The sequence below is a fragment of the Lissotriton helveticus genome, chromosome 9, assembly GCF_964261635.1.
Source record: "Lissotriton helveticus chromosome 9, aLisHel1.1, whole genome shotgun sequence".
Lineage (NCBI taxonomy): Eukaryota > Metazoa > Chordata > Amphibia > Caudata > Salamandridae > Lissotriton > Lissotriton helveticus.
Window position 1 is genome coordinate 847,847,269 of NC_136070.1, and position 576,716 is coordinate 848,423,984.

The following is a 576,716-nucleotide window of genomic DNA, read 5'->3' on the forward strand; positions in this document are numbered from 1 at the left end:
TTAGTTAAAATATATACTACATTTAATTTAATTTGTTAATAATAATAATAATATGATTTAATTAATTTAATTTAAGTTATGTTAGTTTTTTAAAGTCGATATTTTTTACATCGATATTTTGAGTCAATATTATTGTACTTACCTGATTAAGTATAGGGAGTTGATATTTTTGTAATCGATATTTATACATCGATATTTTTGTTGGCTATATTTTCGTTTTCGATATTTAAACATGGAACCCGAGCAACATAGTCAAGTTTAAGAATTCCTCCAGTTTTAATCCCAAATTAACCCTTAGTAAATACACCATCCACCAGTAGAAGACTTCAAATAAATGTTCAAAAATAGTTCAAAACTTGTTTCCATCTGCAACATGACCATTCTGAATATTTAACTGTATTCTCAATGCCCTTCAATAGAAATCCACAGGAATGCAAATGTGGATGGCACGGAAATTCAAGATCCATGTAGAAAGGTTCTAGGTGCAGCAACATTGTAAAACGATTAACATTGTGGGCCATGAAAAAAGTTATAAACAGATTTCCAAGAAGGCTGCCAGCTCTCCAGAATACAAAGAAGTTCTTGGCCTTCTGGGAATTGTAATTAACTGTCAGAATTAAGCTATTTAATGTGTTCTCCTTACATGCATTGCCACAGTCAAACAAACACCGATACTCTGTAAAGACTGCCCATCTTTCATTCCTAGAAAGAAACTCAGCGGTAGCAGGTTGGGAGTATATCTCCTTCACAATAACCTAATGAAACATTTGGCAAGTGGTAAACAATGCCTCTACCTAGGATGTCCACTACTAATCTCAGGGGACTTCAACTGTGATCTTATCGGTAAAGATAGGGCCAAAAGAATCATGCGACAGCCCAAAGGAGGCCTCATGTTATCCTTCGATCCAAAAGTCCTGGGTCTGACGATTTTAAACGGCAATACGACGGGGGATAGGCCGGCGGGTATTACGTACCTGAGTGGAAGGGTCCACTCAACAATAGACTACACAATAGTAAGTGACGACTTAATTCCAGACATCGAGACCTTCAAAATTGTCCAACGGTCAGAAAGCGACCATTTCCCCCAAATAACTTCCCTAAACACTGCGCCCAACGTGGCACCGAAAATATCAAGTCTGCTCCACTAAGCCTCTAAATTCAATTTAAAGAAACTAAAATGGTGAGGAGAAATGCTGGAAAAGATCCAGCTCGCCGCAACTGCTTGCAAATCCGAGTTAGGGCTGCAAAAAAAGGAGGAACTGGTAAAAAATTGGGAGCTATTGGTCCTTGCCCTTCTTTACAAATTTCCAGCAACTCCAGGTGTACCGAGAAAGTCCGACCTTAAAAAGGAGCCCTGGTTTTCCAACGAATTAAGAATAAAAAAAAGGAGGGTAGCAAATGCGGTGCGAGTTTTAGCGCGGCAAAAAAAACTGGGGTTACAAACCAATAAAGGGGATCTGACAGAAGCCAGAAGTGCTTATAGGAAGTCTCTAAACATCGCAAAATCAGCCTACAAGGAGAAGCTATGGTATAGATTGCTAAGTGCAGGAAAACACCCCAATAGTCGAGAATTTTGGGGCATCAGTAACGACCTAAATAAAGGACAAAAACTTTACCAGGAAGCGGGAGTAGGAGCCGACTCTTGGTCTCAACATGTGCAATCCCTTTACAGTATAACAACAGCGGGCCTCCAAAACCACACACGGGTAACAAAGACAGTAGAGAATGGCCAGTTGGGAACTTACAACACAGGTACAGTAGGACCGGTGATAAAGGATTGCTCAAAAGAGGAGATGACAGTCCCAGAATTAACAACTAGAGAGGCACTCTGTAAAATCATCACGAGGCTAAAGACTGAAGGAGCACCAGGCCCGAATGGTCTGCCCAACGCCATCTTTAAACATGACCCGGAATTCTGGGCAGAAATCCTAACGCCACTGTTTAACCAAATCTATCATGACACACAGGTACCTGCATCATGGAAGGGAAATGTGATACATCCAATATTTAAACATGGCGACCATGGCAACCCAACAAATTACAGACTCATATCGCTGATAGACGTTGAAGCAAAACTCTACGCCTTTTGTATCCTCCTAAAGCTGCAAGACTGGATCGAAGAATCTCACAGAATCCCCTGGTTCCAGACAGGATTTAGGCGGAATATGGGGACAATTACCAACTTAACTTGCCTGTCATTATTAACGGACAGAACAGCAGTAAAGGGTGCACGATTATATGCCTGTTTTGTTGACATCAAATCTGCCTTCGACAGAGTTAACCGAGAGCATCTATGGGGTAAATTGCAGCTTTGGGGAACGCCAACAAAACTAATACAGGCAATAAAAGTTTTGCATGAAGATACATGGGCAAAGGTTAAATTGGGAAATGGAGCTTACACAACTAGGAACATACCAACCTACCAAGGCCTAAAACAAGGCTGTGTTTTAGCGCCCACCCTTTTTAACCTTTTCCTTTCCGATCTCGCAATAGTGCTGGACAGAGATAAAGTGCACCCTCCTTCATTGGCAAACCGGCGAATTCCCTGTCTGCAATACGCAGATGACATAGTCCTGCTGAGCAAAACCCCAGTTGGTCTACAAAGAGCTCTAAACATCTTATCAGTGTACTTAAGACAAGAAGGTCTGGACTTAAACAAAGAAAAAACCAAAGTGGTCTGTTTAGTAGACCCAAAAAAACTTAGATACACATGGACGTTCAACGGGACGAAGGTGAACGAGCAAGGTTCGTATAAATACCTCGGAGTAACAATATCCCAGGGAGCAAAACTAAAGGAGCAAATAACTGCAATACGCGCAAAAGCCCAAAGTCTAATCTTTGCTTACCAGTTGCTAAAAACAAAAATGAATTGCCCGAACTACAATCACCTCTTGAAGGTCATGTTGGCACAAATCTTACCATCATTGTCATACGGTCTCGTCACATGGTGTGGCAAGGAAATAGACCTACTAAATGAGCTCCAAACCAAAATCTATAAAGCACTTTTTAATCTTCCAAAGAGTGCTTCAGCCCCGCAAGTAAGGCTGGAATTCGGTCTGCAAAACCAGAAATATAGGAGCATGAGCGGCTTCATAAAACTGTGTCATAAGTTAAGATCTGCAGATCCGGATTCAATGGATTGGCTAAACTGGGAAGCCATACAAAATCAAGGAGTGATGGGAACCCTGTGCCCTTGGGGAAAACATTTGAAAACCTGCGTAATAGAACTCGGACTGGAAGGAGCATGGGAGTCTGTGATGGATAAAGCAACCATGAGTAGATTAGCCAACAGGGCAGCAAGGATGAAATCTTTCCAAGACGACAAAGCGTTACTTCTCAAGCGGCGACATGGTTGGACCATAATCAACTCCTTCAAAGCTGGTCGACCGCATGCATACTTAACCTCTCACTTCAATGTGCACACAAAAAGAGCCTTTACAGCCTATAGGATGGGTATGCACATTTCGAAGGACTTAGTACCATCCTGGAAAGGTAACCACCAGACCGAGAGTTGTAGACTTTGTGGCTACAAAACAGAATCACTAGCTCACTTTTTGTGCGTCTGTCCGGCTCTCCTGGAACCACGTCGTCGATTACTAAAACAGATCTGCAACGAGTTAAAAATCCGCACCTGCAGGCAAGCGGTAACTTCTTGGCTGGAAGGGAGCTCAGTTATCTTGGCATGCCGGGGAACAAAATTCCTGGCAGAAGTGAAAAAATGCCTGAGTCTTGTGGAACAAGGACAGGGTGAAAGAAGTGGGTTAATTAACGCTGCGTTGATCCCAATGTCTGGTAATCCCTGCACAAACATGTAATAACATTCTGACCTCCTAATGCCGGTGGGAGTTTCCCCGGAAGAAACCCCTTTTTAAAACTGTGTTACATCATTTTAACAAAGGAAGAGTCTAATCTTTTTAGTAACCATTTTTTGTACCATAACATTAACATGTGGAAATTGTAATGATTTTAATTAATTATGCAATAAACCTTTTTGACTTTGACTTTGACTTTGACAATGCCTCCAGACCAACTTCCTGTCAGTGCCCACTACCCTTGTCTCAACAGTGAAACTCCTGGGTTGTGAGGATGTTTTGCATACATTTCTTACAGCAAGAATGTGGCATAAAGGATAGAAGCAGGATGCCAAGATTGTGTTTTAAGTACTAAACCCCATCCAATTTATCAACTATTGCAATCTTTCTCTCACAATTCCTGCATCTAAAATACTATGTATCTCATATTATTTCTGAATTCAACTAGACTGGCAAAGTGTACAAAGCAAAACATGTTTTTGTGGTAGAAGGTTTAAACAAAGATGCAGGAAAAACATGGAGAATTTTCATAGACTGAGGTAATTTCAATTATACAAGAATTGGGATTGCAATTGTTTAATCACCAATGAAGCCAGATATATGATGCAATTTAGAGGAGTTTTTCAAATGCATTTGTTTAGTACCCACACCTCACCTACAACATACCTCACTTATAGCATACGTAGCTGCTGGACTTTTGTTATGATCAGCCTGAAACCTATAAGCATCTTTAGGTTTTTTCAAAGTGTTTCTGCGCTGATTTGTGGATATCAATTACCTTTTTTAAGTGTTCCACGGAAGAAACAGGTCTAGACAGAACTGCATCCAAAGGAAATGTCTGGGATTGAGGCCATACATACAAAAGAAAGGTGTCATACCAATAGATGCATGTTCCTTGTTATTGAATGTTACCTCTTCTAACCACAACATCTAGATCTATTACTCCTACTGTGATAAGTCTTGATGTCTGGAACATTGTACGATACATTGATTCAACCTTTCAGTCTGCTCATATGTCCAAGGATGGAACTAGGATACAGATAATATTCCATATTTGTTTCTGTAAATAGAGCAGACCAGAATTTCTACATAAATTGAGATACTCTATTAATTATCAGAACCCGCGGCACACCATACAATTGAATCAGTTTCAGTGAAAAAACCTTTGTGTAGGAAAAGATACCAAGGCCAGGATGAGGTTTCTCAAGAGTTTATTAGAGACACTGCTCTCATGGTCAAGTCAAGTCCGTTATATCGATCCTTCTCTCCTCCACCCAACTCCCACCTTCGAATGATGCAGCGGCATGTGCACCAAACAACAACCACAGTCACGAGATAGACACGAGCCACATCTCGTGCTATCTCATGTTACACATCATACTATACAACACACCTCCCTTCCTGTAATAAAAAAAAACAATTTTAAAAAAAAAAAAACACATATAATATAATAATATAATACTGAAAGAAAATACATCTTAAACATTCTATGCACATGAAATATTGATCCATACAATAAGTGTAGTTCACAATAATACTAACTCATTACAAAATCTTTGTACTTTTCAGGAAGACGATGAATTCTTGAACATTTTTTTGAAGATACAATAGGAGGAGGAAGTGTAACATCTCCATCTGGAAGATTACCATCTGGAGAACATCCTTCATTGACGGATTCAAAATCCAAGAAAACATTACTGTCACCATCTAATTTAACACTTTCTCTGCCCTTAAATATAGAAACCCTGTTCAAATTCCATACACTACCATCATCAATTCTAACAGCATGCTTAAAGACCTCAATAACTTCTTTAGGATGCGACCAAATTTGCCCCCCTTTCAATACACCTTCCTTTCTCTTGATACGCACAAAATCACCAACAGAAATTACATGTTTGCTCACTGAACCTCGCTTCTTCTCCATCCTTTTCTTCATCTCATCTTTATATGCACTCACTCTATTACGAACCAAATCATAGTCGACCTTTGAAAAACTACAGTGATCACTCAGATTCTTTTTTAACCACCACGGAGTCAATCGAGTACTGGGTTTCCGACCCCTTAAAAGTTCAAATGGACTGACCATAGTAACAGAATTCGGTGATGTCCTGTAAGACAACAACATGGACTGAAGAGCGTTACGCCAGTTTAGATTACCTTTAACAGAAAGTTGGATAGCCTCCTTAACCACTCTGTTAAATCTTTCAACTTGCCCATTGGCTTCTGGATGGAAAATAGCAATTTTATTATGTGTTATCCCACATTTAGTAACAAAACACTCAAACTCCTTACTGGTAAACTGCGGTCCATTGTCAGTTACTAACTCTTCTGGGATTCCTTCCCTGCAAAAAGTTTCATCTAAAAACTCTATCACATTTTTAGTTGTAATGTCTCTTACCATTTTGACCTCTGGCCATTTCGAGAAGTAATCTATCAAAACAATGCCAAACCTTCCTTGCTCAGGTAAGACAGCAAACGGTCCAATAAAATCAAGACCTAATTTCCGCCAAGGACCAAAAGGGTACTCGACAGGACAAGGTTCAGGACGCAAAGGAACAGCAGACTTGTCACTATTAGCGCACTCTATGCATTTCTGGACATAATGTTCCACGCAACCATCTACGCCTGGCCACCAAAAGAAGTCTTTTATTGGTCTCCTAGTAAACGAGATCCCTAAATGCCCTTCATGAGCAATGCTAATAATAGTATTCCTCAATGAAAGAGGAGGAATAAATTTATCACCTCTCATAAGCAAACCATTTTCAATTGCCAACTCATCTTGCACCTTAGCATAACTCATCATTTCACCTGAAAATTTCCTTTGTTCCGGCCACCCTTGCAGAATGTAGTTCTTAACTTCAGTTAATTCAGTGCTTCTTTCCATTTCCCTTGTCCAGGATTCCTTACTTAAATCAAATTTTTCCCCATATACCAACAAAATGTCTTGGGCAGTACAAGCAACCTCACACTCATCATCGTCACCAGACACATCACAAGAAGAATGCAGTCTGGACATGCAATCTGCATGAACATTAGTTTTCCCTTTTACATAAACCATTTCAAAATGGAAAGTTTGTAATCTGGAAGCTAGTCTAGCTAGACGAGCTGACAAAGTGCGACCTCCACCTGGTGCCATCATATAAATAAGAGGCTTGTGGTCAGTTTTTATTGTAAACTTTGTCCCCCACAAAAATGTTTTAAAATGTTCAGCTGCCCAAACTGAAGCCAATAACTCTCTTTCGATTACTGAATAATGTTTTTCAGCATCCCTTAATGCTCTTGAGGCATAGGCAATTATCCATTCTTTCCCACAATCATTTTGCATGAGAACAGAACCTAACCCTGTGCTACTTGCATCAACCATGATGGTACACTTTTTCCCTACAACAAAAGGTTTCAAACACGGTGCATTCACAATAAAAGATTTGAGACTTTGAAATGCTTCAGTCATCATATCAGACCATAAAAACCTTGCATTCTTCTTTAAAAGAGGTCTAAAGGGATCCACTTTTGATGAAAAATTGGGAATAAATTTAGCGTAAAACTCCATTAGCCCTAAAAAAGCTACCAATTGTTCTTTTGAAACTGGCACAGGAGCCTTAATAATACTTTCAATGTGCTTCTGCTTTGGTTTAATCCCAGCACCACTGATGGAGTGTCCTAGGTATTCTACTTCCTTTTCTCTGATTTTACACTTATCAAGACGAAGGGTAAGACCTTTAACTGATAGTGCAGATATCACATTTCTTAAATTATTATCATGTTCTTCAACATTTTTCCCAAAAACAAGTATATCATCTTGAAAGGCGATTGCCCCTGTCAACCCATCAAGTGTCTCTTTCATAAGCCTTTGAAAGACCGAGGCGGCACTAGCCAATCCAAAAGGCATACGTTTATATCTGAAAAGACCTTCAGGAGTAATAAAGGCCGTCAGGTTTTTGGATTCATCGTCCAAAACTACTTGGTGGTAGGCGCTTGCCAAGTCAATGCATGAAAAAACCTCAGCACCCCCTAATGTTGAGACCATCTCATGAAGATTTGGCAAAGGATGAGCATCAACCCAAATGGAGTTATTTAAGCTGCGAAGATCTACACATAACCTCAATTCGTTGTTGGATTTAACCGAAATCACAATCGGAGAAACCCAAGGTGACGACTCAATGGGCTCAATAATGTCTTTGTCACACAAATCCTTGAGTAAAATTTTAAGTTTATCTCTATATGTAAGAGGGACATTTCTGACTCTGTGTCGAACAGGTACCACACCATCATTAAGCTTAATAGTGTGTTTAAAACCCTGATATTGACCAAGTTTTCCACTAAAGACATTCGAGAATTCAGATTTTAACTTACTAAGCATTACATCCCTATCAGAATCATTAGTGCTTACGATGGAATACACAGGAGGATTGGCTCTAGGGTCTATCTTAATACCCAATTGATCTTGGTGTGGCCATCCTAATAAAGATTGCCCAGACTTTGCAACATAAATCTTCCCATATGTAGACTCACTTGCAAAAGTAATTTTCCCCCCAAAAAAACCAACTAAGTCAATTTTGTGTCCTGTATAACCTCCTGGTGAAATGTCAGATTCAAGTAAATTTTTGTTTGGCCAATTCTTTTCTACAATATCTAAACCTAGTAGGGTATACCATGCACAAGTGTCAACAAATACATTTATCATCTTTCCATCTATGATCACATCACAAGATGGGAACTTACTTACACCTTCACTACCACAAATATTTATGACAGTGTTGATATCATTTTCATTTTGTAATTCATAATCATCAACATCTTGAACAATATTCACTTTTCTAGTGGTAGATTTGCAAAATTTTGTTAAATGCCCTTTCTTATTACATTTTAAGCATATTTTATCAAGCGCAGAACAAGATTTAGAATTTGCTAAGTGGTTTGGGCTTCCACATCTGAAACAGATCCATTGAGCATTCTTTTTTTCATTTTTAGTATATTTAAATCTGGAATCATTCTTATTATTAGAAGAATCGTATTTTTGAACAAAAGTTTTCTTAAATTTTTCCCCTTCTTTGGAAACACTGAAAACATCTCCTTTTTCATTTCCTCTTATTTCCTTTACGAATTTCTCGGAATGTTCAATCGACCTTGCAATATCAATTGCTGCATTTAAAGACATATCTGATGTTGTCCAAAGTCTTTCCTGAACTTTTTTATTATTTGTTCCCATTAGTATTTGGTCTCTCAATACTTGTTCATAAGTTATATGTTCGAAGTCGCAAGTGACAGCTAGTGATCTGAGAGATGATACAAAATCCTCAATTGATTCATCCGCAAGTTGTTTACGAGAATAGAAAATAAATCTCTCCATAACAATGTTCTTTTTCTTGCCAAATCTTATTTTTAACTGCTCTGCTGCACGGTCATACACATTCTTATCACCAGGATTGATCAAAGCAGGAAGAGTGAGGAATTCTTTTAAACCAATTCCCCCAAGACAGTGCTTTAAAAGTGAGAGTTTCCTCTCGGCTTCACATTCTGTCCCTTCCAAAACCTCCACATAGGCTAAGAAAACTGGTTCCCATATTTCCCAGTCCATAGGTGGATCACCTTTGTTTGCCAAAAATGAGGGAGGAGGAACAATGCCACTCATTGTCTAATGTTGTAGTATAAACTAGGTAATGTAATCAAATAGTTGATTATTATTATTAGTATTTGATTTTTTTTTTTTAATATTTAATAAAATGACCAAAAGAAACCAACATCCAAAATAGATACCTTGTTCCGATGTTTTATCGTGTCAAAATCTTAATTTCCGTGTTCCATTAAATGTATAGTTGAAAAAAAAACGGAGAAATTACATAGATCGAAATTCACTTTCCCAAAATGGCCGCCGTAGTTTTTACGTTCTTTCTAAAGGTGGTAGAGCTTGTTTAGCAAGCGTTTGACGTCACACGCTTGTTGCTTAGGCGTCTATTTTGAAAGGAATTGGAAGTACTTGCGTTCGCCAGGGACCTCGCGCAGCAGGCTCGCAGTCGTAGGGAACCTCGCGCTGAAGATTACGAGGTGCACTTTTGAATAAAATACCTCGAAAAGGTTGAAATTTTCCCCGCAGGTCTCCGCGATTCTCTCCAATGATTCCCTTATGATGAACCGCAGGCACCGTAGGCTCCAATTTCAAAGCTCCAAAAGTTATTATTTAAAAAAAATAAAAAATAAAAAAAATATATATATATAGATGAGAATCCTTTTTGAAGGTCGGTTAGAAGTCCTTATTATTCCTTTTACCCTCGTCGCCAGTGTAGGAAAAGATACCAAGGCCAGGATGAGGTTTCTCAAGAGTTTATTAGAGACACTGCTCTCATGGTCAAGTCAAGTCCGTTATATCGATCCTTCTCTCCTCCACCCAACTCCCACCTTCGAATGATGCAGCGGCATGTGCACCAAACAACAACCACAGTCACGAGATAGACACGAGCCACATCTCGTGCTATCTCATGTTACACATCATACTATACAACACTTTGCTAGCTCTTCAGAGATGGACCAACAAGGCAGAGATATAAAATAGGGTTGGGCGAGAACTAGTAAAGTTTTACTGTGCGAGATTCTGCAGAATACCGCCCACCCCTACTTTCTTTGTGATCGAGTAAGCAAGATTGCTTATTACGAGTGCACGCGTCGGAGTTAAAAATCAAACCGTTTGTGATTTTGTAACAGTAGCAACTGTGGGCTGGGATGGCTGTTTCCGGTCATGTTGGTGATGTTTGAGAAGCAGGCATTAGTGTTAATATGTAGAAAGTGATTGCCATTCTGCAGCTGCACTACGGATATATTTACTCTTTTACAGTGTACACCTGCATCTAGTTCCCCTTCATTGAAGAATACAAATTCGAGGGCCGAAAGAGAACGCTGCTCTTTCTTTATCTTTAGGTGGACTCCATTTCATGATGCTATTTTAGAGTCTGGTGCAAAAATCAGTCAAGTACATGTCACAAGTTCACACACTATCCATCGCTAATAAACATTCAGCAGTTTGCCATTAAGTATTTTGTATAAGCCCAACACAATTTCATAGGGATATTGGATTCAATTATTTGTCCAGGTAATTATTACACACTGATTTAGCTGGCCGCACTCTACCCCACTGAGCTGTTTTCGAAGGAGTCTGTCCCATTCTCCATGTTTATTTACAGATCCTCAATAATTGACAGAGTGCCTAATGTTTTGTCTATAAATCGCCCATGCTTTGCTTGGTATTCTTATTAAAAAGAAAACTACATTTTTGCAAGAAAGGTGAAGCGTGGTGATGGATATCTACATAGATGTTACAGTACTAAGTCTTCCACCTTACTATGAATTGTTAGAACTGCTTCCAGGCCTGAGATTTTTTGTTGTTGCAAGTAATGATCAGATATTTGTTCTGTTGGTTTAATGAAAGCATGCAGAGACTACAACTCCCAAAATGCAGTCGATAGGTGAAAACACGGCATTGTGATCAAATAGCGAAAGGAGGCATCACAGCTGAACACCCTAACCCCTTTTTTTCTCCAACAACGATGCATGTTTATTTTTGGATTTCATAATGTGGCAAACATTCTTGGCAAACATTCTTGGCTGCCGGGTGCCTGTATGCCGCACCTGCAAGTTATTTTTTATATCCTTAGCAATGGATAAATGTAAAATCTTTCTTCCCAATTGAGTGCTCTTGTTTTAGTACTAGTTTGCCATGTGAGATGAAATGAGCACTACAGACTTGATTTGAAGTCTTATTTAGTGCAAACACAACCTCGAGGGACATCAGAGTACTGAATAAACAAAGGCGATACCCAATGCTTAATTTGAGCTTGTGCTTGGGGTGAAGTCCACCAGCTCTTATTTTTCCCTCTTCCAACTTTGAGTAAGAGAGAGAAAAAGACTAAAGGTGTGAGGAAGAGATAGACAGTGACCCCTAAATGAGACATAAAAGAGAACATTTCTTCATCAGAAACAAAAGTTTAAAGTGCTAACTTCCCACCTGGAGTTTCCTCACACTCCGAGTGGTTCAGATAATTGTTTGCCCTGATGAAGCCTTTGGAACGTGAAACGCATAGGCTGCGCTAGTTTGAAGATATATAATAAAGAAAAATTCTGCATTAACACTCAAAACTTATGATCATCAGTCTACACTAAGGGGTGTCGCAGGGTTTCTGTTCTCACACAGAACTGTGCACAGAGGAGTGGAACCTCGGCAAATTAGGGTGTCCCAAAACTCACCTTAGCAACCAACTCACCCCTTACCGAGCTAGCTACAGTGTCTCATTGGACTTATCAAACTCCCAATGTTTAGACAAACCAGAACATGAACTTACAGTACCTCAGGGTACGTGGGACTCATGAACACTCTTTTGTTATATTATCATTACAAACCAGAACATGGAGTAAAGAAGACACATGTGCATTTGAAATGTTTATTTACTAATGCCGTCTTCTCAGGCGCAGTATCTTAGATAATACAGGTATACTTATTATCAGTACCAAAATTACCAGCATAGTTACTAAGACATAAAAAGCGAATGGTGACAGCATGTTAACATACTGTAATGAATAAGAGTTAACAACACTTATATCTCACCCTCCCTAACACATATATTATATTATTAGCTAAGAAGGTCTCTTTGGGTTGTTTCAGGGCGGGCCCATACCTTAGTGTCCTAGCATGAAGGAATCACATCAGCATACACCAGCTCTCTCTGCATGTGCACCGCATCAAGTGTTCTTTATGTGCCTCGTGCAAAGCAATATCAATCCCGCCTGAAGCCAGAGTTGGCAAAGGCTGCACTTGTGTTATGACTATGAAGGCGTGGAGATCAGACCTCATAACAATTCCATATCGTGTTGTTCCTGAAACTTCAGCACTCTTCGTGCAGACATAGTTTATTAAGCAAAGCTGATATCAGAGCAATAACATATTATTCTCACATACACCACGGCAAACTACTAGGTTGAAAGCTAAGTCAACAATTAAGTGTCGTGTGCAGAAGTTGCAAGAAAGAAAAATGGCGTTTAAACCTCAAATGTACCTATGCTAACTTAACACGATATAAGGATATACAGGAGCTATATGACACCCCCCCATGATCCGAGAACGGACAAAATATGATAACAGAAGTGCCATCTCATGAGAGCAGAACTCAACAGTAAACGAGCATGAATTGAAACTAAAGATCAAAAAGGTAATGCTAAAAAATAGCCCAAAAATATAATGTGGCTCAAGCCAATAGGCAAGAAAAATTAAAAATTCATGACAAATAAGTCAACGAAATGCTATAAATCAGCAAGTCAATTCGAAACAGTGTCTATGACAAAACTGTATATGAAAAGTAAGTAGCAACAGCCTCCAGTATGAAGTCACTGTCCTCATCCGAAAACAGTTCAGCCATCCAATTTAAAAGATGAAAGGAACATACGTGTTCCTCCAGCACCGGATCCTCTATAACCATCAGAGGACAGCTCGGTGGGTTTTCAAGAAAACTCAGTTCCAAGAAATTCCGTGCTGCCGACAACACATCCCAGGGACCAATTAGTCCATGCGCCACTGCCAAGGCCATAATCCTCTCGTCAGAACAAACCAACTCGTGAGCAATGATAGGACTCATCAGTTGATTAAAATCGACGTCAGGAGAAACCGGTCCGCAGAGACACAAATCAATGGCCCACTGGAAATCACAGGTCAGGCAGTGAAAGACAGGCTGGACACAGGTGAAGTAGGAGAATCGAAAAGATAATCCATATGCCGTGCTCAATGTCGCCAACGGCAGTGTGCCATAATATTCAAGCATGCGGTTGCGAAACCGCATCAGTAGCTGTTGCGCGGGGTCTTGCACAGGATGGACATCCATATTTAAAGAGACAAAAAACCACTAGCGCGCCAGCTGCTAATGCAAGTAAAAACGGGAACCCTCCAAACAAGGATGAAAAAATAGAATGGAAGAAAGCAGGGATGACTCCAAAAATCTTTTCAAAGGAAGTCACGAGACCACTGCTAACAACTTCAAAAAAATGTGCAAGGCCTTTTGTGGAGGATGCGTTAAAGATAGTTCGAACCATCGCTCCGAAATGCAAAGGCAAATCAGTATTCAAAAGAGCCTGAACCTCTGTACGGGTGTTTGCAATGTGAAGCACGAAAGTTTCACGGGCCGAGCTCAAGGCCACCTCTTTCTGGGACAAAAGAGCCCTTATTCTTGCCATGCCGCTGAATTCTGCTCCCAAGGTCGGTATCTGTGGCCAGATGGAAGACGCCCTATGTTCACGTGTGGGAGGATAAAGCACATTTCTGCAGCAAAAAACCCGCTCACTTACTGTTACTATGAAAGGAATACCTTTAATTAACCCACAACAGTCCTCATTATTGAGCATTAAATAACTACCATTCTCTAATAATTTAAACGTGGGGATGATAGCAGGAACTGGCGTGCCTTGTAAAACGCAAGCCATATTCGGTCGGTCCTTGTTGCATGAACCGTGTAACTGTATATGTCTACACGTTAAAGAATGATCTGGCGTCTCAGTGCACTCCTCCCCTGTCAGATAAACTTCCTGGTCATCCTTAAAACATCTGTATGTGTATGGGAGTGACCAGACTTCATGAAGGAAACCGCTACCTAAAGGTTCATAACGACCTATGGGTACATATTTCATGCAATTTGAAAATTTATATAAAGCAAAAGGCAGCGTTATTAAACCGTGGATAAGCCACGTTGCAGCAGTGGCTTCAGCCACGGAAAAAGGTAAAGATTCTAACCTTTCAATATGTAACATAGAAAAGGAAGCATCACGCATTGAAAGTAAGCGTTGTTTGTCAGTCAAATTAAACGGTGCAAATAAAGAAGAAATGTTCATGTACCCCCAGGGAACTTTACCCATTTTCAGTGTTTGAAGGGTCCATGCAAACTGCATGATTGATCGTAATTGATTTTGACCATGGTATAATACTGACACTTCATCATGTACAATATCGACGACTGACGACACAATATTATCCAATGTGTAAATTCTAGAGGAAAGCACATTAATGCTATTGTCAACAACTGCAAGCACTTTCTCAAGATTTGCTTGATCAATGGCCCTAAGGCGTGTAGCAGCCTCAATCTGTGACAGCTTCCAAATTTCATTGTAAACCCCATATAACCACCTTTTCGACCTGCCACTAGCCGGGCCTTTAATGAAATCATTCAAGTCCACGTCTGCATTTAGTTTAGAAAGGTGATTCTTAACCGCAGGTAAAGTTGAATGTTTCAGCCAGTTTTGACACAATTTGCCTACAGAATACGATGTGACAGTATGACCTAAGTCAAAACGGGGATCAGATCTAACAGTTTTAAAACCGTCAGATAAATTCAAAAATCTATGTTGGCAAGAATCAGCACTACGGTGCCAAAGCAGCCAACCCTTAGGATTCACACTGGAAATGTTAAATGAGGAATTAGGAAGTAGAGTCTGTAATTCTCTAATGGATAACTGAGTAAAATTACTCCAACCATCATATTCCTCTAACTCTGGGAAAGAAGGAGCGTTTAATTTTTTAGAAGTAGCCAATCCAAAGCATGTGGTCTGGGAAATTGTTTCATTCAGAAACAGCATATGATTCGGGATGAGACATGCATGGTGCAAAGCCTCAGTGCCTTGTACCTGCCAGGCCTTTGAACCCCAAACTGATTTAAGGTCTATCGTATCCCTCCATAACTCATAGCCTCCAGTAACTAATTGATCAAGGAAGGACTTGGAATACAACAATTTAGTATCGGTAAGTCTAACCTTGGACATTGGCATTTTTCCAAACTTAAAATAAAAGGACTCGGGATTGGACTGATTAAAGTCAGTGAAGTAAGTATACTTTCTCAGAAATGTTTCAGAACTCCCCTGATGAGGCGCTGGGCAATGTTCCCACTGAGTAAAGTTAACAGTATCCCTTCTGGATGATGTTTTGTGTAAGAAGTGATTGCCATAATGTTGGTAACAGAATAATTCACCATAATTAGCAGATTCTAAATATAAATCCTCAGCATCAAATGCAGCATAGTATTGCAAATCAGAAAATAAACTTTCTACAGCTTTGACATCCCAGTCATCAGAACGAATGTTTTGTTTCACCACATCCCCCATATTCACTCTAAGTACATTAGGGACATTAACGACTTCCGTTGGGCCATGAATCTGAAACCGAACTGCATCCCACACGATTCCATCAAGGACAGGCCATGCTGTGATGTTAACCAAAGTCAAGTCTCTTTTTAATCTGTGTGTAGAATGTGAAGAGGAAAGTGGGGCCAAAGTTCCATTTAAATGAGTAATGCAAGTTCTCTCCTCGACATAGTGTCCATTCATAATTCGAAAAAAATAAAACACAAAACCAATTGACATAAAAAGGTAAACTGAAAAAAGGACCAGCCAAATGTAAGTCCAAGGGGGTATCAAAAAATGTTTTTTACACAGGCTAGCATAAACTGCAATTCGAGAGGGTTTCTTCGAGGCAAGGGAAGCAGAGTCAAAAGAAAATCTGGATTCCGTGGCTAAACGAGCTTGCAGGTCAGGCATGGACAAATCAGTGGGGTAGGTATAGTCTAACTCATCAATGTTAGTTCCGGGTAAATTATTTAATAACGGACTGGAAACAGCAGGTAATTCGATGGCCACTTCAGGTTCAATATTAGAAGCAGTGGGCATAACTGAATTCCTCACAATGGAAGGACAGGAAACAGCCGGTGTCATGCTAAGAAGAATCGGCCACTCTGTGTATCTTGACATTGTCAATTGAAATAAACCTGTTTTCCTTACGTCCAGGAAGTGGTGGTAAAATGACAGTTCTTGTGCCTTTCACTCCAAGGACTGGAACCGGAGCTCGATAGGAAGGACCAAATCCTTTCTTATTATCGATCTTCTCCCGAACCAGTTCTCCAACTTGGGGTAGCCAGCCAACTACCGGGATCTGCAACGCATCATCCGACGTGGAGGGCAAATGTTCCTTTGCAAGACTGTCTCTGGTCTTTTGTAGATTCTGTAAAACATTGCAATGTTCATCTGCGTCAAAGGAAGTGGCGCGAACCACATAGTCTAGACCGTCAAGGTCAGGGACGTACATCTTGATGCCAAAGAGCATTTCGTATGGGGTCCGCCCACCCAGAGACCTTCTAGGGAGATTATTAAGAGCACGCTGCACGCCATAGAGGTGAGCCAGCCAGTTTCTGCCAGTGCCTATAACTCGGGCTGTCAAAGATTGCTTTAAATCACGGTTCATTCGCTCAACTACACTATTACCCTCAGGTCTGTAGGGAGACGAAAACTTGACTTGGACCCCCATCGAAGTCATGGCATCCTTATAAGCCTTAGAGGCGAAAGCCGGACCCTGATCCGAATGGAAGGTACCACAGGCAAAAATCCCTATAAAGATACGCAAATCTCTAATGACAGTCCGTGAATCAGCGCTGCGATGTGGCCATACCCACACAAAGCGTGTGCATGAGTCAACTGCTACTAAGATGTACTTATACGCAGTATCAGATGAAAAAGGACCGCAGTGATCCAAATAAACACAACCTAGTGGTTTATTAGAAATGTACAACTGAGTCTGTGGCGGACGCGTAGCAGTTGAAGGTTTAATCTGCTGGCATATGTCACAAAGAAGGACATAATCACGCGTCTGTTTGTACAGTCCCCGCCACCAGAAACGTTGTTATAATTGAGTTACAGTGGCCGAGACCCCCGCATGCGCAGACGCCACACCTTCATGTGCCGCTGTAATCAAGTCTGCTCTGCGATCCGAGTTGGGAATCAGCCGTTCCCCTACGTCAGGAATTGTCACAAAAGGAACCTTTTCGGGACTTAAGTGGTATTTGTACTTTGAAGGGAATCCCGCAGGATGCTTACTTCCCTTCTCAGAGGCAGCAACTGCTGCCAAGATGTCGCTATCAATCTTGGTTTTTGACCTAGTAACTGCTGCAACTAAATATGTAGATACTGCTAATTTCGCTGCTTCATCAGCAAGCGAGTTGCCAACAGCGTGAACTCCTACGCGCTGATGACCGAGAGTATGAATCACATAAACGAGTGGCAACATAGCCTTAAGCTCTGCCACTCGAACCCAGATCATTTTATGTTTTATTGTGCTACCTTTGGAATCATGAAATCCATTTTGAATCCAAAAGAACAAGTTCTCATTGTAAGACTGGACACAGTAGAAAGAATCACTTACAATCAGAGTAGTAACACTTGGATCTGCGTACTCCAACGCTAGTAAAAGAGCACGAAGCTCAGCTAATTGTGCAGTGCAATCGCCCAGGGGCAACGTGTGTACCTCCCTGGAAATGAATTCATCGTTCAACATAGCACCAACCACAATAGCGCATGCGGAAACGTAGGCATGTTTAGAGCCATGCGCAACCTGCGCCGACCCATCAGTGTAAATGATGCAATGGAAGTCCTCCAAAGGTCGCATAGCCAGAGGAGCAGGATGAACGAACTCATACTGCAAGTACTCTTGCGACCGTAAAGAGGCGTCAAAAATAAACGTGACATCCGTGGACGTCAATGACGCTGCCCATTGAATCCACCGTGGGTGCAAAGCCTTCGAATTTGGTACACTGGCTTTCGTGACTGCCTCCAAATGAGGACAGGGTGTTACCACTAACATGCGCTTCCCCTGTGACAGAGCTCGTTCTTTAAGAATCGCCATCTGTACAGCAGTTAAAACCTTTTCCACAGTGGGAAATCGCAATTCAGCCGAAGTGTACAAGTGTGACTTGTAAGCAATAGGTACTGTGTCTCCTTCATTAAAAGTGAGGTACGTGAAACCCACTGTCCCAGGAATTATTCTTATTACCAGGTTGGTGTGGTTATCACGAGTCAGTAAGTATTTAGAAGCGAGCAGATCGGCCTGCAAAGATTGCAATGACGCTGCCCATTGAATCCACCGTGGGTGCAAAGCCTTCGAATTTGGTACACTGGCTTTCGTGACTGCCTCCAAATGAGGACAGGGTGTTACCACTAACATGCGCTTCCCCTGTGACAGAGCTCGTTCTTTAAGAATCGCCATCTGTACAGCAGTTAAAACCTTTTCCACAGTGGGAAATCGCAATTCAGCCGAAGTGTACAAGTGTGACTTGTAAGCAATAGGTACTGTGTCTCCTTCATTAAAAGTGAGGTACGTGAAACCCACTGTCCCAGGAATTATTCTTATTACCAGGTTGGTGTGGTTATCACAAGTCAGTAAGTATTTAGAAGCGAGCAGATCGGCCTGCAAAGATTGCAAAATGGCCGAATGCTCAGGCAGCCAGCATGATTTTGAAAAAGTTGGTTGTATCAAAGCATACAAAGGCTTGATACGCTGGGCATATTCCGGAACATAAGTTCTGCCGAAATTCAAGAAGCCCAGTAAAGATTGTAATTTCTTCAGTGTTGTAGGAGCGCGCAACTGTGCGCATTTCTCCAGGAAGTGGGGAGCCAATCCTCGACCTTCATTGTTCAGCTCATAGCCGAGGAACAACACTGTGTGTTCTGCAATGTGCGATTTTGCAAAATTAAACTTGTAACCCATATCATCAAAGTTACAAATTATTGAATTCACCCGACACAGATGCATCCAAATTTCGTCGTCTGTGAGATAAATGTCATCCACATAGGAACATGCATCTGGATCTATACTCTCCAATATAGTGACTAATCTTGAGGTGAAGACTCCAGGACTATTTTTGTAGCCCATTGGAAGTCGCCGGAAGCGTTTTTGCACACCAGCGGACGTAAAACTTGTCCATTGGGAGCTGAAGCTATCCAGTCTGTGTGCATAAAAACCGTTAGATATGTCAAGCGTTGTCTTGAAACGCTTACGCACTAGACTATCCACTAGCGCAGAGCCGTGAGTATTCTGTACCGCACAGTTACGGCAATGCGAGTTCAAATGACAGTAATCCAATACCAAACGATATGATCCGTCAGGTTTGGTCACAGCAAAAAGGGGATTATTCATCGGTGACACACACGTTTCAATAACTCCCTGATATTCCAATTGTTCAAGGATTTCTGCTACGGCAGCTTTAGCTTCACGCCGTATGGGATATTGAGGCTGAGGCTGAGGCTCAGACCGCAAAGGTATTTCGTGGGAAGGAGATAATTTATCCCAACCACATTGGTTGCGGTACAGAGCCGGTGCAAGAGCCCGAGCCCACTCTTCTGCAAAATGTTGCGCATGCTCAGTCGAGACAGTGTGCGCGAAACTGGGAAGGATTACCTCCTCCCCTCGCGGCGCTGCGAGCACAAAAGGTGGGGGCCAGTCAGCCTCAGAAAGCAAAATGTTGTACGTAGACGAAAGGTTCTCCCAAAATACCCCTCTGACAATACGCTGTATGTCACCTTCAAGTAACAGGACAATTTCAAAAAGTCTTTCAGGGGGAGCCAGTCTTGTATCGGCTGTTTCAATTACAACGAACACTTCAGTCGCTGTCACCCTCAGTAGTGGACGCAGCGCCTCTCTGACTATGGTTATCTCCGCCGCGCTGTCCAGCAAGGTCAGAGCCCACGTCAGATTCCGAAGCCGCGTTCTCACTATCCGTGGCATATCGATGCGCTGTTAAGGCTGCGACTTTCTTTTTCGCAAACTGCGGTCTTTTAGGCGTAGAATCCTCCTGCTTCACTGCGCCGTCAGCTTGGCGGGACTGACCACGTCCCTGTTGGCCTCCACGTCCACGTCCACCCCCTCCTCCACCGGTCTTCGGGGCCGATGTTTCCTGAAAGGAACGAGGAGAGCGTTGATCAGAACCCTGAAATCGATCAGGTGATTTAATCATCGCGCGATCGCGCAAATCATAAACTTTCTCTGTCGGCGCAGGAGTCTGAAGTGCAGGAAAAGAATCCTGAGTCTGCTTATATTGCTTCCCCTGTGTCTTTTTAGTAGGCCAATTCTGTTTTTTGGACTTGGGTTGGACATCCGCAACTGCAGATCGCCCCTGAGGTTGTTTTTTCTCCTTTACTGTAAAATATTTCAGACCTCTACTTGTGCGGCCAATCGTCTTATAAGCGGCCACTACAATCTTTGCCAACTGACGGGGTTTGTCGGCATCGGGCAGAGCAGCCAAAGCATCCGACACCTGAAAGTTAACCGCATCTCCTTTAACATTGGAGAGAATGAGATCACATACAATCTCAAAAGAACCACACAGGCGCATACCCAATTCAACCGCTGCCTCTGGACCGTGATCATTCTGAACACGTCTAATGATGTCAGGCAGGGCAGTCATAGACGGGGTGCCGAAGCACCTTGTATAAACTGCCGCAAATGTTTTTCCCCAGCTTTCACAGTCAACAAGTTCAGGAGTTAAATCCTTCGGTAAAGTAATCGTCAACATTCTATGCTTATCAGCAGGAGTAGAATTCGGAAAAACCGCCTCCAGTTGATCAAACTTCTCAGCTAGCCAGAATGGGAAGTCATCGTTGTCAACCGGGCGAGCACCAAAAACCGAATTAACCATCACTGGATCGAGACGCATTCCGCCTCGATCCACGGGAACGGCCGCACCCCCCTGGGGACCACCAGGCAGGTGGCGACCGATGTATTGCACTAATGCACGAATCACGGAAATGGAAACAACATGCAGCCTACGAATTTCCTGCAGGGTACAAGCGCCGTGATTCGGGTGCGGGGTAAAGCCACCCAACGCAGGCCAATTTGTACCTGGGATTGAGAGTGGACCTAACCTCGCAGCGGACAAAGAGTGGGGGAGGGCGCCATCAAACCACACTCGATGCTGCCAATGATCAATAGGTATTTCCAATGCCCTGTACGGTGTATACTCAGCCGGGACAGCCGAGGCGGTGTAGGAGTGGAACAAACCAGAATTAGCGTCCACAGCCGGAAACGTAACCCAAGAGTAAAACAACTCATAAGGGAACGCCGGATCTGCACACACCACGAAAATCACAGCCATCCCATCTACCGGTACTTGGTACGTCTGAAGATGGTTGCGCACCGCCACGCGACTATGCTGCGCAATGGCCACTGCCGCCATGACAACACTGGAAACTAGAAAACACAAAGAATACTTTGTAGCACAACTGGGTAGTAATTCAAAGAAACCGTTTAAGAAAGAATCAAGCTTGAATAATACCTATCTCAAAAAATAGGTAGGTTTCACCGACACCCCGCTTTCCGGAAACGGAGGTGAAGGGGTTAAGGTATGAACGATAAACTACTCGAGTGTCATGATATAAGACCACCGAAACCGTTGGGCGCCATGTCGCAGGGTTTCTGTTCTCACACAGAACTGTGCACAGAGGAGTGGAACCTCGGCAAATTAGGGTGTCCCAAAACTCACCTTAGCAACCAACTCACCCCTTACCGAGCTAGCTACAGTGTCTCATTGGACATATCAAACTCCCAATGTTTAGACAAACCAGAACATGAACTTACAGTACCTCAGGGTACGTGGGACTCATGAACACTCTTTCGTTATATTATCATTACAAACCAGAACATGGAGTAAAGAAGACACATGTGCATTTGAAATGTTTATTTACTAATGCCGTCTTCTCAGGCGCAGTATCTTAGATAATACAAGTATACTTATTATCAGTAGCAAAATTACCAGCATAGTTACTAAGACATAAAAAGCGAATGGTGACAGCATGTTAACATACTGTAATGAATAAGAGTTAACAACACTTATATCTCACCCTCCCTAACACATATATTATATTATTAGCTAAGAAGGTCTCTTTGGGTTGTTTCAGGGCGGGCCCATACCTTAGTGTCCTAGCATGAAGGAATCACATCAGCATACACCAGCTCTCTCTGCATGTGCACCGCATCAAGTGCTCTTTATGTGCCTCGTGCAAAGCAATATCAATCCCGCCTGAAGCCAGAGTTGGCAAAGGCTGCACTTGTGTTATGACTATGAAGGCGTGGAGATCAGACCTCATAACAATTCCATATCGTGTTGTTCCTGAAACTTCAGCACTCTTCGTGCAGACATAGTTTATTAAGCAAAGCTGATATCAGAGCAATAACATATTATTCTCACATACACCACGGCAAACTACTAGGTTGAAAGCTAAGTCAACAATTAAGTGTCGTGTGCAGAAGTTGCAAGAAAGAAAAATGGCGTTTAAACCTCAAATGTACCTATGCTAACTTAACACGATATAAGGATATACAGGAGCTATATGACAGGGGCCTATTATGATTGCGGTTTTTCCGCATCCTCCAGGCCGGCGGAAACCACCGCCAGCCCGGAGGATGCGGAAAAACCGCAGCGGACCCACCAAAGACCCACCGCCACATTAGGATGGCTGGTGGGTCCTGGTTTCCGTCCGCAGCTTTTCCGCAGCGGTTGGCTTACAACCGCGGCGGAAAAGCTCTAATATGGTGGCGGTGTCTCTCAGACACCGTCCGCCATATTAGGAAGGGCTTTAAAAAATGCTTTTCCACGGCGGGTTTTCCGCCGTGGAAAAGCATGTGTAACTTCACTGTGGGGGCCCGTTGCTGGCCCCCTAGGTGAAGGGGGAGTGGGGGTGCAGATGGGGGATACCTATGATACCCCCCTGCATTTGTATGCAGGAATCGGCAGGCACCGCACGGTGCCTGCCGCTTTCTGCATACAAATGCAATGTATCTATTTTTACCATTGCGGTGGATGCAGCTTGAAGCCGCACCCGCCGCAATGGTAAAAATAGAGGATGTGACCGCCAGGGTGGCGGTCACATCCTAATTGCACAGGAGGGAACTCCGCAGGCAATGCGGAGGTTCCCTCCTGATCTATGGTGGCGGACGGACTCAGGTCCGTCCGCCATCATAATCGGCCCCTCTATATGTGTGCATCTATAATCATTTCTGTTGCCTTTAATTTTTGGGGGTTTATAAAAGTCAAGAGGGAACAGGCAAAGACATCTATAATTCCACTGGTTTACTAAGTGAATGCTCAGTTTAGGCAAAGTTTGACCTCTTAGGGTCAGATTACAACTTCCAAATCAAATTTCGATCCCTCTGGGATCACAATTATAAGTGATGCAATATTTATCGTACCCAGTAATTAAGCGGTGCGTTAATGATTGAACCATTTGTAAAATTTCAGCAGCTTAAACCTTGCAGAATTTAACAAGGGAAATAGGATCCAGTATTTACTGGGGCATGTGGATTTTTGTTGGATGATTTAATTGTTCCCACAGTGAATACTGATAAGCAGGGCCTAAACGTCTGAACAGCAGTAGACTTAAAATCAAAAAATTTCCCCTTACTGCTGAAAAAGGGCCAGATTTTGATTTTGGCAGATGGGTTACTCCTTCGGATATCCTGTGTGCCGAAATATATATCCCATAATATCCTATAGTATTTATATTTCGGCAGACGGGATAGCCATCACCGTTGTGATGGAGTAACCTGTCTGCCGAAATCTAAACCAGGCCCAAGTCCTATCAGTTTAATAATGTTCATCCAACTTTGAATAATGAAGCCAGTTCATAGCCTACTCTCTTAACTCATTTGATAATTAATATATAGCTTTGCCTTAATAAAACATGTATCCCCATCACAGATCTAGTTAGGTCCCATGAACTCAATACAATCTACTACGCTTATGTCACTCTACTTTTTCTCTCACACAAAGAGGACCCCTCCAAAGCCAAAATCAACTTCTGCAACACCATGACCAATGTAACAACATGGATGAGAGACAGCTGCCTCAAACTCAACTCCGACATAACAAAAGTACTGATCTTCGGGAAAGACACCTCCATATGGAACTACAGCTCGTGGCCAGCAGAACTTGGACCAACAACCACACCGACAGTCCATGCACCGACCTTGGCATCATCCTTGACAGCCAACTCACCATGAAACTACAAATCAACGCACTCACTACCTCTTGCTTCCACACCCTGCGCATGCTCCACAGAATCTTCAAATGATCCCTTCTGACACCAGAAAGACAGCCATGCAGGCCCTTGTCACCAGCTGCCTCAACTATGGCAATGCTCATTATGCCAGAATTTCCACCAAGCTCGTCAAAAGGATCCAGACCATAAAGAACACCACAGCCAGGCTCATTCTGGACCTCCCCAAATGAACCCACATCACAACCACCTCAGAAGGCGCCACTGGCTACCCATCCAGAAGAGATGTTAGTTTAAGATCCTCATGCATGCCTACACGGCTCTACACAATCAAGGTCCATCCCACATCAACCATCGACTGAACTTCCACCTGCCTGCAAGACACCTACGCCCTGGCTCATGCGCCCTTGAACACATACCCTGCATCCACCGCAGTCCCAGCGAGGGCTGCTCCTTCTCCTACATCACGACCAAAACGTGAAATGACCTGCCACTCCACCTTCAAACAGCATCATCCCTGGCAGACTTCGGAAAGAGACTTAAGACTTGGCTCTTCGTCAGAGCCACTGTACCCCCAGGGCTCAGATACCCCTAGGGGTAACAGTGTTGCGCTATACAAATGCTGTTTGATTGATTGATTCATTGACATAATATCACCATTCTTCAAAACGTTTCTTAATGCCAGATGTTCTTGTCAGAGATCGTTAAATTGAACTCTGCTGTTGAGAACATTGTAGAAAAATATGTTTCAGTGTGAACCTGACCAGGTTGCTCTCAGGTAAAACGCCTTACATATCATGATAAGAAGCATATGTCTCAACAATAAAGGGGCATTCTATATTATGATATTGCAAATTCAGGTACTAATTAACATTAAAAAACTAATGTCTGATCTGCTTTGTTTTACCCAACAAAAATACTCCCGTCCAGAGTAACTTGGTACCCTTTCATTATAACTTCATAATGGGCCTTATAATTTTGGAAAACTTATGAATGAACCTCTTATAAAAATTGGCAAAATGTCAAAACTTTCCACTGAAGTTAGTATGGACATTGAACAACTGCTGCCACTTTCTCTGTAAGCATCTAAGGCCTGCAGATGTAATGTAGTACCCCACTATCTATTGCAAACAATGGAGTGCCCCTGGCTTCTATGGGCCGGTAGAAGCCAGCAGAACAACATTCTAATGCTGCTTTACATTCACAGCTGCTGCTGTGTACAAAGGCCACTCGGGCCTGAGGAGATAAACCCCCTCGGACTCTGAGAGGCCTTTGTTTTTACCAATTAAAACATTCTGTCCTCTATGGGCGGAATGTTCTAATAGCCTTAGAGCCCCCCTAGCATGCTCTACCGGGCATTAAAGTCTTCCTCCCTTGTTAACAGTGGATCGGGCATTTAATGGCCAGTAGAGCCTGCTAGGTTGGGCTCTAAGGCATAGCAGTTGTTGACGCCTTGTTTTATATTTAGCAATTCATTATTCATAAAACAAAATGGCTGTGTGTATTCCATCACACAATTACCACATTTTACTACATTCGATGAAGGCAGAAAATATTTAAAGCAGATGATTATTTCTTTCCAACTAGGAGATACTCCAGTTTTCTGCATTTCCACTCAAATATAACAAAAGAAAAGATACCCTGATTTGAGCACCAGGAAAGGTCGCAGGTTTGCAGAAAAAATTTAACTGACACTAATTAACAAATAATGCAGATTTCGTAGGATCTCCAGAAACCTTTCTGAGGGGTAATAAAGACTAATAATGAGTCACTACAGAACATGAATGAGTAAAAAACATGGTATCGCTCAAGGGAGGTGGTAAGTGCCATAATTCTGAGTTCCTATAATGTGCGGGAAAAGGTACTTGATTTGCATCTTTCTTCTCTGGCTTAAACTTGTCAAGTATCTCTTATTTCATTCTGGCTAGTTCTGAATGATGCACCCTTTTCTCTGATTTACCTGAACTGCCTTCTGTTATAATTTAGTTATTAGCATCGGTATCTAAGAAAGAGAAACATCTAAATGTCCATCTTTGCATCACCGCCCTCGGCTCCTTCTACATCATGCCATCTCCCTCTCCGCTCTGTCATTCTCCCTTACTGCCTTGACAACCTCACTCTCTGCATCTCAATCTACGCTATGCATCCACCTTGCACTCCTCCCTCACCACCTCCCCCTTCACTCTCAGCCTCTCTCTGCACCACCTTTTATCCACTGCAAACTTCTCACCCTCTTTGCTTGCCCACCTCGCACCTCATCTCTATTCAATCTTCTTAAGAAATATAAAGCCGAAATCACACTAGCACAGTCAACTTTCTATGAGGAAAAAATTAGGACGGCAGCCAACACCCCGAGGGAAATATTCCGGATCGCAAAATCTCTGATTAGTACCCCTTCCACTCTGCCTGACCCCAGCGAAGCCCAGAACCGCTGTGATAGGCAGGCAGAGTATTTCTTTCAAAAGATTCAATCCATCTCCTCATCCTTTAATCCCATCGAACAGCATTTTCCGAAAATAGACAACATCCCCACAACTCCTGCCTACCAGTTAGCGGAATTTCTGCTGCTTGAGGAAGATACCCTCAAGTCACTAATGCTGAAGATAACATCAGGATCCCCGACCGACCCTGCCCCTCCGCGACAAATGCTTAAGGTTGCGGACACCATTAGATCAACCATCCTAAACATCATAAACATGTCAATCACCACAGGGAGAGTACCGAAAGCCTGGAAGTGTGCACAAGTCAGGGCCCTTTTGAAGAAGTCCAACCTCGACCCTGAAAAAATGGTCAACTATCGCCCGATCTCGCTCCTCCCCTGGATAAGTAAGCTGCTTGAGAAGCACATCAACACCATCCTGATGCAATATTTAGAGACTAACCACCTACTCCATGATTCTCAAGCCGGTTTCCGCCCAAAACTGGGGACAGAGGCCGCTCTGTTGACTGTAACAGGGCTAGCCCGGAAGCACATGGATCAAGGTGGCACCACAGCAATCATGCTGTTAGACTTAAGTGCCGCCTTTGATACCGTAAATAATAACATCTTAATCTCCCGCCTAACACAGCTCGGAGTAACAGGGAATGCCATTACGTGGTTACGGTCCTTCTGGAGGACCGCACATTTCAGCAAGTGGAGGGGGCCACTCATTAAAAAATCTGGCCCCTCAATCAGGACGTGCCTCAGGGCTCCTCCCTGAGCCCCACACATTTTAATGTTTACATGAAGCCTCTGGCAGAAATTGTGCACCCGTTTGGCTTTGAAATCATAACTTATGCCGACGACACCCAATTAGTGGTGACCCTGAATCAGCCAGGCAGCACTCCCCACAACCTGAGTAGCTGTCTGGAAGCAGTAACAAAATGGATGGCCTTGTCCCATCTGAAGCTGAACAGGGACAAACCAGAGCTAATGTTACTGGGGAACACAGCCGTACCTAGACCCACTATTGACTGGCCGATCTGCATGGGTACTCCACCAGATCCAAAAGATCGGATCAAAAGTCTGGGTGTATGGCTAGATGACACCCTCAGTTTTAACCAGCAAGCCACAATACTTGCCGATACATGCTTCGGGTTGATGAGGATGCTGAGGAAAGTTTTGCCTCTTTTCCCTTTTCAAGCCTGCAGGATAATGGTTCAGGCCATTGTCCTGTCCCGCCTTGACTACGGAAACGCTCTTTACTTAGGTGCACCGATCAGCACGATCAAAAAACTCCAAATAACCCAGAATGCGGCAGCGCGCCTGCTTCTTGGACTGTCCCGAAGACATTCGGATGCTGCCGCCTTGAGGAAATTACACTGGCTGCCTATCCAGGCCAGGATAAAATTCAAGGCAATATGCATTATGCACAAGGCCATGTGGAATAAAGCCCCCGCAATGATCTGTTACTTAGCTACCCCCTACCACCCCCAGAGATCACTGCGCTCTAGCACAGCTTTTCTGGCATCAAAAAAAAAAATCAAACGTGCTAGGTGGGGCGGGTGCTCCTTCTCATGGAACGCTGCCTCTGTCTGGAATTCCCTGCCTCCTACACTGCGCAGTGAGCCCAACCTACAAAAATTCCGGAAAAATCTGAAAACTTTTCTCTTCCAGTAAGAGCCAGTTAGCAGACTCCCCGACCCTACCCATCCATAGCGCTACGTGGCCTCCGGGTAGTAACGCGCTTTACAAAACCCAATTTCATTTCATTTCATTTCATTTCATCTACCCTTCTCCTCTCTCCTCCTCGCCTGGCTCCACAAAGACTTGACAATCTTACTCAATCCACAGCAGCTCTAGCTGCTCTCTTCTCAGCTTGCCATTCTCATTCACTGTGTTGTTCACACCCTACCTGTCTGTGATGAGCCACAATGTCTCAGTTCTCTGGGCTCAACCTGTTGAGTTACGGAAGCTGCACAGCCCATCCTGCACCTAAGCAGTTGCTGGTACGCTTGAAGTATGCCCTGAAAAGGACGTATTTGTCCTGTGACATGGTGCTGTTGCGAAAGATGCTGAAAGGGTTGTTCCTCAAATGGGGGCCACAGGTCTACTAAATCTATTCTCTCTTGGAAAAGGAGTGTTTTAGGCACCTCCTGTACAGCATCTTCAGGAACAGTAAACTTTGAGATTATTGGAAGATATTACTGAGTTCAGTTGTGGGAAACACCTGTATTCAGTTTGGGCCTCATGCAGTTTGAATCGTGTCTAAAACAAATTGGGGTTGACAATGCTCCGACATTTTAACAGAGCGATAACCCCTCTCGTTGTATAGTGCAAGGGTGGAAACTAAAACCACTACACCAACAGTTGGAATCTACTTGCTCCTACCACCAGGAATCAGATGTGTGCCTCACCCCTAGCCAGAAAATGCAAAGGCTAAAAGGCACTTAGAAACAGAAATGGAGTGGCGACGCAAGTGGGATTTGTTGCATAGTGTAGCCACTCCCATGTCATCCTTACATGTAGAATCACTAATAATCAGAATCAAAACCAATAGTTAACTATTTTTGTGTATTGCACATTATCAGTCAATACCATTTGCTCACTTGGCGGTAACGTATTCCTTCCCTCCTTTGCTTGGTCACACTCTATAATAATAACAAGTTACTACGCATTACTTTCCGAAACATTTTAAAAGTGGAAATGTTTGAACAAGAAGCTGTTTAAAATCACAATAAATTGCAGTTCTATTACTGTTCAATGTTCATGATTACAAATGTAAACCTGTATGGTAGCTGATATCAACACTGGTAGGGATGTACTGGGAAGAGCAACCAGCCCTGGCAGATTGCTGCTAGACGGGCCCTGAGAGCCTGGGGGGGGGGGGGCGTGGCGGGGGTCCTAAGGTTTGCTAGCAAGAAGCACCGTTCCCGCTTTTGTTACAACGGGACGATACTGCAGCACGGCTGCAGAACCGGCCCCTACTGACAAAAAACAGCCCTCCTGGGCACACAACCAACCCTCACCCCTCCGGCCTACCGGGAAATGCCGGTGCCGTCTATGGCCAGTCCAGCCCTGAGCACTGGAACCTAAAGCATTACAAACCACCGAAGAAGACTGTGCTGGGCATGAGAAACCTACTTCAAAAACAAGATCCATCAGTCAGCTGACCAGAGAGTGTAATTTGATTCCATTTTTGATGTTTTAATTTTGATATTACAAATTGATTCAGAGATCACTAGTGGGCAGTGGCACGGATTCCAGGTAACATAGACCACTCAATTTCACAGTGTGTTAGAATACCTTCTATTTCTGTTTACAGAAAGCCAACTATTTCATTGGGAAGGAATGGCATATAAAAATCTATTTAGTTGCATGTGTCCTAAAAGATGACATTGTTAGTAAATTAGGCACGGGGCATCCACCCACCTTCCTTTCTTTTCTTCTCTTTCTTTGCAACTTCACTTAAATTTAAAGCAGAACCTGCAATATAGAGATAATTACTCCACCTCGTTCCTTCAATACATTTTGCAAAAAACAACTAAAAGTGGGTCGAGGTATGACGCACTGGAAATATCGAGTAGACATTGATCACATGATTTAGCGCAGTTAAAATTATACTCCACACTTGTCTATTTCAGGGTCAAATGAATTGCACATAAAAGTAAGCTCAAATTGTGTGATTATGCTGATTTATTTCTGCATCACCAAAAAGTCTAGTTATGCCATTTAATTTAACAAAAATCCAGCGTTATCCTCCTTCTGTTACAGCATTTTTAAATGTTGCATATTGTCACAAAACATATCCGAAAGTACTGGAAAGTACAGAGATTTTATTAACAAAGCAAGGCCATGTGCAGATCAGAATCCATAACAATTGCATGTTCCAAAAGAATTCAAAATGATTGGTACATCTATGGTTTAGCAAAACTAAACTTCAGAAGCCCTGAAGTTTGCCAGCTATGGTGTACAACACACCATGCACTGTGTCTAGGCCCTGCAGTTAACTCCTCTTGATGACTGTCCACTTGAATTTGGTTTGGTGCTGTAACTGGTACATGTTTTGACCCTGTGGCCAACCCGTACTTTGCACGGATGGCCGTGTTGAGGCACTAGTTGAGAGTCCAGCATATTTGAGGAACTCTCTGGTACAAAAGCATAGCTCAGTGTATGGCGCATAGCTACTCGAAGGAGTTTAGGCATAGTCACTTGGGAAAATCCAGGACCTATGGGAAAAATAATGTTTTTTTTTTTTTTATTAGTTTCAAAATGACATATCAAGTACAGTTTCCAAAGCCATTGTCAGCAATCAGTAATTCCAGCCAGTACATAGCTCCTGACATAACAAAAGAACAAATCAACACCCTTCCCCCGCCCCAGCCCGAGCCTCACTTCTGTAGTCTCTAATACACAATTGTATTAACAGTCTTACCCAATCTTGGGGAGCAAATGTCCGATCAGTTCGGTACCGTCTGCAGGTGCACATGTGTGTAAGGAGCCACAACCCCATCACATAATACCGAATCCTGCAAGGGTGCAGGGGGTGTCACTTTGACACCCTCTAGCACCCCAAGTATTCAACAAAATCCCGAAACATCAAAAAAACTATACTGAAACGTTGGGAATTGTTACAACAAGACGAGGATTTTCACAACATATTCCAAGAAAAACCAATTTTCGCATATACAAGAAGCAGGAACTTAAAAGAAGAACTGAAAAACAAAAGCAAGAAAGAGACATTACAATACAAAGGATTGAAGAAATGCAATAACTGCATTCATTGCAATAACGTTATGCAACAATCATATGTATCTCATCCCAGAACAGGAGAACAAATACCTTTCAGACTAACAGCAGACTGCAACTCCAATTTTGTTATTTACAGTATAAAATGTCCATGCGGACTTATGTACATCGGAAAAACGGAAAGAAAGGTGAAAATCAGAATAGGAGAGCACAAAAGTATGATAAGAAACAAGAACACCAACTCCAATTTAGCAGCCCATTGGTTAGAAAAGCACCATAACATTTCGCAGTTAAGATTCTTAGTGATTGAGAAAATTGAAATCAAATCAGGTAGGGATAATCAAAAATTTTTGTCCCAAAGGGAAGTAATGTTAATTAAAAAATTCCAGACTATGGAACCACTAGGGTTAAATGACAAACTGGATATGGGATGTTTTCTATAACTGAAATAAGTAATATGCAAAAAATACACGAAATGTTGATTCAAATTTCTGTTTTAACATGTATAATTACTAATGATTACAATGTGTAGTACCAGCAACATAAGCAACTATGTAGCAGGAAAATATATATGTACTGTATTTATCATATGATTTTTCATTGATGGACATCGGGTATGAACACAGCATTGGCACCAATCCAGCTAGTATCCATGAAACATGTTAGGCACGTAATATAATTCCTTCAAATCATTGATGAAAACGAGGTAGCGTAATAATCCCGCTTCCTATTCAACTAATGTATAGTGAGAAATTGGGTGTTATTATAATCGCAAGCGCTAATCTTTCTAGTCAGTATCAGGAATTAATCATCAGCATGATGATTTTTTCATTCACATAGTTACAATTTAACATACGGAAACTTTCATTTCATACTATCTCTGTGCCTCGACACCATTCCAACATGGCGTTCAAATATGAAGACCTAAATAGAGCCAGGAGACAGGAAACACTTTAAATGCAAGCAACGTGTCCTAATCTCTCGAGATTTCGATACGCGAGATTTTTCCAGCAGATCGAGTGACTGATTCAGAAGTGTAAGCTCGGAACGTGAACTTAAGCCGGTAAGCAAATCGAACGCAAATTTGTAGTTAGAATCCGAGAGGTTTTTTACGATCTTATACTTAATAGTAGCAAAACCCTGAATCGAACTTTATGTTACCCCCTCAGGTAGAACTCAGAACGGAAGTGGTGACATCGGAGTATTCACCCATTACTCGCAAGCATTTGTAGAAAACGCAACTGAATGCGGTAAGGTACGACCAGCAGAGATTTGTATCTTTACTTAAAAGTGATTAGTAATTAGTGCAGTATTACGCCAGGTTTATTATTTTCACAGTTCCCGGTACACTTACACATCAGAGTGAAGCATAATCGTAAAGAATACAACAGTGAACGATAAGGTAAAATTTAAAATTACACCAGAACTTGACATCCATTTCGTTTTTGTACAGCAGTGTTTAAGCGTTCATTATTCAGTTCAGTTCCCTACAGAGGGAATTGAGTGTCTCATTAAAAAGAACTTTAAACCATTCTTAACATTAACTCTGTAACCGAGTGTAATTATTTTACTCACAGAACATGAAAAGCTCTTCTAATGTAGCATTAGTTAAATACTCGTGTAAAACCAGGGAACAAGATTTGGCATAAGGCAAGCTGCCCCGTATCCATAATGTTTCGTAAAGCAATATAAACAGAATCGCTGCATTAAAATTTAAAAATCGGATTAGTTAACTCAGAGATGCCTATATCTCTCTCTTTCTTCAAAACAATAACTGGAGGATAATGGCCAGTCACCATCAGCTGAGTACCTACAGATCTAGAATGTAATGAACTAAAAAACATGAGAGAGAATCTCCACAGTTTAGACAGTTATGCCAGTAGACATGCCAGTATACGTAGCAATGGTGGTTGATTTGAAACTTAAAGTGACCCTTGAGTATATAAGCAAACGTAAAGATGTAAATATTGAGAAGTCAAACAGAAAATGATATACATGTATTTTATTTACAGGAAGGCCCCCGAAGAAGGGACTGGGTCCCGAAATGCATCGGGCCAATCACTCCTCAATCGTCGGTAACAATCGTTATGGGTTGTGTTAATGTGTGATTAGCATCACACCAAAGATTAACTGTATAGGAAATGAATAATACTTGATGTGGTATTAACAAAATGAATAGATAAAGCATGATAAAATAATGTTCGCATCATAAAAATAACATGGTGAATAAAACCAAGAGAAATTGATGAAAAAATTGAGTAAAAATTGTGAAATAATTAAGATCAGTAGTTTAACGAATTTCAGCTGTGCATCAGGTCAGGGAGTAACAGTCGTTTACTACCCGCTTTATCAAGGTTCTATGCACATAGGGGAAAGGCAGCCCCATGATACCTGATAGCACGCAATAGGTTGAATAAAGTGTATCGAAAAACAGTTAAAAAGAAAAAACATAGAAATAACAAGGTGTGCCAAGTGCCTACTTCATCTAAAAAAATATGGTCAATTGTTACCAGGATTGGATGAAGTGGCTTTGGGTGGGGCAAGATATTCTACTGATTCATCTGGAGGAAAAGAAACTAGTTCAGTTGTCGGGTTAAGATTTACTGAAAGTGATCTAGGCCCAGATGTAGGTAATTCTAATTTACCGACTCATAAATACAGAATTTTACCGATTCTGTATTTATGAATCGGTAAATTAGAAGGAGGGAGATGTAGGAAAATTTCTTTTTTGAATTACCGAGTCTGTAAAAATTGGTATTTACCGAATCGGTAAATACCGATTAGGTATTGCTCATTGATTCCTATGGGCCTTGAAGCCCATAGGAATCAATGGGCAATACCGATTCGGTATTTACCGATTCGGTAAATACCGAATCCTGCAAGAGTGCAGGGGGTGTCACTTTGACACCATCTAGCACCCCAAGTACAGGCACGTGTAAAATGTGGCACACATACATGCCCTAAGGGCATGTCTGTGTGTCACATTGCACAGGTGTGCATGCACAGATGTGCATGCACACCTGAATTCAGTATTTTACCACCCAATAGGATTGGGTGGTAAAATACCGACTCTTAAGGGCCTGTGGCACTCTTTGAAGTGCCACCTACATCTCATTTACAGAATCGGTAAATTTACTGATTCGGTATTTTACCGAATCTGTATATTTACCGAATCGGTAAATTTACCGACTCTGTAAATGAGATGCCCCCTACATGCCAAATCCTAAATATCGGTCGGTAACGGACGAAATCGGCCATTACTGACCGGTATTTGTACTCCTACATCTGGCCCTAAGAGTGTTTTAGACAAAATATGTAGGTTGTGATCTAGACGTTTGTAGCATCGACCAACTTTGTTGCAAGGAGACTGTGGCATGTAGCAGTGAGCCACAATATGGTGGAGAAGGCTAGATGAAATGTGAAGTTTGAGCTGCTGAACTTTGTGCAGGATGATTTCTGTTTATTTATACAGGTTGGTGTACAGCTTTTGTTCATAGGCAAGAAACATCATTTATTATTTTTTTATTTCAGATGTTTTTTATTGGTTGTTTCCAGATAATCAGTACATACAGTAAATAAAATAAATATAGGAAGACATAATACATAAGACATAAACAACTGAAAAACAGTAAATCACAATTCAAAGCAAATTTTTGATACATGTAGTTGCAAGTGTAGTATCTTATAGGTGGCTGAGAAGGTTAGTGGTGGTATGAGAAGTATCTATATGGACAACAGGGTGAGCCTCAACCGGTGTATATGGCCACTTAAGTCCTAGAGTTTATTAGTGATCAGTGGAGTAATGACGCTGGTCTGGGAAAATCAAACACTGGTGGGGTTAGAGACTGGATTTCAAGGAATTTCTGATGAAAAAATTGGTAGTGCGATTTTGGTGTTGAGAAACACGAAAGAGTTGGTTGTTAAAACAGTAGCCCTTTTGTTGGAGGTTTTGTTTGTTTTTGAAACTGAGGCTATTTGTGTGACTGACCCCATGTTTTGATGCTGTTATTTAAAAACAAAGCTAAAAGACTGGGGAGCAGGAAAATGCCTATGTGCGGTTTTCCTAGATGGTCTGGAATCTTAGGACTTAGGCACTAAGACGGGGTGGCGGGACAAATCTTGTGCATGGAATTCAATGCTTGGTCAGATTTAAAAGGACTGGAGAAGGAGACATTATTTGTTAATTGAAATAGAAATAAGGCCAGGGAGGCTTCCTGTCTGGGGAAGCGGTACGATCTCATAGAAGTAATGACTGCAGCAAAGAATTTAGGGAATGGATAATGATGCATATATGAGGCACATGCACAATTTGCCTGTGTTAGAAAAGTATGAGCCTTGAATTTGATGACGAACATTGATGATGGTTATTCCTTGCTCTAATCATCTCTTGTATTCTGCCAGTCACGACTTTGAATCATGGAGGTCCAAGTCTGTGGTACATCCTTCTGATGTGGGGAGTTTACCAAAAGCCACGGGGGGTGTTGTTGTGCTCTGACCAGTGGTCCCTGACTGTGAAAGGACCCCGCAGGACCAACGCTGCAGCCAGTCTCCCGCCGCCGCATTCTCCGTCATCTGAGTGCCGCCGCGGTAGAGAGGAGAGCTGAGCAGGTGGGACTTCAATCCCCAGCACCCTCAGCGGCCGGAAGCCACGCACCGCAAGATCGCGCCAGGTGGTGCATAAAGACCAGCGCTACTCCCGGCAGAGCGGGGGAGTTTACCAAAAGCCACGGGGGTGTTGTTGTGCTCTGACCAGTGGTCCCTGACTGTGAAAGGACCCCGCAGGACCGACGCTGCAGCCAGTCTCCCGCCGCCTCATTCTCCGTCATCTGAGTGCCGCCACAGTAGAGAGGAGAGCTGAGCAGGTGGGACTTCAATCCCCAGCACCCTCAGCGGCCGGAAGCCGCGCACCGCAAGATCGCGCCAGGTGGCGCATAAAGACTAGCGCTACTCCCGGCAGAGCGGGGGAGTTTACCAAAAGCCACGGCGGTGTTGTTGTGCTCTGACCAGTGGTCCCTGACTGTGAAAGGACCCCGCAGGACCGACGCTGCAGCCAGTCTCCCACCGCCGCATTCTCCGTCATCTGAGTGCCGCCGCGGTAGAGAGGAGAGCTGAGCAGGTGGGACTTCAATCCCCAGCACCCTCAGCGGCCGGAAGCCGCGCACCGCAAGATCGCGCCAGGTGGCGCATAAAGACCAGCGCTACTCCCCGCGCCGCGGGAGCGCGCGGGAGCAGCCCGGGAGAAGCCCGGGACAAGGGCGGGCCCTCTGTGGCCCTCAGTGGACAACAGGGGACGGGACGGGCCACCCCCCTTACCAGCGGTATTCAATCCTGAAAGCTCCTGGAACTCAATAATAAGGTACTGTCATTTGCTCCTCCCCGTAATTATTTTTGCTGTGGGTTATTGAGCCAGCTGCCTCCCTTAAGAGTGTGCGTGATACATTTCCTCCTGTGCGGGACTACTCGCCTCCCCAAGTACTATCTCCTGCACCTCACCGTTATTTAAGGGATAGCCCCCCCAAGCAAAATGAGCATCCAGGGCAAGAAATCTAAAACAACTGCTTCTCGCCCAAATACCAGACTTCAGGCCACAATGCCGCAATCCCTCCCAACACTGACAGCCATTGATAAAATGCTGCAACAAACCATAGGGGTGGTTGCCAACGCAATTGAAAATACTGAAAGAAGACTATCTTTCCCACCTACAATAAGCTCTAAAGACCATGTAGAAGATTGCTCGGTCATCGCCATCAACCCCACGATCCTGGCCTCTGATCTAACATCCACTTATGCCAAGCTCCCCTGTGCACAGGTTCCGGCTGAGACCCCAGTGGTTGATGATTTACCACCGGCCCCGGTTGAGTCCTCTATTAACTTTAATGACGATCAACCTTGTACTCTGACTTCCTCCTCTCCTGTGGCAAAATCCAAACGTGGTAGGGTGGGCTCCAAGAAAAAAAAGGATAGTTTTACAAAGAATCTTGGGACTAAGAAACAGCCTAACCATAACTTAGTAACTCCATCCGAACACTCCCGGCATCCAACTACAGGGATTCCATGCTGGGTCACCAATATGGTGACGGACCTTCAGAATAGTTTAGAGCAAATTATCGCTTCCCACATCAAACCTCTGGTCTCAAAACTGGATAGACTATCTTCAATGTTAAATAATAGGACTACAGGGACAACGAAGCCACAAAACTCCCAAGGCAACTTGGCTCCTCCTGCCTCAACCGGTGCCCCCACAAAGGCACCCTGTTCTGAAGCAGATATGTCCGCTGTTCCAGTGGCATAAAACAAAAGATTAGGACCAGTAACCACTGCTGCCAAGCTCACAAACCCCGTACCTCCTCCTACATCTGTAGCCAACCCACTAGGCCCTACCACATCTCCTGCTGTGGGCCAAACCGTCAAATCTAGTCAACATCTTAAGGAGGGTAAAAATATGGCACCAAAAAATGCTGCGCCAACATCGAGACCTCCCGCATTTACGGCAACTTCCAACCGATTGCCGTCAATAAACTTGCCCCCATAAGCACAACCATATGTAGTTGCCCTAGTGGGTGTTCCGCCCCTTAGCGAGGGGAAGAGAGAACAGGAGGTAGACTTATACAACAAGTGCATACAGTGGCTGAATTTAAACAGACCCTTACCTCCTAGCATTTCGGGCCATATATTGGCAGTGAGAAGAGTAGAATGGATTGGAAGGGGTCCCAAAACTGTGGCAGGGGATGTTGTTACAATTAATTTTAGGGATCCCTCTGCGGCTGACCATATCTGTAGAACTTCTTTCCACAAAGAGTCCCAAATCTTTCCTCTACACTTGTCGTATTTCTATCCTACTCCAATCCATAAATCAACTTATCAAAGGGGACCACAGTATATGAGAAATCATCTCTCCCACCCGAACAAGATTCTCCACTGGCAGCCTTCTAGGGAGGGTTTTCTTCCAGCCACCTCGACCTACCCATTACAAGCCCATTGGAACAGGTTTAGTGGACTGACTCACCCAGATTGGTCTGCCCCCACGAGAACATAATGAGGGTAATTCAGATGAGGGTGATACAATACAGGAAAAGACATTCAGCCTGATTCATCAACGGGCCGTTTTGCGTGGCCCTAATAGCGAATCATAGCGACTCGCTATTGAGGACACGCAAAACGGTATTCATGTAGGAATTGCTAAATAAATAGCGATTCCTACATGTTCTCTATTTGCGAGTATCAATTTGCTACTCGCAAAAAAAGGAAATAACTCCCCATTCATTCCTATGGGCCAAAAGGCCCATAGGAATGAATGGGGAGTATCCCTTATTTGCGAGTAGCAATTTGCTACTCGCAAATCAGATAGCGATTTTAAGGGTGCCAGGGGTGTCCAAAGGACACCCTGTAGCACCCCTAAAATGCACATTTGAACAGGTGTTGCGCACACACATGTCCAAAGGACATGTGTGTGTGTAACATGCAAAAGAAAAAAATGCACTAAAGTGCTTTTTACACTATTTACGCAATTTACCACCAAGTCAGACCTGGTGGTAAATTGAGACCAAATATTGCGATTTCGCTATTTCTATTTGGTTGATGAATTGCATTTAAGGAATCTCTATTAGAGATTCCTCAAATCCAATTCCTCGCAAATATGCGATTTCGCTAATAGTGATTTTTGCATTTGGGATGATGAATACCAAATGCAAAAATCGCACTCGCAAAGGGCCAGATTCTCAGAATCTGGCCCTTTGCGAGCGCAAATCAGCTTGATGAATCAGGCTGATTATCCCCAGTTAGTTGTGAGGACCCCTGTCTTTATGTATCAGAGCGGGAGGAGACAAGGGCAGAACAGAGCCCGGACCAGGTATTACCTAGAGAACCAGGGGAAGAGAGGGACAAAGTAAAGGTTACGGAAGGAAATATAAAAATCCTCTCGTGGAATGTGGCAGGCTTAAAGAGCAAGCTACTTGTACCAGAGTGGTCCTCTTTTATGACCACACACGATATCTGCTTGATGCAAGAAACCTGGTCCTTTGAGGTGAGCGCCAGCCCAGGCTTTGCAAGCTATGACATTCCTGCAGTAACTGGGGGGAAAGGCCGCCCTTCGGGTGGTCTTGCCATATGGGTAGGCACACACTTAGGCGTGCAGGCCACACAAGTGGATACAAACTCCCCAGATATCCTATGTGTGTTGTTAACATCTGTTGGTAAATCTACACTGGCTATTATTAATATCTACTCCAGGCCTACTGTGAATGGAAAAGAATTGAGTACTCTCAAGTTACTCGATCACTTCCTCCAGACACTTGACCCCACAATTCCGATTATTCTTGGTGGTGACCTGAATTGCCAGTTTGAACCATTGGGTGGATCCAAGTTGTGTGAGGAGGATGAGGTCGACCTGCTCTGGCGATCAACTTGGAGAAAACCAAGTTCATGATCTTCAACCCCCCGAGGCACACCCGTCCAAACCCCACTCTCAATGGAACCCCACTTGAGCAAGTGAAGACCTTTATATACCTGGGGGTGACTCTGACCGAGCATTTTACATGGGACCATCAAGCCTCTAAATCCTCTCTGAGACTTGCACAGATCATGGGTGGTGTAGGTAGACTCCATAACGCCTCAACCTTTAAATCAGCTACCCCTGCCCTAGAGATATACAAAACACAGGCCAGGTCTGCTGCTTTGTATGCTGCCGAACTCTGGGGACATACTAATGCATGCAACTTAATGAAAGTAGAGCAGTCTTTTATGCGACATCTGTTTGGTCTCCCACAAAGCACACCCCTCCTACCATTATGTTTGGACCTGGGTCTGGAACCTTTCTCTGACTTGGTGGCTGCACGTCCCCTGCTCTATTGGAGAAGGCTCTGGTCTGTCCCGGAGCTTGAACCCTTTAGAGCAGAATTTAACACTATTTAGGGACAGCTGAAGAGCAAAAATATACCTTGGCTGGTACATGTCAAGACTCTCCTTTATCAAATTGGCCTTCCCCAACTGTGGGACACACCGGAGGACAGCTGCATGAGGATGCAAAGGACTGTACTGGTGGCAGCTGTAAAATCGTACAACCTTAAATTGTTACATTGTTCTACCTCCTTGGGCAGACTGTCAACTGAGTTCCTTACAATAAAAGTCGAATACAGGACGGAGGTGTTTCTGGATTTGGTGCAGCCTCCACTAGCAAGAAAACTGTACATCCAATTGAGGCACGGCTGTTTACCGGTAGGGGCACTGACATCCAGATGGGCAAAAACGACAAATGCCAACTGCCCTGCCTGTAATTATGCCAGAGAAGACATTGCACATATCCTCTTCTTCTGTCCAGCATATAGTGGAATTTGAAAATGCTGGATCATCCCATTATGCAAAAACCTTTGTTTCCGACACTGCGCACACGCTTGTAGAGTGCTAACTTATGACACTGCCCCTCCCATTGTTTTTGCCGTCTCCCGGTTTCTATTAGGCATGTGGCGGAGAAGAACTATTTTTATCTACAAGAAATAACCGATTGTTGCTTTTATCCTCTTCTATTTCCTTTGATAACCAAAGTTTAATAACTTTTTAAATCTAATGTATCTATATTTTATTATTGTGCTTGTATATATTGTATTGCACTTTTATGGTCTCCGACCGAAATAAAGTTATCAAACGAACGAATCATGGAGGTCCAAGTCTGTGGTACATCCTCCTGATGTTGATATTTCAGTGCTATCACATTTGGAAGCATTTCAGTACCATTACATTACGTAATAGTAACACATGTTATTTGGAGGATATGGAGAGACCAGATGTGCGTTATTACAAAGCGCTACATAATAAAATGTCTATTAACAGGAGGCAGTTAGCCTAAGAATATTTACCATGGGACCACAAGGAGGGGGGTTGAATTAATGTTAATGTGGGAATCATTTGTCCGTAATGTTATGTGTTGCCTTGCATGGCATGAATATTCAGCAATATTTTGCAAAAACATGTAAACATGCAGTCAGGAAAGGGTTTAATTAATGTTTGAGTTTGAAAACAAAGATTCACAGCAGAGCAAATCAACAAATACCACCTGGCAGGTGGGCATATCTGTCGATAAACAAAGAGACACGCTTAGGCTGCCAACATCTCATTACTCGCTGGTTAGCACGCCCACTCTAAAGCAGGGCTGCGTGACACGCGCGCACTCTACAGAAGTTCACTTAAAAGAATGCAGTGCTCTCGCCGTCCCTCTAGACTAGCACATTTTGAAAAGAAAATGCCTTTGGCTTATTGTATTTGAAGTTTCTTTTGTTGAGCATGTTTGCTCATTGTGGGTTCAGGAACGACAGAAAGTGAACTCGAACATTCCATATTTTTCTATAATAAAGTTACAGCAGTGAAAGCTTGTTTGACAAGCATAGTTACTCCCTTGCCCAGCTTACAATACGGCCTCCTTACAAACCTTCCTAAAGGTATTATTTTAAATATTGTAAATTGTCATAATTAATTAAATGCATTAATAATGTACAAAATAATAATCATGTACCAGTAGCACAAAATAATACTACTGGGGGGCGTGGCTTGAGCGCCGGCAAGATGGCGGCGTAATCCCGGAGCTCCGACGCGGACCTCCAAACATCGGAGAATTTCGGAAGCTTCCACGGGATTTTTGGACAATTTACAGACTGCTTTGCGGACCGGAGCATGAGGTGAGCCTAATGTCCTCATTGCTTCCCGGTCCCGCTGCGTATTAGCAAAAACGCTCGTAGGTCCCGATATCTGCGACCTCGGCCACCATTTTATATGCTGGCCGTGATTCCTGTCAGCGGTCGGCCCGCACATTTGCCGAATATGAAGGCCTGTGAAACCAAGGTTATGCGCAAAGCCCCATAGGAAAGGTGAGCCTCTCAAACGCTTTTTTGAAGTATTTCTGACGTATTTCTGTGGACATTGAGCAATGTTTATGAATCCTGGGAATTGAACCGCCATTTTGTGGACTGGCCACGCTCCTCATCATAAGTGCCTCTAAGCCTCCTGCACTTCATTTTAAAGTTCCGGTTTAGTGCCTCTATCACGGCTCAACCTGCATCCTTTCTTTTGTGGGCTTCACAACACAGATAATGAGCTGCTGTTTAAAATCACCAGGAGTCATCACTTCACTAATCTTACCTCAAGGCATACATTGTGCTCTTTCCTCCTTTCCTCCCTTCACTTCTTCTCACGCCTAGGCGCTGCTCAGGAATAGCCCAATGTACCTCTTTTTGGCCGTGCAGGAGCCCTGTTCAAGTGGTATCTTTTTCAAGCTCGTTTCTTCACAACTGTGACGCAGAGGCTTTCCTTTTTTTCCTTCAGTGTGTGTCATTTTCTTTCTTGCGTGACCAGCTCTGGCCTGTTACACCATGATGATGTCCATTCTTTCTGGCTAGCACGTTCACACTATATGGTGGCAGTATTCCATTCTATTCTCAGCCTCGCAAATTAGTAAACTTCACTCCCTTACCCTATAGGAGTGTATGTTTTTTCACTCAACTCAACTGGCTCGTCTTTTTCAAGCCTCCCTACACTTTCTGTGTGGGGGCTTCCACTTATTAACTTTTGGATTACTGCGCTTCTCTCAATTGCCTTTATGAGTTCTTCATGGGGAGACTTCGTACTTTGAAACTTTCAATTGCTCCTAAAGTGCCTGTTGGTTCAGATTCCGACTCCCCTCCCTTGGATATAGAAGAAAACATGTCGTCAAAATCTGAATCACCATAGGGAGCTATTCCTAAGGCTCATAATGGAGGCAAATCTCCTTCAACATTAGTCTCCTCTAAACGACAGAAGAAAGATCCTCCATCCCCTGGGAACGCCTCTTCTCCTTCCTCCATAGATCTCATTTTGGAAGAGTTACGTGCTTTCAAACCATTTATGGAAGCTACCACTAAGAACATGCAAGCTATGCAGGACAAGTGGTCTTCTCTGGACTCACATGTTTTTACTCTAGAGCAATCAACTGAATCTTTGCAGTCCACTTGTTCCAATATTCCTTCAATGGAGGCGGAGATACTTCTTCTCAAACGGCAGACAGAGGACTTGGAAAACAGGAATCGTAGGAACAACCTAGGCTTGTACGGACTTACGGAACTTTCAGAGGGTCTAACCCTACCACTTTCTTCCAGTCCTTTCTTGCTAAAATCCTGGACGCTCCAGCCTTATCATCCGTCAATATACAAAGAGCTCATCGCCTTGGCCCTAAGGTCGCTACCAAACCCAGAGGAGTTATTATGTTGTTCCTGCAGTATACTGATCTTTTACAGGTTCTTGCAGCCTCTAAACTCAAAAAGCAAATCTTATGGGAAGGCCATCGTCTTTTCCTATCCCAAGATGTCTCCAAAGCTACTGCAGATCGGCGGAAGAAGTTCTTGGACATGCGTCCGCAACTAAGGGCCCTCAATGCTCGGTATAAACTTCTGCATCCATGTCTCTTCAAGGTTACCTACAAGGACAGAACCACCACTTACGAGGATCCTGCAGCCCTACAGGCGTTTCTTCGACAGCATGGCCCTGATGTTATGGATGTCTCTAGACCTGTTTGAGGGGTCCTGATGATCATTGGACTTCGCTACAAAGTGGACCTGATGACTCTTCAGCGACGCTGATGTTGTTCTATCTTTGTTGTCTCTCCATTTGTGGTCCCCCTCCATTTCTCTTCTGTTTGCATCTTTTGTTCCAGGTGTCCTCCAGCCCCAGGCACTCATTCCTTTCTTTCTCCTATTATTACAGGTGTTACCTTCCTTCCTTTTATCCTGTTGTAACCAAGTGTTTCTATATGCTGCCCTTTGGATTCGTGGTACTAGAGGTTCGGTGTTCGCTCTGGATGTTGTCGCCATCATCTCCCGTCGCCACCACCCCCGTTCTCGTTTTGCGTTTTTCGTTTTCGTAAGTATGTCTTTCAGTCGTTCGTTTTGGACTTGTACTGTCTTCTTGTTCTTTTTTGTCTCTATCTTTTTTCTCCCTCTATTATTCTTGGACCTTTTTCAGCCTCTCTCCTTCCTCCTTTTTCGGTCCTTCTTCTGGCTTTTCCCCCTCTGTTCTTTCTTCTTCTTTTTCTTTCTTTCTCCTTTCTCGTTCGGTATCATCCTTGCAATAGTTTCTTCTCTCCTCTCCTTTTTCTCTCTCACCTTCACTTTTTATCTTACTTCTAATCTCTCTTCGTCCATATGCATATATCTTTCTCGTTCTTATTGCTTTTCATTTGTATTTGCACTTAATGAGCATGTTGTTTCTAGTTGTTTTTCTCTATTGTTCCCATTCCGTGTTACGACATGGAACGTTAAGGGATTAAATAATCCCATTAAAAGGCAAAGGGTGTTATCACACTTGGCTAGATTACAAACTGATGTTGCTCTCCTCCAGGAGTCTCATCTCACGGAGGCAGAGGCGTTAAAGCTTAAACGTTGTTGGGTGGGGCATGTTTTTTGTTCCCCCACTGTTGATAAGAAAAACAGGGTTGTAATTTTGTTGCATAAAAAATTGAATGTTTATTCTATTTCTCATGAATGTGATGTTAATGGTCATTGGGTCATTGTTACTTTACTTATAGATAATATTCCCTTTACTCTTTTCAATGTGTATGCACCTACTGGCATTGATAGATATTTTTGGCCCTCTATCTCTGACAAGTTAGCCTCCCTCTCTGGGGATTACTTGCTTTTGGGTGGGGACTGCAACCAGGTCATGGATCCCGTCATTCGAAGGTTACATTTATGCCCTCCAGGATGCATTCTCAATTTGTCAAAACTTTCCAGAACAATGCATTGGTTGACATCTGGAGACTATGCAATCCTGACCTTAGGGAGTATAGTTTTTTCTGCCCCCCTCACCAATCTCAATCCCGTATTGATCACATCTTCCTTAGTAAATTTTGTCCCAGCATGCCATCCGTTCTGAAATAGGCTCCATTCTTCTCTCTGACCATGCCCCTGTATTTGTAGATTTAGACCTGCTTCCATTTTCCCCTCACCCCGGCAGATGGAGATTCAACAATGCTTTACGTCTGGACCCAACTTTTTGTTCTGAATATCATTACTTTTGCCACTGAATTCTTTCTACTCAATCATACCCCTGACTCCTTTTTTGTTATGGTTTGGCACCTTTTTTCTCAATCAGGTTTCTCGTGGCAACCTTCTAAGATCAAATATTTGGGTGTTTGGTTCGCTCCTCTTTTATCTGATACTCTCAAATTGAACTTCGATTATATTTTTAAGAAAATGGAGGCAGCTATCACACGGTGGAATCCGCTCTTTTTGTCCTGGTGGGGTCGTCTTAATTCTATAAAGATGATGCTCTCTCCTCTTCTTCTCTATACTATTTATATGCTCCCACTGCGTATTCCAACTTCTCTCTTCAAAAAGATTGATTCTTTACTATTAAAATTCTTATGGAATGGTAAGCATCCTCGGATAGCTCTTACCTCCTTACGAAAAGACAAAGCACAAGCTGGTGTAGTTTTCCCGATTTCAGAGAATATCATCGAGCATTCTCTCTGAAACAGTCAGTTTGTTGGTTCTCTTCTGATCTTCCTTTTTACTCTCCCGTCTGGTTATCCATGGAATCCTCTTTTATTTCTCCTTTCAACTTCCGTCAACTTCTGTCTTTCACGTCCTACCCGGCTCGTCTCCATACACCTAATATTTCTCACTCTCGTACCCTTCTCCTCCCCTTTCTGCTATCGTCTTATCCTTCTCTTCTTTCCATTCACAAACAACCGATCTGGCATAATTCACTACTTAAAATTTGTAATCGCACCATCTTTTGGAAAGTCTGGAACTCTCGTGGACTGTGTTGGATCTCTCAATTGCTCTCACAAGGCGTTCCACTTTCATTTTCAAAACTTAAGTCCTCTTTCTCCTTGCCCTCTAGTGCTCGTTCTCAATATGATGCACTTTACCCAGCCCTAATTTTATATCTCAATTATTTATCGCCTACCAATGATATTCCTCTGGCTCGTAAATCCACTTCCTCATTGTTAGAATCCTCTCCATCAGCTTCTGCCCTTTATAATTCTTTCCGTTGTACGATTGATAGAGCAAAATCCAAAATTGAGATCGCTTGGGAATCAGATCTCTCTCAAGATTGGTCGACCCTCTTCTGGGATAAAATCTGGAACAAACTTCATAAGACCTCTACAGCTGCTAATAATACCCAAACTTTATATTTTTTGTATAATAGGATTTTATTTACCCCTCTTGTACTCTCAAGTTTTTCACTAGACTCTTCTCCTACTTGCTGGTCCTACCCTTGCCCTTCCACAGACTTAAAACACATGTTGTTTGATTGTCCTCCCATTTCCGAGTTTTGGAAACTAGTTTGGACTCAAATACAAAAGATTTTCCAGTTTCAGATTTCCTTTTCCCCGTCTCGTATTTTTCTAGGTTCTCTCTCATCTGACCTCCCCAATCTCCACGTCATTACCTACTCCTTGACCTTTTGATTGCTGTTGCCTTTCAGGTCATCACTTCTAATTGGAAACAAGCTGCAAATGTTTCTTATCGATCCTGGTGGAATGCAGTTTGTTTTCATCACCGATTAGATACCAATTATGTAACCCCCACTTCCCTGGCAATCAAACGAGATCTGATTTGGCTTCCGTTCGTAATCTATCTCTCATCTTCTGCCCCAGTAGGTACTTCTCCGAATCCTGATACAGTTGAGGTGCGCAAACCACCGTGACTTTCCCATTGCCTTTTCATTCAACATGTTAATTCCAAGGTAAAATAATGTGATTTTGATTCATACGTATGTTCTTTATTCATGTAATTCACATGCTCATTGTATACTTGCCTTTCAAGAGTCTTTATTGTGATACTTAATTCCTGTATGTATTTTAAGCTGGCTAAAGTTCTCCATTAAGCTATGCTTCATTGTCATATCAATTTTCCCGATTTTTCCTTTTCCTCTTTCCCCCACCCTCCCCCTCCTTTTCCCTTCAATAAAATCAAACTTAAAAAAAATAATACTACTACTACTAATAATAATTGTAATGATAATAATAGACACAACTCCTTTGTAAGACATATTATTATACATAGGTATCACTTACCGGAGCATCCAGTACGCCGTGAGGGGAACGGCTCTAGCAGCTCCTCACCGCCATTCTGCAAACGCCGTGAGGGCAACAGCTACAGTCCCGGCCAGCGGACTTCAATACCCAGCGGCCTCGGGGAGGTCGCAGCCTGTGACGCTACGAACGCGCCCGGAGGCGCCATAAGATCTGTGAGCGCCGAGCGTTCCTTGGGGGTCACTTACCGGAGCATCCAGTACGCCGTGAGGTGAACGGCTCTAGCAGCTCCTCACCGCCATTCTGCAAACGCCGTGAGGGCAACGGCTACAGTCCCGGCCAGCGGACTTCAATACCCAGCGGCCTCGGGGAGGTCGCAGCCTGTGACGCTACCAACGCGCCCGGAGGCGCCATAAGATCTGTGAGCACTGAGCGCTCCTTGGGGGTCACTTACCGGAGCATCCAGTACGACGTGAGGGGAACGGCTCTAGCAGCTCCTCATCGCCATTCTGCAAACGCCGTGAGGGCAACGGCTACAGTCCCGGCCAGCGGACTTCAATACCCAGCGGCCTCGGGGAGGTCGCAGCCTGTGATGCTACGAACGCGCCCGGAGGCGCCATAAGATCTGTGAACACCTCCCGCCCCGCGGGACACGTGCAGGCAGCGCCGGGCGAAGCCCGGGCAAAGGGCGGGCCCTCTGTGGCCCTCAGAGGCCTGAGGAGACTGGGCTGGGCCACAGACCCTGGTATTGACTTCATTATTATCTCTTTGATTATTGTGAGACTTTGGTGTTAGGTGTTTAATGTTTTTTTTAAAAATGTGTAAGGTGCCTTAACTTGTCGGTTATATTATTACCATATATATTTTTTATTGTGCAAGGACAAGTGTGGGTAATGTCTAAATCCAAACCAGATAAGCCAGCCTCTGGTGTGGGCACTATGGATAACTTTCTGGTTAAAAAAGTGAACTAAATTAATAATGAAAGAAGGGCCTCTCTGGGCCTAGTAAGTCCACCTCGGCTACTAGACGTGGTTCTGTCTCCGTCCGGGGTCTCTTCATTGGGAAACAGCGATGTTGCAAGTGACCGGGCTACTATATCTATAGTGGCACAGGTGCACAGGGAGACTCCGGACGCCCTGTCTGATACCTCCTTGGAAGAATCAGAGCAGACATTACCTGCCACTAGACCTGTGAGACTATGCAGAAAACTGCAATCTAAACGCGGGGGGAAAAATAGTAAAAAGAGAGCTGATCCTCCACGTTCTGCTTGCAATGACCCTATTCCTGGTTCCTGCCCTGATAATGGTTATAAAGAGGGGGGTACGCTTATTGATTTGGAACAATTTACCCTACTTATGAGTTCAACAGTAGCAGAAATAGAGGCTAAAATAGTAGAGATGCTGAGACCACTTACCACCAAGCTAGACGCTGTGTCGCTAAAAGTGGATAGATTGGGTGGATTAGTTTCAGCATTTCTGACTACTGCCACAGCTGTTCCACCCAAGGCAGCGGATAAGGGCCAGAGTGTTGTGAGAGAGAAAGTGCAGTCATCAAATACCTGCTAATGAAACTGCTTCCTTTGCCCAACCTTTAGCAACTGAACAGCCTAGACAACCCATATAAAGCCTGACGGTAGGCCCGACTCTATTCAAACAAGGAAAAGTCGTTATATTAACTTGCCACCTGATTGTGCTCCCTATGTGGTGGTTCTAACGAATGTTCCGCCTATTGATGACTTTTCTGCCCAGCCATATGGGGAGTCTCATGATTCTCTAAAAAATAAAACAGTTGCATGGTTGAGTCAAAATTGTGGCTTTCCACCTAAATTCTCTGATCAAATCCTTTCAACCCATAGGGTTAACTGGATTGGGCCGTCTAGTAAGACCACTAGCGGGGACTGTATTGTGGTTAACTTTAGGCACCCGCAACATGTTGCAACAGTACTATTAAGGGTGGCCTCTCTAGTATATAATACGAACAGTGTTTGCGTCCGGCCTCTTGGTCATTTTTATGCCCATCTGAATGCAGTTCATTCAGCTCCTAGGAAAATTAGATCACAGCCTCAGTCCCTGATACCGGCAGTAAGACTCCCTATCTGTATAATGTTAATGCACATCGAAGGAATGTCCCTAATGTGGAATCATTCATTAGTCATAATGCTGGTATACTTTGTGGGAATGGTTTCAATGTGGACACTCGAAACAGATTTGATCTGCTCTCTGGCCTGAAGGCGTGCGACTGACGTAAGGGGTGTGTGGGGCAGGACAATGATCAAGTGGCAGATGAAGGACATGTAGGGACTCTTGTGGACACAAGGAATGGTAGTAATGTAATTTGCTGGAATATCGCGGGCTTAGCCTCAAAGATGGGAGACTGTAACTGGATCAGTTTCATCAAGCAATATCAGATCATTTGTCTTCAAGAGACCTGGTCAACTGAATGTGACTTCTTCCTTGAAGGCTATAAATCATTCTATGTTCCTGCGTCTCCAACTAGCAGGGGTAGACCAAAGGGGGGTTTAGTCACATTTATCTCTGTTGATTTACCTTGTAATATACGTAGAGTTCAAACAGATAATCCAGGCATTCTTGGTCTGATGCTAACTAAAGATAACTGTTTGGCAGGTCTGGTCAATTTTTATAATGGTATAAATTTATGCTCAGCTCTGAGCCAAGTAGCGGCACTGAATGCTTTTATCTCAGCCTCTATGTATGAATGTATTCACAACCTTCTGATTATGGGTGACTTTAATGTTCACCCTTGTGGTGATCTTCTGCTAAAACGTATCTCGGATGAGCAATGTATACGTTCACAGGGTTTACATATGGAACACACTACCGAAGGGGATTTATTTAATGACTTTTTGAATGACCTAAATCTAACAGTAGCTATAGAACTGAGGGACCCTACAAAGTGTTTTGATGTCCCCACTTTTAAAGGGCATGGACGAGGAACTTTTATTGACTATATGCTACTTACATTGTCAATGCAGTCCTTTGTGGATTCGTTTTCCATTAGCAACAATGAATTTAGTGATCATAATCCCCTTACCATCCAGTTGAATGGACCCTGGGTAGCCAAGGAAACACAGAAGGGTGTCCCTGGAAGGCTTAGCACAACCGACGGAAGACGTCGCCTTAGATGGTCGATGATCGACGCCGAGCGGCTGTACAATAACATAACAGACACTTGCACAGATGAAATCCAGATTTGCACTGTAGCTGGGAATGAATCAACTGGAGTCCTGGGTGCATTCCATAATTTGTCGCATAAAGTTTCTCAGCTGCTGACGGCCCCTGCCAAAAACGTAGATGACAGGGGTCCTAGATGGTTTAACCAGGACTGCTCTAAAGCAGCGCGCAATTTAAGGTAGGCTCTGGAAGCCAATCCCAGAGTTAAATCGACTGTGAAAGAATGTAGGAAAAATTATAAATCTGTTATTGCCACACGCAAGGATACCTTAAGACAAGAAGCTTGGTCCGAGATCCTTGACCCTGATACCTTAAAGTGTAGTTCCAGATTTTGGGCACTGGTAAAGAAACCTATTCTGGTCCAGGTCCCTGGGGATGGCTTGGAATGCTGCATAACTGAGGATGAGTGGGTAAACCACTTTAAAAACCTATATAGTTGTACGTCGTCAGAAATCCCCAATTATTCACCCTGTGAAAGGGATAGTACTATTAAGTTTGAAAGAGGTGAGATTTTGGACGGAATATCAGGACTGACAGCTGGGAAAGCGCCGGCTCCGGACGGGATTCCCCCTGATTTGTATAGATCGGATCCTAGTTTTTGGGCACCCATCTTGGAGGCGGTCCTTAATGCGGCTGCGTCAGTTGGCTGCCCATACTCATGGGGGGTTTCCACAATTGTCCCGGTCTTCAAGAAAGGGGATAGGGGCAGCCCACTCTGCTATAGGCCAATTTCATTAATAGAATCTATGGTCAAAATAGCAGGAAGAATAATACTGCAGAGATTGTCTGACTGGGCAATTACAAATAACATCATGTCTATTGCTCAGTATGGCTTCTGCGGTGGGCGTTCAACTAAAACACAGTCCCTTAATCTCTTCTTAATTTTAAGCAAGTATACTGTAGTAAGGAGGGGTACAATTCACCTTGCCTTCATGGATTTGTCATCCGCCTTCGACTGTGTTAACAGGGGAAGGCTCTGGCAGTCCATGAGGGAAAAGGGGGTTGATACTGGGATTGTTAACTTCCTTGAAGACCTACATAGTAATACTAGTGCCAATGTAAGGTATTCTCAGGATCTGGGCGTAACCAGTAACTTTGCTATTAGAAAGGGTGTGCGTCAAGGCTGTATCCTTGCCCCCTTTCTTTTTAATTTTTACGTTAACGATTTAGATAGTGGTCTGCAGAACATACATGCGGACTGTCCTAGAGTTGGCAGGTGGGGTATTCCTGTTCTTTTATACGCAGATGATGCGGTTCTAATCTCTAGAACTGAGAGGGGACTGCAAACTTTACTTAATGCTTTTAAAATTTTATGTCTGACAGAGACTTACTAATCAACAATTCTAAATCATTTATAATGCAAGTTGGTCAAAAGCCAAGCAGAAATTTCCTGTTTAAGTTAGATGATGTAGTGATCCCTGTAACGAAATCATTCACGTATCTTGGGGTTACTTTTGACAACAAACTTAGTTGGGGACCTCATCTTGCCAAGAAGAAAGGTGAATTGGCTAGGGTGAATGCCTCCATTTTTAACTTTGCGGCCAAATTAGGAAAAAAAAACTACTAGTGCCATGATGAAATTATATAATGCAAAATCAGTGGCCACTGCTGTCTACGGCAGTGAACTGTGGGGAAATGTCCGTGGGGTGCAGTTGCAGTCTGCTGAAAATACTTTTATGAAGCGCTTATTGTGTGTCCCAGCTGGAACCTCAAACTACGCTGTACATGAAGAGTTGGGGGCTCAATACTTAAGTGACATTTTTTCCCTACGACCTCTGACATGTTGGTTAAATTTATGGCTAAATGAGGAAATTCCACTGACTCATCTGATTATGAAAGACTTTCTATCTCAGGATAAGGCACTGGACACTCCATGGTTAAAGTATCTGAAATATAGTTTCTTCTGGCTCGGTCGTCTGGAACTGTTTGATTCCCCAAGCAGGATTGTTAAAGGGGATGTGAAGGCGATCAAACGGGCTTTCTTTACGGACAGGAGTTAACAAAGGGAATGTGCGGAGCTCCAAAAACCAACTGTAAGAAAATCTGTCATGCTTAAAACATGTGAATCAATGGAGCCATATTTGTCTGGCTCACTGTCCTCTCATGAGAAATTTCTGTTAACCAGATTTAGGTTGAACTTGTTTCATCATCTGCTTATTAGACCAAAAAGTGACATTTTTAACAAATCTGCAGCGCCCTGTGGCTGCGACGGAAGGTCTCCACAGGATTTGCTGCATTTTATATTTTTATGTAGTTTTTATGAATACCCCCGCAAACGCTATCTGGTTGCTCTTTTTAAAAGACTCAATTATAATCAGATCAGACCAGCCCTTATGTATTTACAACTTTTGCATAAGGACAGTATCCTTCAAGTTACCGAATTTTTAAAACTTTGTATAAAGCTACGAAATTGTTTGGATCAGTGAGGCTCCCATGATGATTTATATCTCTCATGTTTTCTCTTTTTTACTGTATGTATATATTTGACCCTTGCACTATTGGCACTTTACTATTGTTTTTACAATGTATTTTTAAACGCTATATTTTTTATGTACCTTTTTGGTTTGAACCAAAACCGAAATAAAGGGGCATATTATCAAGGGGGTTTATCTCCGCTTTTTTGGCTTTAAAAGCTAAGAAAGCGGAGATAAAATTATCTCCCTATTACCTAGCTGTCACTAACACCAGTTAGCGACAGCTAGTTTGGAGATAGCGACCATCTTGGGCCCCACTTTGCATGTCAGTGATATTTATCACTAATGACATGCAAAGTGGGCGTGCCAAGATGTTAGCGACTGGAAACAGTCGCTAACATCGCTATCTCCTATTACCAACTTATGGAGATATTCGCGCTAAGCACGAATATCTCCAAAAGCTAACACCTGCCCTGAGCAGTTCTTAGCCATGTTATCCAATGGGAGGTGGATAACATGGCTAAGAGCATTAGCTCGGTAATGCATGAATATCGCTGACTTCTCAGCGATATTCATGCATTGCGGACGATTTTTATCGCATTTGCGATAAACCTTGGTAATACCAAGGTTTATTTGCGATAAAAATCGCCGCAGCTCAGCGGTAAATTTTTGTCTCTAACCAAGTAATAGCGATAATTATCGCTATTGCTTGGTAATATTCCCCAAAGTCTCTATTGAATTAAATTGAATACATAGGTGTCCGAAGTTCTATGCCTCATAGCTCTTTAGTGCAACTCACTAGTGTATTTATTGCCTTCTCTCCCACTAAAAATTATTCAGTGGTTAAATGATCCTCTCATGCACCCAACTCCTGTGTGAAAGAATCTATTACTCAAGTATTTGTCATCGTCGTGATCATCTATCACATTATTGTCTTGGCCAAATAAAGCAATCAAGGAGCAACAAAACACTTGCTCTCCTCACATGGCTAAGAGCATTTGCTCGGTAATGCATGAATATCGCTGACTTTTCAGCAATATGCATGCATTTCAGCCGATTTTTATCGCTTAAGAGATAAACCTTGATAATATCAAGGTTCCTAAGCGATAAAAATAGGCGAAGCTCGGCGATAATATTTTGGCCGCTAACCAAGCTTAGCGATAATTATCGCTATAGCTTGGTAATATGCCCCTATAACTTGTAAATAGAAAATACCTCCAGAAAACAGAACATCTATTTATTTACATTTTTCTAAAACGCTTCATCACAGAGCGTGATTAGAGGGCTGTAAAGCAAAACATAGAACTGATTGTTGAAAAATATGTTTAGAAAGAATATTAAGCAAAGTCGGTATGAAGAGATCCAAGGGGTTGAAGTGACTGGAATAGCAAGGTGGTAGGGAGAAAGGTAATGGAAAGTACCTGAAAGTGGAAAGATTCCGAATCAGTGAGATGTATTTCAGGAGAGATGTGGGGGTACGAAAGAATAGTATGGTGTATCTTCAAACCAGATTTTATTATTTGATTTGATTTGTAAATTTATAGAGCGTGCGATTGCCCATGGATGTCTTGGCGCTGGGTAGATGCAGAGAGACCAGGGATCTGCCAAGACTAAGATCTAACCGGAGGTAAACAACCAGGTTTTTACCTCTTTTCTGAACGAAAGCAGAGATGGGCTATTTTTGTTTGCAATTGGGAGAAGATTCCAAGCCTTAGCTGCATGCAGCAGAAAGCTTCTCCCCCTAAATGACCTGTTTGTATTTTGGCACCTGAATCAATTTTGCTTGGCTGGATCGTAGACTCCTGGATGGCTCATACAATTTCAAATGAGTTTTTAAAATCTGAGAACCCAACCCATGAAGGGCTTTATAGGCCAGACACACAGACTTCAATTGTATTCTTTTTTTCATTGGAAGCCAGTGGAGGGATCTTAATCTGTGTGCAATCAGCTCCGACCTGGGAATGTCCAGCACCAGCCTAGCTGCTGTGTTTTGCAAGCGCTGCAGTTTCGGTAGGTGCTGGACCTATATCCCCACATACAGAGCATTCCCATAGTCTAGGCTTGATAAGGCCAGAGCTGTTCCCACCGTATTACGGAAATAAAGGGAAATAAACAGCAGGAGCATCCTTATCATTTTCAGGATGTACCAAATAGTGGATGCAATTTGTTTGAGTGGGCATCAAATGACAATTTGTTGTCCAGTATTACTCCCAGATTTCTCACTTTGTTAACTGGGGAATGGCACTCGCCTAAACTATCTGACCACCACTCCGGGGACTAGATTTTCATGTCTGTCCCCAACAGCATGACTTTGCTTTTATCTCCGTTTAACTTTAGGCAATTACCCTGCATCCATTGATTAATTTGCCTCATGCAGTTTTTAAATTTATCTGCAGTCTCTTTGGCATTATTTGTGATTGATACCACTATTTGGGTGTCGTCAGCATAAGAGACCGGTAGGAAACCACAATTCCTTATTATTGCTGCTAAAGGTGCCACATACAAGTTAAAAAGAGTGGGACTTAAAGAAGACCCCTGGGTACACCACACGGAGAGTCGAATGGTTTTGATTTTGCCTCTCACAGCTCCACTGTGAACATTCTGTTAGCCAGATATGATGCTAACAGTGTTCGTGCTATCGCATGAACTCCGGGTTTGGCTAGTCGAATCAGGAGTGTATCATGGTTTACCGTGTCGAAGGCCGCCAAGAGATCCAAAAGGATCAACGCTGCCTTTCCGGCGGCACCCAGTACACTCCTGAGTTTCTCTACTGCCATGAGGAGGGCTGTTTCCGTTCCTTGTCTCTCTCGGAACCCAAATTGTGAGTGATCTAAGGCATTTACCTTCGAGAGGAATTGAGCCAGCTGTTTATTCAATAGTTTCTCCAGTACTTTTGCAGCGAACGGGATTCTCGCAATAGGTCTGTAATTCCTGGGTTCCTGTGGGTCTAAATTTGGTTTCTTTAGTAGTGGCAGCACTGATGCTGTTTTCCATGCGTGTGGGAAGCGGCCTGATTTCCCTATTTGTGCAAATAGCCTCCCTAATTGCTCGCTCAACAGCTCAAGAAATAGATGCATCACCTCCGGTGGGCAAGGGTCCGTTAGACTCCCGGAATTAGTTGTCATAATCACTTGAAGAATCTGTTCCACTGAAGGTGGCGAAAAGTGAAATAAGGGGTTCTGCTTTAGTGGGAACGATTCCTCTTTAATTTCTGTGTTTGGCAGTGTTGAAAGATGCTTGTCAGTCATTTTGAAGGACTCATAAACTGATGTCACTTTATCCACAAAAAATTGGCCCAAATTGTGGCAAAATTCAGGGCTAATTACTATCTGTTTGTTGCTATCAATTTTTGTTTGTTTTTTCACTGTGGTAAAGAGTTCTTTACTGGATTTTTTTGCCTCGTTAATTTTCCGTATGAAATATTTGCTTTTTTCTTTTAATATTAATTTTTTGTAAATGGCCAGGGAGGTTTTATATTCCTCTTTCAACCGTTGGTCATAGTTGGTCCTCCATCTATTTTCCACCTTTCTTCAGTTTTGCTTTTGCGCCCTTAGTGAGTCAGTGAACCAAGGTTGAGAAGGGGTTTTCCTCCTAGAGGTGACTTTCTTTTGAGGGACTACTACCTTAATGGTTGAATTTATACAGCTCGAAATTTGGTTTGTGGCTATGTTACTGTCTGGTTCCAACTCAGGAATCGACAATGAGAGCTGCTCCTTTAATTTAGGGGAGTCTGTCCTTGACCATTCAAAGTATGTGGCCCACGTAGGTTGCGGGGAAGATGTAGCTTCATCCTTTTTCACATTTATGTAAAATGTTATTACCTTGTGGTCTGACCAGGGAACCGGCAGGATTTCTAGTAATTCGATGTTATTATTGGAGGTAAAAATCCCATCGAGAGAGTGCCCTGCCTTGTAGGTATTATTCTTGACACTTTTTGTGAATAAGAAGGACTTCACTCTTTTTCCTCAGGAGAGGATGTCAGACCCAATTCTCAACTGGCTTAGGAGATTGTTCCAGATAGTCAATGTGTAACCAGAAAATGATCGTCTTTTAAATTGGCATGTTCTGAATTTCTGTTGCTCTAACAAGGGCCTTTGCTGCTGGATTTTCCACCAAAGGTTTTCAGCAATTCAGTAGGGTAGCTAGCCAGTGCATAGCTCCTTGAAAGTGTTGCAACAAAGTTTGAATTTGATTTGTGCATCTATTAGAAGTCAATTGAGATCCTTCAATATGAAGGTGAGGTGATCAAATGTTCTTTTGTTTATGATCATTGGAACTGTGTAGTGCAGGATCACTTTAAAGTGTAGCAGGGTTCCACATGAGATGCCTGAGGGTATTTAATTTCCTGCTTCTGTTCAAGAGATCACTATTGCTTGCGCCACAGTCTAAAGATGTTCAAAGGAGAGTAGATATTTTGTGATTTTTAGTTGATGCAGGTCAAATTTAGATGTTTGGACTATCTTGCTGATGTGTGGTTCGACTGAAAGCTTATTGTCGAAGAGGAATCCGAGAGACTTTACAGTTGTATAGGGGGAAGTCAAGCATTTCTTATTCCCTGGCATGGTGATTAAGGAAAAGTCAACTTTTTTCTGGCTTTATGGGACAAAAGTATGAACTCTGCTTTAAGGATTTAGTTGTAAGGAGTTTGCAGGTGCCAGCTGAAAATTGAGCCAAGGACGTCTTTGAGGGATCTGATGTTAGATTTCAGAATAGATTAGGGATTCATCTATATATTGATGCAACTTGATACTGGAATTTTCCAGTAACAAGCTCCGAGGCTCAACACAGAGATTAAAGGGAATGGGCGCAAGTATTGATCCTTCATGAACTCCTAAGGTAACTTTTTAAAGTCTGGAGGTGTGTGTGCCTAGTTTTACCATGTTCTAACTGCCTTTCAAAAATTATTTGAACTAGTTGAGCACTGTATCTTTTAAGACCATTCTGTGTTTAAGCATTTTTAGGTCTCGCTGAGCTAGCGCATGCGCTGCTCTGTGAGACATTTAGTGTGTGGGCTTTTAAAAGTCCTATCACACACTTTTGGCTGGCATAGAGCGTGCGGTTACGCGCACAATGACGCGCAGAGGTGCCATATGGCTTTCCTCTCTCCTCATGGTGCGCGCACACCACTCACCAGCCTGCGTGGTTTTTTTATTTCCTTTTTGCGTGCGCACACACAACTCCCAGTCGCGGCTGCATGTCTAGCTCGCGATCACTTTCGCACGCACCATTTGCTTGTTGTTTTTAGACATCAGCTTTTTCTAAGCTTTGCGATTTGTTTTGAGGCAACCTAAAATAAGCACATCTGAGTTTGCACAGCTGCAGATACTCGTGTGCCTTGTGTTTGTGAAATGAAAACGTTGATTATGGGTACCCACATTGCTTTGAAAAGACCTATAACCTTCAGTATTAAAGGAATGCATATTTATATTGTCTCTCTGCGTGTGTTACCAAGATTTTCTTAGAGCTAACACTGACCTCCAGTGTTCATTTTGTGAATTGCTTTTCTGGTATTGTAAAATAAATTGCCACCCATGGGAGGTCCGAGAATTCTAGTCCACCCACAGTTTAAGAAGTACAAAGTGAATGAAAGTGTCAGAAAACCGTCCCCGCCTAGCAAGAAATGAACAGAGGTGGCTTATTTCGGCATACCTTTTTTATTAGAATGACCTTCCTGAACGAGATCTAAATAGTCAATGTACTGGTGAATAGCAAGCTTGTAAATAAAATACTTAGATTTCCGCTTTGTTTTTTACTCTTTTTAATGTAATTTATATTAGGGATTCCTTTACAGTCCGTATTTGAGGTGCATGTCCACCAGTTACACTTTTAAAGAAAGGATTTGTGTACATAACTATGTTGTACGGTCTTCGAACACCTGAAACAAGCATACACGTACACCTAGCTTCGGTTTTCTCGTTACAGACTATTTCTGACATACTAATCAACTGTAATAAGAAAATGTGGCATTCCATTTTGCTGCATTCTGCTATTCCTTGCTGTGCCATTTAAGATGACGAATGCTTGATTAAACAGAGGAGTCATTTAGAAATGTCTACACTTGGAATTGTCTTCCTTGTGCGCAAGTTCCCAGATAGCTTGAGCCATATATGAAGCTCTGGGACCAGAGACAGCCCTTTATTCGCATAAACGTTGCAGCGCTCGGGTGGTCAGCTCAGCAGGTGCTGCTCACTCAGGCGGAAGGACCTGTCAAGGAGCTTTCACGTCGGCTGTTCCCTGAATAGCATGAGTTCTCGGCGATCTTAGACGCGTTATGAGTCAGCGTGAAAATATTAAACATAAATTATTTTTGTTTAAGTAGCTAGTGCAAAATCCAAGTGTTGGCCATGCTGGCTGGATGTGTGGCATGGGGTTTAGATGGGAGCGTCTCTCTTGTGTCTTTTTTATGCAGCTGCTGCAATTTCTTGGCGATTTTTGGCACCTAGGTGTACTGCGGACTGTAATTAATTATTTATGTGGACAGCATCACTGTGGGATTCCGTTCAGCTTGTTGTATTTGATTTAACGTTGTGCATTTCTAACACTGGTACTGGAAGTCTGTGAAATGCTTTCAATTTGAGATTCCTGTATTCATATTAACCATTATCAAGGGAGTAATAACAACGCACCCATTAGAATATTTAGGTTCTTTTTTTCTCAACGTATAAAAACTCTTATTATATAATCATAATGCACAATGTGCTTGTAGAGTAATTTAAAGATTTACACCGTGCTGGCTCCTTTGTCCATAGTGGTATTAGCTTTGGGAGAAACAAGCATTGGCATAGCCAATAGGTCTCGCCTTTGGTACCGTATACATGTTTATCCATGCAACACTTTATGTTGTTGCACCAAGGATATTGTGCTGCATAACTCAAAACTTATAAGGTCCCAAAGGCGAGACCTATTGGCTAAGCCAATGCTTGTTAATAGTATCTCATGACCATAGGTGTCAAACGCAATTCAGAGGTTAAGTGGAATAAGGAGGCAGGTGTCTCTATCCTACATCTTTCTCAGTAGGTCAATAAAAACCTTTCTTGTTTCTGTGTCTTTAAGGTGCCCTGCTCTAAACTCTAATTAACAACACAAAGGTCTTGTTTTCTTCTATGAAATTGTTTAATTGTGCAGTGTAGAAAGCTGGGCTTCTGTTGCAGTAACTCCCCCACTTTTTGGCAGATTTCTGATGCACTTTGGCATGATGTACCCTGGGTCCCTGCCAATCAGTTTCCCAGGGCCCGTGTTCTTTCCCAAAACTGTACCTTGTACCCCCAATTGGCACTTCTCTGGCCATATGTAAGTGACTTGTAAAAGGTACCATGGGTACCAAGGGCTCACTGACCAGGGAAGGCTTCTAAGGATGCATGTTTTGGTGCAGAGAAAAGTGAAGAGTCGACATGGCAAAACATACCTGTGTGCCATGCCTGCAACCCACTGCCTATGGTATAAGTAACTGATCAAAAGAGCCTTACGGTGGTAAGGTGGGGGCTCTTGAGCACGCCAATGGTACATGTAGCAAGTTAGGGCAAAATGATTGATACGAGTAGGCGAGTAAATGGTGGTCCACGATTTTATTCAAAGTGTCCACGTATTGAATCAATCATGCAATGTTTAAACGTGATTTTTTTCTTCACAAATCATCATAGTTTCAAATGTAGATACGATTTGCATCACAATACATATTCACCCCGATGCATTTCGAGCCAGGGCGGCTCTTCTTCAGGAGGTTAGGTATCTAGAAGATAATAAACCGGGGGTAAGTGGAATACACAGGAGACCGAGGGTAGGCAAAACAGTATAATGGAAGGTGCTTAAAATGAGCAAACATGAGTAAAGCGAGATGAAAGTGCCCGAGGATGAAAAAGAGGAGGTGGTGGGTGACAGTGAAAACAAAAGCGAGTAAAACCAGGTAGAAGGGATGTCGAACGTGACTAACTAGAGTGATTGGGTCCGATAAACAAAGAGAATCCCGGCGTGTACCAAACGTGACGAGGCGGGTAGAGGATGTGTATAGCAACTGTGATTGGAAACGCGTGTGGAGTGGTGAACGGAATGGAGCTTAACAAGTGCACGGAGGAAATGACTAGCGTGGTTTCTTTTCTACGAAGGTGGTGTGCTGAACAGAACAAATAAAGTAGGGTGCAAAGGGAGAGAGCGAAGGCTTACCAGGGTAACCGGTGTATCAGAAACGTGTGTATCCGTCAAGAGCGGCGTTTGTGAATCGAGTGCCTGAGCGCCCGGGACAAAGATATAGAAATGGGACTAGCCGTGGAGCGTGTGAGAAAGAGAGAGCGGACATGCGCGGAAACGTGTGGGAGAGTGCGGAAGTGTCAGGAATGGAAACAAGTAGAAACTGACGAGGGTTGGAAGAAATCAACAGAGATGAGAGGGGGTGAAAAACACTCCTTTTTACCCAGTTTCTACAAGTGAGTGCAGCGATTTCTTCTCCCTTATTATGGTATAAGTAAGACACCCCTCTAGCTGGGTGCACTATACCACTGGTGAGGGTAGGGTACCACTACAGTGTCTAGGTCCATGCTTATACATTTTAAGTGCAGTAAAGCCATACTAAATGTATATGGTCTGGGAGTTTGTCAAAGGAACTCAACAGCACCATAACGGCTTTACTGAATTCTGGGAAGTTTGGTATCAAACTTCTCAGCATAATAAACCCACACTGATGCCAGTTTGGGATTTCTTATACAACATACTCAGAGTGCTTCTTAGAGAAAAATGACCAGCCTCTAGTGGGTTCCCTGCCTGGTAAACACCAGCCTGCAACCACAAGACATGTTTCTGCACCCATGCGGTGAGAGCCTTTGCTCCCTGAGCCCAGAAACAAAGCCTTTCCTGGGTGGAAGTGTTCACACCTCCCCCAGGTCAGGAAGAAATATCTGTGGCAGGGGAGCTTCAAAGGCCTTGCTGCCCTTGTAACATGACCTCTAGCCTCTCCTGCTATCAGTTGCAGGCCCCCTTCCTGTCTACCCTCTTCTTGGCGGGAAGACAGGCGGTAAAAATTAGAGCAGCCCAGAAGGTGTGCCCACCTCTGCCAACCCCACTCCTCAGGTGGGGAGACGAGGTGAAGCCCACTCTTGCAGATGGCTAGCACTCTCCAATCAGGATTAGGGATTGTACCCACTCCCTCACCTGAGGTGAGCACACCTAGAGTGTAGTCAACCTAGCGTCAGTATCCCTTTGGCTACTGACCTCGAGTCCCCTATTGCGCCCCTAAATACAGTATTTAGAGGGCAGCCCTGAACCAAGAAGGCAGGTTCCCGCAACCTACGAAGAAGAAGGAAGAAAGAAGAAGCCCAGCAGAGGAGACTGCAGAGAAGAACTGACTCTGCCCCAGCCCTACTGGCCCGTCTGCAGCTTCCGCAGACCCTGCACCAAAAGACGTGTGAACAGCAGCTCTGTTCAAAAGAAACTCCCAAGAGAGACTCTGAGCCTGCTGAGGACACAGAAATCCAATCCAGGATCCACCACTGCACCCGACGCCTACGGTCTGAGTCTAAGTGGCCCACCGGTCCCAGCGAGGTCCCCAGAACTCAAGAGTTTGAGTCCAGCATGGGTTGACACCCCAAGACTCCCTGACATCGCCTAAAGCCTCTCCACAGAGAGCCCCAACCGTGAGTTGCCCGGTAAGGTGAAATCTGACCTCAAAAGACCCCTGCATCCAGCCACCCTGTGCCCTTTAGAAGAGAACCCGAGGTGCACTAAAGCCCCTGAGCCCTCCAACTCACCTGCCCAGCTACTGGTTCCTCCTGGAAGACTTCCTGGACCAAGTCCGCAGCCAAAATCCAAAACAGCAACTCCCTTTGAAAACAATGGGGCACTCGACGGCAAAACAGCACCCTGCACCCGGCTGCCCCTTCACAGTTGTGGGTGCACCTTGTGTGCTAAATCTGATCCCCCTCTGCCTTGAGCATAAGTCCAGAGCTTTGCTACCACAACCTTGTGGCCTGCTCGTGAGCAGCCACCAACGGAGACCCCCTATCCCTTATTAGATAACATTGGGCCTCAGCACTCTACACCCGGCTGCACTAGTGCGGCTGAGGGTGCTTTGAGAGTGTTAGACCCGGCCTCGTGGCATGGTCCTCCCTGACCCATAGCAACACCCTTCCGAGCTTTACACCACAACAGACCCCTGAGTCCTCCAGCCTAGCCGACCCTTCCCTCCATGTTACACTCACACGTCCCCGGACTTCCCCGTCCGTGCCCACCTCCCGGCCCCTAAGATGGCCGCCCGATCCAGCGCGGCCTAGGCCGAGAGGCGCCACCCTGGCTGGAGGACAGCACTCCCCTTGAGTGAGAGAGGGAGGAGCAGTTTCTCTCACACCTCCAACCCCCCCTCGAGAGATGGGTTTCAATCGCCCTCCGGCCACCCTGAGGGCTGGCTCCACGCCTGCTGTGTGTCTGGGACCCCTCCCTAACCTGACATGAATGGATCAAAGGGCCGCGTGGCAGGAGACCCCAACAAGCGGCCCCCAGGTGCTAAGACCCCAGGATACCAGAACTCCGGAGATCAAAGAGGAGCCGTCCTATAACTGGGGATGCTCCGGGACTATCGGGAGATTCGATTCTGGAACGACGAGAGCCCTGCTGACGTGGTTGCGGCTCGCTTGGCGGAGAAGGACTCTGCTGGAACCACCTGAGCCCTGCTGAGTGACTCGCGGCTCTCTTGCAACTTTGGAACACCTGAGCCCTGCTGAGTGACTCGCGGCTCCCCTGAAGATCGTAAGACCTCCGACATCATGCTCGAGCCCTGCTGAGTGACTCGCGGCTCCCCTGAAGATCGTAAGACCTCCGACATCTTGCTTGAGCCCTGCTGAGTGACTCGCGGCTCCCTGACTCTCCTGGTCCGGCTGGACCCCAAAGATCGCATCATATCCCCCCGCTCGAGGATTGAGAGCTGTGCGCCGGATATGCACCGATATTGACACTGATCCGGTAAGACTGTCCCGCTACCCCTACCCTGACCGAGACTCTTGAGTAAGCATGGGCGGATTTTGCGAATTGGCAATCCGCGAACTTGCGTATTTACGGATATGCAATCCGCAAAATCCGCGAACTCTCGCCAATTTTTTTTTTTTGGGTGTTCGCAAGGGTTTCTGCCAGTTCGCGAGGGTTGTGTACCAGTTCGCAATTGCGAACTTACTTGTCGGCTCGCAACGGCCGCGACTATGTTGTTTCTACGTCTGGTTCATCATCACAGGTTCACAGCACCCTCTGTTTCACCACTGCCACCCTCTGGTACAACCATGCCACCCTCTGGTACATCACTGCCACCCTCTGGTTGGTTTATCAATGTAGATTATGGGGGTGAAAAAAAGCAAGCACACCTGCCCTGCTTCAACTGACATGAATTAATTTGGGGTTGATTAATGTGTCACTGAATTTAAACTTCCAGTCTGGCTGGCACCTGCTTCCTTATCTGTAATTTGCTTTCTGTTGCAGTGCAATTTTTTTTCACAGGACCTTTGTGGCCTATAGTTGCAAGTAGGCAACTGAACTCTGAAGGGGCCTCTCAGGAAGCACTACATGGAATGGTTACTAATGATAAGATTGCACTTTTGCACCTGCTGAGTGCTTTCAGTTTTGTCTGTAATTGCTTTCTGTTGCAGTGTAATTTTTTTAACAGGACCTTTGTTGTATACTTGTAGCTATTCTCTGAGCCTGCTGTGAGGGTCAGAGCAGGGTCATAGAATAGTTGCAAGTAGGCAAATGAACTCTGAAGGGGCCCCTCAGGAAGCACTACAGGGAATGGTTACTAATGATAAGATTGAACTTTTGCACCTGCTGAGTGCTTTCAGTTTTGCAAAAATCCAAATATCCAGCAGCATCCACAAAAAGTAATCCTTCCAGGTCAAGATCCAAATCAAAGTGACCAGCACATGAAGAAAGCACTGGGAGGAGCCTGCTGGACAGGAACAGGAAGTTGGAGACTGTGGGGCACTTCCTTCCTCCCACCCCCCCCCAAAATGGACTCCTTGCAAAGAAAAAGTGCAGGCAAATGTCAACCTGAGGAGTTATTCTGATAAAAATCATAATTTTCAAGGTTTATGCTGCCTGCTGGTGGATTTCTTGTGCGAAATTGCAAATTTTGCAATCTCGCAATTGCGAGATTGTCGCTGCCCGCCGCATCTACGTGTTCGCAAGTGTTTACTCCCGCGAAATTGTATAGTATTCTAGTTGGCAAGCAAAAAATCCGCTTCGCACGGATTTTACGAATTTTCGGTAAGTTCGCGAGAGTTCGCGGATTGCGAATTTGCCGAAAATCCGCAAAATCCGCGAGCGGAACAGATTTTACGCCCATGCTTATTCTTGAGCCCTTGCGCTATTTGTAACTACCTGCCTTTGCCGATCATAAAGATCCTTTGAATCACGAGATAAAGAAACGTTCTCAAGAAGCTACGGTGTGGTGTCTCTTTGTCGTGTGGTGCTTGTGTAGTGTGTACAATCCTAGATTCGAGACTCTCCCCCCCTGAGAAGTCTCCCGCCAGTGCTCGTCTTTGTAACTAGGGAGGTGGGTCCCAGGGTGGTCAGATACACCTCCTGCCCTCCCCTGGGGTCGCCTTCTAACAGAGAGTGCATCCCTGACCCTGGGGAAACCTTTTTTCTAATCCCCGGAAAAGCAACTCCCAAACCTAAGTACTTACCTTGAAACCGATAACTTAATTTCCTCCGATAGGATTGCATTGACTGCTTTCTTGTGAAAATTGTTCGAAGTGTGGAGTAGATTTGTATGGAACCCTAATAAACTACAAATGATCAAGAACTGAATTACTTACCTTTTCTCTAGAAAATGTTCCAGTTTAATATCTAGGCATATCACACTGAGTAGAAAAAGAAACTTAAAAACTAATCAGAAAAGTATTGTACAAAGTATTCTCAAAAGTAACTTTAAAGGAGGCTGGTAAAAGATAAGAATACAGAAGAAATGAACAGTGCACCAATAAATGGGAGTACATTTAGAATTAGAACATAGATTTAGGAGTTTACAGTTGTGATTTCCCAACCACAAAAGAAGGGAGTCTTTGTTGGGCAATAGACAAACACATTTATCAGGCAACACAATACAATATTTACCGGCTGAGATACCCAATGCCCCTGAAAACTACTGTGACAATTTGTTGGCTCACATTTCAATATGAACAAATGCTGGAATAAGGAGGCCCACCAATGCATAATTTGAGTCGGCACTCATATTTGGGACCGGCACTTATTTGTCTTCAACAGACATTTCCAAGAAAAAGAAAACCAACAAAGGGGAAAGAAGGAGCGAGAGAAAGATGAAAAACCATCACTAAGGGAAGACGCAGGCACCTGCAAAAGTGAGATAAAGGGGCAGGACAAGTCTGGTAGTCAATTAATGAGGCATGAGGTGGATTCCAAAGTACGGAACCTTTGGTATCCGGCACTCTGACATGTAATAGTGCCAACCGTGGGCTTCTGAGCTGAGCTTCAGCACCAGTGCTTACTCTTTTACAAATTAAGCACTGTCAGGTCCACCAACAGACACTTATGGTTTATAATTCTCAGGTACGAAGTTTAATTTGAATTTCGGGCTATTTTTATGATGTATCATCGTCCTACATGGAGCGCTAGCAGTCATTAAGAAACTGCTTCCCTTGGGCACTTTTACATCAACTCCCTGCAACGTCCTTATGCTTTTTGGTATATTAGTTACTTTCTCTAAATATTTGATGATTTGAGTCACTAAGAAGCAATCAGAATCATTCTTTGATTTCCAGCGAAGTGACAGTACATTATCCATTAACTGAGCATTTAGATAGCATTGACTCTTACCAGTATTTTTGAGGTCTCTACAAGATGCAGATGCTGCACTTTGCATCTTTGCCAAAGTAGATGATGCAAGTTGTACTGTTATTTAATGGTTCACATAATTCCTCTAGGAGTATTCTGACCAATTGAAGGACAGACACTCAAAGTTTTCATAATTTCCACACACCATATAGAGCCCTACATAGGCAACCTAGTCCTAGGCATGCTCAGCTGAAAGTCCCCTTTATTTCAAACAATATATAGGGTCCATCGCGAGGCAGTCCTGTACTCCTATACATTGAACCTTTAGGTTAGTGGATAAAAGATATGAACCATACAACCCACTAGTATTTGGGTGATACCTAGTTTTACAGTAAAATGACAGTAGGAAAAGAAAACACCTACTATATTAAGTGCTTAGAATTCAGAGACTGATGTATCAACACCTCATTAAAATAAAGATTCAAGTGTTTTAAGCCCCACTTCTGCCCTCCATTTTCAGAATTGGTGTTAGCTATTCCTGATGTTTAAATGTATCAAACTCTCCTGCTGAGTACAGTGCATGTTTTAAGGTTTCATTTTAAGGATGGTAGGATGGCATATCCCCTAGATTGAAGTGAAGACTATTCCTTTACGGATTTTTGCTACAATGTTCACTGCAGTTCACGTTCACGTGGATGACTTGCTTGGTGCAACCCAATTTTATGGCCTGATTTGGAATATTATGCAGCAGTTCATCTCATATGCCACCTCTAACACATTACTTGTGACCTAATTACGAAGTACTGGCTGGGGTACATTTACTAAGTTTTTCGGATCCCTTGTGGCTGTAGTAACTTTAGAAGTACAGCTTGTGAATATGAATGGGCTTATACTTTTATAGGCAGGTACATGCCCCTTCTTAATCCCCTTCTCAGATCTCCCTCAACCCCTCATGACGATTCTCTAAACCCCTCCCATTTTGCAGTGAGCATTCATTCATTTTCTAGGATCTCTCTTGTCCTTACCCCATTCACTATTAAAATCGTACGTATGCACAATTACAATCAGGTTATCTAGATTCACTGAATTTGCTTGACATGATCAGTTTGCACATACATACGTGTGCCCAGTCAGATTGAAGATCTCCACAGATCAAAAGATGAAAAAGTCAGAGCTCTCCACACATAGGTTAGTGAATTGCATTTTGTAGTACATGAGTAGTACTACAGCAGTACTAATGAGTAGTATTACTACAAAATGCAGTTCTTGAATAGGCCTCCTAGTTATCACTCATTTGGTAGTGCCCTGGAAATCCAAAACTCTGTCTTCCTGAAGTGCAATACCATCTGCAAGGATGACAGTCCACAACATATTCAGCTGTGCTATCCGTGCAATTATTTCTTTGCTCCTGACACTTCACCTATCTTGTGTATTTTTGGCAATTTTGTGTTCTCCCAGAATATGGCAGTGAGGAGGGTCACTTGTTGATTTTTTGTGTCCATGACAACTATGGTCTACATGGCTAACCAAGACAGGAAAAATGGTAGTAGATAGCGTTTTAAAGGGGTAATCCGATATAAGGACACCCATGCAGTGCCATTTCCATGTGTGACTACAATGAGCAATGGCCTCCCTGACAGTAGAGTCTGTGGTGGCTCCCCCTTTAGGGAAAACGTTTGCCCAAAGAAGGTGGAGGAACTGATTAGTGAGCAGATGGGACAACCCCAACTTTTGATGAATATTAACTCACTGCCCACCTCCGTATAAAAGCGTTATGGTGGAGTTTCCCTTCAGCTTGTTGAACATCATTTAGACCTGTATTTGTGTTAACAATGATGCAGTTGGGGCTTCCATAAATCTAAAGTCACTAGGAGGTGAGTGCTGACCCATTCCTCTTGGCTATGAACAAGCAGCAATGCACCTACTGAAGCTATGCTATCTGGCGCCTGTGCTGTTGCTGCTTACCTTGCCTGTGTGGAAGCCCCTTGTATCTTGAGACATACCTGCCTTGTAGCTCTTTCTACACCTCACCAGAGATCAGTGAAGGACTGCCTTGGAAATATACTATTACAATTGCAGGTGATCTACATGATAGCTCTGCTTGGGTAACACCTCCCTCTATGTACAATCTTATTATTATTTCCTTTCTTACTTTCACCCAGCTACTGCTGCAATGGTCCAACACCCTGCTTGATGCCCAGCTAGTCTATGAAGTCATTAGCAAACCATTGGTGCTTCTTGGCTAATACTAATTGTGTAGTCCACATTGCAGGTTCCCTCTCTTTACATCAAGGTTGTTTTTCCCTGGGCGAGGAGCTACTTACTGGAGCTTAAGATGGTCCACTGGTAGTAAGCTATCAACATTTTAGATGACCATGGCCCTAAACTTTACGGGTATTTTTTTCAAATTTCAGGCTACTGGCTCAAATGGTTTCCTATTTGGCTTCATCTTTACTTTTTGCTTCTCTGGGTTTCAAGAGACATTAGGTTAATGAAGCTTAGAACATTGGAATGTTGGGAGCTCCATTGCAGACAATGGAGTGCTCCCTGCTTCTACGGGCCGGTAAAGGCCCGCAGAGCAACATTCCAATGTTCTACAAAGGCTTCTCGAAGTTTGAGGGGATTTATATCCCCTCGAGCTTCGAGCCTTATAGCTTTATAGCCCTACGTAGCAGGGCTATACGGCTATTAAAGTCCTGCTGTTTCGTTAAAGTCCCTCGCTTTCGGCTCGAGCCTTTAACGATTCAGTGGGCCTTTGATAGCCGGTATAGCCCACTACAGCGGGCTATAAGGCTATATTAAAGGTTATAACCTTGTAGCAAGTAATTTCAGTTTTGGCAGGAGAATTGCATCCTGCAGTTTACACTGTGTTGATCATGTTAACGATTGCGGTAAACCATTATCTTCTGGACTTTTGGATGACTAGCGCCAATGCGGCGCCTCAGTTGCATGTAGGATTGTTTTTGTGCAGGAAGGGGCACCTTCCTGCACAAAAACAACCCCCTGAGGTTTTTCCTCTATATGTGCTGCAGAATACAGCATACGTAGAAAGAGTAAAAAAAGGAAATAGATATTTCTCCTCATTACCTCTGACCTGGGGAAGCGTAGCATTTTGTGACATTCCCAGGTTTACCAATGGATGCCTCCCTTGGACCGAGTAATGCAACTCAGCGATTTGTGCTGTGTTCCATTACCCGAGATTTATGAAGCCAAAAGTTGGCTTTGCATGGCTACATGAATTTCATTTCTAAATAGCATTGCTCTTGCACCGTGTTGAGTGGTGCCAGAGTGACACAAAGACGTTTTAAAAAATGCACCCTGGGCGCCTAGGGTAGCACTTGGTCACATGCAAATGCTGGAGAAAAAGCCTTACAACATACACAATAACAAAATCATTGTGGTGTATTTTACTGTATTGACTATTAATACAGCAACAATGTGGCTGTAAAAGAAGGCACCAGGAGTTAACTAGAATTAAAGTAGTCAGATCAAGTATAAAGATGTATCTAAAGAGCATGGAACATAATTGCATTGATGGTTGTCTCTAGCAATCCTGACAAAATGAGGGTGATAAGTAATAAAGTTTGGTTGAATCACCCTAAATTGATCAGGAATTGAGATTAGTATACTAAAATCCTTTGTCATGCCTCCAGGTATCGATAAGCAATAAACAACTGAACAGTCTGTGTAAAATGTATAAGATAACGTAACTTAGAATGCATATCTGTGTTTACATATATTGATGCTTGACGACAATCTCTACTGAAGTAATGAAAGTAATAGATTACCTACCAATCTATTATCTCTATGATTCTTTTTTAGATCTCAACTAACCTTGCAAGACCATTTGTTACCTTAAAGGGGGCTTAGAGGTTGTATGTTGCTTACCAGTGCTTCTCTTGATTGTAACACTCATTGGCTTGCTTCTTATTCAACAGACTCCATAGGCTTCCTTCCTCTTTGCGTGTTTCATAAGCCTGGCTGGAGAACTCCACTCTGCCAGTGGAGTTTGCGGAGTTTTGCCAACTCTGTGCCTCATTGGGAACACGGAGTTCAGGCAAAACTCTGACTCGACGGCGGAGAGGAATTAGCCCCCTCTCACACCCAAAGAAAAAACATTTTTTAAAAAACCTTACCTGCTCTGGCATCTCTGAGCTGCGCTCTTCCTCCCCATGGTCTCTCCTCCTTGTCATCTTCATCCTCGCTGGTCGCAAACCCCTACCTTGCCCGTCTTGCGAGTACTGCACATATGTGTGAGTGCGCGCATGTGCAGTCCTCGCAAGATGTACAACCTAGGGGTTTGAGGCTGGCAAGGAAGAGAGACCACGGGGAGGAAGAGGGCAGCCCAGGGATGCCAGAGCGGGTTTATTGTGTGTTCCTTTCCTGGAGCATAGACACAATACTGTGTCCTTCCAAAGCTTGCTTTTTCAGATGCTACTTCTTTCTGTTTGTTGCGCACTCAAACAATTCATCAACATTTGTGGAGCATGGCACTGTCACCCCGGGGGTATCTAGGTGCTGTGGTGCGAAGTCTTAGTCGAAAAGCCAGGTCCTAAGGAAATGGTGGGAAGAGGAAAGAAACAAGCAGAAAAAGCAAAACTAGAGGGCAGAAAAACGAGCGAGCAGAAATGGCAAAACAGAGGGTAGAAAAGTGGTCCAAAAAGGCAGATCAGAGAAGATGAGGGCAAATCCGAGGGCAGAAAAATGAGCAGAAGAGGCAAAACATAAATCAGAAAATCATGCAGAAATCGCAAAACAGTGGGCAGAAAACAAGCAGAAAAGTCAAAATGGAGGGCAGAAAACGATGAAGAAAGGCAAAACAGAGCAAAAACATGCATAGGAGACACAAACAGAGGGCAGCAGGTAGACAGGCAGCAACAGTAGCAGACTGCAGGCAAGCTGAACAGGAGATCTGTCGCAGGGGGAGCTGGCACAAGGACCTCAAGAAGAGCAAGTGTGTTTTTCTGCTGCCTCCTTTGCATACCTCTCCACCATTCCTGTTCCTCCACCAGTCCCTCAAGCCCACCCTTCCTTCATTGTCTATGTGCTTACTCCAGCCCTCCAACACTCTGTTGTACGTTTGCTCATCTGTGTGCTTGCCCTCAGCCACCCCAGTCAGCCTTCATTGTCTGTCTGTTTGCCCTCAGCTCTTCCAGCCCGCTGTCTGTTGTCAATCCAGTGCCCGATCCCAACCCACCCACCATCAGTTGTCCATGTGCTGGCCCAGCCCACAGCTCATTTTTTCCGTACGCTTGCCCCAGTGCATCACATCCACACTCTGTTGTTTATCTGCTTGTCTCCAGCCCCTCTTGCCCACCCTCCATTTTCCATCTGGTAGCACTGATCTTCTTCCCACTCCTTGTTGTCTGTGTATTTGTCCCCAGCCCCTCCTGATACATTTTCTATAACATTCTAGAACACAGGATTTGGTTTTCTAGACCCTTGGCACTAAGGACTCAGTCAATGTTCCAACCCGAAACAAAAAGCCAGTTGGACTGCAACCACCCCACAACCCACTGAGCAATATTTGAGTGTGAATGTGTTTCAGGTAATGATCCATCCCATGACACATTGTAGGGATAGCTAGGAGATCCCTAAATCTATACATTAATGCTTGACACACTCAAGAACATTAGAATACGAGGAATATATTTCAAAAATGTATTTTCAAAAGCAAATCACTGTTAGTCTACAAATGTGAATTATAACAACAATAAAGACGAATAAAATAGCAGCAGCAGCATCTACCAAAAGCATGAATAAATGGGAAAACGCCGGCATAATTGCTGTTATTCATTTATATCAATTTTACCCCCATTCTGCTACTTCTAGCACTAGGCAAAGTGGAGCACAGCAGAAAATACAATTTTTGTTCAAGTTTAAATGATTGTTCACACCCACATTCCTGTTTGAACAATAAGGCTTGTGCACAATATAACAGATACCAATTTTGCTTGAACAGACTAATATAGAGAATTAAGTCTGGAATCTGTTAATTTCTTTTCTAAATAAATTCCCTTGCCTACACCGTTTAAATTTTCAGTATCTGCCCAAGCCCGCAAGGGTATATTGGGTCTCCCACCCTTCTATATTTTCGCATTTACAATGCGGCGCACCATGGCGCAAGGAGGGGCAGATGTGTGACGCATCTTGTGGCATAAGGGCGGCGCATTGCTGGAGTCGCGTCGCAAGCGTGATGCAACCCCAGCAATGCACAGGGGCCCCCCATACTTAGCCTCTTCTGTGCTTGTGACGAGAACTGCTTGTCATGAGTCACGGTGGAGCTGTGCTCATGATGAGCTAGTCTCGTTATAACGGTGCCGCTCTGCCCACAAGCGGTTAATTCCCCGCCTATGCGGGCAAATTAATCAGTGGGCGGGTTATGACGAGACCAGCTCGTCATAAGCACAGCTCCACCGTGACACATGACGAGCTGGTCTCGTCACAAGCACCGTGGCACCGTGCTCACCCCCCTGCCTCCCCCGCACCGTGGGGGAATTTCCCCCACAGGGAAGGGGTTAATGTGGTCCGTCACTCCTTACGCCTACTTCAAGAAGGCGTAAGGGTTTGACACAGCGGCGTCGTAAAACTGACTCAGTGAAATCTTATAGATTTCACTGCATCAGTTTTACAGAGCCTTCCTGCGACAGAACGCCCACATGAAACCTGACGCAGGTTTCATGTGGCGCATTGCTTTACAACATGACGTATCTGCCTAGATGCGTCACATTGTAAATAAGTCGCAACGTGGCACATGATTCACGCCACCACTGCATCACAAGATTGACGCAACGGCGGCGCAAATGTGTCGCAAGGGGCTTGTAAATCTGCCCCTAAATGTATATTCTCTTAACTACACTTAATTACTTTTGATTGAAAGAAGTGGAATACCTAAAGGAGAAAAGACAACTTTTTCATGACACTCCTGAACATCCTCCATTGTCCATGTGCTTGCTCCCAGCCACTCTCAAACACACTTCATTGTCTGTGTCTTTGCCTCAGCTCCTGTCACCTGTCCTCTCCCCAGACACATCCTTCTCCCCAGAACTTCCTCCCTTCTATGGGTTGTCTCAGGAGCACACGGCTAAAAATAAATGAGGTGACTAGCGCTAATGCGCATTTAAAAAAGACAAAAAAAGCATTAGTGCTGTACGCATCATATGATTTTATTTGTTTTTGCTGTGTTGCACAGCAGCCATGCTGCTGTACAACATGGCTACAGAAGATTGCCAAAGCCAATAGCACCCATGGGTGCAGATTATTGGCTTAGCAAAGCTTGCTTAAACCATATCATAGACTGATGGACGTCAATCGAAGTGGCTTTGCCATTTAGGTGTAACGCCATCTTTCCAAAAAGATTACTACATGTGGGGCCTAGACACGTCGAGAAAACCAATACTGCAACTGTTGCTCCTTCATACAAATGCTCCTCAATTTTCCACCTACAATCTTTTTTAGGTCGAGCATTCGAGACGTCTTGTATATACTTTAGTGTGTACTTATATATACTTATATATGTACTTATATGTGTATGTACTTTGTAGGCTCTGGAGATCAGCCTTAAGACTTGTCTGCTTCCGCTTAGGGACTTTTTTTCAGTTAAACTGCATCTATTGAACTGATTTGATAGAAAACAACCAGCAGAGGTCAGTAAAATACCAAATTTGCTTCCTGCTGAGGGGTTTTTATTTTTTTATTTTTCTGGCAACTGCCTCTATTTAACTTTCTTGATAGAAAACGACCAACAGAGGTCAATAAAATACTAGAATCACTTTAGCATTCTCTAAATTCCATTCCATAGAAATTGTCTTCCAGGCGCACCCGTAGACGATATTATTTTTTTCACATCTTGTATTTTCAGTGATATGACCACCACGAGCCCTGATTTTTGTTAAAAACAGAGCTTTGGACTATACCATTTCCTGCTGAAAGGCAATATTTCTCTCCATGTGTGTCCCATACCTTGCGTGTCACGCAGTTTGGTGCTTACTTTCCCTCCATGTTAAAGAACAGTAGATGTTTCAGCACCCAGGTTAATGTGCTGCATAAAGTCCCAAAGGAAAGACCGATTGCATTGTAAAAGCTTGTTTTTAGATGCAAGAGCAACGAGGTGATGGGTGGAATGCTTGAATTAATCTCAGCCACTGGCAATCACTCGGGCGGTATCCCAATCCAACGTTTTTCGTCCACCATGCCACCTCAGTTTGGATCCAGCCATATGCAAATCAGTCTTGCATTTCTCTTTTTTTTTCGGCAATTCATTGTTGCCTTTGCGAAAATACAACGTAATAGCGTGTAACAGCGTGTGCAGTATAAATGTAAATCATCCATCAACCTATTGTAGTGATTCTTCTTACGCCAGAGCGTAACAATGCTTCTTCACAGGTGAGAAGTATGTGTGGCAGCTTTGCAGAAGAGTAGCGTCAACCAGAAGCAGTCTGCCTTAAATAGGCAGAGATGATATCAAAAATGAATACACAAATACACCTAAATAAATATGTGCTCTTCTGAAAAAAAGTGTATCTGTGTATCTCCCATGTTGAGTGGTTTTGAGTGTCCCCTCATTACTGCTAAGGGTGCATAGGCAATAACATTACATGTTTGCTTGGTAAAAATCATCAGCAACAGGGGCGTAGTTTCCATTGGTGCAGCAGGTGCAGTGGCACCTGGGCCCAAACGCTTGACGGGCCACCTCATCCTGATTATTGCTTTATTTTACAATTCAAACAGCAGCGATGGGGCTGCCACTCCCCTCCTTGCCCTTGGGCCCATGACACACTGGCTATACCACTGATGAGCCACTAATGTGCTTTTTGAAAAGTCTCCCAACAGGAGAATTCGAGGCAGTGGTTGGTGTTTTCCTCCATGAGGCAACTAATCTCAAACTGGCACCTCACTTCTAAAAGACACAGCGATCTTTAATGTGAGTATGGTGTTCATTAAACATCCATCGAAAATGCAGGCCCTTCTTTTTCTTATGTTCTTTCTTCCTCGCATGCGCTTATCAGTTAATTGTTTTGTTGTTCAACTCCTGCAAAGAAATACTTTTTTAATCGCGGGTTTTCGAAGCTACTGCAGAGCGGTTCTGAGTGAGCTACATCAGCAACAATGTCCCAGGTCTCGGCCTGAAGATGGCGCTCCACCAACATTTCATTTCTGTTTGCCCGCACGATATTCAGGGGAAGCAAGGGGGTGAGGTGTTCTAAAGTGAAAATGATTACATTCTAGATGACCTTTTCCTGATCTTTCTATGTAAGCAATTCAGCAACGAAATGCCATTATTGAATGACATGCGTCAAAAATTGGCATGATCTCTAAGGACGACACTTCAAAAATGATGTGATCCGTGAACATAATATTAGCAATTAAAGATTCAGGGGAGGATGATAGTACACACAATATGGTATTTAACTGATATATACGAAACATATTCGCCTCCAACTGAGAATGGTTCATCGTGAAAAAAGGCACGGCTGAAATAACCTTGTAATGAACTAAGGGGCATATTATCAAGGGGGTTTATCTCCGCTTTTTTGGCTTTAAAAGCCAAGAAAGCGGAGATAAAATTATCTCCCTATTACCTAGATGTCGCTAACACCAGTTAGCGACAGGTAGTAGGAGATAGCGACCATCTTGGGCCCCACTTTGCATGTCAGTGATATTTATCACTAATGACATGCAAAGTGGGCGTGCCAAGATGTTAGCGACTGGAAACAGTCGCTAACATCGCTATCTCCTATTACCAACTTATGGAGATTTAGCGCGAATATCTCCAAAAGCTAACACCTGCCCTGAGCAGTTCTTAGCCATGTTATCCAATGGGAGGTGGATAACATGGCTAAGAGCATTAGCTCGGTATTGCATGAATATCGCTGACTTTTCAGCGATATTCATGCATTGCGGCCGATTTTTATCGCATTTGCGATAAACCTTGGTAATACCAAGGTTTATTTGCGATAAAAATCGCCGCAGCTCAGCGGTAAATTTTTGTCTCTAACCAAGCAATAGCGATAATTATCGCTATTGCTTGGTAATATGCCCCCCAATGCGTTGTATCAAGGTATGCACAATTGTAGTAGAGGTTTTGATTTATAAAAATTGTCCTTCACAGCAGCCCAGATTTCGTTTAAGATAAATTGTACCTCATGAGAAACCAGAAATCAAAGCGTTGGTTTACGGAATAATGGTTTAGGCAGAGAAGCCTCCATTTTGTAATCTCTGAAGAGCTTGATTCAGGGTTCTCCAAAATTGGTCCTTGAGGGCCAGATCCATGCCTGATTTTTGCATATCCAAATTTAGATAAATGTAGTTATCTTAAAAGAGGGTTACCAGTAATGAGTAATGGAGAAACTGTGCAGGCCTGGGGCTCAAAGAATACAAAATATCTGTGTGAAAATCCAAGAAGGAATGAGGAAAAACTTGGGATCCTATTTATAGAGAGGGGGACACTAGGAGCTAATTATTAGGTACAGTGACCCTTGCTCCTGAAAAGTAACTAGTCACAAAGGGAGTCATTGTTTCCTGTAGAGCAAGAAAAAGGAAGACACTTTTGTTGTGTGCTACTCTATCTGTGGGGGACAGTGTGTCCTCATCATAATGCCCTCACACACCCCTTAAGGATGTCATGCTTCATCATTAGGGCTTTGCTCCTCGTCGGGCCGGCGCTGCAATGCCCTACGGGTTCCTCCCAAGGGTCAGTTTATCGGAGATCTTTTGATGAGAAGCCATTTGGGTGCGTGGGTGTAAGTGGCAGTGAAGTCTAAAGTGGTGTATTTAAAACATGACTGGAGGGAGCGTGAGTTCTATTTATTAGGGTGATCCCTCTGTCATTGTTGAAACAACGTGTGTGGTGCTGCTCTAGGGGATATTATGTCCCTCTGTTGCCGGGTATATGTCCCTAATGGACAGATATAATGGTCAACATGTTTCGCGCTGTATGTGTCCTTGTGAAGGAGATACAAAGCGCTTCTTCAGGACCAAAGGAAGATCAATTTTAGTATCAAGCAGTAACCTAAACTAACCAGTGCCGCCAAATCTGTAGAAAGGAGTAGCGCTTCACTTAATATTGGAATCAGGACCTCATGAGATCAGTGCGGGTACTCTGGAAGGTTCTTCCATAGTAGCAGGGCCGATCCACCTGCGTTCCTCTCCCTGTCTCCGCTGGTCAAATGATGTAACATTACATCCTCCATAGTGTGTGAGGGCATTATGATATGGACACACTGTCCCGCCAGATAGAGTAGCACATGACAAACGTTTCTTCCTTTTTCTTCCTGTACAAGGAACAGTGACTTTGTGTACGAAAAACCTGGGATATCAGACGTAAATACGACTCCCTTGTCCGGGGTGCAAAGTAGGCCGCTGTGGTAGGGTCCACATCCAGCTAAAGTCCTATGAAAATCTGAAAGAAATGAGGGGCTCAGCAGATCCTCACCACATTCTACAGGAAGCCCCATCATTTTCCTTTATATTCGCTCGATTATTCTCCATTCCTCAGTGGACCCTCAGGGTCCAACTTGTAATGGGCTGGTTTTGCCAACCCCTGGATGAACTGTAGCGACTGATATCGATATCTCCGTAGGCCGCAATCACTGGACCCAATAACGGGCCACTCTTAATTAGGTCCACCAGCTTTTACCATACAAGTGAGGTAGGTCATTATTTACTGAGAAAGACATGCTTTACTGGTAAGTTCCAGTGAAACCTATAGTAAATTCCACAGGGGGAGTCAGAAACACATCTGCAATTGAATTGTTTTATTTAGCACCAATAGTCATAGCAGCAGGACTTAGGTACATGATCGCTATCCATTCATTCTAAAGGGTTGTTCTAGGAATATTGATTTTAGTGCCTGCTGCAAAAGGAGGTGATTGAAAAGTGCTATTATAGTACCAGGCCAAGTTCTAGCGGTGCTGACTTGACACCTACTGCGGTCAGTTTCAGTATTCTGAAGGTATACTACTAGTTTAGTTGTCTGGAAGACAACTCTTCTGAGTACAGTGGCAGTGTGTGCGGTCTTGCTTTCCCTTTTTGCTGTCTCAACAGTAAGGGCAGTGCTTAATTTGTAAAAAAATATAGGTGCCGGGGTGCTCACCTGGAGGCCACTGCAGTTTGCACCACCCATTGCTCCTGCCTCTGAAGCAAACACCAGTACCATCACAACTATTAACCAACTATTAACCACCACACTCCTACATGTGTGACAACTCAGATTATTTTACGCCACAAAACTATAGGAATGATTCAGGCAGAAGGTATGAGTGATATTTAATGTATATTGAACTTATAAGCAGCTAGTGTTCGCTCATCTCCAAATTACACAAACAGTGGCACCAAGTGGCAGATTGTCTAAAGGGCCGGTGTTGACAATTGAGTACCAGTGCTGCAAATGCACCAGACATGGTGCATTTCTACCAATGCAGAAACGTACTTCGGCAGTCCGACGGCACTCCCTTTCTATGGCTCTCCTTTGAGCCTTAGAAGGGCACCGCCGTAGCACACACTGTCCACCAGGATTTAACCTGAAATCTGGCGGGTGGTCTGACATTGAGTTTGGCAGTCTTCCTGAGGATGTTCTCTGGATATATTTTAAAAATTAACATTATAACTGGAATAATGTATTTTATGTATTTATCATTAATTGTATTTATACTTGTTATTTATTATGTGTGTAAAATAAAACACAGCATTAAAAGTTTACATTTGACTATTGATTATTATGGGCCTGATCACGGGTTTGAGGGCCACACCAGCGCCCGGCAGGAAGAATGCCAAACTCGAAGTCAGACCCCCTTCTGGATTACAAGTTTAATTCTGGCGGGTGGTGTGTGCTGCAGTGGTCCCACAGCAGTGCGTTTCTAAGGCTCAAAGGAGTTCCTTAGAAAGGCAACACTGTGGGACAGCTGAAGCACGTTCCAGCACGGGTAGAAATGAACCATGTTCTACATTTCTTACAGTGCAGGAACTGGGGGTGCAGAAATACGTGTCCCCTCCTGGATGCACCACATGCATGGAGGCGAGAGGGACCCGTGAGGTGCATCACCGCCACCCTTTCCATGGTGGGCTCACTGCTGTGGTTAGGGTCACTGGCAGCAACTCAAAAGACACTCAGCGGTGTTGCAGCAGTACCACCCGCATATTGCTGCCTCAGACCAGTGCAACACCGCTGTGGGATCAGGGATCACCGGCAGTTGCAGCAGTCCAGTGGCGGTTCAACTGCTGAACTCGTAATACGGCAGGTGGACTTCCAGTCTGGTGGTTCATGGACTGCCCCCGTGACTACATCGTACATAGGCCCTCAGTTATTGTGTATCTAAAATTGTGTAGTTGTATTGGTGCCTTATGAAATGCTATTAAAGTCACTTTAGTTGTGCGGTTGTTTTTGTAATTAAATTAGAGGGTTTTTTTCCCCCTGAATGCTGTGTTTAATTTAAATACTTGGTATAAGCCCTCCAGAGTTCAAGACTTTCTTCAGTGCTGCTTAGGTTAGAGTGGTAATAGCAAATCCTATCATTCAGGTCAAAAACCTGGCACAATATTTCTTAAGATGGAGTGGGAATAGTAAATCTGACCTCTCGAAAATCCAACGCTTTGCCCAATCTTGTTTAGATTGGAGTGGTAATAGTAAGGCTCAAAACTCCAGCGTCAAAAACTTTCCTCAATGTTGCTCAGATGTGAGCAGACTCATGCCCTCTTCAGGCATTTTCACCATTATTACAAGAATTGTGTGGTAATAGTAAATCTGACCCCTCAAAAATCATACACTTTAACAATGTTTTTTAAGCTGGTGTCGGAAAATAACATTTGAACTATGTCAAAAAGTTTAAAACTAAAGTTCATATTACATACATTATAGTATAACACATTATGGGACTAATTACGATGCGGTCAGAAACGGCTCTGACCGCATCGTAATATGCCGGTCGGATTCCTTTCCGACCGACCAATTACGATGGAGTAGGTCGGAAAAGAATGAAAATGATCATTCCGAATGGTCTCCGACGGGCTCAAAGAACCAATCTGCCAGTTGGAATGTGGCCAGTAATCCCAAGGCCGGCTCTTTCCGCCTGACGGATTACGATGTCGAGTTTACACAGCCTTTCTGTGCCAGCCTTTCTGACACAGAAAGGCTGTTAGAACCCGCCTTTCAGAACCCCAGCAGGGCCCCCTTTGGTGCGAGGCCTCCGCGTGGAGGCAGAGGACGCACCTATGGTGCCACCCTGTTGATCCCTGCACCTGGTTGCAGGCAACTTGAGGTGCCTGACACGTGGTGCAGGGATGAACTTCACCTTGCATTTTACAATTGGAGCATGCATTCCAGTCAAAATGCATGCTTCCATTGTAAAGTATAGGAGTGTGACCGAATAGTGTTCAGTTGAATCCTAATTAGTTGGTCGGGACATCCAAGAGGGTGTCAGTCGGTCCCTTGACCGAGGCGATGTCGGGCAGAGAAAACTCTGCCTGACATTGTAATGAGGCCCTTAATTGTGTTCATAGATATTAATAATTAACACTCTTATTTTTTTTAATATATTTAACGCTTATTCGAAGGACATTTATTTTTACAATGAACTTAAAATATATATTATAAAATATATGAATAATATATTAATAATAGAACACAATTTGTATTTTTTCATACATTGTAAAAAATATAAATTCATTTTTACCATAGTACGTTTAGAATCAACGTCAGTTCTTGTGTAGTATATTTTGAAATATAACCTACATTTTCTATGCTAATAAGTACTGTAATTATTGTTTAATCTATTTGAGGTCTTTATTATTATAATCACTGTTTTATACGTTTTAAAGGGATGTATGATGTTGCAACGCAAACTATTACAATGCATACTTTTACAACACGGTTTTTACCACACAACTTCCATTACAACGCAAGTCGTTACAATGCATGCACCATTACAACATAATTTACTATTCTAACACCGCCAAGTGCTTACCTCAGGGAAGGTGCTGGTCAGTGAGGCATATGCGTTGTAATGGATTGCGTTGTAATAGCATGTGTTGTAATGTAACGTGCATTGTATTGGTTGTTTTGTAAAGTCATTGCATTGTAGTGCCTGCGTTGTAATGGGTGTTTCATGTTTTAAAGCATTAACAACCTATTTTTAGACAGGTTTGGCACATTATAATAGTGTTGTCTTGACTTGCATTATAATTACATTGTTTCTCGACTTGCTATAATATGAAATTAATATTGTTTATGTCATTTATGCTGCCATTTTCTTTACAGATGACACTACTTTATATATTTTGTTTCTTCAGTCTTTGGTAGCAGGCCTTATGGATATCGATGACAGCTCCAGGATGCTGTTCCTTGATCCAGGTAAAGACACCTTTTTAGCCATTGCTTAACATATTCTACAAGGTTGGGTGGGTTAATATTTAGGTTAGTATGTGTAGCTTAGTATGGTTGTATTGATTTTTTTTTTTTTGTTGGGATTAGAAAATAGAGAACATTAGTAAGGTGAGTACAATAATTTTTTGAGTTTTGTGCTTGTCCTTTATGCTTTTTTGTAGTTGTAGATATAGTATACAAATGTTTTAAGTATGTTTTTATAGGTCTAAAATGTGTTTGTATTGCTGTGTTTTACAGAACTTTAATGGTACTACATACATGTTACATACAGGTCAGGCTTGATTTTATGTCAATATGAAACTAGTAACTATTTGGGGAAGCTTTGTGTGTGTCTGTAATGCTTAGGGCCTAGAAAACTAGTATTCTGAATGATAATGCTAACATTGTGTGCGCAAGGCACTCATAAGAATTTCCGACATCATTTTCAAAGCTGCAAATTGACATTAGTTGTGCTAAGACAGAGAAGCAAAATGTACTGTTATCTGAAAGATGCAGGATTATATGCAATGATTAGAACAGCTGCAGAGCCATCAGACTTGGAACATTTGCCTTTTTCCTGTATTCTTCTTTAACAGAAGCGTTGCTGGTTTTCCACAGCGATGAGATGAGAAGTTGCACATGACTTGCCCCTCCCTCTCCATAGAAAATCTTTAGGGACAAGGTATAAACAGAACCTAGGATTTGTGTAGAGCAAATATGAGGACTGATTGCTTAGGGGCCATGTCAAAGTGTTGTCATACTGCAGACCTGATGTCTTTCTGAGGTAGGTGGGGATAGGATATTCAATTAATCATACACAAATGCAATGACTAGGAGGCTGATATAAAAAGTAGATATTAGGTACGGACCACATTAATGTAATAGAGAAAGTATGGTTGTGTGTTGTAAAATGTTCAAGGTATTTCTAATGTTGACCTTATTTTACATTATGACCTGAAATTACTGTAATAATTAAGATCATTCTGGTACCTAGGACTTATGTACGAATACTGAATATTAAACTTGTATTGTAAAATGCCATCAAACTCTGTGTGTCTACTTTTTCTAGAGGAAGGGTGGGCATTTGTATATTTCTAATTACCCTGCATATGAGAGTTGCTTTGGCAGGGTTATCTGACTTCTAGCTCTCTCATTTGAATGACCATTACCTGTTCTAGTGTCGAGTGAGAGAAATCTGCCCTATCTTCTTGTCCAGATGAGGATATGTTATATATGAATCCTTTTGGGGCTTACGTGATCTATCCAGTTATGTCTCCACCCCTCCAAAAACTGGGGTTCACATTGATATCTTTTATTGGTTGTATATATGTTGTTTATTTTCAGGTATTTTATGGTTGTAGGCAGGACATTTTTTATTGTGGACTGCAATTTTTTCATCATAATGAAAATAAGTTGGGTGTTTCATTTCCAATGTTTTAAAATTATTGGTGTTTAGTCTTTCTATAGATACTTCAAGGAACTGTATTGCGACAAGGTTCTTTCAGACAATCATCACAAAGTCACTCCAAGAGAACAAAAGCTTGTTTGTGAGCCTAGCACTCATGTGCCTGCAAAGAAGAGACTTTAACTCCTGACAAAGTTCAGTCATTTTTCCAAAAAGTTTCTATGTTGACCACCACTATCGAGATTATCAATAAGTGCTAGTTGGTTTCTGGGTTGAGCCTTCTTAAATAGGAAAGTGGAACCCAAGTTGGCTGTCAAATCTTCCGGATGCCGAAATCTACCCCAACCCTGCCGGGTCGTGTGCAACAATGTTTTCAAGCCACACCTTTCTGGTGAGCAATAAAAGGTTCTCTCCCAACACAGAGAAGGAGGGCGAGGGAAACTGATAATAAATAAATGTGGTTTAAAAGATTAGCAGAGAGTAAGGAATGAACCACTGGTATCATAGCTGTACATAGAGACAGGCTGTAAATATATGTTGTATACTAGTCTGGGATAAGTTATATGACCTTTTATCCTCGCTTTGCCCAGAGCCCTAACATGCCAATACATGGAATCAAAAAAAGGTGCACTTTCCTACACCACATGTGTAGGTTCAGTCCATACATCAAATTGTGCTATGTAAGCGAGTCTCCATAAGTCAGAGCAGTATGTCCAGAACTCAGTTGTGTGGTAGCTGCACTGGAGGGACCCATGTTTCACAACAAAAAAACATTTTCACCTGTTTGGCCCCTTTCTGTTCCGGAAAAAGCAAGTTAAATAGGTCAAATGAAATGTCGGAACAATAAATCACAGTGGTTTAGATTATTTCAGGTTTTCCAATCCACTATTTTATTTTGTTCAATAGAGCCCTTTACAGAGATGTTTCCTATTGTGGATTCTGACTTTGCTGTGCCATATGATTTCCAAATGGACCTCTCTTTTTGAAGCCCAACACAGTCAGTGTATCTTTGGGATTGCTTGTTTTCCCTCTCATAGAAAGCATGGCTTTGGTTTTGTGGACTAGATTGTTGCATTAGGGACAGGATCAACATCAACTTGAACATGAATCCAGCCAGAAATGTAAAAAATACGGTGTGGAATGTGTCCAGAGTAGTTTCAATTGGTGCAGATTGGTACAAGCTTTTCCAACTTTTTTTGTGGCCGGCTCATTGAACTTACCATTGACTTCCATTCACTTGCTGGCTTATATTGGCACTCAAGCAGCATCTCTAAAGGGGTGCACAAAACATGTATGATCCTATTTTGATTTTACATTTGGGGTTCAGTCAAGAATAATTTAAATATGGCGTATTCCTCTGTATAACACAGGCAAGCTAAAATGTTGAGTTGAATTTATCCAGAAGGACTTATTTAGAAGTAAACACAAGGAGATAATGGACGGAGTACTGTAACTTTACAATACACTCAGCCCCAGTCACAGATCTGGTTGGAATCCATGATTGTTCTTTAGCTCACTTCGCCACCCCAGTTCAGACACAGCTATATGCAAATCAGTCTTGACCCTGTGCCTCATGGGAACAGTCCAGCCCGAACTGCTAAGCTAGGTCTTCCCTGGACCGGAAACAAGCATCCTGGGACCAGTTTCAGGGTAACACCCATCATCAGCCAAACTAACTTGAATCCAGTGGCAAAGTGGGAAAGGGAACCATGTCTGGGCATACCCTGTCAACTTAGGGCAAACAAAGCAAACACAAGAAGATGACGGACAGAGCGCTGAAACTTTTCAGACACTCACCTCATCACAGATCTGGGTTAAATCCCTCATCGTTCTTTAGCTCCCTTCGCCATGGTAGTTCAGACCCAGCTATATGCAAATCAGTTTTGACACTCTGCCTCACGGGAACTGTCTAGCCCGAAGTGCCAAGCCAGGTCCTCCCTAAACAAGAAACAAGCATCCTGGGACCGGTTTCAGGGTAACACCCCTCATCAGCCAGGCTAGGATGAATCCAGTGGGAAAGTGAGCAATGGACCCAAGTCTGGCCATACCCTGCCAACTTAGGGCGAACAAAGCAAACACAATGAGCTGATAGACAGAACGCTGAAACTTTTTCCCATATTAAAAGTGATGCACCAGCTGCGAAAGAGGCTTCTAAATAATCCTCAGAGTAATTATAGAGATTCAGATTGCTTAAAGTAATTCCACTTGTCACCTTTTTAAGCTAAGTGAGCTTCTTTAAGAGTGGCTGGTATACCCTTCAAGCTCCCCACACTTGGTGTGCCATAGGGACACAAGCTCATTGAGCAGGTCAAGTAAGGCATAACAATCATTACGTTTTGCTGTCTCGCAGTTAGTGAGGCAGTTGGCTAAACGTTTAGTCAGTAGGTCCCTTTTGGGGTGAGGACAAAAAATTCTGTTGGTCTCTGTAATACCACATGTGAATTAAAACAGCAATGTAATATGAAGAGGTTTAATATATGAATTACCATTTTTTTTAGATTTGAACTAACATTCCTATTCATCATTTTTCACTAACAGAACAGATGTCACCACATGTGCTATAACCCTGTCACATCAAAGCAAGTAACATTCCAAATTTTGAAAATAATATAATCACTGCACATACAATGGATGAAAAATAATAAACAGCCTAAAAACCTCACATGGGCAGATAGAAAAGGTCGAGATAGGATTCAAAAGAAAGAGCAGAACAGCTGCAGTTGCTATTCATGGTGCCCCCTGAAGATGCACCTGACTTTAGGTAATGTGATGCGGAACGCCTGCCTGTCAGTGCTTTTCTGATTGCTAGGGAAGATGGTGGTTTACAAATGCACTAAATTGGTTGCTCCATGGGTGTCAGCATAGGTGCTGGAACTAAGTGTAATAGGGGTACTGCAGCATCCCCAACATAGCAATGATGGCAATCAGGTGAATGAGCAATAAAGATGCCTTTACATTTTGTTTTTACCTGGTAATATTTGCTATTCTTTGCAGACAGAGATCAAATGTTAGGCAATATCTTATGGCAAATAGCTGTTTATGCTTTTAAAAAAGAGATATCTCTGACTGCAGAGTGAAATGACTTTGTAAAGATGAATACAATCTCACAGGGGTACAGGGCATGAAAAAGGAAAGGCTGTAGAATTCTACTCCATAAAATGTATATACCTATGAACGAAAGGCCTGATTCACAAAGGTAAACTTAAACTTTTTTGTATGTTTACGTTTATTTTAGAATTCACAAAACTGCATTTTAATTGTAAGAGTATGAGTGCAGAGTACTCATCACATAAAAAGATAGACATGTCATATCTTTTTATGTGCAGAGTTCTTCCCCCTTCCGCTGACTGCTGAGTCTCCACACTCGTGAACTAACTATTAAAATGCAGGTTTGTGAATTCCACAATTAGCATAAACATACATAAAAGTGTAAGTTTACCTTTGTGAATCAGGCCCTCAGTGTACTAGTGTTTCAGAATGTTTCAGCACTCCAAGAAGCACAAATAAAGCACATTTGTTTTGTTATCCAGTTGTGTGATGAAAATAAATATTTTAATGGGATCCAAATAAAGCAAGACATAGCTGAAACCTGTTTTATAGATGATCATTGTTGTGCTTTTTATCTTTAAAACTGTATGTCTGAGAATTTTGAGTGGCTATTTCAATAGAACATGTGCTGTATATTAACGAAAGTGCATTAGCATACCTTGTTATAATAATATATTTATAACAGTGTTCTCCAAAAAACACCTCCAACGTCATTCTACACCGCCAACACTCTCCTACTGAATACATTTTCTACATTTGTTCTGTGTATGACATTTTGATTTTTCACAATTCCTATAACTTCTGGGATGTGAAATTGTGGCAGCAGCCTCTGTCTGAAAATTGTTTCAGCATTACTGCGTGTTACTCTGACTGTGGCTCATCTGGAGGATGAGAGACTCATAAGCCTAGAGTTTACACCTGTGCCTCTCTTGGTGAGCCCCAAATTAGGGAAATGATGAGTGTTTTATTTTGCTATTTATTTTACAGTGGTGTAAGGGAAATCAAAGGAAATATATATATAGATACTGCTGTATTTGTTTTATATTTAATGGTTTAAAATTAATTGATAAAGCAGGATTTGATATGACAAATGTTGTATATAGAGTTTACAACTACCTTTTAGCAAGATCTAGGGATGTGTCACATTGTGATGATTGCAAGGTTTTCCACATGTGTTAATCGTGCAGACTAGGGCAAAATTGGAAATGTCCACCCAAGAGGAAGCCAGTTTATTAAAATGTTATCAGATTATGCTTTATATAGTTGTCCCACCTCCCTATAACCATAGTGTAAGTTACACTTTCCAGGTGCCAAGGAATGAGCCACCCATGGACAGTGTGGGGGTAAGTGGAAATATCCATTGAGGGTGTGGGCGGGCCATACTGGAACAAGAGGTTGGGTGGGGCAAACTTTGTGTGTAGGGGACAGGAGTTGACAGCAGGGAATGGGCTTGAAAGCTGCAAAGTAGTGCCATTGAAATTATTACCTTGAACAGCCGCTCACAGAAGCAGGAACAGTTCACTGTTGCCTCTAATGACCACAGAAGCTATCCTCATGCTTTTCAACCTGCAAGTCAGTGCACACTTTGAACAGTAACCCATATTGTAATACAATTTGTGGAGTTGCAATCCATCGGGATTTGCACTCATGCACACTTCCTACTACTCCAACATGCAAGTTGCTATTCAAGTCTTTGCAGCCTTTTTGCAGCTGTACAAAGTTGTGATGCTTTTTTTTGAGGGCATAAAACCCGGGAAAATTGAAAACAAATGCTGACTTAATACAGATCTCCTAATGCCCGATGGGCATTTCTTAGCCATTCCAAAATCAAACAAAAGACCAATGAGCAACCACTAACAAATGGCAAGTTATCCATTCTGTGCCCTGTATTGTTAAAACCTGGTCAACACCATTGATGGGACTACCACGTTTATTAACATCTTAGGAACCACATCAATTGATCTTTCTACTCTGTTTGAATTTTGATCTCATATCTGAGACTTGTTCTAATTTCTGAGTTTGTTTGAACACTGAACAATGTGCTCTCCTCATAACATTGCTACTGCCTTGAACCCATAGTGAATCTTCTACATCGGCCAAATGTAGCAATGCTAAAGCATTACTTGGTATGTTTCACATGACATGCTTGAGGGCTTGAGGTTCAGTTGATTGCTCTGCCATTTTTGTACACTTCAAGCATGTGTGCCACCATCTTTGTTTTGTAACATTTTGCATGACATACGATTAAAACATCTTATAGGTGCCTAAAGAAATGTCCTTTGCCATGACTAAGAATGAACAACCTTCAGTTTCCTTCTATCGCTTTATTTGTTACAAAAGGTGTAGCTTCTTTGTTTTGTAAGTAAAAGTTACTTTATTCACGCTTCGTTACTTAAATCATTTGCACGAGTGGTTGCAAGCAATAAAGTAGTGTATAACAATTTATGATGAGCTCATTTAAACTGATCAAACTCCCATAACTTCAAGGATTATGGCAAACGCGGGATATCGCAGGCCGATTACTTCACATCCCACGGGCTGAAAAACTCATAACCCCAGGGACATGTTAATACTCAATTATGCATTGAGTTGCTTTTCTGCAAACATCAGGAATTTCACAGAGCAAGTTCTTAAAATAGGATCATGAAAGCTTTCTGGCATGTTCATATATGCCTTATGTTAAAGAGTTTCCTCAACTGTCTTTGCCTTTACATCAAAAAGGGTAGGAATGCAGACTGGATGAATTAAGAAATTGTTGGCTTTATTAAACAGTCTTTAAAAAATATGGTCCCTTACCTCAGCCCATCTTGAGTCTTAACCAGGGGCTGGAAGGTAACCTAAGCAGTACAGCATGAATTTGTGTTTCACATGAAATGAATATCCAGCAGAAAAATGTGGTTTGCCGCACAGTGCTGTATAAGTGTTCTAACCATTCAAGCGTATGATCATTTAGTTGAAACCAACTGATTCTAGTTATGTTACATTTTTCTCATAATCTTATTAATGTGTTACTTGAAAACTCGTAAAGTGGCTGGTGTGTTCCAAAGTTCTCCTGCTCTGACATTGGTAAGGGCATTTCCCATATACAATCGAGTAAGGGAGATGCCATTACTGTGTGGCAGTTGGACACAGAGCAGACGGTTCCGAGAAAAGCCGTTTGTTGATCGAAGTTCATGGCTGTGGTTTAATAATAGAAAAAGGGCCCATGTCTTTCAATGACCTGTTTAACAGCACCAAATTGCAATTGAAGCTGAATGGAGACTGCTTTGTTGTTCCTTGCTTGTATGCTCATTACAACCTCTAATATGGCCTTAGAGCCTGACCTAGTGGGCTCTACCAGCCATTAAAAGCCCGCTCCAGCGTTAAAGTTCCTGGCCGAAGGCAAGGGCCTCTAACAAGGAAGCGGACCATTAATGGCCGGTAGAGCCCACTAGGAGGGCTCTAAGGCTATTAGAACATTCCACCCGTAGAGGGCAGAATGTTCTAATTCGTAAAAACAAAGGCCTTCTGAGCAAGAGGTAATTTCAATCTCCTTGAGCTGCAAGAGGCCTTTGTTCACAGCAGAAGTTGCTTAGTTGCTTAAAACATTTGCACGATTGGTTGCAAGCAATAAAGTAGTGTACAACAATTCATAATGAGCTCCTTTAAACTGATAAGGTCACATAACTTGAAGGAGTATGGCAAACGCGGGATATCGCAGGCTGATTACTTCACATCCCACGGGTTGAATAACTCACAACCCCAGGGACATTTTAATGCTCAATTATGCATTTAGTTGCTTTTCTGTCAACATCAGGAATTTCACAGAGCAAGTTCTTAGAATAGTATCATGATAGCTTTCTGGCATGTTCATATATGCCCTATGTTAAACAGTATCCTCACAGTCTTTTTCTTTACATCAAAAAGGGTCGGCAAATGCAGACTGGATGGATTAAGGAATTGTTGGCTTTATTAAACAGTCTGCAAAAAATATTGTCCCTCTCCTCTGCCCAAATTGAGTCTTAACCAGGGGCTGGAAGGTACCCTAAGCAGTACAGCATGAATTTGTGTTTCCCATGAAAAAAATATCCAGCAGAAAAATGTGGTTTTCCACACAGTGTTGTATAAGTGTTCTAACCATCCAAGCGTATGGCCATTTAGCTAAAACCAACTGATTCTAGTTATGTTACACTTTTCTCGTAATCCTATTAATGTGTTACTTGAAAACTCGTAAAGTGGCTGGTGTGTTCCAAAATTCTCCTGCTCTGACATTGGTAAGGGCATTTCCCATATACAATCGAGCAGGGGAGATGCCATTACTGTGTGGCAGTTGGACACAGAGCAGAAGGTTCAGAGAAAAGCCTTTTGTTGATCTAATTTTATGGCGGTAGTTTATTAAGAAATAAAAGGGCCCGTGTCTTTCAATGACCTGTTTCACAGCACCAAACTTCAATCGAAACTGACTGCTTTGTTGTTTCTTGCTTGTATGCTCATTACATCCTCCAATATAGCCTTAGAGCCTGACCTAGCGGGCTCTACTGGCCAATAAAGGCCCTCTCCAGCGTTTAAGTTCAGAGCCAAAGGCGAGTGCCTTTAACAAGGGAGCGGACCTATAATGGCCGGTAGAGCCCACTAGGAGGGCTCTAAGGCTATTGGAACATACCACCCCTAGAGATCAGAATGTTCTAATTTGTAAAAGCAAAGGCCTTCTAAGCACCAGGGGGTTTAAATCCCCTTGGGCACCAAGAGGCCTTTGTTCACAGCAGCAGCTTTGAAAGAAAAACAATATAGGAATGTTGCTCCCTGTGCTTCTACCGGCCAGTAGAAGCCGGGAGCACTCCATTGTTTACAATGGAGTGCTTAACATTCCAATTCCAATGTTCTAATAAGTCTGCTAGTGCTTTGATTGTTGTTTTGCTCATTTTTATTCTTTACCGTCCTCCATCCATTTCTCACTTATTTTCTAGTTCCTTCATTTATGAATTACTTCTTAGACATTCTTGCTATAACCAAGTGATTGGGAAACATCCTTAGCAACGAAGTGTTTATCACTACTTACCTGAACAACGAATCCTGAACCACGACTTTCCTAAACGACGAGTCTCTCCCCTTCGACGCTCCTTCTGCCACACGATCTTCGCCCCCTTCATCCTGCCAGCTTGGTAATAAGTGGCACGTATCTGCAGAGGCATTGTTCATAAATCATCCCATGAACTTTGGGCTTCGGGGTTATGTAGAGGCTATGCGGTGGTCACAGACATCGGGGAATAAGCTGTGAAGGAATTGTATTTACAATTAAGATGTCAGTCATATGTATTGAGGCAAAGTCAATTTTCTGTGTTTAAACGAGGAAGGCGCAGTTCGTAAAAATAAATTAATAGGTGATTAATGGTCTGAGGGGGGCAAAATGCTTTTGGCAGAAGCTGATTGGTAGAGCTAGTTTATATTTCCATACATCCCTGGTCAGTGCCATAACATGAGTAAAAAAGCAATTTGAACTGAATTCTTGAGCACACACTACAAAGTAACATTTCAATAATTATTCCATTAATAAAACGTTATCATATTCAAAACAACCCTCATAAATTTTGATTTTAATGTTTCAAATCTGTTTTTTTTATTTTTTTTAGTGATTGTATCATATATTATGAAAACATATGTTTTACAGAACACATCACAACAATAGGGCATTATTCCTATATCTGTCTAAACATTTAAACGCAGTTCTGAGAAAAGTGAAAAAGAAAAAGAACTCTTAGCACAAAACACATCAAATACTACAATTTTGACTCACACACAGAAGTATTGTTATTACAGGGGAGATGCCATTACTGTGTGGCAGTTGGACACAGAGCAGAAGGTTCAGAGAAAAGCCTTTTGTTGATCTAATTTTATGGCGGTAGTTTATTAAGAAATAAAAGGGCCCGTGTCTTTCAATGACCTGTTTCACAGCACCAAACTTCAATCGAAACTGACTGCTTTGTTGTTTCTTGCTTGTATGCTCATTACATCCTCCAATATAGCCTTAGAGCCTGACCTAGCGGGCTCTACTGGCCAATAAAGGCCCTCTCCAGCGTTTAAGTTCAGAGCCAAAGGCGAGTGCCTTTAACAAGGGAGCGGACCTATAATGGCCGGTAGAGCCCACTAGGAGGGCTCTAAGGCTATTGGAACATACCACCCCTAGAGATCAGAATGTTCTAATTTGTAAAAGCAAAGGCCTTCTAAGCACCAGGGGGTTTAAATCCCCTTGGGCACCAAGAGGCCTTTGTTCACAGCAGCAGCTTTGAAAGAAAAACAATATAGGAATGTTGCTCCCTGTGCTTCTACCGGCCAGTAGAAGCCGGGAGCACTCCATTGTTTACAATGGAGTGCTTAACATTCCAATTGCAATGTTCTAATAAGTCTGCTAGTGCTTTCATTGTTGTTTTGCTCATTTTTATTCTTTACCGTCCTCCATCCATTTCTCACTTATTTTCTAGTTCCTTCATTTATGAATTACTTCTTAGACATTCTTGCTATAACCAAGTGATTGGGAAACATCCTTAGCAACGAAGTGTTTATCACTACTTACCTGAACAACGAATCCTGAACCACGACTTTCCTAAACGACGAGTCTCTCCCCTTCGACGCTCCTTCTGCCACACGATCTTCGCCCCCTTCATCCTGCCAGCTTGGTAATAAGTGGCACGTATCTGCAGAGGCATTGTTCATAAATCATCCCATGAACTTTGGGCTTCGGGGTTATGTAGAGGCTATGCGGTGGTCACAGACATCGGGGAATAAGCTGTGAAGGAATTGTATTTACAATTAAGATGTCAGTCATATGTATTGAGGCAAAGTCAATTTTCTGTGTTTAAACGAGGAAGGCGCAGTTCGTAAAAATAAATTAATAGGTGATTAATGGTCTGAGGGGGGCAAAATGCTTTTGGCAGAAGCTGATTGGTAGAGCTAGTTTATATTTCCATACATCCCTGGTCAGTGCCATAACATGAGTAAAAAAGCAATTTGAACTGAATTCTTGAGCACACACTACAAAGTAACATTTCAATAATTATTCCATTAATAAAACGTTATCATATTCAAAACAACCCTCATAAATTTTGATTTTAATGTTTCAAATCTGGTTTTTTTATTTTTTTTAGTGATTGTATCATATATTATGAAAACATATGTTTTACAGAACACATCACAACAATAGGGCATTATTCCTATATCTGTCTAAACATTTAAACGCAGTTCTGAGAAAAGTGAAAAAGAAAAAGAACTCTTAGCACAAAACACATCAAATACTACAATTTTGACTCACACACAGAAGTATTGTTATTACAATATTGCCATCTTTTGGCCAGTCACAAGGTGGATTAATTTGTGGTTTAGGAACTCGTAAAAAATGTAGTGATTTGGCATTGGTCGTTGTTAAGCCTTCGTGGTTAAGGTATTCGTGGTTTAAAAAATGTCCACATGAAAAACTGGGGAGCAAAAATATTCCTGTGAATTTTATAATGCCAATAGTAGCTCCTGTTACTAGCCCCATCAAAATTACCGGGAATCTCGTAACTGGCCTAAAAGTTGCTCTCTCATAATGGTTTGATTCCTCCACCAACTTGAGAGCTCACTTCACCTTTGTGTATTTAAATATTTTGGGCCTCATTTACTATATCTTGATGCAAGGTAGCCCAGCATGCCTTCCTGCTGGGCTGCTCTGTGTCAAAATAAAAGGGCAGGAATGTGCAGTACCTACAAGATACAGTGCATTACTGTCCTCCCCAACGCCAGTACACAAACAGCAGCCGTGCACCAATGCAGACACCCTTACTTCTTGTTTGAAGAGTGTCCAAGTTGAAGGGATAATTGTTTTTGTGCAGGAAGGCACACCTTCTTGAAAAAAACCAATCATTGATGGCATTGTCCTCTTTCTATGTGTGCTGTAGAATGCACATATTGAAAGAGGAGAAAATGAGGAGAAATATAAGTATTTCTACTCGTTGCGCCATTCCCCTGGGGAGACGTAGGAATCTGATGCATTTCCAGGTTTACGACATTTTGTAAATCTGGGAATGTGTCAGCTTCTATGGATGTTGCGTGGGAACACCCACAGCAACACACATGGAACACCCCTTACATGTAGAGTAATACATGAAAGGGGCCATATTTACAAGTCTATGAAAAGTCATGCAGGGTGACTTTACATGGCCTTGTAAATATGGGCAAGCCCATTGAGCTGCCCATGCACCAAAGAAAAGTGATGCACCAGTGGTGTAATGGTCTTGTAAATGTGGCACTTTGGGGCATATTATCAAGGACGGGTGATACATTATCGCCGCTTTAATCGTCAGGAAACTGCCGATAAAGCGGCGATAGTGGGCTTGATAATATGCTCTCGAAGCCCATGTTAGATGTGAAGACATCTAACATGGGCTTCGATAGGAATTCATTGAGCATATTATCAAGCCCATTATCGCCGCTTTATCGGCAGTTTCCTGCCGATAAAAGCGGCGATAATGTATCGCCCGTCCTTGATAATATGCCCCTTTATTTTTTAAGGAGTCAAAGCCAATCATACATGATCTGTAAAATATTGTCTGTCGTTTCGGTGGTCAGTCAGCCCTACTGACTTCGTAAAACAGCAGTTTCACACTCACATAAATTGTCGAAAATCAGTGTGAGCATATCCACACAACACGCATTTCCATGCTATAATTTACCTTTTTCGCTTGTTTCTCTTTAGTGAATTAAATTCCGCTATAATTTATTATCTGTCTAATGAGAGAGTCAGACAACGACAGCGCAGCAACAGGCCTCTGTCCAAGTCCTCCCGTTGTTGTTTTATTTAATTAGACACCTAACGTGTTGATAAAGATGTTGGCTCACACATTTATCCTGCTTAGCATATTTTATCACTGGCCTCTTGTAGGATAAATAGACAGCTGGATAAATTGCAAGAGCGGCATGCGCCATCTTTACCCACTTCAGGCATCTGCCAAAGATAAAACTGAGAGCTAGTGAACCTAGTCCAAGTCTGACCACTTTCATCATTATGTAGGAGAAGGCGACCTTGCTCTATTCCACTGTACCTGCCAACCATGGGCCACAAGCTGTGATTAACTTGTGCTGCATGTGGTGACACTACATTTCGGCGACCTTTAGTTTTGTTTCATCATCAGTACAATGCGTGGAACAAAAACGAGAAAGGCAGGAAAGGTGAAAGAAGCAGGAAGAGAAAGAAAGGAAATCAAGGACAAAGGAAGAATGCAGGTATGAATAAGAAGTTAGCCCTTTTAATTAAAAAATTGTACTATTGTCAGTTGTGGAACAGTACTCTAAGGAGCACATTGCATATTAATATTTTACAGTTTGGAAGAAAATGATACATTTCGTGTAACCAGTGGCCGTATGCTCTCTCTTTCCTGGACTTCTTTGCATGTAAGGTTTTAACATACCAGATGCTAACCATGGTAAACATCGATTTTATTTTCGCACTTCAATCACATTCATATTTACTGAAAGGTTATAATTATAAAAAAAAACACTACAATAACGTTTAAATAAACTGTTTGTGAATCAAAATTGCTAGTTCATTGACTTAAGTCAGATAAGGCTACGTTTAATTTACATTAAAGACTTTTCACATAAACTAGATTACTGCAAGAAGAATTAAATAATGCAGCAAGTTATACAACAAAAACACCTTAACAATTCCTCTTACAGCTGGACTCTTTAGTTTCAGACTTGACTAACGTTAAAAAATGACTAAAATGTGTAATAGGCCCCTGCGCCACAGGGCATAATAAGCAAGTTCTAGCTGTATCACTTCTAGATGGATTGAGTACGAGTCACCCTATCCGATTCTAAGTTTTACCGGGTATGGGGTCATGCCTAGTAGTATCAAAAAGCAGGTGGCAAATAACTGAAAAAAGGTTTTGGATCAGGACCACATGGTGAAATGTACCAGGTGTGGCATGTATTCCCCATTCTGACGTGAAAACTTGTGAAGCCAAGTAATTTGGTAGGAGTAGAAGTCACTGCGGTGCTCTACTGGACTATTGACTCAAAACTATTGTCTCACCATAAGATCATTGAGGAGGAGGAGCCTCGGGGGAGAGCGGACACATGAGTCCGGAGCTCTGCGCCAGTCCTGAGTCTATTGTTGTAGATTACTGGTGGCTAGGACCTGTGAGCGGGCCGAATCTGGTCCGGTAACTCCACTGACGAGCAGGGCTGCTTCGGACAGCTCAAGCGCCCATAGGAGCGACAGGGGCAAGCTCTGCCCTGGGGAGCCGGCGGAGGTCGAGCGCCCTCATGATGGCACTTCAAAAGGGCCTGACGGATTTGGAGTGTGCTGCGAGACCCGGGACCTGCGAGAAGGCTGAGGCCGAGCACAGAGGGGCCGGAGGGAAGTGGAGAGGTTGGCGGGATGGACACTGTGACCTCCGCATAGCTGGCACACCCTGGACAGTAAGGGGTAAAGGGAACGGATAGAGGCCCGGACCCGGAGATCAGAGAGTGGTGAACTGATCAAGCCTCCAGTCTGATCATTACTTAGTGGGACCCCATTTGGCAGAAACGCTAGTTGTGCCATAGTCGGTCAATAGTCTTAGTGTATTTGGGACTTAAATTGAGCTGCCGCGAGCTGGCGAGGGACTGCCTGACCTTTGTGCCTTACCCTGACATGGCAGCTGTGCTCAGTCTCTTAGCCAGCCTAATACTGCATGCGGAGAGTGAGTCTAGAGAAAGTGCCATGGTACACCAATCTCAATCTAATTAGCGGACACGTTTCAGAGGCGGTGAGTGGGGGAGCAGAAAACAGCCACTTGTGATCCCAATGTTGGTTCAGAAATCCTAAATTTACCCCCCATCAAACTCTGCAAATACTTTTAAATCAGAACTCGCTGAGCCGGACCCCAACCTTGCGCCCGCCAAGGTATTTCTACCTGAGAGGGAAGACTTCCCATTAGAGGAGGGGTCCAGATGTTCTAGCCGGATTAATGGCCTAGCTGAGTAAACAAAACACAGAATGTGAGTCATGGAGTCCAACTGACTCTACCTGCCTGACTGTAAGATGGCCGCCAAGATCCATACCCTCTCCTATTCTGCCATCCTCGTCATCTCCACTCTCCCGTTTCTTGACTCAAGACCTCCGGACACTTCATGATCTACATTCTAACCTTGCGGAGCCCGAGCTTCATGGGCGATTCCAGGTGGAGGTGCACCGGTAGCAATGGGGGAGATATATCGATGACCAAAATATCGTGTATATAAATATTGTTTATTAACAGTTTTACTATTTCATTGAGGATTTAAATAGTATTTTAATATTGTTTCATAGTATGATGTTTCATTGCATTGTTTTATTTTTTGAAATTATTATACAAGGTAAAGAAAAATTATAATTCTTTTAGAATACATATTATACTATTTTTGGAGTATTTGGGTTTATTGGGAGATTGTATGGGTAGTGTTTTATTTCACAAAATTAACGATAATTTGTGAATCATGTCTTACATTTTTATTATGTTATTTTGGTCCATATATATGTTGATCATTATATATATTTTATTTGTTATTTGTCTTTTAATTGTTCATTACATTTTGTATTTGTGTATTCCATTTAAAATTTGATTTGTTGAGTTTATTAGGGGATTAAATGGGGAATGGTTTTTCATGTTTACTGATTATTTAATGTTAATTGTTTAATATGTTGCTTATTTATTGTTTTTAATTGTTAATATGGTTGTTTGGTTGCTGTTCATTTTTGTATTTATGTTTTACTTTTGTATTACGTTTACTTTTGCATTTACATTGCTATTATATTTAAGTCCATGTTGTAGGCTTTATGGAGGATTGGGAGGATAGATTATTTTAAATGAAATGCTAAATAATTGATATTCATTGATTAATGTTGATTAATATATTTATTTAGTGTTTTTTTAAATTGTAAATAGTTAATTATATGTTATATATTTTAATTAATATTTATTGATTCAAGATTAAATTCTTTTTATCCCTGTATGGGTTGTTTGAAATGTTGTGGGCTAAGGTGTGCTTTTTTATTTATGTTTTTATTAAACTAATATTTATGTTTCGTACATTTAATAGCAAATATATTATTTTCTTTTTTTGTTAAAAAGATTTATTTAATGTTCTTTTTCTGCGTGAGTTAGATATGTAGGATTTATTTAAATATTACTGTAATTATTTCTACGTATTAATTTATATTATTTTTTAAATATAGTTTTATTTTTTAAATGTATGGCCCAACATAAATCTTCTTTTCTGAATCTTTTTTAGTTTAAAGATAGAACTGAGAATTTGATCTCCCCAACATATGTACTTTTACGCTAGAGTTAGAATAATAAATCCCCCCGATTGTATTCACTTTTGCCAACATTTGGCTGGTTAGGTTTACAGTAACTCTGCTTCTCCAGGATGTATGCACTTCCGCATTGTTTGCTAGGCTGGAGTCATAAAGCTACATGTGACTCCCAAAATCTATGGTCTATTCTCGTGAGGCCATTTCCCCCCCTCCGTATTATAATGGCGGGTGATACCGTGGCAGTCATAAACTCTGACCGCCACACATCCGATGGGTTCCTTGAGCCTGCCGGTGCTGCGGAGGGCCCTTTTATTTTCTGACATGGAAGTGATGCCTACCAGGCACCACCGTTGGGTTTACAATGGACCGTCCCGCCAGCCTTTCCATTGCGGTCCACCCACCATGGAAAGGCTTGCGGGGATAGACATTGGGGGCCCGTAGCGGGCCCCCCTTCATTCAGGGCCCTTTCTTTTGGGGGTTATGGTGAACCTTTGGCGCCCCCCTACATTTCCCTGTACCATGTGGCAGACACCGCATGGGGCCTGACATGTAGTGCAGAGAAATGTAATAACTGCCTTTTTAACACCGCGGTGGGTACTGCAGCCAGCAGCACCCGCCGCAGTGTTAACTGTGGCAGGTGGAACAACCATCATGGTGGTTGCATCATAATTCCCCCTGTGAGACCGCTACCTTGTAGGTGGGTGGTCCCACTCCCCAAGATGATGGCAGACAGACTAAAGGGAGCTGTCAAAATGGTCCTGCTTGCTGGAATTGGAGTTTTAATCTCTTTCCCTGCCCACAGACATGCGGGCAGGGAAAGAGATGAAACTATTGTTCTCGCATGCTCCCTGTGTGCAACAGCAATACCGGCTCCTTAGGAGGCCTTGAGGCTTCCACCGTGGTCCCCATCATTCACATAGGGTGCCATGAGTGAGATCAGGTCACCCAGGAACACATGGCCAGGCCCCGGGAGATAGGGTCCCCGGGGCCAAAATTGTCCTAGGGAGAAGGGCTACATTGCCCTCCCTCCACTTTTATAAAGGATCCTGGGCTTCTACTCTCCTGGTGAGAGCAGAGTCCATGGTTCTTCCTTCAAAAGGCTATGAGTATGCAAATGTGCAAATCACTTTGAAGCATCACTGGATTGGCCTTGCTCACATTAGTAGTATTCAAGGTCTTCTTGCCTTTTGTCAGAATCATGAACAACCTAAAAAATGACCCCCAGCCCGTTTCCTGACAATTTTGGTGATGCGTTCTTGATGCCGAAGTATATGAGGAATCTCCACAAACAAAGAAGCACTTACTTCATATAGTTAAGCAGAAGTACTCTTGTTCGGTGGAGATTTTCCTCTTTGTAGTCTTGTTGTCTTATCTATAGCAATATTCATGTCATCATAGATTTTCGGATAAAGACTGACGAGGAACAATCACATTGCCAAAATACACACAAGGTCGCTGGAGACATTTCCTCGTGGTCCATTATACAACTGTAGTATTGAACACTCAAAGGTCATTTACCCAACGAGGTAGCACTTACCAAGTAACCAGCAGAAAGTTCTTCAGTTGGGTAGATATTTTGTGCAAAACTGTGGACTGTTGTTGGATAAAGGGGCAGGTGAGGTTCTGTTTTGAACCAGTCACTCACAGCTACTGACACTCATACATAGACATCTAAACACCCACCCAAACACCGGGTATGCCACTCTCACATCTACTCATTGACCCTCACAGCCACTCACAAACCCACCCACACACCCACACAGGTAATCAAACACACACTCACACACCCACAAAGCCACTCACACACCAAATCACAGACATATACAGCCATTCACACACCCACTCACACATCCATGCAGCCACTCACATAATCAGTCACTGACTCATATAGCTTCTTACACACACTCACAGACCCATACAGCCATTCACACACCCACTCAAACAACCACTCACAAACCTACTCACAGACCCATGCAGCCACTCACACACCAGTAAAACCACTCACACACCTACTTACAGACCCATACAGCCAATCACAGACCCATACAGCAACTCATAAAACCACTCACACACGTACACAGCCACTCACAAACCCACTCACACACCCACACAGCTACTCATACATACTCGCAAACCCATACAGATAGTCATACACCAACTCTCTGACTATGATTAGCTGCCAGCACTTCAACCTGGAAGTGTTGGCAGCCATCTATCTTGGGATAGCTTTAGCCGAGTCCATGAAAAAACATTAAAAAAGAAAAGGAGACAAGGTAGGAATACCCTGACCCACTAGCTCTGGCCTAGGGTACCACTGAACCCACCAGGGCAAAAAAGCCCTTTTTTGTTCAAAACAACTTTGCAGGGAAATCACAATGGAGCCTCAAACCAATGGCAATTAAAAATAAAACAAGGGTGGGCTCACACGCTTGGTTTGAAAAAGGTCCAATGATGGGCCAGGTCCTGTGGGCATTTTTTGAGAAAAGGAACCCCATTCCTGAGCTTTCTAGAAGCCCCAGGGACCACCACCTCTGTTTATATTAAAAAATGGAGGTGGGCCATGCGGAGCCCCCTCCTGAGCTTACTAGAATCCCCAAGAACCACCACCTCCTTGGGGCTTTATTTTAAAAATGAAGGTGGAGACTAGCGGGCCCGCTTCTGAGCTTTCTAGAAGCCCTGGAGACCAGCACCTCACCTGGCTGAAGAAACAGTAATGGAGGGCTGCAGTGACCCCCTGAGCCACACCTCCCTGAGATGATGTATATAATAATGAGAGCGGGCCATGAGGCCCCCCTCCTGGGTCATGTATAGCCTCAGGGACCACCACCTATCCTGGGCCTGCCTGTGCATTGTAAAGAAGGGGGGATACACGGCCCCCTTCTAGAGTCATTAATAGTCCTGGGGACCCCCAGGACCTGCTCCCCCTATGTCCCGAGATGTCCACCCCCGAGGCATAGCATTTTGCTTTTGCTACGCAGGAGATGTGACAGCTCCTGTCAAGCAAAAGCAAACACTCCTCTTCCAGCAAAAGGGAGCTGTCAAAATGCTCCTGCTTGCTGGAATTGGAGTTTTAGGGCCAGATGTAGGTAAAAAATATTTACCGATCCTTAATTACCGATTTTTACCGAATCGGTAAATAAGAATCGGTAAATAAGAAGGGGGGGTATGTAGGAACATCCAGATGTTCCAATTACCGATTCGGTAAGAATCGGTAAATAAGAATCGGTAAATATAGAATCTGTAATTACCGATCGGTATTTACCGATCGGTATGGCCAATGCATTCCTATGGGGCAAAAGTCCCATAGGAAAGCATTGGAAATACCGATCGGTAATTACCGATCGGTAATTACCGATCGGTAAATACCGATCGGTAAATACCGATCGGTATTTCCCGCGTCGGCCAGCAACCAAAAGTGAAGCTCAACACAAACAGCCAATCAGGTGCAACCACCCTCCCCCTTCCTGGCAGGAAGTGTGCACACAGGCAGCTGCAACTAATTAGAAGGTTCTGGAAAGGCAGTTGGAGCAGAGAGACTGGGAGCAGCAGCAGCAGCAGGCAGAGCTCGTGAATTGAGAACACTTTAAAATGGAAAGCAGCAGGGAAAGTGAGCAAGCAGAAAGGAAAAGGAAACTGAAGTTCAGTAGTACTGAATTACAGGTGCTTGTTGAGGAGGTGGTCAAGGTACACCACAGACTTTTTGGAAAACTGTCCCTCACTGTGCCAGAATCCACAAAAAGGAAAATATGGCTGGACATCCTAGATAAAGTGAATGCTGTGGGAGTGACCACCAGAGTGACAGAAGACTTAAAGAAGAGGTTCTATGACCTAAGGAGCCTCACAAAGAAAAAATTGGCTGATCGCCACAAACAGTCACAGAAAACAGGTGGAGGAAAGAACACAGCACCCCCACTCACCGAGCTTGAGGAGCTGGTAGCCACAACCCTTGAGACTGAAAGTGTCCATGGACTGGGAGAAGTGGACAGCTCTGCTAAATCTGCAAAAACAAAAGGTAAGATGCATGCACAGCAATCCCCCTCCCACCCCCATCCATCCCTCACCCCTTGCAGCTCAGTTACCCCAGTCCCATGGTGTGTGTGCAAAACTGTAGCAAAGCATCATGGTACATGTAGTCAGTCTTTGAAAGAACATGTGACATAGCACTGTAACCAACAAGTAATTTAAATGTTTGCAGACAAAATGAAGGGCAGGCAGCATGTTCAAAGTGCAAATTGATATGTTTAATTGTAGTGGCTGTGACACATTAGCACCTAGCTGATATGTGCCCATATGTCCACAGGTCACACATCCAGAAGGCAGTCCGAGGAGGCAGAAGGCACGGCACCCCAGAGGGATGACAGTCAGGATCCAGGGCCCAGTGCATCCCAGGACACAGGGGTTCCGAGTGGGCAGCCACCCTCCCAAGCAACAGACATCAGTGAGGAAATGCATGGATCCCCAATTCCCTCACAGTCACCACTATTGGTGTCATCACCAGAAATGCCTGCATCCCTTGAATTGGTAACACCTGTTGCACACCCTAGCAGGAGGCATGTTGTTTCCCCACTGCTGCAAATGGAGATAGGTGCTGAGGAAATGGTGGGTGTAGAGTCACATGACTTGTCTGAGGCTGACATCACTGCCACACTGCAGCCCGGCACAGAGCCTGTACCACCTACCACTAGAAAGCGCACAGTCCATGGAAGGGGTGCAGGTGCACGTGGGGAGGGGTCCAGTGTCTTCCAAGGCCTGGAGGGATCGATGGTCAGGATCCAGAGGATGCAGGGCAAGGGCATCATGGCCTGTCAGAGACAAATGAGAAACATGAACATTAACATTCAGGACATTGGCAAGGGCATACAAGAGCTTGTGGAGGTGAACAAGTGCATGGCAACAGGCATACAGCAACTGTGCACTAAACTTGACTCTGAAATTGCTGCAAGGCACAGGGACAAGCAGCGGGCACAGAGAGCAGAGAAATCCTTACACCGCCTGGCAACAGCCACATCCCTGCTATGCAGGCGTAGCATCAATAGCCAGGAAGTCCTGACTAATAATACCAACCAGTTAACAAGGGGCATAGCTGGAATGACTGGTGCGCTGGAGGCCCTACTCAATGCACAAAGTGCACGAAGTTCTGCTCTTGACGTGCCGGACAGTGAACCTAGCACCAGTAGGAGCAGCACAGCTAGCCCACATGGTGTTGAGCCAAGGAGGAGCAGCAGGCGACAGGGTGAGGCTACAGGCCAAACGCCCAGTGTACAGGCTGAGCCACAAACACCTGGCAGTGCAAAGCGTGGCCGAAAATGAACATTTTTTACTATGGCCTACTGCCTGTGGACATTTGTTTCTTTAGTTGTTAAAGTTAAATTTGCACATTTGTGCCATTTAAACAAGCCTAGTGACAATATGCAACTATGGTGGGTGGGTTCAAGACCTGTCTGAGTGTGTTTGCTCACTGTGAGCATTGATGTCAAATGCTTACTGATGCTCTTTTTTACTTTACCATCTGTTTATGAAACCTAAATAAACAGAAGCTTGTGCTTTGACTATAGCTCAGTGTCTTCACTTACTCAGAAATATTTGCGTGTAATCTCCTCACGTCTTAATCTGCCATCACTTGGTGTTGACACTCCTGCAGGATGTCTTTCAGGCACAGCATTGTCATCGTCGTGATCCTCATAGTCACTTAACTCCACCTCAGTCCCCTTCTTAACAGCCAGATTGTGCAACATGGCACAGGCAGCAATGATCTTACAGCATGTGATGGGGGTATACTGCCTTGCACCTCCACTCTTGTGCAGGCATCTAAACCTGCTCTTCCATATTCCAAATGTTCTCTCAACAACATTGCGTGTGCGCTTGTGTGCCCGGTTGTACCTCCTTTGGCTGGGTGTTGAGGGGTTGAGGTAGGGGGTTAGTATGAATGAGCGAAGGGCATATGCACTGTCTCCTGGAAAGAAAAGGGAATAATTTACTCACATGCATACATGTACTGCTAATTGCAATAGGTCTAATAGGTGTTGCACACTGTGTCTTACCTAGGAGGTAGCCTTCACCAAATTCCCCTGCAGTCAGCCGTTCATAGATGCCACTGTTCTGAAATATATATGAATCATGGGTACTTCCGGGAATTTAGCTACGAGGTCTGTGATGTAGTGCTTAGCATTGCAAATCACCTGCACGTTGATGGTGTGGGTTGATTTCCTATTGCGGTAAATGTATTCTGTGGCAGCAGGGGGACAAATGGGGATGTGTGTGCCATCAATGCATCCGATGATATGGGGAAATCCTGCCATCTGGTAGAAGTCCGATTTGGTTTGAACCAGTTCTGCATGGGTGGATGGAAAAGAAATGTAATGGTCCATCCTGTGCAACATGGCGTCAAGGAATCTGTGAAAAAACCTTGAGAGGCTGCTCTGGGTCACCCCTCCCGCCACAGCAACCACGCTCTGGTAGCTCCCTGACGCCAGCAGGTGGATGCTGCACAGCACCTGTACATGTGCTGGTATTGCATGTGCCCTTGGGGTGGGGTGCTCCAACAGGGGTTTGAGGTCCCTGATGAGCTCCATGATGGTGTCTGGAGCCAACCTGTACCTTTGCACAATCTCTTCCTCTGTGAGCATGAACAGGGTCACCCTCTGCCTGTAGACCTGCTCCTGTCTCAGCCATTCCCTCTCTCCTTCCTCCTGTAGCCGTAGCCGTCTTGCAATTACATAGATTGCAGCCATTTTGCAAACAGAATTGCATTTTGGGTCCTTTTTTATAGGCTGTACCTGGTTAACACCTGATTTGAATCCATGGTAAATACCGACTCTTAAATACCGATTTTGGCCCAAAATCGGTATTTCAGAGCCTCCCTACATCTCAAACTTCAATTTTACCTATTCTTAATTACCGATTCGGTATTTTACCGATCGGTAACGTTACCGATCGGTAACGTTACCGATCGGTAACTTTACCGATCGGTAACTTTACCGATCGGTAACTTTACCGAATCGGGAAATTTAACGATTCGGCCTATTTTCTGTCACCTACATGCCGATCTCCAGATACCGGTCGGTAACGGCCGAATTCGGCCGTTTCCGACCGGTATTTGGCTACCTACATCTGGCCCTTAATCTCTTTCCCTGCCCACAGACATGTGGGCAGGGAAAGAGATGAAACTATTGTTCTCGCACGCTCCCTGTGTGCAACAGCAATACCAGCTCCTTAGGAGGCCTTGAGGCTTCCACCGTTGTCCCCATCATTCACACAGGGTGCCATGAGTGAGATCAGGTCACCCAGGAACACATGGCCAGGCCCCAGGAAATAGGGTCCTCGGGGCCAAAATTGTCCTAGGGAGGGGGGCTACATTGCCCTTCCTCCACTTTTATAAAGGATCCTGGGCTTCTACTCTCCTGGTGAGAGCAGAGTCCATGGTTCTTCCTTCAAAAGGCTATGAGTATGCAAATGTACAAATCACTTTGAAGCTTCACTGGATTGGCCTTGCTTACATTAGTACTATTCAAAGGTCTCCTTGCCTTTTGTCAGAATCATGAACAGCTTAACAAGTGACCCCCAGCCCGTTTCCTGACAATTTTGGTGATGCGTTCTTGATGCCGAAGTATATGAGGAATCTCCACAAACAAAGAAGCACTTACTTCATATAGTTAGGCAGAAGTACTCTTGTTCGTTGGAGATTTTCCTCTTTGTAGACTTGTTGCCTTATCTATAGCAATATTCATGTCATCATAGATTTTCGGATAAAGACTGACGAGGGACAATCACATTGCCAAAATACACACAAGGTCGCTGGAGACATTTCCTCGTGGTCCATTATTCAACTGTAGTATTGAACACTCAAAGGTCATTTACCCAACGAGGTAGCACTTACCAAGTAACCAGTAGAAAGTTCTTCAGTTGGGTAGATATTTTGTGCAAAACTGTGGACTGTTGTTGGATAAAGGGGCAGGTGAGGTTCTGTTTTGAACCAGTCACTCACAGCTACTGACACTCATACATAGACATCTAAACACCCACCCACACACCGGGTATGCCACTCTCACATCTACTCATTGACCCTCACAGCCACTCACAAACCCACCCACACACCCATACAGGTAATCAAACACACACTCACACACCCACAAAGCCACTCACATACCCAATCACAGACATATACAGCCATTCACACACCCACTCACACATCCATGCAGCCACTCACATAATCAGTCACTGACTCATATAGCTTCTTACACACACTCACAGACCCATACAGCCATTCACACACCCACTCAAACAACCACTCACAAACCTACTCACAGACCCATGCAGCCACTCACACACCAGTAAAACCACTCACACACCTACTTACAGACCCATACAGCCAATCACAGACCCATACAGCAACTCATAAAACCACTCATACATGTACACAGCCACTCACAAACCCACTCGCACACCCACACAGCTACTCATACATACTCGCAATCCCATACAGATAGTCATATACCCACTCTCTGACTGTCAAATCCACTCACACACTCTTACAACTACTCACACATCCATTCATACACTCATAGTGCTGCTCAGAGACTCAGTAACAGGCCCACACACGAACTCACACAACTACTCAGAGACCAATACAGCACTCATACACCCACTCAGAAACACACAGGCACTCACACACCCACTCACAGACCCATAGCACTACTCACACAGCAACTCACAGACCCATAGTGCCACATATAGACACAGACACACAGAGGCACTCACACACCTACTCACTGACCCATAAAGCTACTCATATACCCACTCGCAGCCCTAAACAACCACCCACACACTCACTCACAGACCCATATGACCACTCACACACCCACTCACACAACTATACCGCCCCTCACACAACCATTCTCCAAGTTTACAGGATAAAGTTATGAAATAAAAATGTAAAAATATAGAAACGCACTAAAAAAACAAGTTTACAGGGACTTTATAGTTAGGATATAGAATTTTTAAAAACTTTGAAATGTATTGAAAAAGCCAGAGGTTACAGGGATGTTATAGTTAGGATCAGATTTCTCTCATACAAAACAATAGAAATTCAGCAATTATAGTTACCTGAGCTAACTAACGTGTGCCACTGCAATGCACTGCTTTTAACATCACATATTTATCAAATATAAATACAACTTTTGCTCAGAAGTATTACCACTAGGGGTGTGTGAAATTAATGTAGTTTGTTTTTTTGTAACTACTCAAAATTTGTAAGCATACATGAAAAGCAAAAACAACATTTAGCATTATATTATAGCATGAAATTTGTTCACATGTCTCTTTGGGATACAAATAAGCATTTTCCGGTAAAAATTATTGGAAAAAAAGTACTTTAAGTAGCAGCTGCTTGCATTCTCGTCATTCAGGTAATTTCCATGCACTCAAGCTACATTTTTGCCATGAAGCACTCATAATTACTGAACAGAGCATATCAGCATAATTTCATCGTTTTTTTATATTTTACAAAAAAGTGACATTAACAAAATTACGTGGGTTTTTGCCACCATAATGGAAATTTTGTCTGGGGCCTAGTCACTACCTTGCTGCTTGAATCCTTGTTTTCATTACAATGCAACAATGTCCCAGAAGATGTTTGGACAAAATATCGATGTAAAGATTTCAGGAGACTAAAATATTGGAAATTAAATATTGTGATACACAAATTTTGTGATGCACAAATACCGTTGACAAGAATATTGTTTTTTGGTGTTATTAATATCATTGTAAATGGTGATGTTTCAATATAATTTTTACTGATATAGTAGTTAAAACAACCGCTTTTAATTATTTTAATGTGTTCATCATTGATATGCAAATTGTATGTGTTACTATTGATTATATAAATGTTATTCATAATTTTTAAAATATAGCTTGCAATTGGAAGTGTTTTTTTTAAAATAAATTTTTAATAGTAATTTATAGTGTTATAGCGGGTTGTTGGGTTTATAGTGGGATAGGGTGGGAAGATATTTAGGTAATAATGGATTAAGAATGATGTAATACATTTTATTTAATAATATGATTGATATTTAATATGTAATTTCGGAAATACTGATTTATTTTAATTATATTTTGTTTGCAGACTGTTAGGTTTGTAGAGATATACGGTTGGGAGCTAATTAAGAAATACTTAATTACCAATGAATTATTAATATTGAATGGCTAATGTTTTAGTTATGTCTAAGGTGGGGCATTAGGTGTGGGCTGCTTGGTTTGTACCTACTGGCAGTCGCTAATAGGTAGTTATAGTTACAACCTAGGGGCATATTACCAAGCAATAGCGATAATTATCGCTATTGCTTGGTTAGAGAGAAAATTTTAACGCTGAGCTGCGGCGATTTTTACCGCAGATAAACCTTGGTATTACCAAGGTTTATCGCAAATGCGATAAAAAACGGCCGCAATGCATGAATATCGCTGAAAAGGCAGCGATATTCATGCATTACCGAGCTAATGCTCTTAGCCATGTTATCCACCTCCCATTGGATAACATGGCTAAGAACTGCTCAGGGCAGGTGTTAGCTTTTGGAGATATTCGCGCTTAGCGAGAATATCTCCAAAGTTGGTAATAGGAGATAGCGATGTTAGCGACTGTTTCCAGTCGCTAACATCTTGGCACGCCCACTTTGCATATCATTAGTGATAAATATCACTGACATGCAAAATGGGGCCCAAGATGGTCGCTATCTCCTACTAGCTGTCGCTAACTGGTGTTAGCGACAGCTAGGTAATAGGGAGATAATTTTATCTCCGCTTTCTTGGCTTTTAAAGCCAAAAAAGCGGAGATAAACCCCCTTGATAATATGCCCCTCAGTTTCCATAGGAAAAGCGTTTTTTGTTTTGCCAATAATTTTTGTGCCGCTTGACGAATCCTCACAGAATTTTCAAACCTAGTTTGACACTCACTTCAGCTGCTCTCTTGAAAAGTTTTCGGATGATCTGTCAAGCGGGGGGACGGCTCCAAATGCATTTTCCCCACTCAGTTTCCCATACGGACTTTAGACTCAGCTGGAGCCCGAACCACTGAATAGATTTACACCAAATTTGGGAGAAATGTAGATATTGGTCCAAAGAAGTAGCTTTTCTGATTTGGTGTAAATCTGTTTAGTAATGTTAGAAATATTAAAGGACATCTGTGAACAAGGCTACAGTGATGTAGCCGAAACGCGTCATGCTGGAGACGAGGGGACAATAAACCATCTTTTGAATATGACTTAAGCATTTTCCTTCTGGTCTTTTACCTGTATCGACTATGGTATCCAGGACCGACAGGCAGGAGTTGGAATCGATATATATATATATATATATATATCCATCCACAAGAGTTGCCCTCTAACAGAAAAGGCCCACACAGGTTTGGTATGGTTGGTAATTTATTGAAAGATCTAAACACCCAACTGCTGGCGAGTATGGACATCGAGTCCCATCGAGTCCCTTTACACCAACATCCCTCACCGTGAAGGACTCGAAGTGATCAAAAACCTCCTACTCTCAAGACCACAACCCACAAAGATCCCGACTGATTTCATCATGGACCTCCTCCGTATCGCTCTTCAAAATAACTACTTTCTATACAAGAACACCTACTACTTACAAATAAAAGGAGTCTCTATGGGCGCTTGCTTTGCCCCAAATTTCGCCATCCTTTTTGTCCACGACATGGAGAAATCACTGATCCTCAACTCCATCAATCCATACCGACCTCGGATTCATCTATGGCGTCGGTATATAGATGACATTTTTCTTATCTGGAATGGCCCCCCGGATACTCTCCCACCCTTCATCGACTGGCTTAACACCGCACAGGAACACCTAAGATTCACCTGCGAATATAAATTGAATGACTTACCATTCCTTGACGTTACCATCCACGCCGAGGATGGTGCCCTTGGGACATCACTCTTCCGCAAACCCACGGAATGTAACACACTGTTACATTACTCTAGTTACCACCCTAGAGGCTTGCGTGATGGCCTTCCCTACGGCCAGTTCTTGCGGATTCGCCGTAATTGTAAATGGCGAAAAGACTACTTCAGAGAAGCTGACATATTGGTCACCAAGCTCATCAACAGAGGATATCCACGACGCCTAGTATCGAAAGCCAAGAAACGGGCCTGGTATAACCCCTGGGAAGATCTGCTGACTCCCAACAACAGAAAAACATCGACTAGAATCCCTTTTGTCTCCGTGTTTAGCCCTGACAGCAATATGGTTGCTAAAATAATCAAGAAAAACCGGCCGATCCTTCGCTCCCAAGAACAATTCCAGGAACCGCCCTTATTTACATATAAAAAAGGCAACAACATCGCCAATCACCTTCTACATGCCATCACCTGGCCTAATCAACCTATGGAGAAACATACTATCACGGCGGCCTGGGGCTTGGACCCTGTCGTTGGCCATTACAAATGCCAATCTTGCAGTGTGTGTGAATTAACTTTCAACACCAAAGAATTCAACTACAATGGAATCTCCCACCAACTGAACCACCACTCAAATTGCAAGACTCAAAATGTGATCTATGCGATCCGCTGCCCATGTGATCTCGTGTACATTGGCCAAACCACCCAAATGGTCAAGCAACGGATAATACAACACAAGAGCAGAATTAACTGTAAAGTGCTAACCGCTCCATTGGTCACACACTTCCTTGAAAAACAACATGTTGATACAGACTTGAGATGGTTGGTCATTGAAAAACCCACATTACCCATTAGAGGTGGGAGCATGACACACCTCTTAAACAGAGCCGAATGCAAATGGATTTCACGTGTTGACTCGGTCAATCACGGGCTCAACACTCTTGATGAATGGAACAACACCATTACTGTATAACTACTGTAACCCTTACACTTGTTACACTGCATTCCTCATCTCCATTTCAAGGTATAGGTTTACACCATTCATAAACGTTTAATTGATGCTCACCACTACTTGTCAATAAATTTGCGGGATATTGTACCCCAAATAAACCCACCCCTTTTTCCCCTCCCCCCCTATATATTATGTATGTACACTAACCCACTGGTTTCATACCATAGGCCTCCCTGGGCACCAGTCCTCTGTATCCCAGCTGAATAATGTGCCCATGTGATTATGAACCATTGTTAATTACATACCTGATTCACCACATCCCAGTCATATATGTATACCATCTCACGCTGGTTCAATATGTGGAATCGGTTATTACTCTTTCCTGTCCACTCAGGGGTCCTTTACTATATTTATATACTGTTTTTTCCATTTGATTTATTATCCTTAGACTTGTTCATTTGAACTGTGCTATTCCATTTCCCATGTCTGTCATTCATTCAGGACTTTGTTTTATCACTTGTCATGCCCTCCCTTGTGCGTTCAGTTCGGATTTGCCTTCTTCTGCATCGTTACTTCCTGTTTACTCCTGCTGCTACGGCAACGTAGTGACACGCTCTTCAACCACGCCCCCTGTCCCCGGTCACGCCCCCTTCCCTCCTCGCTGCCGCTAGAACCCATATCATTCAGTCCAAGGTCCCTGGCCCCCTCGTAGCTCCTGCATTCAGTGCGAGTTTGCCGATCCGAGAGAGCCCTAATCGCCCTCCTCAGCCCTGCTTTCATCAGGTATGTCCACTACTTAGACTCGCACAACCTTGTGCGTTTTCTCGCACTAATTTCTTCAACCCGTCCACTAAGGCTCTTTTACCTCCCCTTCCTTCCCACAGGCGCTTCCCTGCTGATCAAACTGACTCACGATCAGGTAATTCTTTCAATTTACCTGTATTCCGGCACTTGCCTATCTATCTAGCCGGTTCCTGTTTTTAACACTCCCTCTCCTCCCCCTGACAGCCGCCTACTCCGATGACCCAGCCCGGACTCTAGAATCCTCACGCAACCGTTGTGTGCGTGTCCAAGTAGGTTCAGACATTTTTATCTCTGGTCCTTTTACCGCGCTTTAATTTAATCGCACCCGCCCCACTCCCCCAACCTTCAATCAATCAATCAATCAAAGCATTTGTATAGCGCACTACTCACCCGGAGGGTCTCAAGGCGCTAGGGGAGGGGGGGTCTGCTACTGTTCGAACAGCCAGTTCTTGAGCTGCTTCCTGAATGCGAGGTGGTCCTGGGTCAGGTGGAGGTGGGTCGGGAGGGAGTTCCAAGTCTTGGCAGCGAGGTAGGAGAAGGATCTTCCCCCTGTGGTGGCTCTTCGGATGCGGGGGACGGCGGCGAGGGCGTGGCCGGTTGATTGAAGCTGGCGTTTGGGAGCGTAGAAGTTGAGGCGGTTGTTGAGGTATCCTGGGCCTTGGTTGTGCAGGGCTTTGTGTGCGTGGGTGAGGAGACGGAAGGTGATTCTCTTGTTGACCGGGAGCCAGTGCAGATCTCTCAGGTGTCCGGAGATGTGGTTGTGGCGGGGGATGTCCAGGATGAGTCGTGCTGAGGCGTTCTGGATCCGCTGGAGTCTCTTCTGGAGTTTGGCGGTGGTTCCGGCATAGAGGGAGTTGCCGTAGTCCAGTTGGCTGGTGACGAGGGCCTGGGTGACAGTCTTCCTGGTCTCGGTGGGGATCCATCGGAAGATCTTGCGTAGCATGCGTAGGATGTTGAAGCACGACGAGGAGACGGCGTTGACTTGTCTGGTCATGGAGAGGGAGGAGTCCAGGATGAAGCCCAGGTTGCGTGCGTGGTCTGTTGGTTTGGGTGCGCTGCCTAGGGCTGGGGGCCACCTGGAGTTGTCCCAGGCGGAGGGTGAGGATCCCAGGATGAGGACTTCCGTCTTGTCCGCGTTCAGTTTCAGGCGGCTGTCCTTCATCCATTCGGCTACCTCTTTCATCCCTTCGTGTAGGTTGGCTCTGGCGGTGGCGGGGTCGTTGGTGAGGGAGAGGATCAGCTGGGTGCCGTCGGCGTAGGAGATGATGTTGAGGTTGTGCTGGCGTGCGATGGCTGCGAGGGGACTCATGTAGACGTTGAAGAGGGTTGGGCTGAGCGAGGAGCCTTGAGGAACGCCGCAGATGACTTCGGTAGCTTCTGATCTGAACGGGGAAGGTGGACTCTCTGTGTCCTTCCGGCGAGGAAGGAGATGATCCACTCCAGTGCCTTCTCCTGGACTCCGACGTCGCTGAGGCGCTGTACTAGGGTACGGTGGCAGACAGTGTCGAAGGCCGCGGAGAGGTCTAGGAGGATGAGGGCCGCTGTTTCTCCGTTGTCGAGCAGGGCTCTGATGTCATCGGTTGCTGCGATCATGGCGGTCTCGGTGCTGTGGTTGGCCTGGAAGCCAGACTGCGAGAGGTCGAGGGATCCGTTCGTCTCGAGGAAGGCGGCCAGCTGCTTGTTGACGGTCTTCTCGATGACTTTTGCGGGAAACGGGAGCAGCGAGATGGGTCGGTAGTTCTTGAGGTCGGTGGGGTCGACTGATGGCTTCTTTAGTAGGGCGCTGAGTTCGGCGTGCTTCCAACTCTCCGGGAAGGTAGCGGTGTCGAAGGAGGTGTTGATGATGTCCCGCAGGTGGGGTGCGATGACAGCGTCGGCCTTGTTGAAGACGTGGTGAGGGCAGGGGTCGGTCGGAGATCCGGAGTGGATGGAGTTCATTGTGCGGACAGTGTCTTCGATGCTGATCGGGGTCCAGGCGCGGAGGGTGGTGGTGGGGGGCGGTGGTTCGGTCGTGGCGTGCGTCGGTTGGGTGCTGAAGCTGTTGTGTATGTCCGCGATCTTGTTGTGGAAGTAGGAGGCGAGGGAGTTGCAGAGGTCTTGCTAAGGGGTGATGTCGTTGTTTCCGGCGTTGGGGTTGGAGAGCTCTTTAATGATGTTGAAGAGTTCCTTGCTGTTGTGTGCGTTGTTGTCCAGTCGTTCCTTGAATGCAGTTTTCTTGGTGGTGTGGATCAGTTGGTGGTGTTTTCGGGTGACGAGCTTGAGGGCAGTCATGTTGTCCGGAGTTGGGTCTCTGCGCCAGGCTTTCTCCAGGGCTCTGCAGTTCCTCTTGGAGCTCTTGAGTTTGTCGGTGAACCATGGGGCTTTCTTGCTGCCGGGTCTGCTAGGCGGGGTCCTCAGAGGGGCGAGGTCGTCTGCGCAGTCGCTGATCCACTTCGTGAGGTTGGTGGCCGCTTGGCTGGGGTTCGTTGCGCTGGTGGGTGGGTTCTTGCTCAGGGAGGTCGCGAGCTGGTCGGCAGTGATCTTGTTCCAGCTTCTGCGTGCAACCTGTTGCTGTTGGTGGTGGATCGTGGTCCTTTTGAAGCTGAAGTGGACGCAGCTGTGGTCCGTCTGGTGGAGTGCGGTGGCGTGGCTGAAGGCGATGTCCTTGCTTTATGAGAAGACGGGGTCGAGTGTGTGTCCGGCGTCGTGGGTGGGGGTGGTCACCAGTTGCTTGAGTCCGAGGTTGGCGAGGTTGTCCAGTAGGGTGGTGGTGTTGCGGTCGTTGTTGTTCTCCAGGTGGAAGTTGAGGTCCCCGAGGAGGATGTAGTCAGCGGAGGGGAGGGCGTGCGGGCTGACGAAGTCGGCGATGTCCTCGCTGAATTGTGTGCGTGGTCCCGGGGGTCTGTAGATGAGGGTGCCTCTGAGGGTGGTCTTGGGGTTGATGTGGATCTGGAAGTGCAGGTGCTCGGCGGGTGCGAGGGTGTCGTTGGTGTTGGTCGTGATGCGGATGGAGTTCCTGTGCATGATGGCGATGCCTCCCCCTGTCTGGTTGATGCGGTCCCTTCGGATGATCTTGTAGCCGTCTGGGATGGCGATGGCGATGTCGGGCGCTGAGGAGGCGTTCATCCAGGTTTCCGTGAGGAAGGCGATGTCTGGGGCTGTGGTGTCGAGCAGGTTCCAGAGCTCGACGGCGTGTCTGTGGATGGAGCGGGTGTTGAGCAGGGTGCACTTCAGGTGGCTGCTGCTGTTGCTCGTCGAGGTCTTGGGCCCTGCTGGAGTGGTGCAGGTTCGGATGCAGGTGAACTTGCAGGAGTTGCAGCAGAAAGGTCCGTGGGTGCGTTTTGGGGTGGCTCGGTAGCAGCCCGGGATTCGGCCGGCGTTGAGTGCGTTGAGGGTGGCGGCGTCGTACGTCCGGCGGGTGGGCTGGGGTCGGCGGGGGCCAGGAGTCCTGGCGCTGGGCGCGGTCTGGACGCGGACGGGCGCAGACGGGCTTACCTTTGGCGCACCTTCGGCGCTCAATCGGTGCTCCCGTTGCGCGCTTCCGCTGCGCGGTCGCTCTGGGGGCGTCATAAGAGAGGAGCCGGGAGGGCGGGTCAGCTGGGTGGCGGGAGCGTGGCTGCCAATGGGCAGGGGGGGCGGAGTCGGCGGGGGTCAGTGGCGGGAAGGGGCTCTCAGGGCGGCTCTGCGGCGGCTGGGTCGGTGGAGGAGACCCACGGAAGGGGGAGGGTAGCAAAGGGAGGAAGGGGTGCACAGGGCAGCAGGAAGGGAGAAGGAGACAGAGGACGGACAACAGCAGAGGGGACAGAAAGAAAAACGAAGTAGGCAGGAGCGGGGGCAGCAGGAGGGGGGGAGAAAGCAGCAGGCAGCTGGGCTGGGCGGAGCTAGGCTCAGGCAGGCAGCAGGCAGCAACGAGGCCTCGGAACAAGGCTCAGGTGGCGGCCGGCAGGAGCAGCGGAGTGGGGGCGACCTCGCCTTGGAGAAGGCTCAGTGGTCGCTCACTCCTCTACCTACGTGATTGAACCAGCACCATAGTTCACGCGGTAAACACCCGATGTATACTTTGTAATCCCTATCCAGCAAGTATTTAGTCCTCCCGGGTGACATAGTCAGGATTGACCCGCCACCGTAGTCCACGCGATAAACACCCCGTGTACATCTTGGATACCTTATCCAGTGTCTACCCACGCGCTATAGTTACACTCATGCCTCAGTCACCGTCTGCCTCCCACCCCACCCACCATCACCCCCTTCCATCACCCTCCGGTAGCCATCCCAACACTCCTTGGCTTCCTACCCAGCTTCTGCCTACCTCGCGGTTCCCATCCATGTCCCTTGCTTACTCGCCCTTTCTCCCTACAGCACTGCCCTCATCGACAACCTTGTCCTGATGACGATCCCGACTTATGGGTATCGAAACGCCGTCGACACCACAGCATTATTTGTTGGCGCATTTTACGTTTTGTGCTCCTGAAAATGTATTGAATCATGCTCTAAAGTGGCTGCAACTTGACCTTGTGGAGCCATCACTGTATATACTTTTTTGTCACTATGCGTCGTTCACGCTGTTCACCTTAGCACTTGCACTTTCACTTATTGTATATATCACTACTCACCAAGTGCCCTCTGGTTGTCACATGATTTGCTCTGCACAGTGCTGTTTAACTGTATTACCATGTGAAAGACCCTTTATAATTGGTGAATAATAAGCTTCTACAAAACTTCTTTGAGACTCCTTGTTTTCCTGTTTCATGTAATGCTGATTGCATACATCGCTTAACTGACTTCTATTGATACCTGTTGGGAATTGTTTCTTGTTTTATTACTCATCCATCCCAACACGGTCCATGGGTTTACTCCTGTTGTTCTTACACACTTGTGGTATCTTGAGCACTGCCAAAATCTTCCTCCAGTGAGGTGTCGTGAATAAATGGAAATGTTCCACAATAAAACCACAATGGGTTGCTGCACAGTCCAAGCACTGTTCTGCTGACATATCATAATCTCTCAATACAGCCCCTGTCCCCTCACCGCGTACCCCGGTTGGCGTCTGCAGGGTCTGCTCACTCGCAGCAAGGCCTCCTCCACGGCTAGGACCAGCCGTTTAAAATCCATCCACAAGAGTTGCCCTCTAACGGAAAAGGCCCACACAGGTTTGGTATGGCTGGTAATTTATTGAAAGGTGCAGCATGAACAGGTTAGTCCTCGCAGCTTGTATCTCTGGCCGACGCGTTTCAGGCTCCCTCCCTTTGTCGAGGCCAAATGACACAAGTATTCATGACAAGCGGCGCACTTATTCTCATTCTTGATACCTGCCCCCAGTGGGTGTGGCCGCTCGCACGGCCTTGTGGTATCTTGAGTGCTGCTGAAATCTTCCTCCATTGAGGTGTCGTGAATAAACGGAAATGTTCCACAATAAAATCACAATGGATTGCTGCACAGTCCAAGCACTGTTCTGCTGACATATCATAGTCTCTCAGTGCAGCACCTGTCCCCTCACCGCGTACGCCGGTTGGCGTCTGCAGGGTCTGCTCACTCGCAGCAAGGCCTCCTCCACGGCTAGGACCAGCCGTTTCAAATCCATCCACAAGAGTTACCCTCTAACGGAAAAGGCCCACACAGTTTTGGTATGGCTGGTAATTTATGGAAAGGCTGCAGCATGAACAGGTCAGTCCTCGCAGCTCGTATCTCTGGCCGACGGGTTTCAGGCTCCTGCCCTTTGTCGAGGCCAATTAACACAAGTATTCATGACAAGTGGCGCACTTATTCTCATTCTTGATACCTGCCCCCAGTGGGTGTGGCCGCTCGCACAACCTTGTAGTATCTTATATATATATATAAGCAACTCGGTGAGGTCCCCCACCAACAGTCTCCACGGCATACAGGGATTCCACAGCATGGCAAGTTTCTTTCAGGTAATTTTTATTTTCTATGACACCATGTGCAAACACAAAATGGACGGTCGATGCGTTTCGGCAAAAGCCTTCATCTGGACCATGAACATATATAGGACAAGTTCTGGGGATCCTACGCGGCAGTGCCGTAGAAAAAAGAAAAAAAACCTATGTGCTGAGAATGTGTGTGGGTCTGCTGTACTAATCCCAAAAGAGTAAGGGGAGCGACAGGAATTTTTGTTATCCTTAGAAATTTAGAGGAATGCACATTGATAAATCTTTACATCCAGTCCCTTGTAGAGGCAAGAGAGTATTAGGGGTGGACGTACTAGTTGGTAACGTTGGTAAATGGATGTTATCAGGTAAAGTTCTTTTATCGGAACTCGGTCAAGTAACGTTCTAATACCCAGAGAAAATACATAAGCTGGCAAGGAAAATTCTCAGAACCTGACACCAAGTGAAAACACTCCACCTACCTACAGTGTCTGACCACTACATATGCCAAGCACATCACAAGAACACAGTAAAAAAAAATGCAATGAAACCCACAATGATTGAGAAAAGGAATACCGGTGCACCAAGCGTCACATCCCCCTCTTAGTGCCGTGAAGTATCCCGAGGCACGAACCTAGAACCACTCTGACGCCTAGAAGGAGATCTCCAGGGGGAGGGTGGAGGCGGACCCAGGCAGGGCGACAGGCGCCAGCCAAAGAGCCAGTAGCGCCAGGAGCGTTCCTCATAAATGCCCAGAGCTGAGGCCAGCGGCGCGGAGGCGAAAGTGCTGGACCCCGATCAGAGCTCATGAGAACAAACAAACCTATGAACTAGAGATACACAGTAGAAAACAAAATCCGGCAGCCAACCCGGCCACCCGTATCGCAATACCTAACAGGCACAAACACTATGTGCCAATCTGGGGAGCAAAACTACCACGCTCTAAAATGGGGGGCTACCTGCTACCACCCACAGGGGAGCCAAAACCGCCACACCTCAACAACGATGGGCTAACTGCTACAACCCAATACCAGAGGATGTAAATCCCCCCAAGTGTACTCACCGGGCTCCGTCCAGTCTGTCAGAGCATACCGACGTTCGCTGCAATCAAGGGAAACGGTCTGGCAAGGGTGTCCACCACTCCCAACGGCCGGAGACTCTCTGCTGGCGGGTAAAGGGTGCAGAACTTTGCCCTCAATGGCAGGCCAAGGGCCTTCCGATACCGAAATCACCAAAGAGTTACTGCCGGCCAGGAATCCTGCCGAAACTTGCCGTCACCAGCCAGGGAATGTTGGAGACCCGGGCCAGACCCTACAGGACAAAACATTGTACGTGATAAAAAAGGCAGTGGACAGCAGGTAGCAATGACAGAGGTGAACACACGCCCGTGCCACAGAAACGAAGAAAAGTCAATAGCGTAGAGAGCGAGGGAGACGGCTAATCAGCATTGACCTCCCGGGCATTGTGATGACAGAAGCAAAAATACACCATCAGAGCCAATGGCATGAGAATGAAGAAAGTGACCCGGAAAGGAACCATGAAAGACATGGAGTCCAGAAAACAGGCAGTATAAATATTCCCAGGACATAAACACACCATCTCAGTCATAGGGAGTCAAGAACAAGAAGCAAAAACAACACAAGCGTGCTGAGAGGGAAAAGAGCAGAATCACCCCAAAGACAACAGAGAGGCAACAATCAGACCATCCACCTGGCATCGACCCTCCAGCAACCAGAGAGATCGGAGAGAAATAAACGAACGGAAGCACCAGTGTCCGTCAATGGAGCCTGTCAGTTGTGATGGGACCGCATTCTTCACCAACTGTTGAAGCTGAAATGATAAAGGATAATAAAAAGACACAAACAATTCTCTCTCAGCACACAAGTTTACAAGGTTTATTGGGAACCCAATCAGAATGCAAATTAAACATGCGGCACGGAGGCCTCAGCAAAGCTTACTGAGTGCCCGATTGGTATGACAGTGCAGAGACATTTTATAGATACAGGCCCAAGAGGATGGGCATCACAAAATACGTAACACAGATCAGACTATGCCCTGCTGGACCAATCAGTGAAGGCTAATCCTGGTGTGATACCTTCTAAGGCCCGAAAAACGTCTAAGATCTGGTGTTGCTGCCCACGTGTCATTTGGAAAAGCAGATTTGGCGTATTTCCATTGAGGTGAAATATGTGTTTCTGGTATACGTGGGCATGGCACGGACGTGACCGGTCAGGTCATGCTGACACTGATAGGAAATGTAAGATTTTGCAATAGCTAGCTGGAAGCTGGCACGCGTATTTCTCGGAAAGCCTTGCGTTGCTTTGCACGTTGCAGCTGGCTGACACAAAATGAAACGTGTGACCATTTTGTGCATTCTTGCTGGTGTCCATTTTAAGTAGATTAAAGAAAACTACAGGCCTCAAAGCAAAGGCATTTGGTATCATAAAACATCCGCGTCATCAGTTGAAGTCCAGATAGAGCAAAATAGTGGCACCTTGATAGTGCAGTGGACTCCTCTCCTGATTCTAGTGGAGGGCAGTGTCTCTGTCTTTATAATTGAGGAGACGTGCTATAAGGAAGCAAAGGGGAGTACCCTCAGGGAGGGGAGATTGTCAAGAGTACGATGGGCATGCTCCACAGCGAAGGTAGATGAAAAGATGGCATGATCGAAGAGATCAATGAGAAGCCGCTCCACAAATGCATATGGTCTTCCCATGTCTGTAGGTTCTGCAATACCGGAAATGCAAATGTTATTCCTACGGGACCTGGCTTTGAGGACTTCATTCTTGATAGCAACCTGCTTTAGGATACGTTCCAAACTAGCCAAGTGTTTCAGCCTAGTAGCAGCACCATCCTCCAGCCCTGATATCCGCTCCTCAGCACCATCGAATTACACACCCTAATGATCAAGACACTTCCCCAGTCTGTCTATGTGGTCAGTAAGGGTATCAAAAAGTGCGTCCATAGCATGGAATCTGACCTTAGGTTCTGTCATATTGGTGGTCATTCCGCTGGCAGCATCAGCGTCCAGCTCACGATCCGCAGGTTTATGCATATTGGAATGGAAGCCCTGTCCCTTTGCAGGTTTTGCCCAGTCAAATAATAGCTTGCTTTGAATCTGTGCGACTCTTCAGTGCAGGAGGACGAACTTCGAAGGATGTTGACTGGGGGGGGCTGTGCTTCATGGCAGTTATGAAGAAGATGTAAAGAGATGTCGTCAGGCAGGACCTCAGACAGCGGGCAGGGTTTAATGTAGCAACCAGATGGGGGTGACCAGTGGATAGAGCCAGGTTGGAGGCAACAAGGTTTCTTTGCAAGAGGTCACAGAGTGCACAACTAGCACAACAGGGACCTATGTGACCCCTTAGACACAGGGCTGCAGGTAAGATTATGAGGTGAAGCTTGAGATGAATAAATGGTAATGGCCACACAGGTCTGAAATTGCGCGTGTGCCAGCAGTGAAACCAGCAAATGGCACAAACTAGAGGAGCCCCTTTTTTAAGTGGTGAAGGAGAGGGCCAGCATAGTGATAAATATTATAGCAGCACGTGTATCAGAAGAGTATTGAGGGGCAACCAAAACATTATAAGGTGATCAGGGATACAAGCCAGCAATAACGGACGGATGCTGAGGATGAGGTAGGCCCAGGGATGGCGCAGGCTCTATTAAGCAAACTCCAGGGGTCCGCAGGCATGCAGTGGGTGAAGCGACGGGAATGGAAGCCCTCCCTGGTGAGGGAAAATACTGCACTCACCAGCATGTGGAGCTGTAGTGTAATTCCTATATTCCCAATAGGCTCTGCGCATTGGAATAACATGTCCTATAGATTTGACGTAGGACTTAAGTCAATAGGTCTCTATCGAATATACTAAACCTAATTGTGAGTTCCAGCTAGCTCAGAGGTCACTAGAAACGTTCTCGAATACACAAGAAGGGATTAGTTTCTGACAACTGCATAAACATGACAACTTTGTTTCCCCAAGAATAAGAACATATCTCTCAGAGCCGTGGAAACAATAGATAACTAGTTCACTCAGTCAATCATGCATGCTTCGTTTCTACAAGGTTGCAGAGAAATAGTGAGACTGGCGTTTTCAATAAAAGGTTTATTGAACAGTCTTCTTTCTCAGGCAAGAGAGGTGAACTGCTACAATCGTTAGGCAGAATGCAAAGTATAATGCGTACAGCGAGTATAGTATTACAAAATAATACTGTAATAGCATTGTATGGTTTCTAAGCCATATAAAAATACATATATAAATAACATAGACTAAAATACTCAACTGGTGCTTCTAAAATACGCGTACCCCAATGTACCTAGCCTAGGTCTAGTATGAGGGAAGAAGTAAGTATTGTTTAGCATAAGTTTTAGTTCTGCCAAGAACTGCCTAAGGTTTCTCTAGGTTCTAATCAGCTCCATACCTTAGAATGAAGGAGGTCTGGTATCTCTGTCTCGGGGACTCAATTTCCCAACACCCCACAAGGGGACTCAGAAACACTGGAGCTGGATTTCTCAGCAGAGGAGGGCAGCTTCCTGATCAGTGCTTCAACTGGAGAGTCGGCTTTGTTCGGCACTTGCTGTAGCAAGCTGCGTCGGGCAAGTAGGTCGTCAAACTGCTCCGAACCACCGTGCTTTGCCATAGCAAGTGAAGGTATATTTATACCTTGAAGGTGTTTAGGAATGCCATGTTTGACGTAAAGTCGGGCATATGAACGCCATGAATAAACCCCTAAGGAATAGATGCTCATTTTAAAACTAACTGAGTTCGTGGAGAAATCAATATTCAAGCAACGGGAAGTCCCTAATGGCTTAAGCTGGTTTTCCAAGACATCGTTGTGACGTTTGGTGAACGGATGCATGTAGCCATGCCTGTATTTGGGTAGCATGGGCTATGCCTAAATAAGGGCTTGATTTCCTATGCCTATATAAGGGCAACGTGAATTGTACCTTTATAAGGCATGAATCGGGAAAATCCATTTGGAATCTAAAACGCCATACAACACCCACTCCACTTTCTTATGTATGACTTCTACTAAGTTCTAAACACATTAAACATAACTAAACATGATGTGTTAAAACCCACCCAAAACACATAAAAATGCATTGGTACTGGTTGTACATGAAAAAGCATTAGTGCTGTATGCATGAAAAGCAATGTTTCATTCTTACTATATAGTTGACATTTGAAAATGCTGTCTGAATGAATCATGAAAATACATTTATGAAATGCTCGTAAATGCAGAAGAAAAAAAACCGAAACCATTTCATGGCAGAATACATAAACGGTTTGAATGTGGAAAAGGTCAAAAATTGTCAATGGAATTTTTCAAAGGATTCTAGTTCTCTATGAATAGTTCTACTTTAAGCAGATTACTTTGTGCCCAAAAATGAAAAATACAAATTTGGAAAAAGAAAAAGTTAATCATAGAAAAAAAAGAGTTCCAAAGTTAGAACTTTGTTTTGAAAAAAAGAAGGGCGAATTCAGAGTCTCTCAGAACACTGTGTGCCAAATCAAAAGTCAGTGTTATTGTTTGGAGAAAAAATCAAATCTTCTAATTCTGTAAAGAATTTGTCTACCATTGTAGTTGAGAGTTGGATTACCTTTTTAAGAAGATCAACCGTACATAGATGTTAAGCATCGCCGTCAGCATTGGTCGCATTAGCAATGTTCGAAGTGGATGATACCTGTGTGCCTGTTTCCTCTCGTACCTCACCGTCAGCAGTTTGCGTCTCTGAGATCTCAATGAATGCCGTCATTAGAATTGGTATCCGCTCGGGACAACACAGTGCATGGGCGGTTACTGGTTCAAGCAAAGTATCAACATCCATTGGCATGACTGATGGGAGTGTGAGACATAAGTCTAACAAGCATTCTTCTCCGCATAGCAGGCAACATAGAACAGGTAAGATGCAATCTTGCCAAATTGGTCCGAATGATAGAAACCATGTCGTATTTAATTCTCTTAAACAAGTTAATCCCAAAATTTGGACGATGCGCTCACGACACTTCATCGCCAGTAGAGTTGTCTCCACGGTGACTGGGTGTCGCTTGTGGATTGGCTTGCCATATCGAAGCAGAAGGAGCAAAAATAGTATCCCTGCAGCGAGTGCCAAAATGAGAGGCAGTCCGTCAAACACATAGTGCACGAAGTTTGGAAATATTCCTAGGACTGCTTCAAAAAGTGCTAACAGTCCCGGATCTACTGTCTTAAATACCTGTACAATACCACTTATATCAGACATGTTTCAGATACGACTTAACATTTCCGAGAAATGTATAGGGCAATTTGTAGTTAAGAGGGCATGTATCTCTGCAGAAGTCCTTGCGACTTGCAGATCATAGGACTCTTTGGCCGAGGTCAGTGGCACAGTTTTCTGTAAAAGACTGGCTTTTATTCTGCTTAAAGTATCAATTCTTATAGAACTGATGTTCAGTGAAGGCCATAAAGGCATACAGCAAGTGACCCTGGCTGACAAAGTTACTAGATGGGGTAAACCTGGAAACATGCCACGGCAGCTGTGATCATTCAACATAAAGTACCTTCCATTTGAAAGTTGTCCAAAAAGTGGATCAACCACTGCAGCCGGAGAACCTTGCAGGTGGCAGGATAAGTTGGTAGAGGAACCATCGCAGGCCTCGTGTAGATTAATACCCTGACAAAGGAGAGAACCGCTTAGTGCGTTTTCACCACTAAGAAACAACTCTCTTCCCACACTCCAACATTTCTGTGTACGGTAATTCCCAGGATGTCCTGATGTATTCTTTACCCAACCTTTCATATGTGCCTGCTGGTATATGTTTTAGGCAATATTGAAAATCGAACATTGTAACAGGCAGAGTGATTGTTCCGTGTATAATCCATTCAGTGGCTGACTTTTCAGCGACTGTAAATGGCAATCTTTCCAGTTTTTCATTGCTCAGCACCGTACAGTCTGCTCCCCTCTGTGCCAATTTGTTCTGTTTATCAGTAAGATTGAATTCTGAAAATAGTTACGAAGTATTGATTAAACACCAAGGCACATAGCCTGAATGAAGGTTTTGTAACGTCCAGTCTAATAGCATGAAAGAACATAATTGCGACTGACCATGTTGCAACATAACCAAGTCCTGTTCCATGATGTCTATGGCAGAGGATACTATGCTGTCCAAAGAATATGTCCTGGACGACAGAGTTGTTAACCCATTGTCAACTACAGAGAGAGTTTTCTCTAAATTAATACAATCAATTTCTCGTATTCTTTCTGCAGTCTCTGCTTGCGTAATCTTCCATGCTTCATTATAAGCAGCATAGACACCAGCATATATAAACCGTTTATGACGCGATATAGTGGGTCCTTGTAAGAAGTCCCTTAGATCAGCGCCATCTTTAAGTAAAGATAAAAGTGTTGTTTTACATCCTTGAGTGTAGATCTACGTAACCTTTCAAGGCACAGTTTCTCTACACTCTATGTTGTTACTATTCCTGGATGCTGTCTCTGAACATATTTTTGATCTAGCCTAGTGAATGTGAAACCCTGTGTTTTGTTCAGGAATCTATCTTGACAGGTGTTTGTGTCTGTGTGCCAGATTAACCATTTTTTCCAATCTGGATCTGTTCTGTTGTGATGCAAAATAGTATGTACGTCGACCTCCCCCTCGAAGTGTTACTGTATCAGGTATAGGTGTAGGTATGGACGGATTGTTTAGGTCTTTTATCTTGGCTAACCCAAGACAAGATGTCTGTTGGACAGTGTCATTTAAAAACTATGGGGCCGATTATGATCGCGGACGGACTTGAGTCCGTCCGCGATCACCGAGGATGAGGGAACGTCCGCATTGCCTGCGGAGTTCCCTCCTGTGCTATTAGAATGTGACCGCCACCCTGGCGGTCACATCCTCTATTTTTAACATTGCGGCGGGTGCAGCTTCTAGCTGCACCCGCAGCAATGTTAAAAATGCACGCATTGCATTTGTATGTAGAAAGTGGCAGGCACCGCGCGGTGCCTGCCGCTTTCTGCATACAAATACAGGGGGGTACCATAGGTACCCCCCCATGTGCACCCCCCACACCCCCTTCACCTAGGGGGCCCGCAACGGGCCCCTGCAGTGAAGTTCCGTATGCTTTTCAACGGCGGTAAACCCGCCGCGGAAAAGCATATCTTGGCAGCAATCCTAATATGGCGGACGGTGTCTGAGAGACACCGCCACCATATTAAAGCTTTTCCGCCGTGGTTGTAAGCCAACCGCGGCGGAAAAGCGGCGGACGGAAACCAGGACCCACCAGCCATCCTAATGTGGCGGTGGTTCTTTGGTGAGTCCGCTGCGGTTTTTCCGCATCCTCCGGGCCGGCGGTGGCTTCCGCCGGCCCGGAGGATGCGGAAATTCCGCAATCATAATAGGCCCCATAATTTGTTCTGGGATGTTGCAGGCTCTAAATAAGGCTTCTAATCCCTGCACTTGCCAGTCTTTTGTGCCCCAGACAGTTTTTGTCTCAATGTTGTCTTTCCAAAAGTCGAAACCTAGTGAAGACAGCTGAGCATAAAAGGCTGCAGAATAAATGTGCTTGGTATTTGTCAACATACTTTTTATTTCTGTCTTATTAACATTTTTAAAGTAAAATGATTCTGGATTTGAAAACATTAAAACCTAAAAAGTATGGAAATGTTCCCAAATTGTTTGTGAACTACCTATTGGTGGTGTAGGACAATGTTCCCATTGGTTATACCTCAATACATTTCTAGGGTTTGCAGATTTGTGCAAGAAATGATGACCATAGTGATTATAACAATACATTTGTTCAAAATCTAATGAACCTTCTTAATATTCATGATTTGTAAATACAGCAGACATTCCTAAGTCTGACATCATATTATTAACAGTCTTGAAGTCCCAATCATCAGAAAAGGTACTAGATGAAAAAAAGTCATTCAAGGAAATCTTGAAGTGGTGTGGAATCTTCAACAGCTCCGATGGGCCAAAAATGTCATAGTCAGTTCTGTCCCAAACTATACCTCCAGGTATAGGAATGGCTGGTACACAGTCAAAATATCGAGTCCCTGATGTCGACTTGCAGTAATATCGGGTCTGAAATATCGAAGGTAAGAAATGTCGATGTTGTAAATATCGAAGTGTAAAATATCGATTTGAATTAGTGTGTTTAATATCGAGTCAAGAAATGTCGAAATAAGAAATATCGATATGTTAAAATGTCAAAATATCGTTGTTTTATGTTTTATAATTTTTAAATTTGCAATTGTTATAAATTCTTTTTTATAGTTATTTAAAAATGTATTCTAATGTTTTAAAAATCTTTAGGAGCGGGATGTTGGGTTTATAGGGGATAAGGGTGGGAAGTTTTTTAAAAATAAAAATTGTATTAAAAAATTTAAATTGAAAGAGGAATTTAAAAATTTAAATTTCTAATTTATTTTAAATTTTAGGAGCGGGATGTTGGGTTTATAGGGGATAAGGGTGGGGAGTATTTTAAAAATGTTGAATTAAAAAAAGAATTCTAAAAATGTATTAAAATTAAATAGGAATTTGAAATTTGATTTTTATAATTCGGAGCGGGATGTTGGGTTTAATGGGGATAAGGGTGGGGAGTGTTTTAAAAATGTATAATTTGTAAAATAAATTTTAAAAAAATTTAATAAATGAATTAGGAATTTGAAATTTGAATTTTCGAATTTAATTTTTAATTTTAGCAGTGGGATGTTTGGTTTATAGGGGATAATGGTGGGGAGTGTTTAGAAAAATATTAAAAGTTTAAATTAAAAAATTATTTTGCAATAGTAAATTTAAATTTCTAATTTGTACAACATTTTTATCATTTGGATGTTGTGTTTATGCGAGATTATTTTTAGAATATTATAAAATTTAACAACATTTATTTAAATTATTTGAAATAAACTAGGAAAAAAGAAAATATATTACAAAATTATTTATTATTTTGAAATTTAAATTGGAATAGTAAATTAAATAAGTTCAGTGTCCAGCAACTACCCTAATTAAATGTAGATTGGAGTTGGAATAGTAAATTAATTATGTTTAGTATCCAGCACCTACCTAAATTAAATGTAGATTGTAGTTGGAATAGTAAATTAATTAGGTTCAGTGTCCAGCACCTACCTTAATTAAATGTAGATTGGAGTTGGAATAGTAAATTAAATATTTTAAGTGTCCAGCACCTACCCTAATTAAATGTAGATTGGAGTTGGAATAGTAAATTAAATAGGTTCAGTGTCCAGAACCTACCTCAATTAAATGTAGATTGGAGTTGGAATATTAAATTAAATAGGTTCAATATCCAGCACCTACCTCAATTAAATGTAGATTGGAGTGGGAATAGTAAATTAATTAGGTTCAGTGTCCAGCACTTACTCTAATTAAATGTAGATTGGAGTGGGAATAGTAAATTAAATAGATTCAGTGTCCAGCACCTACCCTAATTAAATGTAGATTTGAGTTGGAATAGTATAATAAATAGGTTCAGTATCCAGCACCTACCCTAATTGAATGTAGATTGGAGTTGGAATATTAAATTAAAAACGTTCAGTGTCCAGCACCTACCTCAATTAAATGTAGATTTGAGTTGGAATAGTAAATTAAATAGGTTCAGTGTCCAGCACTTACCCTAATTAAATGTAAATTGGAGTTGTAATAGTAAATTAATGAGGTTCAGTGTCCAGCACCTACCCTAATTAAATGTAGATTGGAGTTGGAATAGTAAATTAAATATTTTAAGTGTCCAGCATCTACCCTAATTAAATGTAGATTGGAGTTGGAATAGTAAATTAAATAGGTTCAGTGTCCAGCACCTACCTCACATAAATGTAGATTGGAGTTGGAATATTAAATTAAATACGTTCAGTGTCCAGCACCTACCTCAATTAAATGTAGATTGGAGTGGGAATAGTAAATTAATTAGGTTCAGTGTCCAGCACTTACTCTAATTAAATGTGTATTCGAGTGGGAATAGTAAATTAAATAGATTCAGTGTCCAGCACCTACCCTAATTAAATGTAGATTTGAGTTGGAAAAGTATATTAAATAGGTTCAGGGTCCAGCACTTACCCTAATTAAATGTAGATTGGAGTTGGACTAGTAAATTAAATAGGTTCAGTGACCAGCACCTACCCTAATTAAATGTAGATTGGAGTTGGAATAGTAAATTAAATAGGTTCCGTGTCCAGCACCTACCCTAATTAAATGTAGATTGTAGTTGGAATAGTAAATTAATTAGGTTCAGTGTCCAGCACCTACCCTAATTAAATGTAGATTGGAGTTGGAATAGTAAATTAAATATTTGAAGTGTCCAGCACCTGCCCTAATTAAATGTATATTGGATTTGGAAAAGTAAATTAAATAGGTTCAGTGTCCAGCACCTACCCTAATTAAATGTAGATTAGAGTTGGAATAGTAAATTAATTAGGTTCATAGTCCAGCACCTACCCTAATTAAATGTAGATAGGAGTTGGAATAGTAAATTAAATATTTTAAGTGTCCAGCACCTATCCTAATTAAATATAGATTGGAGTTGGAATAGTAAATTAAATAGGTTCAGTGTCCAGCACCTACCCTAATTAAATGTAGATTGGAGTTAAAATAGTAAATTAAATAGGTTCAGTGTCCAGCACCTACCTCAATTAAATGTAGGTTGGAGTGGGAATAGTAAATTAAATAGGTTCAGTGTCCAGCACCTACCTCAATTAAATGTAGATTAAAGTGTGAATAGTAAATTAAAAAAAATATTTATGTATATGTATTTACATTTTTTATATGAATATATATACATTTTAAAATAAACAATTTTTGGTATATTGGTAGTAATATTTTTTTATACGTAGTAGAAAAAAATTGCACAGTTTTTTAAAAAGAAATGTATTGTATTATTCATACAGTACATACATCAAATAATATATCTTTTATAAATGGCTGTATACAATTTTAACAAATAAATATAAGTTTTTTATTTTTTTCCTTCAAACAAAATATTTGTTTTTTGTATAGTTGTTGAGTTAAGTACATTATAGGTACATATAAACAATACAGTAAATGAAAATATATTTAACATTAGAATATATATAGTACATATAGTTGGAAACATTTTTTGTTTAAATTTCAAATTTTATATTACTGTACATTTTATAATATTTTCAACATATAATTTTTGGGGGGAAATCATGGTATACATTTTGATATACGTTTCACGAAAAAGTTTGGTATCACATATTGTTTATATTATACAATACACATTTTTCTTAATAACATTTTTTTATTATAATATCAGTTACATTTTTTAATTGTATTAATATTTATATTGTATTATTAATATTAATAATTTTTTTTACAAAATACATAAAAAGTATACATTGCTTCTTAGCATTTTTTAACACACATAATATTTGATAAATATAATATTAAATATTATAGTGTAATACTATTTAATTTGATATTTTTACAATATATGAATATAATAATATATTTTTTAATAAATCATACATAATTTACATAAATTTGGAAAAATAATTTAATAAAGTTTAACTAAGTTTTTCAATGTTAAATACACTTTTTAGTCATTTATTTAACTATTTTTGTGGTGATCTTATTATTTGGATCATTTGGGAAGATTCAAGCTCGTGGTTGGAAGCTACTTCGCGTCTGAGAAGGTAAGAGTTTTATTCTTTATATTTCAACTATTTTAAGTATGTTTAGAAGGTAGTAGTTTCTTATTTAGGGTGTGTGGACTTGTGTATTAGGAGTTAGGATGTTTGTAGTTGGTTATTTATGTTTCCATTTTTCTCGGTGTTTTCTCTATTTACGGCCTAGTTGGAGTTATTGTGTTTGTAAGTATTGAGTTACTTTTTGTGTTAAATATGTATGTGATGTTGATTAATAATGTATAGATTTAAGTTTTCTGTGGGTGGGATTGTTTATTTTTCTATTCTAGGTTTTTGGATACAGCGTTTTTGTTTTCGAAACTTTTCCTTTTTTTTATTTAAAGGAAGTTTGTTTTAGTTGTTTCAACTAATATTTATTTTACACTTCCTTTATTTTTCGGGTTTCCTGAGCGTTTTTTATTATTTTTTAACGTTTTCGGGTTTTTGATGGATTCTGGAATATCAATTTATTTGGAAGTTCAATAAATTTGGCACAGTTGTATTTTTTTTTATCCTGTGGATTTATTACTACGTGAATTTTTTTGGACCATTTGGATTTGTTGCTGTGAAAGGTAAGTCATTTTATATAAAAAAATTTGTGGGTTGGAAAATGTCCTATTTTTATACAGTTTTTGTTTAGTTAGATATTTATTTTGTCTATATATTTTTAGAAATTTAAATATATGAGACAAAATAAATATATAATAATGTGTAAAGGAAATGTGTATGTTTATATTTTAGGAATTTTTAGCATTATTTTTAGTTTATATGGTTTGTGTTGTTAGATTAGTGTTTTGACAATAATTTTTAAGTATTCTAGTCCTCTTGTTGTAGGATAAAGTTGTACTTGTTGTTGTAAATATTGGTGCATTTGGGCAGTTTGTCGTGATAGTTTAGGTTTTAATTGTAAGACAGATTGCTCCATTCTTAATTCTTGAAAACTTTGTTCTTTTTGTATTGCTATTAGGAGTTTGTGTAGTGTAGGAGTTGTTCGGACAGTTGAAGACAGGAAGGCATTATGCCAACCCTCCACTGCGTTGTTTGTTTTGGCTTCTTCATTTAGGGTTGGTAGATATACATTCCACCAAGGTATTTGGAATTTCGGTTGGCGTCTGTGTAGTCTCCCCACCAAGGTGTTCTCGAAATAATCGAGAAGTGGAGCTAGTTTTTGTTCATTTTTTGTATAGAAAGAGACTTTTCATTAAAATGTTATAGTGCTCAGCCATGTCGGTGATTGGCACGTATGCTAGGGCTATCAAGTGTTTTATTTGGTATGCAAATGTGATGTTGGTTGCATATTCAACACTAAGGGGTTGATTATGATTGCGGTGAATCTGCATCCTCCAGGATGCGGATTCACCGCCGCGGACCCTGAAAACACCCCTGCCAGATCATGATGGTGGTGGGATCAGCGGCGGCCGGCAGGTCTGTCCTCCGCTGATCCGCGGGGTGTTCACCGCAATTTGGTGGCGGTGTCTGCAAGACACCGGCAGCCAAATTACGACGTGTGCGCTAACATGCTTTTCCGCGGCGGATTTTCCGCCCTGGAAAAACACATTGAGATTTGATTCTGGGGGGCCCTTGCGGGCCCCCAGGGTGTCGGGGGTGGGGGGTGCACATGGGGGTACCTATGGTACCGCCCTGTATTTGCATGCACAAAGCGGCAGGCACCGCGCGGTGCCTGCCGCTTTTTGCATGCAAATGCAAAACATGCATATTTAACATTGCGGTGGGTGCTGCTTAAAGCAGCACCTGCCGCAATGTTAACTATACGGGATGTGACCGCCAGGGTGGCGGTCACATCCTAATTCCGATGGAGGGAACGCTGCCCCTGCGGACGGTCCCTCCACCTCGGGGTGGCGGACGACGCAAGTCCGTCCGCCATCCTAATCGACGTCTAAGTGTGGATATTTGTAAATGTCTCCATAGACATTGGTTAAAGTGCAAGTAACATCCTTGTATGGATGTGTGAGGATATATTTTAAGGATGGAATTTATTATGGCTTTTTCAAAGTCTATTATTATTTTTAGGGGAAAGAAGTCTGTTGTTTCTTCTTGTATTTTGTTTAATATTTCTGTCTATGTTGAAGCTTGTTTGTTTGGTAACAAACAATAGATAAATGGTATGCAAGTGTTATGGTATTGCCCATGTATGGTATATAATTGATAGAATGGTTTAGGGCAGTGTTTCCCAAACTGTGGTCCGCGGACCCCCAGGGGTCCCTGACACATTCCCAGGGGGTCCGCAGGCAGCAGTTTTAAAAGCACTGCAAAGTATCTTGTATAATTAGCAGTTTTCAAAGAACAATAAAAGTGTCAAGATAACACCAGTGATTAATGTCCCTGCTAGAGAGCGACGAGAGTTTTGTCCAGTGGCAGCTTTGACTTATCTAATGTAGCACAGAGGGTTAATATGCCTACTGCAAAGAACGTGTACCATGCATTTTCTAAAACAGTGTTTTATATGCATAGGTCAGTGGATTACTGCTTTTGTCACAGAGATTATTTGTCCACTGTGCAGTTCATAAGTGACAATCGTAATCTAGCACAGTGACCTATAAACGGTCATCAAACAGATGCTTGCAAACTGCAAGGTACAAGTTAGTGACTTATGTTTTTTCCCAGTCTATCATTATCCTGATGCTGCTAAAAAGTTTTATTTAGGTGTAAATAAATTTTTATTGTTAAAGTCAATGCTAACCACTGTGTTCTATCCTGAATTCTAAGTTTGTGCTTCTCCAGACCAAGCACTCTTTAAAAATGCCTACCAGTATGAATGACATGCGAGTTCTACACCTTGTAGTCCCCTTTGCCTTATGTAACATTTTCTATTCACTGATTTACATGTATGATTCACTGTCTCTATATGTGTGTGATGTAAAGTGCTCTGACATCCTACAATGGTATGAGAGATGCTATAAAAAATGAAATACATGTGACAGAAGGGCTATGGAAAGATGAGCAGCACTGTTGGAGGTCAGTAACTTGAAATGTCATTTGTCACTTCTACGTGTGCTGCTTAATGCAGCACACATGGAAGTTACAAAATGTCATTTTTTTAAAAGATTGTTGATGTGTGTTTACGTTTCTGAACATAAACAATCCAAGGCGTTTTGCAAAAATTAGGAGAAATAAAGCATTTCTCCTTGTTTCGCAAAGTTAAGAAGACCAGGTTTTTGCCTGGTCTTAATTTTGGTGCTGCCTCCCATTTAAGCTGCCCTTGTAAATGGGGGCAGCGTCAAAGTCAATGGGTGTTGCAGGGGAAACGCCCACCGCAACACCCACTGTCCATCCCTTTCACGCTAAGCATTGGGTGAAAGGGGGTCTTATTTACAAGGCAATATTAAGTCGCGTTAAGTGGCTTAACGCGGTCTTGTAAATAGGGTGAAGCCCCTTTCGCCACGGGAACGTTGCAAATAGTGATGTCCCATGGTGATAGGGGCTTGTAAATATGCCCCTAAAATCCTTAGTATTTCGAGTATTTGTTTTGTGTGCACACGTGTTAATTTTTTTCCGAATACTGTTTTAATGTTTGAAATTTAAATCCTACAAATTGCTTGGGGGTCCCCGGCTTCCAGTGGTGACTCAATGGGGGTCCTCAGGAGTCAAGAGTTTGGGAACCACTGGTTTAGGGCATATGGTAAATGTGCCATCCATCATCCATGTTTGGCTTTCTTTCAATTTTTTAATGTTGTTTATTGTAGCAAATATTATTATCCTTTTATCTTTATTGTTGTTATCGTAGAAGATAAAAGGTTCATCATTATAAGTTATGGTAAGGTCAGGTGGAATTATTACCTCTTCAAAAGTTTTAGGTGTTGGTATTGTTGGTCTTGTGGATTTTTTTGTTCTAGCTATTGTTCTTTTTATAGAAGCTACTGTTGGTAATTGACCTCTTGCTTCTCTAGGTACTGTAGGAAGTATTTCTTTAAGTATTACACTTGTTGGTAGTTCTGAGGTGCTGCTTATTTCCTTAATATTTTCTATAGTAGATCTAACCTCTATTTCTGAGATATTAGGTGGATGGTTGTGTTCAGTTGTATTAATTACACTTGTTTCTCTGGTTGTTGCACGCCCATAACATTTGTTTGAGTAATACTTAGTACATTTCCAGATAACTTTAAGGTCTTTTGGTTTTTCCTGAGTATAAATATACCCCAAATAGCATAACAAAAATTTCCCTTTTTGAGATGTAATAAATTTTGCATCTTCAGTCATTGTTGGTTTCTTAAATCTAGAAAGGATATTTTAAATATTATTAGAAATTGTATTTAAAATATGGGAATAATCAACAATAGATGAACTATTGTTAGGTACTTACCAATTATAGTTTAGTTGGCTTTCAATGTATATTTTGTATATTTTGGTTGATGCTGTTCTGTATTTTATTGGTCTGTGGAAAGAAAGTTAAGTATATTTTAGTGAATGTTTACATGTGTATTTTGGTTAAACATTTTGTAGGGTACTTTAATTTATTATTAAAAAGTTATATTTATTTTTTTAAAATTTCATACAGGTTTTAAAAAAGAATTATACTTATTTAGTCAAGTTAAATATTAACATTCTTATGTTTTTTAGAGAAATAATAGTACATGTGCATGTCTTATATACTTACCAAGTGTTCTTTATTTGTTGTTCAATGTTGATGTTTTCTTGATATATTGCTGCTTTTCCCTTTTAAGTTGTCTGTGGAAATAAATAAAAGTATGTTTAATATTATGATTTGTATTTATATGTAAAGTTGGCTTTTTTTAATAATCTTTTTAGATTTTCTTTATTTTAAACATTTGTTTACATTTTTTAACATTGGTGAAAGTAAAATAGGAGTTTCTTTGATAGTTATACCATTTGAGCATGTTATTGAGCTTTTCCTTAGTGTTTGAAAAATTAATTTAGTACACTTACTTTTTGTTAGTTGTTTTAGTTTGTAGAAAATGTTCTTATTTTTCTTAAAGTTGAATCTGTTGTGGACATATAAAAAGATAGAAATATAATTTAGTTTTTAGTTGTTGACTATGAATTGTAGGTTACATTTAATTTTACATTTTATTTAGAAAGATTTGATTACTTACTTTTTGTTATCTGTAGTTTGTTTGTTATCAGATTATTCTTTAAGGTTGTTGAGAATTTTGCAGAGTTTCTTCAAGCTGAATATTTTCTGCTGGTGTTAGAGTATTGAGTTTAATTTATTATATAGTGTGTCTTTAATTAGTCTTTGTATGTCATTGGTCAGATACATTTAAATGTGTTTCTATTGGTTAGTTTGAATTTTTTAAAGTAACTTAATTATGTTAGTTGTATGTGAAATTGTTATTTCGAGATTTTCTGTCTTTTCTTTATTTTATGAAGTGTTTTTAGAAGATGTATTGCATTTAAAAATGTATTATATTAATTTAAAAATGTGTATATTTTAAATGTGTTTGTTTAAAATGTTTTACTTTATGTAGTATTTTCAAATAATTATTTTAGGCAGATATATTTTTTTAGTTGTGTTTGGTATGTATATTAAAAGGTATATAAGTGTATTTTTAATAGTTTAAAGGTCTAGTGTGTTTAATAATATTTATTTATTATTTTAGAGATGTCGATATTTTGATTGTGTCGATAATATTGATGTCTATATTTTTGTTTTCGATATTTTTGTTATGTGCTATATTTATTTATAACTGTCGATATTTTAAAATTCGATATGTGTGTGTACGATTTTTGTGGAGTCGATATTTTTTAATCGATGTTTATGTTGTTTTACAGTTAAATATAGGGTGTCGATTTAATTGTCATCGATATTTATGACTTGAAATTTTTGTATTTGTCAGTGATTCGGAATGGCTGTGTTGTCCACTGATGACAAGTCTCTTTGTTCAGGATGAGATGATTTGTGTGGTTTAAGGAGTAAGTTGATGTTCTTACTTGCTGTGTCCTTTTTAACATATCTTCCATTAATCAGCATTCCCAAAGTTATTACCAGAGTCAACCAAAGTAGAAGAAAAAGTAGAAATAAAAGCACACCCAACACAATCCAAAGTTCAATCCATGGTGAAACCAGATAAGTCTTTTCCAGGTGATGAAAAAGGTCTGTTGCTTGTTCTTTGAAAGTTCTTTTTGCTGGCGTTGTTTCAGGTTCGCTGGGATCCTCGGAAAACGTATCAAAGTTAATGAAATAGCCAGAGGCAGTTCTGTCACTGGTTGGGATCGCATCAGGATTCGTTGAAATTGCTGGAACCACTTGATCACTTGTTACTTCGTTGTAGACAGGTGTTTCTTGACGAACTGTTATTTGGGTCTCAAGAGGTACAAGTTCCATAGCTTTATTGCATAGTCCTTTATTTCGCACTGCAGATTCTTCAAAGGTCATGAGTCTCTCAGTTTGAAACTCGTGGATGGCAGCCAGATTAGGGTGTCTGCTACATTGGCGGAGTCCACTTGGCCTACTGCTTATGATCGGCCACATGATGTGGTTTGACCAGGTCAATTGACACAACCTCTTCTCCTTTTTACCAGCCAGGGGCGGCAGTAATACAATTCTTGATCATTGCATTGCTAGGAAAGGTACTGGTTATCTGTAAGAAGGCTCAAATTCCTTCATGTCCGCGATCTTTTCTCTGACTAGATTCCCAAGCTTAGGAATCCAGACAGGCCTTGCTGGGACGGTCGATTTCTCTTCAGTGGTGGTTGACTTCAGGAACACGTTACTTTGTTTTGTTCTTATTTCATTTAAGTCCTGTAAAACAGCCAAACGGTCTTTGATATCAAAGGGTTTTTAGTCTACCACTGAAGTCTGACAATCGAGGTCCGATATTAACATTCTGGTCCCAAAAAGGACTTCATATGGAGTGATACCCCCTAAAGAACTTCTTGGCAGATTGTTAAGACTACGCAGGACACTTATTAGATGTTTGACCCACCCCTCACCCTAGCCTAATACCCTAGCTGTTATAGATTGCTTTATGTCCCGTTTTTTTCTCTCCACTACCAAATTTCCCTTGGGATGGAATAGACTAGAGTACCGCAATGCAATGCCCAATTTGGCCATGGCCTCCTTGTGAGCTTGAGAGCTAAACACAGGACCCTGGTCAGAATGTAGTGTGCCAACTGCATATGTGCCGATAAAGACTCGCAAATCTTTTATAACAGTTTGAGCGTCAGCCGAGAGCTGAGGCCACATCCAAATTAATCTTGAACATGAATCCGCTGCAACCAAGATATTATTACAGTTACAATCCCTCTGTAAAGGACCACAGTGATCCAGGTAAATGCAAGCTAATGGTTTATCTGAAATTAACAGGGGCGTCTGTGCAGGACGCTTCACAGTAGAGACTTTCATCTTTTGGCATATTTCACATTCCAAAACATAGTTTCTGGTTTGTTTCCTCATGCGTGGCCACCAGTATCTCTGTTTCAATATTGACACTGTGGCGGAAACACCTGCCTGTGCAGAGGCAAGCCTTATCATGTGCTGCTAAGATAGTCCTAATCTATGTTCCATGTTTGGAATTACTCTATCCCTTCCTCCAGGGGTTCGAACAAACAGAACATTATTCGTATTAGTTATATATGAGTATTTGAGTGGAAAGCCTCTCTGTAATATTTTACCACTGTCTTTGCTTGAAGCATTGACAGCTTGCATTATTTCGCTGTCTATTTTTGTTTTTGAACGAGTGATTGCAGCTACGGAAGCCGTTTGCACAGCTGCCTTCGCAGCTTCATCAGCCAATGAATTCCCTGCAACGTGAACGCCACCACATTGATGACTCAACGTATGTATCACATGAGTGTTTTGTAGTCCTTGTCGTAACTGAACTACTTGTTCCCAAAGGATTTTATGCTTGACTGTGCCACCTTTTGCATCTTTGTAACCGTTTTGAATCCAGTTCTGCAAGTATTCATAGTAAGATTGAACACAATGATACGAATCGCACACTATGAATGTGGGGAATTTGCGGTCCGTATTCTCTTTTTTTTATTTTTATTTTTTTTATTTATTCGACACAGTTCCAACATCAAAGGAGACATACAACACCATAAAGAAATCAGACTAAAAAAAATATTACATATGACACATATACAAAGACTTAAATTAAATTAATCATGAACACAATGGGATTACATCATGTATTCAAATAATCAAAAAATTCTTCCCATATAGAGAGTCCTATTTTTCGTTTCCGTGCCCCCTTTATAGAATAAAGGCTCAGTTCAAGATTAACTAAATTGTACATTTTTGCCCGCCAGGTCTCGAACAATGGGGGATCGGGATTTAGCCATTCTGCGGCCATGCATAATCGGGCTACAGTCATTGCGACAAACAGAAAATAGCGATGATTATACGGAAGGCTTTCTTTCTTAACCACCTGTCCCATCCCTAGAATCATTAGGGCAGGCGTTATTTTTAGTGATTGCCCGAAGATATTAGAAAAAAACAAAAAGTTAAGTTTAACACAAGTAAAAAATATATGTAAACTATCTGCATTTTCACTCCCACAACGATAACATCTTCCATCATAGCGATCACCCCATTTGCGCATACGCGCAGGAGTATAATACAAATTAAATATTGTTTTAAAAAATTGTGCTTTCAGGTTTGCAGATAAAAAACTGGGTTAGCCCTATCTATAGCCTCGGCAATAGAAATATCAGTTTCCCCCAATGCTACCGCCCACCGTGCATTATGTTTTGCAAGATCATCAGTTGCAAGTGAAGACAATATTTTGTACAATGATCCTAACTGCTTCTATAAGCACATTTGGACAAATTTTTACCTTTCTGCGATTAAGGAAATCCCGAATTTAGAGAAATTAAAAAAAATGTGAATGAGGAAGATTATGTTGTTTTGAGAGATCCCCATACTGAATAATACATCCCTCACTATCATAAAAGTCTCCTATATGACAAATGCCTTTCTCTCTCCAATCAGAGACTACCTTATCACGAAATATAATCCGAGGTAAGTTAGCCGCATTTAAAGGTGTGTAATGTGTCAGGCCTTCTAAAGCAATTATTTTGCGTATCTTCTTCCAAGCTTTAAAGGCTGCTTCCAAAGTCTTAAAACGAGTTCTTTTATAATAATTCCCATCTATTTCATTAAATAAATAAAATGTTGCTTTTGATTCCAAAATTAACTGAAAAATTGAAGGGGCTTCAGCTAAACTGCCAGTTTCATTGCCAGTGAGTAGTATAGACATGTTTTGCAAAAAACAAGCATAATAATACACAAAGTTGGGTAATGCCAAACCTCCCCTCATAGTTGGCAGCATCATATATTTGGCAGCTCTACGCGGCTTTCCAGGAGCCCAAAGAAATTTAACACATAGTGATTGCAATTTTTGCAGTTGCTGTGGCGTTATCTCGAGTGGAATAGATCTAAACAGGTAGAGTACCCGAGGTAGTATATTCATCTTTAAAATGTTCACTCTACCTATTATAGTAAAGTGTAGCCGTCCCCATCTCTCCAAAGAATTTTCTAACATTCCCTAATAGTGTCCCCCAGTTTACATCTACTAAATCCCTCATCGATGTCCTAATTTTGATGCCCAGGTATATGGCTTCAGCAACTACTCTTGGATCTTGAAGTCTGATATTTTCAGTACAAACTATTTGCATCTTATTAACATTCAATTTATAACCAGTCATCTGTCCAAACTCAAGTGCTAAACGTTCTATCTCTGGTAGTGCTGTAGCCGGGTCCTCTGAGATCACTGCAATGTCATCAGCATAAGCAAATACTGAGTAAGGAGCATCGTGAACTAGAAAGGGCTTAATCTCATGACTTTTTAAAAGCATATTGATAAAGGGATTGATATATAGAGCAAATAATTAGGGGGAACAAGGGCATCCCTGCCTTGTCCCTCTGGTAATTTTTACCGGGTCTGAGATCATACCCATTGCTGCTATTCTCGCAACTGGGGATGAGTACAGAACCCTCAAAGAGGTCATAAAACCTTTTTGAAAGCCTACCCTTGACATCAATCTCCAGAAGTACTCCCACTCCACTCGATCGAACACTTTTTCTGCGTCTAATAAAATAAGCCCAACTGTCGCTTCTCAGTTTGAGCGATATCAAACATAGTGATTGCTTTGTTAATATGAGAAACTGTACCCCTAGCAGGAATAAATCCGTGCTGACTGTTTGACACTAAAGAAGCTATAACTTTGAACAGCCTATTAGCTAATATCTTTGAGTAAATTTTCCCATCGCAATTAAGTAATGAGATGGGGCGGTATGAACTAGGTAGCTGTGGATTTTTGCCTTTCTTACTAAATACAACTATTGTTGCCTCATCCCAAGATTTAGGAATCCTACCCATTTGAGCGGCTCTAAATGTTGCCAACATCATATCCTTTAATTGATTAAAAAAAAGCTTATAAATCTCTCCCGGAATGCTATCCGGGCCTGCTGCTTTACCCATCGCTAGAGACTTAACTGCACGTTCCAACTCTTGCATAGCAATTGGGGTATCAAGCTGCGCTGCTACATCTGGATCTAATTCAGGAAGATCTCGGGTCTGCAATAAATCTGATCCTTCACCCCCTGCACTTTGTTGCGAATGCAAATCAGAGTAAAACTGATGAAAGATAGCCAAAATACCAAGTATATCAGTTCTTAGTGACCCTGCACTGTCTTGTAGTCCAGCAATACATCTATTTGCTTTATTCATGCGGAGTTTAAGGGCAAGGCATTTCCCAACTGCTTCACCATATTCATGGCATTGCTTCCGATGGGCCTGATATTTCCTTGCATTTTCCTGATCCAAAACCCCTCTTATTTAAGCGCGTTCCTGGCTACATCATCTTGTTGAATATTCTCCTTATGTTTTATACCTTGGGTCAGTTTCTCCTCTGCCCCTTTCAAAGCGGAGAAGAGATTTAATATTTCACTTTTTGCTTTATTGTGAAAGAACAGGCCCAAATATTAGTTGCTTCATCCCTAAAACAGGCCTTAGACGTATCCCATACTATATCTATTCTAGCCAATTGACTATTATTCTCAAAAAATTCCTCCAGCCATCTGGCTATGTGTGTTTTAAATTGATCATTAAGGTATAATTTCTGGTCAAAAGTACGTTTTTTGCACCTTGCCATCTCCCCTATACCGGTCAGTACTAGTAGAATAGGGGCATGATCTTACGAAATTCTGGGGTATATCTGCATTTCTACTCCAGTCAGTTAAGCGGAGGATGTAAAAAAATAATCTAATCTCACCATTTTTTTACGAGGGTAGGAATAAAAAGTATATCCAGGGTCTGTTGGATATAATTTTCCCCATGCATCAAATAGCCCATGATCCCTTAACAAATTAACCAAAGCCTTAAAGACCCGTGGTTTCCGTCCTTTATAATCTTGGGAGCCCATCAACTCTTGATTGGTTAAATTTATATTTATGTCTCCACAGATAATCAGCGGAGTTGGCCAAGCCGCTAATTCGGTATTCAGATCTTCCAAAATTACAGCCTCATCTAAATTCGATCCATAAATTGTGCATAACGTAAAATTAAAATTACGCATACCCCCACAAAATTCCAAAATGGCCCACCGGCCAAGTTTGTCCGCTGAGCTATGAATACACCTGTATGAGTTAGATTTTTATACAATTCCGACCCCCGTACCGTCCCTGATTGATGTGACGTGACAACTACCAAAAACCCTAAATCATTTAAAATCTGTCGTTTTCTCCAAGATATATGTGTCTCTTATGGACAAACAAAAGTCTGGATGGATATTACGGAGTTCAGCAGCCATCCTCCTCCTTTTATTGATAATATTAAGGCCTGAAACATTCACAGAGCATATTTTCATCCCACTAATAGCCATAAAGAATCAAAGTTTAATACTGCACTAGAAAAATAAGCAACCCATTTACATCTAAATCTTTCCACTGTCTTATATTTCTCCCTTATTGGAACTGTGAATTTTTCCCCATTTATACCCCAGCACCTTGGCCCCCCCCAGCACCCCCACCTCCCCTACTCCCCTCAACCCCCCAGCAGCCCTCCTTCCCCACTCCCAGTAACAAGGCTTTAGGACTTATTGTCCTGCAGATGTCAGCTACCGCATGTCTCTGCGTCTACCTACATATTCTCACAAACAAAAAACCCATCCTTCTCGCTTGGGTTAATGCAATTCCATTCAGAGAAAAATAAATAATATTCATGAGCCACAGGCCTGCAAAGCTATATATGTATATGCAAGTTTAAAGAAAGTTTAGGGTAAATATGGAGTAGATACCAAATTTTCTACAACCAACATTTCCCTATTAACTCCATTAAACCTTTATAGAATTCAAATATTCTTTTGCAGGACCCTCAAAGGTAAACAAACGTGTGCAATCCTGAAAAATAACCTTCAATTTAGCTGGATTCAATAGAAAGGCCTGTGCTCCTTTGACCTGAAATTGAGAAATTAGCTGTCGTAATTGCCAACGACTCTCGACCGTGTATTTACAAAAATCAGGTCGAACAAAAAATTCAAAATCTGAGCCAGCTCGCTTTTTATCCGGGCGGGCCAATTTGAATACCTCCTCTCTGGCCAAAAAGCTGTTAAGGGCAATTAATGTGGGGAATTTGCAGTCCGTATTCTCAAACGCCATCTTGAATGCTTGTAGTTCAGCTCGCTGACCTGTACAATCTCCAAGAGATTGTATTTTAGTGACCATTGGCCGGAATTTGCCATTGCGCCAACGACCTTTAACGATCGTGCACGCCGCACTATAGGCTTGTTTCCCCCCCGTAGAGGGTTGAGCTGATCCGTCAGTATAAATTATACATTCATAGTGCTCTAGAGGCAGAATTTCAGTAGACAGAGGACATTCTTGTTCAAAAACGTATTCATCGTCTGTTGCAGCAAGAGAATTAACCCATTGTATCCATCTCGGATGTAAAGCTTTAGCATTTGGAATGCTCGCTTTTGTCACTGCCTCTAAGGCAGGTACAGGTGTGACGACCATAATTCGCTTACCCTGTGCAAGGGCTATTTCTTTTGCTACTGCAGTTAGAACCTTTGTCAGAAATGTTTCTGTTGAAGTGAATTTCATTTCAACTTGTGTGTACAAGTGTGATTTGTAAGCTATTGATACTTTTTCACCTTTGTTAAAAGTTAAGTATGTGAATCGGCATTGTCCTGGAATGATTCGGATCACTAAGTTGCGTACGTTTACGCGTGTTTGCAAATGTTTAGTTGCTAACATGTTTGTTGGGAGTGAAATCAAAATTTCTGTGTGTTTTTTTACTAATTAACTGTTTTAAAATCAGGTTTGATTAATTTGTAGAGAGGTTTAACGCTTTCTGCGTAGTTTAGAATGTATGCTCTTCCGAAGTTTAGGAAACCTAGAAATCAACTGTAAGATTTTTACTGCTTTTGGAGGTTGGAGCAACTCACATTTCTCTAGAAAGTTTGCTGCCAGGCTTTTGCCTTCACTTGAAAGTTCATATCTTAGGAAAAGGATGTTGAAATGGGCAATTCTTGATTTCACACTGTTCAATTGCCTGTCCAAGTCATCGTCTGTTAGATAGATGTCATCTATGTATGATAATGCTTCGTCATTATACGTTTGTAGTAACTCTGTTACTCTCGCTGAAAATAACCCAGGACTATTCTTGAATCCCTGTGGGAGACGACAGAAGTGCTGCTGTGTTCCCATAATTGAGAGAGCCGTCAAACACCTACTTTCTGGTAAAATGTTTTGACAGAAGAAACCGTTAGAAATATCTAATGTGGTTTTATATTTTTTACGCACAATGTTATTCATTAATGCTGCACTGTGTGCATTTTGTACTGCAAATGTTTTGCAACAAGAGTTTAAATGTCTGGAATCCAATTGTAGACGATGTGTAACGTCTGGTTTGAAGACAGGAAACAAAGGATTGTTCGTTGATGAGGTGCATGTTTCAATCACTCCTTGGTATTCAAGTTGATCTAATATCTCCCTGACATGTTTTTTAGCTCCTTGCTTAACTGGGTACTGTCTTTGTGCAGTTGGTTGATTTTTCAACTGGATTTTATGGTGAGGAGAATCCTCATCCCATCCTACATGATTTTTATATAATGCAGGAGCCTGTGCTACTGCATATTTCCTGGCATAGGTATATTTTAAATGAATTGCAATGTGGTTGGAGAAGGCTGGCATAATGATGTCTTCACCATGTGGGCACTCCCTGACAAATTGTGGTGGCCAGTCTTGTTCAGCAAGAAGATTGTCATAACCCTTAGAAAGTCGCTCCCAAAAGAGTGCTCTCACTTTTCTTGGTATGTCCCCCTCCATCCGGACTGTTATTTCATATAACCTATGTGGACAACTAACCCTGGTATCTGCAGTTTCAACTTGAATGAATTAATTCAAGTTCACTGTCTCCAGATGATCCTTCAAGTTCTTGCGAGCTATGGTGACTTCTGCTGCGCTGTCCAACATTGTCCGAGCCCATTCCTCGTTCTTGAGTTGTGCCCTTAAGATCCTCGGCATGTCTGATTTTTAGACCTGCTACCTTCTTTTTGGTGAATTGAGGTTTCTTGTTTTTCTGAACGTGTTGATCGTCTTTGGACTTCACGGGTTCTTCCTTGTTTTCTGACCGTCCTCTTCTTTCAGATTTCTGTGACGAAGTCTGAAAGGTACGAGAGGAATATGTATCAGTATCTTGATATCTATCAGGTTTTCTTATATTATCTCTATTCCTGAGCTTATACCTCCTTTCAGAAGGCTCCTTTTGAGGAGACCTACCTCATGATTGAAAACGTTTCTCTTTAGAAGTTTGTTGGGTGTTCTCCCACTTTTTTTTAGAAGTAGTAGGAGTGTTTTATTAAATACCTTTTCAGGACTTTCTGACAGTTGGGGTTTCACTGATTTTCCACCCAAGTTGTCTCTGCCTAATTCTTCATAGGATTTTTCAATTATTCTCGCCAGTTCTTGTGGTTGCTCAGTTACATCAAATTCCCTTAATCTCAGGTGGATCACCACGGATGCTGCTTCACCTTTAATATTAGCTAATATTATTGTTGAGACCTGTTTGAAATCTTTCATGAATTTCATACCTAGAAAATCACACCAGGAAAATCACACCATGTGTTTTAGTGTAAATTGCAGCAAAGACTGTACCCCAAGTGTCACAGTCCTCCAGATGTGGTGCGATCCCCATTGGTAAACTGATTGCTTAAATTATGTGTTTCTCATGAGGGGTAGTATTAGGAAATACTGCCTTGATTTGAGTAATTTTTTAAGCTATCCACAATGGAATTTGTTCCCGTTTTGTGGGTAATTTACCGACGACTGAGTTTAAAGTCTGTGGTGTAATTTTATTTGTATTCCCCTGGTGGGGGGAATGCTGTGGAATCATTATTGCTGGTTGGACTGTGAAATGACATATTGAACCACTTGTCTATAGATTTTGATTAACTCTTTAAGTTGAGTTAGTAACTCCGCATCTGACATTTCTTCAATGCCAGGTTGTGGTGTATAGCTGGCTAAGACCGGCCATGTTGCTACTGGTCTACCTAGTGGACCGAACCTGGTAATGTTATTTATATGTTTTAGGGCGCCTTTAAACCAAAGCACATGCTCCTTGTAAGTTAGTGGAATTGCTGGGAAACAGCTGTTACATCGCAACTTTTACAACGCACTTCTATTACAACGCAACTTTTACAACGCTGGATCCATTACATCGCATGCCTTTACAACGCATGACATTACATAGCAGATGCTATTACAACGCATGCCATTACAACGTAAGTATAGGTAAGTATATCATTTTATTTTATATTTTATTTAACATTATTTAATATTTTATTTAATATTAAAAATAAATAAATATATTAATTTATGTTTTTTGATATAAGATTGGGTTTTGGGGTACAGGGGTATTTTTAGGTTTCAGGGTTGGGTTTGGGTTTTGGGGTACAGGGGTATTTTTATGTTTCAGGGTTGGGTTTGGGTTTTGGGGTACAGGGGTATTTTTAGGTTTCAGGGTTGGGTTTGGGTTTTGGGGTACAGGGGTATTTTTAGGTTTCAGGGTTGGGTTTGGGTTTTGGGGTACAGGGGTATTTTTAGGTTTCAGGGTTGGGTTTGGGTTTTGGGGTACAAGGGTATTTTTAGGTTTCAGGGTTGGGTTCGGGTTTTGGGGTACAGGGGTATTTTTAGGTTTCAGGGTTGGGTTTGGGTTTTGGGGTACAGGGGTATTTTTAGGTTTCAGGGTTGGGTTTGGGTTTTGGGGTACAGGGGTATTTTTAGGTTTCAGGGCTGGGTTTGGGTTTTGGGGTACAGGGGTATTTTTAGGTTTCAGGGTTGGGTTTGAGTTTTGGGGTACATGGGTATTTTTAGGTTTCAGGGCTGGGTTTGGGTTTTGGGGTACAGGGGTATTTTTAGGTTTCAGGGCTGGGTTTGAGTTTTGGGGTACAGGGGTATTTTTAGGGTTCAGGGCTGGGTTTGGGTTTTGAGGTACAGGGGTATTTTTAGGTTTGAGGGCTGGGTTTGGGTTTTGGGGTACAGGGGTATTTTTAGGTTTCAGGGCTGGGTTTGGGTTTTGGGATACAGGGGTATTTTTAGGTTTCAGGGTTGGGTTTGGGTTTTGAGGTACAGGGATATTTTTAGGGTTCAGGGCTGGGTTTGGGTTTTGGGGTACAGGGGTATTTTTAGGGTTCAGGGCTGGGTTTGGGTTTTGAGGTACAGGTTTTTTTAGGGTTTAGTTTTAAAATACAATATTTTATTTTAATTTAAAAAATTAATTTTAATAATTTTATTATTTATTAAAAATAGTTCTTTATTATTAAAATTTCTTTTAAAAAAAATTTAAAGTAATATATGTACTAAATAATTATTTAAAAACAATTTAATTTATTTAATTAATACATTTAAATTACTTACATCTAAAAAAAAAAATAATATACTTACTTATACTTACATTGTAATGCCATGCGTTGTAATAGCATCTGCTATGTAATGTCATGCGTTGTAAAGGCATGCGATGTAATGGATCCTGCGTTTTAAAAAATGCGTTGTAACGGAGTGCGTTGTAATATATCGCGTTGTAACGTCATACATCCGAATTGCTATATCCTCGAAAGAAATGTATTCTGTTGGTGGTTCAACTTCTTTATAGAAGTGAAACACATGTGTTACTGGATTTGCTTCAGGGAAGATTATCCATGAATAGAATACCTCTGTTTTATGATATTCATGTGCCTCTACCACAAAAACTATCCTACCACCTCTCGGTGTTAGGCCATTTCTTATAATTTTTATAGTGATGGCTTTACTTAAACTTAGCATAATGCTTATAGCATCCTCGTCAGTTTCTTTAAAACACGAATAGTTAAGAGCTGCATTGGCTTGCTCAGCCACAGCTCCACCGGTTTTGGTGTTGTTATCCCTGTTTAGGGACATTTTTGTTGAATGAAAGTTTGCAGAGCACGTTTAAAGTTTAAAGTTTAAAGGAAACAAAGATAAGGTGCACAATATTTCGGAACACTGTATCCGTCAACATTGAACAAACCAAAAATAATACATAGGATTTTTGTCCTACTCAGCTATGGCGGATATTATCCCTTTACCCACGCCAGACGTCTATTGAAGTATTTACGGATAAAGGGGTCTCTGAGAAAAGCACGACTAAGTTACTTTAGTAGCGAGCGTTAAATTAGTGCCTTACCAAACATTGGGCGTCATGTAGTGTAGTTCCTATATTCCCAATAGGCTCTGCGCATTGGAATAATATATACTATAGATTTGACATAGGACTTAAGTCAATAGGTCTCTATCGAATATACTAAACGTAATCGTGAGTGCCAGCTAGCTCAGAGGTCACTAGAAACTTTCTCGAATAAACAAAAAAGGATTAGTTTCTGACAACCGCATAAACATGACAACTTTGTTTCCCCAAGAATAAGAACATATCTCTCAGAGTCTTGGAAACAATAGATAACTAGTTCACTTGTGCATGCTTAGTTTCTGCAGAGTTGCAGAGAAATAGTGAGCTGGACGTTTTCAATAAAAGGTTTATTGAACAGTCTTCTTTCTCATGCAAAAGAGGTGAACTGCTACAATCGTTAGACAGAATGCAAAGTATAATGCGCACAGCAAGAATAGTATTATGAAATAATACTGTAATAGCATTGTATGGTTTCTAAGCCATATAAAAATACATACATAAATAATACAGACTAAAATACTCAACTGGTGCTTCTAAAATACGCCTACCCCAATGTACCTAACCTAGGTCTAGTACGAGGAAAGAAGTGAGTGTTGTTTAGCATAAGTTTTAGTTCTGCAAAGAATTGCCAAAGATTTCTCTAGGTTCTAATCCGCTCCATACCTTAGAATTAAGGAGGTCTGGTATCTCTGTCTCGGGAACTCGATTTTCCAACACCCCGCAAGGGGAGTCAGAAGCACTGGAGCTGGATTTCTCAGCAGAGGAGGGCAGCTTCCTGATCAATGCGTCAAGTGGAGAGTCGGCTTCGTTCAGCACTTGCTGTGGGGAGCTGCGTCGGGCAAGTAGGTCGTCAAACTGCTCCGAACCACCGTGCTTTGCCATAGCAAGTGAAGGTATATTTATACCTTGAAGGTGTTTAGGAATGCCATGTTTGATGTAAAGTCGGGCATATGAACGTCATGAATGAACCCCTAAGGAATATATGTTCATTGTAAAAGTAACTGAGTTCTTGGAGAAATCAATATTCAAGCAAGTCGAAGACCCTAACAGCTTAAGCTGGTTTTACAAGAAATCGTTGTGACGTTTGGTGAACGGATGGAAGTAGCCATGCCTGTATTTGGGTAGCATGGGCTATGCCTAAATAAGGGCTTGATTTCTTATGCCTATATGAGGGCAACGTGAATTGTACCTATATAAGGCCATGAATCGGGAAAATCCATTCGGAATCTAAAACGCCATACAACAGAGCAGGGCCATCACAAAGGCCTGGCAGAGACTCCCAGGACAGCAGCCAATTGTGTTGTTGGGCCCAACCACCGAGTATTGCAGCCACAAAGAGGGGGAGGTGCCCGCAACCGCACCACCAACCTCTACAATCAAGGGCCCTGGTGAAAGCAGGCCTATGTGGGGGTAGTCTAGGAGCGCTGGCAGCCCCAGATGCAACCGGCTCCACAGGTAGTACATTAATTCCAGCAAGGATCAGCCCGGCGCAGGTCCAGCAGCCAGTCGCGACAGTCCATAGGAGTCGAGGGGCATGATGTGGGCCAGGATGTTTGTCGTCTGCTGCATATCCACCAGGTCTCCATTGAACAGCAGATGTGGCATGGAGCTCCAGTGAGATTAGGTGATCTCAGCCTCAGGTTCGCCCACGGTCCCTCTGAGGCAATGCCAGGCCATGGAGGCCGCCTGGTGCAGGAATGGCATCTGATGAGTGTTGGTTGCGCCCAAGGTCAGTACCCTCTGTAGTGCAGGTTCTCCTGAGTGACAGCAGGGCATCGTCTCTGGGAAAGAGGCAATGATGGTAGAGATTCAGCACAGTTAGAGGCCACTACCTCGAAGCTTCACAAGATTGTGGCCTTCTTTGTGGCTGTCGTGGCCATGCCCCCCCAAGTTTCAGGTATACTACATGAACAACTGAAAGATCCATTTATTGTCAGATGGTAATGGAAACCTACAAACAAATACATAACAAATAGAATAATTTTTCCTCAACATAAGTTTTCTTTGCATGCCCTCTGGCTCAGAAAATGAAACTGCCCAACAAGCCAAATTAAAACCATGTTCCTTATGCACTACTGTGCAACAACATGGAAAAGTGACCTAGCAATGAGCTACATAAACTACTACATGTAGGTCATGCTCAAGTTCAAGTTTCAAGTTTTAATCTTTATTTCGGTGACTTGCAACATAAAAGATACAATAAAATATAACAAACTAAGTAACATTCACCACATATAGAACTTACAATTAATTGTAGTTGAGCACCCTGTTATAAATCTATGTTTCATCATATTTGATCATCTTTGGACACACAAGATTACAGTTTATGTTTGGCTCGGAAAATGAATAAATATATTAAAATGTTTAAAAATCTAATAAAAAAACATTAAATTGATTATAACAACCGAAAATTTGAGAAGACACAATAGCTAGACACAATTCATGATTTACAGATTTCAGGATGGCAGTTTTTCCTTAATTAAAATGTAAGGTTTAGTTTCCGTCTGATAAAATAAACGGACAACAAAAATTTACTAATTCCGAACACAATTACTTGACTGGTGTCCGTACTTAGGATCCTACCAGCTTCCCTATGGGAGGTGGAACCAATATTCCGGCACAGAGGGACTATCCATCTTTCCCTTGCCTTAGCATAGCTAGGGCAGAAAAACAGTATGTGATAAATGTCTTCCCTTTGATTGTTGGTGCATAGACTGCAGTAATCGTTGTCTATTTTCCCCCATCTTTTCTCTGTTGCCTTGGACCTCAATGTACCATATCTGAATTTTATATACAGAGATTTAGCCAGTGGTGGCTCGATTTCATCAAAAAATTGTTCAAAGGATGCCTCATTTTTTACCATAAGGAATTTTTCTGTAAGAGGACCGTGCGTTCTTGTGTACACGGAATCGTGACTCACATATGACCAAAAAGACAGTTTAAGTATTTTCTTAGAAGCTGGGTTTAAAGAACCAGGCTCGTTCCAAAAGTGTATTAATCCGAGCTTCATTAACCAGGTTTTAACATGCTTAAACCAAAAAATGTTCCTATCGCTATCGAGCTCAAGGACTTCTTTCAAGCCATTTTTATAATCAGATAGTTCAATAGTTGTCCATAGTCTAACCCACAACAGTACTGGTCTCAATATTGTGTGATGGTCTGTGTGTTTGATATTTAGATCAAGAAATAAGGGTACCAGTGGGGTATTCCTGGGAACTTTTAAAAGACCCCTAATGAATTTATTCTCAAGTGCTTCAAAGGTTTTCTTACACACTGGCCCCCAGATTTCCGCCCAATACAGTGAGGCTGATTGAACCTTATATCTAAAAAGCTCTACTGCTGGGGTAACCGCCTTATTCACACTTTTGCTGTGTCTCTGCAATATTGGAAAACAATTTTGTTTAAACACCAGTTTTGATTTCTCTAGTTGTGGACCCCAACCCATTGAAGAATCTAACAAGACTCCCAGATATGAAAAACTGTGTTCGTAGTCTAATTTGTGTCCGTTTAACATTAAATTCCTTTTAAAAGTTTTGTGCGGGTTTAGTGCCATATATTTGTTTTTTTTTTATATTGATTTCTAGTCCTTTTGAGGTACAATACTGTTGGAATCTATCTAGAAGGGTCTGTAGGGCGCGTGGTGTTTGCGAGATCAAAATTGTGTCATCCGCGAAAAGGAGGGACGCAACACGTTCCCCTCCCAATCGGGGCGCATCATTGTCACAATTTTCCATGTAGGCTGCAATATCGTTTACGTAAAGGGAGAAAAGTGTAGGTGCCAGTACGCATCCCTGTCGTACTCCCCTTTTTATCGGGATTGGGTCTGTGAGTTCCCCATCTGGGCCCCACTAGACCTTGGCATAATTCTCCAGATGCAAGCCCATCACAAGTTTTAGTAATTCGCCTGACAGCCCTTGCCTATTCAAGGTTTTCCAGAGTAAATCACGAGGAATTAGGTCAAATGCTGCTCGCAGATCTACAAAGGTCACATATAAGTGACCTTTGCGGATGATAACGTATTTCCAATACAAGCAGCATAGCCTAAGTACCTGGTCTATTGTACCTGTTTTGTTCCTAAATCCCGCCTGGTATTTAGATAAAACTGACTCATCCTTCAACCATGAGTTTATCCGATTTAAAATATGCCTAGCATAGATCTTCTGTGTTATGTCTAAAAGACTAATGGGGCGATAATTGGCTGGATCGCCACGATCCCCTTTTTTAAAAATGGTAATGATTTCTGCACCATTCCATGTGTCCGGAATATGGTCGGTGGCTGCAACTATATTAAATAGGTGATTCAGGTAGGGTGCCCAAACATCAATGTTAGACAAATAAAGATCGCCCGGGATTTTATCTAGGCCAGGTGCCTTCCCTTTCTTTACCATAGCAATCGCTATCTCTGTTTCATGTATACTGAATACTACCGGGTGGGCGTTTACTCGTGTAGTGACAGTGGGTACATCTGATGCAGCAACATCGATTGAAGATTTGGCTGCATATAGTGATGTGAAATGTTTGACCCAAGTATCCTCATCTAAGTAGACCTCCCTAGAACCTGACTGACGATTGTTTCCCTTAGCTGCTAGTTCCCAAAATTGTCTCTGGTTCTTATTTTTGGCGGCTGTTAGCATACTGAGCCATATTTCCTCATCCCAGGAGGATTTCGCTCTTACTATAATTTTGTTATAAGCCTTCCTTTTAACTCTAATTTCTAATGCACTTTCCCCTTTAACAGCATTAATCAGTGCAGTTTTGGCAAGACGGCATTCCTTGTTGTACCAAGGTTTGCCGATAGCTTTTACATTAGTCATACCTGCACCTTTTTTAGGGATTTTTGTAAGAAGTTCTAATAGTTTGCTGAAGAGGGATTTGTGCAGATTAATAAATTCTTTGGGGTCGCAGCTATAGGGGCAGTATGAGTTTAGGGTGTCTGCAAAGGTACTGTATATATTGGCCAATAAGTCCTCTTTATCCAGTACATAAGCCCATTTAACCGCCCTGCGATTGTTACTAAGGACAATGTTGTCTTTTATGGGTGAGGATGCTTGATTACGGCCTCCCTCCGTGGCTTCCATCCCCTTTAGCATGCTTTGTTGGAAGCTTGTTTCCAGGGGGAAGTGGTCACTTTCAAATCTCTCTTTGACTTTTAGGTCTTCTGTGAGTGGCCATAGATCTAGAGAGACTATGACATAATCTAGTTTGCTTCCATAGTCACGTCTCTTAAAAGTAGGGGCTTTCGGGCTGTCGGATGGCATACGCCCATTACATGCTCTCAGGCCATGAGAAGTCAGCAACCTTGTGATCTGCAGAGCCAATGCAGTACCAGCCACCATTCTATTTTCATTCAGGGCTGGTATTCCATTGGCAGTATCCTCGTCTTCGAACAGATGCACTATATCTGTGATTGGTTTGAAGTTACAGTTCAAATCCCCACATGAGATAATACTTGCACCAATTTTTAATGAATCCATAAGTAGCTCTAGCTTCCCTATACATGTTGATTCCTTATGGGAAGACTGGGGGCTGTTATACACATTAAAAAGGTAAATCACCCTATTGTCTGCTGTGGTTACTTCCAGACCAAGTATGTCAGGAGAATCAGTGTTAAGCATTTTTATGCCTATTTTAATAGAAACACTGATCCATATTAGCAGACCTCCAGATGCGCGACCTCTTATTGAAGGCACAGCCTCTATGTGGTAAGTTTTATAACCAACCCTATGCGTCTGTACTGTGGCCCATGTTTCCTGTAATACACAAATATCAAAAGAGTTCATATATTCATTCCAAACGGGATCACATAATTTTGCGCGCACCCCTGCTATATTCCATGAAACAAGTGTTAACAAGGGGGGACCCTCGTTGGAACCACGAGTCACTACAGGTGGCGCAACAGACTGACTACTATTGACTTCATCGTCACTTGAAACAACAGCGTGTAAGCCCATCATGGGACCACTTGTCCCCTTTCCTTCATTGTATCTCACTCGACATGCAGCATTTACATTTCCCCTGGCGTCATCACTACTTCCTTGCCTTATGGCTGGTGTAAACAATGGGGATCCCTCATTTATCCCAAAAGACACTACAGGAGGAACAACAGGCAAACTACTATTCACATCATCACTTGTTACACCTGTACATGGCACTATCTTTGAGTAACTGGTTCCTTTTTCTTCGTAAAGCCCCATTATACATGGGACACTTTCAATCCCCCCAACATCCTCAATTCTCTTTAAGCATCAATCACATTCCTCCAACCCACTAAATACGTCAAACCTGTTTGTTAGCTCTAAGGGAGTAAATGGCACCAAGTGAGTCATGTTTTCATTTCCACCCAAATTACGACTCGCCGGTATGGTATTCCACCCATGCATCACAGAAGGAGGAACTAATTGATGCATGTAAGCGGGGTTCATGGCAGCCTCCATGTTGGAAAAGCGGTTGGTGAAATGGATGTTGTTGGTTAAGTGTTGGGGGGGAAATACTGTAGACCTTGGGTAAAAATAAGTCAAGGGACGGGGTACAATACAATTATTTTCATTGCCAAAGGGCCAATTCAGAATGTATTGGACTGCTTTTCTATCCCTGAAATTTACAACTACAATATCACCCCCTATATCCTTTGTTCTTCCACCCAGCCAAGACAAGCGTCGAACATGGACTATTTCACCATTTACCTGGTTAATTTTTGGTCTATACAATGATAGCCAGTGCATTATTTTGTTTTTTAATTGAGAATAACCTTCCCGTTTACCACTTGACAATTCAGGAACCCCGGTAAGTACAACCACATACGGTAGAGCTTCCGACGGGAGTTCCATAGGTGGTCTCCTGTCCTGTCCCCCTCTTGCATGACTGTTCTCGTTCACTTCTGATCTTGGGGGTCTGTTAGGGGGAATGCTTGATTCCCTTACCTGTATATTGGCTGGGATATCAGTATTACCGATTGGTGTTATATTTGGTCTACCCGTAGATATTGTTAACTGTTTTGGCTTGGGTTTGTTAGAAGGTTTGCTGACAGATGATAATACACCAGTGTGCAAATGATTAGGGACAGCTGAAATAGCTGCTATCTGATTGTTACCAATATTAGAGGTAGGAGGTATTACAACTACCGCATCTTTTAGGGGGGTGGGCTGTGGAATTAAGGTTTTTTGAGGATGTAGCGCTTGCAGAGGCCCTAATGACCCTAATGACCTGATAGAATTCCCAAGTAATGTCAGGTCCCCCTCTATTTTCCCCAGCCTTGATTCTATTCCCCTAAATCTTTCAACTAAGGCAAGCATATAACTTCGGACAATCAGTTCTATATTATCCAAGAGAGTCTTAGGAGAGGCTGGTTGCAGACCTTCTTCTATTGAGGTATGGATGATGTCAGGTTCTATAACCACTTGGGAAGATGGTATCACGAGTATTGGGGTAGTTGAAGCAGGCGCTATTGCATGCTTAGTAGCAGGTTCTCCCATGGTCGTGATAGTAACTGGATTCACCTTCTTCCCAAAATCGGTGTAACTTAGTTTGGGCTTATTTGTGTCAGTTTTCTTCCGTCTCCTTTTGGCAGGTGGGGGTCCATGTATTTTATATGGCAATGATCTCATGTTTTTGCCTCTTACTACCTTGCCAGGCCTAATGGTGGGCGAGATCATAATGCTAGAAATTTTAGATGTACTAGGAAAGTCATGTGTCACGGTTGGTTGATCTGGTTGGATTTGCGTAGGTGACACAGCAGGGGCTAAACATTCTTTAAGTAATAGGGGCACGCTAGCAGTTGGTGATATATTGCCTGACAAACAAATGTTGAAATCATCATCCAAGGTGACAGACATGATCGGTTCAGACAGGGTCCTGTTTTTAATTCGTTCAATTGAACGGCGTCGATCTGCCCGCCGCTCAGCTAGCAACAGTTCTTTATCCCCTTCAGGAACAATTTTGGGAAAATAATCATCCAGGGTCCGGTTTAACATGCCCCCATTTTTGTCCAATCCGACAGTAGCAGGACTATTAACAGCTGTAGCCATAGCGCAAAAATAACTGTGGTAGTAACTATGATAATGGATGGATCACTACTTACTCAGGCAATGACCAAGATCTGGGGCCCAGCCCAGCCTCCTCTGGCCGATGAGGGCCGTAGAGGGCCCGCTCTTTGCCCGGTCTTCGCCCGCGCGCGTCCCGCGTTCGCACTGGTGAGCGAGATTAAGTAGGAGGAGGAGCGAGCGGGAAGAGGCAGCAGGTGTGCACGCTGGTCCGGCGCAATTACCTGTGGGCCTCGCAGTCCCGCTCGCGCTGTGGGAGTCCTCTGGTCACACCGGATTCGAAAAACCAGGAATGGAGCACGCCGGCTCCCACTGATGTCCACAGTTAGCAAGGCGATTGGGTCACAAGAGTGACTGAATAGAGCACGCCGGCTCCCGCTAATGCCCACAATTAACAGAGCGATTAAGTTACTTGAGTGAAGGGCACGTCCCGCTTTGCAGCAACGACTTCGAGCAGCTCCCGCGGAGCGGGGGCCGCGAGTCGTATTTGAATGTTAGGAGACTTCAGGGAGGAGCGAGCGGGAAGAGGCAGCAGGTGTGCGCGCTGGTCCGGCGCAATTACCTGTGGGCCTCGCAGTCCCGCTCGCGCTGTGGGAGTCCTCTGGTCACACCGGATTCGAAAAACCAGGAATGGAGCACGCCGGCTCCCACTGATGTCCACAGTTAGCAAGGCGATTGGGTCACAAGAGTGAATGAATAGAGCACGCCGGCTCCCGCTAATGCCCACAATTAACAGAGCGATTAAGTTACTTGAGTGAAGGGCACGTCCCGCTTTGCAGCAATGACTTCGAGCGGCTCCCGCGGAGCGGGGGCCGCGAGTCGTATTTGAATGTTAAGGAGACTTCAGGGAGGAGCGAGCGGGAAGAGGCAGCAGGTGTGCGCGCTGGTCCGGCGCAATTACCTGTGGGCCTCGCAGTCCCGCTCGCGCTGTGGGAGTCCTCTGGTCACACCGGATTCGAAAAACCAGGAATGGAGCACGCCGGCTCCCACTGATGTCCACAGTTAGCAAGGCGATTGGGTCACAAGAGTGAATGAATAGAGCACGCCGGCTCCCGCTAATGCCCACAATTAACAGAGCGATTAAGTTACTTGAGTGAAGGGCACGTCCCGCTTTGCAGCAACGACTTCGAGCGGCTCCCGCGGAGCGGGGGCCACGAGTCGTATTTGAATGTAGGTCATGCTAATTGACCTATTGGAAAAAAATGTAGTATTCTCAATTTTTATAACAACAATGATTGGCTTTCATTCCCTTTATGCTTCCTATGTAGTAACCCTGGGCGTAGTTTGCGCAGTTCCGCTACGCGTAGCTACGCGAAGTGCACTTCACACTGCGCAAGCTACGCGAACTGCGTAGTGCACTGTGCAAAATGCTGTTCGCACTGATTGCACAGTGCTGGATGCTTGTTCGTATTGTGCAATCATTGCAAACCGCATCTTGCACAGTGCAATCAGTCGTTTTCTGCTGCTTGAGTAGATTTGTACTCGAGCTGCAGCTTTCTCAATGCGGACTGGTAGTCAAACCTGACCTCCCTTCATTGGAGGTTTATTTTCTACGCTTACCCTGGGCGTAGGACTATGCTACACTACATGTTTTTGCACTGTGCTTCGTGCAATTCGCATAGCGCGGAGTTGCGCAAACTACGCACACTACGCGAGTGTAGCATAGTCCTACGCCCAGGGTTACTATGTAGCACAATACTATTAAAAGAAGGAAAAACATAATAAACTAGACTGCATATGTAAAGTTTCTGAATTACTACATGAACAACTAAAAGGCACATTTATGGTCACATGATTATGTAAACCAATAAACAAATAAATAACAAATACAATAGATAAAAAGAAAGAATTCTCATTAAATTTGATTGATAATCTATAGTTATAGTTTGGATGCCCAGAGGTTGAAATTCCTTGCATTTTTGCTCCCTAATATCTTTCCACCCATTTGCCGAACCACTCATGTAAATGTTTGTGGTGAATCGTTAAGAGGGTGCATAGAAAAAAGGGAGGTCCTATGATGTATTTTCCACCAATGTATTTTCCATACACTACTGTATTTAACATAGCACGAAAATGGCTGAATGGATTTACACGAAACTTGGCAGTATTGTACATAATAGTGTGCAGATGATCCTTTTGGGTACTACAGGTAAGTAAGTAGGGAAAGCATTATTTGATATTATAAGACAATTAAACGTAGGGATATCTGTCACTGCGGTACTTTAACACAATTTTGTGATATTTCACAAAACACCAATAACCAAAATCTGAAAAGGGGTCCAAGGGGAGTTAATATTTATAGACCTGCTTGTATCTTGTCCCCCAACTGAACAATATAATGACACACAAAAGATACCAAGGGTCTTCTAAAATTAATATTGTCGCCAGCACCTATTTGCGGTGTCCGGACTCAAACATACCAAAAGGTTATCAGAGAAGTTTCAAACGAGAGGGAAATGAGAGAACAAAGAAAAAAATACCCATCAGCCCACCCATTGGCGGAGCTTCATCATCTGGGTTTTTTTTGGAAAATAGTATCCGCTAGACACCTCCTCAGAGTGTTTCTTGAGGATTGCTAGTATCGGATCTTCCAGTAAGACCATAAACCAATAGGTGAGAGTATTAGGCTGAAGGGGCAAGTTGCAGTGCTCATAAAGTGTGAAAAGTATGAAAAAATATATATAGTGATCATTTTAAAAATACCTGTTTTGATGTCTAGAAATACTTTATTAGATATGACCATCAAAGCGGCATAGTTAAAAACAGAGTGAAGATAGTATGTAAAGAATTACTATCCATCATAGATTTTAGTTGGTCAGCATGTTTCAGCCTCAACGGGCTTTCATCAGGACCTATGATATACACTACTGCAACACTTACCACGAAGCGTGATAATCAGTATAGATTATGTAGACCTACCTGCTCTGTTTTGTGTATATCCCCTTTTGTTTCCTGTTTCTTAGGAGAGGTTTTGACACTAAGATATGAGACTACTTCACAGTTACAAGTATAATCTATACTGATTATCACGCTACAGCACTGACTATTGACTAGTGCTGTACCCTGTAAACTTATCTAAGAATATGTAAAAAATATAAGTACATTTCCCTACCTATTACCACTTTAATAAAGTGGTAAAGTAGTAATAGGTAGAGAACTACAATATAACCTATATAGCTATATCTGAAGTCCTAACAGAACACAGCCAGCGTGTAGTGAAAACAATATAGCTGCCTTTACTAAATGAAATTCTGGATAATCATTGTCATGTACCAAGGTGTACTGTAAAGATACTCCAGTATATGTGGCCCAAAATATAACTACGTTCTAGCTGTATTATTATCTTATAGTACCCTTGTGTCATGCATAGTGTCACATGGGCAAAGCAATATTTAAGTCAGATATACAAAGCAACGCAAGACCACTATGAGTAGCCCTGACTTGGTTGGTAATCTGGAGAAATGCAAAAATGCTGTTTTGTGTTACTCTACACACCATAATCTACATTGCCGCTAAATTGCACATACATTGGTACACCACTCCACTGTACTCCACTCCACATTACACCATTCCACTCTACACCACTCTTATCAACACCACTCAACTGTATATCACTCCACTCTACTCCTCTCCACTGTATGAGGCTCCACTCTACGCTCCTCCACTCTAATTTATTTCACAGTACGCAACTCCAGTGTATGTCACTAACCTCTGTTCTTACACTGCATGCACCCCCACTCTTTGCCACTCCAGTCTATGCTACTCCATTGTATGCCACTCCATCATATGCAACTCCACTGGTCGCTACTCCACTATACGGTATTCCACTCTACACCATCCCTCTGCATGCCACTCCACTCCACTCAATGCTCTTCCACTGTATGCTACTGCACTCTACAACACTCCACTGTACAGTATTCAACTCTAAGTCACTCCACTATGTGCTACTCCACTCTACATTACTTTAGTGTATGGCACTCCACTATACACCACTTCATTCCACACTATTCCATTAGACGCCACTTTAATGTAAGCCACCCCTCTGTACACTCTTACCCACTCTTCTGTATGCCACTCCAGTCCACAACACTCCAATGTACACCACTTCACTGTATACTGCTCCACTATACGCTGTTATATACTATGCCACACCACTGTACAACACTCTACTCTACACCACTCCACTCTGCGCTATTACACTTTACATACCTCCACTCTATTTCACTTCAGTGTATGCCACTCCCCTGTATGCTGCTCACTATATGCAACTCCACTACTCCACTATCTGCTATTCCATTGTACGCCCTTCCACTATGCTTTACTCAACTCAATGCTATTCTACTTTATGCCACTCCACTGTACTACACTCCACTGTATGCTGTTCCACTGTATGCCACTACAGTGCATGCTAACCCCAATACACCACTCCTGTTTATGCCACTCCACTCTTGCTAGTTCCATTGGACGCCCCTCCACTGTGCACCACTGAACTGTATGCTATTACACTCTACCCCAATACACTGTATCACTGCAGTCTACACCACTCCACTATATAACACTCCATTGTACTTTACTCCCCTATATACTATTTTACTCAGTGCCACTCCACTGTACGCTATTCAACTTTATGCTAAACTAATCTAGAACATTCCACGTTATGTTATTGCTCTATATGCAACTACACTGTGTGCTACTCCACCCTACTCAATCTACTATATGCCACTCCACTCTATGCCACTCCATTGTATGCTATTCCATTTGACCCCACTCCACTCCAATGTATGATATTACACTCTATCCCACTCCAGTCTACACCATTCCATTGTATGCCACTGCACTCTATGCTACTCCACTATACACTATCCGTCCTACACCCTTCCACTCTGTGGTATTTCACTGCATGCCACTCCACTATACGCTACTCTACTCATCGCCACTCCATTGTACACCACTCCACTCTATGACATTCCATTCCATACTAGTCCATTAGACACCACTCCACTCCACTCTATGCCACCCCACTGTACGCAATTCCAATCTACCCCACTCCACTGTACACCACTCCACTGTATGCCACTCCACTGTACACTGTTCCACTCTATGCTAGTCTGTTCTTTGGCACTGTATTGTACTCTTGATGTTGTGCCTGTGTATGCCACTCCACTCTACACCACTCCCATGTTCTCTATTACACTGTACACAACTTCAATCTTCACCACTCTACTGTATGATATTCCATACTACCCCACTTCACTGTGCGCTACTCATTCTACGTTATTCCGTTGGATATCAGTCCACTGTACACCCTTCCAATGTACACTACTACAATATACGCTATGACACTTCACTGTATGGCACTGCAGTCTACAGTACTCCACTGTACGCCACTCCATTGTACTCTACTCCACTATATGCTATTCCACTCTATGCCACTCCACTCCACACTATTCCACTGTATGCCACTTCACTCTGCCACACTCTAGTGCACGCTATTTCACTGTATGTCCCTCCAAGGTATGCTACTCCAATCTATGCCATTCCAGTGTACTCTCCTACACTCTATATAAAATCACTCTACAAAACTCCACTACACTCTATGACACTCTACTAGACTCTACTTCACTCTATCCAAAAACACTCCACTGTTCCAAATTTTACTTCCTATACACTCTATTGTACAACACTCTACTCCACTCTACAATAGTTTCCAACACTGTATGACACAGCATCCTTCCATTCTACTTTATGAGACGCCACTCCAATCTATAACAGCTTACTCAATCCTAGGCTACGCTGCTTCAACATATACACCACTCCATTCTACGCTAATCCACTATACCCTAATTCACTCAATGCTACTCCACTGTACACCACTCCACTTTATGCTATTCCATCTGTGCCACTCCACTCTTCTACACTCCATTGTATTATATTCCACTGTACGCTATTCCACTGTATTCAACTCCACTTTACAATAGTCCACTCTATGCCACTACAGTGCACGCCACTCCACTCTACGCTGGTCCAATGTATGCCACTCTCCTCCACTCTGTATAACTCAACTCAATAAAGGTCTACTACTGTTTATGGCACTCTACTCCACTCTATCCCCTTACACTCCACTATCAAACTCTATACTTTACTGTATGCCCATTCACGCCATTGTGGAACACTGTTCCACTATACAACACCTTTCTATATTGTATGACACAGCACTCAATTCTCCTGTACAAGACCCCACTCCAATTTATAACACTTTATTACCTATGCTACGCCACTACACTACACTCCATGCCACTCTACTCTACGACACTCCAATATACTCTATTATACTTCACTTCACACTACATTATGACACTCAACTCCACACGGTGAGACTTTACCTCTCTCTACGATAGTGTACAATAATGCACTCTATGCAGCTCCACTGTTTGACAAACTACTGTACTCTAAGCTATTCCACTCTACAACACTCTACTACATTGTATTCCACTCACTGACACTTTTCTTCAGTCTATACCCCTACACTCCAGGGTGCAACATGGTACTATACTGTATGCTATTGTACAACAGTAAACTCCACTTTATGCAGCTCTATGATACTCTAGTCCATTGTATGACACTGTACACAACTCTTTGTATGTCACTGCACCCCACTTTACTTTACTCTACTCTATGACGTAGTACTCCATTCTACTCCACTATTCTACTATATGCCACTTCATTCTATGTCACTCTATGTATTTTACTTTATAACACTGTAAGCCAATCCACTCTACCACACTCTACAACACTGTACTGTAGCACACACCACTCTACAAACCTCTACTAGACTGCATGCCACTCGACTCTTCTGTCATCTACAGCACTTTCCAATACAGTATGGCACAAAACTACATTCTATTGTAATACACAATACCTTAATTTATGACACTTTACTTGCCTGTATGCTACGCCCCTCCACTCTACTGCACTCCATGCTACTCCACTCTATGACACTTTGCTCAACTCTACGCTACCCCATTCCAGTGTACTCCACTGCAATATACTCTACTCTAATACAGTTTATCCCACTCTACACCACTGTACCATACTCCACTCTATACCACTCTACTGTCTGACACTCTACTTCACTGTATGCAACTCCACTCTACAGCACTGAACTATGCCACTTAATGACACTCTACTCCACTTTATTCCCATTCATTCTACATCTCTGTACTACACTGTATGACACTTGATGACATGCCACTCCACTCCACTCCTCTCTACGATACCCCACTCCACTATAAGACATGGCACTCCACTATATGGCACTCTCCTTCACTGTACTCTACGACACTCCACTCAACAATATTTCACTGTAAGACACTCTACCTCACCCTAGTCTACTCTAAAATACTCTACACCACTCAATGGCAGTCTACGACATCCTACTTGACTGTACAAGCCAGCCCACTGTACAAATCGACACTCCTCTCTAGAATAATTGCCTACACAACTTAAGGCACTGTGCTACTACACTACATAGCACTTTATTACACTGTACACAAAGCTACACTACTCGACTTTACTCTACTGCAATGTATTTCACTCTACAAAACTCCACTCTATTACAATAGACTTTACAGCACTCTCATCCACTATACTCTACGACCCTCCACTTGATGACACTGGACTATAAAATCTGAAACACATTTTCTGTTAAAATGTTTTTTTTTCAATTTAAATTTTATGAAAATACCAAAGGTTAAAGCTTAGTTATAGTTAGGAAAGAAATATTTCTCCACACAAGTCAAACTCAAACTACCCAGACCTTGGAAATTCTGAAGTTGCACTTAGAAATTGTATTTACAATGTACCCACCACCTTCAACATATTATAAGTAGTGTGCCTCTATACACACTCTTTTCAGCTCGCTAATGAGAAGAGACTTACCTTCCCTGAGCTGCTGGACCTCAGTTTCACTGAGCATGGTCCCCCAGCAGGAGGTAGCTCTCTTAGTTTCCAATACTACAGTAGATCAGGTCATAAAACAGGTTCCTCCCACTCTTAAAATCAAGTCAGTTATTTAGAAAAAGGTAGGAGCAGACAGAGAATCTTCCCCTCCCAAAAGGATGGGAGACGTTCTCTCTCTTCTTCCAGTTTTGTTTAAAGTGTCAGTCAGTGAATCACGGCTTTCATGATGCAAAGTGTATCCTGTTACAGCTCCTCAAAGGGAGAGGCTACTCTCCCAATACGGAATTGTAAAGTTCTTGTTACAGGAACCAAAATTAAACTATTATTCTATTTATGTAAAAATAAAACCTTGATAAAGGAAGAATTTCCTGGAGAGTAATGGGGAAAGAGACCTCTTCTTGAAACGAGCTAGATGTACCATAGACATTGAATGGAAACATTCAGTCAGTGTGCCCTTCAGTCAACCTGCGCCCTATTGGTCACTGTGTGTCTTTTATTTGAGGCTCTTGACTAGGGGTGGATGGAACTTGCGGAGTTTTTTTCCATGGAATTCGGCAGAGTTACCTAAAAACTCAGGGAGGCTCCTTGGAGTTCCGCGAGCGGCAGAATTTTGGAATCTTGTGTAAATCTTGTGTAAAAAAAACAAGTTGTTAATCAATTAGCTGCTGACTCCCCAGCAGCCTGCCAGCAGCGATTCTTACAAGAAAGGAAACAAGCCATGAGCCACTCAGAGGGAAAAAGTGAGTGTTCTATATGGAAAATAAACAATTAACGTTTTTACTGTCGAGGCACACTAAACTCTCGCTGGCCCCCGCGTCTTTAATTACTCTCTATGACAATCAGGGAAAGAAAAAACATGGACCCTGCAAGCTCTTCTCACATAGGATAATGAAAATCTGAGTCGGGTCCCATGAAAAATCTAAAGCTCGCATAGCAATCTGGCATTCCTGAGAGAGGAAAATTACCCAAAACAGCAACCACCAACGTGGTTTATACCCCAGTATGCTATACCTCCAACTCATAGACTTCTCAGTGTCAGTCACCCAAGACTCTGCAGCTGTGCACTGCAGTGCAGGTCCTGGCGCCTGGTACCATGTTTGTACACTTGTAAGCCCCTGACAAATAGGGGCTTACGATGTACCATTATCTGGACAATGAATTGAAGACCTGCAGGATTCCGTTCACGGTGGAAGGTGGCACAAGCACATCGCCTACTTCACAGACAGCTTGATTCATTTTTGGGGTATGGCAGGGTAAGGTGAAAGATGTTTTGTGTCCAGAACTTATACCCCTGGGGGAGTGACAGACCGTGTGCCTGAAGGCTTTAAGAAACCGCTCGGCATGCCATACACTGCAAGACACATTTGGTCTCTAAGGGCTTTGCCCATTTTTTTTCCATGGGAACTTTCATCTGGATGTAAAAAATCACTTTCAGTTTAATACTATCCTCCCAGTGCGAATGCAAAGTATGTCTTTGGACCTTCCTAGATTATGTTTCCGAATGGCGTTGGCGGATGTCACCCTTTAACTCTTGGGGCCTGATTACAATGTCAGGTGGACTTACGTTCGCCTGACACTGTTGTGGTCTCGGGACCTACCCACTTAACTTTGGTTAGCGGTCCCGACATCGCCATCACAATGCAACTACACATGGTGCGGTCGCAAACTCCCATTGCTCAATGGAAGCTTGTGCTGGGGCCATAAACCGGCCGGAGCACAAGCTCCCCCAGAAAAATGGGAGTGTCTGTTAATCCCTGCATCGCGTGGCAGGCATATCAAAGTGACTGCCACCCGGTGCAGGGGTGCCCCCTCCGCCCCCTGAGGTTCCGTGGTTTTGGGGACCGGACTCCATTTTGTTTACGTTGTTCGTGACGCCATTTTGTGTTGCCCTCACGTAGGCCGTAGAGGTAAATGAACAAACAAAGTTGCATGGGCCTCGTTGTTCATGTACGCATTAACAGGCCCTTTTTCGACTTGCGAGTGAACTACAAAGATGCTGACTCCGTCACCTCAAACTGACCCTTTGCGAAGCCAATTTTCCTAGCTGATTGTTGTCTGAAATTGCCAATCAATGTTCAGGATATCGTTAACTTTTAGTTTCTTGCACATATCTTATCCTACTCAACATCTGAATTGTTTCTTTCCTTACAACTTTTCATTACATGGGTAGTGCTTTCAATTATGGGTTTGTCCGGCTTGTGGTAATCGAATTTGGGACAGTCCTAATAATTAACTTGTGGGGTGGTACGATGTAAAGTGAGCTTTTTGGAATGTAATAATGTGTGTGAAACTGTATTCCATTGGTCAGAATTTGCCGCAATGGGTTGTGCATTCGTAATTAATCGAAAACAGCATAAAAAGTGATGTCTTGCTCTACGAAAGTTGAGCAGTCTCCTGAGTCGTACACCGTGTTGTATTGCTTGGTTTACTGTTACTAGCTGCAGCTAATAAATTTGATCTCTGACGCCACCTAGAAGTATTCCGTGTCTCTGTATACCAAGACAGGTGGAACTCGAAGACTTTGGGTGTGTCCCTGGCACCGCTGGGTTCTAAGAAAACCCGGTTCTTCACCCCAACCGGAGGCTGCAGGGAGAAGGGGGACCTGCTAGGGGCCCCCAAAGTCACTTTTTGACAGGATTTCCATGTCAGAAAGCCCAACATGGAAAGCCTGTCAAAAACAGACATTGTAATCTCTGCAGCGGAAACTCCGTCCTCAGGGATTACGGTGGGACCTACAACTGGCAGACAGGCTTCTTGAGCCCGTCGGAACCCAGCAGGAATGACCGGCTGGTTTCACTTTCGACCTCCGGTATTGTAATGCGGCCATCAAAAGTGAAACCTTTGATGTAAGTCAGAAAGCCTCTGACCTGTGGTCAGAGGCTTTCCGACTCTCATTGTAATCAGGACCTTAGCAGAGAAGTCTGCAGCTGTTTATGTCAGAAGGACATCTGTTCATTTGTTTCTTGAAATGGTCATAAAAACAGTAATAAATAGGTGATACATAGTTAGTGGTATGAAACTATATAACCTTTTTCTTAATGGTATTGTATAAGTGCATCTGTGCTCTTTGTGTCTAATATGAAACTTGCTTCATGAGATGTCCCTCTATTACATGATTATGTGCCTCCTCCCTTCTCTCACCGGTGTTCCCTCCCTCCTATAGATTGCTGCACCAGCCACCGGTATCCCGGGACAGCTCCCCGCCTCTTCCCCTTGAATATTTTGTGACACACAGCAGAGCCCTCACCGGTGGTTCTGCTGTCAAATTAAACATTGATAAAGAGGAGCCGGGCTCATTCCAGCAGTGTCAGGGCCTCTGGTGGAAATTCAATGCATCCCATCAGGTTCACTGAGCAAAAACCACAGTGGTTTTATAGGGTTGGGGGCAGGGCAGAAGGAGCTGGTAATTCCATCAGGTTATCTAGCCAGAAAAAGGCAGAGGTAATGTCATCACAGGAAGGAGGAAAAGAGATCAAAAATGTTCAATAATTAAGTTACAGAGCAGCAGGTTGTATGCTGAGACTTGCCTCACCAGTTCCATTTGTGAACCAATCACGATTACCTTTATCAACAGTTTTCACCGGTGACTATGACTAAAGACCAGATGACTGCTTTGAGTTTTGCATCACCATTTTAGAACCTTAAATAAAACAAGGAGGCTGCTTCCTATTTGAAAGTCTAGGAGTGAGCGGTAAACTCTGCCATGCAGCATTTTTTTGGTGCCAAAATCCAGTGGGCAAAGCACCGCAAACGCAACCAGAAGAGCGGAGTTTACCACCGACCCCTACTCCTGACCTGCAATATGGCTTATTTAGGGTTGATATTAGGAGTGCAGAACCTCCAGTAACAAGGGTGAGTTTTAGTAATTCACATAATGCGGTTCAAACATAATATATCAGAATAGTACCAAACATAAAATAGGTAACTTCTCTATTATTACAGACTTTATCTTCCCAGGCCAAACTATTTTAAAGATTTGATTGGTTGCCACCTTTCCTTGGAGTAAAATTAAGAATTATTTTACACTTACCTTTATGAGACATGGTTACTGTAGCATATTAATCAGTGTAGCTTTTAATGCTACATGTCATACACTTTGAATTGTTTTAAAAATAGTCTTCTTCAAATTTTTATAACAGATCCAGATGCATCACAGAGGTTAGTAGACCAATGTATATACACCCAAAAAATGGAGTGGTTATTAAAATGTTGCCGATCTCCAATTTCATTTTGGGGTCTTCATAAACATATCAATGCTAGTGTGGGCTGTATTAAAAAAAAAGCAGATATATCATTTAGCAGAGAAAATGTTGGTAGGCTAGTTTGGCAGGCTTCAGTCTGCAGTAGAAGTCAACATTTTAGAGGTCTAAACAAAGCAAAAGATTATACAGCTAATATACTAAACAGCTGGAGTTACGCATGCTATAACAGCAGCAACTGACTGCCCCACCTAGTGTTACAAAATTGGAATAGGAAGAGGAAGCCGAGCAGATACGGTTTAAAGGTGGGAGGGCTGACAATGAAGGTGTAAAATTCATTAATTTGGTTAAAAATCATAAATCATATTAAAAATAGGAATCATCTGAACATGGTTAATCAAAATGTATTACAATAATACATTTCATTTCTTATTGATAACAAAAGAAAATATTATGTAGCTAACATTATCAGTTTAATTACAGATAATTCCAGTAATTTGGCTATGCAGCATTCACAAGAGCAAATATTAAGAAAGGGGGAGCTACTCCGATAGCTATAGGGGAGATGGGCTGTGGATTCCATCCTCGGCCGTCACCTACCCAACCAGACATTGGGCAGACCTTCCTTCGTCTCTCCTGACGTTATCTCCCTCCTTCCCCCTTACCCCTATCCAACCAATTTTATCCTTCCTCCATATTCCTTAATTGTGTTTTCGTTTAACCAATGTAAACTACACCTGTTTTTAACTGTGTAATAATGTATTTCCTTATGTAAAGCGCTCTGATACCGACGGGTCTAGCCAGCGCTATATAAAACTCTTTAATTAAATAAATAAATACATTGTTCTTTCCCATCAGGCACTCCAAATAAATTTTGCAATGCAGAATTGAGCCAAAGTAATTGTAGGATCTTTTTATAGCTTTGGTCTCTCTATTGCCTGTTGAATATCTTCTTTTGTTTGGCACATATCCATACTGAATGAGCAGTAGCTTTTGCAAATACATTTTGCGATATTATGGCTGGAACAGAGAAAGTTCAATTCACCATGGCAGACAGCTAAATTGGAGTTTTGTTGGACTTGCCCCTCTCTGAAGTGTCACCTCTCCTCTTGTTGCTGAATTCATTTTTGTGGGCCTTAGGACTGTGCATGTTATCATTGCTAACCAGTGCTAAGGTGCTTGTGCTCTCTCTTTTAAAGATAGTAAAATTGACTTCCAACTGATTGACATTCTTAAGCTACTTATAAGTCCCTTGAAGAGTGATACATCATGTATCCAGGGCATGCAGATTAAATGCTACTAGTGGCCCTGCAGCACTTATTGTGCCACCCACTTAAGTAGCCCCTTAAAACATGTCACAGCCTGCCATTGCAGCCTGAATGCAGTTTTAAACTATCAAATTAATTTGACAACCCCCCTTGCCGAGCCTTAAAACCCCTTTTTAGTGTATATGTCACCTTTCAGGTAGGCCATGGTAGCCTATAGGGCAGGGTGCATTGTATTTAAAAGGTTGGACATGCATTTTTAAGTTTTTCATGTCCTAGTAGTGAAAACCTCCAAAATTTATTTTTCACCACAGTGAGGCCTATCTCTACCATACAATAACATTGGTTTGCCTTACTGCATTTAATAAATGCTAACATTTTGTTGGAAAAGGGTAAGCATTTCATGTTTGGTGTCAATAGAGGGGATTAGATGTGCCTGGATAGTGTATCAACTGGCATACTGGGGGAACAGAGCTGGGCATAGTCCCACTTTTAACTGAATAGGCTGTGCCCTGCCTTCTTACAAAGGAATTGTTACCACTGAATTGTTCATGTAGTCAGATTGGAGACAGGGTAGACAGGAAACTTCCAGAGCATCAAAGGAAACTATCTAGAAACTTCTCCTATGTTAAAGAAGGCACCAGGTATAAAATAGAACCCTCAGATCAACTGACCAGTTCACCTTCTGGACCTGCTGAAGGACTCTTGGAGGACTTCCTGCTGCTGTGGCCTGCTGTGTACTTCACAAGCCTGCTTTACTGCACATGGAAGGGCTTCTTTGCCAACTGGAGACTGCCTTAGACTCACTTGAGCCCTGTTTCATCACTTGAAATCAGGACTAATAGAGTGACTCCAAAGGCTAGTTGTCTGGCCTCCTGATCAGAGCCTCAGTGACAGAAAAGGCTCCAAATAGCTTGAACCCCCACCTGGACACATTCTGAGTGAGTTCTACACCCACACGTCCTAGATCCTTGGTTGTGGTGTTAAAGGTGCCCAGATAGCCAAATCCAAAACTTGGGATTTTGAAAATGTATGGCTAATAATTGCTCTGACAACCAAGAGAAGACCGGGACCACACTGCTCGTTTATCTGCCCAAGGTGCATCGCCGCCAGGCCTGACTTCGCAGCAGCTACTGCAATGTTCTTCTCCACAGCAGCAAATCCTGTTTGGTGGTCCTTCTCCAAAGGGGTATCGGGCCTTGTGGAACTCTCTATGGCTACAGCCTCCAACCTCATCCCGCTGCATATTTTCAACTTGCAAAAAGTGACTAAGTACAAAAGTAGAAATCCCTGACGGCGATGCTCCCTTCATGGACACCGAAGAGGGTATGTTGAAGCTTTGCAGGTGTGCCTGTGTTTGCACTGAAAAGCTAATATTTTCATATGAACACAAAGAAAAAGAGTGATGTGTTATACATGACTTATTATAGCTCTAAAAGCCACCAGGCATCTAAGTTAGTGTATCTTTAATGGGTAAATAAATGTTTCAAAATTACTAGCTGCAGCTACATTTTTCCTCAATATACAAAATAAATATGGTTAACTATAGATGAAATATAAGAAATTATGTAGATTAAAGTAAACAAATATGTTTAAATAACAAATATTGAAAAGGAGCAAATACAAGCTTACAGTATCCAATTAACATGTGAACAATACAAGACACTTATTGATAAATAGTACATATAGCACATCATCACATGATCAACTCAGGAGAAAGCAATTATATATATAAAAAACATAGGCAGCTGGTATAGATGGTTGTGGAAGACATACATTGTATGTTACTGCTGAAGAGTGAAACGCCACAGGACAGGAATGAAGGGGCAGGAAAAGACCCACCCCACATTGTAGGCACATATGACAATGTGCTTCTCAATTTGGGTATGGTACTCAGCCTTTCACAGAGGCAAGCAGAAATACCCAAATCCATGGGGCTCTCTATTACCCACAATAGAATAAAACCAACCCCCCACCCTACACAGTATCATGTTTTGGCCATTTATGGACTTTTGGGAACCAGTATTCAGAAGTTGAGATTCATCGCTGATTTGCAAACAGAATGAAACCATGGCTGCTTCAAGCCAGAAAACATCTTCATTGCTGCCAGTTTTAGTTGCACAATTCTTAGCACTTTACCTGGTGCAAATACAGTGCTAACTAATGAATCGAAATTTGAAACTGAGGCGGTTCTGCAAATCAATACATTTAAATAATGTTAAGCACTTTAGGCTCATCAATGAAGACAGAGAATGGTTAAGGTTTCACACCATAAAGATTCATTAAAGATTATGGGCCTCATTTATGAAAAATGACGCATCGCTGCGTGAAAGCAGCGATGCGTCACTTCTCAGTGCGCACTCCTTGCGAGATTCCTGATGCGTCATATTTAATGTATGACGCATCATGTCGCAAGGAGTTACATTTCTGACGTATCTGTAAGCGCAAAAGTGATGCATTGCTGGAGTAAGTCACAAAAGTGACGCAACTCCAGCAATGCGACCTTTCACATGGGGGCAAGCCCCATGTGAAAGGGCCTGCATCAGTCGTACGCCTGCTGTGAGGCAGGCGTAAGATATTGACGCATTTGCGTCCTAGAAGTGGCGCAGATAGATTTCACTGCGTCACTTCTACGACCCTTTCTTGCGTCAATACGCCCCCCTTGCATACATTATACCTGGCGTAGGGGATTACAAAGTGACGCATCTACCTAGATGCGTCACATTGTAAATATGGTGCAACAATGCACATTTTTACGCCTCTGGTGCGTCACCGGCGGCGTAAAAGTGACGCACAGCCTCATAAATGAGGCCCTATGGGTTTACAGAAGGCAAAATCAAGTTAGTATCAATCAATAATCCAGACATGAATTAATCCATTAATTATTTCAAATAAAATTAAAGGTATAAAAGAAAAAAAAACGAATTGTCATAGAGTCACCGCAAAGGGAAACAGTTAGAAAAGCCAGTTCTCCCATGAAGAGAGTTCCCTAAGTCTTCTACTCCGCTTTACGCTGCATCAAAAAATGGACTGCCTCTTATCTACATTGCACTAGCTTAAATCCCACAGTTCTAACCATTGATACACCTACAGGCTGTTCCCATGAAACGATCATCCAATCAGTTTAAAATCAGGTGATGCATTTGTATGCTCATTGCCTTCCACAATTTGGATCCTATTTGGGACCTTCAAACTTACATTGTCTGCAACAAAATGAGATACAGGGACCAGCCTGTACTCTGCAAATGTCTTCGTGAAAGCTACTGTCTTTGTGAAAGCTTCTCTTTATACCATTCTAAGATAATCACAAAGAAAAAACATATATTTAATATGGGAAAGAAAGTAAAAGAAAATTGCATTTGAAAGTTAGGACTCTGGCTTCTTCTATAAATCAAATGTTAATGCGTCACAAAGAAAGATGGCAATCAATGTTGACTATTTTAAACGCAGACCTACATTAGCTCTGGTCAATCTAAACGTGAATAAAACACAGTTAATAACATTTGCGTGTGTATGTGTTAATGTTGATTTAATGGAAAGAAATGTAAAAAAACCTTCACAGGCAACATTCTTAGGAGAAGAGAGCCCCTATTGCTGACCTTGGCAAATAATGTAATTTTAGGAATTATTAGATTCATTTGTATTTTTGGAAGGGTTAAATAAGCCATTTCAGCGCATTAATCTTAAGTCTCTTAATTGAACAGTGCGATTAAAAGGCTACCAAACGTCCATGGAGAACCAGTTCATTGCTCACAAATAACGTGATGCAATCTGCATTAATCAAACAAGAAATATGGGGGCATATTTACTAGGGTTTTATCTCTGCTTTTTTGGCTTACAAAGCCAAAAAAGCAGAGATAAAACCAGCGCCCTATTTACAAGAGGGTGCTAACATGCATAATCGCATGTTAGCACCCTTTTTCCCAGCGCCTCCCTTTGCATCTCTAATGAGATGCAAAGTGGGCGTTACTGGGCGTACGCCAGATGGGCTACCTTGCAAATATCGCTGATGTTTACATCGCAATATTTACAAGGCAGCCCACATGATTTAAGCACACATTAGATTTTGGCGAAAAATAACGTTTGCTAAAATCCTGACTTAGCCATCTCTACATAGGGGGTAGATTATGCTGATACGACCCTCTGAGTCATATCAGGAAGGTTATTGCCCTTTTGCCGGGAACATCGCTGGACAATAAGCGATGTTCCCTGCAAAAGGGCGATGACCTCGCTATCTCTTGAATTTTTATCACCCTGGAGTAACGCATTGTTAATTACGCGCTACCAGGGCGATAAATACCAGAGATAGTCCGCGATAATATAATTATCGCTAAGCTCATCATCATTATCGCTGGCTGTTGTTAATATGCCCCCATGGTCTGTTTGCTCAGTTGACTAATGCATTTCTTCCTGGATTCTGTGCTAGACTGGTAGGTTCGCTCAGCCCTTCGTTCCTCTGGGGCTGATAAAACTAGTGAACTCTGATTAGCAATAAACATCTATTATTCTGTCAATATGCACCCAAAAACTTTTCAGGAGTGAACATGCACTCTAAAAATTATATTTTATCTTGTTTTACCAGGCCGCAAGATACAGCAGAAAAACTTTTTAAGTTAAAAAAAGAATTGTATTAAGTAAAGAAGAGAAAAGCAAGGTGTCAATACAAAGCATACAAATAGGAGATAATAATATAAAAACAGTAATACTCAATGGTATCAATATGATTACAAACAATGAAGAGAAATAATCATGGGCATCAGAGCAAAGTGGAGGAGATAAAATAATTGCAAAATATAACTATACAGGAATAAAACCATAAAAATCATAATGAAGGAAAGAAGAAATGTGAAGGGCAATTAAGGAGGCTTGGAAACCTCTTGTTGGGAAGGAGGTGGATGAAATGAACGGTTAGCACTTGCATCAAAATAAAGTGTGACAGGCAGCCATAAATCCATACGTTTTGTCGCCATGTTAGCAGGAAAAACAAAAGCAGTATCTAGTCTGTGGTTGTGACACACATTATACCACCATGCTTTAAAGGAGATGTTAGAAACATTTTCCCAATTAATTGTGATCTGCTGAAATGCAACAGCTAAAATAAATCAATGATCTGGATATTAATATCAACAGTTTCCCAAAAAGGAGAAAGACTCCCTAAGAAAATATTAACATAGGAAAAAGGAATGCGAGTATGAAAAATAACATTGATTTGAGCCCAAACCTGCAACCAAAAATCATGAACAGATTTACAAAGAAACAACATATGAAATAGAGTTGCTTGTGGTGAGGAACAGGACCAACAGACGTGTGGATTTTCTGGGAAGCGTTTATTGAGGTCAAATGGTGTAAGAAGGAGTCGGTTGTAAATGAAGAACAAGGATTGTGTCAAGGTCGCCGCTCTGGAGGATTTACGGATCTTAGTCCAGATTTTGTCCCACAGACGAATGGACCAAGACATGGCAAGGTCATGTTCCCAATGTTCCTCCACTTTAGACTTGGGTCTAATGGAATCCTTAGTATGAAAATTTCTGTAGATAGAGGAGGCTTTGGGAGTGACATGCAAAAAGGAGTGAAGTTGTGATGTGGGGGTAAGAGATGTGGGAGAAGTATGTGTTTGTAAGAGTCGAATGTAAGTTGCCATGACTGTCTCCTTAAGTAGGAGTTATTTATGAGCAAAGGAAGCAGGAAGACCATAGGTGGAGCATAGAGTTGGGAAAGGTATGAAAGTAGAGTGCGAAAATAATTGGGAGACCCAGATTAACCCCTTTTGCCTCCATGATTTCCAATAAAAGATTTGTTACGAATCAAGAGGAACATGTTGTGCCAAATAGTGGAAGAAAGGAAATCAGCAACTGTCATAGGAGGAGAGGGTACAGAAGATAAGAGTAGTTTAGTGGTAAATTTGTGAATAGTAGAAATAGAGGAGGGTTTTCGTGAAAAGGAAAGATACTCAGCAAAAGAGAAGGGAGAAAGAAAGAGGCGTTCAACTTTAGCCCACAAAGGACAAGGAGAGGCCGGGTCCTGTAACCAAAAAGAAGCCTGTCGTAACACAAATGCCTTATGATAGATTGGAAAATCCGGGAAATTGACTCCACCCTCTGACTTGGGGCGTATAAGCCTAGCAAGGGACATTCTGGGCTTTTTGTTGTTCCAAAGAAAGGATATCAAGACTGAGTTGATCTTCTTGAAAAATTTGGAGGGAATGGGCACTGGGATGTTAGAAATGGTGTAGAGGATTATTGGAGATAGCATCATCTTGATGGTGTCAAGACGGCTCCACCAAGATAAGTAAAGGGGATGCCATCTAATCGCCAACTCCGAACCTTTTTGAATAGACTTATTTAAACAAAGGGAAACTGTGTCTGAAATGCAGGGGGTAACATGTAAGCCGAGGTATTTGATGTGTGAAGAGCTCCATGTAAAGTTCGAGGAGCTGAAATCAAGCTTGAAAGTAGAGTTCGTCAAGGGTAAAATCTCACATTTATCATTGTTAAGCTTATAACCAGATATTCGGGAATAAGTACTAACTTCAGCAAGGAAAGTAGGAATGGATTCAATGGGATTAGAAATAAAAAGTAGAATATCATCGGCGTATGATATAAGCTTGACGTGGGAGTTCAGGGTGTGGAAGCCATGAACATTAGGGGTTTGACGGAGCCTGGATAAAAAAGGCTCTAAAGCCAAGTTAAAATGAAAAGGGGACAGGAGACATCCCTGACGGACACCTCTGCCTAATTAAATAAAGGAGGAGACCAAACCATTAGCGCATACTACCGCACGCGGGTTGGAGTACAATGAAGAAATCAAAGAGACAAATTTAGGGCCAAAACCAAACCATTTAAGGGTATGAAAAAGATAGGACCATACCCTATCAAATGCTTTCTCAGCATCTAGGGCAATTGCTGCCAGAGAGTGGGGCAAGCGCTGGGAGTTTGAAAGGACGTTAAACAAAAGTCTAGTGTTATCAGTGATAAATCAACCCTTGACGAAGCCAGATTGTTCCTCGCCCAATAGCTCCGGGAGTAGAAGGTCTAGACGTACTGCAAGTGATTTAGCGAATATTTTATAGTCAATATTGAACAGAGAGATTGGTCGATAATTTTTGCAATGCTTAGTATCCTTTCCCTCCTTGGGTATAAGACATATGTGGGCATAAGAGAAGGAACCTGAAGAGGCAACCAAGGTTACAAATGTGTCTATGAGGGAGTGCAATTTCGGGATGAGTAACTTTGAAAAATGAAGGAAGAATTCATCAGTAAGACCATCTGGTCCAGGGGCCTTGTCTTTTTTGAGAAGTTGGAGTGCTGAGAGTAACTCACGCTGAGAAATATCTCATTCTAAGTAAGAGAGATCAAGAGGAAAATGTTCAGGCTTGTGTATAGTAGAGAAGAAATGGTCTAAGGATCGAGAGGAAGGCTGAGATTCAGAAGAGTAAAGGGCTTTGTAGAAAAGGGAGAATTCAGTGAGGATATCAGCGTCTTTGTGTTTAATAACGGAATGCGTGTCATAAACGGACTCAATATTCAATTTATTATGCTTGACTTTCAGATAATTGGCTAAAATCTTCCCTGCTTTGTTTTTGCCCCCATAAAACTTTGCATTTGATTTTAAGAGATACAGGGAGGCATCCTCTGTAGATTTTTTGTTGAACTTCATTTCGGCAGCAACAAGGGCAGTTAAACTGTCTTGTGAGTGTGAAGTAAAATAGGCGTGTTCCAATTTCTTGATGTCTTGGAGTGGGTCCCCAGTAAATTTGCGAGCAATTTTCATTTTTTTTGCCACATAGCCAATTATGAAATCTTGTGCCGCAGCTTTGAAGGTATCCCAAATGGTATGCTTAGGAATGGAGGGGGTATCATTAAACAGAAAAAATCAGCGAAGAATTCAGTAAAGGAGGCAGAAAATTTGGGGTCTAAGAGAAGGGCATTATTAAAACGCCACCTCTTGGGCCCAACAGGTTTGGGGAGTATGTCAAGATGAACTAAGACAGGGGCATGATCCGAAAGTAAAATTGGACCAATTTCGGCATGAGTAAGAGTTTGGGCAATATTGTGAGTAGCAAAAATATAATCAATCCAAGATTGGGAGCGATGACAAGGGGAGTAAAAAGTGAATTCCCTCGTCACTAGATTACAAAGACGCCACGCATCAATGAGTTTATGCTGGGATACGACTTGAGCAAAAAGTTTGTGAGATTTATTCGGGATAAAAGAAGTTTTAGAGTTCCTGTCAAGGAAGGGATCAAGGGGTTGGTTGCAATCACCTGCCCAGATGAAGTTATCATCAACAAATCGAGTGATATGTTGAGATAACACATGCCAAAAAGTAGGATCACCACCCCTGGGAGCGTAAACATTGAGAAGAGAAATTGGAACACCTCTAAGAGACAGTTTAACATGTATCCAGTGCCCATCAGCGTCCGATTCCTGAATGATCAAGGAGTGAGAGAGGGAATTGCGACAGAGAATAGCAACTCCGTTGCGTTTACCATCTCCCTGGGAATAATAAACCTCACCCACCCAACCCCTCTTAAGTTTTGCAGATTCTACATCAGATAAATGGGAATCTTGTAGAAATGCAACATCAACATTTAGCCTAGCTAGGTGAGATAAAATTCTTTGAAGCTTAATTGGAGAATTAATGCCCTTAACATTCCATGTAACTATTTTCAATGACATGAGATAAAAAACAGAATACGGTAAACATAGGGAACAAATTGAGAAAGTGAGCCCATAAAGAGAAACAGACGAAGGAGATGGAAAATGAAAAAATATAACAATGAGAGAGAAAGCAGGGAAAAGAAGAAAAGAACAGAGAAGAAAGGAATAGACAAGAAAGTAAATAGGGCAGACAAGAAGTATCCGAAGAAAACGCGTACATTCGGAAAAATAGGGTAAAGAGTCCAAAAGATCTAATAACAAAAAATGAAAAAAGAGAAAATAGAAAAGTAGAAGCCAGTAGAGAGGAGGAGACACCTTCAAATAGGAAAAAAGGGACAAAGTTAGGAAGAGAGGAAACAAGGGGCAAAACTGACATATTAAACAAGGAAAAGTGTAGTTACACGGAAGGTAGGTGAGGAAGCACAATCAGGAAATGGATCAAACGTGAAAGGAGAAAGGAGGAGGGGGGTAAAGCCAACTGGAAGAGACAGGGCATCCAGGGTCAGCAAACCGCGCAGCCGGGGGAACAACACAGAACGCGAAGCGGAACCTGTGAAAACACGAGGACAACATTAGGACAGGGAGCCAATATAAACAAACGCCATCAAGATAAGCGAAGAATCAAAGATACTAAACAGGAGAAAGATAAATATAAGGAAATAAAAAGAAGCACAGGAGCATATAGAAACAGAAAGTACAACTTGTAAACTTGAGGAACGGATAAAAGAAGCTAAACAAGGAAAGACATCCACAAGCCAGCCAAGTCACGGAGGAAAAGAAGAAGAGGGACCAGAAAGGTCCATTTCAGCAGCTTGGCAGGAGTTCAAGAAGCTCTGGAGTCGAACAGGATCTTCGTAAGTCATTGTTTTATTATTGTATGTAACTCTGAAGAGGCATGGATGGAAAAGTCCATATCTAGCGCCAATGGAGCGAAGAGCAAGCCTCATATCCAGGAAAGCCTTGTTACGGTTTGCCGTGGTTCTGGCGTAGTCTTGCGCAAAACACAGAGAGGAACCTGACCAGGTAAGACAAGGAGAAGCTCTGGCCGCTGAGAGGACTTTTAGGAGGTCGGTGTATTCTAGGAAATACATGATGACACCTCTCGGTCTCGATGGAGTAGAAGTAGGAGACGAAACTCGGCCAAGTCTATGGGCCCGCTGGATGTTGAGTACAGTGTCCTCAGGCATGCGCAGAAGTTTAGGTAGAAAAGACTTTAAAAAAGCAATGGGATCACCCCCCTCGCAGCCCTCCACCAGGCCGTAGATGCGCAAATTATTGCGCCTATTACGATTTTTAAGGTCCTCCACCTGTTTCTGAAGAGAGGAGATCTGCGAGTGCATGTGTGAGATCTTAGTAGCCGACTCCTGAAGAGAAGAAACACTGCGTTCTACTGATGTGACTCTCGTGTCCATTTGGGACCAATTATCAGTCAGAACCTGTAGCTTGGCATTGGTTTCCTCCATAAAAGGGCGAAGTGCTCTTATCTCCTCCAACAACAGCTCCATGGATATGGAGGCGGCAGTGGTAGTCGGTGAAGGAGGATCCTTTTTCAGTCTCTTAGTGGTGCCTTTCTCCGAATTCTCCGTGGGGTGCTCCATTGTATGATGTGATGTAGAGACAGAAGGTGTTTGAAAAGCTTCTAACTGAGCTAATGCTGAGAACACCTTAGAATTTTTAATGAAAACGTGCTTCGAAGCTTTAGGATCGGAGTCCGGCGTAAGCTTGCCCATGGAAGTGCAGCGCTACCAAGAAAAGCACCAACACCACACTTGAAGCAGCTCCACAATCTTCAAAAAACATAAACTGCAGTAGGAGAATAGAAAGAACAAGAAGAGTCATTCATAAAACGAAGGCAGCTGCTAGCGATAAATGACACACGCAATGAGTTCAGGAGATAAGAGAGAGAATCCACAAAATGGCCGTCATAGCTGGAAAGAGCATCTCCTCGAAGTCCCAACTTTGGTACACCTCTGACGTCTGAAAGAAATGCGCATCAATTTTTTTTTTTTAAATGCGTATATTATATGTGGACCTGCAGGTTCGAGGGTGTTCCAATAGTCTAGAAAGGAGAGCAAGTATAGGCGTGCCGTGGAAAAACATCAGAGAAGTGCCATTCAAATTTGAAGAATCGGCATAAGCTGCTACCACAGGGGACAAATGTGGAAGGAAGATGCCAGGTATAAACAAAATGGCCACTCAGACTGAAGCAGCTGAAAACGACATCCTCAAGGGGACGAAATGTTAAGTATGATGGCACTGACAGTAAAGAGAAGCAGGTAGTAGCTCACCATGAGCGCAATGAGGAGTCACAGGCGTTGCAGGTGGTCGGCATTAGCGTGTGGAGGCATCGCGCTGAAAGCGCTTCAGAAACACAAAATGGCGGTCGCGGCCGTCATGAAGCCACGGCCGCATTGTCGTACGCTGGAAAAGTAGCAAAGACTGCTGCAGGGAGCCGAAACCAGTCCTACGGCACTCCTGCAGTTCTCCGGTAATGGTATCCGCCTTTTCCGGGTGCAGACAGAAGACGCGAGTCGTTAGCTCTCCCGACTGAAACAGAGCGCTCACGTCGGAACCGCCATCCACACAGGGCGCTAAGCCACGCCCCCTACAGCAGAAAAACTGTCCCACAATATCCCCCATGATTCCTCACCCCCTCACAATTTGTTTATATTTGTCACATGTTTTGCGGAAATCCACAATATCTCATAAAAACAGCTTCCTTTAGTAACCCCAGAGAAGAGATCTAAGTTAAACGAGCCTGATTTAACCCCAAACTTGTCTTTTTTCACTTAAATCAACCCAAGCGCCTTGAGACCCTCCCGGGTGAGTAGCGTGCTATACAAGTGGTATGATTGATTGATTGATTGATTTCTACTAGTAAAGACATCAACTATCTTAAAGTAGGTCAGGCATTGAGCATTTCTAAAAACCTCTGATCTAAAAAGTCCCTAGTCATTACAGGCCTCTCAGTGCTACTTTCAGACATTAAAAAGAGCTCCATTAAAAAAGCTTCCCTACTCAGCTAACATTTTTTGTTGAGGATTAGTCAAACCAAGGAGGTCCTCTAAGTGAGTGACAACTACTTGCACATCCCATGCAAAAGAGAGGAAAACTTGCTGGTCCTCTATGCAGCATTCACCCTTGACAACAATTCACCTTTACAGAGTACACTGGAAACATGCTTGAGCATCGAAGATCATTTACTTAAAAGGTTAACCTCATCCTTCAGCTGCATGGCTGAATTAATCCAAATGGAGCATACAGAATCAAGAACATTGAACTGTATGCTGATGATACACACCTGTATATAATTTATGAAAACATCCGAATAAGACTGCGTCGGTGGCCTGTCCCGTAGGTCAGCGTAGTAGGACAGCTAGATCTAGCACTAGCACTAATTCACCTCCCACTACTACCGCGCGTAACTGTACAGAGTTTACACGTGGTAATTTCCATATGGAAGATTTGAGTAATAATGCTAGTTCCCTACGCACCACAGTAGGGTCCTTTCACACTGCAAGTAAGTATCTATACACTCTCCCAGTGAACCACACTCCCAACATAGTAACAATAGGAACTAGTATGATCTCCTGGAACATCATAGGGTTGCGTGCCAAGATCTCAAATCCCCTATGGTGTGAGTTTATAGACAGCACGGATACCCTGTATTTACAAGAAACATGGGAGCTGGAACCAGTACATATTTCAGGCTACATGACCTACAACACCCCAGCGGTGAAGGATTTGGGAAGAATACCTAAGGGAGGGTTATGTACGTACATTTCCAATATGTTAGTGGTGGTAAGATTGTTTTTTGCCCTGGGGATTGTCATTACCAGAATATTCAATTGTTCATAAAGCACGCTAAGAGAGTGCTCCACATAAATTTTTATAATACTGTTCCGGCGGGAGAGCTTGGGACAGAGCTTTTAAGGAATGTTGAGGCCCTGGATGCTATTTGCAATTCAAGCTCTATGGACACCGTGAATATTCTGCTGGGGGATTTTAACTGCATTGTGTAAATCAGCCAACTTGAAATTAAAGTCCCAATATGATCTGGGTTTTGTGAATTACCTTGTTCCCTCCCCTGTGATTATGTCCCCGACCTTTAATGGAAGAGGTCTTGTTTCCACCATTGATTTTATGCTGGTTTCACATACCCTTGCCCCAAGTTTGCTGTCCTTCATGATAGGGAGCATTGCACTGAGCGACCATTATCCGCTCTACCTTTAAGTTACATTTACCTGCCCAAAGCACTGTGGGGAAGAACCCAGCAAACCGGATGATGGGTACCTTCCAGCTGAAAAAACTGAATGGGTATGCTCTTCGTTGGTCCAAAGTAGACCTGGAGGTTTTGATGAAACAGCTCATTGTATCTTGTAAAACTGCCTTTGACACCTGTTTGAATGAGATTTCCACTGCAGATGACATAGCGCTCTCTTTCCTTGAGATAACTAAAGAGGTTGGGAACCTATTGAGTGTTCAATGCCGCAATGGGCCGAAACCCCCCGGCTGGTTCAATAGTGCGTGCACTAAGGCTTATTCTAGTGTGAAGGCAGAGCTTCACAGACAACCTAGATCACGTGAGAGAAAAAGGAAGGCTATTTTGGTAAGAAAGAGGTCTATGAGGTAGGAAGCCCGGGAGTCACTGCACGCCACTGCCGCAAAGAAGGCCTTTTGTAAGATTTTAAGGTCCTCCCTTTGGATAGAGGTGGGGCCCTTCCTTTGAGATCGCGATCCTAGAAAAGGACTGGATAAGTCAATTCTCTGCATTATATATTGGCCCAGCCGCCAGTGAGCAATTATCCCTGGGATCTCACTCTATATATTATGGCAACCTTAATGTAACGCTGGACGAATTGGTTTTGGCTCTTGCTCGTAGCAAGTGGGGTAAGGCTCCGGGCCCTGACGGTGTGCCAATGGACTTGTTTAAGTCAAATGTTCTGCTTTGGGGCCCATTACTAACCCAGCTGGTTAATGCCAGTGATCGCACTACCTTTCTGAAGACCTGGTCAGAGTCCATAATTGTTCCAATATTCAAGAAGGGAGATCGTCATGATCCTAGCTGTTATAGACTAATTTCCCTTCTTGATTCCATGGTGAAGGTGGCAGGTCGAGTCGTCCTGCAGTGATTGCAAGACTGGGCAGCAGAAAACCATGTTTAGTCCCACCTTCAGTACGGGTTTTGGGAGGGATTGGGAACCATAGAGCAGAGTTTAAATCTGGCAATTATCGTTGGAAAATAAACAAGAGCCAAAAAAGGGAGACGATGCTTAGTCTTCGTTGACTTAACTGCAGCATTCGATTCAGTAATCCATGCAAGGTTATGGGAGATCCTTGCTGACCTAGGGGTGGACCCAAATATAATTATCTTTCTGCAGCGTTTTTATGTGGGAGTCTCAGTGAGTGTCAGATACGCGGTGGAGGGTGAGCGCACAGCAGGATTTCCAGTCAGAAGAGGGGTCAGGCAAGGTTGTGTCCTGGCCCCTTTCCTTTCTAATTTATATATCAACGGGCTGGCTGAGGCACTCCTAAAGAGTGGGCAAGATTTCCTTCAAGCAGGTGGGAGACCAATACCGGCTCTCCTATACGCAGACGACGCTGTTTTAATGGCGCGTGCAGGAAATGGTTTACAAAGGCTTTTGGACAGTTTTAATATCTTTATGCTGACTTTGGTCTAAATATTAATTTTTCCAAACCATTCATAATGAGCTGTGGCACAGGTATTCGCAGGGAAACGGGCAGGGACATCTGCCTGGATGGTAGGAAGCTAGCATCTACGAGTACTTTTTCGTATCTCGGTGTCCTTTTCTCTCAGAACGATACATGGTCCCGGGCAATTGAGCAGAAAAAACTGGGCTTCAGTAGATCTACTAGCGCCCTGGCCATTTTTGCAAAGAAACTGGGCAGGAAGCCGCCCGGCGAACTTTTGCAAATATGTAAGGCCCAGTGCATCTCAGCAGCGACATACAGGGCAGGTGTGTGGGGGATTGCCAATTCCCTCCCTTTACAAGCCATGGAAAATTCTCTTCTACGATACATCCTTTCCGTCCCCCCTGGCACGTCCTCCTTTGTGTTCCATGAGGAGCTGGGTGTCCCGTACCTAGCAGACCATATCAAACTTGAGCCATTACTAGGCCGGTACAGGATATGGGTTAGCGAGCAGACTCATCTAAATAGAGATACCCTGCAGGACAGCACTGGCTGGACGGGGCGCTGAAGATTCCATGGCTCAGCTTCCTGTGTAGGTTCATGAATGATCTTGGACACCCTGCCTTTTATTCAAACCCCAGCTTGATGGCTCAAGTCTCGAGGGAAACCCTGAAGAAAGAGAGCCTTGGAATGTTGGGTTCCCTTAGAATAGCAGACGAAGCCTCCAAACCCACAGTGATTCAACATCAGTTAAGGCTTACTTCTGTGGGTATGGAACCCTATTTAAATGTTGTCCCATGGGGTATTGACAGAATGCTCTTGATGAGATTTACACTGGGCTTGGTACATAGATTAGTGGCCACTCCCAAAATGAACGACTGGTGAAGATTGTTACCCCGTGTCTGTGTGAGTCCCACTCAGAACAGTCTACCATTCACCTAGTTTTCTTTTGCAAGCTGTTCTCCGAATTAAGGAAAATCTGGCTACTTCCCCTCCTAAGACAGCAGGGCCTTAGGCAATGCCTTCAGAAGAGGCAAATGCCTGCGGGTAAAAAGTGAAGTTCATAAATGAACTGCTCCTAGTACAAGGTTGTCGAGGGTAAGGTCACAGGAGGGTTCTTACCAGTAATAGTGACCAAAAAACTTCCAGCAGCGGTATTTCGAGTCAGGAATTGGTACGATTCAATGAAAGCCGGGCCATCGATGATGGCGAATACGGCAGGACCTGAAGGATGGGGTATGCAATTAATTACCCACATCGAATATCGTGCGCAGTGTCGCAAGGAGATTTAGGGTTAGAACTTACCGAGTGAATACTCTGTAAGCGCGCCGGTCGGCGGGGGTGCAATGCGCTGGTCGTGGAGCTAAGGGGGTGTTCCATGAATTATTAATGGTAGGCATCATGTGATTGTAGCACATGTGACCAGGGGTGTGGAAATGGAAGAGGCACACCCGGGATAGGAGTGGCGGCCATCTTAGAGAGGTGTTTTGGAGAAAGGCAAAAATAGAGATGGAAATAGAGGTTTGGTAACAGAACAGAAGAGAAGCAGGCATATGCTGGACCGTCCTACATTAAGGCTAGGATGAAATAACACATTAAAGTCAGTTAAAATGATGGTAGTCGGGGTCATCATAGGGTGCCAAATCACAAGAGGGCCTCTTTTATTACAGATAGGAAATGTTATTTCTGCATCTATTTCTGAAATTCAGAATTCTTATTTGTGTATTTTGCTTAACTTTTTGTGTACATCTGTAAATAGGTCTTAGATGGGAGGTGTGTGGTATCTCACTTGTATATGCAGAACCTTGAATGTGATGATAACTATGGTTGTGGAACTTGTTGAGGTTATTAAATGATGACTGAGGAAGAGCTGACTAGATGATAAGCAGCAGTTACTAAGGATGGATGGGACCCTTCTTGGTTTAACTGATCTAATGTCTCCTGGATTTTGTGGTGAAGCACCTTGCTTTTCACCCCTTTGCTGATAAACTTCACTCAGACTCTGCTGACATATCTAACTACAAAGCAACCTTTAATCTTCCCTCTCAGGTAGAATTGACGTAAAGATAAGTATTGAAGAATTGCAACAATGTATACAAGTCAATATTTTCTTAACATACAGAGATAAAGAGTGGTGGAAGCATTTCCGCTGGCACCTGGCATTGAATTGATCATCTCCACTATTCTGGATGATATGAGACTGAATGTATATAAAGGGCAGTCATCATGGCACTGGAACTACGAGACGTGTTAAACAAAAGCAAACAGTGGACCCATAAATCCCAAGGGAGCTGTAGTATCGGGGTGGCTGACAAACAAAGCAGGAGCCATAGTAAAAATCCATAAAGTAGTTTAATGAAAACAGGCTCTAAATAACAGGACCCACATCTTTCACCAGTTGCTCAAGAGAGAGCCCTGAAGTACTGACCTTTCTCCTAGCAACTGGAGATATGTTCCAGAATGGAACATATAGCGGATAGAAAAAGGTCATAGGAGAAATACTTTGTAGCTATATATATATCACAGTTAATTAGAATATAAATACAGAACACTACATAATCTCCCGCATAGAAGAAAATTACCATAAATAATAATCAACCAAACATGATGGCAATTTAAATACTCTTAGTGAGAACAGGCTCTGAAACATACCAACCTGCCATGCATGACAACTCTGAATACTGGGAAGCACATGTCTGAGAAACTGGAGTAGACAGCATAGAGTCAAAAGGATCACTTTGCTTTATAAGTAAACTCTGAGATACACATTTAGAATCAACTGGATCTTAAGTCTCTTAATTGAACAGTATGATTAAAAGGCTACCAAACGTCCATGGAGAACCAGTTCAGTGCTCACAAATAACGTGATGCAATCTGCATTAATCAAACAAGAAATATGGGGGCCTATTTACTAGGGTTTTATCTCTGCTTTTTTGGCTTACAAAGCCAAAAAAGCGGAGATAAAACCAGCGCCCTATTTACAAGAGGGTGCTAACATGCATAATCGCATGTTAGCACCCTTTTTCCCAGCGCCTCCCTTTGCATCTCTAATGAGATGCAAAGTGGGCGTTACTGGGCGAACGCCAAATGGGCTACCTTGCAAATATCGCTGATGTTTACATCACAATATTTACAAGGCATCCCACATGATTTTAGCACACGTTAGATTTTGGCGAAAAATAACGTTTGCTAAAATCCTGACTTAGCCATCTCTACATAGGGGGTAGATTATGCTGATACGACCCTCTGGGTCATATCAGGAAGGTTATCACCCTTTTGCCAGGAACATCGCTGGAAAATAAGCGATGTTCCCTGCAAAAGGGCGATGACCTCGCTATCTCTTGAATTTTTATCACCCTGGAGTAACGCATTGTTAATTACGCGCTACCAGGGCGATAAATACCAGAGATAGTCTGCAATAATATAATTATCACTAAGCTCATCATCATTATCGCTGGCTGTTGTTAATATGCCCCCATGGTCTGTTTCCTCAGTTGACTAATGCATTTCATCCTGGATTCTGTGCTTGACTGGTAGGTTTGCTCAGCCTTTCGTTCCTCTGGGGCTGATAAAACTAGTGAACTCTGATTAGCAATAAACATCTATTATTCTGTCAATATGCACCCAAAAACTTTTCAGGAGTGAACATGCACTCTAAAAATTATATTTTATCTTGTTTTACCAGGCCGCAAGATACAGCAGAAAAACTTTTTAAGTTCAAAAAAGAATTGTATTAAGTAAAGAAGAGAAAAGCAAGGTGTCAATACAAAGCATACAAATAGGAGATAATAATATTAAAACAGTAATACTCAATGGTATCAATATGATTACAAACAATGAAGAGAAATAATCATGGGCATCAGAGCAAAGTGGAGGAGATAAAATAATTGCAAAATATAACTATACAGGAATAAAACCATAAAAATCATAATGAAGGAAAGAAGAAATGTGAAGGGCAATTAAGGAGGCTTGGAAACCTCTTGTTGGGAAGGAGGTGGATGAAATGAACGGTTAGCACATGCATCAAAATAAAGTGTGACAGGCAGCCATAAATCCATACGTTTTGTCGCCATGTTAGCAGGAAAAACAAAAGCAGTATCTAGTCTGTGGTTGTGACACACATTATACCACCATGCTTTAAAGGAGATGTTAGAAACATTTTCCCAATTAATTGTGATCTGCTGAAATGCAACAGCTAAAATAAATCAATGATCTGGATATTAATATCAACAGTTTCCCAACAAGGAGAAAGACTCCCTAAGAAAATATTAACGGAGGAAAAAGGAATGCGAGTATGAAAAATTACATTGATTTGAGCCCAAACCTGCAACCAAAAATCATGAACAGATTTACAAAGAAACAACATATGAAATAGAGTTGCTTGTGGTGAGGAACAGGACCAACAGACGTGTGGAGTTTCTGGGAAGCGTTTATTGAGGTCAGATGGTGTAAGAAGGAGTCGGTTGTAAATGAAGAACAAGGATTGTGTCAAGGTCGCTGCTCTGGAGGATTTACGGATCTTAGTCCAGATTTTGTCTCACAGACGAATGGACCAAGACATGGCAAGGTCATGTTCCCAATGTTCCTCCACTTTAGACTTGGGTCTAATGGAATCCTTAGTATGAAAATTTCTGTAGATAGAGGAGGCTTTGGGAGTGACACGCAAAAAGGAGAGAAGTTGTGATGTGGGGGTAAGAGATGTGGGAGAAGTATGTGTTTGTAAGAGTCGAATGTAAGTTGCCATGACTGTCTCCTGTCTCCTGTCTACTGTAGGAGATATTTATGAGCAAAGGAAGCAGGAAGACCATAGGTGGAGCATAGAGTTGGGAAAGGTATGAAAGTAGAGTGCAAAAATAATTGGGAGACCCAGATTAACCCCTTTTGCCTCCATGATTTCCAATAAAAGGATTTGTTACGAATCAAGAGGAACATGTTGTGCCAAATAGTGGAAGAAAGGAAATCAGCAACTGTCATAGGAGGAGAGGGTAAAGAAGATAAGAGTAGTTTAGTGGTAAATTTGTGAATAGTAGAAATAGACGAGGGTTTTCGTGAAAAGGAAAGATACTAAGCAAAAGAGAAGGGAGAAAGAAAGAGGTGTTCAACTTTAGCCCACAAAGGACAAGGAGAGGCCGGGTCCTGTAACCAAAAAGAAGCCTGTCGTAACACAAATGCCTTATGATAGATTGGAAAATCCGGGAAATTGACTCCACCCTCTGACTTGGGGCATATAAGCCTAGCAAGGGACATTCTGGGCTTTTTGTTGTTCCAAAGAAAGGATATCAAGACTGAGTTGATCGTCTTGAAAAATTTGGAGGGAATGGGCACTGGGATGTTAGAAATGGTGTAGAGGATTATTGGAGATAGCATCATCTTGATGGTGTCAAGTCGGCCCCACCAAGATATTAAGGGGGATGCCATCTAGTCGCCAACTCCGAACCTTTTTGAATACACTTATTTAAACAAAGGGAAACTGTGTCTGAAATGGAGGGGGTAACATGTAAGCCGAGGTATTTGATGTGTGAAGAGCTCCATGTAAAGTTCGAGGAGCTGAAATCAGGCTTGAAAGTAGAGTTCGTCAAGGGTAAAATCTCACATTTATCATTGTTAAGCTTATAACCAGATATTCGGGAATAAGTACTAACTTCAGCAAGGAAAGCAGGAATGGATTCAATGGGATTAGAAATAAAAAGTAGAATATCATTGGCGTATGCTATAATCTTGACGTGGGAGTTCAGGGTGTGGAAGCCATGAACATTAGGGTTTTGACGGAGCCTGAATAAAAAAGGTTCTAAGGCCAAGTTAAAAAGAAAAGGGGACAGGAGACATCCCTGACGGACACCGCTGCCTAATTCAAAAAAGGAGGAGACCAAACCATTAGCGCATACTGCCGCACGCGGGTTGGAGTACAATGAAGAAATCAAAGAGACAAATTTAGGGCCAATACCAAACCATTTAAGGGTATGAAAAAGATAGGTCCATTCAACCCTATCAAATGCTTTCTCAGCATCTAGGGCAATTACTGCCAGAGAGTGGGGCAAGCGCTGGAAGTTTCAAAGGACGTTAAACAAAAGTCTAGTGTTATCAGTGATAAATCAACCCTTGACGAAGCCAGATTGTTCCTCGCCCAAAAGCTCCGGGAGTAGAAGGTCTAGACGTACTGCAAGTGATTTAGCGAATATTTTATAGTCAATATTGACCCGAGAGATTGGTCGATAATTTTTGCAATGCTTAGTATCTTTTCCCTCTTTGGGTATAAGACATATGTTGGCATAAGAGAAGGAACCTGAAGAGGCACCCAAGCTTACAAATGTGTCTATGAGGGAGTGCAATTTCGGGATGATTAACTTTGAAAAATGAAGGAAGAATTCAACAGTAAGACCATCTGGTCCAGGGGCCTTGTCTTCTTTGAGAAGTTGGAGTGCTGAGAGTAACTCACGCTGAGAAATATCTAATTCTAAGTGAGAGAGATCAAGAGGAAAATGGTCAGGCTTGTGTATAGTAGAGAAGAAACGGTCTAAGGATTGAGAGGAAGGCTGAGATTCAGAAGAGTAAACGGCTTTGTAGAAAAGGGAGAATTCAGTGAGGATATCAGCGTCTTTGTGTTTAAGAACGGAATGCATGTCATAAACGGACTCAATATTCAATTTATTATGCTTGACTTTCATATAATTGGATAAAATCTTCCCTGCTTTGTTTTTGCACCCATAAAACTTTGCACTTGATTTTAAGAGATACGGGGAGACATCCTCTGAAGATTTTTTGTTGAACTTCATTTTGGCAGCAACAAGGGCAGTTAAACTGTCTTGTGAGTGTGTAGTAAAATAGGCGTGTTCCAATTTCTTGATGTCTTGGAGTAGGACCCCAGTAAATTTGCGAGCAATTTTCAGTTTTTTTGCCACATAGCCAATTATGAAATCTCGTGCCCCAGCTTTGAAGGTATCCCAAATGGTATGCTTAGGAATGGAGGGGGTATCAATAAACAGAAACAATTCATCGAATAATTCGGTAAAGGAGGCAGTAAATTTGGGGTCTAAGAGAAGGGCATTATTAAAACGCCACCTCTTGGGCCCAACAGGTTTGGGGAGTATGTCAAGATGAACAAAGACAGGGGCATGATCCGAAAGTAAAATTGACCAATTTCGGCATGAGTAAGAGTTTGGGCAATATTGTGGGTAGCAAAAATATAATCAATCCGAGATTGGGAGCGATGACAAGGGGAGTAAAAAGTGAATTCCCTCGTCACTAGATTACAAAGACGCCACGCATCAATGAGTTTATGCTGGTATATGGCTTGAGCAAAAAGTTTGTGAGATTTATTCGAGATGAAGGAAGTTTTAGAGTTTCTGTCAAGGAAGGGATCAAGGGGTTGGTTGCAATCACCTGCCCAGATGAAGTTATCATCAACAAATCAAGTGATATGTTGAGATAACACATGCCAAAAAGTAGGATCACCACCCCTGGGAGCGTAAAAATTGAGAAGAGAAATTGGAACACCTCTAAGAGACAGTTTAACATGAATCCAGCGCCCATCAGCGTCCGATTCCTGAATGATCAAGGAGTGAGAGAGGGAATTGCGACTGAGAATTGCAACTCTGTTGCATTTACCATCTCCCTGGGAATAATAAACCTCACCCACCCAGCCCCTCTTAAGTTTTGCAGATTCTACATCAGATAAATGGGTTTCTTGTAGAAATGCAACATCAACATTTAGCCTAACTAGGTGAGATAAAATTCTTTGACGCTTAATTGGAGAATTAATGCCCTTAACATTCCATGTAACTATTTTCAATGACATGAGATAAAAAACAGACTACGGTAAACATAGGGAACGAATTGAGAAAGTGAGCCCATAAAGAGAAACAGATGGAGATGGAAATGAGCAGAAATGACAGAAACAAAGGAAAAAGAAAATAAGGAAGAAGAGATGAATTCAAGAGAGAAGAGTAAGAAGAAATAGTGGATGAGAAGGAAAAAAGAGGTAAGGTGAGATATGTATATGCCAGAAATCGATACAGAGAATATGGATGTAGTAAGAAAGGAACAAGCGAGATTAAAGCAGAGTATAATAATGGTCACGAAGCGGTAAGAGAAAAGAAAATGAAAAAATATAACAATGAGAGAGAAAGCAGGGAAAAGAAGAGAAGAACAGAGCAGAAAGGAATAGACAAGAAAGTAAATAGGGCAGACAAGAAGTATCGGAAGAAAACGCGTAAATTCAGAAAAATAGGGTAAAGAGTCCAAAAGATCTAATAACAAAAAATGAAAAAAGAGAAAATAGAAAAGTAGAAGCCAGTCGAGAGGAGGAGACACCTTCAAATAGGAAAAAAAAGAGACAAAGTTAGGAAGAGAGGAAACAAGGGACAAAACTGACATATTAAACAAGAAGGGAAAGTGTACTTACAGGGAAGGTAGGTGAGGAAGCACAACCAGGAAATGGATCAAACGTAAAAGGAGGAGGGGGGGTAAAGGCAACTGGAAGAGGCAGGGTGTCCAGGGTCAGCAAACCGCCCAGCCGGGGGAACAACACGGAACGCGAAGCGGAACCTGTGAAAACACGAGGACAAAATTAGGACAGGGAGCCAATATAAACAAACGCCATCAAGATAAGCGAAGAATCAAAGATACTAAACAGGAGAAAGATAAATATAAGGAAATAAAAAGAAGCACAGGAGCATATAGAAACACAAAGTACAACTTGTAAACTTGAGGAACGGATAAAAGAAGCTAAACAAGGAAAGACATCCACAAGCTAGCCAAGTCACGGAGGAAAAGAAGAAGAGGGACCAGAAAGGTCCATTTCAGCAGCTTGGCAGGAGTTCAAGAAGCTCTGGAGTCGAACAGGATCTTCGTAAGTCATTGTTTTATTATTGTATGTAACTCTGAAGAGGCATGGATGGAAAAGTCCATATCTAGCGCCGATGGAGCGAAGAGCAGGCCTCATATCCAGAAAAGCCTTGCGACGGTTCGCCGTGGTTGTGGCGTAGTCTTGCGCAAAAAACAGAGAGGAACCTAACCAGGTAAGACGAGGAGAAGCTCTGACCACTGAGAGGACTTTTAGGAGGTCGGTGTATTCTAGGAAAAACATGATGACACCTCTCGATCTCGATGGAGTAGAAGTAGGAGACGAAACCCGGCCAAGTCTATGGGCCCGCTGGATGTTGTGTACAGTGTCCTCAGGCATGCGCAGAAGTTTAGGTAGAAAAGACTTAAAAAAAGCAATGGGATCACTCCCCTCCCAGCCCTCCACCAGGCCATAGATGCACAAAATATTGCGCCTAATACGAGTTTTTAAGGTCCTCCACCTGTTTCTGAGGAGAGGAAATCTGCGAGTGCATGTGTGAGATCTTAGTAGCCGACTCCTGAAGAGAAGAAACACTGCGTTCTGCTGATGTGACTCTTGTGTCCATTTGTGACCAATTATCAGTCAGAACCTGTAGCTTGGCATTGGTTTCCTCCATAAAAGGGCGAAGTGCTCTTATCTCCTCCAACAACAGCTCCATGTATATGGTGGCGGCAGTGGTAGTCGGTGAAGGAGGATCCTTTTTCAGTCTCTTAGTGGTGCCTTTCTCCGAAGTTTGTGTGGGGTGCTCCATTATATGATGTGATGTAGAGACAGAAGGTGTTTGAGAAGCTTCTAACTGAGCTAATGCTGAGAACACCTTAGAATTTTTAATGAAAACGTGCTTCGAAGCTTTAGGGACGGAGTCCGGCGTAAGCTTGCCCATGGAAGTGCAGCACTACCAAGAAAATCACCAACACCACACTTGAAGCAGCTCCACAATCTTCAAAAAACATAAACTGCAGTAGGAGGCTAGAAAGAACAAGAAGAGTCATTCATAAAGCGAAGGCAGCTGCTAGCGATAAATGACACACGGAATGAGTTCAGGAGATAAGAGAGAGAATCCACAAAATGGCCGTCATAGCTGGAAAGAGCATCTCCTCGAAGTCCCAACTTTGGTACACCTCTGACGTCTGAAAGAAATGCGCATCAATTTTTTCTTTTTTAAATGCGTATATTATATGTGGACCTGCAGGTTCGAGGGTGTTCCAATAGTCTAGAAAGGAGAGCAAGTGTAGGCGTGCCGTGGAAAAACATCAGAGAAGTGCCGTTCAAATTTGGAGAATCGGCATAAGCTGCTACCACAGGTGACAAATGTGAAAGGAAGATGCCAGGTATAAACAAAATGGCCACTCAGACTGAAGCAGCTGAAAACGACATCCTCAAGGGGACGAAATGTTAAGTATAATGGCACTGACAGTAAAGAGAAGCAGGTAGTAGCTCACCATGAGCGCAATGAGGAGTCACAGGCGTTGCAGGTGGTCGGCATTAGCGTGTGAAGGCATCGCTCTGAAAGCGCTTCAGAAATGCAAAATGGCGGTCGCGGCCGTCATGAAGCCACGGCCGCAGAGTCGCACGCTGGAAAAGTAGCAAAGACTGCTGCAGGGAGCCGAAACCAGTCCTACGGCACTCCTGCAGTTCTCCGGTAATGGTATCCGCCTTCTCCGGGTGCAGACAGAAGACGCGAGTCGTTAGCTCCCCCGGCTGAAACGGAGCGCTCACGTTGGAGCCGCCATCCGCACCGGGTGCTAAGCCACGCCCCCTACAGCAGAAAAACTGTCCCACAATATTCCCCATGATTCCTCACCGACTCACAATTTGTTTATATTTGTCACATGTTTTGCGGAAATCCACAATATCTCATAAAAATAGCTTCCTTTAGTAACCCCAGAGAAGAGATCTAAGTTAAACGAGCCTGATTTAACCCCAAACTTGTCTTTTTTCACTTAAATCGACCAGTGTTTGATTTCTACTAGTAAAGACATCAACTATCTCAAAGTAGGTCAGGCATTGAGCATTTCTAAAAACCTCTGATCTAATAAGTCCCTAGTCATTACAGGCCTCTCAGTTCTACTTTCAAACATTAAAAAGAGCTCCATTAAAAAAGCTTCCCTACTCAGCTAACATTTTTTGTTGAGGATTAGTCAAACCAAGGAGGTACTCTAAGTGAGTGACAACTACTTCCACATCCCATGCAAAAGAGAGGAAAACGTGCTGGTCCTCTATGCAGCATTCACCCTTGACAACAATTCACCTTTACAGAGTACACTGGAAACATGCTTGAGAGGCGAAGATCATTTACTTAAAAGGTTAACCTCATCCTTCAGCTGCATGGCTGAATTAATCCAAATGGAGCATACAGAATCAAGAACATTGAACTGTATGCTGATGATACACACCTATATATAATTTATGAAAACATCCGAATAAGACTGCGCCGGTGGCCTGTCCCGTAGCTCAGCGTAGTAGGATAGCTAGATCTAGCACTAGCACTAATTCACCTCCCACTACTACCGCGCGTAACTGTACAGAGTTTACACGTGGTAATTTCCATATGGAAGATTTGAGTAATAATGCTAGTCCCCTACGCACCACAGTAGGGTCCTTTCACACTGCAAGTCAGTATCTATACACTCTCCCAGTGAACCACACTCCCAACATAGTAACAATAGGAACTAGTATGATCTCCTGGAACATCATAGGGTTGCGTGCTAAGATCTCAAATCCCCTATGGTGTGAGTTTATAGACAGCATGGATATCCTGTATTTACAAGAAAAATGGGAGCTGGAACCAGTACATATTTCAGGCTATATGACCTACAACACCCCGGCGGTGAAGGGTTTAGGAAGAAGGCCTAAGGGAGGGTTATGTACGTACATTTCCAATATGTTAGTGGTGGTAAGATTGTTTTTTGCCCTGGGGATTGTCATTATCAGAATATTCAATTGTTCATAAAGCACGCTAAGAGAGTGCCTCACATACATTTTTATAATACTGTTCCGGCGGGAGAGCTTGGGACGGAGCTTTTAAGGAATGTTGAGGCCCTCGATGCTATTTGCAAATCAAGCTCTATGGACACCGTGATTATTCTGCTGCGGGATTTTAATTGTGCATTGTGTAAATCAGCCAACTTGAAATTAAAGTCCCAATATGATCAGGGTTTTGTGAATGAACTTGTTCCCTCCCCTGTGATTATGTCCCCGACCTTTAATGGAAGAGGTCTTGTTTCCACCATTGATTTTATGCTGGTTTCACATACCCTTGCCCCAAGTTTGCTGTCCTTCATGATAGGGAGCATTGCACTGAGCGACCATTATCCGCTCTACCTTTAAGTTACATTTACCTGCCCAAAGCACTGTGGGGAAGAATCCAGCAAACCGGATGATGGGTACCTTCCAGCTGAAAAAACTGCATGGGTATGCTCTTCGTTGGTCCAAAGTAGACCTGGAGGTATTGATGAAACAGTTCATTGTATCTTGTAAAACTGCCTTTGACACCTGTTTCAAAGAGTTTTGCACTGCAGATGACATAGCGCTCTCTTTCCTTGAGATAACTAAAGAGGTTGGGAACCTATTGAGTGTTCAATGCCGCAATGGGCCGAAACCCCCAGGCTGGTTCAATAGTGCGTGCACTAAGGCTTATTCTAGTGTGAAGACAGAGCTTCAGAGACAACCTAGATCACGTGAGGGAAAAAGGAAGGCTATTTTGGTAAGAAAGAGGTCTATGAGGTAGGAAGCCTGGGAGTCACTGCACGCCACTGCCCAAAAGAAGGCCTTTTGTAAGATTTTAAGGTCCTCCCTTTGGGTAGAGGTGGGGCCCTTCCTTTGAGATCGCGATCCCAGAAAAGGACTGGATAAGTCAATTCTCTGCATTATATATTGGCCCAGCCGCCGGTGAGTAATTATCCCTGGGATCTCACTCTATATATTATGGCAACCTTAATGTAACGCTGGACGAATTTGTTTTGGCTCTTGCTCGTAGCAAGCGGGGTAAGGCTCCGGGCCCTGACGGTGGGCCAATGGACTTGTTTAAGTCAAATGTTCTGCTATGGGGCCCATTACTAACCCAGCTGGTTAATGCAAGTGATCGCACTACCTTTCCGAAGACCTGGTCAGAGTCCATAATTGTTCCAATATTCAAGAAGGGAGATCATCATGATCCTAGCTGTTATAGACCAATGTCCCTTCTTGATTCCATGGTGAAGGTGGCAGGTCGAGTCGTCCGGCAGTGATTACAAGACTGGGCAGCAGAAAACCATGTTCAGTCCCACCTTGAGTACGGGTTTTGTGAGGGATTGGGAACCATAGAGCAGAGTTTAAATCTGGCAATTATCATTGGAAAATACACAAGAGCCAAAAAAGGGAGACGATGCTAAGTCTTCGTTGAATTAACTGCAGCATTCGATTCTGTAATCCATGCAAGGTTATGGGAGATCCTTGCTGACCGAGGGGTGGACCCAAATATAATTATCTTTCAGCAGCGTTTTTATGTGGGAACCTCAGTGAGCGTCAGATGCGTGGTGGAGGGTGAGCGCACAGCAGGATTTCCAGTCAGAAGAGGGGTCAGGCAGGGTTGTGTCCTGGCCCCTTTCCTTTCTAATTTATATATCAACGGGCTGGCTGAGGCACTCCTAAAGAGTGGGCAAGATTTCCTTCAAGCAGGTGGGAAACCAATACCGGCTCTCCTATACGCATACGACGCTGTTTTAATGGCGCGTGCAGGAAATGGTTTACAAAGGCTTTTGGACAGTTTTAATATCTTTATGCTTGACTTGGGTCTAAATATTAATGTTTCCAAAACATTCATAATGAGCTGTGGCACAGGTATTCGCAGGGAAACGGGCAGGGACATCTGCCTGGATGGTAGGAAGCTAGCATCTACGAGTACTTTTTCGTATCTCGGTGTCCTTTTCTCTTAGAACGATACATGGTCCCGGGCAATTGAGCAGAAAAAACTGGGCTTCAGTAGATCTACTAGCGCCCTGGCCATTTTTGCAAAGAAACTGGGCAGGAAGCCGCCCGGCGAATTTTTGCAAATATATAAGGCCCAGTGCATCTCAGCAGCGACATACAGGGCAGGGGTGTGGGGGATTGCCAATTCCCTCCCTTTACAAGCCATGGAAAATTCTCTTCTATGATACATCCTTTCCGTCCCCCCTGGCACGTCCTCCTTTGTGTTCCATGAGGAGCTGGGTGTCCCGTACCTAGCAGACCATATCAAACTTGAGCCATTACTCCTCCGGTACAGGATATGGGTTAGCGAGCAGACTCATCTAAATAGAGATACCCTGCACGACAGCACTGGGCTGGACGGGGCGCTGAAGAATCCCTGGCTCAGCTTCGTGTGTAGGTTCATGAATGATCTTGGACACCCTGCCTTTTATTCAAACCCCAGCTTGATGGCTCGAGTCTCGAGGGAAACCCTGAAGAAAGAGAGCCTTGGAATGTTGGGTTCCCTTAGAATAGCAGACGAAGCCTCCAAACCCACAGTGAATCAACATCAGTTAAGGCTTACTTCTTTGGGTATGGAACCCTATTTAAATGTTGTCCCATGGGGCTACGACAGATTGCTCTTGACGAGATTTACACTGGGCTTGGTACATAGATTAGTGGCCACTCCCAAAATGAACGACTGGTGAAGATTGTTACCCCCGTGTCTGTGTGAGTCCCACTCAGAACAGTCTACCATTCACCTAGTTTTCTTTTGCAAGCTGTTCTCCGAATTAAGGAAAATCTGGCTACTTCCCCTCCTAAGACAGCAGGGCCTTAGGCAATGCCGTCAGAAGAGGCAAATGCCTGCGGGTAAAAAGTGAAGATTCATAAATGAACTGCTCGTAGTACAAGGTTGTCGAGGGTAAGGTCACAGGAGGGTTCTTACCAGTAATAGTGACCAAAAAACTTCCAGCAGCGGTATTTCGAGTCAGGAATTGGTGCGATTCAATGAAAGCCGGGCCGTCGATGATGGCGAATACGGCAGGACCTGAAGGATGGGGTATGCAATTAGTTACCCTCATCGAATATCGTGTGCAGTGTCGCAAGGAGATTTAGGGTTAGAACTTACCGAGTGAATACTCTGTAAGCGCGCCGGTCGGCAGGGGTCCAATGCGCTGGTCAAGGAGCTAAGGGGGTGTTCTACGAATTATTAATGGTAGGCATCATGTGATTGTAGCACATGTGACCAGGAGTGTGGAAATGCAAGAGGCAGACCCGGGATAGGAGTGGCGGCCATCTTAGAGAGGTGTTTTGGAGAAAGGCAAAAATAGAGATGGAAATAGAGGTTTGGTAACAGAAGAGAAGCAGGCACATGCTGGACCGTCCTATATTAAGGCTAGGATAAAATAACACATTAAAGTCAGTTAAAATGATGGTAGTCGGGGTCATCATAGGGTGCCAAATCACAAGAGCGCCTCTTTTATTACAGATAGGAAATGTTATTTCTGCATCTATTTCTGAACTTCAGAATTCTTATTTGTGTATTTTGCTTAACTTTTTGTGTACATCTGTAAATAGGTCTTAGATGGGAGGTGTGTGGTATCTCACTTGTATATTCAGAACCTTGAATGTGATGATAACTATGGTTGTGGAACTTGTTGAGGTTATTAAATGATGACTGAGGAAGAGCTGACTAGATGATAAGCAGCAGTTACTAAGGATGGATGGGACCCTTCTTGGTTTAACTGATCTAATGTCTCCTGGATTTTGTGGTGAAGCACCTTGCTTTTCACCCCTTTGCTGATAAACTTCACTCAGACTCTGCTGACATATCTAACTACAAAGCAACCTTTAATCTTCCCTCTCAGGTAGAATTGATGTAAAGATAAACATTGAAGAATTGCAACAATGTATACAAGTCAATATTATCTTAACATATGGAGATAAAGAGTGGTGGAAGCATTTCCGCTGGCACCTGGCATTGAATTGATCATCTCCACTATTCTGGATGATATGAGACTGAATGTATATAAATGACAGTCATCATGGCACTGGAACTACGAGACATGTTAAACAAAAGCATACAGTGGACCCTTAAATCCCAAGGGAGCTGAAGTATCGGGGTGGCTGACAAACAAAGCAGGAGCCATAGTAAAAATCCATAAAGTAGTTTAATGAAAACAGGCTCTAAATAACAGGACCCACATCTTTCACCAGTTGCTCAAGAGAGAGCCCTGAAGAACTGACCTTTCTCCTAGCAACTGGAGATATGTTCCAGAATGGAACATATAGCGTATAGAAAAAGGTCATAGGAGAAATACTTTGTAGCTATATATATATCACAGTTAATTAGAATATAAATACAGAACACTACATAATCTCCCGCATAGAAGAAAATTACCATAAATAATAATCAACCAAACATGATGCCAATTTAAATACTCTTAGTGAGAACAGGCTCTGAAACATACCAACCTTCCATGCATGACAACTCTGAATACTGGGAAGCACATGTCTGAGAAACTGGAGTAGACAGCATAGAGTCAAAAGGGTCACTTTGCTTTATAAGTAAACTCTGAGATACACATTTAGAATCAACTGGATCTTAAGTCTCTTAATTGAACAGTATGATTAAAAGGCTACCAAACGTCCATGGAGAACCAGTTCAGTGCTCACAAATAACGTGATGCAATCTGCATTAATCAAACAAGAAATGTGGGGGCATATTTACTAGGGTTTTATCTCTGCTTTTTTGGCTTACAAAGCCAAAAAAGCGGAGATAAAACCAGCGCCCTATTTACAAGAGGGTGCTAACATGCATAATCGCATGTTAGCACCCTTTTCCCCAGCGCCTCCCTTTGCATCTCTAATGAAATGCAAAGTGGGCGTTACTGGGCGTACGCCAGATGGGCTACCTTGCAAATATCGCTGATGTTTACATCGCAATATTTACAAGGCAGCCCACATGATTTTAGCACACATTAGATTTTGGTGAAAAATAACGTTTGCTAAAATCCTGACTTAGCCATCTCTACATAGGGGGTAGATTATGCTGATACGACCCTCTGGGTCATATCAGGAAGGTTATCACCCTTTTGCCGGGAACATCGCTGGAAAATAAGCGATGTTCCCTGCAAAAGGGCGATGACCTCGCTATCTCTTGAATATTTATCACCCTGGAGTAACGCATTGTTAATTACGCGCTAACAGGTCGATAAATACCAGAGATAGTCTGCGATAATATAATTATCGCTAGCTCATCATCATTATCGCTGGCTGTTGTTAATATGCCCCCATGGTCTGTTTCCTCAGTTGACTAATGCATTTCTTCCTGGATTCTGTGCTTGACTGGTAGGTTCGCTCAGCCTTTCGTTCCTCTGGGGCTGATAAAACTAGTGAACTCTGATTAGCAATGAACATCTATTATTCTGTCAATATGCACCCAAAAACTTTTCAGGAGTGAACATGCACTCTAAAAATTATATTTTATCTTGTTTTACCTGGCCGCAAGATACAGCAGAAAAACTTTTTAAGTTCAAAAAAGAATTTTATTAAGTAAAGAAGAGAAATGCAAGGTGTCAATACAAAGCATAAAAATAGGAGATAATAATATAAAAACAGTAATACTCAATGGTATCAATATGATTACAAACAGTGAAGAGAAATAATCATGGGCATCAGCGCAAAGTGGAGGAGATAAAATAATTGCAAAATATAACTATACAGGAATAAAACCATAAAAATCATAATGAAGGAAAGAAGAAATGTGAAGGGCAATTAAGGAGGCTTGGAAACCTCTTGTTGGGAAGGAGGTGGATGAAATGAACGGTTAGCACATGCATCAAAAAAAAGTGTGACAGGCAGCCATAAATCCATACGTTTTGTCGCCATGTGAGCAGGAAAAACAAAAGCAGTATCTAGTCTGTGGTTGTGACACACATTATACCACCATGCTTTAAAGGAGATGTTAGAAACATTTTTCCAATTAATTGTGATCTGCTGAAATGCAACAGCTAAAATAAATCAATGATCTGGATATTAATATCAACAGTTTCCCAACAAGGAGAAAGACTCCCTAAGAAAATATTAACATAGGAAAAAGGAATGCGAGTATGAAAAATAACATTGATTTGAGCCCAAACCTGCAACCAAAAATCATGAACAGATTTACAAAGAAACAACATATGAAATAGAGTTGCTTGTGGTGAGGAACAGGACCAACAGACGTGTGGAGTTTCTGGGAAGCGTTTATTGAGGTCAGATGGTGTAAGAAGGAGTCGGTTGTAAATGAAGAACAAGGATTGTGTCAAGATCGCCGCTCTGGAGGATTTACGGATCTTAGTCCAGATTTTGTCCCACAGACGAATGGACCAAGACATGGCAAGGTCATGTTCCCAATGTTCCTCCACTTTAGACTTGAGTCTAATGGAATCCTTAGTATGAAAATTTCTGTAGATAGAGGAGGCTTTGGGAGTGACACGCAAAAAGGAGAGAAGTTGTGATGTGGGGGTAAGAGATGTGGGAGAAGTATGTGTTTGTAAGAGTCGAATGTAAGTTGCCATGACTGTCTCCTTAAGTAGGAGATATTTATGAGCAAAGGAAGCAGGAAGACCATAGGTGGAGCATAGAGTTGGGAAAGGTATGAAAGTAGAGTGCGAAAATAATTGGGAGACCCAGATTAACCCCTTTTGCCTCTATGATTTCCAATAAAAGGATTTGTTACGAATCAAGAGGAACATGTTGTACCAAATAGTGGAAGAAAGGAAATCAGCAACTGTCATAGGAGGAGAGGGTAAAGAAGATAAGAGTAGTTTAGTGGTAAATTTGTGAATAGTAGAAATAGACGAGGGTTTTCGTGAAAAGGAAAGATACTAAGCAAAAGAAAACGGAGAAAGAAAGAGGCGTTCAACTTTAGCCCACAAAGGACAAGGAGAGGCCGGGTCCTGTAACCAAAAAGAAGCCTGTCGTAACATAAATGACTTATGATAGATTGGAAAATCCGGGAAATTGACTACACCCTCTGACTTGGGGCGTATAAACCTAGCAAGGGACATTCTGGGCTTTTTGTTGTTCCAAAGGAAGGATATCAAGACTGAGTTGATCGTCTTGAAAAATTTGGAGGGAATGGGCACTGGGATGTTAGAAATGGTGTAGAGGATTATTGGAGATAGCATCATCTTGATGGTGTCAAGTCGGCCCCACCAAGATAAGTAAAAGGGATGCCATCTAGTCGCCAACTCCGAACCTTTTTGAATACACTTATTTAAACAAAGGGAAACTGTGTCTGAAATGGAGGGGGTAACATGTAAGCCGAGGTATTTGATGTGTGAAGAGCTGCATGTAAAGTTCGAGGAGCTGAAATCAGGCTTGAAAGTAGAGTTCGTCAAGGGTAAAATCTCACATTTATCATTGTTAAGCTTATAACCAGATATTCGGGTGATAAGTACTAACTTCAGCAAGGAAAGCAGGAATGGATTCAATGGGATTAGAAATAAAAAGTAGAATATCATCGGCGTATGCTATAATCTTGACGTGGGAGTTCAGGGTGTGGAAGCCATGAACATTAGGGTTTTGACGGAGCCTGGATAAAAAAGGTTCTAAGGCCAAGTTAAAAAGAAAAGGGGACAGGAGACATCCCTGACGGACACCTCTGCCTAATTCAAAAAAGGAGGAGACCAAACCATTAGCGCATACTGCCGCACGCTGGTTGGAGTACAATGAAGAAATCAAAGAAACAAATTTAGGGCCAATATCAAACCATTTAAGGGTATGAAAAAGATAGGTCCATTCAACCCTATCAAATGCTTTCTCAGCATCTAGGGCAATCGCTGCCAGAGAGTGGGGCAAGCGCTGGGAGTTTGAAAGGACGTTAAACAAAAGTCTAGTGTTATCAGTGATAAATCAACCCTTGACAAAGCCAGATTGTTCCTCGCCCAATAGCTCCGGGAGTAGAAGGTCTAGACGTACTGCAAGTGATTTAGCGAATATTTTATAGTCAATATTGCACAGAGAGATTGGTCGATAATTTTTGCAATGCTTAGTATCCTTTCCCTCTTTGGGTATAAGACATATGTGGGCATAAGAGAAGGAACCTGAAGAGGCACCCAAGCTTACAAATGTGTCTATGAGGGAGTGCAATTTCGGGATGAGTAACTTTGAAAAATGAAGGAAGAATTCAACAGTAAAACCATCTGGTCCAGGGGCCTTGTCTTTTTTGAGAAGTTGGAGTGCTGAGAGTAACTCACGCTGAGAAATATCTAATTCTAAGTGAGAGAGATCAAGAGGAAAATGGTCAGGCTTGTGTATAGTAGAGAAGAAACGGTCTAAGGATTGAGAGGAAGGCTGACATTCAGAAGAGTAAAGGGCTTTATAGAAAAGGGAGAATTCAGTGAGGATATCAGCGTCTTTGTGTTTAAGAACGGAATGTGTGTCATAAACGGACTCAATATTCAATTTATTATGCTTGACTTTCAGATAATTGGCTAAAATCTTCCCTGCTTTGTTTTTGCCCCCATAAAACTTTGCACTTGATTTTAAGAGATACAGGGAGGCATCCTCTGAAGATTTTTTGTTGAACTTCATTTTGGCAGCAACAAGGGCAGTTAAACTGTCTTGTGAGTGTGAAGTAAAATAGGCGTGTTCCAATTTCTTGATGTCTTGGAGTAGGTCCCCAGTAAATTTGCGAGCAATTTTCCGTTTTTTTGCCACATAGCCAATTATGAAATCTCGTGCCGCAGCTTTGAAGGTATCCCAAATGTTATGCTTAGGAATGGAGGGGGTATCATTAAACAGAAAAAATTCATCGAAGAATTCGGTAAAGGAGGCAGTAAATTTGGGGTCTAAGAGAAGGGCATTATTAAAACGCCACCTCTTGGGCCCAACAGGTTTGGGGAGTATGTCAAGATGAACAAAGACAGGGGCATGATCCGAAAGTAAAATTGACCAATTTCGGCATGAGTAAGAGTTTGGGCAATATTGTGGGTAGCAAAAATATAATCAATCCGAGATTGGGAGCGATGACAAGGGGAGTAAAAAGTGAATTCCCTCGTCACTAGATTACAAAGACGCCACGCATCAATGAGTTTATGCTGGTATATGGCTTGAGCAAAAAGTTTGTGAGATTTATTCGGGATAAAGGAGGTTTTAGAGTTCCTGTCAAGGAAGGGATCAAGGGGTTGTTTGCAATCACCCGCCCAGATGAAGTTATCATCAACAAATTGAGGGATATGTTGAGATAACACATGCCAAAAAGTAGGATCACCACCCCTGGGAGCGTAAACATTGAGAAGAGAAATTGGAACACCTCTAAGAGACAGTTTAACATGTATCCAGCGCCCATCAGCGTCCGATTCCTGAATGATCAAGGAGTGAGAGAGGGAATTGCGACAGAGAATAGCAACTCCGTTGCGTTTACCATCTCCCTGGGAATAATAAACCTCACCCACCCAGCCCCTCTTAAGTTTTGCAGATTCTACATCAGATAAACGGGTTTCTTCTAGAAATGCAACATCAACATTTAGCCTAGCTAGGTGAGATAAAATTCTTTGACGCTTAATTGGAGAATTAATGCCCTTAACATTCCATGTAACTATTTTCAATGACATGAGATAAAAAACAGAATACGGTAAACATATGGAACGAATTGAGAAAGTGAGCCCATAAAGAGAAACAGATGAAGGAGATGTAAATGAGCAGAAATGACAGGAACAAAGGAAAGAGAAAATAAGGAAGAAGAGATGAATTCAAGAGAGAAGAGTAGGAAGAAATAGTGGATGAGAAGGAAAAAAGAGGTAAGGTGAGATAGGTATATGCTAGAAATCGATACAGAGAATATGGATGTAGTAAGAAAGATACAAGCGAGATTAAAGCAGAGTATAATAATGGTCACGAAGCGGTAAGAGAAAAGAAAATGAAAAAATATAACAATGAGAGAGAAAGCAGGGAAAAGAAGAGAAGAACAGAGCAGAAATGAATAGACAAGAAAGTAAATAGGGCAGACAAGAAGTATCGGAAGAAAACGCGTAAATTCAGAAAAATAGGGTAAAGAGTCCAAAAGATCTAATAACAAAAATTGAAAAAAGAGAAAATAGAAAAGTAGAAGCCAGTCGAGAGGAGGAGACACCTTCAAATAGGAAAAAAAAGGGACAAAGTTAGGAAGAGAGGAAACAAGGGACAAAACTGACATATTAAACAAGAAGGGAAAGTGTACTTACAGAGAAGGTAGGTGAGGAAGCACAACCAGGAAATGGATCAAACGTGAAAGGAGAAAGGAGGAGGGGGGGTAAAGGCAACTGGAAGAGGCAGGGCGTCCAGGGTCAGCAAACCGCCCAGCCGGGGGAACAACACGGAACGCGAAGCGGAACCTGTGAAAACACGAGGACAACATTAGGACAGGGAGCCAATATAAACAAACGCCATCAAGATAAGCGAAGAATCAAAGATGCAAAACAGGAGAAAGATAAATATAAGGAAATAAAAAGAAATACAGGAGCATATAGAAACACAAAGTACAACTTGTAAACTTGAGGAACGGATAAAAGAAGCTAAACAAGGAAAGACATCCACAAGCCAGCCAAGTCACGGAGGAAAAGAAGAAGAGGGACCAGAAAGGTCCATTCAGCAGCTTGGCAGGAGTTCAAGAAGCTCTGGAGTCTAACAGGATCTTCGTAAGTCATTGTTTTATTATTGTATGTAACTCTGAAGAGGCATGGATGGAAAAGTCCATATCTAGCGCCGATGGAGCGAAGAGCAGGCCTCATATCCAGGAAAGCCTTGCGACGGTTCGCCGTGGTTCTGGCGTAGTCTTGCGCAAAAAACAGAGAGGAACCTGACCAGGTAAGACGAGGAGAAGCTCTGGCCACTGAGAGGACTTTTAGGAGGTCGGTGTATTCTAGGAAATACATGATGACACCTCTCGGTCTCGATGGAGTAGAAGTAGGAGACGAAACCCGGCCAAGTCTATGGGCCCGCTGGATGTTGAGTACAGTGTCCTCAGGCATGCGCAGAAGTTTAGGTAGAAAAGACTTAAAAAAAGCAATGGGATCACTCCCCTCCCAGCCCTCCACCAGGCCGTAGATGCGCAAAATATTGCGCCTAATACGAGTTTTTAAGGTCCTCCACCTGTTTCTGAAGAGAGGAGATCTGCGAGTGCATGTGTGAGATCTTAGTAGCCGACTCCTGAAGAGAAGAAACACTGCGTTCTGCTGATGTGACTCTTGTGTCCATTTGTGACCAATTATCAGTCAGAACCTGTAGCTTGGCATTGGTTTCCTCCATAAAAGGGCGAAGTGCTCTTATCTCCTCCAACAACAGCTCCATGGATAGGGTGGCGGCAATGGTAGTCGGTGAAGGAGGATCCTTTTTCAGTCTCTTAGTGGTGCCTTTCTCCGAAGTCTGTGTGGGGTGCTCCATTGTATGATGTGATGTAGAGACAGAAGGTATTTGAGAAGCTTCTAACTGAGCTAATGCTGAGAACACCTTAGAATTTTTAACGAAAACGTGCTTCGAAGCTTTAGGGACGGAGTCCGGCGTAAGCTTGCCCATGGAAGTGCAGCACTACCAAGAAAAGCACCAACACCACACTTGAAGCAGCTCCACAATCTTCAAAAAACATAAACTGCAGTAGGAGGCTAGAAAGAACAAGAAGAGTCATTCATAAAGCTAAGGCAGATGCTAGCGATAAATGACACACGCAATGAGTTCAGGAGATAAGAGAGAAAATCCACAAAATGGCCGTCATAGCTGGAAAGAGCATCTCCTCGAAGTCCCAACTTTGGTACACCTCTGACGTCTGAAAGAAATGCGCATCAAATAAAAAAAAAAAATGCGTATATTATATGTGGACCTGCAGGTTCGAGGGTGTTCCAATAGTCTAGAAAGGAGAGCAAGTGTAGGCGTGCCGTGGAAAAACATCAGAGAAGTGCCATTCAAATATGGAGAATCGGCATAAGCTGCTACCACAGGTGACAAATGTGGAAGGAAGATGCCAGGTATAAACAAAATGGCCACTCAGACTGAAGCAGCTGAAAACGACATCCTCAAGGGGACGAAATGTTAAGTATAATGGCACTGACAGTAAAGAGAAGCAGGTAGTAGCTCACCATGAGCGCAATGAGGAGTCACAGGCGTTGCAGGTGGTCGGCATTAGCGTGTGGCGGCATCGCGCTGAAAGCGCTTCAGAAACGCAAAATGGCGGTCGCGGCCGTCATGAAGCCACGGCCGCAGAGTCGCACGCTGGAAAAGTAGCAAAGACTGCTGCAGGGGGCCGAAACCAGTCCTACGGCACTCCTGCAGTTCTCCGGTAATGGTATCCGCCTTCTCCGGGTGCAGACAGAAGACGCGAGTCGTTAGCTCCCCCGGCTGAAACGGAGCGCTCACGTTGGAGCCGCCATCCGCACCGGGCGTTAAGCCATGCCCCCTACAGCAGAAAAACTGTCCCACAATATCCCCCATGATTCCTCACCCCCTCACAATTTGTTTATATTTGTCACATGTTTTGCGGAAATCCACAATATCTCATAAAAATAGCTTCCTTTAGTAACCCCAGAGAAGAGATCTAAGTTAAACGAGCCTGATTTAACCCCAAACTTGTCTTTTTTTCACTTAAATCGACCAGTGTTTGATTTCTACTAGTAAAGACATCAACTATCTCAAAGTAGGTCAGGCATTGAGCATTTCTAAAAACCTCTGATCTAATAAGTCCCTAGTCATTACAGGCCTCTCAGTTCTACTTTCAGACATTAAAAAGAGCTCCATTAAAAAAGCTTCCCTACTCAGCTAACATTTTTTGTTGAGGATTAGTCAAACCAAGGAGGTACTCTAAGTGAGTGACAACTACTTCCACATCCCAAGCAAAAGAGAGGAAAACTTGCTGGTCCTCTATGCAGCATTCACCCTTGACAACAATTCCCCTTTACAGAGTACACTGGAAACATGCTTGAGCATCGAAGATCATTTACTTAAAAGGTTGACCTCATCCTTCAGCTGCATGGCTGAATTATTCCAAATGGAGCATACAGAATCAAGAACATTCAACTGTATGCTGATGATACACACCTATATATAATTTATGAAAACATCCGAATAAGACTGCGCCGGTGGCCTGTCCTGTAGCTCAGCGTAGTAGGACAGCTAGATCTAGCACTAGCACTAATTCACCTCCCACTACTACCGCGCGTAACTGTACAGAGTTTACACGTGGTAATTTCCATATGGAAGATTTGAGTAATAATGCTAGTTCCCTACGCACCACAGTAGGGTCCTTTCACACTGCAAGTCAGTATCTATACACTCTCCCAGTGAACCACACTCCCAACATAGTAACAATAGGAACTAGTATGATCTCCTGGAACATCATAGGGTTGCGTGCTAAGATCTCAAATCCCCTATGGTGTGAGTTTATAGACAGCACGGATATCCTGTATTTACAAGAAACATGGGAGCTGGAACCAGTACATATTTCAGGCTATATGACCTACAACACCCGGGCGGTGAAGGGTTTGGGAAGAAGGCCTAAGGGAGGGTTATGTACGTACATTTACAATATGTTAGTGGTGGTAAGATTGTTTTTTGCCCTGGGGATTGTCATTATCAGAATATTCAATTGTTCATAAAGCACGCTAAGAGAGTGCCTCACATACAATTTTATAATACTATTCCCCCCCCGGTGGACCGAAGTAATGATCTAGCCACCTATTTCGACGACAAAATCGCCCGTATTCTAGCTTCCCTCCCCTCTCCTGGTCCCGCCAGCCATTTGGACAATCCTCCACCTCCCAGCCAGACCGAAAATAATCCCCGCCCTCAACTTGCGACATTCAGGCCAGTAACATACGTAGAGGTAGAACGAACCATGACCAAAATGAGAAGCGGATCACCTCTGGATCCGGCTCCCATTAGATTCCTCAAAACCGTGGCCCCTGTCATCGTCCCCACGGTCATGGAGATTATTAATAGCTCACTTGCCCAGGGATCTGTTCCTGCCAGCTGGAAGAGCGCCGTGGTAAAAGCACTCCTTAAAAAACCCCAGCTCGATCCAGCAGATATGGCAAACTACCGACCAATATCACTCCTTCCGGCAATCAGCAAGGTAGCTGAGAAACTGGTCAACGGACAATTGTCCCAGTTCTTTGAAACAAACAACGTCCTACGGGAATCCCAAACTGGATTTCGCCCGGGTCATCGCACAGATACTGCCCTCCTCGCCGTCATCGAGGAGGCAAGGCGCATACTGGATTCAGGAGGGTCAGTGGCAGTGATCCTCCTGGATCTCAGTGCAGCCTTCGACACAGTTAACCATCGTGTCCTTCTCCACCGACTCGCGGCAGCAGGGATCACCGGGACGGCACTCAGCTGGATAGAATCCTTCCTCACCGGACGCACGTTCCAGGTATGGGACGGCAATTACCACTCATCCACCCTCCCCCTCACAAGCGGGGTCCCTCAGGGATCTTCCCTGAGCCCGACGCTTTTTAATGCATATATGGCCCCTCTTGAAGACGTGGTGACACCATTTGACATAAAAATGGTAAGCTACGCTGATGACACTCAACTGGTCGTCTCCTTATCCCAACTAGTCGACCACCCAGAGAACCTGGCCAACTGTCTCACACAAATCCACAGCTGGATGAGTGATTCATCATTAAAATTAAATGGGTCTAAGACGGAAGTGATGCTCCTGGGAAAACAATGGGCGACCATCCCCCCAACAGTCTGGCCTGACGTGTACGGAGAAATCCCTTCTCCGAAGCGTGAAATCAAAACCCTTGGAGTGTGGCTAGAACCTGAGCTCACCATGAAGACGCAAGCGGCCAAAACTGCGGGTACCTGTTTTGGGCTCATGCGTACTACCCGTAAGATTCTCCCCTTATTACCACCTGCTTCCAGGAAACTCCTTATCCAGGGACTAGTATTGTCCCGTCTGGATTATAGCAATATGGTCTACCTGGGAGCCCCAGAGGCCACATTGACGAGACTGCAGCGGACACAGAACGCTGCGGCACGTCTGCTCATGAACCTTCCCTCGAGAGTGTCAGCAAAACCAGCCCTCAAGGCCCTGCACTGGCTCCCTGTGCGCCAAAGGGTGGAATTCAAAGCCATGTGCACGACACACAAACTAATCAACGGATCTGGCCCTGCGATCCTCAGCAGCTTGGTCACCCCCTACAAAGCATCCAGATCCCTCCGTTCGGAGAATGAGCACTTAGCCAACATCCCCAAATTCAAAAGGACACGCACAGGAGGACGACGATTCTCGGTTCAAGCGGCCATGGGATGGAACTCCCTCCCACGCACCCTCAGACTGGAATCCAGTTACCTGGTTTTTCGCAAAAAACTGAAAACGCACCTTTTCCCGAAATAAATGTTCCTCCTCCCTTCCCTTCCCTCAATGGATATCAACCTTTTTACAGCGCGGGGATGCCCTTGGGTCACCAGGCGCTATACAAATCGCTAAATAAATAAATAAATAAATAGATTCCGGCAGGAGAGTTTGGGACGGAGCTTTTAAGGAATGTTGAGGCCCTGGATGCTATTTGCAATTCAAGCTCTATGGACACCGTGATTATTCTGCTGGGGGATTTTAACTGTGCATTTTGTAAATCAGCCAACTTGAAATTAAGGTCCCAATATGATCAGGGTTTTGTGAATGAACTTGTTCCCTCCCCTGTGATTATGTCCCCGACCTTTAATGGACGAGGTCTTGTTTCCACCATTGATTTTATGCTGGTTTCACATACTCTTGCCCCAAGTTTGCTGTCCTTCATGATAGGGAGCATTGCACTGAACGACCATTATCCGCTCTACCTTTAAGTTACATTTACCTGCCCAAAGCACTGTGGGGAAGAATCCAGCAAACCGGATGATGTGTACCTTCCAGCTGAAAAAACTGAATGGGTATGCTCTTCGTTGGTCCAAAGTAGACCTGGAGGTATTGATGAAACAGCTCATTGTATCTTGTAAAACTGCCTTTGACACCTGTTTCAAAGAGTTTTCCACTGCAGATGACATAGCGCTCTCTTTCCTTGAGATAACTAAAGAGGCTGGGAACCTATTGAGTGTTCAATGCCGCAATGGGCCGAAACCCCCAGGCTGGTTCAATAGTGCGTGCACTAAGGCTTATTCTAGTGTGAAGGCAGAGCTTCACAGACAACCTAGATCACGTGAGGGAATAAGGAAGGCTATTTTGGTAAGAAAGAGGTCTATGAGGTAGGAAGCCTGGGAGTCACTGCACGCCACTGCCCAAAAGAAGGCCTTTTGTAAGATTTTAAGGTCCTCCCTTTGGGTAGAGGTGGGCCCTTCCTTTGAGATCGCGATCCCAGAAAAGGACTGGATAAGTCAATTCTCTGCATTATATATAGGCCCAGCCGCCGGTGAGCAATTATCCCTGGGATCTCACTCTATATATTATGGCAACCTTAATGTAACGCTGGACGAATTTGTTTTGGCTCTTGCTCGTAGCAAGCGGGGTAAGGCTCCGGGCCCTGACGGTGTGCCAATGGACTTGTTTAAATCAAATGTTCTGCTACGGGGCCCATTACTAACCCAGCTGGTTAATGCAAGTGATCGCACTACCTTTCCGAAGACCTGGTCAGAGTCCATAATTGTTCCAATATTCAAGAAGGGAGATCGTCTTGATCCTAGCTGTTATAGACCAATGTCCCTTGTTGATTCCATGGTGAAGGTGGCAGGTCGAGTTGTCCGGCAGGGATTACAAGACTGGGCAGCAGAAAACCATGTTCAGTCCCACCTTCAGTACGGATTTTGGGAGGGATTGGGAACCATAGAGCAGAGTTTAAATCTGGCAATTATCGTTGGAAAATACACAAGTGCCAAAAAAGGGAGACCATGCTTAGTCTTCGTTGACTTAACTGCAGCATTCGATTCTGTAATCCATGCAAGGTTATGGGAGATCCTTGCTGACCTAGGGGTGGACCCAAATATAATGATCTTTCTGCAGCGTTTTTATGTGGGAGCCTCAGTGAGTGTCAGATGCGTGGTGGAGGGTGAGCGCACAGCAGGATTTCCAGTCAGAAGAGGGGTCAGGCAGGGTTGTGTCCTGCCCCTTTTCCTTTCTAATTTATATATCAACGGGCTGGCTGAGGCACTCCTAAAGAGTGGGTAAGATTTCCTTCAAGCAGGTGGGAGACCAATACCGGCTCTCCTATACGCATACGACGCTGTTTTAATGGCGCGTGCAGGAAATGGTTTACAAAGGCTTTTGGACAGTTTTAATATCTTTATGCTTGACTTGGGTCTAAATATTAATCTTTCCAAAACATTCATAATGAGCTGTGGCACAGGTATTCGCAGGGAAACGGGCAGGGACATCTGCCTGGATGGTAGGAAGCTAGCATCTACGAGTACTTTTTCGTATCTCGGTGTCCTTTTCTCTCAGAACGATACATGGTCCCGGGCAATTGAGCAGAAAAAACTGGGCTTCAGTAGATCTACTAGCGCCCTGGCCATTTTTGCAAAGAAACTGGGCAGGAAGCCGCCCGGCGATTTTTTGCAAATATATAAGGCCCAGTGCATCTCAGCAGCGACATACAGGGCAGGGGTGTGGGGGATTGCCAATTCCCTCCCTTTACAAGCCATGGAAAATTCTCTTCTACGATACATCCTTTCCGTCCCCCCCTGGCACGTCCTCCTTTGTGTTCCATGAGGAGCTGGTTGTCCCGTACCTAGCAGACCATATCAAACTTTAGCCATTACTCCTCCGGTACAGGATATGGGTTAGCGAGCAGACTCATCTAAATAGAGATACCCTGCAAGACAGCACTGGGCTGGACGGGGCACTGAACATTCCCTGGCTCAGCTTCGTGTGTAGGTTCATGAATGATCTTGGACACCCTGCCTTTTATTCAAACCCCAGCTTGATGGCTCGAGTCTCGAGGGAAACCCTGAAGAAAGAGAGCCTTGGAATGTTGGGTTCCCTTAGAATAGCAGACGAAGCCTCCAAACCCACAGTGAATCAACATCAGTTAAGGCTTACTTCTTTGGGTATGGAACCCTATTTAAATGTTGTCCCATGGGGCTACGACAGAATGCTCTTGACGAGATTTACACTGGGCTTGGTACATAGATTAGTGGCCACTCCGAAAATGAACGACTGGTGAAGATTGTTACCCCCGTGTCTCTGTGAGTCCCACTCAGAACAGTCTACCATTCACCTAGTTTTCTTTTGCAAGCTGTTCTCCAAATTAAGGAAAATCTGGCTACTTCCCCTCCTAAGACAGCAGGGCCTTAGGCAATGCCGTTAGAAGAGGCAAATGCCTGCGGGTAAAAAGTGAAGTTCATAAATGAACTGCTCGTAGTAGAAGGTTGTCGAGGGTAAGGTCACAGGAGGGTTCTTACCAGTAATAGTGACCAAAAAACTTCCAGCAGCGGTATTTCGAGTCAGGAATTGGTGCGATTCAATGAAAGCCGGGCCGTCGTTGATGGCGAATACGGTAGGACCTGAAGGATGGGGTATGCAATTAGTTACCCTCATCAAATATCGTGCGCAGTGTCGCAAGGAGATTTAGGGTTAGAACTTACCGAGTGAATACTCTGTAAGCGCGCCGGTTGGCGGGGGTCCAATGCGCTGGTCGTGGAGCTAAGGGGGTGTTCCATGAATTATTAATGGTAGGCATCATGTGATTGTAGCACATGTGACCAGGAGTGTGGAAATGCAAGAGGCACACCCGGGATAGGAGTGGCGGTCATCTTAGAGAGGTGTTTTGGAGAAAGGCAAAAATAGAGATGGAAATAGAGGTTTGGTAACAGAAGAGAAGCAGGCACATGCTGGACCGTCCTATATTAAGGCTAGGATAAAATAACACATTAAAGTCAGTTAAAATGATGGTAGTCGGGGTCATCATAGAGTGCCAAATCACAAGAGCGTATCTTTTATTACAGATAGGAAATGTTATTTCTGCATCTATTTCTGAACTTCAGAATTCTTATTTGTGTATTTTACTTAACTTTTTGTGTACATCTGTAAATAGGTCTTAGATGGGAGGTGTGTGGTATTTAACTTGTATATGCAGAACCTTGAATGTGATGATAACTATGGTTGTGGAACTTGTTGAGGTTATTAAATGATTACTGAGGAAGAGCTGACTAGATGAGAAGCAGCAGTTACTAAGGATGGATGGGACCCTTCTTGGTTTAACTGATCTAATGTCTCCTGGATTTTGTGGTGAAGCACCTTGCTTTTCACCCCTTTGCTGATAAACTTCACTCAGACTCTGCTGACATATCTAACTACAAAGCAACCTTTAATCTTCCCTCTCAGGTAGAATTGATGTAAAGATAAGTATTGAAGAATTGCAACAATGTATACAAGTCAATATTATCTTAACATACGGAGATAAAGAGTGGTGGAAGCATTTCAGCTGGCACCTGGCATTGAATGGTTCATCTCCACTATTTTGGATGATATGAGACTGAATGTATATAAAGGGCAGTCATCATGGCACTGGAACTACGAGACGTGTTAAACAAAAGCATACAGTGGACCCTTAAATCCCAAGGGAGCTGAGGTATCGGGGTGGCTGACAAACAAAGCAGGAGCCATAGTAAAAATCCATAAAGTAGTTTAATGAAAACAGGCTCTAAATAACAGGACCCACATCTTTCACCAGTTGCTCAAGAGAGAGCCCTGAAGAACTGACCTTTCTCCTTGCAACTGGAGATATGTTCCAGAATGGAACATATAGTGTATTGAAAAAGGTCATAGGAGAAATACTTTGTAGATATATATATATCACAGTGAATTCGAATATAAATACAGAACACTACATAATCTCCCGCATAGAAGAAAATTACCATAAATAATAATCAACTAAACATGATGGCTATTTAAATACTCTTAGTGAGAACAGGCTCTGAAACATACCAACCTGCCATGTATGACAACTCTGAATACTGGGAAGCACATGTCTGAGAAACTGGAGTAGACAGCATGGAGTCAAAAGGGTCACTTTGCTTTATAAGTAAATTCTGAGATACACATTTAGAATCAACTGGTTGAACCAACTGAGACAAGTGCATGTCAGGATCATTAGAGGGCACAAATTTACGAAAAGGTAACTTGCACATTCATGGCAGGCCACCAATAATGCTTCCTCTATTCTTTTCAAGAGGCTGTGATACCTAAGAGTCCCTCATGTGCTATTTTCGTTAAGCATGGCCTAAGAGAAACAGAAGGAATGAATTTACAGTTTCTGGTGTATACTTGGTTTTCAATGGATAGCTCAGGAGAGACTTGAGCAAAAGCTCTTTAATCACCAGGAACATTGCGCAAAGGAGGCCAACCATTCCTAATGTGCTCCATGACTCTCTTAAGAACCTCATCTTGAGAGACAGCTTCCAACCAGTCCCCTTCATAAATTACCTCACCACAAGTAGACAGTGCACCCAAGGCAGCAACCACACATTCACAGTCTTCTTTGATGTCATCATCTCCAATCAGAGGTAAACCCAACAATTAATCAGCCCGAAAATTCTCTCCACCCTGAATATACTTTATAACAAACTGGTATTCTTGTAATTTAGAAAGCAACCTCACCAGGTGGGATGATGCTTTACCCAAACCGTTGCCTTGTAGCAGGAACACAAGAGTCTTGTGATGAGTTAAAATCTCAAATGAAGAACCCCACAGATACGCTTTAAATTTCAGGACTGACCGGACACAAGCCAGACCTTCCCTTTTTATAGTAATGTAATGTGCTTCAGCCTCCGAAAGAGCCTCTGAGGCAAAAGCTACGGAGAACTTGTTCCCATTAATGTTATGCCTAAAAACTGCACCATTGCCCTTCATGCTAGCATTCAAAGAGATAACACATGTATGACCCGCAATAAAAGGACTGAGAGAAGGAACAGTCATCGCCAATTGTTTAAAGTTAGTAAAAGCCTCATTGGTTTTATAAGTCCAAAGGAACTTGACCCCTTTTTTAGGAAGATGCCTCAAAGGTTAAAAAGCACAAGCATAGGGTGGTACAAAATGTGCATAATATTCACAAAGACCAAGAAATGATCTCAATGAATCTGTGTCAGCAGGTAAAGATGCTTTCAAAATGGCTTCAATATTGCAAAATGTTGGCTTGATGCTGCTTGGAACTAAACATTTACATTTCTCCAACTGTATGATATTGCCTCTAGTCCTGAGAATGTTTAAAACTCTGTACAAGATTTATGAGTGCTCCTCTCTAGTTTCAGTGAACACAAGAATATCATTTTGGAAGGCTTGGACATTTTTAATATGTCCATAATGTTCTAAAAGACGCTAGACGCTGAAGCAAGGCCAAAAAGTAGCCCTAAGTACTTAAAAGCCCCAAAAGGTGTAGGATTATACTGGCATTAACAAAAAGTCTCCTAGACCCACGTTCAACACTTGAACATGGCAACCATTCTATGTAGGATCAAGGAGAGTAGGATTACAAATTACACACCAATGTTCTTTTTACAGAAAAGATGTTAGGTGATCTCATCAAATACATTGATGTCCGAGCCGCCAATAACGATCTGTGGGGTTCCTAAAAGCTCTCTTATCGTGCCCAACACTTTTCAACATCTGCATGGTCCTTGTAACAAAGCTGTTCCTCTCTCTGATATTTCTTTTGATAATATTTGAATGACACTGCAGTACTTTTCAAAATACAACCATCATCCACAGAAGATGAACAGCACTTTTGTTGATGCTTAAAAGTCATTCATCAGATTATATGTGGCAATATTTGAAATATATCCCAATCATAACTGAGGCCTTGGTAGTTGGAGCTCTTGATCATAATTTTCCAAAATAAATCTGGCAATGGCTCTAAATCTGGTGAGAAATGCATAAAATCTAGAGTGGGAAACCTGCACCAATAGGTTTCCAATGTCACAAGAGGGCAGCATTTTGAATGTTACATTCTACAAAACCTTTCCAGTTTTTCCTATGGAAAACAGTGGCATTGCAGGTTTACATCCCTAATTATGAAAAGGTTTTTTATTTTTTTTACTACATATGAAATTATACATGTCCATATTTTCTAGGCTTGTGAGACATTTTGTTTATGCTGGTGGTATTATCTCACAAAATCTTTGGTGTTTCATGTAAGGTTATGACATGATGTCGCATCGAATAAATGAGATGTGGTGCAGGTAAAAATCCTATTACAGGAGAGAGACAAACAAACAGAACATGGGCGGCTATTGTTTGTGTCAGGCACAGTTTTGTGGTTTTTAGGCCAAAATGTGTTCATGTGTCCAAACACAATAGGCCTCATTTACAAGCCCCTTGCTTTGCCGCTGAATCATTTTTTTTTAAAAATCAGCAGCAGTGCAATCGGCGCGCCACACTTCTCCATATCTACAAACTGACGCATTGGGTTCAATGCATGAGTTTGTAGAGGCTCGCATCACATTATACCTGCAATAGGTATAATGTATGCAAGGGTAGGCGTTCCCATGAAAAAAAAGTCACGTAGAACTGACAAAGTGAAATTTACAACATTTCCCTTTGACACACTACGGCTTCACTGCATCAAAATCCTTACGCCTGATCTGAGCATGTGTAAGGATTGATGCAGGGACTTTACAATTGGACTCGTCTAGGTGATCTGACGCATAGTGTGCCTACCGGGTGCGAGTCCCTCCCCCCCCCATAAAAGACATGAAGCAGGTTGATGTCGTTCACCGCGTAGTCTTTTATTAAACTTCAAGCAGTGTCATTAATCCTTTATTCATCTTGATTAAGTTTTTAAGGTAAATCTTTAAAATTACTTGCTTATCAACACAACAGCATTAAATAATCTCAAAGTTATAGATTGCCATTATATTTACGCCCCACTCTCCAAGGGTCCTTTTTGCTAGTCCTTCGGGCTGTGCCAGCAGGCCACAACCAAGATAGCCTGCTCTCCTTAAGTTGACCGCCCTCCGGCCAACAGAGCCGCAGGTAAATAATCTGCCACTACTTGTGACCAACATACCGGGGTATACCCCCTCCACTGTTTATAAACCAACACCCCGTCATCACGGGTAGGGCAGGAGTGGTAAGGGCCACCAGCAGGTCAGTCCCCCCTCTCCCGCCAGCCCAGAGTCCCACAATGACTGCTTGCCCTTTCCATGGGCAGCCATTCCATACCAAAAGGGGAAGTCCACACCCTTTTCTTGCCTGAGAACCCGCCATTCTCTTCCTTGTTGCAGGGATGGGTGGGTGGGTAATTCCTTGCTGGTCTGCTGCCGCCGGAGCTGTAGGGAGAAGACAAAGAGGGTTAGTTCAGCCTCCCCCGAGGCTTTTGTACCCTCGGGGGAGGGGAGGTCGGCCCTGCCTTCCTGATGACGCGTGCTGGCTCTTCCCTGTCCTTATTTCCGCCTTGGAGATGTTCCTGCTGGCTCCCGCCCCCGGATGCCACTAAGGGCGCCACGCCTCTAGGATCGGGTGGCGCCGTTCATTGCTGGAGTTGCTTCCGTTTTACGACCAACTCCAGCAATGCGTTACTTTTGTGAAAACGGATGTGTCAGAATTTCTAACGCATCTGTTAAAACCTTCTTCATGGAACCCTGTATTGCAAATACAGCGCACCCATGGTGTTGCAAGGACATTTGGTGCAGGCACAAGGAAACTTACGATTCAATGCCAATATGTCAATTTCTTGAAAATTAGGCCCAATCTGTGCTGAAAAATGATGTGAGGAAGCATTTCACACCAATGATGCTACATGGTGGACCAGCATTTGGCATAATTTTGCATATTTGTTTGCGCATTTCATGTATTTCTGTAAAGGAATGCATACAAATTTCACTCAAATCTAAATAACTTTTTTAAGCAGTAACATAATTTGCGTTATCACAATGAGACTTTGCAGATGTAAGTAGTTCTGATTTCAGACCTACAGACTCTGCAAAATGTGATTGCTCGCACAGTACAGTGACTCAAGTGGAAGGATTACATTAATCTTGCCCTTCCGTTCACCTCTATGGTTACCAACCATTTTGGCGTTTGGTGAACAGAATACTCTGTCAAAACATGAGGGATAGCCCTTTCGCCCTAGGACACGTGACATAGGCTGTAATAGACGGTAATTCAGCAGATGGTCGTCCACCACCTATGTGATGAGCATCTCACCTACCAGCTTCCAGATAAGGCCCATAATAGTTTCCTAATTGACAGAGGTCGTAACTCTGAACACAATGCCAACTCTTGCAATCCTTTGAAGTGGTTTGTGGTCTCACTGAGCCACTCAGGGGCTGATCGAAATCCCCATGATTTCGGTAAAATAGCAGCTGTCAAGCACTAACGTTTTCAATACAATGTGAGGTGACAAACTGTATTTTTTGATGACCTGCAGGGTCGCCAGTTATCTCCCTGGTATTATTAAATTTCCAGTGGCAGACCTTCTAAACTCGATAATAAATGGAGTTAATGAGTGCTTCTATTTGAAACCTCTTCTCCCGGCCGGCGTTAAATAGTCTTTCACGTGGATGTGTCAATTTCATAACGAGCTACGAGGCCTGAGGGATGGAGCAGAGGGCGTTCTGTGAATATATGATTCCGGTGTGCCTCGCTTTCGTGCATTGAAATGGAATTCCTGTGCTGAGGCAGCGATAGCTTTGTCTACCAAATCCCAGCACTGCCTAGAAACCGATACCAGCCTCCGCCGCGCTGCATTAAAGTCCAATTAAATACATTAATAGCCACATGTTTTACACCCGATAAGAGGCACGGGCTTCAGGGAGCAGAGCATGTCTGAAAGGTAAATAAAGAGGGCCTGGGCTCCATTTATTGGAGCAATATCCAGACAGTGCACGCCTAACTCCAGACGAGAGCCTGGCGCATATTGATAATAAAAACAGTAATAAAGCTTAATGCCTTGGAAGTCTGTTTTTTCTTTCAAGCTTGTGACCGTTTGCAATGGCGGTTTAACCAAGTGCCTACTGATTCTTGCACGCAAACAGAATCTTCGAGGCACAATACATACATTGCCATGAGGGAAGCTGTTTCCGTGAGGGGACAATGTAATACTTCAGTGGTGAACAAATGCAAGCAACTCTGTATGTAGGCTTATATTCACTCACCACAGGAGCAAACATTTATAGCATTAAGACACGAATACAACACGGGAATTGAATATGTACACTGAATGTAATACCCTGAGCTGCTAGCAGTAGGAAAACGACAGTAGGATTATAGCGGAGGCTTATATCGCATAAGGGATACTCAAGTTCGAAAATATAAACACCAAGGGGCAGATTTAAAATAACTGGCGCATCCCCAGGGATGCGCCAGTTATTGTGCGCCGCAGCTCCGCCACCCATGGTGTGCCGCATTTACAATGCGGCGCACCATGGGGCAAAAACGGCACAGATGCGTCACGCATCTGTGCCGTAAAGGCGGCGCATTGCTGGAGTTGCGTCGCAAGCGTGACGCAGCTCCAGCAATGCTCTAGGGGGCCCTTTCTGTCCAATGCTGCGTCAAGCCTTATGGCTGCTTCAAGCAGGCGCAGGGTTTTGACGCAGCATAGGCCTAAAAGTGCCTGCGTGAAATCTTGTAGATTTCACGCAGGCACTTTTGCGAGGCGCACCTACCCAGAACGCCCACCCTGCGCCGGAACGCCCACATGTGGCGCAGGGCTTTGCAACGTGACGCATCTGCCTAGATGCGTCACGTTGTAAATGGGTCGCAGGGATGCGCAACGTTTACGCCACTGTTGCGTGACGCAACGGCGGCGTAAACGTGGCGCAAGTCCGACATAAATCTGCCCCCAAGGCTAAATTGCAGCTTGTAAGACAAAGCGCAAACTTTGCACATGAGGAGCGGTGCAAACTGCTGTGCCACCGCTCCGCCAAAACTCGCGCTGCCCGCCTGCCAGATTCTGATTTATTCGTAATCTGGTGGTCGGGCGATTGGTATGGCGGTTCCCATTGAGGTGCCCTTTAAAAGGCGGAGCTGCCTTTTAAAAAGACGCATCAATAGGTCTCATAAGGTGTCATAAGGTCTCATAAGGTTACTGCAGGGCATGGATTCGTAAGTTCATGCTGTGCAGGGACATATGTGCATGCACACTGGGGGGGCACATGTTACGCCCCCTGTGTACATCCACATATGTCTGAGGCACAGGGGGGCCTGTAGGGCACCCTTTGTTTCCTCTCCACCAGGCTTTACATGGTGGTGAAACTGCCATTAAAAGCATGGCAGAGAGGAAACTCGTAAAATGCTTTTTGTACCATGGCTGTCCTACAAAGTATATTGTGGGCCCTGACTGCTCCTCCTATAGCAGGGAACGGCGGTTCCCCGGTAGAGCAGGTGGTCCCAAATTGTAATCCGGCTATCGGACAAAGGCGGTGGCTGGATCCGCCACCGCCGTGCCACTGTGAGCCGGGCTGTCTGAGGCACTGGCTTAACGAAAAGTGAGGGGGCCTCCCTGCACGGTACTTAGAGGGGCCCCCTCCGTGCTCAATCAGGAGCTCTCCGGCCACTGTGCAGTGCCGAGGGGGCCCCTTGAAGCTAGAGGCCCCCCCGCACCGCGGGGGCTGCGTGAGCCTTTGTTACGCCCCTGATCTGAGGACCGCCAAACTCATAATCTGGCCCTTTGTGTTTTCTCCCTCCTTAGAACTGATATGATCATATGGAGATAACCGCTGAAGAGGTTGTTTAAGGTTCAGCGCAGGAAGAGCCCATTTCGATGAAGGGGAACTGTCAGGTTTCCAACAGTGGAGCCTTAGCTAGTTCTACAGTCAGTGACCCCCTTTGCCCCGCAGCTTGTCGGCAACAGGTACTACAGGTTAAAGTGGCAGGTGACCTGCCCTATTGAGGGTGCAGTGTCTTCCTTTGATTTTTCCTGTGTGCAACCATCATGTCTGTAAGGCATTTTTAGTCAGGAAATCGAAATATCTCTGCATCGCTTGGTGATTTGTTTCTGAAAAACAACTCAGTAACCTGGGGCCTCATTTACAAACAAATGGCGCCCCAAGTCTTTTGCTGTGCTGCTCTACACTAATTTGAAAGGGGTGGAATGCACTGTTTACCAAATACGGTGCATTCCTGTCCTTTCAGCTAGCGCACAATTTGGTAACTAGCACCAATGCAGGTACCCATGCACCCTGATGAAAGAGTGTCTGTGTTGTTTGCAGCATTGTTTTGTGTAGTAAAGGGCACCTTCCTGCACAAAAACAATCCGTAAAGGCATTTTCCTCTTTTATGTGTGTGGCAGAATGCAGCACGCATGGAAAGAGGAGAGAACAAGAAGAAATTGAGAAAATTCTCCTTGTTGGGGAGGTGTAAGGTCATGGTGCCCCCCCCAGGTTTATGTGATTTTTTAAATCTAAATCAGCGTCAAAATCTGTGGGAGTTGTGTGGGAACACCCACTGCAAAGCCCATGGAATGCCTCCTTGACGCAGAGTAAGGCAAAGCAATGCTTTGCGCTACCTTGCCTTACTCAGTATCTATGAGGCCATGCTAAGCCACCTCCCTATATAATAAAGGTGGATCCTAATTCTAGAATGGGACCCCATAGTTTGTCAAAGTACCCTGCATCATCAATGTTGGCAACAACATACTAGCGTAGCTGTGTGTCCAGCTATCCTGCCCCACTTGATGCGTCTCATAAATATCCAAGTGGGTAGCATCCCAGTCCAGACTTAACAAGGATTGCTGTGCCCGGGCATATGTGGAGTAGGAGAAGAAACAACTATGAGCTGCCCATTTCCTTTCAAAACTAGTTGGCACTTGAGGGTTTAGGTGCGTCTCCTGCAGCATAGCCACCTGGACCCGATGTTGGTACAAGTATCCTAAGACTTGTCTACGCTTGCTACGGTCAGGGATTCTACGCGCATTCCATGTCAGGCAATGGATAATAGGGGTTTAACTGGACCTACTGTAGCCATGGCCTTGTTAGAGCCTAAGAGGGGTCCGATGCATATTTGGTGCCAATACTGTGATGCTGCATGGGAAAAGTCGTGCATACTTGTGCCAGCGTATATTCTAGATTATGCAATGCAATGTATTCACGTACAGTAATAAGAAACCTGTCCGACATCTGCGGCCCATACCCACAGGGGAATGAAAGCCCACAAAACCCAGTCAATATCTGACCTATTTAAGGCCAGAAATAGTGGAGCAACATCAACAATTAGTAAGATATTAGCAATACCTAACATTTGTCAGGGGTAGTTCCCTCTGGGGGAAGTGCGCTAGGGGCCATCAGCACACCTTGCAGCTGCGGGGGATCTCAGGAAAACATTATTACATGGCAGTCTAAGCAGAGTTAATGATGCCTTTGTGGAGACCAACATTTTTAGTTCAAAATTGGAGCCATGTAAGTCCATCCCTGACTTCCATTGTCATGCGACTTATCAGAATGCACAGACTTACCCGTTTCAGGCATAGGTTCTGGATTTAAGCATTTTACCATTATTCTTCTTCAGGAGCTGGTGAGGATCGACTGGAGCTTTGGTCCCCGTCTCGGGGTGTGGGTGAGAGTCGCAGGACAGTTTTTAGGAAGTCCTGGACTTGTTGCGGATTAATGCAGACATGTGTTTTTCCTCAGTGAAGAACTCATAATCTTACAGGATATAGCATGGAGTACCATATATTAGCTAGCTGCAGCTTCTTTTTGGCAGGCAGACTTTTTTTCATGCTTCCTGCACCACCATGGTAAAGTCTGGGCAAATTGAGAGTCTGTTACCATCATAAGATAAGTCTTGTTTCTCTCTGGCTAGCCGCAATGTTGTGTCCTGATCCTTGTAACTGAGTAACCGTGCTAGGAAAGGGTGAGGAGGTGTGCCCGGCGGTTGTCTCAGTGCCAGAGATTGATGGGCGCTTTCAACCACCAAGACCTTAGAGAATACTTCCGCACCAACGAGCTCCAGCAGCATTTTTTCTACATAATCCTCCATGCGTCCCATGGCAGTGGACTCTATTATGCGTAAACTATTTCTGTGTGAACGCACCTCTAAATCCATTTGCAGCGATGATTTTAAGTAGTTTCTCTATGCCTGCTACCTTTTCACTGCTGGCAGAGGAGTGGTACTCTATTGCAGAGATGCGCTGCTCCGTGTTTGATATGCACCCATCATGTTTTTGCAGACTCTGTGTAATGAAGTCCATGCGCATATTCAAAGCGCCCATCTTGGATTCAATGGATTTGAGGCTTTGGTGCATAGTTAATAGTAATGCCTTTATATCTGAGTCCTGTGTGGGCGGAAAGGCAGGGGTACCCTCTTCACTTTGTGAGGCTGCATCTTCAGTCTCGCTGTGAGTGTTCTTCTGTGCGGAGAAAGGCAGCTTAGTCCTCACCCATGTTCCGAAGGGCGTGCCGCAGAACCCACAACACCTGAGCCGCCGTCACTCTGCCTCCGCCACTTCGACCAAAAACCTCGTCCTCCCGCACACACCGGCTCGCCACCAGCCGCCTTCCCCACGCCGCGGGACACATCCCCTCCTGACCGCCTGGGCCCAACACCACCCAAGTCCCTAACCCCCGCTGGTCCGTCTTAGAGCGACGCAAATGCACGCCACCTCCCGTGCTTGCAACTCCACATCCTCCCACAACATCCCCCGCCCCCTCTCGCGCCCACCAACTCCGACACTCGGAACGCTCCAAAAAACAGCCAGGACATCAGGGTGGAAAACAACACCGTCTCGCCCCCATTCTTGCACACCGCTGGCAACACACCAATGACCCCCTCCAGTAAAGCCACCGTGATGGGTGACGCAACCTCACTTTTGCACCCCTCTCCCTCTCCCACCCCTCCAGCAATCGAGTTCCCAGTTCCCCCGCTGATGGGGTGTACCCCCACCACAGATTTCCCATGAACGCCACCGCCGACAGCTTGCCCGCAATCGACACCCGCGATAAACCTTTGTCCATAAGCGCCAACATGAACCTCACCACCTGCTCCTCGCTCTGCCACCGGCCCCCTCGCCTTACCGCGCCAGACAGAAGAAATTCCTACCAGGCCTGATCGTATGTCTTCCAAGTGGATACCGCTACCGACGCCTTCACCAGCTGTAAGACCCGGCCTCGCCCACCGACCACAGTTCCTCCGGGACCGGCGTCCTGACTTCCTCCGCCGCCGTGGCTAGCCCATGGAATCTCTGCCACTGTGAACGAGACAAAGCATCCGCAATGTCATTGTCCACTCCCGGGACGTGGCGCGCCTGAAACAGTATGTCATTCTCCAAGCAACGCAACGCAAACACCCTCATCAACTTCAGCACCTGCGGGTCCCGCGTCGACTGCCTGTTCACAACCTGCACCACGGCCATGTTGTCCACCCGTAACAACACTCGCTTGTGCGCCAGCTCCGCCGACCAGACCGAGACCGCCACCACCAACGTAAACAATTCCAAAAAGGCAATGCTCCGCCCCCCGGCTTGCCACCGCGCCAGCCACTGCTCCGCGCACCATTTTCCATCCCAGCACAGACCGAAACCACCGCCGCCCGCCGCATCAGAGTACAGGGTGACGTCCCACTCCCAGTCCTCCGCCGGTGCCATGGGCACCCCGTTGAAACGTCCCAGGAACGCTCGCCACATGCACAGATCCTCTTTCATCCCCGCCGACAGTCGCACATGGTGATGCGGCAAGGTCAAACCGGACAACGCCAAACCCAAACGACGGCAGAACGTCCTGCCCGCCCGTACCACTCGACAAGCAAAATTCAATTGCCCCAGCGGCACCTGCACTTCCCGCACCGTCACCTTCCTTTTTGCCAGCATTCCATCCACTAAGGCCAACATTGCTGACCTCTTGTCCTCCAGTAGGCGTGCTTCCATGGCGACCGAGTCGAGCTCAATAACGAGAAAGGACAACACCGTACTGGGACCGTGCGTCTTCTCTGGTGCCAGGGGAACACCAAAATCCCCCATCAGCCCGGCTGTCTAGCAGGCGCTGGCAGTCCGCCGCTCCGGGCCGCCCCACCAGGAAAAAGTCATCCAGGTAGTGCGTCACTGGCTCCGAGCCTGTGCGCCTGGAAAAAACCCACTGCAAGAAGGAACTGAAGCGCTCGCATAAAGCGCACGAAATGGAGCACCCCATAGGCAGCGCCTTGTCCACGAAAATGAGACCATCAAACTGAATCCCCAACAACTGGTGATCTGCCGGGTGGACCAGGAGTAATCGGAAAGCTGACTTCACATCACATTTTGCCATCAGCGCGCTCCTTCCTGCCGCCGAGACGAGCCTCCGCGCCACATCCACCGACGAGTAGGTGACCGACGACAAGTCCGCCGCAATGTATGCATTCACCTATTCCACCTCCGGCCAGGACAGGTGTTGTATCAGCCCGAATTGCCCCGCCTCCTTCTTGGGCACCACCCCGATGGGGGAGATGATCAAGCCAGGCATCGGCGGCTCCAGGAAGGGGCCCGCCATCCTACCCTCCCTGACCTCTTTGAACAGTTTCTCCCGCACGATGCCCTTGTGCGCGTTCACTGACTTCAGATTGTCCGCCCAGTGAGCAATCCGGGGGCCATCATAGCCCAACCGAAAACCCTCCCGAAAACCTCAACGCAGCACCGCAGCATCCTCCGCCCGCGGATATGCCGCCAACCAGGGCTCCATCGCTCTATCTTAACCGGCGTACAAGCCTTTGCCCAAAGCTCCGGCTCCCCCCCTCTGCCTCACCCCCTCCTGCCACCCTGCCCCCCCTCAAGTTGTGCACTTCCTTGGGCAGGCAGCTGTCTCGAGGGGCCCCCGACCCCCAGCAACGCAGAACTGGGTGACGCCGCCCGCATTTTGAGCACTCATGCCGGAAACGGCACGCTGTCCGCCCACATGCTCCTTTATTGAAGTCCCAGTAAGCCCCGACCGTGGCCTGGCTGCTGGAGTCCCCCTGCCCTGCCCCCCCACGGGTGGGGCGGGCCGCAAAGGGGGGCGGCACCAGCAGCAAACCGCTGGCTGTATAGATGGTGCGGCCGAACTTGGCCCCACCCATCGTCTGCTGGTACAAGTCCGAGTCCAGCTCCCCCCATTGCGCCTCCGGATCGGCCTCCATGCGTGCCCTAAACTCCTCGTCATAGTGAGACCACGCGAACCCACCGTAGGTCACCTGTGCTCTCCGCACCACATCCATGTATTTGAAAAGCACGACGAACCGGTCCGGAAACTTCTCACAATACACACTTGCGTATATGAGGAAAGCCGCTGACCAATTATCCAGCGTCAGGGGCACCTTCGGGCGTCTCGCTAATTCCTGCTCCTTCTCTTTTGACCCCTCCTTTGATGTCAACTCCCTGTGCAGTAGCTTCAGGATGTCAATTTACCCCCCTTTCCATATCTTCTCCTTCGTTGCTAGCGAAAGGTGCGCTCCCAGCGGCTTAGTCAACCCCATGTATGGCAACTTATGCACCGGCACCACACAACTCTCCTTCCTCCCTCCCATCGTGTCTTTTACGCCGACCGCCGCCGACCCGCCACACGTGCCTGACCCGTCGCCACCAGCTGCTGCGCCGTCCGTACCCACTCCTGCGTCCTGCACGTACCTCCCCCGCACTAGATGGCACCCGTCGTCTCCCCCCTATCCAGTCCCCACCGAAACCTGCACGCAGCGCCGCTTGCCACTCCCCGCTCCGTTTCCCACCTTACCTGGCGTCAAGGTCGGCGTCCTCGCCGGATCCCGCCACCTAACCAGTGGAGCTGAGGGGGCCGTCACTCTGGGCGCCTCTTGCCTTGCCGGCACCTGTAACACATTGCCAACAACATTATTCACCCCCCCTCCTCCTGAATCTCCCCTTCCTCCTCAGACTCCCTGTCACCAACATCCACACACCCCCGGCAACCCCCTAGGGGTTCCAGCCGGCTCAACCCCGCCTTCTCCCTACACACCCGCATCAAGTCAACCAAATCCACGCCCCCCTGCCCCTCCGCCACGCTCACACCAAAAGCAGAAGTATGTGCATCCACAATCACCCCCCTGCCCCCGGTGGCCGTAGCGACCCTTCGGGGGGGCAGGCTGAGATGTCTCCCGCCTCCATTCATCGTGGTCCCCTGCCATGTCCCTCGCTGGAGCTCGACCGCCCGTACTAGACAGAGCCGGCCCATCCTCTCTGTGGTGCGGAGCCGCATGCGGCTCACCCGAGCGCCTCATTAACATCTCCTGCCAAGGAAAAAAGGTGGAGTCCAGCATGCCAGGATGCAAAAACCCTCCTCCCCCCACGTGTCCTCCCTCCCCACATGCCATCACTCCCCCAGCCCCACGGCGCCCCCCGCCCCCACCCTGCCGAGTGACCACCTCACCGGAATCTCCCAGCTCACTTGACCCCTTCCCCCTTTCCAGTCCCAGCCCACCGGCTCCCCCACCCCCCAACCCCCCAACTTGGCCCCACACCTCCCAGTGCCCCCCAGGCCCCCCCACCCAACTCCACCACTCCCCCAGGCCCGCCACTCCCCCCCGCCACCCCGCCCGTCCCCTCCCACCACCCCTCCCCCGCAGTGCCCGCCCCGGCGACGGAGACCTGCTCGGGCCCACCACGCCCCCTCCCTCCTCTGATGAGGATGAACCCCAATCCAGCTCCGTGTCCCCCCTGCCCCCATCCCCACCTCCTCCAACTCCGATTCCTCAATGAATAGGGGGGAACCCACCCCCCCAGCACCCTTCCCCCCTGCCTTTGCCCCCCCTGCTCCTCTCGAGGGGCTACTGCTACCCCCCCGCGTCCGCCCCCCCATCTGCCCCAGCACCTCCTCCAGCCCCACACCCCCACCCCCCGCAACCCCGTCCACCGCCATCGCATGACCCCCCAAAGCCTCACCCCCTCTTGCCCTACTGCCTCCGGTTCCTCTCCCCCAGCCGTCCTTTCACTTCCGGTCCCCCCAGGCGTGTCCTCCCTCCCACCCGCTTCACAAACACAAGTACCTTCTTCATACCCCTTTGGCCAGACCCCCCAGCCACTCCTTGCGCCTTCTTCCGCGGCGCCTCGGCAACGTGCTTCCCCCGACCCCTAACTCCTCTGCCCCCTCCCACCAGGCCGCGGTCGAGACCGCGGCGACTCACAAGCCAGCACCGCTGCCGTGGCGCCCTTGGCAGCGTGCCGTTGGCAGCGCCGCGGCGGCCTTACCTGGAGATCGGGCCTGACCAAGTCCATGCGGCCCGCCTCTCCCAACAACCGCAACGCCTCGGCCACTCTGGGGTCCCTCAACGCCGCCATACCCGCCGGAAATACCGCCGCACCTCACTCCGCTACCGCTACCAACCGCGTCCTGTCACCAGCCTCTCACGCCCTTTGTGGTACTGAAAATTCTGCACCTGTGTTATAAAAGTCGTCGAATCATGACGATTTAGGTAACATCAGACCGAAAATTATGAGAGTAAGGTGTGCAAGCATTTTCGTCATATTTGTGCTGCAAAATCACCATTAAATCAGGGATTCCGTCCTGAACCCTCGGGTTCCATTTTGTGCATGGCAGCCATTTAGTGGTTGCCCTCACATAGGCCGATGACTAAGGCCGAAATGAGTCTTTTGGGACATGTACACCTTTAGCTGACTTTTGTGTGACCTGGGCAAGCTGACTCCACTGCCTGAAGCCAAACCTGTTCGGCCGGTTCCTTTCTCAGTGGCTCACCGGGATTAGGACCAAGGTGCCGCACGCCATAAACCCTTCATCGCACACAACTATGCCTAATCTTACACACACCTGTCTCTATTTCTTGCTTTATGATCTACTTTACGATGAGGAGGTGCCCGATTTTATTAGGGGTCCGTTCGATATCTGATGAAAGTATTGGGCCTTGCCGGGAAATTGATTGTGGGCTGGGCAAACTGAAAAATGGGCTTGTCATCATGATTCTGCTTTTTCTTTGTTGTGAAAATATGTGAATGGTCAACTGTAAAATAAGGAATATTTGCCTAAAGCATAATATTTCGTATAAAAAGGATGGCTGGCTTTGTAAGTTTGAGCAGTCTCCTGAGAATATACACCGTGTTGTACTTCTAGGATACCTGTTACTGGCTGCAGCCAATAAATTCGATCTTTGACTTCACCAAGAAGACTCTGTGTTTCTGTAGTCTGGGACAGGAAGGACTCGAAGTCTTAGGGTGTATTCCCTGGCACCGCTGGGTTCCTAAAAACCCAGTACTTCAGTTGGCGCCCAACGTTGGGCGATTTCAGCGGTACCGGTCCAAGCCAGAGGTTCATGAGGAGCTTCGTGTGAAATTCTGGAGGAAGGCCAACCACTTCATCGACCCCTGTATGTCGTCGTGGTCCGAAAGTCTTTGCTGCGAGGTTCCCCGCTTCCCGACGGCTACGAAGGACTGCTGCCCTGACTATCGCCCTGTCTTGGACCCTTTGATGATTTGTAGAGCGAAACGATAGACGAGTCTTCTGGTGACGTCATCGATACCTCAGTTAAGTATAAGTGGAGCGTCTCCCAGTCCTTAGTTTGGTTCTTAGTTTGGGTATCCCCTTGGGATCTTTGATTTGGAACTTGCAAGTACCAAAGCCAAGGGATTCGTGTGTTCACGAGACTATCGTACTCGATAATCCTTTGAAGTTTGAAGCTAGACTAGAGAGCGAAGATGCCTGGTCTTAGCAGACTTGGAAATTTGTTTTGTCTTTGTTGTAATAGGGATTCCCGATTGGAGGACTCGTGTCCGGTTCCTCCGATTGGAACTCCAACCTATGAGCTTTATGTGAAGCACGGCGTGGGCCCCATCACGTATAATGAAGTATGGATCCGATACACCAGGAAGGATGGTGTTTTAAAATGGCCCCAATATGGTAGTTTTGACCCAGAGATATTAGATAATCTAGAGGTTAGACTTTTTAAACAGAAAGCCCGGCCGGCGATGTTTGACTCTTTCCGCCTATGGCGAAAAGAAGCCAGACAGAAAGAAATTAAATTAGCAAAGAAAAATAAAAGAGAAAAGGGTATCTCGATAATGCAAGCTGCTATGCAGTATAAAGATAACGAAGAAGAGCAAGCGAGTGAGCAGTTGCACAGGCAACGTAAAATGGCGATCGATAAATGTTACCCAGTTTTGCCGCCTCTGCAGCATGATGCAGCAAAAGAACTTGAGAAAGATCCTTTAATGTCTCACTTATTGAGTTCGCCACCCCCCTATGCGCAGAGTGCTACTGCACCTCCGCAACCTTTAGTTGTGCAACCTCCGGTTGTTTTGCCTCAGGTCCTTCCACAACCGCCAGCTCCTCTTCAGTTGGATCCTACTGCTACGGCTCAGCCTCCTCAAGGGCCGCCGACTTTGCTACCTGCTCCCCCTGTACTTCCTACGACTTTGCCTACTGCATTGACTACCTCTTCTGATATTCCTCCTGATACTGCCTCTGCGTCTGCATCTGCGTCTGCCTTGCCTCACTCTGTTTTTCCTCCTGTTCTTTCGTCGACTTCTCCTTCTGTCCGACAGAGAATGACTGATACAGTTGCTAGTCTTCTATACCCTCTTTTTGGGGCAACAAGTATGCCCCTGTTTCAACACGCAAACAGCTGCGTAGTCAACTGCCCGACTCTAGAGAGCGGGAAACATTGAATTATTTGGCACATAAATTGGTTACAGACCCCACAAGATATGAGTTAGATTCTGTTATGGATGTCTTCCATCAGTGGGAAGCACCGAAGCAGAGATATGTTTTTGAGGAAATGTGTGCTTTTCTTTGTGAGGAATTGGAGGAAAATGATTTAGAATGCAATCCGCCTGATTTGTGTCGTGTACGGTTCGAGTTTGCAAAAGGCACAATTGTGGGTTCTGATGATGAAAAAGCAGTTGCGACATTGTTGTCGTTTAGGAGTGAGGGTGTTTCTCTGTCGTTGTTTAAACATGATTCCTCTGTTAGGAGGAAAGCGAGACAGTATCCAATGAGAGAGGTTCCTCCGGTATGGAAGGAAGAAATACCTGCTGGTGCAAATGATAACCCCCCAGCTGTGCCAACACATTTTCAGCGTTTTTGGGTACATGTTCCTTGGAAGCGAGCTGAAGTTTTGGCCCTTAAGCAGACTTTGCCTGACCCCCGTAAAAATCCTGCAGGGTACTATAAGGAGTTATCTCAGACTGCAGAATCATGTATCATGAATCTAGCTGATATAGACATGTTGTTTAGGAATGTTGTTCCACAGCCCTTATGGGGTTTGATTCGTCACACGGATCATGCGCAGAAGTTAGGTGATACCAGGGTTAATATTGCTGCTGCAGATGGCCGACAAGTTGGTGGTGCTAAACCTGAGCCTTTAGTTGCAGAACTACCTGGCAAGATCGTTACTTACATGAAGACTTTAATGCCTGCTATGCAAGTGAACTGGGACAAATTGTCTGCATGTAAGCAAAAGAAGAAGGAAACCGTGTCTGATTTCTTCACTAGGTTTAAAGAGACATTTATTGACCACAGCGGTCAAGATATGAGTACATAAGGTGGTCAACGATTGTTCGTTGACAAGTTCGTACATAATTAGCTTCCTGAGTTGTGTAAGAAATTGAAAGATTCAGAGAGTTCTTGGGCCGTTTCCTCTTCAGCACAGATATTGGCTACGGCGCAGTATTATGAAAATAGAGATAAGGATGAGAAGGATAAAGCAGATAAGAAAACTAAAGAGTTAAAGACGAAGGTTCTTTTACAGCAGGCGTATCCGCCTCGTAGTAACCAGCGTGATTATCAGCAACCTCAGCAATTTCAGAGAAGCTCGCAAAGGTTCGAGTTTTCTCAACCACGCTTTCCTGTAGGCCCTAATCAGTGTGCATATTGTAAAGAGGAGGGTCATTTTAAAAGTAGCTGCCCTGCTTTGTTACAGCGTATGAATGGTGTTTCTAGCGCACGAGGTCGAGGTGCTCCACAAGCGCCTAGAGGTAGAGGACGTGGAAATTTCCCCCAGAACGCGCGTTCTTTTCCGCCTCAGAATTCAATGAATAGTTTTGATCAGCAGAATAACGTGTCTGGTAGGACGGCTCAGTACTATGCTGATGACTACTATGCGGAAGATGAGAATATGGATGGTAACGATTGCTAGGACAGCCATAGACAAAGAGAGGTAGTTGTTTCAGTTCCAGTAGATCAGAGTGGACCTTATGTTGAGGTGATTACATCAGGTGTGTCAGAGCCTTTTCTGTTGGATACTGGTGCTACAAAGAGTTCTATTATGCACTCTAAACTCCCTGGCGCACCTTTGTCTGGCGAAACGAATGCTTCAGTAGGTTTTTCTGGCGCCCCGGTTAGGAACCCGATTTCTAGTCCTATGTCACTTTCTGTTGGACCTTGTGAATTCTAAGCACCCCTTATTCTGACAACAGGTTGTGGTGAGAACTTGTTAGGATTGGATCTGTTGAAAAGATTGTATGCGACGTTGTATTGTTCTCCTTCAGGAGTACAACTTACACTAGGTAAGAAAGTGGTCTCCCCAATGTATTTGTCTAAGGATAAACTCCCGACAGAATTGTCGTTTCTTCCTGATACTCTTTGGGCTACTGGTCCTAATGATGTGGGTCTTTTGGAAATACCGCCATATGTTGTGACATTGAAAGCCAATGTTAAAATGCCACGCATTCCCCACTATAAGATCTCTAGTGAAGGCGAAAAAGCGTTGCTAGCGATCATTTATGATTTGATTGAAAAAGATGTAATTGAGGAGACAAGAGGTTACGTTTGCAATAGTCCTGTTTTGCCTGTTTTGAAGCGTACTGACCCTTCTCAGCCACCTGTTTACAGGTTTGTGATTGATCTTAGATAGGTGAACAAAATCGTTGTGCCACAATTTCCAGTTGTTCCTGACATCACTGCCCTATTGACTATGATTCCAGCTTCCGCGACTTGGTTCTCGGTGATTGACTTGAAGAGTGCCTTCTTCAGCATCCCGATTGCCGAGGAAAGTAGGGATATTTTTGGCTTCAGTTTAGGAGGCCGAAGCTTCCGGTTCAAACGCGCTCCTCAGGGCTACTGTGAAAGTCCATCGATATATAGTCAGGCTTTAAAAACACAGCTTGATATGATTGTTTTACCTGATGGCGCTACCCTTATTCAGTACGTTGATGATTTGCTAGTTGCTGCAGATACTGAGGAGATTTGTAAAGAAGCAACATTGTCATTGTTGCGTCATTTGTCCGATTTGCATCACAAAGTGTCCCTTTCGAAATTGCAATATTGTCGACAAGAAGTGACCTACTTAGGTCATCTCTTATCGAAGGAGGGAAGGAAACTGACCCCGGAAAGAATTCAGGCAATTGCAAAATTGAGTGTGCCAAGGACACAGAGAAAAGTGCGCGCTTTCTTGGGCATTACATCCTACTACAGACAATGGATACCAATTTTTTCTTTGCTGGCCAAGCCTCTGGTAGCATTGACTTGTAAAGATACACCAAATCCCCCTCCATGGTCTGAAGATTGTCAGAAAAGTTTTTCAGAATTGCGGGATGCATTGTGTTCGGCTCCTTTGTTGGGTACCCCCGACTACAGTAAGCCTTTTACGCTGTATGTCCATGAGAAGGAAGGTTGTGCATTGTCAGTGTTGACACAGTCTTTTGGGGACAAGCAACGTCCATGTGCGTATTTTTCGTCGACTTTGGATCCGGTAGCTAAAGCGTTGCCGAGTTGCTTGAGAGCCACAGCGGCAGCAGCAGTTTCTATTCAGCAGTCTGATGGTTTAGTGATGAATAATATGTTGATTGTAATGATTCCACATGCAGTGGACACTTTGTTAAACAGGACCAAGACACAGCACTTAACTAGTGCTCGATTGTCAGGTTACGAGTTGACACTTTTAGCGAGTAATGTGCACATAAAAGGATGCAACACGTTGAATCCAGCTACGTTGTTGCCGATTGTAGCAGAGACAGATGTTTCTGAACAGCATGATTGTTTTCTCAGAACAGAAGAAGAAAGGAAAGGGAGAGTGGATCTTAAGGACACTCCTCTTGTAAAGTGTGATGGTACCTTATGGGTCGATGGTTCATGCTTCAAGCTTCCAAATGGTGATACGACTGCGGCATATGCTGTTACGACTTTGCATACGATTGTTGAAGCTGCACGTATCCCACATAATTCATCTCAAGCAGCAGAGTTGATTGCACTTACAAGAGTGTGTGTGTTGTCAAAAGGAATGAAAGTGACCATATATACTGACAGCCAGTACGCATTTGGTGTGGCCCATAGTTTTGGACAATTGTGGAAAGAACGTGGGTTTCTGACTTCACATGGAGCCAAGATACAGCATGGTCAGTTGGTGAATGAGCTTCTTGAGTCGCTTACTTTGCCGTTGCAAGTTGCGATTGTGAAATGCAGTGCACATAAGAAGGTTACTGATGATGTTGGTCGTGGCAATGCATTTGCTGATGAAATCGCAAAAGAAACAGCGAGGGATGTGATGAGTCGAATGTATGTTGCAGGCCCTGCAAGATGGGTTGGTGACGTTGGAATGTGTGAAGATACGATAGAGAGTGTGAAATCTATTCAAGCTGAAGCTACAGAGAAAGAGTTGAGTGTGTGGAGGGAAAGTACGGGTAAATTGGATGCAAATGGTTGTTGGGTTGAATTGTCAGAACATCAGCGATGGTTGTTACCCGATGCGTATGTGCTTGCAGTATTTACAATGGCCCATGGAATGGCTCACATCAGTGTGAAAGGGATTTGTAAGTTGTTGGCTCCAGTATGGCAAAATGCTGGAATCCCTAAGTGTGCAGAGAATGTGGTCAAGAATTGCATGGTGTGTTTGAAATACAATCCTGGTAGGGGAACTCCAACTCCAGCTGGTCATTTTGCGCCTCCAACGTATCAGTTCGAGGCTTTGCAGCTAGATTTCATCCACATGGAAAGGTGCAACAATTTGAAATACGTACTCGTTGTTGTTTGTGCATTTTCAAGATGGGTAGAAGCATATCCCCTGAAAGATAACACTGCCTTATCCATAGCTAAAGCCCTTGTCAAAGAATGTTTCCCTAGATTTGGCTTGCCAAGAATGGTCTGGAGTGATAATGGGAGTGAATTTGTGGGTCGAGTGATGAAGAGAGTATGTGAAGGGCTAGGAATCCAACAAAAATTTCACGCTGCAAATCACCCCCAATCAGCTGGACTAGTAGAGTGCTACAATGGCACTCTAAAACTGAAACTGGCCAAGATACAAGCAAGCTCTGGCCTTAAATGGCCCGATGCCTTACCATTAGCACGTCTATCGACAAGAATGACTGTGCATTCACGAGTGGGACTTAACCAACTATTGCTTGGTTAGAGACAAAATTTTACCGCTGAGCTGCGGCGATTTTTATCGCAGATAAACCTTGGTATTACCAAGGTTTATCGCAAACGCGATAAAAAACGGCCGCAATGCATGAATATCGCTGAAAAGTCAGCGATATTCATGCATTACCGAGCTAATGCTCTTAGCCATGTTATCCACCTCCCATTGGATAACATGGCTAAGAACTGCTCAGGGCAGGTGTTAGCTTTTGGAGATATTCGCGCTTAGCGCGAATATCTCCAAAAGTTGGTAATAGGAGATAGCGATGTTAGCGACTGTTTCCAGTCGCTAACATCTTGGCACGCCCACTTTGCATGTCATTAGTGATAAATATCACTGACATGCAAAGTGGGGCCCAAGATGGTCGCTATCTCCTACTAGCTGTCGCTAACTGGTGTTAGCGACAGCTAGGTAATAGGGAGATAATTTTATCTCCGCTTTCTTGGCTTTTAAAGCCCAAAAATCGGAAATAAACCCCCTTGATAATATGCCCCTTAGTCCTTACGAAATTGTGTTCGGCCGCCCGGCCAACATATGGGGAGTGCCAAGGCCGACAAAATTCAGTGAGATTGAACACCCTGTATTGCTTGATTATTTGTATGATTTGACGGCTAAATTGCGTGTTTTACACCAACAGGTTCACGATACTCTGCCTCAGGTCTCTGAAGCTCCAGGACACCCTATCGATCCTGGTTCGTGGGTCCTGGTTAAAAATTTCCAGTGGACAAAGAATGACCAGCCCCGTTGAACCGGCCCCCACCTAGTCCTCTTGTCGACGAGATCAGCCGTTCGAGTGGAAGGAAAGAAAAACTGGATCCACGGCGTACACTGCAAGAGGGTCCTGTTGCCTCTGCCGTACGACCGGTGGGTCCAGGAGGGTATTGCTGACTCTGAGACTGAGACTGTGCCTCGTTTTCTGCCTTTCAGCGATGCACGTGTAAAAGGAACAATTTCTGAACGTGAAAGTGACAATCTTTTGCAAGAAGCTGTGCCACTGTCAATTCGATTGGACACTACCGAGCCTGAACTCTTGTTCCAAGACCAGACATTACCTGGAAAAAGCCGTTAGAATCTGAGCCCGAGAACTATGGACAAATAAAAAATAAAAAAAATTCCTTTGCTATTTTTGAAAGTGCAGCTTTCCCATCTGAGAAACTTTTTTATTTTTGTTTTTCGAACCACCATCCGGGTTCAGCTGTAGGGTCGCGGGCGACAAGTCTTTGGAGTGCAAGCCGAAGACACAAGGTCGACGGTTCTGGTTGGTTCTTGGGCGTTTCCCTTGAACTGACAGGCGCATTCCTTAGCACGGAACACCCTACCTCCGCGAGCAGCAAGGTTAGAGGATGGAGTTTTTCAAGATGGAGAGACCTGCCAACGAGATGAACTTTAAAGCCAAAATGTGTATAATGATGACCAGAACACGTTTTTTGATATTATGCATTTTCATGTTGTTTAGTGTAATGATGTTTTTAATAGGATATATTTTATTTTATTTTCGAGTGACATTTGCACCGACAGCACAGCCCATGCCTCCTTCTACTGTTTCCTCACATTCTTTTCACCCTTTGCCTGAACATGAGTCCGTTAGGAGATTAGAGTTCATTAATAACTCCTTCGTTCAGCTTTTGCACCAACACCAATTAGTAGTGAACACAACTAACTGTTGGGTGTGTGGTCTTATGCCTCATACTACTGATAAAGTTATTCCTTATCTGGTCCTGCCTTTCAGCCATAATGGTTCTGTGTGGGCATACAGAACAATGTTCATCTATGCTCGTGAAGTCCACCCCCTACGTTCTATAAAAGATAATCCAAAGAATAGTGCTCTAGTTAAGAGTATAGTAGACATGATTGGAGAAGCGGTTTCCTATGAGACTATCCCGAGAGATGAGACACTAGCATATATCGGATTGGAACTTGACCGGATATGGAGTCACTCTGAGTGAGAACCAGCGAGCAAAGAGATCCTCCTCGATTTGGATTGTACCCCATCAGCGCCACCTATGTCTGCAAGGTAATGGCAAGAATCCCAGAGCTCATTTAGGAAAGAGTATCTGCACGGAGACATATGTCTTTGCGTCTCAGACTTCCCCTTCGTTCCTAGCAGCTAAGGGTACCTATTTCATCTGCCATGATAGAGCCTACACATGGTTGCCCCCTGACTTCTCGGGCACATGTTTTGTTTTGTTCCTGTTGCCACCCACCTACACCGCTGCGGCAGATTACCACAAGACAAGGATAGTTAGAGGTGTCTTCAGTAAAGAAGACACTGCAGGACAAGAATTGGGAGACTTCTTTAAGGGTTTTCTGCCGTTTTGGGGACCCATGGTTAACAGCAGGAACGTAAGGCAATTGACGAGGGTGGTTGAGTCCACCTTAGTTGAAACTGCCGGTGCCCTTAGTAACTTGACTGCTGAGCTCCAGTCGGATCGTCTTATGACTCTTCAGAACAGAGTTGTGTTAGATGTCATACTTGCAGACCGAGGTGGGGTATGTAAAGTGATCCAATCAAGTTGCTGTGTTTTCATTCCAGATAATGCTCTGACAGTATACCAGGCCATTTCCAAACTACATAAGATCTCTGAATCTATTCATGTGGATAAAGGAGATTGGTCGTTGATGGGGTGGTTCTGGGAACTGTTATCCGCCTGGGGATGGAAGATCCTGATGATCATTGGGATGACCTTAGCCATTCTTTTCCTGTTCTGTCTGTGCGTACAGTGTGCTCCCGCAATATGTGGCCTCTGTGCTACATCACGTGTGAGGAAACCTGTATCGAGGGACGAACTAAGTAATAGGATGATCCTACAGCAACATCTCAATGAATTTATGAATATAGACCTGGACTCAGATTAGCGTGAGTATAGGTTATTGCCTATGTAAGGGCAAAAGGAGGGTCTGTGGTACTGAAAATTCTGCACCTGTGTTATAAAAGTCGTCGAATCATGACGATTTAGGTAACATCAGACCGAAAATGACGAGAGTAAGGTGTGCAAGCATTTTCGTCATATTTGCGCGGCGAAATGACCAATAAATCAGGGATTCCGTCCTGAACCCTCGGGTTCCATTTTGTGCATGGCAGCCATTTTGTGGTTGCCCTCACATAGGCCGATGACTAAGGCCGAAATGAGTCTTTTGGGACACGTACACCTTTAGCTGACTTTTGTGTGACCTGGGCAAGCTGACTCCACTGCCTGAAGCCAAACCTGTTCGGCCGGTTCCTTTCCCAGTGGCCGACCGGGATTAGGATCAAGGTGCCGCATGCCATAAACCCTTTATCGCACACAACTATGCCTAATCTTACACACACCTGTCTCTGTTTCTTGCTTTATGATCTACTTTACGATGAGGAGGTGCCCGATTTTATTAGGGGTCCGTTAGATATCTGATGAAAGTATTGGGCCTTGCCGGGAAATTTATTGTGGGCTGGGCAAACTGAAAAATGGGCTTGTCATCATGATTCTGCTTTTTCTTTGTTGTGAAAATATGTGAATGGTCAACTGTAAAATAAGGAATGTTTGCCTAAAGCATAATATTTCGTATAAAAAGGATGGCTGGCTATGTAAGTTTGAGCAGTCTCCTGAGAATATACACCGTGTTGTACTTCTAGGATACCTGTTACTGGCTGCAGCCAATAAATTCGATCTTTGACTTCACCAAGAAGACTCTGTGTTTCTGTAGTCTGGGACAGGAAGGACTCGAAGTCTTAGGGTGTGTTCCCTGGCACCGCTGGGTTCCTAAAAACCCAGTACTTCACCGCCGCCGCACGCCTCAGGCCTATCACACACAAAGATTCTGCCTGTGTCACCCGGCTGCTGTGTCACTGCACCACAAACGGTGGGCAGTGACACAAAATGTCCGGTTATATATCGGACCAGCCCAAAAGGAGCCCAAAAAGAGCCCAACCAGCCCACCCAGCCCAACCAGCCCAAACACTCCAGATCCACAGTGCTCTCCTGACCCCCCCCTACTGCCCCAAACTTCCCCAGGGGGCAAGCCTCCCGTTGGTCGGCTGCCCCCCCAAATCCCCATTCGCCCAGGAGATCTAGTCGTCGCCTCGGGCAGGAAGCCGCAGGGAGTATGTTTCCGACTCCTATAATAATGGCGCTCACAGATCAGGCAGATACATTTTCGACTCCGCCAAACCTTTCAACGTTCTTTATCTCACCAGCCACAGGCAGACTTGCAGTGAGCTTCTGCAGTTTCTAACAATCCGCAATCCGACCATCGAAGACACACAGGTTTTTCCTGGGCTGGATAGCAGGGTGTTTTGAGGCCTCATGTCTCCACAGCAGGCTCCGGCTCGCTCTCAGGAGCCCAGTGCTTTGGTTGTTGGTCGTAGAGGCCGCTGTTTTCCGCACCGGGTTCAATCGTCCCTGCACACAATCTCCGGCGGCTCACCTCATAGATCTGGACGTCCTTGCGTGCAGGGGTCCGCGAGAGTTGCGCCCTCCTCACCCGTATCGGTGGCCCTCGGTGAGTCGGCTCTTCAGCCCGCATCACAGCCATATTGCATTCCGGTGCAGGCCCCAACTAGAGTCACGTGGCAATCCTCCTCCAGCAAGCTGTCATTGGGCTCACTTCAGACTTCAGCGAATTCCAGTGGTGCACTGGTGGTGTATATTAGGGTTATAGAAGTTTTTTCTCCCCTGTGGTAAAGGATTTTGTAGGATTGTGCTCCCCAGGGCTAACAGAGCCTCCCTAGGGTGAAGCCATCTTGTTTGCCAGCCCTCTAGCGCCCCACCCCCAGGATGTGTTCAAGAGCATGTAGTGTAGGCTGGGTGCAAGGAAGGTATTGTGTTGCGCTCAGCAAGTGGCACATATCTGATGAAACAGTAGGATGTCCAGTGCAGTGGGGCAAGGAGGGGAGACTGGCTGAAACGGGGGAAGGAACTGTCCTTCAGGGTATAAACCAGCATAGGTAAATAAGTTCCTCGTGTGTGGTCGTGCCCTTCCGTATTCGTCTTGTAGCACTGGCAGCATTGGGTTGCGCTGCAATGGGTTGCGTTTGATGGGAATATATGGGGTGTACATGCATTGCAGCTTGGCCCAACGTCGCAGGTCATCCCATGCCCATTTGATGCATTCCACAGTATAGGTCCTGGAGCGTGTAGGTTCGTATGTTTGGTAGAGAGCAATGGATAGCAGGACAGGGGAGGTCATGTCAGTCTCTACCGCTACTTGTGGCTGGAATTTAGTTGGGTATAGCCAGTAATGCAAGTACTGAGTATGAGCGGATAGTGCATATAGTGCCATGTCTGGTTTGTTAAGGCCACCTTGGCCAAATGGAAGTGTGAGACTCTCCCTAATTCTTCTGGGTTGCTTGCCAGCCCACGCCAGTTGGATCAGGTTCGATCTCAATCGACAAAAAAATTGAGTAGTAATTGGCAGAGGGAGGTTGAGAAAAAGGTATAGAAATTTGGGTAGCACCACCATTTTGGCTTTGACCAACGGCTTGTCAGTGACAAGGGGAGTTTGCACCATATTGGAGTCCTGTCTTGTAGGCAAGACATTGCTCTACCTTAGTTGGCCCGCCACAGTTCATCCGTGTCTCAGCTAAGCCATATGCCGCAGTAGTGCACTGCCTCCATGGCCCATTCCATCAGGAAATCTGATTCAAAAAGTGGTGTGTTGTTAGTTAAAGGGACGACAACTGATTTGGCACATTTAATGGTGACTCCAACAGATCACTGTTGAGAATTACTTCTCTGATAATAGGATCTAGATTTTCTTGGGGATTGTGAATGCATAAAGCAACATCGTCTGCGTACATGAAGATTAAGATCCTTCTCAATGTGAATTTCACCCCTGGGCGCATGATGTTGCCACAGCCTATCTACAAGGGGCTCTGTGGCTAAGGCAAATAAAAGTGGGAATAGGGAGCATCCCTGCCGAGTACCGGGTATGATAGTGTACCGGTCACAGAGCTTCCCATTTAAGCACAATCTTGCAGTTGAAGATGTGCACAGCAGCCTGATGAGGCGCAAAAATTTCAGGCAGATGCCCAGCCGTTTCAAAAGAGCAAATAGAAAGGGCCATTCTAAAGATTCAAATGCCTTAATGGCATTCAAAAGGGTCACAACTACAGCCAAACAGGGGTTCGACGGTATATATGATATGGTGAACAACGTACAAAAATTATGCGTTGTCGACCTGCCAGGCACAAATCCTGACAGATCTGGGTGTACAATGTCTGGCGGGGGTGGAAGGAGGTGGTTAGCAATAAGTTTGGCCAAGATTGTGTTGTCTACATTGATCATAGATAGTTGCCGATAAGAGTTGCACTGGTTTGCAGGTTTGTCAGGTATCGATTTCACAACTATAACTGCTTCGCGGAGGGACGTGGTAGCACATTGGAGTTCAGTGAGGCCTCAAACATAGACAGAAAATGGGGAATCAGGATGGTAGGATATTCTTTGTAGAAAGATGTGGTAGGGCCATCTATGCTGGGAGCCTTGTCTTTGGGGAGGCTCCGTATGACTTGCAGAATTTCTTCTTCAGTGAAGGGAGAGTCAAAATATGAGCACCGCACCTTATCCAGCCAAAGCAACTGCATTGTATCTAGATAGGAGTCAGGCTCCTTGGCTGGCATTGAGAATTTGGTTTGATAAAGTCAGGAGTGGAAGGAGTGCATCGTGTCAAATATCGAAGGGGGTGGACTGCCACCCTAGGAGGTTGTCCTGAAGCTCCACCACATAATAGCATGTCCTGGGCTTTTAAAGCATGTTGGCAACCGTCTTTCAAGGTCGGTCTCCCTCCCATATCAGGACGCGTTCGCTTCGCAGGATACATAGTTCATTTCACTTCCCTCCTCATCATTAAACTCTGGGATTTTTATACGTATTAGTGTATAGTGGCCTGAGATTTGGGAGCATGATACTCGAGTTTGAGCACCCAGAGTTAAGTTTCGAGTTGGGCTAGACGTTTTCTTCTTGCCTTAAGGACTCCAGCCTGTTTACCGATACACGTCTCCCTTATTACCACCTTGAATGCCTCCCAGAGGACTAGTGGGGAAGTGACAGAGCGTTCATTAATGGTAAAATATTCCATGATAGTTCTACAAATGTTTGCACAGACTACTTGATCCCTAAGGACACAATGGGAAAATTTCCAGGTGAATGCGCTCCAGATAGTACAAGGCAGAGAGATTTCCAAGAGGACTGGAGCATGGTCTGACAGGGACCGGGGGAGATGAGTCACTTTAGTGGACCATGTGAGGACATCTCAGGGGGAAACAGCCTTAATAACAAAGCCTTTACAACAAATGAACTGAACAACGAATTCCAAACAACAAACTTTTTATGAACCACTACATCATTGACAACCACTTTCATCACTCTATGCAACATCCTGGGCTACCAAGTGGAGCGTGAACCTCTGAGGGCCTTAATGAACATTCACAGGGTGCGGGACAGTCCAACTGCGGGCAGGATACTGTAGACCTTCACGCATTTTGTAAGTGTGAATAGGGTGCCAACGAGAAAATTTCTTTTTTTTAAACAACAGTGTGGTGTGAGTTATGTCCAATCTTTCAAAGGCACTTACTTTATTACACTCCTGCCACACGCGCAATCGATTTTTATTTTAACACCATTTACAGGAATGGTGAGCATTATAGGCATTCTTTAATACACCATACCACAGAAGATGTTTATTTTATTGCGTATTTAATCTGAAACTGAGTGAATTACATCCAGATTCAGACATTTAGTTTTCTTATTCATGTTCTTGCCTCATCACTTTGCACACAGTTAACCACACCATGAGCTGAATTTTCAAAGTTTATTTTCATGGGGCTCTAACTAGTGAAATCACATTAACTTTGCTTCCAGTAGTTGTCGCAAATCAAGCATCTTGTTTGACCAGCAGGCGGTGGACTTGCATAGCAAAACAAGGTTGGTATTTAACAAGAACCTGTAGCTTTAAGCGTTTATTCTAATTGTAATTCGCCAGTCTTTGTGAAAAATGAATATCTAATTGATAGTTTGTTACTTTAACGATTATTAAATTAAAATTGCTAATTATAAAAATCATGTTTAATTTAATTACATGTTATTCCCTGTTTCAAACATGCGTTTTTTTAAGAACACAGTGGTATATTCGGGGAATGAGCCAATTGAATAATATTCGTAGTTTAGGAAGTCGTTGTTAAGAATGTAGTGGTTTGGTTTTGCTCCTGGTTTAGAATTCGTGGTTAAGGAATTCGTTGTTAAAGTAGTAGTTGTTAAATCATATAACCCATCTCAGGATGTCAGCCAATAATCCGTGCATGACCAGGTGTCATGCATAGATGTTGTACATGTTCCCTTACTTTTGTTGCCGTGCAGAGACCTCCACACATCAACTACACAGTGGTCATTTATCAAGGTGTTGACTTTTGTGGCCACCTTACGGTGGGGTCTGCGAGGGGCTCCTGACCTATCCAGGCTACTTTAAAGCCTCCCCCATAACACAGCACCTTTCCCCGGAGTTGCTATCTGATTCCAAGCATCTGCAAAAAAATTCCGGCGAGACTGTGTTGGCCCCCTATGTGAAGGCAAGGATAATAGGTTGTTGGTGCAGGATGCCAGCTAAGAGAACATATATAACCCCAATATCGCACTTGAAGTACTTAAGGAGTGACAGAAGGCCTTTGCGGATGAGTATGGCTGTACCACATGCATAATTGGTATAGAATGAAGCGTTTATTTCTGTGCACGAGCGCAACCGACGGCAGGCATAAGTGGAGGGGGTCAAGTGGAGCTCTTGCAGAAGCAAATATTGCTACAAAGTCTGGAGAGATACGTGTCTACTAGTCTGGACTTCCATGGGTCATTTAGCCCTTGTATGTTCCAGGTCAAACATCTAACCATCTTCGTCATAGGGTTTGTTTTGTGCGATGATGGTGACTAGTGTTGCTATGAAGGTGTCAGTGTGAGAGTGGCTGCTGTGCCGAGTACGTAAGTACCCTAGGCGGGCTGTGTATGAGGGGTGATAGTGGCGGTAGGGCCTGATATGCCAGCTGCGTAGAGACTTTGAATAGGTCGGTGTATTAAATTGTGGATTCGCCATTAATGGAAATATATACCATGCAAAAAGAAACATAACTGAGCAAAACATCATCAACCCACCCCTACCCACACCATCCCCCAAATGCGGTTGAGTACTCAGAACCTGCCCCCACCCCAGACCTTTCCCAAAGCAAGTACACAATATCTGGGATACATCAGTGAAAGTGGGTAGGAACACATTGCTTGCATGTAACAGGACCATTACCCCTTACTGTCTTGGCAGTTGTAGTTCTGTTTTTCAGCCAAAGTTCATATTAATTTTCAGCTAATGCAGTCTTTCGAAATCATATCTCTAGACACTAGTTTTCCGGGATTCCTCCCTTATCAGTAGAGAATATTTGCAGGTTGCTAGACATGCTGCCAAATTTCCCTGGTATAATCCCACTCATAGTGTGCAGGCGTTCTGAAGCTCATCAGCTTGGGGTCAGCTCTCAAGAGCCTTTTATCTGTGAAAGTGGTAGGAACGCATTGCTTTTATCAATGAAAGAGGGTAGGAACGCATTGCTTGAATGTAACAGCGCCTTCACTCCATAGTGTCTTGGTAGTTGTAGTTCAGTTTTTCACACAAAGTTCATATTATTTTTCAGCTAATGCCGTCTTTTAAAATTGCAAGCCACTGAGAAGCTGATGAGTTTATGAATGCCTGCGCGCTATGAGTGGGATTATACCTGAGAAAGTTCATGAATTACACGTAGCTTGGTCGGATAGAGAAGGGCATATTTGATATCTGTTTTTTGAGAGTTTTTTTCAGCCAGCAAGAACACCCTGTGAGCGGTCAGGACAGCGATGGTGAAGTCTGTGTAGAAGGATATTGCATTCCCCTGATATTCTATTGTGCTGCACTCCAGGGATAGGCTTAAAATCACAGCTCGGCCTTTTAATTGAGAAGGCACGCCACTATAGCACGGAGTGCTGCACCTGGAGGCAGTGGCGGTGCAAGAGATCGATGAGCGCGCCACACAATGAAGACTGGGGACATGCCATCACAAAACAGATTCTGTATCATGGTTTCAACATAATCTTCCCTTCTATCTATGGCTGTAGACTCTGGGACACCACTAATGCATAAGTTATCATGCCTCGAACGTGCCTCCGGTTCTTCGTTGTTAGCCTAAATTAGTGTGAGGACCTTATCCATGCGCAACAATTGTTCTTCAGTCGCGGTATGAGTCTCATTGATATCTGAGATTCTAGCTTCAAGGTGGTTGAGGCGATCATCCTTTTTGTCAACTTGCTCTTTCATATGCATAAACACAGAGAGGAGTATCACCACTGGACCAAGAAGGTCCTAATGGAGTGTAGGGAAAGGGATGTATTCAAAAGAAAATGATTCCTTCAATAGAAGACCCGTCACTCACCAACCTGGTTGGTGACATGCTTCATCATCGGGGTCCCACCCGGACAGCCGAGTGCCATCTGAGTTAAAAATTGGCGCAGTATTCCTTCAATAAAACTTTAATCAGAAGTTACTGGACAATGTTAAAAGCAGATAGCAGATATAAGAGTAGGCTAAATTGACCAACTATATCTATGTGGGTGTGTTAGGGTCTACATGTTTCAACCTGTACAGGAAATTCCCAGGTTTTCTTCAGGACCAAGTGAAAAGAAAAGTAACCTGGGCGGTCTACACAGGCTAAGGTGTACCCAACCCTCGGCCCTTGTGACCTAACTTTTACTCAGTAACGCATAACGGCCACCGCTACTATCCGGTCACAGTGAGTAATGCTATCAGGATGGTACAGAAGCATGCTGGAGCCTCGATCGCTCTAATTTGAGATCCCGCCATTCACTCGATATTTTCCTTAACCCCGGGGAAACACTGTTTGTTCTCTCTTCCAACGTAGATAGATTCGGTTGTACCTGCCTGACCTCGTTTCCTATGAGGCGTAACCCACTCAATAATCGAGTAAGCATCTTCCTTCATTCTCACTCCTTCCCATAGCGATCGCAATTTTTATGAATTGCCTACTTTCTGATCAGATAAAAAACTTGCATGAAGCTCACCATTGATTTGTGAGCATTTGTAAACCACTTCCTGAGAATGCATGTAAGTGGCGCATTAAATGTATTTACACCGGTGCTATTGATACTGAATAAATGGCACGTTTGTATACAGAAATAATGCACAGTATGATTCCTCTATGTCCCATTGTATTATATTACATAAGGTGACACTAGTGAGCACCACGTAAATTAACGTTGATGCACACTTAAAGACCTGTGCTGGCCTTTGCCAGCATGCTAAGTACCATCAGTGGATAGATTGTATTCACTCAATCAACACGAATTATGGGTAAAGCATGGAGCACCAGACCACTGAGAAACCACGTTACAGGCATGTACTTGAATGTTTGTGATTGTCCTTTTGTTTCCACAGGTTTTTATTTTCCTTACTTCGATATCTGGATGCAAGGTCTCCTGACTGTGAGTAACAGTTAGGTCACAAGGGCCGAGGTTGGGTACACCTTAGCGTGTGTAGATCGCCCAGGTTCCTTTTCTTTTCACTTGGTCCTGAAGAAAACCTGGGAATTTCCTCTACAGGTTGAAACATGTAGACCCTAACACACCCACATATATATATAGTTGGTCAATTTAGCCTACTCTTATATCTGCTATCGGCTTTTAACATTGTCCATTAACTTCTTATTAAAGTTTTATTGAAGGAATACTGTGCCATTTTTTAACTCACTTTTACATCACATTCACAAAAATTACCCGCTCCACTGTAATCAGGTGTCGCTGCACACCCGGATGGCACTCGGCTGTCCGGGTGGGACCCCGATGATGAAGCATGTCACCAACCAGGTTGGTGAGTGAGGGGTCTTCTATCAAAAGAATAATTTTCTTTTGAATACATCCCTTTCCCCACACTCCATTAGGACCTTCTTGGTCCAGTGGTGATACTCCTCTCTGTGTTTATACATATTCAGGTCTAGGGGACCAGGAGTACTCCCCTCCACACAGTTGAAAAACCCTTACTCTCTCTTCGTGTTTATCACAACTTGCTCTTTCAACCTGTCCAGGTGGCTGGTCATTTGGTCAAGTTTGCGTCTATTACACATAGACTAGTTTTGACATCAGCCACGATTTCTTTAAGAAAGTCGGAAGCAGAGTCCAGTTCTTGGGCCGGCTCCATGTCAGCCAGGTGTGTGTGTATCCTGCTCTCCAATGGGAGCTTGGATTGCCTCGTGTTATGTTTGCCCATCTTCCCACCTGGGGCTTGTGAATGCACGAGGCAGGGCTGTGGCAGTAGCAGTGAGCTGTTGCAGGAGTGCAATATATTTGAAACATGCTGGGCAAAGTATGTATATCAGCAGGACTAACAGTTTTTTACCGGATCTCTCCACAAATCTGATCCGTGTCCCTTCCGACCGGCACTCCAAATGGCAGTGGTGCAAGCCCGTCCAGTCGATGAGCCAAGCCCAGGGTTCAGTGTAGAGTCACTGGGGGTAGGAGGGCCCCGTCCATCCTCCCTGAGGAACCAACCCCCCCTGGACAATGCTGGCAGCACAATCATGGGCCCCACCACTCTTGCCTGGGGTATCAGAGGCCGTAAGGCACGGGCAGGCCTCAATCAGGTGTCTGGGTCTATAGCAGATATTAGGGCCAATTGCCCTAACAGTCCTCAATGGAGGAGGCCGGTAGCGATGCCGCCTGCTTATGGGGCATGGCACACAGGACCCAGTGTTCAAATTGGTAGGCAGGAGAGACAGCCCCATGTGCATGACGTTGTGGTGTGTGCTTATTGCTGGGTGGGCCGGCCTCTGCCGTCAGTCCTATTGCATTCATTCACGGCCGCGCACAGTTGTGCTCGCCCTCCGTGCTCCACAGTACCGACATAGCATCTGGTCTCGGTCAGCACCAGCAGATATGGGGCAGCCAGAGTATGAGGGGGCAGGGGTCAGTGATTATCCACCAGGACAGGGCGGCATCCACCCAACTGCGGTCAGACCTCCTCCTCCTCCTGCGGCAGGCTCCCTCTGATACCGCAGTCAGCACGACCCTCCCTCACACAAGCCCGGTGAAGTCAGGCTAGACCAGGCCCGAGGCCTCTCCACACGGCAGGCCTCGCCTCACTACCGGGGGCTGCACATCTCTCAATGTGAAGTCACCTCTCTAATGGAAGGTGAGATATCATTGTGTCGTTCTTTGTGCAGCCGCTGGGGTAGGATCAGAACGGATTTTGTTTCCAGCCAGCAGAGGCACTCTATTGAGCGGCCACCTTGCCCGTGCAAAAGACTTAGGGCCATATGTATCATACTTCCATTTTGCGAATTCCAAATAGCGATTTTTAAGGAATCGCTATTTAGAATTCGCAAAACGGTATGTATGTACAAAATCGCTTTTTTATAGCGATTCCTTACCATTCCTAATTCGCGATTAGCAAATTGCTAATCGCAAATTACCCATTCATCTCTATGGGCCAGGAGGCCCATAGGAATTAAGGGGCAATTTGCGATTAGCAATTTGCTAATCGCAAATTAGGAATTTTTTCAAGGGTGCAGGGGTGTCTCAAGAACACCCTGCTGCACCCCTGAAAATGACATTTGGGGGCATATGGCGCACATACATGCCCTAAGGGCATGTATGAGCGTCATATGGCACCTTTGGTTTTTTTGAAAAAAGCTTTTTAAAAGAATTCGCAACTTACCACCAACTAGAAGTTGGTGGTAAATTGCGAATCCTTATGGGCATTTTTTAAATATTTTTTCTTTGATACATTGCATTTAAGGAATCGCTAACTTTGCGATTCCTTAAGTGCAATCGCAAAATAAGGAATAGCAAATTTTGCGATTCCTTATTTTGCATCAAACATGTTACATACATACCATTTTGCTAATTACCATTCGCAAAGGCCAAAATTTCGGCCTTTGCGAATGCTAATTAGCTTGATACATATGGCCCTTATTCACCAAGTTACTGCACTTGATTAGTACCTCTGATAGAATATCACAGGTCCCAAGCAGGGTGGTATGGTATGTTGATGTCTTTCTTGGCTTTTCTAGGTACATCCTTTACAGTTACCAAAAGTAATTGACAAAGTTAGCATGTTAGCGAGTACTGTTGCTCTCTAGTACACTGATCTGTGCAGTGTGCTCCACAAAAACTCTCTATCGATTCCGTGACATGCAAACATACTCATTAAAGACAGCTAACATGGGTATTTTTTTTTCTTTACTTTTTTGTCTTAGTAGGGTTCTGATCTTGACACCAAAATGACAGAGGAGACTTCAATATGTTCCTGGTGGAAGTCTTGAGACATGGAGCTGTAGCACGCATGTAGATCTTCATGGCCTGAATGCTAAAGTCCAGTGATGGCTGCCTTATCCCAAGGGGGGTGGGGTGAATAAAAACATAAATGGCAATTACCTCTTCTAGCAGCGTGATGCTCCCCTCAATCCTTCTCTCCTCCTAGGCTCCCAACTCCCAAGCCCACGCAACATGAGAGCAGTGCTAGCATTGGTGGAAGCAGCCTCTATCAGCCCTCTCAAGAGCACTGGAAGCCTTTACTTTCTCTAACCCAGCTGTTTAAAATGTGCATGCCTGGCTGGCCGTCACAAGACGGCAGGCCAAAGACACATGTGCATTTTAAACTCGAATGCACAAAGTTCCCTGCTGCCACACAGCTGCAATAGCCCTGCCCCGTCCTGAGCTCAGTTCAGGATGGGACTGTTGCTGAAAAATAAAATGGCAATAAATAAACCTTATTGTCATTTTATTTTTTAGCCCTGGCCACAAGCTTTTGTTGTTGGGGCGACACTCCTTAACTCAAACAGATAAGCCATCCCTGCTAAAGTCAATCATTGGGCATGCTCTGTGATGTGGTTTAAATTGAATGAAATGAATTGAATTAATAAGTGTGAAAAAAATGAAATGAAAAAATGAACGGACAAAATTGCTAAAAAGCATGAATAAGGATATGAACATATTTAATTGGATTCAATGGGCTGTGCAGCTTTGTGGGACCACAGGTGGTTCCCTTCGTGGTGGAGTTACGGTTGCAGCGCAACGAGACGAAGCGCGTAGAAAGTATTGCACGCCTAAACTGGTGTAAAGACATATTTGGTTGAAACTGTTGAAGAAACTGGATTAATCGGAGTGCATCTCATTTCCCATAAATTTATGTTAAACACAATTCGTCTCACATGAGTTTGCACCCAATGGTAGAAGTTGGATAAACACGTATAAAGCAAGATCTGAGAATGTTGTTCGTTAAGAGCAAGCTTTAAAAGACTTATGAACATGGGAGGGGTTTTGAGTCATGTTGTAAAAGAATGTATTGATTTTCTCTAGGATTTTGAGGTATACCGAGTCACATTTAAATTTGTAAGAAGCATATTAGACAGAGCGTGTTCCTCTAAGATAGTGAATACACCTTGCCTTTCATTGCTGGGAAAGTTAACAGCAGTTACGGTTCTATACCGGGTAATGCAGGTTGCAAATCGGGTGAAAAATGATCGCGGAAATGCACTCTGGGATATTGAGTAATTTAAGCTCAACTATTTAGCTTCTGTAGATTTAACAAATGTTGGTTTACGTCATTAACAGACAGAATTGATCACCTGCAGACACTTATCAAGGATCGCGATAGTTCATAAAATAATGCGCTCAGGAAAGCATAATATGCTCGCAGTAAAATGAAGCAGGCGAGCAAAGGCACGTTATGAAATGGAGAGAAAGAGTCACTCTTTTTAGACGACTGAAGTTGTACGGCAAATGTTTACCAGATGTTTTCAAGATTTAACAGTACGCCATGGTAAGCGAAAGATATCTTAAAATTGGTGGTTCATTTCTGCTAAATACCAACAGGACTCGTAATGAAATTATGGGGAGCACTGCAATTTTTTGCAACGTGGGGTTACTCAGTATTGTTTTAGAGATGAGAATAACGTAGGGATGTTAATAGTTACCAGCTTTAAATGTTTGATATAAAGAAGGGTTAGCACTGTTTTTTCTGATGTATGTACTTCGTTGTGTGACTATAATATACCTTGGCAGTACCTTTGAATTAAACGAAACATTCTGTTTGTATTCCTAGATTCTCCTGAAGAAGGGAGTGTTATTTCCCGAAACGCATTGGGCCTTTTGAAAATAAATCATGGCATGATATTCACCCTTTGCTTATGAGCTTTTTTGAGAATGGACGACATAATGGATTGAATAAAATGAATTGAATTAATAAGTGTGAAAAAAATGAAATAAAAAAAATGAACGGATAAAATTGTGAAAAAGCATGAATAAGGATATGAACTTAATTCATTGGATTCAATGGGCTGTGCAGCTTTGTGGGACCACAGGTGGTTCCCTTCGTGGTTAAATTGAATAGTGCCAAAGATGGCTGTCAAGCCTGAGGCCTTCTTGTAGCATTAGAAAACATGTATTTAGGTTCTGATGATGCCTCATTGGGTTCAGTGGTCATTAGAAGGGGGTGCCAGCCTTTAATGGGTCGCACTTTTTTTGGGCATGGTGGTCTGATGCACAATTTGGGATGGGGACCTTTTTGTTGTGATCACTGTGTGAAATTATCACAAAATTATATAATTTGCCTTGTATGTCTCTTAAGAGCCCACTCTCCCCCATGTTGTGCCATATAAGTCACTATTCATTTGTGAATAGCCAGGGCCGCTGGAAATATGTGGCATGGGAGAACTACATTATGCAGCAGGATTGACAAAATAATGCAACAAGAAAAGGCAAATTATGTGACCTAATATAGTACATTTTGTGATAGCATTGCGTCACAATTTTATTGCATTCTTCACATGGTAATAGTGTCTGAGCGAAGGTTTCACTTTATTAGCAGCAGTTTAGCATCCGAATACAAAAGTATGCAACTTAATGACTTAATGATGACCATTTAACTTTTGTATAGGACCTTCCACTGCACGGCAAAACAGTTTGCCATGATTTTAGTAACTTTTTATCCGTTTGGAGCTAGAACCGGTTTCTTTTTTGAAAATCTGCAGATTATGCAGCAGATGATGTTATATGTGGCAAATGCAGCAAAACCATATTTATGTGGAAATGCGACAGCCACACATTGTATAAATCCAGTGTCCCTGGTAATAGCTGATGCATATTTTAATGTTTTAGCAACAATGTGCATTGCTTTTGCATTTGTTTACACGCTGTTCTTCTAGCTCATATATTCATGTATTCATTTAAATAGATGGTGTTTAGGAAAAGGCATAATAATAGGCTTAGGCTGCAATATAAGTGTGCAAGGGAATGCTCGCTTTACTTCTCAAATCCAAAGCCATTTGAATTTTTTTCATATCATTTCTTTCCTAAGAGACATAAGCTAGTAGTGTCGCATTCATATAATTTTCATGTAGAAATATGTGTAAATTCTATCAAAATGTATACCTCATTATTCCAATAACTTCGATGCCTAGGTCTTAGACTTGTATGGATTCTTTAACGCCTTAACCGCTGTGGTTTTTCCGCCGCAGTGCGGGCGTTCTATTGAGTGGGCGGGGCTCCGTTGGCCACCAAGTAGTGCTCCTGTCTGCAAACGGCCGACGGGAGCACGGACGGGTTAAAAATGCACTTTACATGGTATGTTGCCTGTTTTCATAATATTTACACTCTGTGCTCACTCTCTCACAACACGTTTACTGACTTCTTTAATAATTTTATTTTATTCATTCATACCTAAAATTAGCTCACGATAAAGCCTTCTAAAATAACAGTGTGGATTTCTTGTGTGTGTGCACTTACGATGAAAAGATACCAGAATTTACAACAGCAATAAATCAACATGATTGACATTATCACATGCCTAATTACATATTATCACCAGGTAAATTGAGGGAGATTTGTCTGTCAAAACTCTGTTCCTTTGGCTCAGCGTTGGTAAATTAGTCCATATTTAACTATACCTTGCCACAGGACAACAGAAGAGCTAACATGTTTAGTTTACACAATGCTTATACAAATATAACATGGTGACCAATGTGTTGCTGGATATCTGAGCACCTTCAGGGCCCATAAACCATCACATGCCACCTATTACTATTATAGAGGTATCAATTGTAATATTGTTATTTTCTTCCTCAGCTCAGATATGATGTCTATAATCTGCTGGAGGGTTCTTTAAGTGCTTTAGTAGTAAAGGAATTATCATGCAATTTAATTGAGCTTTTGTGATAAAACAATGATGAAATTCACTTGCATAGCCCATTGCTATCCCTAACGGGGTCCTGGTGCTGATTGAAGAACCAATCAGAGGGCCATGAACAATCCTCTCTTTTTTGGTGGGTAGACTAGATAACTCCCACTGTATTGCACTGGACTTTAAAAATATATACGATATCATGTGTATATCAATAGTCCAGATTTATTTGCAGTAAAATAATGGAAATTCTACAAGAAATTACCAACGTGCTCTCAAAATTGATGACATATTTCACTGACGATGACAAGTGAATATATACAAAGTATGAATTGAATAGTGACTATTTTAGCCCCAAATAGATATAAAATAGACTTCTATAAATGAAATACTGCCTTCCTTATTGTACTCTTTTTGAGATATGAATTGTCAAAGTGAAGGCAAAGGACTGACATTTGATTTCTCTCAGAAATATGTTACTTTGTAACCCCATAATACAATACAATTTTTATTTTTAGCCTGCCACTGTAGGCCCCGAATTTGCTAATCCCTGGAATGGCAGACTTGCAAAATGAATCAACTGAGTCATGTGTTAATCTGTTTCAGAATGACCAGAAATTGGAAGAAAAACTTGTGAACAAGAAGAATTCTTTTGATTCCTGGAAATTACACTTTAGACCTTTAGATCACTTGTGATTGTTCTTGGGGTAGAAATCTCTCACACCATTACCCTGCACCATTGCCTGGACTTAGAAAAGCACGCCAAGAAGCATCATGTGTTCGACTTGGTTTAGCTTCCCCCCACTAACGCCAGAGAGTCATCAGATAAGTCCAAAATGTACTTATCTCTCTTTTTTGGAGTTACCTCAAGAAGAGATCAGCTGAACTGAGAGTCTCCACAATCAGAGGGACTCCTGAGTTTCACGCTTTATACCAACAAACCAGACCAACCCTGATTTGGGGCAAGTAATGACTTCAATGACTGAACCAGCTTCAACACCAGCTGCATCTAAACCACAACAATCACCACACAATCTACAGCAGTGAAAGGTTTGATATTCCCTTAGGAGTAGTTGCAAAATAAAAAGATGGTCTTGAACTAGAAGAAACAAGAGTTTTTCTTCTTCAATCTCTTCTTGTCAGGTGTGAATTCCTCAGGAGCAGGAACATCAAATGCCCATCTTCTGGAAGTACTGAGCCGGATGAGGGGTAGGGTGTTAGGGTGGGTACAGCGGGAAGGGAGACCTGGAAAAGTGGTAGAACATGATTAACACAGGATCCAATTGGAGAGCGACACAATAACATATATGTATAGATATATAACACCTCAGAATGGACCTTACCTGAAGGGATTGAAAATATGGTTAGCGACTCGCCATTAGGAAGGAGCGTGCCAAGGGTGTCCCTTCACAATAGCGAGTGCAAATGGTGTGTACCATTGTTTTGCAACCACATTTACAGTCAGAAAAAACTCACAGGTTACCACACTTCTCAAAAGGGTGGTAAGTCCACTCGCAAACGAGAAGCCCTTTGTAGATGGGCGTGAAAACATTTTTTAAGAGCAGTGTTAGAAATGGGATTTCTGGTTGGCTAAGGTTTGCGCCAAAGCCAGGCAGAAACCACCACTCTAGTCAAGGCAAGGGAGTTATACGCTCACCCCCTTGGTAGCTTGGCACGAGCAGTGAGGCTTATCCCGGAGGCAATGTGTAAAGCATTTGCGCACGCACACAGCAACAACATCCCAGGCACACTACAAAAGGAACTCCACAAAAGGTTATATCAAAAATAGCCTTTGTATTCTCAAAACACATTAGAATAGTAAACACATACTGTACACTGAGCCCACTGGCACTGGGAAATATATACAAGGTAATTATTTACACCTGACAGGGCCACATGGACCACTGTCAGAACCATCAGAAAGTGAACTTGGTAAAGGTAAAATTGGATCATAGACGTACAACCAGTAACCACTGGTAATCACTGTACTCCACCACAACCTGTAACATAAACTACATTATGCACAGTCACATCAGGCGCAAATTACATTCTGCGCCAACCTCACCAGCATAAACACATTATGCAATCTCCTCAATAGTCTAAACACATTAGACCCTACCTCCTAAGTATAGCTCACATTAGGGGCGTTCCACACACAGTGAAACATAATCTCGCTAGCATAACCACATGAAATGCAAAGCAACCTCATAATCATAAACCATATGTAGAGGTATCGAACAGGGTGCGTAAAACATACTAAATGCATTACATTTCCTAGCACCACATCGCACAAGCACATCAATCAAATTAGGTCCTTGCTCCCTATACATCTACCAGTTCCCCATGCCAACTGGCCATCTCCAAAAAGGGGCTAAAATGCCCTGTGTCCAGAATGTCAGGGCACGCTGCCAATGCAGCGAAATCCAATTGAGCCACTGCGCAAACCTTAACGGTGCAGCTGGCACTAAGTGCTGCGCAGCTGTGCAGGGATGGGCAAATGAGTGCATTTCACTCCTAACTTACAGTCCATGTCCCCTAAGAACCTAATGGCCTAAACGGTGCAGCTGCCCACTACTTGCTGGGCAGCTGGGGATCTACACATGAGGCCAGGCACCACAGTGCCGCTTCTGTCCCTCTCAGGGACTCTCTTATTTAACTGCAAAAATGGGGGCACCAATGTGCCACACCACGGGGGAGAACATGGCCCCTCTGGGCCTTCTTGGAGATAACTGTGCCCATCGTTGGAGCCCGCAGGCTCAGTAGATATTCATACCCCCACACATGGCAGCATGGGCACCACTGGCCGTTGGGACCCCCACTGGGGCCCTTGAACAAAATATACCTCATTTAGTTGGAGCCCTCTAGGCCCTATGAACCTCTTGCCATATCGTTGGAGCGGCCCTCTGCCATGTGGGGCCGCTCGGACACTGAACAAATACGGACCCCCAAGGCCCCTACGGGGACATCAAGAGCAAATGGTGGGCGCCTGCCCGAGCTCAGCCCTCACTCACTGGGCTCTCCCTCACGGCGGGATCGGCAATCCTTATCCCGGTCTCCTCTTGCGGCACACCTGTACCTCACCCGGGCTCCCTCCTCGGACCCAGGACTTCTCCGGCCACCGCGGGGTTCTCCAACCGACTGCTGGTGCCTGAGGGGCTCGACCTTCCTTATGGGAGCCCTGCCTCACTTATACACCAGGCTTCACCCGGTCCCCCATCTCGGGACCTGGACTTTAGGATGGGGTCAGCGAGGCCTCAAGCTGCCTCCTTCTCTTCTGGCACCGTCCAGTGATGGGTGGGCTCCTGCCTAGACTTCACTCACTTCCCTGGTACCGGTGGCTTGCACGGGACTTCCCTCTGTAAACCGGAAGTCCTGCCTGCCGTCAGGCAAAACTTTGCCTGTCTTCTTCCCAGGCCACATATCTCCAATCGGGCTGTGGCGGTGACTTTCTTTCGCCAGCGGCACATTGCGGGGTGGGCACCCACCTACCTGGCACTATAAGCGGGGTGGGCACCTGTGTCCTAAACCTCACAGCAAGTGGGGTAGGCTCCCGCTAGGCTGCATAGAACAGCAGAATAAAGCGGGTGGGCTCTCGTGATGGCAGGAAAAACGCAGGGGAATCCCTACGCTGGGGATTCCCTCCGCCCAGACAGCCCCGTGCTGTGGAGCCCTCGCGCTCCTTCCTAGGAGAATTACAGCGCCTGGCTTCAATGGAAACAAAGCGCTCCCAGGGCGCTAGAGCAGCCAGTATAAAAGGTCAGGTAGTAAAAGAAAGGATAAGTCCTGGAAGCAGCAAGGGGCAAAAGCAGGGCCCAGGGAGGAAAGCCCTCATGGCAGCCCCCCTGGGCCCTAGCAGCATGCCCTCAGCAGGGTCAGCACACTCCAAGAACTGCACAATTTCATGGGGTCACAGCCCCTTCTTTATACCACCTATTCCTTTGTCTAAAAGGTGCAAGGCATGGGAGAACCAGATACAACTGGTTATGGGGAGCTCCTGAGCACTTTGTTTTGCTCAGCCCCTCTCTCCCTTTCACTAGACAGGCTAGGGATATCAGACGCACCACAGGGGGTGGAGCCAGCATTGTGGACTGAAGGCACAGCCCTGTTCAGGTCCCCGGTGCAACTCCTCCCTCCCATCTACATGCAGATCTCCCTATTCACCACAGGGCAGACTCACCCTGGCTCCTGAAGCCAAGCACACCAGCCAGCCCTTTTCACTCACAAGCCAGACAGGCAATTCACATCACAGTGCACACAGAAATGCCAACTTCTAAAAGTAGGGTAAGAGTTCCTTCAAGGGATTTTAATGAACATAGGGATTTTTGATCACTTTTAAGATGAAATCGTGTGGGTTTAGTAATTTAGGCCCAGTAATGCTATTTATGCAACCATAAAGATGATATATGTTCTAGCGCTGTTACTCATAAGTAATCAGTGAGGAGAGAGAGAGCAAACAAAGATTAAGGAGCAGGTGTATATAAACAAAGAATATTTAATCTTTTTCTTTTTCAAAACAAGTTAAAAGGTTGGGTACAAGATGAATAGCAAAGATGTAAAAGGGAAACCATTAATTCACAAAACCCTAGTTACATCAATTGCATGAGCTTTCTACCATAAACAAAATTCAGTAAACATTCAGTGGTAGATAAAGCCACAGTCGACGTTTCGGTCTATATTCTTTCGTGCAGGAGACCTTCCTCAGGACATGTGTTTCATATCTTGAGTACCCTCAATAATGTAGTCGCATATGTCTATCCTAAAAAGAGTCCAGATCATAGAGTTAATTTCAAAGCGCTGATACCGGTACAGGAGTATATCCTACTGCACTGAAGTACCCTGCTGAGTTAGTTATTTACACAGCCGTAGGTTGTAGAGAGAAGGGGATCCTCGTTTACTTTGAAGGGTTACCCGACTTACACCTTCAAAGGTGTAGCAACGCTTTATAGCAACTCTTTTTCAATGAGGTAGGTGATTCTGGATTCAATGTGTCAAAGTACGTCTCCATGTAGCAAATGATCTAGCAGTAGAAAGTAGGGAAGTAGGGAAAATGTAGGATCGCGTAGGTGTTAAATGAACATACTCATAATTATTTTTTGAAAGAAATAATTTATTAATTATTTTACAAAATATTTTTTTAATAAATACCTATTAAATTAAATTAATATTTACTTAAACATTAAATTACTTCTCACCCTATTCCCCTATAAACACTCAACGCGCTACAGATAAAAAAATAACACAATTTATTTAATTATCAATTAATGAATTAATAAAAATTAATTACTCATAAATATTAATGAACAATACATTATTTAACAATAAATCAAAAATAAGAATAACGACATTATCATTAATATAATTTTGAATTAACCAAATAAAAATGTATTACCAATTAATAAATAATTAACAATACATTAATAATCAATAACAAAAAATAAACACATATTAACTAATTAATTATATTTAAATTACTTCCCACCCTATACCCCTATAAAACCACAACCTGCTACACATTAAAAATAACATAATTAATGTAATTATCAAGTAATTAATAATACAAATTAATTACCAATTAATAATTAATTTATAATAAATCAATTAACAATGCCAATAAATAAAATCAATAATACAATAATTATAATTAATATAATTATACATTGATTCATTAATATACATGAATTACTTATTAAGAATCAATTAAAAATAAATTAACAATCGATAACAATAAATAAAAACGTATTCATTAATTAATTATAATTAAATTACTTCCCAAACTATTCCCCTATAAACCCACAACCCACTCTGACACTAAAACACAAGATTTACTTTGAAAAACTACTTACTAAACATTTAATACATATATTTAAAAATAATGAAAAAACTTTAAAAAAATGTTAAACGGTCATATAAAATACATACTAAAATACAAAACATAATTACTTTCATATTACTTACTTCAATATATATTTTTTTATATTACTTACCTTAAAGTCAAAATTCTGGTCAACAATATTCTTGACTTCGATATTCCGTCCCTACGATATTAAAAACTTGATATTAGTGTAGGTCAATATTTAAAATTCGATATTTTGACTGCGCACCCTATAGTATATATGTGGTAAATAAATAATTAATTACCGGTACTATTTTTCTATATACTAACTAAAACAGATAGCTCAATAAATAAGAGGCAGGATCCGGGGTATCTGAGTTGAACAGGCTTTAATCAGGCACAAGGGAAGGGACCGGATCGGAACAGCCTGTAATAGAATGGCATGGAATGGCAGCTGCAACGTTTCATCAACATTACATAGTATATATAGGAAAACATTACAATTGCATTGAATACAGTAGGCGTAACAAGTGACAAACGTAAGATAAGAACACATGGGCGTAAAAAGAAAGCGTGCACAGGGCGTGCACGAAGACATGTGATGTAAACGTCACAGAAGTGTCATAAATGGGTGGATACATGGAGGGGGCTACCTGGGCAGCTGGAACCTTTAACCTACTGGTGCGCGCAAACGGGCCATGACGTGTAACTAGGGAGAGCTGGGGGCTCTGGCTTCTGCACTAGAAGAGGAGACTAAAGTCTAAGATGTCAGGACGACATGTACCTATAGCATATCTGGTATCTTGTGTTTGGAGTACATGTTGATAGAATCTAAAAGTCATCAGAGCAAAGGCTACTTGACACTAAGGCTGGTGCATGCATATATTCTTCATGTATTGCGTGTGCTATGAATCTTCTATGGATATTAATTCAGTAATTCACTTGCATGGAGACAGAAAGACTAGACTATAGCTGAAGATGTTTATGCGGTTCGTTAGCTTAGGAATGTGAAGACGGAGAGCTGAACTGATAACTGTAGGCATAACATATTCTTGGCAGACAGGCTGGCAGAGCCAGGCCGGGCACCGCGCTGCGCGGCAGGAAGTAAGCGAAGGGTCAGGGATGTGGGAGGGGCTGCATCGCTCCTCGGAGTGGGTTCAGGAGACTGGAGCTTGAATCTGGTGTTCAGGCCCTTTGAGGCCTAGAAACGGGGACAGTTCGATGAATTAACGTGCATAATGTAAAACGTTGGCAACATAGGCCTAATACTCGTTGCTTTCACGAGGACTGGAAACTGGCATACTAACGTTGGACACAACTATAATTGCGTCTTTAATCGATCATATATGCATATTAATCATGCACATATTACATAGGATGGGGAACACGTAGGCACACACGACAAGGCAAAATTCAATTTTCCTCATTCCCTCCTTGTGCCCTACGTTTCCATCAGGAAACATCAATATTCATGATACCATCTATCTGTTCATAGAGCATCATTTGCTCGTCTCGGCTTGTCTTGGAACGGGACTTTGGACTAGGAATACAAGAGGTAGCGCACAAGCCGCAAATCGCAGGGCCACATTGTAAACATAGGCAACAACTGAATATGATCATTACTCCTATACCCAGGAATGACAATACTTTCCATCCCCAGGCAGATATTATACTCCAGAGCCAACCGGACCATGTCCAGGTGCCTGGATTCTGGTGCAACTGATGGGCTATTTTATGAAGTCTGATTATAGCTGAATAAACAGACGGTGCGTTATTAGGAATGAAAATGCAGCAACTAGATCCGATGACTCTACAAGCTCCGCCCCTATCGGCCAGTATGACGTCAAGAACGAGACAATTTTGGAGCACGACAAATCTCATAGCAGATTGTTCCTCGGTTAAGTTACCTAGGGCGGAAGTAGTCTCATTCACTACTGCTTCAAGGGTTCTGGTTAGCCTACGTATTAGCTTACTATTCTGGACAGGACCTATGAAGAAAAAGAAACCTTAATTGAAGTCTTGATACTGTTCTAAGGCAGTTTCAGTTTGATCGACAATTGGGGACTAGATCTCCCTTCTATGTCTAACGTGTACTAGATGTGTATTTTTGTGATAATCGGATGGGGCTAGAAAAACTGGTGGCAGTAGGAAGGCAATGTAACATGTTCCATCCCAATCGAGGGGCAGACGTACATATGCGGTCTGGCCACATACAAAATAAGAATGACGTGAGGCTTTGAAATTAGATTTCCCACTGTCACTGTACTTGACTACAGTAGTACAATCACTATGTCCTAGATGTACTGAACCATTCTTTCGGACACATAATTCGCCTTTCACTGGTAGGACTGTAATAGCAGGTAAATCTGGAGTAGGCTCGGACTGAACATTCAAAACCATGAAATTCGAGGAATAATTACCTAGATCATATAGTTCATTTTCTAGATCTAACCCTGTTCTATGGGAAAGACCTTCCGTGTCTGGGAAACATGTTCTATTCAGAAGGGACATATCGTTTGAGGATGACGTTAACGTGGACCATGCTCCACACGAACCATTGTGTGAAAACGGATAGGGAAAGAGTGGCAGAACTCCCTTCGGTGTCTGGAAAGGGGGAAGTCGACCACACACCCAACAATTAGTGGCATTACTAGTCTGGTGTGAATAGTGTAACATACGGATAAAAGTATTGTTGCGCATGGCAAGACGATAGGATAACTCGTGAGGAGGTAGTTCACTAAAAGTGTGCTCTACTGTAACATTAGAGGAAAAATGTACATGTGAAACGATAGGAGGAAAATATACATGTAAAACATAACTTATGCCTGTAATCGTAAAACTCAGAAATAACATAATTAATAGAGTAACAATGCATCGACTTCGAAGATTTTTCTGATAACGTATTCTCTTAGAGTTTCGACTAACTCTCTCACTATGTGGGTCTATCTCATACATGTCAGTAACCTGTCTAACCGTTTCACCCGAGAGGGATTTAGACAATTAAACTGGCTGACTTACTAGACCTTAATTTTTCTTTATATTCCAGCTGTGGAATTTTTTCTAACAGGGGAAGTTTAGAGTCAGTGTCTGGGCAGTCCTTGAGAACGGGGCAGTCCTTGAAAAAAGTCTTTGGACGGAGTCCATGGAATCGTTTCACGTGACTGGAATGCAACCAGCCTTTTCGGCCCTCCACCTTGATCGCAGTCCTTGTTGTCATCGGAACGAGCTTTGGTTCTTTCCAGCGGGGCTCCAGCGGACTTGAACGATCAAAATTTCTAATCAGAACGAGGTCGCCTGGTATGACCTCGTGTGGTTTCACTTGAGTGTTGTCTGGAAAAGCAGCGGCGACCTGTGAATGACAAGAGAGTAGTGCAGACATCAAGGAAGCCAGGTAATCTGTCAGCATATTACTGTCAACATCGGTAATTATACGTGGCCTAGGTGTACCCCACATGTTTGGGGGACGACCGAAAACTACCTCGTAAGGGGACAGACCTGAACAGGAGTGGGCAACCATTCTCATGTAAAAAAGGGCGACTGGCAGTGCTACCATCCAATCTACGCCTTTCTCTGCACATACCTTTGCAATGCGGATTTTCAGGGTCTGATTATGTCTCTCGACGAGACCAGCTGCTTCGGGATGTCGTACACAGTGGAACTTCCACTGGTACCCTAACAGAAGGGATACTTGTTTCATGAGCTCGGAGGAGAATGGCTGGCCGTTATCTGAATACACGACCCTCGGTAATCCATAGCGGGGGAAATACTCACGAACCAACTGCCTAGCAGTGGTCGCGGCAGTGTAATCTGGGACTGGATATGCTTCTGTCCATCTGGACAAAGCGCATACAACTACGAGGACATACTTGAAACCTCGACATCGATCCATCTGAATATAATCCATCTGGAGAACTTCAAAAGGGTGGTCAGGAGGATGGAATCCACCTTGTTCCACCGGGACACCTTTACCTGGATTGAACTGACAACAGATCATGCAGGCACGCACTTTCTGCTTGGCTGCGGCTCGTAAATGCTTGTTAAACCAAATGTTCTGGATGCTGTCTATCATGGCTTTTTCTCCTAAGTGTGCTGGACTATGTGCGGTGTTAATAATGACTTGAACCATAGAGTCGGGGAGAAACCATGTGGCTTTTCCCTTCGTCAACCATCCCTGATCTGTCTGGACCCCTCCTTGTTCAGACCATTTCTTGATTTCGTCTGAGGTAGCATGTGACTGTATGTCTAGTACATCTTGTGTAGGGTCTTTAACTGTCATACAAGTCGTCTGATCTGGAATATCTGTCTGTGTCGTGTTAACTGGAATGTCTGGAGTCTGAGCTGTAAGCTTGGCTGTTCGATCTGCTAGATCGTTACCTTGGGAAATGATGTCAGTGACTTTCGTATGTGCTTTGCACTTCATAATGGCAATGGCTTTCGGTAAATGTATTGCTTCTAACAGAGCTTGAATTAGGGGACCATGCTGAATCTTGGCTCCATGAGAAGTCATGAAACCTCTTTCTTGCCAGAGTACTCCAAAGTCGTGAACGACTCCGAATGCATAACGTGAATCTGTGTATATGTTTATTTTCAGGTTCTTGGCTCGTATACAGGCTTGGGTCAGAGCGACGAGCTCTGCTGCTTGAGCAGACAGGGTGTCAATACGATGTGTTTCTATAACTTCAGTTTCAGTAGTCACTGCATACGCGGCTACTAACTCTCCTGTACTTGTCCTCATACATGAACCATCCACATAAAGTGTCAGGTCTGGATCAGGTAATGCAATGTCTGTCAAGTCTTGTCTTGGCTTTGTCATGATGTTAATAACTTCCACACAGTCATGTGTGGCAGGATTTGAAGTAACTGAGGGTAACAGTGTAGCGGGATTTAAAATGTTGCAGCGTCTGATTTCTATGTGTGGCTGAAACAGTGTCAGTTCATAACCTGTTAAACGTGCAATTGTCAAGTGCTGAGTCTGTGTTCGGTTCAAGAGAACTTCCACGGAGTGTGGAACTTGTACTGTCAGGGAGTGTCCTAAAACTATGGAATCGCTTTGTCTGATAGCTAGGGCTGTGGCTGCAACTGACTTGAGGCACGCAGGCAGAGCCTGGGCCACCGGATCTAATGTGCTAGAAAAATAAGCACAAGGCTTGTGTTGTCCTGCTTGATCTTGTGTAAGAACAGATAATGCTGTACCATCACGTTCAGTGACAAAAAGTGTAAAAGGCTTACTGTAGTTTGGTGTCGCTAACACAGGTGCTTGGCATAAAGCTTTCTTTAACTCATTGAAAACAAGTGTATGTTCTTGGGTCCAAGGGAGGACAGTCGATATGGCTACCTCCTGTGTCGTTAACTGTATCAGTGGTTTAGCTAGATATGCATACTGAGGAATCCATTGTCTGCAGTAAGAAGTGAGGCCGATAAAAGCTCGTACCTCCTTCTGAGTCTTGGGCTGTGGAAGATGTACTATTAACTGGATACGGTCTGGTGTCAACTGCCTACCCCTCTTGGACAGTAAGTGTCCAAGGTAGACCACTTGCTGGACACAGAATTGTAGTTTCGAAGGGGACACCTTGTGCCCCATCTCGGCCAGGAAATACAAGACTGTAAGTGACGCACGATCGCAGTCACGTTCAGAACGGGCTGTGATCAATAGATCATCGACATACTGGAGCAGGGCAGTGTCAGTTGGCATGTGAATACTGTCTAGTTGTCTTTTAAGCGCTTGACTGTAAATGCTAGGACTTTCTGTGAAACCTTGAGGAGCTCGTGTGAATTTATAGCTTCTTCCATTTAAACAGAAACCGAAAAGGAATTGGCTGTCTGGATGAATGGGGACACTAAAGAATGCGTTCTTGAGATCAATAACAGTAAAGAACGTAGCTTCGGAATCAATGGCAGTCAATAGGGAAGAAATATCTGGAACCACTGGGTACTGGGGTATGATACATTTATTAAGTTCTCGAAGGTCAATCACTAATCGATAAACTGGAGGTGCATTGGGATCAGTACGTTTAAGAATCGGAATGATAGGAGAATTACATACATTGGAGTCAGTTTCTACAACCATTCCTTGAGCAATGAGCTCGTCAATAATTTTGGATAAGGCTGCTACAGCCTCAGGTGGCAATTTGTACTGTCGGATTCGTGGTAATACAACACCTTGTTTCAGAGTGACACGATAGGGTGTAATGTGCATACAACCTACATCAGTTGGACCTTGTGCCCATAAATGCTGTGGTACATTCAGTAATCTTGGATCAAAATCACGCAATACATAATGACCTTTAAAATCACGTAAAAACAATCTCACACCTTCTGGGGAACAGCATATAACTGCTCCTAATTCTTTCAGGGTCTTAATACCTAGTAAATTTTCTGGACATGATTTCGTAAGTAACAAGTCTGTACTTCGGGACAATGGACCAACTTCTAGGGAAACTGGTTTCGATATTTCATTAACAATAGGCTTTCCTGAAAATCCAAGGGAAACATTTCTAGAGCCTGAGAGCGGAGCCCCTGGAACCTCGTCATGACTGATGGTAGTCCTACTTGCCCCTGTATCAATCAGAAACTTTCTGTCTTTCCCTAATACTTGGCTGTGTACATAGGGACCCTCTTGATCTACAGGAATCTCGATGAGAGGCAAGCCAACCTCCCTCTCTAGGCTGTTTCATGAATACTGCTGATATTCTGGATAATCTGACTGTGCGTACTGGTACATCTGTTGTGTAACGTGTTGTGTGGCAGCTATAGGCTGCGGTACTGTAACTGTCTGTTGTGCGTTCTGCGGTGGCTGCGTATTCTGCGGAACATGTTCTTGTCTAGGAGGACGTGGTCTCTCTTTTGTCTTACCTGTAGCTATGTTGTGTTTCAGAACTGCACATTCGTTTATATAATGACCTGGCTGTTTACAGTAATTGCAGGTCCCTTTAACGGGAGCTGTAGAATGACTAGTTTGATTCGGACCCCTCTTCTGACTATCTGGTTGAACAGACTGGGCAACTAGTACTTTCATTTTCGTATCTTTCATACGTCTCCTTTCGTGTTCTTGCTCTTCCCTGATTCGGTTCTGGTGATACTGTAGCATCTGTAGCATTTGGGACGGAGTATTAGCTTGCCAGGTACTTTCGACTTTCAGTACTCGATTTTTAACTTGCGGTAAAGAATTCTCAACTAGTTTGGTAACAAAAAGATGTGGATACGACTCACTACTTGTTTTCAGACCACTATTTATAATGAAACATTTCTCAAAACTAGAATAGAAATCACTAGTGTCTTCGTCTTGTTTCTGTTTACAGGCTGAGATGGCATCCCAGTCTTCCTTTTTCGTGGCTAGTAATCTTGGCAAGACTTGTATTAGCAACTCGGGCAATGCTTTAGCTTTTTCCCCAAGACCGGTACCTGGAACTCGTGTGTTATCTTCAGTCTCTAATGCGGTCCAATCAATCTTTTTCTCTCCCACCTCCCATTCTTTTTCTTTGAGTTTTTCATATATGCCCGCAGGCAACAGGACCTTTAACATTTTAATGATATCGGGATACGTGTATTCTCCCATACGGAGCATGTCCTTTAATTCACGGTGGAACCCTGCTGGATCTTTATCGTGACAGGGTATTAACTTTTTCATTTCTAGAAGTTCTATTTTCGTGATAGGGGTGTAAACAAATACTCGTTCGAGCTCACCCCCCGTTCCTTTAACAGGATGCACTTCTCGCAACGGATTCTGTCTATCTATGTAGAATGGGGGTGGAACAGGAACAAAATGTGGATTCAGGAACGTTCTGTATTTGTGGCGCTGTTCTAGAATGACGTTAATTAAATCGGTACCTAGACCTTTCCATCTGTTTAGGAGTAACTCGTTCAGTACATTATATAATGGACCTGGATCAGAGTGCTGACTCTCGTACAGTGTAATGAGGTGCTGGATCATATACATACCCACCAGTCGCTGCTCGGCTGGCGGTAGTTTCAGAAATATTTGGGCTACTACTTCGTCTGGAAACGTGGCAGAATCACTAGTCCATCGAACTGCTGATCTGGCTAGTTCCTGTTCATGCATGGTACTAAGCTCACTATAACCTATTCGTAGTTTCAGAATTTTATCGGTAGCCTGGAATACTTGTTCAAGAGAACACTGTTCTGGTACGGGAGGAGGAAAAGCTTTCTTGTAATCTAGACGTGAATGTCTATCTGACGGTCTCGTTCTACCTACATACGCTATTCTGCTGGGATTCTCGCTGTCTACCTCTTCGTTTGAAGAGTCATCCTCTTTCTCGGCTACTCTCTTTTCTTCCTCCTTCTTGTGTATACTTATTATTTCTTTACAAATCTTTTTGTACATGGATTCTATACAATTTTGTGTTCTGTGTTTTCCTTCTGATATATTGTCACTCCATCTTGTCAGGACTTTCATATCTTCTTTGTTTTTATCAGGATAATCTTGTTCTCTTATTAAACAATTTATCAGAAATTGCAAAATCATGCCTTGAATCTCGACTTTCCTGTGTGCCATAGCTTCGTGAATGCTTTCTGGATTCTCCCCTGTTTGAATAAAATGGTATATTCTGTCTAGATGTGGTTCCATATTCGATATGGTAACCAAGAAGCTTGCAACTCGACGTAAACGTATGGAATATATTAGCATGCTATCTTCTCCTGGCACTGGATCATATCTACAATCAGGTCCGCACTCTGTAAGATACTTTCGGAGGGCGTCATACGTAGCCAGTTTTGGCGTACGCTGTAACGCTACATCTCTGAGCGTCCGTCGCCTTGTTTGAGGCGGGGTGATAGGAGTACCTCCCCCTGCTCCTCCTGAACTGGAATCGTCAAATAATACTGAATGTGCTGGTGCTGGTAACGTGACTGGTACAGTAGGAGTACGTAATGTGGGTTGATCCTGGGGGACTGGCGCATGGACAGGACCAACGACTGGAGGCACAGGAATTACATTAACAGGAGGCTGGACTTGAACTTGGACTGGCGGAGTAGGATCTGTATTAGCATATTCTGGGACAGTGTCATCTAAATAGGAAGAAAGAAAAATTTCAGCTGCAGTCGGTTTATGACGCAGTTTAGTCGGGACTAATGGTGGCGGTAAATTATGGGGTGCTTCCGGGGTCGCCTTCGGCAAACCCTCGGCGAGAAGAGGATACATACCTTTAATTAGGGCATTTCTCTGTCTGTCTGATTGTTCTGCTCTAACTCGTTCACCTTCTTATAGTAATTCCCTTTCTTGGGCTTTTTCTGAGGATTCTCTACTTAATTCTACTTTTCTAAATTCTTTCTTGGTTCTTTTATGAGATTCTTTGCGCCATAATTCTATGGCATCTTTCTGGGATTGTATGGCTTTCTTTTTCCATAATGCTTCTTCTACTCGCATGATGCACTCGGCATCCCATGTACCTGATACAGGCCATCTATATTTCTCTTCAAGATTCTTCGTATAATCCACCCATAAGTCTAGATATAATATGGCATCTAAGCCATGCTTGTGATACATAAAGTGTCCAGGACTGTCCCTAGGAGGGACAGGAACTGATTCTTCGAGTAACCCTTTTCTGGTTTTTATCTGACGTAACTTTGAAAACAGAGGCATATTTGAGTCGTACTTGAATTATACACAATGAACACAGTAATGAAATGGCAAACAAATCACTCATACCACGACATAAAAAATACATTAATAACAGTTCGAACAGAATACTACCTGATACACTGAAAACATAACACTTGAATTTCTCGAGAAACGGACTTACTAGAATTACTGGATGCACTGCTAAAACAGTACAGAACATACCGGTCTCATAAAGAGACACGTCATACCGTATCCACCTAGATGGACACGTCGGACTGGATCTGCGTACCCAAACCCATCGGACCGGAGACAAACTAATGACCCGTCTAGATACTCCCCCAGCAACGGTACTCACCGGGAAGCAGAACTTGAAGGCCTCGGACTGGACTGGACTGCTGCGACGTCTGGTTACTACGCATGCGCTTCGAACTTCGGGCTTCAGAAACAGGTGGGCCTCTGGATACCTCGGACCTTGCTCTCTCGGCTTGGGCTCTGGTCGGGACGAACCGCATTCCTCACCGCCTCGTCTGGATGCCGGACCGCAGTCTCCGTCTCCTCCGTGGGCCTGAGGGAGACTTGAAGCAGAAATATCTGCACGTGCACAGTAGGGTCCGTCACGGCTGTATAAGGGTCAGGAGGCCTGCGTTACATCGCCGGCGCGTGGGGAAGGGGCTCGTCCCTGTTCGGGCGCCATTATGTGGTAAATAAATAATTAATTACTGGTACTATTTTTCTATATACTAACTAAAACAGATAGCTCAACAAATAACAGGCTTTAATCAGGCACAAGGGAAGGGACAGGATCGGAACAGCCTGTAATAGAATGGCATGGAATGGCAGCTGCAACGTTTCATCAACATTACATAGTATATATAGGAAAACATTACAATTGCATTGAATACAGTAGGCGTAACAAGTGACAAACGTAAGATAAGAACACATGGGCGTAAAAAGAAAGCGTGCACAGGGCGTGCACGAAGACATGTGATGTAAACGTCACAGAAGTGTCATAAATGGGTGGATACATGGAGGGGGCTACCTGGGCAGCTGGAACCTTTAACCTACTGGTGCGCGCAAACGGGCCATGACGTGTAACTAGGGAGAGCTGGGGGCTCTGGCTTCTGCACTAGAAGAGGAGACTAAAGTCTAAGATGTCAGGACGACATGTACCTATAGCATATCTGGTATCTTGTGTTTGGAGTACATGTTGATAGAATCTAAAAGTCATCAGAGCAAAGGCTACTTGACACTAAGGCTGGTGCATGCATATATTCTTCATGTATTGCGTGTGCTATGAATCTTCTATGGATATTAATTCAGTAATTCACTTGCATGGAGACAGAAAGACTAGACTATAGCTGAAGATGTTTATGCGGTTCGTTAGCTTAGGAATGTGAAGACGGAGAGCTGAACTGATAACTGTAGGCATAACATATTCTTGGCAGACAGGCTGGCAGAGCCAGGCCGGGCACCGCGCTGCGCGGCAGGAAGTAAGCGAAGGGTCAGGGATGCGGGAGGGGCTGCATCGCTCCTCGGAGTGGGTTCAGGAGACTGGAGCTTGAATCTGGTGTTCAGGCCCTTTGAGGCCTAGAAACGGGGACAGTTCGATGAATTAACGTGCATAATGTAAAACGTTGGCAACATAGGCCTAATACTCGTTGCTTTCACGAGGACTGGAAACTGGCATACTAACGTTGGACACAACTATAATTGCGTCTTTAATCGATCATATATGCATATTAATCATGCACATATTACATAGGATGGGGAACACGTAGGCACACATGACAAGGCAAAATTCAATTTTCCTCATATACTCTCTGTTTTATAACTACCCTTTTTCTTCCTTCCTTTCCTCTCTTCTCATTGCTGATGGTCGTATAGTTTTCCATGTCGTATTAATGTTTTACATTTAGAGTTGTATCTTGGAATGTGAAATGTTTTGTTAATCCTATTAAGAGACACAGATCATTTTGTCTTATTTGGCTTCCTATAAGCCTGATTTGGTTATTTTTCAAGAAACACATCTTAAGGAGGCGGAGGCCATCAAACTTATACGTAATTGGGTTGCCTTAGTCTTAGTCTCTCCTACGTCCACCAAGAAAACGTAAGTTATTATTCTTTGCCATAAAAATTTGAATTGTTTTGTTTTATCTCAAGAAATATATTATGGGGAAGGTGGTGGTTTGTCAAATTGCTTATTGATGGTATTTCTCTAACTTTTGTTATGTTTATGGCACAAATCACCCTGATTATTCATTCTGGTCTATTGTTACAAAAAAATGTATTCAATATAAAGATTAATTATTTATTTTAGGGGGTACTGTAACACTATTGTTGATCCTTTTCTGGAACAGAAAATCTAATGTCTGTTTTGTCTCATAAACCTCACAAACAATTCCTTACTACAATCTCACAACTCATCTGGTTGATGCCTGCCACCTGTGTAGTCCATATGCAATAGAACTTTCTTTTTTACACCCCCCCCCCCCATTGGTCCTTTACTTGGCTGGATTATATTTTTCTTTCTTAGTCTTTCTCTCCAAATCTTATTTTTCTTCACTTGAGCCTATTGTTATCTCTTATCATGCCCCAGTTGTTACTAACTTTGAGCTGCTCCCTACACACCCCAAGTCCAATAGTTGGCGATTTCTGACCTCTCCTTTGAAGGAACCTGTTTTTTCTTCCTATTTCATCTCCTATGCTAATAAATTATTTTTATTGAATGTGTCACCTGATACGTCTATCCAGCTATTGTGGGATACTTTTAAAGCTGCTGCCTGTGGCTTTATTATTGATTATGTTTTCAGAAAAAAGAAACATCTTCTTAACCAGCGTAATCTTCTCTTAGCAAACATTAAATGCTTAGAGCACCAAATTTATACTATTTGTTCTGACATCTCCTTACAGGAACATAAGCATGCTAAGCTTGAATTTAATAAGTACTCTACTGAGAAGGCCTCTTCTATCATTATTATTATTATGTAGTAGTACTTGTTATTATGATGGCCATAATAAAGTAGGGTCCCTTTTGGCCAACTATCTTGGCCATACATAGGAGGGAGCGCACTCTCATTAAATCCATTTACTCGACAGATTGAACCCTACTTTTTAAAGATTGTGATCTTTTGGAAGAATTTACAAAATTTTGTAAACAATTATATACCCCAGAGTCCCCTGCCACCTCCTCTCTTATTGATACTTATCTTAGTGATGTTCCTTCTCTTTTTCAAAACACCTTTAATCTCAAATCTCTTGATTCCAATTTCTCGCCGGAGGAAATTTCTGAAGTTTAAACTTCCTTAAAAAAGGCAAAACTCCAGGACCTGATGGTTTTACAGTGGTATTTTATTTGCATTTTTCAAATGTATTACTACCTAAGCTTTTACAACTTTTTCTTTACTTTCATGAGATGGGCAGAGCAGGAGGAATGTTTCAGGAAGCCCCTAAATGTCTAATTCCTAAGGCGGATAGGGACCCAGTTTATTGTAAGAATTATCAGCCCATTTCCTTGGTAAATGTAGATTATGAAATCTTCGCCAAAACCATTGATCTGAGATTTGAACCTGTCCCATGGTGCCTCATTGTTAAATAACAGTGTGGATTTGTTAAAGGTAGATTAACTTTAGATAATTCTCATTCATTCTTTAACGTCTTAAATAAGGCTCCTTGTCTTCATTATTCTTTGGCCGCAGTTTCTATTGACGCAGAAAAAGCTTTCAACAGAGTTGACTGTTTTTTTTTTTACTTAAAGCTCTTACTTGGCATGGATGTGGTCATTCCTTTATTTCTCTTATTTCTTTACTTTATACAAGCCCTAGTGCTTCGGTTTTAGTCAATGGACTGACCTCCCACTTCTTTCCATTACAGAGGGGTGTCTGTCAAGGTGGTCCCTTTTGTTTATTTTAGCCTTTGAAGCTTTCTAATCTTGTAACCACAATAAATCTATTTCTGGCTTTCAGTATAGTGATAAACACTTTAAACTGTCTGCTTATGCTGACGATATTTTGCTTGTTATTTCCTATCCAGATATCTCTATCCCCCGTGTACATCAGGAAATCTCTGACTTTGCTTTAGTTTCAGGATACAAAATCAATTCAGATAAAACAGATTCTTCCGATTTACCCAATTTTGTGTAAAGCAATCTTTTGATTCTACGGTTTTCTTTGGAACAGTTCGAAAATTAAATATCTAAGTAGTTGGTTTACTAGTTCTATTAAGGAAACTATTACAATTAATATTAAGGAAGAACTCCGCAGAGTTGAAAATCTTCTCTCTTCTTGGAACCGGTTATTTCTCTCATGGTGGGGATGCCTTTCTTCTATTAAATGATGATTATTCCTATTTTCTTACATATTTTGTCTATGATTCCACTCCCTATTCTATCCACTTATTATAAAAAGTTGGAATCAATGCTCTCTAATGGTTCCTTTCTGGTTCTTCTCCCTTTTCACCCTTACGGTGTATTATTGAACACTCTTTATTGACACCTTTTTCTGTGTTAGAAGTTCTTGCTTTTTCCTCAAAGTCTTGTGTTACCTCTTCCCCATTATTTAAGCACACCTGCTTCTTGCTGAGACATCATGATCAGCCCAGGATTCTTTCTAGAGATGACTTTCTCCAGTTCCCTCAATGGTATAATCGTCTTATCACTCTCAATAATAGACCGATCTATGTGAAGGCCTGGAGATTCAAAGGGCATAATTTGGGTTCTGGATTTGTTCAACAGTATGATACCCTGTTCTTTTCCTCAATTTCATGTTACTTTTTCTTGTCCTTGTCACTTTTGGTATAAATTGTCAATCCTTATAGAAACAATTCTGGTTGTTTTCTGTTCACTTCCGGCATCTGTTCACACTCCTCTGGATGATAATCTTCTCAAGCACTTTCTCTTTTCCCAAAAGCTTCTTTGATTTACACCTAGCTGTCGGCTCCAAATTCTGAGTGTAGTAAAACAAAAGCGGAACTTGCTTGGGAGACTGATTTGGGGTGTGTTTGGAGCATTGATCTATGGGACAAGATTTGGATTAGAACACTGAAGATCTCTAGAACTGTGTCCACTCCTCAAACCATGTTTTTTGTATATCACAGATTATATCATACACCAGTAACTATAGCTACTTTTTTCATTCTAATAATTCAGTGTGTTAGTCCTGTGGCCACCCTTTTGCAGATTTACTACATCTTTTCATTTGGCCACATACTGCCTCATTCTGGGAAAGTGTTTGGTCCCGCAGTTTGCCCATTTTCAGTTTACAATTTCCCTTGTTCAATGTATTACTTTTTCTCAGAAGTCTATCTGACACTTTGGAATGAACTTCCTGTAAATGTGGTTTATTTGATCTCATGTTAGCCTTAAATTTCCATCAGGTTACAATAAATTGGAAATCTTCCTAAAAAGTTACGCTTACAGCCTGCTGGAATAATGTTCGTCATTATCATAGGTTGGATGTCGCATTAGCTTCTTCATGCATACTGCACGTAAATAGAGACTTCTTTCGGTTACAATTAACTTCTTATTTGAATATGGTTGCAAAGTGACAAGTTCTTTGCAATTGTTCTGAAAACTTTAAGCCTCCATGAATTGTTTCTCTGCTCTTTTTTTTACTTTTTCAGAAATTTTTGCCTCTTTACTCCCCTATTAGTTCCCTCAGTCATTTGTTATTCCATATTAGTGTACAATGTTACTCGACCCTCAGTTGTATGATGTACATTTTATTTAATCCCCTTTTCTTTCCCTTTTCCCCCTGTCCTTCCCATAGCTCTTGTTAAAAATTGTAAACAGCTTTCTTTCCGCTGTATTGTTTTTAGCCTCACCAATTGGTATTTCACATGTAATGATTGTGTTTTATTCTTTGCAATCTTGTTGCTAATAAAGCTTATTAAACATAAAAAACAGTGTATGTAAAGATTTCTGTCAACTCCCTGATTCTTTAAGTAATATGATCAATGCTACTACATATTCACCTGTTACGACCTATTGTATTTGACAATTTTGCCAACAACAGTTACATTTCGACCTTAATTTGGTGAGTAAACACATTTTAAAAATACAAGATGTTATAAATATAATTGCATTTCTTTTAGGTTCTCCTCCATTAAGAAAAAAAGAGAAGCATTCTTTCTGTTTTGATTTAAGGTTTGATCCAAGGGAATGCCAGTATTAAAAAGAAGCTGCTATTTTTATTAGAAATAGACTTACGGTAGTATTACATAATACATTTTCTGTCATAGTTTTTTAACACTATCGCAAGCCTATACTATCTCTGCAATCACTACATCTCCCCTAAAGCTAAGTAGAGAGAGAATATACACACAGCATCAAGAACAAATTTAGATGTATGCCATTACACAGTGGTATTGGGCTTTGTAAACGATTAAGGGCAATATGTATCAAGATACCCATTTGCGATTCTCAAATAGCGATTTTTAAGAAACCGCTATTTGAGAATCGCAAATGCATATGTATGTTCAAAATCGCATTTCTTTTGCCATTCCTTAATTGCGATTAGCAAATTGCGATTCACAATTTAGGAATACTTTCCCATTCATTTCTATGGGCCAGGAGGCCCATAGGAATGGATGGGAAGTTATTCGCAATTTGCGATTCGCAATTTGCTAATCGCAAATTGAGAATAATTTCAAGGGTGCAGGGGTGTCCAAACAACACCCTTTTGCACCCATGAAATATGCATGGGTGCACATGAGGCGCACATACTTGCCCTAACGGCATGTATGTGCGTCACATGGCACTTTGAAAATTCAAAAATGTGCATTTTTCAAGGAATTCGCAACTTACCACCAACTAGAAGTTGGTGGTAATTTGCGTTTCCTTAAGGGCATTTTGCTATTATTTTTTGCTACATACATTGCATTTAAGGAATCGCAAAATTTGCGATTCCTTAAATGCAATTGCAAAATAAGGAATCGCAAAATTTGCGATTCCTTATTTTGCACCAGTTTTGCTTCATACATTTCATTTTGCAAATTCGCATTCGCAAAGGCCGAAATTCTGCGAATTTCGGCCTTTGCAATTGCGAATTTGCATGCTACATATGGCCCTAAATCACTTAGGGCTCTCAGGTCCCTCCTTAATTGAGCTACACTGTTTACATCTTGCAATCTCACTTTGTGCCAGCATTCCTTCCCCTTAAAGGGCACATTTTACAATATTTTGTCTGTTCAGCAGGTTGAATGGCTACCTTTTTATCCTGCTAATGATCCTAATCTAATGTGATTGATACGTGGAATTATTTCTCTGTCTGTCCCTGCTTCTCATCTCTAGGACTACAATGCATGTCTCCTATATGACTAGAAGCTTGTGTTTCAGTTGCATTGCTTTAGGAATGATGCTCCTGTGCTTATTGACCCATCTTTGTTCATTAAATCTTTAGGAGACTCACTGCTGGATGAGCCTACCTCTGTTTATCCATCAAACCATTGTTAACAAGCTGCTTTAACCTCTGCAGCACAGAATTTTGACCTTCATGCTACACATTAATGCTGCAGAGATATAAGGTATTTTAAACAATTTCTGATGCATTTGTTGACCTTTTTGATGCAATGCCTATGGTGCTGAAGGCAAGGAATACAGCAACTGTTTTAAGAGACTGCCAGAGCACTGAGCCGAATATTCAAATTTCCCTGCAATAGACTTTTGTAGATTCCTGGAAAATAAAGAGGAGTTAGCATTGATTGCTGTGATTAAATGTAGGTTTATTATAAATTCAAATCCAAACTGATGTAAACAAGTCTCAAGAATATATTGTAAAAATACAGAATCACTACTGCCAGACCAAATCTTCTGCCAAAATTTGGTTCTAATAACATGAAGCATACAAGGAATTCAGTGATGGCAAAGCAGAAAATAAGGAACAAAGGGCCAGATGTAGGTGGCTAAATACAGGTCGGTAATGCCAAAATGTGTTACATTTCTGTGTTACCGATCGGTATTTAGCCATGTGCGATGTAGGTGACTTTAAACCTACATGCAAAATAAGGAATCGCAAAAGAGTGATTCCTTATTTGCTCTGCATTTAAGGAATCGGAAATACTGATTCCTTAAATGCAATGTACGTAGCACTAAAAACAGTGCACCTCAGCCTTAAAGAATCGCTATTTACCACCAACTTCAAGTTGGTGGTAAGTAGCGATTTCCTTACAAACAGCACTTTTTTGCTTTATTTAATGTGCCATGTGGCACACATCCATGTCCTTAGGGCTTGTATGTGTGCCACATGTGCACACATGCACATTTCATGGGTGCAACAGGGTGTCCTTAGGACACCCTGGCACCCTTGAAATACCTCCCGCTATTAACGATTTGGTAATACCAAATCGCTAATAGTGAATGTCTTCCCATTCATTCCTATAGGCCTCCTAGCCCATAGGAATGAATGGCTATGTGTTCCTTAATTACGAATCGGAATTACTGATTCATTATTAAGGAATGTTAAGGAATCGCTAATATTTTAGCAATTCCTACCTACATTCCATTTAGCGAGTCCTTAATAGTGATTCGGTAACAATCGCTAATAAGGACTCGCTAAATGGAAGTTACCTAGATCTGGCCCAAAGTCTGGTGATCCGCAAATGATTTCCGGTCCTCTTGCCTAAAGATGAGAACATCTAAATTACCTAAACTAAACTTAAACCAAGTAGAATCAGTTGGGGATAACTCTAATTAGAGCAAGTAAACCAGAAAGGTGTAATCACTGTGGAGACTTCCATAGTGTTCTCCAAGACTTGGAGTGTGGCATAGCGTAAAGCCACACAACAAAAATATAGCAACAGAAAAGTACCCCTCTGAGTCTAAAGAAAATCTGCCTAAAGCCAAAGCTTGGCCACCAATTAAAACTTCAAAGAACATGATTAGAATCCCACATTAAGGGTCCCAGTAATTTTCCAGCCTTCTTACACTAGAACTTGGCTGAATCATTCGATACTCCCATCTCTTGGTCTGAACATAAGGATGTCCTTGGATTCCTCCTTTCTCCATGAATTGGGGTCTTCCCTTTGTTTGTTTGCACCTCTCGTCCTTGCCAAAGGTTCTTCTCCTTAGCCCCACTGTAGGAAAGTAAGATCTGTTTTCATGGTTACCCCCACTTTTTGCTGGTGTTTTGTTTTCTGACTGGGGTCCTGCTAATCAGAGCCCCAGTCACTGTGCTCTCTCCCTAAATTTGACTATGATATTTTCCTAATTGGCTACTGGTGTACCCTTCTAAGTCCCTAATGCATGGTATTAAAGTACCCAGGGCATGGGTACACCAGAGGTCTCCCATGGGCAGCAGCATGTATTATGCCACCCATGAGAGCCCACCCGGCCTGTGATGACAGGCCTGCCATTGCAACCTTTGTGAGCTGGTGCTAGCACCACTCACAAAAGATATAAGTTTCCTAATATCTGAGGGCACTGCACTTAAACTTATAAGTTATAAGGTTATAAGTGTAAAGGTTCCCTGCCTGAGCGGGATACCCCCTACAAACCCAAGAGTCAATTCTCCAGGTTTTGTAAGTGCCATTGTATACATAAAGTGGACATCATGTCAATTACGAGATGTCTAACTATATATTGGCTGCACCGAAACCGGTCATATTTGGAATCAAACATGTTGGATTCCTTCCCAACACTGATTTCAGTGTTGGATGTAGGATCCCATGTACTGGGGGACTCCCCCCCCCCCCCCCCCCCCCCACCCAGGGATCCCTCCTGTATTCCCAGTACCAGCTTTTCAGGGTCCAACAGCAAGATAGTGCTGCTACTGACCACACACATGATTCTGTTCTCCTGCAGATGAGCTGGGCTCAAGCAGGGAAGGTATAACAATAGGTTTCCTGTCACAGGGAGGTGTGACCACCTCCCAGACAGATTTTAGTGTATTGAGCTGGGTTGGGGAGTGCTTGCCAGCGCCACCAGACTACTTAGAAGGGCACGTTTGATGTTTTCCGTGCATACTCCAGTTGAAACTATTTCAAAAAGCCATTAGCGTCCGCTCTAGAGCTAAACTGGACAAAGGACATGGGAGTATCCTCCCCTCTGTCCAGTCCCTCCTCTGGGAGGGACTCCTGAATTGTCCCAACCCTTTCCTTAGGTTACTTAAGGGCTTACCTGTGGGTGGTTCTTTAGATTCATCATGGGAAAAGATTCAGATCTGAAACCACTTCCACTTCAACCGTCTGGGCAACTTAGACTTCGTTGGGCTCTCTCGGAAGTGAGACTGAATCAAGGAAGAATCCTGCTGCTGCTGGTCTCATTGTCCTACCAGTCTTCTGCATCAACTGTGCCTGTGGTTATTTCAGGTTCTTCTCCCGGCCTCTGGGCATCAAAATCACCTGAAGTAATCTCCCTCGGAGTGAGGGAGTCACTCCCCTTTATCTGCAGGCACCGCAACTAAGCTGACTGGTCTGCTGCTCCTGAGGCCCCACAAACTTCGAAAGGCTCAGCCACACAGGTTATGGTTCTGCAACTCCATTGAGGCCTCCTCTGTCTTCTCACCGAGTTTGAGGCCAGTATCTCTCGTTGGAACCGATGGAATAGCCCCCAAGTGCACTGCATCAACTTAACATTATTAAGGCTTGTTGACTCTGTCCTCCAAGGATCATCAGGCTACAAGAGGTTCTAGCCTCCTGCCTTTCTTCCTGCCAAGATATTTGTCCTCACCACATCTTCTGTACCATGGGCCTGAATCCTTGGTGAGCTGCTTGAGGTCCTCTTGTGACTCCTGTGCCTTCAGCCTGTCTTCTTGAGGGTCTTCTTTGGCTTCTGTGGGCTCTCCTGCTTGCTAGTGGCTACTCTGACTCTCCTGCATTTGGTGAGTGCCTTGACCTTTCTGGTTCCTACAATGCACCTTCTTGGTTTTCCATGTCTGTTGCTGCTGCAAAGGCTTGTTGGTGCTCCCGCCAGACACCGATTCCCTAGTTTTCATCATACATCATGGGACAGCTCATGAACAGCTCCTGGTCTTCCAAAGCATTGCTTGGTCCTCACAGCTGCAGCAATAAGGTAACCATCAACTCTCCTGCATCTTCTGTCATCGGTGGTCAATGGCCTTCCATGCCTCCTGGTCATTCCTGAGTAGCATAGACTTTGCCTCCTCTGATTTTAGGTACTTCTTGTCAAGAATCCATCCTTGGATTCCACTGGACTCTTTCGCCTTCTTCGCCAGCGGCATCTTCACTGAGGTTCTCCATTGTGGACTATGGGGTTTCTGATGTCACTTCGCACCTATGCACCCGGCTTCCCTACTATAGGTATCCTGGTTCCTGGGTTATCCACGGGTGGGGTGACTCTCCAACATTCCACCTTACACAGGGCTTCTTCAGTGTCCACTGGGAAGGATCTTTTTTCCTCAATACTGCAACTGTGACTTCCCATTGACTTTCATTGAGCACTTAGCTGTGTTTCCACTCTGCACACAGCCTCCGTTGAGCTCCAGGGAGCTTAACTTAGGTGGTTCCTTGGGTCTCTAGCTCTTGTGAGTCTTCTGGGTCAGGTCTCAATTTAGTTTGTATTTTGCAATCCACTTCTTTAGTATATGGGTTGATCTACCCCTGGAGACCATGGTGTATTTTTGCTGACTTACCTGCTTCATTTTTAAATATTGTGTGTATTGTGTTGATATTTCCAGGTAGAAGATATACCAATGTGTTAGTGAGTGTGTTTAACCACATCGCTGCTTAAGATTTTCCCCTGCTGTGCTCGACAGCAATGAAAACGGGTGTGGTCATGACGAGCTGAGCTCGTTATGAGCACCTGAGAGGTGCATGCCATGACGAGCTGAGCTCGTCATGAGCATGGAAGGGGTTAATAAATATAACTATTCTTATACCTACATTGTGCTCTTCCTTTTCATTTAACCTACACTACATGATTAGTTCTGGTAAAACAAGCAGCTTAACACTCCTTCTGGACTAAGCCTGAAGGCTGCTCTCCAAAACAAACAGTCAGAGACCCTTCTATGGTTGTCTAAGACCACTAAAACCACCCTTTTTAAAAATAATTTTCACAAAAGCACTCTCCTCATCAATACTCATGCAAACAAGTACAAAGCAATTGCAACAAATTACTTTGTCTGCTCTACTAAAGAAATCAACAGAATTCAATCATACAAGAAATGGTCTGAATAATATTTTCCAACCTACTCAGACACACTTAAATGAGACTTCGCCCTGCGGGGAATCACCCCAATTAGTACAGCTTTCCCATGTGCAAAGGGTCCACTACACCAATAATACCTCATTTTCACACACAAAAATAAGTGTCCCTATGTAAATTGTGCTGTCAACGACGTCTCACAACACCCACCATAAACCTATAGCAGATAATTAAAATACTGTGTCTTCTACACTTTCTAATAACATACCGGGATCTTAGGCCACGTCGAACCCGATATCAACTTCAAATTCTCCACGTTATGTGCCCCATTCAAACGACATTCACAACAAGTCTGCCAAACATCACACAATCGCCGTGAACATCTAAAGCTAAGAAGCCATTAGAATGTGCAACCCTTTTAATATTCGCACCTCTGCTGTTACAAATCTTTCTTGAACTGCTGGAGCTCTGCCAATCCTCCAAACCAAAGCATGAGCTCTAGGGCCGGGATTTGATCTGAACTACTCTAACAAATTATTCTAACTCCCCAATTCCAGTATGTAAATATTCTTGTTTAGCTACCATCTGCCAGAGAACACAGAGCCATATGTCCAAATACCCCTGCGATAGACCTTTTTTGATGCTTGGGAAATAAAAAGGCGCTAACATCATCCAAAAATTCAATATACAGTATTGCTTATTTGGTTACACAGTGAGGACCCAAAATTCGATTGCTGTGATTAAATGTAGGTTTATTATGAATTGAAAGCCAAACTGATGTATACAAGTGTCATGAACATGTTGTCAAAATACAGAATCACTACTGGCAAAACAAATTGTCTGCAAAAATGTAGTCTTAATAACATTACGCATTCAAGGAATTCAGTAATTACAATTCAGAAAATAAGAAACAAAAGCTCAGTAAATGATTTCCAGTCCTCTTGTCAATACATTAGTAAATCTAATTTACCTAAACTAAGCCTAAACCTAGTAGCATTAGCTGGGTAAAGCCCAAATTATGTTCCGTCCAGCAGAAACATGTCAGCATTGTAGAGACCTCCATAGAAGTTCTCCAAGATCAGGAGTATTGCATTGCATCAAGCCACACAGCAGATATATAGCAAAGAAGTTTGTACCCCCTGAGTCTTAAGGGAATCTGCTAAGCTAGAGGATGACCACTAATTATAACTTCAAAGAACATTCAAGAATCTCACATCAAATATCCCAGTACTTTTCCACCTTCTTACACCTGAACTTGGCTGCCTCATTCGATATTCCCATCTCTTACATAAATCAAAGTTGGGGAGGAGCGTGTTAGTACATTGTTCCCAGTTATAGTAATCAATATCACATTTACAAGTCAGATCCCCCAAAAACTATTTTCCAGATGAGTATTTGTATGATGATTTTTATTTTTATTTCAACACCTGTATTGCTGTCAGTCAGCTCGATATCGGTTTAATACAAAGTCAACAGCCGACGTGTTTCGTCCCCTAATGGGACATCATCAGGGCTGTAAGCAAGGAAAAAACAAACAATCACCATTGGATAAAGTCTTATGTACATCGTTGACCCTTGTTCACATGGAACAATTTCATATTTGGTTCCTTTTAAAGAAAATCATGATTCTGATGTATTCTAAAAATTATTTAACATAACCAATAATTGAAATACAACAGATCACCTTCTGCCTTATGAACACTCTAAACAGTCCTTAATGCCTCATGGTCTGATCTCCCCCATCCCCAGTGATTTAATGTCCATTCATCATAAATTGCAATTTAGGAGTCCCAAAGAACTACCACCCTCCCAAAAAAAACAATACCTTCATTAAATAGCTCACCTTTCTTTAAAAATTGTTGTTTAACAAAGAGAATCAGTATTGTGCTCTCCACACGTATCCAGCAGATTACCAAAACTTGGTAGCCCCTCTGTCTGGTCCTTTCCTCGGTCTACATAATAAAAGGCGTGTGTTAAAAAACTCATGTATCCTGCCTCCCTTAATAATCAAAAAGACTAGTTCATGATGATCATTAACAGTCCCCTGACAGATTAGCCAGGTGAAGCCTCTTTCCCCACACATTCGTTTTCAGAACTTCTACCCCTACACCCCCAAATGGTGTGCATTATTTTGATAAAACATCTTAGTTTCAAAATAACAAAACCATTTCTCACTCTATATCACAATGACCAAATTAATAAATAAGGATCATGTCCTCACTCACCTAACCAATCTCAAGTGGTCCCTGCCATCAGTTTCATCCCATCTGCATTAAATGTCTGTCTACCCTTTCAGAATCTTTCTATCCACCATAATCCATCCCTATAAAAAATATAATTAATAGGAGATTAGTTAACAAAAAAAAAACCTGTCTCTTATGTGGTAGAAAAGACTTCCTTGGTCAACGATCTTGGTCCTTACCTATAAAAAATATCAAATGCAGAGTAGACCCTTAGCACTCCACAGTGTTCTTTAACAGCTTCAAATGGCCACCATCTTTCTAAATCATCGTTATTTTGCTGCAACAGAAAATAAAGAGCATTACCAAATGCCCTGCTACCCATAATTCCTTTGCCTAAATGAAAACACACAAAGTATCCCCCTTAAGGTGCTATTCTTACCAAATTCGTCTTCCAAGAACAGCGTCATGTCCCTCGCCTCCGGTCCGATAAATCCGGAATGGAATGGTCAAACTTAACCCCATGTATTTAAACACCCCGTCTACCAATCAGAGCCAACCCTCTTTAAATCATCTCTCAATCCCGCCCTACGACTAGCGGCAAAGTTTCCTATTAGGTCCGCCCTCCCTTAGATAGCCGTTCTGTAACATCACTTCCTGTCTGAAAATTCACTATCACAGTCCCCTCTTGGGTCCGCATCCGTTTACATGGGCTTGTGACGATGCCACACAACAATATCCGGTTTATCACGTCACTTCCTGTCCAGGCACTAGCTATCACAGTCCCCTATCAGGTCCGCCTCTATTTTCACGGGCAGATAACGATGCACCTGAAGAACCGGGCTTTCCATTCGTGTTACGTGTGAACCAACTGAAATACTGCAATGGGCCTCACCCTCCATTGAACCGCATGTGCTTCTACGGGCCCCAAAAAAATGCAAATAAGCAAAGGGCTTTCCCTTCATTCTAAGTATCAGCCAATTAAAATACCGTGCCGTTCTCCACCCTCAATTATTCATTCCTTTATATACATAATGTTTACTCGCAATCCACTAATCCAGGGCTTACCATTCGTTCTGAGTGTAAACCCATTGCATGCGGGAAAATTATATACCTGAAAACCTTAAACAAAAAAGACAAACTCAATGTTGAAGATACTCTCTTATTACCGAATTCTCGAACTTAATCACGCTAGACCAAAACTAGGTGGCTCACAACCGCTCATATGGACAAGTGATATCCCTGAAAAATAAAACACGAGTTTGGAGACCCTACGAAATTACCGCGGAACATAACCATGTGGGCTGCCCTACAGACCTCAGTTGCCGTACCTCACTATGTATTTATAGTTCTCACAAATCCCCAATACTATTAAGTTGTCTATCACGAAGAAAGCTCACCCTTCTGTTGCAGCTAAAAATTCAAAAACTACCAGACCCTGGTTCAAGGTCCATTGCTCCCAATAAGCCATTTATTCCTATACCATAACTTCAACAATTTTCTTTAACCCATATACCCACCAACCGACACCAAAAACAAAAAGCCAAAGTCAACCATATCACCGTCCAAGAGTCAGTTCAGTTCAGTTCAGTTTATTTCATGTTTATTCGGACCATTGGTCCACAAACAATGCATATCATTGATAAAAATGTGTCTTAAAAGAACATTTCATTAGCACACATAAATACATCCTAAAAACAGATTCAATCTAAAATCCCCACTATTACCTAAATTGCTGGAGGATTGGCTAAAATTCATTAAAAAGGTATAAAACAGCCTTCACTTTTTGCATAAATTTCCCCATGGCCATGGCAATATCTAAATAGGCCATTTCGGTCATCAGTATCACAGGCTGGGTCCTAGTTTTAATCTCATATTTCATAAATATTGGTTTTAAAAACATAATACGTAAGTCCAGGAACTTCAGGCAATCGAATAAAATATGGGCAGATCACATTGAGTACCCACGGAGCAAGTACAGCCTCCCATCTTATTTATCATAACACACTTTACCAGATTGTTCATATAACAAGGGATTACCCTAATGCTTACCCTCAGAACTTCCTTTCGTAATTGACAGTCCGGTATCTTATCAATATAAGGGAAGCATTGATTATTTTTCCATGTAGCAGCCATAAAACGTATTGAGATTTTATTTACAAGGTAATTTTGTTCCTGTGCATTGGATATTTCCATCCCCATCAAGCTGAGTGTCTTCTTGTTGATATTAGCCACCTAGACAGTGGGCCATATATTAACTCCCATCTTATTATATAGCTTTGTTATTATCCCCCTGATCTCCCTTGCCCATTTTAGTTCGCTGTTCTGTATTTCATTTTTACACAGTTGAGATATTTTAGTGTTTACGCCTATATCTAAGTATTGCCAGAAGCGTAATAGGGCCATACCGACTTGAATACCCCATAAAGTCAAGCCGAGTTCCAGTCTTATGGCCTGAACCATTGCTGACATGGGGAGACTAAATAGCTTTTTTAAGATTTTAGCTTCCTCGACGTCCCCGTTTTCCTTGCCACTTAAAAATAACAGTTCAGCGCCATACAAAAATTGTGGGGGTACAATAGCCGAATATGCTTTTAGCACTGGTCTGTCGGTCATTGCACCATAAGCTTTGTTAAACAATTTCAGGCCGCTGATCGATGCAGAGGTTCTTACTTTTGATGCCTCTAGGTGGGTATTCCATTTCAGACTTTTGTCGAACCATAGCCCCAAGTATCTATACTCAGATACTGATTCCACTTTCTCTGCCCCTATCCTCCAATAGAGCCCAGTTTTCTTACGGCCGAAGCTCAGGATTTTGATCACAAGTTTTACCTGGAACAATAGACATTAAATAAATTCAATTTCCTTTGCAGGCCCACCTCAGTCTGATCCATGATCACCAGATCGTCTGCATAAAGTAAGCATGCAATCTGCTTGCCATTTAATTTCGGGCTTGCCCCAATGGCATTACCCAAGATTAATGGCAGGTCTGCTTAAAAAAAAGGAAAACAGCAGGGGGGGGGGCAATACACATCCCTGCCGTAGCCCATTTCTAATTTCTATTTTCCCGGATAGACTGCCATCTATATCTAAGATTATCTGGGCCCAGTTTTTAGTGTGGAGCAATTGTATCAGCCACAGTAGGTAATTTGGAATTCCATAACTAATTAAGGCCTCCCACAACAGCTCTCTATCCACCGGGTCGAAGGCTGCACGGAAGTCTACAAAACAACAGAATAATCTTCCCCGCGTTTCCATCGACTTCCATGCTATAGCCCAAAGGGCAAAGCAATGATCGATTGTGGAATGGCCAGCTTTAAATCCTCCCTGTTCTGAGGGGATATTCTGATTTTCTTCTGCCCAGTCTTTTAAGGCATTCAATATACTTTTTGCGAAGACTTTTTCCCCTATATCTAAAATGTTTCAGCCTATAATTTTGGGGGATTTTGTGATCACCTTTTTTATATATTGGCCCTATAATTGCACCCTTCCAGCTTTCAGGTACAATTCTTGTTTCCAAAATAACTTAGGAACATTTTAGCAAATAGCTCAGCCCACCATTCCGGTCTCGTTTTATTTATCACTGCTGTAATTTCAGTTATATATCTTGGGGTAAAGTATTCCTTTATATCATCCCTTACCTGTGTCCAATCTTGGGTTATTGGCTGTACTTGTACATGCCATTTTCTATAGATTTCTCCCAAGCAGCCTACCCAGTCATCTTCATGGACCATACAAACCAAGGGTCCTGTATTCCTACCCATACGTTCTTGTACTAATTTCTAAAACCATCTCATATCTTTGGATTCAATTATTACCAGCATATTTTCCCAACACTTATCTTTATACATCCTTTTTTTGTTTTGAGGTAATATTTTATATTTTAATCTTAGTTGCTGAAGTGCCTGATATAGGTCCACCTTAAACATGGCCCTTAGTCTTCTCTCCCTCTGTCTTATCTGTGCCTTGGCTACCCTGTACTCTTCGTCAAACCAGGGCTTCCTATTTTTATTAACAGCGTGGCTACCCAATCCTATCTTTTTTGTCTTGACTACCTTTTTTAGGGAGTCCGCCAGCTTATCTATGGTTAATTCGAACCAAGGGATTCCTACCGTAGGTTGGATTTCTTCAGTTGGGATCGACTGCTGGATTAACTTTAACTTTTCAATGTGTTCAGCCGATATACAGGTTGTTTCCCATTGTGGATAGTCCACGTGGATCTGTACAGCCCTCTCTCTACTTTCACATTCCAGTATGTGTAGTTCTACCCTCAGAGGGAGGTGGTCACTGCCTGTCGTTTGCATCACCTCAAAATTTGTAATTAAATCAAAACACCAAGCCTGGCAAAACACATAATCTTTTGGACAAAGTTGCTGGCCTCTTACAAAGGTCCGTCCCGCTGGCTGGTCTGGCTGGAATCTCCCGTTTGCACATACCATGCCCAGAGACCCCATTAGCTGAGTGAACGTCTCGTCCTTCTGTGACATCTCCCCCTTTGGAAAGATTGCTACTTCAATATGGTGGGATTCTAAGAATTCTTTGTACCAACTATCCACTCTTCGGGGGTTTAGTCTATGGTTAAAATCGCATAACACCAGTATAATGTCCTTCTCTTGTTTAACACTAATGGACTCTATCTTCTTTTAATTTTCCCAAGTTCCCCTTATATTCATGATCCTTTCCCTTCTGTATATACACATTTATGATGCATATTCCCTCGTAGCAGGGGTCTACCTTCTGCAGTAGGATTCTACAGCCCAACGCCCACTCAAAAAGTAAATTTAACCTTTCAATTTTCCTATCTATCTGTGAGGAGACCAGCGTAAGTTGATCCCCTGATGGCCTCCCCAGATTATTTTTCTTTGCTGCTTTGGGGTGTTGGGCGAATCCTTCTGTAACTAAGGATTCTAGGGTATCATCACACAGCCAAGTCTCCTGTAGGCACAAGATATCGTTACTCTTATAATTTTATCGAACTCGATCTGTGCCGATATTTTCTTTTGGCCATTTATATTCCATGATAGGATTGAAAGACTGTGTGACGACCCAAGCACCTAGTCGATTTCACTAAGGAATCCCTCTGCGTCATACTCCATAAATTCTGGGGTTGCTAGGGCTTTGTACCTGTTTCCAGCAAATATATCTTCTTCATACCCTGCAAATCTACAATCAGTTACAGTAATTGCCAAATCCTCCTTGGTATTTAAATTAGAGTTAATTAGCCTTATCTGTCTTAACCCTAAACCAGCATGGCTCGTCAGGAAGTACTGTCCCTGTATTGCCTCTTTTATTACCAATCTAATCCCCTCCTTTTGTAGCTCGTTTTTAGGTTTCGCCTGGCGTCCGCTGCGCACCAGCGTTCGCCAGGCGAAAACTTTTGAGAAACAGTCTGGAGCTTTGTTCCGCCTCTCTGTCCCATTGGCTAGCTCCATAAATGGAGGCTAGCCATTGGAAGAGAGAGGCGTCCGTCATTGTCCAAGGCAATTCGTGGGCGTTTCCATACATTTTTTCCCTCTCCGCCCCTTTTAAAACGTCATTGCGGCGGTGGGCGGTGTTTTTTTTTTTTTGTGTGGACGGTTTGTTTTGGTCATTTGGTCAGAATGCGGCCGGGCAGTAGCTTACTTGAGAAGCTCCGCCGTGCCGTCTTGAACCAGCGTGTGCCCGTTCCTGCCCCCCTCCCGCTGTTCGTGTGCCCGTTCCCGCCCCCCCTCCCGCTGTCACACTGACGATTATTCACCTACCGCTGGTACATTAAAACACGTATTGTGGCTGTTAATAGCACTAGAGATGTTTTGTTTTTCGCAGCACCTACCGACCCTGTTCTTCTGATGTCCCAGGCCCCCTGAGACGGACTGTCCTTAGGAGGGCACCGCTGGGGGCACGTCAGTGACTCTCAAGAGGGCAGCATTATAACCAGAGATGTGTCATGGGCGAGGTGTGCTACCGGGAGAGACAGTGGGACTCACCGCGGCCTCCCACCCACTTAGCAGTAGCTCTAGCCCGGCCTTGCCCCCCTCAGGGTGAGTCACAAGCTGGGCACTCCCACCTTCTTCCAGAGCAATGCCCGGGTGCTGCCCACGGGTTATATCCCAGAATGCAAAATAAGTCCTGGTTGTTTACAGGCCGGAGTATGGACATGCTGACTGCGCCGTACATGCCCTGTGGCTACCGGACACCTTAGTCATTGCCCGCTTACTTTCTAGGAAGTGTTGCGAGATTTACAAAGACCCCATAGAAATAAAGTCTATCAAAAAAAGTAAGCCAAATTGGGCCCAATAGTGCTACTCCGTCTGAGGCACTGTGATACAGCCAGGATTGAAGGTTAACAGGAGGTTCAGCCCCTCTTGAGCATGGGATAAATTAATCTTGCACTGCACCATAGTCATGTATAAATTATTCTTTGAAGGCAGCAGAGAGACAGACTTCTCATGCTCCTCCTCTCTGCTGTAGCATTTGTTTCAGGGAACGCACGAGGCAGGCAGGTCTGCGGGGATGTCTGTTATCTGTGAGGCATATCTCGGTGGCCAGGAAAAGCCCCTAAATCTCGAGCTAAAAAAACAACTTCTAACGAAGTCTGCGTCTGATCTGAAGCCCTCTTATTTTCTTGAGCGAGGTTGGTGACTTGCAAAAAATAAAACTGGATTCTGCCTTGGTACAGCAGCGAAGAAGATTTCGCTTCAAGGGACCTCCTCTATTTATAGCATGCCTTTCAAGCTATGGCCTTAGACACTTGTTCAAAACAATCATTGGCATAGCCAATAGGTCTCGCCTTTGGGACCTTATAAGTGTTTAGTTCTCTTTAGTTGTTTGGGTGCAAGGGTGTTCATGATTTTAGACATGGCATTGATGTGGTGCTCAGTGAGTCATGAGAGTGCTGAAGGGTACTCTATCTGTTGTCTGAGAATAGCAGGATAAATCCTCCACCTGGCAAGAATGAAAACTTTTCTGCAGTCTTCTGGGCAGCTCAATTCAGCAACTGGTGTATTTTTGACCCCTTGTCTTTTTCTGTGCCTTTTTGTTTGTCTAAAAACACTTCTCCTGCTGGTGGATGAGAAGTCATCATAACGGCCCTGTCTAGAATCCTCTGTACTTCAGTACTTAGAGATGCACCAATGCTGTTGCAGAGGTCTTGGCTCGGGTGGAATAAGCCCTGGGGGCCTTCAGGGCATTTCTCCTTGGCCAGTGAGCAGCAGATTTTGATACAGAGGATTATCCACATCAACAGGGTCTACTTCTGCACTGCTTTTTCTTTCTTCACTCTAGATTACACTGGTCTTTGGGTGATCAGTATAAAAACACAGCACCCTTTTAAGGTCAAGCCGAAAGAGCGTTTTGAGAGATGGAGTGAAAAAAAATGAGCAGAGTAAAGTAATGGCCAAGGTGAAAAGGAGTAACATCCGTTGGTAAAAAAGGGTCCCCCGCACCAAAATGTCTGGGGGAAAAGGTAGAATGGATAATTGCACTGAGAGCCTGCAGTTCACTCACATTGTGATATGAATGAGGAGCCAATACATTTCATCCAGCCTTAATGGAATTCATGGAATGGTGTCTGGCTGCAAGGACGACGACGAGAAGCAGTCTGGAGCTTTGGTCCGCCTCTCTGTCCCATTGGCTAGCTCCATAAATGGAGGCTAGCCATTGGAAGAGAGAGGCGTCCGTCATTGTCCGAGGCGATTTGTGGGCGTTTCCATACATTTTCTCCCTCTCCGCCCCTTTTAAAACGGAGGTGGGCGGTGTTTTTTTTTTTTGGGGATTTTGGAAGGTTTGTTTTGGTCATTTGGTCAGATGGCGGCCGGGCAGTAGCTTACTTGAGAAGCTTCGCCGTGCCGTCTTGAACCAGCGTGTGCCTGTTCCCGCCCCCTCCCGCTGTTCGTGTGCCCATTCCCACCCCCCCTCCCGCTGTCCTTGTGCCTGTTCCCACCCCCCCTCCCGCTGTCCTTGTGCCTGTTCCCGCCCCCCTCCCGCTGTCCTTGTGCCCGTTCCCGCCCCCCCTCCCGCTGTCACGGCACCTCGGCTTGTTAATCAGTGCAGTTGGAGAACTCCATCAGTAACGCATACAGGAGACTCAGGACAGTCTTGCCACATCTGAACATCCTTCAAAATAGCATATTCTGTATTCGACCACTTACAAACATTTTGAATGCAAAGAACGCTGGAGATTATGTTTTAGCTCTTTCCTATAGAGATTTAGCCCCAATAAAAACTTCCTGGGTGACTAGAGCGTTTTGATCCCCATATGGTCAAGAAGTGAAGGTATACGAGCTACCCAAAATGTAATTAGTCGTCAGCAGTCCCAGACCAGATGGATGTAGCCCACATCAGGCTGCAGTCTGGTATAACAACTCATGCCGTGCAGACTAGTACATTGGAAGTAACGTAACTGGGTGTCTGTAAGTCACACACAATGGCCAGCTCTCTATTTGGTACACAGCAGTATACCAGTCAGATTCTTTGATTTCACTATGAAAGTCTCGGACCACCTTGTATTTCTGTGAATATGGGCCATTCGTTGTTGACCTTTTACCCGGGGTCATTGAGCTAGTCGCATTTATTTTAGATGATGTTTTTTATTAGTTTGTTAATGACAATTAATTATCAAACGCTTTACGAGCAGATTGACATTACAAATTCATTTTTTTAGTTTGCAATAATGTTTGCTTAGTGTATGCCATTGCACAATTTAAAGTAGCGATTATATCATTTGCTGTGGTTTCTGTTTGTGTTCTGCAACCAGCTGGTATTCTAGCTTTGTCATCATGCCGAGGTTGCAGTTTTTCTTTAAGAGGTTAATATTCTAGCTTTTCATCAGGTCCTGTGATTGCAGTTTGAGTTTTCAATAGAATTTAGTGTTTTGGCTTTATCAATTATTGTGATCATATTTTCTGACCACTGTTTTTAATTTTCTGCGATACCAGTTTTATTGAGTGCATCTCGATTCCCTGTTACGGGGGTAAACCGGCATGGTTGTGAGCTGCTGCACCGAGTGGGCTTTGGGGGCCGCCTGAGAGCGGGGGCGGGGGGTAGGAGATGGGGCTGAGTTGGAGAGATAAGGAAGAGCAGTGACTGAAAGAACTGAAGCGGGGAAGGAGGGGGGAGATGTTACGAAGGACAGATAGAGAGCTAACCATAGAGAAGTGCAAACGGCAAGCGCGCGGCATCATTGACACCGCGACATGAAATGACAATGGCATCAAGACATGAAATGATCATGACAGGAAATGATAATGTAATCGCTCCACATGGGGCGACAACTCTTGATGGGGCACTGTCACGGGCTAAAAGCAGCACTGCGGTATGGGCAGACAAGTCCCGACAGTGAAACCACAAAATTGGTGACACCCTTTGGCGATACCAGCATCGCAGTATGAGACGCAGCGGTATGACAATGGCATCGGGATATGCAGGGACAATAGAGGCAACATGACCCAAGGGAGGGGGTGGGGGGGGGGTTGCGGGCAGATACATCACAGTGACCCCGGGACAAGGGGCCACAGACCCAACATAGTAGAGGGAACATTGACAGGGGGGGCAGAGGCATCACAGGGACATCACTACAAAGGATGACAGACAAGATCCCAGCATGCAGGGAGGAGGCAGGACAGTGACTCCGTGACATGGGCGACAAGGCGCGCCTTGAAACCGAACATTGGGCAGGCAGCAAGGCATGATAGTAACACACAGACGTAGAGTGGAAGCGTCACCTCAGTGTGGTACGACAAGACATATGAAAACACAGAAAGAGAAGACCAGGTCCAAAGTGGTGTGCTGTCCTGGGTAGTGAACGAGGATCACACGGACACGTGTGTGGAAGAAAAAGTGTGTTGAGTCACACTGGGCTAAGAAAAGATATATAACATCAGGACATGAACGCACGGTCCACAGTGATACTGCACATGGACCAACATGTCGCGACAGTCACTCACAGGTGTGCAGTGACTGCTAAAGTAGGGATACTGCGCTGTGGATCGACAGGGCGCACTAGAGACACCACCGTGGGGGTCGACCTGGCAGAGACAGCACAACATGGTGTGAAAGCGGCACCGTGTCACGTGGCATGTCAGCGAGTGATGCCGCGACACGGTGCTGCAGGGCAGCGCAGCACTACAGGTGACACGACGGGACACCGAGGGCAGTGACGCCGTTTAAGGATGCTGCGTGTGAATGGACACATCAATGACACCTCACACAGGATGTCAAGGTACCACGGTGACACCCCCGCCTGTAGCAACAACTGTGTGGCACAGCGATGACACACCACGGTGCTACAAGGAGTCACTGTGACACTGTGGTAGGGGGAGTCACTGGTCCACGTAGACACCAGGACATGTGACATTACTGTTTCTACAAGGTGACACAGCGCGACAGGGCTGTTGTGTGTCAGTGTAGCAGATACCAGTGGGGCAACAGTGGCGCACAGTGACAATGGAAGACAGTGAGAGTGCAGCAGCATGCCAGCGATGCCTCTATAGGGGACAAAAGGCGGGGCATTAAAGTGAAACTTTGTAATGTGGCAGTGGCACCCAGGCACTGCCCTGTGGTGCAGGGTGACACTGCATTGTCATTAGGGCCTCAATGAAACAACCGCCGGGGGTGACAAGTGTCACCGAAACCACACAATGTGAGGGAGCGTCGGGCATCCCTGGCACGTGACCCAGAGGGACCGCTACACCGTAACCTGCGACTGCGAGCGTGGCAGTGACGTCACGACATGAGGCGATATGGGCAGCGTGACAGACACGTATGCAATGGGGCAACAAGAGCGGTGCAGATTCGGCCCGCGACACAAGGTGCCCGCGACACAAGGGGACCGCAACACAAGTGGACAGTGACACCGTGGGGATGCCGCATGTGATGGAGGGCACCCAGGGAGTCTCCCAAGGTTTATTCAGTGGCCTGGGGAAATTTTGGAACTAAGTGATAATTGCGCCTAGACGGGAGGCGTGGGGCGATTCTGGGATGCAGGGGGGCATGCCTCGGCACTGGGGGAGTGGTAGGTGGGACAGGAAGGGTGACAGCGAGTGGGGTATTTCTTGCAGGTGTTTACTCTAGCTGCCGTATTGGGAAGCGACCATTTTTGTATAGCGCACACTGTAAAGAACATCCCTTCTAAGAGCTGGAAGCTGTTCGGTGGTAACAGGATGGTGGTCTTCTCTGCGGTGGAAGGTAAAGTTTGTGACCAGTGCTCATTCTCACGCCTGTCTGTTACCCACAGCGGAATGTCAGACACTGTAATGGCCTCCAAGCGTTAGCTTTCAATGCCTCTCCCATGTCTTTCATAATGAAGGCGTTAGCTAGGATTGTGCATAGCGCTTCGTGCACAGCCTCCTTTCTCCTGGGCAGTGTTTGCTACCAATGAGTATGGTGAAAGAGAGGTGGGGTGGGGGCGGAGGGGTTTACCCTGAAACCATTGAATAAAATAGCTGGTCGTCGTAATCAGACGATCGTGACGAACTTCCTGCCCCATCACCCATGCTTCACCTGTGTACTATAGAGTCCAGGTGTGGCATGGCCTCGGCTCACGCCTTCCATGCACCAGGCCTGCGACCATCCCAGTAGCCCCCAGCTCTCCATCTTTCGCTCCAGTACAGAACCAGTTTAACTTCCCTCCTAACCTCTGCCACATCCCCCATTTTGGCCCACCCTTTTCTCCCTGTTCCAAATCCCATGACCCTCAACATTACCCACAGCCTCGATCACCTTTTCTCGAAAACCATATTAAATCAGCCACATGTCCCTAAACAGTGACCATCCCTCAAATCCACCCCAGACTGCGCCGCGGGTCACCCAGAAGTCACCTGGCCCCCTCTGCCCATGCTCTAACGTTTACCTTGTTCCATTGTTTAAAAAATAGAATACAATCAGGGGGTGTTTAATCTGTCTCTGCCCCTTCCCACACACTGGTCAGTCAAGCACCCTCTCCCTGCACCCCTATCCTCCACCCACGGCCCATCCCACTGGCCTTGGCTTGACCACGCAGGAGCAGCCAGAGGATGCACAGATGGAGACGGGTACAAACATATATATTTTGATAGGAACAAATATGGGGTTAGAAAAGAGAGATGAGATATATTTGGTTAGAAAAGAGAGATGAGATATATTTGTCCAGTAAATCCCTCCGTGGATAAGAGTTTAAATTTACCAATCAGAAGTATGTTCCCCTCGTGGATGGGATCAACCATGCTTCTCCATCATTGAAACCGCGCTATGCAAACCCAAGGCGTAAGCTGGGCCCAAATCTGTGAATGGAACAGGTGTGCAGTATGCTGCCTCATTGAAGCTTTGGTAGATGATAGATTACCATTGCACTGGGCCACAACAAGCATTTTCAATGCAATAGGTCTCGCATTTAGGCTGTTGGCATTGTAAATAAAAATGACTTTTATTTACGTGTTGGTTTTTAAAACATAAATCAAAGGCATTGCCATTTACAATGCCAATAGCTTAAACTTGTTTATGTTTAGAAGTTGGATAATTTGAGGCTGAGGCCTGTTTACTTTATCGCGTCCCACATTGAACACTAGAGACTTCCGAGCATCCGTACTACGTAACCGCGCGTTTCTAGCAACTAGCAGTAAATGCGCCCAGCTGTCATGTGACCTTCACAAACTCTTCCTTTAATCCGCTTCACAAATGCCCAGACTTCCAGCTCGTTTTAGGATCAAACCTGTAGCGTCCTACATTTCTACCGCCCATGATCGCAAGTTAGCATCGTTATCTGTGTTTTTTTAAAGTGTTTACTATAATACCCAACGCTCCATATTTCGGTTTTTAGCTGGTGAGGTTGCAGAGATGTATTCCACACCTTTGGTAAACTTGCTTGCTTGTGTTCCGTGAATGTTTCATGCGTCCACAATCCACAATCCACACTCCTCTCCCTTTCAACGACTGCATAAGCCTCTCCCTATGCCCTGCTTCGCATATAATGTAATTTAGCCTATGTGATTGTTGGACAATCTGAAGCTTGCACCCCCAATCTTACTGACCGGGCTGCGCTCCTGGGTAAAATAAGCTTTTAAGGTTCTTTTTTTTTCTCTGGATTCTCGCGTTGGCAACTTTGAAGAATTCGCAGATACATTAAAGGACCACAGGTTTTAGAATCGTGTGCTTGCTAGTTTACAAAAATTAAATTTCCATCAATTATGGCCTTGTACTTGTGTGAAAGACGTTTTCCATTGGCTTTGTTGTTAGCGTGTGACACATGCATCGATGTATCTGGCTCTTTTATTGAATTGTTGTACCTCATCCGTATTTCACAATATTCTGCAGCTTATTTATTTTCTTTGTGCATCGCCTTGCCTTCTCTCTACTCAATGAGAAAAAAAATCACCGCACTGTACCATAGGATATGGTAGCAATGTGTCCTAGGCGTTCTTTTTAGGTCTTCAAGCAGCAACGAGCCCTGCAGCTGCCCGCTTATCTCCACCCCCCGCACATTGCCGCCCAGAATCAGCCACCCAATAGCGCCTTGCCTGACAACCCACCGTCCCGCGCAAGCAAACAGAGTACACCAGCAGCTCCCCACTTTCTCCGACGCACCCTTGTACTGCCGACAGCTGATATTGGGGGAGTGACTAACAAACATTAATTCCCCACCTCCGTATCCCTGCTGAGTGCTTGCTATGCCACACACTAATTTAAACTTTGCTGTGGCATGTACTCCACCACCACATCACCCACCACCACCACCACATCCACCACCAGCACATCCACCACCAGCACATCCACCACCACCACATCCACCACCACCACATCCACCACCACTACATCCACCTCCACATCCACCTCCACATCCACATCCACATCCACCACCACATCCACCAGATCCACCACCACATCCACCACACCCACCACATCCACCACATCCACCACCACCACACCCACCACCACCACATCCACCACCACATCCACCTCCACATCCACCTCCACATCCACATCCACCACCACATACACCAGATCCACCACCACATCCACCACACCCACCACATCCACCACACCCACCACATCCACCACATCCACACCCACCACATCCACCACCACCACACCCACCACCACCACACCCACCACCACCACATCCACCACCACCACATCCACCACCACCACATCCACCACCACCACATCCACCACCACCACATCCACCACCACTACATCCACCACACCCAACACCACCACATTCACCACCACTTCCATCACCACTTCCACCACATCCACCACATCCACCACCACCACATCCACCACCACCATATCCACATCTAACACATCTATGTGTGTGTGTGTGTGAGTGGCTCTGTGTGTATGTGGGTGCAAATGCAATAGGTCTCACATTTGCGAGAGATTAAGCTATTGGCATTGTAAATGACAATGCCATTTATTTATCTGTTTTCAAAACCAACACATAAATTAAAAATGTGTCATTTACAATGCCAATAGCTCTAACTTTTGTAAAGGCGAGACCGTTGCATTGTAAATGCTTGTTAGCTTTTTCCACCGCCACCTTTACCCAGGCAGAATGAAAGAGGACTTTAGTCACTTCACCCCCTGTACTGCTTGTAACGAACCCTACTTCTTTAAGGTCATTTGTGCCGATTCTCTTTAGGCTTGCGCATTTTGCCATAATGAATAAAAGTTGGGATCGATTTAATGGATTTAGTTTTTTAACTTTTTTTCCACCTTTACCATCATTATCAGGTTTTAGGAAGACCCATAGATCTTGAGTACCTGTTTGTCTAGAGCCATAGGTATCCCCCTTTAAATTGGCTTCCCGTCTCATTAACACATGATCTCCCTTAACATTTTCAACCGGGGCCTTGCTGCACCTAGGCATTTCTGAAACTCCTGTACATACTTGTCTCGTTGTTCCCCTTTTAGAACTTTTCCCCTCTCTGCCCTCCATCTCCCTTATTGTAGGTACCAATGCCCTTTTGTTGAAATTTGATCTTTCTATACTTTTCCAATGTTCTTCCTATACCCTCGTAGACTTTAACTTGTTTACCTTTAGCCTTTGTAGTTTTTTCCCTCTCTTTACCTACTAATTTCATCATTTCTCCCTCCCTTCTTATCGATTTCCTGACAGGATTTTTTAGTAGACGTCTTTTTGTGCGAGCAACCTCCCTTCTCTGAAATCTACTCGTATGATATCTCATTTCACCCCACTTTTCCCCACAATGATTGGTTGCCTGGATATGTATACTGATGGTTCCTCTTTCTTTGCCATTGGGACCCTTACCGCACCTTCCTCCTCCTCTTTACTGCCTGCCGCCTCCTGATCTCCACAGATCGGTCTGACTATAGCAGGCATTAAGCCCCTAATTTGAGATAACTCGCCCAAAATTGCTTTAGACTGCTCCTCATGGGCTTTTAAGAGATTGTTGTTTAGTACAGCAACCTCTAATATACCCTGCAGGGTTTTTTGAAGGACCCACAGAACCTCAAGCATGTAAGTACTCGAGGTTCCTGTAACCTCAAGCCCATGCAATGATGAGTGCAATTGGTCATTCCCTAAACCAAAGGTACAGTCCACATCCACATTCTTCTTAGATTGTGATATAGTTTCATTTGAGTTTTTTGAGCTTAGTTCTTTACTACTTATGGGTATATATTCACCTTCGTCCTTGTTTTCACAATCAAGTGACCACTGGAACATTCTTGGCGAAGAAGACAATCGTGGGTTCGGCGGGATCCCTGATAAATTAAGTATGGACTGATTCAAGGAGGTTAAGATCTCATCACTCCTAGCCTCAGAGTTTGTATCCGCCACAACACTTATCTCCTTACTAGTTACATCCATCCCCTTAAAGTGTCTTCCCAGAAAGTCTTTGATCGAATTCGATACTGAAGAGCCACCCCTTGTTACTTTTGGCTTCACTGCTTTAGGTGTTAGTAATAAGGATTGGACATTTCTTGTAGTTTGCTTCTTCCCTCTAGCTGGCTCACTTGACGCCGATTTTGCGTTGCCTGTTTCACAGCCTTCTCCGGTATCTGGTGGGTACTTCTCAGACTTTTTCCCAGCTTTTAAGTTTTTACGGGCTCTTACTTTAGCCGGAGTCATTTTTATTAGCTTCTGTTTCCTTTGGACCCTCTCTGTGCACAGAGCTGCAGCGGTGAGGCCTGGTAGGGTAGTACTTCCCCGGTCCCCGTAGATACTGTGGGGACAGCTCCTTTTACCGCTCTTGTTTTAAAATTTTAATAACCAGGGGCCAGATGTAGGTGGCCGTTTCAGGCCATTTACCGACCGGTAACGGCCGATTTTGTCCGTTACCGATCGGTAAATGGGTGACAAGTATGTAGGGGGCATTTTTTTACCAATTCGGTAAAATAAAAATTCGGTAAATATACCGAATCTTAGGCACCCAGATGTAGGTGGGACTCTTCTGAGTCCCAGAGGCCTTACCGAATCGGTATTTTACCATCAAATCCAATTTGATGGTAAAATACAGATTCTGGTGTGCATGCACATGTGTGCATGCACACCTATGCCATGTGACAGGCAGACCTGCCCTTAGGGCATGTATGCCTGCCACATGGCACCCGAGCCTGTTTTGGGGGGGCCAGAGGGTGTCAAAGTGACACCCCCTGCACCCTTGTGAAAATCGGTATTTACCGATTCGGTAAATACCGAATCGGTAATGCCCATTCATTCCTATGGGCTTTGAAGCCCATAGGAATGAATGGGCATTACCGTTCCGGTATTTACCGAATCGGTAAATACCGAATTTTTCCGAATTGGTATTCCAGCCCATCCGGAATACCTATATATCCACCCCTCAGATTTACCGATTCTTAATTACCGAATCTGTAAAATTCGGTAATTTTCGGTAATTAAGAATCGGTAAATCTATTCTACCTACTTCTGGCCCTTAATTTCTTAATTTGCCGCTAATATTTAAATATAAGCGATCATAGCCTCATTTAATGAGACAATTACACCTTTTCCACCTTTAAATTCCCCACTTACCTCTGTTCCTGGTCAGCCTTTGCACACAGACAGCCTCCTGCCACCATCGACCAATTAAATGTTCGAGTGCTGATTTGAATTTTTCCTGGTGTTTTAAAGGGGCAACAGGAGTATAGGCTAATGCCGGGTGCCTTCCCTCATCCTTTGCCAAGCAACCCCGGCAAGCCTGAAGCCGCAGGAACACCAAGTCCCCCCTTCCACCGGGCTGCTTCCACCGGACGAGGGGGCTCTGCCCTCCGTGCTTCGGGACCTCTGCCCGGCACGGGGTCTTCCAAAAAAGCACTTGTCGAAGGTCGCCTTCCTCCGGGCCTCTCTGTCTGTACCGCGGGACCTCCACGGGTCCTTGGCCCGCCTCGGGGATTCAGACGGCGTTTCCCCCCCCACAGCTGCTACTGCCGTGGAATCTTCGGTGGAGGTCTGGGTCGCGCCTGTGCAGAGGGGACTTCCGATGCTGCTTCTGATGCTGCTTCCGGCGCTGCTTCCGGCGCGATGCTCGGTCGCTGCAGATGCAGGGTGCAGGGAGTGCGCGGCTGCCAATTGTGGAACAGAGCAAGTGGCAAGTGGGTGTTCATCCTCAAGAGTCACCTCCATGCTAAACCACTATATATCATACACTTAGGTGAAAAGATGAAATCAATAATTCCTCATACAAACCGGGTTATGTCAAAACATAATGCAATTCTGAATCAATATTCAAACTCTTCGTCACCACCCTGCATTTACAAATCCACCTTGCCTCCGCTTGCCTGATTCTGAGATCCCAATCTCCACCTTTTGTTTTGGGTCACCTTCTGGATACCGTGGAATTTGAACTCTTTGTGTGCACTATGCTGACTTTCCATATGTACAAACAGAGGTGACCTAAAATCTTGGTTAGCTACAGCTTGTCTGTGCTCTTGAATCCTAGTTTTGATGCACCACCTCGTACTGCCAATGTATACTTTTGTACAGCCACAAATAATTGCATAGAAGACTCCCACACAGTTACAATTGATGATTTCATTAATCCAATAACATTTACTGCTATTGTATACAAAGTTTTTGATCTTATTAACACCCAGAGCGCACACGTTGCATGACCCACAGATATAAAATCCTTTAGGAGGAGGTGGTAACCAATTCAAAGTAGCAGGACTGTCCGGACGAACATAGTTTCTGGAGATTTTTTCTTTAATTGTCGCACTCTTTTTGTAAGTCACCACAGGTTTATCACCTACTAGCTCAAGTAAACCAGGTACCCCCCCTGAGTAAATTCCAATTTTTTTCCAAAGCTTTTCTGATTTGGTCTTTCTGGACACAGTAAGTGGTAACATAGGTTAACGTTTTGCCTGATTCCGATCTTGTTTTCTGAACCAAGGTAGACTCTCTTCTGATTTTTGAAACCCTTTCCCTGGCTTTCTCTAGATTACGATTCGTGTAACCCCTCTGACTCAATCTGTTCTGTAAGTTATTCAATTCATCATTAAAATCACTATCACGGCTGCAGCTCCTGTGAACCCGGACCATCTACCCATAGGGAATTCCTGAGATTACAGTAACCAGGTGGAAACTGTCTGCCCTTAGTATTGAGTTAGTGGCATTAGTTTTTCTAAATAATTTACTGATGATGCCATCACCTTCCATCACTAGCGTCACATCTAGGTACTCTATTTGTTTAGTACTGTTTTAATGGTGAACTTTACATTAAAGTCATTTAGATTTAAATAGTCCTAATACTCCAACAATTCTGTCCCTGATCCTCTCCGAATCATTAGAATATCGTCTATAAACCGAGGCGCCCGGACTCAGGTATGCTCCCTCTCAAACCAACCCATAAATAGGTTGGCATAGGAGGGAGCAAACCTGGAACCCATCGCAGTGCCCCTCACCTGGTGATACCATTCATCTTCAAATAAAAAATAATTGTTGGTCAAAATCAAATGACTACTTTTCGAATGATCTTGTAAACTGGCACTCCGACTGCTGAGAAAGGGGTTCAATGCCTCTTCACCCCTGTCGGTATTGATGCAAGTATAAAGACCCACCACATCTAGAGTAACCAGTAACATCTCTTCTTCCCATTTAAAATCCTGTAATTTATTCAGAACGTCCATGGTATCACGGACATAGGATGGAAGATTCGCTACAAGTGGTTTCAAAAATCTGTCCACAAATTCCAACAAATGTTCTGTCGGACTCCCCATACTAGAGACTATAGGTCTCCCAGGGGGGATTCAATTTACATTTGTGTATTTTGGGTAATGTATACATGAAAGGGGAGGTAGGATGAATCACATTCAGATATTTATATTCCGCCTCATCTATCAAACCTTCCTCCTTCCATGTGAATAGTCTCTAAGAAATCCATCTAATTACATCTTTAATGGGATCCCCTAATATTTTAACATAACAACTAGAATCGCTAAGTTGTCTCTAAATGTCCTTAACATGTTGGGTCTTATTCATCACCACGATGTTGCCCCCCTTATCAGCCTCACAAATTATTATGGAATTGTCCTTTTTTAAGTCTTGTAAAGCCAACCTCTCAAAACGAGACAGAATATCTTTGTATTTCAGGTTTTTCATACCTAAGTCCTCCAACCGATGGAATTCCTCCATGGTTTTCTTAACAAATATGCAGGAGACCCTTTATCGTCTATATCTTAGAGTATATGAATTCCCATCTCTTAGTCTGAACATCAGGACGTCCTTGGATTCCTCCTGTCTCCATGAATTGGAGTCCTGCCTTTGTTCATATTCTTCTCCTCTCTTCCTTGCCAAAAGTTCTTCTCTTGAGCTTCACTATTTCCTGTACACAATGTGCCTTTCACCAACTATGAGATCATACAAATGCACCTGCAAGAAAAGAAAACATTGCAACCGAGCAAACTTTCTCGTTAAAGGTTAAACATTAGAGTCCAAATACTTAAGGGCTTTGGTCAAGTTAAAATGTAGCAGCACACTTTAAGACACATTTAAATGCATGGTTATGATACATATAAAATTATAAAATGCATGTTTCAAATGAATATTTGAGTATATATAGAGTCCACAAAATTACTCAAACTACACAAAATGCAGATATATATGTAAACTGCAATTTAGTATTATTATAAGAAAAACATTAATATGCACACTCATGTAAATGTCTGCATTATAAAGCAAATGCAGCTTCTGTATGCTGGTCTAGAGCACCATTTTTCATTAATGATATTAAAGTGCACAAATATATAGTACTACATGTATGTATACATGGCATAGTCAGGACGTGATAGGGTGGGGTCCCAATTACACTGCTCCAGGACTATCCTATGTATTACTGATGGTCTTAGCTGCTTTCACACATAGTTGGAGGGTTTATGTTCCTCATAGCTGATATCCTCTTTAGCATTCTGTTAAGGATATGCTTTTGGTGAGCAGCCTTGTCATCTTGCAATGGCTTTTTACTTGAGTCAATCTTCTCTCAAGTTTGATTAACATTGGCCTCTCGGTTTTCCAAAGCTTTTTTTCCACCTGCTGCACATTCTGACTTTTAGTGTGGCACCTGCTTTCATTCATTTGTTCTGAATATTCCCTCCAGTTGTGCTTCTGGAGTAGGATAATTTTGGCTCCATCCTTTTACGTTTGGCTAAGCCATATATATTTCCCTGTGGCCTTAAGTACATGTGAAATGCAATAATACCATTGAGAAATGGTGCACAAAAGGTACAGAAGGTGTATTTATTCTGTGTGTTTGACATATATGTGCATGCATGTTAACATTTTTCTTTTTTTCAGAGACATCTGGATTGCTGTTATTAATGTTCCAGCGGTTACGATTGTATGGTGGTGCGCCAAAATGCATTTAATGAGGTGCAATTGCCAGGGATTGGTGACAATGAATCATCATCATCAAATATGTATTTGGTTTATAAAAACAATCATAAAATAACTGGATAACACAGCAAGTACTCAGTGCAAATGTAAAATGTGCATGAGATATAAATAGATACAATTCATTTGAAGACATAAGTAAAACAAAAATAAAAAAATCCCATTAGCATTAATACATTTAATCAGGCCTGGAAAGCCTAGACCTCTGTGCTGCTTCTGAAAAACAAGTAACAGCATATCAAACATGGTTATTAGGAAGCAACTGCAAGTACAAGAGGGCTGAATGTACTTGGATAAAGTTCAAGGTCTTTAGCAGGGGAACACATACTGCTTTTTTGGCACACTAAACTATGTGCAGGACATAACAAAATATAAACTGTCTTGTGGAGATCTATTGTCGCAGCCGCAGGGCAACATGAAAGTGGTGAGCCCACCACTCGGTGATGCCAAGAGATGCTGTAGCAAATTAAATCTGAACCTAGCCAAGGCCTCTTATTATTGACCTGAACAAGGTAGGGCTCGAGGCCCTGTACTGTTTTCAGAAACATATGTGAGTAAGTGAGTTAGTAATGTGTTCGATCCGTTTATGGTCATTTACATCACCAAGTAAAAACATACCCATAAAAATACAATTCTAAACGAACCATTATACATCATCATTAAAATAAAAACTACTATACAAAAATAAAAAATACATTTTACTACATCATTAATATAAAAACAGCTATATAAAAAAAGACAAACCCCCTCACGAAGGTGTACATCAATTCGGCCTGTTCTCTGTCTAACGTTGCACGCTTAGAAAACAGGTCCTTCACCCTTTTTAATTCTGAAGGCACCAAGGAGTGTGGGATCCAAACATATATCTCCCACCATAAGGCAGCAAAAGCTGCCTTCACGTAGGCAATCAAAGGGATTTTATGGGCACAGTCAAGAGACAGACTTGTCTGTTCAACTTAAGACTTTCCCTGGTCCAGACCTTTATCGATCAAAACAAAGGCCTGGGGGTGACTAAGTCAGCAATATAGCTGATTCTGAACTTCTGGACAGAGAAAGCCAGGATGCTATGCAGAACCCTCACCAACAACCTCAGATAAAGATTTTCAGCAGCCTAGAACCTGCAACACACATTTGTACTGGTAGATCTTAAGTAGAATGCAAAGAGCCCGAGTTCAGCCTACGTGCAAAGATGGCCACTGCCCCTGTGGAACTGATCAGCTAATCTCTTCTATCATCAATCAAAGGCTTCCAATTTTTGTTCACATCAAATAACACCCCTAAGTAAGGAAAAACCAAGACTTTTGTCAGGGTGTGATTAGCCACTTAAAATGTTTTGACACTGGTTAACAAGGGACCAATTTCCAGATGATATGCTTTAGAAACAATTACTAGCAGGACTAGACTTTCCATAAAGGCAACACACATCCAATTGTAACTGAAGTCCAATGGCAGCTCGAACCATTAGCATCACATCGTCAGCAAATAACAATACCGAAAGCGATTTCATACCGACCCTGGGACAATATGTCAGGACAAAGAGAACTACTTACTCCACACCATTGATGTTGAAGGTGAACAAGAAGGGTGCAGGAATTCATCCTTGTAGGAAAGGGCCGGATAAGATGATTTCCTTAAGAAAACTGCACTGATGCCTAGGAACCAGAGTGCAGGTAAGATAAAAGGGGCACAATATTCGGAGCCACCCCAAACCCCGAGAGCAAACTCCACACCTACACACGGTAACTCTATTAAAAGCGGATTTAGGATCCATGAATGTTAAGTGGAGGGATTCCGAAAGGGCAACTGTGTGATTTTTTTTTTAAATTAAGTATAAATTCAAGCATTGATCGGATGTCGACCCGTTGGGCCTGAAATCAGGAGCCTCCGAAAAAATATTGTTAGCATCAGACCCCCCCAGCAATCCCTTTAATATTACCCTCCCTAAAAACTTAATTACCAGATTAATAAGGGAGCTCGGCCGATAGAACTGGAGGTTGTCCTTACACCCTTCTTGAAAACTGTCACTATCTCCGCTGTAGACCTTGAAGGTAATGCCCCCACCCATGTTGCTGTGACCAGGACCAAGGTTAAAACTGGCCCTCAGATTACAGCGCTGTCCAGAAGCAAATCTTGGGGGATCCCATCAGGGGCAGGGCCTTGTCCTGAGTAAGCACATAGATGCCCTGGAGCTCTTCATCTAGGGTAAAGACCACTCTAGCACCACTTGCCACAACTTTCTTTCTGGGTGCTCCACCACCCTCGGCCCCAAAGTTATAGACCCCTGCAAAGTGGTCAACCCATTGCTGCTCAGAAATGTGGTGGCATATTGCAGACAAGTTCCTTCCCCAAAACAGTGCCTGTTTACCAATCCCCAAAAAAGAGAGCTATCTCTGCGCTCAAATGCCGGACTGAGCTACTCCCATGCATTTTTCCCCAATGCACATTTACGATTGGCTAGGGTCTTTTTTGTAAGTTAGCCAAAGGAGGCAACAAGTTCACTGTTTCAAGGATTTTGCTTTGGAGCCACTTTCAAATGCAAAAGGCACACCAACAGGCCTGGTCCAACCACTTGGGGACCTGCTATCCGGGAGTTGTCGCAGGAATCGATAAAAGTGTGCAGACTTTCTCTGCATTCTTAGCAAATGCTCGCAGAAAATCCCTCTCCGGGGCACTTTGGTCCAAACAGATGGATATCTCCTTATCATACCTAGAAAATAGGGCTGCATTAAAATCTGCAGGGACCACCTGAACCCACTTTAATCTCCTACCTCGATACACGGGGAGAGAACCCTTTGCTCCTCCACCATGCTCCAGCAGTAATTAGTCCCTCAATGGCTAGAGCTAGGGGATTATGATCACTAAAAGGGCTATAGATTATGTCAAAATTGGAAATAAAAAGAAACAAGGGGGCTGATACAAATGTGAAATCTATGCTGGACCTGCCGCCCCTACATTTAAAGGTTTGGAAAATGCGTGGGTTACTAAAGTTAATTGACTTCTCCAAGGCAAAGATGAGGTTGTGAGAGGATAGGATGCAGGTAAGCTCTTGACCCTACTTGGTGTGAACTGGATAGAGCCCCTCATTCAACAAACATTTAGACTTAGTTGCAATTGGCGCTAGCGGACAGTCACTTAAATTTCAGTTCAATGCCCCACTAGCACCATTATCTCCCTCCCAGTACCATACTCTGTCAGGAAATTGAACACCCAAGTGAGGCCCAGGACGGCTGTCTGCAGCCCTTGCAATATGTGATCCCAATCCAAATCCGTGACATGCACACTAAGCTCCACTGAAACAAAGTTGATCTGATTCCCCACCCCTCCCTGCCATGGTGAGCACTGCTTGGGAAAAAAGGTCTTTTATCTTTCTAAAAGAAGGTATTTTACACTTCCTATAGTTAGTAAATGCAAATGATGTGATAAGATTTGACAAACTGCACCAAAGTGCTGTCAGTAAACTTAGCTTATTGCCCACAATATACCATGATAACAATTTCAAGGCATTCAAATTGTCAACCGAGATGACAACTGGAGGGAAAGCAAGCCTGGAATGTGATGAAGGTGAGACCAGGGTACTCAGTCAGTTGCATGACTCAAGAGTATTTTGGAGGGCAAAACCATTCGAAAGACTCAGGGCCCGGGACTACAATGGGGGCACACAAAAACAACCTTGGAAGTCCTTCTTCGGCCACAACTCAGACCCAATAGGGCGACCGAATCTCTCAGGCTTATAAAAAAAACCAGGGGGATTGCTAAAATGTTGGTGCGGTTAGAAGACCTGGGTGGTCTCAGAGGGGTCAGAACTCTTGCAGCGATATTGGGTTGGTTAAAATGTACCCTCACACAATCCCCGCCAGACTCTTTCTACACAGTCCCTCCCAACTGACCCTCTGCACCATAATGGTTGATTCAAAGATCCCTGTACCAATATTAGAATACAAATGATGTCAATGTGACACATTGCTTTTTAACTCCTCAAAAGATTCAGGGACTGGACTGACCAGTCGTGGGACATTCCCCAAAACCACTACATAAGGGTTGCTTCTAGGAGCACCACTCCTGCTTTTAGCAGGAGAAGGAGGAGCAGCTGCAGCATTGAAGCTAGCCACATCTTACCCTGAAGGACCAGAGGGTAACCTCCGAGACTTCCTGTAAGCTCAGGGACTCACACTGGGACACCTGAGTCCTTAGGGGGCAAGCTGGTATCCTGAGGTGGGGCAAGATCAGAAGGATTAAACATAGGAGGTTGGGTGGACAGTCCAGACTGTGCGTCCACCCTTTTATTCATGTAGTCTAGAATTCCTGAAACTCTGGATTGAATTTTAATTTACCTGGACAAAATAGGATCTAGTTTAGCATGTAAAACCACCTTAAGCTCAAACAGTAATTCATCATTAAAAGGATCACTCTGCAGAAGACAGCCAGACAGTGGGTTGGTTTTAGTGCCTGCATTGACTCAAGTGCTCTTCTGGTTAGAAGCTGCCATCTATCTCCTTCACTTACACCGTGGACTGTCAATGGGGCTTGTAAGTGTAAGATCCAGGTTGGCAGATGGAGCTGTGACCTCTAAAGGGCCACCCTAGTCATACCTGAATCCAGTAGTGTTACTGGAACCTCACAGCTCCCCAACCCTTTGGGGTGCCTTAGGGTGAAGCAGTAGAATGAGGAGATGTCAGAAGAAGACTGTGCCTGGGTAGAGACATCCTTCTTTCAGCAAACTCAATCTGCATGGAGACCACCCCGACAACCTGGTTTAAGAAACCCTCAATAGTGGATACTCGTGGAATGAGATTTGGTGAGAATAACTTGGTAGCATGCACGTTTCTCGTCCCCATTATCTTAACCACGCAAACCTAACAACCCCATCAAAGAGTTGTATAATGTGTCCCAGTTACCAAACAAGTGTAAAAGGAGTGCAAGCAATACGGAACTCAACCCAAATACGTAATACCCCAGTCAAAATTTATAAAATATGAAGGCAGGACTAAGTAATTCCAAGTTGGAGACCCCCTGTGGTTTTGAGCATGCGCCTGTGGGACAAAAAGTCCAAAGTTCCACTCCCGGGGCAAAACAAAAATGACTACCAGTCACAGCATGGCACTCTAATAATATTCAATCCCGTCGAATAACCAAAGATAATAGTAGTGGGCCCTCACCAATGGAACAAACACCAAAGTACCTGTGCTTGCATTGCAGAGAGTGAAGACCATTAAACAACTCACATGGAGCCAAACAAAATCAAGAAGCAGCCATAAAGCATGATCAAAGGAGGTGGCCCTGCACCGACTGCGTCTGGTGCTGACGGGTGCAGGACAGGCCTGCTTGGGGGGACTGCAGATCGCTTGTATGCATGGGACCGTGATAGTTGAAGTATGGCTAGTCATCATGCAGTTTAATGTTCAAGTAGACTTCCTCAATACACATTATTCAGAAAGCAGTCCTTTTTCCTGGTTTTTACTAACCTTTGGCCATGCCCATATAGCAGGTTTTGGGTCATAGAAGATTGCAGTGATCATAACCATATTGGATTTTCTCTGCACCAGTTTTCCCCTGCTTGCCTGTTACTCCTGGGATAATAGCCCATTCCCAGAAGGATACGGGCTTATGTGTAAAGTGGAGAGCATTGGATACCCCCACAGTGGTTCATTTGTTAATAGGAAACAACAATAGGCCTCTGAAATTTTAGAGTCTTTCTCAAGTCTTGAGTATCTCTGCTATGGCAATCTTGCTAAAACGTTCAGGCTCGAGAGGGTCATGTAAACTGGGTTGGTTCAATGAAGTGTAGTCACTAACCGTAGTCTTCGAGAACTTTTGAATGATAGGCCGAGAGATCAGAGGATCATGGTAGCAAGACTAATTATTAAAGGGCCATTAAGAAAGGGAAACTAGAGGAGGAAAGTTTGGAACGCCTTTTTTCTGCACGTAGAGACGGATACAAGGGGGGAGGGGGTAGAGGGGTTCTGGGAGACCGTTAATGGTAAGCAGGAATTCCTAAATTCATCCAATGACCTACTGTCTAATATCACTCCAGAAAAATGGGTGACTCATTTATACAGATCTGCTCATCAGCACTTCGCCCTATGGCTGCTAGAGATGATGCTATCATAGCATTCCTATCAAAATTACTGCTGAGGAGCCCTCACAGTATCCTCTGGAAATCTCCTTTGATCATGCAAAAGACACTTGTGCTATCATGGCCAGCCCAGACAATAAGGCTCCTGGGCTGGATGGGGTGCCCAGGGATTTGTATAAGACTAACAATCTGCTATGGGCCCCTCTTATTATTTGTATTTTAAATGCTGTTACAATTCCAGATTCACGGGAAAGTGAAAGTCCCGGTCCTTAAAGAGAGTAACCAACAGGCTCCTGGTTACCTCAGACTTGTGTCACTGTTTGACTCGGGAAACATCCTTTACAACGGAACCGTTACAACGCGATACCGTTACAACGCAGGATTTACAACGAAAGTCGTTACAACGACTTTCGGTGGAGGGCGCTCTAGGATAGGGGATAGTTTAATTTACTATCCAACCCCTTCCCTACTATCCACTGGGACTGGAGTTGGAATAGTAAATTAAACTATTCACTATCCAGCGCCCCACAACGCAAGTCATTGTAACGCCTTGCGTTGTTAAACCTGCGTCGTAAAGGTACGCGTTGTAACGGTACGCGTTGTACCGTCATACATCCGTTTGACGCTACAGTCAAGATTGTGAGGTGTCTCATACCGAATTGAGGTCTGGGATAACAATGTCTTTTATCCAGTCAATACGGTTTCAGGGAAGGCTTTGAGGCATAAATCCCAACCTTACTATTGTGAAATGTTACAGCAAAGATAGCTGCACTTTATTTAGCCTTCATGGATACAAGTAGTGCATTTACCAGATAAACTGGTCTAAGTTGTGCGATATCTTATCCTATATTGGTATGCCTTTTGTGGTCTATTCTATTCTTTGGGGGGGGCATGCATATGTAACTATGTAACCTGTAACTCTCTGATCCTCATGTAAAGCGCTCCAATACTTCTGGGTCTGGCCAGCGCTCTATAAAACTTTTCAAATAAATATAAATAGCACGATGATGGGAGTGTCACATGGCCAATGTGTACATTGGCGACATTACTAAGTTAGCATGAGCCCTGCAGCTATGATGCAGCTTTTGCGCATGTCACTACAAAGCTTTATTTTTGCAAGACTCAGTTCATGCCATTCACATGGGATCTGTTTGCTGTGTTCATTCTCTGCTTGTTTCTGGAGTTTAGTCTGAACATTATGAGCAAGGTCGATAAACAATGCACCTTATTACTATGTTCTGGTCAGGCCCTAGCACCTAGACAAAACAAACTAACGCAGCTGTGGCTGGAAGCTCATACTTTGATATTATGGGGATACATGCTTAGAAAACACACACTTGGAGATGAACCTTTCTAGGGAGGAGAGCACCACACACCTACATTATAGAAATACCATCTATGGTCTAAGGAATGGGGTCTGATGACAAAGCCCAGAGATTGTCTATTGTATAATAATACTCCTTTTAGCCAAGGGGAGGGAGGTTAGGGACTATAGTCCTTTCTCCACAGTGTATATAAGATGACATCTCCCTTTATGATGTATGGCCTAGCTACAACGTTAACATTATGCGTGTTATGCATTTTTCTGCTTGTTGTGGCATGTGAACAGCATGTTACAACACATTAGTTAAAATAAACATTTTAAACTATATTCATATCTTGGTCAAATCTTATTGTGGACAGGTACGAGAGTGTGAGCGAAACGCTGTGTCTTGTTACTGCAATTCCTGAGAGATACGGAAGTGTTGTGTTCTGGGGTATCTAATCACTTTTCTATGAGTGACTGAGTAGGAGGGTGAGTGAGACACTATAGCTAGTCGGTCCAGGGCTCATGGGTACTAAGGCGGTAGGTAGGCACAGTCTTTATACACTGAGGTCCAATAATCCTGTGCATAATTCTGTGTATGTGTAGAATCCCTGCAACAGGAGGCCCTGACCCTCATTCCAGAAGCGGGGCATGCCCCTTATTGCATGATGTCCGTTGGGGGAGGGAGCCTCCTAAGGTCCTTGGGGATAAGGAAGATGGTGCACCCCCAAAAATGCAGGCAAGATGCTCCACGCTGCAAGATTACAGAGCACTTTCTGCACGTTAAAAGAAGGCACAGCCCCTTGAAGCATGAAGCAGCACCTGCGTATCTTTGTGCGATGTCCATTGGGGGAGTGAGTCCCCTGAGGCCTTGGGGGGGTAAGGAAGATTGTGTGCCCACAAAAATGCTGGCAAGATGGTCTGCGCTGTGAGCTTTCAGATTCCTTTAAGTGTGTTAATGGGAGGCCCTACCCTTCAGTGAAAAAGCAGCACATTGCCTTCTTGTGCAATGTCTGTTGGGGAAGTGAGTCCACTGAGGGCCTTTGGGGCTAGGAAGATGGCGTGCTCCCAAACATGCTGGCAAAGAATCATATGTGTTCCATGCTTTCATTATAAGTTATTACCAGTTGCCGTTTTTGGTTAATAATACATGCATTAGTTTATTGTGCCACACGTAAGAGTACAATATAATTTATGTAGGTTGTAAAATGCATTTGCATTTAAAGGAAACGGTTAAGCTAGTGTAAGTGTGGGCCTTAAACTTACAGTCGAGATATTGAATACTAACGTGAAAGTTGTTTTTCTGATGGTTTTCTACTCGCAGGTGCAGACTAAAGACATTCATTAGTTAATAAAGAGTACATTGTATTTCAGAGATAGTGAGGAGAGGAAGAACTGGCAAGGTAAAATAATTTTAATGAAGAACAAAGGGAGTGTTACAATTGGTATCATCAGATGAAGGGAGAAATTCAAGGATGCCTTGGAAGGGGAGACTGCAACATGAGAGCAGTGTTCAAGGCACCAAGGGCCATATCTATCAACATTCCGTTTTGCGATTCCTAAATAGCGATTTTTAAGGAATCGCTATTTAGAAATTGCAAAATGGTATGTATGTAGAAATTCGCTTCTTTTTAGCGATTTCTTAAAATTCCTTAATTGCGATTAGCAAATTGCTAATCTCAATTAAGGAATAATTTACCATTCATTTCTATGGGCCAGGAGGCCCATAGAAATGAAGGGGAAATGTGCGATTCGCAATTTGCTAATCGCAAATTGTTAATATTTTCAAGGGTGCAGGGGCGTCCAAAAGACACCCTGTTGCACCCCTGAAATCTGCATGGGTGCACATGTGGCGCAGATGTATGTGCGTCACATGGCACTTTGAAAAATGAAAAAATATGCATTTTGAAAGGAATTCGCAACTTGCCACCAACTAGAAGTTGGTGGTAATTTGCGATTCCTTAAGGCCAATTTGCTATTTTTTTTAGCTTCTTACATTGCATTTAAGAAATCGCAAAATTTGCGATTTCTTACATGTAATCGCAAGATAAGGAATCGCATATTTTGCGATTCCTTATTTCTCAAGCAGATTTCTTTGATGCATACCATTAGTCCAAATTGCATTTGCAAACGCCGAATTTCGGCGTTTGCGAAGTCAATTTGGCTTGATACATATGGCCCCAAGTTCTTTATTGGGATACATAAATCTGCTTTTGCTCTGGTTACAGAAATTACAAAGGGTCCAATGTTCTTCATATTCCTCACATTTGTGAAGACATACAGTGTAGAAATATTGTCCGGTTGGTATTCATCCCATTCCCATTTAGTCCCTTTAGCTTGAGGATAACCTTTTTCATCTTGGTAACATTCTTTATTTAATTGAAAAATGATTCCACCTACTGAAGGCTTTCCATAAGCAAACAAAAGGGCATACCAAGCTTGACATGAACCCTTATGGGAAAACGGTAGAGGAATAAAAGGTGTTCCTCCTTCCTTCTGGTGTGCAGGTATCAACAATTGGTAGTATTCGTAGCATTGTGGGTATGATGCAACATCTGAATAAATGTGTTATTCAGATAGGACTGTCGATGTTTCTGCTCATGATATGGAAGAGTGTAGTAGTGATGCTCCAGTGGAGCTGAAGTAGTTGCAACAAAAAGCTGTTGAGCAGGAACTGCTTTCTCAATGAACCAAGTGGTTATTGCCAAAACCACCAGGGCAACAACAAACCCTACAGCACAAATCATTTTCCTATTCATTTTAATGACAACGATGCTCAATGTTTCTAAGAACCTGTTGAAAAGAATTGTTGGAGCTCTTCTCCCTTGGGTAGCAGTTGATTTCTTCACCACGGGCCAAGACGGGTATAACTACACTAAAGCAGGGCTGATCCCCCCTTGCCTCATTGGCTCTCTGTTGGCTCTCTGTTTCGCAAACCCAGGGCGGTAGCTCAACCAGTCTCGTTCAAAACTGCAGATTCTTTCCTCAGTCTCAAATTGTATCGCGATGCTCCAGAAATCGTGTGGTCCGGGAAGACTTCCGTAGACTCGTCAGATGACTTAGCTTGACCTTTCTCCGTCTACAGAATTTCTCGATGGTCAGTCAGCTCAGCAGGTTCCACCAAGGCGGGCGATACACACTTGCAGTGCTTGGTATGCAGACAGTTCTTTCTGTTTGTCACTCGAACCGCTGTCCTTGTAGCCAACAGCACCTGCTCCGGACCTCGCCACCTCGGCTCCAAGCTGTTCGATCTATCGAATGCCTTTATCATCACGTGATCTCCGCGACGGAGGTCATGGGTCTCACCTGTAGATCTGTCAGGAAGAGCTTCTTGAACTTGTTGATGAATAGAGGTCAAACTGTCAGTTAATTGTGCCAAATAATCATTCAACAGAACACAAGATACATCATGTTTGGGGCGTGGCTTAGGAACTCCCCAAATGTTCATCGGTCTTCCAAATACTACCTCATACGGTGTAAGACCTGATCGTGAGTATGGTACTGATCTTATGGATAACAGTGCCAAAGGCAATGCATCCGGCCACTTTAGGGACGTGGAAGCCAGTATTTTCGCCAGCTTCAATTTTAAGGTAGCATTATACCTTTCCACCAATCCTGCTGATTGTGGGTGGAAGACTGTATGGAATTTCTGTTTGATCCCTAATCCTTTCATGACATAATCAACAACTTGCCCAATAAAATGATATCCATTGTCACTCCACAAAATTTTACAAACACCATACCTAGGAACAAATTCCTTCAGAAGCACCTTTGCTGTGGTAAGATCAGTATTATCCTTTGTAGGGTATGCCTCTATCCATTTACTGAAGGCACATACCACCACTAGGACATATTTTAGATTATTGCAGCGTTCAAGTTGGATTTAATCCATCTGCAAAAACTTCAAAAGGTGCGGTTGGTGTAGCAAATCCTCCTATAGGAGTTTGTGTCCCTTTTCCAGGATTGTACTGCCAACAGATCAAACAGGACTGTACCACTCTTTTAGCTGTGCTGGCAATTTCAGGATGCTCCCAGACTTGTGTAAGCAATTTAGTTGTTGCTAGAGCTCCAACATGTGCCAGCCCATGTGCCATTTGAACCATAGGTTGTAAATAGGCTGCAGGCAATTTCCATTTATTCATTTCTTTGTTACGCCAACAACCCTCATCGTCTACTATTCCTTCTTTTGACCACTGCTCAAGTTCTTACACAGAGGCAGATCTCTGTATATCCAATACTTCCTCTCTAGCATCATGCCAATGCTCAGCTTGTGGTTTTACTACGTACATAGATGTAGTGCTTCGCTGTATTGCAGTTTCACGAGCTACACGATGTGCAAACGCATTTCCTTGTCCTAATTTGTCAGTGATGTTTTTGTGTGCGCTACACTTCATAATGGCAACTTCCTTCCGATATGTAAGTGCAGTCAAGAGATTATGTACTAATTCTCCATGCATTATCTGCATCCCGTGGGATGTAAGAAAGCCTCTTTCCTTCCAGAGTAGGCCAAAATCATGAACCACTCCAAAAGCATAGCGGCTATCCGTGTAAATGTTCACACATAGGTCAGTACTAAGCTCACATGCTCGTGTCAAGGTTATTAGATCAGCTGCTTGAGCCGACTTCCGTGGTATGTGAGCTGTTTCCACTTCTGTTTCAAGTGTGGTGATTGCATATGCAGCTGAGGTTGTGCCATCCGGTAACTTTAAACAGGACCCATCAACCCACAGCTCCCCATCAACATCTGGAAGGGGCGCATCTTGCAAATCAATGCGACCCTTTGTCTGTTCCTCAGTAAGGAATATATAATCATGGGGTTCCTTTGATTGAGACTGAGTCGCAGGATATGGCAACAAAGTGGCTGGGTTTAGTGTAGCACACCTCTTCAATGTAATATGAGGTGCTAACAGTGTCAATTCGTATCCTGTCAAGCGAGCACTAGTTAAATGCTGAGTTTTGGTCTGATTCAAAAGGGCATCTACTGCATGGGGTACTAGCACCAACAGTTTGTATGACAAAACTATCCCTTCACTCTGACGTATGGACACAGCTGTTGCTGCAACTGAACGAAAACATCCAGGCAACACACAAGCAACAGGATCAAGAACTGCAGAAAAATATGCACAGGGACTCTGCTTGTCACCGTGTGTCTGTACTAAAACTGACAATGCACATCCTTCTTTCTCGTGTACATAGAGTGTAAAGGCCTTCGTATAATCTGGTGTGCCTAACACTGGTGCAGAGCAAAAAGCTTGTTTCAACTGGCGAAAGGCATTTTGACATTCATCTGTCCAAGGAAGAGGATTTGGAGTGTTCTTAGTCAAAAGTGCTAGCAATGGTTTAACAATGTGTGAAAAACCCAATATCCATTGCCTACAAAATGAAGTTAAACCAATAAATGCATGGACATCTTTCTGTGTGGAAGGTACTGGAGTGTCTAGAATTGCTTGAATGTGATCTGATGTCAGTGCATGGCCCTACTTAGACAGAAGGTGTCCTAAATAGGTCACCTTGGGTCTACAATATTGCAATTTCTTCCGTGATACTTTATTGTGATGTGTCGCAAGAAAAGAAAGTAAGGACAAAGTACATTTTTCACACTGCTCAGGTGTATCAGCTGCCAACAAGATGTCATCGACATATTGTATGAGAGCCACTCCTTCAGGCAAAATAAAGGAATCGAGTTGTCTTTTTGAGGCTTGACTATAGATACTCTGACTCTCAGTGTACCCTTGAGGAACTCTACAAAATCTGTATGATCTGTTATTTAAAGTGAAACCGAACAAATATCGGCTATCAGGATCAATAGGAATCAGGAAGAAAGCGTTCTTTAAATCCACTACTGAAAATGTAGTTGCCGTTAGAGGGACCAGGGTAAGCAATGTCGTTATTTCAGACACTACAGGGTACTGTGGTAGTACAATCTTGTTGACTTCTCTCAAATCAATGATAAATCTATAAATCTTAGTGTCAGTATCTTTTTTCTAAATGGGAAGAATCGGACTATTGCAGACATTATAAGGAACTTCTTCCACAACCCCCATCTTAATCAAATCCTGTACAATACGTGTAAGTGCTTCTTCTCCTTCTCGAGAAACTTTATACTGAGGCAATCTCGGCAGTACAGCACCCTCCTTGACACTAATATGTACTGGTGGAATAATCATTTGTCCTACATCGGTGTCTGGAGTAGCCCACAAAGTACTAGGGAGTGAAGCTAGTGCAATATCCTCTTTAACAATACAGGATCTCTCAATCATGGGGTGGTGTCATTTAAAATAACCAGTACTCCTTCCGGAGAACATCGTATCGTGGCCCTGAAATATTTGAGCATGTCAAGACCCACAATATTGTCCGATGTATTTGGAGAAAGCAAAAATGGACATGGAGCAGTAAACTTATCAACATGGAGTGCAAGTGGTTGTGACAATGGGCTATGGGTGGATGTTCCATCGAAACCTATTGATGTAATAGTTAAGCCAGTCAGGGGAGCACTTGGAATTACGAATTTAGACAAGGTGCTATGAGTAGCTCCTGTATCAACCAGAAACTGATCAGTAGAACCCAAAACATGTGCTGGAACATAGTGGCCCTTCTGATCTACTGGAACTTCAACTGATTCCTTACCCCATCCTAGGCAATCCTATGCATAAGCAGAATCTTGCAAATTAGACGGCTCATAGTCGGACATTTGATATTGATTCCGTCTGTCAAAAGTATTAGCCCCCTCTTGTCCACGTGTATTAGCATCAAACCTAGCATGATCCTTTGTATTTCCTCTAGGTCCTGAATATCCTGAAAGATTTCACATTTGTCCCCGACCACGTGAACCCTGCTGAGCCCGTAGCACTGGACAATTAGAAATCCAATGTCCGAATTGTCTGCAATACGCACACTGATCGACAGACAAATCTACATGAGGATAGGGAGGAAAAGACGAACCATAAGATCCATGTCCACCTCTATTATTACCTCTAGAAGGTGGGCCATAAGCTTGAACCATCATAACCTTTGTTTTTAACTCTTTAGATTTTTTTATCTTCCTTACTTTTAGCTTCTAATTCTTGTCGTTCATAATACTGAGCCATAGTTAGGAGAGAAGCCGGAGAGGAGGTAGTCCCATGAACTTTCACTCGCCTTTAGGTGACTAGCTATTTCTGGCAAAAGGTTTGTGACATATTTATCGACAAACAGATACCTACCCATGTCATCTGTCAATGACTGACCACTAAAATTGTGGAATGCTTCTTCAAAGCTTGTGACGAAGTCTGAAACTGATTCATCTATCTTTTGCTTACAAGACGCTAACATAGTCCAATCTATCTTTTTAGGGGGAATAATTGTCTTTAATTTAACCAAGATAGCTGCTGGAAGATCTAAAATTAGCTGACATGGTTTTTGTGCAGGTTCTCTATCTTTATCTAATTGTTCTATATCTGGCCATGATGCCCCAAATACCACACGATCACCAACTTTATGCACAGTTCTCCACATATCAGGTGGTAATATTAATCCAAATAACAAATCAATGTCAGATAAAGTCATAGTACAAGAGCTAATGGCACCCTCAATTTCTTCATAAAAGGCTGTCTTATTCTTTCGCGGATCAGGCAATGCATTTTTAGGAGCCAGGACATCTGCTCTATTCCAAGGAGTGTAAACTCAATTATAAATAAAGTACCCTTTCACGTCGACAGAAGTCTTATCATCACTTGTACCTGTTCCTTTATGAGGAACATATCAAGGTGCTGCTTCCAACATGGGTTTCACATTTACAACATTCTTATTTTTTTCGAGCGTCGGAGCTCGTGCCATGTTGATTCGAGATGTTTGTGCAGCTGCGTCTGCTGCCTTTTTCTCCTCCCGCAAGGGGACTGCTTCATCACGTAGTTTAACCAAGCGTCTGATCGTGTCAGCCACCTGGGAGAAGACAAAAGAACCTTCACGCAATTGCTTACAATCAGCTGCTATATCATCTGGCTCTACTTCCACCGAATATTTTGTAAATCGCTCAAGAACCTCTCCAGCAAATATCTCGGTGAAATATTTTTGTTCCCTTTCCGACCAATTCTGAATAGTATCTAAGATTTCAGAAGCAGTATTAGTACTACGATCTGCTTTACGCGCCGCAGATCTAATCTGAGAGGAACATTCTGTATTTAACATTGAGCGAGTGTCTTGGGCTTTATCCTGCTCCGTAGGAGAGTCCTCATCCGACTCATCAGGAGAAGAGGGGAGAGTATACGGAGGTGGACAACGATCTAATAAGAGAGAATCATCTTGGGGTTTATTAAGAATAGGATAAAGAGACCTACGAATAGCGTATTGGCCATTTACCTGTAAATGACGCTCCTATCTTCCCTTTCTTTAAATTCTTTATTTTCTTTATTTTTCATTTCTAATGCTTTCGCATGCACACTTTTACGCTGTTCTTTTTCAATCAAGGCCTGTTCACACTTCATTTGCTCACGTACTTCTTTCTCCCACTTTCGCACACAGTCATACTTGTCTTGCCTAGCCTTTCGCTTGAACATCCGTTGCTCCACATACTGAATCTTTCCCAAATCAAATGACCCATGCATAGGCCAACGCAACTCAGGATCCTTGCGGGTGTATTTATTCCATAATGTGCTGTACATTATGGACGAAATACCATATTTAATATACAAGTCCCTATTAGGCGTCCCCTCCGGTGGGGCCGGTTGTGCTTCATCGATTCTCAAATTGGTACCACTACAAAAGCAACACATCTTACGAAGTGTGCTGGAAACAGGCATGCCAAAAATAGTGCAAAATATGCAGTATTATAATCAAAAGTAGCACTTAACGTACTCTTCGTACGTTGCACCGTTCAAATATTCTTAGAAATGGAGAAAAATCTCCTCATTACCTGCCTATTTGTATTGCAACACATAAATATACATATTCGTAGGACAAGTTCAATATTTGGCCAATTCCATATACAAATGCCACAGTAAGCGTTTCTAAACTACCTTACCAATCCAAAGCGTCAAACTTACAGCAAGTGCCACAAAACGGCTCTTACCAATCAAATGGTGTCCAGGTTCCTACTGCCAAGTTCTCAAATCGACCAAGCGGTCACTGCACGGCGAATCAACAGAAGAGATCTCAGTCGAGGACTGGCGCCACCTGGATGGTCAGTCAGAAAGAAAGGGAAAACGCCGTGGATGCCAAGACTCGGGTCTCCTCCGGCAGTGATCACGTCCAAAGCGGGATTCCAATCCTTCGTCTCGACCAGTCCTACGGGCATCCGAGTCGCCGATGAGCCCCACGTTGGAAGAGCCAATTTGTGGTAGCAAGCCTCAGCCAGGCCTAATAGTGCAAGGGATTCGCCCTTCTCTGCTTAGAGTCCTTAGACCAATAATAAGAAATTGGCACAGAAACTGGAATAGAAAAGACCGAGTTTATTAAACCTCATGAGGTGGAACTACATTCAGACAACACCCTTCGGTATAGTATGAGGTAGCACACTGACTAGAAGGAGCTTGGTCCTTTTATACCCACACAGGGGCTGAAATGAAGGCGTTCCAAGGCACAGAGTGTTGGTTTCAAATACATATAAGGTCATACAGAGAGTGTGCTAGCAACAAGTGGGAAGGGCTGACAGTTATCTAATTCTAGTGGACACATCTTGACAGTTACAAATTGAAGACAGCTGCATGCTCAACTGAGCATGTGCAAAGCAGAAGAGGATAAATATATCTTGTCTCTAGGCAGATTTCAAGAGCAGTTAACAGGAAGGTAGGACAGAGCACATGGCAAACAAAATGGCTGACAGAAATATAAAATGGATTCCGTAAACGGACAAGATAGTCTCTAAATACAAGATGCCTTCTGCTAATGCTTAACCTGATCATTGCTAAATTATGACACGGGATGGGAAAATACGGAGAAAACAGAAACACTGGAGATTGTGACTTGTCAGTTCTGCTGGGAACCAACTTTATTTGTTCACAGCAGTGATCTAAAATAGATCAGTCTATTTTTTACTCTAAATTAAACTATCTAATTATATACACATATAGAATTAGGCATTTCTATATCGCTAGCTTTTATCTGAACTGAGAACTGTAAATTGAAAACATAGATACCATCTTAATGATCTAAATATACTGCAGCCTTTCCTGGTATCACTTCTAATAGAACAGTGGCTACCATTAACTTAAGGTACCTACTGTAATTACCCTACTGGAATATTCAATACCTTTAACACAATATGCACATTGAAAACATTATAAATATCTTGAGCTTTTAGGGTCTTATCCATTAACTTCATGTAATATGGATCCAAATGCACAGAGAAACTATAGGGCATATTTACAACTGTTTTGCAACTCAGCACAATAGCAATGCTTGCTGAGCTGCATTGCGTGGGAGAGAGCAGAATTGTACCATATCTATAAAGACGAAGCACTGTTTCTCTCTTTCTCCTGCGCTTGTGCCCTTTAGGTTGTCTTGCAGAAGAGTACATACACTTAAACATGGATGTTTCGATGATGCTAAAGAAGGGTATCCTTCTAGCACAAAATACTATGCATAGCCATGGCCAAACGTGTTTCCGATTTGTTATGTGCATTGTACATTGCAATATAAATGCAAAGTTAGAAATAATTTGAGAAAAGAAAACCTTTCTCAAACTTTGCGACTGCCTCCAGGAGGAGTAAATTTTTGGCGCAAAGCCCTCTCTACCTTTTTTATTAGATGGGGCTTTGCATCAAAGGCCATAGGTGGTTATAGGGGAATGCCTATGTATCACCCAAGGAGCTCCCAATTGATGCAAATTAGTGCAAACTAGCACAATGTGCCTCTGTGCTTACTTTATGGCTGCTTTGTAAAACAAATAAGGAGTTGATCTAGAAAGAAAATCCCAAAACAATACTTCACACATAAATCTGTCCCTGAATTTCACAATGCAGTCAACGTATCATTCCTAGTTCAAGATTTATCAAATGAAAGAATTTTCTGTACATAGAGATGGTTCCAAGTCTGAATGACATCCAGTGAAACAACTCTACTCATGTTATCTTGGGTTTTAAATGGCAGGATACAAATGCTGAAACTTAGGGTAATACTTATTAGAGGCTGTCATCTTGTTTGCAACACGCAAAGTGGTACATGCGTGAATCGGGCCTTTAAGTAAGATTTATGTAACCATCAACAGCCACAATGCGTACTTTTGAATGGCTTCTTAAATTAGAAATAAGGCAATGCAGCGCAAATTGCTGTGCTACCTTACTCTGCGCAAGGGAGGCATTCTATGAGCTTTGTGGTGGGTGTTCCAATGCATTCCCAGATGTATAAGGACTTGTAAACCTGGGAACGCTTAAAAATCTAATGCTCCCCCAGTGAGGTGGAATGGGGAGAAATACGTTTATTTCTTCTAGTTTTTTTCCCCTTTCTGTGTGTTCTGCATTCAACAGCACACATAGAAAGAAAAAAATACCTCTATGGCTTTTTGTTAGGCAGGAAGTTTCCCCTTCCTGCTCAAAAACAATCCTGCCTACAACACAAATACCCTTGCACCGTGGCGTCAGCTCAGGGGGAAAGGACATTAATGCACCGCTATGGATTAATACAGTGAATTCCTGCCTTTTCCTTGACTTGAACAGCAGCGCAGCAAGGTAACCTGCTCCTATGCTAGTAAGCTATGTTCCACCTTCATGGGATGTCTGCACTGTATTATCTTATTATTACATCAACAAAATGAATAGATACATTGTCCACAAATATAAGTTCCAAAGTATTGTAAGATGATAGGATATATCTCACAGTTGGCAAAATGAACAAAACTAATTATAAGTGAGATTATGTGGAGTCTCAGAATATCAGTTGGTAGCAGCGGGTGTTTCCTGTCTACTTTCAGAAGCATGGCTTCCATGTCTGGTCCTTCAACCTTTGGCTGAGTTCACCATGAGCATGCAGGATCTAATGTAGATCGGAAACATATTAACCTCCTTTTGACATGGCTCTGAGATCTTTCAATGCTCCCCACAATTATATTCGGTGTGCATCTTTTATAGAACTACAGTTCAAGCCACAGTCCAATTTCAACTCATCACAAAGCCCCGCTCCATTTCCTCGTTCATTGTCTTTTATTCTTTATTTTATTTTGAAATACATTTAAAACACCTACTCCCAATACATGTTCATAGCTGCTAAGGTTTCAGATTGCTATGTGTGACATTGTCATAATTTCAGTGTAATTATGAGTGACATTCAACGACTACGAGTGACACTTTTCCACGAGAAAAGTCAATTAATGAAGATGAGGGAAACATATAAATATCAGCAATTACAACCATTTGAGCAACAAGAAACTCTAGGAAGACCTTAAAACTGCTGCAAAGCACCAGAAATGGAAGGGCACTTACCGGAGACGGACTGGTTGACTACAGGTCCCAGTAACAGACAACAGCTGCTCAGAAGAGGATCTCAGAGGATCTCATCGATCAAATCATTCATGACTGTGCGCTAGCCTAAAGAGCACATTTTTTAGCATAGGATATTGAAAGTGCTTTCCTTCGCAGGCTGGGACCTCATAGCACTATAATACAGATGCCACTGTTCACCACTGCGCCAACTAGTACTGAATTATGTTTCTGTCTGCTTAGACACAAAACATTCGTAGTGATTGCATTAAAATTGAGCAGCACCATTTCATATTTCATGGTATGCTGACAGCTTGGCTTTTGGACTCTGGAGCAGCTGGAAATTCCCTCATATCATTCATCACACATACAGAACATTCATTCTAACTGTGAAACAAGTTAACTCCTGACATTTTAGAAAAATAACATGCCTTTTGGGTAAACTAACTGGAGTAACTGCAGTAAAATAATTACACTTAACTTCATCAGGGACTTTGGTTATATTTGAAATGAGTTTACACACACCAAAATTGCAGTTAAACACTTAGAGGTATATTTACTAAGATTTACTGACATGTTTGCATCACAAAAGTGACGCAAATCGTTGGAAAATCATATTTTACTAATTTACTTTCAACGCTAAAAAATCACTTGAAAGCAGTGGCCAAAGGGAGGGAAAAAGAAGGGCAACTGTGGGCGGAGAATGAGAAGGCGGGAATAACCTGAGGATTGGGCCAATGGCGGAGTCACAGATGTGGTCAGAAAGAGCAAAACATCCCCATTTGTAATATTTGTTCGGCATTTCACTGACCAGTTACAGTTTATTACATTCTTTAATTCAACCAATGGATACACATGTTTATTTAAGGTTTAAAATTAGCTAATAACATTATATAACATTCACAAATTGGGATATGTTTCCAATCATAGAATGTCCCAAATATGTTTAAAAGTGGTGTCAGAATCCATTTGTCTCCGAGCCATGCAGTTTGCCATCAGCACTTCTCCCTTTTCCCACAAAAGCAGTTCAAACATGAATGACAAAAAATCCTAGTTTGCAAATGTTTTCCACATAATTATGACTGCCATATTTGCCACATAATGCATCATCTGCTGCATAATCTGACGATTTTAACACAAAAATTGTTTGTAGCTCAAACAGATCAAATGTTACAACAAAATACGACTTCTGTTGCTGTGAAGTGGAGGACCCTTTACAAAGGTTAACTGGTTGCCTTTCTCACTACTGCATTTGTCTATTACACTGGGTACTAATAAGGCAAAATCTTTGCAGAGACAGTTAGTATGTGCAAAAATGTCAAAATAATAAAGTATCAGAAAATGTACCGCATTATGCTGCATCCTTTCTTTTGCTGCATAATTTAGTCAAGACTGCTACATCATTTTGTACTTTATTTCTGCATAATTCCAGTGCCCCCAAAGCAGGCAGCACATGTTAAAAGTGCTTGTGAAGGAAGCAGAAAGACCATGAAGTTTGCATGCTTAGTTTGCTGTGTGTGTAAACACTGCATTGCTGATTCCTGGCGAGTTGCACTACTACTGCTGAAACAAGGCCAATGGAGGTAGCAATTGATGAGGTGGACTGGCCTCAAGGGTCCTGTGACCTCAGTGACAGAGTCACTTTTGCTCAGGGGTGTGCTGCTTTGTAGGGCCGCCCGCAAGACTGGAGCTGAACTTCAGTATGGATTGTGGTGGATGGGCCTTCAAGGTTAACCTACACTTAGCACCAGCAGATGGACCCTAGTGGTGGCAGACACAAGGGCTTCTAAGATCTAGCAGTGCCTTCTAAGGTCTAGCATGGCAATGTGCTCCCCCAGGAGAGTGGTCTGGTGGATTGGTCATGAATGTTGAACCTGGTTCCACAGTTCCAAATTCGGCAGCTCTGGCCATATTGACACATCCTCTCCCCCACTGAACACCATACTGCCCCACTGAGAGAAACTCGCACTGCCTTCAGCTACAACCCAATTGTTCCCCACTATAAACACCTGGATGTGACCCAATTCACATTATGCACTAGACAAGAGTTGTGTACTACCTGAAAACCAAAATGTAATAACATCCTGGAAAAAGCAAACATCCTTTGGGAATGCAAGATTAACACCTTAGGAGCTCGTAAACAAACCTCCCCAGTGCTGCGCTGTCCATTATCCAGTGCTGAACTGGACGTCCAGCGGTCGCACGCAGCACTGGGGAGGTAGTGCCCGTGACGACCGTTGGCCGACGGCAGCACCTAAAGGGTTAACACCTTAGGAGCTTCGTAAACAAACCTCCCCAGTGCTGCGCTGTCCATTATCCAGTGCTGAACTGGACGTCCAGCGGTCGCACGCAGCACTGGGGAGGTAGTGCTCGTGACGACCGTTGGACGTTCGCAGCACTGAAGGGGTTAAGTAAACCATGTGAAATGTAAGCAGGAATGGTAACCTTAACGCTTTTACACTCATTATTCAGAAATCAGAAATCAATGAGTGTTTTTGCCGGAAAAGTTAAGCACATAACTGCAGGGTCCATAAGGGACCCGTTTCAATGTCCATTTCCTATATCCTTACAAAACGTAAGCAGTACGGTTTAAAAAGACCACATCCCTGAACACAGAGCCGCAATACACATTTTATAGACTGAAATAAGGTAAACAGCTGGTATGGCTCACATTAAACGTTAACATTTTCCACTCCAGGCATCAATCGAGTATTGCAGTACTTCTAGGATTGGTGAACTTCCCCACACAAGGAAAACAATGCATTTCAAAGAAAGATTAGAAAACGAGCGTAGTACTTCACTGGTAAACTCTGTAAAGTGATGCTAATGTGTTTGGGTATAAATGAAAACAATCTGGCCTCTTTGCGACCACTCTGTTTTGTGTTATTCAGTTATTTTTCGTATTTTTAACTTTTTTTCTCTTTGTCCCAAGGCTGCACTTTGGAATAGTACAAAATGTCACAGAAAGAAGGCACTGCGAGCAAAAGTGTTTCTCTCTCTTTTTGGATCCATTTCACATGGAAACAAATGAAGGAAAGGAGAGGAAAGGAAAGGGAGGGTAGGAGCCGTTTCTTGAAGTCATGATTTTCATTCAGCAAGTGAGGAGAAGTGAGACAGAGACATAAACAGAGGGATGAAGAGGAAGAAAGAGAAGGGGGGGTACAGCTGACCGCGGCTGAGCAGGAGAAATGGGCACTGCCCTTGCCTTCTCTGGCCAAGAAGGTAAAGACAGGCTTTTTCCTTCTCTGAAGGCTCCGATCCTGATCTCGTCCAGGTTCTGCCTAACAGCTATTCCATCATGAGGCTGGACCGCCCCATAGGGAAAGGGGGCGGGATAGCCATTATCTGTAAGCACGGTCTAACATGATGACTGACGGGCAGCCCTGTCCCAGACTGTGAGAACGCTGCTTTCTCTATTGAGTTTTCTCCTGCTCTTACTTTTTCGGGTATTTTATTATACCGAACCCCAGGCTCTTCGGTGGAATTCTGTAATTCACTGCCAGATTTGGCCGCAAACTTAGCTAGCTCATCGGCTAACTTTTCCCTACTGGGGGATTTTAATCTTAATTTTGATGACCCCTTAAAGACATCGGCACCTGAACTTACTAAGGACCTATCCGTCTTCCAACGTCTACAAAAAAATAGTGAACCCACCCATATAAAGGGTCATATATTAGACCCTATTTTTTCAAACCTGGATGACCTATTAGGAGGGAAAACTATACCTGTCCCATGGTCAGACCATTTTCTTATACCTTTTACGTGATTAGCACCTCATACAACACCATGTAATACCCCCTCATACTCAAAAACTCGCACCTGGCAGAAACCAGCCCACCTTGGATACAATCCCGGCGATGGAGATGCCAGTATTAGAAAGTCTCCTATCTAAGGTAAAAAGAGGATCACCCAAAGACCCTGCCCCACTATGGATATTAAAATAGGTGGCAGGGTTGGTCTCCCCTGTAATCTTAGATCTAATCAACATCTCACTCTCCTCAGGGGTGGTCCCCTCTGCGTGGAAGGAAGCCATGGTAAGGTGTCTGTTGAAAAAACCCAGTCTTGACCCTGCCAACTTGGCAAATTACGCCCCATTTCCCTGCTCCCAGGGATTAGCAAAATCACCGAAAAAGATTTTAATTCAATATTATCTTCATTTTTAGAGACCCTTAATCTCCTCCATAGGACCCAGACAGGTTTCCGTCCACTACAGGGAACAGAAACAGCCCTGCTCTCAGTAGTGGAAGAGTCAAAAAAAATAATAGATTTTGGTGGCACCGCTGTGGCCCTTCTTCTTGACCGTAGCGCAGCTTTTGATACCGTAAACCATCATATTCTAATACATAGGCTTAGTAAACTGGGTACCACTGGAAATGCCCTGGCGTGGCAACAGTCCTTCCTAGACAACAGATCCTTCCAAGTGTTTGACAATGAGGTGACCTCCAGACACCCCTCGGCTGCGGAGTGCCCTAGGGATCCTCCCTGAGCCCTACCTTATTTAATGTTTACACCTGCACCCTAGCAGAGGCAGTTCTACCCTTTGGAATACATATAGTCACCTACGCAGATGGTACACAATTGGTGAGCAGGCTTAATAAAGTGGAAAGCTCGACCCCATGCCTGCGCTCCTGCTTGGAAGAAATTGCGAGTTGGATGAGCGACTCCTTTCCTAAATTAAATGGGGTAAAGAGTGAAATCATGATCCTGGGTAATCGCTCTCCCCTTGATCTAAAGGAAATATGGCCCACCTCCCTAGGCTCAGCCCCCATTCCCAAGACCCCGCTAAAGAGTCTGGGTGTCTGGATCAACCAAGATTTTACATTCAATACCCAGGGACGGAAGACGGCCGCCTCGTGCTACAGTGTCCTGAAAATGATTCGGTGGGTTTTTCCTATCCTGCCGTTTCAGGTTAGGAAAATCCTGCTCCAGGCCCATGTCCTATCCCAGCTAGTCTATGCAAACGTGCTCTATTTAGGTTCCCCTGTCGCCACCCTTTCCAAATTACAAACTAGCCAGAATTGGGCCGCAAGACTCTTACTGGGCACCCCTAAACATCAGTCAGCCAAACCTGCCCTGAAATCACTCCATTGGCTTCCTGTCCAGGAGAGAGTCAAGTTCAAGTCCCTGTGTATTACCCATAAGTCTCTATTCAAAACAGGTCCCTCCATTCTTCATAATATTGTTTAGCCCTATGAGCTCAATAGAAGCCTGTGATCCGAAACTATGAACCTGGCCAGCATCCCTAGGATCAGGAAAGCCAGAAGTGGAGGCAGGCAATTATCGCTCAATGCCGCCACACTCTGGAATTCCCTTCCCCTCTATCTGCAAGCAGAACCCAACCATCTCTCCTTTCGCAGATCCCTAAAAACACTACTTTTTTCTTAACTGGCTCCATACCTCACTCCTGTTACTACAAGCGCTGGGATGCCTCTGGGTAGCCATGCGCTATATAAATGCTACTCAATTTTAATTTCTCTGCCCACCCCACCCGTCCCCGAACGACCATGCCTTGTCTATAGGTCTTTGCTATTTCTGCTATCTTCGGACGCATTTTTAAATTAAAATAGTAAGGGAACGGATTATAATTAATTAAAAAAGTAGGGGAATGCCGTGCCCTGCCGATCTCGCCCACTTCGACCACTGCTTGAAAGTAGCGCATAGTAGCACCAAGCCTTACTTTGCATCACTTAGCATGCCATGGATGGTGCATGGGCATTCCCATGCAACCTCCCATGGTTCTTGACACAAAACCCTATATACTTATAATGGTAGACATGGTTTTACGTCAAAAAATAACACCCACTTCAACCAGGTGCTATCAAGGTGAAATGTTTTTTATTTCTCCTTTCTTTTTCGACTCTGCATGTGTGCTGCACTGTAAAGCATAAATGCAAGGTGAGAAATATTTTAACCCCTTGATGCTCATGACGAGCTCAGCTCGTCATGAGGTATACCTCTAGGGTGCTCATGACGAGCTGAGCTCGTCATGACCACACCCGTTTTTATTGCTGTCCAGCACAGCAGAGGGATTGCTGCAGCAGGGATGTGGTTAAAATGACTCTAAGCATAATATTTTGTACTGGAAGGATATCCTGCCATTAAAAAACAAAGCTAGACTCACGCAGACAACCTTGCCCTATGGTGTAAAGACGTGTGCGTGGTGCACTGCAGCACATTCCTGCAGCAGCACTAGGGAGAGGAATTTCTGCACTAGCATTGGGGAGAGGGCAGGAGAGTGCTATATTTCTGTAAATATGTTTTTCTCCTGCTCTCTCTTTCTCATGCAGCACAGCATTTGTGGCTGCTTTACTAACTAGCTGCATGACAATTTAGTAAATCTGGGCCAGAACATTTCCTTTGTATGTAGAAGACAAGGAGATATGATAGGCGTTATGATAGGTTTTTCTTTCATCTCACTTATGGAATGTTCAGAGCATGTTCTTAACATTGTCTGCTTCCTTGGAGATTCTATCTGTGTTAGTAACCCTGGGAGAGGCTTCGGGAATGCCATGCATTTAGTGTGCTGATTAATACATTTCATTTTCATTATTGCAAATCTGATGTCTTCACTCTAAAATTACAATAAAGGAACTCAATTTCACTCATCCTTTGAGCTAATTCACAGTATACATATCTGATAACTGTACCTCATGAATTTGGGAGGAGAGAAGGAAACCTTCATTTAGATTCCAAAATGGTTTGACGCAAAGGAATGTCCTAATTGCCCATCTTGTCATAGTGAGCAGGGTTTTGGTATGAAGCATTTGGACTCTAACACTTAACATAAACATGTTGTCCAAGCTACATCTGTTAGGTAACCAGAGTATTTTGAACAATATTAGAACACATTACCTTGATTTTGAAGTTTGAGTGCTCCAATGATACAAACATAACATCTTTCTTCCGTTCTCATGGAAGACCTGCTGTTAGTAACGTAACTGCCCAAAACATTTTAATGTACATTTATTGCACTATGCTAGGAAATGTGTGTATTAAGTACCATTTTGTGGGCAGTGCTATAAATAAATCCACTAATTGCCTTTTCCTCTGTCTTTGGATAGCTCTGAACAGACTGTGGGGGAGTGTGACTTCAGGGTGGCTTCCCTTTCCAGTGACAGGTTCTTCCACGTATGCACTTTTAAATGGACTGTGACTGCTGCAGAGGGGAAAAGGGTGGTGGCGGGCTGATCCCACTGTGAATGTGCTCGTCTCCTGCCCTGATTCCCTGGCACTGCCCGTAACCTGCTTCTAACATTTCCCTGCTTTGGCAAAGCCTCAGTTAACCCCGGCAATCCCAGTAAACGTCTGCCCCTAGCCTTGAGGTCACAGGGGTTAAAGGCACAGCAAAGATGAGGCAAGAAAAGTAAAGTAGCAGTGGCCACTGTTCCATGGCGCAGATGTGGCTTTCCCATGCTGCATTTTGGGCAGTTATGGTGCCTACTAAGGCTAGTGGTTCACGCAGTGGTTAAGCAGGTAGCCGGGGCCCGGATCAGCAACAGCCATCAGAGGGACAATCTGTCTCTGTGATAGGGCGTTCTGTGGTAAAGCTGCTAACTTTAGTAGATACAGCTTTCTTATTGTCATCAGAAGGCCCTTGGCAAGAGGCCTCCAACTCCTCTGCTGCAGCTTTTCCTGTGGGCCTGATGCTGTTGTAAACAATTTCCAAGGTGATTAGATTAGAAGGTACATTGTCTTCAGCACTAACTGTGCCATTGCTTGTTTGCAACCTGTTTTCCCCTTCAGTTGCGGACACCCAGTGGACACAGTGGATTTGCCACAGTGTATCCATAACTGGTGAAACTGTTACAGGGATTGCCGTTTCAAGTGACAAAGCTAATTCCTAGACTAATGCCTACTCTGTGACTCTTATTACTGTTGACTGCATTGACAAAAAATAATTTGCTGACTCTGGGGGTCAGGAGTAATCAGCAGAAAATGGCTATGACTAGTTTTATATCTGATGTTGATGCTCTTATGACCCCAGTGACTCAGGGGAGTAATAAGGGTAATGGAAGTGCCAAGCACTTCAAGGGGCCCTTGTACGAGTTATTTAATTGCAACAACCAAGCAGCTGACTGTGGATCTCTATCAAAATATAGCTTGGGAGCACCCTCTTCTACGCTATGTTCTGTATCATCTGAGGATTCTACAGATGCAGTAGCAATCACAGTCAAGATGATGGTCAAAGAGATAAGAAATAAACCCAGCCATAGACTGCCCATTCTAGAGGACGTAGCATTGGGTGGTGTCAAAGCCAAATGTAAAGCCCACCACCCCTCCGGGTACTAGTGATCATTTTATCAACAGGTCTAGGTTTTCAGAGCAGGCGACAATACACCTTAGGGCATGGTGCTATACCTTGGTGGTAATAAGACCCTGGACTGCAGTATATCCTCATTCACATCTGGCAACTGCCTGGCCTCCCAGGAGAAGTCATGCAAAGTTAGAAAGCCTGAAACACCCTTGCAACCTAATGCTCCAACAACTTATGTCTATTATTCCAGGATATAAACCTGGTTGGGGGGAGACTGGGGGAGAGGCTGCAACATCAATGGACTTAAGTGCTGATGCCACAACCCTGACCCCTGCTTCTGAACCCTCTCTGTCTACAATTGTCCAGCTAATGCAGGTCCAGTGAGCGGAGGCACTTAAGCATTATCCTCAGGTGAGGAGTAATAATATGCAGCCACAGCAATCTATTGGTGAGATTAGGAGGACATTTCCATTCTTACAACCAGGTCTTCGAACTTCCAAAGCAATTGGTGGATACAGAAGAGGTTGCAACAGCCTCTGCTAAATCAATTTGGAATCATGAGGGTCATCTTTTACAGCTGCAGCAAAGGTTCAAGATTTGGAGAATCGCCAGCAGTGTAATAACTTAAGAGTGATTGGGATACCTGAGGGGAAAGAAGGAGATGATCCTCAACAGTTTATTACAAAATTTTCTATGAAGGCCTTTCCGGAGTTGTCGAATTGGGATATGGACTGTCAAATTCAATTGGATCGTCGCTTTCCACCTCAAGGGGATATCACCAACTCATACCAAGCATGCCCATGGCATTGTTTTGCTACATATTGACAATTATTTACTTTGACAGGTGATTTTTCTGAAGGCTTGACCTGCAGCTCCTATCACTGTTGATGCAGTATGGTTCTATGTTTGCTTGGTTTTGTTTCAAATCTACAATGGATAGGTGCTGGCATTCTGAGAGATGATTGTTCCATTAAAGGCAGTGGGAACCCAGATTTCTCTTCAGGAACCTGCTCGGTTGAAAATTCTTAGGGATGGCCAAGTTCAGTAGTGCTATTCAGAAGTAAATACCACAAAAATACTTATGAAGTGGCAGGGATTGAACTGATAACGTATTGTTGTTTTGGTTCAATTGTTCTTCTTCTTTATTATTCTATTATCATTTCATGTTTTTTCCTAATCTACTATTTGCATTTTATATTGTTTTTTCTATATTACCTGTTAAGGAACATATATTTCCGACATGATCTAAACTCTTGAATTCTGCAGTGGGTGGCACCCTGGGACAGTGTAGGGGTGGATGGGTGGGTACAGTGGCAGCTGTCTTAGTGTTCTGACAGCTTGGATGTGGGATGATTTTTCCCCATGGTGTGGCTGGATTTGTGAGTTGTTAAATTTCGATGTTTTGGGTTTCAGGGTAGTTATTGGGAGGATGGGTGGTTAAATCAGTGAGTTGGGAGGTCGTTGATAACTAAAGTCATATGGTGCAATCACAAATGTTCTAGAATAGTGTACATGCAGCTAGTAGGTATTACAAAGGTGTCCGGCTCATTGGTTTTAGAGATATTATCTCTCGTTGGTGATGTGCTGTAAAATAGCAGGCCTCAAATGCCCTCTTAAGCACAGGCTAGGTAGGCACTTCATTCAGGCTTATAAACCACAGATTGTCTGTCTAACCGAGAATCACCTGGCTTACAAAGATCGAGCTCTTTAAAAGCGGCTAGTTTTGGATCTTGTCATCTGTATCAGCCAGTTGACTTCAATATGAGAGGTTGCAATTCTCCTTGCCATCACAGAGTGCTTCGTGAGTTCGCCCTTTCCCTGTAGGAGGGCGTCATTGAGAGACTGTATTCTTTACACCTCAGCTGATCAGGAGGTGGTATTCACTAGCACCTAAGAAACATACTCGAAGTAATTGGAGTACAAACAGCATTACTTTGGAGTGCGACCGTTTCATATCTATTTGCACTATTCTACTTTCTGATCTCCATGGTCAGCACCCACTTGAATTGAAACATGTCATCGTACAACGAAATTGCAAACTTAACAGGAAACAGAGCTGATACTTTTGGTTTTAATGTCGAAGAAACTAACAGAATTTATGCTTTGATCCAAGAACCTGAATGCATCACTTCCAGCACCACTTCTGTACAGTCCACTATCAGGCAACTATTATTTTCTGCAAAACGCGAAATCAATCTACGGTTGCACGCTAGTACTCTTATCCGCTACTTTTGGACTTGGCCCTTCTGGCAGGTTCACCCCTAAACTTTTTGCTTTTAATGGTGACCTGGTGATGTTGATTTTTGGTTTCTGCGCACTTTCCCTGTGTCCCAGTGGAAAGTGCGTGCGCACTCTGAGTGCCGTGGAAGTGGTGGTCTCTGACTGACTTTGGCACAAGCTCTGGCCAGCCAGGGATCCCATTTCTAACAGCTACCACAAAGTGCAACGGATACCCAGTGATTTACGCATTCCACTCAAGTCTACTTTGTGTAAGAACAATGTGAGATTCACAGAACGATGGTATGCAATTTTGAAAAAATGCTCCCTTTACTTAATTCTGTTAATTGTAGAAGAACTGTCTTACTTCTGGATGAACTTAATAAAAAAGTTACACAGCTTAAACAGGATCTCAGTGAGAAATTAAGCGAAGATGAACTGGAAAAAACACTTGAGGATGTCAACTTACAACTTGATAAATATCAAAAAGAAATCAATGAGAGAAAGTTACACAAGTTTAAGAGAGATACTGTGGATTATAAACTCGCAGATCCACAGATGGTAAAACATCATCCTCTGACGAGTCATAACCCAGGAGACTACCACCTAAAAATGGCACTTCACAGTCTGACACGCAAGCGGGTCCTTCCACCTCAAGTGCAACCAACATCGAACCGTCCCATTTTTAGGAAGAGGCCAGAGAATAGACGTCGAACCAGGAGGGCAAGACTCAAGAAAACCAGATCTACCAATAGCGAAATCGACAAGGAGTCAGACAAATTAGTGAATAACATCTCTCATAAAGTAGTAAGTCCACATGAGGTCGCACATCAACAGGGATTAGGCGTGTGCACGGGGTTGCTGCATGGACTGCCGAAAGTGTTCATAGGTCCAGATACCTTTTAAGGCACGCAGATGCGTTATCTCGAGGTCGTCACCTCACACCGGCTCAAGGGAGCCTGTATAAATAGTAAGTCCACATGAGGTCGCACACTGCTCGTCCCATCAGCGTGTGACCCCGGAGCATGATGGTCGATGTAGTCAGGTATCAGCGGGTGCGCTTTTACCCGGGTCTTGAGTCTTCAAGGTATCACTTGGTGTGCTTGCCATCCCTGGACACGTGTTTCGCGTTCATTAACGCTCATCAGCAGGGATTAGGCGTGTGCACGGGGTTGCTGCATGGGCTGCCGAAAGTGTTCATAGGTCCAGATACCTTTTAAGGCGCGCAGATGCGTTATCTCGAGGTCGTCACCTCACACCGGCTCAAGGGAGCCTGTATAAATAGTAAGTCTACATGAGGTTGCACACTGCTCGTCCCATCAGCGTGTGACCCCGGAGCATGATGGTCGATGTAGTCAGGTATCAGCGGATGCACTTTTACCCGGGTCTTGAGTCTTCAAGGTATTCACTTGGTGTGCTTGCCATCCCTGGACACGTGTTTCGCGTTCATTAACGCTCATCAGCAGGGATTAGGCGTGTGCACGGGGTTGCTGCATGGGCTGCCGAAAGTATTCATAGGTCCAGATACCTTTTAAGGCGCGCAGATGCGTTATCTCGAGGTCGTCACCTCACACCGGCTCAAGGGAGCCTGTATAAATAGTAAGTCCACATGAGGTCGCACACTGCTCGTCCCATCAGCGTGAGACCCTGGAGCATGATGGTCGATGTAGTCAGGTATCAGCGGGTGCGCTTTTACCCGGGTCTTGAGTCTTCAAGGTATTCACTTGGTGTGCTTGCCATCCCTGGACACGTGTTTTGCGTTCATTAACGCTCATCAGCAGGGATTAGGCGTGTGCACGGGGTTGCTGCATGGGCTGCCGAAAGTGTTCATAGGTCCAGATACCTTTTAAGGCGCGCAGATGCGTTATCTCAAGGTCGTCACCTCACACCGGCTCAAGGGAGCCTGTATAAATAGTAAGTCCACATGAGGTCGCACACTGCTCGTCCCATCATCTTGTGACCCCGGAGCATGATGGTCGATGTAGTCAGGTATCAGCGGGTGCGCTTTTACCCGGGTCTTGAGTCTTCAAGGTATTCACTTGGTGTGCTTGCCATCGCTGGACACGTGTTTCGCGTTCATTAACGCTCATCAGCAGGGATTAGGCGTGTGCACGGGGTTGCTGCATGGGCTGCCGAAAGTTTTCATAGGTCCAGATACCTTTTAAGGCCCGCAGATGCGCTATCTCAAGGTCGTCACCTCACACCGGCTCAAGGGAGCCTGTATAAATAGTAAGTCCACATGAGGTCGCACACTGCTCGTCCCCTCAGCGTGTGACCCCGGAGCATGATGGTCGATGTAGTCAGGTATCAGCGGGTGCGCTTTTACCCGGGTCTTGAGTCTTCAAGGTATTCACTTGGTGTGCTTGCCATCCCTGGACAACGTGTTTCGCGTTCATTAACGCTCATCAGCAGGGATTAGGCGTGTGCACGGGGTTGCTGCATGGGCTGCCGCAAGTGTTCATAGGTCCAGATACCTTTTAAGGCGCGCAGATGGGTTATCTCGAGGTCGTCACCTCACACCGGCTCAAGGGAGCCTGTATAAATAGTAAGTCCACATGAGGTCGCACACTGCTCGTCCCATCAGCGTGTGACCCCGGAGCATGATGGTCGATGTAGTCAGGTATCAGCGGGTGCGCTTTTACCCGGGTCTTGAGTCTTCAAGGTATTCACTTGGTGTGCTTGCCATCCCTGGACACGTGTTTCGCGTTCATTAACGCTCATCAGCAGGGATTAGGCGTGTGCACGGGGTTGCTGCATGGGCTGCCGAAAGTGTTCATAGGTCCAGATACCTTTTAAGGCGCGCAGATGCGTTATCTCGAGGTCGTCACCTCACACCGGCTCAAGGGAGCCTGTATAAATAGTAAGTCTAAATGAGGTTGCACACTGCTCGTCCCATCAGCGTGTGACCCCGGAGCATGATGGTCGATGTAGTCAGGTATCAGCGGATGCACTTTTACCCGGGTCTTGAGTCTTCAAGGTATTCACTTGGTGTGCTTGCCATCCCTGGACACGTGTTTCGCGTTCATTAACGCTCATCAGCAGGGATTAGGCGTGTGCACGGGGTTGCTGCATGGGCTGCCGAAAGTATTCATAGGTCCAGATACCTTTTAAGGCGCGCAGATGCGTTATCTCGAGGTCGTCACCTCACACCGGCTCAAGGGAGCCTGTATAAATAGTAAGTCCACATGAGGTCGCACACTGCTCGTCCCATCAGCGTGTGACCCTGGAGCATGATGGTCGATGTAGTCAGGTATCAGCGGGTGCGCTTTTACCCGGGTCTTGAGTCTTCAAGGTATTCTCTTGGTGTGCTTGCCATCCCTGGACACGTGTTTTGCGTTCATTAACGCTCATCAGCAGGGATTAGGCGTGTGCACGGGGTTGCTGCATGGGCTGCCGAAAGTGTTCATAGGTCCAGATACCTTTTAAGGCGCGCAGATGCGTTATCTCGAGGTCGTCACCTCACACCGGCTCAAGGGAGCCTGTATAAATAGTAAGTCCACATGAGGTCGCACACTGCTCGTCCCATCATCTTGTGACCCCGGAGCATGATGGTCGATGTAGTCAGGTATCAGCGGGTGCGCTTTTACCCGGGTCTTGAATCTTCAAGGTATTCACTTGGTGTGCTTGCCATCCCTGGACACGTGTTTCGCGTTCATTAACGCTCATCAGCAGGGATTAGGCGTGTGCACGGGGTTGCTGCATGTGCTGCCGAAAGTGTTCATAGGTCCAGATACCTTTTAAGGCCCGCAGATGCGTTATCTCAAGGTCGTCACCTCACACTGGCTCAAGGGAGCCTGTATAAATAGTAAGTCCACATGAGGTCGCACACTGCTCGTCCCCTCAGCGTGTGACCCCGGAGCATGATGGTCGATGTAGTCAGGTATCAGCGGGTGCGCTTTTACCCGGGTCTTGAGTCTTCAAGGTATTCACTTGGTGTGCTTGCCATCCCTGGACAACGTGTTTCGCGTTCATTAACGCTCATCAGCAGGGATTAGGCGTGTGCACGGGGTTGCTGCATGGGCTGCCGCAAGTGTTCATAGGTCCAGATACCTTTTAAGGCGCGCAGATGGGTTATCTCGAGGTCGTCACCTCACACCGGCTCAAGGGAGCCTGTATAAATAGTAAGTCCACATGAGGTCGCACACTGCTCGTCCCATCAGCGTGTGACCCCGGAGCATGATGGTCGATGTAGTCAGGTATCAGCGGGTGCGCTTTTACCCGGGTCTTGAGTCTTCAAGGTATCACTTGGTGTGCTTGCCATCCCTGGACACGTGTTTCGCGTTCATTAACGCTCATCAGCAGGGATTAGGCGTGTGCACGGGGTTGCTGCATGGGCTGCCGAAAGTGTTCATAGGTCCAGATACCTTTTAAGGCGCGCAGATGCGTTATCTCGAGGTCGTCACCTCACACCGGCTCAAGGGAGCCTGTATAAATAGTAAGTCTACATGAGGTTGCACACTGCTCGTCCCATCAGCGTGTGACCCCGGAGCATGATGGTCGATGTAGTCAGGTATCAGCGGATGCACTTTTACCCGGGTCTTGAGTCTTCAAGGTATTCACTTGGTGTGCTTGCCATCCCTGGACACGTGTTTCGCGTTCATTAACGCTCATCAGCAGGGATTAGGCGTGTGCACGGGGTTGCTGCATGGGCTGCCGAAAGTATTCATAGGTCCAGATACCTTTTAAGGCGCGCAGATGCGTTATCTCGAGGTCGTCACCTCACACCGGCTCAAGGGAGCCTGTATAAATAGTAAGTCCACATGAGGTCGCACACTGCTCGTCCCATCAGCGTGAGACCCTGGAGCATGATGGTCGATGTAGTCAGGTATCAGCGGGTGCGCTTTTACCCGGGTCTTGAGTCTTCAAGGTATTCACTTGGTGTGCTTGCCATCCCTGGACACGTGTTTTGCGTTCATTAACGCTCATCAGCAGGGATTAGGCGTGTGCACGGGGTTGCTGCATGGGCTGCCGAAAGTGTTCATAGGTCCAGATACCTTTTAAGGCGCGCAGATGCGTTATCTCAAGGTCGTCACCTCACACCGGCTCAAGGGAGCCTGTATAAATAGTAAGTCCACATGAGGTCGCACACTGCTCGTCCCATCATCTTGTGACCCCGGAGCATGATGGTCGATGTAGTCAGGTATCAGCGGGTGCGCTTTTACCCGGGTCTTGAGTCTTCAAGGTATTCACTTGGTGTGCTTGCCATCGCTGGACACGTGTTTCGCGTTCATTAACGCTCATCAGCAGGGATTAGGCGTGTGCACGGGGTTGCTGCATGGGCTGCCGAAAGTTTTCATAGGTCCAGATACCTTTTAAGGCCCGCAGATGCGCTATCTCAAGGTCGTCACCTCACACCGGCTCAAGGGAGCCTGTATAAATAGTAAGTCCACATGAGGTCGCACACTGCTCGTCCCCTCAGCGTGTGACCCCGGAGCATGATGGTCGATGTAGTCAGGTATCAGCGGGTGCGCTTTTACCCGGGTCTTGAGTCTTCAAGGTATTCACTTGGTGTGCTTGCCATCCCTGGACAACGTGTTTCGCGTTCATTAACGCTCATCAGCAGGGATTAGGCGTGTGCACGGGGTTGCTGCATGGGCTGCCGCAAGTGTTCATAGGTCCAGATACCTTTTAAGGCGCGCAGATGGGTTATCTCGAGGTCGTCACCTCACACCGGCTCAAGGGAGCCTGTATAAATAGTAAGTCCACATGAGGTCGCACACTGCTCGTCCCATCAGCGTGTGACCCCGGAGCATGATGGTCGATGTAGTCAGGTATCAGCGGGTGCGCTTTTACCCGGGTCTTGAGTCTTCAAGGTATTCACTTGGTGTGCTTGCCATCCCTGGACACGTGTTTCGCGTTCATTAACGCTCATCAGCAGGGATTAGGCGTGTGCACGGGGTTGCTGCATGGGCTGCCGAAAGTGTTCATAGGTCCAGATACCTTTTAAGGCGCGCAGATGCGTTATCTCGAGGTCGTCACCTCACACCGGCTCAAGGGAGCCTGTATAAATAGTAAGTCTAAATGAGGTTGCACACTGCTCGTCCCATCAGCGTGTGACCCCGGAGCATGATGGTCGATGTAGTCAGGTATCAGCGGATGCACTTTTACCCGGGTCTTGAGTCTTCAAGGTATTCACTTGGTGTGCTTGCCATCCCTGGACACGTGTTTCGCGTTCATTAACGCTCATCAGCAGGGATTAGGCGTGTGCACGGGGTTGCTGCATGGGCTGCCGAAAGTATTCATAGGTCCAGATACCTTTTAAGGCGCGCAGATGCGTTATCTCGAGGTCGTCACCTCACACCGGCTCAAGGGAGCCTGTATAAATAGTAAGTCCACATGAGGTCGCACACTGCTCGTCCCATCAGCGTGTGACCCTGGAGCATGATGGTCGATGTAGTCAGGTATCAGCGGGTGCGCTTTTACCCGGGTCTTGAGTCTTCAAGGTATTCTCTTGGTGTGCTTGCCATCCCTGGACACGTGTTTTGCGTTCATTAACGCTCATCAGCAGGGATTAGGCGTGTGCACGGGGTTGCTGCATGGGCTGCCGAAAGTGTTCATAGGTCCAGATACCTTTTAAGGCGCGCAGATGCGTTATCTCGAGGTCGTCACCTCACACCGGCTCAAGGGAGCCTGTATAAATAGTAAGTCCACATGAGGTCGCACACTGCTCGTCCCATCATCTTGTGACCCCGGAGCATGATGGTCGATGTAGTCAGGTATCAGCGGGTGCGCTTTTACCCGGGTCTTGAATCTTCAAGGTATTCACTTGGTGTGCTTGCCATCCCTGGACACGTGTTTCGCGTTCATTAACGCTCATCAGCAGGGATTAGGCGTGTGCACGGGGTTGCTGCATGTGCTGCCGAAAGTGTTCATAGGTCCAGATACCTTTTAAGGCCCGCAGATGCGTTATCTCAAGGTCGTCACCTCACACTGGCTCAAGGGAGCCTGTATAAATAGTAAGTCCACATGAGGTCGCACACTGCTCGTCCCCTCAGCGTGTGACCCCGGAGCATGATGGTCGATGTAGTCAGGTATCAGCGGGTGCGCTTTTACCCGGGTCTTGAGTCTTCAAGGTATTCACTTGGTGTGCTTGCCATCCCTGGACAACGTGTTTCGCGTTCATTAACGCTCATCAGCAGGGATTAGGCGTGTGCACGGGGTTGCTGCATGGGCTGCCGCAAGTGTTCATAGGTCCAGATACCTTTTAAGGCGCGCAGATGGGTTATCTCGAGGTCGTCACCTCACACCGGCTCAAGGGAGCCTGTATAAATAGTAAGTCCACATGAGGTCGCACACTGCTCGTCCCATCAGCGTGTGACCCCGGAACATGATGGTCGATGTATTCAGGTATCATCGGGTGCGCTTTAACCCGGGTCTTGAGTCTTCAAGGTATTCACTTGGTGTGCTTGCCATCCCTGGACACGTGTTTTTCGTTCATTAACGCTCATCAGCAGGGATTAGGCGTGTGCACGGGGTTGCTGCATGGGTTGCCGAAAGTGTTCATAGGTCCAGATACCTTTTAAGGAGCGCAGATGCATTATCCCGAGGTCGTCACCTCACACCGGCTCAAGGGAGCCTGTATAAATAGTAAGTCCACATGAGGTCGCACACTGCTTGTCCCATCAGCGTGTGACCCCGGAGCATGATGGTCGATGTAGTCAGGTATCAGCGGGTGCGCTTTTACCCGGGTCTTGAGTCTTCAAGGTATTCACTTGGTGTGCTTGCCATCCCTGGACACGTGTTTCGCGTTCATTAATGCTCATCAGCATGGATTAGGCATGTGCACGGGGTTGCTGCATGGGCTGCCGAAAGTGTTCATAGGTCCAGATACCTTTTAAGGCGTGCAGATGCGTTATCTCGTGGTCATCACCTCACACCGGCTCAAGGGAGCCTGTATAAATAGTAAGTCCACATGAGGTCGCACACTGCTCGTCCCATCAACGTGTGACCCCGGAGCATGATGGTCGATGTAGTCAGGTATCAGCGGGTGCGCTTTTACCCGGGTCTTGAGTCTTCAAGGTATTCACTTGGTGTGCTTGCCATCCCTGGACATGCTCCGGGGTCACACGCTGATGGGTTGAGTAGTGTGCGACCTCATTTGGAAATACTATCTCTCATAAAGTACTCACACCATTTCAAATCCAAACATTACAAAAGGGCACATCTTTTGTACATCTTTTGTACCGACCTACAGGACAAACAATTGGAAACTCAAGTGTGTCTCTTTAAATTCATCCGTCATCTACAACTCAAACACTTTTTCACTAGCATCATTGAACCTACTTCCAACCAAGAGACAGGAGCATTACTGGGTCTTAGACCTAAAAGCAAATTCATGGCACCACTTAGTCATAAAGTCCTTGACTCTTTTGAAACAATCGTAGGGAAGGAGATTAGTGATCTGTTTAAATCTAAGGAGCAAAACAGATCCAATCTTACCATTAAGGAGCGCAATACCATCTCCCAACTGGCATCTGATCAAGACATAATGTTCTGAAAAGCAGATAAAGGGGGTGCTCTGGTTGCATTGGACACTTGTTTTTACATTGAAAACATCACAGCTCATGTTTTGGATCAAACCGTCTATATGAAATTAATATCTGATCCCACGAGAGAATTCTCTAAGGTGTTGATGACCATCATTAACAATGCTCTAGATAAAGGCACCATTAATGCACAGGACGAGAAATGTTTGATCAAAGAAAATCCCAGTGTTCCGTACTTGTATATGATACCAAAAATTCATAAATGTTTAGAAAGACCACCCTTTAGACCAATAGTGAGTACCAGGAATTCTATACATGAACCTATTGGTAAGTACATAGACAGACACTTGCAAAGAATTGTGCAAAACATGACAACTTATTTAAGGGACACTACTGATTTTCTCACTAAGATAAGTACCATCGTGATTGACGTTCAAATTCACCCAATTTTGTGTACCATAGACGTCAAGTCACTGTATACCTCTATTCCACAGGACTTGGGTCTACAGGGCTTAGAGTTGTTTTTGATAAACAGCAATAAGAACAAGGATCAAAAGCTTTTTTTGCTTGAACTCATGCATTTTATTTTATACCACAGCTATTTCTCTTGGAACAATGATTACTATACTCAACTGTCCAGTACATCCATGGGCAATTGCGCAGCACCTTCGTATGCTAATTTGTTCATGCACAGGTTTGAGTTAGAACACATTTTGTCCCGAAAGCACTGGACTAATAATTTGGTTGATTTTTACAGATACATTGATTAAATTGTTTTGATTTGGAAGGGAAACCAATCTGAACTGCTTTCAAACATCTCACTACTGAACACCATTGATGAATGTTTACAATTTACTTATAACATTAGTATGAATAGCATTTCATATTTGGATTTTAATATCACTCTGCAACACAACCAATAGATTACTTCTGTATTTTCCAAACCTACCGACCGTAACAACTTCTTGTATTTTTCCAGTTTTCATCAAAAATCCCTCAAAAAACATTTACCTTATTCACAACTCTTACGTATTAAACGGATTTCATCTACTGAAGAAATTTATCATGAAAACAGTCTTAAACTGATAAAGAAATTCAGACAAAGAGCATATCCTTAGCCCATTTTACATGAAGCTATCGACTGTGCTAAATCAATAAGCAGAACCAAGCTTTTAAAGCACAAAACCTTAAGGGATTCCAAAGATCTAAGAATGGTGTTTGTGTCGAAATATTCTTCTCGAAGTGTTAAAATAAAAAAAATCATCAAGAAATATTGGCCATTAATACAAACAGAACCTGATTTCAAAGGAATTTTCCACCTGCCTCTGATTTTTGCTTATCAAAGAACGAACAATTTACAACAATTACTCAAAAAGAGCACCCCTCTACATGAACAGAACTACAGAGGCACAGTCCTTTTTCACAATTGTGGCAGCTGCAACAACATCATAGAGGGCACTAGCATCATGCATCCTTCGAAAGGCACACCGATTAAATTACGTGTTACTGCTACTTGTGATTACAACAATTTGGTGTACTTATTGAAATGCCCTTGTGGCTTACCATACATTGGAAAAACAGAACGTAAAATTAAGATCCGCCTTTCGGAACATAAAATTAACATACGCACCAAGAATACTAAGTTTACAGTGGCGGCACATTTTTTAAAGACTAAGCATAATATCAGCTAACTGAGGTTTATGGTGTTGGAACAAATAACTGCCAAAGAAGGAAGGGATAATAGAAATTTTCTTTTACAACAAGAAATATTTTGGATAAACAAACTTGATTCTGTACACCCAAAGGGGTTAAATGAATGTTTAGAATGTAGTTGTTTTCTATAACATGTAAGACTGGATTCATCCCGTGACCTGTTGTGTTATTTTACTTGCATGCAATGCCCGAAGTACACCGGTTTCACTTGCAAAAAGACACCATTATTTTTTATTTTCACACTTTCACATTATTGACTCCTATCACCTTTTTACACTTCTTTTTTATTTCACTTCCTTTTTTTTTTTTTACTCCTCGCGTTTCCAATCTTTTTAATGCAGAAGACACGTGTGGTTCGCGTATAGTATTTTTTCCATGGTTACACTCCAAGCCGGTCTACTTCCGGTCTCACTGTTATTTTACTTCTGGGACAATGAACACGATGAACTTCATGCTTCACACTTGGTTACTGTAGCAGGTACGCTGATTTGCAGTTATGATTGAGCATGTACACATATTTTTTTCATGTCCGTATGTGGTGATATTCGATATACACGTCTCACTTTGTATGCACTTGTGTTGTATGACACGTCTGTTACGGCACAACCGGCACAACCAAAACACGATAATGAATTTGGAAGACGTTTAATAACGCCTTTGGCCATTTTTTATTAACTTTCAGATTAGCACTAGTTAATGTTTTCAGTTCAGCGATAATTTCGAGCAATCTAGCTAAACCACGCTTCTGGCTAAACTCTTGTTGGCACTTTGAATCACTTATCAGTTGGTCTCTATTGCACATGCGATGTTCTTCGAGTGCACAGTTTTATTCAAATCCCTTTTCATCTTGGTCTTTTCTTCAACTTCAGCGCTGTTCACCACACTTGCTGCAGTTTGCACTAAACAATGTTTTGATGAGAAACAGTTTATTCTTGTTAGATATCTGTTTATGTTATCTTGGTGCTGCATTCATGAGCTCTTGGAGTATAGCTCATTCATTTTGTTTCTTTTAGGAAATCCCCCTGATGAAGGGCTAGACCCGAAATGCATCGGTGAGTCTATGCTACTCGACATTCGTTTTCACATTTATAAAGTGTTATGATCATGAAGTATTTGGAATATGAGAATTATCATATGATGGATAAATATTAAGAAGGAAAAAATTAAATCTTCTTTTGGAAGTTCAAATTAATGGGATTCATGTCTACTTGATTCACATCCCCAACGCGCATTATCGCTATCACAGAGTGCTTTGTGAGTTCGCCCTCTCCCTGTTGGAGGGCGTCATTGAGAGACTGTGGGGCATATTACCAACAACTAGCGATATTTATTGCTAAATGCGCTCAGCGACTTTTTTTTATCACTGCCTATCGCTGGATATTTTAGCGGAGAAAACATGCTATTAGCAAAGTTTTTCTCCATAGCGCTAAAATATCCAGCGATAGCGGCGTAATGCGAGAATATCGCTGAGAATCTAGCGATATTCTCGCATTAGCGATGAAATGCTCTTAGCCATGTTATCCACCTCCCATTGGATAACATGGCTAAGAACTGGTCAGAGCAGGCGTTAGTTTTTGGCGATAGCGGGAATATTTCCATCACTACGCCAGCCTTGTCAATAGGCGACAGCGACGTTATCGACTGCTTTCAGTCGCGAACGGGTTGGGTACGCCCATTTTGCATGTCATTAGCGATAAATATTGCTGACATGCAAAGCGGGCCCCAAACCGCTCGCTATCGCCTTCAATCTGTTGCTAACTGCTGTTAGCCAGCTTGATAATAGGGCAATAGAATTTTCGCCGCTTAGCGGCCGAAAACAGCCGCTAAACCGGCGAAAAGTGCCTATCGCCCCCCTTGATAATATGCCTCTGCATTCTTTACACCTCAGCTGATCAGGAGGTGGTACTCACTACCACCTAAGAAACATACCCGAAGTAATTGGAGTACAAACAGCATTACTTTGGAGTGTGACCGTTTCATATTTATTTGCATAATTCTCCTTGCCAGACATTTGGATTATTCAATTCAGATGTAAGCTTTTGATCCCAAGGGTCTGTGGGCAGTTGCCCATTTTGATATCCACTGTAGAAAAATTACCATTTTTATGGTCTATGGGCCAAACCTTGATGATCCTGCTCTATTCAACTGGTTGAATGTGGAACTTGTGGAGTAGTTGCAGGATAATTCTCCTTGGGGATTTTAATTGTATCAGAAGCAATGCAGAGGAGACTACTAATTTGGCGGCTTATCCTCGAAGGGTTAAAACTAGGGTTGCCATTTGGGACTTAGCCCTGATTCATGGTTTGGACGACCTCTAGCGTACCCTGTGCTCAAGACTCCTGGTTATACTTCTTTCTCTGCGCCACAGAGACATTACTCACACATTGATAAGGTTTTATAGTTCAGCAGTGGATCCAGTTTGCAAGAATGGAAGTTTGTACCAAGATCACCTCAGATCATAACCCGGTCTTCTTAAACCTACTGCTCCCTGTCCCTATAAAAGGAAAGGGGGGGTTTACACTTCCTAGATCTCTGTTAACTAATCCAGGGTATATTGACCAGATGAATAATTCTCTTAAGGAATTTATCTTAGTTAATACCAACTCTTCGCACATAGTCGGGGATACAATGAAGGCATTTATATGTAGCATTACACTTCAGTATATTCAGAAGGCTGATAGATCGCAGAAGGAGAAAGCTGTTAGATGTTGTACCCAGCTTTGTGAGGTTAAATAGCAGTATTCCCAAGCGATTAAGAACAAAGATCATGATGCATCCTCTATTTACTCCACCTTAGTGAAGCTTTGTTGCATACTGGACCAATGGCTGTGGGAAAGAATTGCAGCTAGGTATTTAAACTACATGGTGCTTCAATAAGAGCATGGGGAGAATATTGAGCATGTTGTTCCCCAGCAAATACCAGAAAGGATATATAAGAACATACTCAAAAGCATTAAGGGCAATGATGGTACTCACCACCATGATACTCCTGCCATAGTGGAACAGTTTACGAAGTTTTAGAAGAAGGATTATGGTCACTCACCACCTGCGGTACAATCTAGTATTGATGCTTATATTAAGAGTGGGTGTCTCCCCTGCCTCTGTTTATTACAGAGTGTACAATTATGAAGGATACATTAACTCCGGAATTTCAAGTGTCTTTTAAGGCATTACCTGCAGGTTTTGGCAGTCGGGGAGGATGCAATTCGCTGGAATTTTACAAGACTTTTAGTCATGTTTTACTTCCCCTTTTCTTGAATTTGGTATTAAATATTGAGAATGGATCAGAAATCCCAACCTCTTGGAATCTTACTAATATCAACGTGTTTCTCAAAAAAGAGAAACCACCAGAGGAGAGAGGGCCATACTGGCTGATTTCATTGATTATTCCTGATGCTAAAATCGTCATGAAAATGTTGGCAGCCCGTCTGGCTCCTCTGATCCATTATTTCATCTTGCAGCAACAGCACAGTGTTGTTCTCGGCTGGGATACTACCAGCCATACTAACAAGGCCATGGTCATTTTTGATGTGGCTCGGAACAGCAGTAGCAGGCCGGGTATGGTTTTGCTGGACAGCAAGAAAGCTTTTGACACAGTGTTGTGGCCATTCCTCTGGTCCACTCAGTGTGCATATGGTACAGGCAGTGGATTCATGGCTCTGGTTAGGTTCCTTTATCAAAAGCCAATGGCTAGGCTTGTTTTGGATGGATTTACTACTTCCTCATTCAGTAGTCATTGTGGTGCCCTTCAAGGCTGACCACTTTCCCCTTTATTATTTGCACTTTACATTGAACCCTTTTTACAACATCTCAGCAGAATTGCTTGATTCCTCCTGCTATTTTAAATCGCATTGAGCTGAAATAATGCCCATATATTGACTATGTTGCAATTTATTCTACTTGATCCTTTGTCGGCAAAGGGACAGATTATAACTGAGGCTGAGAGTTTCGAGGCAGTTTCTGGTTAGAAGCTGAACCTGTCTAAAACACAAGTTATTTTGAATTTTCAATCTGACTCTCCAGTTCCAGGGATCTTCACTATTTCTACGTACCTTGGAGTTAAGCTCTGTGCCAATGCAGAGCATATTGTTCAATTGAATTATGAATCTCTCCTAAAGTTGTTCATTGCGAAGATGCAACATTTGAACCACCTGCCAATCAGTATTTGTGGACAATGTAATATTGTCAAAATGTATGTTTTACTCAAATTTCTTTATCTTTTCTGGGAAATACTGTTACAGGTTCCGGATCACTTTTTTAGGTGCCTCGAGGGAGTGATAAGCAGCTTTATCTGGGGGTATGTATCAGAGGGCCATAAGGGCTATTAGATTTTTAAAGCTCCAACTTAGCCAAGATGGCTAGGTGTGAGTTTTAAGCTATATTTTTGGGCTGCTTTTGATTCTCGCATTAAGAATATTCTTACCTACCATGAGCCGGACAGCTACATTTAGGGGTTTTAAATAGCTTCCGGCCGGAATTTAAGTTTGCTCTGAGTGGATGTAGTGATCCCAATTATTTCAAGCCGGTAAGGTTTAAGGTCATTTAGGCAATCCATTCACTTATATCACTGTGGGGGAATTCTATTTTTCCATCTATCTTTCATGATTTGGTGTTCCACAGATAGGTTAACCATGACATAAAGGCTGTGTTTCAGATATTTGACTCTGATGGGGTTTGAGATTTTTCTTCCTAGCAAATACTCTTACACAGCAGTCCTTTTAAAATATGTACAAATTCAAGATTTTGTTTGTGCATAATGTGGTATTTATTGCTGGGGATAAGGATGATGATACTCTGACTTACTTTTCCAGCCTGGATGGCAAGCCTTCAATTAAAACTCTGAACTGAATTTTGACCATAGGTATGGCAGATGATAGACCTCCTTTAGCTCCTAAATGGGGTGTTAAGCTTGGTCAGGATATTTCGGTTGATGGCATCCCTTCTGCTTTTGGTGTTATAAATCGGTCTGTCTGTTCAGTCATTCCTAATTTGGCGCAACATTGAACGCTTTGCATGCTGTACTATACCCTAGAGTGAATATGTAAATGGCCTAAGTACAGTTCGTACCATAAGACCTATTGTTCTAAATGCAGTCAATATGCAGTTATCATTCATATTTTCTCAGATTGCCCTGGACATACAACCTTTGGGTCTTGTGCAGTACAATTATTAACTTTTCAATTTGGATTATCATATTGTGTGGTTAGTTAAGGATATTATTTTGGCTTACAAACTTGATATTAATCCTAGATAAACCTCAGTAATATCTGTTGCTATCACTGTAGCCCATTTTTGCATTGCCAGAGCTTAGGCACAACCTATTCCTCTCTCGTCAACCTATTCCTCCCTTGTCTTCTGGATGGTGGTCATTGCTTTTACGGATTTACAAATGTTAGTCTGCTATTTTTAAATCCAAAGGACCATTGGTTCGAACACGTTTATATAATATATGTCTCAATCGATTTTTGTGAGATCTAGAATTAGGTATCTTTATAACAACAACAAAAAATTCTTGAGTGCTCTTTATTTTAATTTTATTTATATCTGGGCTGTTTTATTTGATACCTTTCCTTCTTGTTGTGTTGGACACTACCCTGTACAAACATTTATGTTCAATGCTGTGTGTCTTTCTTGGTTATATTACTGTATATAATATTTATTGATTGCAACATCTTCAATACAAATATTCTTTTATAAAGAAAGTACTGTGACTGCCTTCCCACCTGCCAGTGTAGTCCCATCCTCTGACAGATTCATCAGGTGCATTGTGCCTGGTGGTTTCGACACACTCCACAATATATAATAAACGTGCACATGTTCCATCCTTATTCTCGATATTTTGCTGTTTACAAATGTATGTATTTTTCAAGTAGCTCAACACCGGAAAATGGTCAAGGTGTCTCATACTTCATCACAAAAAAAAACCAGCCAAGGACCATCAATAACATGCCAAGCCATCTGTTTATGGCATCCAAGTTGTTGATGGCAGTATAGAAGGTTCCAATTAGTCAGAGTGGATGTGGCCTAACAGTCAGAGATGCCAACTTAGGTGCTGGGGATTTAGGTTCGAGTCTCGGGGTCGTCTCAACAGCCTGTGATTCTGGCCAAATCACTTCAACTCCCCAGGCCTCTGGGCATGGCCTGGAGATCCTCATGGGTGATAAGCTACTCTACAAATCTGCATTTCATTTTCATTTCACACAGAGAAAATAACATCTAATAAATCAGGTAAAAGAAATTACTGTCAATATGTGTGAGAAAGTGAGTTTTTTGCCTCTTAAACCCCAATAGATTATTTTAATTATGGACCACCAGGTCTTTTGGACCTCTGCTGTGAGTGAGCCTCCTAAAGGAATTTAGCTCACTCTATGCTTCTGTAAAATGAACAGGAGTGAAAACCACCATGGCCTGCCCGTTAAGAGAAAGTCAGTGGCTGCAAAATTCAGTTTAAGTGGACTTGTGCTGGTAACACATAAACACTTCCTCACGTTCAGTTCAATACCTGTGCGTGCTGAGTAAGCAAGGGTACTATCTAATTGAGCCCTGTATTGCACACATGTAGCCTGTCCCAGATAGCTTTTACAGGAGTTATAATTTAATTGGGCACCCAAAAAGAAATATCTCCATTTTGTTCTGACTATCACGTGACTCTGTAGTGCTTCACAGTAAGTCTGTAATATTTTACTTTTTTCCACACTGCAGGTGAAAGCTGGGGAAAAATATAAAACTTATTTTTGGCTCAACATGGAAAAAGAATTATAGTCTCTTTTGCTGTGTCCCATAATGGTCAGAGTGCAAATACATTATTAATTTGACATATTTGCACTCCTTCGAATACTTTTGCTGATAAAGTGTTTTCCTGAGTTAGCCCTTAATGAGATTCAGGCTTTGCCCTACCCTCCTGGTCCAAGTTAATTACTGTGCTGGCCACCAGGTAGATTAAAGGCTCCCCTAGACATCAGACCCATTTGGAAAGGGTTAGCCTTCTCTGGTTAGAGTAAGACAATGGGGAGGTATGTGCTTAGTTTAATTAACTCACACTGACAAGCCTGAGCATCTCAGAAAGAAATGGTGCAGCTAGGCCACTGACGGCACTCACACCAGGGGCTATCTTTTGAAGTTTTGGACAAAAGTATTCAACTTGCTGTGTCATGGGTGGGGTTTCATACTCTGGGAGAACTACAATTGACCAAAGCCAGATTTCACCATCTTTGAACATTCTAGGATGCTATGCAAGGAAATGGATTGAGGTGGAGGGATGATGTGGCAGCAATAGATTTGACAGAGTCACTATACAGAACCTTGTTTAGAGGGCCAGTAACACTAGCCTTGCCACTACCTCTTGGGGACAGCAGAAGGTGTGTTTGCTGGGTATCTTGGAGGAGAGAACTACTAGAACGACTGTGTACTAGTCCTGTGCTGGTTTTCCCAGGAGTGGGCCCCCTGAGTCCTGCTGAGCAAATAGGTGGACTGTACATGCCCTGGTAGCTTTCGGTCCTAACAATGCTGACAGGCAGAGTAACCTGCCTTCAGGGCCAAGGGGTGTTGCTGAGGGAAGACCATGATTACGAGCAGCCCAAACAGAAGAGCAGGTCCTGCGATCTGTGCACCATGCTACTGCTTGAAGGAGGCAGATGAGATCTGTGGCTGTAAAAGAACTTTGGAAATCAGACTGAGGGGCTGGAGAGGTAGAACACCAAGTTCTGAGCTCCCATTTATCTGAGGGACAAAAGTCTACAAAAAACTCCAGTAAATGTCAAACCTTTAGAGCCCGAGAGACCCAAACCTAACACTAAGAGCAAAACACAACAAACCCATCCAAACTGACTCATCAGAGTTATAGATATTGGTGTTTAAATTTGCTTTTGCTGTGTGGCATTTTATTACCTCTCCCATTGCAGCCGTACTGTGGGGCCTGTAGGTACTGCCGTTAATCATCTGGTCCCAGGTGGGTCCTTTGTGTCTCCCCAGGAGAGAAGAGTGCCTTTGGGGTAGGTTGTGCAGTTAAACAAAGACCATTCCATACTTTAGGGTTGGCCAGCTCCCTGGGGTTCATTGCAGCTGAACACCATTGCACCTGTTTTCTTTTTTTTCTTGGTTGTAGAGGACTTCCAAAGTCTCTTTGGGGAGCCCCCTGAAGTGACATGAGCAGCACTGTACAGCTTGGGCTTCCCCATCAACACAATAGCAGTCGAGTGGCTCAATCCCTCCTGCTTTGCACTCTGTAGCTGGGGGGAGGGAGAGTTCCTCCTGTGCTGTACACGTGTGCATATGGGTGGCCAGCCAGAATTGATGTTACATTCTTCCACTTGCAAAAAGCAGACAGGATGTGAGCAGAGTCAGTTTAGCCACACCGGCTTTGGCTCTCATCTGGCCCTACTCAAAATACAGGAGTGTCCCACAAATATGTGGTATATGTAACCAATTCCAAAATAACAATGTGGTGCAAAGTAGACACCTTCAAAGTAAAAATAAAAAAAGGAACTCAAGACCTTTTGCATTGTGCACCCTTTGTTAGTATTGCACTCTTTATCTAAGTTATGTTTTGTCTATTATGAATATCCCTTCTTTCATGGTTAGTCCTGTGGCTCTGGTATTTGGGCATCCTTGTTGTTAATGCTCAATTCCAGACATGTCTGAAAGTTCACTTTGCTATGTGGCCTCTTTCCTGCTGGCCGACCAAGTATGTTTTTCTCAGAGTCAGACTGGTCTTCCCACTATTTCCATCAGACACCATGCTGGGTGAGGATCACCACCTCTCCTGGTGCAGCACTCTAGTTCAAAATGTGTGAAGGCTGCAGCCTCTATGTAGTCTTGACTGCAGTGGGGACATTTCTATTTGATCCTGAAACTTCAGTCCTTTTGCTCTGTACACATCTTGTTACTATTGCACTTGCTGTAGCACCATTCGGTCCATTTTACTTTGTCACACTTTATCTCCTTATTCTACACCTCAGATTATTTACTTGGTGCTCCGATGGATCTTGAATCGTGTTGAGAGGAGTCGGATATAGGGGATCCTATCCAATGAGGATCAGGTATTGGGTAACTGACCTACAAACTCGTATTTAGATTCCTATATATAATTCTCAAATCTATGATATACAAATACAGGATTACTATACCTAGAGCACATCTCTTGAAGAAATTCAGATGGACTACAACTATACAAACCAATAATTTGGTTAGGGCTATGCAAAATAGTAACATTAGAATCTGTTGCCCTCTCTATTAGAATTCCCATCCTACGATTAATACTACATTGGAATGCACAATCAATTATTGGAGATATGTTATAGAGAGACAGAAACAGGATTTGAGGATGGTTCGATTTTTATCAGTAAGTTAAGAGTAAATACATCAATATCAGGCACTTGAATTTAGGAGTGCAGAAATAATCCAATTTTTCTCTTCCAGGCCATCAACTACCAAAGTTCAAGACAAAAAGTTCAGGAAAGGACATAAACCATAGCAGCTCAAAGATTCTCTTATATTGGGGAAAGAAATCCAGGAATAGTGCTCCGATCATATCTGTCAGCCCAAAGAAATCCAGTTGAGTACGCAAGGAAATGAAGGCTGTCACCCCATCGAAAGAGGTAGGATCTGCAGTGGAATGTGGTATATGTATAATATGTCCTTTCCGTCACTCCAATGTATGATATAATTTCTCAAGTTCCGGGGTGACACCTCCTGCCTCACCTCATTTGGTCGGACCACTCAGTCCATTGGTTAGTTTGTATATGGTTATTGTAATGCAGCATAAAGAAGAAACGTTTTACAGAAAAAAGGTGGTGATCATCAAGGAGGCTGCCACACCCTTCAAAAACTAAAGTTGTGCTCAATAGACCTTTAGCAAAGGAACATGTGTGAGTTCAAGAGGATAGTTTCTCATGGCAGATGTTCCAAAAGTAGCAACATAGTTGTGAATAGTCCTAGTATGTCCATAAGAGCTCTTTCTATGAAAAAGTGTTTCATCTCACACTGCAAGTTATGAAGCCTTTACATGAGAATGGAAACAAGTAAAGAAAAGAAAATGCATATCTAAATTGAATTTTAGTTCATGAAATACTCAATATAAATTATGAGAAATATGTATTACATTCTAAAGTCTCTAAGACCTTATCCTTTTCTTCAACTTATGGCACCTATAAAGGTTTTCATTGAAATAAACATGTGTAACTATGACGTTACAGCATTTTCAAGGTACCAACGTATAAAATAATTTTATAATATAGAATATTAATATCATTTGTAGTAATTCTCATTATTACATGTATGAAGATTATTCTCTAGAAGGTTCAGTGCATTTGGAAGTAGTATAAACATGCAGCAACATATCTCTTTTTTCTCTTTAACATGAGTAAAGATAGTGTTGAAAGCAAAACCCTTCAATAAGCATTCATAATATTATATAACTTACATTTTTTTGTTTCTTCACATACATCATTATTTAAAGGAGAATGGTTAATGAAACCTCTATAACACGTGAGTCATCACATTTAGATTTTTATGCCAAGTTAAAAGATTACACCAGTGTAGTTAAGTAATACGTGAACCCATGTTATGCAATCAAGCATTTTCATCTAGTCTACACTCTTCTCCATGCTTTTACGATGCAGTAACTAAATCTGTTTATGATCTATTTCTCAAAATTCTCCAAAGTATAGTAAGCACAAATTGTGCATGTTTTTGTCATTTTTCTCTCAAAGGTGTCAAATTCGGTTTTATGTGTCAACTAATGATTGAGCAGTTTATCTGCTTCATCACACTCTTTACCTAAATTAGATTTTGCCTATAAGACGTATCTATTCTTTTGTGGTTATTACCCTTTCCTGATATTTGGGTACCTTGCTGTTTGTGCTTAGTTTATGACCAGTCTTATACCTCTCTTTGCAGTGTGGGTCTTTTTTTAGTTTTTCCTGCTAGCAGATAGCATTTATTTTTACCAAGCCGGACAGGCCTTTGCTCTATTTTTATCAGGCGCCCCATGCTGGTTGAGGAATGATTGCTCCTCCCTCTGCAGCACTCTAGTTTACCATGTTTAGAGACTGTGGCACGTAATTAGTCATTCATTCATCATCATTCTTTACTTTATTTAACTCAATTGCACCATAAAAGAACATAACACATTAGTATAACGCAACAATAAAGTGAAATTCATTCAATATAAATGTGCATTTCATAATATAAAACAAGTGTGAAGAACAATTTCCACAGACAATGGGATAATGTTTTAAATGTACCAACAGTGAGCTGACTCAACATTACCTCTACGTCCCTCGTCCTCGACCCAGTCATCACTCATGAGGTATTCCACACGACAGGAAACAAAACAGGAAACGCTTTTAGGCTCCACCCCCCCTCCTGCCAGGTGCTATATCACTACCAACCACCAGAAGCACATCCTGTTTTGTTTCCTGTCGGTGGTTTACTTGATGGGAGACGCTGGGGTGGGTGCCGGGCACTTACCTCCATCTTTTGTCCTGTGGTTCCTCCTCTGCTGGGCTCTGGGAGGCTCCCATGGACCTTCGTGGGATTCTCTGGAGTGGGGCTGCTGGGCTTCCCTGTCTCCTGCCCTTGGATGGGTTGACCTGGGGTGCTGGGCTTCCCTGGTCTTCCTGCTTCTCCTTTGTTCCTGGTCTCCTGCTTCTGTCTTCCAGGTAGGGGTGGGGGGCGCTGGTCTGCCTGTGCGCGCCCCTCCTCGGGGTGTTCTTCCCCCCACTGACCCCTCCCTCCGGGCCTCTCTTTGGTTGTGAGGGCTCGAGGGTGTTTCCTTCCATGTGGGGGTTTGTTTCAGGCGCTGTCTTCCTGCGCGCTCTTTCCGAGCCCCCCCCCGTTCTGGTGTCTGTGACCGGTGGGGGCGTGGTGCATTTGCGGTGTCCCTGGAGCCCCCGGTACGCTTTCCGGCGTTTCCCGGGGGGGTTCGCTGTGGCTGCTGCTTCCTGGAGGCCGGGCGTCCTCGTTGTTGGTCTGCCCGGCCTCCTCACGCGCCGTTTGATTCGCGCATGCGCGGTAGCGCTCTCGATGCCTGACCTTGGCATGGCCGGTCGCCCGGGTGGGCTCCGGGCGCTCCGGTGCTTCGGCTGGGTTTGTTGCTGCCCCGTGGCGGGTCCTGGGCGTTTTTTCAGGCGCCCCTGCTTCCTTCCTCATTTTGGACGTTCCATCTTGGGTGGCAGGCCAGTTTTAGTCGTTTTGGCGCGCGGATGCGTTTTTGGTTATTTTTATTCTACCCTCTTCCCCGGCCTGGCCTGCTGGTTGGTGGGGAGGTGGGCCTTGCCTCCCTGTGGGTGTTTTGGGCCTCTCCCGGTTCTCCCCGTGGGGGGTTAATTGGGGTGTGCCATATTTCTTTATATGTGCTCTGGGGGGGTGGTGTTTTGTGTGCTCTTGTGGTGTTTCCTTTGTTTCCTGTTTGTGCTTTGGTTGTTCAGTCATGGGAAAGCACCATCGCAAGAGGAAGCGTACCTCTCCTGTGTCTCCTTCTTCCTCTGATTCCGGTGGGGGCTCTTCTCCTCCTCCTGTGAAACGTGCCAAGGGGGATGATGATGATAGGATAAAGCGACTTATCCTGGAGACGCTTTCTGATCTTCGGACGTCCAAGAAGGGTGCTGCTGGTCTTTCTGGTTCTGCTGCGCTTTACTCGGATATTTCGTCCTCTTCTGGGTCTGATGAGTCTTCTTCGGCTGCAGTTGAGCTTCAGGGCAAATACATTTCCAGGGATCTTTTGCCTGACGTCCTTTCCCATGTGTGTGTTAACATGGGGTATCCTGATGTTGCTGCGCCCTGTGTTTCTCAGGATTCTCTCTTGCCGCAGTTCAGGAAGCCTGTTGCCTCTTCTGTGCCGGTGCATCCCTTTGTCTCTGATGTCCTGCTGAATGAATGGATGGACCCTGATCATATCTCCATGCCCAGGTTTATGTCCAAGCTTTATCCCTTGCAGGATATGGCTGCGCAGTTGCCTGATTCCATTCCTGTGGACTCTGTTGTGGCCAGTCTTGTGGGTCGTCCTTCTATGGCGGATGATAACATTCTGAAGGATGGTGTGGATAAGAATTCTCAGCAGTAGCGTGGTGACGCGAGTGTCGACGCCGCGGAGGTGTGGCTAGCTGCAGGAGGGCGTGGGCGAGGGCGAGCTGTGCCGTGCGAGGAGGAGGGAGACACGGAGGCTCCGACGGGACGAGACGCGGAGGACAAGGTGACAAGGTGACAAGGTGACAAGGTGACAAGGTTCAGGGTCGGGGGTTAGCACGGCATCAAGGTGGTGGTGGCAGAGCTTGAGTGAGCTGAGGGAGGGAGCGGCGGGAGCGGTGGCGCCTAACAGCGCGAACACCATACAGCCGCGGGCAGGCAGTTTTAATCTACAGCTGAGCCCTGATCAAACGTGCTCCCCCTGCTCCGTCCAGGGCCGTACGGTGTGCCACTCGGTGTCGGCCAGCCCAGCCTAGCTCTCGCTAAGCCGCCAACCCCTGCCTTCCCCTGCCTTCACCTTCAGTTTTACCCCGAGGGTGCTCCCCACTGTCTTCAGGCCCTCGGCAGCCTGTTGTTAGTAGCTCGTCCTCTCATCCGGCTCTGCTCGCCAGCGCTCGCTCCCCTTGTGGTGTGCTCTCCCGCTGGGTCGTCCACTGGGTTGTCCACCTCGGGTGCTATCCCTTCCCCCCCCTGCCCTATTGAACCCCCCCCTTGCTTTGCCTCGCCCTGTGGTCACTCGACCGGTGCCTACCACTGCCGGCGACCGGGCTGTGAAGGCACACGCTCCCCCCTCCCCCCACGTGGCCGTAGCTTTGCACAGGGGAGGGTGTGGTGCAGTGCCACGCTCAGTTCTCGGCCCCCCGGAGTGGCCGGCCCGGTTCAGGGTGGCTACAGGCTGCGGGGTGGGTGCCTGGGTGTGTGAGGACAGTACAGGGGGCGGTCGGAGGCTGCCTGACGCGCGTACAGCCCACAAACAGCAACAACAGCAGCAGCAATAGCAGACTCCTTGGCAGTTGGGCCTGGCTGTCACAAGACAAGACAAGACAGACAAGCTAAACCCTGAAAATCCTGCCAGAGAGGCAAAAGGGGATCCTGCCTCCCATCGCTGCCCACGTCTTTATGCTCAACCCAGGAGCCAGCAGCTAGTAAAACCGCCCAAGGGAAGACCGGAAGCTCCAGAAGAAGTCACCATTTTATTGGTCGTACCACCAGCGGTCCCTTGCGAGCTGGTCTCCCATCAGAAGCAATGAGATCTGGGAGAGTAAGAAGAACAACCGCCATAACAACAAAAAGGAAGAAGGCCAAACCGGAGGCGGTCCTCAAAACCACTCCTACGAGCCCTCGCAATTCACCGAAGTCCCAAAACTTGCCCACCTTGGGGAAGCAACATCTCAGCAAGAACAACAAGATCCTCGGCCAGTCACAAACCTTGAGCGGGCTAAAACCCCAGTCGCTACTGGACTACTTTAAAAAAGCGCCGGGTTCACCAATGGCCACCTCGCCCCCCCAACCGGGGGAGGCCACGAACACCTGCATCTCAGGTTATACAGGACATCTAGTAAAACCGGTAAAGTTAAACACGTCCTCCCCGCAAATGCTGTTTTCAACAACTATTAAAACGTCGCCCCCCGACCAAGAAGTATTCATCTTCGGGTCTGTACCAAATTACCAGAGCCTAGCCCTGGATGGTGGCAGGAGGACGGCGGAAGACTCGTCATCAGGCAACCAGCCCCTATTGACACAGCCTCAACGACCATTTGCCTCGAACAAGCAAAAGGCAGGTTGCACCCCACCGCCTGCTGTGCCGCCAACCTCCGACGCATTCCCCCAAGTAAGCCAGCTAGTGAACTCACCCTCCCAGTCATCTCAACACTTTAACAGCTCAAAGGAGGGTATTTCAGCGTCTCACCGTCAATTAATCTTCCCACAAATCCACAAGTTCCTCAACCAGGCATCCAACAATGTTGTTGAAAACCTACTCCAGCTGGACACTAATAGTCCTCCAAAGGGAAGTCCGGTCCTGCCCATCCAACAACAATGCTTGCTTTCACCCCTAACAGTAAAAATAACTTCACCCAACTCATTTCATAAACCTGACATAAACGATTACAACCCAGCGGACTTGTCCCTATTTCTGAAAAACTTGCAATCCCCTCCTACTCCAAGTCCGAAAATAACCAAACAGCAAGAAGCACCCTCCACACAGAGTCTTTGGCCCCAACTACTTGAAACATTTCAATCGACAGTTCTTGCATTAAACTACCATTCAGATAAACTGGATACGCAGGTTGACTTATTGAACACGCTAGCAGTATTTACAGCAGGGATCGACAATAAACTAGACAAACTGAATAATTTAATCATTGACGCACAATCATCCTCAAAACTATTACAGACGGTTTGCTGCTGCGCTCCAATTATTGACTCACTCTCCTCTCTGCCAGCTATCCTCTCCATCGTTATAGACGAGGTTAAGCAGCTGAAAGAAGGCGGCTCGCAAAAAAATCTACATAAGAAATCGCAAACCTCTACAAACTCGTGTTTAGAACCTGATAACACCCAGTCACCCTTTGCATCTGCTCCCCAGACAAGTGGGGACCAAGATCCCCAACCAGGCGAAGGCACTAACCAAATATCACCACCTTTGCATCAAATGCTCCCACGGACCTTAGCTCCGGTCCCATTCGGGCTAGTAAACAATATCAACCCCAATGGGGGTGAGCTCCAAGGCAGCATGGTGACCTCAGAATCCCTCAACTCAGAAATACAGTCCGCCCCTATGCCCCCCCTTTCCAAGAGAGCGCAAATGCCAACGCAAACATAGAAATAAACATAAAGTCAAAGAAACATCTGCCCCCCAGAAATTATTTCCCGTTTTTACAACGACTTCCAAGAAGGCAGGTGTAAACATTTTATCAACTCCTTCATCCCCTATAAAGGTAGCGCACAATGATCCACTAGGGGGCATATCCCTAAGTCCTAGTCGAAACCTCTCCTCAAACGGTGGTGCCCCAAGCATTCCATCTGGCTCTCAAGGGGCACATGCACAAATAGAGGGACCCGTTCTGCAGTTCGACACAGAAATACCAAGGGCACCACTCAAGGATCCTTCCATCTCGAGGCACATAGGCACTGATTCACATCTCCAACCAGCCCCTCAACCCCCTCCGGCAGAGCAAGAAAAACACAATACAGACATTACTCCTCCAAAAACAATCTTAATTCATAAACCAACCAATCTGCAAACTAGGCAGGTAACGTGGGCAGAATCTCAACATCAGCCTCCTCCCCCTCAAAGAACGTATAGAGGGGTCTCTCTTGAAAAAGCCCACAGCCCAACTAAAACTCACGGCCTCACAGGGATCAAAAGTGACCTAAAACATACTATGATCCTATTAGTCCCCGAATATAAATCAAGGGGGAGGTACGACACCCTTAACAGGTCAAACATATTAAAACTAGTAAAAGACATCCCGGGGTTTGAAGCACTATTATCGGATGATATAGACTCAATTGAATTCCTGCCCCCAAGGGTCTCCCAACCTTCCGAAGCAACTCTGGTGTCATTTAGATCACCCCACTGGGCAGGAGTGTTCATGGACCACAAAACCGCCTTTCGGGATTGGGGCATCAGGATTTACCCGTACTCCACCCCTGGCTACCCCACAGTGTTTTTAAATCGGCCAGGAGTAGGAACAAAAGCAGAAAGTCTCTCAGCTGGCTACAAAACTAAGCCTTATTCAATCCTAAAAAACGCGCTGGGGATCGCAGATACACAGATACCCCACTCTACTGGGAGACAAGACCCCGACAACATCCAGGGATGGGGATGGCTACCGGCCGTCCTGTCATGCGGGAAAACAGTCTGACCACAGGATGTGCCTTCAGTGGATCAAAACCACCAAGCACCGGTACAACCATACCTTCAAAAAACCGTGATCAAGACAAAGACAGACTCCGTTTTCACATTGTGTTCATGGAACATCAGTGGCCTCCAGCACAAATTAAACGATCTAGAGACACATTCCTTCATATACGGGCATGCACTAATTGCCCTGCAAGAAACATGGGCAACTCAGAGCTCACCAGTCACAGGGTTTATTGAAATATGGAGGCCTGGAATTAGAGTCTCCCGCTATGGCCACCCAAAAGGGGGTCTGTCAATCTATGTTTCAAATACCCTGAAAGGTCCGATTGTTCCGCTGTACTTTGAGGAAGACTGGCTACTTGGGGTTAAAATTAAATCATGGACCAAGCAACGCTCACTTCTTCTCCTCAATGTGTATATCAACCCAAGCACATGGACAAAAAAAGGTCATCTGGCACGCTTATCCACAATCATGAGCGATTTGGCCGCTGACCACCCTGATTCGGACTGCATAGCAACAGGGGACTTCAACACAAATCTCTTCCAGGGCAAACCTACAGACCTTGATGGACTCTCGCCATTTACTCAACTGGATGTGCCAGACCAATCTAAGCCTCCAAACCAAGCCCATTGTGCCCTGGGCGAGCTCCTCGTGTTACAACTCTACAGCGCTGGATACCTGGTAATGAACGGAAGGACACCGGACGACACCCCCCCCAAATTGGACCTGGACAAACGGGCACAAGAAAACCTTTCTGGACTTCTCTATCTGCAACTCAGACCTGTTCCTCCATCTGGCCAGCTTTAGCATCCTACCACGACAGGAAAGTGATCACCGTCCACAGGTCATTACTCTTAACATAAAGCCGGAGTACCATTCGCCTGCCTTAAGTACTTGTACTGGGATTTATACCGAGAATTTGAGGCGCTTAAAATGGAGCGACAATATAGGCCCTAACATTACGAATGCAAGTTTGGCTCTACTCAATGGGGTCACAAATCAGACGGCTTCCCCGATTACCGTATGGACGTCCCTCTGTGTACAACTGGTCACGCTTTTTCCTGTCAAACATCACCAACACAACGCCAGCACAATCCGGCAGTTTTCACTCCCAACCCAGTCGAGGGCGTTGAAGAAAGCCAGGAACAACGCCTTGCGGGCATTTACAAAATCCCCAGGAAATAATGATCTCAGTAATGTGTACAAATTAGCGCAAAAAACATTCAGGATGGCCACACAAAAAGACAAACGTCTATATCAAAACGAGCTATGGGCCAAGCTTCTTTGGGAAAGCAAAAACCGCAACGCAAGAAAATTTTGGGCTTTGATCAACCGCTCCAACTCGGGGGCATCAAAAGTTGGGTCGGCAAACATACAGGAATCAGACTGGGCTGTCTTCCTCACTGACCACTTTAGGTCCCCGGAAAGCACTGCAACAATAGGAACCAGCCCCTCCAAAGCGGGAGAAGCTCCCCAAAGTATCTGCAGTCGCAAGAACTCAAACTGTGAAGGCTATTGTACTGACGAGATCAAGATCAACGAAGAAATGGTTGTCAACGCTGTGATAAAAGCAAGATCGGACGGGGCCCCGGGCCCAAATGGTTTGCCTCAGAGACTGTTTAAATCCAACAAAGCTTTTTGGTCAGGGCACTTAACCATCTTGTTTAATTTTGTGCTTAGGACTTCTACTGTTCCAGATTCCTGGCGTGGGGCTATAATTCACCCAATCCATAAATCGGGCTCCCGCGCCACCCCAAGCAACTATAGACTAATCGCCCTCCTTGACATCGAGGCAAAGCATTACGCAGGTATTCTTCTGAAGGAGCTGAAGGGATGGGCAGAACAGCGGGATTTGCTACCAATGAATCAAACAGGCTTTACTGCCAATTCAGGGACCCTGACTAACTTGCTTACATTGTCTATAATTATCGACAAAACGCTTTCATCATCAAGATCTGTGCACTGTTGTTTTGTTGATTTTAAAGCTGCGTTTGACCGGGTCCCAAGGGCAGCCCTATGGGGTAAACTGAAAAAGTGGGGGATCCCTGAAAAACTTCTGGATGCAATAATCCAACTTCATTCACACACCTGGGTCCAGGTGAAGCTGGGGTCCGGCACGCACCTCTCACGGAAAATCATGACAACCAGAGGAGTCAAACAGGGGTGCGTGCTGGCCCCCCTCCTTTTAACCTGTTTATTGCAGACCTGCCGGTCTCACTTGATGAAATAAACAGTCACCCCCCTAAGGTTGGAGGCGTAGCAATAAGCAATCTTCTTTACGCCGACGATCTGGTTCTTTTTAGCCTTACTCGGGTTGGGCTCCAAAGGCTTTTGGACAGGCTACACAGTTACACATCTAAGAACCAACTTGAGGTAAACTTAAAGAAAACCCAAGTTGTGTCCTTTGGAAGGAAACGCAATGGAGGCGGCGCGTGGTCATATAATAATAATAATTTAACAACAGGACGCTCATACAAATATTTAGGGGTCTACTTTGACTCCAGGGGTAATTTCCTCAAACAGCGTGACGAAATTGCACTAAAAGCCACGATCCTACAGGTCACATTATCTAAGCTTGCTAAAGAGCTGTCCGGTCCAACTCTCTCATTCCTACTGGAAATTTTGAGAGCAAAAATCGGACCCTCCCTTACGTATGGTAATGAAATATTTAGGGGTAAGCTAAACACAACTCTGAATCAACTTGTGACCAAGATTTATAAAAAAGTGTTACATTTGCCCAAATCTGCCTCTGCTGCTCAGATCAGGCTAGAATTGGGCTTATTAAATCATGAGGCCTCCAACATCGGCACATATTTAAACTTCTGTCACAAACTCAGAAAAGCAGCTATAGGTACCTTAGAGTCTCTAGTTTGGTTGGAGATCAGTCAGAAGAACCCTGGGGGCTCGTATGGCCGCCTCTTTACAGACGCTATCCGCGAAATGGCGGTGGGTGATCTATGGGCTCTCAATCCCAGCATGACAGCATTTAAAACATGTATCAAAAAGAGTGTCAGAATGTGCTCACTTATTATGGACAAAGAGCTACTCCGTAGACGCAGTCATGCATGGTCAGTCATGAACTCATATGGGCGCATATCTCCGGCTACTTACCTCTCCTGCACCTATTCATTGTATTTAAAGCGGAGTTTTCTGGCCATTAGATTGGGGGTTTGGCGTTTTTTAAAAGACCTGCCCGCATGGCAGCGCACCACAGAAGATTTAACCTGTAGAGGGTGCGGTATGACAACTGAAACGCTAGAGCATGTGGTCTGCTTATGCCCCTCACTTACGTCCCAACGCAGACGTAAACTTAGAGCAGAGTGGAACAGGTTGGGTGTTCGGACCTGTAGACAGGCAATTATCACCTCTCTGTGCCCAGAAAACATACCCCTGAATATCGCCATTGCAACATATATTCGGGATGCTTATCGCATCTTTACAGCAAAGGCGCAAGGAGCAGCAACCGCCCGCGCTGTTCTGCCCAGTGACCCAAACGAAGCTGCTTTTAAGCCTCTAGTTTTAAGTATAAAATTATGAGTCCTAGCTGTTAAACGTCTGCACATGAATTCTCCCTGCTCTCGGCAAAGTGTTATCGCTGTCTAATACCTAATTGTTTTAATTTTTAAGGTGTAATATAATTCGAGTAACAGGCGTCGATAGTTTTTTATTGTTTAACTGTGAATAAGTATGTTTTGTAGTTTTTTAATTACAATGTACCAATTTGTGGATTCAATTTGTTATGCTTTTAAGGATATTTCTCTTTTATCCAAATAAAGATTTTTTTTTTTTATTATTAAGAAGGTGGATTCTGCGCTGAAGAAGTCTTATGCTGCCTCACACCTGGCGATTCGTTCTGGTATTTATGGGGCGTATGTTGCCCAGTCTCTGCTGACTGATTTCAAGTCCCTCTTTTCATCTATGCAGGAGGGTGCCAGTTGTCCGGATTTGCTGGAGTCTATGGAGCGCCAGGCGGAATTCCTGTCGGACATTGCCTTTGATTCTGTGAGGGCTTCTGCTATGTCCTGTGGTTCCTCTGTGGCTGCCCGACGTAACCTGTTGCTGCGTGATTGGAAAACTGATGCGGCCCAGCGGTCCATGGCTTTGCGGTTACCTTTCACTGTTGCCCGTCTGTTTGGTGACTCGCTGGAGGAGAAACTACACAAGGTCTTCAAGGAACGCAAGCATACTTTGTCCTTTCGTGATCCTCATCCTCAGCCCCGTAAGGGTTCCTCCTTCTCTGGTGCCAGGTCTTTTCGCCAGCCTTCCAGGTTTCAGCAGTCTTCCTTTCGGGGTCAGCGGGGCGCTGGCCGGTCTTTTCCCCGGAAGTTTCAGAAGAAGTCCCCGCGTGGTGCCGGGTCTGGTCAGCAGCGTTCCTGACTATGCCGGCCTGGGGGCTGTTCTCGCTGGTGGTCCGCCTGTGGTTGGTGGGAGGCTTCGCCAGTTTCTTCCTGCTTGGCGCCAGACGACCACGGACAGGTGGGTGCTGGATGTCTTGTCCGAGGGCTACCGGATCGAGTTCTTGTCCCCTCCTCCTCCCTCCGGAGTGGTGGTGACCCCTTCTCTCGAGATGCCTCCCGCCGTCTGGCCTTGTCGGACGGGGTTCAGTCTTTGGTCAGCAAGATTGCGGTTGTTCCGGTCCCTCTGGCGGAGAGGGGGTTGGGTGTCTACTCAATCATCTTTGTGGTGCCGAAGATCACGGGGGGCTTTCGGGTGGTCATCAACCTCCGGGGTTTGAACTTGTTCGTCATGAAGATCCCGTTCAAGATGGAGACTCTCCAGAAGGTTATCCCGCTGATCCAGTCCGGTTGGGTGTTCTCCACTCTGGACCTCCAAGATGCGTACCTGCACGTCCCGGTGGCTGTGAAGGATCAGCGTTTCCTGCGCTTCTGCCTGGAGGGCCGTCATTGGCAGTTCTGCGTCCTTCCCTTTGGTCTTCGGTCTGCCCCCCGGGTGTTCACCAAGGTGGTGGCTCCCTTGGTGGCCCATCTCCATCTCCTGGGGGTGTCGGTGTTCCCGTACCTAGACGACTGGATGGTGCAGGCTCCGTCCCTGGAGGTCATGTCTCGCCACCTTCTCTTGACCATGTCTACGCTCCGGGACCACGGGTTCTTAATCAACTTGCCGAAGTGCCACCTGGAGCCTGCCACTCGGAGGACCTTCATCGGGGCTGTGTTCGATTCCGTGTTGGGGAAGGTGTTCCTGCCGGAGGCCCGGATTCTCCGCCTCCAGTCTTTGCTGAGGAAGTTGTTGTCTCTGCCCTCAGCTCCCCTCCTTCAGTGGCTGGAGGTTCAGGGCCACATGGCTGCTTCTGTCTTCACCGTGCCCTGGGCCAGGGTTCATCTGCGCCCTCTGCTGTGGCATGTGCAGCGGTGGGTCCTGTTTCCTGTCCTGGATTATGCGGTTCCTGTGCCTGTGACTCTGGACGTTGTGTCTGCACTTCAGTGGTGGCTGGATCCGTGCCACCTTTCTGTGGGGTTGTTGTTCCGTCTGCCTCCTCCTTTGGTTGTGACCATGGATGCCAGCGCTTCCGGCTGGGGGGCGACTCTGGATCATTGGGCTGTGCAGGCTCGTTGGCTGCCGTCGGAGTCTCGCAGGTCGTCCAACTGGAGGGAGTTGTCTGCAGTGGAGAGGGCGCTCCGCCGTTTCCATCTTCATCTGAGGGGTTGCCATGTCCTGGTGAGATCGGACAACACGGTGTCTGTGGCCTACATCAATCACCAGGGCGGGACCCGTAGTTCTTCCCTGAACCTGGTGGCCTGCTCCATTTCGGACTGGGCGGAGAAGAATCTTCTGGCCCTGTCTGCTCAGCATATTCGGGGTGTGGACAACGTGGTGGCGGACTCTTTGAGCCGGAGGTTTCCTTCGTCTCTGTCCCTGTGCTTGGCCCCCCGGACTTTTCGCTTGCTTTGCCTGAGGTTCGGGACTCCTTGTCTGGACTTGTTCGCCTCCCGGTCCAATGCCCTGGTTCCCCTGTTCTGCTCAAGGTCTCCGGAGGTGGGCGCCTGGGGAGTGGATGCCTTGTCTCTCCGGTGGCCTCCTTGGCTTCTTTATGCCTTTCCTCCCTTTCCTCTGATTCCTGCCTTCTTGCTGAAGGTTCAGCGGGAGGGGGCTCAGGTTGTGGCTGTTCTTCCTCACTGGCCGAGGAGGTCCTGGTTTCCCCTGCTGCTGGGCCTAGCGGTGGGCCCCCCTTGGCTTCTGCCCCGCTACCCCTCTCCTCTGAGGTCCCCGTCCCTTCTTCTGGTTCCCCTCTCCTTGGCGGTCTGGAGGTTGAACGGTTGTCTCTTGGGGTCCGGGGTCTGCCCGACCACATCATTTCTGTGATGCAGGCCTCTCGTAGGCCGTCTACTTTGTCTTCTTACTTGAAGCACTGGTCTTCTTTCTCGGGGTGGTGTTCCTCTTCTGGTTTGTCTCCTACCTCTTGCCCTGTTTCTTCTATCCTTCAGTTTTTTCTGGATGGTTTTCAGAAGCGTTTTGCTGTGTCTACCTTGCGTGGTCAGTGGGCGCTATCCGGGCCTTCCGGGACCCGGATTCTTTTCTTGCTTCTGATGGCCTTTTGGTTTCTCGGCTGTTTTGTAGTTTTTCTCTTTCTTCCCCTTCTGTTCGTTCTCTGGTTCCGCCTTGGGATCTCTCTTTGGTGTTGGGTGTTTTGCAGTCTTCCCCCTTTGAGCCTTTGGAGACTGTGGACCTTAAGTTTCTGTCCTACAAAGTGGCCTTTCTGGTGGCCATCACTTCTGCGAGGCGGTTGGGGGAACTTATGGCCTTGCGTTGTTCCCCCCGTTTTTGCGTTTTCTGGATGACACTGTTGTGCTCTCTCTGGATCCTGGTTTTGTCCCCAAGGTCCGCTCCCGTTTCCATTCCTCTCAGGAGCTGGTTCTTCCTTCTTTGTGCCCTTCTTCTTCTTCTCCTTCTGGGCTGTTGCTTCATTCTTTGGACCTGAGGCGTGCCTTGTCTGTTTATGTGACTCGTTCGGGGGAGTTTCGCTCTTCTGATTCTCTCTTTGTCACCTTTGGTTTGGCTGGTAAGGGTAAGGCTGCTTCCAGGCTCACCTTGGGTCGTTGGATTAAGGCTGTCATCACTCTGGCCTATCGTGGTGCTGGTTTGCCTTGTCCGGCGGGGGTTCAGGCGCGTTCCACTCGGCGCGTGTCTGCCTCCTGGGCTGCTTTCCATGGTGTGTCTCTTGATGAGATTTGTCGTGCTGGGACCTGGGCCTCTGAGTCCACGTTTGTGAGGCACTACAGGTTGAATTGTGCCCTGTCTGACCGGACCAATTTTGGTCGTGGGGTGTTGCAAGCTGTGGGGGTTCCCCCTCCATTCTGAGTTCTGTTTTCTGTATTAAATGTTTCTCTTGCTGCACTCCTTTGTGTCTGGTCTGTGTTTTGCTGTGTTTCGGTTGCCAAAGGCCTGTTTGGGCGTTGCTTTGGTATGCCTCATGAGTGATGACTGGGTCGAGGACGAGGGACGTAGAGGTAATGCTATGATTACGTATGGTAATCCCCATTACTCTTAGTCCTACTCGTCCTCGACCCAGTCATACTTCCCACCCTCCTTCCCTGTCCAGGCCTTTGTTGCTTGGTGTGTCAGGATGTGCTTCTGGTGGTTGGTAGTGATATAGCACCTGGCCGGAGGGGGGGTGGAGCCTAAAAGCGTTTCCTGTTTTGTTTCCTGTCGTGTGGAATACCTCATGAGTGATGACTGGGTCGAGGACGAGTAGGACTAAGAGTAATGGGGATTACCATACGTAATCATAGCATTAATCCTATCAACAAAAACCTTGACTATGGGTCTGCTATAATAACAGAAATGTTATGGGCTATTAATAAGAACATCATATAAATCATTATAATGTAAGTACCTATTTAGCCTATTATGGACTAAAACAATTGATCAATCATGTTTTCGCGCACAATAGGGCATGCAAGCTAAATAAAAAACATGTAATCAAGTCGAAAGATATATTATACAAAATTGATTAAGCAGTTCAAAAACATCCTTCCAGTTCAAAGGCTATAAAAAAGGAGGAAACCATCAATTGAAATGACAATTTCAGGCACGCTGTTTCCCACGTTTTATTGCGCATTGGATAAAATTCACTAGCGTTACGCAAGTTCTCATAGAAGACAGTAAATGTAAAAAGAACAGAGCTTGCTTGTAAAATCTTATTTTAGTTTCTTTAAGTAGCTGTAATAATGTTATTTTCCTTATGTCATGATAAAATGTAAAAAAACGCCATAAAGTGCATGGTGGATTGTGCGGCTGGACCATCAGCAAGAACAGACATGCAAACAGGATGCATACATAACTTTCAGGAAAAGCAACCATAAAGTGCAAAGTGCTAATGGTATTTAGTCATGACTGCAGTGCAGAAATCTCTGTTTTGATTCTGCAACATCAGTCCATGTGCATTATGGATCTTTTGTTACTAATGTGCACTTAATCGAAGGTAATTTTTTGTTACAAGGCTTATCTATTCCACTGTAATTGGTATATTTTTCTGTTATTTGGGTGTGCTTGCTGTTTGTGTTTAATTCCAGACCTGCCTGCTACATCCTTTTACTATTCTAGTCTTATTTCCCCTTTCCTTCTGGCCAATGGAATATGTTGTTCCCTAGCCAGACAAATCATTCCTTGATTTTCATCTTGCACCATAATGAGGGAGGAGAATTTCCTCCTTCATGCATAACGCTCTAGGGGCCTAATTTTTGTAAAATGTAAATTGTAAATTGATACTTGTATAGCGCACTACTCACCCGCAAGGGTCTCAAGGCGCTTGTATGAATACCGCTGTGGAACCCATCCTGGCTTTCCCTGTGAGGTGTCCACTCCTGGGCACCCCCAAGGTGGAGGCCATGCATCCTTAGCGTTGTGGGGGCCGTTGTGGAGATTAAGCAAGCTATTGCCCAGAGTTGCAGAGTGGGACTCCATGATTGGAATAGGCACCGAGGCGAGAATTATCAGGTCCGTGGAATTTTGAGCCCAAGACCCGCCGAGGCGGGGAATCGAACCCTGGTCCCGGGCTAGACCTCTGCATCAGGGTCTGCCGCTCTAACCATTGAGCCACATTTCTCCCATGAGGCCGTGCGTCACTTTTACGCCGCCGGTGCGTCACTTTTAGTGACGCACCAGCAGCGTAAAAAATGTGCCTTGTTGCACATTATTTACAAAGTGGCGCATCTAGGTAGATGTGTCACTTTGTAAACCGCTGCGCCACATTATACCTGCGCCAGGTATAATGTATGCAGGGGGGGGCGTTCCGGCGCAAGTAAGGGTCGTAGAAGTGATGCAGTGAAATCTATAAGATTTCACTGCGTCACGTCTAGGACACAAATGCGTCAATTTCTTATGCCTGCCTCACAGCAGGCGTAAGACTGATGCGAGGCCTTTCACATGGGGCTTGCCCCATGTGAAAGGACGCATTGCTGGAGTTGCGTCACTTTTGTGACACACTCCAGCAATGCGTCACTTTTGCGCCATACAGATACGTCAGAAATACTGACATATCTGTAACTCCTTGCGCCATGATGCGTCATACTGTAAATATGACGCATCATTAATGTCGCAAGGAGGGCACAGTGAAAAGTGACGCATCGCTGTTTTAAACGCAGCGATGCGTTACTTTTCGTAAATGAGGCCCTAGCTTGCTACATGTAGAGACTGGGGTGACTAGTCATGACTGCAGCGTGGACATGCACAGCGAGCATGCAGGTGGTGCACCAAAGTCAGGCCCATTTGTGGATGGGCACAATCTGCTGCCTGAGATACTGTTCCCGAGTAGACCTGGAAAAATGTCATTACGCCAGAATAATCGGAGTAATTTTGGACTTTGAAGCTGGGGAACCAGTTTCGAGTCTTGCGGGTTGCTCAAGCATCCTTTGATTCTGGGCAAAATACATAATCTCGCCGTGCCTAGAAATGAATGTGTCCATCTGCAATGCAACTGGTCCACAAGTAAATCGCTCTGATACCTTCATGTCGAGCTTGCACTATCTGAAACTGCAAGAAAAACTATGACCGCCTCCATATGTAAGAGTTTTTTTGGGGAAAAGTCCTACTGTGAGAGCACATTTAGAAAGCGTTTGTGGTTGCTCACGCTTCTGTTTATGTTCTGCTGCATATAGCGCTATTTTCTTAGCACAAAATGCATCCTTGCGTCCATTTAGGACACAAGGGTGCATGTTGTACTAAGAAGCTATTGCAAGATGCTGGGAGTAAGTTGGGGGAAAATCCTATCCTAAATGCACATTTAGCGACCGGATTCAGGTTCTATAACAGTTTGCGCTATTTCTGAGTGCATAATGTATTCTCGAGTTCCTTTTGGAGCTTCAATCTCTGAAAATCCATACTACAAATACAGAAAGACAACTGTGGGACATGTACAGTATGAAATGAAAAAAAGTACCTAGCAGCCCATTCATATACAAATTCAAAATAAAACAGCCAGACTTAGTTATTATACACGTCATATTTTCCCAAAGGCCCTATTAGGCAAAATAATTCTCCAAAGTACTAGGTGAACTTACACCTCGTGAATCATAGTCCAATAAAACAAAGCCTTAACAAAACCTCTCTTACTAGCTATTCACCATTTTAATTTCTAAAATTAGTGTAATGTGTATCTAAATAAACCACGATTTGACCACTCTCACTTTTCCAAGCAGAATACATGAGCCAGAGACCCCAAAACATACTAAGTTTCATCTCTAAAAATCTCAGGAGAAAGCATTACAGACTATGTGGCATATTTACAAGCCTCTATCACCACCACAACATCACTTTTCAGGACGTTGTAGTGGCGATAGGGCCTTTGCCTTATTTACAAGACAGCGTTAAGCCACATAACCTGGCTTAACGCTGCCTAAGGCACCCTTTCATGCTACACTTAGCATGAAAGGGGTAGGCAATGGGTGTTGCGGTGGGCGTTCCATTGCAACATCCATTGATTTTAACGCTAGCCCCTATTTACAAGGGAGATGTAAATAGGAGGATGTGCCAAAATTAAGACCAGGAAAAACCTGATCTTAAACTGGCGAAACAAGGAGACATTTTTAATTTCTCCTCGTTTTTGCTGTTTCAATGTGTGCTGCATTGTGCAGCACACATAGAAACAGCAAAAGGCCATTGACTATTTATGTGCAGGAAAGTGTTCCTTCCTGCACATATACAATCATTTCAGAAAATTTTAATTTAGCAATTTCTATGTGTGCTGTATTAAGCAGCACACATAGACTTTACAAAACGCCATTTAAAGATTGTTAATGTGCAGGAAAGGAGACCTTCCTGCACATAAACAATCTTCCCTTCAACACAGACACCTGCCTATGTTGGCGGTAGGCTGCTAAATTTATCACCAGCGCAGAGGGAAACGCAAGGCTGCATCATAGTGTTGTACATATGGTACAGCCCTGGATTTCAAAAGTGGCGGAGTGCGGCGTTAAGACAGAAAGGCTAACGCTGCACTCCGTCACTTCTTAGTAAATATGCCCCTATATCTGCTGGGTAACCTTGATATGTCTGTCCATCAGACATTATGAGACAGCTGAGCCCCTGCATAAGTCATGAGATTGTTATCCTATTCAACCTATCACTCATTATTAGGGAACTGTTCGTTGACAGTAAAAATCATCATAGGTTAAGACATTTCTGAAAAAAAAATTCTTGCTCCTAATAACCCCAACAACTATGGACCAGTTTCACTGCTGTCATTTTTAGGGAAAGTTCTGGAAAGGTTAGTGTTTACCGAATGACTTTCTTTCATTGAAACTAACATCCATTGCACCCTCTTTAGGTCAGCTTCAGAACAGGACATAGTCCAGAGCTGTTGGCTAGATAAGTTCTCAATTATTTTCATAGACTGTTCAGCCAAGGTGATGTAGACGCCCTGGTCTTGTTGGACTTGTTGGCTACATTTGACACAAGCTGCTGTGGTCTACTGCTAGACTGTTTTAAAAACACTGGTTTGGATGACCTTGCCTTGAAGTGGATCAATTTGTTTCTATCTGACTGCTCTCAAGTGATCTTCCTCCAGTTCATTCATATCATCTCCTCCCACGATCCCTGTGTGTTTCCCCAGGGATCCATTAGCTCACTTTTATACATGTTGCCACTGGCTCTTCTGCTTAACACCTTGATCAAAAGGTTATACACTGTTGGTACACAGGTTCTGTTTAATAGAAATGAAACGATCAAGCTTATGTCAGCTTATTTGATCATTTAAAAAAAAACTCAATCCTAACAAAACATTTCCCTCATCACCCGATTTCCTTCTATCAATTGCAACACTATCATCTGGCTAGACATTATGGGTCCTCCTCACACCCTTGTTTCAGTTTTTATAAACCTACAAATCTCTATTATTTCAATGGCTCTCTAGAATTTCAAACTTCAAAACGGGCTAACTCTTGTGTTTGGCTCATTAAGAGTCTGAAATAAATCTTCACCAGAATTCCACACTCCCAGAATCCTTGCTCCAGTAGTCCCCACCACCATATTATTGGTCCTGAAACAGTACTGCCTTGGTTATGGGAACTCCATCTATTTAAAGCTTCCTGACAAGATCATTAGATTGGGAATCTTTCACTGTCAATTGTCAAGCTCCTTTGCATCTATTGCCAGGTACAAGCCACCCCCCAAGACAAGAGATGAGGGCTGAGCCTCTGGCGCACAGCGAATCAAATTGAAATCATCAACAATATTGATAAACTCCTCAGATCACTGAGGCACCATCCCAGAGTTCAGAAACTCAATCTATTAATACGCCACCAGAGAAGTAAGATAAAAAAAACTCAAGTGGGACATGCAGGTTCAATGAAGAATCGTTGTAATGTAATGTAATGTAAAAAATTCTTATAGAGCGCACTTACACCCAACGGTTTCATGCCACTGTAGGCAGTGGGGAGACAGGTAGGAACAAGCAGGAGCGGAGGAAGAAGGAACTAATTATGTGCCTTACAGAACAAGTGTGTTTTCAGGAGAGACCTGAAAAGAGGGTAAGAGGTGGTGAGCCTAAACTCTAGAGGGAGTGCATTCCAAAAAGAGGGGGCGAGAAATGAGAATCTGAGCCCTCCATGTTTCTTGCGTTTGAACATAGGGGTTTTAAGTAGAGCAAGATGGGATGATCGGAGGTTACGGGGGGGCATAGTGATAAAGAAGGGAGGAGATGAAGGCTGGACCGAAGCCGGCCAGTGCTTTAAAGATGGTGCAGCCCAGTTTGAAATTACACCGTTCGACCACAGGAAGCCAATGAAGGGTTTTTAACAGTGGATGAACATGCTGGTGCCTGGGCTGTTTGAAGATCAATCGTGCAGCCTGGTTCTGGACCAGCTGTAATCGATTCAGTTGGTAGGCGGGGATGCCAACATAAAGGGAGTTGGCATAATCTAGCCTGGAAATGACCAGGGCCAGCAAAGCCAGGGTGAGAGCCTCTGTGGTAAGGAATCGAGATATCTTACGAATTTTACGTAGGTGAAAAAAACTAGAGGAGACCACAGCGTTAATCTGGGGTTTCATCGACAGATCTTTACAGATGACCACCCCAAGGCTTTTGGCAGAATCAGCAGGGCAGGGGGGGAGACCTAAGCGAGTAGGCCAGAAGTTAGGGCTCCACGGGTTGGAGGTACCCCCGATAAGAACCAATTCGGTCTTATCGGGGTTAAGTTTCAAATAATTTGCCTCCATCCAATCGTGACACAGAGTGGACTGGAAGTTGTAAATGGATTGATCCGAGGAGTCGATATCGAGGATCAGTTGAATGTCATCTGCATAATTAAATGCAGTGACATTACTGCCTCGTAGAGAACGGATAAGGGGGGCAAGGTACAAGTTAAAAAGGAGGGGGGAAAGAGAGGAGCCCTGCGGGACACTGCATGTTAACCCAACCTTGTCAGCAGAGAACTGAGAGAGACGGACAGCCTGATGATGGTCACTCACAAACGAGCGAACGCAGTCAAGGGCTAATCCCCGGATGCCGGCCTCCTCGACACGGCCGACCAGAATATCATGGTCGACCGTGTCGAAGGCAGCCGACAAATCGAGAAGCACCAAAGCCTGGCTGATGTTACAGTCCGCGCCCCTCCGCAGCTCTTCCATCACTGAGAGAATGACCAACTCAGTTGAATGGGCAGGACAAAACCCAGCCTGTTGGGAGTCAAGAAACTGCGAGTGTTCAATAAATGAGCTCAGGCAGTGGGTGACATGAGCCTCAAGAACTTTACTGAGGTAAGGGAGTAGGGAGATGGGGCAAAAATTGTTCATAAGGGAAGGATCAGCATTGGTTTTTTAAGAATGGGCACCACAACAGCGGTTTTAAAGGAGCTAGGAACTAAGCCCATTTTGAGTGAGTTGTTGCGGAGAGTCAAAGGGGGGATGGGGCATTCAGAGAAGGCCTCGCTCAAGACATGGGGGGGACAGCAATCAATGGGGGAGCCAGAGCTCACCTTATTTAGTTAAAAACTCATCCTCCGAAATAGGGGGTATCTGTGTAATTTGCTGCGGGTTGTGTACAACAGAAGTGGTGACAGGGGTGGGTGAATCAGGAGGGGCCAGACAAGAAATACTGTTTTTAATTTTAATGACTTTTTCAATAAAAAATGAATTAAGGGAGTCGCAAAGTGCTTGGGAGGGAGGAGGTTTGATGGTAACCCTATCTGGATGCCAGAGTTCTTCCACAGTGGAAAAAATATCTTTTGCCTTAAAGGCAGAGTCTAAGATTTTCTTAGAAATGTAGGAAGTTTTAGCTTGCAACATAGCTAGCTTATAATCTTTAAGCAGAGTCGTGAATACCAGCTTCTTATCAGAAGCATAGACTCGTCGCCAGAAGCGCTCGGCCAGTCTGAGTTTAAGTTTCTTTACTTTAAGTTCCTCTGAGAACCATCTTTGCGCATCATGAGGGCGCTTTAACCTGACCTGTTTAAAAGGGGCTACAGAATTGCTAGCAGACTCGAGCCAGCGCTGCAGGCCTAACGCTTGGATGTCCAACGAGTGGCCCTCCGGTGGGGGAGAGGCTCTAAGTAAGGTGACAAAAGAGCCCAAGTCAGCCCTATTCCAGTTCCTAGCAGGAAGATTGCCCTCAAGTGTAGGACTAACATGGGTGGTGACAGCGAAGGAGAAGTTTATAATAGAGTGGTCCGACCAGGTACAGGGAAGAACAAGGGGAGAGGAGATATCCAGGTTAGAGGTCCACACCTGATCAAGGGTGTGGCCCTTGATCTGAGTTGCTAGGTGAATATGTTGAGAGCAGTTCATGCCCAGTAACAAGTCGGTGAAAGTGGATGAACACGGACCCTCTCTATCATCAGAGGGCCAATAGTTAAAGTCCCCTAAGGTCAAAATTTTTGAATTAATAATAACCAGCTGGGAAAGCATGTCACCGAACATTGATGGGGAGTTGGGCATGGACTGGGGGGGCAGATAGACTAGGACACAGATGAGGGGGGCCACTGGAGATCTAGTCTGAGAGTAAGGCAGTCGACCAAAGGAATAGCGGTAATAGCTATTGAATAAAATCTAATGGAATGTTTAATAATAGCTGCCACCCCACCACCCGGCTTACCGGAGGATCTATTGGCTTGAAGAATGTAATAACCTGGTGGGACCGCCGGGAGGATGTCCGGAGAAGACTCCTCATTCAGCCAAGTCTAAGTGACAAAAAGCATGTCGGGTTTATCCGAGTCCAAAAGCTGGAAGATCTCCAGCTGATGTTTGACCAGCGAGCGGGTGTTCAAATAGCTCACTGTAAAATTGGAGCTGGCAGCTCTTTTGGCGGGAGGGGGAGGGTCGGCCGAGGGAGTCTGCATGACAAGGGAAGGGGCCACAGCTAACAGAGAATCAAACTCCGGGAAAGCTGATTGGAGGCAAAGTAAGCCCAATGAGTCTAATCTGGCAAGTGTAGTTGGACAAAGGGGCCACTGGGAGTGCAAATGTATCAAATCAACAGCAGTATAGGTAGCAAATTGGGCAGAGTGGCATGCCCCTTGCCCCGGCCGGCCGCGGACGGGCGCAGACGGGCTCGCCTTCGGCGCTGCGCCCGTCTGCTGCGCCTCCGAGAAGGGAGTGTCATTTTATGCTGGGGAGGGTGGGAGGGCCGAGCAAGTAATCTGCTTGCCCTCTGACTCACCCAAGATGGCGACGACGAAAATGACTGGATCCGATGCAGCGCCTAATCGGCTGCTGTTGGCCCCAGGTTGCTGTGTAGGCGTGCGCAAGAGTATAGAAGTGGGTAAGTGAGTGCCCAAGAATTACATTTAAAATACAAAATACAAAGTACTAAATGCAGTTTTTAAAATGTTCAACACACAATGTTCCCGGCTTCCGCCTCAGGAACCTAATACTCGATCTGCTAATGCTGCAGCACCTGCGAACAATGAGGCTTTTATGCTGGAGAGGGTGGGAGGGCCGAGCAAGTAATCTGCTCGCCCTCTGACTCACCCAAGATGGCGACGGTGAAAATGACTGGATCCGATGCAGCGCCTAATCGGCTGCTGTTGGCCCCAGGTTGCCGTGTAGGCGTGCCCAAGAGTATAGAAGTGGGTAAGTGAGTGCCCAAGAATTAAATTTAAAATACTAAATACAAAGTACTAAATGCAGTTTTTAAAATGTTCAACACACAATGTTCCCGGCTTCCGCCTCAGGAACCTAATACTCGATCTGCCAATCGAGTATTAGGTTCCTGAGTTATGTCCAATCGTTCTGGACAAAACTTTTCTGCAACTCTAAAGCTAACAACAGCATGCACTTCTGGGCCACCATAAACAAAATACTGCACCCGGAACATGGAGGGGTGTCATCACACGTTACAGAGGAGACCTGGACAGATCAGATTTTTTGACCCTTGACCCTGGCCGCAGGTCAGGTCGCTCCCCAAGCCGCACGGCTCCCCCTGTGCGCCTGTGACTCCTGCCCCCTGCTGCCGCTGCTGAGAGTTCGCCGCTGGTGTGCTCCCGTGGTTGTGGTCTGGTGACTGCTTTGTGCCTTTCTATACTGTTATTTAAGTTATTTTTATTTTCATTTCGTATTGTAGTCGGTTGTAGTGTAGGCGCCCTTAGCGCCCCTTGCCCTCTGTATCCCCCTGCTCCCCGCTTCCTGTCGCTGCACCCCTGCGGCCCCACCCCCTTTGCCTTCTGTGTCCCGTCCCATCCCCGTCCCCGTACGCCCATTGGCCGCCCCGCTACTGCCTCCCAGCTGCTCCTCCCTCTCACTTGGCCTTTTATGGAGGATGCCGCGCAGCAGTGAGTGTGACCCTTGACCCTGCTCGCAGGTCAGGTCGATCCCCAAGCCGCAAGGCTTCCCACTCCCCGCACCCCTGCGGCCCCGCTCCCTTCGCATTCTGTGTCCCGTCCCGTCCCCGTCCCCCTACGCCCATTGGCCGCCCCGCTCCCGCCTCCCAACTGCTCCTCCTTCCCACATCGCCTTTTATGGAGGACGCCGTGCGGAAGCGCAGCAGATGCGTGCAGTGGGCGTGCTACTGGCACGCCGAAGGCGCACCAAAGGCAAGCCTGTCTGCGTTAGAACCCCTGGACCCCGCGCCTAAGCATGGGCGGAAAATCCGTTACGCTCGCGGATTTTGCGAATTTTCGGTAAATTCGCGATCCGCGAACTCCCGCGAATTTACCGCGAATTCGCAAATCCGCGAGCGGCGGATTCCGGGGGCAAAAGTTCAAGCCTTGCTGGCCTGTTGTAACTATTTTACGATGGCGCCGGCAAGCTGCCAGCGCCATCCTAAAATAGTTACTAAGTTAGCTTCAACAGGAAGCTCTAATAGATAAAATAAAGCAGGTGCTCGAGCACCTGCTTTATTTTATCTATTAGAGCTTCCTGTTGAAGCTAATTTAGTAACTATTTTAGGATGGCGCTGGCAGCTTGCCGGCGCCATCGTAAAATAGTTACAACAGGCCAGGAAGGTGTGGCGTCTTCTTGAATAAATATGAAGGGCAGGGTTCATTCTGGCACGATGGTCCTGGCACAAAAATTAAACCTCGACCGGAGGCACTTACAGATATCAATTAAGCATGTGCCCTAGTTGAAGCTTAAATTCAGTGACTCATTTATCAGCCCAAAAACAATCGTGAGCGTTGTCAAGGCTGGGCAGATGTGCCTTCTTCCCAAATATACCATCGAAAATCAGCTGTGATGCTGGACAGAGGCCTTTGCATCCTTGACTTTCACGAGCGCAATCCTCGTGCTGTTCCTGTGGCCAGGAGCTTCTGTATCTTCATCTGCTGCTCTGATCGGTCTCTGACCTTTTATACACACAAGAGGCATGTGCACTCGCATGGAAGCCCCGTCCGTTTGGCCCGCCCACACACTCGCGGTGTGCACCGTCTTCCTGCCATTTACCCACTATGATGGACAGCTCACTCAAGGGACCCCTGCGCCCTTCGGCGCGATTGCATAGTAACACACACCTGGTCGCTGTGGACAACTCTCTGGCACTTTAGGCAGCTGTAGTGTAGTAAAAGCACTATACATCTACCCAACGAGGTAGCACTTACTGATTATCCAGTAGAAAGTGCTCCAGTTGAGTAGAGGTATGGCACAAAACGGTGGCGTCTTCTTGAATAAATATGAAGGGCAGGGTTCATTCTGGCACGATGGTCCTGGCACAAAAATTAAACCTCAACCGGAGGCACTTACAGATATCAATTAAGCATGTGCCCTAGTTGAAGCTTAAATTCAGTGACTCATTCATCAGCCCAAAAACAATTGTGAGCGTTGTCATTCAAGGCTGGGCAGATGTGCCTTCTTCCCAAATATACCATCGAAAATCAGCTGTGATGCTGGACAGAGGCCTTTGCATCCTTGACTTTCACGAGTGCAATCCTCGTGCTGTTCCTGTGGCTAGGAGCTTCTGTATCTTCATCTGCTGCTCTGAACGGTCTCTGACCTTTTATACACACAAGAGGCGTGTGCACTCGCATGGAAGCCCCGCCCCAAATCCGCGGATCCGCAAATCCGCGGATTTTGCGGATCCACGATCCGTAAATACGCAAATCCGCGAATCGTGGATCCGCAAAATCCGCCCATGCTTACCCGCGCCCCCCGCAACGCCAGACTCCGATACAACGCCAACGCCCTCCTCGCTCTCAACACCGGCCGGGACTGCCGCTGCTGCCAGGCCGCCCCGAAAACGCACCCACGGACCCTTCTCCTGCCACACCAGCACCTTCTCCTGTGACAGAACCACCACGCCTCCAAGGACCGGACCCAACCACCTCCGCAGCATACTCCTTAACACCCGCTCCGCACACAAACACGCCGTCGAGCTTTGGGACATACTCGACACAACGGCCCAAGACGTAGCTTTCCTGACCGAGACCTGGTGGAACGAATCCTCGGCACCGGACATCGCCATAGCCATCCTGGACGGCTACAAGATCACCCGCAGAGATCGCCCAAACGGAATCGGTGTAGGAATAGCCATCATCCACAAGGCCACACTCCAGGTCCACACCCTCGCAGACAACTCTCCCAACTCTGCCGAACACCTCCACTTCCGGATCCACACCGACCCAACACCACTCTCAGAGGAACACTCGTCTACAGACCTCCCGGACCCGGGGCCCTGTTCAGCGACTCCATCGCCGGACCTCGCCAGCACCCACGCACTCGCCTCCATGGACTACATCCTCCTCGGGGACCTGAACTACCACCTCGAAAACAACGACACCAACTCCGCCCCCCTGATCGACAACCTCGCCAACCTCGGCCTCCGACAACTCGTTACCGAACCCACCCATGCCGCCGGCCACTCGCTCGACCCCATCTTCTCCACAAGCACCCACGTCGCCTTCAACCACACCACAGAACTCCACTGGACCGACCACCACAGCATCCACTTCACATTCAAGAAGGCAACCACACACCAACACACTTAACAGCTACCTCGCAGCTGCTGGGGCAAAATCACCAAGAACCAACTGACCTCCGCCCTTGCCCTGGACCCTCCAACTGACCCCATCAACCCTGACACCGCCACCCGAATCCTCAGACAGTGGATCGAAGACTGCGCCAACACCCTAGCCCCGCTAAAGAAACCCTCCATCAACCACTCCAGCAAGAAAGCCGCCTGGTTCACAGAAGAACTCCAGACCTCCAAACACACATGCCGGATGCTAGGGAAAAAATGGCTCCAAGACCGCACGTCAGACAACCACGCTGCCCACAAGGACGCCAGTCGCAGACACCACCAACTCATCAGAACAACCAAGAGATCCTCCTTCAAAGTCCGCCCACCGCACACGATTGCAAAGAGCTCTTCAGCATTGTCAAGAAACTCTCCAACCCCAGCGCCAACACCAACGAAATCCGGCCCTCGCAAGAACTGTGAGACTCACTGGCCACTTTCTTCTACCGCAAGTTCATAGACATCCACGACAGCTTCAACGCACCGCCAGCCCCGACCACGACTGAACCCACCCCGAACACCACCTGCACCAACCAGCTGACATCCTGGGCCCACGTCAACGACGATGAGACACAAAAGATCATGAACTCCATCCACTCGGGATCACCAGCAGACCCCTGCCCGCACCAGGTGTTCAACAAAGCAGACGCCAGCATCGCACCCCAACTACGAAAGGTCATCAACATCTCCTTCGACTCAGTGACATTCCCGGAAAGCTGGAATCACGCCGAAATCAACGCCCTCCTCAAGAAGCCCAAGGCCGACCCAAAGGACCTCAAGAACTTCCGCCCCATCCCCCTGCTCCCCTTCCCGGTGAAGGTCACTGAGAAAATCGCCAACATACAGCTGACCCGCCACCTCGAGGACAACAACATCCTAGACCCGTCGCAATCCGGATTCAGACGGAACCACAGCACCGAGACAGCTCTCATTGCCGCCACAGACGACATCCGACACCAACTAGACAACAGGGAAACCTCAGCCCTCATCCTCCTGGACCTGTCAGCTGCCTTCAACACGGTCTGCCACCACACACTAAGAACACGCCTCCAAGAAGCTGGAATACGGGAAAAAGCCCTGGACTGGACCACCTCCTTCCTCTCCGACAGAACCCAGAGTGTCAGCCTCCCACCCCACCGTTCCAAAGCTACCAACCTCATCTGCGGCGTACCCCAGGGATCATCCCTCAGCCAGATGCTGTTCAACATCTACATGGCCCCCCTCACTCAAGTGGCCCGCCAACACGACCTGAACATCATCTCCTATGCCGACGACACCCAGCTCATCCTCTCCCTTACCAAGAACCCACAGACCGCCAAAACCAACCTCCACGAGGGTATGAAGGCCGTCGCCGAGTGGATGAGGAACAGCTGCCTGAAGCTGAACTTGGACAAGACAGAAGTCCTCATCCTTGGCCCCACTCCGTCTGCCTGGGACGACTCCTGGTGGCCGACAACACTAGAAACAGCACCGACGCCCACGGACAACGCACGCAACTTGGGAGTCATCCTCGACTCCTCCCTCTCCATGCCCAAGCAGGTCAGCACCGTCTCCTCCTCCTGCTACAACACCCTCCGCATGCTTCACAGGATCTACAAGTGGACCCCGATCGAAACCAGAAGAACGGTGACCCAAGCCCTCGTCAGCAGCCGGCTGGACTACGGCAATGCACTCTACGCAGGGATCCTGACCAAACACCTACAGTGACTACAATGCATCCAGAACGCCTAGGCCCGCCTGATCCTCAACCTCCCCCGTTGCAGCCACATCAGCCCCCACCTCAGAGACCTTTACTGGCTCCCCATCAACAAGAGGATCACCTTCAAGCTCCTCACCCACGCTCACAAAGCACTCCACAACTTCGGACCAGCCTACCTGAACAACAGACTCAACTTCTACACCCCCGCCCGCTAGCTCCGCTCCGCCAGCCTCGCCCTCGCCGACATCCCACGAATGCAGCGTACCACCTCCAGAGGCAGATCCTTCTCCTTCCTCACTGCCAAGACCTGGAATACCCTCCCCACCCACCTGCGGCAGACCCAGGACCTGCTCACCTTCAGGAAGCTCCTCAAAACCTGGCTCTTCGAGCAGTAGCAGCAGCCACCCCCTCCTCCCCCACAGCGCCTTGAGACCCTCAACGGTATGTAGTGCGCTCTACAAGTTCTGTGATTGATTGGAATCCTATTTCAATAAGAAAACTACAGGGTTAGGTACAAACCAGGACCATCAACTGACATACTTTACTCAAATCAAAGGAAATCTGGAGGAAGTGGACAGTCCAACTCACACAATAACCATCAAAAACTACATTTCAAAAGGAAGGAGAGAAGGAGCACCGTGGCCAAATGAGATTCTACCAGCCCTTTTCAAACAAGACCCGGAGTTTTTGTCAGGTACCCTGGACTCTCTCTTCTGGAGAATCAGACAGCTCAGGCATTTACCAGCCTCCTGGAGAGGTTCTATATTCTCTCCGATTCATAGGTCCGGAGAAAGATTCTCCCCAAAAAATGATCGCCTGATTGCACTGCTGGATATTGAGGCAAAGTATTTTGATAGTACCTTACTTATAGACCTCCAGGACTGGGCATAGGAGAATTAAATAATTGCCTCAAATCAAACTGGATTCTGCAAAGACAAAGCTACTTCAACCAATCTACTATGTCACTGCTGATAGACATGGCAAAGACAACAAAACAGGTGCACCATCTCTGTTTCATCGACTTCAGGGCAGCAATTGACAATGTCAATTGAGCAAGATTATGGAGGAAATTGCCACACTGGGAAATCCCATTTCAAGGAACAGTGGTCCCTAACAAGTACCCTTGCAATCCAGCGATTGCGCAACATACTGTTATAGAGTACAAGGGTTACCCAAAGGAGCAATAGGTGAGGGACCTTGGGTGCATATACTATTTCAAGGAACAGTGGTCCCTAACAAGTAGAAGATGGTTGGAAATAAATATAGATCAAGATTGATATCTATATAATCTGCCCAGCCGGACAGGGTTTAATAACACTAATTCAGGTATAGTCATTCAATTTGGTACAGTATCAAAGTGGTACACAGCCTGTGTCCTATTTCTGTAAAGAGACAATTGTGACATACACAAACGAGTGAGGCAAGAACAGGCAGTCTGCATGTATTCCAAGTTTTTGCAGATGATTACTACAGAGGGTACACTGTTGTGATTTAACCAATGATACAATCAAATCATCTAGTGTAAGGTGTCGACGACGTTTCGATCCCTTTATGGCATAGCGGGATCATCATCAGGACAATCAAGATTCATGCCTTTACATACTAAAAACCAGAATCAAGCCCAAACATTTAAGTGAACAATAATACAACACAATAGGAGAAGTAAATAGGGGAAACATGGGATGGGTAGTGGGAAGGAAAACAGGTACATGGGTTTAAAGAAAAAATGTCATATAAAAGGAAAGACAATTAATGACATGTCCACTATAATGGAGTATAACCTATTCTAAATAGTAATACAAGTTGTTTGCACTTGTCAGAACTTTTGAACCTACAAATACATTTCCACACTGACACATGGGAACAGGTCATTTTAGGCAATGGCACACATCTTTCAAAGTGCATCCCAATGACCAAGGGACTCCAATAAGGATGCATGCTTGTCCCAACCTTGTTTAACCGCTGCATGTCGGATATGACACAAACCATAAACTCATGCAATGCGCACGCTCCTTGACTGGGCGGCAAGGCCATCTCTAGCATTTTATTAGCAGGCGATGTGATCTTGGCAAGCCATACTCAAGTGGGTATGCAACGCTTCCTACATAAAATGCAAGAATATGCAGTGGAAAACTCCCTTGAAGTGAATCAGGAGAAAACGAAAACTTTGATAATAAAAGCAGTAAACGATGCAGTTATACCTGGTACCTGCAAAAAATGCCAATCGCGAACACCCCCAACTATAAATACCTACGGATAATCAACAATGAAGGTGGCCAATTTGCCAGTCAGCTCGAGACAATCGGAAGACAAGGGATGGCCATAGCAAAAACACTGAGGCAGCTAAAATCAAAACTAACAGGCCCCATTTCCCCCCTCCTCCGGGCAGCACAATCCAAAATCTCACCTACCATCACCTATGGAAGTGAAACCCTGAGAGGACTGGTCTTAAACATAATGGACAGCACTGTAGCCAGGGCCTACAGAGTCTTATTTAATATTCCAACCTACGTCTCTCCAGCACAGATTCTGTTAGAGTTTGGTTTAACCAAACAGCATCTGGCAATCAATCACACAGGGATTTATAGAGCACACTACTCATCCGTGAGGGTCTCAAGGAACTGGGGGTGGGTGGCCTGGTTTGGGCAGCTCCGATCATCTGAAAAGCCAGGTCTTGAGGCTCTTCCTGAATGCTTGCAGAGTGGGGCTTCGTCTGATGTTGAGGGGGAGTTTGTTCCAGGTCTTGTCTGCGATATATGAAAAGGATCTGCCTACTGTTCTGGCTCCATGGATGAGGGGGATTTCAAGGGTTTTATACAACCTGCTGGCAAAAAACAGGAATGCACTCCCATATACTCAGAATCACTAGCTTGGCAAGAGCTTCAGCTTAGAGCAACATCGCTGAGCAGACAATTCCTAAAGGACTCTCTGAACTATAGAAAACTCAAACCACCCATACAGTCTTCAAGCAAACAGTGAGAAAAGCAATAAAGAAACTCTCTATAGTGGAAGATAAAGCTGTCTTTGCTCGAAGAAACCATGCCTGGATGACAATGAATGGATATAGATTGCCTGGTCTACAAACATACTTTAGCCTGGGATACTCCAGGAAGACTAAAGAAATGTTTTTAAAATACCTGTTCGGAATACTTCTAGCAATCCTGCACCTCCCACCATTGTTGAGGGAGCAATCCTCGATGACTTGACGCTTGTGCCGCAATGGTATCGAGGACATGGTGCACTTAATCTGCTCATGCACCAACCTAAAAGAGGAGAGGCCATGCCTACTCAAATCACAATTCAATCTCTGAGGAGACAGGCTGTGCTTGCATGCTACACCCCCAAGGATCCACAGCTAAATGGAAAACTAGTTAAATTCTTGAGACCAGCTGAACATAAGCTGGAAAATGGTGCACATCACCAGTCGTGTTAATAGATAACACTGCTAACAGAAGTAACTGTAATTCCCATAACTGAATATACTTCGTTTAGCCAAAGGAGGTTCCTGGAACAGGTTCCAGCACCATAGACGGACAAACAAAAAGGAAACTGACTGAGCGAGTTGCTGCCAAACCGTTTGACTTTTATTGTTTCACAGTTTTTATACATCTTAATGATTGAATTTGTCAAGGGGGAGGAGCCAAGCTGGCGACCGAGATGGCTGCATAGACGCTCGGCTCCGTGAGCCTTCTCACCCCGCGCATACATCCTGGCAACTATCCTGAGCCATAACGGCATATTTAAGTAGGCGAAGGACAACTTTCACTGACCGTTTGCTCCTGAGGCTTTTACGTGCGGCAGACCCGTGGAAATGTCCACGACTGTTTTGCGGCCTTCGCGGAGCTGGGACCGGGGTGTCGAGTGAGGAGAGTGGCCGGCCGCGACTGCGACAACAGCGGCCTCTGGTGGGGGTGAGGAGTCGGCCGGAGGGCACCGGAGATCTGATGGGCCGATGGCGACAGTGCCGACCCAGTCCATCTAGTGGAGTGCCTTGTGGGATGTGCGGTGAAGCAGGGTCGAGGGGAGTGCACGATACTTGGCCCCCTTTCCAGTGTTGTGTCCGGGCATGACTAATGACTTCTCCCGGAATCAGCGAGCGGCTCCCAGGAAGCGGCGGAGATTTTGTTTAGCCTTTTGGTGACCCTTCGCTGGGAAGCCTGCCTTGACTTTCGGGGTCCTCGTGGTGACTCCTGTTGCGCCCTAGTGTGGGGCCCGGTCCCGAGGTGAGGTGGAGAAGGACGAGGCCGGATCAGCTAAGATGGCGGACTGCACCCTCTTACGCAGACCACATCCAGGCAGAGAAGCTGCTGTGAGGGAGAGTCCTGGGGTCTGGCGACACGAGACAGAGCCCACGTCCAGAGATATACTGGCTGCGCTAACAACCCTGCATACGGCCCTGATCCGGGACGCCTGGGATCTGGGAAGAAGGATGGCCGCCATTGTTGTCCCACCGTTCCACACGGGCATAGTTCGCTCTCATGGAAGCGCCGATGTGCCCGCCTCTGCGTCAGTGATGAGTGCTCCAGCTACGCCTATGTTCGTGGAGACACTGGAAGACCCGGTTCATGAGATCGCTTTGGACAGATCTGTTGTACATGTGAGTGACTCGTCGGGGCACTTATCTATTCGGCGGCTGGGGAAACAACGTCGATCTATGGTTTGGGCTGCCCCGGCGGCGTTTCAGCGCTTACCGGATGATGTGACTCTCTTTCCCTGGCTGGTGAGACTGTGTCCAGACTGGAGGATGTCTTCGGGGTCGACACTGACGCAGTCGGATTTCCGCCATACATGCTCGGCTGGGCTTTGGTGGCTGAAGTCCCATGGAATAACAACACTGCCCGGTCCGCCCGGATCACTTGGACCCTCCACGCTGCTCTGTTTGCCGATTGATAAGTGGACGTATGTTGGTACTACTGATAGGAAAGGCCAGGGGTGAGACCATCTAGGACATAGTGGAACTTATTGTTGGCTGACTGTGATTTGGGGGACACTCAGCCGGGATGTTATTGATTGTGCTATTGGTGATTAATGTTTTCCATGGCTATTCTGATCTTGCTTTTAGGATGTTTACTGTGGGCGGTGATGGGGGGGGGGCCGGGTGGCCAGATCGATGGCCCTTCCCCACATGTTTTCCTCTTTTTCTTCTTTTTCTCTTTTTCTATATTTCGGGTCGCTTATTTAGGGCGACAGGCACGCTGCTGGGGGGGGGGGGGGATAGGCCGTAGCCTTCTGCAGGGGTGCAGGGTGGGGGGTAGGGGGATGGGGTTTGTTAATTTGTCCTTTCTTTGTTTCTATGACCCGTTGTCTTTCTTCCTTTTTGGTGTCGTCGTTTTTCGTGTTTCCTACAGTATGTTTCGTCTTGAGGGGTGGGGTGCAGCATTGCTACGTAACGTGTTTGTTTTTACATTTATCCTGAATCGTGTGCCTTACCCCCAATACTTCAAACGCATTTGCACTATTTGCGGATTTCCTGTTTCATGCTTGCTATTGTAGGACCATGTATGACCGTATGGCATTGATTCTGAGTTTTTCTTTATTGTAAAATGAACCTTCTCAAATCCTGAATCTCGCACAGTACGCTTGACTACAAGTTATATCCTGGACACTTCTTAGACCCTGGTTTTCCGGCTGCTGTATTTTTCTACATTGATTTGCTGTACTTATGACTTGACTAGCGGCCGGCCGGGGTGGTTGTAGGCCAATACTTGTATTTACTGGAAGTGACAATAAAGGTTCTCAAAAAAAAAAAAAAAAAGAATTTGTCAAGGCAGGGACAACAAACTGAATCAAGGTCGGCCCCACTCCACCAAGCACAGTAGCCAAGGTGCGTCAAACTTGGAAATATGGGCCAACTCAAGAACTCGGTCATTACCCCTTGTTTATAGCCTTCTTGATATCTTTTTTAAACATGATTTTATTGTGTAGTTTTGTAATATTTTTAATTAATCATATAAAATAAAGTTACTTACTTACTTACATTAGATGGTGTCAGCCTGTCCTTCAGTGTGCCTTCAGAGTGGAAGCAAAAGATGGGGACATATCACCCATAGCATTAAAAATCTCCAATGGCTCCATGTTAAGATGTGTGTACTATTTAAATATTGGGGGCCTCATTTACAATTAATTGGAGTAGGGCAGCACTGCAAGTCTTTTTGTTGAGCTGCCCAGCACCAATTCTAAAGGGCAGGAATGCACCATATCTACAAGATACAGTGCATCCCTCTCCTTTCTGATGGTGCACAATTTGGTGCCTAGCACCAAAACAGGAACCATGGTGCAAGGATGTCTGCATTGGTGACAGAATTGTTTTTGTGCACAAAAACAATCCATGGAGGCTTTTTCCTCATTCAATATGTGCTGAAAAATGCAGCATACATAGAAAGAGGAAAAAACAAGGAGAAATAAAGATATTTCTTTTCGTAACGTCGTCCCTGGGTAACCATACAGTTTTGATGCATGCCCATGTTTATAGATCCTTGTAAATCTGGGAATGTGTCAAACATATAGGTGTTGCATGGGTAACCCACTGCAAAACTCATGGAACGCCCCCATGAGGCACTGTAAGCCAACGCAGTGACTTGCACTGCATTGCCTTACACCATATCTATGAGGCCATGAAAAGCAATGCAAAGTGTCTTTGCATTGCCTCGTGGCTATGGGTCAGCACTCTGCGCAGCTGGAGCATCATAAAAAGTGACACACTGGTGGCACAAATGGCTTTTAAATAAGCCCCTTAGTGCTTAAATAGTGTTATTGTCAATACTTCCCTCACTTTGTGGTCGCAAATTTCCAGCTCAATTTCCTTCAGCAGTCTTTGTGATCCCTGGGCCAATGGCTGCTGCACATCCCAAAGACCAAAATGGTCTAATTTGGAGAAAGGCTGCTGTCAAAAAATGAAACAAGTTTTCCCTTGGGCTTCATTCTCTGATCTTGTATACAATCTTTCAAAGGAAGCTAAAAATGATTCTGTTTAATTTATTATGCTTACAATTTCAAGGACATCCTCCCTTTCCGTATTCAAGTCATGTTTTCAGTATAGTTGGTCTTGTTTATGAATATGTCCTCCACAGCTCCAGTCTACTTGTACTTTAAAAGTGGCAGGCATAATACAACACAACACACCACACCACAAAAAACATAATATGACATCATATAACAAGAGAAGGTCTACCCTTAAATCTATGTTTACCAACGTGTGTCTCCTATGTATAGGAATTCATGACTCATGAAGTTTTTCATATTTTCAAGCATTCTCAGAGCTGGGACTTTTGTCTAAAGGCTCTGGGCACATGGACGTTTGTCATTAGGTCCTGTAATTGTTCTGCAGCAGGGTTAAGTGTCCAAGAAAGACTCTCATGATGCATTATGTGAAATATTGAAATCTTTATTTACATATACATTGTTGGCACTAGAGTACTGCATTTGTTGTCTTATTGCGTTGAAAGGTGATACGATCCTGAAGTGTTTTAACATTGATTTGCATTGTATTGAACTTTATAGGTGTCTTTTAATTATAGTGGCCACATCCTGATTAAGGGCCTGATTATGAGTTTGGCGGTCTGTTGACCGCCGTGCTGAAGATGGCGGTGCGAGCACAGTGAGCTCAGTGATCTGACCGCTGTATTATGAGTTGGGTGTTTTTGTTGTGTGAATACCGCTGCTGTTCCGCTGACACCGCCAGCAGTCTCAGAGCGCGGCGGTCACGGAGCGGCCGAATTAGGCTGTGTGAGGCTTGGACCACAAGTGAGACTGCCCACTCAATTACCAGTTGCCTCACAGCTGGTGGAAGCATGCCGGTCCACCCACAGCATCTAAGATGGCAAAAAGAAAGGGATATAAGAACAAAACTCCCCTCTACTCACCTCTACATGTCCTTTGTCACCATGGAGCCCATCCTACCCATCCTACCACTGCTCTACCTTCTCGATCCCATCCAAACACACATCATGGACAAAATCAGCTTTAAGTCACACAACTACCTGTTGCCATTGACACCCCTGCAAAAGGATGCTTTTCTGTGGATCAGGCAAGGAAGGTGGGGTACTCAATGATTTCACACGTATACAGTGTCCCTGGCTGAGATTTATTCATAATGATCATCCTAAACAAAGCTGAGCTATTGGTGCTGCACAAGCACATCATGCACAAAACGACATGTCAGGATTGTTTTAAGTGATAGGGATGTCTGCTTTAATTTGAGTAGCAGAACACCATCTCCTCCTCAACATCACATCTATCAATGTCTGTCAAACATAAGACTTGACCTTTCTCACTGTTCTGGCATGTCACTCCTTGGGGCATATTCTCAAGGACTTATCGCTGAGTTATCGGCACTTTATCACACCCAAAGTGGCGATAAATATATCACCCTATATACAAGCTGGTGCTAACAGCCAATATCACCAGTTTCCCTGCAATAGCAGCTGCAAAAAACATCGCCACATATGACACAGGCAACTAACGCTAATGAGATGCAGAGTAGGCGTTCCCATGCAAAAAGCAGTGACAACACCACTTCACAACATTCCCAATTACCAGCCAGATCGGCGATAGGATCACAAAACAGACAATAAGGCACGTCAGCAGCAGGGATTTAACACCTGCTCATGCCTGGTGGAAAGTCGGACGACAACCTGCACCATAAAAAGGAGCCTAGCCCAGAGCAACACCTGAAGAACAACAGATGCCATGGAGCTACTGATCATGCAGTTTGGCGCCCCAAGAGGGCCACAACACAAACCGCCACCACCCCAGGACGGCCACCCTACTGAACCCCACCTGCCCCCCACGACTGCCACAGAGGCAGCACAGACAAAGACAGCAGGCCTTCAGAAAACGCACCAGTCAAAGTACACTTTATTCGATTTAAAAAAAATCATAAAAGGCGGATGACAATACACACAGAATTAAAATCGACATTTCATTTATGTACAAAATCAGTGCTGAGACCTGGTTAGCCTAATGTGCATCATATATGCATAATTAAAAAGCGTGAAAAACAATACCATGATTAAAGTAGAACATTCAGTGGTACTCGTTTGTTCCTGATTTTAAATGCTTCCGCTAAGAAACTAGCGACACTAAAAATAATATAAGTATTGCCCAACATTTGGAGGTAAATTAATGCAGGCCTGGCTTGTATAAAACCATAGTTCAAAAGAATGGGGTGACCCTGTGTCCCTCAGAACCTGGGTGATATAGACGTTTCAAGAAAAAGCGGTTCTGTCGGGTAGACCTATAATTATTTCAAAATACAATACATGACATGCATCAATTCTGCTCTCAACACACACAAAGAGAAAAAGACCCAAGACTTGAAGTCTTTAAGTTTATCCTCAATCTTTATCAGAATTACTTCATTCCGTTATGAGCTGCTTGTTTATATCAAATTGAAAACAAGTTATGTACAAAATACCATTTTAGTGACATTTGTGCATAGTGAAACAGTGAATAAGTGCACAATATATACAATCACAACAGAGTGTGCTATCTAAAATCATTTATGTAGCAGAGGCCAGAGTTCTATTTGTAACCACAGTTTCATCCTTGTTGTGGAAACCGGGTCATCCTTGACCTAAAGGTTACGTCGACGTTTCGACCCTTCTGTGCCCCTGTTGGTGGTCATGGCGGGTCTTTATCAAGACGATGAAGCGGAGATTAACTGTGCACTATCCTGATAGGCATGAGGGTACTATGCCTAAAGTGCAAGGAACCAGCACATCTGAGGAATTAATCCGATGATGCGAACAAGTTTGTAGCGAAGCGTGGAGGTGAGTCTCGGTCCTCCGTTGCAATGGTTAATGCCGATCAAACCAGCTTGTTTGACCTCATCCTCGTCAAACTCTACCGGGGGGGGGGGGAAACCCGGCCTGCCATTGTGCCACAAGAGACTGGACTATTCTTGACCCCCTAAACGTCTTTGAAGTGGAGAACCCACTTCTCATCAGGAATAACGCAGTCGGTGACTGCGTTTTCTGTCCCAGCAAAAAAAGGCTGATTTATAATATCCCAAAATTTCTTGCTATCTCGCAAGACGTCTATAGTAAGAAGTTTGTTCCACGCATCGCTTTTAATGTCATTTTTTCTACCCTTTAAGATTAATTTATGTTCCCTCCTCAAATTAGCGATGAGGGCCTTGTCCCTCGGGATGGCTTTTAGTGCTCGCTTTAAGCTTCTGTGGATTTGTGATTCAGAAAAGGGGGTGGTGATGAACAGAGTGCCTGAATTAAGCAGACCACTCTTACCCAGTCCAAAGATCAGGGCTTGGTCCATCACCGTTTTTTAGCTCACTGCACCATCCCAGCTCAGAACTTGGCTATATGCAAATTAGTCTGTTCCTGTCCCAGTGCATGATGGGAACAGGGCAAACCAAACTACCAAGCCAATTCTTATACTGGGAAGGAAACAAGCTTCCGGGGACCGGTTTCTGTGGATTTGTGAGCAATTGGCATCAAACCACTTAAATGGCTTAGGGGTTCTCTGTGTAGGGTTTGCCGTCAGGTCCCTCAAGATTTGTGTACATATGGATTCAAAGGCCTGTATGATTACTTGGTTGGGGGCCTCTTGGTCCAAGCAGGTCACTATGTGGCCCTCAATTTTAGGCAATAATATTGCCATGAAATCATCTGGGACCACCTTACCCCACTTAAGCCGTCTACCCTGATCGGTAGGCACTAGTGCCGCCCACTCCTGGGAGCGGCCTGCATGCTTACACTGGGAATCTCCCCAACACATCTCTAAAAGCAGAGGGTTATGGTCGCTATAGGGTGAGGCGATAACCTTATGATTCTTCCCCTTTGGGATTAACCCTGAAGAGGTAAAAATGTAATCAATAACTGACCCGTGGGACGTGCCCTTATAGGTGGGTACTCTTTTCCCCCCTCCTGTATTAAAAGGTTCGTATAAATTAAAACTAGCTAACAACACTTCACGCGCTTCTCCTGATTTTGTATGTTCAAAATGGGGGATATTTGCGCCAAAAGAACCCTCATGCTCTCCTGTATAACAGGGTAAGTCACATAAATGAATATTAAAATCGCCCAACAAAATGAGGTCAAAGGTAGTGTGCTTATTTTGACTGAGCTTACATAAAAATGTCTCCAGGGATACAATATGATCAGTATCTACTGCCCTCTCCCGAGAATTATAAAAATTAATTAATAAGAGGGTGCAGACTGGTGAAACTATCCATTCCACAATTAAAAGGTTAGGGGAGCCTGAGTCTATTTGCTTAAATGACCCAACAAGATGTAGAGAAAAAAGGAAAAGAAGACCCCCTTAGCTCTCCCCACGCTACTAGGTGTTGCTGGTACGGAGAAGCTAGCAAAACCATCCAACCAGGAATTTGCTGAGATATCCCAGGTTTCTTGGATGGCTATCACATCAAATGTAGAAATAAAATTAACCCATAGAGGGTCTGCCCTTTTAAAACGCCCCAGCTTCAAAGACTTAACACCAGAGGAAGTCATTGCCTACTGCAGGCTCAAAAGGACAATCATCCTCCGCATCCCGAACATTATTGCCCACAGGCTGATGGTGCCAGCACAGCGGATAACCAACATCCCTCCGCAGAAAAAGCTGATGGCTGCACTGCACTTGTTGGCCTCTGGTACCTTCCAACCAACAACCACCAGAATAGGAGGAGTCTCACATCCAGCCCTATCAAAGTTCAGCACAACTGTCTTGGATGCTATCATCAGCTTGGTACCCAGTACCTTCACTTCCCCCACACTGTGCAGGAACAGCTGGAGACCAAGCAAGACTTCTATGCCATAGCTGGCTTCCCGCACGTGCTGGGGCACTTGACCGAACACATGTCCTACTTGTGCCCCCTGCTTGCACTGCACACAATTAACGCAACATAAAGCACAAGCATTCCATCGATGTGAAGGCAATAGTGGACCACCAGGGACTCTTCACCAATGTCATTGCCAACTACCTAGGCAGTGTGCATGATTCCTTCATCTTCCGACAGTCCATCATCCACCCGCGCTTCCAGGATCGCACCTATGGGAATAAACTGCTCGTTGCTAAGTACCAAATTAACACACCACACACCTCAACTCCACAATCATGCAACTCACAACTCTTGGAATGCACATGTTCCAAACTCACAAACAATATGCCAAACAACATGCCCACCTACCAGACACAATAGCACAACTTACTGTGGTAACCTGGGCTAGCCACGTACATAAGCCATCAACGGAATGGCACCTCAGCCACACAATAGAAGATTGTGTGGAGAGGTGGGAACCAGGCATGTGCGAAGGAGGCAAGTGACCCATGAATTAGAATGTGCACAATGCCAAGGGTGGCGTGGATGAGATGGACAGACTGCAGTATGCAGACCACAGACATATCCATGTTGACATACACTGCTGGTGTTTGGAGTTTAGGTGACAGTGGACGCAACCATGTTACTTCAGCCAGTGGCGAAGATCACGCAAATGTAGCTTGTTACGTACCCCCTGTAAGCATGAGCCGAGTGGGCTCGCCCGGTGTACACCAAGCTAGCTTTGGACGTGGTTCTCCTCCAGAATGGCCAACGCGTCTGTCAGGGTGGCGACTCTCTCACCCCGCCACGAGGCTGACGCCGTGAGTGGTGTTGACTGCGCTCCTGTGCGCCTGCCGCACCCCAAGCCACTGGTCCCCAGATCAGTCTTGCCTGCCGCTGCGCACCCAGGCCTCACTGCTCACCTGCCGACACCGTCGTGTGTCAAAGAGGGCCCAACACGTGCCGGTGCAAGCTCCAAGCCCGAGGCCGGCAACCTTGGCAGCCTCCTCAGACCATCACGGCCTCAGCGACACAGGCCTCTATCACTCCTTTCTCATTGATGTACTCCACCGCTGCTTCCGGCCTTCACTGTGGTTTAGTAGGTCACACATCTGAGTCTTGATTTCTTCATGGCAGAGTTCATATGTTAATGGGTCGTTTGATATCATTGTACTCCCTTCGATGTGGTGCCACCAACTCTGTGCAGAGCATTCAAAAGACACCTGTCTGTGGTCCCTTGCTGACTACTGCCTTCGGCCTACACTGCGGTCAAGTAGGTTACACATTTGGAACTGAGCCTTGATTTATTTATGGCAGAGTACATATTAGTGTACGCAAGAAGAGGAGTAAGAAGAAGACGTGGTTCAGTTCGGAGGAGAAAAGGATCATCATTACGGAGGTAATTGAACACTACCAACAACTGCTCTGGTGCACTAACTCTGTGCATCGCAAATCAATGATACGTGGCTGTGGGCCATTGCTGACTACTGCCTTAGGCCTACACCTGCCTTCGGCCTACACTGTGGTCGAGTAGGTCACACATTTGGAACTGAGCCTTGCTTTATTTATGGCAGAGTACATATCATTGCACGCAAAGAGAGGAGTAAGAGGAAGGCGCGGTTCAGTCCGGAGGATAAAAGGATCATCGTTACAGAGGTGATCAAACACTACCAACAACTGCTCTGGTGCCACTAACTTTGTGCATCGCAAGCCAACAACACGTGGCTTTAGGCCATTGCTGACTACTGACTTCGGCCTACACTGCGGTCGAGTAGGTCACACATTTGGAACTGAGCCTTGATTTATTTAGGGTAGAGTTTAAATCATTGTACAGACCTCATCGCAGTCTGCATCCCCTTTCAGCTCTGGTGTCACTGACTCTGTGCCCCGAAATTCCTGGACACTCTCTGGTTGAACATTGGTGGTATCTGAGTACATGGCCTTGGTGTTTTCTTCATCATCATATAGCTGAAACTGAGTTGGTGTGAAGAACGAGTCTGTAGCATTCTTCTCCTCCATATTGCCTGTTTCTGCTTGGTTCTGCCCTCTGCATCATGCCCTGGAAGAACACCTTCCACTGTCCCCCGAAACCCTCTGCAACATTCTCCTTGGACATCGATGAGGGACCGCTCAGCTCTTGTGTCCCTCCCTCAGTGCGCCGTAAGTCACCATCCTACAGCGGTGTGCCTGTGCTGGCCGCAGTGCATCTGGGGCCACTAACTCTGTGCAGTTCAAGTCATGGACCATTGCTGTTTGAACTATGAACTTCTGCTTGTCTGATCACTGTTGTAGTTGTTGCCAGCCCCAACCACTCCCTGACGGCTGGCTTACACTCACCCCACACCCATCCAGCACAGGCATCACTGGACATGTGACCCTGGCAATTTAACGGCCGGGCGCACTTGCCCGTAGCCAGTTCCACAAACTATCTAAGTGTGTTTGTGTGGTCATTATGTATGCATGAGAGCCCCAGGCCCTACCACATTACATTGTGCTGTGTATAGTGGACCCAACTATGTCACCTCAGGCAGTGGGTAGACCTGGGACATGTAGCTGTGTCGTACCTCCCTGTAAGGGTAAGCGGAGTGGACTGGCATATGACAGTCCAGCGTAGGGGTGTGGTTCATCAACCTGTGGCTCTGGAAGTGGTTAAGGTTTTGCCTTGCCAAGGAAGTAGCTAATGCATGTGTCTCTGTTGTAGTGTTGGCGCCACCCATCCCGCAATGGACAATGTTGCAATGTAGCATGCCCCCGTGGTGCGGGCTCGGCCAAAGTGGTAAATGAAGGGGTGCAAGCCCGCTCGGGGTTTGGGATTATACATGCCAACTGTTGTGTGTGTCTCTATTACCGCAGCATAAGCCAAAGGTCTACCCTCAACCGCATCGTGAGTTCAGCCAGCCATGAACTCAACATCTGTGTCTGCCCTTTCCTTACCATAGGCCTACACACACGTGGCCGCCCACCTTTAACGCACAACATCACAGTTTTGTTGTCAGGCTTTTGGACATGCGCAGACAGGCATGACAATGGTGTGCGGTAGGAGTGCAAGTGATGCAACCGTGCTGCACACACTAGTAAATAGGCTCGGGGGAAGGAGGAGCAGCAGTGAGGCTACGTATTACACATTGATGCCGCTCATTTGCTACAAGCAGTACATGTCAAACGGGAATCACTAAGTCACACATATCACACACCAATGAACAGTGAGCCTGCCAACACATCATGCAAAACCAACTATTGACTCATGTCTCTCTGTACTGTCACAGGTGATCAAGGACATGCACTCTGCCCTTGGATGATGACACCCATCCGAGCCTCGAACACACAGGCCCAGAGGCAGTACAATGCAGCCCACAAATGCACCAGGGGCATCTTGGAACGCACATTTGGCGTGTTGAAGTCACGTTTCAGGTGCCTGGACATCACAGGTGGAAGGGTCCTGTACAGCCCAGACATTGTGTGCAAAATGATCGTTGCATGTTGTGTGTTGCACAACATGTGTGTATGCACCAATGCCCCATGGATACAAGTCCCAGATGCACCGGACGATGATTAGGAAGATGACGCAGGTGGACCACACCCCACTGCAGCTGCAGCAGAAAAAGCCCGTAGGAATACCATCACTGACAATTTCTTCACATCAGGACGTCACACTGTGACAGTCCTTAGCAATCATGGGACAGTACAAAATGACCACAGGCAAGGCATGTGCAAATAAATCCATTACAACACACATTCCCTGAGTGCATGTCACTCCTCTGTACAAGCACATCACTGAAGCGTAAGTGCAACATGTAGTGCTAACAATCTCATAATTTGAAAATAGATGGTGGGTGTGTCACCTCTGTACCGAGAGGCTGTTTAGGGTGTCACATATTCGAAATGCCATTTCTGTGTGTCAGAGATAGTACGGAATCCCACTCATCAGCGTTTCACTTGTGTCCCTAATCATTACATATTGGCTGTCATTTGTGACCTACAATTGACAACAGGCCTTCTTTTGGGGTCAGATATGTACCGCCATGATGCAGGGATGCATACTGTGACTCAAGTCCCACAACATGGGTAACATGGACTTAAAGGGGATCAATGCCCCTACATTTGTCCATGCTTTCATACCTGATTAATCATAGACATGACACAGCTGGGTGTATTAGTATGTATTATTCACGTTCTGTAGAGTGTTGAAGCTGTCTTAGTACTGTGCCATGCAGACAACACTTTACAATGTTGCCCATTGGTGGGCCAGCCAGGGTCCTTTAGGGATTGACTAGTTACTCGGAAGGGGAAGAGTCCAGTCCACAGGCTGATTGCTGTGACATTGTTAAGCAAACAAAATATGGAAGTCCATGTCGAGGTCCAAGGTTAGTTCGCAGAGTATATCGGAGGAGGGTGGAAGGTGTTATTCCAGGGCATGATGCTTAGGGCAGAACCCAGCAGAAACAAGCAATATGATGGAGATGAGTGCTACAGCTTCCTTCTTACCACTTAGGCATATTCATCCTCATCTTCGTCCTCTGACGTTTCATGTGCCTCACATGTGGGTGGTAGTGTTTGGTCTGCAGCACTGTGTGACACTGACATAGCAGGGGCGAGAGGTGTGGATGTAAAAGTAGCAGCAGCATTCATCTGTGCAATGTCTGTGGCCTCACTCCCAGGATGAGGATCTGCAGGGCATGGAAGATCCCATCTACAGCTTTCTCATGTGCAGCAGTGATAGCCATTCTTTGCTCCTGCATCCGCTCCATGTTCTCCATGACCCTTCTTATGTTTCCCAAATCACGGATGACATCGTTGTAGCCACTCTGACTACACAGTTGTTGTTGTCTCCGAGTCATGATTCCAGCGACATCAGCCATAGATTGTTGGAGGGCATGGGGCGGACTGTGGGTGTCCGTTAAGGAGTGTAAGTGGTCCCGGATGGGACTTAGACACCCACGTATGGCATCTAGTTTGGCTGCCATGAGGTCAAACCCCACCCGCACCTGTTCAGCCAGCTCCTTCTGGCAGTCTAATACACGGCATTGGAACGCCATGTGTACATTGGTGAGGTGCTGGGAGCCAGACGTGGTGGTGGGTGCTTCCTGCTGTGTGGTCTGTGCAAGGGATGGGCTCACCTCGATGGTGCTGGGCTGCCCTGCTACTGGAGGTGGGGTGCGGAGGTTGTCCATGAACCGTTCGTCGTAGTCGTTGTCCTGAGGGTCGTCTCCATCATCACTGACGTGATGTAGAGTCTGCTCTGCAGGAGGTGTTGATTGTCCCTCTGCAATGTAAGGGGGAGATAGTTTCACAGTGTATGCCATATATCTTGACGTATTGGCAACGTTTACATACAGACTGCTTGACAATATACATTGTGACAGTTTGTGAGGAGATGCCTATTTGATGTGGGACAGGAGACATTTGTACTACATCAAGGATGTCAGATTGTACTCGTACATTGTCATCTCACAGTTCTTTTCTCTGCTTTTCTGGTGCATTTTCCCGCATGACACTTGGGAATCGCAGGCCTGTCGCTGGTTATTGCTGATTTTTGTATCGTGGTTTAGGACATCACTGCTTTTTTCGCGTTCTTGTTTCACATTTTTGAGGCGTCACATTAATTATAACATAGTCATTTGATGTGTTATCGTGAGACTATCGTATGGTACCGCCGTTTTGAGAATACCACATTAACACAGCGTTATTTTCCCGCGATAGACTGCGATGAGGAAAGTTGCGTTAAGCTAATTTTGCGATAATTATCACACGTTCTTGAGAATATCCCCTTATCTTCACTTGTCATGCAGCTCACCTTTTCCCAAGTCTTGATAAAGTCACATTGAATTGTCTACAACTACTTAGAGGCCTTGGGATTTAAACTCCAACCAAGATGCTTCAGTGACTATTACACAATCACAATGCACACATCCCTGCTCCTGTCGTGATGGCAAAGTAACATCAGTATGAATGTGTCCTAAAAGTCAAACACACCTTTTTAGCTACAACTCTGTAGTCAACTTTCCAACATATCCCACATAAAAAGGAAATGTCACTCAATGGAATTACATAAAAGCACTGGGAAAACATCCTAAAGACACAATGAAAACGTTAAGTAGACATAATATCGATATTTTTATATCGACATACCAAAATATTGAGTTTGAAATATCAAGTGTTTTAAATATCGATGTTTAGTATATCAATGTCAAAAATATTCATTTTATATATGTTAGAAATACGGAAGTGTATTATATCGAATGGTAAAATATTGTTATGTCAAGATATTGTTTTTGTGTTATATTGTTATGCTTTTAGAGTTTAATAATAGTTAGTGAATGTTTATAGAAATGTAATGTGTATTATATGATTTAGGAGCTGGATGTTGGGTTTATAGGGGATAATTATAATTAAATAGATATTTTTAAATATAAATATTAATATATTTTTTTATTTAAAAGAAATATATTTTTAGGAGTGGGATGTTGGGTTTATAGGGGATAAGGATGGGGAGTGTTGTAAAAATATTGATTTAAAAATATAATTAAATAGAACATTTAACATAAAAATATGAATATTTTTTTATTTAAAACAGAAATATTTTTAGGGGCGGGATGTTGGGTTTATCGGGGATAAGGGTGGGGAGTGTTTTGAAAAAGAGGTTGTAAAATAATATGAATTTTGAAAATTTAAATTTAAATTTCAAAATTATAATTGAAAATTTGGAGAAAAAAAATTGTAGTGGCAGGATGTTTGTTTATTACGGTTTAATGGTGGGTGGTATTTAAATGTAATAAGTAAATATTATTTTGAAATTCTAAATTAATATTTACAATTTTAAATTTTAATTTGAAAATTAGAAATTAAAATGTTTGTATTGTGATGTTTTTATAAGTCAAAAGTGTTGTAATTGTAATCAAATATTCTAAATAACATAATTCGAATAATTTTTATATAAACATACTAGTTACAAAAATATTAATATTATTATTTTAAAGGATTTTATTTGTTACGTATTAATAAACATGAATTTATGAATAAATATTTTTTAAAAAATATTGTAATATTTGTATTTATGTATTATTTATTGTATATAGAATAATAATATGTGTATTATAATATTTAGAAAAATAAATGTGTATACCAAATTTATAATTTTCATAATATGTATGTTAATTAATAATATATTATTATAATGCACTAAGTTATTGTATGTTTCGGTAAAATAATAAATATTTAGTGTACAGTATATTTAAAGTAGTGTAGTATTTAATTTTAATTATTGTAATTTGGAGTAGGAATAGAAAATTATTTATGTTTAGGGATTTGCACCTACCCAGAATTTGTACTAACTTGAGTGGTAATAGTAAATTAATAAAGTTTAGTGTTTAGCAGCTACCCTGAATTAATACTAACTAGAGAGGGAATATTAAATTAATTAAGTTTAGTGTCCACCACCTACCCCGAATTAATACTAACTGGAGTGGGAATGGTAAATTAATTAAGTTTAGTGTCCAGCACCTACTTAGGATTGATACTAAGTGGAGTGGGAATAATACATTAATGAAGTTTAATGTCCAGCACCTACTCTGAATTAATACTAAATGGAGTGGGAATAGTAAATTAATTAGGTTTAATGTCCAGCACCTACCCTGAATGAATACTAACTGGGGTGGGAATAGTAAATTAATTACGTTTAGTGTCCAGCACCTACCCTGAATTACTACTAACTGGAGTGGGAACAGTAAATTAATTAAGTTTAGTGTCCAGCACCTACCCTGACTTAATACTAACTGGAGTGGGAATAGTAAATTAATTAAGTTGAGTGTCCTGCACCTACCCTATTTTAATAGTAACTGTAGTGGGAATAGTGAATTATATATATGTATAGATTTGTAGGCTTAAAACATTAATAGAGTGTGTAGTATTAATGTGTATTAATTATAACATTATGCGGGTGCCCGCACATGCGCAGTTTTGAGAAGTCGCAATGGAGGAAGAAGGCAGCCCGGGGACGCCGCAGATAAGGTAAGGAGTTTTATTACTCTTTAAATCGTTTTTTAAAAAAAAATGTACATAATTGGTAATAGGGCTGGTGGGAGGTGGGTGGTGCGTAGCGGAGCTACGCTGAGTGTGCGGAGTTTGTTTTGATCTCCGTTGCACTCCGCATAGCGCCACTACGCACAATACGCCCAGGGTTAGTAATTATGTGAGTTGTTGATGGGGGCGGGGTTTGCAGTCCTAACAAGATTGGTATAATGTGAGTATCAACAGGTGTGGAGTTTTATCATTTCAAGGTACACTATGTTACCCTGTGTCACACATATTAATGGTTGAGACTCTAGAAGTATCCGTGCAGATTAAGAGGGGCACGTTTGAATTGTTCTATTACTTTTCAATTGCGGCTGTATGAACGTCAGGTGTTGGCAAAATGCACCCCACCATGTGATACACCAGATGATTTGTTATTATTTTCAGTGTAAAGTTTAAGGCGGGCAGGAGGGATCAAAACTATAATTGTTGGGGGATCAGATAGCGTCAAACGTTCTTGGTCGGGTATCTTAAGGGGAAGTTTGATTAGGGGAAAATGCACGGATGAAACGATGACCAGGTATGCTCAATACAATGCACTCGAAAGACAATGGTGATGGACGCAGTGCGAAATTTAGCAGAACAAAGAGCTGGTAATTTCATACGGTTCCTTACTTGGAATGTTAGGGGCCTTAACGACAATAGGAAGGTGCATCAAGTGGTCGCATACCTTAAGAGGCATGGTGTGAATCTAGCCATTCTGTAGGAAACCCAGCTCAGACCAGACAACCATTTGTTAACCCAGAGGAGAATTCAAGGCCACTGCTATACAGCTAATTTCACTGACCAAGCCAGAGGGGTTCTTCTATGGGTAAGGCAGGGTTGAGGTATCACATCTGAAGGGCTGTATGCAGACACTGGCGGCAGATATGCTTTGTCCCGGTGTTGTAAGGATGATCTTGCCTTCCTGCTAGTTGGGATATATGGCCCTAACCATGACGACCCACAGTTGTTTTTAATCCCTCGAAGCGAGTTTAAGACAGTGGACTGGATTGCCGCAGATCTGGGCAGAGATTTCAATTGCATATTAAATCCAGACCTAGATCAATCTAAGGGTCCCTCCAGGTGCAGTTCATCAGCCGTTCACACCATTTTGGGAGACTATGGGCAGAGAGGGAATAATGCATGCATGGTGACACACCTCTCCCAAGAGTAAGGGTTTCACACGATTCTCGTTGAGTACATGATACACATACTCGCATAGATCTGTGGTTAATTGCTGGTACTTTTGTTTAAAGGATTCAGTGCTGTGAGCATCTCCTGAAGACTTATTCTGACCATGCCCAGGTGTTGTTGGAGGTGGAGTGCCGGGCCCAGTTCAGGACAGTATTCACTTGGCGCCTCCTGTCATTCTCATGGCTGAGCTGCCCAGGCTATAGGAGTGTTCTTCTAGCACAATGTGGGCTCTGTCGCTAATTTCTCCACCGTATGGGAGGCATTTAAGGTATACATACAACGCTCGCTTAGGGGTTGACTAACCCAATTGGAAAAAGAAATAGGAGACCTGGAGAACAGTTTCCAGGGTACAAACAACCATAATATCCTGTCGAATATCAAGAAAAAAACTGGAGGCTTTTCATGAGACAAGTTCAAGTTCAAGTTTCAAAGCTTTATTCGACATTATTGTCATAAAAGCATTTTCACCCTACTCTATACATAATAAATACTATTCTACATTACAACAATTAAAATACACATTAAACATAGAATACTGTCGAAAACATATTTCAAATGTACAACCGTTTAAAAATAGAAACATGATACGTCAAGTGAGTGAAAAATCATCTAAAAACGTTCTACTAATTTTGAGACAATTCATGAGATAAAGTGCGGGTGCGTATAATCCATGCCCAGCCCAAGTATTTGACTAGTGCAATAGCAAGACAAGGGGAGCAATTTGTTCTTAAAATTCTAAGCGCTTCTTGGTGTATTCTAGTCCCTAAATTTCTACATGCAGGTTTTAACCATCTTTGCCTTGGAGCCGCATAAAGGGGGCAGGCGAACAGAAAGTGTGGAATGTCCTCAACAAGATCCTTGCAGCGGGCACAGGTGTTGACGTTACCAGGGGACCATTTTAATGTAAATGCATTGAGCGGTAAGCAACCCACCCTAAACTGAAAATACAGCTTTCTGTCCATTGGTTTTGTGATCAAGTCCCAATAATGTTCAAAGGTTGGGACTAGTTTATGTTCCAAAAACTGGGAAGTTAACACCAAAGATTGGTTGGATGACAAAACCGAGCTGTGTATCATGTCCCAGTACATTTTCTTTAACAAATTCTTGGAAGGAAAAGCTGCAGGGTCAGTAATAGTCCATAGATGGTCAAGATGGAGCTTGTTTAATAGATTCCTGATTTCTTTTAACCACGTGATTTTATGGAACCGATCAGAGTTGACAATGTCCATGAGTGCAGCAGCTTAGTGGGCCAGTTCAGGCGTAGTCTTTATGCGCCTCCAAAATAATAGTGGGCGCAGCCGAGCCTGGACCTCAATCTTTTTCCTCCCTAGATCATAGAGGAGAGGAATAGATGGGGTACTCTGCGGGACGCCTATCAGCCTACGTAAAAATGTATTCTCTGCCACTGTCAACCCATTGATGTTAGCAAACCCCCATAGTTCTGCTCCATAAAGACATGCACCAAGAACTTTCATGCTATAAATCTCCATAACTGGTTGAATGGGTTTTGTCAATGAAGATTTATGCTTCAGAGCTATGGCCCCCGACAGCTGGTGGAACTTTAAAACCGCAAGAGCAATGTGCGATTTCCACTGCATATTCCCCTGCAAATTTATGCCCAAGTATGTGAAGGCATCCACCTCTTCTAAAACAGCCCCATTAAAATACATTGCCCCCTTAAACGTCTTAGCAGGATTCATGTTCATGAACTTGGTTTTAGCAGTATTTAATTCCAAGCCCCGAGACCTACAAAAGTCTCCAAAGGCGTTAATTGTCTTTTGTAAACCACTAGGCGTTCACGATATCAGCAAAGTGTCATCCGCGAACATGAGTACCGGGACCCGCACCCCATCCAGAATGGGTGCATCGGTTGGTGATTTCCTAAGATGGTCCACTACTCCATTAATATAAAGGGAAAATAAGGTTGGGGCCAGGACACATGCCTGTCTCACCCCACGCTCTACGGGGAAGGAGTCAGTGACTTCGCCCTGAGTCCCCCATCTAATTTTGGCGAAGTTGCCCTCATGCATACGCACTAGTAATGACAATAGTTCAGGGCTAATCCTAAGTTCTCCTAACACATTCCATAATTTTTGCCGCGGAACTAAGTCAAAAGCCTGTTTTAGGTCTACAAAAACGGCATACAATGGGCCATCTGCTAGGGTGACATTTTTCCAATACAAGGTTAAAAAATGGAACACCTGGTCAAGGGAGCTGGTTAGGGGGCGAAATCCAGCTTGATATGGCGAGAGGACTCCATTTTCATCTATCCAGTCTTGTATTTTATTTTGAATCATTCTACCCATCAATTTTTGCGCTGAGTCGATAAGGCTGATGGGTCTATAATTTGATGGGAAGGCCTTATCTCCTTTTTTAAAGACTGGTATAATCTCTGCGCCTTTCCACGAGGCGGGTATTACTGCTCCTTGTGCTATGGAATTTGCAAGCCAGGCAAAGTACAGGCACCAATTCTCCCGTCGGCCGGTATGCCGTCGATGCCTGGTGCCCTCCCTCTTGTCACCCCATCTAGTGCTACACTTACATCATTTTTTGTAAATGCTTCCTCTTTGTAGAACACAATGGACGGGGTAGGTTGATACTCAAGGGGCCTTGTACAGGAATATTGGGGTTTGAAGTAATCAATCCAGCATTCTTTTGCCACATGGTTTTTTAGGCATGCAGCTATTCCACCCCTATCCCATTTTATAATTGCCCAAAATTCTTTTTGTTGTTTAGCTGCACAAGCATTCTTTAGTTCCTGCCACTGGCTTTCATCCCACGATCGTTTTGCCCTAATCTGGGCTTTTCTGTACTCGTCCCTAGCCTTCAGGACTTCTCCTCTATTTTTACTTCTCAATACCACGCTTAGATTTTGCCTCGCCCTTCTGCAGGCATGATCATACCATCCTGCTATTTTCAAAGGAAACACGCCCTTTTTCTGCTTGACTTCCTTTAAAAAGAACCCCTGAATCTTTAGAAAGAATTTGGGATGTGCCTCTTCAATTAGTTTATAAAAATCAGTGTCATTGTATCGGTCCTGCAAACTACTCACTTCATTTGCCACCACTACTTTTAGATCTTGCAGTTTTTCGGGCCTATCTAACACTGCAGCCCACTTTATATGACGTAGATTGTTAGTGGAGATTAAATCCAGGGGCAGGAGCCCCCTACCCAAGCCTGGCACTGTCACCCCATGATTTAATTGAAAGAGCAGACACAGCGGATTATGGTCACTCTCCACTCTAGGGGTGACCCTCATGTCCCTAACCCTGTGCCAGACTCTACCATCTACAAGGATGTAATCAATCCTGCTACTTGCCCTGAGGTTGTCAAAAGTGGGAGCACCATATAGGTCTGAGAGGGTGCGACCATTTGCAGCCCTCAACCCCCTGGCTAAGCACATACTCTTCAATTGAACGGCTGCCTCAGACCACTTCTTTATCGGGGGTAAGTCTAGCTGCGGTATTCCCCATTTGGCAACCTCATCTTGGGAGAGTGCACTATCTTCAGGACCCAAGGGTTCAAATATGGTATTCACATCACCCCCCACCACGATTGTAATATGCTGTGGCAGGGCTTCCATGTTGTTATCTAGTGCAGTTACCACATCTGAGCTTCTACCCCCCGGGACTCCCCTGGCATAAATGTTAAAAAGGGCCAACTCGGAACCATCCCTCCAAGTAATCACAAATGATAGTATGTCGCAATTATTCACGGGCCTTGCTCTTACAGTGCATTGTAGAGATTGTCTTACCCATATAATTAACCCCCCTGATGGACGCCCCTTGGGGTTCTTTTTTGCAGGAATAAAAAAGTTTAGAAACCCTTGCCGATGGACAGGGAGGACTGCCCAGGTTTCCTGTAACATAATTATATCATGGAGCTGGATAAACTCCCCCCATTCTGGGGACTCTGATTAGCTCAAAATTCCTGCCAAGTTCCATGATAAAAGTTGGAGGCCCTCTTCAACTAAGCCAACCGTCTCTTTTGATAGCAACAAATTTTGGCTACTAATAGGATATTGTAGATTAAGTGGAGGGCTACACACCCTACGATCATTGGAACATCTAGCAACAGAGTCTAAGTGCCCAGCTAGACCATGCTCCACCTTACCCCGAGAGTAATTACTCCCTTCTACTGATTTGGAGACAAGTCGAGGGATGAATTTAGGTACTCTCCTCTCTACAATGACAGCCTCTCCAAATGGAATGTCAGCTGTGCGAACCTTCCAGTCACTCTCCCTCTCATACAGTCAGTCACACTCGTTTAAGCCTGATATGGCTGAGAATCTATTCTCCAAAGGCATACCCCAGCTACTTTTGGCGTCAGAAGGCTTTCCTCTCCGTACCACCGTATTCCATTTTGTTCTCAGCACAGAGGGATTAAGCTTATTACCTCGCCTTGCATAAAAAAAGTCCAAAGTTAGGGGGACTATCTCTGTGGATCTACGCTGTGGAGGATATATATTAGCCAAGACGTTTGGCAACACCTCAGGATCGGAGAAATGTAATACCACACAGTCCCCTCTGTATTTTTTGTTACTTCCCCCGATCCACTCTACTCTTCTAGCCTTTACCACCTCTTGGGCCAGTTGGTCCATACCCCCCGGGGAAAAGGCCATATTTCGCGAGAGCCAGTGCAGAGATTTGTTTATCAGAGAGGATGAATTTTCTATATGCCCAGATTCCAGATGAGGGACATTGGCAAGGACCAATACTAGGGGCGAGGCCTCGACGATCAATTCTACTGGGCCCTTTTCTGTATTACGCTCTTCAGATCTATCCCCTCTCCCCAGCCCTTCAGAGGCCCCACTTACACCCTGTCCTCCCAGATCCCCCCCTCCAAGAGCATTATCCAGTGTGGAAATAAGGGGGATATTAACCAGGGGTTCTAACCTGTAGGGTGTCTGGGTTTCTTTCATCTCAACTCTCAGGATCTCCTGTCTAGGGGGATTTTCCTTTTCCTGAGTTGCTTTATCCAGGAGCTCTCCTAGTCTAATCACCTCTTCAGTTAGATAGTCAATTTTGGTCAGGAGGGGTTTGGTTATGTTCTTAATTTTAACTTCTAGGGCGCTTACCAGCCTCTTGAATTGGTCAGCGTCCAGCGTTACCTTCCCTTCAGTAATTTCCCTTTCATCCTCTCTACTCTTTTTACCTGGGGAATTGTCAGGACGTTTTTTGCCTGAGCGGAGCCCGTCCCTCTTTGGCAGATTTTTGTCTCCCCCCCCCTTAATACCTCTAGGGGCAGGAACAGGTGCTGGGGGCTCATCTTCTAGTAGTATAATTTCTTCGTCTGGCATTGCTTCAGCTTCTGCCTCAGCTAGGACCGCTACTAGCTGTGTTAAGGAGTTATTCTCCTGGGATGGCTGCTGGAGTACCTCACTATTAGTGTTAACATCAGATGTGTCAGGAGGCAAAGTTTCTAATAATGGTATTTGGGGGGATAAACTCAAGCCCAGGGAAGATCTTCTCTCGTTATTTATCTTGGCAACAACTTGAACGAGATAATTGTCAAGTGTATTAACAATTTGGGGTGTTTTGGGTTTTGACAATTTCAATAGGTATTTTACTAAATTACCACAATTGTCACCCTTAAATGTGGCAGTGGGAGAAACTCTTGTCCGAAGACTAACCGATGTTACAAAATATACTTAATAAAGGAGGAAACTCACAGATGAAGAGTTAGACAGAGTCCCTGGCCCAGTCCAGTACCGGCCAGTCGCGGACTGTCGCAGACTGTCCCGCCCTTGTCCCGGGCTTCTCCCGGCGCCGACCGTGCACGTACCGCGATGCGCGGAGCTGTTCAAGGCTTTATCCCACCTGTGGGGGGCGTGACGGGGAGGCGGCTTGAGGCCCAGATGGATTGTGGGCGTTGGTGTTCTGAGCCCCCTCACTGGCCACGTTACCCCAGCTGTGAGCGTTTCCCGCAAAGCGGGAAACGCGAGAGGTGTCGTTGCAGGCGGGCGCTGACAGCAAACAGGCAGCAAAGGACAATAAGGGCCGTAATTCCTCTTCAATCAAGGTGCCCCGAGGTCCGGTATTTCAAGAGCAACAGCAAGGTCTCCCACGATGCGCGGAGCTGTTCAAGGCTTTATCCCACCTGTGGGGGGCGTGACGGGGAGGCGGCTTCAGGCCCAGATGGATTGTGGCCGTTGGTGTTCTGAGCCCCCTCACTGGCCACGTTACCCCAGCTGCGAGCGTTTCCCGCGAAGCGGGAAACGCGAGAGGTGTCGTTGCAGGCGAGCGCTGACAGCAAACAGGCAGCAAAGGACAATAAGGGCCGTAATTCCTCTTCAATCAAGGTGCCCCGAGGTCCGGTATTTCAAGAGCAACAGCAAGGTCTCCCACGATGCGCGGAGCTGATCAAGGCTTTATCCCACCTGTGGGGGGCGTGACGGGGAGGCGGCTTCAGGCCCAGATGGATTGTGGGCGTTGGTGTTCTGAGCCCCCTCACTGGCCACGTTATCCCAGCTGCGAGCGTTTCCCGCGAAGCGGGAAACGCGAGAGGTGTCGTTGCAGGCGGGCGCTGACAGCAAACAGGCAGCAAAGGACAATAAGGGCCGTAATTCCTCTTCAATCAAGGTGCCCCGAGGTCCGGTATTTCAAGGGCAACAGCAAGGTCTTTTCATGAGACAACTAATGCAGATATTAAGCATATGGGCAAATATGCCACAGCACGAGTGTATAGGGAATGGGATCATCCAGGTGGTGTCGGAAGACCTAAAAGGGCCACAAACGTCACCCTGGACCTGTTATCAAATGTTTGGCAGGTTGTCCAGGGGACTGACAACATAGTAGAGAGATTTTATAGTTATTACAATGACTTAACTAAAACTTGACTCTCACTTCATGGAGATGCTGTGGAAGATTACTTAACCCACATAGAGATGCTCTGCATGCCACAGTACACAGGGAACATCCGATCACACCTCTAAACGCCACTGAAAAGAAGAATGCCCTAAAAGGCATGTAGTTAGGAAAGGCACCGGGCTCAGATGGCCTGACGGTCACCTTTTACAAAGCCTTTCAGGAATTGTTGATCCCCCATCTAATAACGCTATATGAGGAAATGGTGTAAGCAGGTCAAATTCCCCCCACAATGCGAGAAGCTATAATCGTGATAATATTGACACCTGGGAATCAATCCATTCTCTGTTCATCATAGAGACCGCTGTCCTTATTGAATGCGGATACTAGAATATAGGCCAAAACCCTTGCAAATAGAATGGTATCTATTTTGCCTGGTGTGGTACTCCCTGAGTAGGCGGGCTTTGTGCCAGGCCAGAGTATAACTTACTACCTCAGAACGTTGTTTGGTCCTACTAAGAGGGTCGACCCGGAGGTGGGGGCAGCCGCAGTGTTCCGGGATGCCAAAAAGGTTTTTGAGTCTGTTGGATGGGTGTTTCTTTTCACAGTCCTATGTAGGGAGGTGTTTGTGCGCCTATGTTGTGATTTTATATGCTCGCCCGTGGGCCAGAGTATAATTTGGTGATGCTGTCTCCTTTGTCATAGAAATCACCAGCGGTACTTAGCAGGGTTGCCCCCTGTCCCTATTATTAAATGCATTGGTAGCCAAGCCCCAGGCCTGTGCATTGCGCGAATATCATGGGAAGCGGGGACTGCATTTTTTAGGGCTACATCCTGGTTATATCGGCACATGCGGATGATACGCTCATATATGTTCGGCATCCCGCTGTTAATCTCATTCTGATATTGAGAGACGTGGTCCACTTTGGGGGTTTATCTGGTCTGAGGGTCAATTGGGATAAGTACATAATATTTCCATTCACTCCTGCTATGGACAACGGAATCAGTATGCTACCTGATAATTAAAATCCGTACAGACCCCTCAGTAATATTACATGCTATATATGGTAGGACAATTTAGAAGTTATCAGAGGATGTGGGGCGCTGGGTCAAACTTCCATTATTTTAAAATGGACCAGCTGGCCATCATGAAGATGGTTGTGGCTCCACGATTTTTGTTTTTTTTTCTTAACATACCGCTTTTGCTGTCCAGGACCATATTCGATGAATTGCCTTCCCTCATGATTTCTTTGCCATTGGCAGGGAAACAGCTGCAGGTCCGCTGGGAGCTACTGACTTTACCTTACGATATGGGAGGCCTTAAGGATCCATACATTGAGATGTATCATAGAGCAGCCCAGAGTCGCTTTGCGCATTACTGGGTACACGGCCCTTCCTCATAGACGCACCTATACCTCGGGATCCTAGATGTTGTTCTGTGAGCCCCGCAATGTCATGGGATCTTTGACTCACTCACATTCACAACACAAGCTTGGCGAAGTTTACTCGACAAACAGACAGGAGCTTAACTATATTCTCTGCATGTTCCTCTCTTGTGGGGCTTATGGTTCCTGTTGGGCCAGGAGGGAGGAGCTCTGCGAGCTCTGGAAACGTTGGGAATAAACAGTATTGCCAATTTATTCACAGAGGGCAGGGTGACTAGTCAGGAAGATATTCAAGAGGAACTATCAGCATCTTCTCCGCTATCATGATTTCATTATTACAGAGCTAGGCGAACTCTGGAAGGGCCTTTGGGGAGGACATGATGGAACTACAGGCAATGCCAGCCTTAACATCTCTATTGCAGACAGAACCAACTTTAAAGATGACAACAAAGTTTTATTCATATGCACAGGAGGCTCGCTAATTCTAGCAGCGGGGCCTGGGTAAGCCCATCAGTGACAAGCAGTGGCAATATTGCTTTACCAAGCCCCAAACTATCTCTTTGAACAGTTGGCATAGGCTGATCCATTTTAAATATCTTAGCTGAGTTTATTATACTCCTGTTCGCCTGTAACAATATGGGTTACCAGATTCCTCTAAATGTCAGAGGTGGCCGGGTTCCACCACATGGCTGGCTTTACCCAGGGATTCAGGAATACTGGGGCGAAATATGCAAGGAGATAGAAGCAATTTAGGACACTAGGCTGGAGCTGGACCCGATGCTGGCGCTATTGGGTTACGATCAAGGGGTGGACAAGTCAACAAGTCAATTGGAAGTAATAGGATTGCTATTGGCTAAGCGCCAAATCACAATGAGATGGGCCCGGAGTCCACTGCCTGCTTTGGAGGAATGGCATGTCGACATGCCAAGTAGAGAAATATAGTGACCTACTTTCCCCACAGATTTGCCCTAGGAATTTCTGTAGTTCCTATCAGCGATACTTAGTTGGCAAAGAAACAGGGAGAAAGATGGAGGCAGTGTGGTACCAGATGGCAGAAGTAAAATGATGCCCGTGTGAGAGTGCAGAGTTGGGAGCCACTTCCTCTACTTCATGATAAAACAAATGATAGAAATATCTATACTTGCTTGGGGGTTACGTAATTAGGGATTTTTCCTCCTGTATTGATAATGGGCTTCCACCAACATGATAATTTATTACTGCAAAGTACATTTGATACTGTGATGGGTCCTGTAAAAGGCATAGGCAATGTGGTATGATGGCTTTCATTTATGTGTCCCCTTCATTGTGAACTGCACCTAGTCAAAATATTTGTTTCATTCCACTGGCAATTAATAAAGATATTTAAAAAAAACAAAAAAACTATATCCATCCCATAGAGGAGGGAGTCACGCTTGTCCTCTACCCTGTTTGCTGCACTGCTTGACCTTACTCATCCACTCCACCACTGATATCTGTAGCTTGTTTTTTATGTGAACTGGGTTACTAAGATCCACCTTGATTCACAGCCTGATTTTTTCTTTTACTCTTGCTCACCTCCCCTGTTGTAGTTGTATCTGTAGCTTTTTCGTTGTAGTTGAGCCTTAAAAAGTATTTAGTTTAATCATGCTGCACAGCAGGTGATCTGCTGGACAATATGACTACAATAAATTGCCAGATTCAATAGCTTTCATAAGCTAGAACTATTGGATTTGCGAATGCTTGTTAATGCAGGCTCTGGGGAGGGCATGTATGGGGCTGGGTGCTTCAATCTACAGTTGATTGTCCCACAGTGAGGGCTACTTTGAAGTATAAATTTACTTTCTTTTTTGTAATCTTTGAATATATTTAGTGACTCTTCTCAAATCAAGCAATTCATCGACAGCCATTCAAGGTGGGATAGTTAGACTTGCTCACGCACACTCAAGCACACTCATGGACACTCACGCACTGTTATGCACATCAGCAACAGCCTGGCAGGCTCTCTTAAGTGACTGCAGCGCAGAGAAGGTGTGACACTGGTGTTTTGCCCACTGCATGTCACAAAATAGTGTGTCCCTGTTGCTGCAGTCAGTTAAAGGGAAGAGAGGCTGCCATGCAGCAGGTAAAAGGGCTGTTATTGCACACCTGTTGTCAATGCCCTGTGTAAAGTCCATGCCATGGATAAGAAAACAGCAGTCACAAAAGGCAAACATACGCTTGTTGCTGAAGAAAACAAACCTGGACTCAATGAACCCAGACAACCACAGACCTATTACAAATGGACATTTCCTGGGCAAAGTTATAGAAAGAGCAGCATTTGCCCAAATGTTACAATTCAGTGAAAATAATGCTAAACTTTCAGACCTTCCAAATGGGATTCCATCCAGGAAGAGGCACAGAATCTGCCCTCGTTTCCATCTGGGATGACCTTAAGAGCACAGTTGAGTTGCTGAACTACTTCTCTTGGACCTCTCAGCTACCTTTGACACTGTTCACCATTACACTATGATACAAAGACTCTACGAAGCCGGCATATAGGTGACTACTCTCGACTGGATCACATCCTACCTTCACAACAGAAATAATGTCATACATACCCCCCTTTCTCTTTCAAACCGTACTTTACAATAGCAGGGGTCCCTCAGGACTCCATCGTCTCACCCATGCGTTTTAACATCTACATGAAGTCATTACCAGCACTGATCAATCAATTTTACCTCACATGCTATAACTATGCAGATGACACACAAATTCTCCTTTAATTCGAATGCCCCAAAGACATTGAAATCTCATCAATTTTCAGTTGCCTCAGCACTGTGGATGGATAAATGGATGACATGGAGTCATCTCAAATAGATTGGTTCCAAAACGGAAATACTGACGCGTGGCGATTGGAAAAATTATGACCCATTTGTCACATGGCCTGACGATCTGGAAACACTGCCTAAAGTATCAAAGTAAGAAATCTCGGAATGACCATGGACTCAAGCTATCAATGAATGCCGAAGTGGACAAACTAGCAAGATCCTGCTTTGTTAATATAAAAACTCTGCGACGCATCTTCCCTTTCCCAGGATTCCCACACAAGGTCCAGACTACCATCTTTCTTGTTCTGTCCAACCTCGATTATGCCAAGAGCCTCTACCACGGATCACCTTTAACCCCTTGCGCGCTGGCCAAATTTTCATGCTGTGCGGGCGAAATAGAGAGTGGGCGGAGTTCGGACCGCTCCTGGCTGTTGTTAACACACGCCCACCATGACGCGTGACAGCTGGGGGCCGTCCTGAGCACCGAAGGGGTTAACAACTATGAAAAGACTGCAACAGATTAAAAACTCGATTACTCTCAAATATAAAACGGCAAGCCCACATATCCCCTGCCTTGAGAGCCCTACTTTGGCTACTGCTTGCCAGAAGATCCGCATTCACCCACAAAGAACTACATGGAACAGGACCAATCTTCAACAAGAATAAAATCACAAAATACATTCAACAAAGGAACCCCCACTCTAATGTTGCACCTCGCCTCAAAGTTACAGCGCACAAGAAAAAAAACATGGGTGGCACATCCTTCTCTGTTTAAGCAGCCAAACTATGGAACTCTTTACCTCCAAACATAAGAACCACAAATAACAACTTTATTTTCAGTAGACTACTAAAGAATTGGTTCTTTCCCAAATACCCACCATACTCAAACCTAAATATACAGCTTATCCTTCTGTATATAGGCATTTATTTGGAATATAGATGTGTACCTCCATATTTGTATTGCTTTATATAAACGTGTATAATAGATATAGATAGTCATTAGTTCTGCTTAAAAAATGTACATATTACCTATAGTTACATTATTCTATGTTTAACTTGTATATGTGATTGCATAAATAAGTAAATCTTTGTTCATAACTATTTATCTACAATTGCTTCACTATTGAATTACAAAAAAAAGTACTGCAACACTTGAAAGTCCGACTTTAATAAATATAACTTTAATCTACATATATATCTTCCATGTACTTATGATATACCTTTCATGTTCTTATGTATTTTTATATTTATTACTTTGGTTATAATTCAGCATATCCAATGCACTACCCTATATCTCACCCTATATCTCTCACAATATATCCTCTGCCTCCACTCCGACTCATCTCATACCTCATTTCACTACTCTCTCCAATTCACTACCCTGTTTCTCACCCTATACCACTCTCAATATATCCTCTACCCCAACTCTCTGACTCATCTCAAACCTCATTCTTCTTTTTTTTCGTATGCACTACCTAATTTCTCACCCTATACATCTCTCAATATATCATCTACCTCCAATCTCCCGTCCATCCAAAACCCCATACCACTACTATGATCCTCAAAATAACCAGTTCTAGACTCTTCCCTCCTCTAGCCTTCATTGCATCATCTCATACGTCTTTTACTAGTCAGATCTACCATTCAAGCCTTTCTAAACCCTTCCCTCTGACTTTTTCCTCCTCCACGTCCCCTTTACTCCTCCTAAACCAGCTTCTTCCACTATGAACTCCAAAAAAAGAAATTCTTTACCCTTCCTTCTACTATACCTCCGCCATTCCTTTCCAATCAAATTAACAGACTAGCATGTCCACCACTCAAATTAATTTCATAATTCCCTAGATTAATTCACCACTAATCCTTTTGTGGCTACTGAGTAGTGTGCTACTTGCCGAAAAGCACTTCAACGCCTCGTCAGTTGTAGTAAATAGTATACAAATGCAATTATAATACAATACAATACTATATAAATACAATTAAAATAATGAATCATCAATTAAATAATTATTAATAATTAATATTAATGATAATTAGATCCTATAGGCTACCAGGAAAGGAAATGGGCAGTTTATATAGGTCTCCTCCGAGAGAGACTCTGGCTATCCCTACCAGAAATAGATTTGCTGCACTGGAAAGTATGGATAGTTATGATTGACTTGTATCCCCTAGGCAGGCTCCACCTTTGGTAAATCAGGTAGATGATAAAAGAAGACACCCCGGAAATGATCCTATAGGACAAAATATCATAGATTCTACAGTTAAGAGGCCAGAAGTATAAGTGAGCAATTCAGGCCCCAGTCTATCAAAGGAAAGCACGACAAAAATAGGTGAAAATGAGCTCACTCTCCTTACGTGGAATACAGCTGGATAAAATAATAAAAGGGATAATAATAAATGGTATGAGGAATTGATAAACTCACACATTATATGTTGGCAGGAAACATGAAAGGAAGACATTATACATCCAAATGGCTATCGCTCCTTCTATACCCCAGCTCTACTATCAATAAAGTTTAGAACATAGTGGAGCATCCCAACATTGATTTCAAATAGCATTGTATTTAAAATACTGTCTTACTGGAATAACTCCCCTTACTTTCACATATTAGTTGCAAAGGGACTCAGCAACAGAGACCTAATATTAATACGTTTTTTATGACAAAACCTTTACGAATCCAGCCTTTGTGGTAGAGGAACTTGCCAGAATGATGGCGGACCTGATATATAACCATCTTAAACCCTTATAAAATCTCTGGGTAGGTAGTTCTAACGCAAATAGATGCCCTAGGATTGAGCCCCAATTATGCGGGGTAATGGACCATAATGGAGAGACAATTAGCCATTTTAGTCATGTAGGTTCTGGAAATGCCCTAAACAAAGTACTGGTCTCTTCGCATCTTTAAATTAGAAATTAATTAAATGTATTCACTGGTGAGCTGGACCCTACTTTTTACAGGGCAGGGACTATATAATCACCTCTGACTCTCTTAGAAGTATCTAAAAAAAAACAAAGGTCAAGATGACAAGTCTTAATGACCATGCACAAATGACCTATAGTTTCCCATGGGGAGCGCATAAGAAAAGGAATGATAAACGCGCCCCAAAACCAATTTTACAAAGTAAAACTGGGTATACTCTAAGAACGGACAAAGTTGAGGTAAATGCCATTCTTAATGTGATTGTATTGAATAAAAATAACAACAAATGAAGAACAGGTAATTGAAGCATTTTGAAAGATCCTGGAATGCATGTGACTCCATTTAACTGTTCCCACCCAAAAAAGAACTGCTCACTAGCGGCGGCTACTCGTAAGAAAGCACTAAAAATCAAACCAAGAAATAGAAATCTAAATGGTGGCTGCTGGACGGCATACAAGCTAGCCAGAATAAAAAGAAAGAATGAGCTCAAGGCCGACGCATTAGAGAATTTAATGCAAGCATCAATTACCTGGGACAGTAAAGCATTTTGTAAGGTTGTTAACTTCCTCTTCCTGCAGAAGGAAGGGGACATCACCAGACTCGTATGTAGATGAAGAATCCTGGGTAACTAATTTTCAGACAATTTTCCAAAAGAGGGGAAAGTCGGGTCCGGGAGTTGATAATTTAGACCAAGGGGAAATATCCACGCTGAATTTTGGACTTAAAGAAATAGAACTCGCTCTTTACCAGTCTTGTGCCATGAAGGCGGCTGAAACAGATGGAGATCCCGGTAGATCTTTTTGTTGCTAATAGAATCTTGTGTGCTCCCCTGCTGACAATTGCATTTATTGCAATTAGTAAAACAGGTTCCCTATCCTCATGGAAGCAATCTGTGATCATTCCGGTATATAAGAAGGGGGATGGTTCGAACCCAGATAAACTATCACCCTATCTCCCTAATATACAGCTTAGGAAAATGAATGAGCAGACTTTTGCTTAACTGATTGGAAGAATGGGCAGAGGATAAAAACATCTTATCTGAGGTCCAATATTGCTTTCGAAAGGGCAGGGTGACACTTGATCAGTGCCTGAATTTAACCCAAATAGTGCCTAAATATGCAATAACAAAGGTAGGCTAACTCTACATGGCCTTCATGGATCTTTCAGCGGTTTTTGACTCCATGGCAATTTATGGTCCGTTGTGGAGGCCACGGGAGTTGAAGTAGGGATAATTTTATTGATTAGACAACTATATGGCCAGGCAGTAGCGTTGGTACGCTCTGGGAAGCAGGGGAAGTGCCCTAAACGTTTTCAGATTGAGAAAGAAGTAAGGCAGGGGTGTGTCCTTGCCCCATTTCTTTTTTCTCAGGACACAAATAAATTAAATAAGGTTATGGTTGAGTAAAGTAAGGACGTTCCTCATACCACTTCTACACTCCTTTCAATTCTGCTATATGCAGATGATGCAGTATTGATGGCTAGAACACTGATGGCCCCACAAAGTTGTATAACCACATATTCGTCTTTTATGTCAGATTTAGATTTACAAGTGAATAAAACATAGGCCGTTGTTCTGACAGTCGGTGGGGATAAGAAAAGACTGAGGAAGCACCACATAGAGGAGGACCCCATAGAACATGTAGAAAAATGTGCTGATTTAGGCATTTTATTTGATTCAAAATTTAAATATAGTGAGATGGTGTCATGTAGGGCGATTCCCATGACAAAAAGAATAGGCACCCTATTCAAATTTGCAAAACATTTGGGCAGTAAACCAATTGAGGAAATGATTAAAGTTTACTTAGCAAAAACATCTCAATAGCCACATATGCGTTACAAATATGGAAGCTAAGTTTGCTAAAAGACTATTCTCAATTTCAGGTACCTGCAGCAATGTTATTGTTCATAAGGAATTGGGATTGCCTTACATTAGTGATACGATCAAAATGGCTCCACTACTGCTTTGGCTATCAATTTGGGAAAGAGATATGGGCAACTTAATGAGCACATCATAAGTGATATCATCAAACTTGATTGTGCTGCAACTATCCCCTGGTTAACTTATGTCAGACAGACCCTTATGTCTATGGGCCTGGAGAATCTGTATTTAAATCCAAACAGCTGTGAAACCTATCCTAAATTAAGACTGAAAGAGCTCCTTTTAGCGAAAAGTGAACAGATAAGATGGGAACGGAATAAATACAAAAGAACAGTAATTACTTATCAGGCTATACCTCCTGTGCTACATGGTTCATTTTCAATTCTTTCTTTTGCTGTGAATACTCAGCACCGTTATTTCCTGGGAAGATTTAGTTTAAATTATGTTCCCTTAATGTTGGGCTTCCTGGAAACTCATACACACTAAACCATTTATCTGTATGTCCTTCTGATGCCTTATCCAAACAAACATTCACCCATATTTTTGTTTTTCTGTGCCTTATATTTGACAGAGAGGAAAAGGTTTATTGTGCCACTATTGTGCAAGCTCACTCTGAGTAATCATACTTCAGCACTTCAGTTATTTTGCAATTAGAAACACCATTTGTATGTTTTATGTTGGCGAGGTTTTTACAAGCTGCTCTGAAAACTAGGGAGATTGCAAATATAATGTTATCTTAATTTGACATTATTAGATAGGGATGGATACAATTATGTGTTATTCAAACGGTGAGATAATTTTATTTATACCTTGCTGCTACGTAATATTTAAGTGATTAAATCTTACTGTATAAATGTTATCTATTACCTAGGGCAATGGATGCAATTTAACTCAAGAGCATAATATTTTATAAGCATTTGTATAATATTTTAAACATTTTAACGAAAGGATGATTTACTTGATATAAATTAGATGCCTTTTTTAAATATTGTATTAACTGAATTAAATGAAATCCTATGTACTTTTCTGCATTCTTTTAAATGCAAAATAAAGTTATGGTTGAACATTAATGGATTCATTATTATAATTAATTTCCTTCATGCCATTTACCCCTACAAAAATCTCAATCCACACCAACAGTATTAATAGAACATTAATTAATAACACAATTAATATACTCAATCATCAGTTAAATAGTCAACATTAATTATTAATTATATTTAATTTACTCCCCACCCTGTACACCTATACACCCCACAAGCTGCTACGTCACTACAAATAAAAATAAACTATTAAATTACCTTTAAAAACCTCTAGAAATTTACAAACTATAATAAAAAACATTAACAATAATTATACAAGCAATTTAAAACATATGCAATTAAAATATATACTAAAATACATAAAAATAATTAACAAATATTATTTACAACAATATTTTTGTAAATAATAACAATGTAGACATTGTTAACATCGATATTAACAACACAGATATTTTTAAAATCAATATTACTTACCTTAAAATCGATATTCTTGTCAACGATATTTTTGCTCATGATATTTGTGCACCACAATATTTGTGCTCTTGTATATTTTTCTTAGATATTTTGTCTGAATACCTACAAAAACAATTCTGAGAGGTATTTTCCTCTTTCTACGTGTGCTGCAGAATGCCGCACATGTAGAAAGAGCAGAAAAACAAGGATACTTAAAGAAATGTCTCTTTGTTACGCCTCGTCTGGGGAGGCGTAGCATTTTCACACATTCCCAGGTCTGCCACTAATGGTAACTCTGGGAATGCTCCAAAATCAATGGGTGGATGCGTGTGAGCACCAAAACTCCATCCATGGAATGAATCCTTGCCGCAGAGTAACATAAGGCAGTGATTCGCACTGCCTTGCGTTACTCTAGATTTATCAAGCCACGCTGGACCACTCAAGGTGAAATAAACAGGGCTTATCTCGGAGGCTCCCTATTGTGCCCAATTGCTCCAATTATTGCATTCTATACAAAACCAGATTGATTATTAAAATCAAAAAGCGTGTGCGGGGGTCTTCGTGCACACAAATGCAAGGATCAGAGTAATTTATCAGTATGATCTTTTTTCCTAATGAAAAAATGTGTGGACTGATCCAAAATCTGACAGGCACGCCATTGATCTGGTGCCTGAACAGGAATGCAAAGGGCTCACACAAAACCCCACTTACTATATTGTATCATCTATGTTGTGCCTTTTGACGTGCTCTGGCAAGCGTGTGCAGGAGGTGTACGTGCACGCAAATGAAAGGATCAGAGTAATTTATAAGTATGATCTTTTTTCCTAATGCCTAAATGTGTGGGCTGATCCAAAATCTGACAGGCACGCAATTGATCTGGTGCCTGAACAGGAATGCAGAGGACTGACACAAAACCACACTTACTATTTTGTATCGTCTATGTTGTGCCTTTTGATTTGCTCTGACCTGACCTAAGTATGATGAACTAGAGTATCACATAGAGTTGAATCAAGTATTCCATCATCCATACTAATATTATAAAGAGAGAGCCCAAACCTTTGAGGCGGGTAATCTCAGTAACCACAGCACCAATCACAACACCCAATACAGCGTTGGAAAGGGCAGTTGCAGCAGAAGGACATAGGCTATGCAGACGGCCACCATATATATGTTGTTTTGCAGAGTTTTATATAGCGCGAACTTGACCCAAACTGAATCAGGTATCAGAGCGCTTTACATAGCACCAGTTACGTTACATGAGGACACACATTCATTTTTGTTAGGCACGGGGAGATTAAGAGATTTGCCCAGAATCACAGGATGTTTGGCGTCGTTACCAAGACTTGAACCCAGATCCCCAAGTCCGAGGTCGAGCGCCTTAGCCGTTAGGCCAACTCCTCTATACATTTAAAAGGTAAAAGAACCGTGCCAGCAAAGTAGTCCCTTGTGGGCGTGTCTGCGTTGTGCTGTGGGCATGGGCTGGGGGCTTGACTAATGCTGGGGGCGTGTGGTACAGCCATCACATCGTGGGCTGTGGGCGTGTGCTGGGGGATTGACAAACACTGGGGGCATGACAAACGCTGGGGGCGTGTCCGCCCTTCATGCCATGTGAGTCGTACATACAAGTGCCAATTACGTTGCTGCGCAGCATCAAGGGGCACGCTGGGGGCGTGACACGCTGGGGGCGTGAGAAACGCTGGGGGCCTGTGTCCGGCCTTCATGCCATGTGAACGCAATTGCGCCGATTCAAGGGGCACGCTGGGGGCGTGAGAAACACTGGGGGCATGTGCTACATTCCGCACTTCATGCCATGTGGGTCGTACATTAATCAGAAGATCGTCTGCTTTGGCTGTGTGCTGGGGGCGTGACAAACGCGTTCACCTGGAGGCCTGGTAAGTAACGTTACTGCATCCTCTCCTACGCGCTGTTACTGAACTCTCTCATTCAACGAAATTACACGCGCCTGCTACCATCAACCAGGGCTTTAGCCGGGCTCAGGCGGCGGATCAGTACACTAATTACACGCGCCTGATAACATCAACCAGGGCTGCAGCTGGGCCTCAAGCGGGGGAACACGCAAATGAGCTTGTCTGCGGGGACAATTACTGCAGCCTCTCCTACTCGCTGTCACTCAACTCTCTCATTAAACGAGTTTACCCGTGGCTGATAACTCTCTCATTCAACGACATTACACGCGCCTGCTAACATCAACCAGGGCTGTAGCCGGGCTCAGGCGGCGGATCACTACACCAATTACATACGCCTGCTAACATCAACCAGGGCTTCAGCTGGGCCTTCCCCGTCCCTATTCTAATGAAACAAAAAATTGTGTCTACCGCGAGATTTTAAAATAAATTGCCCTTGCCAAATACACACATTACACACATTCTATTTCATACCTGGACAACGTCGGGACGGGCTGCTAGTTCTTTATATAATTGTATCAAATTAGCATTCCTCTAGAATTTGGTTTTGCTTCTCCTCCATGTTTTCAAACTTTGTATAATGCAGGGGGTGGAATGTACTACCGAATTATGTTCACAGCTGAGGTTCACAAAGCAAAAGTCGCACAAAGTTCCCTCCTATGGTCTCACTTCCCTCAAGGCATAGTACAGAATGCCCTTGTCAAGTAAGTCCTTCGCATTTTCACAACAGCCAACTTAGGGTGCCAATTACACACAATTTTGATCTGTTGCTGGCGTCTACTATCAACACCTGTTCAGTTGGATGTGAACTGGGACCACTTAGGCATTTGACTGCACTTGCAGTGGTGGAAAATAGAAACTAAGCAGACTGTGCAGCCATTACAGTCCCAGGTCGGAGAAATACAAGTGACTGAGCAGTGACAGAGTTATGGGTCTATATTTGCCAAATTACTCAACCATATGCAAACTCTGCATGGGAGCTGCTAATTAATCTCAAAGGGTAGTTTCTGTCGTTCTATTTTTAGAGTAGGAGTCCTTGCAGAAAGTGCTAGAACGTGCTTCTTTTTAAATAAAGTGACGCGTCTTGTTATATTTTAAATGTCTTTCTGTTGCACATTGCCTAATAAAATATGGGTCGCAAGTAGGGCATCTATTTTTTCTTCATGTTATGCCAAGTAGCAGGTTGCAAAAGCAAAGGAAATAAGTGAGGTTTAAAAACAAATGGAAAACCGACTCGATGATTTTGCTTGATAAACTAATCAAAGCTTTGATTACTTACATTCACAGCTTTGATACCGTGAGCAATCTGGCACTGAAAACATTAAAACGGATGACTCGGTTTGCCAGCGATTTCCACCATTATGAGGACTTGTCGGGTCTGACGCTTTCTGTTAGGCGCTACAGAGAGTTTAGAACAGATGATTTCCGCACTACATCCAAGTTGAATGGATCAATGCTACAAACAACAACTACCATAAAAAATGTCATGCTTTTTGTCTGTGGGGACGTCAGGTTTTGAATGGCTCTTATAGTCTAAACTTGCATCACAGCTGCTTAAGTGTGATTGAAATGCAGATGTATTGCTACATACGTGCAGCTGCTTATAAAGGCAACCCTGGAAACAAGTGAATAGAGCGGAATATTATAGCTTAGTAGGTTGTTCTTGGCTACTTTAGGAAATAAAAACCCGCACATGGTGGCAAAGATGAGCAAAGGGGGTAGGTACATTTATAAGGAAGTGGCACAGCACGGCGGCAAATTTTGCAGAGCTGTATCATTTAAAAAACGTAGGGATGCGTAGTATTTACAAGAATACAGCACACTTCTATATTTTCTCTTGCGCTAGCTGCCTAGTGCCAACACAGACACACTTGCGCCATGATGCAAGGATGTCTGTGTTGCAGGAAATGACTGTTTATGTGCAGGAAGGCGATTTGCTCTTTCCATGTGTGCTGCCCTAAAAGAGCAAAACTGATGAGAAATAAAAGCATTTCTCCTTGCTGCCCCATTCTAACGCATGCTATTGCATGGAATTCATTTTTGGCGCTGCCTCAGATTTACAGATCCTTGTAAATATGGGGCACTATCAAAAAGCAATGGGTGTTGCAGTAGAATGCCCACAACAACACCCATTGCATGCCCCTTGCATGCAGAACCCTGTGTGAAAGGATACCATATTTACATATTTGTTAAGCCATCCGAAGTGGCTAAATACTGCTTTGTAAGTATGGTGCAAGGCATTGCGCCACTGGAACGTCGAGAAAAGGGATGTTCCCGGGGCCGCAATCCCCTTGTAAATATGCTCCAAAGTTTTTCTCAGTTTGACTTTCTCTGGCCTGTAGTGTAATTTCCTGCCAGTAGATTTGACAATTAATTAGTTTGGTATGTCTTCATATTTTTGATAACAGTCTCCAACAGGGCACACAGTTCTGCTTTCTGTCAGTGCACATAGTCTATAGTCAAACACCCCCTACCCCCCATTCTTATGGATATTTATTCCACACCCTTACCATGCTAAGGGTAAGCCAACGAATAGTAACAGCAGAAATTAGTGCAGGGTCACCACTCCAGCAGTTGGTGAGTTAGTCTATCAGCTCTTTTTTATGAAATATCTGCTGTGCAACATTACCATATGTACCCACTGATGTGTGATGAGCTTGTAAACATGCATCCACATTCTGCCAGGCAGACCATCACCATTGCAATCATACCAGAGCATCCCTTCCAATTATGGGTTGTGTTCAGTTTAGAAACCAGACCACCCTGACCAAGAGAATCTAGGCCCAGAGTAATTCAAATTTCAAACAATTTGTGTCAATGAAAGGGAGAGTGCAGATCAGCACAATTTCTACTAAGATATGGGATAGTTTTCCTCTTTCCTGCGCTGGCATTAGGCTACCATGCACCAACACACACACTATTGTGCCATAATACAATGGTGTGTGTGTTCTGTAAAGAATAGTTTTTGTACTGGAAAGGGAGCCTTCAAGTACATAAGCTCTCCTTTACAATTGCCCTGCTTTGTATGTGGTCTGTACAATGCAGGACACGTGCATAGTATGAAAAGGAAGGAGAAATGAAAACATAACTCCTCATTACACGTGCCACAATGATGTGTAAGTATTAGGCACAAATACCAGTATACAAATGTTTGTAGATAGAAATTTGCATCAAAATCCAGTAGTGGTTGCATGGGAATGCCCATGTATCACCCATGGAACCAGGCATGTCAGAAGGTGTTAATGTTAAAGTTCATTTGTCCCAGAGCTTTAGAAGATATATGGTGTGGGCCGTATAAAGAAATACAAAAGTTATCTGATGCTAGCTACTTGGTGGGCACAGGTGCTACAAGGGAAACCTGGAGGGTCTTCCATGTGAAGTGACTTAAGCCTAACCTCCCAAGAGATTACAAAGTTTTTGCAATGTGCCAGGGACGACGGGACTGAGGAATGGGTAGACCTAGCCCCCGAGTTAACCCCTGATCAGCAGAGAGAGAATAGGGAAATGTTGGGGAAGTTTGTCTAGCTCTTCTCACTGACTTGAGTTAATATATGTCTGTGCCCATGATATAAGCGCAGGAAATGGCCTTATTGTCAAAAGCAAGACTTATTTCATATGACTCCAGGAGTACATGAAGGCATAGTTGATGTTGGTGATTTAGCCCTTGTCCTCTAGTGTTTAAGGATTTGAGGGCATGGAGGTAATGACTAGATAACATTTTGGGCCAGATGTAGGTAAATATCACTTACCGATTCTAAAATACCAAATTTTACCGATTCAGTATTTTAGAATCGGTAAATGATGTGTAGCTAATGATTCGGTAAATTTTACCGAATAGGTAAGATTCGGTAAATACCGAATTGGTATTCACTGATTCGGTATTACCCATTCATCCCTATGGGCCTCCGGTCCCAGAGGAATGAATGGGAATTACCAAATCGGTAAATACCGATTCGGTAAAATGGGGAACACATTCAAGGGTGGCAGGGTGTCACTTTGAACACCCTATTGCACCCTTGAATAGTGCTTGGGTGCACATGTGGCACACATACATGCCGTAAGGGCATCTATGTCTGCCTCATAGAACTGTTAAAAAAGCACAAAATTGCTTTTTTAACGGTTTTCGTTATTTACCACCAACTTGTAGTTGGTGGTAAATAACAAATCCTTACAAGTGAAAGTGCTTCCTACATTAAGGATTCGGTAATTTACCGAATCGGTATTTAAGAATTCGGTAATTTACCGATTCCTTAAATTACCGATTTGGTAAATTACCGAATCCTTAAATTAGACTCCTACATCTGAAAAGTCTAATACCGGTCGGTCGGTATTAGGCTTCCTACATCTGGCCCTTGGTCCCTGCTGTGAGTTGGTGCAATGATGTGGCGTTTGCTATTTGTTATTTCATATTATGGAGGAGGCTGAAGAATATTTCTTTCATTTTCTTGATCCATGAGGAGGTAGACATCCCCAAGAATGATGGTATTGCCAAGAAAAATTGGGACATGTGATGGGGGTCAATGGTCTTGTCAGTTCTGTTTCTGTTGATTCTAGAAGGCCTTTAAATCATGTGTAAGGGGATTATTGGGTAGAAGAATATGCAAAAGCTTCAAGTGAGGAGCTTCACAAAGGTAAGGGTTAAGTCTTTGAAACGTGAGCAATATCGCAAGGGCTTGTGGATGGCTGTGAGGCCTCCTTCATCTTATGTATTCAGTTATTGCATTCCATGAGGTGATGAGGAAGTCTACGATGTGTGTGAATTGTAGAAACTGCTGGGTTTTACTAATGATGGCTGTGAAATATGTGATGATGATGATGATGATGTAAGTGATGTCTGCAGCAGCATGTTTTATTGGAGAATTCATAGCAATAGGAGTTATAACTTTTATTAGTTTCCATGGCCTGACAAGAACAACAGGTTTGGTAGCAGAAAGTAATATGCGACATAGCATAGGTGGATGGCCTAGGGGAAGGGCATATACAAGATGACATATCAAAACTATCAATAGGTAGCAATGTGTGTTTTTCCTACATTGATGTCCACATTTTTATGTTGCAAAACACCCAACTAAGCATCTTTCATGTGCACAACAATGCTTAATATGAGTTGAGATGAAAGGTGAATTAATTCACAGTGTCTGCTCACAAGTTTGATTTTGGTCAGCTATCGCCACTCTGGATCATCAATGAACTTTAATTGTTCTTCACTAATTTACCTTGCTGCAGTGATAGGCATTGACACCTTCAATTTCTGCATCTTGGTTCCATAATCACAGGAAGGGATTTATAATCAGTCCATACAAGACAGAGATGTTAGTAAATCTGCCCTTTTTAGAATTGTGGCACTAATGGTGTGAAAGTGTGTGCTTCCACACCTTTAATGATGTGTTATGGTATGAAAGACTAGCAAGTGCATGCCGCAGATAGACACCCTATGACATGTGGGCACCTGGACACCAAGCTTGCCACTTGCCTAAGGCCTCCAGTTAATGCTTGTTCCAGACTGATCCAGTGTCTCCGCAACTGCGTGAGTTTTCTAGCTGGAATTTTCCCAACCAGGTTTTCCCTCTCTCCGTTCTCCCCGCCAACAGAATACCCACCTAGTCCAGGACCTAATTAATGCAGGCCTCATCCCAACAAAACAGTGAAAGCATGAAACGGGCATGCCGCTGGCACGCTGAAGGCTCTCCAATTCAAGCCTGTCTATGTCTGTCCATGCTTGGACCATGCCCAGCAACACAACCCCTGGCCCTCCACCCCCAAAGATGCACCATCACCGAGCTCTACACTCTCAACCCCAGATGCTGCAACTAACACTGCCACAGCGCTGACCCATGCTCCACAGTAGGACCTTTCACCTGCACCCACGGCCACTTTACCTGCTGCTACACACACACCACCCAACTGACCAGCCCCACCTCTAACACACCACAGACACCAACTGAACATAAAAAACAACTTGCATGTGCCCTTCTCAGCACACGGTCACTGTGCAGTATTCCACTGAATTATGGGACCTCATTGCCACCATCACACCCAAAATTGTCTTCCTGACTGAGACTGGCTCAACCCCACATCCACTCCAGACATTGCCACAGCTATCCCCGATGGATATAACATCTCTCACCAGGATGGCACCAACAAGCCAGGAGAAGGTAAAGCAATCATCACAAAAAGACTATACAGTGTACCTCCACCACTGACAATATCACCACCCCCATGGAACATCTTGATTTCAAGCTCCATACAGACAACACAACCATCATAGGCACCCTCACATACCAACTCCCAGGCCTGCGCTCCAGCTTCTGCAATACCATCACAGACTTCATTAGCCTTAGACTCCAATGACTGCACCTTCCTCTGTGACCTAATTTTCCACATCAATTACCCCTATTACAAACACAGTGCACACCTGCTTGACAGTATGAGCAGCATCAGATTGACCCAGATCATCCACGACCCTACACACAAAGCAGGATACATGCTGGACCCAATTTTCACCTCCAGCAACCACGTCAAATACAGACATGTCACAGAACTCACATGGACCAATCACTTCATCGTCCACTTCAGCATCTCCAGCCTCCAGACCACCACCCCAAGATGACCACTGTCCCAGACAGCATCATCCCCATCAAGAGCAATGCCCAGAGAAAATCCTGCAAAAAGGCCAGCTGGTACACCCAAGAACTCGGAACAGCGAAACGAGAGAGCAAACAGTTGAAGACGAGGTGGCGCACCAGCAGGGACACCTCCAACAAGGCAGCCTTGAAGACCTCCCTCAAACTCTACCACAGCCTGCGGAGGGCAACAAAGAACACAGCCGTTGCAGCATTCATCAAAGCCAGTGCCAACAACACCACTGGAGTTTTGAACATCGTTAAGGAATTCATCAATCAGGCTGCCAGAAAAAACAACATCACACCCTCTCAGGAGCTGTGCGACAACCTGGCCCTCTTCTTCAATGACAAAATCGCACCCATATATGGAAATTTCAAACCCCAACCCACACATCTACGGACTGCCTCAACAGATTTACCACCACTGTAACCGACAAGAACCACACACTGACCACCTGGAACATCCTCTCCACCCAGGACACCACTTCCACCATAATATCCATCCACCTGGGTGCTCCCAGAGACCCATATCTGCACCACATCTTAATCCTCAGAAATCAAAGGATTGGCCAGGAACTCACCACCCTACTTAACATCTCTATCACAACCGCAACATCATTACCGGACACCTGGAAACACGCTGAAGTCAGACCACAACTCATAAAAACTCCGCCGACCCCACGAACTTAAAACATACCGTCCGATCTTCCCACTTCCATTCTCAGCGAAGGTAGTGAAAACGATCATCAAAAATCAACTCATAACACACCTGGAGTTGAACCAGCTACTCAACGCCTTATAATCTAGCTTCTGCAGCAATCACAGCACCAAAACTGCCCTGATTGTAGCCACCAACCACATCCAAACCCTCCTCGACCAAGAAGAAACAGAAGCTTTGATCCTCTTCGACCTCTTGGGAGCTTTCGACATCGTATCCCACCACACACTGATCAAAAGAATCCACCACATTGGCATTCAAGGGAAAGCGCTCAGATGGATCACCTCCTTCCTTACTGTAAGAACCCCAAATATCCACCTCATACCTTTCACCTCTGAACCCAAGGAGATTACCTGCAGTGTCCCACAGGGCTCATCCTTCAGCCACACGCTTTTCAACGCATATATGCCCTTGCTGGCCAACATCATCAGACTCATGTTCTCAACATAAGGTCCTACGCAGACAACACACAACACATTCTCTTATTCACTCACCAAAGACCCAACTTCCACCAGAACCAACTTTCACAGATGCATGACAAACGTCTCTGACTGGATGAAGAACAACTGCCTGCAGCTGAACACAGACAAGATGGAACTACTGAGCATTAGCAACAACAGCAACAATGGAACGATTCCTGGTGGCCATCAGATCTAGGACCAGCATCCACTCCCTCCAACCACACCAGCAACCTCAAAATTAACATTGACAACAAGCTCACCATGAAATCACAGATCAACACCATCTCCTCTGCCTGCATCTCACTCTGTGCTTGCTACGTAAGTGCTTCAAGTGACACACACCCTCATCGCCAGTTGACTGTACTACAGCAATGACCTCTACTTAGAAAGCACCACACTCCTACTGAGACTGCAGACCATACAGAACCCTGCAGCCAGGCTCATCCTCGGCCTTCGCCGATGAACCCATATCACACCTCACCTCGTCGTACAGAAGAGATGCCAATTCAAGCTGTTGACCCATGCATACAAGGCTCTACAAAACAAAGGACCCACCTACATTAATCACCACCTGAACTTTCACAAACCATCAAGAGGACTACACTCCACCTTCCCTTCACTTGCCCATACTTCCTGCATCTACTGAAGCAGAAGTGGAGTACGTTCCTTCTCCCACATCACAGCAAAGACCTGAAAATAGTCTTCCCACGTACCCCTGGACCATCACCACACTTCCGAAATTCCAAATGGTGCTCAAGATTTGGCTGTTCGAATAAGCTTCCAGGGCCTGAAAGCACCAGGATACCCTATCCAGTGATTAGCCACACTTTATAAATCCTAATTTATTGATTGATGTGGATATTTTAAAGCAACTTCTAGCATGGAAAACATGCAACAACACAACATCGTGAGGGCAGCTTGATAAGAAGTGAAAATAAGTTGACAACCAGCTCTAAAGTATAATCAATATTTCATAACATAGTGAGACTGGAAGAGAAGGGGAGCATGTTTGCTCAGGAAAGTGCGATCAATATTTACTCATGGATATATGCCAGCACTCAATTTGAGAGAAGGAAAGCAGAAGAAATCAAAACTACACTTTTTTCATCACCTACTTTTCACAATACTTTACAGAAAGTGGATATTTAACCAACCAAATGGGCACAATTTCTGCTGTTTAACCAGTGGCTGGCAAAATAGTATACCATTGCTGCTATTTAGCCCTAAAAGTAGAAACTTCATTGTTTATCCAGCCACAGGCTAAGTAGTAGAGATCATGTACTATTCAACTGGTGGCAGAATAAACAGTGTGAAGAAGGTTGGTATTTAGTCAGACATGAAGAAAAAGGGACCTCCAGGCAATGGCAAGGTGGTATTCATCTTGTAATGGGGATACAGAATATGTGAAGCAGTTAAAGGTATACAAATGTAAAAAAATGTATGTACAATGGTAAGTGGATAATTTAAGCTGTTATTTACAGATGAAAGAACGGTAAAATAATATTGAATAAAAACATTTTTGAGAATTTAATATTAAATTAAGCAATGTAGTAATGGAACTTCTGTTCAGGCGATGGCACACAGATATTTTCTGCTGCAAAAAGTGAGTATGGTTTTAAGGCATTTTACAATAAATGCTTTCTTTACGTATGCAAAGACATTGGTTATGTGTAATGTTCCTGATCTTGCTTTTGATTATTTTAATGGTCTTGGTTCAGTTTTGGTTATTTGAGGATGGCATTGTGCTAGTTTTGTGCTTTGTATTAAGGGGGTTGTTCTTGCTTAGCATTTCACCCCTGGCAACACAGCAAAAGTTGAAAGGCAGCAAAAAGGAAATGCAGAGAAATTGGTGGTATGTGGGCATCAGCATGAGGGAAATGTACAGTAGGCACTTCATGCCTAGAATCACAGTGCATTGGGACACTTGTAGGGGTTAAATTGAGTGAGATTCAGTGACAGGCCTTCAGGGTAACAGGGTAAATGAAAGCAGGAGACAGGTAAGCAATGAACCTGGGTAATTCACAGCAGTAGTGTCTATTTAACCAGGTGGCAGATAAATAAAACACTTGTTCATATTTTTCGCACAGTAGAATGGGTTTCAGGCATAAATGCTTTTTGGTCCCATGTCATTAGTGGCTCCTTCAGGCACACCAATATTTTTGACACCAGCCCAATGTGCCTTGGGAAAGGTCGTTTTGTTTTTAACATGCTAGGCACTGTTTTGAGTAGCCAAGGTCTTTTCTCTACTTGGCCCTCATTTATGTCCTTGACAGTATTTTTTCGCAGAAGAAATCTAATCCAAATAATTAAATCTGAATCACATGCTTGGAGGCTGTATCTGACTAAAGTCATTGTGGATGGGACCTAGGTAAGGAAGGAGCAGGACTAGTAGGAGGAGGATAATAACCGGGATAAGGGCCAGGAGCTGGACCATTAAGAGCTACAATGACCAAGACAAAAGCCTGGGCCAGGGAGACATCATCCACGAGAACCAGGGTTACCAAGTCATGAGGGGACTAAGAATAAACAGAGTAGATGGGACAGGAAATGAAAAAGCAGAGCTAGAGTTGGGGATACAGAGAAGAGGGCGAGTTGAATCAGGCGAGCCAGGAGAATATGGAACAGAGGGATAAAGGCCCAGTGGACAAGGGCCGGCTGGAACAGAAGAACCAGGGATAGAAGTAAGAGAAGGCCCTTAACAAGGAGGAGGAGGTGATCCGGGAGAGCTCAAATTCACCAACCAGGACCAGGGAGTAGCAGTTTCACATGAACAAACCAAAGGGGACTAGTACCAATTTTGTGTAAATAGAGTCTCTGGCTCAGCTCTACAAGGACTCTTTTCACAACCAAGTCCAATGCACCAGCCGGAATGTGAAAGACAGATTATTGTAGCCCTGCAGAACCCCACCCAAAATATATAAATGAAGTGTTGTCAATGCTTTTGAGTTGCTAACAGGGAGCAGTGGTAATCCAAACAATAGGTATTAATGATTTACACACTTAAGATCACTAAAAACAGAATTTGTATTTCAAAATATTTTTTTTAAAACAATTATTTTACAATGCTGAGATATAGTGCACATAATTCTGGTAACATCACAGAAGATAATAAACAGCTATGGTTTTCAATAACAGTGAAACAGGGAAAAATCGTAACATCACAATTCTTAGCCCTTACACCCTCACTGTGCTATCCCTAAGCGCTATGTTAGTTCGAGCAGATTAATAAATATTAAGCCTGCGTTTCACGGGTGGTGCAGATACCTGCAAAACAGGGTTTGTTGTCTGTTTAGAATAACTTGTCAGCTATGTCAAGCAAAAGTCAAATGGTTTCCTTAGCCCCAGGGAGTGCTGCTTGAGGCTTTTTTGGTGGAGATGGAATCTGGTGCCATGCTCATCTGGATCTGTGTCTGCGAACTGGGTGAAGTTTCTCTCCTAACTAAGTGGTTAAGTGTCTGTCCTTTTAGACTGAATCCTATCTTTGGGGGAAATTCAGATTTCGGACAGACCGGAATCCATCTGATATTAGTCAGGATTTGGAACCAAATGAACTCTTGTCTTTGGTTTCAGACCTGCAAGTAGGATACTTAACAATGGGAGCATGCATTCTGAATGGAACGCATACTCGCATCCTTGAGGGCAGAGATGCAGTTCATCCCTGCACCCCTTGGCAGACATCTCAAGGTGTCTGCCACGGGGTGCAGGGATCAACAGGGGGCACGGCCGCCATTCGGCAGCCTCGCACCCATGAGGGCCCTGATGGGGGCCCCAAAGACAGTTTCCCAATGCCTTTCTGTGTTGGGAAGGCTGGCACATAAAGGGAGTGGGAAACTGCCATTGTACTTCCTCAGCTAGAAAGAGCCGGCTGGGGGAGTACTGAAGGGTTGCCAGATGGCGGACGGCTCTCCGTAGCCTGTCGGAACCTATTTGGAAAACCGAGTCAGATTCCTTTCAGACCTAGCCCAAAGGAATGGCTCGGTTGGATAGGAATCCAAAAAAGGCAAGTCCAATGCGGTTAGGATGGCTCCAACTGTGGGTCATAGCAATTGCTAACCACATCAGAATCGGGCCCTAAGTTGGACGTTGCTATGTCACCTTAAGAATGTTTTGACATAATCATTTATAATTGGATGGGCTAATAAGGTAAAAATACATTAATATAGACTACATTGTTTCGGTTACGGATGTTATATGAAATTTAAAAACGCACCTGACTTGATGTCGCAATGGGGTTTTGTTTAAGTCTATACCTGTATGTCTTCACGTGCTCAGTTCTTAGATAGATAAGCTCAAACTACCACTGTGTACAAGGCCGACATGTTGACGAGTCTGCATAATTTGAATGAAAAAGGCAGCCTCCATTTTCTAAGAGGTCACCTGAAATTACCTATGATGGATTTGGGGCCAATGGTAAACAAACTGGAGAGGCTGTCTTAAATTGAGACAGTTCGTTAAATGGAACCTGTCCTGTATATGCTTAAGAACATAAAAACTAAACAAAAGACGCCTAAAAGCAAGCACTTGAAGTAGATAAAATAATAGAATTAAGAAGAAAAACATTCATACGATTTATGCCATTCCTGGAATAATTTCTAAGCTAAAGAGTAGACCTGTGCGGTATTCGTGGAGTGATTCTGGATATCCTCCGTCATCAGTAGAAATAAACACAAATTTAATATGGGGTTGCTGTGCAAGCTGCCCCAATCCTTCCCGATCTCAGTACCTCTCACAGGCGCACAGGTGCATCTCCAATAGCTTATTAGCTCAATGGCTGAAGGGAGCCTTTTCAAACAGATGGGGATGGGAGCACACTGCTTCACCTACCAGCACAGTTCACCCCTTGCCTTTATGGTAAATGTAATTCATGGTAGATGATTACTTGAATATTTACTGGAGTATTTCACCAAAGTTGATGCAGGTTAGTGCTGTAAATCTCTAAACACATGTTCTGGATATCATCCATCATCAGTAGATATAAAAACTAATTTAATCTGGGGTTGCTGAGCAAGCTGCCACAATGTGTCTAGAGATTCACAGCACTAACCTGCACCAACTTTTTTGAAACACTGCAACACAATAAGCGTTTAAAGTGAACTGCATTTATCATAATGCCATGGGGTGAACAGTGCTGGGAGGTGAAGCAGTGTGCTCCCATCCCCCTTCTGTTTAAAAATGCTCCCTTGAGCTATTGAGCTGACAAGCTTTTGGAGATGCACCTGTGCACCAAAGCGAGTTACTGAGACCTGAGAGGATTGTGGCCGCTTTCTCAGTAACCCCAGTTGAATTACATTTTTTATCTTTACTGATAAAGGATTATACCCAGAAACACATGTGTCTAGAGATTCACAGCACAAACCTGCACCAATGTTGGCGAAACACTTCAGCACAAATTCAAGTAATCGTTTAAAGTGAACTGCATTTACCATAATGCTAAGAGGTGAACAGTGCTGGGAGGTGAATTAGTGTGCTCCCATCTCACTTCTTTTGGAAAAGGCTCCCTTGAGCCATTGAGCTGACAACGTTTTGGAGATGCAGCTGTGCCAGAGAGAGGTACTGAGACCTGAGAGGATTTTGGCAGCTTTCTCAGCAACACCAGTTAAATTTCATTTTTTATCTCTACAGATGAAGTATTATGTCCAGAAACACGTGACTACAGATTCACAGCCATTGAGCTGACAAGCTTTTGGGAACTCAATGAGCTCTGTGAGCTCCGCGAGCACTGGAGAGCACAGAGTGCAAAAAAACTGCACAAACTCTGAGAACGAAGTGGAGTTCACCACCCAGGCCTACTAAATAGTCACTAAATTATCACTGAATGTGTTTTTGATTGATCTTGCTTACATATTCCTTATACATTTACAGAATAAAAGCACGTCAGAAACGTGCATTTGATGAGATAACAATTATTTTTGAACAGCTCGAATTACTTGAATTAAATTGTCAATTGCTCCATAAATTATATTTTAGCAATCAATTATATTTTAGCAATGTTATCTTATTTATCCTCTGGTCATGAAATTCATATATGAATCATTGTGAGGGCTTTTATGATTTTCTTGCAAAAATCTAATAAAGGTTGTATTGAATTGAATTGAATTCAGATAACAATTCATTACTTGTTACATGTTCAATAACACCTGTCTTCAAACTGAAATGAAGAAGGGATCTCTGCACCAGAAGACCTGATCCTTACAACACTAGGAAGACAATCAAACGAAGAATCAGAGACAGGAGGATCAGGGCCACAGTGAGGAGCTCAAAGAGGACAGAGGAGCTAGAATCAAACAGGCCAGGAATGATAATATCATGTCTTGAAAGGACCAAGGCTAGCAGGGCCAGGATAACCTAGATCTTCATGACCAGGAGGAATTTAAAGAACCAGGTCGTCCCGGCCCAGTGTATCCAGGATAAAAATGTCTCTGAGGGTCAGACTCAGGGTTGTCCATAGACTAGGGTGATAAGGACTGTATGCACCAGGGTGATCTGCAGCATTGGAACTTGAAAGACCTGTGCCACAGTGGAAAGGGACACCAGACTCAGGAGGACCACTACATAACTGAGGGGTCCAGGGTCAGGTGGCAAGAACACAGTTTAATTGGCATACCAGGAGGTCTAGTAATACAAGGATGGAGCAGGAGGACTATGTAAATCATGGCCAGTGGGATCAGCATCAGAAAGCCTGATGCATAAGAACCAGACAAAGGAGTAAATGAATTAGGAACCGGACTTCATGGACCAGGGCAAACAGAAGCAGGAATAGAAGTATTAAGAATAGGCAAACCAGGGAGACTAGCTAAACCAGGGGAGCAGTACTTGGAGGACCAAAGAACCAGAATTAGAGTGAGGGGATAAAAAGTCCAGACTCAAGAGCTTGGGAAACAGGAGATCCAGGATCTGGGCAAGAGTACATGATAACGAAGGAGAGAGACAGCCCTCGACCAGGAATTGCAGGGTCAGAAAGTACAGGGCCAGGTAGTTCTAGGGCTAGCATGAACCACAGGTCCTAGACCACAGAACTAGGAAAGACTAGGATGATCTTTTGTGGGCCAGGACATGTTAATGTAAAACCATGCGTACAAGCAACAGGAGGACTAGGGCCATGAGAGTTTAGACCAGTCTAAAGAGGACTATGAAGATCGGTAACAGGATGGCAATGGCAGTAGGAGCAAGAGACCAGGAAAAGCAAGTCAGGGACTAAGAAGACCTTTGAAACAAAGACCGAGGGCACCCACAGGACCACAGGACCAGACCAAGGAGGACGAGATGGACTAACAGGATCATGATTAGGCTAATGGGAAGAAACAGCCAAGAGATCCATGAAGTACAGGATAAAAGGCACCGGGCCAGAAAGACCAAGGGGACTGGACGGTGGAGCCAGAGGACCAAGACCAAACTTTACAGGTTTAGGAGGACCTAAACAAGAAGAACCTGATCCTGTATCAAGAGGGCCGGTGCTAGTGGGTGCATACCAGTAGGACCAACAGGACAAGGAACAGAACCAGAGGACTAGGACAACCCAAAGCAGAAGGACAACAAATAAAAAGGCCAGGACATGAGAGGCCACATAGACCAAGGGGACTAGCAAGAGCAGAGCCTGCAATAGTAGGGTAGGAGGGTGAGGGTGAAGAGAACAAAGATAATGTGAGCAGGGCCAATTGGACCATAAAAGAACAGGGTCTAGAATGGGGCAAGAATGACGTAACCAAGCAGGACCAGGATGGCCATAAAACAAGATTTATGATGGCCAGCACAATAGAACAAGGAAGACTAGGACCAAGGATATCAATATTAGGTTGGCTAATGTAGCATAACCCTGAGAACTAGGCATAGAAGAACCCAAACTTTAAGGATCAGGACCAATGGACACAGAATCATAGGAATGACAAGGAATAGGAAGCAAGAATAGGATAACCATTGCTAGGAGGACATAGAGGTGAGACCAGGGACCCAGGAAACCAAAGAGAGAAGGATAACCTGTAAGAGGACCAGGACACTGAGGATCGGGGTACCAGGCAGATCAGGGCAACAAGGAGCAGTACTTTGAGAACCGGGACGAGGACGACTGAGGTGAGGAGTAAAACGAAGATCAAGGCCAGGGATATCAGAATGATGATTATCACTGCCAAAAGCAGCAGGGCTAGGAACTGGATCACCAGGCAGATGAGCAAGAGGATGTTATGCTATGTGTATTTGCACAGCAGACAATTCACTCAGGAGTGTATCCTGGCACTGAAGTAGGAGTGGTATTTGCTGAACCAAGGTTGGGCTAGGTCTTAAGTTTCTTGTGGAGTTCAAGAACTAGGAGTACACTGATGTGCATAGGCAGGTCTTTCGAGGTTTTAGGGGTGAGGTGGAAGAGGCATGACTGACAGATCTGGTTCTGTGTAAGTAGCCACCCACCCCTACCGAACCTCGGCATAATTCTCGACTCCTCCCTCTCCATCACCCACCAGATCAACGCCATCGCCTACACCAGCTTCAATTGGCTGCGCATTCTGCAAAAGACCTTCCAATGGATCCCCCCCGACTGCAGAAAGACTGTCACCCACGCACTCATCACCAGTAGACTAGACTACGGCAACGCCCTATACGCCAGAATCAACAGAACTCTCCTACTCAGACTCCAAACCATCCAGAACGCTGCAGCCAGACACGTCCTCAGAACTTCACGTCATGAGCACATGACCCAACACCATTGGCTCCGTGTCGAGAAGGGGATCACCTTCAAGCTCCTCATCCACACCTACAAATCCCTTAACAACATCGGACCCAAACACCTCAACGAGAAGGTATCCTTCCTCGTACCCAAGAGCAACCTTTGCTCTGCCGACCTTGCCCTAGCGGAGGTACCCCACATCTGCAGACACAAAGCAGGTGGGAGAGCTTTCTCCTATTTCATGACCAAGACCTGGAACGAGCTCCCGGTGAACATCAGACGGTCCCCTACCCTGCACATGTCCAGGAAGGACCTCAAGACCTGGCTCTTTAACTGATCTGGAGCTGCCTCCCCAGCGCCTTGAGACCCTCATGGGTGAGTAGCACGCTCTATAAGCCCCTGATTGATTGATTGATTTGTAGCATGAACGTGCTAAAGGCTCAGCATTAGACACTTCCCACGAGAAGTGGGTTATGTAATGGTCCGACCTGGTGAAAGGGCAAGGGTCCCTTAATAAAATAGGGATGTTGGTACAGATAGGGTCAAGTATATGTCCAGCTTGATGAGTAGGAAAGCAGACATGCTGGTCAAGCTGAGCCAGGTGTAGAATATCCAGCAGGTCACGCACATCCTTACTGTCCGCTTGATCAAGATGGATATTAAGGTCACCCAGGACCATATAGGGGTCATATCTGACTGCCCTGGAAATTACAGCGTCACCCTAAGCCTGGAGAAAAGGTCCCACTGGGCCGGGGGGCCTACAGATCAAAGAGCCTCCTAGTGTAAAATGGGCTTTGAAGCGAATACTGAAGTCAAGAGCCTCACATCCACCCTGTGAAGTGGCATCCCCCCTCCGGAGATTCCACTTGTTTTTATAAATAATAGCAAAATCACCCCCTCTCCCCTCCGGGCGATCAGCTCTACAAATCTTACAGCTCATTGGTGTGGCAAGAGTTACAATTGGATCTGAAGAGGGATCCAGCAAGGTTTCAGTCAAAAACAGCAAGTGAGTTGTCCTCTAAAAGGTCGAAGACATCTGCATGATTTTACCTAAGAGAACGAGCATTAATAATGGCATCTTGAATAGGAGGGACCCTAGACAGCTGGCCAGGGGGATTACCGTTGTTATCCAAAGTAGCTAGACGCAGGGACAGCTTAAACCCACAGGATTGAAAAGCCTGTTTTGGTACCCCAGCCACATCCCAGCTCCCAAAATGGCAATGAGGAGTAGAATCAAGGGTTGATAGAAGCAGGTGTGCCTCAGCTTCAACCATTTCTAAGCTATCAAAGTTACATTTTGAATAGTTTTAGTTTTGAACACATTCTAATGTTTATAATAGCAGTAAATAGCAGTAAATTCTGCCGGTAAGCCATCCCCCATAAATGATAGTGAGCCAGGGTTAAGACCTGAAGCATCACCACCTTTGGTCCAAAAGAGATCATGCAACTAGTTGCTTTAATGCCTTAATTCCTCCTCCCTGATTAACGGTCCCATTAAGGGGATGATGATTACGATCTTGCATGGAAGGGCTCCAAACCGTGATTATTTATTGTATTTCCCTTCTTTGGAACAGTTATTGAAAACGCTCAAGTTACTGTTTGTCCTGATGATGACCGCATAGTTACCTAGCCGTTGAAACGCCGTCGACGCTTTTTGTGGTCACAAGTTGTGAAGGACACATTATTTCTGTTTTTGTTGTTCCTCCTGTATATGTAATGTCTGTTTGTTAGCCACGTGTTTGGTATATAAGTTGGTTGTTTTTGTTTTGCCAACACTTTCTTTGACCGTTTGTTTTTACTTGAATTTTTTATGTCCAATAAATTAAAAGTGTTTTTGAAATTTGTTTGGCAATATAGGCTTCTTTCTTCTCTTTTTCTCTTCATGAATCTTTCTTCTTTTGAATTTGCATTTGTTATTTAATCTCTTTACCTGAACCTTTTGTTAAGTGTTGCTATCTATTGTCCCTGGTTCAGGGTTGTTGGACAGCCTCTGTTGTTGCTAATGATCAGGATCTATTTAAGGCACGAATATGTTCAGGTTGCATATGGAAGTTTGACCTCTTGTTAAGGTTCTATAAGGACTTAGGTTTTTCAGGTCCCGCTTCACACCTGCAGGGTTGACTGCAGATCCCATCAACAGCTGGGTCCAAAGCCTTGGATCAGTTCATTAGGAGCACTCTTGAAACAGAGAACAGGACACTTCCAAGAAATATAGATCTTCACTTTGGCAGAGAAAAGTAATTTAAAGTTCATCAAAGTGAGGTGGGGGGAGTAGCAACAGTGGTTTCCACACCAATTACCACTTGCTTTCCCAGGCCATTAGTCCTGGCACATTGTCTAGTTTTTTTCTGGTGAAATGTGTATAGTCCCACATTATAGGTAAGTCAGATTTGGAGTGGGTTCACAAATGTTGGATGGCTTACTGAGTTTTCCAACTTAGTCTAACTTTTTCCAACTTCACCTGGTCTTGCAAACACTGACCTTCCACAGCCTTTCTGCAAACCTACCACTAACAGACCTTTTCCCCTCCTACATGCCTTTTTTAAACATGTCAATCTCATTGAAGTTCATGGCGTTTTGCAATGCACAGAATTTTTTTTGCAGAGGAAAAATGTTTGCATCTTTACCCATCCATAGTAAATCTAATATATGCCATATGGGCATTGTTCTGAATAATTTAATGTGCTTAATTAAAAATTATAGATAAATTGTGTTAGTTCTAAGCTCTTTTTTATATCAAATATGTTAAATTAGAAAGAGCGATGGTCACAAAGAAAAACATCTCAAATATGGTAAATAAGTCAGAGTGGATTGTGTCTTTTAAGTTCGACTCAGACAAAGGGGATAGTTGAAAGTTTAGGGGAGAGGAAGCAGCACCATACACCAATTAGGGAGTTGCTGATTGTGTGCTGGTGGAGCCTCTGTATGTTCTATTGTGCAGAATCATTAGCAGCAGGCTGTTCGTCACAGAGCCATTGACATCAGGGCATCGGGTGGTCTGACCTAGTTATGCAGTTCTCCCAATATAGATTTCTCTGCCTAGGTCTTGCTTGTGCAGCATGGTGAACCAAGACAGAGAACATCGACTAAGGCCACCATACATTAAAAGAAAGCGCTCTGTGCATAAATAATTAGGAACTAATCCCCTTCTTTTTATATAGTAAAAACATACTGAGTGGGCCCTAACTACATGGCAGCCTGCCCCATATTCAGTTTCCAACAAAGTGCTTCTGTCACACCAGTGGAAGTACTTTAATCAAAACTGTGAAACAAATAAACAAATGTCTCTTTTTGCTTGTTCACCCGCATTTTCTTCAGCTAAATTTTATTGCTGGTTTTTAGACTCTGCACACTTTGGCACACCTTAAAAGGTATAGTAGTTAGCTAATCCCTGATTGGTGTATTTAATTTGTCTCTAAGACTATAGTTTGCATGATAAGGTAAATGTCACCTGTGGACTGCAGCACTTTTTGTGTCCCCCCCCCCCAGTGTGCAACAGGAAAACATGGCTTTCGGCCTACCATTGCAGCTTGACTGCTGCAGTATAAAACCTGTAGTGCGACCTGCTAAAATAACTCTCTTTACCAGATAAAAACTTCCTTTACAAATATTAGTCAAACCACCCTATGTAACCCACAATGTGGGTTACACGTTATTAAAACTGGGACATGTAAAAAAATATTTTACCATATCCGTACAATGTCAAGGCCCTAAAAGCTATTTGTGGCAAGCCTATCTGTCCTATGTAGAAATTCAGAGTGCAGATTAAAATATTAAACTGCTATCTCTGGCATGGGACCAGCTAGAAAAATAATTAGACCATTATTTGTAATAGTTATTAAAAATCTTTTTCAAAGGTGAAGTCAGATTTGTAATAAACATTAAGGAAAAATAACATTTAGTAACTTACCCTCCCTGAACTGTCAGAAGGCTAATTACCATGAGCCACTGTCAGATTCCAGCGTATGCTCAAGTAAGGGACGGTACAGTGACACAATAGCGACACTCAAAATATCCCAATACAAAAATATTATGACCAAAATATTTATGTCAAAAATATCTACATCCTATACCTATAATAGTAAGTAAAAAAAAATTCCCCCAAAATCTTGATGTCATATATATAGTTGTACAAAATATAGCTTAATAATTACATATATAAAATAAATTCATAAATATTAAATATATTAACCCCACTTAACAAAGATGCTACTGAACCACAAGCGTGTCACAGGGGCATTAGGAAAAGAACATTGTTCCTCCCACAGTAGACCTGTTGCGGCCACCCTGCAGGTCTACGATTCAAAAGCTGTTAGCTCTGCCTTGTATTGGGCAGAGCTGTGGGTCTTTGATAAGACAACCGAGCTCACTAGATCAGAGCATACATTCTTAAGGAATCCAGAGATGCTGCCTCAAAGTACCCCACTTTCCCCACTAATGTAGATATGGGACGATGCCCTATTAGCGACATTGTTAAGCTCCACCCTTTGTTATTCTGGGACAGAATTCGGAGGACTCCAGAGCTACTGCCTTATGCAGAAGCCCTGGCAGAGCTAATCCGTTTGGATACCGCTAGCAATGTGAGATGGATAAGAAATGTACATAAGATGGTGGCTGAAGTAGGCCTTCAGGAAGCCTCGGAAAAATCTGACTCGCCCCTGCTTCAAAAACACACAATAAAGGGCCATTATTGGGAATGGGTTGTGCAACAAGATTCCATCAGGCCTGACCGGGGGAGACTCACCACAGAATTCTTATTGCACAAACAGTTCAGACTCTTGGAACCTTATCTTGATTTAATTCAGATACCTCAGTATAGGAACTCTTCATCCAATTCAGGTTTGGCAATATCCCTGTGAATGAGACATCAGCCAAGTGGCACACTGATGACCCAGGAATAGACAACTGCCAAGGATGCAAGGCACCCGCAGAGTCTGTAGCCCAAGTGCTGTTTGAATGCCCACCTTATGCACGTTCAAGATCACAATAGATAAAACCCATCTGCTGGTAAATGGGCAGACTGAATTACTGGGAGGCCTTGTGAATCCTGAAATCTGATACTAGACCCCCTTTTGTATGTGCAGTTGCTAAGTTCCTTGGCCACATGTGGGGCTCTTGGAGAAAGACACTTGAGAGAAGAAGCACAGAATAAGTGGGTTGGTATCTAGCACGTAACGGGCCTTGGGCATTAGGAACTATTTCCCATCTAAATATGCTTACTAATAGTGGCATTGCATAAGCACTTTATCCTATACAGCAGATAAGCTGACCAAACACACAGGCTAAAAATTAGAGGTCCCATTATGCAAACACTCTGCAAGGAGATTACCACACATCTTATTTTAATTCATCATTTTAACCTCTGTAATATTATTTACGTTTTCAACTCAGTATTGCAAGAATGCACCTTAAGATGAACTGTTCCTAAACTTATCATGATAGGCAGATATTTTCCTTTGTAAGTTATGCACGCCGGTATAAACCCTAAGGGGTCTATTATGATGGCGGGCGGACTTTGTCTGCCCACCATCGACCCGGGAAATGGGCTCGCCCACTAAGGGTGTGGCAGTCCCGCATGGGCAATTAGGATGCGCCCGCCAAACTGGCGGGCGCATCCTGCATTTTTTGCATTGCGGCGGGCGATGCTGTCAGCAGCACCTGCCGCAATACAAAAAAGGCATGTGTGGCACGCCCGCGGTACCTGCCATGTCATACATGCAAATGCAAGGGGGTACCTTAGGTACCCCCCCACCTCCCAACATCATGGGGGCCCGCAAAGGGCCCCCACCTGAAGAAACCGCATGTGTTGCTGCCAGGGTAAGGCTGCTTCCCGCTGCCATCATATTATGGATGGCGATGTCTAGCAGACACCGCCACCATATTCAACCCTTTTCCGCCCGGTCGACTCGTTGACCGGGCAGGAAAAGTGGCAGATAGTCTTCGCGTCCGCCATGGTCCCCCCGCCATCATAATATGGTGGGGGGAAATGGGAGGCGGGCGAGGGATGATGTCAGGCGGATCGCCACCGTCATGCCGGCAGTGGCGATCCGCCCAACATCATAATAGATCCCTAAGTCTCAGCTGGTTCTACAACTGGCAGTGTGTTTCACGCGGAAACAGCAGGATGGACTGAGCCCTGACAACCATTTAACTGCTTGCACGCTACAAAGCCTCTGTTTCTGCATAAGTATGAACTTTCTAGAATTTTATGGCATGTTTCTTACAAACTGCTTACCATCTATATATTTTAATTATCTTTGTATTTTATTATATATCTGTCTTTGTTTCTTTGCTTTTATGACAGGAGTTGTAAAAAAAAAGCTTATATTGCTAATAATTTGAATGTATTTTAAAAATTTTAAATTATACAAAAATGTAACAAATAAATATATCTATATACATATACCAATAAAGTAAAATCTTTTTTAAAAAAAATGATTCTATTATAAATTAAAATATTAAAATAATAAAATATTTTAACTTACATTTCCCACTTCAGTGAGTGCAACAGTAAGGAAAATGTTGGATTATAGAGGGGTAAATTTGTTGATTGCTTTATTTCGATATGCATGTATCATAAAAGCATTACAGAAAAATAGGAAAGTAAAACAGCATATCGAAAATGTGACTGTACATTAAGAATAAGAGGAATAAAAGCACAATTGATTAGAATAAATTATCTAAGACAAAATTAAATTGATACGGACAGTCTTTTTAGTCGAATCAACCACGCCCATTTTAAAAACTTGGAAACAGCACAAACAATAGTGGGGGCTGTGTTGGTTAATAAAATCCGGAGGGCGACCGTATGCTGGCGGGTGCCCAGTTCTCTGCAAATTGGTTTGAGCCATCGAGATCTTGGGCGCACATAATCCGGACATTCGAATAGAAGATGTGGCACAGTCTCTGGTTTATCGGAGCATAGGGCACAATAATGTGATGCTGACTGAGACTTATTCCACCTGGAGCAAAGGTCAGCAAGGGGTAGAGTTCCTAATCGGAATTTAATGTACAAAGACCGGTCCATGGCGATGGTGATTAAGTCCATGTAGGGCTCAAAGGCAACAACATCTTTTATTAGCAAAAAAGCTGCGGTGGCATTGCAGTGCTGCTGGTTGCTGGTGCGCTTCGTGGAGACCCATTCCCAATATAGTTTTTTTAAAGAGTCCTTTGGGGGGGCGGAGTGGCTAAGCCAACAGGATTCCAAACCTAGATCCCCTAGAAGTTGATTAATGTCCCTGAGCCATTTGATCTTCCGCCAACCAACAGAGCACATCACCTCTGCTAATCCGTCAGCATAGGGTTTTAACTCCGGAACCCTACACAGGCGAGCCCAAAGCAGGAGAGGGCGAAGGCGTGCCTGATCCCCAATTGCTTTGCAGCCTACATCCATTAGCACCGGGACTGTTGGGGTGCTCATCGGGATAGCAAGGAGATCTTTAATGAATTTGTTCTCGGCCTTGCTCAGAGATTCCAATTTGCCTTGGCCCCACAGTTCGGCTCCGTAAAGTGACGCAGAAACAGCTCGGGCTTTATAGATGTCAATTAATGGAGCAACACAATGTTTGGTTGAGTTGCTGTACTCCTTGAGAAGGGCCCCCCCACCCTTTTATGGCTGATTATCATTTTATTGATGTGGGCAGACCAGTTCATCGAATCACTTAAACGGATTCCCAGGTAGTCAAATTCTGCCACTCTTTCAAGGGGGGTTGAATTCAGAGCAGGGGGACGGCCAAGCTTGCGAGGAGGGTGCATGACTAAATACTTGGTCTTGTCCACATTAATGACGAGTCCTCTGATGGTGCAAAAGTGCTGGAAGCGATTCAGGAGTTTCTGGAGTCCTTGGGGGGGTTTTGAAATGAGGAGGGTGTCATCGGCGAACAGCAATGTTGGAATTTTTACGCCTCCCAAGGTGGGGGCGTCTGCTGGTTCGCCGAGCAGGTGCTCTACCACCCCATTGATGTAAAGGGAAAATAGGGTGGGAGCCAAAACACAGCCCTGCCGCACACCCCTCTCGACCCTGATCTTTTCGGTCTTTTCCCCATTTAGGCCCCATCTAACCTGGGCATAGGTGGCATTATGCAATTTAATAAGCAGGTTTAGAATGTACGGGGGCATCCCTAGGCCGTGCAACACCCTCCAGAGTTCCTCCCTCGGAACCAGGTCAAAGGCAGTCTTTAGATCTATAAAGGCCAGGTAAAGACTGCCTTTGCCTAGCTCCACCACCTTCCAGTAAAATACCATGAGCCTGAACACTTGTTCTATAGTTCCGGTTCCTGAGCGAAACCCGGCTTGCATGTCAGACAGAATGGGGTTGTCATCCACCCATTGTAAGATCCTCCCCAGAATAGCTTTCCCCGCCAGTTTCTGACTTGAGTCTATTAGGCTTATGGGCCTATAGTTCCCGGGTAGGTCCCTGCAACCCTTTTTAAAAATAGGCACTACCACGGCCCCTTTCCAGGAATCTGGGACAGGACCTCCCTTGATGATTGCATTAAGAAGGGCCGAGATCAGTACCCCCCATTCTTCTGAGTAGGCTCGGAGAATATCTCCTGGGAGGCCGTCCGGGCCAGCTGCTTTTAGTGGCACCAGGGTTTTAATCTGCTTTGTAACATCCTGTACAGAAAACAGGTCCAGGTCTCTATCAAGGGTGTATGGCGGAAGAATGAAGGGATCATTAAGCTGGCCTTCTATGGCGGAATAGAGTGTTTGAAAGTGGGTAAACCATGTCTGGGCTATAATGCTACAGGTCCTCAGGGTATCCTCAGGACGATTCCTGTTTCCCACCAAGTCCCAAAAGCCTTTAGCATCTCTCCTTTGGCTGGCTGCCAAAAGGTCCTGCCAGTAGTTGTCCTCCCACTCCTTCTTAGCGTTTTTTTGGCAAAGGGAATAGTGCCTTCTGGCCACCCTGGTCCTAATGGGTATTTTAGATTTGACTGCTTCAATAAGGAGTAACTTCGCCTCCCTACACTTCTGGTTAAACCAGCCCTGTCTAGCCCTTAAACGGGGATTCCTCCTGTTGGTACTAACTGGGACTATAAAAAGGTCACTGATAGCCTGGGTTAGGGCACAGAACCTGGTAGTCACATTCAACAACCCAGCCTCGCAAGTGTCGAGGTTATCTAAAGCTGCGGTGAGAAGCTGCATTATGGCATTAGTCTTCTCCTCTGAGAGTAACAGCTTTGCCCACTTTAGTCGTCGACCGCAGTTGGAGACTGCTGTCGAATCCGGGGTGGGATTGCAAGCAGTTCTACTCTCAGTGCCAGATAGCCACCTATGGGACAATGTGAGCGAGAGGAGATTGTGATCACTCTCCACGGAAGGTAAAATCACCATGTCATTAACCATGCTCCACAAATTTACGTCAAGGAGAAAATAATCAATTCTTGACGAATGTCCAGGCCTGTTGTAAGTATGGGCTCCTGCTTTGTCAGAACCAGTCCTGCCGTTAGCTGCCCTCAGACCAAACTCCATGGTGATGGAGTTAATCTGAAGGGCCACCTCTGTCCACTTTTTAATGGAGCTAAGTTCTAAGGACGGTATCCCCCACCTATTATCATGTGCCTCTTGATCTTGTGAAATTTCGGGGCCCAGGGGCTAGAAGGTGCAATTAAAATCGCCTGCCACCAGAGTGCAATGCTTATGTGGGGACGAACAAAGCAGGGCTTCCAGGCAAGCTATAACTGGGGATTCTCTACCCCCCTTCGTACCTCGGGCATAAATATTGAAGATGTTTAGGATGACTCGACCCTGAGGGTTTTTCAGGGAAATATTGAGAAGGTCCGGGCATTTAGTATCCCGCTCCACCACCCTGCAATTGAGTTCAGAGGCCACCCAGATGAAGAGGCCGCCAGAGGGGCGCCCCCTACCAGTTACTGAGTGGACAGCTGGTGAATAGTGGGTAGAGTATCCTGCCTTGTGTAGAGGCCCCTTGCTCCAGGTTTCCTGGAACAAGCATATGGAGTATTGCTCCACAAGCGAGTTCCAGTTGGGCAGTGCCAACTTTCTCTCAAGGCCTGCTACGTTCCAGCTGAGAACCCTAATGATTGGGTCCGCCACAGCCGCAACGCTACAGGTCTCGACGGGAGCAGACAAATCTACGGCACCCACAGCTGGTAAGCCAACTGAAGGGTCAAGTGGCACCCTCGCCTCCCCTGGTACCCCTGAAGTCTCAACAATGACCTGATCTTCTAATGTGGGCGGAGGGCTATAGATTTTAGCAGAATAGGGGGACACGACACCGGGACTTCTAGTCACCAAGGTCTCCTTGGCAGCGCCACGAAGTCAGCAACCCCAAAAGCCCCAATTCGGTGGGAGGGGGCTTGTATACGCCTGCGCTACAGTATTACCTGGGAAAAATTGGCCATGGGCGTTGTTATTATGAGGGGGGGCCCGGAATGGATGAAAGGGGTAGTCGGGGTCATCCGCGGGTAAAAGAATGTTAGATCAACTGCCTCAACACCCGTGCCGGCCGTGGATCGCCCTTGGCGGCATATTGAGTGGGCAACTCTTGCGTCTTGGAAATTAACCACCACACAGTCACCTTCTGAAGATTTTTTCCCGTGTCCGATCCAGCCCACCCTACGTACGCCAAGAATTAGGCCATCCACCCCCAATGGAAGGGGTCTGTTGCTTTTCAACCAGTGGATGACCTTGTTCTTTAGCGCCTGGTGAGTTTCCTGCTGAGTATCTTTTGTAGGGGGAACTTTAATAAGAACAGCAACATACGGGTGGCACTCAGGGGGGAGGTTGACCGGGGGGCTCTTACGTGTTGGTTTCTGCGGGATGACCACTGGAGAGGGATTTTTGAGCGGAAGGGTGGTGGGTTTAACCTTAGAAATTATCGCTGTTCCGCTAGTATTAACGTGTGGAGCAGCCGGGGATTGAGAGTTTGAGCCAGTCCCTCCCTTCTGTTGTTTCTTATGGGCGGGATTGAACACGGGAATTGTCGCTACTGGGGAGGGAGTAGCATGCACTTGAGCAGCATGAGTGGAAACACTCGGCCTTGCCTGCCTCGCGCCGGCCTGGGAAGCTGGAGAAAAAGCATTCCCGGTGGCTGGTGACTTAGCTGGCAGTGTCGACTGATCTCCCGGAGGTTGGCTCACTAGGGCCCCTTTTCCAACATTCCTATCTGTTTTGTCCTCGCTAGGCTTTGGCTGCAGTTTAAACAAGGTTTTCAGGGAAAAAAAATTGTCCCTGGTAACCTGTTCAAATCGGTCAAGCCTATCCCCCAGACTTTTAACTTGGTCAATGAGTGGTACCAGAAGAGACTTTACCAGTTTCTCAAAGGGCTCAAGTGGAAAGCCCTCGTTAGCTGAGACAAGTATTGCTGGGACCAAGGGGGGAGGTTGCGGTGTGTCTGCTACAGTCTGTAGGGAATTGGGGTTCCCAGGTGATTCAGGCCCTCCGGAGTCTGGATGTGTAAGACCCCTTTGGGGCTGAGACCTAGGGCGCTTATATAGCGTGGAGTAACAACCCTTCCGAATGCTGGTCCCCCCTTTCCTTTTCCTATGCACCCGGATAGGTCGGATCTGGGACAGTGGTTTTGGATCGGGTGTAGGGACATTGGAGCTGGATTGAGACATAATGCCGGGAGAGCAGGCTATGGGATGAGCGGGGCGGGACTCTGCTACCACAGTGCAAGCACTGCTAGGAAGGGAAACAGATATCAAACTTTCTGTCCTGTCTATTCCAGCCTCTAGTGCTACAATATGTGGCTCCCCCGGAAAAACCCCAAGCGGAGGTGCGGGGGGGATGGAGGAAATTGGGGACATGACATGTGCCACAGCTCCCAGGGAAGAGCGTTTAGAAGGGAGGAAGTCTAGTGAGAGGCGGCGTTCCGATATTGCAATCTCCTTGTCAATAACAGCCGCCACCCTGGTAATGAATTTTTCCATAGAGCCAATCATCATTGCACCCCCTGAGGCACTTTCTCCACCGCCCCTCAAAGCCTTACCAGAGCGGGTAGACATACTGGCTTCGGGGCCCACATATTAACTCCAGGGTCTTGGACCAGTGGCAATAAATGTAAGGGGGGAGGCCCAGCCCAGCCTCTGTCAGCCCCTGACTGCCACAGACGGCCCCGCCCTTGTCCCGGGCTTCTCCCGCGCGCGACTCGCCGGGCGAGTGGGGTGGTCAGCCTTTTACTGGCGCCTCTGGGCGCTCCCTGTGCGTCACGGGCGCGCTGCCGCCCCAGAGCCTGCTGGGGAGTGTAGTCCGCTGGACCGGGCTGCCTCCCGGCGTCTTTAGCTTTCCGCCGTTCCCCTCACGGTTCCTGCCCGTTGGCGTCAGGTAGGTAATCCTTTGGTGTTCCCCCCTGGGCTCCCGGGGGGTCAGCCTTTTACTGGCGCCTCCGGGCGCTCCCTGCGCGTCACGGGCGCGCTGCCGCCCCGGAGCCTGCTGGGGAGTGTAGTCCGCTGGACCGGGCTGCCTCCCGGCGTCTTTAGCTTTCCGCCGTTCCCCTCACAGCTCCTGCCCGTTGGCGTCAGGTAGGTAATCCTTTGGTGTTCCCCCCTGGGCTCCCGGGGGGTCAGCCTTTTACTGGCGCCTCCGGGCATCCCTGCGCGTCACGGGCGCGCTGCCGCCCCAGAGCCTGCTGGGGAGTGTAGTCCGCTGGACCGGGCTGCCTCCCGGCGTCTTTAGCTTTCCGCCGTTCCCCTCACGGCTCCTGCCCGTTGGCGTCAGGTAGGTAATCCTTTGGGTAATCCTTAGGGGTAAATATAATTATTTCCACTCCAGTGAGTGCAACAGTAGGGAAAGTGTTGGATAGCAGATGGATAACATTTAATATTCCCACTCCAGTGAGTGCAACATTAGGGAAAGTGCTGTATAGCAGAGGGATAATATTAACTATTCCCAATCCAGTCAGTGCAACAGTAGCGAAAGTTTTGGATAGTGGAGGGGTAAAAATTACTATTCCCACTCCAATAAATTCAACAGTAGGGAAAGTGTTGGATAGCAGAGGGGTAAAAAGTACTATTCCCACTCTGGTAAGTGCAACAGTAGGGAAAGTGATGGACAGAGGAGAAGTAAAAAATTACTATTCCCACTCCAATGAGTGCAACAGTAGGGACAGTCTTGGCAGTGCTTAATTTGTAAAATATTAAGTCCAGGTGCTCGATTTTGTTTAGGAGACCACACCCACTTCCCCTGACTCCACCCACTTCCTCCACTGGCTCCACTCACGTACTGTATTGTGTCCACCCACATCATCAACTGGCACTGCTGAAAGACAGAGGTGATACCCCATCTAAATTTCCTCAAGGGAGCCTTCTTCAAGTAAGGTTTTGATAGAAGGTGCCCCCACCCACTGTCCCTGAAAAAATGTTGAAAAAATTGAATGCAAAAGTGCATTTAAAGCACTATTTTGGAATAAATTGGCTTAAAAGACTAATACAACTTCTGCAACGTAACATAGTGGTTAGGGTTTACTTATTATTATTATTATTAATGACATTTGTTAAGCGCATGGCTGCACAAGGAACAGTGCGTCCCCGCGCTGAAAATCCCACTAATCATCGTATCAGCCTAGCTCAGGGAGGAGGAGCACTAGGGCCGGGAGGGAAACTAAACTAATTAAGCCTTGGGGAAGAGATGGGTTTTCAACCTCTGTCTGAACCTTGCTTCAGACGGTTCCATCCTCCATTCGATGGGCAGGTCATTCCAATCTTTACTGGCCAGGAGTCTAAAGGACCGTCCTCCCATCCTTGCTCTGTGGATCCGAGGAACCACTAATAGCATGCTGCCCATCGACCTAAGAAGGCGCGAAGGACGATAGATAGAAAGCAAATCCTGGAGATATGAAGGTGCCTTTTTGTGAGCTATGCGATGGGTAATGCACATAGTTTTAAATTGAATGCGTTCCTTAATTGGAAGCCAATGCAGGGAACGCAATGTATGTTTCCCAGAGGCCCTCCTAGGGAGGTTCAGGACAAGCCTGGCAGCTGCGTTCTGGACGCGTTGCAACTGCATTAGGCCTTTTTTACTGAGTCCACATAGGAGGGAGTTCCCATAATCCAAATGGGAGGTGACCAAGGCATGAACCATTGTTTTTCTGGTGCTGGGAGGCAGTAGGTCAAGGATTTTCCTCAGGACCTTCAAAATGCCATAGCATTTGCCGGCAACATTACCAACATGATTAGTGTAGGCTAGGTTAGAATCAAGAAGTATGCCAAGGTTTTTGACTGTGTCCACTGGGGCAGGGATAGAGCCCAGTTCTACGGGCCACCAAGCGGATGTCCAGATGGAAAGGACAGGGACCAACGATAAGAACTTCCGTCTTATTACCATTGAGGGGGAGATAGTTCTGCTTCATCCACCCATCAAGTGCCACCAAGCAGGCCGAGAATTTCTCAGCATCCACAACTGGATCACTGGACAGGTTGGTCACCAGTTGTGTATCGTCTGCATAAGAGACAATGGCAACACCATATGACTCCACCAGTTTGGCAAGGGGTTCCATGTACAGATTGAATAATGTGGGGCTCAAAATCGAGCCCTGTGGAACCCCTTGTCTAAGACATCTTATACTGGATTTGCATGGTGGGCAGTGCACTTGAAATCTCCTGTTCTTAAGGAAGGAGACCAACCACTCATGAGCAGGACCGGTTATTCCCTTCTCACTTAGACGGTCCAGTAATACGGAATGTGATACGGTGTCGAACGCCGCACTTAAGTCCAATAGGACCAGTGCGGCCGTGTGACCCTCATCAGCCCTACTCTGCAACAGTTCCGTGGATAGAAGAAGGGCGGTCTCCGTCGAATGTTTGGCCCTGAATCCCGACTGAGACGAGTGGAGGAGCTTATTTTCCTCCACAAAGCTCACCAGCTGTCGGTTAACCAATGTCTCTACTACCTTCGCACAATAGGGAAGGAGGGAGATTGGTCTAAGGTTGTCCAGTTGTGTCATGCTAATGTGGGCTTTCTTTTTTATCGGGACAACTTGGGCCAATTTCCAGCTGTCAGGAACTAGACATTCATGGAAGGAAAGTGAGGCCATGTTACCTATGTGCTCCGCTACCTGGGGAAGATGACTGCGAAGAATCCTCGCTGGGACCGCATCCAAGGGGGAGCCAGAGTGAATATCTAATAAAATGTTAATTAGCTCCTCTGCTCGGGGGACCACAAACTCCCTAAGTTTTTTCATTGCCTGTTTTTCACAGCTAGGATCTGGCGAATTTGTGGGTTCTGAGTTTATCTGAAAAGATGCGTAGATCTTTTCTACCTTCCCTACAAAGAAGTCTGCAATCTCATTGCATGACTCTGTCGAGGGGGGGACTTCCCCTGAACTCGCTAGAGGGGCGGAGAGTTCCTTCAAAATCATAAAGAGCTCTTTAGATGTGTTATCTGAACAGTCAATCCTATTGTTATAGTAATCTCTTTTGGATTTCCTAATCTGACTGTGATAGGACCTTAATCCACTCTTATAGACTTCACGTAGTGAGGGGGCATATTCCGCTCTCCATCTACGCTCCAAAGTCTTACATTTAGTTTTGGCGGCCCGCAGCTCGGCGGTAAACCACGGAGCGGATTTCGTGCTCCGTGCCATAGCTTTTTGAGTCCAGGGGGCAACTTTATCCAGTGCACCCCCAACCCAATCATCATACATCCTGCATGCCTCAACCAAATTGTCGCTGAGCTTTGGGGGTTCCTGTCCTAGGGTTTGACTGAAGACATCGTGACTGAATTTCCTCCAGTCCCTGCGCCTGATGGCGGGGGGTTTCTGTAAAGGCACCCTTTTGGGCAGTCTTCCAATTTTAAGAGGGATCAGATAATGATCCGACCACAGGATCTGAATCGGGGCAGATACGCTTATATCTTCCCAATTTACAAAGATTGGGTCCAGCAGATGCCCCGCTTGATGAGTGGCTCTATTATCAGCCAAAACAAACATCAGAGCTCTAAGGGAATTGATCAGGGATACAGCCTCTCGGCAGTTGACATCATCCAAATGCACGTTGAGGTCTCCTACAATCATGAACTTATTATGGCGTAAAGCAGATTGCGTTAGGGCCTCCAGGAGACTCTCAATGAACGCGGTAGCCACACCAGGAGGGCGATAGATAAGGTAACCCTTAATGGTGCAGTTAGGGCCAACAGAGATGGAAAATAGCCCAGCTTCACAGTTATTAATGGCAGCCGGTTCGAGAGAACATGGCAGCTCGGTTTTATGGACAATAGCTATCCCCCCCCCCCCCCCTCTGGATCCCTCTATTAATTTGGAGAATGTTATAGCCGGAGGGGAGGGCCTCTATAATGTCAGGGAGGGATTGCTCATCCAGCCATGTTTCTGTCAAGAAAACCAAGTCAGGGTTGTCATCCATCAGCATGTCATAAATGTTCATACTATGACATTTCAATGATCGACAGTTCAGTAGTAAGGCAGAGAGTTCATTACCTTCCTTACCCGTCTCTCGGTCTCTGTGGATTGTGTAGCCACAACCCTCACACTTAAAAGGCCATTGCTCCACGTGCAGCGTGTGTGAGCATTCCGGCGGAGGCACCTTGCGCAGATGTAATAGCGCCTGCCTCGTATAGGTTACCATCCCACACCGGTCTATGGTGGTCTGACCAGGGGGACGGGCCCCAGGCCGCGTATGGTCGCGGACGGGCGCAGACGGGCTTGCCTTAGGCGCTCCCGCTGCGCTTGTCCGCTGCGCTTCCGGTGGCAGCACATGATGTAAGTGGCCGAGGGGGCGTGGCCTATGTCCTCGCCAGAGTGGCGTTTATGTGCGAGTACAGTCGGCGCTAGGATCCGCTGCCCAGACTGAGGTAGTGGTAAGTGGGTTTAAAAACACACAAAATTAGGTGACAGTAAATAGAATCAATCAATTCAAATAGCACACAATTTTTAAAAAAAATGCAGAGAATGTTACTCCCGGCGTCCGCCTAAGGAGATCAGTGGAATCAACTGGAGGCGCTCAAAAACGGCGCTTTTAACTGATGCGAAGGGGGCGTGGCCTAAAAAGGGGCGTGGCCTATGTCCTCGCCAGAGTGGCGTTTATGTGCGAGTACAGTCGGCGCTAGGATCCGCTGCCCAGACTGAGGTAGTGGTAAGTGGGTTTAAAAACACACAAAATTAGGTGACAGTAAATAGAATCAATCAATTCAAATAGCACACAATTTTTTTTTAAAAATGCAGAGAATGTTACTCCCGGCGTCCGCCTAAGGAGATCAGTGGAATCAACTGGAGGCCCTCAAAAACGGCGCTTTTAACTGATGCAAAGGGGGCGTGGCCTAAAAAGGGGCGTGGCCTATGTCCTCGCCAGAGTGGTGTTTATGTGCGAGTACAGTCGGCGCTAGGATCCGCTGCCCAGACTGAGGTAGTGGTAAGTGGGTTTAAAAACACACAAAATTAGATGACAGTAAAAAGAATCAATCAATTCAAATAGCACACAATTTTTTTAAAAAATGCAGAGAATGTTACTCCCGGCGTCCGCCTAAGGAGATCAGTGAAAACTTACGAATAACAATTTCTTTTTTACCCAAACAAACCCTTTTTAGTAAAATTAGGATAGTCCAAGACCGGGGTAAAATATAAATTTCTGACCTGTACCATGCTGTTTGCATCTAGCACTTTGATAGTTGTGCATAGCTCACTGTGCTAGATAATGATTGTAACTTATGAAGTGAGAATAACAAAAGGATCTCTGTGACAAAAGCAGCAACCCACTGAGCATTGCACATTAAATACTGTTTTATCTTTTGATGGTACACATTCTTTTCATCAGGCATAATATATATAAGACCTGAGAATGAACCTTACCTGTAGGGATTAAAAGGTGTTAGTAACAAACAAGCGTGTGTCTTGTACTCATATCCGTTATTTATCACATGCCTTGAGGCGACATTTACCTGATTTCTATCCACTCTTTTGGCAAGCACCCGTTAGAAGCACAGCTATGGTACTTTCAGATTTACTGAGGTGGGAATTTTGTCTAAGGTATAATACGCACTCACTATAGCCTCAAGTCTACCTCGCAGTGGTGCACATCTCAATGTACAATACTCGTGCATTCACTACCAATGCGATAAACAAAAGCGCTCTGTCACCACCAGTGCTCTTTAAAACAATCAAGGAGGCTTTTGGCTAGTGCTGCTCCAAGGCGCTTCTTGTGAATACTGTTAACTCTTGCTTGGAAGAAATACTTTTGCCAAGACATGCACATTGGCAGTCATGCAGTTCAAGTCATCGATACCGAAAGGAAGATGAGAACCGAAGTACACTTCCTACCTTGGTTAAGCCAGGAGTCTCTGCACTGCTTCAGAGCCAGAATTGCGCTAATAAAATGCGTGTGACTCAGGCCAAGATCTGTATTCAAACGACGGCCGTAACTCCTGAAGTCTCACGAGATGTTGCGGGCGAGACCTGCAACTTGAAAACAAATATGTTGATGGCTCCCTGCATTGGAGTGCATTAGTGTCACGTACGTCCTGTATATTAAGGCTCATACGAACATAGGTACTTAAAGTTTAAGGCTCATACAAGCATTTGCCAAGGCAATTTATTAATGCCATAATAGTGTCCCTCTGCAGGAAGAGCAGCGCACTTGCTGCATTACTGGGATTAGCATTCATGATATTATTCAAACGTATGGCGCAGAGTAGCGTCCTTTCACAGAGTGCAAGCATGCCGGTTCTTTAGCTCTCGCACTTAGTGTGTCACATAAATTCGTAGTCCTACTAGACATAGGTTTAGTGCTTATATTGCCATGGCATACATTACAGTGCACGTTGGTCTGAGGATGTTCTATTGGGAGATGGCCTGACGGACCATGACACCGAATGAAGAGAAAGCTCAGCTGTAGTACCGGCCCCTGTAAAATAAGTGCTGGTGCTTAGCACCGGAAAGCCCCAGCACAAATTAAGCACTGAGTCTTGGATAGCGGAGGGGTAAACATTTCTATTCACACTCCAATGAGAGCCACAGTAGGGAAAGTGTTGGATAGTGGAGGGATAAAATGTACTGTTCCCACTCCAGTGAGTGCAACAGTAGGGAAAGTGTTGGATAGCGGAGGGATAAAATGAACTGTTCCCACTCCAGTGAGTGCAACCGTAGGGAAAGTGTTGGATAGCGGAGGGATCAAATTCACTATTCCTACTCCAGTCAGTGCATCAACAGGGAAGCGTTGGATTGCGGAGGGGTAAAATTTCCTTTTCTCACTATAGTCAGTTACGAATTAAAAACAAACACAATATCATCAACTGAATAAAAAGAAAGTTAAGTAAGTAAAAAATATATAAATATGTTAAAAAAAAGTATATTAAAAATAAAAAATGTAAACATATTATAATGTTAGATACATATCACAAATACCTACAGATAATATATTAAATTAAATTAAATAATAACTTTGAAACAAATACATTTTTTATTTAGAAATTAATTAATAATATTATATATTATTTCATAAATGTAGTCTATTTACTTCCTAGCCTATAACACCACGCAAGTCACAACCCACATCTAAAATAAAAAAGTATTTGAATAATTATCAATTAAAAAATATTATAAATTAAAAAACAAATGAAAACACACAAAATATCATTAACTTCCCACCCTTTACATCTATAATCTCCACAACCCACACTTAAAATTAAACTGTAAAAAATTAATTACGCAATTTAAAAAAATCTATTAAATAACTAATAGTATTTTACAACTAATTGTAGATTAAGTAAATTAATTTATTTCACACCCTTCACCGCTATAAATGCAAAACCCAAACACGAAAAAATAATTAAACAATTACCCTGATTTATCATTAATTAATTAATTAATTAGATAATTAATATTAATTATCAACTAATTGTTAATTTATTAAAAATAAATTACTTCCCACCCTGTACCTCTAAAAACCCAACAACCCCACACCAAAAATTAATTGCACAATTTCCATATTTAATTGTCAATAATTAATTAATTAGTATTAATAACCATTAATTATTAATTCATTGAAAATACATTACTTCCCACCCTTTAGCCCTATTAACACCTAAAATGAATTACACAATTACCATAATTAATTGACAATTATTTTTCATTAACAACTAATTATTAATTAATTACACATAAATTACTTTCCACCCTTTACCCCTAAAAACCCCACAACCCACACCTTAAATTTACCTAAAAAAAATAAAAAAACACAATTCACATAATAAAATCTCAATTAAATAAATATTAATAAATAAAAAATATTCCTTAATTTATTATAATTAAATTACTTCCCACCCTATTCCCCTATGAACTCACAACCCACTACAGAACTAAAAACAAAAAAATCAATTAAAATAAAATGTATACCTACAAAAAATATAACACATATATTAAAAAAATCATAAACAATACTTCTACAAAAAAATACATTACATACCTTTAAAATATATACCAAAATACAAAACACTAATTAGAAAATCGATATATTATACAACTATATTTTTGCAAACGATATTAATGACTTCTATATATCTTTAAAATCGATATTTCTTACCTTAAAGTCGATATTCTTGACCACAATAGTCTTGCTGTCGATATTTCTGTAAAAACAACAATGATGGACAGAATGTGGATCAATGTCACACATTCACCCCAGTCAAAAGATCTGGGCCCAAATCCATCGTTTTTCCACTCCACACCACCCTGGGTTAGACAATGGCGATATGCAAATCAGCGCTGACCCTGTGCCCCATGGGAACAGTCCAGTCCGAACTACAAAAGCCATGTCCTTCCCAGAACGGAAACAAGCATCCGAGGACCGGCCCGGTTTCGAGGTAACACCTCTCATCAGCCCGGCTAGCTTGCTTCCAGTGGTGTGGAGTGCCTGGGACTCACGTCTGAGCATCCCCAGTACACTTAGAGCGGTTACTGCAAAAACAACAATGATGGACAGAATGTGGATCAATGTCACACATTCACCCCAGTCAAAAGATCTGGGCCCAAATCCATTGTTTTTCCACTCCACACCACCCTGGGTTAGACAATGGCGATATGCAAATCAGCGCTGACCCTGTGCCCCATGGGAACAGTCCAGTCCGAACTACAAAAGCCATGTCCTTCCCAGAACGGAAACAAGCATCCGAAGACCGGCCCGGTTTCGAGGTAACACCTCTCATCAGCCCGGCTAGCTTGCTTCCAGTGGTGTGGAGTGCCTGGGACTCACGTCTGAGCATCCCCAGTACACTTAGAGCGGTTACTGCAAAAACAACAATGATGGACAGAATGTGGATCAATGTCACACATTCACCCCAGTCAAAAGATCTGGGCCCAAATCCATCGTTTTTCCACTCCACACCACCCTGGGTTAGACAATGGCGATATGCAAATCAGCGCTGACCCTGTGCCCCATGGGAACAGTCCAGTCCGAACTACAAAAGCCATGTCCTTCCCAGAACGGAAACAAGCATCCGAGGACCGGCCCGGTTTCGAGGTAACACCTCTCATCAGCCCGGCTAGCTTGCTTCCAGTGGTGTGGAGTGCCTGGGACTCACGTCTGAGCATCCCCAGTACACTTAGAGCGGTTACTGCAAAAAAAACAATGATGGACAGAATGTGGATCAATGTCACACATTCACCCCAGTCAAAAGATCTGGGCCCAAATCCATCGTTTTTCCACTCCACACCACCCTGGGTTAGACAATGGCGATATGCAAATCAGCGCTGACCCTGTGCCCCATGGGAACAGTCCAGTCCGAACTACAAAAGCCATGTCCTTCCCAGAACGGAAACAAGCATCCGAGGACCGGCCCGGTTTCGAGGTAACACCTCTCATCAGCCCGGCTAGCTTGCTTCCAGTGGTGTGGAGTGCCTGGGACTCATGTCTGAGCATCCCCAGTACACTTAGAGCGGTTACTGCAAAAACAACAATGATGGACAGAATGTGGATCAATGTCACACATTCACCCCAGTCAAAAGATCTGGGCCCAAATCCATCGTTTTTTCACTCCACACCACCCTGGGTTAGACAATGGCGATATGCAAATCAGCGCTGACCCTGTGCCCCATGGGAACAGTCCAGTCCGAACTACAAAAGCCATGTCCTTCCCAGAACGGAAACAAGCATCCGAGGACCGGCCCGGTTTCGAGGTAACACCTCTCATCAGCCCGGCTAGCTTGCTTCCAGTGGTGTGGAGTGCCTGGGACTCACGTCTGAGCATCCCCAGTACACTTAGAGCGGTTACTGCAAAAACAACAATGATGGACAGAATGTGGATCAATGTCACACATTCACCCCAGTCAAAAGATCTGGGCCCAAATCCATCGTTTTTCCACTCCACACCACCCTGGGTTAGACAATGGCGATATGCAAATCAGCGCTGACCCTGTGCCCCATGGGAACAGTCCAGTCCGAACTACAAAAGCCATGTCCTTCCCAGAACGGAAACAAGCATCCGAGGACCGGCCCGGTTTCGAGGTAACACCTCTCATCAGCCCGGCTAGCTTGCTTCCAGTGGTGTGGAGTGCCTGGGACTCACGTCTGAGCATCCCCAGTACACTTAGAGCGGTTACTGCAAAAACAACAATGATGGACAGAATGTGGATCAATGTCACACATTCACCCCAGTCAAAAGATCTGGGCCCAAATCCATCGTTTTTCCACTCCACACCACCCTGGGTTAGACAATGGCGATATGCAAATCAGCGCTGACCCTGTGCCCCATGGGAACAGTCCAGTCCGAACTACAAAAGCCATGTCCTTCCCAGAACGGAAACAAGCATCCGAGGACCGGCCCGGTTTCGAGGTGACACCTCTCATCAGCCCGGCTAGCTTGCTTCCAGTGGTGTGGAGTGCCTGGGACTCACGTCTGAGCATCCCCAGTACACTTAGAGCGGTTACTGCAAAAACAACAATGATGGACAGAATGTGGATCAATGTCACACATTCACCCCAGTCAAAGGATCTGGGCCCAAATCCATCGTTTTTCCACTCCACACCACCCTGGGTTAGACAATGGCGATATGCAAATCAGCGCTGACCCTGTGCCCCATGGGAACAGTCCAGTCCGAACTACAAAAGCCATGTCCTTCCCAGAACGGAAACAAGCATCCGAGGACCGGCCCGGTTTCGAGGTAACACCTCTCATCAGCCCGGCTAGCTTGCTTCCAGTGGTGTGGAGTGCCTGGGACTCACGTCTGAGCATCCCCAGTACACTTAGAGCAGTTACTGCAAAAACAACAATGATGCTTGATTCCGTTCTGGGAAGGACATGGCTTTTGTAGTTCGGACTGGACTGTTCCCATGAGGCACAGGGTCAGCGCTGATTTGCATATCGCCATTGTCTAACCCAGGGTGGTGTGGAGTGGAAAAACGATGGATTTGGGCCCAGATCTTTGGACTGGGGTGAATGTGTGACATTGATCCACATTCTGTCCATCACTGTTGTGTTTGCAATTACCGCTCTAAGTGTACTGGGGATGCTCAGACGTGAGTCCCAGGCACTCCACACCACTGGAGTCAAGCTAGCCGGGCTGATGAGAGGTGTTACCTCGAAACCGGGCCGGTCCTCGGATGCTTGATTCAGTTCTGGGAAGGACATGGCTTTTGTAGTTCGGACTGGACTGTTCCCATGGGGCACAGGGTCAGCGCTGATTTGCATATCGCCATTGTCTAACCCAGGGTGGTGTGGAGTGGAAAAACGATGGATTTGGGCCCAGATCTTTGGACTGGGGTGAATGTGTGACATTGATCCACATTCTGTCCATCACTGTTGTGTTTGCAATTACCGCTCTAAGTGTACTGGGGATGCTCAGACGTGAGTCCCAGGCACTCCACACCACTGGAGTCAAGCTAGCCGGGCTGATGAGAGGTGTTACCTCGAAACCGGGCCGGTCCTCGGATGCTTGATTCCGTTCTGGGAAGGACATGGCTTTTGTAGTTCGGACTGGACTGTTCCCATGGGGCACAGGGTCAGCGCTGATTTGCATATCGCCATTGTCTAACCCAGGGTGGTGTGGAGTGGAAAAACGATGGATTTGGGCCCAGATCTTTGGACTGGGGTGAATGTGTGACATTGATCCACATTCTGTCCATCACTGTTGTGTTTGCAATTACCGCTCTAAGTGTACTGGGGATGCTCAGACGTGAGTCCCAGGCACTCCACACCACTGGAGTCAAGCTTGCCGGGCTGATGAGAGGTGTTACCTCGAAACCGGGCCGGTCCTCGGATGCTTGATTCCGTTCGGGGAAGGACATGGCTTTTGTAGTTCGGACTGGACTGTTCCCATGGGGCACAGGGTCAGTGCTGATTTGCATATCGCCATTGTCTAACCCAGGGTGGTGTGGAGTTGAAAAACGATGGATTTGGGCCCAGATCTTTGGACTGGGGTGAATGTGTGACATTGATCCACATTCTGTCCATCACTGTTGTGTTTGCAATTACCGCTCTAAGTGTACTGGGGATGCTCAGACGTGAGTCCCAGGCACTCCACACCACTGGAGTCAAGCTAGCCGGGCTGATGAGAGGTGTTACCTCGAAACCGGGCCGGTCCTCGGATGCTTGATTCCGTTCTGGGAAAGACATGGCTTTTGTAGTTCGGACTGGACTGTTCCCATGGGGCACAGGGTCAGCGCTGATTTGCATATCGCCATTGTCTAACCCAGGGTGGTGTGGAGTGGAAAAACGATGGATTTGGGCCCAGATCTTTGGACTGGGGTGAATGTGTGACATTGATCCACATTCTGTCCATCACTGTTGTGTTTGCAATTACCGCTCTAAGTGTAATGGGGATGCTCAGACGTGAGTCCCAGGCACTCCACCCCACTGGAGTCAAGCTAGCCGGGCTGATGAGAGGTGTTACCTCGAAACCGGGCCGGTCCTCGGATGCTTGATTCCGTTCTGGGAAGGACATGGCTTTTGTAGTTCGGACTGGACTGTTCCCATGGGGCACAGGGTCAGCGCTGATTTGCATATCGCCATTGTCTAACCCAGGGTGGTGTGGAGTGGAAAAACGATGGATTTGGGCCCAGATCTTTGGACTGGGGTGAATGTGTGACATTGATCCACATTCTGTCCATCACTGTTGTGTTTGCAATTACCGCTCTAAGTGTACTGGGGATGCTCAGACGTGAGTCCCAGGCACTCCACACCACTGGAGTCAAGCTAGCCGGGCTGATGAGAGGTGTTACCTCGAAACCGGGCCGGTCCTCGGATGCTTGATTCCGTTCTGGGAAGGACATGGCTTTTGTAGTTCGGACTGGACTGTTCCCATGGGGCACAGGGTCAGCGCTGATTTGCATATCGCCATTGTCTAACCCAGGGTGGTGTGGAGTGGAAAAACGATGGATTTGGGCCCAGATCTTTGGACTGGGGTGAATGTGTGACATTGATCCACATTCTGTCCATCACTGTTGTGTTTGCAATTACCGCTCTAAGTGTACTGGGGATGCTCAGACGTGAGTCCCAGGCACTCCACACCACTGGAGTCAAGCTAGCCGGGCTGATGAGAGGTGTTACCTCGAAACCGGGCCGGTCCTCGGATGCTTGATTCCGTTCTGGGAAGGACATGGCTTTTGTAGTTCGGACTGGACTGTTCCCATGGGGCACAGGGTCAGCGCTGATTTGCATATCGCCATTGTCTAACCCAGGGTGGTGTGGAGTGGAAAAACGATGGATTTGGGCCCAGATCTTTGGACTGGGGTGAATGTGTGACATTGATCCACATTCTGTCCATCACTGTTGTGTTTGCAATTACCGCTCTAAGTGTACTGGGGATGCTCAGACGTGAGTCCCAGGCACTCCACACCACTGGAGTCAAGCTAGCCGGGCTGATGAGAGGTGTTACCTCGAAACCGGGCCGGTCCTCGGATGCTTGATTCCGTTCTGGGAAGGACATGGCTTTTGTAGTTCGGACTGGACTGTTCCCATGGGGCACAGGGTCAGCGCTGATTTGCATATCGCCATTGTCTAACCCAGGGTGGTGTGGAGTGGAAAAACGATGGAATTGGGCCCAGATCTTTGGACTGGGGTGAATGTGTGACATTGATCCACATTCTGTCCATCACTGTTGTGTTTGCAATTACCGCTCTAAGTGTACTGGGGATGCTCAGACGTGAGTCCCAGGCACTCCACACCACTGGAGTCAAGCTAGCCGGGCTGATGAGAGGTGTTACCTCGAAACCGGGCCGGTCCTCGGATGCTTGATTCCGTTCTGGGAAGGACATGGCTTTCGTAGTTCGGACTGGACTGTTCCCATGGGGCACAGGGTCAGCGCTGATTTGCATATCGCCATTGTCTAACCCAGGGTGGTGTGGAGTGGAAAAACGATGGATTTGGGCCCAGATCTTTGGACTGGGGTGAATGTGTGACATTGATCCACATTATGTCCATCACTGTTGTGTTTGCAATTACCGCTCTAAGTGTACTGGGGATGCTCAGACGTGAGTCCCAGGCACTCCACACCACTGGAGTCAAGCTAGCCGGACTGATGAGAGGTGTTACCTCGAAACCGGGCCGGTCCTCGGATGCTTGATTACGTTCTGGGAAGGACATGGCTTTTGTAGTTCGGACTGGACTGTTCCCATGGGGCACAGGGTCAGCGCTGATTTGCATATCGCCATTGTCTAACCCAGGGTGGTGTGGAGTGGAAAAACGATGGATTTGGGCCCAGATCTTTGGACTGGAGTGAATGTGTGACATTGATCCACATTCTGTCCATCACTGTTGTGTTTGCAATTACCGCTCTAAGTGTACTGGGGATGCTCAGACGTGAGTCCCAGGCACTCCACACCACTGGAGTCAAGCTAGCCGGGCTGATGAGAGGTGTTACCTCGAAACCGGGCCGGTCCTCGGATGCTTGATTCCGTTCTGGGAAGGACATGGCTTTTGTAGTTCGGACTGGACTGTTCCCATGGGGCACAGGGTCAGCGCTGATTTGCATATCGCCATTGTCTAACCCAGGGTGGTGTGGAGTGGAAAAACGATGGATTTGGGCCCAGATCTTTGGACTGGGGTGAATGTGTGACATTGATCCACATTCTGTCCATCACTGTTGTGTTTGCAATTACCGCTCTAAGTGTACTGGGGATGCTCAGACGTGAGTCCCAGGCACTCCACACCACTGGAGTCAAGCTAGCCGGGCTGATGAGAGGTGTTACCTCGAAACCGGGCCGGTCCTCGGATGCTTGATTCCGTTCTGGGAAGGACATGGCTTTTGTAGTTCGGACTGGACTGTTCCCATGGGGCACAGGGTCAGCGCTGATTTGCATATCGCCATTGTCTAACCCAGGGTGGTGTGGAGTGGAAAAACGATGGATTTGGGCCCAGATCTTTGGACTGGGGTGAATGTGTGACATTGATCCACATTCGGTCCATCACTGTTGTGTTTGCAATTACCGCTCTAAGTGTACTGGGGATGCTCAGACGTGAGTCCCAGGCACTCCACACCACTGGAGTCAAGCTAGCCGGGCTGATGAGAGGTGTTACCTCGAAACCGGGCCGGTCCTCGGATGCTTGATTCCGTTCTGGGAAGGACATGGCTTTTGTAGTTCGGACTGGACTGTTCCCATGGGGCACAGGGTCAGCGCTGATTTGCATATCGCCATTGTCTAACCCAGGGTGGTGTGGAGTGGAAAAACGATGGATTTGGGCCCAGATCTTTGGACTGGGGTGAATGTGTGACATTGATCCACATTCTGTCCATCACTGTTGTGTTTGCAATTACCGCTCTAAGTGTACTGGGGATGCTCAGACGTGAGTCCCAGGCACTCCACACCACTGGAGTCAAGCTAGCCGGGCTGATGAGAGGTGTTACCTCGAAACCGGGCCGGTCCTCGGATGCTTGATTCCGTTCTGGGAAGGACATGGCTTTTGTAGTTCGGACTGGACTGTTCCCATGGGGCACAGGGTCAGCGCTGATTTGCATATCGCCATTGTCTAACCCAGGGTGGTGTGGAGTGGAAAAACGATGGATTTGGGCCCAGATCTTTGGACTGGGGTGAATGTGTGACATTGATCCACATTCGGTCCATCACTGTTGTGTTTGCAATTACCGCTCTAAGTGTACTGGGGATGCTCAGACGTGAGTCCCAGGCACTCCACACCACTGGAGTCAAGCTAGCCGGGCTGATGAGAGGTGTTACCTCGAAACCGGGCCGGTCCTCGGATGCTTGATTCCGTTCTGGGAAGGACATGGCTTTTGTAGTTCGGACTGGACTGTTCCCATGGGGCACGGGGTAAGCGCTGATTTGCATATCGCCATTGTCTAACCCAGGGTGGTGTGGAGTGGAAAAACGATGGAATTGGGCCCAGATCTTTGGACTGGGGTGAATGTGTGACATTGATCCACATTCTGTCCATCACTGTTGTGTTTGCAATTACCGCTCTAAGTGTACTGGGGATGCTCAGACGTGAGTCCCAGGCACTCCACACCACTGGAGTCAAGCTAGCCGGGCTGATGAGAGGTGTTACCTCGAAACCGGGCCGGTCCTTGGATGCTTGATTCCGTTCTGGGAAGGACATGGCTTTCGTAGTTTGGACTGGACTGTTCCCATGGGGCACAGGGTCAGCGCTGATTTGCATATCGCCATTGTCTAACCCAGGGTGGTGTGGAGTGGAAAAACGATGGATTTGGGCCCAGATCTTTGGACTGGGGTGAATGTGTGACATTGATCCACATTCTGTCCATCACTGTTGTGTTTGCAATTACCGCTCTAAGTGTACTGGGGATGCTCAGACGTGAGTCCCAGGCACTCCACACCACTGGAGTCAAGCTAGCCGGGCTGATGAGAGGTGTTACCTCGAAACCGGGCCAGTCCTCGGATGCTTGATTCCGTTCTGGGAAGGACATGGCTTTTGTAGTTCGGACTGGACTGTTCCCATGGGGCACAGGGTCAGCGCTGATTTGCATATCGCCATTGTCTAACCCAGGGTGGTGTGGAGTGGAAAAACGATGGATTTGGGCCCAGATCTTTGGACTGGAGTGAATGTGTGACATTGATCCACATTCTGTCCATCACTGTTGTGTTTGCAATTACCGCTCTAAGTGTACTGGGGATGCTCAGACGTGAGTCCCAGGCACTCCACACCACTGGAGTCAAGCTAGCCGGGCTGATGAGAGGTGTTACCTCGAAACCGGGCCGGTCCTCGGATGCTTGATTCCGTTCTGGGAAGGACATGGCTTTTGTAGTTCGGACTGGACTGTTCCCATGGGGCACAGGGTCAGCGCTGATTTGCATATCGCCATTGTCTAACCCAGGGTGGTGTGGAGTGGAAAAACGATGGATTTGGGCCCAGATCTTTGGACTGGGGTGAATGTGTGACATTGATCCACATTCTCTCCATCACTGTTGTGTTTGCAATTACCGCTCTAAGTGTACTGGGGATGCTCAGACGTGAGTCCCAGGCACTCCACACCACTGGAGTCAAGCTAGCCGGGCTGATGAGAGGTGTTACCTCGAAACCGGGCCGGTCCTCGGATGCTTGATTCCGTTCTGGGAAGGACATGGCTTTTGTAGTTCGGACTGGACTGTTCCCATGGGGCACAGGGTCAGCGCTGATTTGCATATCGCCATTGTCTAACCCAGGGTGGTGTGGAGTGGAAAAACGATGGATTTGGGCCCAGATCTTTGGACTGGGGTGAATGTGTGACATTGATCCACATTCTGTCCATCACTGTTGTGTTTGCAATTACCGCTCTAAGTGTACTGGGGATGCTCAGACGTGAGTCCCAGGCACTCCACACCACTGGAGTCAAGCTAGCCGGGCTGATGAGAGGTGTTACCTCGAAACCGGGCCGGTCCTCGGATGCTTGATTCCGTTCTGGGAAGGACATGGCTTTTGTAGTTCGGACTGGACTGTTCCCATGGGGCACAGGGTCAGCGCTGATTTGCATATCGCCATTGTCTAACCCAGGGTGGTGTGGAGTGGAAAAACGATGGATTTGGGCCCAGATCTTTGGACTGGGGTGAATGTGTGACATTGATCCACATTCTGTCCATCACTGTTGTGTTTGCAATTACCGCTCTAAGTGTACTGGGGATGCTCAGACGTGAGTCCCAGGCACTCCACACCACTGGAGTCAAGCTAGCCGGGCTGATGAGAGGTGTTACCTCGAAACCGGGCCGGTCCTCGGATGCTTGATTCCGTTCTGGGAAGGACATGGCTTTTGTAGTTCGGACTGGACTGTTCCCATGGGGCACAGGGTCAGCGCTGATTTGCATATCGCCATTGTCTAACCCAGGGTGGTGTGGAGTGGAAAAACGATGGATTTGGGCCCAGATCTTTGGACTGGGGTGAATGTGTGACATTGATCCACATTCTGTCCATCACTGTTGTGTTTGCAATTGTCGATATTTCTGTGTCACAATATTTATTTAAAACATTGATATTAGTGTAAGTCGACATTTCCAACTTGATATTTTGACTGAATACATCCAAGGAATAGGTATGAAAGAAGTGTGAAATGTGTCCCAGGAGCAAACAATAGGCTGACTTAGATGGACAGCGATGACTCCTCTTAACTCCACAGAATATTCAGAATCAGGGTTGTTGGCAGTCTGTTGACACTCTACTGTAAATTCCTGCTTGACAAGTCTATATTGCCACACAAAACACTAAGGGCCCGATTATGATGTTGTTAGGAAACTGTCCCGAATGAATCGGTTCCGGAATAGTTTCCAAACTAATCATGAGTCTGTGAGTCTGGATGACCGATCACGGTGCTTCCCATATCGTTCGGTCATACTTGCATTGATTTCAATGCGATCCTGTGTTCCAAACGAGAACACAGGCTCCCATTGAAAAAAAGGGGTGGTTGGGGAACACTTTGCACCCTGTGGCAGGCACCCCACGGTGCCTGCCACACTGTGCAAGGTTGAAAAGAGGGCACCCATGGGTACCCCGATGGGCTATATTCGTAAGACTCGGTATGAAGGGGGGCCCTTTTGGGTACTGCAAGCCACCCCATCAGAACTCTGCAAGATTATCGTAAAGGATACCAGGTTGACGGAACCTCCTGCACTTGGCATCTGTGACTTTTGAGAAGAATGTGAGGATGGTGGGCTTCTTGTCCAGTTGAAAGGATCTCCATGGATCATGAGGCTGATTCCCAAGGTGACTTCAGGAACATAAAAAAGCTAACGAGGATATTCCTGTCAATCATCTTACTTGACCATTGGCAACAAGAACTGGACTGTACTGTCCTGTGTCGGACAGCCTGAAACTCTCTAAGTGCTCCTCCTGAGTTCCGGTGGGCCTAGGAAGTGTACTCCTGTAGTTGTTAGGGCTCTAAAAGATGTTTGAGAACGTTTTCAAAACTTTTGCCCCAGAGATTCATAGGACCAACTGCGAAAAGTATCCAACTGGTAGTTCTGTGGCATCAGATTGAATTTCAGGTTTGCCCCACATGAAGAAGAATTTCTCCTCCAAAAACAAGTCCATTTTCAGATTGGTACTTAGAAACATTTGTGAATTTTCCTACTTCCAAGCCCTATTGGGGCTAATCTTTTTGGTGTATTGACCTGTGCTCCATCGTGATCTACCATAATCTTTGACTGGCAATGCCTCTTTAACTTTACCTTGAGCTTTTTTCACTTTAAATTTTTGAAAATTAATATCTCGTTATCTCCTTTTTGGATTTTTGTAGTTTTTACCTTTTTTTGCTTACTGAATGTTTTTATTGTGTTGTGTTGTCAATGTTTTTAAATGTTTTTGCACATCTATATACTTAACACATTTTTGTTAATTGTAGCCTGTCTGCATTGTGACATAGCTATAAAGAGTAGAGCTCAGGTTTAGATTACTGTAATATTTGTCCTAATAAGTTACTGACTTTATAACTTGCAGTTGTCTACCATCCATAAACACTATCTTCACATTGCAGGCTGGGATCTCTCCAGTGAAAATGGTAGGAAGTCCTCTAACGGGAATCCTGAGGTGTAGGCTTCTGCAAACTGGCAGCCTGGTGGACATCTAGGTACAGTGTAAATGAGCCTCAAACTCATAAAAATAAAACTCTGACCACCCAGCATGGACTTCATAAAGATGGTTTGCTTTAGAGCTGGGTGGTAACAAGACACCTAGCAAAAATTAAGCAGATTTTCAATTAACCCAGTTATCTGTTCTCTTACCTCATTTAGAAGAAGGAAAATCACTGTGTCAGTGACAGCAGAGTCACAGCGTCTCCCACTCAAAATACGTATACTGACTCTGGGTATACAGCATATTTGTCAAACGCCTGCATTTGGCAGGTGTCACCAGGGGGCAGATTTACAAGCCAATTGCACCTCTGGTGCGTCACTATTTGTGACGCACTGGTAGCACATTTCTCTGCCCCTATTTACAAGGACAGGAAAAGACACCATGCGTGGCTTTTCCTGTCCTTGTAAATACGGCCCCTTTACACGCAGCACTTTGCGTTAATGGGTGTTGCTGTGGGTGTTCCCTCACAGCACCCATGGAACCAGACACATTTTCAGATTTACGAGGAATCACAAACCTGGAAATCTGTCAAAATGCTAAGCCACCCTAGGTGTGGCATAGCGAGGCACACGGGGAGCGATGTTTTAATTTCTCATTGTTTTTCCTTCCTTCAATGCGTGCTGCATTCTACAGCACGCATTGAAAGAGGAAAATGTCTGTAGTGATTATTTTTGTGCAGGCAGGTGCACCTGCCTGCACAAAAACAATCTCCCCATGATGCAGGCATCGTTGTACCACGGTGCAAGGGTGCCTGCACCAGCGCATGTCAGATGTTTGTGCGTCATCGCAGGGGAGAGCACAGGAATGCGACATATCATTGTAAATATGTCGCATTCCTTTGCTCTGAAAGTGACGCATTGTGGTGCAAGCAAAGTGCTTGCGGTGCCGCGCTGCAGCATTTTCTTGTAAATCTGCCCCCAAATTTGTACTTATATTCATGGGCCTGGAAAAAAATGCCTTGCTAGACTTTAATAGGGTCAATGACTTTTCAGACCTATATATTTTTTCAAACAAATGTTCATTCTTCTTTCACGTTAATGAGATCAGCCTCTTAATTGCCTGAATTCACCCGCACTTTTTAGTGAAGAGGTTGACAGACACACCAACTAACATGGCTTCAGGAGGCCTACACAGTTTGGGGCAGACTTCGTAATATTGTGATCTTTGGTGAAATAGAGCCACCAGCTTGGCACTAAACTCTAAATTATGCCAAAACAAAACGAGGCACTAGAATTATTTGCAAGATCCCATTGCTGCTTATCAGTGTCTTATATGATCAGTAAATTTCTTTACACCTTCCAGTGCCTGATACTCTTGTATTAGAGGTTGTATAAACATCAAGCATTGTATTACATTTACTTTCTCCTAAAATAAGCAATCAATATTTTCCAAATAAGTACTTCTTCAAATGTATGAATGTCGCCTCAACACAACAAATCCCCTACATCCAGTCTTCTTCAATTATCACAGTTTTTTTCGGAGCTGGGTGTGTAGCTAACCATACCCGACAGCATTATTGCCATTGTTTATATTACCATAATTAGTGATAATAACTTAAGTACCACGAAGCACATCAATGCATCAAGTTCATGACTAATGGCGCTCAGCTGCGCAGCACGAGTGGCAGCGCCCATCCATTACAGTTTATTCTGCTGCCAGAGTGTGCGCATTCTTAATGGCTGAAGGCAGTTTACAAGAGGTTAGGCTGACAAGCATTTTTCCATGTAAAGGACGTGCCTGCGTCGTGTTCACGTAGCGCCCTCGTCAATCAGGAAACCATTAGAGTCAAGGAAGAGGGGTGAGAAGCAGATTGCAAGGCATAGATTTGTCCCGATTGTAGCAGCATCATAATTTCATTTCCGGTTATCTGATAGTGGTGTACATGTATATAAATAATAATGGAGCCAACACACAAGACTCGCATAAGCACTGAAGCGATGACTCCATGAAGAGCAGGGCATATGCATGGATGTGACGTGTCGTTCCTCTAAACTTTTACCTAATATTTGATGCTGTGGGAAGAAATTCTGTGTCAGGAGAGAACGCTCTGATTATGCTTACTTTGTTTACTGTTTTTTTTCGAAGCAGCCATCAAAAAAACTGCAGCTCCCATGAATACAACAATCTGTCATCAAGCATGTAACCTTGGCAACCAATGAAATCTTCATGGCCCTATGTAATGCAGTGTTATTCTATCATTGTCCTCGTTCAAGCTAGATTTCAACTGTGATAACAGGAGGAGAGCAGAAGTGCGTTGTTGATCTTACAAGAGCATTGAGAGAGGGTACCCTGACCCCCGGGGGCTGTGATTAAGACGGATTTTCTAAGGAAATCCTGATGTACGGAGTTGTCTCCCCACACTGGTTTATGCGTCAGTAATTCCTCAGAAGGGACAAAGGCACCTTCAACGTTGCGTTACATTTTATCTGTTGGTGAATGAGGACACAAAAAACAAGCATGCCATTACTGGATGGGTAACTCCGGTTCAAGGAAGCATGCAACCGGCTCCATTCATTGTTTCACCAAGGGTTTTCTATGGATAACCCTACACTCCACTAATCACGACAAAGCTCCCTCTGTTGTTGCCCAATTCTCCACCTCCTTTTTACTGCAAGGGTGCAGAGGTCCATCCAGAGACTTCCAGTGAAGCACAATGTCCCTAGAGGTTACTTAATTAGCCTTTTATGTGTTTCTATTCGTGCTTTGGATTATAGACAATGGGCCGGATTCACTAAGATAACCTTACACTTTTGTGTAAGTTCACAATAGTTTGGTATCAACAAAGGTATGTTATTTGTTGTATCTTTACATTAAAAGATGTCAGTGCTATCTTTTTCATTTGTCAAAAACATGTTTCTATCTCGTGTCCCATACAGCTAGTATGGATATGCATGTGAACAATATTTAAAACAATTTAAATCAAGATAATAATTTGTAACTAGAAACCTTCCTGGGAGCAGGAATTCTAATTAATGACAACCTGCCACAAGGCAGTTTATCACCAAACTGTCAATAATCCTAACACTCATCATGTGACAATAACAGTATTTTGGTTTTCAAATAAGACATACGTGTTTAAACATAATCCTGGCTGTTACATAGATCCAATGCAGATATTTCCAGCTTTTGATACATAGTAATTTCCTTGTTGGTGTACTGTGACAGTTAATTTCTATTTATAATTCTTCAGTTTGGATCTTAGCTATGCCCAACACATACTATTTACACTGTTAAATTAAGTGGTAACAGTAGACCCAACAATTATGCTAAGGGACAAAATGAAATACATTTCTCCGAGCGCAAAAGGTGTTTGGACATAGGTTTTGGCCATATGACAAAAGGGGTTCCACAGAGAGCATACTCTTCAGGTCTTATATGAAGTTACATTTTGTTGGTGAACAAGAAAAGCTACCCTCAATAGCTGGCTAGCTGGATAGGTAGGAATGTGTGCCAAAATATAATGGCTTACATTATGGGGCCGCATTCCACATTCTAGATTTACTCAGGAACCTCTGACCGATGGTCTTTATTGCCTGTTGACAAAGTGTGGAGGGGTGAAAATAATGTCTAGCGGATTATACATTACCCTTCCACATGCATCTAAAGGAGCACAGACTCTTGATTCAAGTTTGCTAAATTTTAAGGCCAAAAAGAGCAGAACATAAGTACACCTCAATTTAAGATTATAGAGATACACAAACAGCAAAACAGAAGCAAGCCAACAAATATAATACATTCGGCACAGTATTCACAGAATAATGAATTCCAAAACAAGTACAGATGCTGCGTTAAAATCCTTTTTCTATTATATTTCGAAATTAGAAGATTAATTTGTCCCTACTCTACTTACAGAGTGACATCCCTACTTATCTTCCAAGTTGATTCCCCTCCAAAGGTGTCAGCACTTTAAGACTTCCTAAGAAGCACACTCACTTTAAAAGGGGTGAGTAGCGTAAAGCTACCGAGCTCATTCTAAGATGCGCCCTTTCCACAGTCCAAAGCAGAAGTCACCCAAATCTGTCCCTTTTCCTATTACAAGAAAGACAGAGTTACACCCCTAACATGGTAACCTGCTCCGTGAACACCTCTTGTAGGTAATTTTCCACTGAACTCTAATTAACTCTGGTTTCGTCTCATGACCTTGGTTCCCAGGTTTCACCAAACATGAAAGGCGTCCTCCCTTCTATCTGTTCAGACACTTCAAAGACATTCCTTTACTCCCTAGGTCTCTTCTTAAATCTTAATACCAAGCTTGAATTCCTGCACTTGCAGTAGGGATGAGAAAGGAAAACTCTATACACGCACATACATTCTAATTAACTTATAATTTGAGAGAAGACAAGTAGAAACAAAACTTTAAAGAAACGAAAGTTAGGCCTACAAGATTGGCTAACCTAAGAACATCTATTAATACAAACACATGTCACGAGTCATTATATGATCCGCATATTCAGAAGTGAATTTATTCTGTATTGCTTAATGTTCATAATACGCACGCATGACAACATTGTTTGTCTAAACAATAGCAAAATCCTAAGCATTCTCATGTACGACATTACAGATTTCATTCCAATGTCCTTATATAGCGATACAAGCTTCATTCTAATCACATGGATTACAGCACAGCAACAGGATATATGTGAGTACAGATTATTCGCGAGTACAATGCACCCCATCAAATTGTAAGAGCGCTGAGCACACTATGAGCCCCCCTCTGATGAATGGTGTCATCAAATACAACACTCTTTCCTTTCTACATTCTCCTTGTAAAAAAGACCAACCTAAACAGAAGTTGCAGCCTGCTTTCCCCTCCTAAACTCCTCCAGATTCTTAAGGTTCTGATAGTGACTGTCCTGCAGTCTTTCCATCTGTCTTTACCATCTCCTAAGAGAACTCTCAGCCTGTCTTGCCTTATGCCACTTATAAGCTCTAAAGACACCAAATAAAATAATTATGCAGACCACGACTATTATGATAGGCTTCAAGTTGTAACCAACAATTCCCTGTCCAAGGTGTCAGGATCGTCAGTAGCCCAATTATATATACATTAGCCACTAACCTTGTCCTTGCGACCAGCGGAGACTATGTCTGAAGATAGGCCCCCAATTCCTCCTAGACACGACCCCCAACAAAGGAGTCAGTACACCGTCTGCGTGGACTCGCGCCCCGGGGAAAAGGGAAGTGGATAACATAAAAAACTAGCTGTAGTTTCTGTAGTACCCTCAAAGTCTGGTCAAAAGAACTGCTAGGTACCAGGAAGGACCTCCACCCTGCAGAAGAGGATGACAAGGTAAAAGATATAACAGCTATTCTCTTCTGAACATCTATAACTAAGCTCCCAACGTTTTTCACATCCCTTACCAGAAAGTCATACAGCCAGACAAGGTCTCTTGTGTCCCAAAAACGAAAATATAAAAAGAACAAGGGAATAGCAAACCAACTCAAATAGTTCTGTAGTTTGTACGGTGTATTCCACAAAATGCGCAGTCTGTACTTGCTGCTTGACAGTAGATATATATATTCACAATGTCACCACTAGAGTACACACACCCAGGAAGGGTCTTTATCCAAGTGCGATAGCGTTGTTTAAAAAGGCACAACGCTAATATCCAAGAAACATTCTTTTGGTGATTGTGAGCACCGGAACGATAACCAAATTAACTGGAGCAACAGTGTTCCAGTCCGAGTGAGAATCGTACACGGGAACTGCTGCCAAAGGTCACCACTGAAGTCTGTAAACAAGGCAGTTCCCCCTTAATTATTGTTAGAAAGGAAATCACACAAAGCGTGTCTTAACATCAGACGCGTTCGAGAGCAATAACCTTCTCACTCCGCCAAATGCGATGTGAACGCGAAGCAGCGCGTTCACATTACACCGCGACTATCAGTTCTAAACTAAACACAGGTGCCAGACGAACGCGGAGGAGGCGAACCCGCACTCCTTCCGCTGTAATACCTGGTTTGAGATTCCGGCTCAGAAACAAACAAATGTCCAGAAAAACAAGGCTTCAATCTTCAATCTTCAAGCTGAAATCCGGCGGGGAACACCATCCGCCATTCCCACCGAAACAAGTTGATTGGCAAGCACCTCCCCTTCGTAAAGGAAGTGCTTTTGTAAGTTCCGCCCTGAGCCTCCGGGTGACATATCCCTAGGCATGCTGGTCACTGTAGTTTTCCAGTAGTTTACCCTCATCTTAGGTCGAACAGGAGAACAACTGTAACTATGACAATGGTAAGGTTGTAACCCCCTGGACATCGAAATCGCTACAGAACCCCCTCCCGAGGACTGCCGTCCCGGCTGTCGACCGGGCCTACCCGGATGCAGATCATGGAAAAGGTCCACCAGCTCCGGACAATGCAAGTTGTCCACAGTTTCCCATGTCCGCTCCTCAGGCCCATAGCCTTTCCAATCCACCAGATACTGGACCCTCCCTCTAACCAACCGGCAGTCTAGGATAGTCTGCACCTCATATTCTTCCTGTCCATCAACCTCAACAGGAAGGGGCTTCTCGGGCAACCTCATACCGGAAGGACAGGGCTGGAGCAAGGACACATGAAAAACAGGATGCATTCGCCAAGAACCAGGAAGAGAGAGTTTCATCGCCACTAGGTTGATGACCTCAACTATACTGTACGGACCCACATATTTAGGTTTCAATCTAGCAACCCCTTTGATATGGAGATGTTTTGTGGAGAGCCATACCCTATCCCCCACCCTGTAGGCTGGTACAGGGGCTCTCTTCTTGTCTGCAAACCGCTTCTGTGTGGTCTGAGCAGTGACTAGATTATGCTTTGCAGATATAAGTACTGCTCGAAGATGTGCATGATGTTCGTGAATACTAGGCACAGGAGAACGAACAGGCCAATCAAAAGGGAGAGCGTTGGGGTGGTAGACCTGGAGGCAAATAAAAGGTGAATAACCCAGAGTTGTGTGCACAGCGTTATTATAGGCGAATTCCGCCATCCATAACAAGGTAGTCCAATCCCTATTATTCTGCAAGGTGAAGCATCGAAGATACTGCTCCAGCGTCTGGTTCAAACATTCAGTTTTACCATGAGTTTGGGGATGGTAACTGGAGGAGAGACGAGCATCAATATCCAACGTCTTACAGAGAGCCCTCCAGAATCTAGACGTGAACTGGGTCCCCCGGTCAGTGATCAGAACGCTAGGGATTCCATGAGCTCGTACAATGTGCTGATGAAACACCTCTGCCAGTTCTGCAGCCGTGGGCAATCCTGTCAATGGTACAAAATGCCCCATTTTTGTAAGATGGTCAACAACAACCAAGACCACAGTCTTCTCCTCACAGGGTGGCATCTCGACGATGAAGTCCATAGAAAGCGTATGCCAGGGTTGTGGAGGAATAGGCAAAGGTCTAAGAAGTCCCACAGGCTTTACATGGGTAGCCTTTCCTTGGGCACAAATCGCACAGTTCTTAACGTATTGTCGCACGTCATCTCGTACTCGGGGCCACCAATAGGAACGTTCCACATTAGCAATTGTTTTATACGTTCCCACATGTCCTCCCAACATAGAATCGTGGGTCCATGCCAGCACTTGCCGTTGTAATGGCTCTGTTGGAATAAATAATGCAGCGCCATGATAGGCAAGATCGTCTTTCTCAGCACGATGCTCCGGATCTTCTTGTACCCATTCCTGTATGTTCATGCTCGCTAAAGCAATCCTCACTTCTTCCAAGAAGTCCTGCGAGGACAGTAGGGCTACTGATGGAATCGGTTCGCCCATTTCTGTCAATATGAACGGCGGCTCGATGTCCTCAGTTTCTTGTTGCTCGTCTACTTCTCCTATGCGGGAAAGGGCATCCGCCTTCCCATTTTGCGACCCAGGTGTATACTTGATGATAAAGTCGAAGTCGGAAAAGAACAATGTCCAACGTAATTGCCGTGGTGTTAGTGCCTTGGCGGTCTTCAGAAACAGTAGGTTTCTGTGATCCGTGTAAATTTCTACAGTATGCACCGCTCCCAAAAGGTAATGACGCCACTCTTCACATGCTCTTTTTATTGCAAGGAGCTCTTTGTCTGAGACGGTATGATTTATCTCACACGGCGTAAGCTTTTTGGAGAAAAAGGCAACCGGATGTACTTGGCCCGTCACAGGATGTCTTTGAGATAACACGCCTCCCACCGCACTTTGAGATGCATCCGCTTCAAGTATGAATGGTATTTGCGGATCAGGATGACGAAGAATTGGAGCCTAAGTAAACTGCTGTTTTAGGAACTGGAACGATTTAGCTGCCTCTTCACTCCAAACAAAGGGGATGTTTTTCCTTAAAAGGCTGGAGATTGGATGTATTATTTTAGAGAAATCCTTAATGAATCGTCTATAATAATTTGCGAAGCCGAGGAAGCTCTGTACCGATTTGACATTCCGAGGGGTATTCCACTTAATGATGGTATCAACTTTATTCATGTCCATTTGAAAGCCTTGTGCATTGATTACATACCCAAGGAAAGAAACTTCCTGAGCATGGAACAGGCATTTCTCGAGTTTTGCATAAAGCGAATTCTGCTGTAATTTACCAAGTACAGTCTTCACGTGGGTTACACGCTCCGAAAGGGTGGAAAAGTAAACCAGAATGTCGTCTATGTATACGACGCAAAAAGTTTCCAGGCATCCTCGCAGCACCTCGTCCATAAAAAACTGAAACGCCGCAGGGGCGTTACACAGCCCAAAGGGCATCACCCTATATTCAAACAACCCAAATTTTGTTCGAAACGCCGTTTTCCACTCATCCCCTTTTTGGACGCGGACCAGATGATATGCTCCACGGAGATCAAGTTTGGTGAAATAACGAGCACCTTTCAATTGATCCATCAGCACAGGAATTAAGGGGAGAGGATAACGGTTCTTGATTGTCACACGATTTATTGCTCTATAATCGATGCAAGGTCTTAATTCGGCGCAATCCTTTTTGGGTATGAAAAACATAGGGGAAGAGGCTGGTGATGTTGAGTGTCTAATGAAGCCGGATGCAAGATTTTCCTCAATGTACGTCTTTAGATATAGTGTTTCCTCCTCGGTCAAGGCATAGACTCGACTGCACGGAATGTCTGCTCCGGGTACCAGTGCAATACGGCAGTCATATACCCGATGTGGAGGCAGGGTGGTCGCCTTTTGTTGATCGAACACCGGAAGGTATTCATTGTACTCCTCAGGAAGAATGGTAGCACAGCAATAGTGTTCATAGTCACTTTCCATCGCCAAACACACAGAAGGAGTTATGCCAGGGGTGCTGTTAACAGGAATATCCCGATTGCAATGTTCCTTACAATAGTCTGAAGACAAAGTGATAGTACGTGCCGCCCAACTTACTTTAGGATCGTGAAGGGTCAACCACGGCATGCTCAAGATAAGCCGGAACTGAGGTGCGTCAATAAGATCTAACTGGATGTACTCCTGATGATTATGACTGGTCTGCATCAACAAGGAACACGTATGATAGGACACAGGACCGGAAGACAGAACGGTCCCGTCAACTGCCTTCACCAGCTCCGGTTTTTCCTTCTTCTCGCAGACGATTCCAGTTTTCATGGCATATTCCTGATCAATATAATTCCCTGTGGCACCGGAATCAAGCAATGCATCTATATTCAATGCATCATGGGAAGTCTCCCATAGCGTGACTTTAAGGTTCATGTGTGCGACAGCAGGATGTAAAGTATTAGCAAGCATTGGTGAGATCGTTGAAGGTTGATAACCCAAGGCAGAGACCTCTTCCTGATTTGGGTTTTTTAGTTTTCCGCCGGCTCTCCTGACTGTATAGGTGCCTGGACACGAGGCACGTAAGGGCGTCCGGGTAGCGCATTTCTGGCTCTACAATCCTTAATGAAATGTCCTCCTTTACCGCAATACAGACATTGCTTCAACCTTCGTCTTTTTTCCTTCTCCTCTTGTGAAAGGGGACCGCGGATGCCTCCTATTTGCATGGGTTCTGTGCCTTCTATTGCCTTAGGGCGGTCTTCAATAGGGCTCTTGAAACGGGGATAAACATATCGACCATCTCCCCTGTTTCTATCCCCTCTCCGTTCAAGGAGTCTGTGGTCCAAGTGAACAGTCAAATCTATAAACTCTTCGTAGGTACGAGGAAGCTGTACCACTTGTGCCAGGACGTATTTGAGCTCTCCTCTCAAGCCTTGATAGAACAGAGTGTTAACAGTTCCCTGTCAAGGGTCAACATATTAAGCATGAGCGGATTTTGCGTATTGGCAATCCGCGGATCTGCGGATTTGCGGATTGCGCCAATACGCAAAATCCGCGGATCCTAGCGTATTTTTTCTGCGTGTTCGTACGGGTTTCTGCAAGTTCGCGAGGGTTTTATTGTACAAAACGCTCGCGAACGTGCAGAAACCCGTGCGAACACAATGTGCCTACTCATGGCCAAACAGACGGGGTTTCCATGCGAGTGCACATGCCTCTTGTGTGTATAAAAGGTCAGAGGCCGATCAGAGCAGCAGATGAAGATACAGAGACTCCTGGTCACAGGAACAGCACAGGGATTGTGCTGCACATGCCTCTTGTGTGTATAAAAGGTCAGAGGCCGATCAGAGCAGCAGATGAAGATACAGAGATTTCAGGTCACAGGAACAGCACAGGGATTGTGCTCGTGAAAGTCAAGGATGCAAAGGCCTCTATCCAGCATCACAGCTGACTTTCGACGGTAGATGTGGTAAAGAAGGCACATTGCCCAGCCTCGACGACGCTCTCGATTGTTTCTGGGCTGATGAATGAGTCACTGCATTTGAGCTTCAACTAGTTCCAGCGACCATGTGTGTGTTTACAATGGCGCCAGCAAGCTGCCAGCGCCGTTGTAAAATAGTTACAAAGTTAGCTTGCACAGAAAGCACTTAGATAAAATAAAGCAGCACCTGCTTCGTTTTATCTAGTGGTTCCTGTGCAAGCTAACTTTGTAACTATTTTACAACGGCGCTGGCAGCTTGCTGGCGCCATTACATGAGTGGGTGGGGGTTCAACTTTTGAACCAGTTACATCCGCGGATTTTTTCGGATTTTGTGGAAAATACGTAAAATACACGGATTGCGTATTCACCAAAAATCCGAAAAATCCGCGGACGTAACGGATTTGCCGCCCATGCTTACAACATATGGGATTTCCTATTAAAAAGTTTCCGTAATTCTAAACAAAAATCAGGAAAGCTGTGCAACACAGGGTCATTTCTCTCCAACAAAGGAATGGTCCAGCTGGCCGCGTTACCACCCATATATGACATCATGAATGTCGTTTTTGCAGGGTCATCGTGAAACACCCCAGGTTTGCATAAGAAATGTAGTCTGCACAGGTTGAGAAAGGTCTCAAACTTCCTGGGATTCCCAAAAAATCGTTCAGGGGGTACCAATGGTATTCCCATATTTTGTAAGACATGTACAGTGTGGACAGTATCAGTAGGAGGGACTGTGGCAGGAGGAGGTACAAAGAACCCACCCCCTTCTGCCCCTACAGATGGAGTGTGACTGGTAGACACAGGAGCTAACAATGTGGCTGGTTTAATATAGGGAGTCCCTCCAGTACTTTTACGTGTTAGACCTGCTACCTCTCTTCTCAAGGAGCCTACTTCTTTATGCAGTATCTGGTTCTCAGTTCTTGAAGTGTGTACCTCTTGCTGTAAAGCTGCCAAGCTTTCCACCACAGAGGCCAACACGACATTAATGTCCATCGTCTAGGCCGGGCTTTTATACGTGGGCTTGCCAATCTGTCAGGATCGTCAGTAGCCCAATTATATGTACATTAGCCACTAACCTTGTCCTTGCGACCAGCGGAGACGATGTCTGAAGATAGGCCCCCCAATTCCTCCTAGACACGACCCCCAACAAAGGAGTCAGTACACCCTCTGCGTGGACTCGTGCCCCGGGGAAAAGGGAAGTGGATAAAATAAAAAACTAGCTGTAGTTTCTGTAGTACCCTCAAAGTCTGGTCAAAAGAACTGCTAGGTACCAGGAAGGACCTCCACCCTGCAGAAGAGGATGACAAGGTAAAAGATATACCAGCTATTCTCTTCTGAACATCTATAACTAAGCTCCCAACGTTTTTCACATCCCTTACCAGAAAGTCATACAGCCAGACAAGGTATTTCCTGTCCCTTGTGTCCCAAAAACGAAAATATAAAAAGAAAAAGGGAATAGCAAACCAACTCAAATAGTTCTGTAGTTTGTACGGTGTATTCCACAAAATGCGCAGTCTGTACTTGCTGCTTGACAGTAGATATATATATTCACAATGTCACCACTAGAGTAAACACACCCAGGAAGGGTCTTTATCCAAGTGCGATAGCGTTGTTTAAAAAGGCACAACGTTAATATCCAAGAAACATTCTTTTGGTGATTGTGAGCACCGGAACGATAACCAAATTAACAGGAGCAACAGTGTTCCACTCCGAGTGAGAATCGTACACGGGAACTGCTGCCAAAGGTCACCACTGAAGTCCGTAAACAAGGCAGTTCCCCCTTAATTATTGCTAGAAAGGAAATCACACAGAGCGCGTCTTAACATCAGACGCGTTCGAGAACAATAACCTTCTCACTCCGCCAAATGCGATGTGAACGCGAAACAGTGCGTTCACATTACACCGCGACTATCAGTTCTAAACTAAACACAGGTGCCAGACGAACGCGGAGGAGGCGAGCCCGCACTCCTTCCGCTGTAATACCTGGTTTGAGATTCCGGCTCAGAAACAAACAAATGTCCAGAACAACAAGGCTTCAATCTTCAATCTTCAAGCTGAAATCCGGCGGGGAACACCATCCGCCATTCCCACAGAAACAGGTTGATTGGCAAGCACCTCCCCTTCGTAAAGGAAGTGCTTTTGTAAGTTCCGCCCTGAGCCTCCGGGAGACATATCCCTAGGCATGCTGGTCACTGTAGTTTTCCAGTAGTTTACCCTCATCTTAGGTCAAACAGGAGAACAACTGTAACTATGACAATGGTAAGGTTGTAACCCCCTAGACATCGAAATCGCTACACAAGGTTTCCAAACCAACTTCCAACCTTTCCAAATCCTTGGCCAATGTTATCCCAAATCCCTTTGGTAGCCAGATCATTTATGTCCTGATGTATCTCAGTGTTACTTATATATTTCCTCAGATTTTTACTATTGTCAGGAGAATAAGTACAGCACTGTTGGACCCTCAATAATTTACAGACTCTGCCCTCTTTTGCCAATAATACATCTAATGCAAGGCGGGTCTGGAGCACCATGGCCCTTAGAGAGACCATTTCTCAATCGACAAGTAGCAAAGATTGAGCTGTATTCACTGACAGCTTATCCACCAGAGTTGACAACCTTCTAATCTTTACATCATTCAGAACCACCCCCAAACTCGGTATCATTGCCCCAAACACATCACCAACAATTTCTCCTGCACTCGTGCCACATTTCTCTTTACGAGGTTGTTCCCCTACCAATGGCCACAAATCTTCCACATGGAATATTTTAGGAAATACCACAGCCAGGTAACACGTTCCATACCAATCCAGTGGTATCTGAACATTTGCATTCCTTCCGCACACAAAATACACATTGGGCACTATGGTCAACTTATCCAACAGCCCCTTCTTCACTGATTCCTCAATCAGGAAAATATGCTTGTATTCACTCTCCCCCACAGATGTTTTGTCATAATGTCAGTGTCTGCTTAATGCAACATTTCCCTTTTTGTTGCAAATCTAGGGCTTTTGGACCAGGGCTTCCTTTTGCCTTATGATCTAACTCCTCTTGGGGCCATTCGATTACCTCATGTTTAGGATCAGGCCTAAATAATGTCTGCCTGTGAGTGTCCTCGATCTGATCTACAAATGAATTTTCTAAGTCACATAACATACACATATAATTGTGTCTGTGGACATATGCAGTATCAAAATGTACTGTGGACACAAAAATATTTTTTGACATTCTCTCTTCTTGTTTATAATAATCATACTTGTTCAAATATTTAAGAATTAGGACTTCTGGGAGCTCTACATCATAATTAGAGAAATAGTATTAAAGATATGCTTTGCCATAAAATATACTAAGCAACATACTACAAGTGATACCATTTGTCAGGGGTAAGTGGTGTTATCTAATGGCCTCTTCCACAGATGCTGGCAACTGCATACAAACATAGCAATCTTTTGCATCCATGGTATCCATGTATTCATATAATACCCTTGCGTACGCATTCAACGTGAAATCACCCTTGGATAGATCTACCTGTAATAAGCTACTGGTTTCTTCTATCATGGCCCTGTCGGACTCCGATGCAACCTTTCTTTTGTATGGATGGTGTAGGTTTCCCGTGTAACCTTTCCTCTATTGTAGTGTTGAACTCAACTATGGATGTAATGACTACTACAGTTATGACTGCAATCACCCCTACTATGAGTGTATCTATCATGCATTTCTGCCTACGGTTTGAATTTCCAGACTCCATGTTGAATCAGATCTCTGACAGTGTTCAGCAACCGGATCAGCAAAAGTCTTTTTCACACGTAGTGATTCTGCGCATGAAGTTCTTACTTAATATCTTTGGGATCCTGGAAATCATCCGCACTCAGTTCGTCAAAAATTATTTACATTTCGTCAACTGCCCTCCCTATATCTCTTTCTTCTTCTACTGGAATATCCCTGAATGTATTCTTCTTCCACTTGGACCTAAGTTATCTTCTTTCAGAGCAAAGTTCATATATTATTTTTCTCTATACAGTTCAGATTTCATCATAAGTCAGTTCGGGGGGAACAGCCTTTACGACGCGGCTGTTACACCGCGTGCCGTTACAACGCGGTTTTTTCAACGCAAGTCGCTGGAGGGCGCTGCAGGACAAGGAATTTTTTTATTTACTATCCAACACCTTCCCTACTGTAGGCTGGTGTTAGAATAGTAAATTAAAAAATTCCTAAGTCCACACCCCTCCAACGCAAGTCGTGGTAACGACTTGCGTTGAAAAAACCGCATTATAACGGCACGCGGTGTAAAAGCACACGTTGTAAAGCCGTACAACCTCAGATCGGTGCTGAGTGCATCAATAACGAGCTGTAAGATCTCCATACGAAAAGCTGCCAATTCTTGAGCTGAAGGTTGGTGGCCAAATACTGGAAATGAGGGCTTGGTTAGGATCAGAATTTGCTACCCACTCAGCCATGGAGGGTCTGGTGCAGTCAGTGTCAAGAGCCCAAGGGCCTCAGCTCCAGGGACTCAGAGCAGTTGACCTGTGTACTAACATTTAATCCCAAGGCAAATAAGGTGAAACAAATAATTTTATGGAACTTGCAGTTGATAGAACATCTAAATATCACAAGGCCTTTATTTGCATTCCAACAAGGGAACAATTTAGGGGCAACATCTAGTGAGAGCTGCATGTTCACAACCAACGAGAAAGGATCTAAGGGGCCTATTAAGGCTACCAATAGTGACATGGCACTATAGATGTAAAAATTGCTCTGCATGTCTGTATACAAGTGACTCGAAATCCATCGAGATCAATAACAAACAGCATACACAAATGAGTTTTCAAACTGCAATACAAAAAATGTAGTTTACACTGTGGTATGCCCTTGCGGTAAAGTGTATATTGGCCTGACCACCCAAGCTGTTAAAATGAGAATATTGCAGCATAAATCTCGTATACGTTGTAAAACACAATCAGCACCACTGGTCCAACATTTTTGCAGCAAGGCCATGACGAGAATGATTTGAGGTGGATTGTACTAATAGTAGTTAAAGCGCAGAATAAAACTACTTTACAAATGAATTTCAAATGGTTAGAGGCCCCCATGATAGAGAAGTATCATACATCGATTGAAGGGCTGAATGATCAAGATGAAATCTGGGCTTTACTATGACTGGAAATATATGCTAATGAAATGCTAGGATAAAGCTGACATGAATTATATATCCCAGAGGATGTGAACTTTTTACGTTGGTTCTGCGCTGTATACGATCACACTGTATATAATTTATCGCAAGCTTTTTGTATATATGTATATAAATTATTGTCGAAGATTGTGAACATTGCTTGTGTGAGGCATGCTGTCTAATAAGATTATTTTAAGTGGCATTGGCCATGATCACCTGAGACTCCAACTTAGGATATGGAACCACACTTAGTGCATATAGCACACTGTGTGACATCTGGAGTATTGTACAGTAATTAATCTCCTTAACAGTGCTGCTTCATATAGATATTTTTTCTCCCTCATTTGTTCCAAGTTAGCTTATTCCCTTGGAATCACGATAACATATAAGCACATGTGAAATTTGCATTAGACATACTTTATAGTACTCGTCCTTTGGTAAGTGTGATTTGCTCAGTTAGTTTTGATTTATTGGCGATCGCAGGACGCTGTGCAAAGTACGCTTTCTAGTAGCGGAGGCATTAGCTAGTCCTCTTTTGCTGTTTGAATTCCTAAAGTTACATCAACACTTTCGATTTCATCAGCAGAGCAGCCGGCGTGACTCTGTCACATGCTGACGTTGCGGCGGTGTAAAGGAAATAGTATCCACAGCTAAATACGAAGGGCTCATTCAAGTGAGTACTGCAGTGACATGATAGTGTGTGGGGGTAATTGTTTGTAGGTAGCCACCCATCTAATCGGCGTTTTTACCTTTAGGGAAACAGTGAGTTAGTGTGGTGCATATAAAAGTTTCTGGCACGCACAACGGAAAGTCCGCCTCTGTGAAGGAGAGGTGAGTGACTGTTGAGCTACATGAAAAGCACATCTGATGAGTTAAACCTTGACAGACTGAGGCTTTTTTACAAATGCTTCTGATTTTTTTTTTTATGTGGCTTTATTTCATGTGTGGGACACACATAGAGACATAACTGATGTGATCTGTCATTGTGTATGACCGGTGCAAAGATTTATGTAAGTTACAGAGGGGACTCTTTTAGTTTGCCCTGTTATATAGGCTTGTTCCAATTATGAAGTGCTTTGGGACATTAAATCTACACATACATATCACGTGCACTGTCCTGTAAACTCAATTTTTAAAATTCACATGGTGCTAGTGTTTGGTCTCCATTGTAACTGGCATTTATTGCTCATCGACTGAGGCTTGATTCAATCAAAACAAGTTTTATTCGGTTAGTATACAACCATAAAAGCATTGTAAAAAACATCAGACATAAAAACATTAAAACATACTCAAATTGAGGCAGTATTTCCCGATACTACCCCGCATGAGAAACACAGAATTTAACAAACTGTTTACCAATGGGGATCGCACCACACCTGGAGGACTGTGACACTTGGGGTACAGTCTTTGCTGCAATCTACACAAAAACACAGGGTGTTACGTTGATGGCGGTTATACCAGATGTCCTGAAACAGATTCAAAATGAATACGGGGCAGAGCCTGATTTGAATCTGGGTATGAAATTACTGAGAGATTTCAAACAGGTCTCAGCTATAATATTAGCTAATATTAAAGGTGAGGCAGCATCTGTGGCAATCCCCCCAAAATTAAGAGAATTTGATGTAACTGAGCAACCATATGAACTGGCCAGAATAATTGAAAAATTATATGAAGAACTAGGTAGAGATAGTTTGGGTGGGAAACCAGTTCAACCCCAACAAACTGAAAGTCCTGAAAAGGTCTTTATTAAAAACACTCTCACTGTTTCTAAAAAGAAATGGGAGAACACTAAACGATCTTCTAAAGAGAAGCGTTCTCAGTCCAGAGGAAGGTCTCCTTAAAAGGAGCCCTCTGAAAAGAGGTATAACCTCAGGAACAGGGATAATTTGAAAAAACGTGATTGATATCAAGATACCTACACACGTTCCTTTCTTACTTTTCAGACTTCCTCACAGAAATCGGAAAGAAGAGGACAGTCAGAACACAAGGAAGAACGCATGAAGTCCAAAGACGATCAACATGTTCCAAAAAAAAAGAAAGCTCAATTCATCAAGAAGAAGATAGCAGGTCTAAAAATCAGACATGCCGAGGATCTTGAGGGTACAACTGAAGAACGGGGAGTGAGCCCAGACAATGCTGGACAGCGCAGCCGAAGTCACCATAGCTCGCAAGATCTTGAAGGATCATCTGGAGACAGTGGACTTGAATGAGTACATCCAAGTTGAAACAGCTGATACCAGGGTTAGTGTACACCATAAGTTATAGGAAGTAACGCTCCGGATGGAGGGGGATATACCTAGGAAAATAAGAGCTCTCTTTTGGGAAAAGCTCTCTAAGGGTTATGACATTCTTCTCGCTGAAAAAGACTGGCCACTGAAATGTGTCAGGGAATGCCCACATGGCGAGGCATCATTATGCCAGCCATCTACAATCATATTCCAATTAACTTAAAATACACCCATGCCAGAAAATGGGCTGTAGCCCAGGCTTCAGCATTATATGAAAATCATGTAGGATGGGATGAGGATTCCCCTCACCATAAAATCCAGTTAAAACTCAACCGACTGCACAAAGGCAGTATCCAGTAAAGCAAGAAGCTACAAAACAGGTCAGGGAGATATTAGATCAACTTGAATACCAAGGGGTGATTGAAACATGCACCTTATAAATGAACAAACCCTTGTTTCCTGTCTCCAAACCGGACAATACATATCGTCTAGTTTTCGATTACAGACATTTAAACTCTTGTTGTAAATCCTTTGCAGTACAAAATGCACACAATTCAGCACTAATGAATAGCATTGTGCGTAAAAAATATAAAACCACATTAGATATTTCTAACGGTTTCTTCTGTCAAAACATTGTACCTGAAAGCATGGACTTGACCGCTTTCTCAATTATGGGGACACAACGTCACTAGTGTCGTCTCTTCCAGGGATTCAAGAATAGTCCGGGATTATTTTAAGCTAGAGTAACATGGTTACTACAAACGTATGATGATGAGGCATTATCTTATGTCTATGACGTCTATCTAACAGACGATGACTTGGACAGACACTTGAACAGAGTGAATACCATTATACTTGGATTCGCCTCTGAAGGGTACAAATTCAACTTTAAAAAATCAAGAATTGCCCACCTCAACGTCCTTTTTCTAGGATACAAGTTATCAAGTGAAAGCAAAAGCCTGGCAGCCAATTTTTTTAGAAAAGTGTGCGCTGCTCCAACCTCCAAAAATGCTCAAAAACTTACCGTCAATTTTAGGTTTACTAAATTTCGGGAGTACTTACATTCTAAACTACCCAGAAAGGGTTAAACCTCTCTACGAATTAACCAAACCTGATTTCAAATTTACTCATTGGACTCAAAAACACACAGAAATTTTGCGTTCAGTACAAACAGACATGTTAGCAACAACACATTTACAGACACGCGTAAACATTCACAACCTTGTAATCAGAATCATCCCAGGAAGATGTGGATACACGTACTTAACCTTTAATGAAGGTGAAAAAGTACCAATTGCTTATAAATCACACTTGTACACACAAGCTGAAATGAAATTGACTTCTACAGAAAAAATTCTGACAGCGGTTCAAACTGCAGTAGCAAAAGAGAGAGCCCTTGCACAGGGTAAACGCATAATGGTCGTTACTCCTGTACCTGCTTTAGAAGCAGTGACAAAAGCAAGAATTATAATGCAAAGGCTTTACATCCAAGATGGATACAATGGGTTAATCCCTATTTGAAAATACAAGAATTTCTATACCACAAACAAGAATGTCCACTTCCCACTGAGATTCAGCTTCTAGAACAGTACACATGTATAATTTATACAGATGGATCAGCACAGCCCGCAATTGGGGGTAAACAAGCTTATAGTGTCAGTCAAAATACGCTTTATTCGATTTTTGTTAAAATCATAAAAGGCAATACATACAGCACAAATAAAAATCACATTGCAATTTACATACAGATTTCAATTCATAGTCAATTTAGATTAAAATTTAATTTAATTAAACACACAAGACCAGCATTTAAAATGAGACGTTCCCTGGGGCTTGTTTGTTTCTTAATCTAAATGCAGCCGTTAGGTAAGATGCAACACGAAAAATGATGTGCGTGTTGCCCAACATTTGAAGGAAAATTAATGCTGGCCTAACCTGGAGAAAGCCTGCATCCTTCAGAATAGGTATTAAATATTTCTCCCTAGCGGTTACATAAAGTCCACAAAAGAACATAAAATGAAGAGTATCTTGGGTAGAAAAATTATCGCATTTGCAAGGTGGGGCGTCCTTGGGTTTTGCCCAAGTGGAAAAACAACCAAGTGTGGAGGGGATCAAGTTCATCCTAAATTTAATAAGCAAGACTCTGTGGAGGGGATTAGTGACAATTTTTAAATAAGGTTCCAGAGAGGGAGTGGTACTTAAGATCAGATAAGCTCTTACTGACGGTTTCATTACTTCCCTCTCTTCTTTCTCTAACCATGCCCTTTCAAGGAAATGATGTTTAATCCACCCAATATCCTGTTTTCTAATACTTGGTGGGGCTGAATAGATCTCCGGTCTCCCCAGCGCGGCAAATGAGGTTTTAAGGTATCTCAGCCAGGGTATTCTCAAGGCGTGGTCCCTTGATACGACATCCAACAGAATACCATGGTTCAGCGTCAGCTCAGGGTTCAACCATGTTTTAATCCAAAAGAGTAGGGGTGCCAACTTCAGTCTGTCTGTAATGTAGGGTAAGCCCAGTTCCTCATGATTGGAGAACGTAGGGGTAGAATTTGGGACAGATAGAAATTGACGGATGAGCCCATTTTCAACTCTCTGAATACGATCCTGATTGACGTATCCCCACAGAGCAGACCCATACGTGGCAATGGGAATACACTTACTATTATAGACTTTAACCAAGGCCTCCATTGGTTTAGCCCCCAATCTTTTTGAGAAGCCCATCAGAGCAGCTGTTGAACGAGCCAAAGAGACACTCTTTGCCTTTATCTGGGGGGCCCAAGAACCCCTCTCATCGAAAAGGACCCCCAAGTAAGGGAAGACAGGAACCCTCGAAACCACATCACCCCCACAAGTGAAGGTTACTCGGGTAGTCTTACTTCTCTGGCGGCCTATGATCATAGTGTGCGATTTTGTTGCGTTTACTTTCAGATCAAGGCTCTCCATAAATGAGCCAAAGCGGTCCAGTAGGACTTGTAAGCTATTGCCAGTACGCGCAATTAGGACTGCGTTGTCCGCGTATAGGAGGGCCGGTACCTGGGCTCCTCCTACACGCGGAACATCTGCCGCCCCTAGCTCAAGATGTTTCCCTAGTCCATTAATGTAGATGGTAAAGAGAAGGGGGGCCAGGATGCACCCCTGGCGCACCCCCTTCTCTGACCTGAAGCTATCAGTGCATCTCCCCTCCCTATTGACCCTTACTTTAGTGAACAGGTCCTGATGTAAACTGGCCATAAAACCTACCAATGGAGCCTCTATCCCAATCTCTTCTAGCAGGGACCATAATTTGGACCTGTTGACCAGATCGAAGGCCGAGGAGAGGTCCATAAAGGCCAGATAAACTGACCCCTCTCCGACCACCGTGTATTTAGAGACAAGAAGGTGCAAATTGGAACATTGAGCCAGGGTACCTCGCTTTTCCCGAAAGCCATACTGTATATTTGCGAGCCCCCCACAAGCCTCCAGATTTGCCCTTAATTGACCTAATAACACTCTGCCCAGAATTTTCATCGCAGAGTCAAGGAGGGAGATGGGTCTATAGCACCCTGGGTCGTCCCGGTCGCCCTTCTTAAAAATGGGGACTATGATGGCAGTGGCCCATGTCTTTGGAAAAATGTTATCATTTGCGGCTCTAATTACTCTGGTTAAAACTTGTGACCAAATTTTAGGGGAATATCTAAAAAAATCAACTGGTACGCCATCCGGCCCTGGCGCCTTATTTTTAGAGGAATCCATTATAGCCTTAAAAACCTCATCTTCCCTAAACTCTACCTCAAGGTGGACCTGAACTGTTCTTGAGCAAACCACAGATCTACCACATTTATTACCGTATACATTTTTAAAATGGTCAATCCATTTCTCATCCGGGATGACACAGTCAAGGGCAGTATTGTCAGTACCCGAAAAAAACGGGTTATTTATGGTATCCTAGAAGTTTTTACTATCATGAAGGACATCTATATTGAGAAGTTTATTCCAGGCCTCGTTTTTAATGGCATTTCTCCTTTTTAGGGTTAATTTGTATTCCCGCCTCAGTTTATAGTGCTGCGTGTGCGATAGTCAAAGGTCGCTGGTGCGATAATAAATTCCGACCTATGGTCACAAAAACGCAATCTCTCGGAGATTGTACAGCTCGGTGAGCTGAACTACAAGCATTAAAGATGGCGCTTGAAAATACCGATTGCGAATTCCCCACACTCATAGTGTGCGATTCGTATTACTGCGTTCAATCTTACAATGAATACTTGCAGAAATGGATTCAAAACGGTTTCAAAGATGCAAAAGCTGGCACCAATCAAGCACAAGTTGCTTTGGGAAGAAGTAGTTCAATTACAGAAAGAACTACAAAAGACTCATGTGGTCCATACACTGAGTCATGAGCATGATGGCGTTCACTTTGCAGGGAATTCATTCGCTGATGAAGGCGCGAAGGCAGCTGTGCAAACGGCTTCGGTAGCTGCAATCACTCGTTCAAAAACAAAAATAGACAGCAAAATAATGCAGGCTGTCACCGCTTCCAACAAAGACAGCGGTAAAATGTTACCAAAAGGCTTTCCACTCAAATACTCATATATAACCAATGCAAATAATGTTCCATTTGTTCGAATCCCTGGAGTGGGGATAGAGTAATTTAAAACCTGGAACATAGGTTAGGACTAATTTTAGCAGCACATGAAGGGCTTGCCTCTGCACACGCAGGTGTTTTAGCCACAGCATCATTATTAAAACAAAGATACTGGTGGCCACGCATGAGGAAACAGACCAGAAACTAGGTTTTGGAATGTGAAATCTGCCTGAAAATGATGGTTTCAACAGTGAAATGATCGGCGCAGACGCCCCTGTTAATTTCAGATAAACCATTAGGTTGCGTTTACCTGGATCACTGTGGTCCCTTACAGAGGGATGGTAACTACAAATATATCATGGTTGCAGTGGATTCATGTTCAAGATTCATTTGGATGTGGCCTCAGCGCTCGGCTGACGCCTGAACTGTTATAAAAGATTTGTGAGTCTTTATCGGCACATACGCAGTCGGCATGCTACATTCTGACCAGGGTCCTGCGTTTAGCTCCAAAGCTTACAAGGAGGACATGGCCAATCAGGGTGTTGCATTGCGGGATTCTAGTCCATTCCATCCTGAGGGAAATTCTGTAGTGGAGAGAAAAAAACGGGACATAAAGTAATCTATAACAGCTAGGGTATTAGGCTCGGGTGACGGGTGGGTTAAACATCTAATAAGTGTCCATCGTAGTCTAAATAATCTGCCAAGAAGTTCTCTGGGTGGAATTACTCCATATGAAATCCTTTTTGGTACTAGAATGATTGTTCAGGACCTTGATCATCACACTTCAGTGAGAGAAAAAAACCTTCTGGTTTACAGTTGGCGACGGAGGCAAGATGGCCACCAGCAGGTCGTAGGGGAAGGTCACTCTTTCCCTCTCTCCCAGATGATGTTCTTTTTCCTGACCTGACCTTAACTTACACTACGCATCAAAAGAGAAGTACTTGCTGATTATATGACGTGGTTTAGGATGCAGTAGCGAAGGAGAGAAGAAAAAGAAGGAACTGTTTGGGAAAACTACAAAAGAAGCATGGAGTGTTAGTAATGCCGAGGGCATTAATTAACTGGACGACCCGGCTTCAGGTTTCACCGCGTTTGTCTGGACCCATGCGGACGGAGCCAAAAGAGATATCTTTGCGTGTGTTCCTGTTGGTGGTATATTCTGTAAGATACTGCCGCTCCAGCTGGAGTAGACTAATGCAAGCTATGGCCCCCAAAATGCAGAAGTTGCCAAAAGAGCACAGACAGCAGCGGGATGAGGACGATGATGTGACCTCTAGCGACCCGGGGTGCCGGCGACCAATCTAAGAGCAAAGGTAAGGACGAAAGCACAGAGCCGCAGAGAAGCGGCGATAAGCATTCAGAGACTAAGAGAAAAGGAGAAAGAAGCCGAAAAGGAAAAAAGGAAGGCACTCATCTCCAAAAAGAGCAGCAAGGAGCAAAATACAGCCACAGATACAGTGGGGAGAGAAGCAACTTTGCGGCAGCCTACTTTATGTGAGTCATTCTCTCCTCTCCCGACGTCGGTTACGATTCCGGTCCCGACTCTGCCTCTGACTCAGACTCCTCTGCCAGCACTGGCTCGGACGGATCATGGGCAGACAAAGACGCAGGCACTCTCGCACCAGCAGACACAATCACTAACCTCGTTGGATGTTACAGAGGCAGCTGATGCAGGTGGTATTCAGAGTGAGCCACGTAGTAAGGGCGGGACCGAGAGCAACGTGCAGCCGCTCGGAGCGCAGTCAGTGGTGTCAGCACAAGATAATGAGAAGCGGAGCGTGAATAGAGCAGTGGAGTCAGAGCCGGCCAAAGAGAAACATGTGAACGCTGCAGATGTAAATGTGGGCACAGAAAAGGATATAGGCAAAGACCTCTCTATTGATGTACAGGTACGGGGGCAATTCCCGATTGTTACTGGGATATTGGCAGTCAATGATGATGGGCTGATGGCTCTATTCAGGCTTCAAGTAAAGTGACTAATGGCTCCACTCAAAATAATGGCAGTGTAACCGAGGATGCGAGCAATGTTGTATCTGGTGATAAGGGTAATCTAGCCCTGATTGATGATAATGCCGCTCATACCGGGGGAAGTATAATACATGTAATGGATACTACAACTGCCGGGGCAGTAGGGGCAGCTACAGCATTTGTGGATTTGAATATTATATCATCGGATATCATAAATACGGGGCAAACTCAACCTGTGGCCAGTACTCCGCATCATGCGCGGGATGAACAGGAATTAGATGTGCACGCACTAGTTATAGGCTCACCCAGTGACGATTGTTTTTTTACTGGGATTGACGAAGCTGAGGAGCAAGGCTCAGTCATAAGTGAAGGCTCAGACACAGATCCAGATTCAACCTCGCTGTCTCCAGAGAGCCATACTGAGGATTCAAACCAAGTAGCTTCAGAAGTGGAACAAGAAACTGTTCACAGAGGACGTGCAGATCGGAGGATGGGCAAGAATAGACTACACAGCAGTGCTAAGAACTTTCGTGGCTCTCCTCAATTATTAGTCACCAAGAAGCTTGACTGGGACTACTCGGCCACATCGCAGCTATATCACGATGGATCTAGCGGATCTCAGCAAACTAACCCAGAGGCAGTGGGGGGAGGCGTGAACTCTAATTTTGACTTGTTATTCTCAACTTTAAAACAGATTCAGAGTGAAGCTAGAGCAGAGAGTCAATGGGCAAGACAGGCCAATAAAAAAATACAAGGCTCGCTTCGTAAAGTTAACAAACTGTACGCAGATGTGGCCCGTAGAGTTTCAGAGGTGGAGGAAAGAACAGGGAAGCTTGAAGATGATGTGGTGAAACTTCAAGAAGCCAGAAAGGAGCATGAAAAGACATCCTCAGACGTTCTTTGGAAACTAGAAGACTTTGAAAACAGACAAAGACGTAATAACATAAGGTTAATTGTGGTGGAGGAAGGGAAGGAAGGGCAAGATGTGCGGGCATTTGTGGTTGAGTTACTAAAAGGTGCATTCCCGGAAATGGACAGGTCGGACTGAGAAAATGAGGTGCAACGTGCCCATCGGTTCCCATTGACTTTTTGCTACGAGAGGAGATTATGAGCAAGGCGAAACCACAGTCCAAGCGTACCCATAAGGATATACGTTTTTTTGCCCGGCCTGATTTCTGTCACGCCACCGTCGAAAGAAGGTGGCGTATGAGGCAGTTAATAACTCCATTTCAGAATATAGGCTGTGAGGTTTATCTAATGTTTCCATCACGCCTCAAAGTGGGGATCAATGGCCAGTTTAGAGTTTTCTACTCTAATGTTATGGCTCAAGAATATCTCAGCTCTCTTAAAGAAAATAAGGAGCAGAACAGACAGACGGTTGCGTTGAGAGAAACAGCCAGAAAGATGTAGTAACTATAGTAACTATAGAAAGGGGGTAAATAATAGATGTAAAAGGTGCAACTTTTTTTCGTAATGTGAACATTTAGAATATTCTTTTTTCTTTTTACTAAAGGTTCAGGGTCACGGGAGGGGGAAAAAAAGATAAGAAAATGGAGATTGAAGATGGGAGAGAGGGGGGTGGACAACCTAGGGACCTTGACTGCCAGATATAGGTCCATTGGACATATTTGCCAGTATGGGGGGAGGGTGTTCAGGGGTGGGCTGTCAGGGGAGGGGGAGGGAGGGAAGGGGTACAGGGCACGGCACAGTAGGAACAGTACAAAAACACAAGGGTGAAACAGGAGATCTGGTTGAGCGGGAGAAAGAGCGTTGGGGAAGAGTTAATGGCAATATGTATAAAATAACTACAAATACAGAGAGCTTAGACTTGAAATTGCTTGCTAAAATGTTATTCTTTATGAGTTTTTCAGATAAGAAAGTCAACAAAAATCTTCTATGGGCACTAGATTAGTAACTTGGAATGTCTGCGGGCTGAATGATCGCCAGAAAAGGCAAAGGGTTTCTATTGCATTAAAACAGATGAATGTAGATTTCATATTTTTGCAGGAAACGCACATTATAGCCTCGCAAGTGTATCTTCTGGAGCAGCTGGTTTTCATGTGTTAGCATATTCTAGGCAAGGTGCTAAAAATAGAGGGGTAGCCATACTATCAAGAAATGATAATTAGAAAGAAACTGGAAGATCAGTGGGGAAGATGGGCACTTGTTGAATGCCTCCTTGAGGGGGAGTGGACCACCTTGGGAGTGGTGTATGGATCCACAGAGGACGATCCAGAGATCCTAGAATTTCTAGATGTGGAGCTTGCTACTTGGGCCCCCCGTATTATTATGGCCGGGGATTTTAATATTAATGGGGCAGACGGATTAGGGGTAGGCTCATTTGGTAGATACTACGGCAGGAAAAAAAGGGTACATCAAGCCTTAATTAATTTAGTAATGAATAATGTTCTCTCAGATGTGTGGGGGAAAACCAAACCAGATAAAAAAGGGTTTACATATTATTCGGCCCCACATCGTATCTGTGTTAGGTTGGATTATTTTTTTGTATCAAACGCATTACTCTCTTGCTTAAAGATAGATAGGCTCCCACGGATTCTTAGTGATCACAACCCCCCTAATTTTAACATTAAAAGTGCCAACAGTGACTAGAAAAGAGAGAGTATGGACCTTTGAAAGAGGGCTTCTACAAGATGATAAATATATACAACATATGTCAAAGTGGATTAAAGGCTTTTTTGAGATTAACAGAGGAACTGCGGCAGTAGGGATGGTGTGGGATGCCTTTAAAGCAGGTGTATGCGGGGAGACTCTCAGCTTTAATACATTTAAGTGTAAACAGGAGCAGCTCAAGAATAGTAATTTGGTTAAGGCAGCCCTCGATGCTGAGGAGGAGTTTCATCAATGTGTATTGGCAGGGGCATCAGTGGATCAAGCACTTATTAAGGTTATGAAGGCAAAAATGGATGTAGAAGAAGATATTGCGAACAAGGCAACTAAGAGCTTTATGGTAAAAAGAGAGAGATGTCATGAATTTAGCGAGACAGTAGGGCGTGCGCTAGCCATCCGCACTAGACAAATAGCAGCATCAGGAATGGTAAGGGAAATTAGGGACATAGCAGGTGGACTACATTCAGATCCTGCCGAAATAAGAGAAGAATTTAGGAAGTTCTATGAGGTGTTGTACGACGATCAGCAGGTCAGAGAACCGGGGGAAATAAGAGACTATTTGCAGGATATTCCAGTGGAAAGGCTGACGGAAGAGGAGGCAGAAGGGTTAGAAGAACCTCTGGATTTAGAAGAGATTAGAATAGCTGTAGCAAATTTACCCTCAGGAAAAGCGGCCGGCCCTGATCAATTGCCTATTGAATTTTATAAAACATTCTGGGAAACACTTGGAGAGGATTTGGTCATAACAATGCAGTTAGCCCAAACAGGGGAATCCATTCCAGGGTCATGGGAGGGAGCGGAAATTGTGATAATATTAAAAAAGGGGAAGCCTGCCACTGAGCCGGGATCATATAGGCCGTTTACGCTAAGGAACGCTGACACAAAAATCTATTCTAAGGCATTGGCAACAAGATTTGCTAGAACAATAGGAAACCTTGTAAGTAGTAATCAGCATGGGTTTATCCCTGGAAGGGGCACTACCCACCATACACGCAAGGTTATTACTTTGTTCGATGCCACAGAGGTCTCAGGGGACCCGATGGCGGTTATGTTGTTAGACGCCGAGAAGGCCTTTGATCGGGTCTCCTGGGATTATCTGTGGCATGATTTAATGAGGGTAGGGTTTAAAGAAGGATATGTCAAAGCAATACAGACACTGTACACGGCTCCAGTGGCCTCTATACGAGTTAATACAGGCTCTACTCGGCCATTCCAGATAAAACGGGGTACGAGGCAGGGATGCCCATGCTCCCCGCTTATGTTCGCAGTGTACATGGACCCACTAATCCGAAGAATAGAGGTGTGCAAAAGAATTACCCCATTGACTACACATATGGGGCAATGCAAGATCCTTGCAAATGCCGATGATGTGGCAGTGATTACACCGAACCCCACGGAGGCTATAGGCCAGATAGAGGTTGAGTCACGGAGGTTTGGTCATATTTCTGGGTACGCGTTAAATACATCCAAGACGCAGATAATTAAAAACTCTCAGGCTGACTGTAATGATACTCGAGTGGTTCAAACAGGGTTGTATCTTGGAGTAATTATCACCGCCGACCTCGATACTTTAGTGGAAAAAAACATCACTCCCATAATGTCTAAAGTAAGAAAAGATCTAGACAGACTTGACAATCTACACCTATCCATTATGGGGCGTACTAATATCATAAAAATGATGATTCTGCCTAAATTTTTATATATTTTTAGAGAGATCCCACTTCTGTTTGAAAATAAGTGGTTTAAGAGTTGCGAGCATATGATTAATCGATTTATATGGGCAAAGGGAAAAACAAGGAGAGTGTTGCGACTTATGGTACTACCTCGTGAAAAGGGAGGGTGGGCGTTGCCTGATTTTAAACTCTATTATTGGGCAGCAGCATTACAGAACATGATGGGCCTAATTGGGGGAGAAGAAACAGAAGGTCAAGATAAATTTGGAACACTAGCTATATATGGATTGGTTATGGGAGCGGAGGCGCAAAATGTATTTTTAAAATTTACTGATGCAAGTTATTTTAAAAGGACAAGATTTAAGACTATCTTGGCAGCACACACGGTATGGAAAGCATTTGCTAAGAGGCTGGGTTTCGGGAAGTATAATGCCTACACAAGGATGATTGGTAATCCTACATTTCCTAGAGAGGTTTTTTCTGACACAGACTTCAGTGGGTGGGGGAGGAAGGGAATTAGAATGATTGGTGATATTTATGGCCCACAAGGTTTGATGTAATTCGCAGATTTACAGTTGAAGTATGGTCTAGATACGAGACAATTTTTTAAATATCTTCAAGTAAGAGGCTTTGTTAGCAAGAAAAGGGGGGGATCTGCTGGGTTTGGGAAAAATCAGATTATGGAGATTGTTCAAACTGGTAACAATTGTAAAATCAAGACGCTCTATCAAGAATTGATAAAGTTGAAGCAGGATGATCTGGAAAAATGGGCAGATAAGTGGGCAACCAGTTTGAATATAGGGAGGGATCAGTTCCGCTTGTCATTGGAAATGGGGCAGAAACTTTTGTGCTCAGCCTCATTACAAGCACAACATTATAAAACTTCATACCATTTATACTATACACCCGCAAAAATTGCTTAATGGGGAGGTACTTCAGGTATTAGTTGCTACAGATGTGGAAGTTTAGAAGCCGACTTAGTACATGTTTATGCATCATGTCCACATCTGCAAACAACTACGAAGGATATAGAGAAATTTGTAAATAAAGTACTTGGAACTGAGACTGTTCTAACTCCATCGATAATACTTTTAGGACTCAATGAGGAGGGGCAGCTACCAGATGGAAGTTTTATATTCTTAGCTATGGCAGTCCTGAGACTATGCATAGCTTCGGCATGGCTTGATCCTCTTCCCCCAACGTATCATCAGTGGTTAGCTAAACTGTTGTCAATATATAACTTAGAATCTGCAATATATGCAAGGAAGGGGAAAAAGGGAAGAAAGCTGGGCAAGCAAATCTGGGAACTGATTACCCGCTGGAAAGAAGGAAGCATTAGTTAGTTAGAGGTTTAAGAAGATGTGTCTGTCTGTATCGATTATTCTTCTAAGGTTTTTTTATTTTATTTTACATATTTATTTTTTTTCCTCTTTTTTTTATTATCATTTCTCCTTCTTTGATATATTTGGTGTATAGGCTGTGTGTATAGGCTCTGTGGTTTTGCTCCCCAGTAAAAGGGATACATTTAAGAAAATATGTAACGTAGGCAACTGTACTTTTTTTTAAACTAAATTATTCTCTGTATACATTGTTTTTCTCCTGTTTATATTTGCTGTAGATGTTCTTTCTTACTGTGCCCTGTACATGTCAAAAAAATGGGGAAAAAACTGAATAAAAATAAATAAATAAAAAAAAGAGACAAAAAAACCTTTTGATATCACAGACCGTTTGGCTGTTTTACAGCACTTAAATGAAACAAGTCAAAGCAACACATTGCAGAAGCCAACGACCACTGAAGGGGAACCACCCCCTAGCAAGGCCTGCCTGTATTCCAAAGATTGGGGATCTACTCAGAGAAATGATCGCGGACAAGAAGGAATTTGGGCCTTCTGACAGACAACCAGTACCTGTGCTAGCAATCCATGGATCAAGAACAGTGTTACTGCCGCCCCTTGCTGGAAGAATGAAGAACAGGTTCATATCTATCGACCTGGTAAAACCACATCATGTGGCAAATCATAAGTAGTAGGCCCAGTGAACTCCAAAGATGTAGCAGACGACCAAATCTTGCTACTATCCAAGAGGTTTAAACTGACAGACTCATCAGCTTTGAAGAATCTGCAGTGCAAAAAGAAGGACTAAGCAATAAAGCCATGGAACTTGTGCCTCTTGAGACCCAAATAATAGTTTGTCAAGACACTCCTGTCTACAATGATGTAGCATCTGACTATACTAATATGACAAAAGATCCAGTAGCTCCAGTGATTTCACATAATCCTGATGCATTACCTACTATTGATAGAACTGCCTCTGGCTATTTCATTAGCTTTGATACGTTTTCCGAGGATCCCAGTGAGCCTGAAACGACGCCAGCAAATAAAACTTTTGAAGAACAAGTAATGGAACTTTTTCAGTAGCTTGAAAAAACATATCTGGTTTCACCATGGGTTGAACTTTGGATTGCGCTAGGCATATTTTTTCTCCTACTTTGACTAATTCTTGTATTACGTTTGGGAATGTTGATAAATGGAAGATATAGTAAAATGGACACAGCAAGTAAGAACGTCAACTTACTCCTCAAGCCACACAAATCATCTCATTGTGAACAAAGAGACTTGACATCAATGAACATCACAGCCGTTCCTATACCTGAAAGTATAGCTTGAGACAGAACTGATTACGACATCTTTGGTCCTGCAGAGCTGTTGAAAATTCTACACCAATTCAAGGTTTTCTTAATTGACCTTGTTTCACCCAGCACAGTTTCTGATGATTGGGACTTTGAGACTGTTAATACTATGATGTCAGACTTAGAGATGTCTGCAAAATTTACAAAACACGAATAATTAGAAGGTTCATCAGATTAAAAACAAATTTACTGTTATACTCAATATGGTCATCATTATTTGCATAAATCTGCAAACCTTAGAAATGTTTATACTTTGTACTTATACAATGACCCAGACAAAGTTACATAAGTGAAGTCTTCCCCAGTGCCAGAGGTAACATGGTTGCATGCGCTGTCCACAGCACAATGTAATGTGGTAGAGCCCAGGGGCATCATGCATACATAATGATAACACAGACACAGTTAGATAGATAGTGGAACTGGGTACGGGCACGCTCTGTCTCTTTTTATTACCAGGCTCACATGTCCAGTGACGTCTGTGCTGGATGCGTGTGGGTTGAGTGTAAACCAGCCCTCAGGGAATGGTTGGTGCTGTCAACAGGTACAAAAGTAATCATCAGATCACACACAGAGATTCAATCATAAAGGGTCCATGACTTGTGCTGCACTAAGGTAGGGGCACCAGATGTGAAATAACACACAAAAGGTTATATCGTAAAGGGTCCATGACTTGTGGTGCACTGAGGTAGGGACAGTAAATCTGAATCATACACAAATGATTCTATCATAAAGGGTCCATGAGTTTGTTGTATATGAATCTAGGACCCTAGTGTAATTTTACCAATTCATGCCCTTATATAGGTATAAATTACCCGATCCATATATAGGCATATAAATCATTCCATATTTAGACTGAGCCTATGCAGCCCAAATACGGCATGGCTACTTCCAATAAGTTCCAAGAATCAACAATGATTTCTAAGAAAAACCCGCCTTCAGCAGCTAGGGACTTCCCCTTGCCTGAATACTAATTTATCTAGGAAATCATGGAGTTTTCGAAGAACTGAGTCTTTGATGACGTTATTAAGTCCAATCATACGTCAAACTCGGCACCTTCAAAGTATAAATATGCCTACATTTGCCCAGACAAACACAAAGTGGTTTGGATCAGATCGACTAACTACTTGCCCGATGCCCTGCAGCAGCAAGTGCCGAAGGAAGCCGACCCTCCAGCAGACGCACTGAGACACTCTGTCTTTTCTCCTGCCCGAGAAATCCAGCTCCAGTGTTTCCAGGCTACCCTTGTGGGTTGCTGGGAAATCGAGTCCTAAGAGAGAGATACAAGACCTCCCTCATTCTAAACCAAGGTACGGAGCTGATTAGACCCATAGAGAATTCTTGGATAGATTCTTGGCAAAGAAATACTAAACTTAAGCTACTCCTCACTTACTACTTCCCTTGTACTAGACTTAGGTTAGGTTCACCGGGGTAGGCGTATTTTAGAAGCACCAGTTGAGTACTTTTAGTCATTATTTTATCACTGTATGTATTTTATATGTTTTAGGCAATTTATGGCTTAGAAACCATATCATGCTTTTACAGTACTACTTTATAATACTTTTTGTATTATATGTCCTGTACTTTATAACCAGTATTACGATTGTAGCAGTACATTTCTTATGCTTGAGAAGGAAGACTGTTCAATAAATACTTTTTATTGAAAACGCCCATCTCTCTATTTTCTCAGCACCTCTGTTGAAATGAAGCATGCACGATTGACTGAGTAAAATAGCTATACATTGTTTCCGCGACTCTAGAGATTGATTTCCTATTCTTGGGAAACAAAGTTGTCATGTTTCTGCGGTTGTCAGAAACTAATCCCTTCTTGTGAATTCGAGAAAGTTTCTAGTGACCTCTGAGCTAGCTGGCACTCACAATTAAGTCTAATATATGTGATAGAGACCTAGTCGACCTCAGTCCTACGTCTAAACTATAGTATATGTTATTCCAATGCGCTGAGCCTATTGGGAATATAGGAACTACACTACATGGCTCCCAACGTTTGGTAAGGCAATAATTTAGCGCTAGATACTAGAGTAACTCAGTCGTGCTTTTCACACAGACCCCTTTTTCCCGTAAAATACTCCAATAGACGTCTGGAGTGGGTAAAAGGATAATATCCGCCAAAACTGAGTAGGACGAAAAATCCTATGTATTAGTTTTTGGTTTGTTCAACGTTAAAGGATACAGTTTTCCAAAATATTGTGCACCTAATATTGGTTTCCTTGAAACTTGTTCTGCAAACTCTTCAGTCAATAAAATAATGACTAGTGATGAAGAATTAGCTGCAGCTGCACCTTAAGCAGTTTTAGATGACAGAAATCGGCTACAGAATGACCCGGATCTTATAAACATCCCGGTAAATGTAAGAAAAACTATAACTTACAAACTCATAAATAATGGAGTATCATCGAGAGGTGGTAAAGTAATCTTTGTTATAGAGGCACATGAATATCGGCAGACAGAGGTGTTCTATTCATGGATTCAGTTCCCTGCAGCAGACGCAGGAACACACGAGTTCCACTACTACAAAGTAGAGAAACATCCTGAGGAATATGTTCCGTACGAGGACATCGAAATTCCATTAACTAACCAAGAGCATCAACTCTGGTTTAAAGGCGCCCTACAACATCAAAATCACATTACCAGGCTCGGTCCACAAGGTAGACCAGGAGCGACATGGCCGGTACTAGCCAGCTATACACCACATCCTGACATAGAAAATATGACAGGTCGAGAACTATTAGCTCAGCTAAAACAGTTAATTAAAAACATAGACAATTGGTTCAATATGTCGTGCGGACCTTAACAGTCCAACCTACTGTAAGGATTCCACAGCACACCCCTCACCAGGGGAACACAAACAAAATCACACCACAGACTATAAAATCATTCATTGGTAAATTGCCTGCCAAAAGGGAACAAATCCCTTTTTGGTTACCACAAAAAATTACTCAGATAGAGGCAGTATTTCCTGATAGTACACCACATGAGAAACACAGAATTCTGACAATCTGTTTACCAATGGGGATAGCACCACATGTGGAGGACTGTGACACTTGGGGTACAGTCTTTGCTTCAATTTACACAAAAACACATGGTGTTCCATCTATGGCGGTAATACCAGATTTTCTAAGACAGATTCAAAATGAATACGGACCAGAACCTGCTTTAAATCTAGGTATGAAATTACTAAAAGATTTCAAACAGGTATTGGCTATACTATTAGCCAACATTAAAGGTGAAGCAGCATCAGTGGCAATTCACCAAAAATTAAAAGAAACAGATATAACAGACCAACCATATGAGCTTGCAAGAATTATTGAAAAATCATATGAAGAACTAGGTAGAGATAGTTTGAGTGGGAAACCGTTAAACCCCCAACTAACTGAACATTCTGAAAAAGTTTTTATTAAAAATAATCTCACTACTCCTAAAAAGAAGTGGCAAAACACTAAACAGACACTTCCTAAAGAGAAACGTTCTCAGTCCAGAGGATGATCTCCCCAACAGGGAGGAAGGTCTCCCCAACGGGAGCCTCTGGAAAGAGGTATAACCTTACGAATAGGGATAATTTGAGAAAACCTGATAGATATCAAGATACTGATACACGTTCCTCTCGTACCTTTCAGACTTCCTCGCAGAAATTCGAGAGGAGAGGACGATCTGAACAGAAAGAGGAACGCGTGAAGTCCAAAGAAGAACAGCACGTTCCAAAAAATAAGAAAACTCAATTCACCAAGAAGAAGGTAGCAAGCATAACGTTCAGACATGCAGAGGATCTTGAGGACACAACTCAAGAACGGGGAGTGGGCCCAGACAATGCTAGACAGTGCAGCAGAAGTGACCATAGCTCGCAAGATCTTGAAGGATCATTTGGAGACAGTGGACTTGAATGAATGCATTCAAGTTGAAACTGCCGACACCAGGGTTAGTGTACCCCACAAGTTATATCAAGTAACTCTCCGGATGGAGGGGGACATACCTAGAAAAATAAAAAGCACTCTTTTGGGAGAAGCTTTCTAAGGGATATGACATTCTTCCAGCTGAACAATACTGTCCACCTGAATTTGTCAGGGAGTGCCCACATGGCGAAGAGATAATTATGCCAGCCTTCTCAAATCGTATTCCTATTCATAAAAAATACACCTATGCTAGTGAAATGGGCAGTAGCCCAGGCTCCAGCATTATATAAAAATCATGTGGGATGGGATGAGGACTCTCCTCACCATAAAATCCAGTTAAAAAATCAACCTACTGCACAGAGGCAGTATCCAGTTAAGCAAGAAGCTAAAAATCAAGTCAGGGAGATTTTGAATCAACTTGAACTCATCAATGAACAATCCATTGTTTCCTGCCTCCAAACCAGACAATTCATATCGTCTAGTTTTGGATTACAGATATTTAAACACCTGTTGCAAAAAATTTGCAGTACAAAATGCACACAGTGCAGCACTGATGAATAACATTGTGCGCAAAAAATACAAAACCACATTAGATATTTCAAATGGTTTTTTTTGTCAAAATATTGCACCTGAAAGCAGGCATTTGACCGCTTTCTCAATTATGTGGACACAGCGACAATTTTGCTGTCTCCCCCAGGGATTCAAGAATAGTCCAGGGTTATTTTCAGCCAGAGTAAAAGAGTTACTACAAACGTACCATGATGAGGCATTATCTTATGTCGATGACATCTATCTTACAGACGATGATTTGGACGTGCACTTGAAAAGAGTGAACACCATAATACTTGGGTTTGCTCCGGAAGGGTACAAATTCAATTTTAAGAAATCACGAATTGCCCACCACAGTGTCCTATTCTTAGGATACAAACTTTCGAGTGAAGGCAAAAGCCTGGCAGCTAACCTTCTAGAGAAATGTGAGCTGCTCCAACCTCCAAACACGCTGAAAAACATTCTGTCAATTCTAGGTTTCCTGAATTTTGGAAGAATTTATATTCTAAATTACGCAGAAAGGGTTAAACCTCTCTACGAACTAATCAAACCTGATTTAAAACCAACTAATTGGACTCAAACACACACAGAAATTTTGCGTTCAGTGCAAACAGACATGTTAGCAAAAACACAGTTAGAGACACACGACAATGTGCTCAATCTTGTGATCCGGATCATCCCAGGGAGATGCGGATTCACATACCTAACATTTAATGAAGGTGAAAAGGCACCAATAGCTTACAAATCACACGTGTACACACAAGCTGAAGTAAAATTCACTTCTACAGAAAATATTCTGACAGCAGTTCAAACTGCAGTAGCAAAGGAGAGAGCCCTAGCACAGGGTAAACGCATAATGATCGTTACACCTGTACCTGCTTTAGAAGCAGTGACAAAAGCGAGCATTCCGAATGCTAAAGCTTTACATCCGAGATGGATACAATGAGTTAACTCTCTTGCTGCAACAGATGTTGAATACGTCTTTGACCCCTATTTGAAGACACAAGAATTCCTACAATATGAACACGAATGTCCTCTGCCGAGCGTGATTCTGCCTCTGGAACATTACGGCTGTATAATTTATACAGACGGATCAGCACAGCCCGCAATTGGGGGTAAACAAGCCTATAGTGCTGCGTGCGTGATTGTTAAAGGTCGCTGGCGCAAAGGTAAATTCCGACCTATGGTCACTAAAACTCAATCACTCGGAGACTGTACAGCTCAGCGAGCTGAACTACAGGCTTTCAAGATGGCGCTTGAAAATACAGATTGCGAATTCCCCACACTAATAGTGTGCGATTCATATTACTGCGTACAATCTTACAATGAGTATCTGCAGAACTGGGTTCAAAACGGTTTCAAAGATGCAAAAGGTGGCACAATCAAGCATAAAATGCTTTGGGAACATGTAGTTCTTTTGCAAAAAGGACTACAAAAGACTCATGTGATTCACACACTGAGTCATCAGCGTAATGGCGTTCACGTTGCAGGGAATTCATTGGCTGACGAGGCCGCGAAGGCAGATGTGCAAATGGCTTCAGTAGCGGAAATCAATCGGTCAAAAACAAAAATAGACAGCAAAATAATGCAAGCTGTCACTGCTTCAGTCAAAGACAGTGGTAAGACACTCCCGAAAGGCTTTCCAGTAAATATAACTGATGCGAATAATGTTCCTTTTGCTCAAATCCCTGGAGTGGGGGATAGGGCAATTCCAAACATGGAACATAGGTTAGGACTAATCTTAGCAGCACATGAAGGACTGGCCTCTGCACACGCAGGAGTTTTCACCACAGTATCATTATTAAAACAGAGATATTGGTGGCCACGCATGAGGAAACAAACTAGAAACTATGTTGTTGGATGTGAAATCTGTCAAAAAATGAAAGTTTCTACAGTGAAGCGACCTGCATAAAAGCCCCTTCTGATTTCAGATAAACCACTAGCGTGCGTTTACCTGGACCACTGTGGTCCCTTAACAAGGGATGGCAACTATAAATATATCATGGTCGCAGTGGATTCCTGCACAAGATTCATTTGGATGTGACCCCAGCTCTCCGCTGATGCCAGAACTGTTATAAAGGATTTGCGAGTCTTTATCGGCACATACGCAATCGGCATGCTACATTCTGACCAGGGTCCTGCGTTTAGCTCTCGAGCTTACAAGGAGGCAATGGCTAGCTTGGGCGTTGCATTGCGGTATTCCAGTCCCTTCCATCCTGAGGGTAATGCGGTAGTGGAAAGAAAAAACCGTGACATAAAGCAATCCATAACAGTATTAGGTTTGGGTGATGGATGGGTAAAACATCTAATAAGTGTCCAAAGTAGTCTTAACAATCTGCCAAGAAATTCTCTGGGGGGAATCACTCCATATGAATTACTATTTGGTACTAGAATGATAATCGAAGACCTCAATTGTCAAACTTCAGTGGTGGAACAGAAACGCTTTGATGTCAAAGATCGTTTGGCTGTTTTACAGGACTTAAATGAAACAAGAAGAAGTCTGAGTAAGACGATACGGAAGCCAACAACCACTGAAGAAAAACCACCTGTCCCAGCAAGACCTGTATGGATTCTAAAGATTGGGGACCTAGTCAGAGAAAAGATCATGGTAAATAAGGAATTTAGGCCTTCTTACAGAAAAGCAGTACCTGTCTTGGCAATCCAAGGAACAAGATCAGTAGTACGACCGCCCCTTGCTGGTAAAAGGGAGAACAGAGTTGTGTCCATTGACCTGGTCAAACCACAACATGTGGACGATAATAAGTAGTAGGCCCAGTGGACTCCCAAGATGTAGCAGACAACCAAATCTGGCTACAATCCAAGAGGTTCAAACTGAAAGACTTATCACCTTTGATAAACCTGCAGTAAGAAAAGAAGGACTGTGCAACAAAGCAATGGAACTTGTGCCTCTTGAGACCCAAATAACAGTTCGTCAAGAAACTCCTGTCTACAATGATGTAGCCTATGACCATACAAATATGACAAAGGAAGAAGCAGCTCCAAAGATTAATCACAATCTGATGCAATTCCAACAATTGACAGAACTGCCTCTGGCTATTTTATCAACTTGAAGATACGCCAGCAAAGACAAAATAACAGAACTCTTTCATCAACTTGAAGAAACATATCTGGTATCACCATGGATTGAATTTTAGATTGTATTAGGTGTACTGTTCCTCCTGCTCTGGCTCATTCTGGTTTTAAGTTTGGAAAAAATGATAGATGGAAAATACAGTACAATGGACATGTGGTAGTTTAGCAATAATTAGGTTAAGCATTAGCAGAGGACATTCGGTTTTTCGAGACTACCTTGCCCGTTTTACGGAATTCATTTTGTATTTCTGTCGGCCATTTTGTATGCCATGTGCTCTGTCCTACCTTTCTGTCAACTGCTCTTGAAATCTGCCTAGAGACAAGATATGTTTAGTCTCCTCTACTTTGCACATGCTCAGAATAGAATGCAGCTGTCTCCAACTGTCTCAAGATGTGGCCACCAAAATTAGCTAACTGTCAGCCCTTCCTACTTGTTGCTAGCACACTATCTGTATGACCTTATATGTGTCTGAAACCAGTACTCTGTACCTTGTACCGCCTTCCTTTCAGCCCCTGTGTGGGTATAAAAGGACCAAGCTCCTTCTAGTCAGTGTGCTACCTCACACTATACCGAAGGGTGTTGTGTGAATGTAGTTCCACCTCATGAGGTTTAATAAACTCTGTCTTTTCTATTCCAGTTTCTGTGCCAACATCTTGCTATTTGGTCTGAGGACTCTGTGTAGAGAAGGGTGAATCCCTTGCACTAGTAGGCCTGGCTGAGGCTTGCTACCACAGACACAGCAAGTAAGAAAATCAACTTGCTCCTGAAACCTCACAAATCATCTCATTGTGAACGAAGAGACCTCTCATCAGTAAAAATCACAGCCGTTCCTATACCTGGTGGTATAGCATGGGACAGAACTGATTATGACATCTATGGCCCGGTGGAACTGCTGAAGATTCCACACCAGTTCAAGGTTTCTTTAAGTTACTTTGTATCACCCAGTACATTTTCTGATGATTGGGACTTTGAAACAGTTAACAACATGATGACAGATTTAGAAATGTCAGCTAAATTTACAGAACATGAATACTTAGAAGGTTCATCGGATTATGAACAAATGTATTGTTTTAATCACTATGGTCACCATTATTTGCATAAATCTGCAAACCCTAGGAATGTTTTACTTATAATCAATGGGAACATTGTCCAACGCCGCCAAAGGGCAGCACAAAAACATTTTATGAAAAGTTTCCGTACTTCTCAGGGTTTAATCCATTTTATTTTTTATTGAATTTTTTTTTTATTTGCATCAAGGGGAACAGCCAAGAAAATAAAATTATTTACATACAGCAAAAAACAAAAACAGTACAACAACATATCAATAGCAAAATAGTAATAAAGTAATAAGGTAATTAAAGAAGCAATTTTTATGCCATATTTAATCCCCACATTTTATCCACTTTCCGCTTACTATGCAGACCCCTTGTAATCGCAAGCGATTGCTCCATATTATATATTTCTTTGACAAGACTCCACCACTCCATAACTGTCGGTGAATTTTGTTGAACCCAAACTCTCGCAATAGTCAGCCTAGCACATGTAATTAAAATATTCAGCAAATCACATAGCGATTTATTGCCCCCTGAAAACCCACAAATACATCCGTTAATGAAAAAATAATAGGACTAGCTAGTCTAGTAGAAACAATTTTAGTAACTCCATTTCAAAATTCAGCAAGATGCGGACAAGAAAAGAACATATGAATAATATCAGCCCCGATTAAATCACATTTGGGGCATTTTGTACGATCACTGAATTTATTATTTGTTGCCCATTTAAGAATCCTGTCCGGTGTGTAATACAACTGGCATACTGTTTTAAATAACTGCAATTTAAGATTTGAAGATTGAACAGAAAGATTGAAGCTATTTAAAGATGAAGTGATCAGATCCGGTGATACATTCATCGCCAATTTGCTAGTCCATTTTTCTGCCATTTTAGTGATATCATTATTATTATAATCAGAAAATATTTTGTACCCGATACTGATCAGGGCTTTATCTACTTCTCTATAGATACAATTCCAAACTTCAGATTCTATCAAAATGGTAAATTCTAACTTCCTCAAAACGTAATCCCTAATCTGATAGTATTTAAACCTAGCCCCCTCTGACAAATTATAGCAAGCCTTCAATCTTTCAAATGCAAAAAAGCCGTTATGATCTATAGGTCTCCCAATACTTTAATACCACATTCGGATAGTACACAGCCAGCTGGATCCTGAAAAATTTCAGGTAAACCCGGATTATACCACAAAGGGGTTTTATAATGAAACATAGAGACTTTACTTTTAACAAGAATGGAGCACCAAATGTTAACTGTATCTCGTACCGTCGTAAGTTTTACTCGTTTAAAATAATTGGGGTCATTTAGTCTGTAAAGAAACATGTTAGCATCCACTCCTAACATGCTCTCAGGGTTTAATCCAGAAACGTTTTATTTAATAAATATAAATAAGACAGGAATGAAAACAATGTTGACCAATACAAAACAAATTTATTCTGCAAACTTTTATGCTCAGCTGTCTACATCAGGTTTTGACTTTTGGAAAGACAACATTGAGACAAAAACTGTCTGGGGCACAAACGACTGGCAGGTGCAAGGTTTAGAAGCCCTGTTCAGAGCCTGCATTATACCAGAACAAATAATATTTTTAAATGACACTGTTCAACAAACTTCTTGTCTTGGCCTAGCTAAGATAAAATATTTAAATAAACCGTCTATAACAAAGCCCACACCTAACAGTAATAACACTGCGGATGAGGAGGTAGATGTAAAACAGATTTTACAACAAAACAGAACTAATCATGATTGGAAAAAATGGTTAATCTGGCCCACAGACATGAATACCTGTCAAGATAGATTCCTGAACAAATCACAAGGGTTCACAGTGAATAAACCCGATCCAAGATATTCCCAGAGACAACATCCCGGGATAATAACTACTTACAGTGTGGGAAAGCTATGCCTTGAGTGGCTACTAAAATCTACACTTCCAGAAATCAAACAACACTAATCTTTACTTAAAGAAAGTAATGATTTGCGAGATTTCTAAATGAGGCCTCGCAAACCACGTCAAAAACGTTTCATATACGCCGATATATACGCAGTGTACAAAGAAGCTTGGAAAATAATGCAAATACAAACTGCAGAAAGAATACGAGAAATTGATCGTATTATTTAGAGAAAGCTCTCTCTGTAGTGGACAATGGGTTAACGACTCTGTCCTCCAGAATATATTCTTTGGACAGCATTGTATCCTCTGCAATTTACATAATAGAGCAGGACTTGCTAATGTTACAACATGGCCAGTCTCAATTACGTTCTATAATGCAGCTAGGCTGGACATTCCAAAATCTTCGTTCAGGCTACGTGCCATGACGTTTAATCAACACCACATCATTGTTTTCTGTATTTAACCTTACAGATAAACAAATCTCTTTGGCACAAAAAGGAGCAGACTATACGGTGCTGAGCATTGAAAAACTGGAAAGATTACCATTGACAATTTCTGAGAAACCTGTCATTGAATGGATACTACATGGCACCATCACGATACCAGTGACAATTTTCCAATTTCAGTATTGTCTACAGCATATACCAGCGGGCCTGTATGAAAGGTTGGGTAAGGAAATACATTAAGTCGACCTGGACTTTACCATACACACACAAATGTTGGAATGATGGAAAGGAGGTATTCCTTATTGGTAAAAATTGTAAGAACTCACTAAGTGGTACACTTTTGTGCCAAGGTATTAATTTACACGGAGCCTGCAAAGGTTTATTTATTTATTTATTGGCTTATATAGAGCAAGAATCGATTCCCAAAGGAGTATCTCTGCGCTCAATTCGCCCTACAGGTAAGAAAGACAGAGCTCATTCAGATCTAGAAAGGCGCTATGTTTGAAACAGAAAAGTCTTCAACAGTTTCCTAAAGGCTAAATGATTAGTACAGAGCCTAAGGGTAGAGGCAGTTTGTTCCAGAGGCAGGGGCCCAAAAATGAAAGAGCTCTTCCTCCCAGTCTTGCCCTTCTGACAGAGGGAATTTTCAAAAGAGATTGGTTGTTGGAGCGGAGGGCACGTATGCGGTTATAGGAGACAAACTTCTCACCCAAATACGGGGGGCCCAAGCCTTGTATACCCTTGTGGATGATACAGCAAGTTTTGAACTTTACCCGTTGTCGAATTGGTAGCCAATGAAGTTTGTCAAGTAGGGGGCGTGAGGGAGTTCTAGGCGGGGTATTTAGAACTAGCCTTGCGGCAGTGTTTTGAACCACCTGGAATCTACTTAGCAGGCTGCCGTTTGCTGATATTAATAACCCATTACAGTAGTCCAGGCGGCTTAGCACTAGGGCACTAGGGCCTGGACAAGGGTCAAGGGTCTTTCTACAAATAACCTCTCTTGCCACCTGCACGGTACACCCTCCGCAGTGATAGAACCAATTGGGACGCTGATAATTGACCTGGCATGACCGCAGTTTTGCCCTGTTGAGCAGGAGGGGAAACGCCGAGCTGCTGCCAAATCGCGGCTGTTGCCGCCGCTACCGCCGAGGCTACCAGCATTTCCACCGCTGAGGTTGGAGAGGACTTCATTTCCCAGAAGCCCTGTGGCGCCGGCTGATTGCGTCACCAACTAGCGCCAGGAGGCACTTATAATGGCCAGAGGCCCCACGCAGCACGGGACGCTGATAATTGACCTTGTATGACTGCAGTTTTGCCCTGTTGAGCAGGAGAGGAAATGCCGAGCTGCTGCCAAATCGTGGCTGTTGGTGCCGCTACCGCCGAGGCTACCAGCATTTCCACCGCCGAGGTTGAAGGGGACTTCATTTCCCAGAAGTCCTGTGGTGCAGGCTGATTGCGTTATCAACTAGCGCCAGGAGGCGCTTATAATCGCTGGAGGCCCCACGCAGTGCGGGACGTGCGCGGGCGTGCCCGCGCGCTGTCTGGGCAAAGCCCGGGCCAAGGGCGGGCCCGTCCGCACCCGTCGTACCCAGGAGGAGGCTGGGCTGGGCCAAACACCCGAACATTGACAAATCCGTAAGGAGCTTCCCTTTATCATCTTTCATTTTGGTGACTGTTGACTGTTGTTTTGTGATTGACTGATAAATCCACGATGGGGAGTGCAAGCAAACGCGTACCTGTTTAATGGCGTCGCGTACTGGAAGGGGGAAGAGGGTGGGGGTGGGTGGAACTGTAAGTGGTACACTGGACCAATTTATTGTTAGGGCAGCCTCTGTACTTGAACGCAAAATTGCCCTCACAGAGCGCCGCCTTTCTGTTGAACCAATGTATACCAGGCGATCCTCACTAGGCCCCTTAATGCTAGTCCCCTCCCCAAATCAATCAGAGGAGTACATTGCCAGAAATTGACTCGCTAATGCGGGAGATAATCTAGAAAATGTAGAGGGAAGTTTAGAAGAAACATCGGGGTTAAATAGGACCCCTGTTACACCGAGTACACCAACGAGTGTGGATACATTGAATACTGGTCCAGGAAAGACATGGCTTGGCAGTTCGGGCTGGACTGTTTCCATGAGGCACAGGGTCAAGGCTGATTTGAATATGGCCATGTCTGACCTGGGGTGGTGTGGAGTGCAAAAAAACAATGGATTTAGGCCCAGATCTCTGTACTGTGGTGAATGTATGACATTGTTCTGCATTCTGTCCATCAATTGTTGTTTTTGCATTTGTCACCCCGAGTGAGATGGGTATGCTCAGATGTGAGTCCCATGCTCTCCACACCACTGGAGTCAAGCTATCCAGGCTGATTACGGCTGATAGCCAGAAACCAGTCCTTGGATGCTTGATTCTGGTCCAGGAAAGACATGGCTTGGCAGTTCGGGCTGGACTGTTCCCATGAGGTACAGGGTCAAGGCTGATTTGCATATGGCCATGTCTGACCTGGGGTGGTGTGGAGTGCAAAAAAACGATGGATTTGGGCCCAGATCTCTGTACTGGGGTGAATGTATGACATTGTTCTGCATTCTGTCCATCAATTGTTGTTGATACATTGAATACTGTCACCTCGTGCTCCCCAACAAAGGCAAATGGAAAAAAGAAAGCAAACACTGCTAAGAGGAAACGGGGAGGGGGTGTTCATAAGGGGAGATGTCTGAAGATAATAAAAACTTCGAAAAAGTGCCACATAATGACATAGATGAAGTGGTGACTATCGAACCTATTGCACCACCCCCAAAGGGGCCGTCTTCTACCTCCCATTCAACGCTTTCCAATAACATGGCGGCTGACATAACCATTCCTTTGACCCAATTACCTGAAGGTGTTATCAATCATATAGGGCAACTAGTAAAGTCACTAATTCTGCCTCTTTTAGAGAGGACAAGGCTAATTGGTGAAAGGCTAGAGAGGTTTGAACAATATACCTTAGATCATTTTGGGTCCCTAAAGACACAGGTCGAGCGCACATTGAGAGACAACTTGGCTGTAGTAAATACTAAGAAGTAGCAGCTCCCCTATTGGCCTCTTCAGTGATGGATATTCCATCCCTGCGGCTTCTACTAATATTAACCAGGCGACTCCTGCTTCAGTAAACGGGATGGTCGACCTGGCTGGAAGCCAGTGTAGGTCAAGGAAGGAGACTCAGACAAGCTCAAAAAGTATAGAAAACCAATCTAAGGAAATCCCCTCAATAGAAAAAGAGATCACTAATAAGGTATATGAAAAATCCACTTTAAACTGTATCGACTTGCCACCGGACTCCTTTCCGTATGTTTTCGTGCTTACTGGGATCCCTGAGCTAAAGAACAGAAAAAACAGAAATGTACCAAGAGTTGAAAAATAAAGTAACATTTTGGTTATATAAGGATAGACCGCTCCCAGGCCATATCAATGGGGAGGTTCTGTTTGCAAGAAGAGTAAGCTGGGTGGGGCACAGACCGAAAGACATACCTGGGGATTCCATTATTGTTAATTTTAGGGACAGGCGAGTAGTTGGATTTATTACTGACCGATATTTCCCGAGGGATTGAAGAGGCATCAAGGCCTATGACTTGAGCTATTTCTACCGCCCGTCCCATGTGGCACAACCAATCCATAACCGCCTAGGAATGCAAGGAGTGGGGGAGTTGGAAAGGTTCAAAACTAATTTTTCTGTCCCTACTTCTAACCATTTTGCAGAGCTATATGGGATGGAAGGAGTTGATTGACTTAAAGGTCAGGAAATGGGGCCATTAGTAATGAGGGATGGTTTGCTTGTGGGAGTAGATAAGGAAATGGTTATGGAAGAAAATTACACGAAGCAATTAGGTTCAATTTGCTGCCAATTGGAAAATAAGTTGTCTAAAAAAGTAGCGGGAGAGGACATAGATTTAAATATTGGTAATATTGATGAGGCCTTGGATAGTGAACGGTCTAATAATATGGGTTGTGGGAATACTCAAATGGTTACAACCCTAGAAGAAGGTACCCAAAATCCTGACCTGGATGGTTTATTCCAGGACAATATAACTCAAAATACTCCCCTAGATAAGCTTGAACAAAATACTAAAAATGATCCTAAACGGCAGCTAAGATTAATTGAGGATACTAGCATGAGTGGCAACAAATTAGACATAGATGCCACATCCAGTATCATATTGAGGTCCTGGAACATTGCCGGTATTAAAAAAACTTGAGTGATACCACTTGGCTGGAAAATATGGACAGTGGTGACATTACACTACTCCAAGAAACTTGGGCTGTTGAAAGCCATTTCAAAATTGGCTACAGATCGTTCAGTGTACCCGCAACTAACGTAAATGAAGGGAGACCCTCGGGTGGGCTGATAATCTGGGCAAAGACTACATTGGGAATCAACTTCAAACAAATTGATTCCAACAGCGCAGATGTCCTAGGAGTAAGGTTTAAAGGACCTAATAAAAGAGAAGTCTGCATTTTTAATGTTTATAGCAGACCGATGGCGGCAAATAAAGAATCAGAGGTTATCGAACATTTAGACAATATTATCTCAATGCTTGACCAGAAAACCCTGATAATTATTGGAGTGGACTTCAATCGGAAATTCAAACCAGTAATAGGTCTGGAAAACATTTTTGAGTCCGAGGACAATGCTAATAGTAACCCAGGAATCGAAACTAGCACAGCAGTACCATGTTCTATAGCTACAGCTCAGTTACTGCGATTGACCGCTGCACATGGTCTGCGCACTTGTAACGGGCGACTCCCTTCAGATAGCCCTAGCCAGCCAACCTTCAGGCGGGGCAGTTGTAATAGCCATTTAGACTATGTATTGGTTCCAATCCCACTCTGGCCGATGGTAATAGACTTTGTAGTGGAGAATCGTTTTGAGAGCGACCACTTTCCACTCAATTTGACTGTTACCACAGCTTTATTTATCTTGTCTCCCTTGGGACGGACTCCTCGAAATTACATGAATACCGACCCATTGCTCGCTAATAATCGCTGAGCAGTAAATTGGCCGACAGTATTGGGGAATGATAGTACCATCAGGAAAATCTATGAGCTTTACGCAAACTTAATGTCACCTTTTCAAAATGTCCCGACAGAGGAGATCCCAATTACACGGATCCACGAAAGCATGTCATTGGGCCTTGGTTAAATATTAACAAAAGCTGTAAAGCCACTAAAACCTGGTCAACGAAACCTGGTCAAAGGGGAAAACTGGTATGATAAAGCATGTCATGATGCTAAAAAGGAACTAATTGCGGCTGCAAAATGTAACGATGTCCTACTATTAAGGGAAAAGAGATTATACAAGGGGACAATTGCAAAAGCAAAGAAATGCTGGGTTGAAAATATTTGGTCTGAATTGTTAGAAGCCTGTAAGGCAAAAGACCAGGCATCATTTTGGAATTTAATTGCTAGGGGCACTAGAGATGGAATTCCCTGTAGAGTTATGTTCTTAGATGCCAATGCTTGGGTCTCGCACTTTTCTAGCTCATGCTCCCCTATTGAAAATGAGCCTACTATCGATTATGATGAGCTAGGACTAAATTCAAGTGCGATACCTCTGACCTTTAGTATGGCAGAAACTATTGCAGCCATCAAGGCAAGTAAACCTGGGAAAGCACCTGGACCTGATAGGATACCTGGTGATTTATGGAAGCATGAAAATATGTTATGGGCTTCATATATCAATTGCTTGTGTAATAAAATTGCCAGGGGTGCTACAATTCCTGACACATGGCGGGGTGCCAAAATTGTCACTATTTTTAAAAAGGGGGACCGAACGAACCCAGGCCATTATAGACCCATTAGTTTAATGGATGTCCTTCAAAAGGTATATGCGGGACAAGTATTAAGTAAACTGAGCACTTGTATTGATGAAACTAGAATTTTAACCAAGTATCAGGCAGGTTGTAGAGAAAAAAATAAGCACTATCGGTCAGGTATTCAGATTTTTATGTATCATTTGGAAATATATTAAAATAAGGAGGGCCCATCTATATGTGGCCTTTGTTGACCTCAGAGCAGCTTTTGACCTTGTCCCAAGGGGCGCCCTGTGGTTGAGATTGAGGGATCAGGGTGTGCCTGGGGACATTTTGAAACTGATTGTCAGGCTACATGAGGCCAATTATGCAAGGGTGAGATGGGGTCCGAAAAACACTAATTATTAATAATGAATTGATTGAATATGTGCACAGTTTTAATTATTTGGGAATTACTTTAGATACTAAAATGAACTGGAAATCTCAAATTGACAAAAGCAAAACGATTCTAACTCAAAAAGTAGTCCCAATAGCCAGGAGACACAAGAATAGTTACTCCAGAGCAGTTTCCCCAGTACTAGAGTTATACAAATGTAAAGCCCAATCCGCATCACTGTACGGGGCAGAATTATGGGCCACACTGCTAAGTGTGCTTTTATGATACAGGAGAATATTTTTCTCCGAAAATATTTAGCACTCTCAGGGCGCACACCGTTACTCCCACTTACTATGGATCTGATTGTACACCGCACTGATGACCATGCAGTCCTACGTCCGCTATTATATTGGGTTTGTCTGTGGTCAACAGATGAATTTAGTGGACTACAGAGAAGCCCTTAAAGAAATTATGAAAATAAAAAACACGACGCGGTTGATATGGCTGAACCATATAGAGGACTGGCTTATGAAACTTGGGCTTTACCACTATTGGACAGATACTGAGTGTCTTACTTCGAAATGTAAAAAGCTGTTAAAAGAAAGATACTGGGAGTTTCTTCTTAACTCTACTTTGCATAACCCAGAGTTGGGTGTTTTAACCCTCAAGTATCTCAACATGAAATCAGAGAGCAGATTTGAATGCTTCATGGACGAAATCCTACCATCTGTAGCTAAGTCATTGTATCTAAAATTTTGCTATCGCATATTGAAGATTAAAGCAAATACTGCGAAATAGGTGCGCAGCGAGGTTAATGAGGGAGACGAAGCCCTGGAAAAGTGCAAATTGTGCACCTTAGGTATAAGGGAGGGTGAGGCGCATGTTTTATTCCTTAGCCCTGCATACACACATCAAAGGAAAAAATGGATAAAACCTATTTGCCAACTCCTGGGATTTAGACATCTCAGTGAGGCTGAGAGAGTTCTCAGAAGTGAAATAACACAATCCATTGTTTTCAGTGTAAGCAGATATCTATTCTCTGTGGGGATAGTACGAAGGAGACGGGGTCTCAGACTCTGATGCTATAGGGATGCATTCTAGACTACTTGTTGTAATGCAGCTGCTGGAGTTAGGGGTGGGAGATCAAAAGTCGATGTCAGTACTGTTTACAATTTGTTTAGCTAAATTAGTTTTCTTTTTACGATATGGAAGGAATACCACTTATATTAAGTATGTTTTAAAATGAACTATTAACTGCAAGGTATATGAATATATTACCTTTTTTTTAAAAAGAGTTAATAATGTATTTATGATATTAGCATCGCAAATACCTCTGACTGACTTCTAAATAGTAATAATGAACTGTGGAAAAATGGGCGTAGAATTGGTTCTTTCAGTCCTTGTTACTCAAAATGTATTCAAAATATGTCTACATCTTTTATGGTTTGTATTTAACCGAAATAAAGATATAAACTGATAGAACCAATTTTCAGGCAGCTATCCAATGGCAGCTACATTATGCTCAATGACCACAGCTGTTGTGGCATGTTGTCAGGAAGAGCGTATCTAGTTAGTGTGGTTCCAGGGTCACTTGTTGTATGCAAGTATTGTATCCAAAAAGCAAGACAGAAAGGGAGACGGCGTTATGGTCTTCACTGAATATCTCTTCTATACAAATTGATACTTTAAGCAGAATGAAAGTCATTCTTTTACAAAAAACTGTGCCACTGACCTCGTCTAGAGAAATGTATGATCTGCAAGTTGCAAGGACTTCTGCAGAGATACATGCATTATTATCAACAAACTGCCCAGTACATTTCGCAGAAATGTTAAGTCAAATCTTAAATATGTCTGATACCAGTGGCCTCGCACATGTATTTAAGACGATTAATTTTTCCAAATTTCGTGCACTCTGTGTTTAGCGGCCTGCCTCTCATCTTGGGACTCGTAGCAGGAATTCTATTTTTGTTCCTTCTGCTCCGATATGTCAAGTCCAGTCACCAGCGATACCCAGACTACCATGGAACAAGCCCTCCTTGCCATGAGGTATCGTGAAAGAATTACACAGATTCTTGGCTTGGCTCGTTTAATAGATCTGAACACATCGTTCAGACCAATCTGGCTAGATTGCATCTTACCTGTTCTACGATGCCTGCTTTGCGAAGAGGAATGCGTGTTGGACATTTGTCTTACACTTCCATCAGTCCTGCCATCGGGTGTTGACGCTTTGCTAGGTTCGGTAACGACTCATGCATCGTGTTGCCCCCAACGGCTGCCAATTCTGATGACGGCATTCATTGAGGTCTCACCGACAAGTCTAACTGAGGGTGAGATATGTGACACTACAGGCACACAGGTGCCTTCTACTGTGGACATTGCTAATGCATCAGACGCTGACGGCGATGATCCTGATCTATGCACATTTGACCTGCTAACTAAAGTCGTTCCACTTTCGCCTACTATGGTAGACGGTTTCTTTGTCAGCCTAGACGATCTGAAGTCTTCTCCTGACACCAAGAATAACTTTTGATTCATGCACACAGCGTTCCTTGAACTCTGAAATTCGGCCTTCATTTTTTGAAAAAACAACCCATCCAACTTGAGAACTCTTTCTGCGATGCAATTTGAACATTTTCCAAAATAGAACTTTTGGCACAGAGTAATCTGCTTAAAGTAGAACTATTCTTAGAGAACAAGATTTCATTTGAAAACTTCCTAATGACAATATTTGGCCTAATCATCATTACAAAATGGTTTAAATGTTATACTATGGGTTAGTCTCGATTTCTTTTCCGTAAACTTAAGAGATATTTCATGAATCTAATTTTATGTTTTATGCTAGAATGTATGCTCTCGTACTATGCTTCATATCTGTTGAGAGCTGTTTTTTCATACAATTTATACTAGTTTCATGTAAACAAGCCTTTTCAAATGCAAATTGTATTTTGTATTTTGGGTGGGATTGTAAACACTAGCCTTAGATATGTTCAGTGCTTATACGTTTAGTTTATTGAACTTAATATTGTAGAGTGGGTGTTGTATATGTGTTGTATATGAATCTAGGACCCTAGTGTAATTTTCCCGATTCATGCCCTTATATAAGTATAAATTACCCGATACTTATATAGGCATATAAATCATTACCATATTTAGACTGAGCCTATGCAGCCCAAATACGGCATGGCTACTTCCACTAAGTTCCAAGAATCAACAACGATTTCTTAGAAAAACCCGCCTTCAGCAGCTAGGGACTTCCCCTTGCCTGAATACTAATTTATCTAGGAAATCATGGAGTTTTCGAAGAACTGAGTCTTTGATGACGTTATTAATTCCAATCATACGTCAAACTCGGCACCTTCAAAGTATAAATATGCCTACGTTTGCCCAGACAAACACACAGTGATTTGGAGCAGATCGACTAACTACTTGCCCGACGCCCTGCAGCAGCAAGTTCGGAAGGAAGCCGACCCTCCAGCAGATGCACTGAGAGACTCTGTCATTTCTCCTGCTGAGAAATCCAGCTCCAGTGTTTCCAGGCTACCCTTGCGGGTTGCTGGGAAATCGAGTCCTGAGAGAGAGATACAAGACCTCCTTCATTCTAAACCAAGGTACGGAGCTGATTAGACCCTTAGAGAATTCTTGGATAGATTCTTGGCAAAGAAATACTAAACTTAAGCTACTCCTCACTTAATTCTTCCCTTGTACTAGACTTAGGTTAGGTACACCGGGGTAGGCATATTTTAGAAGCACCAATTGAGTACTTTTAGTCATTATTTTATCACTGTATGTATTTTATATGTTTTAGGCAATTTATGGCTTAGAAACCATATCATGCTTTTACAGTACTACTTTATAATACTTTTCGTATTATATGTCCTGTACTTTATAACCAGTATAACGATTTTAGCAGTACATTTCTTATGCTTGAGAAGGAAGACTGTTCAATAAATACTTTTTATTGAAAACGCTCGTCTCTCTATTTTCTCAGCACCTCTGGTGAAACGAAGCATGCACAATTGACTGAGTAAAATAGCTATCTATTGCTTCCGCGACTCTAGAGATTGATTTCTTATTCTTGGGAAACAAAGTTGTCATGTTTCTGCGGTTGTCAGAAACTAATCCCTTCTTGTGAATTCGAGAAAGTTTCTAGTGACCTCTGAGCTAGCTGGCACTCACAATTAAGTCTAATATATATGATAGAAACCTAGTCGACTATACTACAAGTTCTGGTGCAGTGAGGTAGGGACATCAGAAGCATTCAGCGTGTGCGCAGCCAGTGATGATGCTTGTTGCGGCCGGGCCACACTTGGAGCAATGGCTCTTGCCGTACTGGACTGCATCATCTGCAATCGCGACTCAATCTGAATTGTGAGCCCTGCTGTCCGTAGTGTAGGCCAGAGGCAGCGGTCAGCAAGGGCCCACAGGCGCGTGATGTTGAGTTGATCTGCACAGTTAGTGGCACTTCAGCGTGTGCGCAGCCAGCAATGATACGTGGTCCGGGCGGGTCGCATTGGTAACAATGTCTGTTGCCTACTGGACTGCGTCATCTGCTATCGTAACTCGATCTGAATTGTGAGCCCTACTGTCCGCAGTGAAGATCGAAGGCAGTAGTCAGCGAGGAATGCTTTTTGTTCTTCCTCTTGATAAAATCCAGGGACATAGAATATAGTTCACTCTGCAATTATGCAATTAATAAAGTAAGAGTGAATTTGAATTGTGAGCCCTGCTGACCGCAGAGTAGGCATATAGAACAAAAGATGAAATATCAATGGAATACATTGTCCAAATATGTAGGTTTCAGGGATGTTATAGTTAGTTGCCTACTGGACTGCGTCATCTGCAATCGCAACTCAATCTGAATTGTGAGCTCCGCTGTCCGCAGTGTAGGTCGAAGGCAGTAGTCAGCACAGACATAACTCTGTGGTGGTGTGCTGCTGGGTTCGCAGGGGGCCTGTGTCGAGGAGGCCGGCGGTCACTGCGGCAGTCTCATGACAGGGTGAGGGCCACCGCCCTGGCAGACGTGTTGGCCTTCCTGGAAGTGAACCACACCCAGAGCCCCGGCCTATTTATTCACACTCCTACGCTGGAGTGGCATACGTTGGACCGCTCCACTCCGCTTACACTTATGGGGGTGGGACGATATAGTTGCATGACCGAGGTTTTCCCCACTGCCTGAGGTAATATTGTTGCGTCCACTGTTGACAACACTACAAGCACCAGCAGTATATGTCCACATGGAGAGCTCTTTTGTCTTCATAGTGAGGTCCAACCAGCACATCCCCGCCACACTTGGCATTGTGTGCATTCTTATTCATGGCTGACTTGTCTGATTCACACATACTTGGTTCCCACCTCTCCCAACATTCAGCTATTGTGTGGCTGAGGGGCCATGTCATTTTCAAAAGGTCCGCTGTCCTGTTCTGCGCTGCCTCAATGGTAGTAGGAGGGTCCGGGGGGGAGGTCCCTGGGTGGTGGTCGGTGGGTGTTGTGGCCATCTTGGGTGTCGGGCTGCATGATCAGTAGCTCTATTACATGTGTTGGTCTTCAGATGTGGCTCTGGGCTGGGCTCCGTTTCATACTGTAGGTAGTCGTCCTGCTTTACACCAGTAAAAGGTAGATGTTATATTCCTACTGCTAACGTGGCTTATTGCCTGTTTTTGGATTACGAAACAACAACCACATGCCAGTACTGCAAAATTATTTTTCTCACAACTTTAACCTGAAGAAAAGAGTAAAACTAATTCTTCAGAAAACCCGTTCATTTGAACTAATCCATTTATTTCAAGTGATGAATCAAAATCAAATTTTTTCTTTTTATCAAAAAGTCACACATTAAATACACAGGAGAGAGAAAGGAAAAGGGGAAAGAAATGCCCTGCCTTAAAGAGGTTTGTATTTTCTTGAATAACACATTCTTGCATTCATTCATTCATTATTCGCATACATACTCAAATATACAATTTTTAAACATCATAGATGTGGTTTTTAGAAAAGGAGGGGAAAAGAGGGAGGGGGAAAGAATCTCAACAAGTCAAAAACTCGATTCTACACAATAATATCAAAATAGAAAACATTTAGAATTTGAATTATAAATTTAACAATAGGCCATCTAAACCATTGAACATAGTTTCAAATTGCTTTATTCTAAATTAACACCGATTGGCCTAACACCATGATGGTCGACGCGTTTCGAGTTCCCAGTGTAAGGAACTCTCTTCAGGATCTCTGATGGTTCTCAGCTAATTTTCATATATACGATGGCTTCCATAGTGACATTCATTCACTAGAAACATTTATAAATGCTTTCAGCTGGCTCACACTGGAAATTTCAATTGTCCGCTGGGTTAGGCTTGGGAAAATGCCTCAACAGTAGCTCTCATCGAGCGCTGTCCAAGTCTCAGACGGGTTGAGAAAACGCCAGCCTGAGAGAGACAGGACAAATAACTGCTCTAGAGATTAACTGCTAAAAGCAACGAGAGACATGGACAACGCTCGATGAGAGCTACTGTTGAGGCTTTTCCCAAGCCTAACCCAGCGGACAATTGAAATTTCCAGTGCGAGCCAGCTGAAAGCATTTATACATTTTTCTAGTGAATGAATGTCACTATGGAAGCCATCGTATATATGAAAATTAGCTGAGAACCATCAGAGGTCCTGAAGAGAGTTCCTCACACTGGGAACTCGAAGCGCGTCGACCATCATGGTGTTAGGCCAATCGGTGTTAATTTAGAATAAACCAATTTGAAACTATGTTCAATGGTTTAGATGGCCTATTGTTAACTTTATAATTCAAATTCTAAATGTTTTCTTTTTTGATATTATTGTGTAGAATCGAGTTTTTGACTTGTTGAGATTCTTTCCCCCTCCCTCTTTTCCCCTCCTTTTCTAAAAACCACATCTATGATGTTTACAAATTGTATATATGTGTATGTATGCGAAAACTGAATGAATGAATGCAAGAATGTGTTTTTCAAGAAAATACAAACCTCTTTAAGGCAGGGTATTTCTTTCCCCTTTTCCTTTCTCTCTCCTGTGTATTTAATGTGTTACTTTTTGATAAAAAGAAAAAATTTGATTTTGAGTCATCACTTGAAATAAATGGATTAGTTCAAATGAACGGGTTTTCTGAAGAATTAGTTTTACTCTTTTCTTCAGGTTAAAGTTGTGAGAAAAATAGTTTTGCAGTACTGGCATCTGGTTGTTGTTTCATAATTCTAAGGCTTGGCCTTACTGCAGATAAGCCAAACCCTTTATTGGTTTACGCTGTTTTTGGATTACATCGTGTTTTTTTTGTACAGGAATGCCTAGTCTGCATATCATTAGCGTTAGTTGTCACTCTCATCCGTGTCGATGTGTTTTTTGCGGAAGCTATCGCATGAAAACTGACGATATTGGCAGTTTGCACCAGGTTGAGAATGGCATGATAATTCCTTCGCCACTTTTGCTGCTCTAAATTGGCGATAACTCAGCGCTAAGTCCTTGAGAATATGCCCCATCATTTTCTTAAAAAGAAGAATATATTAATTTTTGGGCCTTGGGGGGTTTTGTGGGATCCCCTGAGCAGGCCTAGTGGGTCAGGGTGTTTGTACCCTGCCCACCATTCTTGTTTTTGCATCGTTTTTCTTGTGATTCACATATAGTTACAACAAAGTCCCAATAAACACAAGGGCTCTTTTCAGAGTCACCCTATAACCCAACAGTGGGGACTTATCGCCGAGTTATCGGCATTTTAGCGCAGCAAACGTAGCGAAAGAATTATCGCCCCATTCTCAAGTTGGTGCACACTGCCACATTTCCCACAGGCTGATGGTACTAACACAGCGGACAATCAAGATACTTCCGCAGACAATGTTTCTGGCTGTGCTGCACCTGTTGCCCTCTGGTACCTTGTAACTAACAACTGCCAGAGTCAGAGGAGTCTCACAGCCAGCCCTATTAAACTTCTTCAAACGTCTTGGATGCATGTCCACAAAAGCAACGTAGGGCCCCTGTATCCGCACCACCCACTTGTCCCATTTCGTAGTATTCCAGCACAACTAACCCCAACTTCAGCTGTTGCTTGACAACTTTGTGCTCCAGATCCAAGATTGTAGTCACTGAGATGGGGGTGCACCAGTTCATAAAGTCCAGCAGTCAACAGTAGAGGAAAAATAGAACTTTATTACAAAAAAAAAAATTAACAACACAAAAACATTCAACAACGAGTGATATTCCCAAAGGGGAATATCAAAAGGGAAACTTGTGAATCCAAATAACTGCAGATCATCCTGGAAATCCCCACACTCCACATTCAGAAACCTGTTGGAGAAATGATGAGAATGGTCAAGCGTTAGTATGGTCACAAACATAATATGGTACAATGTATTGCACTTGGACAAACTGGAATTCTTTCAGGTATGATCAATCCTGCACAAAATGACCATTACAGAAGTTTGTGTGGTCGTAACCTTTGTCAGAAAGCAAGGTAACCACACCAAAGCAGTCTTCCTGCACGTGTTGGGGGCAATTGACTGCACGCATGTACTACTTGTGCCCGCTGTCGACACTGTATATACCGCAACAGAAACCACACACATTCTAACTATGTGCAGGCAATACTGGACCACCGGGGCCTGTGCACTAATGTCCTTGCAAATTCTCAGGCAGTGTACATGCTTCCTACATCTTTCGCAAGCATCCTAGCCCTAGTCCCCAGCTTAGTCCGCCGCCCAGCATTGACTGCCCAACCCTGCTCATCCAGACTTCAATGCTAACTGCCACCACTGGCATGTCTTCAAGATGGCCCATCACGTGCCGGAGCAACCTCCTAAGCCGTCGTGAATTCCGCGGCACAGGCTCCCAGCACATCCTGCTGCACCGCGCCGAGGAGTCATGTCTGTGTGGCATGCATGCGCTCAAGCTGAGCTCATAATTCAAATCAGATCTTGATTGACAGGATGGTGTATCGCCGGAGCTACCTCCTCAGTGGTCGCTGGATTCCGTGACACAGGCCCCCAGCGCATTCTGCTGCACCGCGCCGAGGAGTCATCTCTGTGTGGTGTTACACGTGGTCCAGCTAAGCTCACAATTCAAATCGGGTCTTGTTTGCCATGATGGTGTATCGAGGCCTAAACATCATGGCAGGCGGCACACCCATTCAGCTCTGGTGGCACTAACTCAGTGGAACTCAAGTCATCTCCATATTCCTTGTCGGGCAAAGCGCCTCGGCTGCCGCCAACTCTGCGTACTTCAAGTCATGGGAGAAAATGGATATGGCCTCCAGCATGTGCGCCCTGCCCTTTTTATTGTCAGGGTGACATGTCCTGTGATGCCTGTGCTGCATGGGTTTTTCGTGGCTGTAAACCAGCCGTAAGGGAGCGGCTGTGGCATGCTGACAACTAGACTTGTGATCAGCGGATCACTACAGGGAAGACCTGGGACATGTAGCATTGTTGTTCCTTCCCTGTAAGGGTAAGTGGGGTGGGCTGGCTCAAATGTGAATCCTTCACGACTTCACCAATATGGCGGTTTGAATCCGCACACTCACCTAGATAAGTACATGATGGGTGCGCGACTCCACTTTAAAAAAAAAAACGATATTTTTGTATTTAATAAAAAAGAAGACATATACTTTTAATAACAAACACAACAAATTACAAAACTATTTTTGGGATATTAAAGTTACAAAATACCACTAATTTTTTTTTCAAAATTACTGAAAAAAATAGCTTTAATGAACATTATAATTAGAAATTAGCATTTAAAAAACCTTTAAAATTCACAAAAAAAACATGTTTCAGGGACGTTATAGTTAGAAATTAACATCTGATAAACCTTAGAAATTCACTGAAACAAATGTGGGTTTCAGGGACGTTATAGTTAGAAATTAGCATTTAACCTTAGAAATTCACAGAAAAAAACATAGGTTTCAGGGACGTTATAGTTAGTTGGACATTTCACTCATACAAAACAAGAGAAATTCGGCCGTTACAGTTTAGTAGAGCTAACTATAACTCGTGCCTCCGCAATGCACTGCTGATGATGTCACATATTACATCACTCATGACATGGTCAGTGACATCACTGATGGAATCCCAAATGACACCACTGACGACATCATCCTGTGACTGTGTGTTTCTATAAAGTTTAAACATGTTTTATATATATGCCAAGGTGTATTGAAGAATGAGTGGGTGTATAAGTGTCTGGGTGGAGGATTTAATAGGTGTGTGACTGACTGTATAAGTGAGTGACTAAGTGTGTCTTACTGAATGCATGGGTTAGTGAATACCAATCCTGTTTTCCTTCTGCAAACAGGAGCTGACACCGCGGGTTTCGAACATCCAAATTTATTTACAGAGAAAGCCTTGATGCGTTTTGACGGTCTAGCTGCCTTGATCACCTGGTGAGCACCTTTGTCATCGGCCATTAAGTACTTTTCACAATGTACATAGTCATGGCAACAGTGATGCTGCATGGACATAGAAGAGTGATCCTCTTCGTGAATAGACATACAAGTGATATAACGCTGTGCACCATACAAAACAATAACTATGAAACTTAAATTCAGTCATATTAGAACAAAGTCAGTCACATTAATAAACATAAAGGGTGACATCTTCAACTGTTCTAAATTTGGTACTGTGCGTGATGCAGGGGTGCGCAAAATAGGGTAAGGCAAGTGTCAGAAATACTAATGAAGATATAAATATACTTAGAGCAGAAGAAGATCCTTGCCCTGCCTTGAGTTATTGTAGCTTTCACCACATCCGCCCCAGCAAGTGTGTGATCAATAATTGGTGTACATTTAATTTACTCACACCTCAATTTAAATCACACAGCCCGGGCAAAGAGGGTTAGGGTTTAATGAATAGTTGGGAAGGGGGATTTGAAAGAAAGGTTTGACAAAGACAAACACTACACATGGACAACACATTCATCTTGGCAGCTGACCATCATAAACCTGTTGAGGGAGAAAAAGTAAATGTATGCATGATGGGGAGTAGTACTAGACCAGTACAGGGCAGTATGTTAATTATTCAATTGCCTGTCTGCCCCGTAGACACCCAAATTACATACATACATACATACATTATGTTCTGTTGTACCGGGCTTCCTTTGCAAGATAGCAAAGAAAGGTAAAATATCTGTAGGAGTAAAATATAAGCAAACAAAAACACACACAGCCATAATGATTAAAGAGAAAAGAAAATGAATCAAATGAAGAAGATACTGTATTATATTTTGGCCAACATTTGGAGTTGCATCTCTCTGCCTTCCTCTTGGTCCTAGCTTGGACTGTCAGTCTGTCAATTTTGGGTTCCTGACAGATACGGTTTGGTATGGTAAGTGTGAGTTTTTTTTTCCCAGTATGGCACAGAGTAAAGGGCCTGTAGATGGAAAAAGAAAAAGGATATTGAAAAATCAAGGAGAAAAGGTAAACTGCATAATTAAGGAGGAGTACAACAAGAAGACTTTCAGAGGTGGCATGGCTAAATCATGTCTGTTTCCAGCAGTTAGTTACCTCCAACAACAGGAACAGGCCCCCCTACCCAATCTCCACTTAGCTCCAAGTTTGAGCTAGACAGCAGTAGCACTGAGCACACACACACACACGGTAACATAGCATTTTCCAAATTAAGTAAAAATATCAATGCACCACTGTCATTCACACCACCACCACTACACAGACATGTAGGCCTGGTCTGGTCTGGTGTTGTTGTTTACCTTGCGGCCACGTCATGCCCTGAGTGATTCATTCCATAAATCATCTCTGATCCTCTTGACTCTGACTTCGATTATTGTATGGTGTCCAACTCTGTAACAACAGTGTCCCGACTAAGTCCTCCAGACTCATCCAGACTCAAAAATGCAATGAAACAGCCTGCAGTAGTAAAAACCTGTTCTTCTGGGGCAGTCCCTCTAGGGCCGGAAAAGATATATAAAGTCAGGGCCCAGGTTTGGAGGCAGGCAAACATTTCACATTTGTTGTATTGTCCTTCCAATATCTAGCGTGAGGGAAATGGCTTTAAGGAGAATCAGGAGTGAACTTGTATTTACTTCTTCACTGACTGCGGTTGCAACTCCAATTCGGCAAAAATTGGGTAAGACGGTCGGGATGGATTTGTGAACCAGAAAGACAGTGACACACACAAATAATATAAAGTAAATGATGTTCGTTAGCTATATGTTTTTTTTTGCGCTTCAATAAGGAAGAAAGAAAGTAGCTGAAGTCGACTCGAAAGTCTAGTTGTCAGGGAAGTAGAGCTCACCCTCAAACTCTGGTGGTTCACCCAGAAGTAGGTCACCTAACACACTACATCCATGAGTCGCCGTCATCATCTTCCTGCTGAGATACTTTAGGTATGGTGTAATTCGGTGGTATAAAGTACTGATTCCTTTTGATCATGGTTTACCTCTCCTCGTGTTGGGGGGACTGGTCCCTCTCACTGTCAGAACTGCACCATCAGCACTGAAAACACACTCAGAAGAGACACTTGTGACAGGGCAACCCAGATAAATTATCACCAGCCTGCTGAACACTGGCCATTGGCGCCTTTTCCCATACCCATACACAAATGGGTTTTGATCAAAGTAGACCTCTGCTGGGTCATCCAGATAGGCCTAGACTATCCGCTCAATGCTCATGGGTGATTCGCTTTGCTCGGACTCTTTTGCCTTTGCCTCAGCACTGGACTTAAGCCCTTGCTGTGGAAACCATTCCTGTAATGATTGTGGGACTGTTGTTCTTGGTGTTGTTGGTGGTTTTGGCTGCTGTGAGCCAACCCCACTGCCCTCAGGCTCTGAAGTTGAACTTCAACCCGGCTGCCCTCCAAAAAAGAGCCGCTCTTTTTTTTATTTTTTATTATTGGGATTTTATTAGTGCATTACAGAAATAAGAAAAAACATTAAGTTCAATTTAACGGATAATAAAAACAAATCCAGGGCGCAATACATAAATACAATCGATAGCAGATACATAAATACATAAATCCGAATAGGGAGGGCTCATTTCATCTTAATCAACATTTCATCAAAATACACATAATTTTAAACCCGTAGTTAAATATAGAAAACAGATAAAACCATAGGACGCGGTATCACAGCTCTAGCCGTGATACAACCTGGTCTCCCTCCACTTAGTGATGGGAGCCCAAATCCTTCTTCCAAAGTCCCGTGTTTTCTCCCCCTTTTGTTCGTAAAGACAAGACTCAATATTATGGATTCCAAAGAATCTGGAGAGCCACATTTGAAAAGACGGGGCCACCACATCTTTCCACCCCGCTGAAATTAGAATCCTGAGCACAGCCACAGAAATAAAAACCAGGGCTTCTTCATATTTTCCCAGGTTTTGGTTAGAACCTATACCCAGTATTATCAGGATAGGGGATAGATCGATCTTGTGACCTAGCAGCCCCTCCCAGAATTTCTCTATCTCAATCTTAACTGGGGTCAGGAGGCTACAATTAAAAAACATGTGCAACAGATCCACATGCCCAACCCCACATCTTGGACAGCTATCGTCTTCCCTGACCCCCCAGGCGAATAATTTTGCCGGGGTGTAGTACAGGTTGAACATAGTTTTATAATGCTGGGCTCGCAAATTTGAGGCTCTGAAAATCCTTTTATTCAAAGTATAGCCAAATCAATATCTACATCAGGATTTCCCAATTTCCTAGCCCAGGGTACTTCCGTCTTATCCAAATCATCTTGAAGTTCCACTAGAAGGAAATTATATAAAGTCTTGATCTTCTTACAGCCCCTAGTCAATGCCTCCAACAGGGGGCTATTTACAGGAGGCAGCAGTTTTGGTCTAAGTGCCTTCAGTGACCGTATCAATTGACCATATACAAACCAATGATTGGCTGGGATTCAAATTCTGTTTTGTAAGGCGTCGAAACCAGCAACCCCTTCTCCTTCCATTATTTCCCGAAGTGTCTTAATACCATCCCCTCCACACTTTTAGGGTGCTATCCACACCCATCCGTGAGAAGAGGCTAGAATTGCATATATGTAAATATGGATTAACCTTGGGGATGTTACATAACTTTTCCCAGGCCTTCCAAACCCGCCATACACCATCAACAATCTTGAATCTAGCTTTCTTCTAAAATCTCCGGTCCACTTCACACAACATTAAACCCAAGCCTTTCTTCCTAACAGCAGCTCAAAAATAGATGAAGGTTTCTGGGCTTCGAGACTTGGAACACTAGGGCACACCTCTGACTGAAAAAGCACCGACATTTGGGTCACAAGACAGGTCCAATGATATAATCTTAGATTAGGCAGGGCACGTCCCCCTCTTTCCCTTGGAAGTGTCATCAGATTAGTGGAACGCCTAACCTTGCCAAATTGCCAGATAAATCTAATAAAAACAGATTCAAGATTTTTTATTATTCTCTCTTCCAGAAATAATGGTATAGCCTGAAAGAAATATAGCAGTTTGGGGAACATCGTCATCTTGACCGCATTCACCCTCCCTATCAATGAGAGATGCAGCACATCTATTCTTCTTAGGTCAGTCTCTATCGATCTGATAAGCGGGATATCATTTTCTTCTACTATTTTGTCTACAGAAGCATTCATTTTCACGCCTAAATAAATAGCTGCGTCCACAAATCTAGAATCTGATTTGATTATATTTTTGGTTCATATAATCTGCGTCTTTGCTTCATTTAATAGATAACCGAAGTGGGCACCACATTTTTTTTGTAAGTTCAGACAAAACGACCGTTGCCCACTGGGGCAAAAACGCGAGATCATCCGCATAAGCTAAAATGTTATTTTCGTAACCATTAAAAAAAACACGGGCCTTAACCTGGGACAGCCTAATATAGCCTGGATAAGAGGGTCGGTATAAAGAGAGAAAAGATCCGGGGAGCGGGGGCACCCCTGACGCGTTCCTCTCCTTATAGAAAACAGTTCAGATTTCTCACCCATGACCGTAACTCTACCAACAGGATCTGTATACATTGCCTTGAGCGCTCTGATAGTTTTCTCCTGAAAACCTCTACTTGCCAAGACACCCCAGAGATAGCTCCAGACCACACGGTCGAAAGCCTTCTCTGCGTCGAGCAGGATCATGGCCATCCCCCCCCTCCGTGGCAGCATGGGCGTCAAACAAAGCTATAGCATTACTGGTGTGATCCGTCGTACCACGACCCGGGACAAACCCATGCTGCCAAGGGGATATGAGACCGCCAATGACCTTGCCCAACCTCAAAGCCCAGATCTTAGAATATAGCTTGGTGTCTGCTTTGATCAACGAGATTGGTCGGTACGATCCTGGGTTCTCGCTAGGTTTCCCCTTTTTGTGGAATATTATAATATTAGTTTCTCTCCACGAGTCAGGAATCAGCCCCGTACACAAAATTCCATTCAAAAGATCCGCGAGAAGTATGATAATTTCTGATTCAATATGCTTATACACCTCCAGAGGAATGCCGTCGGGTCTGGCAGCCTTCCCTGAGGCTAGCTCCTGTAGGGCAAACTTAATCTCCGTTTCTGTAATATCCTTGTCTAATTCTTCTTGAAGAGAGTCGTCCAGATGCGGTCCTGTGTCATCACAATCTCCCAACTGCCCTTCGACCCTGACCTCCCCGTCGTCATACAATCTAAAAAAAAAAAAATAATTAGAAGTCTCTAAAAACATGTAAAATCTCCTTAGCCTCTGTATACTCCTTACCACTCTCTACTATCTTTGTGATTACATTTTTAGACTTCTCTTGCCTTAAGTGAAGTGCCAAAGCTCTGCCTGCATGTACTCCCATTTCATATCTTTTAGCTCTAGTAGCTTGAAATTCCCCTATCGCTTTCTGGGTGATCACTTTCTGTAATTCTGCCTTAATAGCCAGAAGCGTATTATGGCTATCCGTACCATCCCTGCCCAGGGCAATTACCTTAATATGTTCTTCTTCCACAACCACTAGCCTCTCCAATAGTTGCGTTACCTCAATCCTATCCTCTTTTCTCATATTGGCTGAAAAACTGATTGTTTCGCCTCTAAAGGCCGCTTTAAATGATTCCCATACATTATTGCGGGATGAGCTATACCTGTTAGCAGCAAGAAAATCACCAGTCCACCTCGTAATATGAGCAACAAATCTTACATCTTCCAATAATCCCCTGTCAAATGACCAAGGAGACCTTTGCCTTTTAAACAAAACCCTTTGATATGTAATTACCAAAGGATTATGATCCGAGAGTACTCTCGGGTAACCTAGATATAGCTACATTATTAATTTCGGAGATGGAGACAAACAAATAATCCAGTTTAGTGTGCTTCTGAGTAGGGTTTGAAAAGTATCTAAATCCGGGCTTTTGGGGCTCCTTTGTCCCCCAAACATCCACCCATTTAAAAACAGAAGATTCCTCTTTGCCCATGGAAGATGAATCTCCTGGAGGCACAGGACATCGATCTTATTAAATTTAACAACATTTGCCAATCTTTGTCTCTTCCTCCAGTCGTTTAATCCTCCCACATTCACTGTACATATTCTAACATCTGCCATCCCGGCTATTAGCTTGACCACCTGCAATAACCTGAGCCACAACTTAAGTCCGAATTGAACAACAAAGACATCAGTATTGCACTTTATCCTCCCATTTTCTGCTTTCACCCTACCACAACCACCCACCTCCCTCTCCTCCCCACCCCCCCGCCCTACCCCCCTGCAACCTATCCCCTCCTGCCCCCCACTCTGTGAGGCGCACAGATCTTGTCTGTGCATGTGACAGACGTGCAGTGCTTGCGGTGAGGACAGCACTAAAAATAAACCTCTTAATACCCAATTATGCCCATTATAGAAAATAAAGAAAAACTATTATCAGCGCAACCAAGGACTGCATCCCGGCCACAATCCTATAGGAACACCGAATTGTACCATAAAATAGGCCTATTTGCCCAAGCTGTCAAAATACTCCTTGGCCTTGATTTCTGAGGAAAAGTACAGAGTTTTCCCTTCATTAATAATTTTTAACTGCACCGGGTTTATCAAATAGGCTTGAAGTTTCCTATCCTGGTAGGATTTGATCAACCCCTTAAGGCGCCAGAGCCGCTCAATGGGTGCCCATCGGGTATTGCAGCACCAACCCGACGAGGAGCTGGCCCATATGATGAAGCATGACACCTAGCTTGCTGGGTGTGTGAGGGCCCTAGTTCCGAAAGGAGTGTTTCCCCTTCTAAGGGGACTATCGACCAACCTATCATCACACATTTCCTTCCACTGTGTTCCATGACCCAGTGAGGAACTCAATACTCTATTTTGCACAGTGTCTCACTCGCAGACTGAGGTGGCTTCCAAGTGGTGGTCTGGATCATCAGAAAGGGGGCTTGCAGAAGAAGTTGATGGACTAACCCTCCTTTTCCTTTGAAAGAGTGGCTTGCTCTTCTTCTTCCTCTGCAGGAAGCTCAATCTCCTAAAATGCCCCTACTTCGGGAGGAACAACTACTATTGGGGGCAATGGCTGCGGTTGTTGTTGCCCAGTTATCTGAGTTTCCTGCATTAATTGGGTACTACTTTGCTATAACGATAAGTCAATTTCAACATCACTGCTCATCGACTTTGAACTCGTGATTAGATTGGCTGCCTCTGTGACCGACATGGGCTTGGGCCTAGATTGGTGGGGTGGATCTACTGATGCGGGGGTACTGCTCCAAGCTTGCTCCCCGGACACCACTGCTGCAGGCACAATTATTGGTTTCCCAAAATGGTCTGGGGCAACAAACCGGTCTTGGTAAGTGGCAGTGCCTTCTTCTCATTGGCAACTTTCTTGGTACTGGACCTGTTACCTTTCTTTGGGGCCATCTTGAAGATGTCAGCAGCACACAGTGGCACAAGTTGAAGAGATGTCTGTGGTCACATGTCACGTGACATGGTGGGCAGCCGGACTCTTTTGTGCACCTAAAAGAAAAAAAGCAAGAAGAACATCAGTGAAACGTGGCATTCATTGTTGTAGTTCAATTACTACTAGTACAAACAAACAAATATATTATATGACTTAGTGTGTGGTCACACTTGTTATTGTTATTAATATTATTAAATGTATTACCTCAGTTATTTAAAAAACATAATAATACAATGGAGCCATTTGTGAGACTTTGACAACAGCAAGGGCTTTCATAGTTGGTGTACTAGTGTACAGTACACTCAGGAAGGATAGAACAGAAGAAGAAGAACAACAAAAATACAAATGTAACAGACCCGATTTGGCATTGTGCATCATAAGGGATTCAGCATTCAGGGAGCTGCAGCTGACAATGGATAGAAGCAATATACCAAGAGGAACAAGGAAAGACATGCAGGCCTAATGCAGAAGCACCCTGGCTCCCCTTCACAAAATGACCACCAGTCACATAGCCAGGCTACAACAACAAGAAAGGGAAAACATACAATGCAGGCCTATGGCAAAAGCACACTGGCTTCCTTCACAAAATGGCCACTAGCCAAATGGCCAGATACGCCACAACAAGAAGCAATAAGCCAAGAGGAACAAAAGAAAGAAGATATGAAGGCCTATGACAAAAGCAAGCACACTAACTTCCACCACCACAAAATGGCCACTGGTCACTCAAAACAAAAAAAAGCAGGAGGCCTGAAAAATAACGAACTCAAGCAGGCCTATATGGACAGTTGGACACAGACTTTACAAAATGGCCCCTGGTCACACAGGAGACTCACACACTGGCCAGACAAAGGAGGCATGCTAAACACCGCTTTAATGCAACAATGACAAAAACGAAAATCCACAGGGCTAAAAAAGGTTTTCAGGTCACAACAACTACACACATCCAACAAATGCGTTTATTTAACACACATGAAAAAAAGTGAAATGCCCCGAAAAAACAGGTTTTGCATTTCAATCCAATGTCATCAATGTACTAAATGATGTTTATTTTCTACAGACGCCACAGAAACAGTTGTTTCATGCACCCATGAGTAGCTCTGGGCCTATTGGGTGGGAAAACTCATTGACAGACAATGCCACATAGTAAATCAATTCAAATCAATATTATTGAAAAAGTATTAGAAAATGTAGTGAACTGTGCTCCATATTTTTGCTGGATAACAAACAGCCACCACAAATAAGGCATGCAGGCCTAATGCAGAACACACTGGCTGCCCGTTCACAAAATGGCTGCCAGACACATGGCTAGGCCACAACAACAAGAAAGGGAAGAAAGACCATGCAGGCCTATGGCAAAAGCTCATGGGCTGCCTTCGCAAAATGGTCACCAGCCACATGGTCAGGCCAAAACAACAAGAAAGGGAAGACAGACAATGCAGACCTATGGCAAAATCACACTGGCTGCCTTTACAAAATGACCGCCAGCCACATTGCCAGGCTGCCACAACAAGAGGCAATAAGCCAAGAGGAACAAAGGAAAGAAGACATGCAGGTCGATGGCAAAAGCACACTAACTACCACCACCACAAAATGGCCACCAGCCACATGGTGACTCACAACAACAACAAGCAGGAGGCCTGAAAAACAATGAACTAAACCAGGCCTATTTGGACACAGACTTTACAAAATGGCCAATAGGGAAGGCTCAGCCAAGGCAAATGCTGGACCACTATTACAAACACATTCACACACTGGCCAGACAAAGGAGGCATGCTAAACAACACAGCTTTAATGCAACAATGCCAAAAATGAAAATCCACAGGGCTAAAAATGGTTTGCAAGTTACACAACAATCACACACATCCAACACAGGCATTAATTAAACACAGATAAAAAAGTGAAATACCAAAAAAAACACATTTTGTATTTCAGGACAATACCATCCTTGCCCTAGATGATGATAAATTCAACAGACATAACAGAAACAGTTGTTTCATGCACCCATGAGTAGCTCTGTGCCTACTGGCTGAAAGGCCTATTGGCACACTACTGGGGTAGTGAATTAAATAAATATTACACATTGATTTCAAAAGTTGGAGAAAATGTAGTGAACTGTGCAACATGTTTTCTTTATAAAGGAAGAAAAATTACTTACAAAAAAACAAGTAGGCCCCTAGTAAAACTACAGGCCACCCACCATAATAAATTTTTTTTAAAACGATGAAAAGTACTAAGAAATGTAGGTGCAATGCCCCAATCAAACACACAACACCAATTTTCAAACTCACTTGTGAAATCTCAAATTCAAACGTCCTCAAATCCAGTGATATATGATGCAGCAGACACAAAGAGGGATCTTTCCAGCTCCAAATCCAAATGAAAAGTGAACAGGAGATGGAAAAAGCACTGGGAGGAGCCTGCTGGACAGGAACAGGAAGTTGGAGACTCTGGGGCACTTCCTCTTAAAAAAAGTTAAAATAAAAAAGGACTATGTGCACAAAAAAATACAGCCAAATATCAATCTGATGAGTTTTTTTTATCCAAATCATCATTTTGAGAAGGTTTTGATGCTGCTTGGGAGAGAACCTTCTCCAGTTTGCAAAATCTGCAAGTTCAGGATCACGATCTTCACAAAACTACCGCCGGAAGTCCGATGGCATTCCAGAATGTCGTGTTCGCGATTGTAAACTCTTGCGGGACCATGTGGCCACCTAGCAAATCTCATGGTGCTGGTGAAATGGGAAATCTCATCGGTGATCACAGGCACCAGTAAGTTGCTCTGGCACGTGCAAAAACACATTTTGGGTGCTCAAACACAAAAAAACTACGCCCTTACGGAATGCAGAGTTTTCCCACAAACACTGCATTCTATGCGGAATGCAGAGTTGCCAAAAATCTGCAAACTTCATGAGCAGAGCAGAGTTTTACACCCAGGGTTAATAATATCTAGAGCTGCTGACTTTGGAACTAGGGAACTGGGTTCAAGTCTCCACATTGTCTCTCCTTGTGCCTACAAAAAAACAAAAATGCAAAGTAATGCAGATCTAAAAAAATTAAATACAACAATGGTGAAAGCCAACATACTGCTGTTTGTAAACTACATACAAAATGGAATGAAAATTATAAATACTGATCTGTAGGTTTATTAGCACTATGGCAATCGGAACGGGTGAACACGCACAGAAAGAAAAAACAACATTTCAAAAACGTAGGCAGAAACAAAATAAAATGATTGTGCACTTCAACAAGCCTACATGCACAAAAGGACAAACCTACATGTAATATGGGCATGCTCCATGGGAGGGGTCGACACAATAAAAGAAGGGATATATAAGCAACATTGACCACACAGAAGCAAGCCTTTGTGAAGGGCACACAAAGCAACAAATTAAAAGCAAAGGGTAGGCTTAAGCCAAAAGAGAAGATACAGCATGTCTCGAAGAGACAGCAAATGCACTGCCAAGGCAAGACCTAAAAACATTGGGGCATATTACCAACAACTAGCGATAATTATCGCTATGTTGGCTTAGCGGCAATAATTTTATCGCCGTGTTGCAGCGATTTTTATCACTTAGGAGCCTTGCTATTATCAAGGTTTATCTCCTAAGCGATAGAAATCGGCCGAAATGCATGAATATCGCTGTAAAGTCAGCGATATTCATGCATTACCGAGCTAATGCTCTTAGCCATGTTATCCACCTCCCATTGGATAACATGGCTAAGAACTGCTCAGGGCAGGTGTTAGCTTTTGGAGATATTCGCGCTTAGCGCGAATATCTCCAAAAGTTGGTCATAGGAGATAGCGATGTTAGTGACTGTTTCCAGTCGCTAACATCTTGGCACGCCCACTCTGCATGTCATTAGTGATAAATATCTCTGACCAGCAAAGCGGGGCCCAAGATGGTCGCTATTTCCTACTAGCTGTCGCTAACTGGTGTTAGCGATAGCTAGATAATAGGGAGATCATTTTATCTCCGCTTTCTTGGCTTTTAAAGCCAAAAAAGCAGGGATAAATCCCTTGATAATATGCCCCCCTGTTCTCTCAATATCATAAACATCCTCTACGTGTCAGGAGTGCAGATACAAGACAGGAAACCTCATCGGTCTCATCTCTGTATTGTCTGTATTTGCGAGGTGTTCAGTTAGAGGACCCCAAAGGCTTTTAAAAAACGTATGCTGCTCAGCAAAACTGCATGTGATTTTTTCCATAACTAGGGCTGATTATAGCTTATGATATTACTGACTCACAGAGGGGTGTCTGGTTTCGGCATATTTTCTTCTCTGTGGTGGCTAATATCAGCTGTTGATGGATGTTGATGTAGGATTCTTTTTGGGGATTGCTCACACCCCATAATGTCACTTCTGCCCACCATGAGATCGATTATCTGGGTATTTGTTTACAGTGGCTGATCATTTCCATCCAGAATCCTTGAATATTCAGGCAAGTCCACGATATATGAAGGCTAGAGCCCTTCCCATCCTCACATCTCCAACAACAACCAGATCTATCAGGATAAATGACTTTAGGCCTTTGTAGGGTTAGGTGTTAGCTATGCATTAACTTATGATATTGTTCTTTATGTGTTACACTCCTATAGTTCTTAAGTCTACCACCCCATAAGACCTCTTAATCTTTATCTTTTATTTACTTACCCTGAGCTTGTTCCCAGGCAGATGGAAATGCCCATTTTCTATGAATCGCCCTCTCTTTCAATCACTTGGAAACAGTTGAAATAATTCCCTTTAAACAGTGACTTAATCACAAAATGCTTGAAAAAGGTCAGATCTTTCATACCCATATACCTGTTTGATAGGTAAAACTATTGTTCACACCAACTGAGCAACTTAACTGTTACCTTGGTAAAGGTATATCAAAGTACAGCATTTGCTGACCTTCCAACTGTGGAAGACCAGAACCTTCATAACTGTTGCAAAACTTGGATTGCAGTGTATTGGTGTGAGGGAAAAAGGAACTTTGTCAAATTCAGTTGGAGGGTCACAGAATCCCAAGTCTTCATTGGGTTGTTTGTTACCATACTGCAATCTTCATTGTTCTGTCTAGTGTTTCTGTGGAGCCACTGTAGGAATCACAATGTCAGTGGAGATCCATTAAATGTTTCCTGCACACTTGTAGGAGCCGCAAACAGTGCCTCTTGATTGTATCACCAAAGGTCTGGGCAAGCTAGTCCCTCTCTAGTCCAAGCAATTATTGTTGTTTTACCTCACTATTTGAAGGTTTCTACCTATCTTTGTAGGAGTGTGGTCTACTTAGTTATTGAAATTGGCATTGCCTGAAAGAGGTAAAGCAATCTTGGCGCGAGATTCATTTTATCCATGGCTATCCTCCTTAACATCAACAGAGACAAGGTCTGCCATGTAAGTAGGCCAATTCGTAAGATAGCCAATAGGGAATTATAGAACATTTTCCCTCATTTAGTAAATAGAATTTCTTGTCCATTTTAAGGAGAATAAGCTTTGAAGCATTCTGGCCTATTTTTCATTTAAGGACAAATGTAATATTTCGGATTTATCTGTTTGTTTTTTTAAACCAGTCACTTGCTCAATAGCTGGTAAATGAGTGGGGCTAATTATACACCTGAATTGGACAGGTTGTCTGCAAATAGGCAGTTTTGTATACTGTTCCTCTCCAAAGGGAATCCTTGATAACTCAAAAGTTTGTCTAATGGAACTCATCAGTGCTCAATCAATAAGGCAAGCAGGAGCATGCATCGCTGATGCATCCCACTACCCAACGGCATACTATCTGACATAACACATGTTCCCATTATTCTTGCCTTCAAGAATTGGCAGTTACTGTAGATGCAGCTGCTAAACCTTCTCCCATTTCAATGCTTACCAGTTTTTAGAAAGCTCCAACTGACCCAGCCAAATATCTTCTTGGCATCCAGCTCCACAAATATAACTGGCATCTTCTTCCTAGTTACTTTCTCCATTAGACGAGTAGTTGTCCACATATTGTTTTGTGTCTGTCATTCTCTTATTCAGCCAGACTGATTGGTGTAAATCAGCTCTAGGCTAGACCCTTGGTGAGGAGCTCAGCATAAAGATTAAGAAGTGCAATCAGTATATAGGATTTGCATTCTTGAGCAAATGTGCTTGCTTGGGATTGGAGCAGCGTAATTTTGGCTCCATTGTTTCACTTCTTGATTTTGCCTTATATACATGCATGTAGTGCCATATATTTGTGTGCTTTAATATCATTAATGTTATGTAGTGCACTTGACCGAAATACTGAAGGTGCACTTGATGTACAATTCAGACATTTACATGTGTGCATACTAATGTTTTCCTTATAGTGTTACCAAATTGCAATTTTCATATATATCTGCATTTGCGTAGGTTGAGTAATTTGTTAACTACTCATGTATTCATTTGAATAGTATCCTGCATTTTTTCATAACTGTTTATGCATCCATAACCATGTAGTTAATTATTTATTGATTTTTTGTTGCCACGTTAGCTTGAAAAAAGGCCCTAAGCATTTTGATTCAAATGTTTAACTTTCAGCTTGAAGTTTTGCTCAGGTCACAATGTTTTCTGCTTCTATGCAGGAGAAGAACTTTTGGCAAGGACAAGTGGTGCTAACAAACAAAGGAAGGACACCTATTCATGCAATATCTCGAGACAGGAGGAATCCAAGGATGTCCTGATGTTCAGGCCATGTGGTGAAAGTATAGAATAAGGTTGTCAAGTTCTACTGTTAGAAGGTGTGGGATTCTTGCTTCTTCTGTGGAGTTTTTATTGGTGGTCACACTTTAGCTTTCGACAGATTCCTTTTAGACTCCGAGGGGTGCAGATCTCTCTGCTACATTTCTGTTGTGTGTCTTTATGCTATACAATACTCCTAATTATTGAGAACTTCTACAGAAGTTTCTACATTTCTGACACTTTCCTGCTTTACTGGATCTAATTAGGGTTTAGCCAATTAATGCTACTTAGTGCAGGCTTAGCTTAGGTAATATATATTTATTCATGTACAGGCAGGAGGACCAAAAACCATATAAGACTCACCAGATTTTGTTAATTATTTTCTGCATTGCTGTTACTGAATTCCTTGTATGCATTATGCTGTTGAGTCTAAACTTTGTCAGATGATTTGGACTGCCAGTAATGATTCTTTATTTTTGCAACATATTCTTGAGACTTGTATACATCAGTTTGGATTTGAATTTGTAATAAACTTTACATTGAATCCAATTTATGGATTTTTGGGTCCTCAATGTGTGGCCAAATGGGCTACTCTGTAAATTGAACTTTTGGAGGATGTTAACTCCTCTTTATTTCTCAGGCATCTAAAAAGTCTATCACAGAGATTTTTAGATATTGGGCTCAGTATGTTCGCAGGATCAATGTTATGTATGTATCTGTAATGGCACGTCAGCCCCCCTCCAAATCTGTTCAATGGTAATAAAAAGATCTGTGAGGTGGTAGAATAGTACTTCTTCAAAGGTTCATAAGAAAATGGCAGATAGCCCATCACATCCTCGAGATCTCCCCCTCCAAAACACATTTATTGCTCCCCTTACTTCTTTTTTCTCAATGGGTTTGTATAATTAATTTCTATGGGCACTTGTCAACACTGGTAATAGGCATGATCTTAAGTGCCCCTCCTTCTGGTACCTGGTTCCATCACCGGCTGTTTAGTGTCTGCTAGAATTTCCCAAAAGCAAAAGTTAACATTGGCAGAATGGTTCTACTTCAGATGTACTTCACATAAAAAAGTTAGGGCCTCGTTCTGATTTGCCCATTGCCGGTTGTGGTAATACTGAACCTCATAAATATTGATACAATATTTGCCTGGTGTTGTATTACACTGTATGCTGGGATAACCAGTCCAATGAGAAAGCGTTGTCTTTCTGTGGAATGCTAAGGTGCACAAAACACAGGTTCAAAAAAGGTAAACTTGCGGACAAAAAAATGTAGCAAAGATTTGCACTAGCAGATAGTAACGTTTTGTGAAAGTTGAAGAGCAATGTGAGAACATGGATTATTAGTCTAGGTGAATAGTAGTCCACTGCAAGTAGTAATGTCTTGTTAGGCCTAGTAAAGGTTTCAGTAATTAAAACCAAAGCGTATCGCCTCATAACTATGGCACAGAGCAGACAGGCTTAACTTAAGAAAATGTGTTAATTATTTAGAAGTATCAAACCAGTTAAGAAATCAAAAACACACCACAATAAAAATCCAACTCCATTTTGTAAAAAAATAGAGAATATTTTAATGAACAAAATAATGGTAACTCAATATGGGGAGCCAGAGATGTGAATTTTTTGAGGTTTAAACAAGAGAAAGGGCTAAAAAGCACAAAGTGCCAATCGCAGGCATCTTGTCATTCTAGAATGGGTGAAAGTCAAAAGTTAAAGCAACCACAATGGATCTCCAGTTGGATTCAGGGACCAGGTTCATCCCGGTGGAAAGTTTATCTTCTGGCTTAGAAACTCCTATATAGAAAAGGTTATTTTGAACGAGTAGTCAGTAGGGCAAGCTGCAAGCTGTATCCAAAGCAAGGCTCAACCACAGATTTTTAGCTGAAGAGTGTGGCTCAGTGTGGTTACCAATGAAGGCGGGAAAGCTCTGAGCGGACAAAGTCTATTATCTGTACCTAGGAAGGCCTCAATATCGATCAGATGCTGATCTGCGTTAGTCCCGGCAAAGCCCTCTATGTTCTGACTGAGACACGTATCTGGAAGCAATGTTCCCTCTAATTTTTTCCTCTGTGTGCGGCAGTGGAGGGTCTCTGTGCCCTGCAACCATTGCTATGTGCGCCAGGAACCAAACAGTGCGTGTCTACGGTGCCAAATGCCACTCATTTGTGGTGCCCTTCTGCCCTCTGTCCCACTCGTTTTTTGTGCCCTTCTGCCCTCTGTCCCACTCGTTTATTGTGCCTTTCTGCCCTCTGTCACACTCGTTTTTGGTGCCCTTCTGCCCTCTGTCCCACTCGTTTTTGGTGCCCTTCTGCCCTCTGTCCCACTTGTTTTGGGTGCCCTTCTGCCCTCTGTCCCACTCGTTTTTTTGCCTTTCTGCCCTCTGTCCCACTTGTTTTTGTTGCCCTTCTGCCCTCTGTCCCAATCGTTTTTGGTGCCCTTCTGCCCTCTGTCCCACTCGTTTTTTTGTGCCTTTCTGCCCTCTGTCCCACTCGGTTTTGGTGCACTTCTGCCCTCTGTCCCACTCGTTTTTTGTGCCTTTCTGCCCTCTGTCCCACTCATTTTTGGTGCACTTCTGCCCTCTGTCCCACTAGTTTTTTGTGCCTTTCTGCCCTCTGTCCCACTCGTTTTTTGTGCCTTTCTGCCCTCTGTCCCACTCGTTTTTGGTGCCTTTCTGCCCTCTGTCCCACTCGTTTCCTTCTGCCCTCTGTCCCACTCGTTTTTGGTGCCTTTCTGCCCTCTGATCCACTCGTTTTTGGTGCCCTTCTGCCCTCTGTCCCACTCGTTTTTGGTGCCCTTCTGCCCTCTGTCCCATTCGTTTTTGGTGCCCTTCTGCCCTCTGTCCCACTAATTTTTTTGCCTTTCTGCCCTCTGTCCCACTCGTTTTTGGTGCCCTTCTGCCCTCTGTCCCACTCATTTTTGGTGCCCTTCTGCCCCCTGTCCCATTCGGTTTTGGTGCCCTTCTGCCCTCTGTCCCACTCGTTTTTGGTGCTCTTCTGTCCTCTGTCCCACTTCGTTTTTCCCTGTTTTTGTGCCCCTTTTGCCTTCTGTTCCGCTCGTTTCCCCAGCCGCTATGGCCTTTTGTTTAAGTATTGCTGTTAATCAGAGCCCCTTCACGGGCTCCGATTAACAGCAATACTTAAACAAAAGGCCACAGTCTGCCCCGCGCTTTACTAACAAATGCGCAGTCAGTTTCCAAACACAGCGCGTACTTTAGCACACGCTGTGTTTGGAAACTGACTACGCTTTTGTTGTTGCAAAATAAAAATATGTGTTGCAGTCCACTTGTGCCATTTCACTTACAGGCCCTGAGTACACTTTCTACCATTTGCCAGGAATTTATATGTAAGTTAAATATGGAGTTTAGACAATTTTGAAATGTTTGAGGGGGTCAGAGCATATGCAATGGGTTTGGTTAGCAGAGACCAAGTGCATAGAATCAAAAAAGCAGCAGCATGAGTCCAAACAAATGGGGGTGATTTTACCAAAAAGAGGCATGTTCTTACAAGCAATATTATGCATATTGGGTTATATCAAAGCAAAAATAATCTTGCTGGGTGGTTACTTGCTAGTCAAGGGAAATACGGCAGCCTTTCTGAGATCAGGCTGTAGCCCCACCTAGGAGATACTACCATCCACAACTTTCTACAGAGCTGATCGTAGCATTGATTACATCAATAATATGCTGAGATACTGTTAGGCAATATGTGACCATACAGGCTGAAGAAGTGAGAGTGGATGCCAAAATTACAGGACCACGATGATCTTTCGTCATCTCCATCCTTCCTCCTTTCCATGTCTTCACCTTAGTGTATTAGGAGGTTGTCTGGATAGATTAAAGTTGGAATTGGTTGCTGGCAGAATTTGTTAGTGGTAGCTGGTAAGTTTGACAGACTTGATGACGATGACCAAGGAAGCTGTACAAGGTCTTGCTCGAGTCATGGGTGTGCTCTCATGCAAGAACCCTACACTGGCCACCACAGAATATATGATGAGACCTCCCATGGGCATGTAAGTGAAATGCCACCCTCTGTGTGTGATCTTTGTTCTGCGGCACTCCCTTCCACCTATGTCCCTCTCCATATGACCATCGAGCCCTTTCCTTCCCATAGCTGTCCCTTCACCTGCAATACTTTGTAAGGCCTCCATTCCTGGGCTGAAATTCTTCTGAAAGAAGGCCACTCTCTTTCCAAAATCTTGTGAGAATTTGGAATAGAGTGGCCATGTTGAGCACAGTCCTATAAAAATTGCACCTCTTCTGTAATACGTGCTTGGCTCGACACTCGCAGAAAGTGAGAATCCTTTATTGAGCCCGGTGATCCAGTGTGCCAGAGAATTCTTCCACTTACCTGTTCTGGAGTCCAATGAAGTGCATAGTATCCATGTTCTCTCTTCCAACTGGCATCTCGAGATTGCTGTAACACACAACAAAGAGAACATTTACAAACAAATTTGATAAGGTTCATTACCATTCCTGAAACACACTCTCCATTAGCGTTCCTGAAAGGAAGGAAAGCAAAGCTAGTGAACAAAAAATCAAAGATGTTTTTGATGAGAGACACTTACTAACTATTGATAAGAAACTAATCCCATTTCGGAGCACCTATTTAAATGTTTTGACTATTACAAGGCCACAAGAAGTTGTACAAACTCAAGTTATTGGGAACTTATTCATTCAAGACATTTGGGAATCCAGTGTTCTATTATATCCTGTGGCTAACATATATATGACATTCTTATTTGCTCATAACGTAAAACAGGCTAGAAAGGGAGGGCAAGGTGGACAGCAACTCTGGGTAACATTGTAAAGGCTTTCCTGTTCTGCACTTTTAGGATAGGACACAATCGCACACCAATCACCAATGCTGAGCAAGTTTCCCCTAAAAGAAGGCGTGTCCCCCTAGAGAAGAATTTAGAGTACACTGCACATCCCACAGAAAGGGAAGGACATAATACAATAACTAGAAAAACAGTGATCAAGAAAAGAGAACTCACAGTTAGAGGTGTACCCATTCTTGTAAGCCTCTCATGTTTTCTTCCTTTTAAGGTTCCTTAAACAGAATAGTGGTTAAGTCAACATAAGGTTATCCTCCTGAGAGACATCACTCAAATCGAAGTTTTTCTCTCTCGTCCAAATCCCCTTCTCCTCAGAGGACATCACCGGTGCTTGGTCCCTAAACTTGTGTAGTGAACTTTGAGCCCTTGGGGTAACCGCCGGCCTACACTTTGCTTGTTCAGACTTCCTGTATTCCAGGAAGTGAAAACTGGTTTGAACAGAGGGGAGATGCTAGATAAAAGTGCATACATAAAAGTATATAAAATGCAGTAGATCATTATAAAAAACAAGTTATAACATTCAAAATATTTGCCATTGCTATAGTGCAAGCTTTTCCTTTAGAAAATCATGGATTCCAGGCTGTACACAGCAGCTTTAAGGAAACATCCCACAATAAAACAAACTTCCTCCTTATGTAACAATTGTAGAAAGCGAAGACCAACTGTACACTGTGCAAATTAATGCTTTTCTATAAAATTTACAAAAAAAAGTTAAAATGTAAAATATTCTTAGTCCACACATTATAACACGGGCAATAACAAGTGCCAGGATCTATGCCATTTAGCTCTAGTGAAAAGCTAAGCAACCAATTAACAATACCTGCTCTGAAACAGAATATGAGAGACCTTTCCCATTGCCCTGACATGATCAGGAGGTAAGGTTCTAATGCTTGAATGGTTTTAAGGGGGACATTTGACCTAACAGTAGTTTTGTGTAGCTGTGCAGTGTCCCTTGTGTGACCACATCTTTCAAAGAACATTTGCTTGACCATATTGTTCGCATGAAACACAATCATTCACTATGGATTGATTTAGTCTTGCTTCAGGATTAAGCCACACAGATATCCAAAGAGACTGGTCCCCATGTTGTAGATTCTTCTATAAATGGAAGATCTAACTCCTCGTGACATGTAAAGTAAGAAGAAGAGGGTTGCACAGCATGGAGCTCCCATCAAAATCTGTTCTTTTCAACTTGAATTGCTGAGCAAATAGCATGTCCCCACACCCTTGCACCATAAACTGCAACATATTGAATTTACAAGTTTCCAGTAAAGGTGATATATGTTTACCCCCACTTGGTTGCATCATGTTAAACACAGTACCTACAGACTGACTCAATTTGATCCGCCCATTATGGTTGTTAGATGTTTTGCTCTCAGAGGAATCAAAGAGTGACCCTGAATTTGGGAAGCAGTTAACTCGCACCAGTCTGTGATTACAACGGCTCGTGTGCTCATTTTCAACAGGCCATAATGTATGATTTGGCAAAATTTGTAACCAAGTCAAGGTCAGCCATTATCTCAATAAATGTATTGGTAAGACAGCACGGTGCTTTTGGGGTACAAGTAAAATGAGCACTGTTTTTTATGCACATACAAATGCAGGCGCAGGTACCTTATTGACCATGGGATCATCAGGGCAAGTCTTGACAAGTGTTGGGTTGACATTATTTATTTAAAGAACAAAAAGAGAAGCCATTGTACCACTCTCCCCGTAAAAGGGAAAATGTGTTTGATAGCCCACTACAAGCACTAAGCGCGAACCTGGCTGGCAGGGTCTGATGAAGACAAGAAATGTATTAAGGCCTGGTCCCGGCCCAGCTCAAGCGGCGACCGCCAAGGTTTGGAGTGCTTAACATTGTCAAACGCGGATGACAGGTCCATAAAAGCCAGGTACAATGGGCAGCGCCTTCCAATAGTACATTTTCCAATATTTTAATTTAGATTTAAGCACTGCTCCACTGTACCTAGCTTCTCCCTGAATCCATACTGACAGCAATTTATGTTATTCACTGTTTCCCACTTTTGTAATCTATTATGAATTATTCTACCATTTCTTTTGACTGTGGTTTCCATACAGGTAGCACTTTGGTTTAACGTGAGACCCCTTTTTTAAATATTGGCACTATTAAAGAAGTTGACCAAGAACTGGGTATCTGATCAGGGACAAGACAGTTAAAAACACTGGGTAGGAGAGGTGCCCACAGATCAATATTGCATTTTACAAGGGTTATCTGGATCCCATCAGGACCCAGGGCTTTGCCAGTAGGGCTCTCTCTAATGAAATCTGATACTTTGGATAATTCAAATATTCACTTATTTTTTGTACCAGGACCATTACAAAGAACGCTTGGTAGACTGCAGTCTGAGGGAGCAGAATAAATACCCTTAAACTATACCACTCACTCATTGCCTGTGATCTGACAACTTAAATGGTCAAGCAGACCCATCTTCTACCTGTGCAGGGGCCAGCTGATTATGCAGCCCATGGAAGCTGACCCTGATTGTTAAACTAGCACATTGGCGAGATCTAAGGGGAGCTCCTGAATAATATCAAGTCAGCAACAATGGATCATAATCATGGCCTGCAGGTGAAATCGTTGGGGAGTACTCCAGAGAGCAATACAGGCCCCACAGAGCCCCGGCAAGATTCCCCCAGGGGGCACTATAACCATAAGGCTGATGTGGGCCCAGATGTTGCTGCAGCCCCAGTCCAGGCAACCCAACGCTGAACAATCCTCCTCACTCTGGGCTCAAATCCTGGACATGAACAAGAGTACCAGGCCCAATCACACCTGTGGTCCTACAGTCTCAGGCAGGCAGTCTCCTGCATGGTGCCATGACCACCGCATGGACAGCCCAGTGAGCCCACAAGCCAGCCGCCGAGTTAAGAAGATGGCATCGGGGCAATCCAGGCTATACTTCCACCCACCATGGCACTCTCTTAGAGGTCGCCAAATGTATATTTGTGCCCTCATCAACAAACCAAGTCACAGTGCAGTTCCGTGGGTCACCTGCCTCAGAGTGCCTCGCTGACTCAGTCTGGGATGCAATCTGCACCCCACAGCGAGGCTCCCACCAAAGTAGTCACCAGCCTCTAAGCAACCGCAGCACAAGACGTAAAGGGCGTGTCTTACTGGCTCATCTCCGCAGGCCCGGGCAGTTGTGATGTGAATCTGCGCTCCTCAGTCAGCAACCTGGACCCTCCAGACCAGGCCCATTCTTGTTCAGTCACATGTGCGTCAGAGCCAGCTGCCGACATGCAAGCAGTCACCGTGACCGTCCCTGCTAGCTACCCATCTCAGGCGTTCAGGTGCAGCCTCAAGCCAGCATGTACTTCTCCTCCGGGTCTGCCTGCCGCTGGCCCCTTGGTCTCAGAAGCTCTGCAGCGCAACCAAAATGGCCCACCAGGCCCGAAGTGGGCCGTAAGCAATCTAGCTAAAATGTTCACTCTATACCATCTCACTGCCTGCAAAATGGGGGTATCGAACCCCGCAGTGCAGGGGCTATGCAACCACCTCCATACAGGTCCCAATGCTCCCTTTATGGCCGGATAAATGACGGATAAGCCTACCCGCTGGCAGAGGCTCACTATGTGGAGGTCATCTTGCGGCTTGGCTCCTTAGCTCCCAGCTTTATATTCTTTAGTATCTCATTGCCAACTTCTGCTACATGTACCAGACCCAGTAGAATACGGCTTGTGCCATTAACACTACATTTATGCCATGTATATAAATACTAGTCTTACTATTGCTACTGTTTATTAATTTGCGCATTTATTCATTTCTATGTTTATTTAGATGTTTTGTAATGTATTATGTTTGGCCGTTCAGTTCCTTAAGATCAGTGAATTACAAATACTTGTGCTATCTGTTGACTGATGCTACTTGTAATAATACTAGAAGCGATACAACCAATAGTACTACTGTAAGAGCTACTACTAGCGCTACATATCCTGTTAGCGGAAGCTGTAATATTGGGGCTACTAGTACAACAACTAACACCAATTGACACTATGAGTATTCCTATTAATATAGCTAATACCACGACTACTATTGCTACAATACCAACAAGCAGTAATGATGCTGCTGCTACTACTACTGCCTTCTAGAAATAAAATTGGCAATTTTAATTGGTAATAGCATTAATGGTTTTAACGGTCTGCTTCCGCAAAGGTTGTTATTGGTTTTACCAGTACACATAACTAACATCATCATCAGGCATTGTGTGGTGAATCCAGCGCTATGACATTATTACTTTGAATTACGAATTTGGGGGCATATCAACAAGGGCCTTATCTTAAAGCGGAGATAAAACTATCGCCCTATTTACAAGTGGGTGCTCACATGCATTAGCGCATGTTAGCACCTGTTTTCCAGACGTCTCGCTTTGCATCTCTAATGAGATGCAAAGTGGGCAACACTGGGCAGTACTGCATGTAAATTATCGCTGATGTGCACATCGCGATATTTACAAGTAGGCCCATGCATTTTAGCAGACTTTAGTTTCTTGGCAAAAAGTGTGGTTTTCGCCAAAAACTAACGTCTGCTAAAATGCTGACTTACGTATACTTAACATTGGGGGTGGATTATGCTGATACGACCACAGGGTCGTATCAGCAAGGCTATTGCCATTTTCCATGGAACATTGCTGGAAAACCAGCGATGTTCCATGGAAAACACTGCTATCGCTGGAATAATTATCGTCATTGTGCTGCACATTGTTAATACAGCGCTAGCATGGCGATAATTTCAAGCGATAGCTGGCGAAAAAAAAATTCACGCTAAGCGCGCCCAACGATAATTATCGCTACCGCTTGATAATATGCATAGATATAAAAGAGACAAGAGGAACCCTTGGTAACCCAAAGGACTAGGGTTCAAACAAGAACTAGTGTAAAATAGTGTCTTCTGGGGGAAAAATTATAGATTCTCAGATATCAACCATTTTTCTCACTTGCGTTCATCACTGTATAATGCACCCTTTTCGTAATACAATCCCCAGTTTAACCTTCCCAATGACCCAAGTATTGGCACAGAAAACAATAGTATATAAAAATAATTATACAATTTATTATTTCCAAACTTCATAAAAACATTCCTCAACGCTTGATAATATGCCCCTTGGAAACCATTGGGAAATGAAAATAATGTTTAACAACAAGGTCACCGAGAATTTCTTTGGCCTTACGCATCATCGTTAATGCTAACATGCATATAGGAAAGAGAGTTTCCCTCATTCACATGATGAATTCCCTTATGAAAGTGAGCTAATAGCCATGGGCGTCCACGCGGTCCTTTCTAAGAAAAAAAATGTGTATTGCCTACGCAAATACGGCAGTGTTACGTCAGCTAAGACGTGATTACGCATGGTTGGACATCCAACGTCATGTAATTTGGCCAATTAAGTTGACCTGGAAACTAGCAAGTATTACAATCATCAACCTGAAGAAAGAGAGTAAAATCAAAGACCAAAATATGAACTGTCCATTTCGTGAGATAATTCCCTTTTGGGACATTCCTAACATAAAATCAGTATATATCGACTGAGTAGCAACAGTGGCGATAGAACTGTCTAATGTTAAATTACTGTTAACGTTACTCAAATAAAGGGATGCAAACTTATTTGAAAACGACAGCTTTAACCATCCACACATGACTTTGAAATATCTCCGTTACATGGTTATAGAAAGGTTTGTTTTCCAATTCTAGTAAAGGGCAATCGCTTCCTAGTCTATTAGCCGTATTCCTTGTTTGCTATGTCAAATCGCTAGTAGAGATTTGTTTCTCATTTGCAATTCATAAACAGAGCTTCACCTTTTCACTTGAGTATGGCCAGCATCCTTACAAACACGTCACTGCTTCTCCCCGCCTCTGCCATGTGATCATTCCTAAGCGATCCTCTGAATCTTATTTCCATCACAAGCATTCGCCTGTGTGTGCTAGCTAATCATGCTAGCACCCACACCACAGTGACACTGAAGAACAACCTATGGACAGTATATATCTCTGCTACCAACACCCTCCCCATCCTTACTTTTGTACACCTGCATGCACACTGGTGCTGCTCTGAGGCCATACATGATAATGCTGTTTTATAGACCAGGAGCACCATCAATAAAGAGATGCCTAGGCTTTCCAAGGTACTTTTTTTGTAAGACAGGATAATATCCTAAAAGCTCCCTGAAATATGGTCGAGCTCATTCTGGTTTTTAGGGACCAGGACAGACCTGATGATGAAGCAGAGCACCAGTAGGGTGTGTGAGAGTCTATCAAGCAACACCAAGGTCTTGTGAAACGACAAAGGGTCCAGCTTCACGTGGTTGGAAGGTGAAGCTTCACTTGGTTGGAGGGTCAAGCTTCACTTGGTTACATGAATTATCATGGTGTGGCTACGGGGCTAATGAGAAAATAACCAGGATACTTGTTGGAGTGAGTCTTAGCCGGAAGGACGTATCCTATGTTCTTATTCTCTCATCCCCTCTGTAGCACCGATTGAGTATTGATCAGTAGCGGTCGGTGGTGGGAGTGCTGCCGGGTGGTGACGTGGGGTGGGGGTAGTAAACTACGGAATACGGACAAATACAGGTAAGTACACATAAAAATAAATAAAACGAATTTCGTTGCGCGCACTGCCTCACCAAATGCAATACGGTGCGCGCACCAACATTTGTTTTATTTATTTCTATGTGTACTTACCTGTATTTGTCCGTATTCCGTAGTTTACTACCCCCACCCTGCCCCTGCCCCTCCCCACGTCACCGCCCGGCAGCACTCCCACCACCGATCGCTACTGGTTCTGATATCTGTAGGCCAGTGACGGCTCCTCTGCTAAGGTGGAGGAGTGTTGCCCGCTACTTTCAGTAGTGTGAATAAAGGAAAAATAAAATGATATTCACTTGTTGTTATTATCATTATATTTGTTCCTGCTGCGTCGTCTTCGTGGGCAAGCAAGGCTGCTCTCCTCTCAGAACTGGGGGGAGGTGTGGTGGGGAATCTGTAAGGGCGCAATTACTGTTTGGCCAGCCCACTGGGGCTGGCCAAACAGTCATGCACAATTTGCATGTTCTCCACCCAGGCTGCATTACAGCCTGGGTGGAGAACATGCCCAGGCCCCCATTCCCTGGCGTTCGGCGCTGAGACCAATCACAATGCTCTATTGCAGCATTGTGAATTGGTCAGGGAAGCCTGGGTGCTTTCTGTTCCAGCCTGGCTAAGGGACGACAAAGAGAGACGATTGGAGGAGAGACAAGACGTGTCGAGGAGATAAGTTTTCTTCATTTTCTTTATGCCCCTCCCTCCAACTACCCCGATCCGTGCCATCCGCAACTGCCATAGGCTACTGGCATTGTGGATATGGGTACATGATAATGGTGGCAAGGTGACCTCGTAACTTTATCAAATATGATTTAACTGCAAAGAAAATGCAAAGGAGGATTGTTCACATATATTTACATTTTGTTGTGAAAAATAGTTATGATTGGAGTGTGCTTTGCGTTTTATTACAAGCGGAGGAATAATTAAAATTACAGGCAACATGATACCGCTGCTCCTGTGGGTTTAATTAAATGTATTATTACCCTGCAGGTACCTAGCACATCAATGTCTTTCTTGCCATCCTCCACTGAAGCTGATGAGTTCAGTTCTTTCCCTTTTATCGTCTGCTGTTGATCGTTTATCAAAATGACAGATGGACGTCACAACACAAAGTTGTAGGGGGGCAGGCAGCTGGTGCAGCAACCTATTAAGGCGTGCTGCACACACCCAATTAGTGTGCTTGAAAAACAACCGCGTGGCAAGTATATTCTAGGACAGGCTGCTGATAACAAATAGAAAAGATTCAAAACGCTCAAAATTCATTTGAGCAAAATGTATTTCTAGGAGTTAGTGTTTTGAGTCTTTGTAAATATCAAATCAAGGGTGGAGCAAACAAATTCAGGTAGATATTTTGCATCATTATCAGAAGAAGGTTGCAGAGCACACTGCCAGGTGTTGAGGCGGGAAAATGTTGGTCTGCTCATCTGGCGTCCACTGCACTGTTTCCCATCGGCTCTTCTTTCACTTACTGCCTGCTTTTCTCACACACAGCTCACGTGAAAGATTTGCATTTTACTGGCACCGCAGCGGGTCATTTGGGAATACATTCATATAGAAGGCAATTGTAAACACAAGAGGAACGTTTGTTCTAAATTAAGAGTTTTTTATGTAACATTTATGAAGAACTGCATCTTACTAGTGAGTGAATATTGCTAAATAAAACAAGCCTCATAAACAAATAAAATGATATACACATTGAATACATAATGTGTTCATATTTGACAAAAAGCAAGTAAATTACATTTAGTCCGATTGGCAGCAGAGTTCTTAAAATTAAGCATACGAGTGTTATTGTTATTTTAATATCAGTACGATTCAGACAATTCCTTGGCCTTAAGTATCTTCAAAAGATCACAAAAAACGTAATGTAGGTCAAATATTCGACAGCAATTCCGAAGGAACGACAAACATGCTTGTCTATCGGCAACATGAAAGGTCAAAACAACCAAAACAAAACCGAGTCTCGTATGTATGAATATTTTACAACTACTTGGATGCAAAAAGCAGTTGTAGATTGCAAAAGAGTGTTCTAGATAACTTATCCTCCAGTAAGTAGCTTAAGATGTTTGTAGTGCCATCGCTGTTGTAGTTTATGGTTATAGCTGATAGTTGTAGTTTGCAAAAAAGTAATTCAAGTTATCAATCCTACAGTAGGGGGTGAAAGATGCCTTAAGTGCCATAACGTTTGCACTGACTTGAATAGACCATGTGTAAAAATAAATTACATTGTATTCAATTACTGCAATTAGGACAGGGAGCAACGAATGAACCTTTAATATTTGAACTAACTTTCAGCACAGCTCTGGTATTCACTGTAGAGAACATCCTACAGGTTAGATATTTTCTTGCCAACCTGTATTGATCTGGCCCTGGCAGAGATTGTGTTTAGCCCCAGTGGGATGGCCTCACGGACCAACTAGAGCATTACCAAGAGGCAAACGTACTTTGTTTCTACCAATTAAATTATTTGAATTTGGAAACCCAATGTGATATCCAAATGTCAATACTGACTGATGGCTAGAAGGTTATGCCCTAATTAATGGTCTTAATGATCCACTACCAAATTTGGGACACATCCATCTGAGGATGTTGAACCAGTGCACAGCCAGGGGCATATTCTCAAGGAGTTATTGCTGAGTAAACAGCACTTTTTCGCAGCCAAAGTTGCAATAAATGTATCACCCCATTCACAAGCTGGCGCTAACAGCCAATACAACCAGTTTACCTGCTATAGCAGCTGCAAAAAACATCGCCACAACGACCCCAGCAACTATCGCTAATGAAATGCAGAGTAGGCCTTCACCTGCAAAAAGCCGCGACAACACCACTCCTCAACATTCTCAATGACCAGACAGATCGGGGATAAGAACCCAAAACAGGCGATAAGGCATGTTAGCAGCAGGAAACTAACACCTGCTCTGACCGGGTGCAAAGTCAGATGACAGCCTGCACTACAAAAGGGAGGCCAGCCCAGAGCCACACCTGAAGAACAACCAATGCCATGGAGTCACTGAGCATGCAGGCCGGACACCCAAGAGGGCCACAACACCCACCATCACTCCACAGGACCCCCCCAAGCCCCGGACCCCCACCGCCCTCCCGGACCAACACTGAGGCAGCGCAGACAAAGACAGCGACCTTCAGAAAATGCACCAACCTCATTGACCCAACACCTGAGAATGTCATTGCCCACTACATGCTCAAAGGGACAAACCTCCTCCGCATCCTAGCCACCATTGTCCGCAGGCTGACGGTACCAACACAGCGGACAACCAACATCCCACCTCAGACTAAGCTGCTGGCCGTGCTGCACGTGTCCGCCTCTGGTACCCTCCAACTAACAACCGCCTGAGACGGAGGAGTGACACAGCCAGGCCAGTCCAAGTCCCTCACAATGGTCATGGATGACACCATCAGCTTGGTACCCCACCATCTATACTTCCCGCACACTGTGCAGGAACAGCCAGAGACCAAGCAAGGCATCTACACCAAGGCTGGTTTCCCGCATGTGTCAGGTGGTAATTGACAGCACACATGTCCTACTTGGGCCCCTGGCAACACTGCACACAATAAGCTCAACAGAAAGCACACTTATACCACTAATGTCCAGGCAATAGTGGACCAAGGGGGAATCTCCGCCAACGTCGTCGCCAACCTCCCAGGCAGTGTGCATGATTCCTACACCTTCCGACAGTCCATCATCAATCTGCGCTACCAGGCTGGCACTCACGGAAATACACTGCTCATTGACAAGTAGCAAATGAGTAAACCACACACCTCAACTCCACAATCATGCAACTATTAACACTGGAAATGCACATGTTACAAACTCACATACTACATGCCAAACAACATGACCACCCATCATACACGACAGCACAACTTAATGTGTGAAGCTGGGCCAGCCATGTACATTAGCCATCAATGGCATGGTACCTCAGCCACACAATATCAGAATGTGGGAAGAGGTGGGGACCAGACGTGCGAAGGGGGCAAGTGACCGATGAATATGAATGTACACAATGCCAAATGTGGCATGGTTGTGCTGGACAGGCTGCAGTATGCAGACCACACACATATCCATGTCGACATACCCCGCTGGTGTGTGGAGTGGAGTAGAGAGTGGACGCAACCATGTCACCCCAGCCAGGGGGAGGATCAAGGAAATGTAGCTTGTTATGTCCCCCCCCTGGAAGCATGGGTGGAGTGGGCTGGCCCGGCGTACACCAGGCCAGCATAGGGTTGGGAATAAAAAGCACATAACTCTGGGAGTGGTCCTCTTCTAGAATGCCCAACGTCTCTGCCAGGGCTGCAGCTCTCACCCCGCCACCTGGCCAACGCTGTTGCCGTGAGTGGTGTGGCCTGCGATCCTGTGCGCCTGCTGCATCCCGAGAAGCTGGTCCCCGAACCTGTCCTGCCTGCCCCAGCGCACCCAGGCCTCAATGCCCACCTGCTGACACCTGCGTGTGTGGAAGAGGGCCCACCATGTGCCGGTGTAGTCTCAAAGCCCGAGGGCCACGACCTTGGCAGCCTCCTCAGACCATCACGGCCTCCGCAACACAGGCCCGCAGTACTCCTTACTCGTTAATGTACTCCACCGGCATGCACAGCGGACAAATAGGTCACACATTTGGAACTGAGTCATGATTATGCACATTAATAATGGATGAGTTCATGCCACTATACTCCCTTCGATGTGGTGACATCAAGTCTGTGCATCGCATCACAACCACACGTGCATGTGGGCCCACTCGGACTACTGTTATATAACAACGTAAAGGTAGTTCCCAATAATATATAGGACCAAAAGGTTCCAATAGTCACAATTGCAATTGCCCACAGAGCTGTTGTTTGTATTCAAATTATTTTATTGTCATTTATATAAAAAATTCATAGAGACAATTCCATACTTCAATGAGTAAGACAGCAAATATATTACATCAAGTGTCAACCCAGAAACAAAGAGGACATTAAAACAGATGCATACACCAATCTCTCATTCTAACAATCACAAACTCACTTACACACCGATGCAACCATGAAAAATCAAACATCACAAAAAGACTTTCAACAACCAGACAGAAAAAAAGCGCCGACGCGCGTTTCGAAACAGTGCCACAATGTGGAATTCCTTCATCAGGGCGCCAATAATTCATATAAATGAGGGCCACATAGTCTTCTAGATGTTCAGGTAAGTAATTTGAGAAGATATTCATAGGTTCTGGGCAACCAACAGCATATCAAAGGGGGCTTATTCACGAAGCCCCACTCGGACTACTGCCCTTGGCCTACGCTGCGTGCGAGTTGGTCACACATTTGGAAATGAGTCTTGATATCCTGATGGGCGAGTTCATATGTTCATGGGGCGTTTGATGTCAATATACTCCCTTCGATGTGGTGCCACCAGGTCGTAGTAGTACATCACAACCACAAGATTCTGTGAGCCCACGCGGACTACTGCCCTCGGCCTACGCTGCGCTCAAGTAGGTCACAGATTTGGAACTGAACATCGCTTTTTCAATGGCAGAGTACATATCACTGCACGCAAGGAGAGGTGTAAGAGGAAGACACATTGCAGTCAGGAGGAAAAAAGGATCATCGTTACAGAGGTGACCGAACACTCGCGATGACTGCTCTGTGCACCACGAGCCAGCGACACATGGCTGTGGGCCACTGCCTACTGCTGCCTCCTACCTACACTGCGGTCCAGTAGGTCACAGAGTCTTGATTTGTCAATGGCGGAGTTCATATCATTGTACCGGCATCATCGCAGACTGCATCCCCTCTCAGCCCCGGTGCCACTAAGTCTGTTCCCGGACATTCATGGACACTCTCTGGCTGTACATTGGTGGCGTCTAAGTCTATGGACTAGGGGGTAGTTTTCATCCTCATGCAGCTGATACAGAATTGGTGGTGGCAACGAGGCTGTCGCTTTCCACTCCTCCATTTGCTGCTTCCGGATACCATCCCTCCTCTGCATCATGCCCTGGAGGACACCTTCCACTGTCCCCCGCAACCCTCCACCACATTCACCTTCTATATCGATGCGGACACGCTCAGTCTGCGTGGTCCTACCTCAGTGGACCACAAGTCACTGTCCTGTGGCGGTGTGCCTGTGCCGGTCGCTGTGCATCCGGGGCTACTAACTCTGTGCAGCTCAAGTCAGGGACCCTGTTTGATTCAATATTTGATGGCCTCTGAGACGATGGACTTGGGGTCATCAATGCCATGTGTTTGTGGCCCTGTTCTGTTCCCTGCCTCCGGACTCAACTGTGGTCCACCAGGGCTCACACATCCAATTGAGTCGTGACCGGCCCGGACGTGGCATCACCGCAGGAGGCACACACCACCATCGCCAGGACCACCTCCAACCACAATCTGCCAGAGTCCAAACAGTGGTACTGCAGACTAACGGAGTCGCTCACACCTGTCGTCGATGCCATCGTCTGCCTGTTATCCTGCTCAGCACTCCAGGTGCCACTAACTCAGTGCACCACAACCCATGTACCATTACTGATTGAGTTTTGTGCTGTGGAGAGGTTGTGCAGCAATGTCACCTCAGGCAGTGTGGGAGACCGGGGATATTAATGTGGAAGATGATGCAGGTCCAACACACCCCTCTGCGTATGCATCAAGAATATCCCAAAGGGGCACAATCCTAGTCATTTTCATTACATGAGCGCGCTCAGCTCTAATGCCCCAACCTCAGTGCACTGCAACTCACGGACACTTCTGTTTGAATGTTGGATGACCTCTGTACTTGCTCCGGCTCCCTCCATGTTGCTCAGCAGTTGACTCTGTTATGCAGTTTTCTATGTTTCTGTTGCACTGGTGTCCACTGTTCAGGTTGTTGCCAGCACTAAGCACTCCGTGTGGGTTGGCCTACACTCACCCCACACACATCCAGCACAGGCGTCACTGTACATGTGGCCCTGCCAATAAAATGGCCGGGCACATGTGCCCATAGCCATGCAATGTGAAGGGGCGATGCATGTTGACATTGTGTTGACATGTATGTTGGCGCATTGTTCTTGTTTACATGCAGACTGTATGACAATGTACATTGTGTCTGTTTGGGAGGTGCAGGATTTAGATGCAGAAGCGTGTACATTTGGACTACATGATAGATGTGAGCTCGTATGCGTACATTTCCATTTCACAGTTTCCAGCTCTGTCAGATGCAGTGGGCCTGCTTCTGCAGGTGTGCAGACCCAGTTGTGTCCTCTGTTATGCAGAGTTGTGTTTGCGCATTGTTCCACATTGTCATAAATGTGGGTGTGCTGTTCCTGTTATGTGTGTGTGCTGCAGTGCGCCACGGGGATCAGGGACATGATCCAGGGACATTGTGGGTGTGCAGTGTGCTACACATCATTGTGCATGTCTACCACTGTACTCATCTCCACCCGTCCCCCCAGTCCCTGGTCATTTCTCACCCTGTTGATGTGTCAGGTCCTCCCGAGCTGTGTCCCCACTCCCGACTCTTTGCACTGTCTCCACGCAGTTGACTGTGGCCTTCGTTCCTCCAGCTCCTCCTCCTGTGGTGCAGGACTCCCACCTTCTCTTGCAATTGCGGCCTTCCTGTTGGCAGCGCCTTTGTACCTGGTTTGGATTTTCACAACATGCCAGCACCTCTTGGCCTCCTCCATTGGGCGCCTCGACACTCCGACTGCAATCCCGGTAGTCTAATTGTGGGTCAGTTGATGGCAGTGTTCTGTCACCTCCGTGACGCTAATCTGGTTTTGCTGCGGACTGCACCCCGTCTTCCTCTCCCTCTTCTCCTTGGCCTACCCCGACCCCATTGTTCCTTGCTGGTGGTCTGTGGGGGTTGTGGGGTTCGCTTCGGCCTCTGCACTTGGTCAGGGTGCATCCATGTTGCTAGGCACATTGGATTGTTTCTGGTGTGTTGTTTTTGTAGCTTTTATAGTGCATTTTCCCACCAGATGCGTGGGATTTGAAGGACGGCCGCTGGTTTTTGCTGCTTTTTGTATCACGATTGGCCTCATCGCAGCTTTTTCTGCATTTGTATTTCTCATTTATGCTCCGTGGCGTTGAATTTAACACAGTCATTTGACCCGTTATCTGGAGTCTATTGCCTGGTACTACCGTGTTGTGAATACTTGGTTAACACAGCATAATTTTCCCACGATGGACTGAGATGTTGACAGTTGCGTTAAGTTACTTTTGTGATGGTTATCTTGCATTCTTGAGAATATGCCCCTCATTGTTTTAGAAAGTCTTTCATGAGAGACCCTGGCAGATAAAATACTAATTTATTTATGATCTAGAATCCAGGCTCCTTTGCAGTCATTTATAGACTTCCACCCATGTTATGAGTGATGTAATATGTGAGGTCATAAGAAGTGAATTGCAGGTGTGTAAGTTATAGTTAGCTCAGCTAAGTATAACTGCTGAATGTCTATGGTTTGGGGGATGTGAAATCTGAACCTAATTATAACGTCCCTGTAACCTTTGTTTTTTAATTGAAAATCTAAGTTTTAAAAAAAAATATCTTTCCTAACTGCAACATCCCTTTAACCTTTGTTTTTGTCAGTGAACAAATTTAACGTTTAATTGGCTAAGGTGCTCCAACAACAAGCTTAATGTTCATTGGGTGCAAACTATTGAAAGTGGAAGTGTTTTCTGAAATTCACTTCTGCTCCGGAGAGTAGCAAGGACACCTAATTGACATCTAATTGGCTTACATGTTGTAAGGAGAACTTTCCTGAGCTTTATGTTGGTTGGTTGTGAACTATTGAAAGTAGAGATATTACAAGCCATTCACTTCCGCTCTGGGGAGTAGGAGGGACATCTGATTTGCTCCAAGGAGGACTTTCCCAAGCTTAATGTTGATTGGCTGTAATCTGTTGAAAGTAGAAGTGTTGTCAGCGATTCCTTTCCTCTTCGCGGAGTATTAGGGACATTTCATTGGGTAACGTGTTCCAAGCGGGACCTTACAAAGCTTAATGTTCATTGGCTATGAAGCATTAAAAGTAGATGTTTTGGCAGTCATTCCTTCCTCCTCTGTGGAACAACATGAACATTTTATTGGCTAAATTGTTTCGAGAACAAGTTTGCTCCTCATTGGGTGGGAACAGTTCACTGTTGTCAGTGATTTTGTGACAGACTTCCAAAGGAGTATGGGAAAAGAAAGTAGTGGAGGGGAGGTTAGGAACACTAGTAACTCTGTACAGTGGTCACAAGGTGGTGGACAGGGATTATGAAGGTAAAACTTGTTTTTATTTGTTTTAAGGACCATTTATATAATTGCCGTGTGGTGTACAAATCACTGCGGAAAAATGACAGTGTCTTGCGGTGTTTTTTTATCAAGTTTGAGGGTGGGATACTTCCCAGGAGCACTATTTACTTATAATGTGGTGTTTACTTTTCTGATGGGGAGGTGTGGTTGTGCAGCAACAATTTCAGTCTAGGTTTGAAACAGTTTTTATTTAGCAAATACAAATAAACTTTCTTCAGAAACGGACGCAGTATATATGAAAGGGGTGACAATTAAAAATGGAATTTCATAAAATATCAGTTAAGCGTGGCCATACCCTCCTTTTTTCTGCTATAGTTTGTAAAAGTGTTGCCCCATACCATATTCTTGATAATGTAAGAAGGCATCAGTTACTTTTAGATAAAGTAGAATAGAAGTGCTACAACAAACACTCCCGCACTACATTATCTGAGGTCAAGAGAACAAGTAAAAAACTGTTAAATACAGTGACTTCATATTACATAGAAATGTATGCATTATTGTTTTTCAAATTTGTATTGTGTAGAATTCAGGAACGTTCTGTCGTATTGCTTAGAGGTCGCACACTGTTCCGCTAACAAATCACATACTCACTTAAGAATATATAGGATAGTACTATTATAATATACAGTACTGGTCCTATATATTCTTTAGGGAGAAGGTGAATAGGAACCGCAAATAAGAAGAATACAAATTTGAAAATAACATTCAGAAATGTAGGGTTTATCAAATATTTAAAGTAACAAAGTATGTATGAGAGCTAGATTTTTTACTGTGCAATTTCGTAAAATATGCTGCAAAAATATCTGATCAAGTACGTTCTAATGTTTCGTAAGCTGTATTACCGATGGCGCAGAAAAATCTCATATTCCTCTTCTGTAACAATAGGACAATCTATTACAATATAACGATTGATACCATTGTTACAGTAAAAAGAAAAGGAAAATAAAGTAATCTATATAACAGAACATCCATAACGAAATACTTTCGAACGTTAATTATTTTCTGAGCTTCTTTTCTCCGGGAGGTCAAAAAATGTGATCTTCGTGGCGATGGGTCATAAACTCCTCTGAGATCATGACTGTGAAAATTATAATTTATATATATTCACTGTATATGATCAAAAGGAGGGAACAGACTAAAAACCAGAAGCTGGTGACGTTGCTTATATTTCTTTACTCTTTGTGATGATGGGTCATGAACTCCACTGAGATCAGCATAGCTGTTAATATTATAATATACATGTTAACAGTATATGATCCCTAGGGGAAGACACAGTAACAACTGGAAGGTGGTGACGTTGATTGTAAAAGTTTAGGGTTTGCACAGACGGGTCACCAACACCTCTGAAGCGAAGTACAGTGTCAATATTATAATAAAGAAAGTCACAATATATAAGCTGAAAGGAGCCAGAAAAGGAGCAATGTTTGTTGTAATCTATCTGCTTCTGAAAACAAGCTGCTGATGTTACAGAGAAAAAGGGAAAAACAAGCAATAACACTTTTTTTCTAAATATAAATGTTTAAATATTGACAAATAGCCACAAATTATAACTATCTACTATACCATAATGAAATAACTTACACCTCCGGAATATGTTTGTTGACGCAAAACAAGAATCCAATGCTAGAAAAGGGAACCTGCATCACAGATTGGCGACGCAGAAATACTGTTCAAAAACGAAACTAATCGCACAATAGGTGTGGTTTATATAGTTTTTGGTTGTTTAATAGTCTATGGAAGGAAGATTCGGCTCCGCCTATGTAGATGTCACGTTTTACAGTTTAAACGTGCTCACGTTTGAACTGTTTTACTTCTGCACGTCTTGAGAAAAGTTACAAACTGTGAAGCTGTAAACGTTTGTATTTCCATAGTAACACGTATAAGGTCATTATTATCTACATACGTTGGAGAGTTTTAAAAGTGTTACCCGGTAAACTGTGTCCTTTGCATTCTCATGAATAAAGACATTTAAATAGAAGACATAAAAAAAATATTGTTTACATTAGAAGCAAAAAAAACGTATTAATGTTTGTTATCACTATGCTTTTTAATAAAAAAAATGCTAGCATTTGTAAAGCGTAAAGCTGTATTTATTCATATGGATAATAACTCATACTTAGTGTGTTATAAAATCACTATTACAAGTATACAGTTTTCAATACAGTCATTCATAAAAATCGCTGAGTCTTCTGTATACTTATTTATATTATATACTAATTTATAAACAACAACTGTCACATACATTGCCTTTTATATTTCTACTTTGTTGGACATATATCATTGAGAAGTATATTTACTCATCAACAAACCCATAAAGGTGTGCTTAATAACTCTCCTGGTGGTGAGTGTTTATCAGGCTGTATAAGCACCCATAATTGGCTGGTGAAATATCCATGAAAAGCTTGTAAAACTCACGTGTAATTTTGGAATCTTGAGACATATTACTATATGTGAGGACGTTTCTCCTTGTTCTCGAGGGGGACATTACCACAAATCTCATTGTATCTACACCCATAAAGAGATTCACTCACCCAAAACAACTGTTTTCACATACAGTCTTAACCTCATATGTGTATTTAATGAACTATTTACACATCTTTAGACAGTTACACACCTTCCGAACAACTACACACACATTTACTCTCTCATACAAATACCCTCTTAACTAATTAAAAACGAATATAGAGTTTCACATACCTAGTAACCAACTTATGCAGTAGTTTACACAAGACACAGAGTGAAACAAATATTCACATAGTTAAATCACTATCCAATATATTTAGTGTGACACTTTAAATTACTCACTTACACAGTCAATCGTAGTAGTACTAAATCCTGCATTCAGACACTTCTACATCCACTCAGTCTATAATTCAGATTCCTATATATATAATAAATATATAAATGTCATCAGTGTTGACATTTGAGATGTCATCAGTGATGTTATCAGTGATGTCACTGACCATGTCATGAATGATGTAATATGTGACATCATCAGCAGTGGATTGCGGGCGCGCGAGTTATACTTAGTACAACTAACTATAATGGAGGAATTTCAATGGTTTTGCATGAGTGAAATGTCCAGCTAACTATAACACCCCTGAAACCTAATTTTTTTTCAGTGAATTTCTATGTAGAGTAAGGATACATGATGATTTACTTGGTTGGTATTTTCTAGTTGCTTTGTAACCACAGATATTTTGTAATACATTTTTTTGTGATTCACTAATCTGTCGGAAACCTCCAGATACGAATTTTCTAGTATTGGGAGACATTCGCAAAATCAGTATGATTTCTAAAAACACTTAAAAACATATGTAGTCATTATAAAATATATATTTTAGGTAAATGATTTACTAATATTATATATACATTTATTTATCTATAAGTGATTTAACCTTACAAGCATGTTTTAATACATATTTCAGTATTCACGGTGACGTCGCAATATCATTGCAAAGTCACTGCGATGTCATCGCAAATGACATGTGACTCATAGACAAAGGGATTTGATTGGTTAAAACAGCTTTCATGCTTCTCCAGAGGAAGTGCTTATCTACTTTTTCCACTTTCAGGTGGTGCTGTCTTGTTTGACACCTTTCATTGCAGCTGCTGATCTTTTTTTTGGGTGCTACTTTAAATGTTTTTTAAATAGCATCTGCAATGAAGCATCACAGCACGAACAACACTGTTCATCGAAGGAGGAAGAACAGGTGCCAGAACAGAAATAATTCATTGCATAGCAGTTTTTCTCTATAACATCTGGGGGGACAAATAGTAGTGGCAAATCAGGAAAGAAGGTGGATTGCAAACAGTGCAACAAAATTTTATCTACAAGCAAGGCAAAGAAGTACAGTCATGGCACCACCAGCATGCTGAAACATCTAAAGGAGATCCATCCACAACATTTGTTTAGAGCTAATAAAGAGAGAGAGATGCAGCTTCCGTGTCAAGGTCTGTTGCGGCGGAGCTAGCTGCTGGTGACATTCTATCACTGCAAGACCAAAGGGGTTGATGGACGGCGTGTTGAACATTGCAAGCACTCACCTCCAGTCACTGATATGGGTTCAATCCATTCTCATTCTTAAGCTCACTCCGCCACCCCAGTTCAGACATGGCCATATGCAAATCAGTCTGACCCTGTGCCTCATGGGAACAGTCCAGCCGGAACTGCCAAGCCATGTCTTTCCTGGACCTTAAACAAGCATCCTGGGACCGGTTTCTGGCTAATCAGCCATCATTAGCCAGGCTAGCTTGAATCCAGTGGCAAAGTGAGCAAGGGACCCACGTCTGGGCATACCCTGCCAACGTAGGGCGAACAGGCTGACTGTACTGTACACAATTAAGACATATCTCTAACCCCTTGTGTACTGTCACCATAGTGGACACTGTGCACTGCATGTGTACACTTTATTTGTGCCACATTAATACCCACTCACTATCCTTCCGATGGCCATACACATGAAACAACATTGACTCCAACTCTCAATGCAAAATATGTGTGACTGAAGCATGCCATATCACATGCTCCTGTTGCATGTTGTCAAATCCGACTGGTATCAGTTCAGGAATGGCAAATGTAGCCAAGAATAGACACAATAGATGAAGATGAGACATGTGTCTACTCAATGGCAAATTACCTCTCCTTACTGGTGACAAATCATCACCTGCATGACATTAGCATTCACCAGTATGACAAATATTAAGTGCATTAAAGAAATCAGCACACCTGTATGTGTAGCACAGTGTCAGTCATGTCAGTCCTTACTAGTGTGTATACCATACAATGTCGTAGCACGTCTTTTACAGTAAGCAAGGTGCATGAGTCAATCAGGACACATACCAGAATGGACCCTCCTTTGGACATGTTGGGCCATCCCTTGTCCTGACTCCTAACTGATTGTACACTTCCTTTCTTTGCAGCGGACCAAGGATGTGTCTACTGCCTTGAGTCATGACTCCTCTGAAAAACCCACAAACTGAAGCCCAAAGGACCTACAATCATGCCCTATGCAGCACCAAGTCCATCATTGAGGAGACATTTGGAGTTTGAAATTCCGCTTGTGAAGCCTTGACATATCTGGGGACAGATTGCCATACTCATCACCTACAGTGTATAACATTATATTGTCTGCTGCATATTTCACAACATATGTGTCAGGACAAATGTGCTATAGGCTTATGACAATGGGGAAGAGGCACTGTCAAATGATGAGGAGAAATATGAGGATCCTCATTGACCTGGACCATCAGTTGCCACAACACAGCAGAGGCACAACATCATAAATATGACTGGTGTACATTATATCACACAATGATGAAACATCTAACATTGTCAATCTATTTATAAAAAAATATAAGTGCACTATCACAGTGTATGCGTTTTGATTCCATGGTCAAAGTAAACACCTGAACATTCACATTTGTCCTGCTATTAATTGTCACACAGATAATGTATGTAGCTATGTGTAACAAACAGCATTGAACAACATCTGGTACAAATGAAATAGTGTGCATGCCAACTACCTGCAGCAGATAAATCCTCCAATGTCAGCCACAATTAACATGTTGTGGTAATGCAGATAGTGTGCAATGATTGTGTGTGTCTCTCCTACAACTAGCCATTTGTACGACTTCATACTTGTGGACGATAATAGAGGGCACTCATAGTATAATAACTTTGAAGTGTTGCACATAATATGTACATGGGAACACAGTCCCAAAACTACAGCCTACATATGCTACATCAATACCGTATCCACATTTCAAATCCATTAAGTGATCTCATATCATACATACAAATGCTACACACTATACTTTGACAGTGCAACAGTTTTGCACGTGAAAACCCACTGCTATTCACAAGCAACTTCGCCATGAGTGCAGTTATGGTGTGATTTATGCAGCCCTACTATCAGCAATATGTAGGAGGTCATGCCAAGGCATTCATGGCGATCTACCATAGCACAATCAGCATGACTGAGGATCATGTTGGCCACAAATGATGACACTGTGACTTTCCGGGGGATTCTAGAAGCTATCGCTGACACGAAGGAGACCCTGCACCAAGACATCAGTACAGTGGCGGTGGGCCTGGGGTTGCTGAGAGCTGAACATGCTAAGCTTTCAGAGAGGCTGAAACAAACCGAACAATCCTTGGGAACGCTTGCTCCTGCGCATCAGGCCCTCGCTACTCAGGTTGGGGACTTGACCACCAGAGTTACAACCTTAGAGAGACGGGCAGAGGACGCGGAAGGGCGCAACAGGAGGAATAATGTGAGGGTCCTTGGGCTTCCGGAAGGAGTGCAAGGAGCAGACATGGTCCAATATCTGGAGCAGTGGCTCCGAGAGGTGGTAACGCCGGAGGGGCTCTCCCAATTTTATACTCTGGAGCGGGCACACCGGGTACCGGCGAGGCCACAGGCCTCGGTAGCCGCCGTGCGCAGTGGTGGCCAGATTGCTCCACTTCTGGGACAGGAATTTACTGTTGCAGAGAGCGCGTACCTCAGGTCCCTATATGGTGGATAATAACAAGGTGTCCTTATTTCCGGATTACACCATGGAGGTCCATAGGCACCGTACCTCCTTTCTAGAAGTGAAGCGGGCACTGCGCGATGAGGGGTTCAAGTTTGCCCTGATGTTCCCGGCTGTACTTCAAATAATGCTAAATGGCAAAACTCATTTCTGCGAAGACCCCAAGTCGGCCTGGGATTGGGTTGAGGCCTATAGGACTGAAGGTAATTCTAAACTAAGTACAGAGCGCAGACCCGAACAGATGGCCCAGAGGAAATGACTGTGGAGGCGTCAGAGACGTAAGGCCGCGACTAGGCCGAGTCCCTCTAGGACAGCACAGGATAGGGCAGAAGCACTGAAAGCTGTGTCCGTCATGATGCATAGCAGAGATGCCTCCCTGGACAGGGACTTGAAGGCAAAATATGGAACTGAGAACTCTGAGTTAGATGGCTCCCTAGTTGAAAGTGGCTCCATGCCGGTAGTGACCCCTCAAACGGCAGACAAACTTATGTGAATGGTGATGTGTTTTTTCGTTTTTTATATTGCATGGTATTGTGATGTTGGGTGAGGGCTGGGTGGGTCTCTGGTTGGGCGCGTCTAGGCGGGGTTGGAACGGCCCATTAGGCTGTGAAGTTTACCTGCTTGTTACACTGTTGACCACTTTGAATGAGGAGACCACGCTCCCTGTAGGCACTGGTGCCTGTAGACTGGTACCTTAACTACCTGTTGTGGGTAATTGCTATGCAGTATCACTGTGAGTTTGGGCAGCTGACAGTTGTCAGGCCGCTCATGGGTTGGGGAGTTTTATGGTTGGGATTGTTGTTGTACACCAGAGGATCAAGCTTGCTTTTGCAGGTGGGCGGAGGGGTGAGGTAGCGAAGGGTCACCATGTGCACTAATGGCTAACAATGCTGAACGAATTGAAGGATATAGATTCCTAACGTGGAATATCAGGGGTATGGGTTCGTCCTTGAAGCACTATAAGATACAAAATTATATAAGACACGGGGCACACGTGGCCCTTCTCCAAGAGAAAAGTAATGGCTAAGTAGAGAAAACCTACTAGTAGTGAGCACTGTTCCTACTGGAAAAGTAAACCTTTTCTGCCAATAAAGGCAAAACAGCTAATCAAATAGATCAAACGATAAACAATATGAGATTTCACGTTCTATTATTTAATTCTCATTCATAGAACTGTGATCCAACATGTATACATAAGAGCATTATATTTATATATCTTATTTTACATCTGTGCAACCTATAGAAAAATCAACATGTTGTGCATGAAGATGTAAATTGTTACATATCAAATATTCTATTCACATATTTCTTGATAATTAGGAAACCATAATACATAGTTGTTCGTGAATCAATATACGTTGATTTTCTGAAGACATGGTGCCCGATGCATTTCGGGACCCGAAGGTACCCTTCTTCAGGGGAAAAATCCTAGAACATACAAAAAGATAGTCAGTACGATCAAAGAAAATAAATGTATTCGACATGGTGTCATTTATCTAAAAATTCGAGACACTGAAGGGGGAGAAGCAAAAATGTGTTAGCATCCTACATGTTTAGAGATACTCCCTTGTTTATGTACTTCTAAACAATCTAAACATATGTAAAATTGCATAACACAGATAGCATCATGTTTTAGCCTAAATGAAACATCCTGAGATGCTTATTTGACATACACTTCTTATAGTCCATGAACATAAGAAAAACAGAATCTGGATAATCCACAATATAAATAATATAACTCAGGCTAATTACACTCCAAGCACAAATACAACGAAAAATGCACATCAATGGGTATATAGATCTGAGGCATATGGATGCATGTAAAAACAAGTAATTTATGACATACTGTGTGGAATACACTCTGAAATTATCACCAAAAAAAAAGAAAACCATTAGACACTCAAGATTGTTAAGAAACAGGGATAGGAGAAACATATTACTCATATCTTTTGTATGTATATGTACAAGAACTCATGCCACTATTACACTGCACACGTACCTTATTACTAAAATGCGTAATGACTGAAATGGAATCCTATTATAAGATTTGAAAAAACTGCACCGAAAATAGCCTGTGTGATGTGTCCCGGAAACAAGGCCTCTAGGTGGGTGAGATGAAAGACAACTGCTATAAACATAACACTACTGATAAAGGGTGCAAATATGGCTAAATAGTTATAGAAATATGTACCTGAAATACTAGTAGCCACTTAGAGGAAGATAATGTTCTTCTACCAAGGTAATGTGTACGTAGATGTTATGCTTTTAGGACAATGCAGGTCTACCGGTAAAACGGTATGCGACTGTGAGAACAACAAATATAGAAATTAGAGTTTGTATATGTGCTAATACAATGAGACACATGCTTACTAGAAGAAATGCTACGAAGCGCACACCTTGGACGTTGTAAAGTACA

At 43.9% G+C, this 576,716-nt stretch overlaps 1 long non-coding RNA gene across 2 annotated transcripts; it reads left to right on the plus strand.

Annotated features, from left to right (window-relative positions):
• Positions 1–82,437: 82,437 nt before the first annotated feature.
• On the plus strand, positions 82,438–356,387 carry LOC144783016 (uncharacterized). Of its 2 annotated transcripts, none has more exons than XR_013601362.1 (3): positions 82,438–82,524; positions 278,719–278,842; positions 356,257–356,387. It is a non-coding gene; the product is annotated as an uncharacterized LOC144783016 (long non-coding RNA). The 2 variants fall into 2 exon arrangements; XR_013601363.1 differs by lacking the exon at positions 82,438–82,524 and adding an exon at positions 253,436–253,556.
• Positions 356,388–576,716: the final 220,329 nt, after the last annotated feature.